Source organism: Acipenser ruthenus, chromosome 9, assembly GCF_902713425.1.
Source record: "Acipenser ruthenus chromosome 9, fAciRut3.2 maternal haplotype, whole genome shotgun sequence".
Lineage (NCBI taxonomy): Eukaryota > Metazoa > Chordata > Actinopteri > Acipenseriformes > Acipenseridae > Acipenser > Acipenser ruthenus.
The window spans coordinates 55,485,360-56,046,716 of NC_081197.1; the positions used below are offsets into that span (position 1 = coordinate 55,485,360).

General features: G+C 37.1%; 3 protein-coding genes across 6 annotated transcripts; 2 read left to right on the forward strand and 1 right to left on the reverse strand.

The window, feature by feature from the left end:
* The first annotated feature begins 36,204 nt into the window (after window positions 1-36,204).
* LOC117405536 (protocadherin-20-like) lies at window positions 36,205-41,075 on the forward strand. The gene is made up of 2 exons (XM_034008652.3): window positions 36,205-36,376; window positions 36,789-41,075. Exons 1-2 carry the CDS (start codon window positions 36,335-36,337, stop codon window positions 39,414-39,416), a joined length of 2,670 nt encoding a protein of 889 aa, XP_033864543.2. The 5' UTR covers window positions 36,205-36,334; the 3' UTR covers window positions 39,417-41,075.
* A 16,858-nt stretch (window positions 41,076-57,933) lies between these two features.
* LOC117405377 (tudor domain-containing protein 3-like) lies at window positions 57,934-80,200 on the reverse strand. Of its 2 annotated transcripts, XM_034008381.3 has the most exons (14): window positions 79,898-80,200; window positions 78,665-78,749; window positions 77,638-77,703; window positions 76,701-76,861; window positions 74,801-74,942; window positions 74,178-74,249; window positions 73,677-73,826; window positions 72,994-73,140; window positions 70,527-70,683; window positions 70,205-70,330; window positions 66,320-67,194; window positions 65,762-65,887; window positions 65,250-65,386; window positions 57,934-63,839 (listed from the first exon to the last, which is right to left on the reverse strand). In XM_034008381.3, the coding sequence occupies exons 1-13, from the start codon at window positions 79,933-79,935 to the stop codon at window positions 65,270-65,272; spliced, it is 2,262 nt and encodes a 753-aa protein (XP_033864272.1). In that variant the 5' UTR covers window positions 79,936-80,200; the 3' UTR covers window positions 57,934-63,839; window positions 65,250-65,269. The 2 variants fall into 2 exon arrangements, with proteins under 2 accessions (XP_033864272.1, XP_033864273.1); XM_034008382.3 differs by lacking the exon at window positions 65,250-65,386 and having other exon boundaries at window positions 79,898-80,199.
* Window positions 80,201-81,001: 801 nt separating this feature from the next.
* Window positions 81,002-381,572, forward strand: LOC117405378 (protein diaphanous homolog 3-like). Of its 3 annotated transcripts, XM_059030274.1 has the most exons (29): window positions 81,002-81,640; window positions 113,202-113,234; window positions 117,566-117,736; window positions 131,559-131,663; window positions 170,133-170,263; window positions 209,657-209,731; window positions 209,880-209,949; window positions 213,205-213,341; window positions 213,821-213,926; window positions 219,420-219,530; window positions 219,967-220,085; window positions 221,115-221,231; window positions 222,307-222,425; window positions 222,527-222,591; window positions 223,443-223,547; window positions 226,562-226,900; window positions 227,792-227,906; window positions 268,202-268,234; window positions 271,848-271,943; window positions 274,775-274,869; window positions 278,595-278,696; window positions 287,691-287,930; window positions 292,077-292,206; window positions 302,956-303,079; window positions 312,127-312,292; window positions 317,913-318,051; window positions 325,561-325,656; window positions 326,158-326,217; window positions 379,522-381,572. In XM_059030274.1, the coding sequence occupies exons 1-29, from the start codon at window positions 81,488-81,490 to the stop codon at window positions 379,773-379,775; spliced, it is 3,606 nt and encodes a 1,201-aa protein (XP_058886257.1). In that variant the 5' UTR covers window positions 81,002-81,487; the 3' UTR covers window positions 379,776-381,572. The 3 variants fall into 3 exon arrangements, with proteins under 3 accessions (XP_058886257.1, XP_058886258.1, XP_058886259.1); XM_059030275.1 differs by lacking the exon at window positions 268,202-268,234 and having other exon boundaries at window positions 81,004-81,640; XM_059030276.1 differs by lacking the exon at window positions 326,158-326,217 and having other exon boundaries at window positions 81,005-81,640.
* The last annotated feature ends 179,785 nt before the right edge of the window (window positions 381,573-561,357 follow it).

Consider the following 561,357-nt stretch of genomic DNA (forward strand, 5'->3'; position numbering starts at 1 on the left):
GTTATTATGCATAGTTACAATGTACTTAATCTGTAAATCGTTTTGCACGATATATGTACCGGTAAGTACACAATTGTATAAAAAAATTGTTAGGGTGTGGGTTACGGATAGGAGGTTAGGGTTTGGGTTAGGGTCAGATTTAATTACACACAGGTACTGACACTAAGTTACCAACAATGGCAGCCCTAGTGTCAGATTTAATAAATAAAACAAAACAAAGCTAAAAATAAAGGTTTGCCACAAAAGGCAAGCTCTAGTCTCACTAAAAGAAATGTCCTGCTCCAGGAACCTACTACACTACACAAACCCTCTCTATACTGTTTGGGATTAACATCCCCTAAACTGACCTACTTCTGGGTTCCCAGTCCCGGCATCCTCATGGTGACTCTGGCCTCTTCAAACAGCCTTTTCAAATGGCCTTGGCTGGGCAGTGCCAACACAGCAAGCTTTCTCACGGCGCCTGTCTGAATGGCTATGGCCGTGCAGTAGCCTCGAGCTGTAGCGCAGACACTTTTTTAACTCGGCGCAGCTTCCCTGGGCCTGTCCCCCTGTCAATCCAGACCTCCTGATCCACTCAGCGCTGGCGAGTCTAAGTGCCTAATCGGTTGCCTAGCAACGCATCGCAGCTGCACACACTTGTGCAGGAACCAGCGACAGGGTTACTTGTCACAATGAGATACACTGACGACATATTTTTTCTATCGAAAGGGACTGAAACTGCACTTCTTAAATTCTTGGAATTTCTAAATAATATACATCCGACTATTAAGTGTACTGCAACTAGTAGCAATTTGAAAGTGGAATTCCTAGATGTAAGAATTTGTCTTTCAGAAGGGAGGATGGAGACTAACCTGTTTCGTAAACCAACTGATCGTAATAACACAATGAGAGCGGACAGTTTCCATCCTCCAACTTTGAAAAAAAGGTTTGCCTACTCGCAATTTGTGAGAATAAAAAGAATTGTATCAGACCCTCTAGAATGTGAAAAACAAATGAAAATAATGATTGAAAATACGGGTAAAGCACTTGCATTAAACAGAGAAGATCTTTTCAAAGAAACGACAAAGTTGAATGAAACAATCAAACTAGCATGTGTTGCAACCTATAATACAAGATCTTCTCCTATCTCTAAAATTATTAAAAGACATTGGCATTTAATTGCTGAGAATGAAAAGTTAGAAACGATCTTCTCTGAACCATCACTTATGTCTTGCAAACGAGGGAATAGCTTGGGAGATATACTTTCACATTCAGAACTGAAGATGGTAACCAAGACACATTTTTGATCTGATAAGAGCTATTGGGGGAATAAAGCATGCAGACACTGTGCACAGTGTAATAATATGATTAGATCCAAGACCTACCACCATCCATATTCGCCCTGGATAAGGGCGTCTGCTTAGAAACAAATAAATAATAATATTCTGGACGGAAATGTTAAGAATTACTAATGTATTTAAATGGTGAGTGCTGTGTCTATTCACTACAGCTTGATGAAGGCCATCTGACCGAAACGTTGCTGTTTTTAATGCTGTTCTTTTTAAACAGTTAAGAATGGAAATTTGATCTACAATCTATTATTGTGGTGTTGCACCTCTACTTGCATCAATCGTGAATGATGTGTAAGTACACACGTCTTTACTAAGTAACTACTATGTAAATACATAGTAATAAAAGACACTGAATGGAAACCCTGTATTATTAATTATCAAACTGTGTTTATTACATTTTTAAATGTATTGTGTGTTTTCTAAGCTGTAAGGTTGCACTGACATATTTTACATAGTTTGGAATCCTTCTCAACCAATTAGAGCACTTTGCTTACCTGTCATAAATATTTGGAAGAACATAAATAAACTAAAGAGACTCACATATATGTTTGCTATCCAGAATCTTGACAAATCCAGTAGTGGTGGTACTTAGATCCCACTGTATGGCCTCTAATTGTGATGCAATATACTGTAGAACAGCCGTTTCTTTTGAATGCTATTGAACTTGTTGACTATCTGCAGACTTTTGTACTTTTCTAATTTAGAAGGCAAGGTAATAGATTGTGAAATAATGAAACATAATTAGAAAAATAGCCAGAAATAAATCCCAAGCTGTCTTTTACAGAAGGGAATGTGTGAATAGATATTGATATTCAATATGCTGAGCAGCCGGCCAGCCATTCATTATTGTTAAGACATTGGACTGGTATATTAAGCAGGTTTCTTTTTTCATTAGAGTAGTCTGATTGATTATCAATTGTTATTCTGAATCTGCTATTATAAAATGCAAGGTAAGGTGAATATGTCAGGCAGGCTCTTTTTCAGAACGGAGACCTTCTTTATTTTACAATCCAGATATATTTCCTTCATGTCTTTCATTCTACCTGCTTGTATTGGTTTTGGTGATGGCTTGGAAAGTGATTCTGTTGTGCTTACCGCCAGGGCCAGCGCTAGGTTAACTAGTGCTCTAGGCAGCGTTTGAGGTGGCACCCCCTCCCAATTAAAACCAAAGACTTACTGTTGTGTATTGTATGACTAAACTCCATTAGTTACCAGTAAAACTATAACATACTCAAAATATTATTATAATTCATAATGCTGTAGAATATGAAGTGATGTTAATAATGATTCCGCCGAGGTTGTCAGGTTCTTAAAACTCTTTACTGGATAATTCCCAATGTATAGACAGCTAAACAGCAGCTACAATTACCATCTTTCTTCTCACTCCCTGTCACTCTATCTAGCCTAAGCTAAACAATTCCTAAGTCGATCACTCAGGCATGGCAAGTCAAATATGACTGAATTAACATTGCATCAAGCTGTACGAGTAGTTAACAGTAACTGTTCTGAAATGACAGTAAATATGATTTAACTAGGAGCATATTTATTAGCATGCTAAACAGGCAGAAATCTGGGAGAAGAGGAGTTGGTGTTTTGAATCTGTGTTGTTTGCTGTGTTACCAGATTATATCTGTGAGTAGTGAAGGCGAATGCCCAGCCTACGAACTGTGTTTTGTTTGAACATCTTGTTTTGACACTTGTGCCCCTTTGTTTGTGTTTTTTTTTGTTATTTTGTTTATTAATTTCTTGCCGCGACCCTGCATCATTGTGCATTTTATAATTTATTTTAAAAACAAAAGTGCTACATTGAAAACAGGTAGATACCAATGTATACACACATTGGACTAATAATATACCAATTATATTTGAAAAATACTGACAATAAAGATTATTTGTCTGAATGTTACTATATTTGCCATTGTTCTCCACCTCGGAACACCCTGGACAATGACTTTAACCAAGCATTGGAGGATGAAAATGAAAAAAAAATATTTAACAGGCTACAGACATCACCCAAACTTGAGCCCCATGCTTCCAGTTGCAGAGCACTTCTGTTATTGGCAGAGCCTAACATAAAGAATCCAGAGTAAGAGGACTGGTTTCTTTACAGCTTCCTACAGACCGCTACCATCATCTCTTGGCTCTCTGACACATTCCTAGCATCCCCCCTCCCTTCACTGGCGGACCAGCACTCTCCACAAATAATCCTCACACCAATCCTAACACACCCAAAATAGGGGCATGGACTAATGTAGTTTGGACTAATAACCATCCTCCAGCTTCCAGGTATTGCTATACATTAACAAGTGACAGCATACTAGGCGTAGCACAGCCAGCCAACCTTGCTGTTTAGTTGTAAGCAGGCCTGGTATTAGGGGTTGGCGACATAGGCGGCTGCCTAGGACGCAAACGAAAAAAAGAAAGAAAATGGTGTGAATAATACTGTTTCAGAGCAAAGCGTTGAGTAGAGTGAAGCAATCCTTTTTTTATGATAATATTTTTGGCTGCAATTGCTCAAAAAGCAACAACAATCAAAACCTCATTGCCACCTTTCATACACAAATACAATACATACATAACACATACGCAGCTACTGTGTGTACTGCAACCCACAATCATTTTAGTACCTAAATCAAACACACCAGCTTTTACATAACAAGCTTTACATGTTTTCTAACAGTAGACACTAAAGCATTACTTGTGCCCCCCCAGTTCTCTGCAGATTTCTTAGTGAGTTTAATACTTTACAGTCCACAGTAACAGGAATATATTTTGATGATAATGTTTGTCAAATTTAAATCCAATCCATGTCCTAACTGTTTTTTGAAAATCTGTCAGCATTTAAATGAGTTCTAAAAAAGATATTCTTGTAAATTGCTAAACTTGTAATTTTTAATTATCAAATTAGTAGATCTACTCTCTGGAGTATATGCAAATAGTATACACACAGCTGTGCTTGTTTTCCAGAGTGTGAACGCAGAAAATGTCTATCCCCTTTAGTGAATTTAGATTTTATAATTACATCAGAAACTGGTCATTGATGTTTGTATTACTTTGGATGGACAACTTTTCGGATTGTTTTCCCAGTTGCAAACAATCAAGACCTGCATTTCAGAAAAGCACTGCTGATGAGGAAATTCTGAATTGCTGTAGTTAAATCCTAATTCTAAAGATGTCAGGTCACATTACTTCCACAGAGTTCACAATCCAAGGGTTACTGATTGAAGCTGTACATTGCCTTGGATTTTCAGACAGAGAGCAAAGTTATGCCAAGGGCAAGCCCACCGAAGACATAGGCTAGGTGGGAATCCAAAGTAATGTACTCCTTCAAGTCGATGATTGCTTTATTGCTTACCTTCAAAGTTCTAAATTAGGCAATGCAAAATACCTTTAAGGCAATCTCTGAAAAGCTGCAAAGGCAAGTAAAGCAAGGTGTGTTATTAAATTAGAGACAAGGGAACCTTTGAAGATTTGGTTCAGTGTTGAAATTAATCCAATGGATTGAAGTAAAGTTGCCAAATGTTATTGAAGAAGAAAACTGAATTATAATTAAAAAAAAAAACATTGGCCCTCAGGCACAGACTCAAGCACAACCTTTCAAGGTCACTGCATTTCTAATGGATACACTACAGCAAGATAATCCAGCAAACCATCCCTTTCCCCTCATCCCCAGCATTTTAACTGAGATATAATGGGCCAGTGAATCATTATTTATAGCTGCCTGGCTTACACTGAAGCAAGGTTAGCTCCCCTAATGTCTGCTTTACAACATGACTGACTTGTCAGCAGGGCTCCCTCTTGTATTAAAATGTAACATCAACTACAGTAGCCAAGATATTGTGAGCTGTGTTATGAACCAGGCCACCCTAAAGCAGAATACACTAAATATTGGTGCACAACGGCACTGGAAATGAAATACTCTGTTAGAAGACAAGACCTCTAATTGGCATATTTTCTGTTCATGGTAACACAGTAGACTCGTGGTTGGCAGGTGTATCTGTCTGCAGAGAGGAAGGAAATGGACGCCGTATATGCTATACTGTTATGCACTTTGACCTTGACCATACTATTCTGATTGGTAGTCGTTTAGTTTTATAAGAGTACACTGCAGGCTTGCAGATTGGTGGAACTGGTGCAATAAGAATCCATTCCCAAAGACCATCACACAACAAGGACAAAAAAAAGACTGTGGTCACAAGACATTTCTTTGAACTGGTTTCAAAGGTTATTAGATAGGACATGTTTGTTTGTTTGTTTGTTTTGCCGTGGTTACAAAAATTATTATTTTTTTTTTTTTTTTGTAATAAAAAGCATGCCCCTGTGTTGTACGGTACAAACAACACCCACAGCAATTGAGTGGGGTGGATATACAACAAACAGTTACATATTTCTGAATGTAGCACAGTATGAACAATTAAACAGTATTGCTACTTTTAACGTGATGTCATTTCCATCTAATACAATTTAAAATGGCTGTGTCACATTTGACAACTCTATCATATTCTAATTACACTTCTAGTGCAGTAAAACTTAGCTTTGTCCATGCCTGGTATAAGATCCGCTGTTTTTCCTCAAATAGCAAGGGTATCAGCTTCAAGAAAGAAATGGAAATCAATATCCTATAGGTCCAAAAAACATGAACCTCGACATGCATTTCAAAGCTTTTGTAAAGGCTGGTTAATTTCAGCTAGAAGAAGTACTTGGGTGCCACCTAGTGGTGAAGACTGCACTATGTATTTAGATATTGTGTATCCCTAACTGCTGTGCAAAAGTTGCAATGTTCAGTTTTTTGGATTCTTTTCATGGCCGTAATATATTTATGTATTCCTTTTTAATCAGTTGTGCTTTCATAATACCGATTTTCAAAATAAAAAAAAAATTGCCAGCAATTCTCTCTCCCTTATAAAGTGTAACTATGTTTTCACACCTTGTTATTTTCAAAAATAGCATGACCAAACTCATTGAGAGTGAAAATGGCATATTTGCAATGTTAATGAGTGGAATCGCAGTGCAACCCATATGTGTGTGTTTTTTTTTGTTGTTTTCCCCAGTGATTTCTTGGTAATTGTGAAGTGCCTGAAATCAATACTACAGGCTATTACTTTAAAAATGAAATAAGTTCTGGCAGGGACTCAGCGCTAAGAGGATAAGGCCAGGGAGAAAAAGTAAACCTGTCCCAGAAAATATGAGCCAGGTGGTCGCAGCATCTGGAGAGAAGAAGCTGCTGCTGGTTTCAGGTGCACTCTCACCTTTGAGTAAATTAGCAAAGTGAAAAAATATGGAATGTGTAAATGATCACGACAACCATTCTATGGATAACACTGGGGAAAAGTAATAAAGTGTACAGTTGGCAGTTCTTCATTAAAAAGAATTCATACAGCTGCCGTGAGAATCATCCAAAACCTTGGATTATCAAACAAATGGCATGGATAGTAAAGAAACCTCTGTTAGTTTGGCCACGCTTTTAAAAAATTAGTTCTGTTTTGTGATAAATAATATTAATCAACCACTAAAGCGCAATATATATATATATATATATATATATATATATATATATATATATATATATATATATATATATATATTTGAGGTTATACATAATGCATTTTACATTACTTTTCATACACACATAACCACAGTTGCCTCTACTTTGTAGAGGGACAGATGTAATTCAGTGGTATTCTCAAAATCTGCCTCTTCATACTATAGGTAACTGAAAAACAAAGAAATGCATGTGGGCCGTTCAGTAGCAGAGGAAGAGAAAGATAGGCCCCTGTGCAGGACCCAACCTTATGTAACTTTTATAAACATAAAACATGCCAAGTCAAGTGTTCAGTATTTAATAATATGTTATTCTCAGGATGTTTGTGTGTATGATACAGTATACGACTGCATGCAAGAAGAAGCTTTTCTACCCACATACTTGAATTGCATGTTGCGTGCATCTTTTCTTCTAATACCACACTCTTGTTAATCACAAGCTAACAAGTTAAATCACCAGTGCCTCCAGGATTCTGCAGAAATTCACTGAAATTTTCTCACACAGAAAATTAAAAGCATGTTAATTAGTTTTTGTTTATTTTGGTGAACAGCTTCCACCTAAACTACAGGATGAATCGTGCTGCACACAGAATATAACTGCAAAAGACTGCTGAACAGCACCCCAAAAACTTCCATTACAGTAGGAAACTGTTTTGTAATATTGAGAGACCACTAGGCTGAAGTACAAGTGGGCGCGGAGTTCGAAAAAGAGACTCCAACGTAACATAAAACAGTGCCTCAAACCAGCCTCCATGCAAAGACAGTTACGAGGGAAGAAAAAAAAAATTAGGAAGCTAATTTTAATTAAACCATTTTAAAAAACATAAACAAGAGAATAGCAGTACCTGATGAAACGAGGGAGAATAAAAACTGAATTCCTGGTACTGGTAGCTACAATGATATGAACAGGAAGGTAACATCTCCAAATACAAATATTTGTTTTTCTCCAAACTTTCAGAGCCCTCTCGGGTCCTCTGTGTGCGTGGGCCCCTGTGCAGTTGCCCCGGGTGCACTGACCACTCCTCCGCCACTGCATGTGGGTATTTACCAATTGCCATCTCAACAACTGTGTCTAATGAACATAGTGAACTACACTGTGCCAGAAACACTTGCCAGAAACACATGCCAGAAAGACATCACAGCTAGAACTGTAGAGTGCTTCTCGAAAGTAGCAGAAACCCACTCTCCTGCAAGTATTATCTGCATCCTGTGTTTACCCGCTCAGGAGATGGTACATTTCTTGTACACTTGAGGCATTCAAAAGGTAATGCTTTAAGAGACCAAGTCTCTTTTTAATTCTTCCGTTTCCTGCAAGCATTACACAGTGGTATCATCAGTGCTTTTGTTTTCTGCTCTCTTTGAATATTATCTAGGAAACCACGAATGCTGTAGTAACACGCAGTGCAAATGGATTTCCCCCATGCTATTAATTTCCAAACTGATATTAGTTGCATTACCCAGAGGTTCAGTGTAATTTACCGGCTACCAAAGGACACATCCTACAGAACGCTCCTGGAAAAAGAAAATACCTTTGATCTTAAATTTAATTTCCCTAGAAATTGAAAATATCTGTACATTTTATTACATGAACAAATTAGTCATATAAAAGTATATTAGCTATTACTAAAATCTATGTGGGGAAAAGTGATATGAACTTTAGCACAATTACTTGAGAGTAACTGAATCTAAGAGCACAGTATAAGAATGTCCCTGTATGTCTGTATTCATGTCCCTTTATCATACTACTTATAGTTCAAGAACTGCTTATCCAAGTGGGCAACGCTATACTTAAAGTGTCTCTAACCACAATGTAATGACACTGTAATGACACAGATGGTTGTACAAATGGTTACGTCCTGTAATCCCATTGTAAATGCATAACCACCCAGTCATGGTGATATACTGTACTTTTTCATGAGCTCTAATTTTGTCAGCTAAATTGTTAATTGTTTCAAACAGGATTAAAGCACTGCACCTATAATCTGGTAGTGATTTTAATTGTCATAATAAAGTTCAAAACCCCTATATGAAACAGGTATTTGCCAAATGTACTTTCAGTTTTAAAAAATCCAGGTGTGTCAACATAGCTTTACTGTTGGTAAGCCTAAAGTGCTTTAGAGAAAGAAGTACACAGTTCACATCAACTCAATCGATATCAAGTTTATTTCAGATTTTTCTGGTTCATCTTTGCACAGTAGCAATCTTCCCAGCTACTCATTTTTCTACTGCCACTACACTACACTTTACAACATTGACTTTTATATACTCTGTAGACTACTCTTCCTGTAGAGTATTTGAGACAATGGCATAGATGAAACAGCCTTTTTTCATACTTACTTAAACTGTATCAAATGTGCCCAAGCACTGTTACAGGGAAACTTTAATTGGTACAGCTCTCTGCTTAAGACCATTTTCAGCTTCTTCTAAAAGTCAGACGACTGATCCCTAAAGCTTCCTGGTGTTCCAGAAAAAAAAGAACAGTGAATAGTAAAGGATTATGTTCCTAGTCAAGGCTTTAGAGGGTCACAAAAGTGTTAAATCCATTTCCCTTCTCTTAAGTACCCTTTCACTTCAGTACTGTTTCATTTCTAAACAGTTTTCTTTCCTTTAAACATCTCTAACAGTACAAAATTATAGACATCTGAGGCCCCCAAAGACTTATGTGTCATTTTCATAGGAAATATTTAACTGTTCCATTCAACTGACCCACAGTTTAAGTAATGCAGGGTGGCACAAACTATATGAAATATTTTGGTTCTAAAAGGCAAGGCAGGCTACTACTGGTATGCTGAGGAGAGTGCCATGTTCATAACCTTTGAAAAGTAAAAACATGTAATGGAAATAAAACTGATCTTGATATCTGAGATTATATTGAAAAAAAGTTGCAGGGATTTTAGCTTAAAAAAGTCCAACCTTATTTGTAATACACACATATAGCAAGGTATGATTTGGTGTTAGCACCTCGATAAACACTGTATGTTACAAGCTGACTCCCTTTTCACAAATATGATTGACTCAGAGGTGATTATGAATAATTATTTTGGTGTTAAAGATTTATTTATTTTTAATATTTGCTGACTTTCTTTAAGTAATGAGAAGACGTTTTTCGTGGAGACAGAACATTGAAGGATTTTAACTTTTTAGATGTATTTGGATTTTACATCTTAGGGACTTTGAAAACAAGAGATCCATTCTTGTTTAAAATGTTCAATTGATCACACACACAAAAAAAATATTCTTTCAGTAACACAAAGCATAAACATTTTAAAGGAAAGATGTTTCCTTAGTTCAAATTTATACTTCAGGAAAAGCTCATTTTGGAAGGAACTTGTTAACATCCCACATCAGTGATTACTATAGCAGCCCCTGAGGAGATCACAATATAACTAATTGCTAGCTAGACCTGTGTTCACAAGAGGTGGAGAGAATTTTATTGAAAGCCACAGTTAACCTTTGACCTGTATATACTCAAGCAGGGTACTCAGAGCTGTAATGGGAGTTTTTATACTCAAAGATATCTTGACAGCACTCCTTGGAGTATTCAATCAAATACATTATTCTCTAGAAAATTACAAGTATGTTTTTTGGTGACACAGGGCTTGCATAATTGCCTTACGTCAGCAAAGAACTATTAAGGTCCAATGAAAACCATTATAATGGACATGCATTGAACTGATGGCATACTGCACTGTTTTTTTGTCAGCCTATATTTCATCAACCTAAATGGCATTATAATTAATACACAGCCCCCAACTGTCTTTCAATAGTTCCAGATATTTAATATATCCAGTAAAATGATTTTGATTTTTGATTTTATTTTCGTCTTGAAGTTACAAAATAGTCGCACAGGAGTTTAGGAAAAGGTTATAATATTTACCATTGTATTAGCAGGGATAGGTCAAGCAGTGGCAACATGATCTATGCCACATTGTCCCATGTCTGTGCCTCACAATACCCTGGAGGGACCACCAGTGGCGTAGCTAGGGGGTTGGCTTTAGGGGTTTGAACCCCCCCCCCCCCCCCCCCCACCCCAAATTAATTATTCAACAATGTGGGAGAAAACAAAAATGTCAGCCACCTGCTACACTGTAAACCCCATCCCAACCAATATAAGCGCTGACCCAGTTTGCTTCGCTGCTCTCCTAAGCACACTTTATATATACAGTGCTTATAGATAGTCTACACCCCCTCAAACGGGATTCAAGGTGGGCTTTCTTGAGTAATGGCTTCCTTTTTGCCACCCTACCATACAGGCCAGATTTGTGGAGTGCTTGGGATATTGTTGTATCGTGATACGTATCGTATTGTGGCTTGTGTATCGTGCTACGAATCGTATTGTGGCTTGTGTACAGTGCAGTTAATGTGTACATATTTGTTGCATGATATAACCCTAATCCTAACCCTAACCCTTCCCTAACCCTAAACATAACTGTAAACCAATCCGTAACCCCCTTAACCTTACAGGTTTGATACAGTTGTGTAAAAAGATGTACCTTAAATTGACACAGCAGCAGTGTGGAGTAGTGGTTAGGGCTCTGGACTCTTGACCTGAGGGTGGTGGGTTCAATCCCAGGTGGGGGACACTGCTGCTGTACCCTTGAGCAAGGTACTTTACCTAGATTGCTCCTGTAAAAACCCAACTGTATAAATGTGATATTTTGTAACAATTGTAAGTTGCCCTGGATAAGGGTGTCAGCTAAGAAATAAATAAATAAATAATAATAATAATAATAATAATAATAATAATAATAATAATAATAATAATAATAATACAGCACATACAACATCTCTGATAATAAAAATGACACATTGATAAAATATTACATAATACATGGAAAGTACATTTACATCTATAGCGATTAATTTCAAAGTGGAGTCTTAACTTTCATCAGGTCACTTGGGGCATTGTTGTATCATCTGTAGTTGTGACTACAGATGATACAATTCACTGTAGTTAGTGATAACAATCATTTACTGGGTATATTTTTTCTAGATGAACCCCTATTGGTTTCTGCTGACACATTATAACAGCAGTCTAAATAAATATCTGTTCTTGTATTCATTTTATTACTGTTTTGTTGTATCTAAAGAATTACCCATATTGGTATGAGGTATATTGTATACTCTGGTGAAGTTTAACTGTTGTCTGTTTTGTCTATAATATGTGTTCTATGTTCAGCCAAACAATACGAAAAAACAGCAGGTGGCAGTAGTTGCTAACATAAGAACATTTTAACTACCTGGTGAAGTTTTCTTTCATTTTAATCAACACAGTAATTTAACTGAACCATGAAAAGGAACTAATTTCCAGCCACTATTTATATATATATATATATATATATATATATATATATATATATATATATATATATTTATTTATTTATTCGATTGTGTTATAATTAGAATGTTATATTTATTAAGGAGTTTATTCATGTGCATATATATTCCCTTATGATCTACTGCACGGTTGATAGCAATGCTTACGAATTAATCATGTCATTTGAAAACCAACTCCATTACCAATAGCAAGATTATTCTACAGTAACTGTTCATAATAATAGCAACTTTCTATGTTTATTTGAGTGTTTGTCTGGTTGGTTAGTTAGTTCAAACTCCCAAGCTAACAAAAAATATACATCTTCCAAACTGGCACCTCTTTGCAATTAATGTTGTTGTTGTTTTTTTTTTTGTTTTTTTTTATCTGCAAGGAAATCAATTCCTATTTGAAATTGTTTGCTGAGAATGGGCAGCAATTTATGAAACTGGCAAAAAATCACTTCTCACTGACACTGTTTAATTTGAGTTTCTCTGGGGTTTTAAATTTGGCCTGATGTTTTTGCTGTTTTTACATTCTGCTTCAGGGTTTCATTATATGTCGGCATGGTGCAGAATTATTAAATACTGTGGAACTGCAGACCAACAGTTACAGTTTGCAGACATGCTAGAAGCTGCCCGAGGGCAGCCTGTTGGGATAGAGAGCTAAAGGACCTTGAATAGTCTTGGATCTTGTTAACCTGTAGACATTTTTTTCATATCTATCACTATGCAGTGTATTACAGTGTATCTAGAAGTATACCAGCCTGTAAATGTATCTCTGTGTTACATTGAAGCAGATTATTCTAGTTCTCAGCGTGTGGAAAACAATACATTTTGTTGCTGTAATAAATCCAGAGTAATCCTGCTGCACTGTTAGGCTTGACAGAAAGAAATGGTCCAGCTTCTGATTACAAGATGTCCTTGACATATTATAGGTTTGAGCACACCTCTGTGTACTGCTCTTGCCAGTTTCATCAAATGTTTACAAAACATATCATTTTACCTAAAACATTTCCCATGTAGAGACAAGTTACTTTAAATTCAAAAGTGGAATACAATTGTTAAACTGTCAAATGTTTTTTGGTTTTAAAATATGATGTTATATATAGCAGTGCACCAGACAGTGTCAAGAAGTTCAAATAAAATATGACATTGAAGCAGTTCCTGCTTTTGCCACACGAGGGAGCTATTTCGTTAGCGTTGATTTAAAATGAAAAGCTTGAGAATCACACTGTGTTTTTTAAATAAATTATGGAAAAGATGTGGTCTTGCGAACAGAATTTCCAATAGACAATAGAGACAATCTTCAACATGTTTGTAAAATGTCTATATAGCAACCCTTTCCTGCATGACTTTTTTCTTTTTTGTCAAAACATTAGACATACTGTTGAAGGGATTCTCTCGTACATTGTCTCCCAAACCAGGAGCTAGGATGGGTTGCCATGAACACACAATGTGTTATATTTTCAAAGCATCTACTCAATGACAAAACTAGAACCACACAGGACCAGGACCAAAAAAAAACAAGGACCAGGGGTCACAAGTGGAGATTAGGTAAAGGGGCATTCAGAACAGAAAATAGGAGGCACTTTTTTACACAGAGATGTGTGAAGGTCTGGAACCAACTCCCCAGTAATGTTGTTGAAGCTGACACCCTGGGATCCTTCAAGAAGTTGCTTGATTAGATTCTGGGGTCAATAAGCTACTAACAACCAAACAAGCAAGATGGGCCGAATGGCCTCTCATTTATAACATTTCTTATGCTCTTATATAATACAAAGTCTCCCAAGAACGCTCTAGCTGTTTGTTTCTCATTTGGTAACATTAACATGAATGTTGCTCTGTTAAAAACAGGAGTTAATTAAAGACTGGTAAAGGCTTTGAAAACATGGCCCACTGACTCATGTTGGAGGCAGTATTCAATCTAACATAGAGAGCAGGGGACTAGAACAAAACATCCCTTAGTTTTATTGTTGTGTGTAAAGGGTTAGACAGAAATTTACACTGGAATCCAGCTAGCTGGCCTTCAATAAAACAGGAGATTTCAGAATGATTCATTCTCAAGATTTTTACAGCACATGTAATCCAGTATTGGCAATACAATTGGTCATTAGAAGATTTAAAAAGTGTGCATTTATGTAATCATTTAACTGGATATCCAATTTCATCCACAGCGCTATCATGTAAACACTTGCAGTACCAGATTGTCTAGTTGTCAGATCATTTTGTAGAGTCTGTTTTCAGTAATATGATCTTTAATCTGTTGAAGGCAGTTGTTTTGTTCTGCACCTGGACTCTCTACATGCTTTCTTTGGAATAGTATTTTAAGAATTGTGTACACAAAGGACGCTCTTACGGTCTTCCTACTAAAACTTACACTACACAAAAGGGTTGGTGTTTGCTATCTGGTACTGTGCTTTTTATCAGGTAAAAAAGGCACCTGCATCCAATAAGCACCATTTCCCATGGTTTCAAAGCTGGGCTTTACAATATTGGTGTTATAAAAGAATCAATGCTAAATGCACTGTATAATAATGTTGCAGAACAAACATTTTAAACAAATTGTGAATCTGAACTGAAGTCAACAGTTCAAGTGAAACTTGATTCAATCCAGACGATGGGTGGCATTAAAAAGAAGTTTATGTTACTGAGCAGCGCTGTCCAAGACAAAGAGCTGGACAGCATCCAGGTTGCTTCACGTTTCGTGTTCATATCAATAATTGATCAGATTAGTTCAGCACATCTACAATAGGAAAGACCATCTCTTATATTAGGATCTAGTATACCTGCGTAACTATTTAAATTAACTAGCACTGGTATGGTTGTTGCTTTTACAAATCATGATCTCGACGGTCATGGCACTGCATATGGACAGGCTAACAGTTTAGTTTCAGTTGGAAACACAGTGAAGGTGGGTATAAATTTGCTAGGAGAGTTACAGTCAAAAGTGTTCAAGATTAGCTGGTCTTGGTCGGGTTGTCTGGTGAGCTGCAGCCGGCAAGTGTGCAGCAGGCAGTCGGAAGCTGTGGAGGTTCTTGATAAATGGAGGCCAGGTTTTTGTAATATGAATGTACAGAAGTATGGTCTGCTGCCTTGATTAATCAGGCGTTGGTAATCTGTCACATGCAATGCAACACAGGTTTCTGTGGAGTGCATAGCTATTGTGTACTCAGGGGTGCAAATCGTTTTGAAAACTGGTGCTAAGATGTTTTGAAAGTTTAGCACCAGAGAGCTTACTGGTGCTAAATTATCAAACCCACCCTAATCAAGCACCCCTTTCCTGTGTTATGTGAATGAGTGTGGATGGGTCGTGTGAGCAGTCCAGTCCCAATTATAAACTATCATCATCTACAGGTAGTGGACTAAAAAATGGAAACACCAATGTAAAGTCACTTAATAGGGCGTTGGTCCACTATGGTATCCCGCTCTGTGGAGTTCTCGGCGGACCATTTTTGATGAAACTGGCTGCTCGCGCCCCAGGTTGAAATTTGCAGTCAATTGATCTGCAGTTGCTCACCTGTTTTGCCTTGCACTTCGAATTAATGCATGGATATCACGATCCTGGAGTATGTGCTTCCGCCCACTGTTGCCCTTTGCTGATGATGTCTTTCCCTCGGAGTTCCATGCCGACATCACCTTAGACACCTTTGCTTGTGAAACATCAGCAAGTTGAGCTGTCTTGGTCACTGAAGCTCCTGCCAAACGCGCCCCAACAATCACCCCTCTTTCAAAGTCACCGAGGTCTCCTCTTGCAGCCATGCTAGCCATAATTATAGGCAACCAGGCCTGTCCAGCATTTTTATACATCACCCTAAGCATGCTGGGATGTTATTTGCTTAATTAACGCATCAGCCACACCTGTGTGGAAGCCCTTACTTTCAGAATTGAATCTTGCTGCCGCTATATCATGAGTTGTTAGCGCTATATCAGTTGCTAGTGATATATCAGTTGCTAGCGCTATATGAGTTGCTAGTGCTATATGAGTTGTTAGCGCTATATGAGTTGCTAGTGCTATATCAGTTGCTAGCGCTATATGAGTTGCTAGTGCTATATCAGTTGCTAGCGCTGTATGAGTTGTTAGCGCTATATGAGTTGCTAGCGCTATATGAGTTGCTAGCACTATATCAGTTGTTAGCGCTATATCAGTTGCTAGTGATATATCAGTTGCTAGCGCTATATGAGTTGCTAGTGCTATATGAGTTGCTAGTGCTATATGAGTTGCTAGCGCTATATCAGTTGCTAGCGCTATATGAGTTGCTAGTGCTATATGAGTTGTTAGCGCTATATGAGTTGCTAGCGCTATATGAGTTGCTAGTGCTATATCAGTTGCTAGCGCTATATGAGTTGCTAGTGCTATATCAGTTGCTAGCGCTGTATGAGTTGTTAGCGCTATATGAGTTGCTAGTGCTATATGAGTTGCTAGTGCTATATGAGTTGTTAGCGCTATATCAGTTGCTAGTGATATATCAGTTGCTAGCGCTATATGAGTTGCTAGTGCTATATGAGTTGCTAGCGCTATATGAGTTGCTAGTGCTATATGAGTTGCTAGCGCTATATGAGTTGCTAGTGCTATATCAGTTGCTATCGCTATATTGCTATAGCGCTATAGTGCCAGATTTGCACCCTTGGTACTGTATCATGCCCTGATTTTCCCAAATTCAGACTTTTGCGTTTGTGACATAATTGACCTTAAATGGAAAGAGGAGAGCCTTCATTTTAAAATGATACAAACCAGTTGAGATTCCCTGAACGTAATGTGAGAGACCAGGGCGTTGCATTGCTGTCAGCAACAGTGGGAGCAGCCCCCACTAACTCCACCTGGTTGTGTATAAATACATTGTCAGGTGCTTAATGGGTTTAAGATAAAGATAGATATAGGAGCTAATCTGAAAACTTGTTAGACGGAAGATTGGAATGTGTGGTGTAGAAAGTACACAGCCCCAGGCAGGGTGGCTGGATGTCCTAGATTAAATGGTGAGATTGCAATAGGCACCAGGATTGATTTATGAGACAAAATACAGTAGGTATGCATTAGCAGAAAAGTGAACTGAGCATTAGTGTTTGCAAATCTAAACCTTCCAAATGCAGGTACACTGAATGGGGTTTCATAAAGAGTAGCAAATATATGTTTTCTGAGATGCCAGGAGTGAGGTGGTTTATTTATCATGAATGACTTTTCAGTTTATTTCACACTAGAGCTCATTTGTCATGTGTGGTCTACTGGTATAGATTGTTTTACTGGTATAGATTGCTCTACTGGTATAGATTGCTCTACTGGTATAGATTGCTTTCCTGGTTTAGATTGCTCTACTGGTTTAGATTGCTCTACTGGTATAGATTGCTTTACTAGTATATATTGTTTTACTGGTATGGATTGTGATGGTGTTAGTTGTTAAAGTGATGTAATGTCATTTGTTGTTATTTTGAACGCTTTCTACAGTCAAGTCTAAACTAACGATGATTTTTTAAAAGACATATTGTATTACTACACTTGCTCTGTTATACAGTTTGACATACCCGTAATTAACACTGCCTATTTTGGAGAAAAAAAATAAAATAAAAAACCTGTAGATTTATATGAAGAAAATGTTTAATATAAATATATACTCACACAAGAACATATTCTCTGGCATAATCATTTTGAAACAGCGCTGTGAAGCGGAGAGCAGGTGAGAGTCTGAGAATAGGCAGTTATTTTATTATTATTATTTCTTTGCCATGATCCGCGGCTGACAGAGTTCCTTTTCTTTTAATTTATTTTACCTGTATTCACAATAAACAGTTTGGACGAATACCGCCTGTGTGAACCTGTTTATTTTCATGGAGCGTTACCATATACAGTATACCAGTGCTGCTGATGCAGTCAGTGGGAAATTTGGGCTTGCTTGGTATTGCAAAAAACACTGATCGAGCCCCAGTGCGAGCCCCAGTGCGAGCCCCAGTGCGAGCCTCAGTGCGAGCCCCAGTGCGAGCCCCAGTGCGAGCCCCAGTGCGAGCCTCAGTGCGAGCCTCGATCAGTGTTCGAAAGGGTGTTTTTTCTTCTCGCTTTTTGTGTACAGTGTGCAATACGGCATGAAATTTCCACTGATTCATAAACATAAACTCGCCCCTGATTGATTCCCTGCTTTATTATTATTATTATTATTATTATTATTATTATTATTATTATTATTATTAATAATAATAATAATAATAATAGTAATAGTAATAATAATAATAATAATAGTTGAGAATTTGTAAGATTAACATTTACAGTTTTCAAAATTATTATTATTATTATTATTATTATTATTATTATTATTATTATTATTATTATTATTATTATTATTATTACTAGAATTACAGTATTATTCAAATGTCCTTATGACATATCCTAAAAAAGTGCAGTACCTTCAAAGAAATCAAAGAAATGTAAATCATACAGGTTATATTCATCAGTCTAAAGTAGAGGTGTCAAACTCTGAAGGACCGCTGTGTCTTTTGGCTTTCGTTCCACCAGAGCTCTCAGTTACTTAATTGGTCTAATTATTTGATCAATTGAACAGATGTAACACTTTTCTCCAGGCCTCAAAATGTTTCATCGGTAATGTACCTTGAATCAAGTGTTCTAAATATGATTGTTTTTTTTGTATTCTTTCATTGTTCTCACTCCCTTATTTTGTTAAAAATTACTTTTAATGTGTTTATGATTTGGGGGATGTTAAGTCTACAAGGAAAGCGACAACTCCAAAGTTCTAGAATTACACTCATTTTAAAATTAAAACAGACTAGAATGCAATGCCTTTATGAAAACCATCTTGGGAAAACAGCTCAAAATGACGACAAGAGTGTTCAGTAAGATGCATATCTTAAAGGTATTTGAACATACATATATTTTTTTTCAGTAAGATGCATATCTTAAAGGTATTTGAACATACATATATCTTTTTTTTAGAGTGTCTGTACCTTCTTGTAAAATTCCCATTGGTTAACTCAGAGATGACAAAGATAATTTTGACTTTAATCAAGACAATCTCAAGATTAAAAAAGTACTCACCCCAAATAAGATAAAAAAACACCGCAATTATCAAAGTGTATTTTCATCTTAAAATTCCACCACCCCCATTCACTGTCTACATATCTGATTACCCTTACATTCAAGATATTTTACTTTATCTAATTGGAATTTCTTTTTCTGAAACTGGTATTTTTTGGAATAGTCAATATAAACAAATCTTATGTTTCCTTATGGCTGTGTTTACATGATTTTTGAAATCAGAATTACCAAATGTAACCAGATTCTTAGTAATTAACAAAGTAGGCACACATCTGGTGTGATTTTGTTACTATTTCAATATATTAACATTACACTTGAGTTTCCTGTTACAAACTATAAAGTCATTGTAACAGTGCAGAGGCTGGGCGCACACTGGTGAGCCACATATCAGAAGCGAGCATCTTAACCACTGTGCAAATCAGCCGGGCTCATTCATGTTTCAAGAGCTTTTAACCTCATCTCATCTCACAGACAGGAGGCAGAACCCATACTGGCATGCACAGGTTTTCCGTTGCTGTGTAAAAACCTTTTGTGATTGCAGTATCATGAGCCCTGTTCATGCTTGCATTTTTATACCGGTATCGTTGCGGAACAGTATCGCAACGTCTGTTCACACTGGAGTTGTTATCGGTGTCATGCCGGAATAACTGTATCTATACGAAACCCAGACAAGAGCAAGTTTGGTACCGGTACAGCTGCGATATGATCAAGTGTGGACAGGTGGATCGGTACGACAACGGAATGGAGTCTGAGGCATGCGCACACTTACACCAAAGATTTTCAATATTACCAAGATATTCAACTCCGCCTTTACTTTCATCACGCGGTGTGCAAGGGTTCAAGGGATATAAAGAGAGCTGTGGGGCTATATCTATATTGTTTGTGAATAGGAAAAGGTTTGGATTGGGCTGATTTTATGTGTTTAAAATGTTTTTAATAAAACTACACTAAACCTAAATGACAGTGCAAAGTATATGTTTGTTTTAGTTTTTTTCAAAGCATATATAACAGGATGGCTGGGTGGTGACATCACAGACCAGGAAATACACACACAAGTACTGCAGGTTGATACGAAAATGCACTCTTTTTATTAAATAATAGAAACAAAGCAAAACAAAACACGTTCTCAAAACAAAAGGCACGATGGCCAAAACAAATATATAGATATATAAAACAAAAACAAGTATCATGCTGGTGTATCTCCAGCACAAGTAGCAATTGTTTCCTTTTTTTCATATCTTTCTCTCTCTGACTCTTCTATTGTCTTACTCTCCACTCTCCTCAACCCCAGTCAGCAAATTCCGCTGTTTTTTATAGTGGTGAGGGGATTAACTGGCTATCAATTACCTTGTTTATCCCTTGACCACATTCTGCACGGGATTTCTAATACACATGATCGACAGCCAATTTGTCAATGAATCATTAGCTTCCGACCACGCATTCTCACAGGATGTAGTTTAGCAGAGATGAGAAGCAAACATCGTCCCTGCCAAACTACATTTAACTATAAAAGACTACATTTAACTACAACAAGAAACACAAATACGTTTCAATAATAACAAGAGTAATAATAATAATAATAATAATAATAATAATAAATACACAAATAATACAAATGAACACAGGGGCGGGGGTGTACCCTGTCACACCCCTGTTCAGATTTCTAGGCTTAAATTGAAACATACACTTGAGCAGAGCAGCTTGATTATGTTATTTACTGAATAATAAGTCCAAAATGAATAACCTATTTTAATGGTAGGCTGCAACTTTGTGGCAATTCTCTTCATTTGAGAATTGTCATGAATGAGGAGCTCAGTTGATTAACATAATCCTATAACTGTAAAAATAGTAGCATGTTTAGTGTGTCAAATCATCTGTGAAAATGAGACCGGTGTTATAACTTTCTGTAAAATCAGTTTTCATACTGTCACTGTTTACCCCTTTCTTCTGTAGAAGTTATTTTAGTTTTTGTCTGTGGTTTTATTTTACACTTCAATTTGAAAAAGAAAGAATGAGATAATGAGATAAACCTGCACCCATCTTTCCTTTGAAAAACAAAGAACAATGAATAATATGTGCGGTGAAAAAACAGTAAGGGGAATGCAGGTTGCCTCCCTGAGAGTAGATTACATCTATAGATAAGGAGGAGTCGAATTCTGAGAGGCTTTCCAGTTTGCGGTTTCTTATATGCAACATCAAATCAAACAATTCTTGAAATTTCAGGGGTCCAAATGTGGTTTAAATAAAAAAATATGCATTTCTGCAAGGCCTATGCCTACTGCAGGATATAATATTGTTTTATACACTCTATCATATGTTTGTGTTGCTGACCTTGGAATAAATGAAGGTAATACATTTAATTTAGGGGCAACAGAAAAACGTTTTTAAAACGCAGCTCATGTTGAAGTTTGCTGCACTTCTCAAACAATGATAAATAAATATTGGTATATCTATAACAATATCTTAGCTAAATATGTTTATTATTTTTCCTACAAAGCCTACAAACCATAAAACATGCTACTCGCAGTCACTCAACAGCGGAGCACTAGTAAAACTTATTACAGGATTTGTAACATCCATTATTGTATAGAACAATCTGTCTAACCCGGCTTTACATAGGACCAGAAAAATGACTTGATGACAAACTGCACAGTCAGATTGAGTCTGTTGGCTTTAGACAGACAAGACTTACAAGTCATGCCGGATTCCATAATCGACAGGCTCAGGATTGTAGAGGGGATCACACCATTTTAACAGGGTTTTGGTCGGGACCCCAACATTAGAATGCATGTAGAGGGGCGGGATTAGACAGGTTTTACTGTGTATTTGGTTACTGTCTCTTCAAATAATTGAAATGCAATCAAGTCTACACTAATCAATATATTTTCTTTAAAGCGTTGTGTAATTTAAAGCTGTAACACTGGGAGGAATGTGTTTTTATACCATGTTGAAAGAAGCCGCAACTTCTCCTTTGTACTGCGCCTTGAATCTTTGTTTTAATACCAAGATTTTTTTTTTAATATCCAATGCAAACTCATGGAATGTCTTGCTATAAATCAGTATTTACACAATTAAGTGCTCCAAATTCTCAGTGGAAAAACTTTTATGAAGCACAGTTCTCTCTATATAGAAGACAAGTGGATATACGGTATTAAAATAAATGTTTATAGCAATATTTGTTTTCTTATAATTGTGGCACTGAAACACTGATGCACTAAATGAAAAAAAAAAGTTTACCCAAACCAAACCATCTAAAATATGAAAATGAATGTGACAGGCTAGCATCATGGCCCAGGTTTTATGGGCAGGGAGAAAGACGCAGACATAGAAAGACAAGGTTTTAAGATCTATTGCACTCTTTTAATAAACAAAACACAAAGAAAAAGACCCAGTGGAAAACAAAACCAAAACAAAACTGTCCAAGCTGGGCAGAGACTTCATTAAACTGTCAGAGACAAAAAATAAAATAACACAACAAAAACTTCATGTCCTTATGACCTCATGACCTCATGACCTCATGACCTCATGACCTCATGACTTCTCTCCATACTCCTCTCCCCTAATGAGGAGAAGCTGAGCATTATATAGCATGTGGCTGAGGGGTTGATTGATCATTAATCATTCAATCAACACCCCCTGCCACATGCTTACATTGAGCTGGCAGGGAAGGGTTTTAACCCCATCCCTGCTAAACTTAAATAAATAAATCACATTTCTTTAAACCCACCACCAATACATATTTATTTACAGGGCAGGCCTCAACCATGCCACAATGGCTCTTTAAAACCACATGAGGAATACACTTTTGTTTTTACTACATCAAAAGATAAGCTGACTGTTAGCATGCTATTATGTCAGTTTGTTAAAATTGAAAGATAAACGTTACAAGTGGAGCTATGCTAACAGGATTCCCTAGTTTGATTACAGTATATGGATGTGACCCAATTACAAGGTCTCAAAGCACTGAAGAGAGATGGTGGAACAGATGAACAGATGAATATCTACAAGTCATTTTACAGACATTCTACCTTTATCTTCAAAGGTCTGGTTTTATTAACAAGAAAACTGCTGAATTGCTAACCACCCTACAAATCCTTATTTCCGGAGTAAATGTAAATGTGCTCAGAGCTAGTTTATGTAGACCCTAAGCCTTAGATAATCTATTGCATTTCCTTCTGGAAAGTTTAGGACAGCATCATTCCACATAAATGTATCTTTCCACATAAATGTATCTGTTTAAGCGTGAAGGGATCCTAGCATGCCCTGGGAAGGGAGCCAGTAGAATAAAAATGAGAAGACGACCCAAGGCTCTGGTGTAACAAATTTCAGACCCCACTTTGTAATAATGTAAGTTCCCTTTGTTTCTATGTTCATACAACCTTTGTCAGATGTGGGTCACTTACACAGAAACACAATCATATACAAAATTAATTAATTTTGGTTTTTTTTCAATGCTCTCGGCTTGTTAAACTCCTTGCACAAGCCCAATATTCAACACATATTATTGTCCAATACACTGACTTTAAAACTGTAGGATACATGGAAGACAAGGTGAACAAATAGATGCTGGGACATGTTGTCTTTCTATACCGAGACGACAATGTCATCTTATAAGATATGAAATTTAACATAACTAGTATTTAAAAGGTCAAATTAAGCTACACATAAAATCATTTTCTGATCATTATACCCTCCACAAAGATGAATCATGTTTTATATTTGACATCATTTATTAGCAACATTAAAGTCACTGGTTTAGAACACATCAAATTAGTTTCAATAATTCTTTTAGAGAAAAATATGCATTTCAGTCATTGTTTCTGGTGATCTGAGAAATATACTTGATATAATCTGTGTGCTGTTAATAACCCTTATCGGTGTGCCATGTCGTAAAACTGGACAGAGATCTTCTCCTAACTGGAGGTATACTGAATTCTTTATTCCTTTTTTCTTAGCAAACAAAAAACATTATTTGCTCTACCTTCTTAAAATAAACCAATTAAGCCCACCATTATGTGAAAAGCAGACAGAGAATACACTGATCTATGAACTGCTCATTGGGAGTGTGGCCAATCTGAGCCTCGACCACTTCCTGCCATCTGTAGCACATGTAAATACTCAACTTTAACTGCTTGACCCCAAGGTGTCAGTTCATGACATTTCACGTCAAACAATTTTTTATACCGTATGGTCACCAAATGAGACAAGCAATCAATCTTTTCTTAGAGCTGGAAACTGGATAATGGCCATACAGGTTTTTTCTTTCACAGTCATTCAGTCACATATTGTGGCTGCACCTGGAGTTCTATAACACTCCTTAAATTAGGTTACAAATGGCTATTTATTGCAGGCTGACTTCTGAGTAAAAGTAAATCACCTGTTGTTCACTAAGTTTTCAGTCCACTTGCAACTCACCATGCTACATACTGTCTGTAACGATGGGTGAATGAGTGCAGCCGGAATTGACAGGAATTTGGGCAATATGTGGAGTAAATCAGCTAGGTTTTATGTTCTTTGAGTTCAGGTGACACTACCGTACATAATAAATATAGAGAATGTAGGACTTTCCTCCACTGAATGGACATCACCATATTCTTATGGATAAAGATTGTACTTACATACTAGCTTGTACTTATATACTAGATTGTATGCCTCAGGATTCATTTAAAAGACCAACATGTTAATTGCTGGCATGGATATTTCATGAACTGCACTAAAATCAAGTACATATCGTTAATATGAAAGGCCAACGTTAATACTTTAACATTTGTGCTTTGAGAGCTCATCTGTATTGAACTATGAAACCACATGAAAAGGCGATCATTTGAAAACATGGTACTGCAATCGAAGGATTAATGTTGAGAGGTTAACTTGTTTTGTTTTTGTGAGCTACCACCAAGCTTGCAGGCACATTATTACCTCTTGTTGCTACATGTATTTGTAGGAGCATGTCCAAGAAGCTTTCGTCTTACAAGACAGTCTGAAATACAAGTAAATGACAGCTTGAATATTTTTTTGAAACAGTACTGTCTTTAGTTGGATTCTAATGACTGATCAGTTATATTTTAAAAAGACAATATATTTAATGTGTTTTATAAAATGAAGTTAGGAGAAATTTCTACAAAATCTCAATCACTACTACCTGCCCATCTGATTTACATAGAACATATTTTAAATGGCCAATCATTATAAAACAGTATAGAATGGGTAAACTTCATACTAGCCACATGATTGTGTTGTTTAACAAGTGCAATATGAAATATATTCTGTGCTAAATACATATGTTTCTAACCAGGTAGGAACAATGGGAAACGTGTTACCAGTACTTTAAAAACTATGTTAGTTTAGGGATCCGTTATAAGTGATTATAAACAATAGCACTGGCAAAGCAGCCCCATACAATTGGCAAGACAGCTATATAAAGACAGACAGACAAGCATAATATAATAATAATAATCTTTATATAGTGCCTTTCATAGGGGACCACCATCACAAAGCGCTTTACAAGATACAAGACTAGGGTGTGTGAACTATGCATCAGCTGCAGAGTCACTTACAACAACAACGTCTCACCCGAAAGACAGAGCACAAGGAGGTTAAGTGACTTGCTCAGGGTCACGCAATGAGTCAGTGGCTGAGCTGGGATTTGACCTCCCGGTTACAAGCCTGTTTCTTTAACCACTGGACCACACAGCCTCCTGTCATAGAACGACAAACCAACCTGCAAAGGCAGACAGACTACATCCATTATAACTGATAAGCAATATAGAACAATGGTAAAAGTGCATCACGTATTATAATCATATTCTAAATAGCATCATTAATAACACATTTATAGATTGTTTATAATCACTTAGAACGAATACCTAAACTAAAGTGTTACCAAAATGATAACATTTCATTCTTTGTGGATATGCAATAACATGTTATTGTTTTCAAATTGTACAGAATGTGCAGTATCATCCTTCCATCCTAGAAATAAGTTTGTCTTGGGGAAGCTTTAATGGTGTTAAGGTTGGTTCAGCTGTATAGTGAGAAAAAAAAAAACAAAAAAAAAAAAAAAACCTTTTGCCACTGTTTCACTATCGTTCAGGAGATTTGAGAGGCCACGGGCTGTTTGTCTACTTTGCTTAGTTAATAGCATTCTTTCAAGTACTTTACTTTTGCTTCAGCCTCACCCATAGTTGAGTAACAGCAAGTCATCCTATTTAACTGACATTTCCTTCAAAATGTCTTTGAAGAGTAAATGCTGAAGAGCTTATATGAAACCCATACTGTCTGAGTCACAGTTCAAAGTGTGTTAATATCAACGCAATCCGAGTGGCAGATGGGACCAAAGCAATACAAGGGCACAATCAGTGTGTCTGGTTTCAACGTACCTCTGGGGGTTCAGAACTGTGTTAGTATGATGATGGCGAACTGATGATCTGGCAACTGGAATTAAATTGGTCTTTGCAGTCAATTGTTTAGAAGCTATTTATTTTCACAGTTAGCTCTTTCGAGTGTTTTTTTCCTTTTCTCTCCTCAACTAATCTGTTGCTTGTTTTGTCTCATGATCTGCAATACGACTCCAGTTTGCTTTACCTCCCTTACGCTCTCTCTCTCTCTCTCTCTCTCTCTCTCTCTCTCTCTCTCTCTCTCTCTCTCTCTCTCTCTCTCTCTCTCTCTCAAAAACATTTCCTTTTGAAACTAAGCTACAGTTAGAGTTTCATAAGACATACCTGCTAACAATTTGAATAAAATACCTTTATTTTTTATTTTTATAAATAAAACTTAACCAATCCATACTATGTAAAGAATCTGTAAATATGTTATATGTTATGAGTATGGCAGTATTAACAGTGACTCCTAACAACATGGGGGCTTGCTTGCAGCTTCCATTCTTCATCTTTGTTAACCTAACTTGGCTTATAACAAAGACAGTCATAAAAGAGCTATGCGTTCATTTAATGAAGAGGAACAAGAAAGGAAAACAGTTTATTTTGGGGTGTTTTGTGCAAACAGTGACTTATCTACATTTGTAAGTATGTGAGAGAACACCTGCAGCTTTGTGTTGCTTTCAGCTCTTTTGTTACTTGGCTTGGAGTTTTCTTTAGGCTTAAAAAAGAATGGCCCTCCTCTCTCAAACCTGTTCCTTCACTCCTGAAGCCACCAAACACACACACACACACACACACTGACACACACACACACACACACACACACACACCCACACACACACCCACAGACACACTGACACACACACACACACACGCACACACACGCACACACACACACTGACACACTGACACACACGCACACTGACACACACACACACACGCGCACACACACTGACACACACACACGCACGCACACACACACACACACTGACACACTGACACACACACACACACACACACACGCACGCACGCACACACACACACACACACTGACACACACACTGACACACTGACACACACACACACATGCACGCACGCGCACACACACACACATGCGCACACACACACACACATGCGCACACACACACACACAAACACACGCTCATGTGCGCACATGCACACCGCACACCGCACACACACACACACACACACACACATTTCTAGACAGAATGTTTTCTTTTTCTTTAAAAGTAGAGCCAGGGATTTGTTTCGATTATTAGAGATGCCTCATGTAGTACAGTTTTCATAAAAAAAATAATCCATGTGGGTTTAGCTCCTGCATTTTATACCTTGGACTTGGACTTGGAAGCACAAGTTCTCCCAGAAATCAAAACCCAATTAATTATTGCATCTGGAATCTATTAGAGGAATTAATAAAAGTCAAGAACAAAGGCAGCTGAGAAGACACACTATTTAGGTAATACCACACAGTAACATTCCAGAATCAGAAAGGGGAAGAAATGCTCTGTCAAGTAAAATATAACATGACTCAATTATTCCGGTTGTGTGTGGAGTTATATGCAGTTGCTACTGTATGTATGGCAATGAATGTTCATGTATTTACTACATTAAGTATGAATGTACTTGTATTGGGCAAATTATTGCTGTTCGATTACAATACCTGTTTAGTTTGTTAAGTTATTTCCTAGCTAAGGTTATTAAAGTTAGTGTTACTAAACAGGCTGGAGGGTTTAAAATGTATTACTTTCCCTAGTTTCCTGCTTTGTTGTGCATATTCTTATATATATATATATATTCTTATATATATATATATATAAGTATAATCCTGCACACTGTGGTATGATATTGAAATTGCTATCCAAATACGTGGATGCCATTGCCAGATGTATGGGAGGTCTTGTGGCACGACTGTCATTGCCATCTGTTGGTTATCCTGCATCTCCCACCCTTACCCATTGCCCCCGTTTTAACGATGTCAGCCCCACACCCACTTTTCTTCAGTGATGGCAGTCTCATTCCTCCTCTTCCTCAGTGATGTCAGCTCCCCATCACCCAAAGCGGAGCAAACATTCAACTGCTGGGAAAAAATGTATGGATGACTATGTAACCTATTAATTGCAGGTTGGTGTATGTAAGAGGTTCGAGTTCTTCTCAAAAATAAGTACGGTAATCTTCTTCAGATAAAGTCAATCAAAAACAGTTTATTCAGGAATCAAAATGCAAACAGGAACAAAGCAAATTAAATGCGATACATCAGTGATCTCACATACAAGTCTCAGACGATGGTGTTCCGAGCTGGCATCAGCGTAGATGTTATTTACTTTTGAGCTGAGCTGAGCTTTCATGGCATCGGAGAAAGTTGGCTTTTTTCTGAGCTGGCATGGCACAGAGATGTTAGTTTCTGAGCTGAGCCAAGAAATTACTTCATACAGTACAGATATACAGCTAGCTTACGTAATTTCCTTGATCAAATTTGGTCTTATTTCCCTAGCATGATGCATGTGTGAGACAAAGTACATTAAAAGGTAACATTTGCGTTCCTTCTTCACTTTACCAATGTCATCAGAAAACCAGATAACAAGAAGTCACATTTAAGAACAATGCTATGAGTTTTGCTCAATACTCACAGGCAGCAAAGCGCTATACCCGCGCATCACAAGGTCGAACAACAGGGCTGGTGATTGCAAACTACTGATGTGCACCAGCTATGTACAGCTTAATCTTAAGAGTTCATTAACTCTGCGCTGATTCACAGCTTACATTAAACACGAGAAAATCACACGATGTTTACAGACAGTTTCAATGATTTCTCACTTCTTTCAACATTTAAATGGGAAGCATAAGTAACAACGTGTGCACTGCCCCACACAAGGTGTGTGGTTATCAGAAAAAGCCTACATGTTCCATTTGTATAGTGTGTCATTATGCGTTCCGTGACACTTACCTAAAGTTATAGCATGTCACTTTTAACAAAAGTAAGTGGTTTTAGAACCAGTTTTAATTAGTTTGATTATCGTTTGTACATAGGCTCAAAACAGCTTATTAAGCAGAAACAAAGGTTTTATTATCCCTCCGAGGTCACAGCTGCACTTGCTCAGTTATGAAAAGCCAGTTACTCCCTACATGGGTGTATTACAGGCCAAGTGCCAAGCAACAGAACTACAAAGTCAGGCAATACATAGACAATAATATATAAAATGTGTACAGTATATTTTTATTATTATTATTATTATTATTATTATTATTATTATTATTATTATTATTATTATTATTATTATTATTTATTTGGCTGATGCTTTTATCCAGTGCATTATTTTACATACAAATTGTGGTACCCATTTTTACAGTGGTTTTTTCCTGGAGCAATCTGTAGTTATGCTCCAGTAGTTAAACAGATGAGTGTTTCATGCATATTACGTGTTAGAGGTCAATACAATTACTGTTCAAATACAACTCTGGGTTGCACTGGGTTTATGTCACACATACATGTCTTACATACATGTTACATGTCTAAGCACATTACTATCCAATAACATACATAATGAGGCTATGCACTTCTCTCTATATTGTCAGCATTTATTATTATATGTACATGTATTGTAGTAGGAAATAAGAATATTTTGAGATAAAAGCCATTATCATCATGTTTAGTTAGGGTCCGAGCTATTTTCGCCTGCTTTTACTGTTGTTAGATTAGATCTCTTTAACTAGGTTACAGGTACATGTCATACATGAAATGAATGTGCACACATGAGGCTTCCATACAAAAAAGTTAAATAGTCTGAGACTCAACCTGTTCTATACAGATAACAAAAAACACAGAAAACACTTTTTAGAAAACATCTTGTTATTGTTTATAAAATGTATTTTAGCATGGTCAGCTCAAATCTGACAGTGTACAATGAAACTTCAACATGTGGGGAGCATGGGAAACAATGTGAACAAACTGGATAATAAATAAAGGAATTATGACCATACATACAAAAGGGACTGTGATGGGGTGCAGCCTATTTTGTGGTGGTTTTGTGTTTTTTGTATTGTTTAGAGTGAGTTTGGGGTGTGGTTCAGTGAGTTTGTGTGAGGAATGTTTGGAATGTGCCTGGGCTAATGAGGAGCGAATTACCCAATTAGCCCAGGCACCTGTATAAAAGGGAGTGGTTGGGTATGTTAGTTGGTGAGTGTTTGTGGGAGTGAGAAGACCTGTATGAGAGAGTGAGTGGTTATTTTTGGTATAGTTTGTTTAGAGCCTGTTTTTGTGTTTGTCTTTTTGTTTGGCCATTGTGCCTTTTGTTTGTGAATTTGTTTAATTAAAAGTCTTTTATTTTCCCTGCACATCCTGACTCTGAGTCTCCTTACCCCGGTCAGCCTGTCACAGGGACCAAAAGCAGCCAAAATTATTATTATTATTATTATTATTTATTTCTTAGCAGACGCCCTTATCCAGGGCGACTTACAATCGCAAGCAAATACAAATACATTCAAGTGTTACAATACAAGTAATACAATAAGAGCAAGAAATACAATAATTTTTGTTCAAGTGTGACAAACCACAATTCAATAATACAGCAGATAATAGTGATAGTTACATCAGGATATGATTAAATAGTGATAGTTACATCAGGATATGATTAAGTACAAAATACTACAGGTTAAACACTTGGCAGATTACAATATTCTGAAGTACAGGATTAAATGCAGTAAAATAGGGGGCAGATAAGAACAAAATAAAGCACATTTAAAGAAAAACTGACACTTGAAAAATGTGCAAAAGAAAAAAAAATAATACTAAGAGAGGATGGCTATTTAAATAACCATTATAAAAAGCCTATATTTAAATGGTGTAATTAGTCTTATCAATTATTTAACAATGTGTCCCGGTTTTAAACTTTGAAAATGTGGTCACCCTAATTCATGTACACTGCAGCCGCATCAGAAGGTGACATCAGAGCCACATGTGTGCAATCAGTTGCCCCCAACACGGATGGAAATCCCTGCATGTTATAAAACGCATCTTTCTTTTGACGTTGCTGTTGCTGGTCAGTGGGAAAATGTATATAATTGCCTGCCTTACGAACTAACACAATTCTTACCTGATGCAGGACACGGGACATGTCTGGCTGGGTGACCCCAAATCTATCTCCTTCAGCTCCTTGAAAAGACCCTGTTGCATAAAATCCCAATGCCATTAATATTTTCATGTGCATGTGTAATGCGTGGCTTCTGGCTGTCAGGCTTTCCAAGTCATTCTTTAGTACTTCACACAAATCTAATATTGCTGCCTGATCTAATCTGAACCGTTGCATGATGTCCTCGTCAGGCAGGTTGAATACAGTTCTGGTCACCTCATTACAAAAAGGATTTTACTGCTCTAGAAAGAGTGCAAAGAAGAGCAACCAGATATATCCCAGGTTTAAAAGGCATGTCGTATGCAGACAGGCTAAAATAATTGAATCTATTCAGTCTTGAAAAAAGAAGACTACACAGTGATCTGATTCAAGCATTCAGAATCCTAAAAGGTATAGACTATCTCGACCCAGGGGACTTTTTTGACCTGAAAAAAGAAACAAGGACCAGGGGTCACAAATGGAGATTAGATAAAGGGGCATTCAGAACAGAAAATAGGAGGCACTTTTTACACAGAGAATTGTGAGGGTCTGGAACCAACTCCCCAGTAATGTTGTTGAAGCTGACACCCTGGGATCCTTCAAGAAGCTGCTTGATGAGATTCTGGGATCAATAAGCTACTAACAACCAAACGAGCAAGATGGGCTGAATGGCCTCCTCACATTTGTAAACTTTCTTATGTTCTTATGTTCTTATTTATGTGTGGCCTATACATTCTAGCTTGCAAATGTCATCTGACATTTTATTGTTGTTCACAGTGCAGTGCTGCGGGCTCCTGGTGCAAAGGCTGAACTCGATGCTCCTCATTTATTACAGAAATAGCAATGATAGCAACAGCAGCAGCATTACCCATACACACTACAACACTAGCGCACAAATCCATATTTACAGTGACAATATGCCAGTTCCTATATTGAACGCTAGACTAATATGCCTTTAGGGTAGACCAGACCTGTCGGTAAACTTTGACGGGGAAAAAAAAGTTTCCTTAAACATTAACAAACCTTTTGTGCATCTCTAATGAGCAGTTAATGCAGAGATAACAAGCCACACAGTCGGGATTGTGTCAGTCATCGGTGTTGTGAATACTGCGGTGTTTCACACTAAACTGTTTTGTTAATAGTCGGAGTATGAGAAGACGTGGTTTGTGTATCACAAACATTCATTAAGCATGCCTTAAACGTCCCTTATTAAGACATTTTGGCACAGATAGTTTTGAGTATAGAGCCCACTGTCACTGATGTCGCTAATATCCAACACATGGTGCCTCAGTGAATCCTGTGGATGGATGGATGGATGAATAAATAAATAAATAAATAAATAAATAAATAAATAAAAGTGTCACTAATGCTGCATCGTTGACAATGGTAAATCATTAAATTTACCATAGTTTACCCTGGTTTACAATGTTTATCAATACGCTTTACCATACATCTCTAGCCTTTACAGTGCTTACCAATGCTTCACCATGCTTTCACTATGCTTTCAATATTTTGTCCATCATTTTATTTAATTTGTATTTTGTAGTCTTGACATCTCAGTAAGTATAGTGTCATGTAAGCTCTTTTTCAAATCAATAAGTACACTTCACTTGGCCATGAAGTGTATTTTTGAAATCTGGTATGCATAATCAGTTCAGTTACATGAAGTGGGTGGCAAATCCCAGTGAGGGATTGATGAATTATGTACCAACCTTAAGACGTTGATTGCATTATCCAACAGATGGCTGACACTGAAATACCACCAAGTTAGCACTACTGTACCTGGCAGGGTGCACCCCCAGCACCCCTAGTTCCTGCGCCCGCTGGGCCTACCCATGTGTTTTGAAACATGATCACCCACACGATCACCCAGTGCTCACAATACGCTAAAGTAATAATCCCAGAGAAATCGGTCCACTCCTGTTTTAATTTTGCTCTCAGTTTTCAGAGAAAGTAAATACAAGAACCAGAATTTAAATAGATATTGGTAGTGGAAAACAGAAGGTAAACAAAAATAACAAATAAGGAAATCACAGTTCACAAGATACTTCTTTCCAAGCATGACTGATATTCAACACACATTTACAAATTAGTTGTACATGTCAGGTAATGTACTTCAACCACAGAAAACAAAACAAGATAATATAAGAATATATACTCTTTGAGCTCTGGATTGCAGGACTTATTGAATTTATTTAACTCTAAACAAGTTTAAATGCAAACTACCAGATGTGAAAGTCAAGTAATTACAGTACTTATGCTTGAAGCAAACTGTGATGTCAGTGGGATTGTCAACAAATGTTGTGTAAACTCTAAAACGCCTGTATCTTTGAGGTATTCACACGTTCTGACTGCAAGTCTCAGGTAAGTTGTGCCCTTAAGCTCTCGTGCTGCACTCAGAATGATGTGGCAATGTTGCAGAAACTAGAAGAATGCATAGCAACGCAACCACAGAAACTCCCAAAACTTGTGTGGACGCCTGAACTGGGAGCAAGCCAACGAGGAGCTCCCACTTCATATGTTGTAAACGTTTTCTCTATAACTATGTTGGAATTTAATGATTTTTTTTTTTTTTTTTTTACTAATGATTATAATTCAGGTGGTCAGTTTAGGGTCCAGAATATATCATGCACTTATTAAGACTTGAATTCTTGAATGCACTATGACAGCATTTTGTGGGATTCACTGCGAACTTGGGAAGAAGATGCAAGCACCACTTATTTATTTCCAAATTCACTTGCTCACTTCGCTCTCTTCATGGTGCTTCCGGACTGTTCCCGTTGATATCCCGATTCCATTGCTTGCTGCTTTACAATGTAGATACCTTCAACTCCCTTTAGGACTGTGCAGTCCTTGTGCTTACCCCTGTATCTGCAGTGAATGTTTATTACACTGTTTCAAACAGACCTTTACCACAGAACATTTACACAGGTAAATATCAGTTAGCAATGCTTTTACCATGCGTATACTGTCTTTTTAACAGCTGTAACGTGGTCATAAACCATTGTTTCAGCCAGGCATGATCCATTGTTTTCATGCCTAGCTGTGCTTTAACAAGCTTCCTCTATGGGTTTTGTTGTATTCCCCTTTTCCAGTGTACCACATTATTAAACAGGTTTTATTACGGAGCATTGTATAATAATAGTTATTTTCTTTATGGAGGTAAAAGTACGTCCTTCACCTCTCCCTAGCTTCCAGCATCGCAGCACACACTGGAGGCCTCACCACAAAGTGAGTTTGCTTGGGAGTGTACAGGTTTCTGGCTCTCAATACCTGTCAAACTGTATTTACAGTATTTTGACAATTTGTATGAGCCAGAGAATCGATTCAAACAAATTAAACAAAGACAAATGCACCTCAGACATTTAAAGTGTTTCTAATAAAGAGAACAATTTACTAGAAGGTACTAAAGGCATTAAAGGTGATTAAACCTAAATCACTCATCAAAACATATCAATACTGTGAAAGCTAAAAGCTCTCACAGTATTTTAGAAAATGAAAAACAAATCCTGTGTTGAAAGAAAACTGCTAAAGAAAAAGCAAGGTAGCGTTTTGCTGTCACAACCTTTAAATTATTTAATTCTATACTATCAATTGCTTTATTTCCACATGTATTTGATGGCACCATTATTAGCTTTTTTTTTAACCTTCTCCAAGCTTCTTGTAAATTATGTTGTAAAATCAGTGCAGCTGTTCACAGTGAACGTGTTAGAAAGTCTCTCAGAAATCCAGCCTATAGCTTTTCAGTAACGCAATCCTCAATGTATTCATTGCCCACTGGTTGTAAAATTATTTAGCAGACGCCTTTATCCAAGGCAACTTACAGAGACTATATTCTACTTAATGACACCTAAAAATAAAAATGTGTAACGCTTTATAATAAGCAACAGTAATTAAAGTTTAAACTGTCACCAATATAACAAAGTATTTCTTACATTGTTCATGAGTTATTGTATTTGAATTTCTGACATTAGAAAGTCTATTGTTTGCTGTGCTGTCAGATTCTATGATATTGCGACTAGTTCTACATTTTTATAAAGGTGTATGTGTTTGTTCATGAAGTTTTATATGGACTGTATGTTTTGAATTTAACCCTGTCATGCCCAAGCATGTTTGAAATGAGAAAAATGACTTTATTTATGTAACTAGACTCTTGTTTCTTGTACAGAACACTGGCTAAGCTGTGTATCATATACAGAAATGGGCATTACAGGGTTAAAAACAGTAGCTAAAACACATCCCATACACTTCCGGATGCTGCAGTGACTAAAGGGGGTGTATTGCAGAGTAAGAATAATGATGTCTAACTTGTTTGAGCATGTAGTGAGGCATTTTACTTCTTTTTTATATAACAATCTTCAGCATTTATAGGGTATAAACGTCAGATTCTTAAGCTTCGGTGCACCCATGCCAATTGGTTGTAGTTCAAGAGAAATTTGCATTGGGGGCGTGTTCATTTTCTTTCTGTTTAGCAGATGAATGACTCTTACAGTCAAACTCAGTACACAGAGAAAATACAACAGAGCTGTACTTCTGCACAATTTCTATGTATCGGTGCCAGTGTTTTTTTTTTTTTTTTTTTTAGTATAATACAAGTAAGGAAACATGTTCCATAGAAGAGCCTTCAGCGCACAAGGAATATTGCAGGTACAAGACTAGAAATGTAAAAACCTTTTAAAGTTTTCACATTTGTTTTTAGTGTTAACATTTGTGCTAGAATGATTTTATTCTAAATAATATGCACTGTTTGATGGTGGTGCATACAGTATGTGGATGTCATTTTTTACACAACTGAGGGGGATGAAACAGCAGTGAGTAATATTATAAATGTATATATTCATTTAAAGTGTTTAACTAGATTATATGATTAGGTATGTCTGTTAATCCTTATATCGTCTTTTTGTTATTTGATTGATTAAGTTTATTAATATGATTCTGCTTCAGTCATCACATTTGAATTGTTTACTGCACTCAGTATTTCATAATACAACTGATATTTGCGTATGTCATGTTGCTTTTTTTAAACTGAAATGGTAACTGATAATTGTATTCTTTATAGGGGTTATTCATTCTTCTGCTGTTCATCGGACCTTTCAACTGCTTTTCAAGTTACAGCCAAGCCAACGAAATCATTTATACAATAAATGAAGGATTACCCAAGGGAACACTAATAGGAACCATTGCAGCAGATTTAAAGTTGGATTTCTCTGCTGATCCCCCTCTTTCATTCAATCTGGCGTCAAAGAAGATCAGTGGTCAGTATGTGAACCTAAATAACACTACAGGGGAACTGTACGCAGCTGCCGTCGAAATTGACAGAGAAGCACTTTGTCCAGAAAATTCTGACAATCAAGCTTGTATCTTATCTTTTGACATTCTCATCCTACCACAGCAATATTTCAGATTGGTGAAAGTTAAAATCATAGTAAAAGATGTCAATGACAATTCACCCAGATTTCCTGTTTCTGAGATTCAGGTTTTTGTTCCAGAAAATGCCCAGATCAACTCAAGATTTGCAATCGAGCACTCTGCTGTCGACCCTGACATTGGAATTCATGGAGTACAGACTTATTGGCTGGGTAACGATTATGGAGTATTTACCCTGGATGTGGAAGAAAATGAAAATGGTGACCTGACACCCTTCTTGATTGTGATAGGTTCCCTTGACAGAGAAAGCAAGGATGAATATGTAACTGATATAATAGCAGAGGATGGGGGAACTCCACAGCATTTAGGAACAGCTACCCTGAAAATAATCATAACAGATGTGAATGACAATTGTCCTGTATTTACTGAGTCCCAAATTAATGTAACAATATACGGAAATGCTGCCAATGGAGCCCATGTTACCAGAGTTCACGCCTTTGATTCAGATTTGGGGTCTAATGCCCAAATATCATACGCTTACAGTGAAAGGGTGCTGCAGACCTCCAAGGCTTTATTTAATCTTGATACAAATTCAGGGATCATTAAAATCAGTGGTATAATGGATGGTAACACTGCTCAGCGTCACAGACTAACAGTACTTGCAAATGGACTTGGTTGTATACCAGCCGTGACAGTTGTGATAGTGAACATAATAAAAGTATTTTTCAATCCTCCAGTCATGGTGCCACGCTATATAGCTTCTGTGGTAGACGGCACAGTGTATTTGAAGGAATCAGAGCCATCCTACTCACCAATAGCATTTTTCACTATAAAGGATCTAGATCAAAACCAAAAGGTGGATTGCCACCTGGAAGGTCATGGACCTTTCAGATTATCAACTTACAAGACGTTTATTAATGAATATTTGTTAGAGACTACAGAGACTTTGGACTATGAGTTAAAACAAAACTATGAATTGACAGTAGTTGCTAAGAACTCCCAGGGTCTTCTTGTAAAAACCGTCATTAATGTGCAACTAATAGATGAGAATGATAACCCTCCAGTTTTTAAGCAGTCTTTGGTTGATTTATTACTGGAAGAAAACAACGCTCCTAATACATTCCTGACAAAACTACATGCGACAGATGAAGACAGTGGAGAAAAAGGTCAAGTGTTGTATATTCTAGGGTCTGATGCTCCTTCAGTTTTCACATTGGACAAAGTTTCTGGAGTTCTTATGGTTACCACATCTCTGGACAGAGAAGAAAAGGAAGAGTACAGATTTACAGTTAGAGCTGTGGATTGCGGCTCACCACGCATGGAATCCATAGCTACTGTAATCATCACAGTGCTTGACAGGAATGATAACAGCCCACGATTTATCAACAAGGATTTCAGCTTTTTTGTACCAGAGAATGTTCCAGGTTTTGGAGAAATTGGAGTTATCTCGGTGAGCGATGCTGATTCAGGAAAGAATGGGTTGGTCGCTCTATCTATTGTTAATGGCAGCGACATTTTTGTCATTGACACAGGGAAAGGGGTATTAAGGGTCAAAGTGCCTTTGGATAGAGAACAAAACAGTTCTTACTTGATTTGGATAGAGGCTGTAGACGGTGGAGAGCCTGCCCTCTCATCTAGCACTATGATTACAGTTTTGCTTTTGGACGTCAACGACAATCCACCTTTGGTTTTGTTTCCTCAGTCAAATCTGTCTTATATGCTGGTGCTACCAACAACTCTTCCAGGCTCCTCCATAACAGAAGTTTATGCAGTAGACAAAGACACAGGAATGAATGCAGTGATAGCCTACAGCATCATTGGAAGAAAGGGGCCTCGGCCCGAGTCATTTGAAATCGACCCTGGTACAGGTAACATCACTTTGCAGAAAACACTGAAGCAGAATGATTGTGGCTTGTACAGACTACTGGTTAAAGTCAGTGATCATGGACAACCAGAGCCTCTTCATTCAACAATTATGGTTAACTTATATGTCAATGAAACATTAAGCAATGAGAGCTTTATAGAAAGTTTACTGAGAAAAGAACCTGACATCACTGTAGAGCAAGTGCCACCAGAACGATTGGCAGAGCCTGCCAAGAGAAAGTTAGACCAGTTTCCCTGTTTTCCTGTATTAATAGCACTTTCTGCTGCATGTCTGGGGCTTCTGTTAGTAGTGATTCTAATGTCTGCCTGCATCTGCTTAAGGAAACAAAAGAAGCACAAATATAAAGAAAGAAGATTGGAAGTAGAGATACCGTTAAATACAAACAAGGATTTCCAGGCAAATGAAAAAAAGATGATGGAGATTTCCAATATATGATACACCACTGGAACTAAAATCATGTTTACAAAGCTCTGTCAGTCAATCTATGTTGGGAGTATTATTTAACTTGAAGGTCACTGTATATAAAATGGCAACAAAATAAATTATATTAAGATGTATATTGTATATAAATGTTTACAATTTTATAATATTATGCAATATTATGGAATAGTTTAGTGGGATGTATATTTTTGCTGGCTGTGCACTGTTTCTTTGCCTGAGAATTCTGGATGTGTCAATCAGATGATTCATTTTGAAATCTTTATTTAATGCATTCCATTTAGGCATTTTCCTTTCCATTTCACGAGGTGGCTGCCGGGACTAGTGTAGTACATAGAAGGCAGAAAGGAGGTGTTAGTGCGACTGTAGCGGGCGAAGGGACCCGACTTTAGAGAAGTGGACTGCGGTCCGGACTTCTGAACAGACTGCGGTCTGGATAGAAAAGAGATCCCCCACCAGAGAGCCGTCCTCTGCGAAGGAGAGGGCTTGGTCATGAAGGCTGCGGCCCCGGGGATCTGAAAACATGAGGAAAAACACTGCTGCGACAGAGCTGTCTCGCGGAGACCTGAAAGGAAGTAATTGTAAAAGGGGTTCCCTGCCCGATGTGGTGCTGCCCTCGGATGAGGTGAGACTGCGGTCTCCAAAGCCGGGAGCGGAGGAGCGTCCCGCAGGGAACCTGTAAAGAACGAGAATAGGAGGGTTAATTGGGACTCGAGCACTGAGAGATTAAAGCAGGCCACGTCCCGAAATGTTAAATATAGGATAGAGCCTCACTGTGATGAGGTTAGAAAAGCGCATGAGCTGCCAAAAGATAGTGTGGCCGGGGGTCCCCTTTGACTCACGCGGTGAGAACCTCCCTTAAATAAGGTTGAGGAAGCGCAGCTTGCCTAAGGTCGGGGAAGTGAGGCTCACTTACACCCCAAAGAATGAACCCCCGGCTCCCCGCAGAACCTCACCGTGAAACACTCAACAGAGCACGTGCCAATGCATAACATAAATTTGAGGATGAAAAGACATACAAGACAAACAGAGAGGGATTAGAAGGATTAGTGCGTAATGGTTTATATGTTCACCTGCCGCTCAGTGGAGAGGAAAACAACCCCTTCTAAAAGGGGAAAAACCTCTGGTAGCCCCGGCGGTCAGGTGGCCCCTACTCCAGGCATGCTAACAATTTTCTGATGAGCCATGGCAATGTCGGTGGAAGATGGCGAATGTATGTATCCACTGATGATGAAGTACAGTGCTCCATACTCTTGATTAGGGGGACATTGATGATAGCGCAGGCTGCTGAGGTTGCTGCTCCTATCTACGATGATAAGCCGATCTGAAAAGGGAGCCAAGATCTGCTGTAGTGGGAAGCAATTAACGGTAGAGGATAGGATCTGCAGAACGGTGCAGTGATCATTCCCAGTAGTCACTCGATGAGGTGTTGCCGTGGTAACTATGGTGTGTGAGGCGCCGGTGGAAGAGAGTTGCAGTACGGCAGTGTCGTTGGGGCATTTTCTGTCGCAATCACAAGCTGCTGCTTGTCGAAATAGTTTGTAATGGGCTGGATAGGTCTTTAAAACGTTGGACATACCTGATGGAGGTCCATGACAGAATCTTCTGGTGGAACGGTAAATTGTGCTGGCTCTGTGGGGGCGGTGCTGAGCGGGGGGGGGGGGCGGTGCTGAGCGGGGGAGGGGTGCCTGATTGCAGACGAGGAGTGAAGACGAATTCAGCGGTCTGTTTTTAACAACCCGTTCCTTTCTAATACAGCCGTACTGCTGCAGAACACTGGACAAAGCTTCGTGGTAGATATGAATAGAGCGAAGGCCGGGCAATCGCTGACGACGGGGATGTCAATGTCTTATCGACGGAGCTTTAAAAGTTTTAAAAGAGGTTTTTAACTGGGCTGGATACTGGACAGGGCAGGAAAGACTAACGTTGGAGCTCCTGCAGCCAAATAGAGAAAATGAATAAGCATCACCTGAGTAGGTAGGAAAATAGTTGATAATAGTTGATAATAATAGCGCTGTGCAAAGAAGTGACCTGCAGAGAAAGGAGCGAGAGTTTAGATATTAGCGAAAACGTTAAGCTGAAGCATGAATGACGGGGTCTGAGCGTTTGCTAAAAACAAAAAAACACTAGACAGGGAAGGTGTGAGTAATTAGGGTTTAAATAGGAGATTGGTAAAGATAGGCAGCAATTAAGGGTCCCGGCACGCCCCCTCCCGAATCTCGCCGAAAGGCTAACATAACAAGTGAAATGTTTTTATCAAAATCGGGTTTTTACAGTTCCACTGCCACAGTAAGCTAAAAGTGCCTTGAATCAATCCTCTTAAAATGCTCACATGGAAAACATGCCCACAGGTAAAGCTTCAGAGAAACTGAAAATTGTAGTCTTGTGGAAAATGCAGAGCTTTTAAAATATTCAATTAGTTCAAGACAGTGAAAAGTAGTTGTTTGATTTGTTAATATGGTTCTTTCACTTCAAGAGGCTATAAAAAGGAAATGCATTTTGTCCATGAACCAAACAAGGCCAGTTTAAGATAATTTCAAGTAGTAGTGCTGTTTAATTGTAATGCTCTTGATTAAAGTAGGTTTTGGGATTTCACATGCTTTCTTTGTTTTAGAATATTTGGATACCTTATAGTAGGAATATTTTGTATGCATATGAACTTTTCTTTCCTATAAATGTAATTTTCAGTCAGGTATTTCCAGATTGTGGTAGTGCATAATCCATTGGCTGTTTGAAGTTATGCACACTTTGTGACAGGCAGGGATTTTCCAGTCTAATGTGCATTGTTTTTGAATTCAATATATTACATTAATGTAAAATAAATAAAGTGCTTTATTTTTATAATAATACATTTCTAATTCCTGTTTTTGTATTATTTTTTCACAATTATTTGTATTCCTGGTCTTTATTTTTATTTATTTATTTTTTTAACTAAGAGTCTCCACACTCCTAATTGGTAGAATTAATTGATATTGATTCTTCTTTCCTGGAACCAAATATGTGTTTACTATATGTTTACAAAGGATCACAGTTTGAATCTGTAATTATATGTTCAGTATTTGCTCAAAGAGCAAGTTTGGGTCTTGTTAGTAACTGCATTGATTATAACTAAGCAAAGGCAAGTGCTGCAGGTCCCAATGCCTGGGCTCCAGCATGGTTTTAGGAGGTGTTGTCCTTTGGATGAGACTTCGATTTAAGGTCCCTTTAAATCTGTATATTAGATCTGTGTGTTCTACAGCATTTCAGTTATTAAAACTTTTTTTTTAAACCTCCTAAATTGGTTAACAATTTGAATGCACCTTAGTCTGTGCAATTGTGTCCTAATATACCAGCATACATGTATTTCCAAATCCTAAACTAAGACAACATGTTTATTAATACAATATATACTAAAATGATATAAAATAAGATTTTTAGTATTGAGACATAATTTAAAAAAAAAAAAAAAACTACGTGAACATAATTTAGATCTTTTATTTAACATCATGTCAAAGAAACTACAAAATGATTTCGCAAAAGTCTACCGGAAGCCATAATAGCAGTACAATATTTCATGTTAGATTTCAAAATGTCAAATGTTGTCAGTTTTCCGTTAAGTATATGGAAAACTATAAAAAGCAGTATGGAATTTAATATGTTAACGCAACATTATTCGGCAGGTTTCATTCGACTTTATGAAGCAAAGCGTGTTAATTTGATAGGGCGATGCAACACTTTTGGCCAGAGCTGTAATTGAGAGCTGATTTTTTTTTCACAGCTGGCTCATGGAATCTGTGGAGCTGCCATCCATCGAAGCTGTTTGCACCAAGTGCAGAATGAACAAAAAGAAACAGCAACACCATCCCCTGCTAATTGGCTTTAATCACAGCTCTGCTACATTGATGGAGTATATTAACCAAAAAGAATAACAAACATTTCAAAAGAAAATGTTTCTGGTTAATAAAATCTTTACTTTATGTCATATACTGGTAATTTTTTTGGTGCCTAAACATGCATTTTGAGAAATACTATGAATATTAAGAAGTGCATACCAATGGCATTTACAAATTACTTAAATGTGGCTTTCTTTAAAAAAAACAACAAAAAAAACATGGTTTGGCTTTTAAGCGTAGCTCTAATTGCATATGTCTGGAATCCCTCTCCTAGTCTGAACACTGAAGCCTACAGGCTTGATTTCTGCACGCAAGGATGAGCCATGTAGTATACACCCCACCCCTTTTATTTGGTGGAAGAACTTGCAGTGACCTTTTTGCAGTACAGGACAGTATAACCAGATTGAAAAGAGAATGACCTGTTACAGTACATTTTTTAACCTGGAGCCAGTTTTCAGTGAAATAAATCTAATCTGATCACAGGCAAAAACATTCTGGAAAGTGTTGTGTCTGAAATTACTTTAAATTATTAATTGTGCAGACGGAAAGTAATTACTATCACTCATGGACTGATCACATTTCCAGAGTGCCTTTATTGTTCTGCCCATGCCATGAATACAAACAAATGCCTGGCTAATAAAGAAATAGATTGGGTTCCATAGGTCTGAGATGGTGATTAGCACTGGGACCTGGTGATGATACAAATGAACTTCATATTGTCATGTCTCGCCCCATTAATAATGTAGTGGGGTTTACTTAGAATAATTGTGCTTTACAAAAATCTCCATTGATCCAAATAGGACTTTGAAGATTGTGACGCAAGAGCATTCTATTCCAGTCTTTAACCCTTTACAGATCACATTGCTTTTTGTTTCAGCTGCAAATCCAAACAGTGCAGTCATTTTTATGTGTTCTTTTGGAGCTCTTATGTTGACATATTAACATCTTTAGGCATATTAGTCCCAGAGGAAAAGATGTAATCTGGTAATTAGAATACAACGACCAGTGTGCTCTGGATACAATCGAGGACATCATTGTAATGTAACATGTTTCATATATGTCACATTCTTGTATTATTATAGCATGTCCTTTCATAAAAAAGGGTATAGCATTTTTTTTCTATATCAAATAACATTAACAAATACATACTGATTTGTGATTTAATTTCCATATCAGAAAATAAACAAAGTAATTCATCAAGTCCTCTGGATGTTTTATTATTTAACATTTAAAAAGGTCAGTATTTGTATGGAGGCAGAATTTACAAAACAGTCCCAGAACAAAATGGATCCACGTTTATGTTTTATGAAATGCAAGTCATTCTTTAAATTCAAACAGCTGATGTACAGATCCATTATGAAAGTGGCAACTACCAAAACAAAAGATCAAATCAACATTTCATTTTACACTGGTTGACCATGAATATGGTCAACCAGTCAATATGCCAGTCAATATGCCTTACTTAATAAAAAAATCAAATATAAATTGATTAAATGAATTCTTGAAAGTATACTTTCCCACAAAAAAACAAAACAAAACAATATAATGATCTCAGTAGCACTGCTCTACGTTGCTCCATATTCATTCTGTAGGTGCTTACCCCTGGGATGATTTATTGGCTCCATTTTTAACATCACTAAATAAAACACATCCGCGATAGAGCAGGTTTAGGGAAACGTTAAAATAAACCAAAAATAAATAAAAAAGTTTGAACAAAAAACTCTGCTCACAGAGCAAAAATAAAAGGTTTAACCAAAACAAGTCTCAAACACAAAATTCAAACAAATACCGTGCTAGTCTACCCAGCACTAGTAGCAATTGCTTTCTTTCTTGCTTTCAGTTTCGTTTTTGCTTTTTCTCCTGTCTCGCTCTCACTCTCACTCTCACTCTCACTCTCCTCCTCTTGAACACCCACCACCAACACACAAAAACACAAGCTTATATACAGGTGGCCATCTCTGAACTAGCAACCAATTCATTCATTCGGAGACGGACACATTCTGCACGGGGTATTACAGGGATGGGGCTGCCAAACAGTAACAAAGAATCACTGTTTTTAAATCGGCAAAATACACTCAAATCATATCAAAACAACACACACACAAATCCACCCGTTTAAATAAACATAAAACAATACATTCTCCCATCATCAATAAACACCAAACAAAACATTTTACTTATATGAAGGGCTTTGCCCTGCCCCCTTTAATTATGTGCCTGACTCTCTCCTGCCCTACTACAGTGAGTAACACTGGAATGTTTCCATAATATCATTCTTAAATCTTACAAAGACTTTCTAAACACCTTTTTTAATGCTGTGCTTGTTTAATTAACAGCACGGTTGGTTGGTGGTTGGTGTCATTTCTATGATATTGTTATAGGGCACAAAGAAGGGCAGGTTGCTATTGACATGGTTTAAGATGGCAAGAGTTTCAGTTCTGTGGTTTACCACAGAGATGAAACGTGAAGGTAAATGTTTTCTTTCACCACTAAGTGAGGGCAATGTTGGATTTAAAACAGATTTTTCTCTCATAAACTCTACAGCTGAATTGAATTAAGGAGGCAGGCAAGGAAAGAAGTTATAAAGGTATAAAGGAATTAAGAGATCCCCACTCCTCAATATGTCAGTCAGAGATTAATGCAATGGTATTACTTTATCTGGATACAAGATCACCAACTATACAAGTACAGATTGCAAGGAACACACATGCATACTAAGATTTGTAATCATTTGGGACACCCCAGGAAGATTAAATAATTGGAATTATCCTGGAAAATTCTAGAAAATAGAGGTGAGTGATATAGTAATACGAATTACCAATATTGATAATCTCATCTGCAGTATTATAGACTGGATAGCGAAGAAGAAGCCAAACTGGCCTTCAGACACATTCATTTTAAAGTGAGAAAGCACTGTTTTTGATAAATAAAAGCAAAGATATTTTTTTTTGCTGACTTATTTAGGCTACTTGTAGGCATTGCAGATGGATCTATTAAGGTACTAATTTAGAGTAAAAAGCACTTTTTATTATACAGTACGTACCTACAGTACATGCACACAGAGATGCAGGCTCTAGTAAACTCAATGCACTGGAAGTAGCTATGATAGTACAAGGAGGATCTAGCGGTCTATTCTTCAAAGAGGGATAAGAGGGAAAGAGAATCAATGCCAACATGTATTTCTGTCCTGTTCCAGACCTGATATATTTATATATTCGATTTCAATTGGTCATCATGTTACATGCTGTTTAATGAAGAATACCAAATAAATCATTCTTTGTTGTTCTTTGTTGTACTGGCTCTGCTAAAAGTACAATAACAAATAACAGCTAACAAAGAACATTCTCCAGGAAATAGTTGAAAAGGACTACATCCTGTAAAAACACAGACAGGATCATTTCAAACACATTCAAAACAACAAGAATACAGTTTTTATTTATACAATACAAAAAATATTCCGATGCTAAGTTGGAGCTTGACAAACAAACAGGAGCTGCAGTTAAATGTCTTTGTTTAAATAGCAGCCTTATTGAATTTCCCATTGAATCCTTTAAATCATTCAATAAGGGCACATGCAAGTAAATATTCTCAAACTGTCAAATTACATGTAAGTAAAATACGTATATTAAACATTATGAAACATTTGCAGTAAATCGTTTACATACAAAGCTAAATTCCAAATGTAATCATTAAAGCAGTTTGTGTTACAGCTGTATTATTGATGTGCCGCAGTGCTTGCAGGGACGATGGAGGGGAAGTCTTGATTGTAGTGCAAGCATGGAGTCAGTGTGTTACTTTGGCATCTTCAAATTTGCAAGAATATCGGTTCATATTCCTGTTTGTATAAGTGGAAAAGGCATAATCAAGTTACTGTATATCCGGGAGACAAATAAAGGTTGCCTGGATTGGATTCACAAACATCTGTCTGGAAGCGGGTGTCTTTCACCGAAGGATACAATAGCATTAGGGTAATACTTTGTATTATAGTACTTGTAATTGTGCTTCCATAAAATTTAATATTACTAGCCGGTGGGATTGATCGATTAATAGATTAATAGATTGGATGATAAATCGATCAATAGAAAATGCCAGGAGTAAAACCCCTAATATGTAGTAACTTGTTTTTTGTGCTGTATTAAAATCCTTATAAGCATGTGCCCTCTGTTTTCACTTCAAACTTTTCCATATCTTCAGATTTCAGTTTAATTAAATGGCATGTTCCCGTTGGGAGAATTTACTTTGCCAAAATGTATAATGCCTTTTAAAGGCACACTCTTATAACGCTTATCAAATTCAATTAGGCTTGCAATCTATAAACATCCCTTGTTATTTTCAACCACTGATGCATTTCAAAGCCTGCTCATGTTTCAAGCAGTGGTTCTTCTGTAGTTCTCATTTTCTTTAGTAAGTCTTACCCTAGTCTACAGTACACCTGATCATGAAATCCCCTACACCGCATATCCTCTCCCACCGATATCTTCAAAATGACTGGAGTAGGCATTCCTAAAAATTACTAATAATAAATATTTCTTCCTATAGCCACAAAACATCAAAGTCAAATAGCATGAAGTTGAACTGGAAGAATTACAAGAAATGTTAGGAGGCTGTGCCATGGGATGATATCTCTACACACAATAAGATATACTGGGAGTTTGACAAATCCATAACTGATTTCATGTATGTGATTTATACTATTATCAGGCTTTTCATTGTGGTTTGTGTTTGCATTTTCTGAGACTCTTGTCATTCAATCGATTCTCTTATAATGCTGCTGCTTCCTTTGGAAATAAGAAACGAATGTAAGGCTGCTTGTCTTCACAAAATGAATGTAATGCCAAAATACCCAACTCAGACAATTACAATTTATGAGGACAAACTGTCAGAACATCAAGACACATGTTAAATGTAATTCAAATAGAAATTATATTTGTGAGACTTATTATTTACAACATACAACCTGGAGAGTTTTGTACAAAGGATAATTTTGAGTTTATAAGATGTAACCATCTCGTGATGTTTAACGCATGTAATTTTCATCATTACATCTTTTTATAGAAATTACATAAATTGAACACACCGTAACCTAGAAACAATTAGGAAACAAGACATCAAGCCATCAAATACAACTTCTCAGTCATTATTTTGTGAAAAAAAACAACTTAATTTTGAGTTCAAAAATCTTGTTTTGTAAAACCCCTTAATCACAGATTTCGAGTACAGGGAAAAAACCAATCAAAGAGCTAATGAAAGGCTTGCATACACAACACCACACTTGTTTTACAGTGTAGGGTTCTTTGTGTGGTCGTGTAATTGTAATCTCTTAATGTAAGAACATGTTCAAACTAAAGGGCAGGCTTAAGCAGCACGGGAGGCAATCGCTGAGGTATTGTCTTTATTAGGTGCGTTTTTAATGACGCATTTGAGTAAAGAGATTTTATAATCTTATCCAAAAGTGTTCACCAGGTCCCTTTGTATATTTCTATTTTGCATTGTTCCAATATTCTTTTCCAGGATGTCCTGTGTGTTCCTATATTATTTATATGTATTTTTCATATGTGGTTGGTTAATTCCTTTTTTATTTAAAGGGTGATGTTCGTGACTGAAGGTATTTGTTTTTTCTTTACTAACTAATTTGGTTGTGCCAATCATCTAAAAATCCAATTTGAATAATCTCTTCCTTTCTCTTCCAAATAAAAGATGAAGGTCAATAAAACGAAAATTACATGCGTGATATATTTCTAGAAAGTCTGAGATAATCCTCTAAAAAGCAAAATCCTCTTATGCTCTTTGCCAAGCATATAACTGCAATTTATCATACTGTATTGCTGCCAGCCAGCCTACGTATTAGGAGGTCCTGATTCAAATGCACAATGCCAGTTTTACACCAAAGAGTATAATCATCAGTATAATTGCCTTTATATGCCATACTGTTGAGCATTCACTATATGCTTGACAGACAAATAATTCCGAATAGTAGGGGGCCACACTCTCATTGTGTTCTCATTGGAATGATGAAGCCAAACAAAGGCAAGGAAAGTCAAGGTGCACACAAAATAAGGCATGGTGAAGAGCTCAAAGCTCCGAAACATGCATCACTGGTAGGGTTACCACGTGACTTCATGTACACTAGGACAGTTTTGGGATAATTAGGCTTTTCAACTAAAAGGTACCTGAGACAGGTAAACAAACCAGAATGCATTGGGATGTGAGTTGAAAAGCTTAAACAGTCCCAGTGAACATGGAGTCAAAGGTAGCCTGAATGCATGCATGTCACAGGCTTCCCCTGGGTCCTAAAGAATGACACATACATAGGTGGATTGTGCTGCGGTAACCGTGATTTTAGAACCTGAAATGCTAACTAAAATTGCTTTGGGAGAAAATCTGTCCTGGGAGCTGTCAGGGAGAACAGCCCAAAATAAGGGAGCCTCCCAGTAAATAAGGGAGAGTTGACAGGTCTAGTTAAGTGGAGTATTTGGGTTACCATACAGCAGGGTAAACAATCACAGGAGGAGGGGCCCTCCTGGTCTTTGTGGTGATTGAATCAATGTAACCTCCTTCTGCGTTAGTCAGGTAATTATTTAAAGATATCAATAAAACCAAGAGGACTCAGACCATACTGTATCATATTTGCATGACACATCTCTTTCTGAAAGACTGATCCAGTATGCGTGATACATTTCATCTGTAATTCATTCATTCATTTATGGGTGGTGGTTTTTTTTTTGTTACAAACATAACCTCATAAATTGATCTCTGCCGGGTAGTTTAAAGGTTAAAGAGAGTTTATAATTCCAAAGTAGGGATCTGATGCATGCTGAACAGTTTTAGTTGGCTTTTTTTATAGTTTATCAATAGGTTATTTAACATGTTGAACAACAGTTGTTAATAGGTTAGCAATCTGTAGTTGTTTACAGTGAACACAGTTTAAAACTGGCCCTTAAAAGTAAGAGTACCAGCCCTACCCCCCCACACACCCACACATACTTGTACAATGACTTACACAAAAGTTATTAAATGCTTAAATACTGGTCTTGAGATTTCTTCAATTCATAACAAGTTGAACAGTTCAGACAGCATGGTATTAGAGTGATTCATACTGCACTCAGAACAAACCACTTTTTATATTTTGTAGTCCACTTGCCCACCCAAAGTGTGTCATGTTGAATTACTATGAATGTTTCAGGATTGCTTTGCTATACAAATGGGTAATCAGTTTCTCTAAATCAGTTTCATGTGTACCGGGCTCCTGCTATACCAGGTTTAAGGATTGTGTGGTTGCCTATCCACTGGTTTCAAGAAGAAAAATCACCTGAATATAAGAGACAGGAAACTGAACTATTAAATCAATATGGGTGAGTGCTGAAGTTAAGGACCAAGAGGCATGATATTTAGGTGTGTAGCTCTTATGTGCCTGCCTGTTTTAATGATACCAAAGATTACAAGGGAAGACATGGAAAATCTTGTGACCATACTTTGCTAAACAACTAAATAGTTATGGATGTTTGTGATTATTTTTTTTATGCCCTTATGATGCTATGATCAAATATTTTAAATGCATGTGACTGTACTCACACAATGGAAAAACAGTGGCTGCTTAGCAACCCAGCTGCTAAAGCTTTTAAGGTAAATATCATGTTAAGCGAGTGGCTCACCTGGTAAAAGCACAGCCACATGGTGTGCAGGGTGTCATACAGTCAGGAGAGCACAGGAGAGCATTCTGGCTGTGCAAAGTCGTCAGTCTTTGCTGGGGATTCCGGAAGGAACATCACATTGGCTCTGGTGCTTCTGTGGGTTAGGGAGGCAAAACCGTCAGGGACTGTTTCTCCTTATCGTGCTACACCGGACCCTACCGGCCAGTGCATTCAGATGGACACCCTCAGGGCTGGCCTTTGTCCTCCAGAGGCCGGTAGCTTGCTGACATCCTTTCTCGAGTTCCTGGGTGTAGAAGAGGAAGCTGGCTTGGTTTTGGGATTGGAGGAATGCCGACTGAACCTTCAGGTCTCCTGAGCTGTGGCGGGAATGGCTGCGGTGAATGGAAAAAATGATTGGACATTCTAAATTGGGGAGAAAATCAGGGGGTAAAATAATTGGGCACTCTAAATGTAAAATAAATTAATTCATCAATTATAATTCTCACGTAAAGTTAAGAGTTAGATATTTTACAAAGGGAGTGTTCTTTAGTTGTAGAACTTCATTTTTTGGTTAAATGACATAATGTATCTAAAAAACTATTAGGGCTGCTTTCACAGACCCCAATGAGCACTAATCTTAAGTAAGGTAGTTTGATTTGTTTGCTAATTGTAGTAGAGAGAAATTATATCTGAGGACTGGCAGTTCATTAAGATTCAAACCATAGCAAATGCCTCACTGCTAATAACCATACTGAATAACATTCCAATTAGCAGTCAACAGTATTATTATTTATTTCTTAGCAGATGCCCTTATCCAGGGCGACTTACAGTCGTAAACAAAAATACAGTATACTAGGTCAAATGCCTTTGGGCACATCAACAATATTTACACCCAATCATTTTCCTACTCATGCATTTACTGTATTCCTGCAGTCTGTGTGACTGCCAGTGGGGTTTATTGCCATTGTAATGAATGCAATGCGAAATATATTAGTTAAAGACCCAGAATCATATTTTAAAGTTCATAGTGTACATGCATTCTTTTTAAATTATGAACAATTTGACTGTACTTGAAAACGTTTTTGTGCTGTGGTTTGCCGTTCTCATTTTTTCAGTGTCGGATAAACCCGCCTCCTTTGGGCATTTTCTATTTTAAAGCATATCCTAAACGCTAGTACCAAAATGTAGCATCTGGTAAAGGATTGCTTTACCTAAACAAACTTTGCATACTCTTCTCCATCAGAGGTTTCGAGCCAGAGAGTGTGAGTGGAGTGGAGCGTGCCAATTTGATATGGAGCAGGGGAACGGGGGAGCGGGTAAGCGGAGCGGACATTTCCAGCACGCTCTTTCACAGCACGGAGAAGAACTGAGCAATGTTTTAATTTTTGTAAATACGTGTTTGGCCATGGAGTTATTACAAAAGTATTTTTAAAACTTAATGCCCCAATACAGCCCTGTGAACACGGTTTATATTTTCTGCACTCCTTAAGGATAGTAATTCACTACAGAGTGGTCCGTGTTCGTGGGTTGCTCTGAGCTTCCTATGAGATTCAGATACAAACAAACCCAGTATAAAGTTAATTTGATACGAATCATATGCAAAGTTCAAAATAGGTGAGTACATGACATCGTAGGAACCTGTTAAAAACTGTTAATTGCAAGATTGTGTGATAAGCCTTTAAAAAAATCATTAAAAGATGTATTGCTCTTCAACGTCCCAGCTTAACTGGTACTGGTACTTAATCCATATCTAATGGTAGGGTGGCCACATATTTTTTAGATTTCAACAACAAACAAAAAAAATAGGTTATTATTAACAGTTTTTACCTAACTTAAACATATCTAAAATTAAAATATATAAAAAATGATTTAAAACGTGTAGAAATGCTTTTTTATGCACCAAATCCTGCTACCCTGTCCTTCTCGGCGGCCATCTTGGATTTAAGTGTTGCACTCTACTGACTTTAGCTTTCTGAATTAAAAAAAAAAAAAAAAAAAAAATTAAAACACAAAAAAAAATTAAAGAAAAAGTTTACGCTAAGCTTGGTCGTGTTTTTCAATTGAAAGTTAGTTTTTCTTTTAATGCAACAACCTGCCCCTAAAAACGCACCTCACCCAAGTGTCAGGACTGCCCAGAAGGCGTGGCACCTACAGACACGTGTCTGTATGTAAATCTGTACTGAAAAAAATGGGTTAGGTGTCATTTTTAAATGCAAGGGTTTTGTTTATAATGTATCGCAACATAACATATTATAGCTTGTTTAAAAGCGTTTTTATTTGTCTGTTAAGAAATTATAACTATTCCAGTTTTGCAATATGTGTTATAGTGTTTGTTTAAGGTTCAAAAGTCATCATAACAATGTTTTACATGTTAAGAATTTGTAAAGAGTGCATTTGCCACTGAAAAGGCAGGTAATGTGATTATTTGTATATAAATAAAGTGTTTAGCATTTTTAACTTATTAATATATTAATCTAATTTAAATTTGTGTAAATTGTTACACAATTGCAACTTTGTAATTTCTATAAAGTTGATATATTTAAAGCATAATATATAATTTGGTATCATATTTGTTGCCGTTGTGTAGTTTAAAACAACAATGGTTAAAATAAATAAAACAATTATTTAATTAATATTCAAATGACCACTTTGTGACGTTTTGTTACATGTTTAAACTACCGAGCCTAAAAATATTCAACCTACACAGGAGATATGAGCTCAAACGGCAGTCTAATGACAGACACACACACAAGCATATGTCAGATCTATGTTATATCCCCATTATCTATAGTTTTTAACTGTTTGCCTATCAACTACTGTACTAGCGTATTTTAAATGACCTAGTTCATGTTCAGCATTGCTGGACCCGCGGCACTGTTTCACCCCCCCGTACAACGATAGGCAGTTTGTCTAAGCTTAATTTCACGCATTTTATTTCTATTTTAAATTAATTCCCTTACGTTCTAGACCATTTTTGTTTAAAATTTAAGTTCTTGATTTTTTAAATTAAGGATGAAGTAGTGATTAAAATATCACAACACGCATATTTCAGGGGTCGATCATTTTGTCTAGCAACGGCAAATACATATATTTCGTGTATAACTCCATTACTCAAAATCTGTACATATAAATTATCATTTACATTTTTATAATTTAATAACTTTAATAAATGTAATAACTCTATTCCTAATTCCGTACAATAAAGTATTGCTCTGCTGCGCCAGTAGTACTCGCTGATGGAACATTGGGAGCTCCTCTCCCCATCAAAACAAAGACTCTACTGAGCGCTGTTCAAAAAATTACAAGCTGGCGAGGAAGTGCGTACAATGTTAACGCCTTAATATCTAAAATGTCGACCATGATTGGCTCTTGATTTAAATTACGTTTTATTATAGACACCTTCAACAACCAATAGTTTAAGTGTCAGCTCGGCCCTGATTGGTTTAGGTGTTGAGATCATCGCGTAAAGGAAAAAAAACGGAAAAAAACGCCCTTCTGTATGACGTACATTTTAGGGCCTACACTGACAAAAAGTTTAGACTGTCTACTTTTAATTTATTACACAAACATGAATCAAAATCGACCAGGACTCATCAACCGTGAGTTTAAAAAAGTGTAGAAAAATAAAACTCGGTGCCGCGGACCCGTTCGAAATGCATATTTTGCACTATCAAGACAACAGGTGGTGCCCTGGTGCGTTGTTTTGAGATCACTACAAGAAAGCACTACGAGCAAAAATAAATTACATTGCACATGTTATGTCTTCTTCAGTTACTATACTATACTGAAAATGTGTGTTTTAGATTTAATTTAATGTTTTTATTCATTTTCTACCAGTTTGAATATGCTTGAGACCGTAATATTTTCAGAAATGGCAGTTTTTAAAGGGAAATAAAACAAAAACCGTCAAAGTATGAGTATGATGAATGTTATTTATGTTTACCGGAGTATTTATACTTCTACAAAATACAGAAAGATGGTGCTTAACTGATTTGTATTTAATTGTACAACGAGTTGAAAACTGCCAAGTTCATGAGTATCAGACAGCGCTCTGAGCAGTGTGGCCATATAGAGGCAGAATTGCCAGGTGCATCTTCGGACCAACCTACTAATGGTGTAATAACGATCATCTTAAAAGGTGAAAAGGATAGGCTGTAAGATTGTTTTAATGATTTTAAATCTGAGGATTAAAAAACAAAAATGTGCTGATGGATTTAGTGAAAAGTTCTCCCTCATGGCAATATTGTGTATTAAACTGCTGGAAGATTGAATGCACTGCCATGCAAACACATATCTGTGGTTTACAAACTGGAGGCACATTTTCTGCTAAGTATTTCTGTGCTAACTGAAAGTAGATTAAATGACAAAATCTGAATTTAATTAAAACACTAAATCTGTGTAACACTAACCGATTACACAATATGTGAGCATTGAAAACTATCCGTTTTACTTATGTGGCATTGAGCCTGTTAAATAGTTTTGTACTGCAATGTTTCTGAACAAACTAACCCATATTAGTGATTTACACTTTAGAGTGGCTGTGGGGTGCATATTTTTCAAATTCTAATACATTATAAATTTACCTATTCGTTTTTTTTTTTTCTGTGAAACACTCCACTGGCTCAACATAATGTTTAATGCCTCAGTAATTTGCTCTCTAATGCATGTCCCTGGGGTATAGAAAAAAAAAAACAAACAGATCACAGGGTTTGGGTATCTTTATGGCAGCATGGTTCTCCTGAGTAGAATGCAGTCGATGAAATGCTGCTTTATATGGAGGACATTTCAGACAGCATAAAACATTTCTTCTTGTATTACAGACGCTGATCATGTTCTAAAGGGGTTGGAGGAGCTCCACATGGGAAAATCATCTTAAACTGAAGGGCTTTTAATGAGGTATTCAAAAAAGGACCTACAAGGACTGTGGCCATACTGTGATTACCATATGCCACACTGAACAATGAAAGCAGTGGAAAACTAGAAAACTGCTGGAGCAGATCCATAGAACAGGCTTGCATTGCTTCTTGTTTCTTGGCAAAGTCATTGTCCTCACTTGCATTGAAAAGCCATTCTTCTTTCCAGCAACAATGGAATCTTTCTCTACATTCAAGTTTTAAAGTTAAATCTTCCTCGACATGTTTACAGTTAACAAGCAGGCCATATAATCCATTAATTATACGACTAAAGCTGTTATACAGCAATTACCATTCATTATTATATTACTCATATCATAGTACTCATGGAGCAGCACCCCTTTTTGTTGTATTACATATATATACACACACACACACACACAGTTGTAGTCAAACGTTTACATACCCCAATGGAAATTTATAATTTCTAGAAATTTCTTGAAAACAAAGAATTTTAGGAAAGAATCTTTTGTAGCAAAAGTTTTGCTTTTGTGGATGAGGAAGAAAAGTTACAAGCAGAAGTCTACAATTATTTATTTCAGCATTTTTTTTTTGTGCAAAACTCAAAAAATGCTAATTCAGAAGTAGTCATACCCTTTGATGCTATGATAGTATTGTCTACAAGGTGCTAGAAATTTCAATGATTATTCACAACCTAATTCTAGAAAAGTCTAAGAAAATGCTGCATTGTAGCTGAACATTCTTAGAGAGTATAAAAGGGTTAGGCATAGGATGATTGCTGCCATTACCAATAAGTCAATATGGGAAAAAGTAAGGTGCTATCTGAAGACCTTAGGCAGAAAATGATTTATTGTCATGAAGCTGGAGAAGGATACAAGAAGATTTCCAAGCATTTGATGTTCTATGCAATGTTCAAAGTGAATTGGCTGCAAGTGGGACTGGGGTTTGCATTTCAACCATATATCAAGTATTGCACAGCGAAGGTCTCAATGGTCGCAGGCCAAGGAAAAAAGCCACTCTTAGGAAAACGTCTCAAGGACAATCGCTTAAAGTTTGCAAAACGGCATCTGAATGAAGAATCAAATCAAGGTTCTGGAATGGCCTAGTCAAAGTCCCGATCTAAATCCGATCGAGAATCTTTGGTATGAGTTGCATAAGGCTGTGCACAAGAGAAGTCCTCAGAATTTAAATGAACTGTAACAATTTTGCATTGAAGAATGGTCAAAAATCAGTAAAGAATCATGCCAAAAGCTCATTGACAAATATCCTAATCGTTTAAAATAGGTTATTATTATTATTATTATTAAAAGGTGCCTCAACCAGCTATTAATTTAATTGCCCATGTCAGGTTATGAATACTTTTGAATTAGCATTTTTGGAGTTTTGCAAAAAAAAAAAAAAAAGCTCTAATTTTTTACTCATCCACAAAGCAAAACTTTTGCTTCAAAAGATTTTTCCTAGAATTATTTGTTTTTGAGAAATTTCTAGAAATTATACATTTCCATTGGGGTATGTAAACTTTTGGACTACAACTGTATGTATATATATATATATATATATATATATATATATATATATATATATATATATAAATGCCGGTGCTACAAAGATGCCTCAATCCACCACACACGTAGACGACAACTCTCGCTTAATGAAAAACTTATATCCCAAAGTGTCTCTCAATTATTCATATTTTAAGAACAAGGTAAAAATAAAAACTAAATAAAGTTTACGCATTTTGACATATTGTCTTCAACATGCTATATATATATATATATGGTTTAAAAAAATGTATAAATGGTTGTGGCAAAGTGGTTGATTGTGTACAGGTGCAGGAGTGATGCCGTGTGTAATTAACAGACAGAGAGTTGTAATCCAGTTGGAAAGGGTTTTTAATTATAATCCTGGTGACCAAACAATAACTCCAGGCAATACACAATAATGTGTAATACACTGGAATAAACAAACAGGTTACAGTCCCAAATAATACCTTTAGTCATAAATGACTACAGGACACACAATAAAACAGCAAAACGTTTTAAAAAAACAACCCAACCCAATCCCACGCCATATGACATACCCCCAAGCATGAAGTCTATCAAGCTTAAACACCATAAGCCAGAGTAAACAAGTGTGATTTTAATGATCTTTTGGCAGTGAATTCTAAAAACAAAATACAAAAAACAATATAAATAAAAGGTTTTTAAAAAAAAAAAAAATAAAAAAAAAAGGTTTTCAGTATTATACTCTTCCAGACTACAGTTGTTTAAAAACAGAAGTTCACTGATGTCATAGGACAAAACATTACAGCTGGTGCAGCAAGTGCTTTCACTAACAATCGACACTTTGGGATAAAATGTTGAAGGACCACTTGCTATTGTTAACTGCAATATCTGCAGCTTTAAAGACTCAAATTACAAGCTCAGACAGTCACTGTATTTTTAGATGTATTTGTGGAGAAATTATTTTCTGATTAATAGTACTGTAATTACATATGCAAATACATCTAAAAATATGCTTAACATTTATTGCTTAACACCGCCATCATTTCTCATGTTCACTACACACATTTCTATGAAAGCAAAAAAAAAAAAAAAATAAGCACCCTCTGTTTGAATAACATTGGCTCAGTGTTAAGTATTACAAGACAGTTTTAAAGATAATGGGCAATTAAATGCGGCAAGAAACTCAACTATTGGCGACAGTAACCATCCCAGTAAACAAGGGGTCCTCCCAAATGTCACATACTGCAGAATGACAATGCTCTTTGCTATTGCCATATCTCCACAGCAGTGTGGAGTTATGGTTAGGGCTCTGGACTCTTGACTGGAGGGTTGTGGGTTCAATCCCAGGTGGGGGACACTGCTGCTGTACCCTTGAGCAAGGTACTTTACCTAGATTGCTCCAGTAAAAACCCAACTGTATAAATGGGTAATTGTATGTAAAAATAATGTGTAAAAAAAATAATGTAAAATTTAACTCAGCCCTAGTTAGCAGGGTCACTACTCACACTTAAGCTAATTTTAAAAACTAGCTGTGGATTTTGCATTAACTACCCTTAACAAACGTGTAGTCCAATTTTTAGACAGAAGAGAAAGTATAATTATTATTATTATTATTATTATTATTATTATTATTATTTCAGTACCAGTTACTTACTATTTTGCTCTTTTTTTTTTTTTTCAAACCAGATACTATTTTCACAACATTTTAAGCCTGTAGAAAGTTGTTTGATGTTGGTTGTTCTGAACCTTAACCCAGTGCCAACATCCAAAGTCCAATCACAATGCATACAGCTGGTGCATTGTTTTTGTCCAATATACTGTACAGCTATGTACTGACTTTCCAATGAAAAGTTAGCAATTATTATTAGGTATATTATTAACGCTTAGCAAGTACGGGATTGAATAAACACATAGCGGTATTAATAAACATGGGTATTTAGGATTGAGGCGATTTCTTTCAACTGCGATTGCCTTTTGCACATCAGAGTAACTGCATAAGAATGCTTAAAAAATAAATGATGCAAAAATAATTTTACACCCATGTTTCCTTTAAGTTACAGAAATGTTAACGCTGCTGCATTGGAACAACCCTCCCTGTAATAGTCGTAATTGTGAAATTAACAAAATGTGAAAACTTTTTCATGCAGGACACAGATAACTGTACAATATGTGGCATATTATTTAAAACACATAATGAGGTAGCTGTGATAGACATTTTAAAATGATCTACTGTCTCAATAAGAGAAGCATTTTATCTTCACTCTTGATAGAAAGCATAATATATTAAACCTCCATCCACTGAGAAATAAAAATGTGACATTTATTCAAGCATAAAAATTCTCCAGTATGACAGCTATTAAAAGCTAGCAACACATTTAACAAATACTGTATTTTAGTGAATTGTGCAGATACATCCCTTATTGTAGTAAATGGATGGCTAAATGAATTACAGTGCACTCAGTAGAGCAGATTCCTGTAGAACCAGTGGAATGCATTTCATTCGTCTATCAGTGCAGTGTGTAAAAGTGCCAGAGATGTTGATGCCTGCTACCACTGATGAATCGGACGACCCTGCAGATGCTCTATTGATTTAGATCTGGGGATTGTGGCCATCGCAGAAGTGCAGGTTCCGGTTTATTCATGTTTCTTGAAGCACTGTGTGATGCACCTGATCTACAATCTGCCATGCCGACTTCTGGAAAAAGAAGTTTCCTGCCTAATTCTCTATGTACAGTTCTGCTTGTTGACATGGGATTGAGTAGTCGTTGATGTCCCAATTGCAGTAACACACACTGCATGAGGAGTTTTAAATAACTACCACCTGTCAGATGATGTTAGATGTTTGGCTAGTAGTAACTGGATAAGCATGTTTACAATTCTTTAAAAAATATATTGATATTGATTTAGCCAAAATTATCTTAGAAATGTTTCCTACAGTGAGCATACATTACTGTACTGTAAAATCCTGTACTGTTTTTAGTATGGACCACTTTTTAGTGCTCATACAAAATGTGGATCCTTATGCACTAATTGTGCCCTTCTACCTATCTGGTGAACATTTTATCAGACTCCTTGTCTCCTATAAACCTTTCAGATTCAACTGGGGAATAATATGATAAAATCCTTGTAAGGGGTTGGAAACATAAGAAAATGTACAAATGGCCCATTTAAGCTCACCCGGTTCCTTCTAGCTTATATCAAAACTTTTGTCAAGTTGGATATTAAAGGATCCCAGTGATTCTGCCTCAACAACATGATTAGGTAACCCATTCCATCCCCTCACCTCTGTGTGTGAAGAAGTGTCTCCTTCCCTCTGTTCTAAGTCTGTTTCCACTTAATTTACAGCAGTGTCCTCTGGTCCTGGTTTCTGTACTGCACTTAAAAGTATGTGTTTAAGTGCAGTACTGACCCCACCCCCTAGTTCTTCCAGCCTGTCTTCATAGCTCATTCCTTTAAGCCCTGGAAAGAGTCTGGTTGGTCTTCATTGGACTCTCTCCAGTGTCAGTGTCTCTTTGACTGCTTCCTCACGCTGTCTGTTTGTTGACAGCAGTGTCTATTACAACACCATGGTCTTTCTCTTGTTGAACCAGTTCCATGCCCCCTATTTGGTATTCAGGTCTCTATATTTGTTGATATAAAATTGATTTTGTTACGTTTTTGCCCTGTTCATGCTAAATTATTTATTGCTGGGGGTTGTTGGGTGTTTTTATTTTATGATAAATTATTTACAATAGATAAAAGGGATTATAATGATACCATACATAATGAAAATTTTAAAAAAACAAAAACTTTAGCATGCTCCCTGTCATCTTAATAAATGAAACACTTTTTTTTTTTTTTAACTGTTTTCTTTTTCTTCTTAGGAATGTGACAATGTTATTACAATGGTTTATGAAACATTATTTCAGAACATGAGCTCTTGCACTGGCCCAGGGCCTGGTTCATCAGAATTATTTTCATTTCAGTTAACTTGGACATTGTCCAGAATGGCAGGTGTGTTATTTGCATATGTTGTCTTAATTTTATCCTGTAAAATCAGCATGATAGTTTATTATAACAAAATAAAAATAAATAATTTACACACACAAGTATATAAACATAATGTATAAAATGCAATGCATATGTAAATCAATACACTTGTTTGAGTCTATTTACTCTGCCTCACAATGTAGGAGATTTAACACACATACACTGCTGCTTGTAATCTGCAATAGATTGCCAGTCACTGGCAGGACACAGCTGGGATCATTTTACTCAATGTTAGGTTCAAATGATTGCCATCCAGCTGGATAGAAAACAAAAAGTCAGGAAATTAACACTAGTTGTAAACACACACCTGCCTACTGGTCAGACACAGAGGACAGAAACAAGTCACATGAAGCCTGCACAATATCCAGACAAAAACACTGAGATGAAATGCAATTTGTTACTGAACTGTGTTGTTCATTAGGCTGATACCTCCTTCAACAGCCACAAATCATCTTGTGAAAACGTGTTGAGGAAAGTAAACCCACTAGCCATGTGAAAAAGACACTGAAAGAAGCCTGATACGATTCTGCCAAATTAGCATTGGGATGAGCTCCACGGGTACTGTACTGTTTGTTTTAAATGCATCTGTGACAGTAAAACACAACCCAACAGGTTTTAAATACCACTACAGTGAAAAGAGTGAAATCGAAAAACAAGAACAAAAAACCAACACACATAAAAAATATACGTATTGCTTATGTAGTGAACATTATGAATAAAGAGTGCATTAAAACAAACACTGCCTGTTTTTGTGCACTGCAATAATTAAACTATAACTCATTCACAGGTGTGTATGTTAAGCATGTGTACACATACAATCATTTCTAATTAGCTTTTTTGACTCAGCAGATTTCCAGCTGTTTTGACAGGGCAGCCGATATTTACAGCCCTCTTTAAATAAAATAAAATGTGGGCGTACTGTAAAATGCAGCGTACACCAATTTCCTACCACAAGTCATCGCTCAGATTCAAACATGTGAAGAGAAAGCTCTACTATGAAGCAGTAATATATATATATATATTTTGTGTTTTGTTTCCGATTCTAAAATAAAAGGTAACATTTCATGTAAGATGAAGTGAACATTTGATAAGCTGTAAATACCAGACCAGTTCAAGTAAATTTTATACCACCCAATAGTGTTATTTTAACTGTGTTAAGTAAGCATGTGGTATTGCTTTTGCTCAGTACTATCTAAATAATATAATAATATTTTATAGGAGTTTATTAAGTGTCTTTTTTAAATCAGAATGTATTACCCTTATTGTACTGTCATCATCCTAACCCTCCTCATCACTAATTTATTTATTTTTTTTTTACCCCATTTTCTCCCAATTTGAAATACCCAATTCTTTTTAAGCCTGGCTCACCGCTGCAACCCCCGCACTGACTCGGGAGAGACGAAGACGAGTACACGCGTCCTCCGAAATGTGTGCTGTCAGCCGTCCACTTCTTTTCACTCTGCAGGCTCGCCATGCAGCTCCCTTCAGAGCTACAGTGTCGGAGGTCTACGAAGCTCTGAGCCGCTTACAGGCAGGTCCACAGGCGCCCGGACAGTCTACAGGAGTCACTGGAGCACGGTAAGCCGAGGACACCCTGGCCGACCTAAGCCCTCCCCACCCTAGGCGATGCTCGGCCAGTTGTGTGCTGCCCCTGGGAACTCCCGTCCACGGCTGGCAGTGGAATAGCCTGGACCCGAACTTGCGATCTCCAGGCTATAGGGCGCATCCTGCACTCCACACGGAGTGCCTTTACTGGATGCACCACTCGGGAGCCCCCTCATCACTATTTTACCACTATTATTATTATCATCAAGCAGTGGAAAGTTACAAGATTTGTATGTAATAAAACTAGCATTTTATCTGTTTTTTTAGTATTTGGAGTTTCTGAAAGGAGCACATGTCAGTAAATGTGATACGAGTCTTCTAGCCATTCTCAGGGCTATCCAGAGGGGGTATATAAAGAACCCAGGGAACACGTTCCGTGTTTTGTGTAGATGGTATGTAGTCTGTTTGGTGTTTGTTCAACTTATTATGTTTCAGCGACCCCTACTGGTTAATACCCTGTGAATCAGCTGTTTTCCCCCAGGGCCCATTCTTGCACAGAAAGCCAAGTGGTATCATCCAATCAAAAACAGTGGCATTTAACCCTGAGCAATTGCACTCTTGCACCGTTAATTAAGATTCACATTGTATTAGTGAAACTAGACTTATTTTTCAAAACATATTTGAAATGCAATTATATGTGCTTTGACTTAAACAAAACAAAGAATCACAATAATGCACTGCATTTTATTAACGCTCTCTTACACATCTACATGTACAAAAAGCTCTGTGCTTTGTCTTTGATTTACCCTTGTTAGTTTACCCACCATTTGCGAAAGCCCTTGAAAATGTTTACTTCTTAACACAACTTCAACCAAACGTGGAAGAACGGTGTCAGAATTTTAGAGGAAGAGATCTATTCAGCATTAAGGTTGTGCTTCTTTTAGTGTTTCTTTGAATGAGCGACCTTGGGGAGAAAAAAAAAACAAAAAAAAACATAAGCAACCTGCTATGTTGTTTGTACAAATGAATGCATATGGTTAGAGCTACAGTATGCTCCTTAGTTTAGATTATACAATACAATTGCACAGTGGAGACAAATACCCAACTCCACCCAATCCATATTCTTTTATAGGGATTTGGTGTTGTATTTGGGGTTTCCATAGATGATTCAAGAAAGGAATGCAACCTTTGCATGAACCTGCAGAAACAATTGTTAAACATACTAAACTCACTAGAATTATTTCTCATGCTTAGATGTTATTATATGGTGCAGATAACACCCACTTAGGCATAAAACAGTAAACACATACAAACCACAAAATATAGATGTAGAGAGGCAGTGGCTTTAGTTTTGAATCCCACCCCAATAGTGTACAAACTGAAATGACGGACTGCATATGCAGGCAATGCTCATTGGCACTCCCCTAGCCACCTGCAACTTGTTCAACTTCAAACTAATTTTAGGGGGTATTGAAAAAATTTAACTTTTGTGATAGAAAAAATTAAAGGCAAAACATGATGTCAACTGAGTTTTAAAAAATGTGACTGATAAAATGAATGAACTTGTTGATATTCAAGCGTGTTTATTTATAAATAAATGCTGTGCATGTGAAGTAACCGGTGTGCTCCTAAAAGACACACCAGATGCACCAGGCATTACCTCCCCCTAGTATTGAATTCTCTGAATGTGTTATCTTGTTTCCCTTATGTTAGTTGGTTGGTTTTAACCCTTTGCGGTCCTATGTCGGACCTGGTCCGACATTGCAATTATTCCTATCCGGTCCAATGTCGGACCCTGTCCGACTCATCAAAAAGACGCAAAAAAACAGGTTTCTAGTCGATTTTTCTCCGGAAAAAGCAGAGAAAACCATTCAATGGCTGAGTGGGAGCAACAGGAGCCGAGACAAGATTTGTTATACTTGCCCCTGGCATCTGATAATGGAGGCCATAAGGAAACAAGCTGGCTGTGACTGCATCAGCGCTCAGAGAATATCACGGACATTTGCAGAGCTTTTTTCCTATGTTATAGTAATAAAATAATGACTTGGATCGCATTATTGAGGCGTTTGGTGATAAAACGAGTGATTAGGAGATGATTGATCGGTATGTACAACTATTATTCTTAGCATATGTGAAAGCTATAGCGAATGAAAGGGTGGGGCGGGGCTGGAGATGCCTAGTGAGTGCTTTGTTTATATGTAGGGCCTTTTAAACCTGTTTGACTGTGGAAAAAACAGCACGTCTAAAATTAACTGCGCGTGTGAAAATAAATTGGACCTGACGCGCCTGACACGCACTTAATAAATGGACTGCAAAGGGTTAAGGTTTACTAAAGGTAAGATACTGTAAGTTGATCAGTCATATTCAATTGTACCTTTAATTCTTCCTCACACATCAGTCTCTAGCTCTAGGCGGCTGATAATATTCTTGTGTAGGCCTTGTGCGCCTTGGCTGCCCATCCCCACCTCCACGGTACTCTAGTGACTTTTCATAATACACGTCATCTTCTTCCTGTGAGCAAACAACCACTTTTAAATGAGTGTTTAGTCTTACTCGGTTTGCTTGTACAATGTATTCAAATTGCGTGTTAAGAATTTTATTTGAACTGGTTTTAGCAGTTTCCATGATTTCTTTTGTATGGTGTTTGAAAATTCCCATAATACATAAGCTGCAATACATTGTTTTGCTTTTCTTACTGTAAACCAATCAAGGCGATTGAACTGTCAGTTTAGACTACTAGGGTGAAGTTGTACCAAGGAGCATCCTTTTCTTTTAAAAATATTCGTACCAATTCCATTGTTTTGCTGCCCACCTCTAAATAATGTTTGTGAAAGTGTAAATTGCCTAGGGAGTAGCCTATATTTTCCGAACAAACAGAATACTTACCCATGTCTCAGCTTCAATGGGCTTGACATTATGGAGCAACACTTCTTCATAGTTCCCATAATCACTGAACACAACCACTGCTGTTGTTCCTGAAGGATGAACTCCATTGATTCTGGCCCGGTAAAACTTGAGAGAACAAAGAATATACTTTATATCGGTTTTCAATGAAGAACTGAATTTATCACAGAGCTTTCACTGGTTAAGCCTATGAAGCACAGTATGCAACAGACTTGATTTAAACAATTAAAAAAAAATAATCATATTTATTTTAAGTATCATTACCTTAAATCATGGATGGCATTAGATAGCCAACAAAAGTTGCCTAACATTTTTCATATTATATTTTAAACATCAAATATTTTAACAATTAAAAATTATTTTAATTAACATGCACATTAAGACTACAAAATTATCTAAATGCCAATCAAGTAATGTTAACGCACTGTCCTATTAATATATAATTATTAGAAATTAGTTAAGACGGTTCCTGATTTATCATTGATTTTTTGGAGAATAAAACAAGAATTGTTCAGTAAAATCATATTTTTAATTTTTTACCTTATTATCTTCCCAGTAAAGGGCAAGGCACTGGTCTCCTGGCTTCCAATGATCATACTGCAAACGGTTAGACTCTGAAGAAACATAAGGTGTTTCAAAAGCTTTCTCAGACTTGATTGGCCCTGACCTTGTTTTAGGTCCAGAATTATAAAAAGCATTTTTGCTTTCATGATCATTGAAAGAGTTTGTACTTGGCTTCTTTATGGGTCCACTTCTTTTATGGTGAGAATGCTCCGACTCTCCATTTTGCACACTGTGAGTGTTGACAACTGTTCTAACAGTACCAAAGTCATTTGCTATATTGGTGTCTCTGTCTGTTCGTGAATTATAGAAGTTCCCATTATCCACGGCTTTTGATTTTCTTTCATAATTATCTGTGCTCTGCTTGTCATATTTTCCTCTCTTTTGATGATTTGCTTCTATTTTGTAATCACGACTTGGATTTCCTTTGAGGTCCATTTCACTGCTGCACTCCATGGATTTGTTCTGCATAGTATTATCCCATAGACTCTTTTTAACAAACATTTCATTCTGTGGGGAAGTGCCTGATAGTGCATGCTCTCTTTGCCTCACATTGGTAGAGTAAGTTCGGCCTCCCTTCTTTCCCTCTTCAGTCCTATTTTCAGACCCTACAGAGTTTGTTTTTTCAGGAGCACTCCACCTTGATGGGGCAGACGTTTCCTGAGCTGGCCTGGCGGGTGGATTATCTTTTTGGAATCGCGGTGGTCTGTCGTTTCTTTGATGCCTCACTTCATTTCTTTGAGGATATTTTGGTTGCATGGGTTCCTGGGGTTCCCTTGTACAATGGTCTTTGCTTGGGTAAAATATCTTATTCTGTTGTGCCTGATGGTTCAGTGTAGATTGGCTTTTTGGTTCTAGGCAAAAAGAGATAAATAACCAGTAAATAACCAGATGGGTAAATGAATCATAAAACCCTGTTGTGCATTACTTCACAGTAAATCCGATCCACTGTCTTCTTATAGAATAATATTAATAAAGGAGGAGTGTACACTGTTTGAAATACCACTGAATGCACAATTTTAAAGTGGTTGTAGGCAACAAAATAATTTCATAAAACATACTTGTTTTGCACTTTCCCTACATAGGTCTCAAACGTGCGGTTTTGAAAGAAACATAGGAAACATTTATTTTCATTTTAAAACATGCAATGCAATAAGTTAGAGAATTTTCAGTTTGTTTGACTTGCCTTCCAGGAAGCGTGTTACTTCTCTGCTTCCTATGTCATTTCATTTTAGTGTGCCCAATTATTTTACCCCTGATTTTCTCCCCAATTTGGAATGTCCAATTAATTTTTCCCTTCACCGCAGAAATTCCCCACACAGCACAGGAGAACCGAAGGTTCAGCGGACCTTCAATCCCACGACCAATCTAGCTTCCTCTTTTACACCCAGGAACTCGAGAGCAGATGTCAACGAGCCAACAGCCTCCAGAGAACAAAGGCCAGCCCTGCAGGTCTCTGTTCTGAGCTCACTGGGTGCCTGGCCAGCAGGGTTCGCTGCAGCGCAAAGAGGAGAAAGCAGAGCCAATGCAACCCTCCCTTCGGAATCCCCAGCAAAGACCGGCGACTTCGCATAGCCAGATTGTGAACCTCCAGAATTTTTTTTAAGGTCAAAACATCTTACAGGCTACAAAGCAAGTCAGTCATTAGGGGAAGCAGATGGTTTGTTATTGGTAGTGAAGGGATGGGGACAATTTCACTCTCCAGGATGACCAAATAAGTGCAAGACAGTACAAGCATGGCTTTGGATTAAATCACAAACTTTGCAGTGATTGACGAATAGTTATGCCCGAGTTAAACTGGGTTAAATGCTCCTACTTGAGCTTCCTGATGTTTTATCATTTCAGTAAATGGCAGGGCTTTGAACTCAATCTCCTGAAGCAAATTAGGCTTGAGCATGCAGGCTGATGTAATGTACTTTCAGACCCAAATGATTTCATCAAATAAGACACACGGATGCATTCATGTGGAGTCACAGCACACCTGGTCTGGAAGATTAATACTACAGAAGTACCAAATATATTTATTTGAAAAAAATCAGAACACAAGCTGTATTTATGTAATTTGATACATTACGTTTAGACTTAACTTTTGCAGTTAACAAAATTAGAGTAAGTTATCATAACAATATAGTTAAAGAGAAAATTAAAACAGGAAGATTCCAGTCCCTAAATGAGGACAATAGCACTTAATGGGTTAACTGTGCCATCAATGACATAAATGATATGCAAATATCTAAATGATAGATCTGATGTAAATTCTTGTTCACAGACCACAAAGCACAACGACTGGTAAGAAAAAGATTTCTAAAGTTTTTCAGGTGGATATTTTACATTGTAAACATGACAAAAAAGTGTGGTTTTCATTAGTGAACATGCCAGCTGTATCAATCCCTACAATCCATCTGTATGTTATCAACACTGCCTGCAAACATTGATCTTGAAGGAATTAAGAGCTGTCTAACAGGCCCTTTATTAGACTTTTCTTAATTCCTTCAATTAAGCTTTACCATCTGTTTGATGTTGAACATGTGTCTCACAAAAAACTTTCACCTGAATATGTTTTACAGACAGTATAATTTATTTTATGTTTTAATGTGGTTGCAAGAGGTGTTGGTTTAAATATGTGAAGATGTAAAGAATGGAAACAATCTGAAAAGAAAAACCTAAAACATTGACAATGTGGATTGATTAGGGAGAATAATGGGCAATTTGAATATTTTTGATTGATTTCTTTATTTTTAAAACTGGCTAGAAGAAATAATCCAAATGTGTTTCACTGAGCAAAGGTCAAAAGTGTGTAGCAAAATGTGTATTCTCTAACCTGAAAAGAAATTGTATTAACTGAAAGCCTCCAATGTGTTTTTCTTTAAAATAGTCATTTGTAATCGAGAGGTTATGCAGCAGCTCAGTGCTAATTATCCTCCTTGTATGCAACATTTCTCTGGGGCTTGCAATTCAACCCACAGCCAAATAAAATTATAAAGCAATTAAACATAATCAGCACAACTTCTCCCTACCACTCAATACTGCTAGAAACAACAGGGCTCCAGACAAACTTTTTGCCCAAGGAGCCAATGGCTCCTAAGCCAAAAATGTTGGGTGCCAATTTAAGAGCAAGTTGGTTGCTTCCAGCTGTTTAACATACAAGAAAAAAAAAAAAACACACTAAAATTATACAAAAACAGAAACATAATGTTTGTACTCATTTGTTTGCTACCTAATTGTTCATCTATGCTGCATTTTACTTTTATTATTATTATTATTTATTTCTTAGCAGACACCCTTACCCAGGGCGACTTACAATTGTTACAAGATATCACATTAATTTTATATACAATTACCCATTTATACAATTGGGTTTTTACTGGAGCAATCTAGGTAAAGTACCTTGCTCAAGGGTACAACAGCAGTGTCCCCCACTTGGGATTGAACCCACAACCCTCCGGTCAAGAGTCCAGAGCCCTAACCACTACTCCACACTGCTGCCCGCAGTGTGGAGTAGTAAATTAGAGGCCTTGGCTGTCCTCTGCTGTTCACCCACTACACCGGTTCTCAAATGCTGTCAACAACTTGTTAAACTTCAACAAATTTGAAATTTCTTTAAATTGCATGGACCAATGGAGATGCAGGTAGCATTTAAATTATTTCTTAAAAAAGTGTGACATCCATAGGCACCTCCACTATACCCCAAAAGTGGTATTAAGGCAGTTTAGTACAATTCATTATGACTGGAACCTATTTGCCCCCTTATGTAAAATGAGGGAATATTTAACAACAGCTGCACAATTGCAAATCAATACAGGTTGATCAGAATATAGTCGAAAGTCATTATTGGTATCGAAAACAAGAGAGGTTGGTATATACCTTCAATAGAGAAAGAACCCATCTTTGACTCCAAGAAATCAAACAATGTACTAGGGCCAGACGGTCTACCACCCAGCAATTCATCTTCATCCTCTGGTCTAGTCCTCCCTCTGCCTCGCCCCTTTCCTGCAGAAACAAAAACATTTATATTTGGCAGCTGATTATGACTTTATCTGGTATTCTCGTATGTAGAGTTAATTCAATGTCTCAGTTTTACATTACGTTACGTTCCTGTTCTAAAATGTGATTTGTATACACAGAGCTAAATTACTGTCATGAATTATTTTTCAGTTAATACTTTAGTGTCTTGTATTTATAGTACCTCTTGGCAGAGGTCCCTGAGCAGGTTTCGGCTTATTGCTGTTTAGTAGAAAATTTAGTGCAGCTTCCAAGTTGTTGCTATGATCCATAAGAGCCTGTCTTGCAGCTTCTTTATTGAAACCCATTTCCATTATGTCTCTTAAAGCCCTCTCATCCACCTGTAAAATACAAGAAATAAAAACAAAACTGGAAATGGGAGATTTTGTGAACAAAAAACAAAGCATCCCTGATTCCATAACTTTTTTATACAGAATAAAAAAATACAACAGCGTACCTAGTATAATGAATGGTCATATTTCAAAACATGTAGTCTGCTGGAACACCCACATATAAAAATAAACCTATTTAACAAAACTAAACATATGAAGCAATATTACGTTATTGGTGCATCAGATTGGTTATATTGTTCAGCAATAGAGACACATTTTTAAATCTTAATATAAAAACAGATGCAGAGATGCTGGTATAAAATTTAATTTACTTTCACTTTCGCTTAAACAGCTAATTATTTTGCAGAATTCCTGTGGTATCAATTAGTGAAAACTATATAACTCAATCACCCAAAACAGCTTGTGAAACACCACTTTTCATTATGACAGGACTCTGGCGGTTGATAAAAGCCAAAGTCATCAGTTTCATAAACTCTATTGCATCAAATCTTTCTGAACTGACACAGGTTAGTATTCAATCCATTGTTGCTTGTCTGCTATTAATTGATTGTGAACTTCTTGCGCCATCTAGTGACAATAAAACTGTAGCATAACCTCTCTTAAGCTTGATCAAAATGCCTTGCAAAATCTCAGCTAATGAATAGTATGTACATGTACAATTTTTATTACAATTTTCTGTTTAATATTTAATTTCATATAACTGATCTAACATGTTAGCGCACACATTATTATATATATATATATATATATATATATATATATATATATATATATATATATATATATATATAAAAATAATAAAATAAAAAAGGCTTTCAGCTTTTGCATTCCATAAGTCTATGAAAAGCAGGTATTTCAGATTGTTGTAGATTTTGGTATACTTTGCTACCGCAATTTAAAGTCCTAAAGGCGCTGTTCAGACATCAATCTGAATATCAAAAAACATTTCACTCCAAATTTAACACAGATCCCTATTGACCCTTACCTGTTTTACAGAATTCAAGAACTTATGCATTTCAAATGGTGTCAAAAAATGAAGGAAATCGTTTAGAATTTACGTTGTCAAAAATGAAAAGTAATAGTCACTGATTATATCTATCAATCTATCTATCTCTATATAATTTCAGTGCTAACTTATTATAACGCGACCCGTTATAGTGCGGAATTGGTTATAACACGGTAAGGTCATGGCTCCCATTTCCCCCATAATGCAATTTGGCTCAGTAAAGTTGGGTTTTATTGTTGTTTTACATTACTGTATTTAAACCCATTTAAGTTGAAACTGGGACATATAATAATTATAAAGCTCCTGTGCTTGCACTGTATTTTTTCAAAACAAAATGTCCGTCAATGTTACAAAACAAGTACAAACAATACAAGTGTGTATAAACGTTCTTGGATTCTCTGTTATTTATTTACAGTTTACAACATTTACAACATTTATTATAAAAAAATATATCCTTTAAATAAGCATGGTGTAAACTTTAAACTGGTGGAATAGCAGTTTCTATTCTACGGTTTGTTGTTTTTGGTGTGGCCCAGGCTGACAGGAATAATCGCCCCAATAAACTGTGGATTCGAGTACCTGCAGATTGTGCGAGTCTCTTCCCTTCATTTTCCACGGTACGCTACACTATTCATTTGGCCATTGTAAATCATTTAGGGAATACAATATTCGTTATAAAGCAAAACGCAAATAACGCCGTCTCCAAGTATGGACCCCGACAACCGCGTTATAACAGGGTAGCACTGTAAACACTGCTCACAGAAAGGGTACATGTGAAAAGTCAATTTAATCTGTAACGTTTTGAAGTGAATATATTGAAAGGAATATTTCATCTGTATTTTACATTGAATCAAATTGACCTAAGAATAAGAGTCACAATGGAGGTGGGGGGTTGCATCATTTTTCACACATCAGTTAATAGCAGGTTGGGCTCCCTCTAGCAGCGAAACAGGCAGTCAGGCGTCGACGTTACTTCATTTTCATTCTGATGGTTTCTATTTGTATTTTAAAGGGTCCCGATTGGTCTTAAAATGTTTGAAGTGAATGATAAATCTTTGTAAACATTTAACTTTTTGGTGGTGTTTTTTTAGTTTTTATTTTTTATTTAAGCTGAAAAAATAAGATCCGTCTTAGGTGTTTAATGTTTGCCTTTTGTGAATAACCCACCGATGGGCATAACATGTTATTTATTGATATGACATGTTATTTTATGCTTAGCACAAATAACACTCATTGCATAAATATATATACATATAAAGTTTGTATACACCCTTTAGCATTTTGGTTCTTACCAACTCTCGATAAACACCTTCAGAGCGGCCTTCTGTCCATGCAGGCTTTTCCTCTCGTTTTCTCTGGAATGTATCTCTGCTTTTGTAACTTACACCAATGGTGTTGAGATTGCTTCCAGCATTTCCTCCTCCTCCAAAAGTTCTTATCTTTAAGGAAGGAGAAAAAATAAATCAATTTGTTTTATAAAAAGGACAAAAACTGAAGGAAAAAATAAATAAATAATCTAGCATCAATTATAACACACACAACAAATAGTCTAATTAATGTACAGTGTGGAGAAATCCTAACTTCATTTGGATTATCTTTTAAACCGGTGGTTCAGTATAGGGAACATAAATCCCTTCAATATACAATTTAACAGGCCTAGGTATTCTCAAATATCATTTTTATATGACACTTTTTGTAAGACTTAAACCGTTTTAATTGGTTTTAGTCCAGTTTTCGTTACAGTGCTGAAATAGTTCAAATACATGTGTATATACAGATTGAAAATATTTGAAAAAGCACTGCCTTTAGCGCAAGTCAAAACATCCTAGAAAAAGCACAAAAGGCAGCTTAGTTTAAAATATCACTGCTGGACTAGATTATTACACTGATGCAGTCATCTTTTACTTTACTTAGAGCAGTTAAAGATGCAAAAATCACCTAGATTTAAGGCTGGGAATATTTATTATATACCTACCTCTTTGCTCTTTGCCACTTCTGCAATGGCAGCAATCCTTTGCTTCTCAAATTCATCATTTTCATCTGCAGGCTTAACAATATTTGTAACCTGTAGTGTCTTCCTTTGATCCAGCTCCCTGGTGTCCACTTGCTCTTGATTAACACATTTCTTAGAAAGAGAAGACTTCTTAGTGCTGCAAAAGCTTTTCAACTAAGTCTGTTTTTCTTTATCATTAATATGGAACCATAACCCATATAATGCTACGGTTATGGTATAATATACGACTTAAGATTGCTGTGAGGCACAAGAAGAATCCTGAATTATTATTATTTTATAAGAGCATAGCTGCTGTTCTTCTGCCAGGAGTATCCTTTACTGTGCATTAGGACTCCAGAATATGTGTTACTAATGGAGAGCAGGCTGGTATATGCTCTTCATAATATCAATAAATATCTTCAAACATTGAACCCATGGTTTTAATTAGTGTATATACAGTACTTATTTTAAAAAAGAAATTACCTGGCCAAAAGGCACAAACGGGGGTGGTCCACCTTCTGCACCAATATTACTTCTATTGTGTTTTGCTAAACTCTGTTAAAAGTGGAAAACAATACAAATAGCACAAGGATGAACTTTTCTTCATCAATCAATGTCAAATAAATAAATAAATAAATAAATAAATCATCAAGCCAATACAAATATTAGACCTTCACTTGTACTCTATACAAAAGGTTAACAACAGTAAGAAACATAAAAAAAAAAAAAACTGCAGCAAAGAAAGAATGTCTTCCCTATTGAATCCAGGGCTACTTCACATACTCAATGTTGTTTCTTTGAAGTTCCAGTAACCTTATCTTTGATTCTGTGGGCAGTTCCTTTACACTCACTTAAATCTAACATGCAAGTCACTCGTTTCCAACAAGTAACAACTAGATGCCTGAGTAGAAACTATGCGGATGTGGTTAGTAAAAAACAAATGCCAGCTACTGTTGACAGCACTAAGACTCACTAAACCAGGTAATAAATAACTGCTGTGATAAGTACGGTTTCTATATTTAGTGTTTGTTTTTTGTCTTGGTTTAATTAATATGGCATACTGAGTTAATGTATCACAGAACAGGTACAATAGTTGTGTTCCTTACCCTTTGTAACTCCCATTTGTCTATCATATGATCAACTTCTCCTCCAAGGACAATAATCCTGGTGTCATCCAAAAGCAAAAAGCCATTTTTTATCTGCACTGTACCCAGAAGCTTTACTTTCGTACCAGGGGGGGTGTTTAAACTGGAAAACAAAGACAAACCGTCATTAGGCTTCATTTTGAAACTGGAAAAGCTAGGACTGAATTATAAAAGAAAAACATTAAAATATGGGAACCCTCTGTCAATTAAATATCTGCATAGGTCTCAACTGCAAACATGTAATTAATACTATAACATAAAATAACTTCACAGTTTTAATAAAATCAAAAAACACATGTCAAAGATGAATGAGCTGGAGATCTCTAAATGAAGTTCAGTAGCGCTGCTGAGTTACTTTTTAAACCACTGGTGTGTGGACTACAGAGGTTTCAAGAGCTTCACTACCAACTAAAGCAAATAATTATGAAAACACCTATCAAGCTTGCACACTCTTCAGTGTTAAATAATCCATGTGAAAGCATGCGTTGTGTATAAATTGAAAAATGTAGGCTAGATGTAAAATACCTTAATAAAATATTATAAAATTCTACTAAGGGACCAATGTCTTTCTTTAATCTGTCACTGTGTGGTATAATAACTGACATACATCCATAAAACATAATGTGTAAATGTGCAAAGTCATCAGCAAAATATATAAAGATTTTTGATGAATATAAATCTCTCATGCAACAGTTACGCACATGCTTTTTTATGCATAAACAAGATTATATTTTAGCGTACCATTAGTATTCAGCAGAATTGAATACTGTATGGCTTGCAAGTGAAGCAGCTATCTTCCTCTTGCTTGTAAAGTAAGTCAGTCTTCAGAACACATCCCGATAATCGGATTGCATTTCTACCTCAACAGTGCCCTCTAGTGGCACTGTACACAAAATACCCTTTGATTTTGTTATTCACATAAACCTCATATCAGAAATCAACCAATCACTGAAGTATATGCCAAAATTCCAGTACATCTTATCCTGTGTACAGATGTCATCCCATGTACACTACACCTAACTCCAATGTTCAAAAATCAAAACAAACAAAAAAAAAAACACACATACCTGCACTTTCTTTAAATGCTGATAAAGTTAACTTGCTCTTCCAAAGAAAATATTATCAAAATCGCTACAAACTTTTAAAAACATGTTTTTCCGGCTCGCTTTTGTTTTAATAAATACGATAGTCTCAACACAACATGCTGATTTTAGACTGAACCACTTCATGACTGGGGTAAGTAAAATGTATGTTTTAAATAAAATATTTTTCACTTTAAAGCTATTCCTGAGTACAATCTTCATTTCTGTGATTTATACTAAGCTAATATGTTATGTGTAGGGTGTCTCATATTGTATAAAACATGTCACTTTGCACAGCTTGAGCAGCCTCTCGCCCACACTGCACAAGATGACATCTCTTATATAATAAGAGACACCCTACACACCACGTATTAACTTAGAAAATGAGCTTTGAGACACAACATAGCTAAAAATCTATGGATTAAACATATACATACATTTTGTACCTGAGTTTCCGGAACGCAACACACAAGTGCGGTTAGTAAGTATTGTTGTTCAAGATGAATATAAAGTCCTGAACCAGTGTATGCTTTGGGACTCTTATCACTGCACATCATGGTTATGGTATTGGTATAAAACCACAGGACATTACATTATTGAATATCTATTTAAAAATTAAACACTGGTGTTTTTGTGAAAAAAAAAACCAAAAAAAAAAAAAAACATCCACAGACACTCCAGCCAATAACCACTATAAAACTTTATCAAAAGAATTATAAAATACAGCTGGCAAACGAATGGGAGACCCTATGTCAATTAAATATTTTTTTCCGCCTCACCTTATTTTGGAGAGATGTTTGAATTCTATTCCCAAACAGTTTGTATGACCATCTGTCATCTGCAATCGTAGCATCCTTGGAGCACCTTGTGATTCTTCATTGTCTTTAGGAGCTGACACGTTTCTAATTTTCTGTACTTGAAGAATGCATGGGCCTTCAAGCTTAAAAAAAAAATAAAAAACTATACATTAGTTACGTTTCATACCTCAAAATCCTGTACGATTAAATGGTAAACTTTGATGTTGTGTAGATTTAATAAAGTTCAATCCAACATAAAATACTAAGGCTGGACAAAACTAAAATTGCCACAACATTGTAAACCTTCCAGTGGTTGTTTTCATTCATCATGGACACTCCCCGTTATAGGCCCATCACTTCAAAAATAATTGGGAGTTGCCTAGAAGCTTTTTAATATATTAAAACACTTCTAGGTACATCTATCTTGAATATCAAAAGAATCTGAGATGGTAAGGTGGGGACCACTGGTCCATTTGAAGTGGAATGACTCCTAATTATTTTCACTTGAGAAATGATGGTGGACCAGATCTTGCTGCAATCTGCCTGGTGTCACCTGCAGCAACAAGCAGAATAACCTGCGGCGCTGCACTTGCATAGTATCGTCATTCACTATCATAGGAATTAACCAACCAGAGTTTCGTTCACCTCCACTGTCCAGGTGGTGGAATTTGAATTACAAGTTGGACCTATCAACAGTGTGCGTTCATTTTCTCAAGACCTATCTTCAAGTTTGACTTAAACACCAGGTTATCCTTTTATAACCTGATCGCTTCAGCATTTTAAAAATGCAGTAATCCATACATTAGCAAATCATATTTTTTTTCTGTATTTGTCCTCTTAAAATAAGGTTTGACTGTATTCCGCTATTATGCAAGTTGTTGGTTAAATAAATATATTTATTATTAAATATTTTAATCACCTTTTCCACTCTTCCACTGTTAATTTCACTTGGCAGAAATGGCTTGCCAATTGATCGTAGATCACTCTAAAAAAAATGAGAAAATAATAGGAAAACATTTGATATAATCATACTGCAATTGTATATTTAGTTATTTCAGTGTATGGCAACTGACGATATCATTTTTTTTTTTAACATGATTCAAGTATACCACTTCTTATCCCAATCACACCCCAAATGCAAATCAAATAAACTAATTAATAAAAAGCAAAAATATATTAAGCTACTCTGAAGAACCTTTTTTAATGTCAAGGTTCCAACACATTACAACAATTCACCAGAAAGAAAGCACAATCACTATAAATTACATACAGCATTTACTAAGTAGCAGTCATAGTAATATTTCAATTAAAAAATATCAAATGCAATCACCACTGGAACGGCTGTTCAATAACTCTAGACGCAACACATTTTCAAAAAGCAGTGTCAAATAATACATTAGCAATATAAAACAGTGTTTAAGTGATGCAATCTGACTTTTAGTTTTAAAAAACAATGTGATATGATTCAAGCATTCAAAATCCTAAAAGGTATAGACAATGTCGACCCAGGGGACTTTTTTGACCTGAAAAAAGAAACAAGGACCAGGGGTCACAAATGGAGATTAGATAAAGGGGCATTCAGAACAGAAAATAGGAGGCACTTTTTTACACAGAGAATTGTGAGGGTCTGGAACCAACTCCCCAGCAATGTTGTTGAAGCTGACACCCTGGGATCCTTCAAGAAGCTGCTTGATGAGATTCTGGGATCAATAAGCTACTAACAACCAAACGAGCAAGATGGGCTGAATGGCCTCCTCTCGTTTGTAAACTTTCTTATGTTCTACTTATGTTCTTATGTTTCTTGTAATGCCTGTTGAAATTTGAGGTTGCCAAAGACTCTGTGAAAAAACACTGCATAAATAAACACTGACCACTTTGACACAGTGATCCGCAATGCAACTGACTTATGCATATACAGACAGACACAGCACAGCTACTATACCTACATTAAGTGCAATCCTGATAATGTCGTTAAAAGGAACATTGTCCACAGATTTTGTGCAGGCTTCAATTCCTTCATCTGAAAGACACCTGTATCAAGAACAAAAGTGGTTAAAAAATTGAATGCTTTAAAAAACAAAACAAAAAACCACAAACGTTTTGCATGTGTATGGGTTCATCAAGATCAAGCTAACCTTGCATCAATGTAATTTAGGTCATGAAAAATCATGTCAAGGGGTCATCAAAATGGCCATTTTTGCAAGCTTCACACATTCTTACATGAATTACACAGCTTTCACATGTGGCATGAATTACACAGCTCTTACTTTGCATGCACATAACCTTACATCTTCCCTGGAACCCCCTTCTCTGTCACATGTGGATTATGTAGCAATAATAAAATGAATGAAACACTTCTCCAGAATTATGTCCAGTTGAGGTGGAATGGTTCTGGTCTACTGCAGTTTACAACAAGGAGAAATATAGGCTAGAGTCTGCATTTGGATTCTTGAATTAAATTTTGGTCCCCATGTTACAATAAGGACATTTCGGGAAGTGTCTGGAACCCACATAGCTTTCTGTTTTGATGTAGAATAAGTGAATGACTGAGTACATATTTTATTAATGCTCTTTTATAACCTAATTATTACAATGTTTTTTTTTAAATTGTGATCGAATTGTTGTGAAGGGACTTTCCCACAGTACACAAAGAGCATAGCACATAAAAACGTGCGTTTATCTTTCAGCTGATTTAAGATGCACGGTTATTATTAAATTGATTAATAACAACTAGGACGATGAGGAGGCACAAGATGTGTATGTTGGGGCGCTGTGTGAATGTGCAGAATATAATGCTATATAGGGAAATTGAACACGTCACACAGAACCTAGTGAAATTGATATACCTCATAACTGTGGTAATGTAAACTAATGACGAGACACCCAAGTACACGTAGGTATCAACTTGTGCACACTTTTAAGAAAGGAGACAGAACGTTAAAACTCATTAACCCCAAAACGAATCTATATAATATTATTATTATTATTACTACTAATAATAATTCAGAAATGCAACTAACCCTAATAGAATTGGCAAGTACTATATCAGATATACATAGCTTATTACTTCACGCGAGTCGACACATACGTTTAGGTTGTTCCAATCTACCCTATATTGAAGAAATTACATAAACAACGTTTTAGATTCTGTAATAACATGAAAATGCACAGCTGCTTACCAGCCTTCTCCGGACAGAGCTGTAGTAAAATCAGCCATGTTTTCGGAACATTCGTTTTCAACAATAGGCCTGCGGTTTTTTTTCAGCTGTGTAATTAATTAGAAAAAAACAATTTTCTGGGATGTAATTATAAGAAATACATGTATAATGTCGTTTTTTTAAATAAATAATAACAAAAGTATAAAAGAAAACTCAACAATGTAAACACAATTTACGTCAGATCACAAAAGACCAACCAACTCAAAACTCCGAACAAGCGCCGCCTGCAAGGAATGAAAGGTTACTGCGTGACCCGAAGACGTAAGCACGTACAGTAGCTTTGAAGCCAGAAGCCATAGACTGGCAAATCGAAGGGCACGTCGCAATACACAACGCTGCAAACCCATAAACATAAGACTCGTTTTTTTCATGTACAAACTGTTCATTCGTTCTGTTAGTGTGATTTACCGGTTAGTTATTTCGACAATTACCCTCGTAATGAATAAATAAATAGTCACAGTGCTGCATTGGCTTGTTTCAGTGTGGTTCAGGAGTTCTTAGGTACCTTGCATGGTGTCATTGCCCTTTTTTGTACATTTACTTGCAACGCATTAACAGCCATGGTAACCAGAAGGTAATATGCTGACACATTATTAAACTAGAACAGCAGTTCTGTTGATCTGACCTCTCAAACACTGGCCCCTTTTCAGTGTTTTCATCTGTCCTTGCGGTTGCCGCCTGACCGGTTTTTGTACTGTCTTGCCGGTTGCATGTGAAATATTTATGTGCTGTTTTTCCCCCACCTGGGGCAGTTAAGAACAGTAATCGTACAGGGATACATAAAGTTACAACAGTACCAATTTAACCTAGGTGAGAAAAATGACATCGTGCTATTTTTTTGTGTGTAAAGTGTTTCACTGAAACATTGTAGTAATAATTATGGTACTACAGTTGGAAAACGGGAAGGAAGGGTTTGATTAATCACACACATTCTCAAAACAGCCGTTAAGATAGTTTTGAACCAACATATCTGAATAGAGCCAAGAGAAACTGAATCAGAGATTCCTTTTAACTCCTCCTAAAACTAAAAGGAAGGGATCATTAAAAAGCGTCACGAAGATAGCCAAGCACCGTTAAAAGAGTAGCACGTTTTCTGACCAATTGTAATGCCAGTTTGACGGACTGTCAAACATTTCCACCAAACAGATGACGAGGCTTCTGAAGACAACGTTGGGGGATTGGCTAAAGGGGCGGGGTTACACGGTACAGCGTGGCGGGATTTTTCAGATTAATGTCAATATCAATTTCAGTTAAAAACTACTTTAGTTGTGCATGACACTCCGCTGACTATAAGCATACATTCTGAATGCATTAAAGTTTATATAAGCTTAATACATGTGGTTGTTAGGAGGCTTTTTTTTTTCTAAAACTTTATTCATTTTCGCGCTGCTCTTGTTTGGATTAGTGAGTCTTTGAAACCTTTGCCTGTGTAGCCGCAGCGTAGTGATTAGCTGCCTGTGCGCTATAAACAACGATTTATCTTGCATTGCAGTTATAATATGCAGCTAAAAGAATAATACATACATACTATTAGAGTATAATTTAAATGCCATGGAGAATTACCGTCAGCAGCGATATGAGTCCTCTGCCCCTGGAAGGGAGAATAAATTGAGCAGAAAGAAAGTTTTTGCTGGGGGAGCCGGTGGCACTACCACTGGAAGCACTACGGGACATTATGAAGACGGCGAAAGGAAGCCTAAATTTGTAAGTATTCCTTTATTATCCTATTTAAATGCACTGTAATAGTACCGACATAAACTGCAGATAATAGAACATGTATGTTTTCTGCTTTGTCATAACTATTAACACAGACATCCATTCCAATCAGGCCTATCACCTCCAAAATCAAAGAGAGTATGTAACTTATTGAAAAATAAATACTTGTTTTTTCAAGTGTCAACTTGTTTGCAAAGGTTTTTAATTGTATACGATATTATTTTATTATGTATAATATTATTTAGCCTATACGACAAAGTTACACGATTAGAAATCACATTTTTGCAATTAGAAACTGAAAATTATACTTTGGAATTATACTATAAATGTGAATATTTGAAGTGTTACAGCTGTTTAAGGTTTGGGAATTATTTTAAAGGAACAGTTAAAAGGGCTCGGCCTGAGTTCCATCATTCCTTACATACCCTGTTTCGGGGTGTGATTTGCAAGCACAGTAAGTACAGTAGCTGTCTCTCTGATCAACCATCATTTAGATACCTCCTATCAAAACAACCAAGTACACGATTATATACATGTAGATTCTAACGCACAGGATATGGTAAGCAAATGGCAATTTGCAAACATACAGTGTCAAGTACTGACATTGCAGACCGATGTGTGCGTGTGTGTGGCTGGCTAAGTGTGGAATCAATTTCTGTTTAGAGGGTCTCAACTGTTAATTAACTTTATCAGTGTTTTATATGAATGAGAAGGGCACACAGACAGAGCTGCTCTGCAGCATATCACACAGGGCAGTGAAGAACTCCCTGAGCCTCATCTGGCTGCTTGTATTTGGAAGGGCATTATTATGTAATCATTTCTAAGTACTTTACTTCATTGGCTGATGCTGTCCTCTGGTCAAGCTTTCTTATTGAATCAAATAAATAACACTGACAATACAGTGTTTATTTTGTCTAATAAAGTGACAGCACTTTAAACCACATTTAAACCTTTTTAGATAATGCAAAAAAAGATAGATAACATGGTGCAGTCATTTAGAACTCCCACAGAGCAATCAAGCATAAAGCTTTGAAGCACAACCTATACAAAACTGAGGTAGTCTTCATTTCTGTTTTATTATTATTTTTTATTATGAGTTATAAATCCTAAAATATATTTTCTGCCAACAAAACTTGCTGTGTATTATTATCCAATACTAAAGTGCTGGGGTACTTATTTGAACAAACACTGCTTGAAGTCTCTTCAGTGGCAAATAAGACCATGTTCGTATTAGTTCATGTAACTGAATTTATAAATCACTGTCTCAAAAGGATCATGCAAAAGAAAGCAATGTATAAATGACGTCTTAAAGGAAGAGCACCCATTCAACTGTACAGGGCTATGCTTCAATTTAACAGCTAGTTCAATATGAAATCGTATTTGTTTAGATTTTCAAAGAATATTTGAACGTGAAAAACCCCATGTCCGTGCCGGCACTTAACCCCCCTCCCAAAAAAACCCCCACAAAAAACACACACAAAAAATAATAGTATGTGCCACAGTCAGGAATGTGGTGACAAGCAAAAAGCCTGCTAAGAGATTCAACAATTTCTTTCACTTTTCAAACCTGGCATATCTTGAATAATGGGTCATAGTTTCTGCAAAGGCAGGGAAAAAGCTGAACATAGCCACGGAAACTTGGCAGGAAGCTTATTGGAAGTTAAAATTCCACAGCATAAGAGTCATTCAGTTGCTTACTTTAGTAGAACCAGCCCTTCCTCTCCACTGTAGCATGATGCTGCTTTCCTACAAAGCCTTCCCTATGAGACATAGCCCTATCGGTCACACAAGCGAGAGAAAATGAGACAAAAAAAACTATTATATTTGAATGCTTGCTGCGCAGTAATTTTCTGAAAACAAAGATGGTGTCAACATTTCCAGTTTTAATAACATTTAAATAAGTAGCATGCTGCTTTAATAGCATTACAATGGGATTCGTATAATTGTTTGCAAGTCGGGCCAGTGTCTGGAAAGCGTGAAGCATTTTCGAGTGATGTACAGTACCTTTATCTGAAACCCCTGATTCTGACTCGCTTGCCACATCTGAAGCAGCCCTTTTGTTGATCCTGTTTTTTATGTTAATGCCACACATCACTTGCCATTTTAGAAACTGTCTCAAATTCTGACAAGGTGGGAAATCGGGGGCTCAGCAAAACTTGTGTTACGCTTTTTAAATATCTATCAGCTATGTAATTTATGGCAGACACAGACGTGGATTTTTGCCTTCGAATTCATGTGCAGCAATGTTTGTTAGAATATTCAGATAGGTTCTCCGCACTAAAGAAAATAATATTACTCCATACTGCTGTTTCCTATCGCACTACTAAAGACTTCTCTCATTGATCAACCAATGAGCACTGACACTACACCATATAACACGTAAATACAAATAAAATATTTAATTTGAGTTCTTCATGTTGGCTTTAAGAATTGTATTCTGTTGCTCTTTATAAACTTGGCACATAATTACACCTGAGAAACAAAATCAAAAGAAAATGTCTTGCTGTACTGTGTGCAATCTTCTCTATGGTACCATCAAAAACACTGACTGTACCCTCTTCCAGTCTTAACAAGCTTTGTTGCTTTATATAGATTAAATGATGCAGGGCTTTGATTTAATCCCATTCTTTCTTTTTGCTTTATTCATGGATAGACTTGTCATGGCATTATTGACAAATTACCGTTTAGAGAAATTTTATACTAACCTTTATCATACTTTTCTCTAGAATCTATTCAGTTTAGCCTTGCTTTATCTTGTATATTTCCTTTCTTGTCTTGACCCCTGGGTGAAGCTGCATTAGGCACAGAAGGGATTGAGATGAATCAAAGTGTAAAACGAGCAGTTGGAGGCCGATTTAAAAGAGGTTAATCTTGCATCGTTGACGTGATGACCTGGCTGGTGTCTGAGATTCAGTTCATGAAAACCAATGAAGCCCTTTTGTCCATGGGACACTGCGGTGTAAATAGTGATACTACAGTACTACTGCTTGGGGAGATTGATCTTGTTATTTTTAGGGTCCCAAAAGTGACCAGACAGCTTACAACTAGAAAACACAGTGTAAAGATAGACTGTAAAGAGAATTGGAGAATCAACATGAATTTGTAACTCGTAACAGGAGTATGCATGAGCGGCTACAGACAACCTTTGAAATGAGGACAAAAGGCATAGTTTAGATCTTGGATTTAAAAAGAAATGCCTGTCCAAGTAGCTTTTTACACATTGTTTGTCTAGAACTGTTCATGTCAGAAAGAAATTCAGTGGGCTTAAAGTTTTGGAAGCTGGGATTCCCCTGGGAATGCTTATACTGTAGCTGTGTTAAAAGTAAGGAATTTCTAATGTGTGGCACTAGTTTGCTGATTTCTGATTATTTCATTACAAGCATGTCATTGTCACGGAAAAAATATATTATTCTTTTAAATATGAACAGCAATAGCAAGTTTTCTAAAAAAAAAAAAAAAAAACACCCAGCAGCTGTCAAATACATTTGGTGTTTTTCTTAATAAAAGTACTGGGCATTTTTATTTCAGGAAAATTGATTATTTATTTATTTGCAGACGCCCTTATCCAGGGCGACTTACAATTGTTACAAGATATCACATTATTTTTACATACAATTACATTATTTTTACATTATTTTACCCATTTAAGCCTATACAGTTGGGTTTTTACTGGAGCAATCTAGGTAAAGTACCTTGGCTCAAGGGTACAACAGCAGTGTCCTCCACCTGGGATTGAACCCACGACCCTCCGGTCAGGAGTCCAGAGCTCTAACCACTACTCCACACTGCTGCTTAGTAGTTTTAATCCTGTATCCACCTCAAGTAGTAGGGATGTGCTATTTGTGGCTCCATTAAGGATTTGTTCTTAGAATTAAGCCTTTTACAAGAAGCACAGCTCTTACTGAACCAAAAAGGTCATAGACCTGCCTTTTAAATGTGAAATCTAATATTTTGTAGTGTTAGAAGTACAAAAGAGTGTTCTCTCCCTCCAAGTTAATGAATTCTGAACGTTCTCTCCTGGGCACTGCGTATTAAGGTCTGCCACAAGTCAGTCTTGCACTGAGGTTTACCGTATATACTCAATATTGTGCTGAGTCTCGACTGTCCGCCCGTATTCATATTAGTGACCGAAGCTTAAGAAGCGCCCCCCCCCACCACTTACTTATTCAATAACCTTTTTTTTTTTTTCTTCTACATAATGAAACTAAGTAAGCGTTATTGATGTGTGTTTTGTTTTGTGTTTATTTGTAATAAAATACAATTTCACAGTTCTCCTGCAACTTGTGTTAAGATTTACTGAAAAAGTTTTAGTCCAGTAACCATTGTTGAAGAATAAGTTATGTATGTTAGTTATGAAGAATAAGTTTGTTATAGCTTAGCTAGTCCCATGCTGCAGTTTTTATTTTTTTAATGAAATGTACTTACAAATTGCATTATTTGAGGAAAACATAAGCTGAGCAGCAGATAGGTGACTCCCTATAACTTATAAGCTAATGCTGTGTACCCTGTTCTGGTCATTCAGTGTATTTTAAATCTGTGTTATAGATCTATATTTATAGCCTGTTTCAAATTAAACATTCACAGTATTTGATGGTATTGAGATCAAATGCTTTTTGATTTTAGTATTTTTGGAACACGTTTTAATTTGTTTGGCTGTTCATTCAAAATTGAAGCAACATACAGAATGAAGATTTTGCGGTTTTCACTTCATCAGCGGTGTGCATTAGTTCACTGAAGAAATGTACTGACAAGTTGCATTATTTGGGGAAAAAAAAAGTCTAAACCAGGGGTTCTTAAAGTCGGTCCTGGGGACCCCCTGTGTCTGCTGGTTTTCATTCCAGCCGAGCTCTCAATTACTTAACTAGACCCTTAATTGAACTGATAATTTGCTTAATTAGACATTTTTACTTGCTTTCAGCTCTTAAACAGTTGCAGTTCAAGTTACTTATAAAATGTTATAGCTAACTTGAAATCTGCAACTGTTCAAGAGCTGAAAACAAGTAAAAAGGTCTATTTAAGCAAATTATCAGTTCAATTAAGGGTCTAGTTAAGTAATTGAGAGCTCGGTTGGAATGAAAACCAGCAGACACAGGGGGTCCCCAGGACTGAGGCTGAGAAGCCATGATCTAAACAGCAGATAGGGGACTCTCTAAGCTCATTGTCAGTTGTAAACATTTACCGCATTTGATGGTATTGAGATCAAATGTGAAAGTTTGTGCAATTTATTCATGGCTCCTCCTAGTGGCACTATTCAGCATAGACCTTCTATTTAACCAGATTAAACAACGGTGTAGCACTGTCTGTGCTCTTCGATTGTGTTATCCAGAGCTTTCCTTCAGTGATTTTTAATTTCTTGTAACACAATAAGTCACTCCTCTGTTAAAATAACAATTTAAAGATGCAGTCGTCGTCTCCTCCCTTTTTAATTGGCCTAGACATCCAGCACATCAAATCTGCTTCGATTTGCTTTGGAGCGCCTCATAAAATCCAAAGTGATTTGAGCAGTTGACAGTGTCTCGCACCTTGCAGCTACAAATATACTTTCTCCTGTCCCATTCTATAACCAGCAATCTTGTACAGATGATTAATCTTGCGCAATAACCTGGTCGTCTTGCACACGCTAGTCTCCCTGGAGGCAGGCAGCACGATAATTGTATTTCTTTTCCTTTCAGTTCTGAAACAGATACGCTGTGGCTTGCGGTAGATTCTTCAGTATACTGTCCTGCAACTTGCTGTTCTGCTCTGATGACTGTGATGCACATGATTGGTGGTGTGGCAAGAAATGTAAATTGTGCTTTTTGCAACGCACTTGTTATTCCCACAAGCTATTGGATTCACTAACTGAAGCAGCTTTGCCCTTTGACCTGGAAGGTCGATAGTACTGCAAATCTAGTTTTGTTGTCTTGTTACAGTATGCACCAAGTTTCCCAATCACTATCCAATTATCCAAGCTAACTTTGGAAGGGATGTTCAGTGTCATCAGCAATGTGGTCAGAAAAGTGCACTAATCTGCTGCATACACAGTAAGCAATTGTCTCTAGTGTTTGAGTGTGGTTGAAGTGCAGACATTTTCTGATTTGTCTTGATGTGTTTTTAGTGAATATTACATTGAGTATTACAAGGAAAAAATGAATCAATTTAATTAATTGATTCAATATAGGTTAACACACAGAGGGTTTGTGACTGTAGTTATGACTGTTGCCTAATTATTAATACAGATTTTATGAAGGCGTAGGTTAGTGATCCTTTTAAATCCATTTGCTTACCTGTTGTTGACTTTGTTGTTCTCGCTGGTCTCCCATTATTGTACGTGTAAATCTTTTGGTTCATTGCCATGGTTAGGGTATTTAGAAAAGCCATCTCGTGCTCTTTTTACTGTCTCCATAACCAATCCTGCAAAAACATACCAGTGTTGGTTATTCTGTGAGCCTATAATCCTGAATTAACTGAACGTGCTGAATTGCACATTTTATAAACCTCTTAAAATAATCATTCTTATCTACTGGTATATGGTGTTAACTCCATGTGACAATCCCGTCTCTCTTTTTTTGAGGTATATTCCATTGCTGCAATATTTACAACAAGAAACACATGACTATGGATCATTCCACGCCAACTCAACCAGAAAAGGGACATTTCATTTCCCATCCGTCTCGGATTTTCCTAGAAAAATTCACCAGGGGGTCCCCTTCGACCTGTGAACTTGCAAAGGTCAACCTAAAGTGAGAAAGGGACCTTGACCAGAAAAATCACCCTGGGTGCAATTTAGATGCTACCATCATGTTTAGCATCTTGTTCTACTCGTATTGATTAGGGCTTTTCAGAAAAAATATACTAGGAGCACCCTACTCACTTTTGACAAATTGCCAGACTAGGGGTAACTAATGAGTTTTATTCAAACTTCAGCCTAACCCTTTACCCTGTAGGGGATGTGGGTCCTAAAATGTAAGTATTGCTGTAAGACCCTTAGGTACCAGTCTTCCAAATTCTGTTAAAAACGTTTAGTTTCAAGTCCCACCACTGCTCATTAAACCCCCTTGAAATTTGAATTGCTATTTGTACCAAGTTTAGGCCGTAATAACTTGTGTGTGGGGAGAAAGAAGGTCTTTCTCATCATAGTATCCTTTTCATGCTAAAGGGCTAAACAGTACTGTAAACTGTGGGCTGATGGGTAAAGTTATGTTGCCTTAACCCTTAATTCATGTTACTGGTCCATAAGATCTCTCTCAACACCTGGTATGGCTTTACAGTCTTTTTTTTTTTTTCTTCAACACTGTGAAATTAAGGAACAATTGCTAGCTTACTATACAGACATAATGAGGTAAACACTTTTAGTGTTGCAAAATTCAGCAGCTTTTGACAGCATGCTTTGTTATTTTGAAGCTGAAGTACATAAATATACAATTACAATGTGTTGCAGGTAAATAATAATTTGCATCACACATACTCGTTTCAAATACATAAAACTCAAACACAACTTCCCAAGATCCTTAGATTTGTGTTAAATTTGCAGTTAAGATGTAACGTCCGTCATACTTGTAGGTACTGTAATCTCCAGGTTCAGGCTCTTTTTTAATGACAAATTAGACGTGACAACAACCACCTGCAACAAAACTTGTTTTTTCCAGTCTGACTTTGTGTAAATGCTGGACACGTCTACTTTACTTCACGTGAGGAATGCAGTGTAAAAGTTCGTGACACATACTGCGCTATCCTTGTTCCGGTACATTTTATGATCATTAAATCCACAAATAAATTTTAAAAAACCCCAGCATTATCTATAAACATTTGTACCAGGGTATTAATTTCCATTTGGTGCTTTTAGTGTTATTGCTTGCAGTACTGTAAGAGAATTGCAGAGATAAAGTATACAAACTACTGATTTTATTGTGTGTGGGTTATTTTTTTTTTTTTTTTAATAATAATAAAATTACAGCTAAACTTGATCAATACTGGTTATATTGTAAAACTCACTATGGGATATATTTTTTATCCTCCAAACAGTGGCAGAACTTATTACTGCTTTTCTATAATTTATTAATCCTGATTTGTCACAGGCACTATTTCACTGTCATTTTATTGAATATAATTATGTTAATAATTCACAATCAATTACTTGTGGGGAAACTGCAGAAGGATTAATCTAGAGTTAAATAGATTGATCACTGTTTCATCATTAAAGTAGACCCCTTTGACTTGAAAATCCTGGTCTAGTTTGTGTGCTCATTAGCGAAAACAAAACAATGTGCCAACCCTGATTTTTGATAGAAAGCTCTTGCTTGTGCATTTCAAAATGTCAAATAGCACACGACTAATTGCATAGTCTCAATAAGACAGGAAAGAAACCATGTAATCTATTTAAGTCAATCTTGTCTTGCTTATTTTGCAATATTGTGAAAGATAAAAGCCAAAATATAAAATCATAAGCTGAACAATCAAGTTAAGGTAGGGCTAAGGAAAGGCTTTAAAAATAATTAACAGATAGCATTTTTCCTTTTTCTCACCAGTCATTATTTAAAATGTCTAAAGTAAATTACCAAGAATTCGTTATGATTGGGTCATTTAATATGCATTTTGTAACAAAAAAAAGGTCAAAATTCAGGGTAATGCATTTTAAGAAGACCAATACATATTAAAATACGTGTTCTTAACCAGTATTTGTGGTCTGAAAAATATGACTGTACATTGAATTTTGTTTCGTGGACTTTTGGAAAGATGTACCTCATTTGTTTTTGCACACACATCCAAGAAAAAACACAAATAATTGTCAAAAAATAATAATCATCTCCTGTTTTTTTGGTCTTGTAAGGCATACAGACAGACAAAATGAATATGGTGACTCTTCAAATTTCTAGCTTTAAAACATTTCTGTACATCTGTTCTTTCAGCCCATCATAATTTGCGATCACTTTTTACACTTAACATGCAGCACGTTTCGTGTTGCCATCATAGCAGGATTTCTGAGAACTGCCTGCTGTAGAGTGGTGTTTTTTCCTGTCCTTTTTTGCATATATGGTATATGATCGCTCGTTGTGATCGCTTCAACTTCCTCTGCTTGCACATATGTGATCAGTTTTTCTAAACTGAATGAGGGTGTTTTTCTAAACTGAATGAGGTTTAAAAAACATTTAAAAGTAAACTTTCCTTTTAGTCTGTGCACTGACATCTTCAAGTGCGCTTTCAGAAGTGCTGTAAATGATGCAAAACAGTAATGATTCGTCACGCACACGTGGCCTTTCCTTAGCCCTGCCTTACAGAAATGTGAATTTCAAGACATCTGCCATTAAAGTGTAAACTTAATTTTGAGAATAAAAGCAAAGCACATTTGCTTTTGAAGCTGATGTTTTCTGCTTTGATATTCGGAGCCAAACGTACTCCATCATGACTCATATCTTGATATTTGCATTGTAGAATGCAAGGGTTTGTTAATATGCAGTCATGTAAGTGTTGTACCTAGATTTAAAATGACAGGTTTTAATTGTTAGATAAACTGGGCAAGTCAGGTTCAGTTCGCCTAGTCCTTGACAGTCCCCCTGATTTTTAATACACTTTTTTTTTTTAAACATAAAACCCCTTTAAAATGCATTAATGTGTGGTTCGTAATTTAGCTTCGGAAAACAGTTCAACAAATTCAGTTGGATTTCGGGGACTTTAATTAAATTATGTTCGTTGCTTAATGATATGCAGAGATGTGCACACTTCTTCAGTCCATTAAATTTTTATGCCCTAACATGTGCAGATCGGTCAAAAAAACAGGACGATAATACATTACCTTTTAAAATAATATACATGTCCGGAGGACATAGCCTACTTATCATTTGTTAATGTTTTTATCCCCTGATAGGGATGAACAGTATGTATGGTAGTATGAGTTTGGCATCACTGTATGTCTTCAAAAATGTGAGAGATGGATTTGCAGCATCTGTCACATTTACCGATGTATCTACATTTCTGTAGACTGACTGGTAGTAGGTTAAATTAAAAATGATTGAAAAACAAAGGTTGCACAGTGTGTTTGTTTGTTTTTTTTTTTTTCTGTGGCAATACCAAATGTAAATGAAATACTGCTTCACTTTCAACCTTTCAAAGACAGGTCAGTTTAGCGGTATATGGTGATGACAGTCTGTCTGTATATATTTTATCTGCAACTCGTACCCACTGACCTGTCTTACTAAGCTTTGTGGGATCTTTAAAATAAAAATAATTTTAGAATTGTTTGTGATGAACTTTAATACTGAAACATGAGCACAGAATAACATTAGGAAGAGGGTTTGTGCCTGTATGAATATTTATGTTACTAAGTTGACGGTGGGGGAGGAGGATCCACAAAACATGGTAGAGGAAGAATTATGCTGACTTGACCCAATTACAACTGGGATTTCCCTTTGACAACTGTTTAAAGGAATTGTAATGAAAGTATCTGATACACAGGGACAGGGATGTTTTCTATCGAGAACCCATTTTTCTTTATTGTCTAATTTCGCTATGATGAATCAATTTCTGTCTGACAGTAAGTTTGTACTGTGGGGTACATTTCAGGCTTGTCATACAATACTGGAACATTTTAAAGAAAAATATCAGAAGTTAATGAAATATGATGCGCTTTGAAAAAAATAGCTTGAAACTGGCTTCTGTAGTTCTCATGATAAAATGTGCTGTAGTCAGTACACGTTCTTGAGCGCACAATACAGAATGTGTTGTGGGGACCCACTTGTGCACAAGTTATTGCCTTGGGTGGTCTGGAGGCTACCCGCACACTCAAATCGAAATAACATTTTTGGGGGACATTGTACAAATGTACCCAGATGGGGATTATGGTAAAGTACTTTAATATTTCATCTAGGAAAGTACACCGTCATGTGTTATTTGTAATGTCCTATACCACGTGAAAATGTCTTGTATTTAGTTGATATTTTCAACATGATAACGGTAAAAAATAATTATAATAATAATTGTATGCAACATACTACTCCCAGTCTAGTACAAATCAGTACTTCATCAGCATTCTTAAATCTCTATATCTCTCTCATTTTAACCATCACCAGCATGTTAGAATGCCTTTTAATGGTGCAGTTAACTTGTGTGGCAAGGACACGCCTTTCAAACCTTCTACTGTACATTTGATTTTCTTTTGCATGTGGAAGATAACATTAAATTGTAATGTAGTAGCAGAAAATGTGTGTGTGTGTATATACATATATAAAGCCGTCATAGTGGGATTATTGGAATGAAAACCGGATTGATGAGGGCTTGCTAATCTGTTCTTTATCATGAAAAGTTTATTAAGTGGCTTTTTGGCTAACGTATTCATTAATTAGAAAATAATTTAACATAGACAGCAGTGCTGATAATTGTGTTGTGGTTTATCTTCAGTGTTTGTAAAGAGATAGGGACATTTGCCTTTTAAAATAAATAAATAAATACGTAAATAAAAATAAAGTATTGCATTAACTCCATGTTCAGTGGAAAGTTTTTAGTCTAAAAACAAAGCTATGTACCTACTTTTTTATTGTTTTATAGTTGGGCCTTTTTGTCTTTCAGTTTTTATTCATTTAATTTGTCGGTGCTTATTTTGAGCTATTAGATTTTTATGTAAATTCTGTTTTTTTCAGTGCTTTCGCTTTTGTACTGAATGCAGTTATTTTTTACGGTTAGTTTCCAAAATTCTTGGACTTTTTTTTGTCACAATATGTATAGTAACTCGACAGTACTTGCACAATTCAATTGTACCTTCTTTCATTTGCTGTCTTCCACAACAATTCCATATACATTTTTATCGGTTAAAACCGAGAATCTAGTTCATTGTGCTTTGCAAAGTATGGAATAAGCACAGTACAAGTGGTTCTGAACTTAAAGATTTGGTTGTTTGTAAGTCCAGACAGAGATGTGAAAATGGTTCCACTGCTCAAAGGTCAAAGGCATATGGTTCTTGTTAGAGGTGATTTCTAAAATATTATAACAATTGGAAGGTTAAAAAAAAATAAAAAAAAGTGGATTTTTCTGGAACAATAGCGCTACTATCATAGCGTGCTTCCGCACTTGTTTTTGTTCTAATCTTAGACATTGAGGCTTTACAATTAGCTAGAAATGTTTTACCCACTCAACACACAATAATGATATTGAAGTTTCTACAGCTGCTATATTTTATACCCATACCCAGTTGCTCTTTAAAAACTTGTATGTCCTTAAAATTCTCATCAGTCCTGAGCAGTCTGGGTCCTGGCAAGATGATTTCTAGTCATTAGCGAGACAGCAGCACCCACACTGTCACCAGTGTCATTTACTACCAGTAAAGCAGTGCAATTACTATGACCTGCACATCACAAGCCTATTCACAGAATTATGTGCTTACTTTATTAATCACATTTGACTTAAAGTGCTTGCAATGGGAAACCGCAAGTATGTTCAGGGCAGTCTCAGTGACTGGGTGTTTTCCTTTTATATTTGACAAACTATTATGTACAGTAGATGGTAAATTTTTAAATGACTTCAACACCAGCACAAAATATATAGATTGAAGTTCAAGAAAGTTTAGCATATACATTTTTTTGAAATGGTGTGATTCAAGCTATTATTTTGTTCTGTTGGCTGGACCCCATTTTTTAGGCCACCAATATGGGATTGTGTTGGCTTTATAAAGTAAATGTAACCCTTGCGTGTAATGAAAATGTTATAGGACACACATGTGGCCAAAATACAGCCAGTGCACATCTGTGACCTATCTGTTAAGTTTTAAAACACACAGAACATCTACATCTGGCAGATAGGCACTGCTTGTGTCTTATGCAGATTTTTTGGAATTGGTCAGAATAGAAAATGTAAGGTGTTCAATACTATAAGACTGCTGTGTGTCCATAATCTTTGAGTGGCACCCACAGGTTTAAAAACGGCTTGTTTGTTTAGCCTGCATTGCTGCCAATACAGCTCTCCTGTGATAAACTGACATGTAGCGCTACTACAATTCTGTATCGCCCTGCTTTCAGGCATCACCTTCCCTCCATATAAGAGATGCATTCTCTTTTATTTATTTATTTATTTATTTATTTATTTATTTATTTATTTATTTTTTAAATGTTTTGATGCATAACAGGCTGGGGCATTACTAGCTGTAATGTTATTAGTGTGGCTTGCGAAGCAAGAGTCCCCACTTTAAATCTTCAACCATACTACTACTACTTCTTCTTCTTCTTCTTATTCTTTGGCATGGTACTCCTCTTACACCGTTGTCACAAAGACGGTCGGAGTGGGTGGCGTCAGACCAGAAGCAGGAATTCACAGACAGAGACGGTGGTGATGATGAGCTGAGTGCAATGGCTGCACTCAGCGTTTATTAACAAATAAAAGGTTTTAAACGGTACACAAAACAGGACACGGCACTTGCGCCAAAATAAACAGACATACAAAACGACTAAACACTAAACAGACGGTGCAGGACAGACGAACAAACACGGTGAGTACAAACAAAACACTTATTATATTTCACTTTTACGATTTTACTCCTTCTCTCTCACCCGTTCTCCACTCTCTGAACACCTAACCCTGAGTGCAAGAAATGTGCGTCTATATATACTATTGTGCTGGGATTCAATTACTAATTAATTATTCACTTGAATCCCAGCACGTGAATTAATTCTGTGCAACCCCGTGCTCACATATTACATTTAACCAGCACGTGAAGTGATTTGTGCTCTCCTCGTGCCTAAATACAAATCTACACTTTTTAAATATACGTGAAACACAGACCCGTTTATATCCCGTGTACCAATCTATACACCAACATTAACATACGCACGCATACACACATACACAGAACACACAAATGCACACAGGGGCGGGGCACTTTGCCACATATACCCCCCCTTGTGCGCAGCACACATGGCCTCAACGGCCACCTCCCCCCTTAAAAATCCAGCAGTCCAGGACAAAGTCTCGGGCTGGGAAGGGAGGCTTCAGTAGGCCCATGGCTGGCAATGCTGTCAGCTCCCCTGCCGGTAGTGGCACGGCTGACAGCATGCTGGTCCCGTCCTGCAGCGAAAAAGCTGCGGGGGCGGGTGGTCCCCCGACCTCCCCCTTCTTCGTAGCCGGCAGCTCCCTCCTGTGGGGCTCCGGCAACAAGAACTCCTGCAGCGAAACTGCTGCTGGGGAAAGTGGTCTCCAGACCTCCTCCCCCTTCTTCGTGGCCGGCAGCTCCCCTTTCTGGGGCTCCGGCCACCGTACTCCCTGCGGAGGTACGGGCAGCAGAGGCAGCTCCTGCTCCTCTGCTCCGGGCGGTGGCGGAGGCAGAGGCAGCTCCAGCTCCTCTGCTCCTGGCGGTGGTGGAGGCAGAGGCAGCTCCAGCTCCTCTGCTCCTGGCGGTGGTGGAGGCAGAGGCAGCTCCAGCTCCTCTGCTCCTGGCGGTGGTGGAGGCAGAGGCAGCTCCAGCTCCTCTGCTCCTGGCGGTGGTGGAGGCAGAGGCAGCTCCAGCTCCTCTGCTCCTGGCGGTGGTGGAGGCAGAGGCAGCTCCAGCTCCTCTGCTCCTGGCGGTGGTGGAGGCAGAGGCAGCTCCTTCTCCTCTGCTCCTGGTGGTGGTGGAGGCAGAGGCAGCTCCAGCTCCTCTGCTCCTGGTGGTGGTGGAGGCAGAGGCAGCTCCAGCTCCTCTGCTCCTGGCGGTGCTGGCTCCCTCTGCTGTGGCGGCTGGGCATGTGCGCGCCGTGCTGCCTTCAGCAGCATAGCGAGAGGCTGCTGGGGGACACCAGCATCCTGCCCTTCTCCCCCCCAAAAATTTTCAGGGGGTTGAGCCTGTAACCCCTCCCCTTCCGGCTCTTGGGGCTGAACCAGCAGGCATTTTCCCTCTGCTGGTGGAGGTGGGACCAGCAGGCATTCTCCCTCTGCTGGCCGCTTGGGTCCTACGGCTGTGGAAGCCCCGACTTCCCTCTTTTTGGGCTGTGGACGCACCGACTCCTCCCTTTTGGGCTGTGGATGCACCGACTCCTCCCTTTTGGGCTGTGGACGCACCGACTCCTCCCTTTTGGGCTGTGGACGCACCGACTCCCCCCTCTTGGGCTGTGGACGTTCGGGCTCCCCCCACTCAGGCGTAGGACGTTCGGGCTCCTCCCACTCAGGCGTAGGATGTTCGGGCTCCTCCCACTCAGGCGTAGGATGTTCGGGCTCCTCCCACTCAGGCGTAGGATGTTCGGGCTCCTCCCACTCAGGCGTAGGATGTTCGGGCTCCTCCCACTCAGGCGTAGGATGTTCGGGCTCCTCCCACTCAGGCGTAGGATGTTCGGGCTCCTCCCACTCAGGCGTAGGATGTTCGGGCTCCTTCCACTCAGGCGTAGGACGTTCAGGCTCCTCCCATTTGGGCTGTGGACGCTCAGACTCCTCCCATTTGGGCTGTGGACGCTCAGGCTCCTCCCCATAGCTGCGGAAGGGACAGGGGGCGAACAGGTGATCCTGGTCGCAGAGGAGGCACCCTGGCGATGGCTTGTTACATCGCCGTGGATGCCTAGCCCTTAGGCGGCACTCCTCCTCCCTGTCCTTCACCTCTTTATCCGTCTCTGCCTCCCGCTTGGGCTGTGAAGGCAAAACCAGCAGGTACTCACCCTCTGCTGGTGGAGATGGGGACAGCAGGTACTCACCCTCTGCTGGTGGAGATGGGGACAGCAGGTACTCACCCTCTGCTGGTGGAGATGGGGACAGCAGGTACTCACCCTCTGCTGGTGGTCCTGCTACCTGGGCTGCTGTTCCATTTATGGTTGCCTCCAGGTAGCTGAGGACAAACTCCACACCTTCCTCCAAGGTGTTTGGGGTGTGTTCCTCCTGATAGGCCTCCCATCTCTCACTGTCCATCATCCACAGGGCCCGGACGACTATGGGCAGAGACTGGGCCTCCAGCCCAGCATTCTCCAGGAACCAGCCCCGCAGTTTGATGGCGTCCTCTGCCATTGACTTTTTTTTTTTTTTTTTTTTTCTTTTTTTCCCCCAAAACAATATTTTGTAATCTTCTTCTTCTTTTTTTTTTTTTTTTTTTAAATCCAGACCCCTCCTGGTCTGACGCTTGGTGGCGCGGCTATCCCACGATGACACCACGTGTCACAAAGACGGTCGGAGTGGGTGGCGTCAGACCAGAAGCAGGAATTCACAGACAGAGACGGTGGTGATGATGAGCTGAGTGCAATGGCTGCACTCAGCGTTTATTAACAAATAAAAGGTTTTAAACGGTACACAAAACAGGACACGGCACTTGCGCCAAAATAAACAGACATACAAAACGACTAAACACTAAACAGACGGTGCAGGACAGACGAACAAACACGGTGAGTACAAACAAAACACTTATTATATTTCACTTTTACGATTTTACTCCTTCTCTCTCACCCGTTCTCCACTCTCTGAACACCTAACCCTGAGTGCAAGAAATGTGCAGTCTATATATACTATTGTGCTGGGATTCAATTACTAATTAATTATTCACTTGAATCCCAGCACGTGAATTAATTCTGTGCAACCCCGTGCTCACATATTACATTTAACCAGCACGTGAAGTGATTTGTGCTCTCCTCGTGCCTAAATACAAATCTACACTTTTTAAATATACGTGAAACACAGACCCGTTTATATCCCGTGTACCAATCTATACACCAACATTAACATACGCACGCATACACACATACACAGAACACACAAATGCACACAGGGGCGGGGCACTTTGCCACACCGTTTAAACTAGAAACGCCGTTCAAACTTTAAAACGTGTAGACCGGTCTGGAATAGTGTGCTTCTATACAACTTTTTGATATCTTTTATACTTTTAAACTATTAAGCTTTTTGTTCTTTTTAGAGTTAGAGCATATGGAATCTTCCTCTACTTCTCTGCTATTCAAATATGAAATCAAAATAGAAATAACTTTTACCAATCAAGAGGTACACCTGTTTTAGTAACCGCACCAACTAAATTTTCTCAAACTTTTTATAAACAACTGAAATTCTGACCTCAAAGCAAGCCCCACAACTTTACTTGTAAAGTTACCATCTAGTTTACAATAGCATTTTGTATCTTTGTTACATCCAGAGCTAAATACAGACATGACGGATGTTTGCAAGCAAAACGACACCGCTGCACATGCATTTATTTAAGTCCAACACTTTAATTTTATATGTGTTACATGGAATGCAATTCTAAATTCTGTTTATCTAAATGTGGACAAAAATACATCTCAATTGTAACTTTCAGGACTGGCCTTTCCGATATGAGAGGCGAGACAGGGAAACTACATTGTAAAATGAAGGAAACCAGCATTGACCTCATTTGTAGGCAGCACATCATTTTGTGCTTATTGAACAGAATCAATTCGGTGAAGCAATTACAGAATCTGCTAGCTATGCCTAAGTTTATCACTGTCTTTAATGGTGCAGTTAACAACTGAACATTAGTCACATAAAGTATATTTTTCATAGCAGGTTATTTTAAAAATTTTTTGGGAGGGTGGAAACAATCATGTGTGTGCATTATTTCTGCATTTCTATTCTAAGGAAGTACCCTTATAATCATATTTGGCCTCCAGTTGAAGTAACAATATTCTGGATGTTTTGAATGCTAAATTGTCAGGGAGGGTTTATTGGGTTAATGGTTTGAGATGTACAAAATGCTGCGCTGTACATATACACACATACTATTTAAAAGATTATCCCAAACCACATATGTAAATGAGGGGTTTTAATTGATTAATTATTCATCGATTATTCACACCTGTGAGCTTTGATAGATTAAAAGAAAAAATATATATATATATTTTCTACCTGAGTGCCGTATAAAAAATGTTGCACAAATAATAAATCTTGAAAAATGGCATTTCACAATATCTCCATAATGAAGGAAAAAAAAACAACTTGCAACATTTGCTCATCGGTACTACAAGTCTGTCGTTACACATGGAGTAAGTGGGTTTTTCTTTCAAACGGTATCAGATTTGTAATATTGACAAACTTGTTTTGTCTCAAAAAATTGTCTGGCTTAGTGATTTTCACTACAGTGTATGTAGTTAAGCTGGAGAAAGCTGAAGACATTTCCAATGCAGGACACTTTTAAATGTTACCATTGATTTAAAAAGAAAAGTAAAACCCTCCATTTTTAGTTCTCAAATTATAAAAAGCCAGATGTGAGCCCTCTCAACCCATAAAACACAGTAAACAGCAATTCAAAACCAAGTTCATATTTTAAATAGCTCACTTTGGCTAACTTCCTACTGCATGTAAACAAATATTTTCAAATGGTCAAATTACATCATAGTAAATACATGTATGTTTAACATTAGCTGGCATTATGAAACATTTGCAGTAAATAGCATTATGTTGTTACTTTGTATTACTTGTATTTTCAATACAATTTCATACCACTAGCAAACAGGTGTGATTCATCGATCACGCAGATCAGATGATTAATCGATCAGTAGAAAATGTCAAGAGTAAAACCCCAAATATAAATCGATGTCTATACATTTTATATTTAACCTCCATGCCTATAGCATAGCAATTGACCTTCTAGTTTTTACATTTTGGCTCATAGGGTGGATGTTGGTCATGGTTGTATACATTTTCATGATACTGATTTGCATCCCATCTGGTCATTGTTTAAAAAGACAACATGGTGATTATCTAAATGAGAAGAGTCGACAAATCTCCTACATTCCCCTTTTCCAAACCTCAAATTTGAATATGGTTCTTTTAACGGCTGTTAAAGCACCAAGCATCAAAAACAAGCTAAATCTCCAACGATAACAGATGGCTTGGAGAATTTTGGAAAATTGTACATATTACCGTAGTTGTAGCTAGATACTTTAATATGGGGGGAAAAAAATAAAATTCACAGTAAGGTTTCTGCTATACCAACAGCATTCATTCCTTCTGCTTGTATCATTTGTTAGAGAATCCCTTTGGGTCACATCAACCGCCTGTTTTTAGGTATAATACCGGTATAACCACAGACAGGTAGCATAGTTGATGTAATCCAGCTGTGGCGTATCTGTGGGGAATGGTTTATCACATCAACCCCCCCTCCCCAAATGGTAAATCTATGTAGAGGGTTTGTTGGTCTACATTATTAATTCTTATTGTAGCATTACTAAATAGAGTCACTGGGCTGCTTTTATTAAGGAATTGCAATTTGCACAATAAAAAAAAGGAAAATTATAATTAACTATTATAAAACTGGTAAAATGCAACCAGGGATGTTAATTTATTGACACAATTAATCCTGAGTTTTTTTGGAATCTGGTCATATTGTTTAAGCCAATATCTGGTATTTCAGTAGTGGGAATTTGAGTTCACTGAACAGTGAAGTTCAAACCTTAACAGCAATTGATGCATCTGTGTTTCCAGCTGTTGAGGGTTCTCAAAGCAGGCTGAATTTCCATGGTAATAAAACTAAATTGCTTGAATAGTAGAACAGGGACATAAGCAAGCCTTGTGGACAGGGATGTAATGGCTATGATTTTCCCAAACTGAAACAGAACCGAAACCAACATTTGCATAACAATCCACACTGAACGATACCGACAAAAGAGAAGAGAGAAATGAAACAAAACTGGTTTGTTTGTTCAATGAAAAAGCGTCCGCAGTCTCAGCACTGAGCCCTGCGACATTTACAGGAGCTCATCACACACTTTGCTGCGTACAGGTTTCATATTAAAACCCTTTAATAATTGTAATACGGTAACAAATCAAGTTATGACAAAACTTACCTGATTGCCCTGCGTAGGGATAACTGTGGCTTCATAAGTAGACTCTGTCCTGTGTGTTAAATTACTCTGTCTATACCTAATAAATTCAATAACGATGCTAAACAGACTAAAAGACAAATGCAAAAGTATTATAAGAAAATACAATGTTAGTTGAGGTCCTGTACTACTGCAACAACACTGTATTGAACTTATTTATCACAGTTTAAAAATAAATAAATAAATAGATGACATTTGTAATAATGGCATATCCTGTTCCCTTGGCTGCACCAATGCAGTTAGTTATTTTCGGTTTTAAACAAAGATTGGAAGTCAAACGGCTAAAAGAGTTAAAAACCGACTTTCATCCCTACTTGTGGAGTATTTGGCAGTTTGAAATAATTTTATTATTGAGAAAGCTGGGTATTAGACAGAAGGGAGTACCATTATCAATATCGATCTCGGATACACTTCTGAGTAACAAGTTATTCAACAATTTATTATTGGACAATACATGCACAGATTCTCATTTCAAGATGCCATATGCTGCTGCTTAAGTTATGAATGTATTTGTCTTTTGAAAGTAACAATGTTCAAATTCACAGTAAACACTGTTGTCCTTAGCTGTATCCCGTGGCTCCCCTCAGATATCTTGTCCATGGTTTATCTTCTCCACCAGATGGATGATGAGTTGTTACCATTGTCAGGTGCATCTGTCTGTCTCTGTGGATTTCACTGTTATTAGACTTATTTATTCTACAATTACTTGCTCCCTTTGGACCATTTTGAAAATACTGTGATAATAATTCACTGTGCTGTACTCTTGTCCAGTTGCCAAAATGCTTTCCTCCCCTTGCCTTGGAATGAACAGGCTTGGTTATAAGCTAGTAATAAACAACCTTGACACTAATACTTGTAATGCTATTTGACAATTAATAATACATTCCAATATAACTCTTAGTGATTTTTTTTTTCCTGCTGATTTCTCCCAGCATTCCAGATTGTCCTTGGTTAAGCAGCTGTCTTTTCTGGCTCAGTTTAGTAAGGGTTGCATGAAGCTGTCCTCCGAAGAAACAGAGTGGGCTGGAATGTCAGCGATTTACTAAATTTATGAAAGTTAATTGTAAAGCTGTGCAGTTTATGAATTTTAGTAAAACATTGAAAGGCGAGAGTGATTTTCGCTGAAACTAGCTGGGATTAGAACATGAAAACATAAAACATTAATTGCCTTGTTGATTAGCTTGGTAAATTGATGCAATATTAATTATTATTATTATTATTATTATTATTATTATTATTATTATTATTATTATTATTATTATTATTTATTTCTTAGCAGACGCCCTTATCCAGGGCGACTTACAATCGTAAGCAAATACATTTCAGTGCAACTAGAAGATTGGATTATCTGCTTCCCTATAGCAAGCATTCTCTTGAATCTCATTTGTGCTTTGAATACAGTCCATATAAAAACCATATATACAGATAATTATATAAAGTTAATTTTCAAACATAACCTTGCATTAATTAAATTTAATAAGGAAGGATTTTTGTTCATCGGTTAACATAACGATTGTATAACATCTGGCATGCAGAGTTAAACTTGGTTTTGTACAGACACAGGCAGTGTTTCTCTCAAGAAGGTGGTATTCGACTGGTAACCCGAACGATACTGCCTTTAATATACGATGCAGAACTCAGTATACATGGGTTCATCCCTTACAGTTCTGACGACGCTGGTGCCCATCTATAATAGTGCTGCAAGATTTCTACTGAATGCCGATTTACAACCAGCACCACTGTACTCTCTATGAAACTTTAGGGTTGCTCAGTCTGGAGAGTAGAAGGCTCTGTCATCATTTGTGTTTAGTTTAGAAGGTGTACACTGGAAATGCTACCTTACTTCTCTGTTAGACAGCAACTCTAGCTATGCAGTAAGAGCAAATAAAATGACGAATTTTATCGCATTATTATTTTCTTAATTTTATTTTAACCCCTTTGTTAATGTGCTTTTAATATGCCATGTATTTTTACCTTGATCTATTTGTACTGTGCTCCTTGTGTAGAACAAGGACCACAGGGATCAAGCACAACTGATAATTTGAGGGGTAAAGTATGCATGCTCTGCAAACTGGATGATGTTGCATCTGCTCCACACAAACATATTTGCAGGGCTGTTGTGTGTGCCAAGGAGGACTCAAGAATTAAAATGTGTGGAAAATTGATTACACAAGCCTTGTAACAATGTAGAAGCTGGCAAGAGTAGTGTAGTGGACATCATCTTAAAAAAAAAAACATTTCTGTTGATGAAGCTCATTCTGGCAGTAGCACTATTAAGACTCATTTAAAAGTTTAATTTGTTTGATTTCAATCAATGTGATCTTCTTTTTTATTTATTTATTTTTAATGTTTTTCTCTTCCTTTTTTCATGATTTTAGAGAAATACAGCCAGTCTGTTGTATTGAACCATAGAAAAGTAATCTGATTCTAGTTTTAGGCTTGTTTTTTACATTTATACAGTTAAGGTCTTAAAATAACTGCTGACTCAAATAGTGAATAAGTTCCTGTGGTGCCACGGTAAACTGCTTAGTAACTTGAGGCAAGTCAAATCCTACCACAGTTTTCCTGCAAGGCAGCTTGTAAAATCAATTCTTTTTTTTTTCTTTTTATTTCTTCTCCTCCCCAGCAGAGTGCGCCAGAGAGCTTTCAGGAATGAACTGGGCTGTGTACCCATTTCTGCTGTAGATTTGTTTAATATCCACCTCCTTCTCTTAGGGACTGTATTTATAAAATGTTTTTCTTTGACAATGAGGCTAGTAATTTATAGGATAGGCCATATTGTTTAAAAAAAGCAAAAACCTGGTCCTGCTTTTATTAAATCATTACATTTATATTTAATTACCAATGTAGCTGTTTTAAGATAACCAAGAAAAACACCCAAATGTTTCCTGTAATGAATACGTTTTGGATAGCTGAGTTGTGTGCAGCAGAACAGACTTGATGCTACATTAAATCCAACAATGAACTGAACAGTAGAATATTCTTCTGGTGCTTTTTTTAAAAAAGCTCCTTCCTTTGAATATTTTCTGCGTCCAAACAGCAAAACATGTCGTCCTTAGTTAGTGCAGACTGCCGGGTCGTAATAATAATAATAATAATAATAATAATAATAATAATAATAATAATAACACAATGTACTTAAATGGCCTTTTGTGATTGTTGTTCATCTTGCTTAATCTGCATTGGTTGCGGGTGTATTCGGTGGCATTTTGATGCAGAAATTGATGACTGCAGTCTAAGTAACAAGTTCAAGTTTGACCTGAAATTTGTAATTATGACATTTCTATTTTTTTTTATGTAAGTGAACAATTAATTGTGCTGCATTTTTAAGTAGTGTAAGCTTTAAAATAAAAAAAAAAATTAACAAAAGTTGTAGTTGACATTTCAGAGGCTACTTTTCTCCTGTACAGTACAGGTAGAAGTTATAATACGCAATGTTTGACAGCAAGTCGCTATAAAAGTTAATGTCATATTATATATTTTTTTCTACAGAAGTGTATCTACTTGTACAAATGCAAAGTGTGTTTTTTGTGTGACTAGTGTAAAACAAGACCCCCTCTGCCATGCTGAACATAATATCACCGATTCGAAGGGCAGCATTTGCATCTTCCACGGCTTTCTTTGCCGCCCACTTTCTTCCAGTTTTCAGCACAGGTGCTGCCTCCCTTACACATTTGCGTGAATCTTCTAATGTAATTTCCAGTCGGACCTTGGCGCACTTAAACTCCTCGGTTAGAGCAGAGACTGGTAGCTGCAGTATTCCTTTACCATAATGTCCCACTCTGCTGAGGCAGCGTGGAACTCCCAACCATTTCCTGATGTATGAACTGATTTAAAGCTTCCAGCTTCTCAACTGTTGTCAAAGAAACCCCGTACACAGTCAGTGGCCACAGCAGCCTTAGCAATAGACCAACCTGAAAGCACCAGAGTTTTAGTTTACCTGGTAGAGCGCAGCTGTCTATGCTCTTCAACCCTTCCACTGCTTGTTGTCTAACTTCTCTCACACGAACTGGGTCCTTTTAGATTCCTGCCGTACCATCTCCCAAGACATTTCACTGGCTTCTCGGACACTGTTGGTATTGCCTCACCATTAATGTAGAACCTTTTATCTACTACTTTACCTTCTAATTATAGAGATGCTTCTTGATTTAGTGGGCTTGAATTGCATTCGTACCCATTCAGTGTTATTGGTTAATTTGCCCAATAACCGATTAGTGCAGGCTACAGTTGTAGGTTCCACTTAGGTGCACAGTCCTCCATTTTGGTATTCTGGTGGATTGACAGGTGGTTTGTCTGAAGGAATTGAGATAGGCTCCTGCCTTTTTGAATCTATGTGTTTCTTCCAAATATCTCTCCAGCTCAAACTTAGATGATTTTAGTGTGCCATTTTTCTCACTGGTGAATAACTTCTTTACAAATTTGAATGGATCTTTATAAAAGTTAGTTCTCGCATGCTCCTTCTTTTTGTAGCGTTTCTGTAGGTGCTCAGCTCTGCATATTGTAGTACAAATTGTGATTGTGTAGAAATGGGTTCATGCAAGAACTGCTTAAATTAATTTTGGGAGTTTGTGGACGACCTGGAGTTTACTCACGGACCACAGGTTGGGAACCACCGATATAGTAGTATTGAAATATATTCATACAAGCCGTACAACATCAAATGCACAGCCAGGACAATACATTATTGTTAAAATTGAAATGGAATTTTTGTCAAAGGAGGATTTGGAGTGAAAGGTGCAGTAATTCATATGTATTCTTAGGCGTATATCTCTATAGCATAATATGGCAGCATCAATAAGTCATTGTTTAAAGTAGCTCTATTTGCTTTTATGACTCGTATGTATGAGCCACGGCTGAAATGAATAATACTGTATGTAATACTATTGCAATATTGCATACATAAATTATTTTGTTAACCATGCTGTCAACCTAGGAAAATGCCTCTACACTATCAAAAGCTACATTTACAGTAAATCACACTGTGCATGTGGTAGTCTTTTCATTATTTGCTACAGGCTACTTTGTAGGCTGCTATTTTGGTTTATTCTAATAGTGTAAATCTAAATGTCTGGGTGAAAACAACTTTTGCCAAGCTTCAAAAGTTAACTTTGGACTTTTTATGAAGCATTTGGAATTGATAAGATCTGCAACAAGAATGATTAACACTTTTGTGTTGCCCCCCCAGTGTCTTTGTTAACAAAAAGAAAATCTACCTAAATATTGCCCTGAAATCCATTACAACATTATAATACAGTAACTTCCAGTCCAGACCCTTGTTCCAACCATGTCCTTAATTATAAATTAAGCCAATTAAACCTGTAATCAGGCCCCGGTGTACCTTTGCTTGAAAGGTTCTCTAAGACCACAGTTTCTTAGAGCTTGTTTAAGAGAATACTGTATGTCTAAAAATGTCAAGGTGATGGGTATGGACAATCACGTTTTGGTAAACAAAAAAAAAAAAAAAAAAAAATTGGCAAATTTTAATAGATGTCTTCAGATCTTGACTTTGAGCTGAACATATTATTCTTCAAAACCTTGAAATTGTCAACGTGATCTGCTCTCATTAAAGAGGCTGCATGCTCTAGGCTGTTCCTGTTACTTCCCACGTAGGAAAGGCTAAACGTCTGCATCTCCAACAAGGTAGCTAGGACTTGTCCCTTTAGAGTTAATGCTTTGTGATGTAGTAAAAAAAAAAAAAAATTAAACACCAACATACTTTGAATGTCATTATCCTGCTTATTTAAATATATGTAAAAATCCAATGTGCCACGTGTGGAGCTTTTTTTTTTTTTTTTTTTTTTTTTTTTTTTTAATTTTTGGGCAGGTTGTGCAGTAAGTATTACTAAAAGGCTACAAGTAAAGGCTTTTGCTTTTTAATGAGGTGCCTGTTGAAATAAAGGTGATTTTAATAGGTTTTAATGTATATCAGATATTGTTAGAAGGGTGCTTTTAATGAGTTCAAGGTGTATATGACTTGAATCTACAAGATGGAGGGAAGCTTGTGCAGCTGTTCCTGCCTGGTCTTGTAGAAAGGCTGCATTGCAGAGACATTCTTCAGACAGGGGTGATAGTCTGTCTCTTGTTTTTTATTTTTTTTTATTTCTCCCACCACACACTTAAATTAATAGTTTTCTCTGCATAGGTCTTGGGTGTGTCTGACAAATGAAAAAACAAGGACTCTGAGGTTTCAGGTTGAGGACTGACTGTGAAAAGGAATGAAATACTATGAACAAAACAGAAACAACCATTTCAAAACTGCACTTCACCACCCAAGCCTGAATACACAATAATATGTGGACGCTATAGGCCTAGTCCTTTACTGTAAAGTGTTATGGAAATCCCACTGACTTCCATGTGTCCCTCAACTCATTGTTTCTGAAGTTATGAACTATCCTTTTCCATTCATTAAAGTAGTAGAAAGCATACTTTTTTTTTTTTTAAATCAGTTTACCCTCTGAGACCTGTTGTCTCTCTGTCTCCAATAACCCTGTTCATTTTTATATAATTTGTTGGTTGAATGAAGTTTTACAGATGGTAAAGTTGTGGGGGATTGGGAGTATTGAAGACGAAATCTGAGCAAATCGAGTGATCTGCTGGTGGTAAACTACCACCGTGTAAGATATGAGGTAATGAAACCCCAGATCACTGTGTGAAGTTAATTCATTTTTTACATGTTTGCATTATTTGTGGAAGCAATCCTGGATTAATCCAAGATCTGTCAGATGTCATTAAATAAGAATTTGATATGTATTCAAATACACGTGCAATAGGTTAATCATGAAGTGTACATGTTTTGGAGGAGGCTAATGTGCTTAGAAACAATGAACACGCCTTGCACAAGAGTAATTAGCATTTTAGCACTGATTTCCCATCTTCAGATGTGACCGATGTTTGACATTGGAGCTCCACATCTCCTGAAGTTAAGTCTTTTTTTTTTTTTTCTCTGTCCCCAGGCCTTGCAATTCTTTTGGGGATTTTTAAATAGAAGCATGAATGTTTCTGATCTTGACAAGACCTTAAGAAGTGACATACTACATCAAATGAAACAACACTGTATCAAGTAGCATCTATGTATAGCAAATGCAGGATGTTAGTGGTGATCACAAACATGGTCAGGTACTTTATCCTTCATTTAGAGGATTGTTCAATGGTCTGTGTCTGGAAAAGATTCACACTTGTCTGGAGTTTTTGGTTAGTTTGGGATGACTGACAACCAGCTTTTGGTTGTCAATTTTCAGTTCCTTCTAGATTTGTTCATAGGGGACATGGTTGGACATATATATAATGATTTCCATTACACGAGAGTAGATGTTAAAACTTCATGCTGATTTGAACTTGGCTCTCGCCAAGATAAGCACCAACTAAGACGTAACTTTACAGTAAACTAATGTGATCCATATGTGTCTCCATCCATTCACGTTTCCTTCCATATGATGATGTAGATATCCTTCTGTCTGGTGTTAATGGCTGAAGTGTAATGCTGGCTCCAGGGATCAGCTTATTTTGCCTCCCTGGCGCATCAGCACACACAACGGCTGCGATGCTGGCTCCCCAGCGCATCAGCATGACAACCGTCTGGACTGAGCTAAGTAGGGTACATCTGTGGGGTCTTCAAGTGGGCACCTTCCATCCTCAGTGTTTCGTCGACTAGCCCACGACACCTCAAGAGGGCTCGACCAGTGATTCTGGCGTCCCAGCATCACTCCCCTCCGTCCCCCACTCAACTCAGCCCAGCTTACTTACCTGTACATCATATATACACATATATACATCTCTTAAAGATAGTAATGTAAACAAGTACACAATCTAAATGAAATCTGATATGAACTGCTGAAATATTTATGCATGATTGACGTGACCACTCTTTAGATGTATTACCTGATGGCTGGTGCTCATAGTCAAAAAAATTGTTTTACCCAGACTGTCATAGAATTCTGCGGAGGCCATTTTTTCCCTTTGTTGGCAATGTAATTAACAAAGGTCTTTTTTTAGATTTGTTTGAAGGCTATTTCCCCACTTAGCTTCTCTGATTGATCATTCTTACCACCTGTTTACACAGAGCCAAGCTGATTTGTTTTGACTTTATTAATGAAGTAAGACTGATGGCGGATTCACTGAGCTGAGTCTTCAATAACTTTCCGGTATTTCAGCATGACCTGATGAAGCGTCTGAATTAATCACACGTAAAATGTTAACAACGTCAGAGCAAAGCAGGACACCTGAAATGAATGAGGTCACAACTCAAATAGTTTTCGGCTCAGCTTTCCATTATTTGTACAGTACTCTGTACAGTAGCCTACATTTCAGAATCCATGCTGTACTAGAGAACAGTAATGAAGAGAAAAACTGGATAAAAGTCAAGGTACTATTTCTGGATGCTTCTATTTTAAATTATTCATGTTCGGTAGGAAGAGATGCATATCATGTCCTTAGCTTTTTCTCATTTGCCATTTCTTTATTATTATTATTATTATTATTATTATTATTATTATTATTATTATTATTATTAGTATTATTAGTTTTGTGCTCACAGATTATAGATATGCCCATCCTTTTGTCAATTGTTCTGAATTAAGGAGTGTTCTTCATGTTGACAGCTGCCAGAGATTTTTCATTTATTTATCAATATTTCATAATGTTAATCCTGAAAGTGGATGGATAAAGTTCACTTGTTAGTGAACATTATTGACAGGCTGCTATTGTAATGTTTTAGATTCTGGGTGTAGTGTTAATATTAGGCTAGATATTGACTGAACTCTGAGGTTTTGCTGTTTTGTGCTTACATAAGGACAGTTCCTTGTATTAGCCTACCTTGGTCCATTAGTTTTCATCAATAGTGTTGTGCTCTGATATAGCCTGTAGTGCCAGCTCATTATTTCCCAGCACAGGTTCATTTGGGCTAAATTACAAGTACAGGGAAAAAAAAAAAAAAAAAAAAAAGCTGTATTTTTAATGCTGCCTGCAGATATTGCAGGGACGTGCTATAAATTACTGTATACAGCTGCAACTATTGACTAAATAAACCACCTTTTTAAATTGCAACATGGTTTACAAATAGTGGCATTAAAATGACCTGATGCAATAAATTATGTTGTAAGATTCTTGGATCTGGAAAACTGTAATGTAATTGCTAAATTTTTAAACAGTAAACATACTGGTCTTGTTGATTCTGTACCAGTATTTAAAGGGAGAGTTCTGAGATGATAACTTTTTGTTCTTTTTACGCTATTTCAGATATTATGTAGGCCAGCACAGGCTGATTAATATTGGAGGGCAGTGTCTGTTGCTGAATGCCACAGGCTCCTTTTCCCAATGAGGATGATACTGGATGATACTCTTTTTTTTTATTTATACAATATTTTCAGTTTTGCATAGGGCTACATTATGCTTGGCAGTCTTCATGGGAATGTGTTGTAGGCCTTTATTTTAAATAGTGCAAACCCATTTGCAGCTACCAAAGTTCTATAGTGTTTATTCTCATTAAAAATAATTTGACAAACAAACCCCTCGGTTTGTCTCCGTCCAGCAGTAGATACTTGCTAATCCTTCAGGATGCTTGCATTCAGTCAGCTTTAACCATACCATAAATGCTGCCAGTTCCACCAGTACAAAGCAGATAGTTCATCCACTGGTGGCATGCTGTGCTTCTGTTTTATGTGGTTTGTGTTTTTATAATTTCAGCTTGTGGCACCTGATCTGTGTTTTTGTGACTGCTTGGTAACTGATATTGATTCTTATTCACAAAGCTTGGTTGAAAAGAGCAGGATTTGAAAGGAAAGGTTCAATGCCTTCAGGCTATTGAGTCCAATCACTTCAGCTTTTAAAGGTACCCTGACATTGAGCCAACGGCAGGTCGTCATAATGATATGGAAATTGGTTGTTACACTTTGAGGGAAAAAAAAATCTTCTGTGATTTTGCTTTCATTGCGTTTTTAGTCGTACATAAATATGGTTTTCACTTTCTCGTAACCCCATAACAAGCACAAGGTTAGAGTGAAATGTAGCATGGATGCTGCCACCACCTTTGATTAACCAGTAGGTCTGGCAATTCTAAAATTATGCTACTACAGTAGACCAGGTGTATGGAAGAGAAGAGGGACCAGGAGACGAAAGTAGTAGTATTTAAGGGTTTTTATTAAACAATTATGGTTAAGACAGCTATCCTGGGTAGCAAACTAAAAACCAGATTTGTGGGGAAATGACCAAGTGACCCTGAGAGGCAGCTAGTTTGTAACAACCACAATGCCCAAAGAACTATACTGTAAATCAAAACGACACACCCCAAAACAGTGACATACAAGCACAATGAAGTGCCACTTCTGTTTTAAGTGCAAACTGATATAACTAAATCAATATAAAACAAGATCTCAGTAAAGGAACAGTCATGTGAACTTGTAGAAACCCTACACCGTGTGCTCTTGAAACTAGCAGCTGCTTTATTTCCCCACTAGTCCCCACTATTCAGGAGGTCTGCCACCCACCTTTTTTATTATAAATTAAACCTCCATTAAAACTAATTATAACAGCACTTCATTGCCAAGAAAGTAATAGCCTTCAAATTTAATAACACTAATTACTTGAAAAACAAAATACTAAAACAAGTATAAGAGCGCAACACAGCACAAAACATTAAGAAACACAGAGGAAAGGTTTCAGATTGTCCCGTTCCACAAGTCTGAATGAGTCCAAATTTAAAAAAAATAAAATAATAATAATTACTGTTCACGTACTTCTAGAAACCGCAAAAGTCCAGTGTCCAGTTTGTCCAGCAATCCAGCCCTGCTTCACAGTCTCTGCAGCCTGGCCCTGTCTCGCCGTCTGTAACCCAGGTGATTTTACTGCTTCCTGGTCAGCCTGATTGCTGCCGTTCAGCCGCTTCGTTCCTACTTCTCTGCGCTCCTCTCCCATTCTGCGAGATATATATATATATATATATATATATATATATATATATATATATATATATATATATATATATATATATATATATATATATATATATATATATATATATATATATATATATATATAAATATAAAAATATAATATATATAGGGAGGGAGACCCCATCCCAGTTGCATTTAGTCTCCGAAGGGGGAGACTGAGAATGCAACGGTCATTATTATTATTATTATTATTATTATTATTATTATTTATTTCTTAGCAGACGCCCTTATCCAGGGCGACTTACATCGTAAGCAAAAACATTTCAAGCGTTACAATACAAGTAATACAATTACAGACAGACAGACAATTCAGTCTGTGTGTAAGGAGCCCCGTTTTTTAACAATAAAATAGAAAATATGTTCATCTGATTTTAAAAGAATAAATACATACATTAATAAAAAAAATAATTGATCTGTTGTAGTAGGAAGTTCAAAACATGAGCACAAATGATCTATCGTTAGCAACATTTATCCAACATGCTTAAATAATTCTGAGTCAAAACTGAAATTAGGTCTTAAACACTGTTTCTGGGAAATATTAATACTAAGCACACAGTAGTTTTAAAATGTACATATTTAATTCTTTATCCAAAGACTAACCTGTACTGTTTTATTTTCTGAAAAAAGCTCTTGTTCTGTACCATCTAGCAGCTAACTAACATGACCATTTTATTTACTGTTATTTGCGCCCTAGACAAAAGCATTGTCTTGCACATTGTTTTATAAGTCTGTACTTTTATGAAATACAGTACTGCCCGCACCAGAGGGATTGCTTTGTAGTTGGTGAATTATAAAACTTTGTATACTGTATTTGCAATGCCTTAATTCTGACTCTTATTTTTTTTCTAGCACTTAAACATTAGAACCTTGACGGATGATGTGGTAAGATTTTTCAATTTATTGTGTGTTTTTTGTTCAGAATTAGAGTGATTTCATATTCAGAGCTTAATTCTGCTATGGTAGTACTTTAACCTATTGACCTGTGACTTCAGTTTCCTTGCTACTAGACAATACTGAAAACTGCTTAAGATAATATGCATGCTGCGTTATGGTATCTAACCACTTAACATCTACTGTACTGTGTTGCACACCCCCTCCCAAACTACTGATTAGCACCTTGGTCAGTCTTAGATATTCTTATGAAATATTAAAACAAGTTAACTTCTCCATGCAGTACTACTGTGCCTCAACTCTCCTGTATTTGTTGTGACCTGTGCATGTGCCTTTATTTAACTCATGACGGACAAATTAGTCTGACAAATATTCCAATAGGCGGAGAGAAAATACCTAATTCCAAGCAGCACTGACTGAACCCAAACTATCGACCTAAAAACTTTTTTGCTAAAACATACATAAAATAAACTAAAACTAAAACTAAAATATGTGCTGCACATCCAGGTTAGCTGTTAAGTTCACTGTGATTTAAATGCAGCTAAATCAATTTAGGTTTTGATTTTGTTTTGGCCTATGCATCCTGTTCAAGTCTGCACACACTAATGATGGCATCCTTAGTAGAAGTGGCCTTTTGAAAAATAATGTTTTTCTTTTCCATGGGCAGGATTTTATATTTTCTTATCCCTCCTTCCTCTATTGCTCAAGAAGCAAATTAATCGTCCTCTCTACCTGGTGGCCTTCCTTGCTGTGTCTCATGCTTATTCTTTGGTCCAAAATCTGATATTAATTTAAATTAGCAAGCTGTCTGTTTTGAAAGTAATGGTAACCCAATGTTTATTACATTTTCAGAGAATGAATGAAGAATGACTAGGGGTGGGGTATTTGTTGCCAATTAGCTGGAATGAGATCCCTTCTTTACTAAATTTCTTGGCATAGACCATCGTCCCCCTTTCAAAAGTGTTTTGGGACGTCTTTCTTAATGCTCAAAACATCTAACCCACTTGACAGTACCAGAAAATTGATACAGTTCTCTCTCCACATCCTCACAGGCTTTCACTGTTTTACATGATGAGTGGGAAAACTCAAATAACAATAAGAATTAGTATTTGAATGTGTTATTAATTGCAGAAACATCTTGAGAGAGCATGTGCCTGCCTTTAGGTGAGAGTTAACCTTTCCTTGCAACATCACCTCCATTTTTTTATTTGAATTTCTTCATTCTTTCAGTACAACCTTGCATGTCTTTGCTTTTTTTTTTCTTTTTTTGCAGACTGGAATTGGACCCGTTTTTGGTTTTAACTATTTTTGGTGCAGTAACTTGTCGTCTCTTGGTAATACATACAAGATACGATTTGGTAGAATGTTGTTACCTGTTTTGTTTTAAGTTTTAAGTTCTTCATAGGCACAGGCAACATTATATGCACTTGCTTGCATGGGGAATGTAATATTGAATAGCTGAAGAAGGTTCATAAAAGTAATCCGAAGCATAACGCACTTTGCCTGAGCTGCACTTTGAATTTCCATGAAGCTCAAGTCTCGATTCTTCCATTAGCTCCCTGGCTATACCTTATTTTAATTAAATCATTCATCTGTAATGCGATTTCTGGAGCCAAAGTGCAAGTTTCTTCCTTCTGTGTAATGCTTCACTTTGAGGGCTACACAATGACTGTCCTCCAGAAACTGGAATGTCAAAAAAGAAAAAGCAGTTTCATTTATACGGGTATCATTTTAATGTTCAAAAAGTGAGCATAAAAAGTGTGAGATAGAAGCAAACATCTTAGTAAAATCACTTTTATAGTTGGTTTGGTTCAAGGTAATTCTTGAGCAAAATCCCCACCTCAGTTTGCACTGGTGTCATAAAACTGAGCTAAAGTTAAAATAATGATTCCACCCAGTTTCAGTGGTGTGCTTACAAATTATGTGCAGGCTGCATTGCACAGTAACAGGAGCTTGATCACTGTGACAGATGTTTGCACTGAAGCCTGGAAGTGTCTTTGTAGCAGTCGTGTATGTGCAGTAATTCTACTGAATAAGGGACTGTTGTCACAATTCTCGAGCAACCTTGCTGGAGTTGTCTTGAGCATTATAATTCTCATTTAAAAGGATGCACAAACATGCACAAACATAAATGTAAGCATTACTTAAAGGACAAAAAGATCAAATTGAGGGCGTTACAAGATATGATCCCCTCTCTTATCCGATGGACTTCTGGCACATGTCATTTACACATGCTGCTACCAACTGAAAGGCACCGATGGAAACTGATCAGTACATTCAGCGAAAATGAAAAAGATGGGGCATTTGGGAATTCAGTTTCACTTTTTACATGCTGTCACTTAACGTAACTGCCCAGTTTAACCATGTTAAATAAAAGAAAACAAGAAAGCAAGGGATTAATATAATTGCTGTGCCGTTAAAGTGGAAACAATTTTTTGTTGCCAATATCAAGCAAGTTTGTGTTTGTGTGCACGCTTTCTTGTTTCGGTCTCTGATTTAACACGCACAGTGCAAAAAAAAAATTGTTTGGGGTAGACAGAGAAAGAACGGGCAGTGCTTTTTGGAATGTTTTGTAAATTTGCCAAATACTGTATTAGTGCTTTGTTTTGCAATATTGTTCACTACTTTTCTTTGTATAGTATATGTGCAGTACCGTACATTGGTGTTTTAGACACCCTGATGTACCTGACATTTTAATAACTACAATGTACTATAATGACTCCCTCTGCGATACAATAACTTTACATATGGAACCAATTAAATCAGATACTATAATCATTTATCTTCAGTTTATTTGTTCTTTAACACAGGGAACTACAAATGACGTTCCTGAGGTTATGATACCATTTATGGAGCGGTCATTGGAATATTGAAAAACAATATTGCTAGGATTTGCAATCAATATGCACCTATTAGGGCAGCAGTGTGGAGCAGTGGTTAGGGCTCTGGACTCTTGACCGGAGTGTCGTGGGTTCAATCCCTGGTGGGGACACTGCTGCTGTACCCTTGAGCAAGGAACTTTACCTACATTGCTCCAGTAAAAACCCAACTGTATAAATGGGTAATTGTATGTAAAAATAATGTGATATCTTGTAACAATTGTAAGTCGCCCTGGATAAGGGCGTCTTCTAAGAAATATATATATATATTTATTTTTTAGAAAATGCTACAATTGTAATTAATCAGCCTTCTCATGTTGCCATGTAATTTCAACCTGATAGATCGCAAAGAAAAATTTGCCAGGTGGAAGTTGTAGGTTTGTTATCAGATCTGTGCGGCATTTCTACAGAAGATGGATACCATTTCCTAAAGGGTAAAGACAAAGATGATTTAGATGAGTCTGACTAATTTAACATCTGTGTAATTGTCTCTTGTTAATATTCATGTTTCCAAATGTAGATAAAATTGTGAATTTGCTGCAGTTGTATTTCATTAATTGTATATTAGTGTCACCACTGATTATCTGAGAGATTACTCATGAGATCATGCACAGTAGGATGCTCATTTAAATGTGTTCATTTTACAAACCCAATGCACAATGAAGCTAGTGCTTACACATGAACCACCTACCTTATCACCTTCAAATGACATTTCAAAAGAAATGCCCCACAGCTAACCTGTGTGTGTGTGTGGTGTGTGTGCGCGTGCGTGTTCCCCCCCCCCCCCCCCCCATGTTTCAGTAAAAATGAACCCTTTCGTTGCAGCATTGCTTTAACTCTGGACCGATCGGTGATAAACGCTGCATGCTTTGAACATAGTGTTTATAGTTGACACACCGGTGTATTCTATGCTTCTCTCAAAGTTCCATTCAATGCCATGTTGTTTTTATCCTTAAACAAAAAAAAAAAAAAAAAAAAAAAACTGTTTCAGCTCTACTGCAGTCTGTTGCCAGTTGAAGCCACATCATCTCTGCTTAGCCAGGGAGGAAGGGGGTGAGAAAGTGGTTTGAAGAACAAAATGCACAGCAATTGACTGCTCTCCACTCCCAAACCCCACACAATTTGAACATGTTGTACTTTGCCTAACTTCTTTGCAGCTCCTTGCTATTATAAATGTTGATTGACTGCTGGAACGACGGAGGGTTGTCGACCACAGTAGTTTTTGCACTTTCCTTTAGGGAAGTAATTTGGATCGACGTTTACCACAGTTGATCTCTCTATGCAAGTTAAATACCATACAGTATAACTATAATTCTGTAAGTAAAAGAGGTATGATTTCCTGTTCACTGTTGGGTATATTCACAATAAGTATTGTGATGTAACCAAAAGCTGTATTAGCTGTCTGATGGTTTTAATAAATACATTTTTCTTTCTCCTGTGTAGCTTGACCGCTTTGCCAGCATCCGTATTCCAGGCAGCAGACGAGAGCGGCCCACTCTTTCCCACCTGAAGCACTCGTGCTCCTCCACCAGTGAGTGGTCCACCGAATTTGAAGAGTTTGCCTCCAAGCAGATGTCCGAGAAAGAGATCCTAGCACTTTTTGAAAAAATGATGGCAAGTCGTTTTCGGTCTTCTCACATTTTAGTGAATGTTAAGTCCCTGACTTGTACGATACATTCTTATAACATCAACTCCAATGTGATGAAAGGAACTCTCTTAGACGAACAAATATCGCTGCTTATACATCATATTTACTGGCATATATTTAAAAGAGTTGAATTATGCAGCTTTGTACATTGTGAGATTGATCACTGTGTTCTTGATTCTTTAATAGGTGAGAAAGCGATGATAGCTACTAATACCAACCTTATTTATATAATTCTTAACTAGAGGCAGTCTGTGTATGTTAGCCAGGTACTTTCCTCAATTAAAACGTTTCTGTCATTTTAGTTTATCTTGAGCTTCCCAAATTATAAGACTTTATTTTTCCAGACTATGGAGTTGCAATTAAGTAAAGGAAATGTCTCCTGAAAATACATAGTCCAGGAAGTTATGCATAAGACAGGTATTCACACTTTATATGACATAACTGTTCTAATTTAAATGACTCCCTGCACCTTTCCAGCAGAAAATGGTCCTCAATAGAGCAGGTTTTACAAGTTTATGGGTGACTGTATGATAGTTGTTTTAGCTAACAAAATAATTACAAAAATCCTATATGTCGTGCATGTCTCCTTACTTTATAGGTCTCAAATGTGCAGTTTTGAAAAACACATGCTACAGCAATAACGTGATATCTGTTACTACACTTGGGTAAAAATAAATCTCTCTTTGCTAGCCTTGCTTTTAGGCTGGGTTTCACTTCCTTGGTATTTTTCAACTGGAGTGAAATTGTTCACACCCTTTTAACTCATTTTTGTCATTACTGAATAATTCCAACACAAGACTATGCCATATCCATAAATCAGCCAAACAACTAATTTGCTCCAAAAAATGATTTTAAAATGTATTTTCCTATCCACTTTAAGTTAGATAGCAAAATTAGAGAGGCTGTATGTGAATAGTAATACACTGAATCTGAATGTTTTCTGTTATAAAAAGGGGTTTAAGAGGAGCTGTAAATATCAAATGTCTGCACATTCCAGTGGATCAGGCAAATCTATGCTGCAAAATGTCACAAGATTAGCTTGCCTCTGAAGTCGGATGGTGTCACAAAGCCTGGACACATCAAACACTTGCTGTAAACACCAAGCAGTGATTAATATACCACGGACACATTTGCAATGACATGGTTAGTTTACAGAAAATGAATGTCTTCGCTGTGTGTAATTGCAGATTAAACCATGGCAAAACTAGATTTGCTTTCATAGTGTTAGTTCCAGGTAATTTATATGTAAGAAGGGTGTCACTGCTTCTGAAGTAAAATGAAGAAAAATGGCATCTGAAGATTTGGGTTTTGGTTGTTAGCTATAGGAAAAAAGCTATCCTAGCAGAAACTCAGTGTATGTCTCCTAAAATGTGTTAGGCATCTGGATATCACTGTTCTGAAAGGTTTGAAGTATAAATATTTATCTAATGACTTCATAAGGTTTATTTGCCCATCTCCATTGTTATGTTGTTGAATTGTTCAAATGGTAAAATACCTTGGAATTTGAACAGTGGTGCACTGGGTGTTACTATCTTTTTAAAATACAAAGCAATGTATAAATGAGGCTAGTAAATTTAAAGCCTCTAAGTTGGCCCTACACTCAAAAGTTCCTAGACCTTAGCTCTGCAGAAATGTGTTGATAACTTTCTCTTTTCTGTTAATATGGGGGGAGCAGTTTCTGAGCTGGATTTCAAATAACTTGCAAGTAAAACTGCTACAGTTGAGCATTTTTATAGAAAGCCTGTTAGGTGTGCTTGGTTACTAAATGGGCATTAAATTGTTCTTGTGTGATTTTAAAAACAAAATCGATGATTGGATGTATTCCAGCACTGTAAATACAGCAGTGCTGTTGAGCTTACCACAGATACCTACCTATCTACCAACTATAAACATTATGTGAGCAGGTTAGAATTAATTTGGACAGTCAGTTTTAAAGTACTTCCTTAAAGGCAAACAAGTGTTCTCTCGTATCTTTTGCAACATCAGCAGAATCCTTAATCCCTTGACTGCCACCCGTTCTGTTTTTTTCTTCATCATTTTAAGGCCTAAAACAAATTTATTTTACACTGAAATGTATTTTTGATTAATACTTTGAGTATAATTGTGAAAGTGAGTCGCCCGTTTACATTGTATCATAAAGTTAATCGCTGTCATTATCTCCTGTCAGTTTAGTCCACCTATTTCCATATGGGGCGGGGGTTTCCATTGCAAATGTTGTGCCAACATTTAAAAATGGGAATAAGACAGACCTGTTGGTTTAACTTCTGTAGCATGTAAACTGGTGGATCGATATGAAGAGGTAAACTTGAAGACTTTGTATTTATACAGCAACACTATTCTAGGGGATAGACAGCATGGCTCCAGAAGAGGGAGGCCATGCTTAACTAACTTACTTGACTTTTGTGAGGAAGTTACAGCTAATGTAGATGATGGCAACAATTATGACATGATTTATCTTGATTTTCAAAAAGCCTTTGACAAACACCCACATGAAAGACTTTATTAAATTAAAATCAGCAGGAATACAGGAGAGGGCATGTAATTGGATACAGAATTAGTTGAAAAACAGAAAGCAGTGAGAGGTGTAAAATCTAATTGGGGGGATGTACTTCGTGGGGTACTTGAACCCTTACTGTTTTGTCATTTATATAAATGACGGACCAAGATGCACGTTGCGAGATTGTACAATTTGTAGATACCAAATTTGGGGGAGCAGGTGACTCTGAATCCGCAGCCCAGCTAATTCAAAGAGATTCGGACCTTCTCTCAGGCAAATTTTATTTTAATGTTAAGAAATGTGAAGTATTGCATATTGGGCATAATAATCCATGTTTTATAAGTATGAAATGAACGGGTCGGCAATAGGGGACGAGGACTTTGAAAAGCATCTCGTGGTTATAGTGTAGTCCCCTAGGTAGACCCCACCTAGAATACTATGTGTTTTGCTAACAAAAAAGACAGCATTGCACTTGAAGGTACAGAGAAAAGCAACTAGGCTGATCCCAGGACTTAATGACATGAACTATGAGGACAAGTTAACATAATTATATCTCTTCAGCCTAGAAAAAAAGAAGGGAAAGTGGGGACTTGATTGAAGTCTGTAAAATCATGAATAGTATAGATACTTATCCTAAGACACAACTTCACATATTACCACAGAGAGAAGAACAACAGAGAATAAGTGGAAGCTGAGTAGAAGTGAGTTTAGAACAGGTGGTTGGAAGCACTTTTGTACACAGTTATAAATGCACGGAATAGCCAACGAGGTGAAGTAGTTGGATCTAAAACACTGGGAACATTAAAAAAAAAAAACTAGATTCTGTGCTTCTAATTGGTAGTTGTTAAATTTATTTATTTATTTATTTTATTTTATTTTATTTATTTATTTTAAATCCGACTCATTCCTTAAAATCTATTTTTTCACCTTATTCGACTTTGCCCCGCTTTCATTTCTTTGCAGGTCCTCGCAGGCCTTTTTATGCGCCTCACCTTCTGGGTATTTCGCTGCAAATGCAGCATGTTTTGTCATGAGATGTCATTATGAAGTCGATTTTTTTGTTTGAAGCCAGTTGTTCACTCCATGCGAGACAAAGTGGAAATCCTGACTTGTCCACAAAGACGTACACATCAGTCCATTCCAGCTGAAAAGAACGGTATTCCTCATCCGACTTCATTCTTTTTGCCATTTTTTAAAATGAAACTAAAGAGCTCCACACTACACTTGGAAACTGAAAAAATGTAGTAAAAGCGGGGTTACGGATTGTGACTCGTGTGTATATTGGTTGACGGATCTGTCGACCAATCAAAACACGATGAAACAGACTCCAGGACAACAAGCACCAATAAGAGCAGCGGGTAGGTGGATGTAAAAATAAATAAAGTGAGATATCGCTGCCGAGTTGGTTATGTCTAGATGTGCGATGACGCTAATATTAAGTTTTTTTAATTAATACTTTTTTGTGTGTGAGTTTGTGAATGACTTGACTCGAGAGCCATATGTTGCTGACCCCTGCCTAGGATATGTCGGATAGTGTACAACATAGGCAGCATTTATTACAGAACATTGAGAAAAATACTGAGTAGGTATACTGTTCATGAAAAAAACACAGCTGGGTCCAATCCCTTGACTAAAGAACAGCAGGTGATCTACACAGCCCACATTTCGTTTTCAAAGGCTGATACAACTGGGTATTTATTATTGCAAATTATGGAAAATGTTAGAAGCTTTAGTGAAAACACAGTTGCAGCTTATAATTTTCCTTTTGAATAACCTGATTATTCCTCAATTTAGAAAGTTAACAATATAATTTCTATCCCAAAAAAATAGTTTATTACAAATTTTTTGATGGTTCAAGCATTAAAAGTTAAATACATGGTTTTGTAGCCTGCAGTGAGTTTTTGATAAACTGGTAAAAAAATGCATGTCCTTTAGACGTATGCATGAATTCTAATGTAAATTAACATAAACCTAAGGGCATTAAAAATGTAAATTAGATTTTGGGTCATATTGATTTTACTTGTTTTTTAAATCATTAAGTACAAGGACATGACCTGCACTGAACGCTAATCAACACAGTCTTTCACATTTTGTCTTTCACTTTTGTTAGACACTTGTTTAGTCAACATTTTTTTTTTTCTGTTTAGGTTGAATTCTATGTTAAACCCTCCAGTATGAACACTAATTCATAATAAAACAACTCTGAATTGGCACTGGAAGACAGAATTTCCTTTAACCTGCGATCTAAGATGGGTATATATTGGGTTCTAAGGCTGCCACCTTTTAAACATAGAAACTTCTGTGTTTTAATTTACTACTAAAAATGCAACACCCAATGCCCCTGTGTGAAAAAGTAATCGCCCCCTTAGACTCAAAAACTGGTTATGCCACCTTTAGCAGCAATAACTGTAACCAAATGCTTCCTGTAGTTATTGATTAGTCTCTCACAGCGCAGTGGAGGAATTTTGGCCCACTCCTCCATGCAGAACTGCTTGTGGGTATTTGAGCTGCTCGTTTTCAGGTCTCAATGGGGTTTAGGTCTGGACTTTGACTAGGCCATTCCAAAACTTTAAATTTCCTGTTCTTCAACCATTCTGATGTAGACTTGCTTGTGTGTTTCGGATCATTGTCTTGCTGCATGACCCAGCTGCGCTTCAGCTCACGGACGGATGGCTTGACATTCTCCTGTAGAATTCTCTGATACAGAGCAGAATTCATGGTTCCTTCAATGATGGCAAGGCGTCCAGGTCCTGATGCAGCAAAGCATCCCCAAACCATGACACTACCACCACCATGCTTGACCGCTGGTATGAGGTTCTTACTGTGGAATGCAGTGTTTGGTTTTTGCCAGACGGGACCCATGCCGACCAAAAAGTTCCACTTTTGACTCCTCTGTCCATAGAACATTGTTCCAGAACTCTTGAGGATCATTCCGGTGCTTTTTGACAAACTTGAGTCGAAAATTCATGATGTTCTTAGTGAGCAATGGTTTCCGCCTTGCTACTCTGCCATGAATCCCATTTTTGCCCAGTGTCTTTCTGATGGTGGAGTCAGGAACACTGACCTTAGCCGAGGCGAGAGAGGCCTGCAGATCTCTGGATGTTGTTCTAGAGTTCTTTGTGACTTCCTGGACGATTTTACGCCTTGCTCTTGGAGAGATTTTGGCAGGACGGCCACTCCTGGGAAGATTCACTACTGTCCCAAACTTTCTTCATTTGGACAATATGGCTCTGACTGTGGTTCGGTGGAGCCCCAGAGCCTTAGAAATGGCTTTGTAACCCTTTCCAAACTGATAGGCATCAACAACTTTTTTTCCCCGGAGGTCTTCAGGAATTTATTTTGTTCGTGACATGATGTGCCTCTAGAAACTGTGTGCTGACAACTTCACTCTGATTGTAAGGGCCAAAGTTAGTCAGATTTATATTGGGCAGGGCTGGCCCAAATCAGGCCTGGTTGTTAACCAAAGTACTCAAACAGCTGACCCTAATTATCCCTTTAATTGGATTGAGTTAACTGGGGGGGGGGGGCAGCAATAACTTTTTCAGACCTGAAGATTGCATGTTTTGATTACCTTGCACACCAAACAAATGAAAGAAGCACCAAACTTTGGTGTCATTTTTTTTCTCTGACTCCCTATATATATACTACTACAACCCACAACAAAATCTTACCAAATACAATGTGAAAAATGTGCAGAAATGCAGAAAAATCAGACAGGGGGCAAATACTTTTTCACGACACTGTATGTGCACTACTGGGGACACTTTTTTCGTAAAGGGTTTAATAACTGTCTCGACACCTTTTGAACTTTTATGTTTGTATGAAGAGGATAAAACACAGATGGGTCTTTATTTTCGTGTGCCACCAAATGTCTGGTGTAATCAGTCAGGGGATGACGGAGAGCATTGAGAATGTGGCAGCGTTCCAGTGTGGCAGTTTGTAATGTACATTACATTTACTTTGATTTTGGTCTAAGGAGTCTGGTGTGAACAAGCCTGGTGGTATTATGCTACCTGAAGACAGCAAAATGTTATTGGGTCACTCGAAACCTAGAAGAAGAAAATACATTTAAAACATGTGTGTGGAATTTTATGTTAAGCGGTAGATATTACAGCATTCTTTGTCTCCAAAGGCGTTTTTTTTTTTTTTTTTTTTTTTCATTATTAGGAATTTAGACTCATGGTTGACTTAACTGAAGTGCAATTAAAATATACTGTATATATTTTTTAAAAGCATATCTTTCTTTAAAAAAAAAAAAAAAAAAAAAAAAAAAAACACACATTATAACCTATGTATGCTCAAACCAACAATAAACACTGCACCTGCTTTCTTCAGTATACATGGGCTTTTGAGAACATTTTAGTCATTTGAAAGAATGCAAAATACGTAGTGTTCTGTGTTTTTTAGTTTTTATCTTACAATCGATAAAAATTTGTTTTGGAACATCGGTAAAAATCGGGCGGGGCGGTAGGGGGCGGGAAATCTCAGTATCCACACTTTACATGTGGAATATGATGTGTAGCAGTTCTGGTTTCTGATTAGGTTTGATGTCCTTGGCATGTCTGATGAAGCACTATCTGTGCAAGTTGAAGCCACATTTTCCCAAGTTAGCTGGTACTTTGCGAACGTTTGGGCAATCGCTGTGCTGATGGAAACAGTATCTACAGAAGGTATGAACATGACATAAGCACAAAACAAGCCAGGTCATAAAAATAAAATTGGACATAACTGGGTGGTGCAAGCTGTCGGAAGACATATCAAAAATAATTTCCGTCAATGCGTTCCATGTAAGTTTTCCAACTAAAGCATCACCATTTTCTGTCAAATATTTAAGATTGTCGGCGTTGGCCAGTGTTTTAGCTGATGGACAGACAGTACTGTCGCACTAAGTCACTGATATATACCTCTGCAATAAACTGTGGCTGCCCAGCAAAGCACAGCTCTCTGACAAACTCATTAACACAGTCATTCTGTGCTTTTTTTATTTTTTGTTTAGTTTTTTTTGTTTTTTTAAATTAAAGTGTGCGTAAAAACCGCATAAACGGATTGCTTGACTCTCAGTTCACTTTTCATGTTTTAGTTTCATTTGTCACTTACTTTTCAGTATGTTCTTTTATTGTCAGTGTGAACATGTACCTCAGTACTGCTGTATTTGCAGCACTATGCATCCTCTGCCTCATCTGACCCGCTTCTGCTATTTTTGCTTTTTGTATACTTTGAAACATTTGTTTTCTTTAATATTCATAAACTGATTTACGTTTTCTCCCCATTCCTCATCCACTAAAAATACTATATTTTCGTGTAAGTATTTTAATTTAGTTTTTGATCAAGCTAGTAGTTGCCACGCGCAGCAATTGCCACAATAATCAAACTTTGATTGGCCAACATAATCAGGTGATCGTGTGTTTGTGAAGTGACAGAGAACCACAGTTGAACGGTATTTGATCCTCTGACATCTAAACATCTGCTGTATCCTAGGATAGTGTATGGCTGCTTATTGCAATGTTGGAGTCAAAATAAAACAGCTTTTTAATCAAATTATTGTGTATTTCCTAGGAAATAGTACCAGGATAATATTGAATAATAGACAAAAATTGGGTTTAATTCAGTAAAAACCGACGTCTAGTTAAAAGTCCTGTAGGTTTTCAGTAAAATTCTGAATACACCAGAAACGCGGAACACTACAAATACAGCACAGTGTTATGTTTTCTTAAATCGCATATTTGCTTTATATGCTTGTGGCCATACTTTCCTGTGTGGATTAGTATACGTGCCCTTGTTTAAGGTTGTGGCCTTATACAGTAACAGAAGATGACTCGGCCAGTGAGCTGTCTATAAAAAGCACAAGAAGCGTTCAGAATGACAACTGCCATGGGAACCAGTATTGGCCATATAGTAACTTTGGGGGTGGGGGGTGGGGGGTGGGGGGTTCAGTGGGTTCAAATAATTCTATAATTTTATAAAGGCCATTGAGACAAGTAAAAAAATAAATATATATATAATAAAACATTGGCCTCCTATAGTGTCAGCTAAGCTTTGGTCAAATCGGTATACAGTATTTTAACCCTTTTGTTGTACATTACATCTTTAAATCTGTAGCAGTAATTACAAAATGTCCATTGCCTATGTTTTTTGTACCGTTTAGCATTTCTAAATCTTGAATGAGCTGCTTGCTAAATTAGTTTGATCTCATATTGCTACACACTTTTAACGCATTTTGACTCTCTCAAAACCGATAGGGTTTTCACTTGTATGACAATAGAAATCTAGCCCTAATCACTCTTCATAACATGTTGGTGTATGTTCACTTGAAACTAAGGGTTTTAATCGTGACATTTTCTATTGCTCGATTAATCATCCAATCTATTAATCGATTAATTACATCTGTTTGCTGGGGATATGGAATTATTGAAAGACAATTGCAAGTGTCACCGTAACATAATGGTATTGTAGCCGGCCGATCTGTGAAAGAAACCCACTTCCAGACAATCCAGCTAACCTTTATTCTTGTGTCTCCTGGATATACAGTAACTTGATTATGCCTTTTCCACGTACAGGAATATGAACTGATATTCTTGCAAGTTTGAAGATGCCAAAGTAACACACTGCTCCAGTTGCTAGCAGTGATTTTATAGTATCAGTAGTACTCTTATGTAGAATATCATAAGCATTTGATACCTTGAGCTATGTAGAGAAGTTTTAGGTTTGTCAAGTATTTTATTAGTACTTCCATGCTTCATTTAGGTTACAGGGATGTAAAAATAAGGTTTGTATTGGCTATATTGTGCTCAGTCAATAAAAACATACTCTCACCTCTTAATTTATTATTCATGGTTTGTAAATATGATTTGAAAGCTATTTAGGTTACAGACATTAGTATATACAGTACTTTTGATCTGTATATAACAAAACAAGCAGAATGTGGGAAATGTGATTCTCCTTTTTATTTTAGTTCACAGTGAACTTTGCAACGCAGCTTGCAGATGACATTCATAAGCTCCTGTTTTGACTTGCTTAGTTTGAATGACTGTGTTAAAGACATTTGTATATCTGCAGCATAATTTATTGAACATGTACACAAACTGGAACTGCAACATTGTTTTTCTATACAATTGAGCGTGCTGCAGCTTTAATTCAAAGACGTGATTAGCCTTAATATCTAAGTATTAAATAAACTACAAACCTTAATTATCTTAATTGTACACGTAGTAATTTTCATGTTAGCAGTCTATAGATTCGGTTAATTTTTACTATCATTCAAAGTTGATCTGTGATCATTTATTTGTCACAGAATTATATAATGTTGTTATTTATGTATTCGGATACACTTGCAAACAGTACCGTAAAGGATAGATTACTGATTTATAGTATAATCTGACAGCAGCGAAATCATACATTTTTCATTAATACTGATGATCTGGCTTGATAACTGGCTTTTTATTTAGAATTACAAATTTTCATTCGACTTGTAATAGACTTTAATAATTGATTCTGTTACAAGTAGGCAGGGCTGAAGATTATTTAATGCCTTATCTTTCCTTGGGAGTGGTGCAATTTGTGATCTTGTCTTTGTGGATGCCAGTCATCTTGTTTACAACCTGTTAGTCTGTGACCATCAGTTGTCATTTGTATGAAGTACCCAGTTCCAAAATAAATATGTATGCCTGTGAACACTGCCAAGTTGCTTTTCTGCGGTCCCAAGTTGAAAAATGTGATTGTGGGTGGGGGTAAGCTCGGATCATCACCCCATTACATGACCAAATAAAATGTTCACCCTTTCTAAATTAAATAAACAAACACAGTGCCAAATAGGATCATGTAGACTTTATGAGCAATAACTCAATCACCAGTCATCAAGGTCACAATTATTTGACCCCTCTCACTCTCTCTCTCTCTTAGGTGTGTGTGTGTGTGTGTGTGTGTGTGTGTGTGCTTTAAACTGATAAAGTAGTTTAATCTCTTCAAACTAATTATTTTCAATTTAATTAAAACCTGACAATAACTGAGTGTCTTTGTTTCCTCAGCAGGACATTTCAGGGTTTAATTTGCCTTGGTGGGCCTGGAGGTGTGTTTCACGATCTCTGTTTGCTTGTGGTTGAGAGTGGGGCGAGAGATCTTGTCTATCTATCTTGTCCATAGATTTCTGGGACATAATGTTTCACATTAATTAAAATGTGGATGAGATAGTATAATTTCATGCATGTTTGACCTGTGAAGTTGCTGACAAAAGTGTGTAATCTAAAACCTTATTAGCTGTTTGCTAATTTTGATTAACGGGTGCAAAAATAGAACATGTTGTTAACTAGCACTTTAAATTCCAATTTATCAAACTGGGACAACATGGAGCAAAGAGAAATTAATTCATATTAGTGGGTCAAATTGATTAACCTCCATGGAAAACTAGAATTTTGGGAGGCAAGGTATGAACACACTGTGGAAGGAATCCAGGAAATCCTTGTCTGTGTTTGGGAAGTAGGAAATGCCAGTACCTTTTTAAATGAAGCTGTTCCACAACAGTTTACACTAAAGTGCTTCTAAGCATTTAGCAGGCTTCTAACTAGTTAGCATCCTTATATCCATTTCACAAAGTCCTAGGTATCAGTAACTTTAGAAGGACCTGCTAAATATCTAGAACGCTGCTTCTAAACTTCTAATGGCTTTCCAGAGTCTCGTAAAGAGCTGTAAAGCACTCTGCTCACTGTTAAATACATCTTAAACCTAGACGCCCGTCGGCGGTCTTCTAGTGGTTACCTTTACCTCAAACGGGTCTGAATAAATACCATATTACACTATGACAGCAAACCTTTAATCATGGCTTTGCTACTATTTTTAGCTGACAGAAATTTCCGTAAAATTAAACAGATTATTTCGGGACAGAACAAATCCACTAGATCAATATAACGATCATGAATTCAAACAAAAGCAGACTTGGTCTTGTCCAAATTGTTGACTGTCCTGGGCAAACAGACAAGCCTTATAGTCGAACCCTGTCCTGTCTGATAAACACGCTAGAGTTGGAAGCTGATTTAATTAAAATACAAAAATTAAAATTTAACTTTAACTTTAATATATATATATTTACTCTATCTTTTTGGTTCCGAAGTTGCAATATATCTACCAGACAAAATGAAAAGAACAAATCCTTGAAAGTAAAAATGACACTTGTTTATTCAGAATTTATACGATTCAATAAAAAAAATATCATATGAGCATTGTCAGAACTGGCATGCAAAGCATATTGAGAACATTTCATCAGAAACATTTACACTGAATTAATTTCCCTATTTTATGCAACATTAATTTTATAAACTGTATATTTGCCATACATTCTGCAAGAGTAAAAAGTTTGAACCAAGATTTAGGCAAATCCCATGCAGAACGTTGTCTCTCAGTCTGATCCTTTTTGGAAACTAAGTTGAATAAAAGATGATTTCAGTAGACCTAGCTCAGGAGTTTTGAAGAATTTAACTTTAATACATTGGTCTGAAATAATGCTTTGTCTTTCAGTAGATAAAGGGTTCTTTTCCAAGCGATTGTAGTGTTTAAAGAGAAAGTAACAGGGTTCCGAAAAAGTGTTCTACGTCCCCACATGTTGCTACAACTGTTTAAATAATGTACCTGTCATTTCTTTTCATTAACATCCTGACAGTTTTACACTTATAACTTTTCAAAGCTCTTTTCAAAAAGGCCGCTCTAGTGCCCTGGGGTTTGAGATCTGTCCTCTAAATCACTGCAGGAAGAGCAATTTTTATTTATTTATTTTTTAAAAACAAAAACAAACAAACACCCTTCCAGTGAAGTCGTAAAGTACATGGTCATTTTTCAGATAGCATCCATAGAGATTTTCAGGAACAATTTTTTTTTAATAAGAAAGTGAGTCCATCCTAAACACAGGTTTTTAAACCTCTAGGAAAGAAAGCAGGAAATCCCATACATCCAATCACATAAGGGGTTACTAACATCCAGTCAAAAGCACAATCTTTGAGCCAGTGTCACTTACAATAGGCCCATGCCCTCAAAGGGCGTATTCTTCCCAAATCACAAAGGCCCCCTTATTACCATATTGTCAAATGATTGGTCAACCTGGTAACTCGAGTTTTAGACACTCCCAGTCTTTCACAAATGTGTTTTATTTCGAAACTAAAACTAATTCTCTCAAGGCATATAACTCTCGACAAATATTTTATTATTTATTGAGAATGTTGGTTACGTTTTTTCTGAAGAAATTTCCTATCTTCACATACTAAATATATGTCTGTGTATTTTAATCTTGAAGTTTAAGCAATATATCTTTAAAACTTTGTAGTTTTATTAAAGGTAAATTTGTGTTTGGTGAATCCAATAGTACATTTCACCTCCCAAATGTAGAATATTTTTAAATTTAGGAGTTCACAAGAATTTTCTTGATTTTAATGAGTTTTAACTGTATCCTCTGCTCAATACGAAATCTTTATTTTTTCGTACCAGTTCAGCCCAATTTAAATTCTTTGCCTTTTGTCTCTATTGCACATTTTTTAATATTGCTGCCAATTTCCTGATACCATATTCCAATATTTAATGTTTTCTTTCAATTGAACGTGTGACATGTTTGCATTTGCCATTTATTACCATTTCTGTAGGTTAGCCATAAACTGGATTATTATTATTATTATTATTATTATTTATTTCTTAGCAGACGCCCTTATCCAGGGCGACTTACAATTGTTACAACATATCACATTATACATTATTTCACATTATACAGATATCACATTATTTTTACATACAATTACCCATTTATACAGTTGGGTTTTTACTGGAGCAATCTAGGTAAAGTACCTTGCTCATGGGTACAGCAGCAGTGTCCCCCACCTGGGATTGAACCAACAACCCTCCAGTCTAGAGTCCAGAGCCCTAACCACTACTCCACACTGATGCCCCATATTGGATTCTGGTTACATTTCACGCATGGTTGAGTGGGATGTTCGGTTTGGTGAACTCTGAGGTTCACTTACAAAATTAAAATGTGAAATATGGAAACTACAGAGTTGGGGATAACTATGTTTCAGGAATTCTCGCCAGTACAATATGGCTTTTTTATTGGTGGTGTTGCACTTTTTTTTCTACATTGTCAATCAATCACATTGACATACATGGTCACCAATCACAAGGTAATATTTTGTGACTCTTAAAACACTTCCAGGGTATATTCATGCTATATCAAAATAATCTGAGATGGTGAGGTGGGACCCATTGGTTCATTTCAGGTTACAAAAATTTAGAAAAAAAAAATATTCTTTCATACTTTTCAGGAGGATATGAACTTAAACGAGGACAGAAAAGCACCCCTCAGGGAAAAGGACCTCAACATGAAGAAAGAGATGGTCATTCGGTATATCAGCACAGCATCCAAAACAGTAAGTGTTACATACTCTGCTTTTGATGAGCCATTTATTTAATTTACAGTAGAATTACAAGTTATTTTATATAGTAATTACCATGCAACTGTTTTATGACTTCTTTTCTTTTAAAAAGTCCCTGTATTCAGTATTCCAAAAACACAGCTATTGAGTATCTGTTTTGGACACCTTGCCCTTGATACTTGATGCACGCCAGCCTTGTCTACGGTATGTTATGTGTGGTGATTTTTGTGAGTTTGCATCCTGACAAAGTAAAGCTTCTGATTTGGTACAAATAACAATGTGTTGAGCTACATAACATAAAAAACAAGACTTTTTTAAAGTAGAGAGGTAGTCTCAAGTTGTCATATTTAAGCACAATCCTGTCTGCAAGAACTCCCTTTTCCCAATTTCTGTAACAAATATTGAACAAAACAAAACAAAAAAACATTTTATCAGACAAATTGACAATAATCTGGCAGCTTTATCCAAGCAAATAAGCATGCGCGCACACACCAATGTCATTAACACCTTCTACAAACACTACTGCTTTCCCTTGCCTGTTCTTGCTAACTGTTAATTATTATTGTCAATTGGGGGCAATCATGGTTGATCTATTAACAAATTACAAAGTGGAAAAGCTTTATAATTGAAGAAGTTAAAAAATCCCTTGCCTCTCCTTTTTATTGTTGGCAATTATCATTGTCAGTAAGGGGAGTCTTGCTCACAGCCCAATAACACAATGAATAAAAAGAAAAACAACTATCATCAAAAAAAATACATACTGCATTTTACTGTCGCTTACTTGAATGTAACGGGAAAAATACTGTGGATCAATATGATTCCAATTAATTCCTGCCATTACTCCCTTGGCTGGGGAATTTATCTTCAGTGTTACCAATAATTAAATCAATTAACTGTTGACAGAATTGATTGATCTACATTTCTGTCCTAAACGGACGTGATTTGCTTTTTGTAATATCAACTGCCCCCTTAGGTGCAACATTTAAATCATGAATTACTGTAGTGTTTAAATTGTAGACAGCCAGGAGAAGGCCCCAGCAACAACAACAGCAGCAACAACAACAACAGCAACACTTTTACCTGCAATTTGTTTCCTTGCAGCGAAAGCAGTTCTAAAAGACTTTTTAAGAACACAACCTAATTAGATTATGCAAGGCCAGCTGCTAGTTGGGAGAGTGCTTTGATGAACGGATCTGGTGCACACTCTTGGAAATCGTTCCTAAAGTAAATTAATGCAACTACCAACTAGCTTTCTTCTAAGGGCAAGTCATTCCTCTCACAGCTGCTGTGTAAGTGTGTAATGTGCAAAAGCAGTTGGACGTGTAGGTGGGTTAGGCGGTACAATGTCATAATTGGTAAGGCTGTAAATCTTTTTTACATGAAATGTTAAACCCTTTTTTGTAAATGGTATTTTACTGTTTAAACAAATTGTATTGTTATTCATAGTTAAATTTGGATTTTACTGCTATACTTTAAATCAAATGTTGTGTTACCTTTTACCGACTATTCAATTACAGTGGTTTGCAATACGTCAATGTAATGTAAATTATTTTTTAAAAAATGTGAACGCCTGTGCAAGATCCTGATAAAACAGTTTTAAACCTTTGCAACCTTAATTGGCCATATTTTGGGCACTCACTATAGTTCTGAAACCAGTGCTTTTCTTTTAAAATATTGATTCTGGTTTTATGAATGAGTTATTTGCTTACAGTATATACATTTTGTTTCTTCCCATACTGTACTTCTAACTTATAGGGCAGCAGTGTGGAGTAGTGGTTAGGGCTCTGGACTCTAGACTGGAGGGTTGTTGGTTCAATCCCAGGTGGGGGACACTGCTGCTGTACCCATGAGCAAGGTACTTTACCTAGATTGCTCCAGTAAAAACCCAACTGCATAAATGGGTAATTGTATGTAAAATATAATGTGATATCTTGTAACAATTGTAAGTCACCCTGGATACGGGCATCTGCTAAGAAATACATAATAATAATATTTTATTACAAATCCAATATTTTCTTGCTACTTTTTATAGACCATTCATCTGAGATTACATAAATACATACACCAATACTCTCGGTTTTAAATTGTGTATGTTTGCATATAATTCACGGTATTGGAGTTATTCCATGCATGAGCATGATGGAAAACACAAAACACATTCCCCCAAAGTGGGCTAGTGAGTTGTTTTATGGCCATTCTCATGTGTGAAATGCACAGAACCTCATGGTATGTTCATGAAGTATTCCTTTTATATAAAATGTACTGTACAATGTTTGGAACAGAGTGTTTAAACCTACATTTAAACGACGGAATTACTTCAATCAAGCTCTGCATCTGTTTACAAGTGCAGTAAAGTGAGAACAATGCTTTTTACCATGCCATTCTATCCCTGGATTGAAATGAATCAAGGATACATTCCAAAATGAGAGCTGGTAAACAATGAAAAGTGTTCTCTTTGCATGCATAGGTGGCAGCATTACCTTTTCATGCAGTTCATCCTTATTCAACCATTTTGTGAAAGTATAGCTTGTTGCCCTGGTTACAAGGGGAATAATTTCCTTTACCCATGGCATTGCACTGCCACAAATAGCTTAGTAACAGTGAATCTTTCTTTGTCAGACCTGAATGTTAAGTATCTGCATGGCTCCCATTGTAATATATATGAGTGCTGGGATGAAACATGGGATTTTCATGTTCAGATATTCACTCATAATTTAAATATTCGTTTGGATATTCATTTGTTTTTTAAAAAGTAATAAAAGCCATTATATTACTCAGAACGCAGGCAGAGACAGCATAGCAGCAGGGGCCCTGTGTGTGTGTGCCTTTATTTTACAGCAAGACCTTACAATATGTAACATGTTAAGAATAAGTTGTGTAGGATTTACTTTACCTCAGTGAATGAACTACAAAACAATGGATGCCAAGTAGCAGTTTAAATTTAAACGTTCTTTTGTTTATTCCTGAAATAAATAGTACATAAAGTTGACAATGCATTTTAATTTATTTTGTTCTTTCATTACTTGCCATTTCCGTTTCTTCACAGTAAACAGTGGCCATCGACACGTTGAGATGGTGAGACGGTAAATAAGTGCAAGGTACTTTTGTCATTTGTAGCGAATACGAACACCTGATTTTTGTGTCCGAATACATGTCAAAAAATATTCGTTCGGATATATATATACACAGTGCCTTGCATAAATATTCACCCCCCCTTGGACTTTTCCACATTTTGTAGTGTTACAACCTGGAATTAAAATGGATTTAATTGGGATTTTTACCATTTGATTTACACAACATGCTTAACACTTTGAAGGTGCAAAATATTTTTTATTGTGACACAAAAGTTAATTAAACAAAAAAAAAAGACATTTGTTGGTTGCATAAGTATTCACCCTCCTGAGTCAATACTTGGTAGAAGCACCTTTGGCAGCAATTACAGCTGTGAGTCTTTTTGGGTAAGTCTCTACCAGCTTTGCACATCTGGATCCTTTTTCCACATGTTTGCTGTGTCTCCCACATGCCTTTTGGCAAAATCCAAACGGGATTTGATGTGGGTTTTTTTCAGCAATGGCTTTCTTCTCGCCACTCTTCCATAAAGCCCAGCTTTGTGGAGCATCCGGGTTATAGTTGTCCATGGACGGTTTCTCCCATCTCAGCTGTGGATCTCTCCAGCTCCTTCAGAGTTACCATTGGCCTCTTGGTTGCTTCTCTGACTAATGCCCTCCTTACCTGGTCACTGAGTTTTGGTGGACGGCCTTCTCTAGGCAGAGTTGCGGTTGTGCCATTTTCTTTCCATTTTTTAATAATGGATTTTTTTTTCCCCACTTCGACATTATGGAGTATTTTGTATAGATCAGTGACAAAAAATCCTAATTAAATCCATTTTAATTCCAGGTTGTAACACTACAAAATGTGGAAAAGTCCAAGGAGGGTGAATACTTATGCAAGGCACTGTAGTTTAACATGTATTAAAGTGCAACAAAAAACATCCTCACACATTTAAAGTGAGTCACAGGTTTTCTCTTTTTACTATGACTCGTAGCATTGATTTGGATATGTAAAATCTAGAAAATGTATGAATTTCACTTAGTGCTATGCAACTCTCTTGGGGTTGTGTTTGCAATCAGACATATCAGAAGCGAGCTTAATTTAAAAGTATTATACCACGTTTCCATGAACCACATAACCCGGGTATTTGCTCGAGTTGCCCCCCCTCCCCTCCGTTTTCATGTTTTTAAATTACTCAAGTTAATTCTGTGGTCTGATTTTCATTCCTCGGGCTGGTTGAATTCAGGCTGGGAGGAAATTGCATCACCAAATGTCAATCCAAAATGTTGTCGGGGCGGGAACATACCATATAACGGGACGTTTTGGCTGGTATTACATTTGGCGGATTTGGTACCTTGGGGGATTTTGATGGTTTTTGAATTGCCATTTTTCACTTGGCACGGTCACAAAGAAAAATGCAACGCAGTTTTGCATTTCAACTTTTAATTCCAAAAAGATTCAAATAAATGTTTACTTAATGAAACCTGTCTGCTAAAACAGTGTCTCATTTACAGTAACTTGTTCTACTAGCATTTACAAAGTCACTGCAGCACCTTGGAGAACAAAAAAGGCCCTCTAATCAGTTAGACTAGCAAGCACTGGTAAAATCAGTTCTGTTTTATACTGTGCATGAAACAAATGCGCAAGAATATCTAGATGGATTTATCTTTTAAATCATTGACAATTTGACTGTAATACTGTCTGCAGCGAATGCACATTTTGGCCTTTTAACTCTCAAGTATTTCCTGCCTAACTTGCGTGATAACTCAGAAAAACTTGGAAACGCTTCCTTTTTCACCAACTCGAGTTGTCCATCAACTCGAGTGCTGGAAGAATTCAGACCAATTCGAGCACACTCGAGTTGGCGGTCCATGGAAACGAGGTATATGAAACAAGCAGATTGTGGACGTTTTTTTTTTTTTTTTTGGCTGAAAGTTGCATCGGACCTTCTCATCATGACTTATGAAGTTCTAGATTGATTATCAGAAATATTTAGCTTGTTGGGGGTTATACACAGCTATAATAAAATACATAAAATATGCAGATGTGTTTTTTTTTTTTTTTTTTTTTTTTAAGCATTTCATGTTGGTATTTCAAATTGAACTCTAAAGTAGTTTAATGATAACTTTTTATAATAAGTATATACAGCACAGTAAGACTTTGCTTGTTTCTCACCAACATGTTAACAACCATATTTGTTCAGATATTGTATCATCACCTTTTGAAGTTTTGTTTACAGTGTAGAATCAATGTTCTAACCAAAGGTAGCTGATGTCATGTATTCGGTGGGGTAGCAGCTTGCTGGAGGTGGCTCTTCCATCACACTTCATTAATCTTTGAAATGTAATGACATACAAGTAGGGTTTGAGTTTTTTTGCAAAACATTTTATTTAGTTGAGACATAACCAATACATGCTTTACTACTGTTTTTTAGCTAGGCTACTTAAAAGTATGTATGCATACTTTTCATTCACTGTCTTCTTGTTCTACAACTTAAAGCAAATAGGATAGTGAAGCATTTTTGATGTGAATCAAATTGTAGAAATCTGAAAACTGAGATAAGGCCAAATTGAAATCACAGCACTCAAAATGCTATATAACAGTCAACAATTCCATTGTAATGTTTTCTGTTTAAATGTCATCCTGACTGCTAGTGTTTGGTTTAAAATATCTTGAGTGAACAAATGTCATTCTTTCAGGTTAAGACATGATAAGATTTCATAACAGCGGTTCTGTTTGAAGAGAAAAATGGTAATTTGGAAGCTTCCATAGTGTAATCTTAGCACCAGCATTGTGCATGTCAACACCTGACTGACTGGACCACAACATTATACAATCCTGGTATTTCTGATGTACTGTACAGAAATCCTTTTTGATTGCCATATAAAGTCAAGTATCGTTGCATTACATTTGACCCCTTCATGCCACTCACTCACTTTGATTTTTGTAATGTGTTGGCTCTCAGTTGTTGGCTTTTAAGATATTGGTGTTAATGATTACTCTGTACCATCCTGCAACATTTAGGCAAGAAATACAAAACATTTGAAGATATGTATGGAAATACGTATCACTAAGGCCTAAATGGTTATTCTAGCCTTTGGAAAGAAGGTACAATGAAATTTAGTTAGTTACACCTAGTTCATTGTTTGCAAATCATGCACAGGCGCCTTCTCTGGCCCCAACATTGCATTTCATTTTGAATTTACAGATAAAAGCTAATCTGTCTGGGAGGTTCCTAGTCGTCCTCTGCTTTTGACCAACTCTGAGGACACCTGTTTCTTTAGTCCCCTGCAAATCATGCTTATGCTTAAGTGTTCTCTTAGGAGGTGTTCCTATAAGCAGAGACTACTGTACTACATTGTAAAATTGTGTTCAGACACTTAGCCAGGTTACTGGCCACATAGGCCCATCATACCTTTGAATATGGATCCAACAGTATACTTTCCTATTGTTTGCCAACTGAAATTAATGCAATTTACCTTTGAAGTTTCACAACTTCAATACCACAAGTTACCGCTTTAGAAATTAACACAGAATAGAAATTTGCAAAACACTTAAATCTCTTCTACTGAATAATACACGGCCCTACTCTCACATAAAACAAGTTTAGATGATTTAAAATTTAGACCAAACCAACTTGTTTCCATCGTATTTTGTTCCTTTCCTTACAGCAGCAGTGTCCCCCACCTGGGATTGAACCCACAACCCTCCGGACAAGAGTCCAGAGCCCTAACCACTACTCCACACTGCTAGAACCATTATTTACTCCGTTCCACTGCTGTTCTATGTTTGCACAATCTTTTCTCCTTCACTTTGTTTTATGAAGAATTTAGAAGTGGTGTATTACCTTATCTCCTTCCCTTTATATGGAGGTTCAAAATTGCTGTTATAAACTGTTCCTAAACATAAGTCTGTCGAAATCCTTGCCTCTCAAGGCCTTGCTGGATTAAAATGCTCATGCGACGTAGATCACTTTTATTGTTTTCTATTAACCGGTCCCTCAATATCTATGTAGATGACTGTGATTCGGTGGAATTAAAGACATGTTAAAGGGTTTGTCTCATTTTCACTTTTAAGATCTGTTATGTGTAAAGCATATCCGTTTGCAATGACGTGGCAAATAAAAAAAAAAAAAAAAAAGTGAAATCTATGCTTTCCTGACCTTGTTACTGCTATTTGTGCACTCTGTCAACTGTACTGTTGGTATCTGTGACCTTGAGCTCTCGCGTTGCAACTGAAATGACCTTGCAGTAGAAACCAGAAAGACTGCATAGGAAAGCCAGCAAAAATAATTGTTTCATTCACAACAACTGTGTGTTTTGCTGCTGCTATGTGAAGATGCAGTATGTGCTTTGCAGTATCTGTTTCCTTTCTTTCTGTATTTGTTTTAAACTGTACGTCGTAACTCTACCTATGATAAATTTGATGTGCCTAAATTGAGATAATATGGGCCAGCGTGCCTTTGTATATCAAGCACTTCATCTTTGTATTTCAAGCACCTCATCTTTGTATCAAGCATCTCATCTCTGAAACTCATTGCCTTCGAACAGAAAAACAGCCTATTTGCAATCCCTTTTAAATCACTCCTAAATATGTATATTAAATCTGACCAGGGTTGCAAATCCTGTGAATACTGACTGTCCAGGATCATGCAAATTGGAATTGTTTTATTTTGTATGCTTTTATTTTGAATTACTGTTTTTATAATTGATTTAATTGTTTTTGGTCCGGTTTGAATGTTTTCTCTACTTTTACCATTGTTATTATTTGTTGTCTTCTCCTGCCAGGACACCCTTGGAAATGAGATGGAAATATCCAGGCTTCTATCCTGGTTAAATACATACATCTGAAGTGAAATGAAATTCATCTTTTGAAATGTCCATTCTGCACATAAATATATTTAATAGACATGCACAGTCGTTCAGAGACTGCTGATAAGACAGATTCCATTAACTTCTGTGGATTGCAAAACATTAAAATGTTCAGAAATGTATTTTATCATAGTACTTGAGTCTCTTCTTGGTTCTTATCATTCAGTGTAGGCATAGGTGCAAAGATTGCATGGCACTGGGTAATATGTATACTGTGTGTGTGTGCATACTATTATTTTTAAAGTGTTTATGCTATTAACACTTCTTGCTCTTTTGATATCTGATATCATAAAATGAGAAAATGGGTTCAGCTAAATTTCAGACCTCTAGGATTCCATGCTTTGTCTAGCAATCATGATTGAAAAAAGGATTGCCGCTATTAGACATGAATTTCAGTTTCATCTGTTAAAGTGAATACTGAGATGCAGTACTGGTATACTAGACAATGCATGTCGTTTTTAAATATTCATATTTTTAAATATTAGGGGGCAATGCATTTTACCTTTTACACTTTCATGGTATCTCTTAAAATAGGCTCTTGGCAAAAAAATTTAATGGACAAGTTGTCTTGAAAGCATTTATACGTAATCTTCTAGGAGTGACGAATGTTGGACCATGGCATGATGGACTACAATGATGTCGTTAATTTACGAGTGGGAGAAGAAATTGAATGAAAATGTAAGTTGATGCAAAAAGGAAAGCCTCATTTGCTTCCCACCCTTTTAACAACTTTACAAGCTTTGCAGTGCACTGTACACAAGATGCACATTACAAGGTGTGCGGTATACTTTAGTGCAGTTTACTTGTGTATCATAAGTAGGGACCTACCTAATTCGCGATTTCGCGGAAATCGTGAAATTGAGGGGTCACCGCGAAATTCACCTCTTAGGGGCCAATGCATACAAACAAGTACGGGGGGGGGGGGGGGGGGACTTGTTTAAATGAACTACTGCACAACGCAAGTGACGCAAACTACGTATCTTTCTTCTGTAGCTGGCCCATTTTTATTCCTTCGCCATCCCGTGTGCATTGCACTTAAGCAAAAAACAAACAAAAAATGTCCACAAGTAACATTTACAAAATAAATTCTCCAAAGCAGTTAACGTTCTTGTTTACTATTCAAATGACAACGTTTTAATCAGCCTATCAGTGCGTCTTTACTGCTTTTATGTGACCTGTACTGTGCAGGAGGGGGCGGGACAAAGTGGTGCTGCATTGTTTTCATTTAGGTTGCTAAAATCTAGTTTTCAGCATTGGAGGTAAAATAGTAGAAATGGACGACAAAGAAAGCAAACTATATTTCGGCTGATGATCGTTTCAAGATATTTCCCAAATAAACTACATGCAGACTGAGGTAATTGTTTTCCATATCTTAATGTGTATTTGGAGAAAATACGATCGCTATTTAACTTCAGAATCACACATTAAACAAAAGGCTACTACAGAGAGGCTACTGAACAGAGAGTAAAATAAACAGCTTTCAGAAAACAAACTGGAAAGTCAGCCCAGACAAAAAGTTTTCCTGTCTGCAAGTTAAATCAGTACTAAAACGATCCAGCACAGCCACCTCGCTTCAACCTGCTGCTTACAGTTGGAATTTTAGACCCGAATAGCCACGTCTTCTTTGTTTTGACTCGGTACTAATAAAATAAATCATTGGATGGGACAAATAACATGACAACGAACGTGCTGCATACATTGACTTTATTAAGGTATGCCAGATGCCCTTGTGTAACCGAGTTTTGGGGCTGTTTCTAATCGATTTCCACATCTGTATAACTTGGCAAAGCTTTGTCTTAACTTCCAACCAATTCAGTGGATGCAGACGTGCAGTCTCTGTATGGGCAAGTCAATTGCAGGGGGATGCTGCATACTCGCCTTTAACAAATGACAGCACTCTGTTTTAGTAAGGAAGCAAGTACCACTATTTTTAGGCTTTATAGTGTTCTGAAATACTGTCTACTTAGGTTTATTAAATGTTTAAACTTGTCCGCGAAATGTCCGTGAAATCCTAATTTTATTCCGCAACATACCCGTGAAAAATACGTAAATTTACCGCGATTTAAGTAGATCCGTAATCATAAGTCACAACCAACGTTAATGCTAATATATATATATATATATATATATATATATATATATATATATATATATATATATATATATATATATATATATATATATATAATAGAAAAAATATCCCAAAATAAGCGGCTGTCCCAATTAAGTGAGAGGCATTTGAGACGACATTAATCGTGCTTTTTTTTTTTTTTTTTTTTTTAATTTTAATTTGTATTCATCGCCAGTGGTTTTTACCCCAGTTTTCTCCACAATGTGGAATGTCCAATTATTATTTTTTATCCCGCTGCAACCCCCCGGCGACTGGGGAAACGGAGGCTGAAACACGCGTCCTCTGAAACGTGTTTCTGACAATCCTGTCATTTTTCGCACTGCGGATCCGCAGCGATGCCACCAGACCCATAGTGCCGGAGGACAACACAGATCTGAATGGCTCCACTGCAGACCCGAGACGACTGCAAGAGTTCAGCATGGTTTACGCAAGTCACAGTGTAATCGCGTACTTTGCACTCCCTGCACTGTGCTACGCGAACCTGCCTTGCTCTGAAAAGCGATGTCCGTTCATCATTTGAAAATACCGTATCCAAATTAAACTAAGTGACGTCCCAATTAAACAACCTAAATAGCATTGGGAAGAACGGTCTCCCAGAGTTATAGCCCATTACATACAAGGCATTTTATATATAATTAGACTAGCACAATAATGTATGTTTGTGTGTTTTGAGGTCTATCTTTGTACACCGGTTTGATTTTTGTTCTAGTGTTAAGAATGTTACTGTACATAGTTATTTACTTGTTGTAACTGCATCACTTACACTCCATTACACATACGTAATACTTGCATCACCTGTATCCAGGTTACTTGGACCCATCTTCCACGGCTTGTGTTTCAAAACAAGCTAAACTCCCAGGTTACAGGAAATCCAGTGGCCACCTATGCCTTCATCATGCATGACCTATGTACAGTAAGTCTTCCAATATACCTGAAGGACTCCTGGCAACTGTGTCAATTACTGTACTTTCTCAAACTCTTGCACAAGCACTTATACATGATTGGATATCAAAACCCACCATGATTCAGAAGCTGTACTGCAATATCCAGAGGAAAAATAGTGCTATTTAGCTACAGGTTGCTGTGCCAACTGTAGAGCACTTATTAACACTACAGACAAGCACATGAAAGCAGTATTCCAAAACAAGCCATGCAACTTTGTACTGCTTGCAAGCTGATCATCTTGGTTCTTTTGAATTAAAAGTTAGTTCATTCTGTGAAGCTGTAAAGCATGTCACAGCATACTGATGCACTGCCAGCTTCATGAAATTCACCAAAGCTATGAGGAAAAACGCGTACGTTTTCAACATTTAAAATCTGAATGTGCACGTATTCTCTGGATAGTGGAACAGATTAAAATAAATTTGATCAGAATTACTAAAATTGTCAGTGCGGTAAATTGCAGCATATTTCTTTTTCTGCCACTTGCCTATTGGTTCTCTATTTTACAGTTAGTTAGTTTCAAGGTCACAGGTTAATGTATTGTGGTCCTTCTCTTGACGTGGTGTAGTTGGTTTTGAGAAACTGTAAATGACGTACTGATTGAAGTCGTTTGACCGCTGACCAGCTCTGCAAGGGTGATGGTCATCATTGATTCATTATACTTCCGCAACATCTTTAACATTCTCAAACTGTCTGCTGTGATGAAGACCATCAGCTCTCTTCTTGTTTTGTCAATAAGCTAATTTTCTTAGCTCATCATTAATCCTTTTGATAATATGATTGGATTAAAAAAAAAGAGGTTTATTAATGACAAAGGTCATTTCTGTGATTGACATCCCCTTTTGAATTCTGTGTCTCACTCTAATTCAAAATCTATATAATTATATGGTTGAATGAATACCCTCTTGCATTGCTTTTAATGGTGATTACAATGTTAGAATAGAAAAACAGTTTGGTAGATGGTTACACTGGCAGAAAAAGAGAAAACAAAACCTTTTCTTAGTTTTGTGTAAAGTTTTGTTATCAGACTAGCCTTTCATTACAGTGGTCTAAAAAAAAAAAAGAAATTATTCAATTACAGTACTGCATCTCCAGGGAAGCCCATGCTTGTTTTTACAGCCGATGGAAATCACAGACCAATTTTAGTAGTTGGTAACCAGTGTATGAAAATAGTAAATTATTTTAAGTATGCCAAGCATTTACTGTAGCACAATAAGGGGAAATCTGCTGAATAATGTGCTTTTGGGACTTGAATTCATTTAAAAAATATATACATACAATAGCCTTCACAACAGCTTGTAAAATACACACATCAAATAATTCATGAGAAGCAGAAGAAGAAAAAAATCTGAGCAGAAGAAAAAAAGCATTCCATTTAAAACTTCAAAATTATTTTAAAGCCTTTTTTTTTTTTTTTTCTTCTACTATGCAAGATCTGATATTACAATTCTCATCTTGCATTTGATTCTTGCAAATTCGAGCAGCGTACGGGACATGCCCTCCAGGTTGATTTCTATGAGGTTATTCAGAGGCTGAGCTCTGCACTTTGTTTGCTGGACAGTAATTAGAGCACATTCTTTTTTTTCGTCATGAAGAGTGTTGTACTGGAGGTAGAAGAGTCCTGCAAATCATATTTGAAAGGTTTCATCATCTTTTATCCCTGGTGGCTGTACATTATGTTATTAAGAAAAGCAATTCTGTACTAGCCTTGACTTCTTATGATGTTCAGTTCTGAAAGACCTACAATGACAGATGATGGTTTATTAAACAAGACCTTTTCCATCTGCAGAACCTGTATAGATTGTGTCTTGCCCCGATTGAAGGTAGATCTTGACATCAGCCCATTTTATTAATGTGATGACTAGTTTCTAGTTACAATTAAAACAAACACCTATCTTTCTTTTTTTTTTTTTTTTTTTTTTTTTAAATAGTTTTAAAAGCAGGATCATTCCAATGATATCTGCATCTTGGGAACCTTGTAACCTTGTTCAGCAAAACCGGTTACATCTCTTAAAATTTAAATGCTGGTTTGTCTGAGGCTTGTTGTGTCGCTCAATAAGAATTTGCTAGGTGTGCATTAGTAATCTGAAAAGTTTTCAAGATTGAAAAAAAAAAAAAAAAAATATGCAGAACAACTCGTCCCAATGAATCCCTGTCTTTCCATACAGTATAATTTTACATGGTCCACTAACTACAGTGATTGAATTGCACTCTTTATATTAAAGAGTTCACACAATGCAATTACCAAAGTTAGCCTGCACTTCAAAGATTAAATTAAAATATGTAGGCAGTACAGTGACAAACGGGTAACTGGACCATCCGTTATAACTTCTGATAACCTGGACAGATCTAAGTGGAGAAGGTATGTATAAACTGCATCTCAATTTCAAGCCTGCAGCAAAACTGAGCCCCCTGCCCCCGCAGCTCTATTAGAACTCCAGAGAAGTACAGATTTAGGATGTTTTTCAGTGGAAAGTTTGACTGGCCATTTCAGAAATCTTTACAAAAAGGAAAAAGATTAAGTAAAACTAAATCCATCTAAGGGTACTCCAGATAATCTACATAATCCAAAAAAAAAAAAAAAAAGTGTGAGTTACTGTATAAATAGGTTTATTTTAGATAGGACAGTTCATTTGAGGTATTTAGGTTGATTTAAAGGAAAAGTTCAATCTACCGAGCCTTCTACTGTATGTATTTTGCCATAACAGGTTAAACAGGAACTTAATTTGAAAGTGATTTATTTAATACATATTGCAGCTACATCTTCACTTACAGCGACAAACTTTTTGTCAGTATATCAAATTCACCCTCTCAAGTAAAGTAATCCAACAGGCACATCTCTGTAAAGTTACAGTACCTGGATGAGGTCTCGCATTCTGTTTAGGAACTGATCACAGCAGCATGTTGCTGTGCTGCACATGTTACACCAGTTAGCCAGATGACATAGTTAAATCTCTGCTGTCCCTGCATTTCTGTTCAGTGTTTAAAAAAACAAGAACCTTTGTTGCCTGTTTTTCTAGAGCAAGGACAACATTTTTTTTATTTTTTAATTCAACCAGTTTGTGTACTGTGCTGCCTGTAATTATGGAAAATAAACATGATGCACCATGTGAGCTCAGTGCAATGCGTCTTTGTTTTTCCATCACAACTGGGTAGATTAACCATCATTATCAAGTTGATTCATCATATTATCTCCAGGGCTGCAGCTTAATTAGACTACATTTTAAATGTGAATGTAACCTTGACTAGGAATAAGACATGGAGAATAAAATTGCAGGCACTGCTTTTTGCATTGCTTATGGCATGGTAGCGCTGGGCTTATTAATCGACTTTGACTGCAGAATTTAGTTTGTTTGTTTGTTTATTGATTAATTTGTGCTGGTGGTGACTTTTTCTAATTAGGCAAAACCATCTGTTTTGCAAAGATTTCCCCCCGGAAATCACAAACGCCTCAAATATTGCATTGTGCCAACCCAGACAATAAGAGCAAAGTACATCTATTGCCTACAAACAAACTCAAGAATGAAGAACCTTCATATTACTTTCACAGGATTCTTTTTTTACAGGCTTCTGTTTTTTGGTTTTTATTAATTTCCTTTTTCAGTGCTTATTTTTAGCTATTTTCGAGTTTTATGTAATTTTTTTCCCCTGGGGCTTTCACTTTTTATATACTGTATGAAATGATTGTTTTCGGTTACATTCCAAAATTCTTGGGCGTTTTTGTTTTCTGTCACAATATGTATAGTAACTTGACAGTGCTTGCACACTTGTACCTTCTTTCCTTTGCTGTCTTCCCCAATGAAATCCTTATGGTCACTGGCATATTCTGTTTTTTTGGGGTGTTTAGGCATTTTTTTACATTTCGCCACAGTTTGCAATTGTGTGTTAAATTCCATGTGCATGTAAATCAACCCTATTGAACTATTATATAGTTTTTAAATCTTGTGAGCAAGAACAATGCTGCGTATTAAATTGTAACCTTGTTTGTTTTAAATATTGTCTACAATAGGAATGTGCGCCACTCAGTAGTTGGGGTGGGTTTAAAATATTCAGAATGAGTCAAATCGATTGTATGTCAGGAAGGCGGGACATTGCCCAACTGTACTGGAAAAGTATTTTTAAAATTTTCTAGGCTTTTCTTTTTTTTTTTTTTTAATTCGTAAGGAAAGGGGTCAAGTCAACATGAATTTGAGTAACCATTTCCAGTATTTTTGTGATGTTTATTAAATATACACCGATGTATGTTCTCTGTTACACCCTTGTCCTTGTCCTTGTCTATAATGGTCAATCATTTACCTCATCCTGTTCAAATGGCTGGATATCCACACTGTTCATTTGTTTTTGACCTTATCTGTCCTGTCTCATCCATAAATATCACTCGCACCTCATTTATCATGTTAACCAAACGTATGTTGGATTTTCAAAATACTATATAATCATCATATTATTTAAATGTTAACTCTTTTTGTATTCTATCATGTGTTCTGTGCCATTCTCTACATTTCTGGCTGAATCATTATTATCCTTGCTTACAGTATTACTGCAACTAATTTCCTTTTCTCAACCATGGCTTCTAGTTCTAGCGGTTTGCAGCAGTGTTTTTCTGACCTCCTCTGACACTGAAATATTGCTAGCCTTATTCTACACGCTGTGCACTCTCCTGTATGTTAATACGTGTTCAGTGGCTCCCTCGAACTCTTTTGAGAGTATTTCTTGTGACCTGAGTGCAAGAGAAACGCATATAAACATACACGTCAATACATCTAAATATAAAAACCGACAGAAAGCTGGTATTAACATCTCCTCTATTTTGTTTATATAGAACATGTTGTGGTTTAAACGTTCAGAATGTGTTGTCATTGACATAGGGAGTGTGAGAGCTACACTCTTGTTAAAATGTTTACAGTAGTTGCAGCTAATAGGTTCCAATGAGGTCACGCCTTATTGTACTGTGAAATGGCTGCTGCAATAGATTACTGTGATAACAGAGTAACAACCACATCTGAATTGAATGCATTTAAAGTCACTGTTACTTGATTAATTGTATTGCTCATAGTTACCTGTAATATATACAGGTGGTTTGCAACCTTAAGTGTAATACAGTTTGATACAGTCATTACAAGTTGTTTTGTTACGATTTCATGCAAAAATGGTGTTATCAAATCTCCAAAAAATGGGCTTTCATTCGGCAAAGAGAGTTTCATAGTCTTGGAGAGAAAAACAAAGGCAAGCTTGATGTTAGTGTCCTTGGGTAATATTTTGAGGTTACTTCACTGCTGCTTTCTTTGTATTCTTCATGAAGCATGTGCTATATTAAAGAGCAAAAAAGGGTTTTACTGCCATTTAACAGTTTCAATAAGGCCTTTTTTTTACACAAATTGTATCTACCTGTACAGTTGCTATAGCATATATAAAACAATTACAAACAAGTAAATAGAAAATAAAATTATAAAATGAAACCAGTTAAATGTTTTAGTGATCTTTATAACTGTTTACTTTCCAGACACCCTGTAAATTGCAGTTTGATCAGTAGAAAGTAGAAAGGTTCCTGGCTTTAACATTGATTCTTCAAGCAGTGCAGATATCACCTGTCTGGTTTATTCAGCCCTGTGACTGGCAGCAATGGCATACTAAGCTCAAAGTTTCAAAGTGTAATGTCGTTGACTGAATCTTCATTTCTGTGTGTCATAATGGTGAGTGTTCAACCAGTCATGCTTTCTTTTTGGGTAAAGGTTGGTCATTTTCACTTAAAGTACTTTATTTATTAACAGTATTAATTGGGGGGGGGGGGGGGGGTATATTTTGTAACATGAGCTGAAACAAAGTGAAAACGGGCATTTGCCATTAATTTTGTTCTACTGTATAGGTTGTCCTTTTGGATATCTGAGCTATTCCAGAGTAATTTATAAAAAAAAAAATATATATACATATCGAAATGACTGAAGTTGTGTTACTTTTTCAGTGTGGAGTAGTGGTTAGGGCTCAGGACTCTTGACTGGAGGGTTGTGGGTTCAATCCCAGGTGGGGGACACTGCTGCTGTACCCTTGAGCAAGGTACTTTACCTAGATTGCTCCAGTAAAAACCCAACTGTATAAATGGATACTTGTATGTAAAAATAATGTGGTATCTTGTAACAATTGTAAGTCGCCCTGGATAAGGGTGTCTGCTAAGAAATAAATAATAATAATAATAATAATAATAATAATAATAATAATAATAATAATAATAGCTGTAGAATGCATATTTGTGACTTGCAATTCCCAAACCTTACCTATTCATTATTACAGGACTACTTGTAAAAAAAAAAAATAAATAAATAAAATACACTCTAAGCCAAGCAATATTACCTGGTCACTACCTGACACTCTTCACTTTGACATGTGACCATATTCGTCATGTGTCTTTCTGGTTACTAGATGATTTAAGACCTGTTCTTTTGACATATTGACTTCGTACACGGTACAGCGGACATGTCGGGAGACAGACAGGTTGTTCGCTTCACCGGAAATTAATTATTTAAAATGTACGAAACATTTTACAGTGTACTTGTGGCTCCAAGTAAAACACTTGGTATACCTGCTATTTTTTAGTTTTTAGTTTTTTGTTGGCATGAGTCAGACTTTCTTTACAAAAGCAATTAAATATTTCAAATTTATAATTAATTGTTGTAGTCCATATCTTGCGTTTCGAACCACTAGAGTCCATCAGTATTTGAAAACTCGCCCTTTTCCAACAAATTGATCACCATTAGTTTAAACTCTGTAGGGTATGAGTTTTTATATGACCTCTTTTAATCATGTACTTAATTTTAGAGATTTTAGTAGTATCTGTTCTGTTTTATTTTGCTCTGTCAGTATAACGGATGCTTTTTTTTTCCAGTGTGTCTCTTTGGATCATGCAATGCACAGTGATCTAGCATCACACATAATTGGATATTATTGGGGAGCATACGTTGTGGCCGGCATATCCGAATGTACGGCATAACAGTGTGTGTTAGCGAGAGACTACTGTACAGAGCTGCATTGTGGGATTCTTCTATCATGGGTATTGTGCAAGAAAAAAATGAAGCAGACATTTTATGTCATTTACTTTAGTAACTATGTCAGAGCCTAATATCCCAGGAGCCAGTTGAGTAGTTACTTGATATTTGCAGGGTTCCTGCTGTAAAGTGTTGTTTATAATATTTGGTACACAGCTGTGTTCTTTGATTTTTCTTTGAAGTTTCTTTACTGTTTTGTCCAGTAACACTGACAGATACCCACGTTCTTTTAACCTCTGTCCATATCAATGCTACAGACAAGAAGCATAATGTCTTTATTAGTAGTACACAGCTGTATTCTATGATTCTCTCAATAAAGCCATTTGACTGACACATTTGTTTTAACCACATTTTCCATTTTACTTCATCTTTACAACTCATTTCTTATTTGCTGTTCTCCTTAAATGATTTCCCCTACGGATGCTTTGTTTTTGTTCTTGCATGTCCTATTTCTTAATTTTATTAATAAAGATGGATTCTTGCATTTGAGCTGGATTTTAGAATCCCACGATTTTTACAGTCATGTGTGTGAAATGGACAGCAATGCAATCGCAGAGCCAGCTTTTCTGAAGGGTCTGGCGATTTTTTATTATTGCACAGCAGCAACATGCAGACTGAAAGAAAAGTGATATTGATGCCAGAAAACCATGGCAACGTGACCAGTGCCACTATTTTAAAAACAAACCACAGTAGACGATAGAGGATTTGTACAAAATGTATTCTGTTTCGTCTTTTGTGGGGGTTTAGCATTTATATCTGTGGTTATAGCTTTACGTTTCTTGGAGATTAGGTATAATTAATCATCTGCATACCCCCACCATCATTGCAAATTATTGCAGTGTACATGTTAATACACATTGGAATTTGTGACGCTCTCCATCCTTTCGTAAATCTGTCCTAAACCTTTCATGATATATTACAAAGCAGCTCGGATACTGATGGAAAAAATGTAATTTTTTAAATGCTAGTAAATTTATGATGCTGGCACAAATGAGATCTCTCATCATCTTTACTGCGAGGTCTGTTTTGTGCCATTACAGGTGGGTGGCTCTGTAGGCATGGGGCTTCTAGGGACACACAGGAAATCCATAACTGAGATGGGATTGCTTTTGGGTCTCATTCCTCCTCTTCTCTTACCACTCATTGAGGTGACGTTGCATTGCATTTTGTTAATTGCATGTTAAAGCATCTATCCATCCACGTGAGAGGTGCTTCTATGTCTTCTGTAGATCTGCCACTGCTTTTTAAACTGCTCATGTCGTATGTAAACCACTCCAGATACAGTATTCATACTTTCAATGCTATGGAAACTCCTTGGGTAAAATATAATCTAGACATTATCAGAGACCATTGAGGTATTTACTTATTTGCAGGGTTATAAAAACACTGCATTCTGAATATGTCAGTATGTTTTCCATGTTGGGTAATGTGTTTTTTCTGTTTGACTGAGAAAGCACACTCTGAGATACAGTACTGGGCCTTCATGTTTGAGCACTAGATTACAGGAGATACCAGTGAAGTTCCATTGACGGAGTGTGTGAAAGCACCAAAATCCAGTTGTACTGTTGCTGTCTTTATACATATTTTGCAAAGAAAATTGACTGTTAGTAGACCAAACCAAATGTGTGAACCTGTTTTACAATACAATTTAACCATGTGTTGAACGGTTGGGGTTTGATCTAAGTGACTACACGCACACAGTCATAATCTCCCTGGTTGCTACAGGGTTCTGATTTCCTGTGCAAATCTATTGCTGCACTGGAGTATTTTCTGTATACTGTATTAACAGTTTGATATTCTGTGTGTTGGGAAAATGCTCGAGAGCGAAAGAAGACATTGAAACGATGTACAAGTGCCGTGTAGCAGGAACACCAATTTTCTATTTGCAAAAAGTTAACGATTTAATACACAATCTAAACTAGATTAAAGAAAGTAGGTAACGCAACTGTCTGGAATGGAAGTTAAGGGGTTCGTTTTAGTTCAAAGATACAATTTGTTTTTAAAGTATTCATTTTTGGCAGACACCTTTTATCCAAGGTGATTTACAGGTGTTACAGGGCAGTACAAGGGTTGCAATGCAATTATAATATTTAGATACAGTGTAGTTTACACTAAGTGCAAATAATACTACTAAATATGAACTAGGGTGCAACAAGTTAGGATTACAACACGTTGTAAAAGTCTATATCCCAGTAATACAGTATTTAAAGAACTATAGCCTTGTATTTGTTCAGTCAAACATAATTGGAAAATATAACTGAACCAATGATTGTCTGGAAATGCTTGTAATAATGTATTGTGTCCAGCAGGGGGTGCAATTTACTGCTCAAACATAGCTTTCGTGAGAAAACTGAAACTAATTGCCGTGTATCCTATTGTTTCTTCCAAACTGTGGGTTAAGGTCAAGATAGATTTTATCTAGGCTGTAGTCATGACTTACTGTAGGGACACAGAGTCCAACTTTTTCAGAAAATTAAACAAAGTCTAGATTTATACACTGTTTTACGCTGTTATATGATCAATGATGTGGTGTTTTTTGTATTTTTTTTTTTTTTTTTCAGAAAAAAACAAACTCGAGTTAAGACTTTTTTTAAACTACTACTGTCTGGTCTTGGAAAGACATAACCTGTTTACACATGACCTCCCTGGTTTATCTTGCCACCAAGGAGGGAAAGGTTATTTTTTCATCTAATAGGCCAACCTTGAATATCAAAGTCTTTCCAAAATATATATATATATATATAATATATGTATATATATGTATCTATATCTATATATCTATCTATATATCTATCTATATATATATATATATATATATATATATAGGCAGCAACGCTTGGGTTAAACAGTATTAAGGATTGTGATTACCTGTCTGTGAATGGTGGGACAGTAACGCTTGGGTTAAGCAGTATTGAGGACTGTGATTACCTGTCTGTGAATGGTGGGACAGTAACGCTTGGGTTAAGCAGTATTGAGGACTGTGATTACCTGTCTGTGAATGGTGGGACAGTAATGCTTGGGTTAAGCATTATTGAGGACTGTGATTACCTGTCTGTGAATGGTGGGACAGTAATGCTTGGGTTAAGCAGTATTGAGGACTGTGATTACCTGTCTGTGAATGGTGTGACAGTAATGCTTGGGTTAAGCAGTATTGAGGACTGTGATTACCTGTCTGTGAATGGTGGGACAGTAACGCTTGGGTTAAGCAGTATTGAGGACTGTGATTACCTGTCTGTGAATGGTGGGACAGCAATGCTTGGGTTAAACAGTATTGAGGACTGTGATTACCTGTCTGTGAATGGTGGGACAGTAATGCTTGGGTTAAGCAGTATTGAGGACTGTGATTACCTGTCTGTGAATGGTGGGACAGTAATGCTTGGGTTAAGCAGTATTGAGGACTGTGATTACCTGTCTGTGAATGGTGGGACAGTAACGCTTGGGTTAAGCAGTATTGAGGACTGTGATTACCTGTCTGTGAATGGTGGGTGACTGCATTGTATGGCTTTACAGTGGTGGTAAACTATTGCCCAAGGATTACTGAGGTTGATTTGTTTGTGTCACAGTGCTGGAAGGATATGAGGCCAATATGGCACATTGAAAGGAACTTGGCAGTCTCAAGGGGGAAACCTTCGCACTTATTGTACTGTCAACTTCGAAGCAGCTTAAGGCTTTATTTCACACCTTGTGTTTTGATTTTTTTTTTTTTTGCAGTTCTGAAATAAAATAAATGCAGTCATCAGCAACTTGCATAGTGTCATTCACTGAGCTTGGCCTGTGTATTTGAACCAATTTTTCTTTAATTTTAAGTAAATAAAACCGCATTGCAGACCCCCACCTTAGTCTCTACATCATGATATATTTGCATGCATGCAGTTTTGAGCACCATTACAGTTGTTCTTTTTAAGATATCTTCTTTGAAAGACATACTTGCAGTGATTTTTTGCAAGTGTACAGTTCATTCTTATTATGTATTTGAAATCTGCTGTCCTTATTTTTGTGTAGTTCTGGGCATTAGGTTTTTCAAAATCCTTGAAAATGTGCTTGTTCTCGTGACCCTTCACTAAATGTACAGTAGCTCCCTGGAAATATATTCAGATGTCTAGCGTATAATGAAGCAGAGGTTAACACAGCCTGAAAGGGCAGAGAAGACCCTAGGGGAGCTCAGCATTTCTGCATAATGTGTGTAATGAAGTTTAAAACGTAACCCATAGCAAGTTAACATAGTGTAAGAATATAAAACATGTCATTGATCTAGGTCATGATGGGTTAATACATTTTAAATGCAGTTAGCTATATATTTATATGCATGTATCCTTTAGTTTTATTATACTTAACATCAAAGGATTAGTAAAATGTATTATTTATTTATTTGGCAGACGCCTTTATCCAAGATGACTTACAGGCGTTACAGGGCAGTACAGGGTTACAATGCAAGATTAATATTTAAATAATGTACTGTAAGTGCAAATAATACTACTAAAATACAATATGAAATAGGATGCAACATGAGTTAGGATTACAACAAGTTATATCTACAATGACATATTAGTAGTGCAAGGATAATGCATCAGCTGAGGATCCAGTAACATGGTGCGTAAGGACCTCAGTCCTGTTACTGAGCAAGTGGAATTTATTTAGCAATATATATTCTTGTGACGCTTTGTTCCAGGGATTTTTAACTTAAGAAAAAAAAAAAAGAATCCAAACAAATACGTTACATCAGTTTACGAACAGATGACTTCTCTCTACCTTTGTTAATTGTGGGTCTATTCCTAGTTTTATACATTATCCTGTGGAGGCTAATTTCTATACTGGGTATCCATAAACAATGCCATGCTTTCTTTCACTTAACCACTGTCAATTGCTTTATAAAATATTTACCACTTGGCAAGTTTCCCCTCTGGCAAACACATGGGTTAAATAATCTGGGAAAGCTGCTGGCAACAGAATAGAGCATCAATTATTTGTGTGAACTGCATATTGGTGTATATACAGTAGCTGCATCTTTCAGCTACTGATGGTGAGGTACTCCAAAACAAAGTTTTTCTTAAATTCCCTGTACATGAAAATGCATGTAAACTGTATATTATTAAGCAACAGGTTGTCTAAAAGTGCAACAGTTATTTCACACATTATTGATTACCATAGCCTATTTATTAAAACAATGGTGATAGGGCCAGTCTCCTTTCCCCTGTTATTATATTGTGCTCTGAACTCTGGAATCCCTTGCCAACCTTAGTTTTGCTAGGAAACCTCTCTTGGTCACACACACCCCTTAGACATTTACTATATACTTCTTACTGGGAAAACTTCCAGTTTCAAAACAGAATCAAGTTATTTATTCTGGTTTTGCTACAGTAGGTTTAAAATATTTTATTTATTTATTTATTTAGGCCTACTTTGTGTTAGTTGGCTAGAGTCCAAATCTGTCGGCACTTGTTTTGTAATACTACAGTACATGTAATCTAACTTTAATGTTGAGGTACAGTAAAAAACAGGGTGGGGAGGAGCCCCCCATAAGCACACGCAGAGTACTGATGGTATTATTAGAATTGTTATCCCCTCTGGGAGGTGCTGTGTGTGTGTCTGTGTCTGTGTCTGTGTGTGTGTCTGTGTGTCCAGCGTCAGAGTTTTACTAGTCTTAAGAATTGCTTGTCGATATAAAAGGGGATTTTGGGGAGTTGCCATTTTTACCGTAAATTGCTGTATTGAGAGTATCAATTTGGGGATTGTCTCCTGTTTTAACAATAATTTTGTATTGACAGTGGCCAAAGAGGTTTATTTTATAGTATTGATATTGGTATTAGTAATATCGGGAGTCCAAAACAACTGGCATGCACTTGTACTCTGTTTTCAGTATCTTAAAAGTATTTTCTTAGATTTATCCTTGAGCAGGTAGGCATTAAAACCAACTTATTAAGAAGCCTTTGACTAAGTGCAAAATCTAAACATAATCTTCTAATACCTCCACATATAAATGGCAAGTGACACACCTTCAGTGAGAATAAGAATTTTAAAACCTCCTGACATTTAATGTTCCGAGAATACTTCTATAAGCTTCTTTTGAAGAGCGTAAGCTTTTACTGCCTAAAGTTCATATTGAAGCAGTTTGGGATTTTAGGAGACCTGGGCAGAATTGACAGGTGTTCTGGTTTATCAGGTTCAACTCATGAAAAAAAACCTTCCAAGTAATATGAAGGAACCTCTCTGTGGGATTAGGATCTGAAATAGCTGAATATTAAACATCCACCATTTATTTAAGTGTTTGAATTTCTATCGTCTTAAAATGCTATCGTGGAGAAGCGTGATCTTGACAGTACAGGATTACTCCTGGAGAGCGAGGTTAGTGGGCTCTTCTTTCAGGTCCTTTTGTTCAGAATACTAGTGGTCATTCTCCTGCTTACTGTTTAAGACTTCAGTTCTTAATTTGATGCGGCACAATTTTTTTTTTTATATGAAATAATATTACTTCTGCCATTTTATAATATTTGTTCTATTAACTGTATATTGTTTGCAGAAATCTTAATGATGCTTCGATTTGTGCTATGAGACATAGATCTGAAGGTACAGTATTATAATAAAATAAATAAAAAGTGAAGCATTATTTAATATTGTAGACCCCCTGCTTTTCTTTCAAGCAAGAGCAGTGTTAACCTCGTTGTCCTGGCAAAATTCCAATAAGCAATTATGAATTAAATTAACTAAGGGGAAGTGAATTGTAATGCTCACTTTACCAACCTCATAAATAAGGATAAGACATCCATGAAAAATGAAATGTTGCATCCAAGTGGATCGATGGTGATGAACTGATGTTCCTAATTTAGCATGTGACCTTGGACAAAGTTATGAGCCCCGCCTCCCTTTACACACACATGCAAACCTTCCTACTCCCTACTTCTGATCATGTTCCTTTTGCAGCTAGACAGAGTGACAGGTTTCAAGTCTTGCATGGAAAGATCATGTTCAAATGCTGAAATGCCAGCGAGATAGGGATATATTTAATTTTGTATCCATGCTTGATCCTCAAGGTTCGGTAACTTCAGCCTGGTTTTGTTTTATTACATTCTAAACATGCATTTGTTTGATGGTTGTTTATGATGTCTAGTAGTATACTTGGACACCTTCTTCCAAGGTGCAACATGTCAAAGACTTGGGCAAGTCTGGCTCCAGATGCTTTTCAAACACACTAATTTAAATTTAATTTGCCCGCTTGTGTAAAGTTCTGTATTACTAGTTTAATGAAAGCCAAGGGGGAACAATCTTCAGAAAGCTTTTTGTCACCAACTGGCAATTCAGGCAGCTCGCCCGTATGATGTGCAGCGGGCTATGCTTGCTGGGGATTCGAGAGGGAGCATTGCATTGGTTCTGGTGCTCCGGCGGGTTAGGGATGAAAAACTGTTTCTCTTCATCGCACTACAGCGAACGCCTAGTGACCTCAGAAGACACCCGCCTGGCTGTCGTGCAGAGGCCCGTAGCTTGCCAACATCTTCTCTCGTTCCAGGGTGTAAAGAGGCAATTGTCTGTCGTGGGATTGGAGGATGACTACTGACCTTCAGTCCTCCTGAGCTGCTGTGGGGAATTGCTGCGGTGAGGGAACATAACTGAATATTCTAAATTGGGGAGGAAATCAGGGTTAAAATAACTGGGCGCTCTCAAACTTTTTTTTTTTTTTTTAATAAAAGATGCTACAGGTAAACAAGTAAGGTGTTTTTTTTTGTGCTAACTGAATTTTAAAGTGTCACCTTTCTTCAGTTTTAAATTTTAGTTTAGCTTAGAATGTAACAAACTGTAACTTACTTAATTTTTATATGTAGAACTGTTCTCTTTTATGTTTTTGAAGGGGACAAAAAGATATGAATATAAAACAATACTTAAAGAGCTTCCCTGTGCAGTACTGAAGGGCACTCCAAAAGGAATGCCAGCTAATACTTGCTGCACAACCACTGGAGTTTCTTCTGCTTTAAAGATCATTTTAATACTAATTGATGCAGTATTGTATTGAATGTACCTACAAGTATTGTATTATTGATTTATTTAAAGAGCATGCTGAGTTTTACTTTTCATTAAATTCAAACTGAATGAAAAATCAATTAATTGGTGACATGTTTCCCACCGAAACTCAGATGTGGAAGAAGTTCAAGACCTGTCATACAGAAGTACAGTGTCATTTCAAATAGTTCATAGTTAAATTTAAGCACTGATATACCTGTCGTGCTGAATTAATAAGCCAACTAATATGATTTGAATATCTGAACGACAGCTTGGTCAGAATAATTAGTAGTACAACTTTTTTTTTATTACAAAGTTTGTTAGGCTGACATGAGTGTGATCCATTGTTATGTTTCTTAAGGATCTTAAAGGTTTCTTTTAAATTCCAGTTTGCAGTGGTGGAAGCGCAATTCACTACAGCCGCAGTGCGTATCGGCCATCTGCATTTTACTGTAGTTTATCATTTTGAGTGTTAGTAGGGGATTGAGATTGGTACTGCGTATGATAAGAGTCCCTAGATTGCAGTCACATCATTGTGAGTTTCTTTATCTGCAGGGTCACTCCCCCTGGTGATTTTAATGCAAAATGGAACCTGGGATATTCTGCACTGGTTTAACCGAAACACTATTGCTGACCCTCAAAATGTTGGGCATCAGTACCAAGGAAGATATAGCATTTTAATAGGTACAAATCTACTCCCTTTACTAAAATAAATATGTACATAAATAATCGCTACATAATTGGAGCTTAAAGTAGTAAACACATATACACCAGGAAATTTAAAAAGCAAACAAACTACAGTATAATGTATTTGCTAGTGTTCCTTAAATATCTTTCTCCACTATCCTTCCTGTAAAATCTATAAAACGCAGACGGTTACTTTTGCAGAAATGTGATATTCTTTTATATTAAGACAAATAATGAGGGTGTATTACATATTAGCCTCAGGTTTCAGGTTTTAATTGCAGACATTTGTTAAAAGGAGAGTTGGTGGTTTGCAGAATGCCAATTATAGGTTTTGTGATCATCTATCTTTGATATCTCCAGAGCTGTTTAAGATGTAGAGATGTGAAATAGCTACTTTGGTGCAATTAATACCCACTTAAAGCACTTGTTGCTATCTTTTAATGACTAGGCCAAATTTAAAAAAAAAAAAAAAAAAAAAAAAAAAAGTGTGGTTCGGGTTACGCTGGAAAAAAAAGTAGGGTAGGTAGGTTGGTAAAACCTTTTTATTTATTTATTGATTTCTTTTTTGAATAAGCAGTGTGAGCTGGTAAGTGGCAAGTGCTACTTTTACAGTACATTGTTAATAACCCTGTTGTACTTTCATTAGTTACACAGTCATCTTGCTTCATTTCCCCACCATCTCCCCTTTCTCTACCTCACAGCTGGCTCAGTCTCATTTTGAGGGTGCGTCTTCATTAGCAAACTTTACACCTGCCTTGTTTTATGCTATAGGCAGGTAGCGCTAACGAATGAAACCACTGGGACTAAAATATAGCAGCATCATTATTGCGACACTTAATGACTGTCAGTACTTTCTTTAAAAAAAAATATATATATATATATTGCTGCAAGTAAAGAAATTGTTATAGTAGAGGGAAAAAAAGAAAGAATGAGACTCCTATTAGAAATAACAAATCTGTGATAATTGTAATCTTGATGGAATTTAGAAAATAACAAAATAGATGTGTCAATTAATTTACAGTTAAGTGAAACAAGTTAGTTTTAGCTTTAAAACTCCTACTTACATTGAGTTTGTTGTGTATTAATATTATCATGGTACATGTTTTTAGACAATAAACAGATTATATTAATATATATATTTTTTAAACATGATTTGCAATGATGTATTTGCAACATTAATATCGGAAATCTGTCATATTTCAATTCTGACAAATGAAAAATGTTGGGATTAACCAGGTCAAAGTGAACTAGTGTTCATACAGTACTAAAAATTGCAAATCCAAAAATCAATAAATTGCCCCCCTCCCTCCCCCCCATGATTTCCCAGCACAGCACTGGGCGCTGCAGAACACTGCCTGCAAATCTGAATTCAAGCATTCTGCAAAACACGTCCGTTGCAGGCAGAACTAACATGGATGCTGGTATTTAATAAATGGTTCCTGTTTCCGAAAACGCTGCTTCCCGCGTTTTGGATTGCAATGTTTTACTGTGTTCTATATTTAATATGTACAGTATCTTTGTAAATAGAACCAACATTGCATCTCAACCTTCTGGGATAAGCCATAACAAAGAAACATTTTCAAGACCAACTAAGATGTAGCTTTACAGCAATCTAATGTGATCCATCTGTGTCTCCATCCATTTGCGTTTCCTTCCATATGATGATGCAGATATCCTTCTGCCTGGTGTTGATGGCTGAAGTGTAATGCTGGCTCCAGGGATCAGCTTATTTGGCCTCCCTAGCGCATCAGCACACACAATGGCTGCAATGCTGGCTCCGGGGATCAGCCACAGTGCGGTCTCCCCAGCGCATCAGCATGACAACTGTCTGGATTGAGCTAAGTAGGGTACATCTGTGGGGTCTTCAAGTGGGCACCTTCCATCCTCTGTTTCGTCGATTAGCCCACGACACCTCAAGAGGGCTTGACAGTGATTCTGGCGTCCCAGCATCACCCCCGGCCGTCGCCCACTCAACTCAGCCCAGTTTACTTTCTTTCTTTCTATTGTGCTTGAGATCCCCAACCAGAATCTTTCCGTCTCAACAACAGCCCGTTGAGATGACAATATAAAAAATCACGTAGTTGTTGTCACAGTAATACAGTAGGCCTACCGGTAAGAAATTCAAGTTACTTTCAGATATTTCTGTACGTTTCAGTAGTTGGACATGTACAAAAGTAGCTAATCCAGCATTGTCCATATGAGCCCCTTACTGTTCAGGACCGTATGTCAGCCAAGTGGACTTTTCACTGTATTTCTGCATGTTGACAGATCTGATTTGTAGTGAGAATATCCCACACATTCATTTGTGATACAGCTGCTAATAATCAGTTACTGTATTGCTGCACATTATTTTGTTTGTAGGAAACCGCTACTGTACAAAGTAGTATTCTAGAATTTAATTCTGTTTTAATGATGCTACAAATCTTTTTCATACTGTACTTTTAAAGCTAATAATGGACTCCTGGAATTGATTTTGTGAGTTGCAAAGAGAACATATTTCCCTTATGACAGTAGAATGAGTTAAGGCTGTTTGAACTATTGCATTCATTTCCACAAATATTAAGGTATAGTGGTGTACAAATATTAAGATATTAGGCCTATACTTTTAATGAGAGTCTGTAACTCAGACTCTGAATTTGCAATTAGGGTCCTCGGTGGGAAGTGATGCAGCAGAAAGTTAATGTCCAGTTCATAAGGGCCTTTTTATTTTATTCCATCAATATGAATTTATAGAGAAGACAGTCTTCTTTTATTCCAAATTGATTATAATGGGAGCATTATTTACATGGGCATGTAATTCTACCAACCCTAATAAAAGCGACAAGTGTAGCAGCAGCAGCAGCAGTCATGAGGGTTGCAAATAAAGCTGTACAAATCCTGCTATTCCAGTGAAAGAACACTGACTATTTAAGCAGATTTGCACATGTGTGTACTTATTAATTTGTGTTTATACTGTAGCTTTACTTGTGTATGAAAAAAGTGTTCGACTAATGTTTGGATGGTCCAACATAATTTTAGATTTCAACAAATAGAATTGAAAACAGATTTATTAAATTGAGTTTTTAACTAACTTAAGCATATTCTAAACAAGCTGAATATCTAAGTTGCCTGTAGTTCTTAATCACCCACAATGGCGTCGAAATTCACTTTTAAAAACTGCTGACAGACACGTGCTCTGATCTTTATGCAATTAATTTCAGTTAAGAGTTGGGAATTTCTGACCTGCGCTGTAGTGCAGAAATTCCTGCATGGCCATGTGATCACTAACAACCAATCAGAGCTCGTACTTTGCCCATGACATGTTATAAGGTAAAAGTAACAAACTAATTACAGTTTAGTTCATGTGTTTCATGTTAATCGTGACAAATTCTGGAGCAATATGATGCTCCTGTATACCTGACACTGGTGTGATATAACAAATAGGCCCACTGTATATTAATGAAAGAAGTGAAGAGACTATAAACGTAATAATGGTATTGTAGGATGACACATGTGAAGCAGAAGGTCAATCAAGACCCTGTGAAATGTTCCTTTTGTGAGGATGCACCTTAGCAGCTAGTTTCCATGGTGACACTGGGTGCCTGCTTCTAGGCACAATTTTGCAAATGACTTGCTAACAGATACTTGAATATGCTCTTTCAATGCATATGGTTTGAGCTGCATAATCTCTCTTAAATGTGCATGTTATCCAGCGGAAATAGATATCAGTAGCTTGGCTTATTCATGACCTTATTTGTCATCCCTGCATATTAACGCTTGCTTGATGTGAAAGGTGTATGGTTGTTATTATGTGAAGATTATGCATATCATCAGCATTGCTGTACAATTAACTAATACTCTTGTAGGTTTGTGTAATAGAAATTAAGTAGTGTTTGCAATATGTCTTATTTGGCACTAGGTGGTGTAATTAGACAACTCTGCTGTTTGACCTAATAGCAGGGATGTTATTGGAAAGTGTCATGGGAAAATAAAATTGATGCAAATGCTATACATTAACAGACCTAGACAAAGCCAAGAGCTGCGATGAATGAACATGAACTTGTACTTTTATATGAAGAGAAACTGTGCTGTATATAAAGAACATTAATGCTTGTTTACCAAAAGACGCTGCCCAGTTTTGTGATAGGAGCAAACAACCTTTTTAGACTACAGTAATTCTGCATAGATACCATTCTCGTTTTTCTTTCTCATTTGAAATATATCCTACATTAAAAAAATATATATATATATCCGTTAGTATATTCGAAGTTAGTCTACTACTACTACTATACAAACTATTATTAAAACAAATCCCTTTTAACGAGGCCACACCACAAATTAAGATTTGTTTAAAAAAATAAATAATAAATCCACCAAACAAAAGCTATACTTGCAAAATAGCCACTGTGATGGAATTCACAAATTTACTCACGAGTACCATTAAACCTGTCCAAAACAAGTGCATTATTACAATAAAAAAATTGCATTATTCTAATAATAGTAATATAAATACATTCCTCTGTATTCCTGCTGAACGGCTTCTAAAGAAAGTTTGCCTCCTGGGTCCTGAACTGTACTATTTGTGTTGGTGATAACTACAACTTTAACTTTGGTTTTAGAGTAAACCAGTTTGTTCACTTCAGGTGGACTGTTTGAGAGTTTAGCCCACTAGACACTATGCACTCCTTCTATACAGAAAATGTGTTTATCAGTGAGCTTGGTCAATAACATTTTCTAAATGTAGCTTCTGCATCTCATAGTTCGGAGTCCCTCAAGTGTCTCCAAATTGAATACCTTGAGCCATTAACTCACATTCACACTCACATCTTCAGTGCCTAAAATGTGAGTGTTTAATTGAACATTGATCATAGAATCATTTGCTGTTCAGACATGATAAAAAGCCACTCAGACTGAGATGTAATGATTTGAGCAGGTTCTTTACACTGTAATTTATTCCACCCAGTTGAAATGTAAAAATAAATAAATAATTCCCTTCCAGACCGTCTTTATTATCTGCAGTGAAAAGGGGATGCTTAATAAATGGCAGCCCTTTCTGATCTACAAATATATATATATATATATAATTTGTTTATTTAGCAGACGCCTTTATCCAAGGCGACTTACAGAGCCTAGGGTGTGTGAACTACGCATCAGCTGCATTGTCACTTGCAATTACGTCTCACCCGAAAGACAGAGCACAAGGAGGTTAAGTGACTTGCTCAGGGTCACACAATGAGTCAGTGACTGAGGTGAGATTTGAACCGGGGACCTCTTGGTTACAAGCCCTTTTCTTTAACCACTGGACCACACAGACTATATATATATATATATATATATATATATATAATTAAAATAAATATATATATATATATATAATTAAAATAAATATATATATATATATATAATTAAAATATATATATATATATATATATAATTAAAATATATATATATATATATATATATATATATATATATATATAACAAAATATATATATATATATATATATATAAATAAATAATTTAAAAAAAAATGTCAGTTTTGTTACATTGTCTTTTAAACTATACAATGCTTAATCAGGGCTCACAAAACCTGTAGAGATTCTAATGAAATGAGAGTGATTGCATTCTGAAAAAAAGCAGACATGAAGTAGGCTACATAACGTGGCTGCAATGGAAGTGAACAATGTGTCAAGGTTCCCTTGTATCTGTAGCAGCCATGGACACTACAATGGTTTCAATGATGAAAATAAAATACACAGATAGCGAATAGGTATGTTTTTGTGGCTCCTGTTCACTGGTTCGGGATGAAAGATGAAGTTCTGATACCCTTCTGCCATAGCCTTCAAGTTTGTAATACCGCTACATAATGTTCTGTCTTTGGCCAAACCAAATACAGCAGTCGTTAGTTGAAATCATTGTGCCTGTTTTACAACGTAGAAGAAATGGTTGCTATATAATGTTCTGGTAGCCCCTTTCCATATTAGATTTACAAAAAAAAACTCAAGCTGAACCTGCCCATATCCAATGGACTTGCTTTCACACCATGATAAACAGATGTTCAAGTTTCTTTGCTTAAAACTTTATGCTAGAGGGATCCCAATTATTTCAGCACTAATGTACTATAATTAGTGGGAACATAACTGTAACAAAGTTTGCTTTGTAAAATGAAACCAAGTTTTCAGTACCTGCAGAGCTGTGTTGCAGTATTGCAAGTGCATCCTTTCTTGCACTGCAGGACCTGTTCATATTCTAGTTTTCTTCTGAAAACGAAATCATGTCAGCGTCTCTTGCCTTTTGTTAAAACCTTGAGAAAACTTACTGTAGTTATTGCTTCTGTCAAAGAACTGAAGCAGGTACTTTATCTCGATCTTGTATATTTGTGTTTTTTGTATCTTATTTGTTTATTTAGCAGATGCCTTTATCCAAGGCGACTTACAGAGACTAGGGTGTGTGAACTATGTATCAGCTGCAGAGTCACTTACAACATCTCACCGGAAAGACGGAGCACAAGGAGGTTAAGTGACTTGCTCAAGGTCACACAGAGAGTCAGTGAGTGAGCTGGGATTTCAACCGGGGACCTCCTGGCTAAGTCCCTTTCTTTAACCACCGGACCACTAGACTTTGAATGGAACAGTATTCATAATAATAATAATAAGAATACACTCATTCTAATTGTGTTGCTATACAATGTCAGGTTTTGTGTGGAAGAGAAAAGGTCCTGGGGAGAATAGTTTAGTTATTTCTGTATGCGTTTCAGGTTTCCTCCAGAGGTCTCAGGCCCCTCTTCGGAACCACACATCTAAGCTCTAATTATGTGCACTTAATGAAGGACTTGGTTTGGTGACAGAAAAGACCTGCAGGACATGTCCTACTTGCCTTGCACAACCTTTGAGAAGATTTAGGTTTACAGTTTTGTGTCTAGTTCATAGATTTATATGTGGGCTGTTTACAAACAATGCATGTGCAATAAGTGTTCTTATCTGAAGAAAGTGCTGCTATGTTTTAATCAGTTTTAGCTACTGTAAAATGTTTCTTCGAGAGTTGAAAATGTGATTGCATTTTATATTTTACTCAGGGGTCACATAAACCCTTGCTTCTAGGCTTTTATATTGTCTGATAAAACAGCATTAAATAGGTTAATAAAATGTGTTCAATTCTGTATTCCTACCTATATATGTGGCTAGCAGTATATTGCCTAGGAAATAATTTCCTCATTTTTATTCACATATATGCAGAGCCTTTCGAAAATAAATCAATATAGCAGGGTGTAGAGGCACTTTCTGTCCCTTCTTATAAATTTTATGATTACATTCTGAAATTGTCTGTCAGTTTAGTGTAATCGGTTATAAATAAACTTGCCATGAATTTCAGGAGCTATTGATCTGCAGCCACAATTTATAAGTCTGTTTTGTTGCTTTGAAAAAACATTAACCTGTAATCTTTCTTGTCATACAGTGTGGCAGAAAATTAAATACAAGCTTTTTATTCTTTCCTTTGCAGGATAATATTGGAATAAAAGCTTTTTTTAATATAACTATTACAAATGTAAACTAATATTTTGTTCTGTTTCTTTGTCTTCCAATACACATGAATATTGATGAGTCAACATGCTCTTTTAATGTGCACCTAATTTCCTCCCTTACACAGAAGAATATGGCTCTTTGTGAGTTTCACCAAACAGACATGTAATCATTTAGATCTAAAGTCCCTCCATGGCTATCAGTAAATAATAACTGTTACTGTATCATTTTAAATAGGACAATAATTGAGGAATTGTGATAGGGAGGGAGCAATCATACCCTCCATACCCCATGTCAGGGCTACAGGGTTTTAAGGGAAAAACATGTTACTGGATGTTGTGTTTTTTTTTTATTTTTTTTTTATTTTCTCTTTCTCTCTCCATTTCAGTCAAATCCCATAATAAGTCTTCCATTATCACTAAGGTTCCCAGGAACCTGGATGTGACAGGGTCAGGAACCATGGGATTTGTAGTCCATAATTCCTGTTTGTTCAGTAAAGCACATTTTGATTAAAGTTAGTTACCTGACTACAGTACCAATATTCAGGGTTTAAATGAGAGGTTTGATTTTAAAAACTAAATCAATTCTAACGTTTTATCTCCCATGAACTGGTAAACACATTTTCTAAAACTTCAACCACTTGTGCAGATACATTCAACTCACTCATTTAAACTACCAAGCAGGATGTCCGCATGTTGCAGTGAACACCCACTTAATAATGTATTGTACAACCAGGTCTTCATCATACAATGATTCTGCTTTAATTCTGCAAAGCATAGCAATGATCCGTATTGCTAGGATTGAGGTATTCCCTCACTTATCAGATCCATCCTTCATTGCTGGTTGGAAATGTAACTGCAATCAGTTGGTCTCATCTGTTTTAAATAAACAAACAAACAAACCTAACTTATGGGACCAGAAACATTCAATACTGCCAGGCAGTAGCATCATTAGTAATCATGTCACAGCTTAAAGTCTAAATGCTTGATGGGGGGGGGTTTAAAAAACATTATATAAGTGGGTAAATTGGGTCTACAAATCCAATAGTTCTAACCCCATTGGAATGCGTTTAAGAATTATTGCTCAACAGGGTGGTGTGATGTGAGATATCACCAAAGTGGCTCTGACATCCATAGTTGTAGTATCTCAGAACCACCCAGAAATGTAAACAGCATATTTTTTTTTAATCATCCTTATTGCGATGTTGATGTTTTAGGAAGCTCCAGTGTTGAATTTTAATAATTTGATTCTGCAAGCCCAGAACATGGCTGGTTAATTTTGATACAGAAAAAAAAGTATTAAAGTCCAGTATTGGAGAAACTAAACTCTGAACCACTCAGAAAAGGTGGAATAAATACAATTACATTGGAGTCTACTTGACTGAAAATGATATTCATGCTATTTGATATGCATGTCCTTTGCTATCTCCCCTGCGCCAAGTTTTATGTTCAACGGAGGGTTAAAACTGTTTTCCTACAGACTTACTTATCCCCCTAAATTCAGTAGCTGCCACTGTAAGTAGAAAAGGACTGCCTGACAAATATGTTTGTTCTGGCTCTTTGTTTTGGTTGAAAACCATGCAAAGAAAGTAGTTGAAAAGATGGGGAAAATGAATCCGACTTGACAAGTGTCAAAAAAACAATGTCATTTTAATGTGTTCTGTATTTTCATGATGTATCGTCTTCATTTTATTTGACTGGCATGTTTGTTTTGTTTTTCTTTTTTCTTTGCCTTGTTACAGACAATATTTGTGCAACATCTTGACAAGACAAAAAATATTAAGCCATCCGCTGTGCTCTTTTTTGATTGCTGTCTTGAATAAGTTAACTGAAAACTTATGAGTTATGCGAATATAAATAGGTTGTGTAATTTAGGATTTGGCAGTAAAACGCACAAGAAGTGTGCAGTTTTTAAGTTAAATCTCATGACTGTGTTTAGTAAGTCATGCAACAAATGGAAGCAAATTCTTTGTTTTAGTCACATGAGGATTTATGTCTACGTTTTGAACTTTGAAGAGAGCTTTATCTAACCAATCTCTTGGGTAATTCCTAGATAGAAATTGGTCATACATTTTGCCAACTTCAGTGTCAATCTTCAGATTTAAAACAAATTTAAGTCGCAAACATTGACATAAGGGAGTCCCCTTTTGAGTGGTACGAAGGGGAAGCTAGAAGCATGCAGAATACTGTTTGTATCAGTCAGTTTACTATACAAGGTGGTATATAAAGATCCCTTATCAAGACATACAGTGGTGTCAAGAACTGACCTTGAATGTATCATGTTCCAAACTAAAATTAATAGAGGAAAACAGCCCGTCCAAATAAGCAACAAATGCTTTAAGTTCTAAATCGGTACCAGACCATAACAGGAAAATATCATCAATATACTGTTTCCTCATGATGATGTTATCTGTGAAAGGATTATGTCCATATATATATATATTATTGTATTTGAGAAATCCCATAAAGAGATTGGCATAGTCGGGTGCAAATGAAGCTCCCATTGCTGTGCCCTGGATTTGTAGATAAAAATCTTTCTCGAAGAGAAAGTAATTTTTTAGTGAGAACCTTATGTGCCCTCTCAAGTAGAAATGCAGTTGGTGTCTGGATGTCACTTCTCCTATCAAGATTGAACTTAAGAGCATTAAGACCATCACCATGTGGAATATTGGTATATAGACTTACGTCAAGTGTAGCTAGAATAACATTTTCATTTGGTAATCTTACATTTGATAACTGACCAATAAACTCACCCGTATCCCTTAGATAAGAAGGTAATTCCATAACAAGGGGCCTCAAGAAAGAATCAATATAATTGGAAAGCAGTTCAATGAGGGAACCAATTCCAGAGACAGTGGGGTGACCTGGTGGATTGAACAATGATTTTATGAACCTTGGGTAATATATACCCTGTATGTAATGTATGTATGTATGTATGTATGTATGTATGTATGTATGTATGCTAATCACAGGTTTTATAGAGTGGTTACATATTAAATACTTATAAACACTTTCTGGAATATGCTCCCTTTTCATATGCTGAAGTTGAAAACGGTAGTGGGGTCACCTGCCAATTTTATATAAAAGTTAATATTGGATAATTGGCGTCTTACAGGAATTTTTAGACAATAAAACAAGGCCACCACCGTTCTCTGCTGGTTTAACAATCACATTCTCATTACATCTGATAGTCCTTAATGCATCTTCATCTTTACTACAATTATTAGGCATTTGAACCATGCAAAAACCATGGCAAAGTTACAGTACACATTTACTGTGGTAAATGTTTATAAGGGAACTAAATTCAAAGAAAGGAAATGGTAAATAAAGCACATTTTATTTTTTTAAGTCTAAGTGTTTGTGGATGGTGATGTTAAATTACAGATGTTAAGAATATTAATATCATAAAGTCGTGGAACTAGTGGTCCATTGTTTAAGGAAATTTCAATCCAAGTATGGAAATGGTTACTTGTTTTCTATGCAAGTTTCCTGTTTATTGATTATTTTGGTATTGTTTGCAAATCATGAACTACGGTGTCCTAACCAACCAGAATCTGAACACAAATACCATTATTTTGACAATGCCCCATGTGGGAGGGATGCAGATTTGTTGACGGACAGTGCTTCTGTTCACATGTTACGTGGGAACGGACACTACACTCTTAAACTTAACTACCTTTACTTCTTGTTTACATTTACAGGATTTGCTGTTTTTTACTTTCAAGAGCACAACATATATAAGCACCAACATAATATAAAATAAAGTGGAAATCAGAGTGGTTGACCAGGCTTATAGTGCTACTGGTATTTGTTAAGAATGTATACTTTTCACAAGGAAGGAAAGGTGCATGTGCAGTTTAAAGAACTGACTTGCTTTGTCATGCTGCACGCTCTGGAATACATTATACTGAAAGACGGTGATAACAGATGTGCTGCCTGCTTTGAACAAGCCACTGCTTAAAGGATTGTACTCAGTATTTTAGTGTGAAGAATACATACAGTACGGTATGTGTACCTGTGTAGACATACAGATTTAATTAATGCAGATGGTGGGATTATAACACTATGTCAATGTATCAGAGTGAATGTTCAAATCCTGCACTGTATAATAGCAATTCAAGTGTTTTTCCTTTAGAAACAGCGGGGGTAAGGTATTCTTTGTCCTGCTGATAGCAGCTGTGATGGGTGATCCATTTAAACCAGCTGGGGTACTAATCAGGCAATGTCTCTCTGTACGTTTTCTTTTCTTTGCAGGGCGGCCTGAAGAGCAGCCATCAGATCTCGCCACAGGAATTCATCTCTGAACTGAAGTCAGGTGCTACAGATGAAAGGCTCTTCAGCTGCCTGGATTCTCTGCGTGTGTCTCTGACCAGTAACCCTGTCAGGTAAGTATTGCACCCCAACGGTGCAAAGTGAAGCCTTGTTGTGGAAAACCTAACAGATGCACTAGACCTGTAGTCTTTTGCTTTATTGATGATTTCATAATAAATGACTTCCTCCCTGTATCAAGCTATCGTTAACCGTATGCTGAGCCTCATTAATATTTATTAGGAATATACAAGTGCTGCAGGTTAAATTAGGGAGCTTTTAATTCTTCTGTGTCCACCGTAACAATTAGCCTGCTGTTCCCTGAAGCTGAAAGACAAACAGTGCATGGAAATCCTGGTAATGATAAATAATGTTTAAATAATTGATGTGTTTTGATGCAGCAAAGGCCTTCATTTTAACATGTTTAACACGTTGAAAATGTACTGCTCAAGCACCAGGTTTCTTCAGGTTACAGTGTGCATTTACTTATTTTCAAACCACCTGATTCTGATGGATTCTGATTTTGCACCCCTTCATGGCATCAACAAGTTTAAGTCAATGTACGCCTTATTTTTATTATAACTGAATGGATGCAGTTGACAGAAAAGGGAATATGCTGTCTAGGAAACTTGTGCTGTTCCTGTTGAAATTAGAAGTTAGTCTGGTTATTGTTAGAGAACCATAACACACAAGTGTTTATTAGATGCGATTTGATTTTAGCAACAAAACCACTGTGTGCTGTGTAAGATTATTGTGGGCCAACACAGGTTTTGGTTTTGCAAAGACAGACCGTCAATTATTACAGAAGTTCAGAAGATAGATCCAGTCAAGTCCCTTAATGCAAACTCGGATAGCACACATTTCTCATAGAAGTGTATGTAGCTAATACACTCATTTTAATACATCTTACCTGTCACTTCCATTCACTATGTAGGTCTCAGAAGCAATGCCTGCAAACAGCAATTTCTTTAACATCGTGTAGTACCATGTACTGTATCATGCTTTAAAACAAAAAGAAGAAAACTTCATATGGAGAAATATATGGTGAATGGATATGTAAGAGGTGGAGAGTGTTCAAGGTTTGTCTTGCTGAAATCCAGACGTGTCGCTGTATTCGCAATACATTCTTAATAGTGTGTTTCTTTGGAGAGTGACCCTTATCATATTATAGTGATATGTTACATTTAAAGACTCCTGATGATAAAAAGTACTGATAAGTCATGATCATATTTAGAATAGCCTAATAAGACAGTGAACGATGTAAATAATTTAGAGAACTGAAGTTACTTAGGTTTTTTTCCCACCTTTAATTTATGAAACATCATGATTCCTATTAACTATTGAATGAAGTTTTGATATATGCACACATTAGTAATGAGAATTGGAAGAAGGACACAGTTATTATTGAGGTTTAATTGTTTTCAGGGACCTGCATGCTGCAAGTTTATAAAACAGTAATCTGTGCGAATTTGCTTCCAGCAAGGGTAAGACCTTATTACTTTCATATAATTAACTATTGTTAACATGTTGTCCTATTGCAGGAACATTTTAATATGGCTATGGCTGAATTTGTTATTTTGCTCTTGTTTGTGGCGAACCCTGCAGAGAAACATTACAAAATATGACACAAAGTTCACGTTTTCCAAATAGTGTTATGATTTTTCCATTATTTTAAAATGTTATGTCATGTACCATTTTGTCCACTAAAGGGCTTGCGTGCACAAAATACATTACAACGTGCATTTCGTCCCACAAAATGAAAAACTAATTTATTTAATTTTTTCCACAAAAGGCAAAAGACAGTTTTTCATTTTGTAGACCAAAAGGTACAAGTTTTCATTTTGTGGACGAAATGAAATAAAACTTTCATTTTGTGGACAAAATACACTTTTCCTTAGATCATTTTGTGGACATAATGAATAGTAAAGTACACATTCTGTCCACAAAAAGCAAAGTAAGTTATCAGTTTCGTCCACAAAATTATTTAACATAACATTATCATTTTGTGGGACAAAATGCATATTGTGTGGGGCTAAAACTCATTTTGTGAGACAAAATACACATTTTGTGCACAAAATGTTAATTTTGTGGGACAAAATGCTAATTCTGTGGGACAGAATGCTCATTCTGTGGGACAAAGTGCCAATTCTGTGGGACAAAGTGCCAATTATGTGCACGAAATACCATTCTGTGGGATGAAATGCTAATTGTGTGGGATGAAATGCTAATTGTGTGCACAGTACCATTCTGTGGGATGAAATGCTCATTCTGTGGGACAAAACACACTTGTCGGACGACATGCACTTTTGTGGGTCACATGATTGTGACATCATCATGGCATACTGTCACATGTTAATCGCCCAATGTGCAGACTGCTTTGCGTCACGCATGCTTTTCTATGGAACTATGGGTATCACATCTGATTTGACTTATTTTTTTTGTGTTTTTGGCCTTCTCCTCCCCTTTACAAATTCAATTGATGATTTAAGTTTGTTAAATAGCCATGGAAAATTCCCACTTTAAACCCTGTGATCGCAGCATTTGTAAACAATGATGCTAGTGTACGTATGCTGAGACAAGCGTGCTTTACAAGCAAGTTTTACCAGCAGCCCTAAGTTTTATAGTTTATGGTTTTCCCCGTGGTTAGCTACTCGTCTTTTAAAATGACCTGACAGTGTTTTTGTTACTTGATTAAAACTGAGAAATGTGTGAATTGTGACGGGTTAAATTAAGTGTGATCCTTATTTTTCCATTTTAAACGTGATTCAAATGCGTCTCTAGACTGATGTGAACTGGGGGAACGCTAATCAAGGTTTATCAGCGTTTATATTTATGTCCTGTAAACTAGATAACTCCGCTATTCAGAAGAAGCTGCTTCTTTTTTTTTACATGGGATATAAACAGAAAAACTGTCATGCAAGATATAGCAAAATTACATTTTGAAAAACCACGATGTGAAACAAAACAGAGCACAGAAATGACACATTTTTGCATTTCGTTGAGACACTAATGACTCAATAATCATCAATTGAATCTATAAAGGGGAGGAGAAGAGTCAGACAAAAACACAGAAAAAAAGCTAACGTTAATCAGATGTGATACCCATAATTCCATAGAAAGGCATGTGCGCCACAAAGCAGTCTGCACATTGGGCGGCACTTAACATGTGACAGTGCGCCATGATGATGTCACAGTCATGTGACCCACAAAAGTGCATTTAGTCCCACAGAATGAGCATGTTGTGCACATAATTAGCATTTTGTCCAACAAAATTATCATTTTGTGCACAAAATGTGTATTTTGTCTCACAAAACAAGTTTTAGTCTCAAACAATATGCATTTCGTCCCACAAAATGATAATGTTATGTTAAATAATTTTAAGTGTACTTTGCTATTCATTATGTCCACAAAATGATCTAAAGAAAAGTGTATTGTCCACAAAATGAAAACTCTTTTACCTTTTTGGTCTAAAAAATGAAAACTTGTCTTTTGCCTTTCATAGACAACATTAAATAAGTTTGTTTTTCATTTTGTGGGATGAAATGCATGTTGTAATGTATTCTGTGCACAAAAGTCCTTTTGTGGACAAAATGGTGCATGACACAAACGGCGCCCCATAGACAAGCTATATCTTTGTGTTTCCTGTATTTCTCAACAACCCTCAGGTCTTTATCTACCAGTTAGAGACTTACACGGAGGTCATTAATGCTGTTTAAACCATAAATTTAATATACATTTAAGTACTCTACACATCATTTTTATGTATTTATTTTCTATTCTCATGAGTATGACCCCAAGTTTGTGTATATTGGATCTTTTTGCTTCTGCTACTCTTCTACCATTGTGAAATATTGAGTATTGAACTTGTTCTTGTTGAGGTGGCCATTGCACTGTCAGTTAATTTCTCTTGGAAAAGGGCCATCAGTAGGTGTAAAGTGAATGGAGACATGTTGTAAATGTGATAGAGTCCAATGTGATTACTACTGTACCTACATCCTACTGGGCACAGTAACTAGACAGACAGAATAATTTACTCTTCTATTCCTGCCAAAAACAACTCTGCTAAAATAAGCCTTTTTATTCAACATGTTAGTGCTGTTTTACATGTCAGACACACCTCTGCATGCCTCAGGTAATGGGGATACTCCAGTTTGTCTAGCTCATAATTAAGGAATTGCATTCACAATGTTACCCTCCTAATAAATAAATGTATGCCCATGCAAAAAATGAAATGATAGCCAGAATTGTAGTGGAATGACAGGATGTATTAATTGTTTGAGAAGTCGCTGAAGTAAAGCACATTTTATTGTATTTCTTAAAACAAAAAACAAAAAAGACCCAAAACAAAAATGAGTACAGACAAGGTAATTATCAATATTTTACTGCAAAAATGAGTATAGACAAGGTAATTATCAATATTTTACTACAAAAATGAGTGTAGACAAGGTAATTATCAATATTTTACTACACAAATGAGTACAGACAAGGTAATTATCAATATTTTACTACAAAAATGAGTATAGACAAGGTAATTATCAATATTTTACTACAAAAAGTTGCTTTTCCCCATTAATGGTAACATGACCTTCAGGTTTTTAAATCCCTCAATGGCCTCAGGAAAGGGCAAATGATCCGAAAGGAGGTGGATGGAGGAAGCTCACTGTGAGAGATGTGTTTACAGTCATTTTTATTTGTAACAGCCAGGGTTTAGCAAGAACATCTGCTACTCTGTGTGACACAACTGGGGGCAAAGCCAGGGTAAACAGCATGCCTTGGTTGAGAACAGAACCAGTTATAAAGGAGGATGCTGTCTCTGTCAGGAAAATAAAACCTCAAATAGCAATATTCATTGAAGTGATCAAGTTTATTAGTTAACAGAAATGTATTGTTGCATTTTACTTTTAGCAGAGTTCAAAGATTTGACAGACAGGAAAAGAATCCTTGTGCTCTGTTTTGTTCTTAAATATTACATTTCCAAGTATTAGTATCCATGCTATTAATATCTTGCTGGCCATTTCCAGTCGCTAGTCTTTGTCATCCAAGTCAATATATGTGAATAGCCTTCAGAATAATAACTGAACTGATAACAATGTTTCAGATTATGTTACATCTCTACTTTTTAAATTGTTAGTCACCTTTATTAGAGCGATGCATACCAGAATAGATATTTTAGCTGTTTCAGATTTTAATCTTCCAATTTTAGCGAAACCTGCAACAGACTGCATGCAGGAAACTGTTTGAAACTATCCTTTTATAAAAAAAAAACTCGTATAGACTTTTTATTACATTGTCTTTTGATTTAGGTAAGAATGAAATCTTAAGTCACTTGGCATATGACAGACCTCAGTGAAGTTACTCTACCTCCATCCTTCAGCTTCGTCCTCTCTGTTGTGAAATTAGGTACAAGCAGGGGCCTATTGGGAACAAGATGTAGAAGCTTAGTTTACCTTTGCAGTGTACAATTTGCAGCATTTGAAATAAAAATGAGACGGGGGGGGGGGGGGGGCCTGGAGCTGTAAAACAAGCAAAGCACATATTAAAAAAAGAACATGGCCCCTGGATGAAAGGAAAAACAGATTACAGTATAAAGGTACTACAAAATGCTTTATGCTTGAGGTGCTCGTCATAAATGTCATAACTGTATTCTGACCATCTATACATTAAGTATTCGTAGGCTCTGCAGATACTGGGGAAATCTGAGTAATTCCCTTTTAACATGTTTTTTTGTCAGCAGTTTATTTTTACTGCTGTAATTGTAGGTGGTACCGTAAAATGACACCAAAAACTAGCTAAACTAGCAAATGCCGCAGATTTGTCATTGTCACAAAGACGGCCGGAGTGAGTGGCGTCAGACCAGAAGCAGGAAGTAAACAGACAGAGATTTGGGGTTTGGTGAAGCTGGGCGCGTGATCGCGCTCAGCATTTAATAAACAGCACAGAAAATAAAAGGTTTGAAACAAAACACAGGACACGGCACTATACGCCAAAATAAAAAAGACAAACAAAACGTACTAACACACAAACGGTGCACGGAGACAAACACGGTGAGTAAAACCAAAACAAACGTTACGATCTTTCTTTTTCACTGTTTAGTTTCTCCTTCTCCACACTCGTTCTCCACTCACCGAACACCTAACCCCGAGTGGAAGAAATGTGCATCTATATATACTATTGTGCTGGGATTCAATTACGAATTAATTATTCACTTGAATCCCAGCACGTGAATTAATTCTGTGCAACCTCGTGCTCAAATATTACATTTAACCAGCACGTGAAGTGATTTGTGCCCTCCTCGTGCCTAAATACAAATCTACATTTTTAAATACACGTGAAACACAGACCCGTTTATATCCCGTGTACCAATCTCTATACACCAACATTAACACACGCACGCAACATACAACACATAACACACAATTGCACACAGGGGCGGGGCACATTGCCACATATACCCCCCATTGTGCGCAGCACACATGGCCTCAACGGCCACCTCCCCCCTTAAAAATCCAGCAGTCCAGGACAAAGTCTCGGGCTGGAAAGGGAGGCTTCAGTGGGCCCATGGCTGGCCATGCTGTCAGCACCCCTGCCGATAGTGGCACGGCTGACAGCCTGCTAGTCCACGCTTGCAGCGAACTTGTTGCGGGGGATGCTGGTCTCCTGACCTCTCCCCCTTCCTTCGTAGCCGGTAGCTCCCCTTGGTGGGGCTTCGACCACAGTACTGCCGGCAGCAAAACTGCTGCAGTGGGAGCAAGTCTCCTGACCTCCCCCACGATCTCCGGCAGCGAAACTGCTGCAGTGGGAGCAGCTCTCCGGACCTCCCCCACGATCTCCGGCAGCGAAACTGCTGCAGTGGGAGCAAGTCTCCTGACCTCCCCCACGATCTCCGGCAGCGAAACTGCTGCAGTGGGAGCAGGTCCCCTGACCTCCCCCACCTTCTTCGTGGCCGGCAGCTCCCCTTGGTGGGGTTCCGGCCACAGTACTTCCTGCTGCGATGCGGAGCAACTAGCAGCCCCAGGCGATGCGGTGCGGCAGGCAACCCCAGGCGATGCGGCGCGGCAGGCAGCCCTAGGCGATGCCAGACAGGCATCCTTGGGTGAAGCGTGGCAGGGAGTCAGGACCAGCCGGGGGTGCGGGTGTTGGCCCTCTTCTCGGCCTCTGCGGCCGGGCGGTTCTTCCCCATGCTTCCCTCAGCAGCCTATGCAAGGGCTGCTGAGGGCCGCCAGCTTCACGTCCTGGTCTTTCTGGTGAAGGGAGAGGCAGCTCCTGCTTCTCTCCCCCTGATGGTGATGGAGGCAGAGGCAGCTCCCGCTCCTCTCCTCGTGATGGTGGGGAAAGTGATACCAGCAGGTATTCATCCTCTGCTGGTGGGGGAAGTAATACCAGCAGGTATTCATCCTCTTCTGGTGGGGGAAGTGATACCAGCAGGCATTCATCCTCTGCTGGTGGGGGAAGTGATACCAGCAGGCATTCATCCTCTGCTGGTGGACAGGGACCCAGCAGGCATTCACCCTCTGCTGGTGGACATGGCGGAGGCAGAGGCAGCTCCTGCTCCTCTGCTCCTGGCGGTGGTGGAGGCAGAGGCTGCTCCTGGCGGTGGTGGAGGCAGAGGCAGCTCCTGCTGCTCTGCTCCTAGTGGAGGAAGCGGTGGAGGTGGGGGAGGCAGAGGCAGCTCCTGCTGCTCTGCTCCTGCCGGTGAAGGTGGGAGCAGCGTGTAGTCTCCTGGCGACGGAGGTGGGAGCAGCGTGTAGTCTCCCCCTTTTGCAGGGGACTGGTGCTGCTCTGCCTCTCTTGCAGGGGACTGGTGCGGCTCTGCCTCGGAAGGGGAAACCAGCAGGCATTCTTCCTCTGCTGGTGGAGATGGGGACAGCAGGCATTTTTCCTCTGCTGGTGGAGGTGGGACCAGCAGGCATTCTCCCTCTGCTGGCAGCTTGGTTCCTAGGGTTATGGAAGCCCCGACTTTCCTCTCTTTGGGCTGAGGACGCACCGACTCCTCCCTTTTGGGCTGAGGACGCACCGACTCCTCCCTTTTGGGCTGTGGACGCACCGACTCCTCCCTTTTGGGCTGTGGACGCACCGACTCCTCCCTTTTGGGCTGTGGACGCACCGACTCCCCCCTCTTGGGCTGTGGACGTTCGGGCTCCCCCCACTCAGGCGTAGGACGTTCGGGCTCCTCCCGCTTAGGCGTAGGACGTTCGGGCTCCTCCCGCTTAGGCGTAGGACGTTTGGGCTCCTCCCGCTCAGGCGTAGGACGTTCGGGCTCCTCCCGCTCAGGCGTAGGACGTTCGGGCTCCTCCCGCTCAGGCGTAGGACGTTCGGGCTCCTCCCGCTTGGGCTGTGGACGCTCGGGCTCCTCCCGCTTGGGCTGTGGACGCTCAGGCTCCTCCCACTTGGGCTGTGGACGCTCAGGCTCCTCCCCTTCAGGCATAGGACGTGGCAACAAGGGCTCCTCTTCTTCATCCTGCATGGGGCATAGGGCCAATGTGTGCCCATATGCCCCACAGCCAGGGCACCACTCCCCCCATCCCAGTCTTTGGGCCATTGCCTGAAGGGTCCTGTGGACGGAGCAGGGTATGGTGGTGTGGCTAGTTTGGCCACAGTCGAAACACCACAGCCCTGCTTCCGCCTTTCTCCCTTTGCCCTCCTGTGCTCCTCTCCAGCCTCTTCTCCCCATTTCTTTTCCTTTTGTTTTTTTTATTTATTTTTTTTCTCCCAAAAAAAAACTGCGGTTCCCGCTCTGGCCTGAGCCCTGGAGGCGCGGTCGTCCCGGTTCTGACACCACGTGTCACAAAGACGGCCGGAGTGAGTGGCGTCAGACCAGAAGCAGGAAGTAAACAGACAGAGATGTGGGGTTTGGTGAAGCTGGGCGCGTGATCGCGCTCAGCATTTAATAAACAGCACAGAAAATAAAAGGTTTGAAACAAAACACAGGACACGGCACTATACGCCAAAATAAAAAAGACAAACAAAACGTACTAACACACAAACGGTGCACGGAGACAAACACGGTGAGTAAAACCAAAACAAACGTTACGATCTTTCTTTTTCACTGTTTAGTTTCTCCTTCTCCACACTCGTTCTCCACTCACCGAACACCTAACCCCGAGTGGAAGAAATGTGCATCTATATATACTATTGTGCTGGGATTCAATTACGAATTAATTATTCACTTGAATCCCAGCACGTGAATTAATTCTGTGCAACCCCATGCTCACATATTACATTTAACCAGCACGTGAAGTGATTTGTGCCCTCCTCGTGCCTAAATACAAATCTACATTTTTAAATACACGTGAAACACAGACCCGTTTATATCCCGTGTACCAATCTCTATACACCAACATTAACACACGCACGCAACATACAACACATAACACACAATTGCACACAGGGGCGGGGCACATTGCCACAGTCATGTACATGTCTTTCCTTAGCCCTACCCTAAGAGCTCATGACTGACTGGATTATCTGCCAGTGTGTACACTGGGAGATCCATTTGTTTGTCAAGTTTAATCAGAGGTTCCACGAAGAGGTACCTGTCGTCCCACAATTCACTGCAGATATGTTGTACACTTTGGAAAATTGACGCATTTCTATGGTAACAAGCAAAGTGAAAATCAGTAAGTGAAATCAAAATGATGGTACTGTATATAAAACAGAAAGGCAAGAAAAATGATCTGAGATAAAAGGAGTGGTTTTAGTTGTTTTGATAATAACAGATATTCGGCCCCCTCTGCACCTGCACTGTGAGTTAGAAAATGGAAAATGATGTATGGCAATTGTGCTACGACTGGTAAATAATGATATAAGCAGAAACGCAATAGAGAATGATACAAAATTAACATAACAGGATTTTAAAAGGAGAAGTAGATTCATGTAAATTATATAAAGCATACCTTTTAATAAGCTGCACAAAAACCGTCCTTGCTTGTTAAGTCTTTTTACTTCTACAGGAAAAAAAAAAATACTGTAAATTTGACATTGGGGGGTAAAGTGCTTTGAGGTGGACCTAAATATTTCAGTTTTAAAATCCCATTATTGTAGCTGTTAAGATTAATTTCATCACATGCGAATTACACTTGCCCATATATAATCTGAAAACAAAAGGTCTGTTTCTTCAAATTTCAACAGGTAAATCTTCTTTTGTAATGACATGTGTCAGTAAAATAGAGAAAAATATAATAGATTATCAAGAAATTCGTTATTCTTTTGGGTGTTTTTCAAAACCTATTTTTATAGCTCTGTATTTGAAATGAAAATCTGTAAATTCCAATACTGTAGACAGTGCATTCTAAATTAAACGGTCAGATCTCTAAAAAGCAGACTGAAAGCCCATTAACCACTTCACTGCTAACCCTATTTGCACGCTCAGTGCTCCAGCAAAACACACATTTTTTTATATAAATTAAGGTTAGATGAACTATAGTTGTGCATTGCAAAACTTATATTTTATTGTTTCATAAAGTTGGAGGTATCAACATATCAGAACGCACCCATGTGGTCACAATGTCCAAAATAGCTGCTATTTATGACCCAGAATCTACCAGTTAAGTGTATTTTAATTTGTTTTTGTAACATTTAGCCTGGTCATTTTTTCAGTTTTTCGTCTGTTCCTCCCCATTTACAAAATGTTTGTGATCAATTTCAGGTCAGATTTTAGCTCTATATACTGTAATGTACCTAATAGCAGTAAAATAATTTTTATTTACGCACCGACAGTACCTCAAAGAAATGGTTTGTGTTATGTAGTATATAATGACTTGGGCAAAGAGGTTTTAAAAATCCTGCCGCTGTAAATCAATTACAGTACAGTAATACATTTGAAAAAACAGGTTAATATGTGAGCTTTTTATTCTGCAATTGTGAAAATTAGTACCCGATAACAATTGGTGATTTGGTATGGCATTAGGCACGTCTGACAAGAAGCAATAGGGTGCATTTTAGAGCTTCAATTAGCCTGTTGTAGTAAACCTAGCACTGCTTTGTGGATGTCTTCGTCGTCTTCTTTTTTTTTAAAGCTATGATTAACCCGAAAGAAAGAAACACTTTTATTTCCTTAACCTGTGGCCAACCAGTAGAAAGGATTGAGTACATCTCTCCTATCAACTTATATATGGATAAAGATGACCAGAAGATTTACCACTGAAGTTTTGACAGCAGTACCTGGAATTGCCTCTACTGCTCTGTGGAGCCATGCTCCATCTTTCACATAATTGTTTTTCACAAGCAAATTTAGGCATGTTTATCTGAATTAATTCCTTTTCCTTCAACTCTGTCATTTGATTTAACTGAGTAATGTGCCTGTTACTTGGCTTGCCATTGTGAGTGTCCTGATTTGTTTCTGTAGTTCATGAGTTCATCTTTTGAAACCTGTGAGGAATATGAAATGGTGGGCATTGGAGGCACCTGTTCTGAATCTGCAGAAAAATAATTTGTAGCAGTTATAAATTAAAACTGTTGCATATTTAAAGATTAATTATGAAAGGATGTATTGTTTAAATTTAAGGGTGTAAATGCTTTTATCCTTTCCCAAGTTTCTTTAAAGCGTGTGTTTTATTTACAGCACAATGTCGCATATCCGACCCTTGTGGACTGGGGTATAGGCGGATATTTGAAAAAGTTGGATTTGAAAAGTCGGATCTATAGAAAAAGCATTTACACATCCATAAATAGGTTAGTGAACAAAAACAACACGCAATCTGCTTTAAACATGGGTTATTTTTCTGCTTTAAAAGTAAGCAAACGTAAACGAGATTAATTAGGCTACAAATACAGTGTTGCCATGCGGTTTGTTATAAGCCATCTCCACGCAAAGCTTTAAAAAAAAAAAAAATAAATACAAAAGAAAACCAACAGTTTTGCTTTCTTAATATCTTTGTCACGGTACTTAGTGCTCTTTATTTGATATTGCCAACAGCCGATAAGCAGCTCGGTTTGAATATTGCTTCAGCTATTTTAAACAAACGGCCGGGAAGCATTGCGTTTATGAAGCTTGCTTTGTTTAATTCATATGCATTTAAAAGCTACAACAACACGCTGCCAATATCTGCAACCGCGCGCGCCATCATATAAACACACAAAAAAAAAGCTTTCTCGACTGGTGTATTGAAACGTCACTGCTATACGCAGTTGACTGACACACGTACACAGCCTGCTTCTCTTAAAGGGGAATGCACCAAAAGGCTGATTGCTATAACGCTTTCTTTGTTTCCATCGCGGAAGCTGCATTTGCTGCCAATGCCATTACTCTCGTAGCCTAGTTTTAATTATTTATTTATTTATTTATTTATTTATTTATTTATTTATTTATTTAGCAAGGCGGTTATGTAACGGGGGGGGGGGGGGGGGGTACTGTTAGTGTTTTATACTTGTACTACCATAGGACTTCTATTACAATGTCTTGTACATTAGATATTCAGTACATATTTTACTGAAGCAATACAATCGTTATAGGTACGCCCAAGTGCTTTGGCATAGTAGACCCTGTTCTAATGCTCGAGCAAGACAGAAGCAGTGTTCTTAACAGTTTCAGCTGCATCTAATCAAAGAATCAGCACAAACGAAGCAGTACATACTGTTACAAGACTGGAATTAAATGTCCATACTACAGTTTTTTACAATTTGACACTAAGGATGTTGACCGAATTAGGAATTGAGTTGCAAGAATATGGAGGACCTCAGATTTATTGATTTGTGTGATAAGAAAGCAAATAGATACTGAAGGAGGTTGTTATGCGCAAAGGACAGTAGATGAAAAAGCCTGTGACCACTTAACTAGTTTAATGTTCTTTTAAAGATCATAATGATGGGTTTTTTTTTTTTTTTTTTGTTTTTTTTTTTTTGTTTTTTTTTTAAGGGGCAATCTAGTACGAGTCCAGCTTGAATAAATAGCATTAATCGTAGACAATCAGAAGGGCTGTATTTTTAATTAATTATTGGTGAAGTTTGCACCTCCAGCCTTGTTTGACCTCTTGTTTTGTACAGAAAACTAAGTTTGAACTAAGTTTGAATTTACAATTGAACTAATTTATTGTTAAGACGACCAAATGTCAATAAATGATCAAGCTAAACGCCAAGGTATTTATCTTCTAATTTGTTGCCATTACATGGACACATTTGCCCAGGCTAGCCAACAAAATATATTCATTAATAAGAATTATAAAAATTCAAAAATACAGCATGCTGTCTAATGCTTCAGTGTTTAAACTACTGCTGTTTTTGAAATGTTCCTTGAACTATTTTCAGGTGCAGTGCAGTTCAATGGATGTACTTCTTATAGAAGGCTTCTTGTGTGTTCTACAACGTAGCTGGTTACCCAACACTATACTGTCTTTAGAATATCTGTATACCAACTACAGTAAATACATTTTTGTCATTCCATATGTTTTCTGTCTGAGAATAATCAAGAAAAATGGGTTGAAGTTGAGAGCAATTTGCACAACTGAATCATGGAATTGGAACGTGGATCTTTTCTAGTGTTCTCTCACATGTGAAATGCATTTCCGAGAGGGAGTTCTTAGACAGTGAAATGTGTTTGCTTGCTCACCTAAAACTATCAGTGGTCCCTAGCAATTATACAGTATTATTGAAGCTAGTGTGAAGCTGGACATGAATTGCTGCATGTATTAAACTATACTTTTAGTACTCTTCTCTCTTAAAATATACATACCATCTGCAACGATTTTATTCTACTGCATGAAAAGCATATTGAACTGTATTGTAAATCAGAATAAAAACAAATGTCTTTGTTTACCAACATTTTTTTTTAGGCTGTATAAGTTAGTGCACTCCTAATTAAACAGACATGAGTGCAAACATGAAGTGTACTGTTTTTACGTCATTGTGTAAACACTCTTAGACCTATAATTGTATGAGTATCGAATCCGTTGTTGGGTATTAGTTATTGAGCCACTTCACACTGTTTGTGAATCAATAACGCCATACAATTAATCATACATTAAGAGGTTGTGTAGACAAAAGTAAAAACGTTCCAGGTGTATTGCTGAGTCCTTGTCTCTATGCTATTGGAGCTGAACATTGTCAAGCATATTTAGGAAGATATAATATTTAACATTAATGCCTCAATATCCAAGGCAACACCCCCACTATGTTGTTAATATACAGACATTGGTTAATATTAATTTCTTAATATACAAGACAAAGCCTCCATTATGTGATTTCATATTTAAATTTAATTATAGGGTTTCAGTCATCAACAAATGTCTTATAAAATTATATTCACCATTCCATTATTCTGTTTTCAAATATATCAAAATTGTGAACATAATAGAAAATAGATGAGGCTGAGTTATAAAAGTATTCTTTTTTAGTTTCAATATCACAAGAGTTTAACCAGACAAATAACGTAAATAAACTAACATTAAAAGTTAAATATAAGCAGGATTCAGTGTGGTTGCATGCACGTGCGGGCAGGATTCAGTGTGGTTGCGTGCACGTGCGGGCAGGATTCAGTGTGGTTGCGTACACGTGCGGGCAGGATTCAGTGTGGTTGCGTGCACGTGCGGGCAGGATTCAGTGTGGTTGCGTGCACGTGCGGGCAGGATTTGCGCACATTCATACAGCGACGACGTGAAGCAATGCCTGTTGTGTTGGTTGGAATAAAGACTGCATTATATTTCAACAAGTTCGGAAACGGTTTCAATTGCATTTAGTGTTAAGTTGTGAGTTACTTCAAAACTTGTAGATAAACTCAGTGTTGAAATGGTTCAGACATTCGCAGTGTTGTTTTCAAATACGCACAATATCATCCGTTTTGTTTCAACTGTTCATCAAAGTACATTTTTTTTTTTTTTTTTTTTAAATCTTAGCAAAGTGTTACACTGTATTAAACGTTTTTACTTCTGGTTTGCATGTAGATATTTCTTATCCAAACATATCGTATTTTACTTGAATCTTAGTCTTTGAAATGTAATACTTGTACTGGAGATGTGTTCGTTGAAAAACAAAGTTGAAATTCAGTTGGTCTTTATAACACAGAGTTGTAGTTAGATGTAGAGTCGATATCATGGGAGGATGTTGGCATTACAGTGCTTGGAGTGGAGCCCCGTTCAAACGTCGGCTCTGAGGTCACTTCATGGAGATGTTTTTCAGGAACAAAAGAGAAGTCCAAGAGAATCTGCTTTGTTTAAACAAGACTGGCAGGTCAGCACAGCAGGTAATCTAAACCATTCCCCTAGGGCAGCAGTGTGGAGTAGTGGTTAGGGTTCTGGACTCTTGACCGGAGGGTTGTGGGTTCAATCCCCAGTGGGGGACACTGCTGTTGTACCCTTGAGCAAGGTACTTTACCTAGATTGCTCCAGTAAAAACCCAACTGTATAAATGGGTAATTGTATGTAAAAATAATGTGATATCTGTATAATGTGAAATAATGTATAATGTGATATGTTGTAACAATTGTAAGTTGCCCTGGATAAGGGCGTCTCCTAAGAAATAAATAATAATAATAATAATAATGTAAATCTATACAACCCTGTTACCAATACCTAGTTTATTTTGAAGGCGATCAATCAAGAATATTTTGGGGGGAAGGAAGGTTGGGGGAAGATAAACTTAATCAGCTTCCCAGCATTTCAAGTCTCATAGATTTAACATTTGAAATGTCATTTTACCAAGTGTATTCAATTATAACTACGAAATTCCCCCACAACATCAGTAAATGTTGAACAACATTATATATCTTTTTAATGACCATTTGCTTTTATTTGTGAAAAACGTCAAAAGTAAGAAAAGTCATTAGTCATTTTTTTTTTTGTGTAACAGTTTATTTAGAGGAACAATTTGTCTTGTGAAGAAGCACATCTGTACTTGAAATGCCCGTAGGTCGTGAGGGATTCTGCTTTTTGCCATGGGTTGCTGGATGCTGAAATGCTCAGTGAAGTGCACTGGCCCCTTGCAGTCTGTTGCTACAAGTTCAAGTCCTAGCAGTGGATTTTGACTTGTGATGAGAGTGCACTGGGGTTTCTGCATCTCGGTCAGCTTGAGATTTATATTCTTCTGTGAAGTGTAGGTTGTTTTCCAGCCCTGGGGAGATGGAATAACCTTCACCATATTGACCTAAGACCCAGACGGAAGTAATTCAACAGTAAACTGGCTATTGTCTTAGTCTCATGTTGTGCTGCTTGGCAAACTAGTAGTAAGAACAAAAAACATTCTCCATCAAGGGAAACCAAAAACCTGTACAGTGAAAAGTGTTATGTGGAGCAAATGATGTATGTTAAAGCATGAAACCCACAAAATATCAACATCAGAATGAACAGAATAGGCTTTGCTGCACTGGCTTTTCTAACAGCATTTGCAGCACTACCTTTTTACTGTTTAACCACTTCTACTCTGGCCCCTGAGACTGTAAAGGGTTATATCTTACTTTTATATATGTTCTGCCCCTTACTGCTGACAAAGGGGTTACATCACATTATAAGACAGAACTGTATGGTCTCTGCACAAAAGCATACAGCCTTTGTTGCGTTATGGGTCTTAATAATGCAAACCTGGCAATTCCGGCTTGAAATAATCGAAGGGGTGCAGAATTTTGAACATATAAAGGGTGCTGTCATTTGTTTGGTTTGCCTTACCTGGACATTTTGTTTTCTTCAGTCTAATCCCTGCTCTTTGCCTGCTGGTTTAGCTTCCTGCTGTACAGTAGCTGCTGGCAGTTTCAAGAATCTGCTTGCACATACTGAAAATAAATCAAGGCAATGGGAGTCTTATTGAGACCAATACAAAAGAAAGCAAACTAGCTGTCTTCTTGCATACAAAATACAGCTTCCCATAAGACCGTGGGACACAATTTCAACACAGAAGTGTATTGTTCCCTTTCAAGTGCGAAATGTAACCGTCAACCAGTCTGGAAATTGGAGGCTTTTCATCCACCTCCTTTCCAGTCTGACAGGGAGCGACGGCTCCATACGCTGTGCCCAGTGCAAGCCCTGGTGTACTACGTTGACGGAATGAAAAGTCGGAGGCAGTCCAAACTATTTGTCTGCTATGGGGCCGTCCCATGATTAAGCCCTGTCTAAACAGAGGCTGTCCAAATGGATAGCAGATAGTCAGGACTGCCTATGAGCGAGCCAACTTGCCCTCTCCAGAGAAGCTCACTGCCCATCCCACCAGGAGCATGGCAACTTTGTGGGCTTTATTCCAGGGTGCAACTGTCAAAGACATATTCAATGCAGCGGTGTGGGCTACTCTCCATACCTTTACTAGGTTCTACAGACTTCTCAAAACCCTGCTTTGGAACTAGTGTTAAGAGTGGCTTACGAGTCGACCCTTACAACACCTTGTAGCATTTCAGTCGTTCTGCAATACTGCCCTTGCGAAGGCTTGGGTATACTCACCCATTAGGTAATGATTACATTTCGTATTTGAAAGGGAACGCTGGGCTATTATCATAACCCTGGTTCCCTGAAATAGAAATGTAACCATTAACCTTCAAGGTCACTGCGTCCATAATTGTAGCAGGCTTGAAGGAGAAATGACGCTGAGTTCTATGTGCGCAGGTCCTTTTATACCCTCGGGGGCGGGCATGGCTGCGCCACAGGCTCGGTCAAGCAGCTTTGGTATATTTTTCAGGTTTCTGTGTCTTTAGGAGGTAAATATCCATTAGGACAAGGGCTTAAGTGAAATCCATTAATAAAGAAAAAGATACAGCGTACTCCCTTTGTGGTAGCATACTTTGGCAAAATGTTTAATAGTTTAACAACTATTTCAAAGTCATATTTAATTCACAGTTCGTAGTGAATGTCAGGACTATATTAAAGTGAATTTGGCTATTATTATCAACATTGTATTTATGGAAGTACTTGACTTACCTGTACAGTACCACTGGCAGAAAGCCAGATTACTGACCTGAAGGTTGCCTCACACTGCACAGCATGCATGGTCAGGCAGACCTTGTATCCAGGGAGCCTTTGGGGGAAAACATACTTTATGTTTCTAACCCTCAGGTCTGTGCATGTTTACCCAGTGGATGTTTTATATTTAAACCATCTGGCAAGGAACATGTTTGATGTGGCTTGAAGGGTTTGAGCTTAAAACGCATAGCAGATATCGTTGGTTTCAGTTGATTTGGTCAATGCACCAAGCTTGGCGTTACAGCAGCATGTTATTCTTTCTGTGTATGTGTGTGTGTGTTTGTTTTTGTTTTTTATTGTATTGGAATTTAATGACAGTGTGATCCCTTTTGTGTTTTCCGTGCTGACATACTAACTCAAAAAACAGGTGAGTTACAAAAGGACAATAAAAATACACATCCTTAAAAGATTAGAATCTGTAGGAGATACACATCTTTGAGCAGCAATTTCCTTACAGAAGAATCACAAAATTCAATATTGTGAATCATAGTCAGGTTTTATCATTATTCACAATCGCAAAGAAAGCAGCAATACAATTGTGCAGCAGTGTGGCACTTTACTAAAGATAAAAGGACATCTGCTAAGTATATACCATGTTTAAATCTTGAATCATCTTTCAGTGTTACAGAGGTGTGTTTTATACAGTGCTGTCCACTACTAACTAATACAGTATAGAACCACTGACACCTGGGATGTGTCACCAGCCACACTTGCCGTATGGATACAAAGTATCCTTGCATAACCTCTTCAAAAATAGGCAAACGATGTCTAACATGACTGGGTGGAATATTTGTTCTTCATTTTCCTCAAAAAGGGATTACTGTAATGGCAACTGACAAGACAGAAGACAGATATTAGGGATGTGCTTTTGGTACGTCTTTATGAACATTTAAATGCTATGCAGGTGTCAGTGTTTAAACCAGATCTACATACACACACGTTGTATTACATTCTGATGAATACTGACAGCCATGGTTAGTATTTTAAAAGTAAAGACCCCCAAATAAGCAAATAACATTTTAACATTGCAAAGTTAAAAAAAAAAAAAAAAAGACACACCAAAGTATATATTGAAATTAAGAATGTCACTTGATTCAAAATTTTGATCAGTTCAATTATGGGGTTAGTTGATTAACTATAGATTAAATTGGTAGATTCATCCATGTGCATTTTTAATAAAGGTAACGATCTTATACTGGCTGTTCTGCATGTAATACTAAAAAATCAATAGAATAAAAAAAAAATAATAATTTAAAGCCCAATGGGAATTTGGTCTTTTTAAAAGCATTTTGTATTATTATTTTTATCTTGGTAAATGTCTCTCTTTGTAGGGTAGCAGTGTGGAGTAGTGGTTAGGGCTCTGGACTCTTGACCGGAGGGTCGTGGGTTTAATCCCAAGTGGGAGGCACTGCTGCTGTACCCTTGAGCAAGGTACTTTACCTAGATTGCTCCAGTAAAAAAAAAACACAACTGTATACATGGGTAATTGTATGTAAAAATAATGTGATATCTTGTAACAATTGTAAGTCGCCCTGGATAAGGGCGTCTGCTAAGAAAATAAATAACAATTTGTACTGCGCTATTGAGATGTACCTGTGGGCACACAGTTGTTGTTTTTTTTTTTTGCATTCTATTATATTCAAAGAACAAAACAAAAACAATAATAATTAATAAAAAAAAAAAAAAAAAAAAAAAAAAAACAACACAGCTTGTGTTACAGAATCTATCAAATGCACAGATTCCAATACATTGTTATATTAACTCTACTGTTATATTAACTCTACTGGGATCGGTGCCACAAAAGGGAATCCTTTTTTTTTTGTGTGTTTTTTTATTTTAGTATCCCCTTCTGTTGACAATTGTACAAATCATTATTAAACAAATGATTTGCATAAAAGTGTACTGGTAAATTAAAGCCTATAAATAATTAATTTACACTTGCGTTCTCTGAATTAATATTAAAAAAAAAAAGAATCCTTTTAAAATCGTGTTCTATGTATTCACTGTTGCCATCTAGAGTGTTCTGTTTTATTATGGATGTTTTGCTTTTTACTGCATTCAGTAACTCCATCCACAGTAATTCTGAATGTTTTCATTTCAAATGATTTTGTTTTACATAATTATTTACATACCACAATCTCTCGTTCGTTTCTTCAAAATAATTCAAAATTTGGCTTTGCCTCGTTCCTTTATTTAGAGATGCAATTTTATTAAAATTTAGCACAAACGGCAGAAAAAACACTTCTTAACCCGTGTGGACTGAACTATACCACACCAACCACAGCATGAACACAGTGCACCAATGAAGAGCCAGATCGACCGAGAATAAAACCCGCCCCAGTGTCAATCTTTCTGTTGCAACAATTACTTGGAAGGCAATTGCCAAACCCCTTCCCTTTTATCATTTCCGCCCTTAGACTGCTGTATATGATAAATTTACTAAAATGAATACATGAAAAAATATATGCCTTTTTGGTGAAATTTGACATGTGAGTGGTTATATGTCTAGCATATTATTCAGCGTTTAACCACTTCTTTAGAGTTTATACGTTTTAAAACGTTTAAAATTCCCATCTCTAACAGATATCACATTAAATGCTGAAAATGAAGAACAAATATCCCATCTAATCCAGACTACATTACTTACTACCAAGATAGACTATTTAGAAAGCACGGCTGTAAAACAGGCACAAAATAGTAATAATAATAATAATAATAACTTTATTTTTATATAGTGCCTAGTATAGTACAGGGTTTTTTTTCAGGATGCAGTTGTGCAGCTTACCTGTTTTTTCTTTCTGTTTCTGTTCTGATCTTGAACTAAATTGTGCATGTGAAGGCTTTAGTGCTAGTTAAGGCAGTACAGGAGTACTTGAGATGTTCCAGTCAAACAGTTACCAATGTTGGTGACCTTTTGGGGAATGTAACAGTCTTATATGGCTTATTAGCGAACTGTTCTTGTTCCTCCAGTCTTCCAGAGTGACTGTTCCGAGTATCTGTAGCTCAGCGGTTCACTGTCTTTTCCTGGGTTTGGGCCTGGTTATAAATATGAGCTTTTTTGTAGGTTCCAATTTATATTGCATTATAAGTCCCACTGGGCCTCTTCTTACTTTTACACTAGCTAACCAAATTATAAATGGTTCACTTTCCTCTGGTATAGTTCCCTCAGAACTTAAGGTACCTGTGATAAAGCCTGTGCTTAAGAAACACAATTTGGACCTAAAGTCCTCAATAACTATAGTTCAGTCTCCAACCAAGGTTCTAGAGAGTTGTTGCAATTCAATTACAAAAATCTCTAACTCTTAATGGTATATTCGAGAAGTTTCAGTCTGGTTTTCATGCTGCACATAGCACCGAGATGGCCCTTGTCAGAGTTGTAAATGATCTGCTCATAAGCTCTGACTCTGGCTTTCCATCAGTTTTACTTCTTCTGGATCTAAGTGCTGCTTTTGATACTGTAGACCATTCCATCCTACTGAATTGTCTTGAAAGCACAATAGGACTGGTCTTATCCTGTTTTAAATCTTATCTTTCTCAGTTCATCTCTATTGGGGAGGTAAAATCGGCATTATCGGAAGTTGTCTGTGGTGTTCCACAGGGCTCCATTCTAGGTCCCTTGTTGTTTTCATTATATATGCTACCGTTAGGTGACATTATCCGCAGACACAGAGTGAACTTCCATTGCTTTGCTGATGATACCCAGCTATATTTGTCCCTAAAGCCAGGAACTTCTGCCTGGGTGTTATTAGCTACTTACAGACATCAAGCTTTGGATGTCACAGAATTTTCTAATGTTGAATTTAGATAAAACTGTATGTACTGTACAGTGCTTTGCGATGCTTCTATATAAAAAATGCTATATAAATGCAATAAATAAATAAATAATCACTCCCTTCACACACAAACCCCTCCTTTATAACTGAAAGAAAGGAGGAGCAAATGAAAGCTGAATATACACTGTAATTGTATTAAATGGAAGTGATAAATGTATCTGACAAACACATGGAAATTGGTTTTTGATATTATATTAAAGCTGACCTTCAAGTTTATGGCTCCAGATTTGTTATTTTGTCTTAGCCTATACACTAGCATACCTTCTTTTCTTTCTTGCAAAGAAATTGACTACAGCTGGTTTAATAAATAGAATGGTTTAACTGGCCTGTATTCTGTGATTTGTAATACAGTGTCGTATTGAGATGGAAAACAAGGCAGGTTTTTCTTAGATGGCCCCTCGTGCCACTTTTCATACATTTCTCGTTATGCATTCGTGTATAAATACAGTGGCATTTCAGAGAATTTTCCAGTATGTTTTTTTTTTTTTTGCAAATGATTTCACTGAATTGTACTGGACTTTTTTTTTTTACTTTATTTATTTTTAAATTTTTTAATCATAATGGAGTTGAACATGTTTTATACTAATGTACTGTGCAGTTTATTTACTTTGTTTATTACAGTGTTTATATAATATATTAAGGTCTGTGTAATGTGTGTTTGTTTGTGTGTGTTTGTTTGTGTGTGTGTGTGTTTTTTTTTTTACCAGAAGCACATGAAAATTGGTTTACTTTATTACATTTCGTATTCAGAAAAGGTATGTGACCTGAAAAATGACCCTTACATAATTAGTATTTTACCGTTTTTATTAAACACAGCACACCAGAACTAAATTCTAAAACCTGTTGATGCTGCAGGGGTGAAATACACCCCCCCCCCCCCCCCGTTTTAAAAAATAAATAAACAATGGAATACAAGTTCAACCATTTTAGCTGCAGTGGAGGACATTGGAGTTTGACTCAAAAGATGAGTATAAAATGGGTCATGTTCCAGCTTTCATGCATGGTAGCAACTTCACCAGGATTTGAATGATGATGTTGTTGTTGTTGTTGTTGTTGTTGTTGTTATCCCTTCTGTGTTAAACAACACATTTCATTTTGAAAGTCTGCATGTTTGGGCAGTCGGGGCTTCGGACTCTAGTTGTATTGTTGGGCAGAGAACCATAAAGAACACTAACTCAACACATTTCCAATACCGAAGGGATAAAAACTATTAAAAGACTAGTGGAGAACTCGGCACTGTTGTTTCACGTGACTGATCGCTGACTGGAAACGGATCGTTCATTCATTCATTCGCAACCAAGTTCAGCTGGTTCAGTTAATAATGAGTGAGAAGCGAAAAATTAGTTCTCGTTCAATTGGTTATAAAGCTCAGGTTATTCTGGATAACTAGCTTGTCAGCAGAACTTTCAAAGCGTGTGGTTTTGCATGCGAAACAATCGACAATGCTTGATTTCTGTGTGAAACTGTAAGTTGTTTATTATTGTTTTTGTTCACAGTTAATTCTGTGTAATGTACATTTGTTAACTTTTGCTATTTAAGCTGTCCGATTAAATTGACCCAGTTTGAACACAGCCCAAGAATGACCTGGTATAAATTACTGTAAGATATCCATATCCTCTATGCAAACTTGGGTAGTATTTATCTAGGCTTTGAAATGGGACAAAAGCATTTCTTCACAGATTTCAGCTACAAATTACAAAGAGAAAAAAAATATTTCTATAACAGGTTTCAACAGTTTATTGCTATTGGTATTTTCTTATTTAAAATTGGAAACTGGCCTGGGATCAGGATTCTGTTTGGCGTTGATAAGAATCCTTGTAAAAATCAATTTTCATTCCAATGCACTGCCTGTTTTAAAAGTTTCCAAAAACAAGTTTAAGATTCAAGTGATGGTGGCTAACTGTAGTTTGCCCAGTGCTCAGATCAACAGGTACAAACCAGTGAGTAATGACTATTGTCAGAACTGTTGTATGTGTATATATATATATATATATATATATATATATATATATATATATATATATATATATATACACACACACACACACGCACCCACAGTGCCTTGCAAAAGTATTCAGACCCCTGACCAATTCTCTCATATTACTGAATTACAAATGGTACATTGAAATTTCGTTCTGTTTGATATTTTATTTTAAAACACTGAAACTCAAAATCAATTATGTAAGGTGACATTGGTTTTATGTTGGGAAATATTTTTAAGAAAAATAAAAAACTGAAATATCTTGCTTGCATAAGTATTCGACCCCCACACATTAATGTTTGGTAGAGCCACCTTTCGCTGCAATAACAGCTTTTAGTCTTTTGGGGTAAGTATGTACCAGCTTTGCACACAGTGTCGGAGTGATTTTGGCCCATTCTTCTTGGCAGATTTGCTCCAGGTTGTTCAGGTTGGTTGGACGACGCTTGTGGACCCCAATTTTCAAATAGTTCCACAGATTCTCAATGGGATTGAGATCAGGACTTTGACTGGGCCACTGTAGGACATTCACCTTTTTGTTCTTGAGCTGCAGCTGGGTCACTCTCATGCTTTCTGGCAAACTCCAGACGTGCATTCAGATGGTACTTTTTGAGTAACGGCTTCTTTCTTGCCACCCTCCCATACAGGCCAGTGTTATGCAGAGCTTTTGATATGGTTGACTGGTGCACCATTACTCCACTCCCAGCCACTGAACTCTGTAGCTCCTTCAAAGTGATTGTTGGCCTCTCTGTGGCTTCTCTCACAAGTCTCCTTCTTGTTTGAGCGCTGAGTTTTGAGGGACAGCCTTTTCTTGGCCGTGCCTGGGTGGTGTGATGCAGCTTCCACTTCCTGATTATTGATCCAACTGTGCTCACTGGGATATCCAAACACTTGGATATTATTTTGTACCTTTTCCCTAATCTATGCATTTGTATTACTTTATCTCTAACTTCTGTAGAATGCTCTTTGGTCTTCATTTTCCTTCAGATTCACAGCCTGACCAATGATTCTTCAACAGTGGGGGTTTTTATCCAGAAAATGTGACAGCAACTTTAATGGTTCACAGGTGGAGGCCAATGGTAAGGCAATTGTGTCCTCGTTAGGGCAATTTCTTTCATCAGTGTAAACTGGGAGCTTCCACAGCACAGGGGTTGAATACTTATGCAAGCAAGATATTTCAGTTTTTTATTTTTCTTAAAAATATTTCCCAACATAAAACCAATGTCACCTTACAATAACTGATTTTGAGTTTCAGTGTTTTAAAAAAAAAAATCAAACAGAAAGAAATTTCAATGTACCATTTGTAATTCAGTAATATGAGAGAATTGGTCAGGGGTCTGAATACTTTTGCAAGGCACTGTGTCTGTGTGTTTATATATATATATATATATATATATAATATACCAGTTCTGTCAATAGTCATTTCTCACTGGTTTGTAACTGTTGATCTGAGCACTGGGCAAACTGCAGTTAGCCACCATCACTTGAATCTTAAACTTGTTTTTGGAAACTTTCAAAACAGGCAGTGCATTGGAATGAAAATTGATTTTTACAAGGATTCTTATCAACGCCAAATAGAATCCTGATCCCAGGCCAGTTTCTAATTTTAAATAAAAAAAATACAATAGCAATAAACTGTTCAAACCTGTTATAGAAATATTTTTTTTTTCTCTTTGTAATTTGTAGCTGAAATCTGTGAAGAAATGCTTTTGTCCCATTTCAAAGCCTAGATAAATACTACCCAAGTTGGCCTTTTAGGTTGGTTGACCGGTTTCATTTACATAAGGTAGATTCACAACCCACCTCTGTAAAGCACTTTGTGATGATGGTCCACTATGAAAGGCACTATATAAAAATTATTATTATTATTATTATTATTATTATTATTATTATTATTATTATTATTATATTAGTATTGTTAAATAGTCATTTATCAGATACTTTTATCCAAATCGATTTACAGAGACTAGGGGGTGAACTATGCAGCACAACTGCTGATGCAGTTGCTTCCAATAGGACCTTGTTTTTACGTCCCATCCAAAGGACAGCGCACAAGGGGGTTAAGCGACTTTCTCAGGGTCACACACAGTGAGTCAGTGGCTGAGCTGGGATTGAACCTCCTGGTAACAAGTCCCATTAACCACTGGGCCAAGCCTCCATCCAAATTGTGTCCTTAGCATTTGTGTATGGTGTGTTGGAAAGCATAACTGAGCGTTTAAAAACTTCTTGCAGATCGTTACGCATGTGTCCAACTTCTTCTGTATTAAAGAACCAAGTGACTGCAAGAACAGTTTAGTGATGTGCAGATGACTTTTGTTAAAGTTATACATTATTTTTTTTCAGATTTAATGGTAAAGTTTGACTTTTCTTGAGACATCCTGTTTCTCGTGAAATAAACGTGGACATGGTGCCTTTTTGTGTTTACATGTAAAGCCTCATTTCCTTTGGAATGCCTTCTTTACAGAATGCTATGCAAATAAAGGAGAGGGGGAGGGGTCAGATTTAAATTAGCCATTCTGACAGCCCACTTAGATTCAAGCTAAAGGATATTAGGTCTTTATTAATAATAAACTGGGCCAAATCAGACTGTTCGTTGAGCAGGCGTTTGGGCTATTGCAAGGGAGGGGACGGATACTACTGAAGCGTACTGAAGTAAAACACTTGTTTGCTACCCAAATTATTACTGCCTGCTGTATCCTGCACAATCTGTACCTAGACCGTAAGGAGGTGCTCAGGCAAGCGGAGGAACAGCTACCTCAGCCTCCACAAGAATTGTAAAACAGCGATATGAAGAGGGTCCTGCTATTAGAGATGAACGGCTATCTTTTTCTTTTGTAACCCGACAGTGTACTTTTATTTTACATTTTTGTTTCATTAGCTTACTTTGTATCTCTTTATACCGAATATAGCATCCTCATTTGCGCTGTACTTGTATGACTGCTTCTGCTAAATAAAGAATTGGAATATTGAGAAGTAGTGTTGATTCCCAAGAAGTCAAGTCGTGAAAATTCCACACCACATTTTATTTTGAGAGTGGATTAAACAATGTTCGTGTTGTGCATTGTATCAAGCTGCCCCATCATATGCTCTTCCCTTATGGATATTAACACCCGAGTCTCTTCATTGCTTCAACAGACGTAAGTGGAGGATGGACACAGGTTTTGCTTAGACATAAGTAACCAGGTGAAATTGCATTAGAGTATAGTTATACGCATTTTAAACTTAGTAGAACTTTACAATGAAGACGTTTTGACAGTTGTTTGGAAAGCTATTTGCAAACGTATTCTGAAGTACTGTACAGTAGCTGTAACCACCTGAATTCACAAGCTCACAGTGCAGTTTATCAAACATTTTTACTAACCAGAAACTTGGTAAATACAATCTGTATGATACTTTACAAACACATTTAAATCTGTGTATGATTAACATTATGCAAAGTTCTAGGGAAGACTGAGTTATCACAACATCTTATATTATTATATTAGTATTGTTAAATAGTCATTTATCAGATGCGTTTATCCAAATCGATTTACAGAGACTAGGGGGTGAACTATGTAAGTGACTCTGCATATAATGCACAGTTCACAGCCTACCTTTGTAAAGCGCTTTGTGATGGTGGTCCACTATGAAAGGTGCTATATAAAAAATAATAATAATAACAACAATAAAATAAATAATAAATAATAACATCAATCTGATGAAGGGAATGCTGCAAACAAAACATTAATTTCCCTGCTGCCATATTTCGACCATGGAAACTTTACGTATTCCCATGTGACTTTTATAGCAGCTTTAGGAAAGGACTTAAACAAGCTAATTTAGCATTATCACGAGACGCTCGTGTTTAAATGTGTAAGTGGGCGTTGATTTCACAAGCTTTTCCTGGAATCTCACAAGAAATGGAGACTCACGGTAAAATACTGAGACCGTTTTTTGCGACACTTTCACAAGTTTTCACATGTATTGTCGATTCACATGAAATAATCACACATATAAATTGGCTTATTGTTAATGTATTTACAAGGATAATTTGACAGCACATGAAGATTATTCTCCTCAAATAAGAACTCGGATGCAATCAGACATGTGTTCTCGACACTGAGTATCCAGAATATTTAAAACATGCACTCACTCTCCCTGTTTATACTAGCTTGAAGGAACTCCCTTGGACTTTTACTGCTTTTTTGGGGATTTTTTCCCCACCCATATTCTTGGTCATCATAACTTTTACATGCGAGTAAAAGTTCCAGTCTGTAGCTGCTTTGTGAGAGCCTAGTTTTTTTTCTGTCACACAAATATTGAATTGAGGTGTTGGTCTCTTGTCACGCTCTGCGTTAACAGTTACGTGACTGCTGCAAATTATGGATAGACGAGATGGAACTTTACACTGGCGTTTTGTATTTTAATTTTTACAATTAAATTTTTTTTTTATACACTAATCCATTTATACTTGCAGTATTGCCAGTTTTGTATAAATGGACTGTACCATGAAAGAAGTTAATGCTATGTATTTAAAAGCTTACATTCGTCATTGTCATTGTATGTTAAGCTCTTGTTGATTATGTTAATTAAATAAATGGTATCTGTTAATGTAATAGTAATGGAAACCAGGACATTCCTGGGTATTATTTTTTGACTGTACTGTAGTTTACTTTAGATGAAAAAGGTTGTGTTTTGAAAGAATACACGTCAATTATCCAACAGGCTGTGGAGGTTTATGAGAACATGGCAATCTTTGCAGCACTGGATTAGTGGAAAGAGGACTGTTACAATTCTGGTAGGCTTTTTTTCCTACAGGAAGAATCAGTGCTGGTTTATTTTTATTTATGTATTTACTTTCAAGAAAAATTCAGTAAAAGATCAGCAATGCATGACCCTATCTGCTTCCTCCTGAAGTTTGCAGTGGGTGGAGAGTCACAGTGGGAGGAGCTCCATCTGTACTTGTTTTGTCACAAGCAATTGCATGGGCAGCCAAATGCCCCATATGGCTCAGCTTGGATTGGCCTGTTTCCCATTTATTATTATTTTTTCTTAGTAATATAGTAGTCATAGTAACATTTCAATAAAATAAACAAAATGTAGAGGGCTCCCGAGTGGCGCATCCAGTAAAAGCACTTGCGTAGAGTGCAGTTCGAGTCCAGGCTATTCCTTTGCCGACCGAGGACGGTAGCTCCCAGGGGGTGGCGCTCAATTGGCCGAGCGTCGCCCGGGGGGAGGGAGGGTTCGGTCGGCCAGGGTGTCCTTGGCTCACCGCGCACCAGCGACCCCTGTAGTCTGGCTGGGCGCCTGCGAGCTTGCCTGTAAGCTGCCCGAGAGCTGCATTGTCCTCCGACGCTGTAGCTCTTGGGTGGCTGCATGGTGAGTCCGCAGTGTGAAAAAAAGCGGTCGGCTGACGGCACACGCTTCGGAGGACAGTGTGTGTTCGTCTTCACCCTCCCAAGTCAGCGCAGGGGTGGTAGCGGTGAGCTGAGCATAATACAAAAAATAATTGGCCATTCCAAATTGGGAGAAAATAATAAAAATAATTGGCAACGACTAAATTTGTAAAAAAAAAATAAAAAATAAAAAATAAAATAAACAAAATGTAGAAACAGAATTTAACAAGGTACCCTGGTGTGGTTTGGGCTGGACAATCCTAGAATTAAGCAGTTTCTAATGTGAACGGTACTGTATATACTATATCGTTCTGTACACACATGCGTATGATTAGTCAGTGGCACTGGATAAGCTGGAAACCAAGGAAAAAAGGCCTTGTGGGTCACAAATCTACCTACATGAATATTTGTTTCATGTGTTTGATATATGATTTCTTCCCCACTGAAATGGTAAGTTTGTTTGTTTTCCATTGCAAATCTTTAACAAACACTGTTTCAGGGGAAAGATGTCTCATATTGATCTTTTTTTATGCTTGGCTATAAAATGATTTGATTGAGAACACATACTGTATCCTGATATAATAACCACATACACATTTTAATGTTATCTACATTCAGAGGGTATAAAGTATTCCTTAAATCTCGTGTGCACTCAAAAGTAATACTTGAGTACCACTTGTGAAGACCTTCGTAACAGAAATGAATCATTACACAAATTGTAACACTCAAACTAACTCCACAAACAGCTTTTTTTGGCAGTTTACTACACTTGTCTTTGGTGCACAATGTCTTATTAGCCAACTGATTTACTGAATATTGTAAGTTATTAGAGCCTAATCTGGTGACATCTATTCGTACTTGTTTCAGTGCAATAATTCCCAAAAAGAATACTGTCCTAAAAACCTCGTCATCCAGCTGTTGACCCCAAATTCGTAATCGCTCTCAATATCTCCTAGAGGAGTCATTTCCACTCCTGCCCAAGGAATCCCCCTGAGAGGGCAGACACACTGCAGCATTTATAAACTGTACATTTGTGCATCTAAATATAGACACTTAGACATGCTGTGTTTGTGTTTTGCTCAGCAGCGTAGCTTGCACACATACATTAATTAAATATATATACACTACCGGTCAAAAGTTCTAGAACACCTCAATTTTTCCAGTTTTTATTGAAATTTACGCAGTTTAATGTCTCAATGTACTCTGAAATTAAAGCATAGAACAAATAAACAATCGGAGATAAAAAAAAAAATCATGGAATCGTTTTGTTTAACAAAATTTAATCTAAATTTTTGACTCAAAGTAGCCACCTTTTGCAGATATAACAGCTGAACACACTCGTGGCATTCTTTCTACAAAGGAAATCAAATATTGTTTGGAAAGTTCTTCCCAACACTGTTGCAGAAGTTCCCACAAATGTGTTGCACTTGTAGGTTGCTTTGCTTTCACCCTTCTGTCCAGTTCATCCCAAACCAGCTCGATGGGGTTTAAGTCTAGAGACTGTGCTGGCCATTCCATGATTTGAAGCCTACCGGAGGTATGTTTTGGGTCATTATCTTGCTGTAGGATGAACCCCTGACCAACTAGGCATATACCAGAGGGTATTGCATGGCGCTGAAAAATGCTGTGGTAGCAGTTTTGGTTCAGGGTGCCACTCACTCTGTGCAAGTCGCCGACTATGGATCCAGCAAAAGAGCCCCAGACCATCACGCTTCCTCCTCCATGTTTGACAGTTGGTGTCACACACCGAGGAACCATCCTTTCGCCTACTCGACGGAGTACAAAAACCCTGCGTGATGAACCGAAGATTTCAAATTTTGATTCATCGGTCCATAAGACCTTCTTCCAGTCTTCAGTAGTCCACTGTCGGTGCTTCATGGCCCAGGCAAGCCTCTTTTTCTTATTTTGCCATCTTAGCAATGGCTTTCTTACTGCCTCTCGACCTGTCAAACCTGCAGCTCGAAGTCTTCTCTTCAGTTGAAACTGAGACTTGCTTACTTCGTGTTAAGCTGTGCTTGAAGCTGCTGTCCTGTGAGCCGCCTATCACGCAAGCTGTTGACTCTCAGAAACTTGTCTTCTGATTCTGTTGTGGCTTTGGGTCTGCCAGACCTCTTCCTGTCAGAGTTTCCTCCAGTTTCCAAGTGCCTTTTGATGGTGTAGGAAACTGTACTCGCTGACACCTTGGCTTTCTTTGCAATTTCTCTAAAGGAAAGACGTACACTTTTAAGGGTTTTAATGGTCTGTCTGTCTTCCTTTGTTATTTGCCTTTTTCTCGCCATTATGAGAGCAATATACTACTTCCTGCAGTACAATACTGTCCAAATAATGCTTAAGAGGGTGTAGTAACACAGTCTGTTCCAACACTGCTTTTATACAGACAGAGGGTTTGTAAGTAATCAACAAATGTTGGGACACCTGTAGGAATTGTTATCATCAACTTTCAAGGCTTAATTTACTTCCATTGCTGCAGAACAGCTGTAAGTTGTTAACCCATTACTTGTTCCCTGAAAAAGGCCTTTTTGTATAACTCTGAAATGTACATTATTTTTCAGTTTTTGGTAACCTAAACTTTTTTTTTTTAACCTCTGGCAGTTTACCGCTTACCTTTTTTTTTTTCTCTCACACTTTCGCTACATGATCACAATATCCACCACATGCAGTTTTATTTTAAAATGCAACTACAACAGTAACCAGTCTTCACAACAAATGCAGTGTAATTTGTTTATTAAAACAATCTGGAAGTGGGCTATGCCCCCCAACTTTACACAATAACTGCACAGTGTTTTTACCAGCAAAACCTATTTATTCCGTCTGTACACCACCACCTGTGGTTGGTAAGATCTTCATATTGGACCATCTTTCTCTTCTGCATCTTTGGGTTCTTTTGTGTCACATGAGGAATCTTTTGACAAGCATTCCTTTCCTTGGGGATCTGTCTGACCCATAGAGAACATTGCATCCAGCCTAAACTGCTCTGTCCACTCTACCTTGTAGTACTGCTGTTGCTTCATTCTGTGAATATTCTTGTACATGTTGGGAGTGTTGCAGTGAGGCCATCAGTGTAGGTCTGGAGGGGTGAAAGCATCGCCCCTATTGCCAATCTAATCCATCTTGAGATCCCGTAGCAATCCAGATGGTAAAGAGCACTGATAAGGCCAATACTGGAGTCTATGGCATTTAACACCTGTCCATGTTATTTAGTTCAGGTAAAAGAAACTCCACTTTAAAATTACTAGCTACCAAAGTAATCTGTTGTGAATTTCAGCTGCTTGTGCCATTACATTCAACCTGTCAAACTTAATGACATCCAGGTTTGGTTTCGTTCTGGTTTACTGGATCTGTTCCCAGATAGTGCTTAAAGTAAATGTTGGAATCATCCAGGGAATCCGGGGTCTCTTTCGTTTTGGATTGATATGCGGATGCTCTGATTTTGTTACCTGGCTAGTCATTTGTTGCTCGGCAAGACAATGACAAAGTTTTAAAATGCTACCATTTCCACAGTATTCTTTAAATGTTGTGTGTGTTTATTTATTTATTTATTTATTTATTTACACTGAAGATCAGCTACAATGTTTTTTCTTTCTTTTTAAAGCTTTATCATGCCCACTTTCCAATCTTTCCATCCTCCCTGCTGTTGACAACTGACAATACTAGTTCCATTGAAAAATGCTCCTGTCAAATTACAAAAAGGAGGAAATCATCTTTTAAATTATGTCTTGAAGCACAAAGGTAATCACTTCAGTATGAAAACAACATGTCAGAATGAAAACAACAAATCTACATTATAAACGAAACGCAGGCTTCAAAATAATGCTTTACCGTAGCTTGGTGGCCTTCAGGAATCCTCAGGAAAGAAACAGGCGTGCTGCAGTAGTTTAGCCACCCAGTTAGCCAGGTAATGTGCCTCATTTCTCTCCTTGATTTATTGTCACTTCTTGTTAAGCTATTTTGGAGGATAGGTTTTTGGTGTCTATTCTTTTCATTGCCCTTTTTTTTAACTGAGCATTTTCAGAGTTCGGGAATATTATTTAAACTTTTCTACAGGCTAAAGTTGTGCCTAGTATTTCATTAAAAATACCAACAAAACCACATAGAGACTGTTGGCAGATAAATTGATTTAAATCTGATCATATCAACGCTAACCAGCTTTGTGGATTTTGAAAGCCTCTTGTGCTAATCCTTATTTTAATGTCTTATTTAAATCCTTACCATATTAACACAGGCTGTTTACCCAGCTCTGTTCTGGCCTTTGTGTTAACTGTCAGCATTACTAAGCACACCTCCGCAGATCCTTATTGTGCCAAAGTGAATGTGACAGTCACTGAAATAACAGTAATAAAGACGTATTATCCGTCGCTCAGGAGGCTTAATTTTATTGGAGATATCAATCTGAGTAATCTACTTTAAACATGGAAAATGTTATGTGCAATGGATCAGGGTTTACAAACAACAAAGGAATATTCTACATGAAAGCTGTATAAACATGAAATATAGATTTGGCCTTAGTAACTGTACAATGTAAGATTATGTATTTAATATTCAGCATTTATTCATAGTCGATTCCATACACTCATTAATGTTGTACACATGTATTCATATACACATTCAGATTGTAATTTAGTTTTAATTTACCGGGGGGTTTCTTGTTATGGGGTGGTTATTTTTATTAGTATTTTTTTGAAATCTGAAATGTGTCACTACTATACTTCCTCATGCGTGATATGCTGGTACTTTTAAATGTGCTTGGGATGGCTCAAGGGCCTTTATGTCTTACTGGAGGTGCAGTGTTTGCACACTGCCCAGTGATCCTTGGTTTCTGTTTATTATAATTCCAATATTGAATACCTGGTGTTGATTTAGTGTTGACAAGAACAAAACACATAATAGGGGCTGATTTTAGTTTCCCGTAAAATAATCATTTATAGATCAGCTGATTTATTTTCTTGTTGCACTTTGCTTCACCAACTGATGATGAAAAATATCCCTCCACTATAGTGAGCTATGCATTTCAATATCCCTCCACTATAGTGAGCTATGCATTTCAACATCCCTCCACTATAGTGAACTATGCATTTCAATATCCCTCCACTATAGTGAGCTATGCATTTCAACATCCCTCCACTATAGTGAGCTATGCATTTCAACATCCCTCCACTATAGTGAGCTATGCATTTCAACATCCCTCCACTATAGTGAGCTATGCATTTCAATATCCCTCCACTATAGTGAGCTATGCATTCCAACATCCCTCCACTATAGTGAGCTATGCATTTCAATATCCCTCCACTATAGTGAGCTATGCATTCCAACATCCCTCCACTATAGTGAGCTTTGCATTTCAATATCCCTCCACTATAGTGAGCTATGCATTTCAACATCCCTCCACTATAGTGAGCTATGCATTTCAATATCCCTCCACTATAGTGAGCGATGCATTTCAATATCCCTCCACTATAGTGAGCTATGCATTTCAATATCCCTCCACTATAGTGAGCTATGCATTTCAGCATCCTTCCACTATAGTGAGCGATGCATTCCAATATCCCTCCACTATAGTGAACTATGCATTTCAACATCCCTCCACTATAGTGAGCGATGCATTTCAATATCCCTCCACTATAGTGAGCTATGCATTTCAATATCCCTCCACTATAGTGAGCGATGCATTCCAATATCCCTCCACTATAGTGAACTATGCATTTCAACATCCCTCCACTATAGTGAGCGATGCATTTCAATATCCCTCCACTATAGTGAGCTATGCATTTCAATATCCCTCCACTATAGTGAGCTATGCATTTCAATATCCCTCCACTATAGTGAGCTATGCATTTCAGCATCCCTCCACTATAGTGAGCGATGCATTCCAATATCCCTCCACTATAGTGAACTATGCATTTCAACATCCCTCCACTATAGTGAGCGATGCATTTCAATATCCCTCCACTATAGTGAGCTATGCATTTCAACATCCCTCCACTATAGTGAGCTATGCATTTCAATATCCCTCCACTATAGTGAGCTATGCATTTCAATATCCCTCCACTATAGTGAGCTATGCATTTCAGCATCCCTCCACTATAGTGAGCGATGCATTCCAATATCCCTCCACTATAGTGAACTATGCATTTCAACATCCCTCCACTATAGTGAGCGATGCATTTCAATATCCCTCCACTATAGTGAGCTATGCATTTCAACATCCCTCCACTATAGTGAGCTATGCATTTCAATATCCCTCCACTATAGTGAGCTATGCATTTCAGCATCCCTCCACTATAGTGAGCGATGCATTCCAATATCCCTCCACTATAGTGAACTATGCATTTCAACATCCCTCCACTATAGTGAGCGATGCATTTCAATATCCCTCCACTATAGTGAGCTATGCATTTCAATATCCCTCCACTATAGTGAGCTATGTATTTCAATATCCCTCCACTATAGTGAACTATGCATTTCAATATCCCTCCACTATAGTGAGCTATGCATTTCAATATCCCTCCACTATAGTGAGCTATGTATTTCAATATCCCTTCACTATCGTGAGCGATGTATTCCAATATCCCTCCACTATAGTGAGCGATGTATTCCAATATCCCTCCACTATAGTGAGCTATGTATTCCAATATCCCTCCACTGTAGTGAGCTATGCATTTAAGTGAACTGCTGTCAGGACATAGGACCTGCATAATCAGTATTACTATGACTGTCTATCTTTTCCAAAATGGCTAAAAACTAAATTGAATTTCTCGGCTGTTGGGGATTACTCCTCTGCAGTAACTATTGGCAAAACATATTTCTGGTAGAATTGATAATTTTGTACTGTGGAACCTTTGCAACACATTTTTAATTAAAGCCATATACGTTTAATGAACTCCATCAGTGTTTTAAATCACATTGTTGAGGAAATTGATTTTATTATCCTGATCATGAATTCCATGCACTGTGAAGGTCTGAGTGCATTCTTTTGAAATGATTTACACAGGGCTGAATGTAAAGGTCTTAAATACCCCACCGTATTGCTCTCCTTGCCCCCAGTCTGCACAATGGCACTCTACACCATGTGACAAGATTACTCCTTCATTCATGCATCTCTCTCGCAATGTTCTTCCCAAATGACCTTTTTTAAATATGCGTTATTTTGACAACAATTGAAGAAAGTTTAAACTATACACCCTTTTTTTGGTACTTTACTGATAAATATATCTGGTTTCAGGAACAAAAAGAAACAGCAACATCAAATTCATTGAAAGCCAGTGTAGGAATCTTTTTTTTTTTTTTGACAAATTCAATTGAGGTAAAGGCCCCTTTGCTTCACCTTGAAATTCGCTCTGACATACATGCTTGAATTTGATTATTAGATGCTTGAAGGCATGCAGCTTGTTGATTAGAAATGTACGGGGGATGAATTCCAATTGAGAGCGATATGATGTTCTGGAGTTTATTCAAATGCTTAAGTGTGGTGTGCTGCAAAGTCAGGGTTAGGAAATCACCTGTTTTATCTGTTTTATTCAGAATTGCAGAATGTTATTCAACAAGATAAGGACGAGAAGAACAAATATTTGAAATACACCATACTGTTGATAATAGCATTTGAGGGTAGAATAGTTCAATCCCTGACTTTTTCTACAGTTTTCTATCTCCAGTACCTTGGCTCTCATGTATTCAGTTTACTGCAGTAGCTTTTGTACTTCCCAAGAAGAGTTTCTGATTTTAAGTTTTATCTTAAGATCTATGATTGAGTGTTTTTGAAGTTATGGAAGCATAACATTTCAGATTTCACAAAACTGAGAACTTGATAGAGATTACACTATTAACTTGGATTTTTCTTCTGAATCCTATTTAATAAAACAAAACAAAAAAAGGACTTGCTGTGTAAAAATACATACATAATAATAAAAAAAAAATTAAAAAAGCTGACCCTTGGTGTGAAACTGAAAGGCTGCATGATTGGCACATGGATTCATCTGAAATAAAGCTCTACCCTCTTTATACAGAGGCTGATTTGAAAAAGAGTAGGGCTAGAGAAGGGCTCTCTCTCTCTCGCTCTCTCGCTCTCTCTCTCTCTCTCTCTCTCTCTCTCGCTCTCTCTCGCTCTCTCTCGCTCTCGCTCTCCTCTCTCGCTCTCTCTCTCTCTCTCTCTCTCGCTCTCTCTCTCTCTCTCTCTCTCTCTCGCTCTCTCGCTCTCTCGCTCTCTCTCGCTCTCGCTCTCCTCTCTCGCTCTCGCTCTCTCTCTCTCTCTCTCTCGCTCGCTCGCGCTCTCTCTCGCTTTCTCGCTCTCCTCACTCGCTCTCTCTCTCTCTCTCTCTCTCTCTCTCTCTCTCGCGCTCTCTCTCTCGCGCTCTCTCTCTCCCTCTCTCTCTCTCTCTCTCAGTGGATATAGCTGTATGGCAGTGGATTATTTCACAATCTGGTGATTCAGCATCCATGTTAAATTGACACTTTGGTGTAGTTCTGGAATGCTTGCACGCGCAGTCAGAGAATTGTAGCCATTTTTTTCGGATCCCTGTATGCACTTAAAAACCTGGTACTGCTTCTACTCTTAATATCTCCATACCATTTCAGTGTTTCTGGAAACTGGCAAAATCGAGTTCTACACTTTACTGACCTGTGACCCAAGGTGGCTTCCGCATTGTTCTCATGTGACTTTTAAAATAAAGTGGTCTTTTCAGTGCTTCTAAGGTCACTGTTCACGTGCTACTGAGAGAGGGGAAAAAAATGCAGCATAAAGTACTGTTATTTGAGTGCAGTAAATATAGCACTCCAGGAACATTGTTGGAATATCCTCTCTCTACTTTTCTCAGTAGCACCTGAACAATGACCATAGTATAGTGTATAGAACAAGTGTACTGTATAGAGAGAAAGTTAATGTAAACCTCAATTAAACAGCTGGATTCTAGGAATCCTGATATTGAGCCCCACATCTCAATGTAGAGTGATCTGGAATATTATTATTATTATTATTATTATTATTATTATTATTATTAATACATTTAGAAAATACTCTGCCGTTTTAAATACTAAAATGTTAAAAACTCAGCACAGCACTTTCACTTATACTCTGAAAAAGAACCTGAGCTTTGGAAAGGAGGACAAGCCTGTCCAGATAAACCATGTTGGTTTGAGCTCAGCATGATCATGTCACTCACAATAATAGTGAAGTAGGCCTCAGAGGGATAGAGCAGAGACCACTTAACCCATTTTGCATTTCAATCACATTATATTTTCAGCAGGCTTTTATTCAATTTCAGACCCCAATAGATTAGCATTTTGAAAATTGTTATTTAAAATTAGATTTTTTTTTTAATATATGAAGAAAACCAATACCCAGATACAGAAAATGCATTTTTCTTTTCTTTTCTTTTCTTCACACTATATTCTACTATACTAAAAATATGGTATTTTACTCAAAATAGGGATGGAGATGTTTTTAAATGCATATGGTTCAGAGTGACTTAAATCAAGGTATTTTTGTCTGGCTCAACTTCTGGTTTAAGCAGCAGTATTTATAACAGTCTAACATCTGATCTGTAGACTGTTTGTTTAATTGCTTTGAAGTACTATTTGGGCAAACATGAATTCAGTAATCTTTACCTGGGGTTTTATGAAATAGGAACTAGGCCTGTACTGTATTAGACATTTTAAACAGTAAAGCATCACTGATCCCAGATTGCTCACTTAATCAGGTAATATACCTTGGGAACGTTCTAAAAATATAAATATGTAGGGATAATTCAAATATATTTATATTTGATATCTTTTATGCACAGTTAAATGGTGTTTTAAAAAAAAAAAAAAAATTAAATAATGCATTTTATAAAAGTCACCGGACATGTATCAAGACATTGAGTGAGCTCTCTGTGTCCCAGGTCCAACAGCCTGTTGTGCCTGGTAACAATCTTCATGCACTGCTGTGGCACAGGGCACCCTTGACATGTCACTCATATGGCCTGTCTCTGAGCATCTGCACCAACGTGTATAACAAGACTGTAACATGTAGAGTAGTGACTGTGTAGCGCTCTTTTAAAGCATCCCTGTGGGATTAACAGGTTACAGTTACAGGATTAATGGGTTAATGTTTATACAGTACATGAAGGTATGTTCAAAGCCAAGGTAACCATGGCGGCTCATTGGGGATATCAATATTCAGTGAGGGCATAGTCTCAATGTTCATTTCGAATAAGGTAGCAGGATATTAGTTTTGGCGTGTGTTAGTTTTGGTTTAACACTTGGCTCTATTCTTCCAAGGGCCCAAAATGAAAGCTGCACTTGCTTTGAGTCCTCTCATCAAGTGTATTTAATGTTTTAGTATGTTATGTATGTGATGCAGTATCCCGTGAAACCTGAAGACCTGATCAAACACAGTTTCTTGGTGTTTGTTTTGTTATTTAACTTCTCATTGTCTGTTTTGCAGCTGGGTGCAGAGTTTTGGCCATGAAGGCTTGGGACTACTATTGGACACTCTGGAGAGATTACTTTACAAAAAACAGTAAGACCTACTTTACTTTTTCGTTTACAGTGAATTGTTCTTGTCTTCAGCTATTTAATCTTGAGCAATAATTACGCATTTTCTTTACACAGTACTGCTAATTAAACCTGCTGATTGTGTTTGTTTGTTTGTTTTTTTCTATCACAAGTCAAGAAAAGATTGACAAGAAGAGTCAACATAAAGTCATCCAGTGCTTGAAGGCCTTCATGAACAATAAGGTACGGCAGTGTAATTATTATAGTGGATAATATTGGTCAATGCATCGGTGTTATGTACTGGTCATATTCAGCAAATATGATCAGATTCAGAGCAGCTGACCTTGTTAGTCTATCATTCAGCATTAATGTAGTGGATGTACCTGCCAACAGGGTTACCATTCCTCAAGGATAAATCATTTTGTTGTCCTTATTAAATCAATTTGGGCAGGATACCTGATGCTGTGTGGATGGCAGAGTGTCATACGATCATGAGTGACTTGTTTGGAACTCCATTATTGCTTAACATGCTGTTTTAAAAACGTGAAACATGTCATTTTTATTCCACTTGCAAGTTACTTGTGCACAGCAGTCAGGGCCATTGTGAAGCGACAAAAGGATAATGTGACAGAATGTAAATAATGTAGCTAATAGGGTTAAAATAACTGTTGATTTGTTAAAATTGACATGACAAAGACAACTAGTAAGTGGCCTGGGTACACCTTTTCAAAGTTTAATTTGCATTTTAAGGAGCTTGGTGATTCTGACAAAGTAGTAGATTGATTTTAGATGCTATTTAATGTTTCAAGTGAGCTGTTAAGGTTTGTGCACACTCTGACTGGTTCCTATCGACCTGAAGAGCTTGCAGGATGGCATTGGCTTATTGATCTGTGTAAAGATGGAATTTCAAATGTTTGTGGTCATCTAAGGTAACTGATGCTGGTTAGCTCCATTTATCTATGTGTTTAAGAGCACTATTCCTATTCACCCTTTTCACAAAGTTAATCAAATAAACAGCCGGTTTTTCAAATATCAAATAAACAGCCGGTTTTTCAACACACTAAGTTGATCAAGTGTAGGAGAGATTATATTTACTGATGCATTTAAATACTGTTCTCTGATGTATTTGAAAACTAAATTCAGTAAATAATTAAATGGACCAGCAATGTCATACATGTTGAATTGACAGATGAGTTTGTCTGGAAGGGGTGATGGCATAAACTGATCAGCAAACTTAAATCACCAAGTTTAGGTGTTTGAACTTTTTATTCTGGTAAATGTTTCATGAATTGCCTAAACAGTCCGGTCATTTGTGGATCAACGAAAAGACAATTTATAGAAATTCATAATGAGGGAAGCACATTGCAGCAGGGTAAGATACGGTTTAGCACACCCTAATGGAATTATTGACATGGATTTATTCTTATATAGTTATTACATTAGTTTATGTTTCCAATTACTGGTATATTAAAGGAGTTGCAGCTATCAAAATAGCTGTTTGTTGCAATATACAACCCACAATCTAGGGGCTTAAAACTACAGTATATATTATACATACTGTACACAAAAATAAAAATTCAGACTACGTTACATATTAGGGGAAAACATTATTCTAAAAAATGTGTTATTCCTTTGGGGTTGTTGTTAACACACTAGAAACACAGTAACATTTTGAAATATGTTGTGGACTGAAAGCTTTGTGAACAGATCCCAGCATCCCATTATTTTATTTCCTAGAGAGGCGGGTGAAGACCTTTTTATTCCGGGATGTATTCAGGGTTTTAACAGGTTGCATTATGTGTTTACTTTTCCGAGCAGCTATCTATTATCTCATCTAGGCTTGTGTCTAGATTGTGGAACACTGATCAGAACTAGCAATCAGTAAACAATGAAATCAAGCAAGTTGGAAGCAAGCCAGCTGTTAAATCAGAAATGATCCTTGATTTGTTAAATTCTGTTACTTTCTACTAGCAAAATGACACATGGAGTAAAACTGCAGTTGAAAACCTAGTTAATGAAATCTTGTTGCTCCGCTCTGGGAATCATCTATAAATCTTTTTTTTTATAGCCATAAATATTTAATTTTGAACAAATTTGCTGTAAAGTGAAAAAATGCCAGAGGAATCAGTTTTAAGATTTATTGACAATATTTTTTTTTTACTAAAACAGTTCCTAACTCCTGATGTTACATGTTTAGTGTTAAAGAACCATTGATCCATTAGTTGAGCCAAGGTGATCCTGCACTTCAAGATTATTTTTCCCACATATAACAACATAGAGTTTGGGTTCATGGTTGTTGGAGCAGATAATGAAACCTGCTAATGAACTGATATCCTGATGGCGGCTAAGAAAATGGATTTCAAAATACATCAAATTATGTAGTGAATGATTACTTTTTAGTTCTCTTGGTTCTCTGCTTCATTTTAAGCATTGTAGTTATTCCTGTTCCTGTGGGGTTCAGTAAATGTTCACTGTGCCTTCAACCTTTGAAATCATGGCGAATTAAAGGAACGTTATACTTTTAGTCAATAAGGAAGGATTTTAGTCCTCGGTGGACTCCTATGAATGTAATCCAGGTTGTCGTTTCAGCCTTTAGGCTCTGGTTCCGTTAGCTTTTAATTGCTCTATATATATATATATATATATATATATATATATATATATATATATATATATATATATATATATATATATATATATATATATATATCTATCCAGGATAGTCACTGATTTACATTCCTCAAATGACGATCATCCATTTATCCAAGGACAAAGTTATATGCAACCTGGCCTTATTTAACATTTGTCCTTGACTTCCAGTGTGCTACTAACCAGAATTCTGAAGATCATTAAAAGAAGGAGTTTAGCTCATAGCAACAATCTATTATAACATTGTAATAAAAATAAACTAATTCAAAACATATGAGAACTTGAGGAAGTAAACTGTTGAATTAAGGTGAGAAAAAAAAACAATGATTGGAACCGCGGGACACAGTTTTATATTACCATGATGCATGAACCACTGTTGCATTGTACTCTAACTGCAAATAGGCTGACAAAAAATAACTACATCCCAGGATTTCCCCATCTGAAAATGAAGCATTAATGCGGTTCTTGTGAAAGAATCTTTAGAGAAGTGGTCTTTTTATCGATCACGCTCAGCAAATCTCAAAGGGCCAGCTCCTCATTTCCCAAACCAGACCTGCACAGAATTTACATTGGTGTTTACAGCTTCAGGCATGTCATTTGATATGGATGTAGCTAGAGAAGAACCTAGTTAAGATTGCTCCTAAAGGTGTTACTGCTTAATTGTATTCCCCTTGAGAGGATAATTATTGGGAGAAGCATGCCCTTTGGCTAGTAGAAGAATCGGTCTATGTGGCCATACTACTGTCGATGACAAGTGTTTGCAATCAAGATATTAATCAGTAGATCAAGTGTAGTTTCTTTCTGATGCGGTTGTTTAATATCTCTTTAACCTTGTTCTTGTGAATGAAGTATGGGCTGGAGAGGATCCTGGGGGAGGAGAAAAGCCTTTCCCTGCTGGCCAGAGCCATCGAACCAAGGCAGCCTAACATGATGACAGATGTGGTCAAGCTACTGTCTGCAATATGCATCGTCGGTGAAGAAAATACGTAAGTATTGTGAGGAAAACAATGTGTTGACTCTGGTTCAGCCGCAGTTTTTAATGGGAGATGCATCATCCCATCTGAACTTAACACTAATGCGCAGTTTGGAATTAGGCCAACAGTGTTAATCAATAATTATTGTGTTTTGAATTAATAAATGAAATCATTTACAATACTACTATTAAATTTTTTACATTTTGTATCATATTGCTTTTTGTATTTTTGTTTATATATTGTCAGTTGAATAAGGCACATCCTTTTCTGCTGGTGAAACTGCATATGGGACCAGGATTATTTTTGAAATACTATCCTGCTGTGTTTTTGCTGTGATGCAGGCTGCGATGCTATTGTTGATCTGCACAGAATAGCATTACCTAGTCAAGTGCTTCTTTGTGTATATACAATAAGGTGGATTTCTAGAGCAGATTTGTAATTTCTCATGCGATTTGCTATATGATTTACTAATGATTTACTTTTCTATTTAGCTTTGAAAAGGTTCTGGAAGCAATAACTACTGCTGCGGAACATAGAAACATTAAAAGGTTTCATCCCATTGTTGAGGGCCTGCGTGACCACTCTGTGCAGTTGCAAGTAAGTAATCCTCTTGAAAAAAACTACTTTATTCTCGGGGAGGGGGGGAGGGAGGGGGTTTGGTTGCCGACGCCAGCACAGGTGCACAAGTTTTATTAAAGTACAAAAACATTGCAGGTGCAGTACATTGCAGTGTGCCTCCACTGAGATACCAGCAATGGTATGATGAGGTGGTATTGCTTCTTCATAAAACATAGCAAAAAATGTTTTTTTTTCTTTTCCCTTCCCTGTAGTGTAAAAGATCCTTTAGCTTCTTGGTTGCCATAACCTACTGATCCTGGCTGAGAATGAACGAGCTGGCTCTTGACTCCTCTTATACAAGGAGTGATCAGACTCCTTGTCTAAAATCACCTTGCTTTGTGGAAAGCATGGCGTCTACCTGTAGTTTAATGATCTAAGCAGTGGCGGCTCTTAACTCTGATGACCTGAAATTCATTAACGTGTTCTATTTTGGATTTCATTCAAGGAATCAATAAATCACTCTAGTGGGAAAACACTGGTGGGATTTATTAGTACCTCCAGAAATGGGTTGCAAGGCGTGCAAAACTACAGGCCCTACTCGTAAGACTGAATGTATTTCAATTGCTCCCTGCATCACTGCCATGTTGTTTTCAGGGCCGATATATCTGGACATGTCAAATAATGCCCCTTATTGAAGGGTACCCGTTAATGTGATAGATTCACATATTATTCAGTAATAATAATAAAGATTGTTCCTAGGTTTAACCAGAATTATTAACCCTTTCATATTTTTTCATTAAAACTGTTTTCAATTTTGTTTCCGTTGCTTTTATAAGGGGAAACATGGCCTCCTCCATATGATTTCATAATACATTTGCAGCTTCCATATGTCCCCATATAAAGACTAGAAGAGTTTTTATTTTTGTATTTTGTATCAGTCCCCATATGAGATCGCCATGCACGAAAGGGTTAAAATACCACTAAGCAGGTGATGATTAATATGTCCTGAATATTAAAATGGTTGTATTTTTTATTTATTTTTTAATCACTGTATTCACTTTTTAATGAAAACTTTAGTAGCTGACCATATATAGTTGTCTATTGAAGACATGCAGACAAATCCCTCATGGAAAACTAATTCTGTTCCATCTCAGATGATGGACCTGCTCATTAATTTGATAGATCAGTGACAGACAAAAACCTTACAGCTGTCAGTTCTTTGGCATGTGTGATCATTAATGTCACTTTCAGTTGATTTTGAAACTAACACCTGACCTTTACAACCTTGCTTAGATTGCCATTACTGGGACTGGAAGGCTGTATGCTTGTGATGCTTAGATTTTATTTTGTTTTGCTTCACTCAAACTGTTGTGTGCATATTTAATATTTCATCAATACACCTCTTGGGGAAAGTGGGGGAGGCTTTCCTAAGTTCATATACTCAGCATTTGGTATATTTGAAATGTTAAGGTAAAATGTATGAGGAAACTTTTCTGTAAGTGCCTTTGGGCATCTCACCCAATCACCCCTACAGGTCATGTTGTACCAGTTAAAGACCTCCATGTAGTTCATTACTGCTAAAATAACACACTCCAGGCTCATATTACCTGCATGCTAGACAGTGCCAGGCAATGATCAAGCCCAACAGAGGACCAATCAAGACTGTCATGTTGCTTTCCATTGAAAAGAAAATGTTCAAACTATGTATAAAAGTACCTCCAGAAGATGTCTGAATTTGAAGGTATGGTTAAGTGATTCTTATTTGTTCTAAACCATGGGCGCCTGAACTAGATGCCTAATCATTGTATGCTCGTGCACACACTGGCTGCTTTTGGGGATTTTGTGTTTTGGTTCATTATTAAATTGCCTGCAGTAATTCTGCATTGTCACAAGAGGCCACAACATTTCTGAAAGCAATCACCTGACATGAACAATTTTTTAGACATTTCAAGTAAGAAAAATAATAGTTTAAACATCTATGTTTAAAAGCTTTTCAAACGCAAATTTGTGTTCAGCACAATATTTCCCTGTTGAGAAAAATGTATACTAACCCCAGGCGGGGGGTGTATAAAGTAGACAAGTCAAGCTAAATGTTCTGTTTCTTGAGATGTAATTACACTACTTGTTCAGAGTTTGCTTTTTGAGACTTCCTACCAGCCTACTGTGCCTACTAAATGAAAAAAGGGGATCTCATATTTTGGTCTCTATCTGGTACTCCAGTACTACTTCAGTGGAAGTTTTCCTAGATATATAAGCAACAAATACAAAAGGAGTGGATTTATAAAAAACATTATTTTAATTTTCAGAATATATTGCACACCCATTTGTAAAATTTAGAAGCATCTGTATACAGGTTGCACGTACAATAGTATACATTAGACGGTGCTCAATATACACAAGTATTAACATTCTATGTAGTATACAGTGGTGTATGTGATAGGGTAGCATATGTGCACGTTATATAAGGGTACCATATATTGTTCATACTTACAATACTTTGCCTGACTTCCAAGGTGAATTCTGTCAGGGAAGCTGATGTGCAAGGTCAGTCCTGTGTGCTTTGCAAATGGATACCCAATAATGGATCTCTTGTTTTATTATGCTTTTACTGGAATATGTCCAATAAAATCTGCCAAAAGCAAACAAAAAAATGAGTGAAAAACTAAGAAATAAAAAATGACAGATATTAAGCATTTCATGGTTGCAGGCTTTTCGCATGCTTTATTAATGCATCAGGTTATTTTTATTTACAAATACTGTAGATGTCCCTGAATTGTGTTAATCATTGTCATTTATGGATGTCTCTGTGGCAAATATTGTTATTGATTCTGAAATGAAAAAGGGTTTTATTTTTTATTTGATGAACAACATGCAGGGTTTCTTAAATCTGTGATTTACAAAGGCTGGATTCCCTATACACTTCAAGGTTATGACTTTGTAAACAAACACTTTGTCATGGTTTGTAAGCAAACTACAGTTCAGCTTCAGATATGGAGATGAGTCTGAATTGTTTGACAAGAGCTTTATATATATATATATATATATATATATATATATATATATATATATATATATATAATATATGCCAAAATGTGCTGACGAAAAAAAGACTTTTTTCATACTTCTAAAAGCTTGGCATTTGTTACTGTTATTCCTGGGTTTCTATATTTATAATACTGGTTATCTGATTATACTGGTTACTGATTATCTTTTAGTGATTTTTAACACAATTATCTCAAATCTTTTTACAAAGTGAGTATTACACACCTTGAAGCAATTGAATTGGGAACTGCACACACACACACATCATAATTGGCATTTCATTATTGCAATCGCAGTGAATATTGGTAATCTGAAGAGCGTTCTGTATTATTAATATTGTCTGATGGTCTTGGCTCAAACACTGGAGATTGCACCCACGTTACTGCCATTCAAAGAGTCACCAGGTAAATAAAAAAAACATGCCTGTCTTCGTCAAGAAAAATAAAAGCAAAGAAATAGGTTTTACTCCACATATTGCATCAAAGATCGTATGATATATCCTTTAATCTTATAAAGCTGGGTCAACAACAGTGAAATGAACATCTCCCACACACACTGTGCATGAAAAGAATGATATGCTTCCACAGCATTTACAGTATGGACCCTTTGCTTCCAAAGTACCAGGCTTTTATTTTGTTTTTTTAGAAATAGTAATAGTAATCGGTGTTCCCTGTGCTGTTGAATTAAATATGGCTAGATCAATTAGTAATGCATACATGAATGTGTATTTTTTTTTTTTAATAAAATGAAGTTTAATGTATTCTGGATTCAATTTTGCTTTGCAATCTTAACTCGTTATTCAGTGTACATTAGAGTGTTACAAATATATTCAAAGAAACCCATCTGCTGTTGGGCTTAAGGGGATGCGCTTACTAAATTATGTTAATACGCACCTTTATTTGGGAGCAGTGTTAACAGAAAGATCAAATCAGATTTTGTGTTAATCAATATGCCTCGGCACACTATAGACTGGCTTGTATCTCGTAGCACCACTAGCCTTGCACTCTGGATTGATTTATGGAAAATATAATACAATAATAATCAAAATGAAAGCCCCTCAAGCGTCAGAGATTTCAAAGTCATGTTCTATAATGCAGTTTTAATTTTAAGAAGTCTCTTGGTTGTTAACGGCCCTGCCTTTTGAAAGCTGAAGGTTTTGTCCTTAGCCATTTTTCTTTTGCAATTTAAAATGTGCTCCATTTGTTTAATTTTGCCATGTAGCTAGCTGTCTACAAGATTAAGCATGGCAGCAGGTCATCAACAGGCAGCAAGATAAAAAGGAAGCACAGTGTGATTCAGCAGGATACCAGTGTAGTTATGATGCTTTGTGTTTATATCATGACAGATGCTGAATGCATTTCAGGTCCTGTGTGAAATTACAGCAGACTTAACATTCACAACCATGTACCCAAAATATCCACCTCTCTCAGCAGAACTTTTCAAAGTAGGCTCCCGAGTGGCGCATCCAGTAAAAGCGTTCCACGTGGAGTGCAGGATGCGCCCTATAGCCTGGAGATCGCAGGTTCGAATCCAGGCTATGTCAGTGCCGACCATGACCGGGGGTTCCTAGGAGGTGGCGCACAATTGGCCGAGCGCCGCCCAGGTAGGGAAGGCTTAGGTCAGCAGGGGAATGCACAGTTCACCGTTCACCAGAGACCCCTGTGGTTCTGCAGTGGAGCCATCAGATCTGTGTTGTTCTCTGGCACTGTAGATCTGGTGGCCTCACCGTTTTCTGAAGTAGTTTGAAAGGGTGTTCACACATCTCCCTTGGTTTGTCCCATTGTCATATCGCAATCTCCTATGAAATGTACTATCCTAGTTGCTGGTAACCCAAACTCGGCATTTGAATTTAAAGATACAGTCCCAGATAACTCGGGAGACGTTCCAGCTTCTTGCAGGCTCCATACCCAGACTTGGTCAAGCTGTTGATGCTGCAAGGGGTGGCCCAACTTGCTTCCAGCGACGACTACAGCATATTGACAACTATAATACTATAAGGGACATGGGCATACGCATTTATGTGGGACTGAACTGTACATTTTGGCGTTTGATAACATGGATTATTCCTCTCATTTCTTTTGTGTTTGTGATCTAACAAGATATGACAACTGGCAGCTGGAGAAGGTTGATATCAAATGCTTTGGGTTTGTAGTTGAGTGGTTTTAAATATTGACTGCAGTATATAAGTGCAGCAATCTGCAAATTTAAGGGATACTTTTTCTAGCTTGGTATTTGTGTTTACTTTGCAACAGATTTATTTAACTGTAAAGCTGGCAACACTTGACATGAAGTGATTACGCTTGCAGCAATGTGGGGGTTATAGAATGTATACACTCAGCCTTGTAAGAAATAGGACATATTGAAAATAGTAGGGCTTGCTTGATTTAAAAATGTAAATAGACTTGGTAATAAAAGTGAAAAATCCCAATACTGCTACATTTGTGTCCTTTTAACATTGAACTTCAATTTTCTGAATGTGTTCTGCTGTAGGTGGCTTGTATGCAGCTCATCAATGCTCTTGTTACATCTCCTGATGATTTGGACTTCAGGCTTCACATCAGAAACGAATTTATGCGCTGTGGACTGAAAGCGATATTGCCAGTAAGTGCCCTGTAGACTGACTCTATATTAATATTTAAATCAGTTGTCCACTTGAGTGAAACATTATAAAATGCCTTTCAGAATAATGTGTTAACCTGTATGAGAGGTTGCATGTACGAATCAATACCTATAACCAGAAATCATTACGTTTTTGTATTATTATCTCAGGTTTTTTTTGTGTGTGTGTGTAACAAAGTGCATTGTATTCCCCTTTCTTTGCAGGCTAACAGGATGTAGGATGGGACACATTTAAAATGATGCAAGATTTATGTCCCTTTTTTATAATTTAATATGGCAGTCATCCATCTGGGTTGAGTGAAATGGGGAAAACAGCATAACTAGCAGAATAGAGGATCTACTGATGTGTAAATTGTAAGGACAAGAACTGTTTAAAATAAAACCTCACCCATATTTTTTTTTTTAAATTCCTTTGCAGCATCTGAATATCATTAAAAGTGATGCACTGGACATCCAGCTCAAAGTGTTTGAAGAACACAAAGAAGAAGATATGATTGAGTTCGCTCATCGTCTAGAGGATATTAGATGTGAATTTGAATACCCTTTTAAGCAGTAGATCTAGTTGAGCACTCTGTGCGTGTGGGTTATCAAATGATCTTCATTATATATGCATGGAACTCGTACCTCAAACAATTCCTCTTGTGATACACGTATTACTTCAGCATTGCACATCTTGCATACAAAGAATGCATAATATAGCACTATAAAACTAATGATATAATATTATTAAATGTTGCTGTGCATTGTTGTTACTCATAAAAAGTACTTTGTAGGTAAATCTATTCAAGTAGCTCCCCCACATTTGCCCCGTGAACAAGCCTGAAGCCTGCCCTGTACTGCTTCTGTGACTGCTGTTCACTGTGGATTATTGAGATCTCATGTTCTTTGTGTCCATGACATTCTAAACCCAGGATTCCAGAGTTGAAAGGCTACCTCTGTTATTATTATTATTATTATTATTATTATTATTATTATTATTTGGGATTACAAACACAATTATTTTTTTAAGGGGGGTCGGGGGGCAATATATAACATCATTGTATACTGCCGATGACAGTCTCATTTGTAATGTTAGACCAACTTAACAGCAACACCAGTGGAATAATTTGAATTCTAAATTCAATGAACAGAAAAAAATAGATTAGCTGTATTTCAAGTCACATAATCTCTGTTTATGTTTATTGATATTGCTAAATTTGTTAGTTTTGAGAGTTTATCCAGGTTCTTTAAGTATTTGGTATTCATAATTGATCTAATTTTCCATCAAGAATCATTCGCACTTGAGGAGCAGTGGTCACTGAGGTCAGGTACAGTGAGGTGAACTAGCCACTGCTAACTTCCTCCTTAACCCTACGGGAGCACAAAGGCCAATGCAGTACTCGCTCTGGGACCCTCGCCAAGACTGGCAAGTTGGAATGTGTGTGATTCAAACCCCATTCACTTTGGTTCCCCCTGCACTTAAAATAGCAAAGCTTCTTACAAGGTAAACCATGGGGACACCCAAATAATGTGTTTAATAATGTTACTAGCCGCACATGACAGCGCCTTTCCTTAACTCTGGCTTACTGATGTCAATGATGTCTACCACATGGTGCTGAACATGGTAAAGGATACGGATGCAGAAGGTTATTTTCTCTCCATTCTTCAGCATCTGATGCTAATCAGGAACGACTATTTTGTAAGGTAAGGGTATCACCGTCACAATATCATGTTATTCTGATAGTTTAATAATAATTTCTATTGTGTTTAACCAACGTTTCTAATGCCTATTGATAATCTGTCTATACTGACAAAGTAAAGACCTATATTTTCTGATGTAACACCTCTTAACATGCAGGCAAAAGTCTTGTGGGCTTGAAAAAAGCTATGGGTTGCCCCAAATCCTCGACAAGATATTCTAAAAGAGAAGAGAAAAAAAATACTAACAATTTCAAATGGAGAAAAGGCAAAACATGAACCAATGTTCAAAACTATATTGAGTCTGTGCCTCAAAGAGTGCAATGCTTGCTGATAGTCAGTGGTGGAGTTAAATTAAATTGGTTTAAAGGCAAAATAAAACGCTAGTGTTCAGAGATTTTATTATTATTACACTGTTCATTTTGTATAAAAAAAAAAGTAACTTTATTGTGCTGAAAGATTTGTCAGAATGCCACTAGCTCCTGAATCCACTCGCATTACTGCTAAGAGAGATTTGCAGTGATGCAACTTAATTATAGGAAATACTCATGAGTGGAGCTTCACTCAACACCTGTATATCCCGTCAGTCACTGTATAATTGTACCACAGTAAGTTTTCTATGTATGTATGCTTCAAAAAATGTGATCGAAGGTGTTGTACATGAAAACCATTTCATAACACGTAATCCAATTTTAATTATTAAAGGTTATTTAATCGAACACAGTCTAGTTAGGTTTGAACAAGAACAATTGACACATTAGATTAATTAACCAATTCACCCCCCCCCCCCCCCCCCCCCCCCGGTACATTTCAAAGAGGACCTGTTCAGTATAATTTAGATTTTAACTGTAGTGTTAAAAATTAAGTGTTGCTTTAATCTACACCCAAGGCTTATATTCTGCTCACGATGAAAGGCTACTGCAATTGTAATATACTTAACTTTACATGCAGTATTGCCTAGTACTCATATTTTAATAAAATCTGCAGGCTAGTTCGGTCCCTGAATATTGATCATGGAAGCAAAATAAAGCAGTGTGGATTGTTTAACTTTTAAATGATCTGTTTTTTTCATCTGTTTTAGGCCACAATATTTCAAGATTATAGAAGAATGTGTCTCACAGATACTGTTGCATCGCAGTGGTACAGACCCAGATTTTACATATCGCAAGCGCTTAGATGTAGATTTCAGTCACCTGATAGGTGAGTTGTGTTGTTCTGTTTCTGTCTTTTCAGTAAATGAAGAATTTAAATAAGAACTGATAAAGATAACGCACAGCTTTGTCTTTATCCTGTATCTGCAGATGTCTGTGTCAATAAAGCAAGAACAGAAGAGTATGAACAGAGAGTTTCAGAACTGGAACAGAAGGCAAGTACGGTTGCTGTTTTCTCAAGTGCAGCGCTTTTTTTTATATAGGTAGTTTTCTTAAGAATCATTTAAGATGCTATTTAACTTGTTGTTAATGAAAAGAAGATTCCAATTAACTGTATTCTCAGATTAAAAGATGACTTAATTGATTTTCTTATTCTACTTTTTAACTCTAAAGAGGGTCCATTACTGTAGTTAGATTAGATTGTGTGGTGGGCCTCCCTCACTTAAGGCTACATGTATTCTACTAATAAAAGCTTTCCTTTCACTATCCAGTACCTGCACTTCACTCAACACATGAAAAGCTGTCTTGTATATTTAAAATCTTTATTTTTATAAGAAATTGTCTAAAAAAAAAAAAAAAAGAATCCAGTATAAAACATGTTTTACAATGTAACAATGTGTAGCTCTCGCTCATACCTGTGACACTGATGCTCCCACTCACGACTCTGGAACTGCTGCATTGATGTTGCAAAATTCAATGAGCTGTCAAGCATCCACCACCACTGACACATGTGACCCAATTATTATTTAATGAATGATTATTTCAGTAAAATATTAGTTTAACACAATGGTACACTGACAAAGCATTATATATATATATATATATATAATATATATATATATATATATATATATATATATATATATATATATATATATATATATATATATATATATATATATATATATATATATATATATATAAAAAATGTGGCTGGTACATAGCCTTCTTCAAAAAGGATGGTTATACTAGAGGTAACAAACTGTGAAACAACTTTCTGTATACAGTAATTGTTTATAGTGTTATGTCCTTGAGACTAAAGCAATGATTTACTTTTGTCTTTCAGTTTGATGAAGAATTTATGGCTCGACAAGAGACCCAAGCTGAACTACTGAAAAGGGAAGAAAAAATCAATGAACTTGAAGCAGAATTGCAGGCTTTTAGATCCCAGGTAGCAGAACGTGTTTAAATGAGTTTATTGAATTCCGAAATATCTGTTGATGAAACCTATTTGCCTATATACCTTGAAGTCTTAACATGGCCTTTACCTTTTATATACTGTATTGTTTATTTCATTGAACATGTTGCTATTTTTGTTTCTTGCCATAGGTTTAAAGTCTGCTAAATGCTTGGTTTTTATAATACTTAATTTGCCTTGGTTGTTCCAAATGCATCTCTGCCTTTGCTCTAGGATTGTGTTAATTAAACAGATTGCTTATTTTTAAAACCAGGTGTTGCTCTCAGTGTCGAACATAAAGGCTACAGACTCTGCTGCTCCTCAGTTTGGATTTAATCACTGATCCTTATCCCCAAACAGGAAATTGTTCCTTTAAGCAATGTATTCAACCTAACCCCAGGCACAGGCTATTCTGCAGTGAAAGATAACTCAAACCTCAATAAGAACTTTTTCTCTGATAATTTTTCAATTTAGAAAAGTAAACAGATTCAAAGCATGCTCAAATGGAGTATAAGCTTGGATTTTGAAGACGCAATGGCTACATATTGCTGTGACACCTTTAGCATGCCGAAGCAAGGAGTTACTACTGTGTTAACAATTGCGTTCTGAAATTGCTTCCAGGCTCATTGGCTCACTACACTACACAAATAGGATTTACATCTTTGAAAGTAATAAGGTCTTGCTTTTGTGCTTCCCTCTATTGTACAGATGAATTATAGCAACGTCTTTACTGATTCGCTAAGATACAAAACAGCATTACATTATTACTGGTAGATGTTTTGCACATCACATCCAGCACAACTGTAACACCAATTCAGCTGTTTATCATATGTATATGGGGGGCATGGGTAATAGTTACAGTTTTGTGTAAATGCTTAGAAACAACTAGCAACAAGCTAGGGGCAGCAGTGTGGAGTAGTGGTTAGGACTCTGGACTCTTGACCGGAAGGTTGTGGGTTCAATCCCAGGTGGGGGACACTGCTGCTGTACCCTTGAGCAAGGTACTTTACCTAGATTGCTCCAGTAAAAACCCAACTGTATAAATGGGTAATTGTATGTAAAAAATATGATATATGTATAATGTGAAATAATGTGATATCTTGTAACACTTGTAAGTCGCCCTGGATAAGGGTGTCTGCTAAGAAATAAATAATAATACTAATAATAATAATAATAATAATAATAATAATAATAATAATAATAATAATAATAATAATAATAATAATAGTATCTGGTAAATGCAATGTATGTTTTATACCTCAAGAGGTAGTAGCAGCAAAGAGACCATGGCTGAACTTTTGTAACTCTTCAATCTGAAAACTGTTGCACAGATCAATAAGTGGTTTGCTCTGTAATACACAATTTGAGGAGATGTGTTGCCTTGGTTACAGAATTTGATTTCCATTTTTCCAAAAAAAAGAAATACAAATTAAGTCATTATAAAACTATGTCACAAAAATAAAAGTAATGCACACAAACACACCTAATTAAAAATAACAAGTGACAGCTACAGTACTGCAGTGCCAGGTCTATTATGCATACTGAAGAATGTATTCAAATGTACATTGGCAAGGAAGATGATCTATAACTATCTGGGCCTTAAGGCTGTTTCATTAAATTAACATAATAAACTTCACTGTATCTGCTTTGCATAATACTCCAATGCAACACCATCAAAATGATTTGAATGCAGGGGCATCTCTAAAACCTAGTGTTCAGGTGTTGCAGGGTACCATCTTCATCCATAGGGAACATTGATCAGGACCATTTATGCCACTAACTAATGCTTGGCAATGGAATTACTGCTGGAGTAAGCAGAAGCAGGAAGTCACTCTTTAGTATACAAAAGAGCTGCTGTTGCATTGGATTAATCGCTTGATGTGTGCGCATTGGCAGTTCAAGGTTAAAGTATGGATGAATTATTATTGCAGACCTGGCATTGCCATAACTCTAGCTGTCTTTGCCATGCATGACCTATAGGTTCTCAGTGCTGTCGGCACATCAGCATCACTGTGTTCCTGCTGATCAGTCTCAGGCTGTTTCAAGCCTCAGATCTCTGTAGCTCTCTAGCAGCTATTTATCATCACTGCTTTCCAAGTATCTTTCCGCAGCAGATGTACATTGAAGAAAGGTTCTTCTGTTCATCAGCAATGAAAAAACTCTTGTCAGTTAAACAAAAGCAGGACCATGTACTGCACTACAACAAATACTGTGTGGAGAAAACATGCTATTTCTGGTGGAAGTTTCCCTTTTGACCCAGAAAATGTTAGTCTGTTTTCCTATTAATGACTATGCATACTTATTTTTTTTTTTCTTCTAAGATTATATTCTATAATTAGTTTTGTTGAAAACATGGTGCTCCTGGAAGGGGTAGGGCAGGGTACTGTAATTTTGGCTTGATTTAAACACCTTATCAAAAAATCATTGGCTTACAAGGACAAATTGAAACATCCATCTTACTGAGAGTGATATTCTTCCTTATTCTCTGTAATTTTGTTGCACATCTTGTTTAGTGAATCAAGGTGGCCACAATTAGTTGTAACATTGTAATGTTTCTGTAATATTATTTTATTATCTTAGTCGATGTAAATACCCAATGCACACCAAACAATGCACACCTATTCCATAGTTCCATTTGCATCATGCATAATTAATAACATGCTTGTAGATTGTATATAAGCACTTATAATGGTCCTTATTGTGTTCTGTTTTGTTTATTTGGTAATATCAGGTGTCATAACACCTGTTATCATTGTAAAATATTACAAAGTTGTTAAGACCTTAAGTATATTTTTCTCTTAAATTACAATAAAATGACACCAACTGTCATGAAACTTAAAATATGTTGCAATACAAAAATGAATATTTTTAAACATATAAAAATATAATCTATATAATTGCTTCATATACTGACTGAAAACAAATAGTACCAGAATACACAGTAAAGCAATCTAATTTGTAATGTCAGAGTGACAATCCTGTTTTTTTTGGTTTTTTTTTTTTTGCAGTTTGGAGCAGTGCCAGTTGGAGTTCCAACTCTTCGATCACTTCAAGGAAGTGTTTTTAACTCGTCCCCGCCACCTCCACCCCCCTCTGCACCTGGGGGAGGTGCCCTGCCCCCTCCCCCTCCCCCTCCCCCTCCCCCTCTCCCAGGATGCGGACCACCACCCCCTGCTCCATTTCTTCATGCATGTGGAGCGCCTCCACCCTTCGGGGCCCCTGCTCCACCTCCACTCGGGTTTGGGGGGGCAAACTTCTCTCCGCCCCCCAAAACACTGCCTTTTGGAATGCGGCCTAAAAAGGAATTCAAGCCTGAAATCTCCATGAAGAGGCTCAACTGGTCTAAGGTATAACATGATGACTCCCTAAGACAGTAATCAATAATCAGATAGCAGGCCTCAAAAAAACAGCGTTCTTGTTCTGTAAACTATTGGTATTTGTATGAATTTTTTGTAAGTTTTAGATGAGCATTTCAGAGATTCTGGATATTATGTATGACTAATTTGGATTTATTATAAGGTGACTTAGTGTTGTGATTGAGAAGACGTGGGATGCAGTTAAAACATATCTGTTTTTACTGTACTATTTGTACATTGTTTTATTATTATCTCCTGATATGAATTATGATTTGCGTCTGATTTTAGCTTTGTTGTGAACACAAAATAATTAGCAATGACAATGTGTCAGCAGCTACAGGATTTATTGGTGAGGCATGTATCATTTTCTGTAGTTTTTCGGTGTACTAAAAACAGGTGTAGATAATAATAATCATAATAATCATAATAATAATAATAATAATAATAATCATAATAATAATAATAAAAAAATTGTTTTGTTGAATTTCCTTGAACATGAATCAATACAACATTGTATTACTCGGTATACAAGTAGAAGTTGTATACACTAAAATGCACAAGGGATATGATACAGTTTTCGCATGATAGTTTTAAACTAGTTTTTATAATAAAATGGAGGTGACAGGGCTGTTACCACTATAGCTCAAACTGGTGCCTGTAAACAAACTAGTAAAGTAAACAGAAACATATATTCAAAATCAATTTTATTTTAAAATCGGTGTGTTTGTTGAGTCTGTATTTTAAGTTTAAAAATCAAGTGCCACCCGCAAAGCTACTTTTTAATGCAATCATTTTAAAACTGAAAGCAACACATGATCCAGAAACGCAGGTTGAAACGTTAGGACTCGATCAGAAATAGCTTTTCTTTTTTTTTTTTTGCAGATCAGACCCTGCGAGATGTCTGAAACCTGCTTCTGGATAATGGCAAATGAAGACAGATATGAGAACCCTGACCTGCTGGCTAAGCTAGCACTTACATTTGGGTCTAAGAAACTCGGTAGGGTTCTTTATTTTTATTAAACATGGTTCTTTACAAGAGTACATCATCATAACAAGAAAACTTGTGCTATTGATATACTGTGAGTATTTGCATTATGAAAGCTTTCAGAACAGTTGCTCATGCTGTGCATTGCATAGCTTTAATTATAGTTGGTCTTCAAATGTACATTTGACATTTTTAATTTTAGAGGACAACAATACAGTACATGTTGATCAAGTGTTATTTAAAAGCCCATTTTATTCCAATGAATGAAGCATGATGTTCATTTCGTTATTCAAACTGGTATGGTAACTTAAATCACTGTATGTTTCTGATCCCCAGTTTTCAGTAGTCAAAATAGTGCACTCCTGTTCAGCAGCTGTCCATTAGCCAGTAACATTCTCTTCTGACAGGTGTTTATGGTGTGTGGAAAAAACACAGATTTGCATTAATAACCAGATTATTCCAGCAGTAGTTTTTACAAGAAACAGAAGACTTCTCGTAATTGCCTTCTATGGACGCTTGCATTTATGCTGCATTGTTTATGGAAGTATTCACTAGATGGCACCACTGGGGCTCCCGAGTGGCGCATCCAGTAAAAGCACTCGCTAGAGTGCAGGATGCGCTCTAGAGCCTGGACGTCGCCAGTTCGAGTCCAGGCTATTCCACAGCCGACCGTGGATGGGAGCTCCAGGGGGCGGCGCTCAATTGGCCGAGCACCCCCCGGGGGGAGGGAGGGTTAGGTCGGCCAGGGTGTCCTCGGCTCACCGCGCACCAGCGACCCCTGTAGTCTGGCCGGGCGCCTGCGGGCTTGCCTGTAAGCTGCCTAGAGCTGCATTTTCCTCCGACGCTGTAGCTCTGAGGCAGCTGCACGGTGAGTCTGCAGAGTGTAAAGAAGCGGGCGGTTGACGGCACACGCTTCGGAGGACCGCGTGTGTTCTTCTTCCCCCCTCTCGAGTCAGCGCAGAGGTGGTAGCGGTGAGCTGAGCCTAAAAAATAATTGGGCATTTCAAATTGGGGAGAAAATAATAAAAAAAAACTAATTGGCAACGACTAAATTTAAAAAAAAAAAAGAAAAAAAAAATAGATGGCTCCACCTACTGTGTGTGTGATATATATATATATATATATATATATATATATATATATATATATATATACACACACACATACATATATATATATATATATATATATACAGTACTGTGCAAAAGTTTTAGGCAGGTGTGAAAAAATGCTGTAAAGTAAGAAGAATTGATGCTGTTTTGAAGGCAAAGGGTGGTCACACCAAATATTGATTTGATGTAGATTTTTCTTCTGTTCACTCACTTTGCATTTTGTTAATTGATAAATATAAACTATTAACATGTCTATTTTTGAAAGCATTCTTACTTTACAGCATTTTGCACAGTACTGTATATGTATATATATTATTATTATTATTATTTATTTCTTAGCAGACGCCCTTATCCAGGGCGACTTACAATCGTAAGCAAATACATTTCAAGTGTTACAATACAAGTAATACAATAAGAGCAAGAAATACAATAACTTTTGTTCAAGCAAAGTACAAGTGTGACAAACCACAATTCAATAATACAGCAGATAATAGTGATAGTTACATCAGGATATGATTAAATAGTGATAGTTACATCAGGATGTGATTAAATACAAAGTACTACAGGTTAAACACTTGGCAGATTACAGTATTCTGAAGTACAGGATTAAATGCAGTAAAATAGGGGGCAGATAAGAGCAAAATAAAGCACATTTAAATGAAGGGTGATAGTGTCCCAGGATACAAATAGAGGAGTTCTACAGGTGCTGTTTGAAGAGGTGAGTCTTAAGGGGGTGCCAGAATGTGGTCAGGGACTGGGCAGTCCTGACATCTGTAGGAAGGTCATTCCACCACTGCAGAGCAAGGGTGGAGAAGGAGCGGGCTCTGGAGATAGGGGAGCATAGCGGAGGTAGAGCCAGTCTTCTAGTGCAGGCGGAGCGGAGAGGTCGAGTGGGGGTGTAGGGAGAGATGAGGGTCTGGAGGTAGCTGGGTATATATAAAATATATATATAAAAATGTGTGTATATATAGTATTAATTATAAAGTGCCAGTGCAGCTTTTCTTCAGTTCAGATACTGTATCAAAAGGGAGAGACAGAAACAGAAGTTAGACTGAAGTTGTTTACAGTTTGAACAACATGTACTGTATTTACTGTAGAAATATTGCATGAAGCACTCGTGTAGGGAATTGGGGGACACGCTGTAGGAGAGTTATATCCGAGGCATATTTATAATCGAGAACCTTATAGCGAGGGAGCACTGTATATACACATACATACATATACCGGATTCTGCCCTGGGGGTTAGAGTTGATGTTAAGGCAAAAGTGGGGAGGGGCCTTGACTCAAGACAGGTGAAATAGCAAACAATATTACTGTAATATTTTTTAACATAGTTACGTTAAAGAATCAATAAATGCAGTTAACATTTATTAAATGGTGAAATACAAAGTAAAGGGTTTGCCTGAAAAAAGGGTGCTGCGTAAGTCCACTGTAATGTCATTTTAAATTCATAAAACACACATTAACCTTTAAAGCGGAAGTATATTGTAAGTAAAGAAATAAAGAAATGGATTGTAGCTTAACATGAAAGCGTAGTCAATTGGACTGAGAGTCTGTATTGTCAGATCCAAAACGAAAAGTGCTTGCAATTTATTCAATCGATGCACAGAGCAACTACTGTACTGCACAGCTTGTTCTACTCACTTGAAGCTCAAGATTTGAAATCTCAGACATTATTTGTGCATGGTTATTTTTTAATTGCTTTGTGCGCTTGATTATTAGAAACTGTGTTTTTTTGTCTTGGTTTTTTTTTTTTTTTTTTTTTTTTTTAATCTATACAGGTCCTACAGGAATGTTTCGGCTCAAAGCCAAAACTGTATTTCATTTAGTGTTAGAAAAAAACAAAACAAACAAAAATAATGGTTAAGGTAGTCGGACAAGCCTTCATGTTTACCCTTTTACTCTTTGTGGGATGAAGTTTGATAGTAATATATATCCAGCTATAACATTTGTAATTAGATCTACAGCTGCCATTCAGTTTCAGTATATGAAATGTATGATAACACTTCTTGACCAAACAAAACAATTATGATCTGTTAATAAATGCTATATCTGTTTAGAATCCACACACACTGTTTAAGCTTGTAATAATGCATGTAAAGTGTACTGTTGCCTTGAGTACCCTTTCACATGTTAAAAGAAGTTAGCATCTGCTTCCATAATTTAAACCACAGTTAATCTAAAAAGAACAGACGGTAGTTTCAACGAAATACCAAATCCATTAGCCATGTACGCCATGCACTTTATTTCTAAAAAGTGACTGTCATTTTTCCCCTGACCTAATTTGCCTTAATAGCTTGGTGACATTGCTGGAGCGTGTTCATTTTAATCACTTTTCCAATAAACAGTGAAAGGACAATGAAGGACAAGTACCGTAGCAAAGATGATATGGTGTGGGTTTTTTTTGTTTTGTTTTGTTTACATATTAACCTTTTCTCCTGCTAGTCCCTGTACAATCACGCAGACATACACTCACCAATCCTTGTGAGGATGGCATGCAATTCTAAACATTAACACAAGGCTCTACCTGTTAATTCCTTTTCTTCACTAGGAGAGACATTTTGCCTAATTGCATCCTATTTTTTCCCAGCATCTCTGGGAGCTTGTATGCATTTGCAAATTGGCTGCCACCACTTTTATAATTGCTAATAATTCTTAAAACATTAAGGCTTGTAACTTTTTATAATTTTCAATTTTATGGAACTTCCTTGAGCAGAATCTAACCTACAAATTATTGAGCGGATCATAATCTGGGATATATGGAGACTGTTCAGCTGTCCGTGTGACACGTTTACATATTTTTAAAAAACTTATTGTCTGGTTAGGACGAAACTTAAACAATAAGAACGTTATTGAATGTGTATGGTGTCTGTCCAACTGTGTGGGTTACACTTCAATTTATTACATGTAGCTAAAGAACTGCTTATCTAATTTATAATGAAACTTGAAGTATGCATTCTTTAACACAACTTATTGGCCGCAAATACTGTATGTCACAGTTAGGTTTACATACATCTAATCAATTAATATGATCAAACTTAGTGTCAGCATTCTGTACTTAAGAACAAGCTATTGATGGTATCAGAATCTGGGAGCTGTTAAAGCATCTTTTCATATATATATTAGGGCTGTGAAGCGATTAAAAAATAATAATAATCGCGATTTTTAAAAAATTGTAATCTTATTTAAACTTGGTTTTAATCGCATATTTGATTACTGCATCCATCTCATAAACAAAACAAACAAACAAAAAAACTGTTGTCCTATTTCTGGATTAATAGTGTTGCCATTCTTTTATAGTTTTATATTTATTTACACAGAATTATCCTTAAATTCCAGCATTTTCTGGTAAATTGTGTTAACCAACTGCTAAATCACAATGTAGTCAGTTTGCTACTCTCCTGAATGCATACTTAAATTATACTGTATTTTCTTATCAGTTTCTTTAAAAAAATAATTATATACATATCATTGTTTATTATAATAATTATGTTATAAAAAATATATATATAGTAGTTATTAGAAAGATCATAGCCATTGCTTTGTTTTTTCATTTTGTTGTGCTGGCTTGCTGGTGTATTATAGAACACTTTTTGACAAATCCATGTTTTATATCAATATGTAATCAATCTGTAAGTATGAGCATTCAGTGTTTTAATGTAATTTAAACCATGTGAAAAACTCTATATATAAACACACATGCGTGCAAATTATTATACATGACTATATTTCTTTTGGCGACACCACAGAATTTGTCAGGTTGAAATTAATTGATAAGTTTTCAGTTCCAGATAGTGTATTTATTCACTGATGTATAAATATATACGTATGCAATAGGAGTCGAAATTCCACTAATTAGAAGAATATTCTGTATAACAGACGATGCTACTTTCGGTATGATTATTTTGTTACATCACACATCACAGCCTCACATCAGCTGAGACAGAAAGAGGCACAAAGAGGGAGTTTTTTTTTTCTTTTTTCTGCACACACTTCTCTGCCCCTCTTACCAGGGGAAGTCAGGAAGCAGTCGGTGCAGGACACAAACTAACTAGATGCTGATAAAAGCCTGGTGTGTTAATACAAAAATACAGGTAGAGGACAAAAAAATGGAAACACCGGGGTAAATGAGGGACACCAAGTATATTGAAAGCAAGGGCTTCCACACAGGTGTGGCTCATGTGTTAATTAAGCAAATAACATCCCAGCATGCTTAGGGTCATGTATAAAAATGCTGAACAGGCCTGGTTGCCTATAATTATGGCTAGCAGGGCTGCAAGAGGAGACCTCGGTGACTTTGAAAGAGGAGTGATTGTGGGGGCGCATTTGGCAGGAGCTTCAGTGACCAAGACAGCTCAATCTGCTGATGTTTCACGAGCAACGGTGTCTAAGGTGATGTCGACATGGAACTCTGAGCGAAAGACATCATCAGCAAAGGGCAACAGTGGGCGGAAGCGCATACTCCAGGATCGTGATATCCGTGCATTAATTCAAAGTGCAAGGCAAAACAGGCGAGCAACTGCAGATCAATTGACTGCAAATTTCAACCTGGGGTGCTAGCAGCCACTTTCATCAAAAACGATCCTCCAAGAACTCCACAGAGCGGGATACCATAGTGGCCCAACGCCCTATTAAGTGACTTTACTTTGGTGTTTCCATTTTTTTGTCCACTACCTGTATATATTAATTATACACACCTTATTGTTCCTAGTATGTCTATTATTTATATAGACTGAATTGGCACTAGGCAATCTGATCAGCACTTGGTACAAGGTTCAGAACTGTGGAAATTTGATAGGATTATTAGATTCCTACATGGTATTATAGACGTGTGTTTGAAGTTGACCTTGAACTGTGGTTTACAATATGCCCCCTGGTTTAAAGTATCTTTCAGAGAGTATGATGATGTTGTTGTTGTTGTTGTTGTTGTTGTTGTTGTTGTTGTTTCCTTTTTAATGGTATAATTAAATGGAAATGGATGATCGCACATACTGTAGTTCTACATTGCTCTGACAAATCTTAATGGGTTTTCAGGATATAAACATTTTTACTGCTACTTCCAGCAATCCGGAATTGAGCAAAATGAAAAGAAGTAAATCACAATTGACTTGAAAAGAGACACCATTTGGATATGACAATATTTTATATTGCAACCTGATCTCTGTGTCCTGCAGGATGTTGCAGGGGTCAGCTGTGTGTGGATGTATTTATTACTATTCCATCTCTTTGTAGTGAAGTAGTTATCCAGTATGCCGATTAAACTGCTGCTCTCTGATGGAGCACCAATATATTTCTCAAACGTTTACAACTTAATCATTAAAATTTAATCATTTTAAAAATATCATGCACACAACAGTGAGGTTAAAAGTTTCCCCTGATAGTATTACATCATCTTGTAGTGTACATGTTTGTTTTAAGTTGTTCATTAAAACTTCACCTGTACAGTTGTTCACTGATTTCAAGTCGTCCATCCTTTCAATTTTTTTTTCATAAATATGTTGCTTAAACAACACAAAAAGCTCTTGCACAGTGTTGTGCAGTCTCTCCAATGCTGTGATTGTGTCCTTGGCATTGTCGTGAATTGGTTAGTGGTACTTGAGAAGCAAATTATGTGTAATAAAGTGATTTTGTACAATAAACAAACGTGTAGTGAGAGAGAGTAAATTAAACTAAAATAACTGTATTATTTCTTCATATAGTTAATGTTAAAATAGCTGTCCTACTCTGTTATCATTAAAAACAACAAACCACATTATATAAAGACTGTTTTATGATTGCTACAATAAAGTAGGATCCTGAATGGTCAAAAAATGGTCTACTTGTCCTTCTTAAAAATACTTCCCACTCCCCGTCGCACAAAACACACACAAAATAAGTAGAATATAACTTAAAGAACATAATATAAAGGATTGTGTTTAATTTAACAGTGAACACAATCAATCAATTAGTGATTAACAGGGGCGGGTCTAGCCTTGTAGCTTGACGGGTTCACTAAATTCTTCAAGATGCACAAAAAGTTTCCTGGCCCCTGACCTCACCTCAACACATTGATACCATACTTTAAGGAAGTGTTTCTTTCAGTGCAGTTTGGAACACATTTGCTAGTAAATTTAAGTAACATACTAAGAGTACAACTATAATAAGCAATACTTGGGAGTTATTCAAATATAAAAAATAGCTTCTGCCTGTTTTTTCCAATCTTTCTTTATAAGCTTAATTCCACTTCTGATGTACAGGTGTTTTAGTTTGTTGCATCACAGACATAAATTCATTAACTATTACTGCTGCTTAATTTTCTTAATGTTCTACTGTAAATAGTTTAACTGCTGAACCCCAGATTTATAAAGAACATGTGTATAACCTGTCAAGTTTCTCTGATTTTCTTTTTTACAGTTTTTCTACCAAAATGCATACAATATTTACAGTAGGCGCCATCAAATATTGCAGACATAAAATGTTTTTTTTTCTTTTGTTTATTTTTATGATATATTTATTTTACTTAGTAGTACTATACTTATTATAAAACGGATTGTTAGAATGCTGCATACTGATTGATCCATCAGTGTTCCAATCCGTTATACTATCCAGCACAATGTCACGATTAGGAACTACTTAGGAACAAAGGCAAATCACTGCACCATTTTTTGCCAGGCTGGTGTCGGTTCAGCTGCCTGGTACTGCTCTGCCAATGCGACCGCTCGATCCAGGGTGGTGGGTGCCTGCCGCTGTACCCACAGTCGTGGTTCTGGAGCTAAACACTCCAGAAACCGCTCCACCACAATGACTTCCACCAGCCTGGCTTTCGTGGTCGCATCTGGGTTTAACCACCCCATGGCATACTCGTTCAGGCGATGGGCTGTGGTTCTGGGGTGCTCCTCAGGCGAGAAGCGCTCCTCTCGAAACATCCTCCGATATCCCTCTGGTGTGGCCCCCACGCGATTCAGGATGGTGGCTTTTAGCGTGGGGTAGTCCATCATCCGGTCAGGAGACAGCGTCCTCGCTGCTGCTTGCGCCTCCCCCGTTAACTGGGGCAAGAGGTAACTAGCCCATTGGGCCTCATCCCACCCGGCAGAGGTCGCCAGGGCCTCAAACACCTTAAGGTAGGCTTCGGGTCGATCCTCTGCCGTCATTTTGGTTGGTCTCATCAACCGGGGGTCAGGTCCCGCCGGTCTAGCAGCCCCTTGCACTGCAGCTGTCAGGGTCTTGTGCAGGAGATCCATCATCTCCGCGAATTGGGTACCATCCATGTTGGTGTGCACTGCTTACAGGGGGCAGTGCCAGTGAATCCCACTTCTGACACCTCGTGTGGAAAGCCCGTACACCCACTCTCCCACCTCTCCGTGTCACTGCCATGACTGACAGGTGAATATTGACGGGCTGCTGCCCTCTTCCTGCAGCACTTCGAACACATCAGAAGAGTCAGTACAGGTTTCCCCCTGTTACATGGTTTAACTCAGTTAGCACTCTCTGGTACAAATGAGTTCAAGATCGCCAAGAAACAATTGCACAATAAAACACAAAAGTTTGTAAATTAAAATATGGTACACAAGTAGAGAAGGTTAATATAAAAATAGCATAAATCAGCACATTAATCTCAGTAAGCAATTATCGTCAGGTAATATCTCAGCTTGTAAATATCAATTACATGTGAATGCTAGAATACATGAATTGTCTACAATTTGTCTTTCAATAAGAACTAATAACACTTAGCCGATGTAATTATATGAATATGCAAGCAGGATAAAGGTTTGAGTAAATCTGAGTCAGTAAATAAATTAATATAAATTCATTGAATTCTAATCAATAGGATATTACGAAATCATAATCAATTCTTTATCAATCTGTTAAAAATGTATATCTTTTAATTAGAACCGTGACACAAAAATGGTAAGCACCAAATAAACCAAAAAAACACGGACAACAGCACAGTCCGCAAAGTATTCTCCATTGTTGGGCATGATGGGAAAAAGTTTTTTCCAGACAGAACTACCGCTCTAGTAATCAGCAAGAGAGCAGAGGGCGTTTGGAAAAGTGCAATGTCCTCTTGTCTGGATGAAGCTGCAAGTGAACCAAGTAAACTTAACCAAGTGAATTAACTTTAAAAGAAACTTAAGTTTGCTTGAATTTTTCTGGTGTGAAACGAACTGAAGCAAACCTGAAAAACATTTTGTTTGCAAATGAACCACGATTCAAATCGCTTTCAAGTGAACTAGGTGTGAAAGTGCCCAAAAGAACAGGGGCCCAACTTTAGCTCTCTGGTCGTCATAGAGACAGAGTAGCTGGCCTCTTTCGAGAAAGATGCTGAATTCTTTTTACCTGTTATGGTCCTACAGGTGTGTCTAAACCGAAGAGATTCTATCAGTCAAGCCTCTGTTCCCTGGTGGGGTGAAAGTTTTAAATGTTATGTCAACTATGCTGCCTCAGCAATATTTTGGTCTTTCCAAAAAAAAAAAAAATTAAAAACAATACAAAGCGTTGAGGAACAAAGTAGAAATGTGCATCTTGTGATGTTATCTAGTATATTAAAACACTTTTGAAAGGGTATACCAACAGAACAAAGGGGAAGGGGGGGGGACTACTTTGTTAAAAACTAGAAAATGCAATGTTAAACTGTGCTTGTAGCTAGCTGTTTTTGAATGCATTAACACCATTTAAAGGTTACAATCCAATTCAAAGAGTTGGAGAGAGCTTGCATACAGTAATTACACCATATCTTTTATTAGGATGCATAAACATCTCTGTGGGACAGTTTAGGTCAACAGTATGCAAAATAGCTGAGATGTTCGACTGTATTCAACCTCTCCATAGTGGTATTATTTATTTAAACATGACAAGTCACCACAGGGAGTCTGAATTAATTAAAAATATTCTAGCACAGAACTAGACATTAATTGAACTCCTCTGGATGTTCGCATGAGCTTGTTCACCTTGTAACGTTCTTGTTCTTTATTGGATTCATCAACAGATTTTTTTAAGGAAAGGAAGATGTTGAGATTTTGCTTTAGATTTTGCGTTTCGATTATACACAAGTTCAACAATCTGGTTATGTAGCAGTTACATGTTCTGACATGCACTGACTAACTTGTACATTTTTTTTTATGTCTCTTAGTCTGTATATTTTAAGCAGAATCTATTATGTATTTTGTCAGCTAGGCAGAACAAATGTTGTCTTCATCAAAGTGGAAATCAAAAGTTGAATATTTGAAACCCATCAATCAAAGAACACAAATTGCCAACAATGACATGCAGTAGGCATGACTGACACCAGTCCTGTGCTGGATAGAAGTGAAACCAATCCATCTACTGATCTCCCACCACATGATTAGACTTCAGTAACACATGCAAAGTAAATTGCAGAAGATGGAAGAATATTTTTAAAACTGTGAATATCCTAAAAAGTAATGTCCAGCAATTCATAAATACCCTGACAAATAATTAATCATTCCTATACAGTTGTTTTAGATTTCAGTTTTTGTTTTAGCAGTGTTGAGATTTGCTCAGGTAAAACTGCCTTCCAAGCTAATAATTCTGTCAAACTAAAATAAGACAATGCATATAGCAGTGGAATCTAATACCAAAGTCCATAAGAAAAGGTGATTTACAATTCATGTGGTATACCTGCTCTGCTATCACTGTATTGTTCACAGATTGTGCAGTACTATTTTTGGAAGGGGCTGGTGATCCACCATATTTTTTTTTTCTTCCACTTCTCCTTAGGGTACAGAAAGGTATGCATTCATTTATCACAGATTTAAGATATTAGTCAGCTTCAAGACTTTATTAAATTTAGTTCATTGTATTGCATCCGAAATGATCGATATTTTCTATAGAACTGCAGGCATTTTCTTTATCATGAGGCCGTTGTTCAGAGCATTCACTGGGGCTAGTGTCTTAATACATCCAGAATAATTGTCTACAAGTCATTCTTTGTTGTGAATCTGAAGCGGTAGATCCTCGTAAAGAACTCCCCAGGTTCTACTGTCTAGGGGTTTATTACAGGTTGCTTTAGAAGCCATTCATCAGCTGCGGAGGTGGCAGGGAAGTGTTCTTCTCAGGAGAAGCTTGCTGGAAACAGAGCACCGAGTCTGATGAAAGTCCTGATGGATCTGAATGCCCAAAGATAGCCATGTTGTTATAACGTATAAGTTGTTTACAATTACTATATGTGACCACTCCAGTGAAAACTCAGGTGAAACCAGTAAGAGCTGAAATGGTAAAACAATGTAACAAGAGACCCAAGAGGACCCGTGGCTGTGCTGAGCTCCTACCAGTGGATTGCTGCACGTACATGTAGTGAAGAAATTAAGATTCAAAAACACTTTATATACCTCCAATACAAAACACTTTATATACCTCCAATACAATCATACAAGCACGAGATTTAAACCGACTTTGGACAAGGCCTCAGTACAGCTCAGTGCATATGTTTGTATTAGAAAGCACGGATATCCATGGAGTCAATTCGAAAGAGATGAAAAAAGACTGACAAAACTTTACAATGTTTGATAACAATTGTTGACTTCACTCCCATTTGTCTGTCTTTTGTCCAGTGATAGGGGTTTCCTCTCTATCATTGCACATTCCTTTTTCCCACTCTGTCATTCCAAACCTTTTTAAAAATGTGTTGGTATGATTAAATACTACTTATATACAGTATGACACTTTAGCTTTAAAGTATATAATCATATTTTTTATCAGTGTTTAATACACAGCAGTTCTTTATGCAAATGTAATCAAAAACAATTTAACAAACATAATTGTTTACTTGTTACAAGTTTATCTTTCTGGCTGGTGAAACAGAATGCAGTAGTCAAAGTTATTTTTATTAATAGGCAGGCACCAACCAGTATTTAGGTTCTCATTGATCTTTATGCTGAGGGATATAAGCCAAACTCTGGCTGCATTTATATTTAATATCGGTGCAATCAATCAACAATAAGTGTATTTCAGGGTACAGGAAGGACAAACGCTATTAAGAACCTGTCTGGTTAAGCCAATTTTCTTTACTAAATGTCTAAATACTATCTTCTTTTTATGTTTCTTGTAATAAAAAGCCTTATCTACTGCTCAATTTACCTTGATGTGTTTCTATTTAAAACAGTATATAAAACTAGACTTACTATTTCTATGTTTAATTTAAAATGCTAATATATATATATATATATATATATATATATATATATATATATATATATATATATATATATATATATATATATATATATATATATATATCTCTATCGGGGCCCATTTTTATTTATTCAATTAGGTATCCAAGGATAGACTTTCTATAAAGTTACTTAGTGCTGAAAGAGGTAAATTGCTAATTTTTTAAATCCAGAAAATGTCACAGATACAAGGGTATTGCATTCTATATCACCCTCAGCATGGACAAGTCAAAGAGATTTCCTGGTTTCCTTACTAATGAAGTTCTGCACACTTTCCAATTTGTTAGTAATAACTTTGCTTTACTTTCTTTAAAAAAAAGTATGCTAATGAAATAAAGTGATCTAGTCCTCATTTTCAAAGGGTTGCAACCCTTTAGCATACAGTGCACACACTAACAACCCCCATACTTCAATAAAAGTAATAAGGTAAAATGAGTAACTTATGACAGCACAGTTCAGAGCGTTTGACATGTCACATTAAATGAATGGTGGTTCCAGTGCAGCGGTCACTTTCTAGCATTGTTATGGCATGCGGGGGCATGTACTTGGATAGTCTATAGTCAAATATTTGTGACTTTTTCATAATAAGCACTCAAGGGACCCTCTTAAAGTGACCTTTATATCCAGGTGATTTGATATGGAAAATATGTAACATAGTGGAATTCATCAAAGTAGCTGCTATAGACTGGTTAGAAACAGTGATCTTTCATACCGGTTTACTGTGAAATATAATACATGATTTTAGCAATAATACTGTATGAGGTTATGCAATGTTTATGACTTCAGCTGTTAACTGCTAATTTATTGACTTAGTATAGGCATTGTCAAACATGGTATGGCTCGGGTGCCTGTAAAAAGCATTATACCTGGGATTTTAATACAATCAGTGTGAACTGTGCACCTTAGCTGTTTATGGGCTCAATGCACACTGCCCATATACTCTTGGTAGTGCTGTTGAATATCCCCTGCTTGTAAGATAACGATAAAACTAAATGCAGAAAAAAACATTTTGCTGCAGGCACTTGTCAAATGCTTTGCACACAGCAAGCCAAAAGCTTACTTTTTTTACTTTGATCTACGTTTTTTTACAAATGTATAATTTGCATTACCACTTTTTGTTGATCCAGATGTTAATATTAAAGCACAGTAAACCACAAATTAGGCACATATACCGTATTTGCACATTGTGCAGTTGTGTAGCACCTGCAAAGTGGCTGGTAAAACAGTCTGAATGTAATTGGGAGAATTCTATTGGCTTTTGTATACAATTTGTGGTCTACAGAAGAAATTGGTTTGTGCTACTTTAAAGTTTCAATCTTTTCCGGTGTATGGCTGCATTTGTGTTTTAATTACTGTTTTTTTTTTTTTTTTTTTTTTTTTATTTCTCCATATTACCCACTGTAAAGCACTGTCTATTTTCGAAGCTCACAAAACTACATTTTTCACTTGTGGCAATATTAATAAATGTGTGTCTTTTTGTTTGTTTGTTTTGTATTTGTGTGGTTTTATTTTAATCTTATTTAAATAATTACATAATATTGAATGACCTGGTGGCATGGCACATTTACCAGAGGCACACACATTTTATTGATTTTGTTAAATTGCCTATTTGTTTCTGAAAAGCACCTTTTGTTGTACATTAGGAAAAAATAGAAGGAGCTTCATTTGATGAAGCAGTTACTATAAATCATACAGTATACCAGTAGACCGGGACTATGCTTGGTGACAGAGGCACTTTGTATTATTTAGTGACATTCTGTGGCAGGAAAGAGCCTTGAAGTTTGAACACTCTAGAAGTATTCAAAGAGGGGGGTGGGTTCTTTTTGATCTGAGACAACAACACGATTCAAAGCCTTGTCTGTTTAGCCATCATTATGTACAGTACTGTATAATACATCTATAAGAACTGCATTGTGTCAAACTGCTTGGTTGCCTGATATTGATCCTAATTGACTTGGAATACCAGCAAATACATCATCATATTATTATTTACTATCCCATTCATAGTCTGTTTAAACAGCAAGCCCAAAAAGGTTTGTAGCCTATGCTGAGGTTTTTAATATATACAGTGTGGCTATGGCCATATAATATGTAGGGTAGCATGGCAAGTGTTCTGCTTCCCTGACTTTGCTTTCCCCGATTTCACAGCAGGTAAATTGACATCTTTAAATTACCAGGATGGAGCTCAAATAAACAACCTGTTATCCTGCTGTCCAGTTCCTAGGCAGGGCTGAAACAGCAGTCATCTGCCCTGACCCCTCGGCTAAACATGGGTTCCTTAAATGTGAAGTTCTAGGATATAGAGATGCAGAATTCTCAAAAAAATAAAATAAATAAAATAAATAAAGCATTTGCCTGAATGATGCTATGCCAGCAGCAGCAACTGAGTGCCAGCTGTCCTGAGGAGCTTCATCTCTTTAATCTGTGGACCTCTTCACGCAGATGGCTCTTGCACTGGATTGCCCATTTGAGTGCTATCTTGCAGGGCTCCTTTAATTGCAGTGTCTGCTGCCACCTTCTTGGGTCAACCTTAAGACCTCACATGTTTTCTTTATTTAGAACCAGCAGAGACAGTGTTCCTTTTGCAGCTGGTGCCTGATTTCGGTCAGTACAATCCCATTAAGAGTCTTGGCCAAACTATATTAGGCTTAGTTCAGCAGAACACTCTGTACGCATTTGTGTCAACACTTGTTATCTGTTAACTTGAAAGTAAAGACATTTAGCGATCACCAAATGTTTTGCCGTCGGTCCTTATGTTTCTCCTGACATCAGTGAAGATGTGTACTTAAAAAATAGGTGCAAGACAGTAGCTAATTGCTGTCTGAGGATTCCAGCATTTGCTTTTTATTATGCAAAATCACCTGAGGCAACAACGTATGTCCCATATATGCAGTAATATGCAGTACATGTTTTATATAGGTGCTGTGCAGGAGGGAGTGGACAAACCAACACACTTTTCAAAATCTGCATTATTATATATACACAGGCTGCACCCAAACCTTGTGGTATAATCGAATTACATGTATACAATGTGTTTGATGGTTTGCAGAGCAGAGGTGAGAAAGGAATTGCTGTCTTTCTTCACATAACAAAGAAGAAAAACAAATCTCACATTGGAAGCTCGCCAATTATTTTCTCCCCACAGGAAGCTCTCCAGTTCAATTCACCTGACTTGTACTATTATCATCTACAGTACATATCCATCACTCATGTATAATACCAATATACACTTCTTATTTTTCATATATACATTTAATTAATTGAGTTCACCCAAAAACCTGTTCATAACCCATTTGTTTAGCTTTCTGCCTATCAAGAAGTGGAAAAATAAATACCTGTGCAATGTTGATATACGATGCAACAAAAGCACAATTTCAATCTCCATGAAAGGGTTGATTTGTTTTGCTTCTTGCTTTTTCATGTAGACTAACTATGGTTATTACATCTCATATCATTAAAAATGATAATAGTATTCAATTAATTACATTTGCACAAGTGTGCTCTGTTTTAAATTAGAAAACTGTTTGTTTATTATAATGATGTATGTGTGAATGTAAGCTGCCTGCCATTCCCAGAAGATTTTTAGGAAGCTTTTTGTTCCTAATAGGTTGTAGTAATTAATGAGTTTACAGATAACATAACTGTTCATGTTGTAGCATTCAATCCCTGAATTTTACAAAAGCCACAGGAAGAGATGAGACAGCATTTCAAGCAATTCAATATCAAAGCAATCAAATACACTAAACTAAAGCGCATGCAGGATTCCTATTTAAAGATAGACTAGTGATGTCAACAGCAGGTCACGCTATGTACATTATAAGGGTGATGTGGGTGTGTGCGTGTGTCAATGATGCAAAACAGGAGTTCTGTCAGTAAAAACAAAATAAAAGCGACTAATGTCAGTCACACAAAAGTGGATCACCATGACCTCCATTCTCCAGATGTGCATGTAAAATGTAACTGTGACATAAAATACTGTACAGGTATTCCCCTGTGTATTCCTGTTCTTCTCAGTAAATGTCGGTAAAGAATGCCATAATCAAGATTTGCACACAACTGGATAAGACGTTCTCTATATATGGAACACATGGGTCCAACACATCATTTTAATGATATAAACAGTGTCAAGTAAATACTACCTACCACCCTTAAACTCTGTATTGATCTCCCTGTGTGACTTTTTTAAAACAATGTATCTATTTATTAGTTGTTTTTTTATATGACCATTAGCATTCTAAATATAATTATAAAAATAGGCCTGCTTTTTAGGAATCTCGCTTTGTAGATTATTAAAATAGGCATAATTTAACAAAATAAATAGATTTAGATACAAAAAACTTTTCTGGTATGCTTGAATGCTTTAAGTATTTAAAATTCCAAGCACACTTCTTATTGCTTCCCATTGCATTATTCTGATGGTATCACACAGAATAACACACAGCAGAAAGGTTGTATTAGTTTATTCACTTGAGATTGCATCTCATATTTCTTATGAACCAATTTCCCCACAAAATGTATAACAAATACAAAGGAGAGGTTTCTCAAGTGCAGTTATTGTAGTACAGTATTTACAATGTATTGTTAATTACTACTATTGTTGTTAAAGGGTGCACTATGGGTGGAGTGGTACTGTAATTCAGATGCGCCTAGCAATGACGGGCTCAGAAGCTGCAAGGAGTGCACATAGACAACTGAGGATTATTGCCTCACTAGCTTGCCTGTACACCTCAGCCTTGGAAATACTAGAGAAACCTATCTGTTATGTCCAGCTTCTCTGCTCATAAACACAAATCTAACCTTTTGGATGTTCACTACTTAACTTTACAATGCATAAGACTCTCCAGAGGTGCAACATGCGTACTCCTTCTGTTTCATATTCTGAAAGCATATCCTTGAACAAATCGGCATTCAAACAATATATTGTTGGATTACAAATTACAATAGACTGATAATTGCACTGAGACCACCTAAACTCATTTTTTTTAGGTTTCAAATAACCCTTTGACGGAACAAAAATTGTAAATCATTCTGTCCTTAATAGACCATTTTAATGCCAGTTCCATGATAAAAGACAAACCCTGAAGCTCTTTTGTTTTGTTACTGTTACATTTATAATATTTTTCTGGCATTTTCTGTCTGATATCGTAACTTCTGAATGTTCATAATATATATAGAGAGATTATTTTACCTGGCAGATCTTTACTTTCATTGTCAACAGACTGCTTCAACGCAGATTAATTTCGAACCCTGTTTATGGCCTCTTTGCTACTGTCTTCAGATACTTTGAGCTCAGTCTCAATTTACATCCTCTCTGTTGGTGTTTCTTACCTTTACCGGTTTTTATTAAGGGGCTACAGGCTGCTCAGATCAGTCAGATCAATAACTGGCATTTCTTGACTAAACTCTGTTGTTTCCTACCATTACCGGTAATGAAAGGGCTACATACAGGCAGTCTTGAGTGGATGTTGTTTGTTCATTGCAGATTGTGACAGCTTACACTGGGGTGTATTTAAATAGTATTGTTATTTCATGGAATTGCAGAAAATGGCAGAAATGTGTGAAAAATTAGAGCAGTCAGTAACTCAAACGTTTTAGAAATGGTTATACATTTTTTTTTCATGTAAACCATTAGTTTGTTCGACGTTGTAGGCCTAAGAGCAAATATATTTAAGTTGATATACATTATGTATCAGCAAATGGAAAATAATCACTAGTGCCTCAATAGTGTATGAATGATGGCCTATAGAATTTGATTTACCTTTTCTGTCTGTAAAAACATATACATTTGCTGTTGTTTTTAATCTCTTGTCACACTTAAAGATTTTAGGATGCAAAAAAAAAAAAAAAATCTTTGGTTGTGCCCGGATTATTTTTTACAATCACTAATTTAGGATTCAGATGCACCCCTGTTATTTCCCTGTTTTCATGATGCTATTCAGTTTGAAACATAGGATGATGTGACATGAACATGCCACTGTATCAACAACAGTGTCAAACATATAACTAAAATAAATTAATTTTTGTAGATTTTATATGTACTATACAAGTACGGATAACTTTCTTGAGACGGAGTTGTTTTGAAGTATACTGGCGGTATGTATGCAGCCTCTTATCCCTTCCAGCAGGCCTGTGCTTCGATGTATTTGGCTGCCCTGCTGTTCTAAACAGGGCCGGTGTAACCATATAGGCAGAACAGGCGGCCTCCTAGGGCGGCAAATTGAAGGGTGCGGCAAAAACGGTACATAATTACATTTTATACTTCACATTTCTTTAATCGTAAAATGTACAACATCTTAGGTCACTGTTTCTTGTTCTGCAAAGCTTACTGCTGATGTTACAGAACCATATCATGAGCAGTGGTGTAGTCCTAAATCTGGAAGTACGGGAATACTGGGGGGACAGGTTCATCATGCCGGTGCGTAACCTGGTCTCCCCTGGGAACAGGCTTGTGGTTGTTGAGCCCATTGCTAAGCAAAGGACGCATTGAAGTTCATTGCGTATTCAAATGGAGTGGGGCATTATTGGATTTCATTTAATTACCCTGACAATGATTCTTATAAAAGGACGTTGCTAATACAGGACAATCGAAATGTGTTACCGATTTTTTTATATCTCTGAAATTTTCCAATGACTGTCCGGTAAATCGCTAGATTTGTAGCTAGTTGCTTTTGGCAACAAATCTCGCAAAGGCAGCCCTTAAAGTCACTAGATTTGGCGAGAAATTTGCTAAATTGGTAACACTGCTTGAAGGTGCAGAAAAAAATATCTGATTTCCACACGGCTGCTTATTGCCTTGACACAACAAGGAAGAGAGATTGCTTCATCAGTGCCCAGGCACTGACATCAAAGCGGTTGTGTGCCATTTTAGAATTTTCATAACACACCGGTAAAGATTATTTAGTTCTTTAAAGTTAATTGTTAATCAAGGATCTGCCCATAGAAAAAAGTACCAGAGATTTGCTGTGCACGATTATATGATCACTAACCTACACGTTGGATACCAGTTCTATAGTACTTAAGGAATGCAATACAGTATTGTACAAATAAGGTACAATGAAAATGTGTTTGAAGTAACCTGTGTATCCTGAATCAGTTGTTATTCATAACTCTAAGCTCATGCTTGGTGGTAGAATCAATTGATCATAAATATTGTAGAGCTAAGTGATGTGTATATAGTTGTATATACTTTTGTGATGATGTAAAAAAAAAGAAAAAACAATGTATAAACAATATATATATATATATATATAATATATATATACACACACAAACATATATATATATATATATATATATATATATATATATATATACACACACACATTTTAAAAAGAGTGAAAAGGGAGGGTGGCAAAATTTCATTTGCCTAGGGCAGCAAAAATCCTTGCGCCGGCCCTGGGTCTAGGTGGGGCTGCAGGCTCTCTTTAGCAGGGTTTGAAATCGCTTGCTCCTGGTCAGCAGCCAGTCTGCGTTGTGTTTGCCAGCCAAGCATCAGCAATCACCTCTGATTTGTCTCTGTCCCCGAAGGGCAGCTACTAACCCCATCAGGGAGAAAATGACCAGCTTGTTGAGTTTACTGTCTGCTTGGTCAATTATGCTTTTAATGTCTTTTTAATTCGATTTCCCTTCTTCAAACAGACAAGTCACTAACTCATTTACAGCACTCTGAGAAGTGACTGTTCTGCTTGCTTGTCACGATACATAAGGCACATATGGCCCAGAATTTCTGCACCTTCCAAACTAACACTTTCTTTATTTCCTTTTTCTTCTTGCTGCTTTGTTTTTCTTTCTTTTTATGACTGCAGTAGAGCCCAAAGGTCAGTGTTTTTTTTTTTTTGTATTCATTTGTTAATGACCTTCCCTTTCTCTATTAATTACCATGCTTAATTTGAGTGTATTAATGTAATGCTCACAATAGTATTTACAAAGCCACGTACTTGGTTTTGTTTGTGCCTGTTTGTTTGCTGTTTGCCACTGGAAAGATGTCCGGGATGTCATTTACATAAGCAAATGATCAGAAGGGCAGTCTATTTACATGCTGCCTGCTATCGGTGTTGCCTTGCATGACGTAATACTAAAGACTGACAGCTCACCTAATTACGGATCTGATAAATAAAGCACTTGCTTTCACATACACTATTAATTACTTTTATTAAGAGTAAATGCTTTAATAACGCTTTGGGGATTTGATTTCTAAATTATTTAGATAAAACTGTATGTTGTGTTAAAACAGTTATATAAAGGAGTAGCCCTTATGCACATGTATTTTAAATGAAAAAGATGAGTAGACCATGTTAAAAGCAAAAGAGTGTAGTAACAGTGCATTTGAAACCAAGGAGCACTAATGAGGGTCACCCAGACTCTGTAACCTGTTTAAGAGCAGCATGCATAGCATGTATTAGATTGGTCAGCGAGTGGCACACATGCAAGAAATAATCAGGCAATTTACAGTAATACCTTAGAAAGTATATACATGATTTGATTGAGCATTTGAAGTATTTTGAGTGTGCATAGGAGGAAATTAAAAAGCTGCAATATCGAAGTAATTAAGAACTCGCAAATAATTACTGAACTGTTGGGATAAAGTAATTTTGGTATGGTGAGTGATTGTTTTCCACTACATCTCCTGGAGAAGCTGTGACTGTAAGCTGTGAATAACATGGTTATTGGCAAATAGAAAACTAGTTTAAAAAATAATAATCCTCTTGTCTTGTTTCAATGACTGTGTTAGGGAAGCTGTGTTGGAACAACACCTACCAGAGCGGAGAGGGAGGGGATTCTGTATGGCCTTTCACATAAAGAAACAAACCTTTCACCTCTTTGTAATTATAATCCCTCGTTAAAGTCCTTGTTTGTGTGACTTAAACAGAGGTTGAACAGAGATGCTTTTTTTAAGGTGGCGGTAGAGCCAGCTAGAATTATTTGTGTATGTTTTTTACGTAGCTGTGGACTTGTGCTAATTGCTTTTACATGCAATTTAGTACAAGTTCCAGTTGTCATTTAGTGTGGTTTCAGACTCAACGCCATAGCTTTTATTTTCTATAAAGGTTTAATCCAGTGCTCCCTAAGACCACAATTACTACTCCAGAATTCATAAGGTGACCTAGGTTATATTCGAGTGGATTGTGCTGTAAGCAGTCTTGTGAAAGTTATTCCCAGATCAGCAAGCAGTAGCACCTATACATAGATCCTGCCATGAAGTAATCTGTCCTCAAACAACGTTGTTCACTTAATTGTCAAAAAACAGAAATAACTGTTTTGGTAAATCCCATTCATAGAAAATGTGCGTAAATGATTGTTTTCTGTTGCCAATTACCTCTTTGCAAACATATTCTTTTCAATGTCATTGTATAGCTAGTGCCACCCTCCCTCTTCACCACTGTGTTAGCCTAGTTCATAAGTGGAAGGTAATTTTGCTCTGCACAAATCTCTAGCCTAAATGAATTCTTCTATGCTCTGCGTATGGGACCCTTACTAAAAATATCTAATCAACACTTCAAATTTGTGAGTGCTCATTTATACAGTTTAAAGAATGTTATCAAAAGTAGTGAAAGCTTTGCCGCCTTTATTGTAAGAGCGCATTAAAAGTCAGACAGCTGTTGTCATATTTTTTACTGGAATTGTATCTATCATTCCAATATATTGCTATTGACCAAGTGTTCTTTTTATAATCAGAGGGTTTGTTCTGCGGGAAAAAGTGACAATTTAGAAGATAAAAACATAAATTCCAGAATGAGGAAAGGCTATTTGGCCCACCTATGCTCGCTCGCTCGCTCGCTCTGGTGCCAGCATGGTCCGTTAGCACTCAGGAGAGGAAAATACAAAAAAACCCAAACAAGGTTAGAAGGAGAAATGAAACCTCTGGGAATCCGTGACTAGACTGACCTAAAGGTCCTATTGTGGTCACATAGAGGGGTATACAATATTGTTCATGACAGCATCCAGTCTCTAATAATAAAGAAGGTGATTATTTGCAATATTTATGAACCAGTGGTTATTGGCAAAGGCGTGAAGCTGGTGCAAATTGACGCACTGTACCAATGAATGGTTAACAGAAGTTTTGAATAGGGGCATCTTTTTATTGCTTATTATGAACCTTTTGTAAATTCTATTGTTATCAGAGTGCAACTAAACTGATAACTGGACAGCGTGATTTTAGGACACCTTAGTATGCACACATGACATTTAATTTCACCTAATTTCACCTAGGGAAGCTCTGTAATGGAATTGTTTATTAGGTGGCACTACAAAGATGGATTTGTAACTCAGAAGGTTTCGAAGCTTCCCTTATTCTCCAGGTAGCCTTTAAATTGGATGCTGTTGAATGGTGTTACGTTTTATTTCCCTTTGGCTTACTGGATATGGTGCTGCATCTGTAATGTTGCATCAAGGGGTAACATAAAATCCGCAAATTCTGGCCGTCGGCTTGCCTTCTTGGAAAGAATCCCTAAATGGTATTGTTGGCCAGTGTAACCCAACAGGGTCATTAGGAGAGCTGAAATATGAGGATGATGCTCTGCTTCCAAATGAAATTTAGATGATATTTTAAACTAATTGTAATGCATTGACTTGCCTCGTCATCAGTTTGAAGGTTCACCTATGTTCTGAGCCTGCCCAGCTGTTGTCTGGATCAATTAGGGGGAAGATCTAGTTCCAGTATCATGCTTGCAAGAGAGATGAATAAACTTTAATGAAGGTGCATGAATGCTTGTTGATTAAGGTTAAGCAGATGCAGCTTTTCACCTCAGTGTTCTCTTCTGAAGTGCTTGGATAATGGACTTGGTATGCAGCATCAATTTAATTTTACCCAAGGTAAGCGTCTCGAGTTAACGATGCAGTTTTCTTTTAAAAAGTCCCTTTGTTGTATGAAGAATAATAATACTTGAGTATACCGTCACCTAATAACACACAGCTTGTATATACCATGCTGAAATGATTGCAGAATTTGAAAGTGTGGGTTATATTATGCTTTAAACAGCTAGACTTAAGGAAGAGCAGAAATATAATAGGATTTGTATCATTTAGTGTTGTCCTTTTGGTTGCTCCACTTTTCATACTGGTGCATTAATACACTTTGAATACATAATAGAGGAATATAATCTAACAAGAGTATAGAGATGATGGCCAAGTAAATATGTCTAGTTTATTTGAACCACATATTAAATATACTATATATATATATATATATATATATATATATATATATATATATATATATATATATATATATATATATATATATAATATTATATTATATTATATTTCTGATCCTTGCTGCTCATTGGTGAACAAGCAGTCTGCATATGCTGGTCAGAGCAAATGTTCCACTGGTTGATCAATATCATTGTTTTTTTCTAGCAAGAAGGGTGAGATGTAGCAAGCAGCATAGTTGACAACATAGCTACCCTAACCCTGATAATCCTTCAAAAGAAAATAATTAAACACAAAGGAACTTTGCCTGAATCAGTTAATAGACTGTAATCAAACTTATAGTAGTACAGCCTGTGTACAAATGGATTCAAGGCACCGTGCCAGGCAATCTTTACATACAGTACACATGTTATAGCTTTTAGCACTACTAGAAGGATTACTCAACCCAATTCAACCCTTCAATGCATTAGTACTAAGAAAACTGTCCTTTAATATCTGGAGCTAGTGCATAATATTGTCCAATTATAGTCAATCCAGAAAAATGTGGACACGTTTCCTGGGAAACAAAATAACAAATCTGAGAGCCCTAAAGATGTTTCTCATCTTCTTCAGCTGGCTATTGTAAAGCCAGCAGCTTTTAAAAAAACAAAACAAAAAAAAAAACAAGACCTAATTCACTTAATTAGTTAATTTAATCAGCCACAAAGGTCATTATATACCATGTACAGTATTTACTACTGTACATCCAAGATACTAATTACTGTACTGTACTCAAAACAATGCAGTTATGAAAAACAATGAAGATCAAAACTCCAGTACCTATTAGAATGGAAGAACCGTGCTTGGAGGTAATGTTTTAATACTGAGCATTACTGGGAATGTATATTTAGTCTCTCTTGGACGGTACATTAAAGTTTTGAACCAGCCCTGTCAATTTTAACTTTTCACCTAACTGGGCTTTGACAAATACATGTGGGAGTTACACCTGGGACAGACCTGATTAGACTGACAGAAAAACACATTGTAAGCATGCAGTATAGCTGCATTACATTTACATAGCCATCATATCAGCAGAGATCAGATCATTAAATCATAGAACACCTTACATGTCTCTGTGTGTGTGTGTGTGTGTGTGTGTGTGTGTGTGTGTGTGTTTTCTTCTCTCACTTTTATGCTTTTTTATTCTATAAAGGTGTGTTTATTATTTATTTTATTTTATTTGTTGCATTAAGTCTGTTTTAAAGTTAACTTTATTTACCATACAGAACCAAACCCAAATGCATCATGCAGTTTCATAGCATGCATATCAGTCTATCTACAAAAACCTACCTATTTTCACCCTTCAACTGGTGCTCAAATTGTGAGTGATTTTTAATAAATTGTATTGGGGCAAAATGAGCTCTGTTGGAGTTCAACACACCAAAACCCATAGCAGGTGAGATGGGTGAGTGATACAGTACTATGACAAGCTCAGGCTGGGCTAAGAGGTTATGTCTCCCTGTGTTGCTTGGTAGCTGCGATTCATACTACTGTAGCTGTACTAACTCGCACATTTATTTAATTTGCATCCATATTTTAAAAAAAAAGAGGCTGTTGAATTAAAATAATGTTCTTGGAATGGAGGAGGTATTGATAACACGCATTTAACCAAATGTATTCAGAAATCCTAAAATTCTGTAAAATGAGAAAAGAAGCTAATTTGTTCTCTAAAGTTGACAGGTTTGAAGAGCTACAATAGCACACATGCAATTCCTAAACATTTCATTTAGTAATACAGCAGAACTCGGGTCATTATGCAGGGGGCACTCATAATCTATGTATAGCAGATGTTTTGTTATTACTGAATGTGATGTTTGTGCATAATAGTTACCAGTCAATGTCCTTGATTGTTATATTCAGCCAGCCTAAGCAGACTTTTGTAACTTACAATGTGGAAGTTTAAAGCCTTTTTGTTTACTGTTCCCTTTTGAATTCAAAATTGTGTTTTTTGCTTCGTGCCTGGAAATTGATTTTTCTCAAATGTTGTACTAGATTTGTTTCCAAATGCTTTAAACAATACAGTTGACAAAAGGCACAACAAAAGAATGTACCACAAAAAGTAAGTATGCAGGGTAAATGAGAACAACTGAAAAGGTTATAAGATATATACAGTCAGCACTTTGTTATACAACACTCAGATACACATCAGTCGAGTTTTACCGTCCTTGTATTAAGAATAAAATCAATCCCCATTTTTAATCTTTTGCTCAATTGCATTGCTTTTTACGTTTTACACAGTTCTTTTCATGGATGTTAATGGGGAATTTTACATACTGCTACAATACGTACCAGATTTAAAAGTATGTACTGTATTACAGTCCACGTGTCCACAGTAGTCTCTTTTGGCAAGTGATACTTTCGTAATCGACTGTTCTGAATTAAAATACTAATAATGTTGAAAATATAGTACTGTACCAGCAAAACCATGTATCTTTTTTGTGTTTCCTGAAAAACGAGCAAGGGTTGGAACAGGCCAAAATGAAATAATCAGATATGTGTCGCACTCTTTTAACCATCACTGAAGTCAAAATTCTATATCAGTTGTGTATTCTGAAAAAGGGTTGAAGTCCACTGTTGAGGCTCACAGCATGCTGCTTGAGCAAACGGGTATGGCACACAAACAACTTTAGAGTGTTATGTCTCTGCAAGCCCTAATTGCACTTTAGAGCTTTGTCTCTGCAACTCCTAATTGCATTTTAGAGCTTTATGCCTCTGTGCAAGCCCTAATTGCATTTTAGAGTTTGTCTCTGCAAGCCCTAATTGCACTTTAGAGCTTTATGTCTCTGTGCAACTAATAATTGTATTTTAGAGCTTTGGCTCTGTGCAACTCATAATTGCATTTTAGAGCTTTATGTTTCTGTGCAAGCCTTAATTGCATTTTAGAGCTTTATGTTTCTGTGCAAGCCTTAATTGCATTTTAGAGCTTTGTCTCTGTGCAAGCCCTAATTGCAGTGACTTCTCTGAACATGTGTAGGATAATAGATTGCTCCACACTGAGAATGCTTTGAGAATTCCAATCAAGGCACCTTTTATGAATTCATAAACCTGAGAGTGAATAATCACACATCTTAAATGGTCATTGACACAATTCATTCCCACTCTTTTATTGTAAGAGATGAATCACTCTCTTTGTTTCACATGCCTCCAGATTTCAATCTTTCAGGTTTTACACCTCTGATTCAAATTTAAAATAGGAAAAAATAGTAGTCATACCATCAGGATCCATACTCCCTTGAGAGGAATGAATTGAAAAGAATAATGAAAAGATTGGGTGGCTCACTTTTTTTTTCACTACTGAATAGAACTGACCATTCATCTTTAAATTGTTGTGCTGCTATACCAAGTCTGATAACGTTTTATATCAATACCAGATAAAAAAAAATAGTAACTTGTGTCCTGATTCACCTATTCAGTAAAGGGGGAGGAAGAGAATATGCTGCAGTTGTGATTGCTGAAGATAATGCAATTGTTGTGATTTAATGTTTATAGTGAAATATCTGTGAACCACTTCAGTCGATTTTTGTGCATCCATGATTGCAAGCAAATAAACATACATTCTGTGGTTTTAGTTTTATGGAAACCACACACATGTGTAACAGAGAAAAATGTTTAGAATATTTCATAAGCAGCTAGCTGAAAAGAATAAATGATTTTAACCATTGTCAAAAGAGTAAAGCAACAAAGTTCTTGTGTATGGAGCAAAGAAACATTTACTTGACCTGCTTCTGGTATTTCTAGTTTAATGCCAAAGCAGATGCAACGTTCTGACCATTTACTTTAGGTAATTATCTATCTCTCTATCTATCTCTCTATCTATCTATCTATCTATCTATCTATCTATCTATCTATCTATCTATCTATTATATATTATATATTATATATATATATATATATATATATATATATATATATATATATATATATTAACCTAATGATATGCAGTACTGAAATCGTATAGTGCATAGTGATATGAATTAGAAGTCTGCTGTGTTTTATGTATTGTAAAAACACACAGCAAAACCTGTTTAATGCAGTGATGTCACTGGGACTGTTGTAGTTTCTCCCTAAGCACTAAAGTACATTCAGTGAAAAACCCTGACTGCTAACAACAAACATACCATTGCATTACTCCCACACTTCCACTAACGAGACTTTCACACAGATCTAGTACCACCATTAAAGAGCTTTGAAAATGATATGGGAAGCATTTCTGTGGAGGGGAGCAATCTTTTAAACCAGTCCTGACCCACCTGAAATATAATGTACAGCAGAATCATGATTTAGGGGGGGAACTACACTATCCTTTGCTATGAATAGTTGCTTTAACATAACAGGTACAATATGACAGAACTGAATCACCCAAACCCCCCCAAAAATAACACATTTACAAACTAGGCATTGTTATATCAATGGAGGTTGTGAGAAACCCTGACTTCACTTGTTTATTGTTTTGTATTATCACACAAAAATGTGGATGCAGATAATATCACTAACAAAACATGCACACCAATTTTGGTGAGAATAGGATGTTTTTTTATATACCATATTACAGTTTTAAATCAATTTTTACGAAAGCTGTAACCTTTTAGATAATGTTTGTAGTAGCCGTGTTGCCAAAGGGCAAGTTTAAATGCAGCCCTTTTTCCAGGTTATCTGCTCACCCATAATATAGTGGTCAGGGTCAGTGATTATAGTTGATGCTGCTCCCAAATTTTGACTTATGTCTTATAAAAAATGTGATTTGGAGTATTAGTTACACAAGAAATTGAACTAAAAGTGACTACTGCGTATAAAAATACTGAGTGGGCAGAATCTAGGGTAACAATAGTATTCATGGTCAAAGTACAGCCACATCACCAGGAATCTCTTTAAGCTATTCTTATTGGCTGTGGACAGACGTACCAGAAGGTTCCCTTTCAAGTACAAAATGTAACCATTACCGAATGGCTATTTACCTCCTAAAGACCCGAATCCTGAATATTGTATACCAAAACTGCTCCTTTTCCTTCCCCCGAGGGATCAAAAGGACTGCGCTCACAGGTCTCGGCGACATTTCTTCAAGCCTGCTGCAATCAGCTTTGGTATACGATATTCAGGATTTGGTATTTTAGGCGGTAAATGCCCATTCAGTAATGGTTAAATTTCTATTTCAGGGAACCAGGGTTATGATAATAACCTAACATTTTTCTTTATTCGTTTTAAAAGAACAGTAACAGTGATCGCGGATTGCGTAAATATTAATGTGCATTAAAATGCATTAGATTCCTCTTACATTTTGTTTTAAAAAATGTTGTATTATTTATTGAAACAAAACAAGAAACAAAGTGTGTCTTCACCAGGTGTTGCAGCCATTGTCAATTAAAAAAACAGCATTATCATAAAGGATACAAATCAATCCAATAGTTAATCATTAATTGGATAATAGCCATAGACATTATTTAAAGTTACAGATGACAATTTTCACCTGTCATAGCATTCATTAATTGCTCTACGAGCATCGAGCAGAATACATGGTTTATATGTCATTGCTGTTAACTGTTTTTTAACTGACATTAATATATAAAGTGCCTTATGGTCGGCACCTCTTTTTGGAAAAAGCTTTGCTGTGCATGAATGCCTTCAAGATATATGTAATTGATAAGTAAACTGAGAGTACAGCATGTATATAAATGACTCTTTAGTGAAGGTAGCAGCATGGATACTTCTTATTCCAAGGCTGTCATTACATAGTTTCAAGCATAGCTTATATATCTGTTTATCTGTCAAAATAGATTCATTAAAGTGTTTAAAATGGATTAGAATACATATATTTGCTCTGCTTGTACCATGAAATGCATTTGCTTTTATGATACTGTGGACATCAATGTAAATACACAGTTTAATGAGGTGGTGACATTTTTCTAAACAGTATTAAATCGAGGATTTGAGGATTAGCATATTAAGTTTAGCGGTGTATGTCCAAATGAAGCAAGCTGGGTTATGTTTTTTTTTTTTTGTTAATAAACCTCAACATTGTTATCTCATACATTGGAATTTAGGTTTGACACTATATAAAGTGATTCTCTGGGGATAATAATCGTAATCTATACCAGCAACCAATACATCACAAAGTCCTGTGCAGTATTACAATGCCTTGGGAGAACTGAAAGCCTTGAATGGTTTTGCTTAAGCTTCAGTGTGGCTTTGGTAGGATTAGTTTAGAACACTGAATGAAAATTGGCTGTGGAATCCCAGGTAAAACAATGGCAAGTCATTTTATAGCTTTCTTGGGTCTACTGCTTGGATGTTGAGTTACCTATTTTTATTGTGAAAGAGCCATGTCAACCAGTTTTATATTTCTCTGAAAACTGAAATAAAGTTAATTGCAGAAAACGCCTTATAACTATCTGCCTTACTTTTACCAGTTTGTAATGCTTTATAATGCCTCTCTGATTTACTAGCCTAACACTGTGCTCTACAGCACTTTCCAATGCTTTTACCATACTTAAAATTTTCTAGGTATTAACACTTTCATACTGTTTGGGACCCATGTTATGATAGTTTAGGCCACTAAGTTAGTAATATATACTGTATATGGACTGGAGAGGAGGCAATTGTCCCGTGGAGGTAACTATAGTTCTTCCTGAGGGGCCTTTAGTTTCCTCACTATGAGCCGAGGTCTGCTGTCCATATTTATCTATCTCTATCTATCTATCTATCTATCTATCTATATATATGGACTGGCGAGGAGGGCTGTAGTGGAAAATTATTGCCCCGAGGGAAGACTATTGTTACCGACGGGGCTGTAATACCCAAAGCTGCAGGCTGAGGGCATTGCACCCTAAAGGTAACAATAGTCTTTCTGAGGGGCATTTAATTTTCCACTATTAGCTGAGTCTGCAGTACATATTTAATATATGAGTCAGTCAAAATTATGAGAGGCAAGGTTGGATAGGAAATATGACTTCATATACTGTAAAGCCATAAATATTTGCAAGCCTTTTATTATGCGTTTCACATATGGAAAAAAAAAAACATATTTAAACATATTTGGCACGAATATCTTAGTGCTGTACATATAATGACGTAATATACTACTACCAGTGCAACAGGGCGCCAACATTTCTGGAGCAAAATAGGTTTTATGAGTGTGATTCAACAAATATTTTGGTCGGAAATATTTATGGCTTTTAAAGTATTTTGTTTAAATATAGCTGATACAGCATAAATAAATGAGAGAGAGAGAGAGAGAGAGAGATTATTAGCAATAAAACAAATTAACAGTTTCACACCCTCCCTTTCTCTCTTCGCTGAAGTGACAGATCTGGTCTAGTGTGAGAATTCGATAGGCTGAAAATGTGTCTCACTATAGAAGTACAAAGTCCAAGTCAGACACGGATTAGCTCAATCAGCTTAATGTTGCTCTAATACCATCTGCTTAACACAGAGACCTCGGCAGTTTGCAGAATTCAGGTACATGTACTCTGAGGATCAAGAAGGATTTTTGCAGGCTCTTATTTTCTTTTAGTTTTTTTTTTCTTTTTGTCAAAAACAAACAATAAAAGTACAAAATAACAAGAAGGAAATAATGTATTTGTTCACATGTGTTTGTTATCTACGGTTAATTTGTTAATTCAGCATCATTATAAAAAGCTGGTGACCAGGCAGATTTGTTTCTTTATATCCCTTTTAATGAACTAGGCAGATGAAACATAACCTGCTTTGTTTGTCATACCTCCCATACACATCACCAGTATTAAGCAGGCTTTTATTAACACCTGTCAAGACCAGTGGCGCTTAACAGCGACATGGTTTTAAAAGAATGATGTGCCAGTTTAACCCGATGCACATACTAGACTGGAAATAAAACAGCAGCTGCAGCAGCTTCCGTTTGTTTTTCTGTTTCACTACCAGACAGTTAAGTTAGTTGCCAAATAATGTAAATTAAAAACAATATTATCTTCTTAGTACCAGATTTATTTATGTCTCATGCTCTAAATGATATAAGACAAAAGTAGGGACTGTGAAGTCCAGAGCTGCCAAGATCCAGAAGTGTGAAGTATTTAACTGTGAAGTAATATGACATCAAATGCATGTGTTGTACAAGTCCCTCATAAGTAGACCGCACTAACTGAAAACAAATTGTATTAATTAACACTATTGTATCAATGCAATACCTAGTACTGTATGTTCAGTCAAACAGGCATAGTTGTTAATCAGTTTATTTGTTTTACCATATAAACGCTAATCACTTGCATTGTTTCTGTTGTAGTAAGGAACAACACGCTTAATATTGCGTTTGACCTCTTTATACAGTGGAATCACTGAAGGTCTGCATCGCGCCTTAGTCAAGGTTCAACACTGACACGAATCCCATCAAACATGTTTGTAATCTCCCACTGCATCTTTGTAAATAAAACAATTCATCTTTTAAAATAATAATCTTGACAGACAGGAGTCTACACTGTGACAATGTCTTTAATTTATGCATGATCACCTGGTTGTGTGTCAACCGGCAAAACTACCAGGAAGAACTCCAGACAAAAGCATTTGAAAATACAATTAACTAGTAAGAATAGTGTTAAGTTGCAATTTAGCACTAGGGGGCCCTCTAGAGTATTCTTTGGCAGACTGGGTCTGATTTTAGATGTCTCATTTACAGTAGATCATATTTTTTCTAACCTGCACTTCCCTCTATTTTATCCCACTTGCACTTTATGTCTGAGTAGACATATGTCCAGCCAATCAATAATGAGTCCTGGTTCTGTACTTCAAATAAGAGCTGCTTGCTGCTTCTTCACAGAAAATGATGATGTAGTGTGATTGAAGGTAAACCTCTTTCATTTTCATTTAACCTTTATTTTACCAGATAAGAAGATTGAGAACAAATTCTCATTTACAACAACGATCTGGTCAAGAGGCAAACATCACAGCAGCACAAAGCAAACAAATACAACACAGAAAAAATAAATTAATAAATAACACATTAACAAGTACATACACATGCATCAGACAATAGTGAATTCAGATTCCGATTAAAAACATCCTCCGAAACAAAACTGTAGTTTCCAGCTGCAAACTGAAATGAATTACACCCAAAACAGTGGACACTGGGACAACCAATCTAATGAATTAATTTGATCTCAAAATGTAAACTGAAGCAGAGAACTGTAATAGGTTGTGCAGATATAATGGAGTTTTCCCAGTCAGAGTTCTATAAACTAACCTAAGCCAATGATCCAATCGCCTAGTGTGCAATGAAGGCCATTCAACCATAATGTGAATATCACAGTGATGAGTAAGATAAGAAGCACCAGTTACACATGTATAATACTTAATACATGTATTATACATTCAGTACCCTAAACCAAGAGGGGTGCTAAACTAGATAAAACCAAGTGGGTTTGAATTCTGTTTCAGCACTCTTGCAGCTGTGATGGTATATATAGCATCTAGCTGCATATGAACTCGAGAAGGGAATGGAAATGAGATTAAATGTCCGCACGAGTTTTATGGACAATAGAAAAAATATTCCTGTTTGCATTCCTGTGCAGTCTTCCTGGTTTCTACTGCACAGCAACAGAATTTAGCTTCATATCTGCAATATACATGTAGCACTCAAATAGATATAACAAGTACAGGCAAGAACAGATTACACATATCTTCCCTGGATTGCAACTAGATATATTGTACACTTATATTACAACCCCTTTTAAATATTTTACACCAAAATGCAATTTACAGTTTTTTGGTTTTTTTTTTTTTTGTTCAGTTTAGGCACACTTTTGAGTCCCTAATGTAATCTATCAAGTAGTTTACTTTTGCTGTTGATAAGGGATGCTGTAGCTTGCCTTTTACCTTGTTTTTATCTGAACACTTAGACTCATTCTTGATCTAAACGCATTTCATGGAGATGTGTACAGGGCTGTCTTTCCTGTTTCCCTTGTAATTTGACAGCTGTTGAGAGTCTGCTCGAATATTGTAGTTCAATGCCCCACAAGATTGTGCAGTTAAAGAGGCAAGACTGACTGGGTATTGTATTATGTAGCTTGCCTGGGTTGGAGGTTGAACATTTCTTTCAACCCTTTATTTTTTTGGTTGGTGAATGTATATTAGGTAACAGCAGCTTATTTACATGTTCACAGATACAGACCGTATTGTCACCTAATGATGTAGGATATGCACTGGCTTCACAGTTGTAATCACTTACACTCCTTGTGATGCTTGTAGTGATAAATATGTTAAGTGCATGTTGTGATTGATTAACTAATGAACCTGAGCCTCAGGCAATTAATGAATGGAATTCTGCATAATGAAGGCTTGAGATCTTTGCTGAAGATCACAAACTGATTTCATTAGCTCATAAGCACCTGATCATATACTTTGCTTATGATTGTGAAAACAGTCCTAAACACAGTATGTAATAAATGCTATTGCTAATGTGATTTAGTGTCTGACAGAAGAATGGTTAATTGAGAAAATGTTTTAAAATCAGTTAACCTGCAAGTTAGTTTATTGCATTCAAAGCCTACCTCTATATTACACATACTTGAGTCACTGTCTCGTTAGTTTTCTGTGTCCTGAAAAATACAGTACATGAAAGTCCCGTTAAAACACGCTAACCTCCGGACCGCATTCCCTTGCATTTTTATTGTGTGTAGTCATTTTAATAAGTGGGGCAGTCAAACCTCCACCAGGGGTAAACTTCATCTAGATTTAAAGAGGCCTGCCACAGTTTATATCTATAAAATAGACCTCTATATAACAATAACATGAAAACGTCAATGCTAGATGATTATATCCCAGCACAACGCAGACAGATATAAAAACACACAAAGGAACAGAAATACATATTTTTATCCCAGCAGATGCCTAAAGCAGATGGTCTGGGCCCTAAACTAACAACACTGGTTTGTAATTGTTGGTAATTCCCTCGGAGCTGGATATTCTTGCTGAAATGCGAATGGTTTATTTATTAGAGAGAAACACAACCACTGAGCTGGACCATCTTGTACACAGGGGGGACGGGGGGGGGGGGGGGGACGACAAGCAGTCATATACATGAAACAAGTCCGCAGAGATCGGCAGCATATATGGGGTGTGAGAGAAGGTCATGGTTCATACGCACGAATGTAGCCAGTACAAATTTTAAATTAAAATGTATTTATTTAACGAGGACAGAACCCTTGAGGTGTATATCTAATTTTGAAGATAGTCCTAGCAGGAGAAGACGGCACGGAGTAACTTTATAAAATCAATGGCAAAAAGAGACAAATCATTTAAACAGGACAAAAACACTTAACAATCATAAAAACAGTAATACAAAACAAAAGCATACAAATAAAAACTATTCCAATTTACATGATCCTGGTCATAGTCAGTATTAACAGGATTTGCAACCCTGGTCAGATTTAAAATACATATTTAGGAGTGATTTAAAAAGGTATTGTGAAGAGGCTGTTTTTCTGTTCGAAGGCAGTGAGTTTCAGAGATGAGATGCTTGATATACAACTGCGCGCTGGCCCATGGGATTTTAAAAGGAGGCACATCATTTGATCTTGCTGCATAGGTAGAGTTGCATGTCTAACAGAAGTAAGGTAACTTGGAGCATTTCCCGTGTACACCTTCTAAACTAAACACAAACGATGACAGAGCCTTCTACTCTCCAGACTGAGCCATCCTAAAGTTTCATAGAGAGTACAGTGGTGCTGGTTCTAATCGGCATTCAGTAGAAGTCTGCACCTCTATTATAGATGGGAACCAACTTTGTCAGAAATGTATGGGATGTGCTCACGTATACTGAATCCGCATCGTCTATTAAAGGTAATATCATTCGAGTTACGAATCAAAAACTACCTTCTTGAGAAAAACACTACCTGTGTCTGTGTAGAAAACCAAGTTTAACTCTGCATTTGATACCAGATGTTCAATATGGTATTTATTCCAGTATTCAAAATGCAGCTATGACTGAAGTACCTGCGTTGTGGTGAGTATTATTGATGTTATTAACTAGAACGCTGCAGTGTTGAAAAAGTAAGTTTGCACTGGATAACCTTAGCCACTGTTACTGTGAGAGTGTAAAGGTCTAAGATTAATAGACACTTGCTGGTAGGTCAGTAATGCTAAACTCAGAAAGGAATTGGCTAAGGTTTCTATGCAGCATAGAATGACAAAGAAATCATTTGAAGAAAATACTATTGACCACATACTGTGTGCCAAGTCCTTTCCAATTTTCCTTATAAGTTATCCAGTAGAACATCATGTTGGCATACTGCAGAGCAACTTCTGTCATTTTAGTTTGGATTTTTATAAATCTAACAAAGTTCTGAGCATAATAAAGGTAAGAATTCAATACATATTGAATAGTTTCAAAATCCAATATACAGTACAAGTGGTAAAGAAAAAAAAAAACATTACTGCATTATATGGCTCATCACCAAGAACATCAATACAAACACCTCAGTTGGCAGCTCATCTCACTGTCGGTGCTTGTGCTGTTTCCTGCACTTCTGCACTTGAGAGAACAAAAGCAGCAGTGACACTATTATATTTTATGTGATGGACAAACTGGAGGGGTTACGTTTTAATACTATAGTTGCAGTCTGCTTCTTTCACAAAATGCAGAGAAATGGACAAATAAATGAAGCTGAGTGTCTGAATATTGAATCCTGAACAGCAATTGGTATTAGGTCTTCTTAGGACAAAACTTAAGAAAGTTTGTAAGAAAATAGTTACAGTCTTCCTAAGATTGTTCTTAAGTTCAATTCTTCCATTTTGCTTACGATCTTCCTAAATTTCTTCATAAGAACTTATTAAATATTGTCTTAAGTAAAAAAAAAAAAAATCCTGAGTAATATAGGCCTAAGGCTAACTGAATTTAAAATACGTGTATTGTGATTTAGCTAAACACGCTTTACATTTTGATTCAATGTGTGTGTATTTATTTATTTATACATACATACATACATACCCGTATACGTGTGTGACAGAGACAGAATGTTCTTGGTGATAAATCTCTCTCCCGACCTGTGAGGGAGCTGTGTAAAGGGAACAGAGTGCCCTGGACTGGATGGCCAGACAATTCATTCCCAGGGTTAGAAGGAAGTCGGTCATCTAGAAAGGGAGCGGAGCTACGATACACTAAATCATTGACCTGGAAGGGAAACAACGTGGCAGCTGCGAATTGGAGGAGCACTAGTTGCACTAGTTAACCAAGGGGTCATGATTGACGGTACAAAAGGGAGCGCAGCGAAGTGATCTGTTCCTTTTTATGGTTAAACGCTAAACCGGAAGGAGACCTGTTTTGTAATCGTGGGTGTTTTGTTTGTTTGTCGTGTCTAAAAAACTGTTTGTTTATTGTTATTAGATGGCTAATACAATCCGGAGCTGTCGCTAAAGCCAGTACTAAACCCAGACAACACTGCACCGTGTTCACGAATAAACTGTATTTACATCACGAGCACTATCACACTCACTGTGGACTTCTGTTTGTGTTTTGTGTTACGTGTGGGTGTTTAGGAACGGGACTATTATTATTTTGGGACCAACCCGTGGATTAAAACAGAGCAATACACACCGCTATATTGCCTGTTAGCATTGTTATTGTTCTCTGTATTTGTGTCATCAGACCATTTACAAATAAAATGTAATTGCACCTGGATTATCATTGTCTGTCTGTTAATTGATCACTGTGCCATTCCTGCATCTGCACATTGTTAACCACTTTGCCACAACGTATTGCAGTGTATTACTAATATAAATAAATGCAAATCAACCCTCATTTGCATAAATATTAACGTGAATGCAGACTTCTGTTAGTTTCATCTGAGCAATTTATTTTGATCCTCTTATACATTCGGGCAAATCTAAACAGAAATAAAACAATACAATAACTAGTTAATTAATTGCCAGTGACCGGCTTGTTATTGTAACTCGACTTAATAGAAATGCATCTGTAAAAAAATTGTCGTAGCCCAACTCCCAGCAGCAGCACGGGGCTCTATTTTTTAACTGACCGGAAATCGTGCTTCTACCTGGGGAATCTGCTCGCTGATCTGTCGTTAGGACTACGGCTTCTGAAAACGGAGATCGCCTCGGTGACTAGATTGTAGTCCGCTGAATAGATCACAGTCTTCTTAAGGGTACAAACTGTCCCTAAAGCCCTGAAAACCTTTTAAATTCAGATGTGTAATGATAATGTATGCTTAGGCTGTAGTTATAAGCAAAGAGTTTAAGTTCATCCCTCCTCCGTGCACCGACCATCAGCTGCCGTCGGTGTTTATCAGGGACATGCATTGCCTACCCTAAAAAAAAAAAAAAAAACAGTAATTTATTATTATTATTATTATTATTATTATTATTATTATTATTATTATTATGCATTTTCCTTTTTGTAACTGTCTGTAAAAGCAAAACAAAGGTAATACCTAAGTTGTGATTCACCAGCTGCAGTGATCTGTCAATCACTGACTAAAAGACGTGGTAATTTTGTGGCATTTTTTAAATCCCTGAAGTGATGCTGACTCTCATCTCACTCTCAAGTTTGTCTTCTCTGCCTCCTGTATGATCAACCACAGGGCCTCAATTCTGCAAAAAGTTGCAATATTTTAAATAAAACATTCATACACATCTCATCAATATATAATACACATTGCATACATATTTTCCTTAATTTATATTTAGGCTATCATAAATAATCCATAAAACAATGACATTTTTAGTTATAGCATAATTTAGGTCTATATTAACTGGTTATGAAATCCTAAAATACCCATTATGAAAACTGTATTTGGGGATTCACAATAATATAAAATATGTAAATATATTAAAATATGCATTTGCATGTCTTTATTAAACTCTCCAAAAAATGTAATATGTATTTCTTCTACATACCTCCCAAGAGCTGCTTATTTTAAGACAAGGGTTTAGTTATCCTAAAGTTAAGACAATTTTTAAGAGAATTTTTTATTTTTTTTTTAAATACCAATTTCCTAAGGATTTTTTTGGAGAATAGCATTTCTTCTTTCTTTTTTCTTAAGTCCAAATTTAAGAAAAAATTGGATTTAAGAAGATTTTTTTTTTCTTAAGAAAATCAACAATACGGCCCCTGGTCTTTTGCCCCATATCCAGACAGCATTCTGTAATTATTATTATTATTATTATTTATTTCTTAGCAGACGCCCTTATCCAGGGCGACTTACAATCGTAGGCAAAAACATTTCAAGCGTTACAATACAAGTAATACAATAAGATATCTTGTAATATCTTGCACATTGACAAAGGTATACAAAGCTACTGGAATGCTACTAGCTGATACTTTTTCATACATAGTTAAGGATCTCTGTGAGGGGAGCTTGCAACTTCATATTCTCAGTGTTCAAGCTTAAAACGGATCTTGATTTAAATCTGTATTATAGCTCATAAAATGGACATGCATTTCAAGGATAACTCTCGTCTTTCGCCTTGTCAATGTCTTTCGTCCAATGTTATTTTTCTTTTACTTTGCAGTTTTATTGCTTCACAAACAGGGACACCTGGTAGGTTTCAGAAACAGCACAATATCCCATGGTGGTGTAATGGTGCTATTTCCGGGAGATCAGTGACACACAAATAGTGAAAAGAGCCCATGCAAGTTAAATTTTGTTGGAGGGCGTGTGCCGTTTTGTTTTCTTGAGTAGGTTCTAAGTTTTAATGTGTGTTACTATCTTTTCTTATGTCATAGTTGTTGATTGACTCTCCAGGATTATTTATTGAGATAACTAATAGTGTTATTAAGAGCTGCTGTTTCCATTGCAATGCACAACTCTGCAGGACTCTGTAGCTTCATCTGCCTGACTATTGTTGCCTCACCTCCAAGGTGATTTGATCTTTATCATTTCGTCACAATGATTAAAATCCACATTTGGCTGCCTTGTCATTCAGTACTTATCCCTTTGTCGTTTTTGTCCAGCGTTTACGACTTAAATATATTCCTTGCCATATAACCTTCACAGAAGAAATTCCATTATTGCACGTAACTGGCTATCCATCTTTAGTCATCACTGTAATTTGTTCTGCCGTCAAGACCAGTAAAACTTCATGCCTTGACCTTTAATATTTCTGGTATATCTTCTACAAGGCGAAATGGAGGTTCTTTAATAACACAGCAATGAAAATGCAGTATTTGGACATCTGCTCTATTTTTGCAATTATATGACTCCATAACTATATTGCTTTTTAATCTGTTTTAGCTACAAGTAAAGTAGCTTGTAAGGTCCCATTCCACATTTCAGTTCACATTTCAAGAAAAATTAGAGATATAAGGGATTAAAAAACACACCTCTGGCAAAAGCCTGTTTCATCTTTTTTTTTTTTTTTAGACCCTTATCTTTTATCTTTTTGATCATCAGGGTTTGATCATGCAGACGTATGGGCTGAGCTAGCCAATTTGTTGTAATTATCTTGAGCGATTTAATTTTGCCATAAAAAACAATGAGTTTGCCAGCTGAATACAATTGTTTCATTAGTGCATTTCTTTCACTCAGTGTTCCATTTCTCAGGTGTTTTGCAAATAAACTGTTACCAATAAAAGGACGAACACTTGAAACAAGGAATACAAATCGACTGCTTTGCATAGAACAGTAACTTTCACCCATGTCATGTTTCTTTAGGAACAGAACAAGCAAACAAGCAGCTATTTGATTTACAGTCTTGTATCTGTAAATTAAGTCTGTGTATCTTTATTTACTTATTCCATCATTAAATCATCATTGTGTAGAAACAAGAAAAGTTACAAGTATTAGAAGGTTTTATACTTTCAGTGTTTTCTCAAATATTGCTTGAATGTATCTCTAATGTTCTTTCTCCTGGCAAACTGAAGTCTGTGAAGTGAGTTCTCCTGACGAGGAGCCACGTAAGTCGTGGGAGCTAACATTTCTACACTGTATTTACCCTGTTGTGTACTAGTGTACCTTCTGCTATGTGTGTCCCTTGTGAAATCCCTGCCTCGGCTTAGTACACTTCCTTCTCGACCCTGTGAATTTCCAGTAGTCATGTGATCCATATGCATCGTTTTTAATGACCAGTAATTGCTTTGTTTCCCAGCTTGCTTTATTTTATTATGCCAAGACAAAAATTGTCAAACTGCTTTGTTGTCCAGGGGCTTGTTTGCAATGGTTTCTAAAAAATATTTCCACTCAGCAAAATTTTGCTTCATCCATTGCCAACATAAATCAATTGCCCAGAGCTCTTATTTGGATTCCCTTCTTTGATTTAAAAGGCTACTTACTTATACAAAGTATAGATAAACCAAGATGTAAGGCATCTAATGTGGATGTTTTAAAGACGAATTTAACACTATAAATTAGTGAGGCGTTGTAACTTGCTAATACACTTTTGTATAATGTATATGATGTTGCAAATAGTAGTAGTACTAATAATACAATGTCCAAAATATATACTACACTATTATCATACAGTACATGGGCTGTAATTATATGACCCATTGTGTACGAGCAGAAAAGTGCTTTGGACTACAGAAAACAAACATATAGCTGCTTCTTATTGAACCTAGGCTATGTGATGTTTATCAACTATACCTTGTCCTGTGCAGTACAGGAACAGGATTTAGAGTCCTAGTGAAAGAAAATGACAGAGTGATTCTGCATGGCCTATGATCCTATGCTATAATATACTGTTTGGACAATTGAGTGGCAGATGTACAGTGTTATGACCAAGTCTGCCAGCCGCTTGTTCTATTGTCTATGTATAATATAACACCGTGTAACAATTTTTTTTTTTTTTTTTTGGTTCCTGGGTAGTAAGTGTTATTTCCTAATTGCTTATGCCTCAAAAGTATAGAAAATGGCTATTATTCCCCACAAACTTTGCTTTTGTGACCAGGACAGTGATATTTTGAAATTTACCTATTTTCCAGAACATTCCAGTTAGATTCAGTGCTGAGTAAACTTGGAGTAACTTCTAGAACTTTCCAGTAATATAAATAGTAGTATAAATACAGGGGCCTTAAGCCCACCAGTTCAGTTTAGTTCCAGCTGCCTAAGTGGATACATATCTGCATTTTTCTGAGATGGCATCAAGAGGCTGCAATGGTGGCATTCCTGATGGGTCTCCAAGGCGGTTTTACCAAGTTTCCCTGTTATCTTTGCCTTTGGGACAGCAGGGACACCAAGGCGCACTACCACAGGCGGGACTGGCCACAGCGGACCGAGTTCTCTGTGGGGAGGAACAACGTCAAGTGGGAGCCACTGGTGGACCCTCGGAAGGTGCTGATGCCACCACTGCACATCAAATTGGGCCTTATGAAACAATTTGTCAGAGCTCTAGATAAGGAGTCGGCAGCCTTCAAGTACCTTCAAGACTTCTTCCCTAAGCTGTCTGAGGCAAAGGTCAAAGCCGGTGTCTTCGTCGGACCACACATAAAGAAGATCCTGGAGTGCAATGAATTCCCCAAGAAACTCACTAGTAAGGAGAAAGCGGCTTGGAACAGCTTTGTCGCAGTGGTTCGGGGCTTCCTGGGCAATCACAAGGCCGAAAACTATGTGGAGCTGGTTGAGACTCTGGTGAAGAACTACGGCACAATGGGCTGTAGGATGTCCCTCAAAGTCCATATCCTTGATGCTCATCTTGATAAATTCAAGGAGAACATGGGAGCGTACTCGGAGGAGCAAGGCGAGCGCTTCCACCAGGATATACTGGACTTTGAACGCTGCTACCAAGGACAGTATAACGAGAACATGATGGGAGACTACATTTGGGGGCTGATTCGTGAAAGTGATTTACAGTATAATCGTAAATCTCGAAAAACTACTCACTTCTAAATCTTTTGTAGTCATTTTTGTATTACTTTAGTATAAATACATGTTAATTTGGATTCATATGTTGTTTTTTTTCTGACTTTATGTGAACGAAAAGACACAAATTCGCCCGTTTTCTCATTGGAAATAGGTACATTTCAAAATATCACTGTCCTGGTCACAAAAGCAAAGTTTGTGGGGAATAATAGCCATTTTCTATACTTTTGAGGCATAAGCAATTAGGAAATAACACTTACTACCCAGGAACAAAAATTGTGTTACATAGTGTAATCAGAGTGCAAGATCATCTACTGTTCGTCAGACATCTGAATAATATAATCAGAGTGCAAGATCATCTACTGTTCATCAGACATCTGAAACCAAGCAAATTGGGATTTGCAAAGTCATAGCGGTGTTCATAACCAAGACTGCCATCTTTAATCATAACCTGCATTTAAAATGTATAAGACAACAGAGTGTAAAATCCAGTTAGGGACAATTTTGTAATAGCAATGAAATAGGAACTGGGGAAAAAGAGAGAAATCAGGTGGGACTTATTGTTTGTAAAACGAATAAATGAAAACTGTGACAAATTTATTTTGCACATTGATAAAATGAATACCTTGACAGAATCCCCTTAAAAACTCTATTTGACAGTCCTATTTAATGGTAATTTGGTGGTGGTAGGATGTTATTTTAGGAGACCTGCAAAGCATTTAATGAATGACCTCTACTGTGACTTACAAAGTGTTTCATTTGGAAAGATAGCTTACATCATTGCAAAGACGTTATACATAACTGATGAATAACCTCTTCATAAATAATGTCTCCTAAATAATTTGACAAAAGCAAAAAGTGTTTGAGAACAACACGATTATATTTTTTGATGCATTATTATGGAGTACGCTGGGTAAATCCACCATCTCTATTGAATTATTTATTAATAATAGGATAACACGTTGTATTACTGTAGCTTTTATTGGTCTCCATTAAAATGATGATTCACTGACAGTGAAGATACCAGCCTTAATACAAGTTATGCTTTAGCCAACTTTTCCTCTGCTGTTTGCAATGCTTTCTATTTCTATATTGTTGACTCTGGCGAGATGTATGACGTTTATGTTTTAGCTGTGAGAATTGACCTGCGTTCAAAGCTGTTTTTGTTTTTACCGGTCCTGTGGGAGCCATGAGGAATATTTTCAGTGACGTAAAATGAACGAGAGAGACCAGGGTACAATAGTTAATGTTGTTGGGGAGATGTCATAATCGCTATGGGAATTATAAGTTCCCGCATTGCAGATAGACCTACAGGGTTACCAGTGACACTACAGCTTTAAACAAACAAATGCATGCTTTAGAGAGAAGTCGTCCTTGTTTAATCACTACTGACAAATAATTCATAACCATTGAGGTCTAAGAATGATAAATAATCATAGTGGCAATTATGAAGAATTGATATTCTCTTTTGTATTCCTTAAATTATTAAAGGCATTTTAATAGGCTGTTTTAAAAAAAAATAAAAAAAAAAGTTCACAGGTGGATAACAATATGTAGGATTTGTTTTATTAATGCATGTGTAATATTGGTGAAACATAAAGCATTCTTATCTAGACCTACAGATCTGTTTATCCCAACGATTGCACAGATAATGAGGAGAAGCATTTAGTTTCAGATGCATTTGAAATGAATACTTGTGTGATTAATTTACAGCCAAGAAGGAGGAGGAGGAGCTGGAGGAGAAGAAATCCATCAAAAAAAGAATCAAAGAACTGAAAGTCTTGGATCCAAAGATAGCACAGAATCTGTGTAAGTGGCCACTTCAATTTCTTATAGAATTCATTGCACGATAATCCAATGTACATTCATGGAACTTGTTAGGATCAAGACCACCATTCACAATACTCTTAAACCCAGGCATCAGTTTAGGTTGATTTTGGGTACATTCACATTTGAGAGGAGTTATTGCCCATCTTTGCAAAATACAATTTCTTTCATATTCACTCTCTGTCTAGCCTCGAATCGGAGTATTTTTATATTTTCACTGCGACAATGTGGGGACCAAATGCTTTTCATTGGGTCATTTTTCTCTATGGACATTTATTTTTTTATTTTTTTTCCTCAAATATCGCAGATAAAGAGCTGCTGAGTTCGAATCGACTTCATCTAGTTTAGCATCACTCTCCTGAATTTGAGTGGTGGTCAGTTTGGGATACTGCAAAACTCCAGTACAGCATAATTCTTGTAGTGGCATTCAGGGAAGAAGCAGCAGGTGTCTTTTATTCATGGCAGCAATCCAGGACTCATAAGGTGCTATACCTAGGTTTACAGAAAAGCAGATTTCGGGTAAGAAATACCATCTTAATAAGACCAGCTTTGATGCAGAGAATACTGCAGGAATTTAGGCATGTAACTATTTAAAAGCTGTGGTTGTTAACTGCTATTTAAAGTGTCATATTGCAATTACAATGGAATCCCACTCTTCAGCGGTAAGCAAAACAAAGCGTGCTATATCAACGTAGACCAGTGGAAAGTGTTAAGGTAATACAAGCCTGGTAATAAGAAGAGTCTTATGAGGATTGGGAACCCTTATTGCAATGAAAAGATTACACACTAAATAATCTGCGTCCTTTCCTTTGATCTAAATGATCTACAGAAGGTAAATAATGGCAAGTAGAGTACAGTTGCTGGTAGCTCATCTGTGGTTTTAAAAGTAGCTTTTGTGTGTGTGTTACTTCATAGTAAACAATACCGCAGTTTTGGAATCTTATGATTAGTTACCGAGTTGGAACACAGGCGCAGTTATATATATAAAAAGTCTGTCACTAAGTCTGTTCAGCATGAATCATGGATGCAGAAGCAGGTCCATCCAAAAGAGACAAAAAACTTACTATTTCCACAGAGTGGGAAAATTAGTTTTTGTTTACAAGAGTAAAAGACAAGTGTATTTGCCTGATTTGTGGTGTGGGAGTTGCAGTTGGAAAACATATCAAAAAGTCAAAAAAGAATGTGAACTAAAGGCAACTTTGCAGAAACAGCAGTCATTTTTTACCAAACCAGTGAAAAAAGCAAATGCTGTAACAGATGCCTCTTTCCAAGTTGCTTACTTTCTAGCAAAAAACAAGACAGCATTTACAGACGGTGCAATGGTAAAGGGAGCAATGGCTGTCATGGCCGAATCGTTATTCAAAGATTTAAGAAACAAGTCAGAAATAATAATGTCTGCTATAACCGACATGCAACTGGGACCTAACACTGCAGCAAGGAGAGCATCGGCATTATCCAAAGATGCCTGTGAAGAGTTACACCAGGATTTATGTTGTTGTCAGTGGTTTTCAATACAGTGTGATGAATCTGTTGACTCAAGCGACACTGCTCAACTGGCTGTATTTGTTCAAATGGCGTTTGAGGACTTTAGCGTGAAAGAAGACTTTTTGACATGATTGCCATTAAAAGCTAAAACCAGAGGGCTAGATATCTATAATGAGGTTAAAAATGATTTTGCTAGAAAGAACATACCACTCAAAGCTTGTGTCAGTAACAACGGATGGCGCCCCCGCAATGAATGGATGTCACATGGGCTTCATAGCATGTTGCAAGACAGACCCCAATTTCCCCCGTTTCCCTCAACTACCACTGTATTTTAAATCAACAGGCACTTTGTGGCAAGTAATCGGATTTGTCCACGTTATGACTCCTGTTGTAAAAATAGTTAATGCAATTCGAGCTAGAGCCCTACAACACCGCAGGTTTAAAGCACTACTCTATTAAATTCCCGCTGAGTATGCCGATCTTTGGCTAAGGTGGCTTATCAGAGGGAGAGTACTGCGCCAATTTCTTTCTCTTGTCGGAAATTACAACTTTCTTGGAGTTAAGAAACGGAAGTTGTGCACAGTTGACCGACACTGTGTGGCTACTTGACTTGGCATTTTTAACAGAGAAATTAAACAGCCTGAACTGTGAATAAGAATTTTCTTTATTTTTTAGCTTGGAGTTCTTTGAGGAGTGGCCCGCAAATGGTTTTGCAAATCCAGAAGTAGCTCTTTATAGTAAAAAGGTTGGAGGCCCCTGCTCTACGGTAATAAGGTTAAAAAATCTTTGAGCCAAACATTCAGTTTGAATGACTTTTTTGATAAGCCATTAAAACTGAATGTTCGGCTCAAAGATTTTTTAACTTTTGTATTACCGTAGATAACTCTACCTTCACTACATACAATTACCTTACACTGGTCAGCACCTCTTCAATATTGAGCATTATAGTGGACAAATGACTCTCTTGTTATATATATATAGTGATAATATTGAGAAAGATTAAAACCCTGAGTCAGAGAAACCAGTTACAGTATCGCTAATACGTCTAAAATGGTTTCTGTATAGATGAAATCCCACAAGAATAATTCCTATGAAATCATGCTTTAGAAAGGTCACCTGTCTAGTTGATTTCCTTGAGTGCTCTTTAAACCTAGTTTCTGTTCTTATTTTAAACTAAAAGAGCGGTGTTATATGTTCTGTGCCTGTGGTCATGCTATTGGCTTTGTCATGTCCCCAAGCCACTTGCAGCAGCTCATGCAAGCAAAGTCACCAGTCACAATGAAGCAGATACTTCATCCAAAAAAATGTTTTTCTTCCTTTATTTTTAGCAATATTTCTGGGTTCCTTTCGGATACCTTATCAAGAAATCAAAAGGATGGTTTTGGAAGTGGATGAAGAAAAACTGACTGAGCCTATGATTCAGGTACAGGAGATTGAGGGCTTCACCTTAAACAAACTAAAACTACAATTTCTGTATATTGTAAATTTGTTCAGAAAACGGTGTATAGCTATATTTTCAATGTTACGAGTGAAAGAAGTACGAATAGAATAAGAGAATTTGAGGGCTCAGTTTCTAGCCATGAACAACAGATTTTGTAATTGGCTGAATTGTGTGTCACTCGCATTTCACGCTATGTGGATGTACATATCACTGGTCAGATATCATCAATCAGCAAGTCATGAATGAAAACAAAGGGAGCAGCAAGACCTTATCACATTTCATTTACTAACAAAATGTCAAACATAAATAAGTTACATATGCCCTTAAATTTATTCTTATCAAATTCCTAGTGATTTGAAACCTATAAAGAGACAGCATTTAACAGGACCTTTGTGTATGAACTAATTCTATATAAAAAGAAAATGAGTCAACCCATTTTATTTTGTGTTTTGAACCAGTGTCTTCAGGCATTCAGTGAAGGCGATGGAATGAATGGAAAGTACTGACAATAACATTGCTTGCCAAAGAAAGGTCACAAGGATTTTGTTTTTATTCAATTAAGGGGACTTGACCTCTCATCTTGCCTTCAGGCATCTCTGACAGGCACTTATCTGTGGAAACTTCTGTAGAGCCCATTTGCACAGAGATGAACATTCTGCATCATTTTATTCAAAACTGAAAGCTAACAGTATTCCATTATTGAACTAAAGCCACAGCAGCCTGGAACTATTTATTCCAATTAATTTTGTTTGTTATTTAAGCAATGATAAGCAAAGTGTTCTCACTGCATTAAGTGTATGGGTTACACCTCTAGTATAAAGTGCGCAAACACACGCCACTCGTATATCAAAACATCATATCATGCTATATAATCCTAATAACGCAAGTATGTTACAAAAGGTACAATGTTTACCAATATGACTTCAAAAAAAAAAAAAAAAAGGTGTCAGGTAACATAATGGCTGTTCGTTTATATTACTGGAGTGGTGCTTGAGACTTCCTCATTGGTGCTGTTTCCCTCAAACATTATTACATATAAACAACATTGCCTGTCTGTAAAACAGCATGGGGAAGACTCTGGAAAGCATTTTAGTGTTGTTATGTGCTGAGTTAGCCTAAGCAAATTTGAACTAATCCAATGTGAGGTTGCTTTGGAAAGTCCCATATGCTACAGAGATTACCGCAGGCAAAAAGCCATTCTTCAGAATTTTGCCCTTTGGTATTTTAAACTGTTTGTATTTTATAACATCTTTTGACAGCAAGTTTGCAGTTTCTTAGGAAATACAGTGATCAAGAAATGTGCTTATTTGGCAGGAACGTTTAAACAGTAAAATACAACACAACTCACATTGGCATAGCACCCTTCATGTACAGACGTGCTCAAATTTGTTGGTACTCCTCCACAAAAAACGTAGAATGCACAATTTTCTCTGAAATAACTTGAAACTGACAAAAGTAATTGGCATCCACCATTGTTTATTCCATATTTAATAGAAATCAGACTTTGCTTTTGATTTTTTATTCAACATAATATTGTAAATAATAAAACAAATGAAAATGGCATGGACAAAAATGATGGGACCGCTAAACTAATATTTTGTTGCACAACCTTTAGAGGCAATCACTGCAATCAAACGTTTTCTGTAGCTCTCAATGAGACTTCTGCACCTGTTAACAGGTAATTTGGCCCACTCTTCCTGAGCAAACTGCTCCAGCTGTCTCAGGTTTGATGGGTGCCTTCTCCAGACTGCAAGTTTCAGCTCTTTCCATAGATGTTTGATAGGATTCAGATCAGGACTCATAGAAGGCTACTTCAGAATAGTCCAATGTTTTGTTCTAATCCATTCTTGGGTGCTTTTAGCTGTGTGTTTTGGGTCATTATCCTGTTGGAGGACCCATGACCTGCGACTGAGACAGAGCTTTCTGACACTGGGCAGTACGTTTCACTCCACAATGCCTTGATAGTCTTGAGATTTCATTGTGCCCTGCACAGATTCAAGGCACCCTGTGCCAGGCGCAGCAAAGCAGCCCCAAAACATAACCAAGCCTCCTCCATGTTTCACTGTAGGTATGGTGTTCTTTTCTTTGAAAGCTTCATTTTTTCGTCTGTGAACATAGAGCTGATGTGACTTGCCAAAAAGCTCCAGTTTTGACTCATCTGTCCAAAGGACATTCTCCCAGAAGGATTGTGGCTTGTCAATATGCATTTTAGCAAATTCCAGTCTGGCTTTTTTATGTTTTTCTTTCAAAAGTGGAGTCCTCCTGGGTCTTCTTCCATGGAGCCCACTTTCGCTCAAAAAGCGACGGATGGTGCGATCAGAAACTGACGTACCTTCACCTTGGAGTTCAGCTTGTATCTCTTTGGCAGTTATCCTTGGTTCTTTTTCTACCATTCGCACTATCCTTCTGTTCAATCTGGGGTCGATTTTCCTCTTGCGGCCGCGCCCAGGGAGGTTGGCTACAGTTCCATGGACCTTAAACTTCTTAATAATGTTTGCAACTGTTGTCACAGGAACATCAAGCTGCTTGGAGATGGTCTTGTAGCCTTTACCTTTACCATGCTTGTCTATTATTTTCTTTCTGATCTCCTCAGACAACTCTCTCCTTTGCTTTCTCTGGTCCATGTTCAGTGTGGTGCACACAATGATACCAAACAGCACAGTGACTACTTTTCTCCATTTAAATAGGTTGAATGACTGATTACAAGATTGGAGACATGTGTGATACTAATTAAAGAAACTAATTAGTTTGAAATATCACTATAATCCAATTATTTATTATATTTTCTAAGGGGTACCAACAAATGTGTCCAGACCATTTTAAAATATCTTTGTAGAATAAGCAATAATTCATCTCTTTTCACAGCTTCTTTGCTTTATTCTATGACATACCAAAGGCATGCAAGTATACATGATAAAATAGCTTTTAATTTCATCACTTTTCAGGAGGAATGAAGCATTATTTCAATGAGCTGTAAGGGTACCAACAAATTTGAGCATGTCTGTACTAGTATTGTAGAGCCCTGCACACAACAGCTAATGCCAAGTAATGTAAAATCTAATTTGTGTCTGTCTGGAATTCATAACACCAAATGTATAAGAATATGAGGTCAAAGATTCCACAAGCCCAGGTATGGATAATACTGTAGGTCCACCAGTAGCATAAGATTATATCTCCCTTTATGTACAGTATTCTTAAAATGCACTCCACACATATCAGCTTTGTTAGCAGGTTGTTTAAACTTAGGTGTGTAGGGCTTGTGAAAAAAAAGTTTGAATAATAAAGGACTGACATATATCTGACATAAAATGATACCTATAGTGGTAGTTTTATTTTTATTTTATCTCTTTCATTCGAAACTGTTCAAAATCAAATGCAGTTGAGAGGGTTTTTTCAATGGAGTGATACCTAAATATTGAGTTTGTGTGGCATGGGATTTATGTTTATCCCCAGTTCACCACTGTTTAAATGTTTGATCGGCATGTTTGTTGTATACACATTATGTGCCCAGCAATTCCTTTGCTTATATGTACTGTGTGTGTGGTTTCTTTTTGGTTTTTTTTTTGTCTGTTTGTTTGTTTGTCAAAAGAGAACTTAGAATGGTTAAAAAAAGATAAATGTTAACAAAATGATAATATTATTGATTGATACGGAGTTAATGTTTTCTGCAAGCCTCTCGTCGGTCTGTTTCTTAACTTTGTCAACAGAATTTGGTAAAGCATCTCCCTGAGCAGGAGCAGCTGAATGCCTTGGTTCGCTTTAAAAATGAATATCCCAGCCTGTCTGAACCGGAGCAGTTTGGAGTGGTGGTAAGTAGACAGGCGTATGGCAATGTGTTGGTCATTGTTCTTTTTTTTGTTGTTCTTATTATTTAGTATGACACTAAACTTGCATGCGTAACTGGGCCTGACATATACTTACATGGCTCAGTTTATATATAGAGCAGATTGGGACTCAGAGTTGAAAGAGAAATTATTTTTTTAAAACAAATGAAATAAACCCTGCATACACAGCCGTTACATCTGAAACAGAACGACGTGTACATGTTTAAATCATGGAATTAGTTTTACAGATTGAATCCAGTATTAGGATTAAGGGAGATTTTCATTAAAAACAAACACCGGCAGTTTGTAATGACTGTGTAAGGTAATTGGGTTTTAAGAGTTTGTTTACAAATTCAGACAGGAGCTTAATTAAAACACTTTTAAGTCAAATATTTATATACTGAACATCACTTTCAAAATGCATCTAGGTGAAACCATGTGTGAACAATGTTACTAACACACAACATTTAGGAGTTTTCCAAACTGTGGTTAGAAACTATGTCAGAACCTTTCTGTACGAGGCTTGTTGCCAACTATGACAACCACACCAAAAGTGAAACCTAATGCAGTCGTTAAAGGTTGATATTGATTAATTAGCACTGTGACAGACATTACTCAGAAAACAAAGCTAGAGTTCTCTGAATTGGCAACTTGTAAAATGTATCATTCATTAATTGTGCAGTACCTCTGAATGTCTCCCATTTAAACAAAAAAAAATCATTAAATTACAACTTTTAATTGGTGGTAATTAGTTGACTGTGACAGATGTTACATAAATGTCAAACAAAAAAAGCTGTAATTTCATTGGATATTCATGGAAACATATCTGGAACAAGAATAACAATTAAGGGCTATTAAAACTTGGCAAATAGGGGAGGGGTTAGCAACTGCCACTTCACATAAATAACACACACACCCCACTTTAAACTAGAACAACACTTGTGAAGCCAAAAACGTGTGTGTACTGAACTCGCCAGCTTCTCATGTGTTTCACCTCTGGCGGTCTGGATTGGAATCGAGTTGTGAACAGTAGTCCAGGTCCCGAAACCACCAAGCAATTCATCATAGTAGAGTTTCTGTTTGATAAAGGTCTAGGCCTGAATGTCAGGGGGCAGTCACGATTAAAGTGTACAGAGCTGTTGGGGGTAGCTCTGAATTTCAGCAGCACTACATTCTCAAGCATGAATGAAAGCTTTTTTTTTTTTTTTTATTGTCACTTAGTAGTCCTTGACATCACTGGGCTGTATTTTTAAAAAAACATAAGTGACTGAGCATGTAATGCATCAGTAATAATAATAATAATAATAATAAGGCTTCCAAGCTGGCTTGGGAAGCCTATTGTTATTGTAAAGATTTATTTATTTATTTATTTATTTATTTATTTATTTTTGTATGCATTTATTTATTTATTATTGTCATTTTTCCTCCCAAAACTTTAAACTGCTCCTGTTCGCACGCGGTATAACCAATCAGCATGAAACTCGGCAGGTATCATCCCATGTAGATTACAGTGTAGATGCAAAAATTATGCTCCTGCATCAACCACGATGGCCGTATGACACGTTTTTGGAAAAAACTTTCAAAATCATCTTTTTGTGAACCGATTGATCTGGTACTTCGCATGTGTCATCAGCAACCAAACCCGCTTCAAGTTGCCAAGCAGAAGTTGCAGCGATAAATTTTTATATCAAAATGGCTGCCAGCAAATTCACTGAAATGCGCCCCAAACATCAAACTGCTTCTGTTTGAAAACCATATAACCAACTAACTCTGAACTTGATAGGCATCATCCTTTATTTGATTAACTCCAAAATTGACAAGCATCATCCCTGTGTCAATACAATTTGACTTTATCAAAAATGGTGTTTGTGTGTAAACCAATATGGCCACATGACGCATTTTTTAAAAACCTTTCAAAATCTTCAGTCTAATGTAAAACTAGCTTATAACTCCTTACAAAGTGCAGATAGGTTAATGGTTACTATGGAACACATATAGAAAACTATATGTGCTCTATCCAAAAATGGCCTTGCCTGCGACCTTTGACCTCTCCTTAAGTTAAAATGTAAAACTAACATAACTCCATACAGAGTTTGTATAGGTTAATGGTTACTATAGAACACAGATAGGAACCCATATATGCTCTATCCAAAAATTATTGCTTGAGCACACATATGCCAAGAACCCTTAACCACGTTCCGAGAAAATCTGGTATGGGGCGACAAAAAAAACAAACATAAATCAGTCTGGAAAATTGTTCAGCTAAGTAAAAAAAAAAAAACCACACACTTTTGTCTGAGGTTGTTGTTCTTTAATAAACGAAGCTAGGTATTCCTTCAAAAGGGCAAAGAAAAGCTAATAGCAACGCCTGAAAAAAAAAGAAAATCTATATTCCATCATACAGACCCTATGTTACTAAATAGTTGGTGCGAATTTCTAGTCATTACTGTGTACCTTGCTGACTTGTTTTATGTTTCTAGTTATTGCCACCTAGAATTAACAATGAGTCATTGTGTGGGCAGCAACTGTGATAGACAGCCCTTTTGGGGGAAAAATAGTGAAATTATGTATTTGAATCCATTTCTGTATAAATTGTGTAACCAAGGGATTTTATTTCTGGGTTTTATTTTTGAGCAGTGCCCAAAATACTGTAATATATCATTCACATTTTGTTTTAAGCCAACATGTACTTAATGTACAGTAATCTAAAAGTAGTCGAATGTGGAAGCCTCTGGGTCACTATTGGACACATCTTCTGAATCTGATTCAATGACACCAGGGATTCTGAAAGCATATTGAGTGATTATTGGACATGCTGCAAAGAGTTGGGTCGTAAAAGAAAGCGTGTTTGGTTTCACACCACAACCAAGGCAATTAATATACTCTGCAGGCTAATCGAGAGGCTCGCAAAACACTGAAGTGTGATAATTGGTGAGATATCAGTTCTGAGAAGTACATCAGTCATTTCAGATGACTCCCCATAACCTGTTTATATGTTTTTTTGAAGAAACTGTTAAAAACATTCATTGAGAGGTTCTGTGTTTTTATTCCTTTATAAAGATATACCTGTACTTACTGGTGAACCTTGCTCATATATATATATATATATATATATATATATATATATATATATAGAATAGTGACGTCATCTAAATCAAGCAGGGATTACACTAAGCAACGAAAAGAAAAGAACAGTGCAACCCCATACAATTGAAAAAATAGTATTACGGGTTTGTATTAAATTATCATGTACAGGATATCTGGAGACAGCATTCAATCAAGTTAGTGCCTCAAATTTCAGCAAGGAGACAGCACACACATCCATTACCCTGGAAACCAGGTTTGAGGGCCGAGTGAGTGTTATTTATTTATTTATTTTAAAACACAGAAGGTCTGCATAGGTTGTATTCTGCCCTGAATATTTTCTGTCCTCCTCTAAACCTTCTCTGAAAAACAAATCACTGGAGACTAGCAAAGTCTCTTTGTTGCACAGACTAACAAGTATCGGAGGATGGCAGAATGCTTGTCAGTGCATAATGTAATGATGCACTGGTACTTTGAATGTTTATAGAAAGTCAGTTTTCACTGGCTGATATGATACATTCTAATTTGAAAATGAATGTGTTTGTAAACATCTACAGTATTTTATGCATGTATTAATGTACTTAATATAGCAGTCTGTATTTATTTTTTTGGATGAAGCATTAAAAACAATCCTAATATTGGTACATTTAATTAATAGTCTAAAGTGGACTTGTGCAACATCCTTCATTTGTATCATTAAAAGTAAATTAAAATATTTGCTTCCAAAACATAGCATTACTTTAGTGTTAATGATAATGTAGTAAAGTAATGGCTTGTGACCTACAAAAAGACAGAAAGCTGGTGATTAGACCCATCATGAAGATTCAAATAGCCTCTATCAGTAACTATGACAGTAACTGTTAAAAACAGTAAACATGGAATGGTTCTCTGTAAACTTTATACATTCAAATTCAATAACAATAATATAAAGCAGCATTTTGTTTGAGCAAAGTGATGTACAAACACATTTACATTACAGTTCAAATTTTCTGGTGCTCTTAAATTGCATTTTGCCCTTTTTTATTTTTGGTTTCAGTGTTTACAAATGTAATAGTAAAATAAATGACTAAATCTGCTCTGAACTGAAAGCACGTATTACAGCATGGCACAGTCTCACCAGTCTGTAGGGCTGCTAGTAGTTGTTCAAGCAGCTGTACTACACAGCTATGCTGTAGAAGAGGAGCAATGGATTGTGCCTGGCTGATCAAACTCCTGGCTCCTAATCTTTCAAATAATACTCTTAATTGAGGTTAGTAGTTCTGAAACCCAGGACTGTTGCATGACTAGTGCAAGTTTCTAACCCTGCTTTTTAGAGCCTCCTGACAACTTTTTAGCTCCACCAAAACTTTACGACCTGTCTTGTTGTATTGCAGAAAGTGCTGAAACAGCAATTCTTAACATGTTTTCTTTCTCTAAGTGCTCTGGCACAACCCCCAATACCGTACAGCGCCGTGTGACATCAGAAATGTGTTGAAACGTCTTTCTTTATTGTTGATGTTAGTTTGATCTTCCCCTTGCATACTGTCTGCAGTTAGCCCAGACTACCTGTTCAGCTATTTCCCTAAGCACTGCTCACATAACCTTGTTTATACATGGGGCAGTGCAGCATCACCTAGATTATGTATGAACGCTTTCACATCCACAAAACAATAAGAGCACTGAAGTTTAATTGGCCTTTTGCCTCTAAGGGTTAGTCTCTGTGGGATTTGTAACCTGACAGAGAAATCTAATTAGCTTGACAGATTGTGCACCAAACTGAAATTCCAGGTTTGTGGTGTGCCATAAGGTAGAAAAACGTGTTGCTGTAAATTAGTTAGACCAGGTAACCTGTCTGGTTGTGGTTGAAAGTCATTGTTTCAATTTGATATTATTAGAATATATATATATATATATATATATATATATATATATATATATATATATATATATATATATATATATATATATATAATATATAATGTCATCCTTTTTTCCAAGTGATTGCTCTTTTTTTTAATGTATGTGGCTAATCCAATTCAAATTAAACCAGAAACATTTTATGATTAAAAAAAAAACAACAACAACTTTGAATTAAATTCTGTTTCATTATAGATTAAATTCAGGTTGGCGTACTAAGGATACACATTGCAAGTTAGCAGCATATTTATACATATACATTAAGCATGTATTTTACATTTTTGTCTCTTTTTTTTTTATGGCTGTTCTGGATTTATTATTTTTTTTCCTGTTTGCTAAATGACATGCATGCTGATTTTATTCGAAAGCAGCCCTTCAGCATTTTATAACTGCATGCAAAAAAGGTCTCCTGGGCGCAGCACATTTGCCAATAGCTGTCTTTTAAGGTTATTAAGATTTGTGTCCCATCTAGACATTCAGAAGGCTCCCAGTTTCGAGATCCTGCAAGCACGATTTACAGCCCTATATGTTCCGTTTCCTAGCAACTTTTAAGAGGATCAGCTTAAAAGACAACATCTTTGCTGGTGCTGACAAGGGGTGGTTCAATTATTACAGAGATTTAATCGGTCAACCTCAACCCCCTTTACTAACGCAGTGCTCTCTGGCAATCGTTAAGTTAAAATGTGTCCACCCTGAAATTATATCCTCAGCTGCCTTCATGTTGACAAGTACAGCCTTGAGCGCTGAACCAGTCACAGATGGAAGCACAATATGATGAGTTATAATATCTCATTTTTCTCCAACGGTTCGTAATCACGGTTTAAAGGACTGCAAAGAACCAGGCAGCAGCAACAGGAAAACATACAAAAATACATGGAGGCTTATAATCGTTTTTTTTTCCCATTTACGGCTCAGTTGCACTGAGAAATTTGGAGTGCAGGGATTTCTATAGAAAGTATTTTGAAAAGGGAAAAGAGGGATCACACCCAACAGTCATGCTGGTTTTACATAAGAAGCAGAATGTTGACTGGGAGAGGGTGGCTGAACAAGATTGGGTTAGCTTTCTGTTGTGAAGCTATTCATTTGATTAAAAAAAACAACAACTGGAAAGTAGAATGGGCATTTCAAATAATGTATCCACTTATTACCATCAGAAGCACCATTATTTATTTATAACTAGCTGCCAATTAAAGGCCTTGCTGTATTTACCCAGACATGGTCAATTACTGTGAAAAACATGGTTTGGCTTTATCAGTTTATATTATTTATGCATACTGTTTATGTTTAGTTGTTGTATAAATCCTTATGTATCCAGAAACAAAATGTTAATGTTATGATGCATATAAGACTGTGTATTCATTTCCACCAATAAAATGTAAGTCTGTTGGTTTAACTTTACATGGATTATTGGAGTAGAAAGTTAAAATATTAAAATTCTTTAAAACCTGCTGTTGCTGGAAATGTTGAGGACTTTAATAGAAGTGCCTTTTTAGTAGTTATAATAACAATCGGTACAATTTAACTCAGAGCTGGTATTTGTCACATTTGTACTTAGCAAGTATGAAATTAAAATAATTGTACAGAAGTAAAATAAAACTGGAGGCTTAAACAAGAGAGGAGAGCGTTTTGCCCAACCACAGATTATGGTAACCGTGCTTTCGATTATTTAATCAGCGTTGAATATATGTGGGTTGCGCCTGGGAGTAAAATTCTTGTACAGATAATTCAGAATGTTTAGACTACATTTTCTCCAATTTTGCCTTCATTTCGTCTTCATTCCCTATCCAAGCTCAAACTCCCAGAAGCTTCACGCTTTGGCTCCCCTTCCCAATACTAAGCACCGCTTTTCCTATTACTGGCATGTTTTCAGTGCCCACTGCCTTCTCTCATACAACATCTTGAAGTGGAATGCTAGGAAATATTTGATATATATTTTCTTCACTAAAAGCTTTAAAGAAAAAACAATTAAAAAAAAAATCAAATTCACTTTTTATCATAATGTGTGTGTTTCACAAAGGAAAATGTGAGATCTTTTAAAAATGTAGTTTATAAGGTGAGATTTACTGGAATTATTTTGTTAGATCAACGGATTTTAAAACTTTAATTGTGCACCTGCAAAGCACAGCATTGTATGCAATATACAATTACAAGTTTTTATTTATTTATTTATTTATTTATTAGCAGATGCCCTTACCCAGGGTGACTTACAATTGTTACAATTATATCACATTATTTATTTTTTTACATACAATTACCCATTTATACAGCTGGCTTTTTACTGGAGCAATCTAGGTAAATTACCTTGCTCAAGGGTATAGCAGCAGTGTCCCCCACCTGCAATTGAACCCATGACCCTCCGGTCAAGAGTCCAGAGCCCTAACCACTACTCTACACTGAATGACAGCCAGTAGAAACAGCTCCACGATTATCCCACTGTTATTGACATATTTTTCAAAATGGAACTGCAATTTTCAAAGCTTCCCTCAAAAGCGGAGGCTTGGCTGTAGCATCATGTAAAAGGCAGCAGTAGCACTCAACAGAGTGTGTGATCCTGTTTCAATACAGCCAAACATATACAACACATTTTGTTATTTAAAAATATATATTTATAATAATTTAATTGCAAGTAAATTCTGTACAACTTTGCTTTTAATAAATTAATGTTTATCAATGACAACAAAAACAACATTGATATATTTTTTACTCTTTTACGCTTTGTAACAATTAACTTTAGTATTTATGGTATACAGCGTTACCATAATAGAATAGTATGTAATACAAACATATAGATGTGATCAATAAATAAATCAAGATGTAAGTTCCTGCAATACATCATTGCAATTATCAGTGTGTGATGTGTCAAGATAACACGTAATTATATTAAAAGTGAAAGGTAAGAACAAAAAAAAAAAACTTGCTTTTAGAAAGACGTTTACACTGTTTGAATCTAAATAATAAGATCCCATTTGTCATGGAACTGTTAAGATTTGCTTGGCCTTGAAATCTAGAATTTAATACAAACACTACAGTAAAGTTCAAACTGCAATTAAGTGTCTCCTTTTATTCTGTGTATGCATTTTTATAATTCAATTAATTTTCTATTTTAAATTGCATGTTCTACAGTATATTGAACCTTGAGATTCTAACATAATTCGAGATGTTTTGTACAAAGGGAAAGCATTTCAAATGCAGCTCTGCACTTACATTGGCATAACAATCAGAAATTACAATATTTCTCAAGAATCTACAATCATCCAATACAACGAAATATGTTGCTTTTATGTTTTTTTTGTTTTGTTTTTTGCTCATACCCTAATATGGCACTGTCTGTAAGAACCATATTTATAGGAATTATTTAAAGTATTTTGTCAGTCAAGGATAACAAAAGTTGTATTATTATTATTATTATTATTATTATTATTATTATTATTATTTAGCAGACGCCTTTATCCAAGGTGACTTACAGAGACTAGGGTGTGTGAGCTATGCATCAGCTGCAGAGTCACTTACATCTACGTCTCACCCGAAAGACGGAGCACAAGGAGGTTAAGTGATTTGCTCAGGGTCACACAATGGGTCAGTGGCTGAGGTGGGATTTGAACCGGGGACCTCCTGTTTGAAAATCCACTCCTGATTGCAGTTTATCTCACTGTTAGTTTGAAAGTACTTTTCGGATTTCCTTGCAGCATAAACACTTATTATTTCATATAGGATTCGGTGTGTGAGATGACAGGTCTGATCTATGATGAGGCCATATCTTTTATTGCTTACACAACAGCTGTTGTGGGGAAGACGATTCTTATTAGCAACCACAAGCAAGATTTCAATAGCTTACCCAAGTGTCCCTCATTCATTCATCCATTTTCCTATCATCTTTAAGAGATATATTGCTTCTTGTGGCCTACAACACCAATAAATCATCTTTTGATTATATGCATTTATATGGAACCAAAACTGAGCAGGGATTTAAAGCAAACCTCTGTCTTTCTCTCCAATCAGATGAGTGGTGTGAAGAGACTGCGGCCACGGCTCAATGCCATTCTCTTTAAACTGCAGTTTGAGGAGCAGGTGAACAACATCAGACCTGACATCATGGCGGTTAATGCTGCCTGCGAAGAAATGAGGAAGAGTAAAAGCTTCAGCAAGTTGCTGGAGCTGGTTTTGCTGATGGGAAACTACATGAACTCCGGCTCCCGGAATGCTCAGTCTTATGGCTTTGACCTCAGCTCCCTATGCAAAGTGAGTCAATGTCTTCTAGCTGCACATGACTGGTGCATTTTTGAAAACTTTCTGATGTCTTTGTACGATTCTTTCTGAAATACTTATCCTTGGTTTTTACACTACAATGAAATTGAGACCTTGACAGTTTGGGTTAGAAAACCAGTTTTAATGCAATTCTTTTGAAATCTGGAAGAATGTCATATGAATCAGAAATATCTACTGTATAACCCCTCCTTCCCTAGAATATATTAAAGAGAAGGGATTGAAGCCTATACTTAACTTGCCACTCAGTGTTTCTCTTGAATTGCATTGATGACCTGAATATTTTTTGAAGGTGTATAGCATGTGATCCAAAGAGTGCATTATTCTTATCCTTCAGTGTTTCTATTACTTCTCTGAATGTAATTTGTGAGTGTCACCTTGTTGACTGAAAGTTTTGAAGCTGTGCCTACATTGTTTTTGTTAGGACTGGCAGTTAGCTTGTCCTATCACACTGAAAGAAGAATAACGAGGTGATACAGCACACTGTTATCTCTCTACAATACAAAATACCACCTGCCAGCAATATCATTGAAAGCATTGTGATACTCTGACAGATACAACATAAATATGCCTAATTAACCTTCTGCATACCTTTTACAAAGATGTCATGCAGTGAAAATGTAATGTATCTCCTTTAATAGACACAGAATAAACAACATTACAAATACAGACTTCCATTCAAACATGCCCTCCCTTTTTAATGAAATTGTCAATCTGTCGTGTGTTGAACTGAGTTTGAATACAGAATACAGTGGGATCAAGACTATATGTACATTATATTAATTAGCAGTGAACTTGTCGATACAACATTGCTTCCTTCCTTTGAATCTTTTGTGCAGTTTTCACACCTTTACACTGTTACCCATGGCTCCATTCACTGTATAATATATCTGTGTGTGTGTGTGTGTCATAGCATAGGAGTAACCTCCTTATTTCTTAGCAGTCCTCTGTGCAGAAGTGGTGGATATGGCAATCATTTTTAAAGAGTAACTGAGCTAGGATGACACAACATATATGTACACCATATTAGGCAATAATGAGTGATTGATTACATGTGAAGACTACCACTCCAGTGATGTTCTTGCTGCTGAAGGTAATGTGATAGAGTGATAGGTGTAAAATTGTGCAGCACAATTTGATCCTTACGTTTTTTCTATTGTTGTAGTCCCTAGAGGCCTTCTGGTGTTTCAGCTTGTTAAGTAGCTGCAAAATGCCATATAGCAGATTATTCTAACCGACTGGAGAAACCGTCTTACTAATATTAAAATTGCAGGGTTTTGTATGTGTATTTCTCCATGTTTCTCAGATGTTATAGGTTTGATTGGGAAGGGCAGGGATGCTTATACAATGAGTGAGTGTTAACAAACACTCTTAAGAGGAACCTTTCTTTCTGTTGTGTAGTCTTTGGAATATCTGCATATACCAAATCGATCTGTAAAATACAAGCAGAGAGCCAGGATAGAGATACTGAATGGAAGTAAATGGGATGACTACATGCTAAGAATGAGTCACAAACCATTTCAAAAAGGATAATGCCATTGCCCATGAAGCACATTTTCAAGATGCGCGATCTCAGAGCTTTTGTGTAAATGGTCAATTAGTTTACAGACATACATTACTCTTAAGAATCGTCAGATTTTGGTACTAAATCAAATGATTTACCTTATTAAAGGAATTTGGACGTTGGGGTCCTGAAAAATTGGTTGTACCCAAGAGGACCTGTGCATTTGATAGTCCATTGTTGTTGGACCTTGACCACCTCACAGCTGTGTCATTGGTTGCTGCACCACTCTGTGTGCATGTGTCTACACAGTTTGCAGACATTATGCAGCCCCATTGATTGGGTCCCATCTGCACTGCAGAGCAGACTACAGTGGACCGGGCTTCAGCCTCAAACATCTGCCTGCATTTGATCCCTTCTTTTAAATATAGAAAATGAGTGGAGCATAGGGATCATTGGGAGAGGATGGACAGGAGGCTAACTGTATATTTAAATACATCCATTTGTAGTGTGCTGATATATTGTTATTCATTAGGCAAGGCTGTAAAGCCCAAGACATTTGTATATAATACATGGCACTCACTGATACGTGACCTTCCAGAGTTTTGTCATTGTTTTGTACCTTAAAATGTCTGCTTATTCCCTTATTATATACTACAAAAAATGTTTTGTTTTAAACACAATAAGTTGGTCTTGTAATCTTTTTAGTAAATTACCAGTAATTTTTTGTGGATTATACAGTACTAGAAAATAATAATTATATTCACAACATGTTAGCTATTGCCATGGGTAACTTGTATTTCAAAATCCAATAATGGTTTCGATGGGGTTAAAGCTAGCTGGATTTATTTAAACCACCCAGTTACATTAGTCTCCACGTATAGGAACACCTCCTGAGAACACTTTGGCTTAGGGAACAACCTTGTGGTGAAACGGAAATTTCCCATTGTAAATGCTCCGCCTAAAGGAACAGAAACTTTGCTTCAAAGAAGACCTTTTTGGCACGATAACGATTCGTTAGTAACCGATTCAAAACTGCTACAGTACTGTTTTGTAACCTAATAACTCATCATCATCAAATTCAAATGGTTTATTCAGTCTTTTCAAAACTGACTTGTTAACATGTGTATGGGTGCTGTGTTAATAACCATTATGTTAAAATTAATTTTAACTTCACTAACAGTTAGCTATACAGGAAGGCCAGAGGTCACTGCAAGACACCAGAAAGGGAAGTCTGCAGAGACTATAGAGTGAGGAAGGAGCAATGATTACAGTATTTCTTCCACATACTATTTTTAGTGTTAGTTCTTGGTGAAATTAGAAAGCAAAGAAATAGAATATCCTGACTGCTGTGAAAACAATGGCTCAGCTCAGGAATGACCATTTTATATTACACTTATGCATTAGCACGTACCATGCATTTTAATATGAAATACTATAAAAAGAAGATCAACTAAAGTAAGCTGTGAGGAGTGCTTTATAGAGACGCTTTATCTGTGGCTTGGTTGATGGTAATTGCACATGCATCGCCTGCGTTAGCTGTGTGCCAAGCCATTCATTTATTAGTGGAGATCTCAACCATCAGTTTAAATGCCAGCTATTTGACCTTTTAAATATTTACCATTAGCTTCCTCATTTTGAACTTTGAAGTTTTAAATGCTGCTTGTTGACGTTTTTTAGTGTTTGTTTATCCATGCATGGGGGGAGTGTTGCTACATGTTTTAGGAACATTTTAGCACAGATAGAAAATACGTTTTTAAATACTCCTTTTTCCTTGCAAATGTACTTGTGAAAGACAGAGTGATAGCAGCCAACCTAAAGATTAGGCTCCAATTGTGTGTTTACAGCTATGATTGGGGTGGTATATTACTAGCATAATTGTTTTAATATTTAATACAGATGTAGCTTACAGGCCTACAGTGTGTCTAGTCATACACATACAGCTTCAAACTTTTTTTTTTTTTTTTTTTTTAATTGTTCCAGGAATGTAATGCATCCACACACACTCATATGCTCATATGCAACATCAGTATAAAGCCTAAATGGCAGGTTGCTTCTTTAATTGCTTTGTTTGCTAGATTCTGATTTCTTCAAATGCAATGAAAGATCAGATAAAGATTTTCAGCTATATTCTGTACCACACTGGGATTACCATAAAACCGATTTCAGAGAAATCCTTTACCTTTTATGTGTAAATAACTGTTGATTTTTAATTGCCCTGCAACATTCACATCTGAGTTTATAAAACCACTAATGGGTACTTATCATAGGGTAGGTGTTTTTGCAAGTTTAGTTACAATACTAAGAAAACATTCACACCAATAGCTACAGAAACATTTTTTTTTTTTTTTTTCAAAGTTGTTTTTGAAAATGTTATCCAATTAAACAGGCATCTTATTGAATCATCTGATAACCATATTAATTCAAGGTATTTACTGATGCAAATCTTTTCTTAAGACTTGTATGGGCAGAGGTTAAACCCATCCTGAAATGCGATTACCCATTGCCATTGTGATAAGACAAGTAAACAAAAAGAATGTTTTCATAAGCAATCTATCTGATCAAAACATTTAGAGCGTTTGTAATTAACCTTTCTGATTCTGTGTTTATTTGTTATTTAGCTCAAGGACACAAAATCATCAGACCAGAAAAAAACTTTGCTGCATTTCCTGGCTGAAGTATCTGAGGAAAGGTTTCCTGATGTGCTGAAGTTTGTGGATGACTGGCAACACGTTGACAAAGCCAGCAGAGGTTGGTGAAATTGTTTAAGAATTTAAGAATTTTATTTCCAATGATTTTCCAGACATTGTCTATGCACCTGCGTGTAAATAAGCAAACGTGCTAAGTGTGCTGAGCGAAGCTTATCCAATAAATGAATATATGAATGGAAAATAACTTTAAAAAAGGGAAGTCTTCTTTTTCTTCCATTTTGAAGCAACCTTAACTGCTTAATGTGTTTTTGTTGTTCAAAAATATTTGTGTTTGTTGACCAAAAAAACAGAATAACCTTTCCTTCTTTTCTTTGTCTGTTTGTGTTTTTTTTTTTTTCATGATTTGTTACTATTTCCCCAGGTATTTCACATAGTGCACAATAAATTTCCTCATCCTGACATTTCTAAGGTGCGAAAAGACACCCTTTGGGGAATATGACTCTGTGTAGAAAGAAATGTCAAGAAAATTAAGACAAATGGTGGTTTACATTAGTCCCTTCATCAAAAACCTGTGAATCTATATAGAATGGAATGGAATAAAACGGAACAGAAGTTCTGTGATGTTACTGGTTCGTGTCCAGCCTTTGCTTTTCCAATTAATTCAATGGGCTGAAAAATGCCAAGCCATTACAAATCCCGGAGGTCGAGAGACCTCTAGTGTGAAACATTGTGGCACATATATTGCACAGGAACACTACACAATATATTATGTTACAGTCTTTGTGTTTTTGATTTCACACATGAGTCACTGATTCCAATTATATATTGGATTATCACATAATTTAAAGGCCTCCCTTTTAACAAAACTAACATTAATCAAGGAAAACTCTTATTTTCTGTTTTCCTCATAATTCCTTCATGCTACAATGGTAATGGAAGTCATTGAAGATACATTGTGTTTTATCACCTCATTGTACAGCAGATAGTCTTGTGCATCTATCTCAGTGGCCTACTAGATCCTTATAATCATTTCTCAATTAAGAATCCCTTCTGTGGAGTAAGACTTAGCACAACTAATTTACAGTGACTGACACGAGAGTACAAAATTGATGTATGTTCAATGTGGTCATATCGCTGCAGGCAGCACCCTGGGCTCAAAGACAATTGGGTACACAGACTGTCACAACTCTTCATTTTCCAGCTCATGTGAAGCTTCATGACAAACCATTCTGAACAGAGGCATAGCCCTGTGTAAATGTGTTGCCCTGCTTGATGAAAATTTGACAAACTGGTTATTTTCCTCAAGAAAATCTGTGTTAATGAACATTAGGCGCCTTTGATTGTGTCTCAAACTTAATCTGTAACTTTCTTCCTTTAAATACATGAATGTCCACTGACTGCATTTACAGCATCAAACATAGAATTAGAACTTGATATCATAGACCAACAAGCACCAACCAGCATTTACTTTAAAAGTACCAGTCACATGGTCTAGTTAAACTGCAGAGTGAGGTCCAAAAAGGGGTTGAACTAATAAAAGTGCCCTGAAGTATAAACAGAATACGTAATGGTGGTCAATCAGAGTGAAGGCCTGTGTAACTCATGGCTCTGCGACTTGTTACATACCAACCCTAAATTCCCTTCTGTGACTTCTGTGAGAAGTTTAATGTCACTGAGTTCTATTATGTTAGAGTAGTCCTTGGAAAAGATGGGCAACCTTTTTAAAACATTTGTGACGCACAGAAAAGCTAGAGCAAATAGCATGACATTGGTGCTGTAGTACATTAGATCTACATGGTATGTAGAGATGAACTAGTGATGCTATTTTGTATAGCCTTGTAATGCAATGTGACAGGAAAAAAAAATAAAACATTTGGTGTTTTAACTGCTTTTTTTCTGAAGTACAGTATGTGTGTATATAAGTGAATATTTTTACTCTGAAGTAACAAATCTTGTTAATGAGCTATCCTCATGACAGACTCACAAGATCTACTTCGTTAAAGATTCAGCTTTGCTGAGAGATAATGACTTGGAGGTTTGTTTTTAAGGAACTTGTTTCTAGTCATTATTGTCTTTCTCTGATGTGATTCCATTTTTCCATTATATGTAATAGTACAAAGACTTTGTGGGTAAAGTTTTCACAAGACTGTGTCTTTCTGTTTGAAGTTCTTTGTTTGAACCCAGTAGGTGTGCTCTAGCTATTACAAGACATGTTGTTTGAGATTTCATTCAAGTTATCATTGGTCCAGAATGCACTGCATTTTCACAGTGCAGACCATGTTAATAATACCAGGTTCAAAAAATAATAAATAATCCTTTCATGTAGGAACATATTATTTGTGTAGTAAAACGTTGTGTCTTGTGTCAGGACTCTTATTCTACCCCCACCCCCATATGTTTTTTGGATGCAGGTATAACTCATAGTTCTACCAAACCCCAAACCCCAGGCGGCCTGTAAACATCTGCTCTATTTTCTTCTAGATTAAAGTTGCGATAGAGAGTAGCAAATGTATAGATTTAACAAGGGTGGTTTGAGGTAGTATGAAAAAGCTTGCATTGACACATTTAATAATATCTACATTTTTAAAGAACAATCATAATGTGAACATTCAAAGTGTTTTTTTTTTTTAGTGTTCTTCCTTTGACATGAAAAGCATCTCGTCATTGTTGTAGTGTGATTAAGAAATTCAGACACTCGTCATAGTTTCAGTGATTCTGTTTTTGACTTCTTAAAAGGGCTGACTGCAAATAAGCCATGTCGCTGTTGTTTTGAGTGCATTGACCCCGCCTTTCTATATCTTCTATTACATGAATTTCACCTGCAATATATCTTACGATGGGATCCATACAAAGCATCCAGAACAAAATGCTTCACAAACAATGTAGATACAGTTGAATAAATCAGTGCAAAATGAATGCAACATTTCTGATGAACAAGACACACTACTAGGTCAACTCTTAGAAACAACTTACGACTACTAACAAGACCTTACATGAAGTGCCTGATTTAGACATATGCTGATAAAGCTGACCGCCTGCTACACAGCATTGCCAGGTGGACACCACAGCACCATGCTGTTTGCAGTACACTGGCTACTGCAGATACAAGTATGGAATACTGACCACAGACTATGTCTGGAGGGAACTACATTATTTTCAGGAAAACTTACTGCTATGCACATTGGGGAAGGACAGCTTGTCAGTCTGAGAAATTGCCTGCAGGACTATTGTATCTGTGTCCACTCCACAATGGTGCAAATTAAACAAACTTGGATGAACACAGCATGACTAACTGGCAGCACCCCAGATAGCTGTGCAGCTGAATCCCTCCAGGAGAACACAACCCCGTCTATCAGAGGACTTCTAGCATCTAGCCAACATGGCGGTGACATTAAAGCATCAAAGAACAGACCCATTTCTAACCACAAATCTGTATCTAGAATGGTTACAGAACGCCCTGTAGTTTTTACATGAAACACACTACCTTATCTTTGCATCTGCAGCCCATGTATCACAGCTATACGCTTTTCCACATAATGACAAATGCTTTCATTAGTGAGTCATAGATCAGTTTAGGAATAAAACCAGATACCTTTGTATGGAGGCGACCAGCATATGAAAAATGTTATGTTATGAACATCATAGTGTATCCGGCTCATATTTCCTCTTTCAGCAACCCTACTGGCTTTCGCATTCGTAATAGCCATACATTTCAGTGTTGCTGCAGGAGGGAGCCTGATCTAGATAAACAATAACACTTACTGCTGTCAAAATGTGGTCCACAGTGGTTTGATGTATCAGTAATATTAAAGACATTTGTGACCCTTGCTCCTAGCTTCCTTACAATTGGTGATCTCTTAGTGGACACCCTTAATTCCCTTACAATGCTAAAATTAATCGCTCAACATAAGTCATAGAATGGTTGGGCATTCTTGTTTTTCAGAAAATAGGTCATTGATTTAATTGAGTTTCTTTGCTTCATTTCTCTTGACTGTGAAAGTAAACATGAATAAATTTGATAAGGAATGTTCAAATGTTTGTTACTTGGCACCCAACTAATCAAAAACAGGCATAATCAATAAATACCAAGATAATTCTGATGTTAACAGTACTTTACCTTTAACATTTAGTATGATTAAAAAAAAAAAAAAAAAATTCTCTTACCCCATTTAAGATCAGTAGTGAGCTTGTTACCATTTGGTAATACTGACATTATAGTATGTGTCATCCTAGGTCTTTGTAAAATATGGTGCGTCATAACAAAATACTGTAAAAGGCAAATTAATTTCACATAATCATGTCAAGATGTACTCAGGATCACAATTACTTTAATTAGGAGATGTATTTGTAAAAGCAAGTCTAACAGGATTGTTATATAAAGATTTTCTATGACACAGAACAATATGTAATTATTTTCTACATGGTTTTATGCTGTGTTGTTATTTTGCACATACTGTAACCACCTCAACAGACTTAGGAAAGGGGGAGGGGAGATAATTTCCTTCAGGGAAAAAAAATGATCTAATTTGAATAACTATTTAAATAAGAGGTGAAATGTGTTTTGTAATTTGCTTCTTACTTCCTTGAGGGAAGGGCATGGAAATTGAAATTGACATCTACTGTAGAAAAGAAAAAGAAACGCAGCTTCCGTGCCAAGGGGTCTGTTGCCTGGGGCTTGCCATGCTTTGTGGTTGTCATAAGGGAGAGAAAATCATACACACATTACCTCTGCTGCTACCCTGTTTATCATTCAGGATGTTTACCTTTTATACAGTAGCTTGTATTGATTTTGTTTTCTACTTTTTAAATAGTTGGTTTAGAAAGATACTTTGAAAACTCAAGTAATCCCTTTTCTCCAGACTGGAGGGATAATTTTAATATTCTGTAACTGACTTAAGGTGTTAAAAACCAATATGATTTTACCTTGTTTCGTGATCTGAAGCTTATTTCAAGCATGCTTTGAAAAATCTGCCATCCATCATGCCTTACTTGATAACCTCACTTATCACTATTCTTATTTATTTCATTTTTCAGTCAAAGGGATATTGGTATATTTATCTTCTGCTTCACAAAGCAAGGTCCTCAAAGTCAAATTTCGAAGCTCTCTGCTGTGTCCTGTCAGTTATTCCCACACGTGAACAGATATCATCAACCCCAACCTGGACTCCGGCACAAATTTCATTTCTGAGAGTAGATTACCCGTGTGCGCACATTGCGATCTTCTGAACATCCACATTCGAAAAAGGATACAGTATAATCAGCTTAGTTATGCACCACTGTGGTTATCTTTAGAATTGTACAGAATGTTCCATTAGAGGGTGCTAGAGTTTGTTGAAGTTGTTTGTTGCCTTGATCATATAAAACAGGGGTTCACAAATACTGCCCTGTCTAGGCTTTATAGATATTGTTAAGCAATTAAGTGATTAAGAACTGAAAGAATTTGTTCAATGAAGTAATTCAAGGTGTAGGTGGAATGAAGACCAGGAGGGCTCTGGACCTTGAGGACCGGAACTGTCCACCCCTCATATAAAAGTTCCAGCTCAGAATTTATGATTGAGTCAATAAAAGTACATCTGTTGTAGTTGTAAACAGTTGCCTGTCCTAAAATATTATGCAAATCTACAGCAGATTTGAACGCACATTTTTCTGTTTTTTTCTTTTGCATCTTTTGTTGTTCTCTTCCCCAGATAGATCAGCTTCACAAAAAGGAAGTTTTGTGTTGGTTATATTTTTTTTATTTATGTATTTTTTTTACTGATAAGAAAGAGAGGTTACAATGATCCGATCTAGATGTCTTGACATGTACATCAAAAAGGGACTTAAACAATGTGCAAAATGTGTTCATACTATGCTGGTAGCAGACTTACACAGTCTTTGCTTAAAATGCCTCGGGCCAATTCAGTCTTCAGAAAATTACCATTCCTTCAGGATTAAGAGGGACAAAGCGCTCAAACTTGAAAATGTTCTCTTCCTATTACCAGCCAAGCACCCGACAGTCTTTTTCAGACTCCTGTCGCTCAATCAGAATCGTGCACATCCTCAGTGATCCAAATCCCATGGCACCTACATCTTTTGCATGAATTCAGAAAGCCACATTATATGCATACAGAACACAGAGAAAACAGGTAATTTATAGACACAATGCATCCTTTTCCCCCTGTCATTTGTACCTCTCTGTTTCTTTGTCTTTTCCATTCCTAATAATCTTTGGATTTCCTAGATTTTAGAAATGTAAATATATGATAGGCTAATTATTTGCTCTATAGCAGTATAGCCAGAATTCCTTTTCTCACCAGGCAGCATGAGGCAAAACCAGGAGAGTTTCACCTTGAAAACTGGGATTTTACAGAAAGAGTCTGCATATGTACTGTACTCGGCATTGTATTGTAAGTAGTCCAGGTCCTATTAAGGACAGATCAGTAAATTCAGTGACTCAATTTGCAGTCTCTCTGTTATGTAGTTTACAGTAAGTTGTACAAGTCAAAGTACTTTAGCCATGCAATCATTAATATCTAACCTTACTATAATTGTACATTGTTACATCCATTGGCTACAAATGCCAAATTATAATTAGGTATGTGGGATTTGTATCTTTTGAATGAAAAGTAATAAAAATAAAATAACTTGTGTTAACTTGTTAAAAAATATAAAACTAAATAAGCTTTTGTGCCTTTCAATCTGAAATTCCCTTCCTTGGATCCTGTTTTATACTGGCTTCCACTCTAGCTCCATATTACATAGACTGTGTAACACACATCTGCAACTTTCTCAATAAATGCATCTGCAGACTCAATACATTTCAATAACATGGAACCCAGTACATTGTTGTAATGTGTACTGACTTCTTGAGGTATATCTGCATCTCATTTTCAAATCATTTCCTCAAGATTTTAAATGAGAACACTTGAGACCTTGAATTGAATTCCTTGCAGTCGATGTTTGATTCTAGTTTTGTAAAATGAACTACAATGTTAATACTCTCTTATAAAGTGAATTTTATAGTAAATAACTCTCCTTGCCTGCCTTCAAAGCAGTTAAATCTTCAAAGTCCCTCGTAACGAAGGACAAAGAGAAACTTTTAGTTCTATAAAAGCCCTGCAGCCGACTGGGTTTATATCGGGCAACAGGGAGGATAAAAACAGCCTTTAAAGCACCCTGCCTTCACATTTCTGATTCTTGAGCTGTCCTGCATTCTCATCTGTATTATCCTCTCAAATATATCTACTGTTCATGGCAATAAACTTCTTGATGTGCTGTGGTGTTCGACTCTCAAGAAGAACATATAATAAGATATGACTTAGCCATAAAGGGCATGTGCTGTATGTATGTATGTATGTATGTGTATGGGTGTGTTTATATAGATATAGATATATAAAGAAACTGTATACAGATCTGAAATGAGTTTAGCCATTTTGTCATTAGCTTGTTTTTTTTTATCTTTCTTACTCTTGTTTCATCTCAAGAATTGACAGATTTCCACAGTATATGACCAATTGTAATAATTGTTTTCTTTAAAATAGATTACGATACTTGTCTTACTCCCATTGGAAAACTAGACAAGAGATTTGCGAAGAGCTCAAGTTTAGAGCATCTTGTTAGTTTGATGGTGATGCATGAAGGTCAGGAGCCATGGAACTTGCCTGTGGAGGAAATGTTCTTTTCTGTTTTTTTCTTAAAGCATCTGTTTCTCTCTAGATAGACTGACGTGTATTTTCCAAAGTTGAAAAATATGGGAATGAAGAAAAAATACTTGTCTATATCAAGCATGAAAAAAATACTAAACTACCAATTTATTCCCACAAAGAACTGCTTCCCTCGGGTTGTTATTACACTGGCATTAGTAATCAAGTACTGTAGGCCATGTGTGTTCGCTGAAAACTGTTGGCAATAACATATTTTTTGCAACTTGGGAGTCGTACAATACAAGAATACATTTTGTATCATGTAAAAATTCGGATTTATTTGTCTTCTAAAAATGTTCCTCAATTAAATTAATGAAGACACATGTAAAAAATAAATAATGCTAATAAGCTTCAACTGAACCTACACAACGTGTTGTGTTAAAACAACATGCTGTCGATTACTCAAACATACTCGCAGATGCTTTGTACTCGCTGTGTTGTCGTCCCATATTGGACACGTGTCCCTACGTTGGATGAAGGGTAATCAAAGTGAGAAGCAGCTGCTGCGATCATGCTATAAGCAGGCTATGATGAAGCTATGATGAAGGAACATACACAGTACTACAATCACAGCAGTCTTTGATGTCTCAATTTCTTTCTTAGACAGAAAGGCAGTTTTCAGTGAGTCTATAGTGAGTTCTAGTCTCTGAAGTATTCACTCTTTTATGAAAAGTAATATAGTGTGGTGTTTTGTCTTGTTTTTCTGTTTTAAAAGAAATTGGTGTAAATAAGAAATTACAGGAACAATACAAAGGCATTCACTGTTATAATGTATGATACATAAATCGCTAGTTCCCAAAAGAGGAAAGGACCCTGGAGTGCAGCATGACTTTGGAACAAATATGTTTTTTTGGTTTCAAGGTTTGGTTTATAGATGGAGTATAAAATTGATATAACAAAAGATTCTGTGTTGTACCCTATTTCTTCCACATACTGTTTCTCTTCTCTCATTTTCATTTGGTATTAAACTGTAGTAGTTAAACAGTGCAGGGTGAGTTCATGTTTGTGCTTGACTAGATATTTGACCACTTGTCATCAAATGTAGTGTTTTAAAGTAAAGGTCAAACCTGCGACAGCTACGGCGTGAAGTGTCTGCAGAGACATTAGGGCTTTTGTTGTTTTATCCAGTGGGGCTATGCCATGCCTCGCACTAGGCACACACCACCACTTGCAGCTAAACATCTCACTTGACTCAAACATCAAACTTGTAAATCCATAGCGGTGAGCTGAAGGGTAAGCTGCAGTGTAACTAAATAACCCAGTGGACGACACGCTCGCTGAATGCAAGTGGGACTTCCCTGGTGGCCACCCCGTGCTGTTTGTTACTTCCCTGGTGGCCACCCCGCGCTGTTTGTTACTTCCCTGGTGGCCACCCCGCGCTGTTTGTTACTTCCTTGGTGGCCACCCCGCTCTGTTTGTTACTTCCCTGGTGGCCACCCCGCTCTGTTTGTTACTTCCCTGGTGGCCACCCCGCTCTGTTTGTTACTTCCCTGGTGGCCACCCCGCTCTGTTTGTTACTTCCCTGGTGGCCACCCCGCTCTGTTTGTTACTTCCCTGGTGGCCACCCCGCTCTGTTTGTTACTTCCCTAGTGGCCACCCCGTGCTGTTTGTTACTTCCCTAGTGGCCACCCCGTGCTGTTTGTTACTTCCCTGGTGGCCACCCCGCGCTGTTTGTTACTTCCCTGGTGGCCACCCCGCTCTGTTTGTTACTTCCTTGGTGGCCACCCCGCTCTGTTTGTTACTTCCCTGGTGGCCACCCCGCTCTGTTTGTTACTTCCTTGGTGGCCACCCCGCTCTGTTTGTTACTTCCCTGGTGGCCACCCCGTGCTGTTTGTTACTTCCCTAGTGGCCACCCCGTGCTGTTTGTTACTTCCCTGGTGGCCACCCCGCGCTGTTTGTTACTTCCCTAGTGGCCACCCCGCGCTGTTTGTTACTTCCTTGGTGGCCACCCCGTGCTGTTTGTTACTTCCCTGGTGGCCACCCCGCGCTGTTTGTTACTTCCCTGGTGGCCACCCCGTGCTGCTTGTTACTTCCCTGGTGGCCACCCCGCGCTGTTGCAGTTACTTCCCTGGTGGCCACCCCGCACTGTTGCAGTTAGCAGAGTAAATGCAGAGATGTAGTAGCTAGACAAGTGCAATTGAGAAATGCACTGTCAAATGTATGGGGGGAAAAAGTGCTAGCATCACGGATGATAGTTTTAAAAACACTGTACTGCTAGTCTGCTTACTGTCATGCATTTGTAAACTTACATTGAAAAATGCCCTTAACTTGACAGTCCCCAGAGCCTCAGATATTTGTTATCTCATCTCGGGGAAAAGAACCAAATTGCAGTACTACATCTGTTGCTATAAAGTCTTTCTGCACCAGCAGCTTGGTGAACCATTTTTGTGACTATAATGGGAACTTAGACTTGACTTAAGACATACAGTACTGTAAAAAATTAAAGCGTGTCTTTCCTTTTAAAATCGGATTGCTGCATGAAAGCAATCTGTTGTATGACACATTTGATACCTTTAATTAAAAATACATACTTAATATAATAGCCACCCCATGGTTTTGAAATGTAAAGTCTTTGCATTGTTAGAACCATTTGCATCGTGTCCTGTTTGTGTTTGAGCCAGCAGAGCGTTCTTTGATGTCAATGGCATCTCCAGTAATTACTTTACATGCACAGCTGTTTCAGACAAAAAATGTTAGTGCAAAGGCGATTCATAACAACAGTGGCTTATTGGTAAGCAAGATGATAGAGCGAGCAGTATCATTGTGCTTGGCTAGTTTAGCATTTTTCTGTTCTGTTATGTTCATGCACAGCAAGATTGAAAGAAACTGCTTTTTGATCAAAAATGTTCCAAGGAGCAACAGCTGGGTGTGAGATTTGACAGTACCACAGAATTATCTTTGCTTGACAGCACAATTCTATCTATCCTAATAAGTCCATGTTGAAAGGGAAAAAATAAAGCAGAATTTACTGTGAAATACTTAGACTAAGAATGGAAAAAATCAATTTGAAAATGTAATTTTAAAGCAAGAAACCACAACAATAACTTATTTTTATACAGTACTTCAGAGTTGATTTTATTTATTTATTTATGCTTGTGCTTTTGTACAGTTACAGCATTCTGAAACAAGAATGCCGTAAGGTTTAATGCCTTCATCTTTTATTTTAGTCTCAGCAGAAAACCTGGAGAAGAACCTTAAGCAGATGGAAGGACAGCTTCTACAGCTTGAAAAGGATTTGGAGACCTTTCCCCCTACAGAGGACATGCATGACAAGTTTGTGACAAAGCTGTCCATATCCTTTCTGACAGTTACAGCAGTCACCAAGCATCAGTCAGTTAAGCCATAGGTTTATTTAACATTAAGAATGCATTTGCATATCCCCTTATATTAATATTGAGGCAGCTTCAGCTCTGGCACTCAGACATACAGAGCTTAAGTGTCAGCTTCTGAAAGCATTTCTGAACACCTGCACATTATTTATAACAGACTTACTCAAGACATGGCTGTAAATTAAACACTGACCCTGCAGTCTCCAACTCTTTTTGCAGTAAGGTGTCGCCTTTACAAATGGGATTTAGAAGGGGATTTGCAGATTACATTTCAGTGAAATATTCAAGCTTTTGTTAAAATTTACTGAAGTGGGTTTCAGGCCGTTGTACCTAGACTGTAATCACAACCATTTGTGGAAACACATGCAAGACAGAGTATATCATGAACTAGCTGCCTGGAGCCTGATGATCTCTTATCTCCAGTGTGGATTAACATTTCTCCAAATGTCACAGTGACATAAAAGTTCATGAGATTCTTTACTGATTAGATTGACAAATTGACAAGCACCCTCCCCACACAGGCATCTGTCCTGTTGTTGTTGTTGTTGTTGTTGTTGTTGTTGTTGTTTTCTCCCTGACAAACTAGGTTTAAAATGGTAAACTATTGGTATTTTCTTTTTGACAGCTGATCTGTCTAGATTAGTGTTACAAACAAATTGCAGGTACCGGTATTCTAAATCCTTACCAATATTTTCAGTATCCCCATGAGAGGAGCATACTGCCACTGCTGGTACAGCTGATATCGCATAAACGATTTTATATGCCAACTTCAGATGTTCAATTTAATAGAAACTCATCAGGGAAAATCTAACGGCACCCTTTACTTTGAGTGACATGTGGGCTGACACCTTGTGGTCATGTGAGTATCGTAACTCAAACGATCAATTTTGTGACATTATTTGTGACTTCATATTTGAAGAGTTATATAAACACTGTATGCTAAATGTGTTGGTGACCATGACATTGACCTGCCATATGTGGTCATGTAACTAGTATATCTTCAAAAACAAGCCAATATATTTTACATTTTCAGTCCATTAATCAATATACAGTATGTCTTGCAATATGAGTCTAACTTTCAATCTCCAGTATAAAATGTCTAGTCCCAGCTCTGTAGCACTGAGACTTAAACATCAGATTGCACATTGGTGTAGCTTGGATAGGCCTGCAGTGGATGCCTTGTGAATTACGGGATGTCATTATATGACTGGCCTTTGGCCGTTTTTTGAGTCGGTTTTAATTCAGTAGTACAAAGGGGAGGGTGAAGCATATTGTTAATTTACCAGAATTTTGATCTAAAAAAGGAAACATCACAAATGATCCAGGTATCTATTTCTTGTCCCAGCAGACGGGTACTCATTTAGAAACAGTGGTTTTGCATATGGTTCTGTTAGCGCCTGGCTAGCACACTAATTAGGGGACGCCACTTGAGGTACAATAAATTACTTAAGCAAGGGGAGCCTGATGAAAAGCTTAAGGCTTCAGCAAAGTGCTGGGATGTGTGATCCCGTCTGCACTTCAGCCTGCCACAGACGGAGCTGACTGATGCTGATGTGTTTAACCCATGAAACTGTTAGAGCGGCCAGCAGGAAATCAGAAACAGGAAGGACAGAGCTCTGCTGGAAACAGTTTGTCATCCCCAGTGCAATTACAGATCCAAGCCTACTGAGCTACCACATCCTGTCCCTGAATATCACAGGCAACAGGCTTCTAATGAACTCATTAGCATTCACAATCCTTGTGTAATTCTTATGTGCAAACAATTGCTATCTTCCTTGTAGACAAAGTTCATAATCTTGTACAGAATCAACCCACCCCAAATATGTAATTATGTAACTGTATCCTTTTTTTTTATCCATATCCACAGATGTAAGGCAATTAGCCTAAAAGCACCTTGAAGTTTTCAGCTTTATTTTATTTTAATTAGGGTTAGAAGGAAAGTCACATATATACAACTGAAAATAATTAGGTGAAATCTAAAAATTAAAAGTGCACTTTGAGCTAATTTGGTTTCAAAAGCTCTGTCTTTTATTTCATTGCACAGATCCTCAATATCAGCGAGACAATTAGGTGTTTTTTTTTTACACTGAACAAGTTTATCGTAACTGGCTCAATGTAGTCTAATCATACTATAAAATGATGGAAATAAAGTACGAAATTCTGAACTTTTAATAATTATAAATTCTACAGAGAACTGTTATGATAGCAGCTACTATTTGAGGTTCTGCTACAGCAATAAATAAATGATGGATACTGCCTGAACGTTTATGAAATATTAATTTCAAGACCATGTGTGTGTTTTCCTGTTTAAGGAAGTAATGGTTCTTAAATAATACTTTATTTCACTGACAGTTTTTATTGTGACATTTTAACTGACATACTAAAAGCTCTAAAACGGGTTGCTTAGTAACCAGTCTAGGGGTCCTTCAGAAACAGCTGCGCAAATGTCGCCTTGCTAACATTTTTCAATGCCTGTCGGGTCTTTGACTCAAATCAAGTGAAGAATCTCAGCATAGCTGAGAAATAATGTTTGAGGCCATTCTATTGTTTGAAGACAACTGTGTAGCACAGCGCGAATATTGTGTTTACTATGAAATTGTCAGTGAAATGAAATGCGATGTTTACCATTTCTGGAAAAACATGGAAACGAGATTCCCAACGCTTGCTATAATTGTTTTCTCCATACAAAAATGTACTTTGGATTGACCGGCGCTCTAGAAAGGCATCAAATGTACAACGTGTTGTATCAGAATAATATGTAAACAAACAAACCAAAATGTAAAATAACTGCAAACTGTACCACAGCAGAACTTCAAACGTTATTTTTTTAAAGGTATGTAAAAAGTTTTTGTTTGCTGTCCTGTAGCAACCCCACCAAATGTTATGTAAAATGAACTTTTTTTTTTATAGCAAAATAACATTTATTTACAGGATTAAAACTTGAACCTGATGTTGTGAAAACCATAATAAATATTTAGATTAATTTTCCCTTTGTCCTACGTCTATAGACAGACTAATTTTGTGTAGGTACTGTATATTGTATTTAAAAAACAAACAAACAAACAAACAAACAAAAAGTTGGATTTTCATCCCTGTGACTTCACACACCATTGCCCCCTTCCTCCATGACTTGAACAAATTTCCGTGACAAAATCCCAGCCTTAATTATCCTTTATTAAAATAGGAATTACAAATCAAACAAAAAAATGTCACTCTGCTCCATCTAAAAGATCAAGGTTGGCTTGTCAGAAATAGAGAGGAATTTACCACAGAATGGTTATTCATTAAAAGAAGCAGAGTGTCTCAATCTCACGTCTATTGTGAATACTGACTGACGGACTTCTCAGTGAAACATGGTGGGCGTCATGACTGTGTCACTCACGTAGGTACAATGAAACACCAGCAATAAGCAAAACCTGACACCCCCATTACTGTATGTTTGTGCAAATGGGTTTTGAGGTTTAAATAATTAATTAATTATTATACAGAACATTTTGTGTTTTGATAGTTGCAGAGTAGTAAAAAATGTAAATAAAAAAACATTGTTAAATCTTTCTTGAGTTGTTGTTATTTTGATAGTTATTTTTATAAAGTTTTGAGGTTGACTATTTCAGTCCAGGTTTGATAGCACTTACAAAATCCTAAAACACTCTTCATTACTAATATTTAAATCCAGAATAAATAGAATTCCAAATAAAAAATAAAATAAAAAAACAAAGATAAAGTTTTGAAGTATTTTTATATTTTATTTTATTTTAATTTCTAAATGCCCTGTGTTTACAATTACCAAAATGAGGTAATTGGCTTGCCAGAGCCTAAGAACCTTTTAATTTCTAGGGGCTTTTTTGTTTTGTGTTTTATATACCTGTTTTGAACATTTGCAAACATTCAACTTTATGTACACTGAAAAAAAACCTTAATTCATTGTTATAAAATGTGCTTTTAAAACTCACTCTCATTTCAATGTACCCCCCCACCCTCATCATCCAGAGTTTATTAGGTAGGGAATGGCTGGGACTACAAGTAGCAAGGTTCTCTAGCTTTGTATTACCGAATATTCGTGCTGGGATGTACATTGTAGAGGATACTGAATGATCGTTTATGCTATACGGTTTTTATTCACCGCAGGAGGATGAACCAGTAAATCACAAGCACCGACAGCGCCCGTCCACTCTGTCCTCTTCGCTGAATCATTAGCCACGCAGGTAGCTGGGCACAGTCTCTTTTGGATACTGTGGCTTACAGCAGACTCAGACTTGTTTGTCTGATATAGTCTGTTGGTTTTATGACCGAAGAAGTTCTCCCGACGGGCCTCAGTTTTTTTGCCTTTGGTAGCTGACTCGTATGAAGCTCTCTTCCTCCTTCTTGGGTCTGTCATTGGTCAGATTCCCCGCGTTACGGCTTTGCTTGGGGCAGTTCTATTGGGGCAGTTCAAGAGCAGATAACAGTGTTGATAGTTACATCAGAGTTAGATATGAGTGCAAGTGAAATACAAGATACTACAGATTAGGTTAAGTACAGGATTAACCCTTTCCGGTCCGATGTCGAACCCTGTCCGACATCATCAAAAAGACGTAAAACACAGACCAAGTGAGACCGATAGGAGGCGAGAGAAACCGAAAAAAAAGGGGCGGATCTGAGCAATACACATAGCTCCGGCACCACAGAGATAACACGGCCATAAACAAACAAGATAGCTACTTCCTCATCCAGCGCTCAAAGAATATCACTGACATTTGCAGAGCTTTTTGAGATGTTATAGTAATAAAATAATGACTTGGATCGCATTATTGAGGAGTTTGGTGATAAAATGAGTGATCAGGAGATGATTTATCAGTATGCACGACTATGAAGAGGTATGTGGAAAATATGCGGTGTCTTTTAAACCTGTTTTACTGTGAAAAAAAATACTTTAAACAGTGCGTCTAAAATAAACTGCGTGTGAAAATAAATTGGACCTGACTCGCCTGAGACACGCTGAATAAATGGACCACAAAGGGTTAAATACAGTAAAATAGGGAGCAGATAAGTGCAAGTTAAAGTGCATTTAAGGCAGAGTGCTATATTGCCCAGAAGGGAAGAGTTGAGTTTTACAGGTGTTGTCTGAAGAGGTGTGTCTTGAGGAGGCGTCGGAATGTGGTCAGGGACTGGGCAGTCCTGACATCCATAGGAAGGCCTTTCCACCACTGCGGGGCGAGGGTGGTGAAGGAGCGGGCTCTGGAGGCAGGGGAGCATAGAGGAGGTACAGCCAGTCTTCTAGTGCAGGTGGAGCGGAGAGGTCGGGTGGGGGTGTAGGTAGAGATGAGGGTCTGGAGGTAGCTGGATGCAGGCTGGTCAAGGCATCAGTAAACAAGTACAAGAGTCTTGAACTAGACGCGAGCGGTGATCGGGAGCAGTGGAGTTCTGGATGAGCTGGAGCGGACGGGTGGTGGACGCAGGGAGGCCGGCCAGGAGGGCATTGCAGTAGTCTAGGCGGGAGAGTACCAGGCCTGGACGAGGAGTTGCGTGGAGAAGTTGGTGAGGAAGTGTCGGATTATTCGTATGTTGCGCAGGAAGAATCGGCAGGTGCGTGCAAGAGTGGAGATGTGGTTAGAGTTGGAGAGGCAGGACTCCAAGGTTACTCCGAGGTTCTTGGCTGAGGAGGAGGAAAGACCGTGGTTGATTCCAGAGGAATGGCGATAGAGAGATCAGAGGGGGAAGATGAGGAAGGGAAGAAAAGGTGGTCAGTTTAGAGAGTTTGAGGTGATGTGAGTGCATCCAGGAGGAGATAGCAGACAGACAGGTAGAGATACGAGAGGGGATAGTGGGGTCAGGGAGGGGGGCATCTGAGCATCATCAGCATAGAAATGGTATGAGAAACCATAGGATGCGATGATTCCCACACACCAAACAGAGCTGTCTTTTCACTTAACATTTTAGAAAATGTTGCACAAATTCTGGCATGGTGGTAAATCCGTGCACAGCAAAATACATTATGGTAACTGTTTTCCATTTCCAATACTACATTTCTGGTAGACACAGACATGGATTTTAGTCTGTCGAATACATGTCAAGAAATGTTTGTTAGACTATTCGGATAGTTGTCCCAGCACTACCAAATACAAGTAAATTAAAACTATACTCCTAAAACGTTGCACTGTATTTCCGTCAACGATATGAGCCAGCTTTTGAGTAAGCAAAAATGTTCCCAGTGTCAGCAGAAAAAAAGGACTTCAAGAAAAGACCCATGTAATAGGGTCATTCCGTGTCAACTCAACCAGAGTTGCCCACCTCCACATTTAGATTTTGCTTATACTTTGAGTAGTGGAAGATACAGGTCAGTTATGAAACCAGGCCAAATAGTTAAGCTCAATGGTGAAGATTTGCTGATACACCCCCTTTTGTAGGGGGTGTAGTCATTCTTGAAACATGTCTTGTTTTTTGAGTGATTTTGAGGATCTAAAAATGATATTTAGAATGTTAGTAGGCCTATGAATTCTTCTGTACTGATAGCCAGGTAGGTCTTCTGTAGAATTCATGCACAATACCACCACTTTAGTATTTCTGTGTTGCTAGAGGCCTTAAAATTGAAAAACTGTACAATTGTCAAATTCTTCAGTGATTAAGTGCATGTTCCTGCTAAAGTAGAAGAGGTATCACTTTCTAATTGCTTAGGTGTGCTCATAATTTAACTGCTCTGCTACTGTCTACCTACTTTTCTGTCTGATTTAATGACCGCACAAAAAGGCTTCAGGATGAAAGAATTGAAAATGGCCCCTACAAAACAGGGTGTATCTCAGCAAGTCATCATTGAGCTTGAATATTTGATATGGTTTCATACCTGACCTGTATCTTCTACTACACAAAATATAAGCAAAATCTGTTTTTTGGTAGATTTGACACAGAATGACCCAATATGGAAAAAGATCTAACAAGGGGAAGCACCAAGTGCTGCTGTCCCAGTGGAGCTGCACAAGGCTAATGGTACAGTCTCACTAGAGCTGCATATTCGTTTTATTTTCATTCATGGCTGAGTAATCTAGCTTGTATTATTAAAAATACGTTTTTCTAGAGAAGGGCATATAGTGGAGATGCCCTGTACAGTACAGAACGTGCACACTTCGGTAGTTCTTAACATCACCAAAGTTTGGGTTCACTGGATGTGCATGCACTGCATAAGTGTGTAGCCTGCATTGGCACTGTGAAATGATGCATCTCCGGATTCATGAACTGTGTTACTAACTGTAATCTCAACAGGATGGAATACATATTTATTCAAGCTTTATTATGTGACTACTAGCACATATTTGTAATCAGAAATTGCACAGCTTCCAAAAAAAAGAGGACAACTGTCATTGTATTTCAAATCAAGGTACTTCAATTACAATAATTCCAGTAACTCCCCAGTCTCTGATTCCGTAATCGTCAATGTAATTCCACTGGTGTTATGAGGCTGGACATTACTAATTATCCCTAATGATGCCTGCCATGCAACCGCAGATCTCGCATTCAGTCATCTTTACATGCCTGAAAGAGTAAAAACAAACCGATCTACCACATTAATATCCTTTACTTGCAAGTTCAGCTTAATGTAAAATATAATATTTAATGTCCAAAGTGCCGGCAGATTTTGTTTTAGAACAAGAAAATGGAACCATAGATCACCAAACTAAACCTTCCTGTGATGAAAGCAATAGGCTTGAACCAACATTTATTCAATGCGCTTCATTGATTTCACCAAAGCATTTGACATGGGATGTCACACTTAACTTTAGATCATTATGATGCGATTGCTTTTGCATGTAGTGGAGCTTCTTTAGAAATTGCACATCATTCAAGAGCCAAACTGCAAACAGTACTGTCGAATGCAATTTACACATCATTCAAAAGTCAAACTGCAAATGGTACTATCAAATAAACTGTAATAGGAAGAACTCTGCATGCAGGGTTTTTGTGGGGTGTTTGTGTGTGTGTCTCTCTCTCTCTCTCTCTCTCTCTCTGTCTCTCAGTAGTAGTCACATTCAATTGCTGGGTGTAATCGGGTAATATATTAGGATGATAAATACAATAAATGTGGTCGGCTTTGATATGTTTTGATTAAACTAGTGTCAAATTGGATTTTAAAGTGGGTTTGGTTTAAGACAGATTAATTACTTTCAGATACAATTATTTATGAGCCTTCACAGAAATTTTGCTTAAGGGTACAGGCATATTTTGTTATCTATTATATTTATGAATTGACTAGTCGTTACAGTATCGTGTAGAGGGAAACATCTGAGGATGAGTGGCTTGATCATATAGTGATACTAATAATTACATACTGTATAACCATTGTGTGTGTTGTCTAGATGTGTAATATACTGGTGTAGGGATTGATATTGTGGGAAGTAGATGTTTGCCTACAGTACTATAGGCTTGATTACTGAAGTGTAGGGAAATTGATTTACGTTTCCCACTGTAAATCCATTTTGAATCAGTTGCAGTTTAATCAACATGGTTGAGTGAGTTCAGTTCTTGGATATGCTTCAATGCACATATTTATAATCCTACTACGATTTTGACATTTTCCACAGATTTCTCTTTGTAGCTGTTGTGTCTTCATAATTAATGTTTTACATCTCATTTGTCTTAATTATCATATATTCTGGACATGTTGACATACCCAGCGGTTAACATTACAATTAAAATCAAATCCTATTGTACTTCCTTTCTTGAACACAGCCCAAAATATTTTAATTTTTAAAAAGTCCTTTTCTTCATGTCAGTTCATGTACAGTAAAACAATCATATATTCTTCCCAGCCAGTTAATCACAGATTTATTTTATTTTATTTTATTTATTTATTTATTTATTTATTTATTTATTTATTTTACCCAATGCATGTAAATATGAGGCCCCTTGAATAGCCAGCCACAACTGTTAAGCCCCTTTGGTGTCTGTGGGGACTGTTTTAATTAAGGCTGGACTCCACACTACAGTATATGTGAACAGATCTGCATAATGTATCTTAGTGTCCTTAACAGTGACTTACAGCTTCTCCAAGCAGGCCAGGGAGCAGTATCAGAAGCTGGTTATTATGCATAATAACATGAGTACGTTTTACCAGAACTTGGTGGAGTTTTACGTCATTGACTCAAAGAAGACGTCAGCTGAAGAGTTATTCACCGACATGAGCAACTTCAGATCTATGTTTATGGTAAGTCTGTGGTTTTGTTCTTCTTAATACAAATCATGTAACTCTGCTGCCTGCAACTCTTCCAGCGATTTACATTCAAAGCAAATTATTGCAGTAATTATCTCACAAATGTAGTAGTCTTCGAATTTGTAGTAGGACTTTAGTTTGTTCTGTTAACAAAAGCTGGTTTTGGTATGTCTATTTATAAGTGGCAGCAGTTGTGCAATGTCCAGTACACTGCAATACAACAGTTTCACAGTGTGTCCTTCTTGATCAAAATTGGTAGTGTCGTGTAAATTGCCATATAAGAGCTTGCCGCTCAGAAGGGATTTGAAGTATTGTTCTTTGTGATATCCAGACTCTCTTTAAGCTAATTAAAATATAGTTCTCACCCTTGCCTAGTTTTGACTTGGCTTTTTTTTAGCATGCTGGGAAGCCAGCCAGAGTATTTGCAACAACAACAAAAAAACACATTTATGGATGCACTAGCTTGTTCTCTGCTGAAGAGAGATGGACAGACCGCTTGTTTTATACTATAAATCGGATGTGGATTACTACACAAATGGTCTTGGCACACCTTAGATAAGTGGATTTTATAAAATGGCTTGGATAAATTAAGTGCTGTGATTGGCTTAACAAGATCACATGACCACGAGGTAAGAATCGTCTTACCGCACGATTGACATCATAGACCAACTTACTTACCTGATATATTAATATTACTACACCTTAATAGTAACAATTATCTAAACTGTGTTTCTGTAGGTAAAAATGTCATACACAACTGAAACAGCATTTAAATCACCCATCAATCTGTTTTTTCATCTCTGTCACTAACAATTACAGAAACAGTGGCAAATATACTGTGGTATTTAGTCAGAACAAAAAACTTTTGAGCAGTAACACTTTATTCAAAAGCCATCTTAGAAATCACAACTCAAGTCTCACTCAGCATGTAATATATATGCAGCAGCAGTATCTACTTATTAAACTAACTAGTGAGTATGCAATGTTTAAATTAGACACACCAGATACATCTCGCCACTACCCTCCGATTTCAGAAACATTTAAAACAAAATCTCTCCTGCTCTCTTCTGACACAACTGTTGGGCTTCTAAACAAGGTCGGGTTCAGCATAGAATTCTCGCCGCGGACAGGAAGGACTGCAGCACTGCGCAAACTGACATGGAAGTCATTTAGTCCACATATCATCTAATGCTGGTTTGCAATCTAGGGAAATTACGCTGTTTACCGGCCATCAATGTGAAAACAGCCTCTGAAATTATTGGTCAGCTTCTCTTGAACACCGCAAAACCTGAGTAGGATCATTTCCTGCACACACACACACACAAAAAAAAAAACATTCGGAAGCTCCTCCCTTGATGTCAAATGCCAGTGCAGTGTTTGGCAGTTCCGTGAATCCTCCCTCAGATGTGGGAAATCAGTCTGTTTCAATTCCCAAATGCCATTTTATCTAGAAAATTATACTATAAATGGGAATGTTCAATGTAATGTTTGTGGCAAATAAAAAAGTACAAAATATATGTTTTCAGGGACAATTTTTTTTCAGTGGAAGGATACATAATACATTTCAATTTTTTCCTTAAGAAAATCTAGTTTGTATAATTATTTTCACAAAAAAAAATGTAGCCATTTTATAAGCGTAATAACCGACTCCAGGTTGTGCGGTAAGAATTGTCTAACTGCACACCCTGTCGTGGGTTATTTCTTAATTGCCATATTAGCTTCTATGGAAGCACTTCTTAGGTAGCAATAATACCCTGATTAAAGGGCATTACTACCTGGTAAATGACTACATCGGGAAAGTTATCGAGCGTCTGCAATGTTATCGTGCGTCGAATGTTCTGTGTTCTGTTGTGTGGTTGTGCTTCCTGATTGGTGGATAAAAGTTCTGAGGTTTCAGAATTGTTTTGTTAACAATTAATAATAACAACCAAGCCTTTGACTTCCATTTCCTGCAAACAAATGGAAACCAAGTGAAATATGTTAAAACGCCGTTTTCAAATCAGGGTTACGTTTTGTTATAGTTGTTGGCCTATGACACCTTGTTTTCAAATAAACGGGCACAGTCAGGAGCAGCAGTCATTATAAATATGATCAGTATTCCATATCTAATCTGATTCAGAACACACTGGATGTGTGAAAAAAATACAAAATACGCAGATCAAAAAATATGAAAAATACATGATCTTATTACACCGATACTAGTATGACATTAGTAACACTGCTACCATTTTCTTTCTTTTTTTCTGAATCAGCCCCATAAATTATATATGTAGTATTCGTATGCCGTTGTACCCACTTTGTATCAGTTCACAGAAGAGTTCCCTAAAGAAAAGTGCATACATACATACATACATTACAAGTACATCATATACATTGTACATACACACACATATATACGTTTTAAAATCTGTCTTACGATTTGTTAAAATACAGTCATGTGACATAAGAACATAAGAAAGTTTACAAACGAGAGGAGGCCATTCAGCCCATCTTGCTCGTTTGGTTGTTAGTAGCTTATTGATCCCAGAATCTCATCAAGCAGCTTCTTGAAGGATCCCAGGGTGTCAGCTTCAACAACATTACTGGGGAGTTGGTTCCAGACCCTCACAATTCTCTGTGTAAAAAAGTGCCTCCTATTTTCTGTTCTGAATGCCCCTTTATCTAATCTCCATTTTTGACCCCTGGTCCTTGTTTCTTTTTTCAGGTCAAAAAAGTCCCCTGGGTCAACATTGTCTATACCTTTTAGGATTTTGAATGCTTGAATTGGATCACCGCGTAGTCTTCTTTGTTCAAGACTGAATAGATTCAGTTCTTTTAGCCTGTCTGCATACGACATGCCTTTTAAACCTGGGATAATTCTGGTTGCTCTTCTTTGCACTCTTTCTAGAGCAGCAATATCCTCATATTTTAGTTTGCACTATAACCTCAGAATATATCCTGATTTCACTCCCATATAATATACTTACACAGTGTATTCAGATGTGGTGTTCTGTACCTTAAATTGATCTCTTAAATGCTAGCTGTTTAGATTTTTTATATCTGTTTATCCAAACTGTAAATGATACCGATGTACAGTACAGTGGGTCCTAAATATTCAGATACTGGAATGTATAGCTTTCAATTTTATTACAGCTTCATAAAGTAAATTTGATGTATATTTTGACACTGACATCCCTGAAACATGCATTATAAATACATTGACAGATTATACTGTACTTGTTTAATGGCATCTAAACTGTCAATTATTTTCCACTATGCAGTATTGCACATTCAATACTGGTAAAGTCTAAACAACACAAAACAGTCATTTTTTTTTTTTTTTTTTTATAAATTTAGTTGTTGCCAATTAGTTTTTATTATTTTCTCCCCAATTTGAAATGCCCAATTATTTTATTATGCTCAAGCTCACTGCTACCACCCCTGCGCTGACTCGGGAGGGGCGAAGATGAACACACGCTGTCCTCCGAAGTGTGTGCCGTCAGCCGCCTGCTTCTTTACACACTGCGAACTCACTGTGCAGCCACCTGAGAGCTACAGCGTCGGAGGACAACGCAGCTCTGGGCAGCTTACAGGCAAGCCCATAGGCGCCCGGACAGACTACAGGGGTCGCTGGTGCGCGGTGAGCTGAGGATACCCTGGCCGACCTAACCGTCCCTCCCCCCGGGCGACGCTTGGCCAATTGAGCGCCGCCCCCTGGAAGCTCCCGACCACGGTCGACTGTGGAATAGTCTGGACTCGAACTCGCGACATCCAGGCTATGGAGCGCATCCTGCACTCTAGCGAGTGCTTTTACTGAATGCGCCACTCGGGAGCCCCCCAAAACAGTCATTTTGATTTGTTTTTAGATACAGCAATGATTGGTTATGGGACAACCAAAGCAGCACATGGTTAATTGCTACAGGATCAAGGAAGGTTTAGTTAAGTTCAATGTAATGATAATAAATAGGGTACAAATTAATTATAGCTGGAAGTCATTAAGTGATATTAAGTGGAGTGGCACTATTGCATATGCTTTTTGACATTATTGGGTTCATTCCTGTTGACTCCCATTATAATGTGATGTGGACACTTCAGTCTTGTGACAATAAACAGGTTCATATAAAACAAAATGCTATCCGGCACCTTCCACTGTATGTGTTTAGACTATGTATACAGTGTCTGTCTGTCTGTTATTTTAACCGCTCACAAAGTGAACACACAATTAAAAACACACAAACCTTTTGGAACAAAATATTTTTTACCTTTTAAAGTTTGTGTTGAGGCTCCATCTTTTACTTTTAACTAGCAATTTATTGTCTGAAGCATGGAGAACTATTGGATATGTTTTTCAGAAATACTTTGATCCACTGAGGTCAATGGTGCTCTCTGATTTCTAGTCAGGACATGTGGCATGGAATGTTACAGCTCTCAGACATGCTGCAGGTCTGGCACAGTGGAAAGGTCATGTGTCATGTGATTTGAATGAAATGAGCAAGGCTGTACAGAGCAGGTTCTTGGGATCTCAAGCCCGTTTCAAAGCAAGTGCCAAGCCAGGTAAAAGGAGATATAGAGAATCGTAATGATTCAATATTGGAGCAAACCAGAACCAGTCAGAATGATAGCAAACATTAGAACGGAAATGTAAAAAAATAAAATAAATGAATAAATATATACTAATCTATTAGTAACATTTGAACCTATGTTCTGTTTAAAAGTACACCATACAGGGGGGCTCGAGTGGCACATCCAGTAAAAGCATCCAGTTTAGAGTACAGAATGTGCCCTATAGTTTGGACTTCGCCAGTTCGAGTCTAGGCTATTCCTTTGCCAACCGAGGACAGGAGCTCCCAAGGGGCGGCATACAAGAAGGCCGAACGCCGCCCGGCGGGAGGGAAGGTTAGGTCAGCCAGGGTGTCCTCATCTCACCGCACAGCAGCGACCCCTGTGGTCTGGCCGGGCGCCTGCGGGTTTGCTTGTAAGCTGCCGAGGACTGCGTTGGCGTTGGCGTTGGCCTCAAGATTAGTGATCAGCAGATTGTAGACAGACACAATTGAGCTTCATGCTTTTACTAGGAACCACAAAAAAGTTACACCAAGCATTGGAAGAACATGTGATCATTTTTCATAATGTTATGTAATAGTTATTCTACTTAAATTCATTTTGTATTCTGATTTATATAAAATCCTTGCCCCCTATTTAATGTGTCAGCAAATCACTGAGCTGTATTGAAGAATATGAACATTTTATACCTTGCACAGATGGCAGATTGGATATTAAAAAAGATAATTCAGGTTCTTATCTAATAATAGTGTCACTGAGTAAGGGTCGGTGCCACTGTTGGCACAGGGGGCCTCGACCTCAAAGAGATTTCAACACTTTTGCAAGACACCAGCTGGTAAGAGTGAAACAAGACTTTACTTATATGTAATTCATTTAAAAGTTGTACATGTTCCAACATTTGTATGCAATCGCAATGACAAGAGCATGCAGTACCTCAGCCGAGTACTCTGTGTCACCAAATAGGTGTCAAAGGCTGCTAATAGAGTGCCAAAGCCATCTCCCTGATCTTTGTTCCAGTATCCCTCTCCTCCATTTAATCTGGCCCACTTCTCTTTTTTATCTTTTGATTCTGTAGCAAGCAGTGAAGGAGAACGTGAAAAGGAGAGAAGCAGAGGAGAAGCAGAGACGTGTCAAAATCGCAAAAGAGAAGGCAGAAAGGGAGAAGCTGGAAAGGCAGCAGAAGAAGAAGCAGCGTTTGCTGGAAATGAACACTGGTGAGAAGTTAATTGTTTCAAAGCGAGTTCCTTTCATTTGTTTCAGCCTATTGAGGGCCATTAGACCTTGGCTTGGGACGAAATAAGAAACCAAGACTTACAGGAAGTTAGTTTCCCAGAATTCAGGTATATTAAATATTTTGACAGAAATCCCTTTTGGATTATGTTAATTAACATAATCCTATCTATTATTATTATTATTATTATTATTATTATTATTATTATTATTATTATTATTATTTATTTCTTAGCAGACGCCCTTACCCAGGGCGACTTACAATTGTTACAAGATATCACATTATTTTTACATGTAATTACCCATTTATACAGTTGGGTTTTTACTGGAGCAATCTAGGTAAAGTACCTTGCTCAAGGGTACAGCAGCAATGTCTCCCACCTGGGACTGAACCCACGACCCTCCGGTCAAGCGTCCAGAGCCCTAACCACTACTCCACACTGATACAAGATTTTAAGGATGGACTCCAATTGCATAGCAGTTTCACCCATTCCAGGGTTTAGTACATACTTGATTAGCCACAGTAACGGTAACAAATTCTGGTGCGTCTTAATGCACTCGTAGTAAACCCAAGAAAGGATCAAACTACTATACAATTAAAGCTTATTTCCATCCCTAGATTTGTACAGATTAAAAAAAAAAAAAAATGCTGTTTTTTTACTTCCAAAACTGCACATACAAGATCAACATGCAGTACCTAATGGAAGTGCTTCAAGATATATGGTGTAATTTCATTAACTATAACCATTTTAAGGAAGCCAAAGGCTGTTCAAAAGTGCCATCAGCTAATAGTTTACTGTGCACATGCTTGATGTATTTACTAGATGTTCTTTATACTTCTGTGTATGGTTACAAAATCCTTTTAGCATTGGATTTAGCAGAAAAGCCAGGCCACTAGTTTACATTCTGCGTACTTCCCTTTTCACCTGGAGACACCTTCTCATTGGTCTGTAATCCTTAATGACCTGCATAAAACCTGGCTGAGTACTGATTGCAGTCCTACCCTGGTACAAACCATGATTTTACTGATCATTTGTTTAGCCTTATTTAAGGATAGCACTGAAACAATATTATCGGTAATCATTATCTGTAATAACCGTGTTTCTGAGTTATCTAAAGCTAAAAAGAATCCGCACCACTGCTACGGAGATGTGTGGTTCCTCTCTCTTTCTCTAACAACCTGGTTGTCTATAAAGAAATGCAGGGGTTAGGGGGGGGGGGGGGTGAAAGTGCCATGTCATAAAAGTAGCCATCAAAAATGATTTTATTTCAGTCCTCCCTCTATTGTGGAAGGTAACAGTGGTATGGCTTTATTTTAAATATCCAACAAGCGCGAGAACACAAAAGACACCTACAGGATTCTTGTCAAAAAACGAAATTCAAATTATTTTAGTTCTATTTTATATCTTAATGTTTGAGTGTTTATAGTTTACTTTACTACAGAAGAACTACCTCAGGCATCATAATATGCACTTGAGTATAACCTCTATGTAACCTTTATGGAGTACATCAGGCAGTATACGGTAACACATATGAGCATGTTCTGTTTAAGATCCATTTTCTATTTGTATATCGTGTGTATGCTTGAGTCAGTTTTTTCTTTTTTTCATTTGAAAAGCAAAATGTTCAGTACACATCTCTTTAGTGAAACCCACACACTCAAAGGTGCTTCAGAAATTAGGAAAGACAGAAATCGAACGAGCAAAGCTGTGAGCATCAAAGCATCGTTCCCTGGTGTTATCTTCAAAGGAAGATTATACCCTGTGCTTCCACCTTGTCACTTCATAGAAGTCCTGGTTCTATACCATTTCAAATCTATTTCACAGCAATTAGTTCTAATCATATTCCTCATTCTCAGCAATCTTCATTACTACCTAGGTAGTCTGTCACATTCATGTATGTTTTTAGTTTTCCTTTTTCTTTTTTTTTTCTCTTTTAAATGTATCTTTTGAAAACCCCATCCTTTTTCTCTTTCTTTCTCTCTCACACGCACGCCCACACTGGTTCATGCTGTACAATATATGACAGTCTGCTTTCTTCACAAGTAGTTTTCAGCATGGTATAACCTTTTTATGGCTGCCCTGGATTTAATGAAGTCGTGCCTCTCTGTGGTGATCGTTCTGTAAAGCTGAATTCAGAACACTCTGCTAATTGCTTTAGCAGCCTTGCTTCTGTCACGTTAAAGGCAGAGGAGGGCCAGCAGCCACAAGCTCTCCCAGAATCACAGCCGTTGGGAATTGGCACCAACATGTGATGCACTGTTTTGCTCACTTGTTAGTCTTTTGGGTCGTGCTATGGACTTCCCATGGGCACAGATTGCTGTTTTCCATCAAAAAACATACCTAAAGTAAATGGTGTCTGTAATTCTTAAAGAAATAGTTTGTTGTTGTTTTTATTCCTGTATAAATTACTGCATTTGTATCATTACTTTTTATCTGCGCTTACACTTTAAAAAGGCTGGTTAGCAACGTTTATTCTGGTTCTGCCTTTCGATATTGTACCCATTCAAATGTAGAACACGTTTATTTATTTATTTTATCAGATTGTAATATTCAATATTTAAAAGCTGGTGTCTAACATTCCTTATGGATTGATTGCAGACATTTGGTCAGTTATTTAAAATTATTTTTTTTGTGTCTGCTGAAAAGTCATGACACTAAAAAGATAAAGTAAAGTGAAAGGTTACATATCCAGGGATTATAGTGACAGTGGCAGTTTATTTACTTTACTGATAATTTTACGATTCCTGGAAGAAGCCTCACCTGTACAAAAACGTGTTTACAGTGTAGCCTATATAGTAATGGCCGACGGTTCTAAACATACCATTAGTTGCATGTGACTCATTTGATCATGCTACTCATGTACTTGATGGAAAGCACACCAATCAATTATTTTTCTTCAATTATCTTATCACTTTAAAGAACTCTGCAACACCGATATCATCAACCAAATTTATTGTAATATAATTGAGAACTCAATCATTTTGGCATGTTCTGTGCGCATCACTCTGAATGCTATTTACGAAACAAGCTGTTCTAATCAGGGCATTATTTACAGAGCCTGGTTTTCAGAATGAGGTAGAGTAAAGTTTGTGCTTCTCCTTCTCTTTTTCTCACAAATATATCAAGTGTGCAATAGTTCTGACCTCACTTAAAGGTAATATTTTAGGAAGCGTTTCCTTTTCGTTTTCTAATTTGTCTTTAAAAATCAATAAATAAAATAAATAAAATTCCTTTCATTGCATGTCAGACTCCAGTGTATAAAGCCCCTGTACTGTACCAATCCTAATACTAGAGGAATTGATACTGTTTGCTCGGCAGTCAGGATTCAGGCACTTTAGATAAACAGGATTGCTTTGTACAGTTACCTGGAATTGGTTCCATTTATTTTCTAAGTGTTTTTAAAACCCTTACAAAAGCCTGATTTCTTAAAATAATGTACACTACACTATAAACCTGGTCATTCACCTATTTAAAATACCATGGCAGTAGCAATTGGAGTAGCAGCATCCAGCTACCTTGATTCCACACCAGTCGTACCCTCTGCACCGAATGGTGTCTCACATTGAACACAGAGTAAAGCAGCCTGTCAGCAGTTGTTTCATGGCACTTATTTCAAAGGTACAGCAAAAGCAATCTGTGTCAAGCTATACTAAAACAGCTCTGCAGCTCAGTAATAATATCACACTGTCTTAGACATTCAAACCATATCGAATACTGCAAGGACATCTTTTAATGGAGGTTGGTAAATAAAATAATTATCACTAAAGTGCAATTTTTTTATTTTTTTAATCCATTCACATTTGTCAGAAAGGCTGGTGGATTACAAAGCGGCTTTATTGAAAAGGGTCAAACTTAAATCCATGAAGAGTGGGGGGAAAAGGCCATGTGTAATGTCAAGGATGTGTGCTGTATGTGTTTTCTAAAAGGTGGTTAATTTTAATCTCCCGATCTTCACAAGTAAATTAAAATGTACAGCTTGAGCAGTATAGTAAATAAATAAATAAATAAATAAAAATGGATGGATAGATAGATGGATGGATGCACAAAAGAAATGCAACACTCAGGTCTAATGGATTTAATCAAATATTTTAAACATAGATATCAAACCATTCTGCTGATGCGTGGTTTATTTCTTCCTGGAATTTCTTGTGCTGTAACCACTGCAGTCTGAAAGAGATTACGCAGATGGATCAGTCGGATGTGACTGTCCTGGGCCGGTGTGGTGACCCTCTGCTTTCCAGGACGTGGCCTGTCTCTCACAGAGCCGGTTTCCTGGTTTCTTTGGACTAGTCAGCTGATTGTTGAAGCAGAACATCTCATTCTCTGGGCAACTTCTCTCACAGACAGGCTGTCTTCAATCATGTCGAGAGCAACCAGACGATCTTCATTACTCAAGCGGGGCATGGTCGTATCTTTCGCTATTCTTGCGTTAATTAAAATCATGTCTTTTCGAATGGCTATTTATACAGATTCTTAATCAACTCATTTTGGCAATTTTAACTCAAATACCAAACACTGAGCACCTGGTGTTTTTATGAAATCACATGACTTGAGCTCAGTATATTGTTATCCCAAGGAATGATGTAAAACTTAAGACTGTTGTGTTTTCATTGTGCATCAGTGTATGTGTGTGTGTGTGTGTTTATATATATATATATATATATATATATATATATATATATATATATATATATATATATATATATATATATATAATGCATCAGTTAGGGTTGATATTAAAATGACAAAAGTAGCGAAATGTGATGTTAGTGTTTTTAAACCTAATTCTGCATTCCCTCCCACCCCCTTACAAGCAGTGGAAGGGGAAAGGCAACACAAGCAACCACAGACAGCCATCATCAGTTGAGGTGAACAACATACAGCTCTCTCCAGATAACACAAGATACATCAATCATCATGGTCCACTAGGTGTATTACCTCTAAGTGCTCCCTAGAGATCTACTGGGAGGTTGTTGAGGAAGGCGCACTGCATAAGGATGGCTATTTACAGAACGCATGGGTGTGCTATCTATCAACATAGTCCTAAAGCATTGGAGAATACAGAATATACTGGTATTACAGCACAACATATACATCGCAACTGTGATGGTGATTTTTAAAATGTTTTCACTATCTGGATCTCGTAATTTGCATATCCGAGCAGAATGAAATGGCCCACAGAGATCCAAATTTTCATGCAAATACATTGAATGGGGTCAAAGTTATTAAAGTACAGAAATTGGGGTTTAACATTAAACTGCCTACTCAACCCTACCTATAGTGGCGCTATATATATATATATATATATATATATATATATATATATATATATATATATATATATATATATATATATTGGGGCAGCAGTGTGGAGTAGTAGTTAGGGCTCTGGACTCTTGACTGGAGGGTTGTGGGTTCAATCCCCAGTGGGGGACACTGCTGTTGTACCCTTGAGCAAGGTACTTTACCTAGATTGCTCCAGTAAAAACCCAACTGTATAAATGGGTAATTGTATGTAAAAATAATGTGATATCTGTATAATGTGAAATAATGTATAATGTGATATCTTGTAACAATTGTAAGTCGCCCTGGATAAGAGCGTCTGCTAAGAAATAAATAATATATATATATGCTGTATTTAGATAATTTGATTCCTGAAGATTGCATTGGGTCTCTTGGGGAGGTGTATCCTATTTAACATGAAGAGCAGCTAATAAATGTCAATGGTGTTTTTTTGCTATTCACAGGTGATTCCTTTTAGATAAAACCTTTTTTCTGTGATTTGGTATTTTTGTCTACAAAATGCCAGTTGTGTAAATACTAGCCTCTGAGAGCCCTGAAACAATGATTGATTGCATTCACAGTGGCCTCGTCATCTGTGTAAGTACAATGATGTGAAAGGGAGAACCGTGTTGAAAAATGCCACAAATACTAGAATATATTAACCTTTTTTTCTGGGATCCTGAGACCTGACTACTGTTCATTTTTTCTGACAATTGCTCAATCAACACTGCAGTCCATTAGTACTGGAGCTCATTATCGTACATGTACTAACATTCTCCCGGGTTATTAATGTGTCTTTAATGTGTGGCATGCTCTGCTCAGCAAAGCTGTTGAAATGGCCCTGGTTGAATTAGTTGAGCTTTCGGTCTTGTTTTTAGTTTGATGGGACCAAAAAACATTTCTGCAGATCAGCTTCATAAAAAATACATTACGTGCCGTGTAATAAAACAATACATTTTTTGGTTTAGATGTATTCGGTAAAGGCTCTAGCAGCTTGTTTCTCTGAAAGGGGAACTATTTATATTTATATTTTTCCTGGGGATATTGTTCCGTACTTCAAACAATATTTTCAAGGCAATTTTAGCAATGATGCAGAAGTTATCAATCGCTAATGCTTGTGTTACTCCAGTGACCATCTGGTGGGATCCTGGAATACAGGAAACCCAGTAAAAACCCTTTCTGCTACAAAGGAGTTTATAAGAAACCAATGCAATTTTATCAAATGGCCTAGGCAATCAGTGGCCTATGAAAAATGAAACTTACATAAACATGTTCACATTTTACCTTGTGGGTCAGGCATGAATTATGTTATTGATACCATCAAGGTATAGAAACATACAAACTATCACATACTGTCACCTACATTAGCACTAACTGATCTCAAGCTATGGCCTATCACAGTTGCTATTTTTTACTATCCATCCAGTTGATCTTCGAATCAAAAGTGTTGCAGAATGAGGTGACTTTACTCTTGATAGAGCTAGGGACTAATATATGTTAAAGATGCTCTTCCCACCTGTCTTTACATATGCATTATTGTGTGCATATGTCACACTTATATTTTTACTTACAGTATGTTATGCTGAATACCCAATTGTGATATTGCTTTACAGAATTGTTAACTGCAAGTTATTGAGAGTATCAGAACCTGAAACTGTTTTATATTCTATATTGAAACAACAAGTTAATGTTTTTCACTTTAATGATGTATCACATGCATGCTTTAAGTGGTAGTTTATGTAACTAAAGTCACTTCTAATAACATAAGTTTTGTGCAGGAATAGAAATGCCAAGAATGACCAATCCTCAAATAAGGGAAAGGTGATTTATGAGTAGCGTAATGGTCCTGTTATCGGTTCCAATATGAGAATGGTGTTGTGATTGGAAGCATATTCGGCAGAGAGTTATTGTTCATTTTCACTATAAAAAGCAATGGCCTGAGGTGAATCAATTGAACTTTGATCCGTTTTATTGGACGGCAACGAAACCACAAAACGAGACTGATTAGAGAGTAAAAGTAAAGCTGATTTATGAGCAAGTTAAAGGCTTGTCTGGTTTTAAAATTGCTGTTTTTAGTCATGACATAGTGGCCTTTTTATGCCTGTATTCTTTGACATTGCTATGGCAACCCTCAGGGCTGATGGAATTCCCCCAATCCTGTTTTTAATTTTTTTTTGTTTGCCCCCCCCCCCCCCCCCCCCCCCACAGAGAGTGATGAGACAGGAGTGATGGATAGTCTGCTGGAGGCCCTGCAGTCAGGTGCTGCATTCAGAGACCGGAGGAAGCGCGCACCCAGGCCTAAAGGTGAATACTGTCCCTGTTTTATGTTACCTTGCTTGGGAGCAGGGGAATGCAATTCTTAACTTTTTGACCAACAAAAAGTTAAGCTACGTAATGAATGATGTGCTGTAGGGGAGGAAGGATGGCAGTGCCAGGGGGCATTCTTAATCTTTTCTTCATGATGACAAATGTCAGAAAGACGCTCATTCCTGTTGGCTGATGTCAGTACCAGTTTGTGAAGCGATGTACTGAAGTCTGTGTTGCTTTATTATAATGACAAGACTGCTCCATAGAAGTATATGCAGCTTATCTCTGTGAGCTGTATATTAATGTAATTATATGGGAAGTTGAAACTCCCCAAAGAAGTAAATGTTTTATTCCTTCTGTCACTGCATTCAGCTGCCACAAAACATATCTATCTGAAAGGACAGTGCACTCCTTGTAAAAGAAATATAAATAAATAAATAGCACTTCCTCAGCTTTCACACTGTTCACATTGAGTGTTTTGTTTCATGACTTTTACAGATGCCCGTCATAGTCTCAGTCCAATTTCTCAGAGGCCTGTTATGAAGTCTTGTAACCATGGTAAATATATATATATATATATATATATATATATATATATATATATATATATATATATATATATATATATATATATATATAATTTATTTATTTAAATATGCATGCTTTCTATATATACCTCTATCATACCTGAGCTGCTTATTGTTTTTTAGTTTTTCAGCATCTTTTCCATTTTCATATATGCATTGAGTGAGTGTACTTTGCCCTTCGGAAATTATTGTTACCTCCCAAATGGTGGTCTCAATTTGCACACCCTGTGAGACGAAAGATGATTTTTTTTTGGTTCCTGTTTGTTGAATGTGGTGCATAAATTCCTCAAAGCTGACTGCAATTGCCTGCCCATATTATCATCAGCCAGGGAATAATTTACTTTTCAAGTAGCGTGCATCAACATGTACTGCAGAATGGGAATTTCATACAGGAGGTGATTCACATCAGTGTAACAAGTGCATTGACTGCTCTTCTTTTTTAATTGAATGATTTAGCAGGTTAGGTACATCCAGAGTTACAGAACTATAATTGCAGTTAAAAAAGAAACTGTAGCAACTTGCTACATAACAATAGATATATTATCCCCAGTTTGCCGGGTGACAGAGTGTCAGGAACTGATGATATTGAACTGGACTTTCTGCTGCTGTTCAGCATTGAGCTGTTTCAAATTAAATATGAATGCAGGTTTTAAAGTCCTTTTCATGGTAAGTTTGTTCATCCAGACAAAAAAAAGCTGTTGCCTTTATAATTTGAAATATCTTCAATCCCTCAAATAATTTAAATCTTAAAGCATTAATAAAAAAAGATAAAAAATAATAAAAATAAAAATGTATGTAATTCTTCTATATTCTTCAATGGAAAGATTCCATGCATTCTAAATACGGTTGAGCTAGAGGGATATAATCCCTGATATATGCCCTTAGAATCTTTGTAACCGCATCACAAAAACAAATCAAACAAGATCACTCCATCAGCTATTAACAAAATGAAGTAAATTTCAACCTTTATAATAAGATGTCAATTGAGGAATGGTTAAATCAAAACATCCTGGAAAATACGAGCACCTCTGAGATGTCTACAGTAGCTGTAAGTAGTACAGAGGGAAGTACTGTCGGACAAACTGAACCGGTTTCTTCATCAGGCTCTTCCGAAGAGCACACTGCTTCTGCTGTCCAAGTACTAGGCAACTTTCCCAGAAGCATTTTTAATAACTGCTTGGAAATATTCAAATCAATTACCAAGGTATTATTATTATTATTATTATTATTATTATTATTATTATTATTACAATTGCACAATTTTTTTTTCCCGATCTTTCTTTCTTTGTCCTCAGTTTATTTTCACGGAAGCATTTTTAATAACCGCACTAATAATAATAAAAATAATAATAATAATAATAAATCTTTTTTTCAAAATCTTTGGTTCTCTGTTTTGAAATAAGTGTGTGGTTTTAAAAACGCTGTTTTGTACACATTTTATAGGGAATATTGTTGTTATGGAGGACTATTTATAGAAAGTTCATTTTAGAGTGCTTAGGTGGCAGGATGCGTGGAAAAAAAAGGAAAACCTAAAGATTTAAATCAATAAAAATGATAGTTAATTGTGCTGTAACATTGAAGTATATAAGCAATAAGACCCGCCACATCGGGCATTACCAGGCATTATACGACAAAGGGTGGTGTAATGCCCTCTGTGCCGGATCTTATTGCTTACATATACCGTAAAACTTCAATTAAACGGCGTTTAATTACAATATTTGCCAGCAGACCTGGCGCGTATTGGAGATCTCCGATTATTTGAGCGGTGTTTATATTAGATCACTAGCTTCACATGCTTCATGCGGTCATTGAGAAGACTCTAACACACAACCTTGTAGCAACATCGTAACACAATTTAAACATTCCAGCAAGTTTGTTAAAAGGGTGTGTGTCAGTGGGAACTAAAGTAACAGTTTTGTTTTATAACAAAATTACATTGTACTGTACACCCTCAAGTATAAAGCGAAAGTATTATTGTCTTTTTATATGCACTGGTTAACAAGGATACGATGTGCAAAACTTTGGAAAATGAACAAGCAGAGGTATGAATTTGTATTTAAAAATGGAATTAGATCAACCATTGTTAATAATAATAATAATAATAATAATAATAATAATAATAATAATAATAATAATAATAATAATAACTTTTAAATCCACTTAGATAGCTCTGTAGATATCAGAACACAGGTGTGTAGGCTACACTTACAGAAGCATAATAATAATAATAATAATACAAACTTCTAAAAAAATTTTTTTAAAATGAACAATAAAATCAATGTGTCATTCTCAAAAATAATTTATTGTTTAATCTCAAACTCGTACATTGTTAATACAACAAAACATGTTAAAATACACCAAGAGGTTTGTATCTGGCCTACTTTCAGCACGTTTAAAATTATCAAAACTTTTAATAACATAATAACTGTATTAAATAAATATGCATTACATGTAGGCCTACCTTAAATTAAGTTTTCTATTCTTATTTATTAATCCTGAGAGTCACTTTCATCACTGTCACTTATTAGCAGTTCATTAGGCTCAAGCTCCTCCTCATCTTCCTCAGCTTCAATAGCAATGACAGAGACCTAGCGTTTAATAGAGACCCGGCATTTATTTACAATATTTGCCAGCAGAACCGGCACGTATTGGAGACAGGCGATTATTTGAGACCCGCCAATTATTTGAAGTTTTACAGTGTATGTGTGTGTTTGTTTGTGTGTGTATGTGTGTGTGTGTGTGTGTGTGTGTATATATATATATATATATATATATATATATATATAATATATAGTAGCGATCTTGATTAACGCAGGCAGGCGCATCACACAGGGCGAGGCAATCCAAACACAGGCGGAGGGCGGGCGCGAACCCGGGACCTGTCACACAAAAGCATAGCGCCGATACCGCTGTACAAAAGAGACGGCTCCCTTGCAAGGAGCGTATATCGGGCTTATGTCTTTGTGTGTGATTACGTCACCTACCAGCCCTACTACTGCCTTCCCCCGTGCACGCTACTATATATATATGAATCACAGTTCACTGACAAAGTAAATCAACTATATTTTAGTATTTTGTACTAAATATAATGAAAACAAAATATATAGATATATACAATTTTACGTTTGTTTTATTCCTCATTGGCAAAGCAACAGCAAAACAATCACATAGCTAACTGTACACAGATATCCAGCAGCAAAAATAAATGAAGGGCACAGTGCATTAAGGGATTTCCAGGGAAGTCTCACAGGGCACAGCACACTGCTGCGAGGGGCTGCTCTCAGCCTGGCTCTTGCTTCTGCCTTCTTTTGGCTGCAGTTTACTGAGTAATCAGTCTGCAGGCTTTCTGCATTGCTCCAGGTCAGCTTCCTTTCCACTTTCCAGCCACTGGCCTACAGCTGAATGCAGCCAATTATTTCTCAGTGCAGTCCAGAGCTTTTGTTTATCCTCGCTTCCATTTGCACCAACTGCACATTTGTTATGGCCAGAAAACCCTATTTCCTTAGCTTTTTTTGCCTGGAAACTTTTGTTAATGAACATGAACAAAACAAGTTCAGCAACCTTTTTGTTTCAACATTTTTTTTTTTTTGTTCACTGAATATCAATTGTATGTTTTATTGCTGTAGATAAGATCTAATGTTGTTCTGTTCTACAAGCACTGTGCAGACTGCGACAGAGAGTAATGAAAGCAGCATGTGTTTAGAAAGTCTCGCTAGCTCACAGGTATGCCAACCATGGCAGTAATGGAGGCCAATTACACACGTGCAACATGATCCTGGGTTCGACTTCCAGGCATCTTTCCAGTATGGCTGTTTTGAATACGTCTCCTACACTAGTCTCTTTCCAGTATGGCTGTTTTGAATACGTCTCCTATGCTTGTCTCAAGTGTGAGGACAGGGTGGATGATTTGGCAAGGCATGGCAGTATATGTTGATGTTTAGTTGTTTAGTCTGCTAAGTACACAAAACATGCTGTGTGTGATAGTTTTGAGGCTGTTCGTTACCCTGCTCAAACAATAACCTCTCATGACGCTGCAGGAAAGAATGATGTGGTAAAGACCTTCATTGCAGCATGTCTGACACTGACACCGCCAAGCCTTTCCATTGTCCATGCTACAGGGTTCCTAAACTATGACTTTTATGAGCTCAAAATTACCCCCCAAAAAGATCACTTGGGCATTACATTTTAATGACATATTACACCTGCACAGAAATGCTGCAGAACCCAAATGGAATCACAGCTTTCTGTTACGCATGGCTGAAGTGTTTCTCACCCAGCGACCTAACACCTGCATTGCCCTACTACAGTTTTATACCAATTCAGAATATGTTGCTACTTCTTTTTTTTTCTATACACTTACAACCTTCACAAGAATGATTATTCTGGTAAGAAAACATCTAGATTGACAGTTAAATGAATTCAGAACATATGTCAAATAACTACCTATGAACATTATGTGTGCATGTCAGGGGTCACAGTTTTCCATTTTATTCTGTAACCCTTTCACTTTTTAGTTCACAAAATCCTTGATTCATTAAGTTTTGTAAGCATTCCTATACTGGCTGTTTACATGCACATGTATATGTATTTTGCTTGTCAAGAAAGCCCACTGAGAAGATGTATTTACAGAGTCATGGTGTATTCATTTGATGTACATATTGGTTTAGAGTGCAAATATTGTTTTTGAATGGTAATACTGTATTTGGATGGCCTGTAACCCTGTTTTGTTTATGTATTTAAGAACAAAACAAAAGAAAGCCAGCAGGCTGCTGTTTTATATTATGTTATTCATGATATACATTTTGACAGAATATATACTATGAGATACAACTCCTATATTGCAGGGATGCTCTATTTGGCAGAATTCTGTCTGCTTTTATGCATTGTTTTACAAAACTATCGGCATATCATTTTTGTATTATAATTTGAGAATCGATGGTTTACAATTTTATACAAAACCCCATCATAGGAATCCTAAAATAACCACACCTACCAGGACAGAGGACAACAGCAGCGTCATACACAACTGCTGCCTGTCAGTATGGGCCACCGCTTCAGTATTGTACAGAAATCAAATTCATTCTCTATTGCGGTCTCTAGAGGGAAGCAGCTGCCCACTTCATTACTGCGTCACCACTGAGCCATGTCTTCAAGACCAGGACACTCATCATCAGCTGGGCCCCCTTGCTGGCACTCAAACTGGTAGTGCAGAGACGGCTAACAAACTAGAACAGAGCACTTAACTGTACTGAACCACACTGGCTTCTGTTCGCATGAATTGCTGTCAGTGTGCCTACGTCCCACAACGGTGAGGCCACAACCTTGTGGTGAATTGAGGTTTCCAAGCACAACATGTTATATTGAGGATTAAGCTTTCTGCTCAGGCATCTTTTGGTGGACCCAGCAAACAGAATTTTCAAATTTTTTTTTTTCTTTCTGTAAAAAAAGGCCTTGAAAAATGGTTTATTTAAAAGAGGATGTCATAATACGCCCAGCAGTCAGTTAAGCTTTTAAGAAAATTCCTTTTCATGCTCAAATGTATCTGCTCAAAGTCGATAAAGATAGCACTTTGTTCCCAAAAAAATATTTATTTTAAGTTCAATAACTTTGAAATTATTGTCGGGGGAGTGGTAATTGGAAGTTGATGCTGCAGTATTACAGAGTGTAAAGTGAATATAAATGGTTTGATTCTTATAATGGTTTCTTGTAGTGCAAGGGTCTCTTGGGTGTGATACACAGACATTTTAACCCTGAATGGGCAGGCACTCCCTAACCACTTAACCAACTAGGTAGATCATCTGTTTTTATCAACACATGTGGCATTTTTTAAGAACTGTGTGTCTGAATATTGTAATATTCATAAAGGCTTGATTTATCAGTATCTCTTAGTGAGGTGTTAGACTATCTCAGAAATACAAGGTACCGGCATGCTGTGTACACACAGCATATCCTCCGCTATTATAATTAATTGCTTATGAAAAAAAGTGTAGGAATGTTTTGAAAGATTGTGAGGATAGTAACATTTCTATTCATGTACTTGCTGCTCATTGTAATGTAACATGGGGAGAAGGGTGTCTGAATGTTATACATTCCTTCACCTGTTGATGCAGAACAGCAGCTGTATCTGTGTTAAATTATATATACAAATAGAAAAGGGAGCAGGAACAAAGGTAACCTCTTAATTAAGCAGGATGACGAGAACTATATTATTACCGCTTCACCCTAAACACAAGCTGTGCTGCTGAATGTCAGGTAACTGTGGTTAATGAACAATATTATTATTATTATTATTATTATTATTATTATTATTATTATTATTATTATTATTATTATTATTATTATTATTTATTTCTTAGTAGACGCCTTTATCTAGGGCGACTTAAAATTGTTACAAGATATCACATAATTTTTACATACAATTACTTTATTATACTGTTCAACCTCTTACAGTAGATTATGAAAGCAATAACACCCTGGCTATACGATGATGCCTGTACTTGACTTGAATTTCAGGACAGCAAAATAAATGTAAAACACGTAGGACTATTACGTTTAGACGTACAGTCACCTGCGGGACGGGCATCTACATCCCATAATAGTACTATGCTCGGCTGACTAAAACTGCAAATTGATTGGTAAGATACGAGGTACGTTGTTACAGTATGTACATTGCAGAAGTAGCGTTCGCTGGTTCCCAGCGTCTCTGATCTTTAGTACTAGCACTGTACCGGTGCCAGCACACACCACTACAGGAAGCGTCAGCTTTCATCATACAAGATGTTGTTAAAATGTATTTATGAAACCAAATGCGTTGGAAGCACTTGTCCGTCCACATTTTATGATTGTCCCAAGCAAACGGGCAAGCCTTAAAATCGATCCCTGTAATGTAATTTCCTCCTAAAATGCTGTGATAGATCAAACGTTTACAGTTGACTGATATTATGTCTTCTGAAGTGCTTCAACTGCCTGCTGGAAAAAGACCTCAGCGGGTCCTTGAATCACTTCTCTTTCAGAGCTTTATCAAAGGCAGCTGGGAGGGGAATGGACTTTTGAAGTGCTTCCTCATCCCCTGCATTCTCTAGACCTGGCAGACGTCAGTATAAAGCATCATTGCATGTCGAGACAATTAGCACACCTTTTTAAGCATCCTTCATCAGTGCTGGTTCTAGTTATCATTCATTTGTAATTATCCAGATAGAGCCTCTCATGCAGTTGTCATAATGTATAACATTACTAGCACAAGTTTGAGTTTATTAAATCTACAGTACAGATATAGCCAAAAGTTTTGCATCACCCTATAGAATTAACCTATAGGAGGCTGTGTGGTCCAGTAGTTAAAGAAAAGGGCTTGTAACCAGGAGGTCCCCGGTTCAAATCCCACCTCAGCCACTGACTCATTGTGTGACCCTGAGCAAGTCACTTAACCTCCTTGTGCTCCGTCTTTCGGGTGAGACGTAATTGTAAGTGACACTGCAGCTGATGCATAGTTCACACACCCTAGTCTCTAAGTCACCTTGGGTAAAGGCGTCTGCTAAATAAAAAAAAATAATATTAATAATAACCAGTTTTGCTTTGAAAGTCGAATGGAGCTGAGCTTCCAGGGAATGACGCTTCTTTACAGTTCTTGTTCTGCACCCTGACATTACACATCTGACACAACCAGATGGCTGAACTATCACAAGTAATAAGGAATAGGGACTGTGTAGCACGATTTTAATGATCAGTAATGGAAAGTAAATGAGATCATTCTCCGTTTACCAGCTGAGGAAGGGCTGATTTTAATAACCCAGCAAGTCATGGGAAAATAGCCAAAACATACATTGAATGTAGGGATATGGAAATCGGTAGTATTTGACATTCAGTGCAGAAAGGAGCTTCCTGTCAATAAATCAATTGCTTAATATATCTGGAGGAGCTGGATGGTTAATTTTGTGAGGCTTGTTTTTGTCATTTTTACATTTTACAGTTCACTATACGGAAAAAGTGTTGTTAGAAAAATAGGCTAGTTAGAATCGGAACCAAAGTTTATTTGTTTTTGTTTATTTTTGTATCTTCTTTTCAAAATGTGTTGATGTATTTCTGTATCGCTATATAGCGAAGCTAGAGTCTAAATAATAACCGACTACAAGGTTTCTATTCTTAGCGAAAACTTTGTTTTATTTTTTCTTTGTAATTGTCACGAACTGTGTCGAACATCTGTATAAAGTATCAAAGAACAAAATATATTTGCTGAAACTGAGCTCTTAGTTTGTGCAGAAAAAACACACGTGGAATTCTCTCTCTCTGTCTTGTTAACTTCTTCCTGTCTGTTCTATTTCCTTTAAAGCAAAGGCTTTTGGTCATTGTAGTCATTCAATAAACTCGAACTTCTTAACAGAACCTTAAAAATAGTTACAACACGCTCCGGCCCCATGAACTTGGTTCATCCCTAGTTTAGATTTCCAGAGGGTACAAAAGCTAGATTGGGCATCTCAACAGAGTCCCTGAAGACAAGCGAAGGGAACAGGATCTGACTTGTCCATCACGTCCAGGAAACAGTTCCATGACTCTTCCAGTTCTCCACATCTGCCTTGGCAGCTTGTCCTCGCTGATAAGAACTACATCACCCACGCTCAGCATGGTAGGTTGTGTTGCATTGCTACAGTGCGCTGACTTGAGATCCAACAAATACTCCTTTCGCCAGCGGGTCCAGAAACTGTTCACGAGTCTTTGCCGGTATTTCCACCTCTGGGACATCTCTTACCTACTAGGATTAGGTGGCTGATCGACAGATGGAAACTTCCGAGGTGGTAATGAGGTGAGTCGTTGTCCAGCTAGGAAATGTGCTGGTGTCAGTGGTTGTGGTTCGCCAACCTCATTGTGAACAAAGGTCAACGGTCTGGAACTTAGAATTGACTCTACTTCAATCAGAATGGTGCTCAGCTCTTCAAAGTTCAGAGAGGCCTTCCCCAGGATTTTCTTTAAGCAGGTCTTCACAGATCTGACTAATCTCTCCCAGAATCCACCCCACCACGCTGCACGCTCCACAATGAACTTCCAAACAATGCCTTTCTCAGAAAAAAAATTCTGAACATTAGGATCTTTCATTGTCTTCCATAGCTCGCTCAGATCCAGATCAGCTCTCTTAAAGGACTTCGCATTGTCAGAGTAGATTGTCTTACACAGTCCCCGTCTAGCTATAAATCTTCTCAAAGCCAACAGGAAATTTTCTGTAGTCTGGTCAGAAACAAGCTCTAAATGTATTGCCCTAGTCACAGCACAAGTGAACAAAGCAATGTACGCCTTTCTTGTGGATGCATTCACCTTCACGTACAGTGGTCCCGCAAAGTCCACGCCTGTAACCTCAAATGGTGGTGCTTCTGTAATTCTGTCTCTTGGTAAGGGAGCCGTCACCTGCTGTCCAGGTTTAACACTGAGCCTTCTGCATATTAAGCATTTGGAGATGATGGATTTAGTCAGTTGTCTTGCTCTTATAATCCAGAATCTCTCTCTCAGCTGTACTAAAGTGTCTCGCAGGCCTGAATGCATCACCCTTTCATGTTGATGTTGCACTAACATTAGAAAATCTGTGTTTTGGTGGTAATATCCATGGATGTTGTTGTCTAACACTGAAATCTGATTTCTGCAGTCGTCCTTCTATACTCAGTAGTCCATGTTCATCTAAGAATGGCTTCAACTCTCTGATCTTGGAGTCCTTGTTTACAGACTGCCCTGCCTTTAGTAGCTTCAGCTCCTTACTAAAACTCTGGTGTTGCGTTACTTGAATCCAATAAATTTCAGCTTCAAACAGTTCTTCTGTAGACAGCTCTCCTTGTTTTTTTCTCTTGTGCGTACATTGTGGATAAATCTCTTCATCCATGCTGTGATACAAAACACAGTTCTTATTTTGCTATATTTCACCAACTCCAGTACCGGTGTTATTGAATCTTCATCATTGCTACTGAGTTGTACAGTGACCAGGTACTGCGTTGAGCTCTGCGTTTATTTTTTCAGCAGAAGCTTCTTCGTCTTGAAGAGGTTTCATACATTCGTCCAAAGAAGTCAACCACGCGGGTCCCTTCCACCAAAGCATGCTTTCCTTCAAGCTGGCTATCGTTTGTCCTCGAGTGGGGAGATCTGCAGGATTATGCTTCCCGCTGCAATGTGACCAGGATGATGGTTCAGTCAGTGACTGGATTTCTGTCACTCTGTTAGCTACAAACGGCTTCCATTTCTGTGCTGTACTTCATATCCAGTGCAAAACTATCATCGAGTCTGTCCACATATGCAGTTGGGTCTGCTCCATCTGTAGAGGCTTGGTCAAATAGCTCCCCAGTCTGGCTCCTATCAGTGCTCCTAACAGTTCAAGGCGAGGAAGCGTGATTTTCTTCAGAGGGGCCACTCTGGATTTCGATGCAACCAGGCTTGTAATCACCTTCCCATCACTAGCTTCACACTGTAAATAGGCCACTGCGCTGTACGCTCTTTCACTTGCATCACAGAACACATGCAACTGCCGGACGGGGCTGATTCCCCCCTTCGTTCCTGTACAATACCATCTTGGTATGGACAAGTGGTGTAAATGTGGCAGCTCTAGACACCATCGTTGCCATCTGTCATCTCTGGTGGAAGCTCTTCATCCCAGTCCAATCCTCTTTCCCACATTTCTTGGAAGAGACATTTTACACGAATAGTAAAAGGAGTTAAAAAGCCAATTGGATCGAAAATTCGTGCTGCAGATTGCAGAATGCTTCTCTTAGTGTTCCTTCATCCCTTCATGAAGTCAAGAAGAGGTCGCAGGTCAAACACGAAATCGTCCGATTCCGGCCTCCACACTAAGCCTAACACTTTCAGCACTGTTCCATGAATTTTCAACTCTGTGGTCTGGTCAACTGCGTTCTCCTGCCAGCACGTTCTCAGCTCCGGCGAATTTGTCATCCACTTACAAAGTGTCATGCCGGCTGTGAGCAACATTTCCTTAGCCATGTTAGTAATGTATTGAGCTTCTTCCTCACCTTCTGAGCTTGCAATGAAGTCATCGACGTAAAGTGACTCCCTTAACATCTTGTTGATGTGACACTTCATATTGTTTCAGATGATGTCGAATGGTAGCCGCCAACAAAAATGGGCTAGGTGAAGCTCCAAACAGCACTCTGGTCATTCGCAAAACACGTAGCTTCCTTTCGTCGTGTTTAACTGGAGGACCATCTGTCCAAAGGAATCTCACTGCATCTCCTTTTCAGCCAGGGATATCTGCAAAAAAGCCTTTGTGATGTCTGCCATGAAAGCAATTCTATGCTGTCAAAATTTAATCAAAATGCCTAATAACTCGGGATTCAAATTGGGTCCAGTTAACAAACAATCATTAAACGATGAGCATCCATCTTCGTGTGACGATGCATCGAACACGACTCTCAGTTTACCTCTGCGTGATGAGGTAAATAGTATGTCACATTTTTGGTGGCTTCATTTAACATATCATCTGCAGCCACTTCCTCCGCCATGTCTTGTTCAAGATATTCTTGAATCACTCCATTGTACCTGTCGTACAGCGTCACGTCTGTCCTGAACCTTCTCAGTAGGCTGTCAAACCTTTTCTTCGCAATCCTGTAATTGTCTGGTAGGTCTGGTCTCTCATGTCGCCATGGCAACTCAACTTCATATCTGCCTTCCTTATATCTCACTGTCTTTTCAAAGTTCTGCAGTGCATCTGTATCAGCTTCTGATTTCCCATCTCGCGCTCCAGCAATGCCAAGCGACTCCAGCTCCCAAAATGCATGCAGTTGTTTTGAAACAAGAGTTTCTTCATCCAGGCTGACATGCATAATCCCAACACTTGAAGCACCTGTCATCATGTGTGGTCCAGTGGTTAAACAAAAGGGCTTAGAACCAGGAGGTCCCCGGTTCAAATCCCACCTCCGCCACTGAGCAAGTCACTTAACCTCCTTGTGCTCCGTCTTTCGGGTGAGACTGATGCATAGTTCACACACCCTAGTCTCTGTAAGTCGCCTTGGATAAAGGTGTCTGCTAAATAAACAAATAATTAATTAATCATACTGGAGATTGGAACTGGTCCTTGTACAGCCCATCCAAACATGCTCTCAAGAGCAACCAGAGCCCCTGCCAGCCTTTCCACCCTGCCGGACACAACCTGCCAATAATGATCTCCACCGATGAGCACTGCTAGTTCAGAATCTTGTTCATTTTCTTCAGGAAAATCTGCTAGCTGCAGCCCTTTCTCTTCTAGCTCTTGTCTTAAGTGCTCACCTGGTACCTTCATCACGGCTGTGCAGACCTGTGGAGTCTCTAACGCCTCTATTTCCACTCTCTGCTGTCTGTCCCAGATGTTCTTAAGGATCAGTTTAACTGTTTTGCGTTGAGTCATTACTGGAGCATCTGAGCCAAATGTGTGCAGGTTGAGCGTCTCTTCTCTTACCACTGGGAGCTTCAGGGCTTTGGCGACGTCCTCACGTATAAAGCTTCTCTGACTGCCTCCATCTAGCAGGCAACGCACAACCCTTCTGCCGGCAGGGCCTTCTGCCCAGGCTTTAGCTGTCTGCAGCAGCACAGTCGTCCGGTAGCTGGTTTTCATGGTGTCATCACTTGGAATGACAGATGAAATAACTGCATCACTGGCACTGTTGGAAACAACAGGGTTTTGTACTTCACTTTGATCACGCACTGCTTTGTGGTGTCTCCTCCCACACGTAGGACATGAAGCACCTTTAACCTTGCAGAACTTGGCTATATGTCTGTGTCCTAGGCACACAAAGCATCTTCCTAATTTTTTCAGTTTTGCTTTTCTGACTGCAACACTAAACTCAGAACAGTTTTCTGACTTGTCTGATCTAGCTTGTCGCAGAATATGCAGTTTTCACTTGGCTTCAATGCAGCTGCAGATGGCACACTGGGTCTCTTTGCCCTTTGTTCAAAGGATGCACCTTGCTTCTGGAAGTATTTCTTTATCTGAGTTTCTTTGTGTGTATTGTTTGCTTTAGTCAAATGTAACGCTCTCTCTCTACTCTGTACTTCCTTCTGAAGAAAGCTTATGAGTTCTGGCACCTTCCACTCATCATCTGTATCTTTCTGACGACTAAACTCAAGAGCGGTGTCATCAGGAATCATTTGCAGTAAAATCGGGCACAGCAAGCTGCCATACGTGTCTGAAACCACACCCATTGCCTCTAAACTGCGTATTTGGATCTCACACTCATCATACAGTTGACGCAAAGCTGTTGTTTCTGACGATTTTTTCACTGGAGTCAAGTTTAACAGTTTATTCATGTGAGCATTGATTAGAAGATATTTGCGTCCAAATCTGTTCCGGAGAATGCCTACTGCTGCGTCATAATTATCATCTGACAACGTAAGTCCCGCCACCGCCTTTGCAGCTGATCTGTTCAAATATGATTTGAGATAGTTAAACTTTTCAGTTTTAGATAGGCTGTCATTATTATGAACAGCCGTCTCATACTGACTCCAAAAATCTCGCCACAAACTGAATTCGCCAGAAAACTTTTCAATAATCAGCTTCGGCAGTTTAACTGTCTGTCTGTTCATTGTCATTCTGTCAGTACTGGTACTAGCGGTGCTCAAACGAGCAGCATTACTCACGGCATCCCGCTCCCTCTGTATAGCTCTGCTAGCGCGGCTCTTCCATAGAATGACGCGGTCTTTGTAATCCTGTGTGCTTTCGATTTCTGCCTCCAGCTCATCTAGCGGCGTTTCATCTTCAATAGCTTTATCCAGGTCTATCAGACTCCTCCTTTGTTGACAAGAGTGTCAGCAGCTCCCGGAGCTTCTCTGTGTCTGGATCCGCATTGTTCAGCTCCCCTTCTATGCGGTTCAGCAGCTTCATTGTAGAGGTTCGGATAGTACCCCATTTCCGTTTCATTCTATCCATGTGTTCCGTCATTTCTTTTTCAATCCCGGGTTCTTCGGCACCAAAATATAGCGTAGCTAGAGTCTAAATAATAACCGACTACAAGGTTTCTTTTCTTAGCGAAAACTTTGTTTTATTTTTTCTTTGTAATTGTCACGAACTGTGTCGAACACCTGTATAAAGTATCAAAGAACAAAATATATTTGCTGAAACTGAGCTCTTAGTTTGTGCAGAAAAAACACACGTGGAATTCTCTCTCTCTGTCTTGTTAACTTCTTCCACCGGAATATAATCCAAAAATAAGATAAAAGAAAAAATGCCCAATGTCAGATCTCTCAAAACTATAATCATTAATGTCTGTTTAATATCCATACGTACTGTATAACAGATTGAGATGAGTTTTTCTTTTGCTTATGCACATTTTTTTTTTTTCAGTATTAGCAGCCTATTTCCAGTATGCAGCTGCTTCGCAGAAGTATAGGTCTTAGATCAATTCAAAGTGGAATTATTTATTTTTATTAATTTGTATTATTAACTGTAAATATCAGCAAGACCAGGATTTAAATCTGACTTGCATGACATAAAATGTTCTGCAAAATATCTTATACTGACATACAGTGCGATGCTGAGGGACATATTCATAGCGGGTAAGCGATCTGGAGTGGAAACTATTTAGCATGGAACTTGTAAGCCAAATTGAGAAGTTTAATCGGCATCCACAATTGTGCTGAAAGAGAACTAGCAGGCGACTAAATAATCTAAAATTGCTTGTGCTTCTAAGAAATTCTGGTTATCTTTTCTTTAATAGCCTTATGCTTCCTCCAGGAAAAGATGTATTATCAGCAGAACAAATTTTGAAATGGAAAGCTTGATCACAGAAATCCACATAATGATTTGAGTCAGTACTGAGCCATTAGCATTATAATGAAGTGACTGGGAGATGCCAGCAGTGTACCTACTGACTCACAGTACAGCTCTGTTTATTAAGTGCCCAACCCAAAAGCAGAAAGCTGCATGGGTTCCTATTGCTTTTTTCTATGATGTAGAAAGAACCACAAGCAGGAACAGTTAGCAAATCGTAATCCAGATTAACTAGAATCAGTTTAATTCTGACACATTTAATTCTAGCTAATGTGAATTTTCCATAAATTAACAGCTATGTACACTTTGCTAATTGAATTATACAGTCTCCTTATTTTAGCTTCCCATGCTGACACAGCCCTCCCACATACAGTACAGTAAAACAGACAATTCTGTCGCTGTAAGGCTCTGTATTTTGTACGGGCTTGCCTCCTTCCTTTCTAGTTTCAGCTTCACAAAGGGTACCACACCGTCAGATATGTTGTCATTGGAACTAGCTGATTTCCCAAGCTGAGGGCCTGCTTGGGAAATGTGGCTTCACCCAAGAACTGTAATTGTTAGTGGTGCATCGATTTATTGATCATCTATTCTTAAGTTTCCAGAGCTTCGATTTACATATTGGTGAATTTATGCATCCAATTAGAACCCAGTTTGAAGTGTCCTGTTGGTGGTTTGCATTAAAACATTGAGTGTGCTTCTTTTAGTGCTAGTACAGTAGATAAAGAACGTCAGCGTGTTGCTAGGATACTCACTTTAGACCTCTACATTCGCGTTGGATATACCCGTGTAAAATGAGTTGAGTTGCTTAACTGGTGAGTCTATGCATTTTTTTAGCACTAAAAAGTGACAAGAACACAGCATATATAACTTTTATGATATGAGTAGTCATTTCAAAAGAATGTCAATATTAAATCTACCAATTTACCTTCTTTTGTTTCAAAGTATGTTGTGTTTGATTACACTATGTAACACAATTTTTGTTCCTGGGTAGTAAGTGTTATTTCCTAATTGCTTATGCCTCAAAAGTATAGAAAATGGCTATTATTCCCCACAAACTTTGCTTTTGTGACCAGGACAGTGATATTTTGAAATTTACCTATTTCCAATGAGTAAACGGGCAAATTTGTGTCTTTTCGTTCGGTCAGAAAAAAACAACATATGAATCCAAATTAACATGTATTTATACTAAAGTAATACAAAAATGACTACAAAAGATTTAGAAGTGAGTAGTTTTTTGAGATTTACGATTATACTGTAAATCACTTTCACGAATCAGCCCCCAAATGTAGTCTCCCATCATGTTCTTGTTATACTGTCCTTGGTAGCGGCGTTCAAAGTCCAGTATATCCTGGTGGAAGCGCTCGCCTTGCTCCTCCGAGTACGCTCCCATGTTCTCCTTGAATTTATCAAGATGAGCATCAAGGATATGGACTTTGAGGGACATCCTACAGCCCATTGTGCCGTAGTTCTTCACCAGAGTCTCAACCAGCTCCACATAGTTTTCGGCCTTGTGATTGCCCAGGAAGCCCCGAACCACTGCGACAAAGCTGTTCCAAGCCGCTTTCTCCTTACTAGTGAGCTTCTTGGGGAATTCATTGCACTCCAAGATCTTCTTTATCTGTGGTCCGACGAAGACACCGGCTTTGACCTTTGCCTCAGACAGCTTAGGGAAGAAGTCTTGAAGGTACTTGAAGGCTGCCGACTCTTTATCTAGAGCTCTGACAAATTGTTTCATAAGGCCCAATTTGATGTGCAGTGGTGGCATCAGCACCTTCCGGGGGTCCACCAGTGGCTCCCACTTGACGTTGTTCCTCCCCACAGAGAACTCGGTCCGCTGTGGCCAGTCCCGCCTGTGGTAGTGCGCCTTGGTGTCCCTGCTGTCCCAAAGGCAAAGATAGCAGGGAAACTTGGTAAAACCGCCTTGGAGACCCATCAGGAATGCCACCATTTTGAAGTCTCCTATGACCTTGATGCCATCTCAGAAAAATGCAGATATGTATCCACTCAGGCAGCTGGAACTAAACTGAACTGGTTGGCTTAAGGCCCCTGTATTTATACTACTATTTATATTACTGGAAAGTTCTAGAAAGTTCTAGAAGTTACTCCAAGTTTACTCAGCACTGAATCTATCTGGAATGTTCTGGAAAATTTGGTAAATTTCAAAATATCACTGTCCTGGTCACAAAAGCAAAGTTTGTGGGGAATAATAGCCATTTTCTATACTTTTGAGGCATAAGCAATTAGGAAATAACACTTACTACCCAGGAACCAAAAAAAAAAAAAAAATTGTTACACAGTGTTATATGGCAATATTCTATAAAAAGAAGCAGAATTTAGTATGTTAGTTAAATTAGTCATGATTTGTGAGATTAATTGAAATGTTCTAATTTGAATGTAAGTTGTGCCTTTTTGTTTAATTATTATGCACAACAGTGTTTTTAGTTATTGGATCTTCTGTTAAAAAAACAAACAAACTAATGTTTGTTCTTTATTTTGAAAAATAAAATGTCAATACATCGATTATCGTTGATAAATGCCTATCGATAATCGAATAAAAAATTAGGTTGCCGATTGCATCACTAGTGATCGTTGTGAAAAATAGTATCACTGTTGTTGGCAGTAGACAGTCATTAATTCCTTTCTGTCTTGAAAAGACAGTACCTGCATTTTACTATAAATCTCTTTTCTTTTTTTTTCCCCCTTAATCCTAAAAAGCTTTCTGATTGTGTTATTAAAAGTATGTACAGCACTTTACAGAGCTAGCCTGGGTCCTATGATGCAACTGTTGCCATGGTGACAATTTCAGATGCAGAACTTCGGTAGAGGATGGGGGAGGGGGAATGCTAATCGTAGCCATTTGTTGCCCCTTCTGCCTTTCCTTTAACTAGCACAGTTGTACCGCTTTCTGAGTCTTTGGGCTAACAGCATGATGTGCCCCCAAAAGGCTTGTGCTGAAGGCTACCGGCTGCTCTGTTTAAAGAAATAGTTTGAGCAGCCGTCAGTGCTCGCAGTGCTACTGTAGGCAAAAGCACAGCTTGGCTGAAGCATTGACAACTGTTGATCTGGGACTTTCAAAACCTGTTGGGAAGAAAGGCTGATGACACCGAGATTTAATTTGACACCAATCCTAGAGAGACCGTTTTAAGTCAAATCTTTACAGCCGTTTCTTTAATCCTGGGCACAACTCAGAGGTGTTAAAGAAGACAGAGTTCAGATACCAAGGGTTTTGCTTGTTCCAGCCCTCAGCATGGGTAATCTGATGTGGCCCGAGGCTAAAGGGCTCATTAGGTTGTTACAAGCTGTGTTTGAGCCCACTGAGGTATGCTTTAGCAGGCCCAGCTCTCCATCATGTAAGAAAATTATTCACACTGGGACTCCTTAATGGGTATTTTTTTTATCTCTCACCGGAAAAACCTTATATATCCAAAGCAGGCAGTTAATGGTCATTCTGGTAACAAGATATAGTTCACTTTTGCTAATCTGAACCCTGGTTGTTGAAACTGACCTGTAATACGAACTATGATAATGACGTGCATGATGATAGCAGCTAGAGAAAACAAATTTCATTCTGAGATCAGTGTATGATACAGCTGTCACCAATTATTTTATTTTTTTTTCCCCAGAAGGTCATTGTTTAATTTTAGTATTAAGAAAATAAAACAAACACAATTGGCATTTTTGGGTTGTAGGTTGTATTTAGTTTCCAATCTGAAATATTTCCAGGACTTACTGTGAACACACACACTAGACACAAGGAAAGTTCAGTTAATAGTAGACATTTATTAAATCCAAAAATAGGAAAGAACAGAAATCTTAGTCAGACATCAATCTTAAAGCCTGTAGTGTATATCAAAGATAAATAATAGCATCACACCTGCAATCTAACCCTCATGTAAATGTAGTTGTCTACAAGTAGTTTATTTAAAAGCTTATGAGGAAATTCGAACTTTTTAGTTTTCGAGTATTGACTTTTCCCGTCCAAGAGGTTGTTGCTATTCTGAAAACATTGTAGCAGCAGGTTATTACATAATCACCTTATAAGTAGAAGCTGTACTTTCAGCGTGTGTTATCTTATGATAGCTCATGTAGCTACCACAATGGCACTAGTAGTAGAATCCTACATCTCCAGGGATTACTCTTTCTTTATTATTTTAGATACATTTTATATTCAAGAAGAATGAAAATAAATGGTGTCAGCATCCCCAGCAGAAACAGACTTCAGTGTTGAAGCCTCCCTGCCATAAATCACACACAACATAAAACAGCAAAGACCAAGTCTTTAACTTGAGTGTTTGCAGGCCACCATATCTTTAACCTGGCAATGCAGTAAGGAAAGACATCTTATAGTTTGGCATTTAAGACATGGAGCATGTTTTTAACGATTCCCCCGTTTTCTGTACTGACATTCTTCTTAATAAAACAGGTTTATGCTCTTAAACTACTTTGAACTGCACTTTAAACGGTAGTTAAGCCCATAAATATACATACAACATAAATAAGCCAAATATCCTTGTAACCCAGGTCTAAATTGGCCTGTGTTTTGTTTGTCGAAAATCCATTTATTTTTTCTTCCATCACCCCAACTACCCTTATGTTACTTTATGTGATCTATGTTGAATCACCGAAAGCAGATTCTTTAAAGCCTGGGTCTGTTGTAAAACCACACAGAGTACATTTTCTTTGATTGAATTCAAATTGTATTCTTTATTTCCACTTTATGCCATTGTGTCCACTTTCTTGAAATACAAAGATTAATGAATAATTTACCAACTTTAAAGCAGAGCAGTATCTTTGTAAAAAGTACATCTTAACATGGTAAAAGTTGTTTTTCTCTTCACTTCAGTCAGTGATCTGACATCACAGTGAATATAACAATGCTTTGGTAAGTATCTGGGGGACAAATCTCCTGAAGATAAAACACGTCCGTGCCAAAAATAAAAATAAATAAGTAATCCTGATCTGTTTGGCCACAGCAATGTAATAATAACTTGAGCTACAGCTGTGGAAACTGTAATATGTATTTCTTTGTGGAGTTTAATCTGTTAACACCTGGCCCAGGACTGCAATCCCACAGTTCACTGCAGAGATGATGCATTTCTAAGGAAACTAAGGAAGGTTAAAAAAAAAAATAGAAAGCGAGGTCCCCGAATGGCTCACCTGGGAAAAGCACTGCCATGCATATCGCTTCAAGGAAAATAGTCATAGTAAATTGTAACTGGTACAACATTTATAAACATTAATTAGTAATAATGACTAACATTTTGGTGAGTGCCTTCACCACTAAAGCACATGTGGGGTGAATCTTATTGATGTTTGCATCCATAACACTCGGATGTAACTTAAGATTACTTCAGCCATTATATTTAGTTTTTTTAACCAAGTCCTACATTTATGCAAGAAATAAACAGAAATGATTATCATATTTCTTTTATGCAAAACTGTTTATTTGTATTCTTTTTAAATGTGGGATTTCTTTGAAAGTATCTAGAATTGTAAGTTATTTACCAGACATCAATTACAACTTGGGGCCCTTTTGAAGATTGCAGACAATTTTCCATCCCATATCCAAAATATTAATGATTCATCATTCGCTGCTAAAGAATGCTTGAGAATGTTAACTAATACTCCCACAAGAACCTGCTAGACTTCCTGTTTCTTCCCTTACAGTGAAAAACGAGCATTTGAGGTTTTAGCAATCCATTATTGGATATTTTTTTCAGCTTTCTGGAAATAATGCAGTAATGTTCTCTCTTACATATTGAATATTTTGTTTTTGTAAGAATTTTTGAAAATGTCTTAACTGAGAAATGGAAGTAAAGTGCAGAAGAAGAAAACCAATAATACCGTTTAACAAACAGTAGTGTTCACCAGTTAGGACTGTGGAATAGAAGTGCCACTGTCTTAAATTCTGTTTTGTACCCTGCTTACAATAAATATTCATTTTCAGCTCCCTGTCGAAGCACATGCAAATCTATTAAGAAAACACATAAGAAATGTGAAGCATTTAATCAAAACCTCTTTGGAGGATAATTATTTGGTCATCTTTCACGAACAGAGATGAAGTGAAGAGTGCTTCTCTCAGCAGCACAAAGTAGATCATTATATTAAGAATGGCTTATCTCCTGGAATAGCAAACATAGAGTAATACAAAAAATATTGTATCTTATTTAAATGCAAATTAAACATTTCACATTGTTTTTACAAGCCTACTATATTTTCCCCATAAACCTCCACTTATTTGACATCCTGTTACTAGCCCACAGTTGTTGAAGGGTTGCAAATATAGCCTTTGTGAACAGCTGCTACTTTAAAAGGGGGCCTCATTCTGCTTCAAAAGTGATAGGGGTAAGGAATGAGCATTCATCATTAAGAAAAAGAAAGAATGTGAGTGTTCAATTCAGGTGATTCATTGATTTTAGATGAATCTTTTGGTTGAAGCCTGGCATTTAATACACTTCCCATCACTGAGAATGGTAGACAGTCTCTGTTTCTGGAACTGTGCTACACTGGGTAGTGGAAGACCAGACTGTATTGATTAATATTGAGGCTTTATGCCCACTGCTTGTATGTTTGGGGCAGGATTCTTCTGGCCAAATACTCTATAATTTTTTGATAGTAACTAATACAGTGTATTTTAAATGGTAGTGGTGGAAAGGAGTACAGTGAGAAGGCCATACCTTGTCTATAATGCTTCTGCTCACAAGCCTTGAAAATAATGTGAAAACAGATGGAATGAGTAAGGCTGACAGCTTCTCCCTGACTGAAATTGCTATTGATTTATGACAAATATCAGTAATAGCAGGCATGGACTGTTTTGTTGCTGTAAGACTGAAGGTAGGCAGGTTTTGTTATCAATCATTTGTTGTCTCTGTAAGACAATGGCAGGCTGTTACAATTGTTTTGATGGCTGCGTCTGACGTGAGCTCTTGTGGCCGCAGTGGTGCGGATAAGTGACACAAACAGGAAGTGACACAGAGCCTCAAAGGCAGTGGCCTGTGTATTTGATTTAACTTAATTCCTTTCCCGAGTTATGAAATAAATGGTAAACTGCAGCTGTTGGTACGGAAGTAAAGGGTTATTCAACAGTGTGTGGGTAATGCTTTGTGGCAGTGGGTGTTAGGACACAAAATAAAAAGCTTGGTACGGAGGAATGGCTGTAAACAAACTTTATTCTTGAATTATCAGATCAGAATAGTATTTTACTAATGCGTTTCGACAAACACATGTTTTCATCAGAGTAAATGGTAAAATAGGCGCAGACATTTTCTACATACTGCACCTTACAACAATAGTTAATCATTAGTAATTACACACATGGTCTTAGTGAGTTTACTCAAATATTCAATGAGCATCAATTAAAGTATGTAATATAATAGAACTATATCCTTAATATGTTACATCTTATTTGAAGAAGTTCTACAATTAGATCACATATACATTCAATGTATTAGATTTCCAGTTCACACTTAATAAACAATCATCGAAATACAACAGAGTAGTATCGTCAGTTAATCACATATAATGTTATTATGGGGGATTAAAGCAGCTTTCATTAATTAAAGTGCAACCTGAACTACAGAGTGGAGATAATGTAAACTTTTAGTCTTTTCAAATAACAGACAAAATAACTAAAACAGAGGTCAGAGAACCATTGGCAAACTCAGATCACAACATGGTCTCATTTGAAGTGTTTTTTAAAACCCCAAAAATAACTAAAGCTAAGGTATACAATTTAAAAAAAGGCAAACTGAAGGAATTAAACAGAAAAAACAGAAGTAGATTGGAGTAAAATAGAGAAAACATCCACAGAGAAAGGATGGCTATTTTTTCAGAAATGTAGTACTAGAGGTGCAAAACAAATGCATGCCGAAAGTAGACAAATCAAAATCTAAAACAAAATAGTTTAATAGATCAATTAAAAAAAAATATTCAGAGAAAAAGGCCCTTTACAGAGCATTTAAAGGGGACCAAGAACAAAGTACACAGAAAGAGTACTTGGAACTGCCAACACAAGTAAAAAAGGAAGTTAGAAAGGCCAAGAGAGAGATAGAAATTAACATTGCCAAGGGGGCTAAAACCAATTCCAAAAGTTTTTCCAATATTATAACAGCAAAAGAACATTCGAGGAGGAAATAAAATGTCCAAGAGATACAAATGGCAACATCATAGATGAAGAGAAAAAAATAGCAAATATATTAAATTATTGCTTTTCACAAGTTTTTACATAGGAGGACATGGACAACATGCCCCACATGTCTCTTGACACAGGGGTTGTACCGACAGACTGGAGAATTGCAAACGTAGTACCGGTCCACAAAAAGGGAGACAAAACCGAACCAGGTAACTGCAGACCAATAAGCCTGACTTATATTATATGTTAACTTAATGAAACTATAAGATCCAAAATGGAAAATTACCTATATGGTAACAGTATCCTGGGAGACAGCATGGTTTTACCTGGGGAAGCTATAAAAAAGACCAACAAAATGCTTGGATATATAGTGAAGTGTGTTGAATTTAAATCAAAGGAAGTCATGTTAAAACTTTACAATACAATTAGTAAGACCTAATCTAGAATATTGTGTTCAGTTCTGGTCACAGAATTATTCCTGGTTTAAAAGGCATGTCATATGCAGACATGCTAAAATAATTGAATCTATTCAGTCTTGAACAAAGAAGACTACGCGGCGATCTGATTCAAGCATTCAAAATTTTAAATGTCGACCAAGGGAACTTTTCCGACCTGAAAAAAGAAACAAGGACCAAGGGTCACACGTGGAGATTAGATAAAGGGGCATTCAGAACAGAAAGTAGGGGGCACTTTTTTACACAGAGAATTGTGGGAAACAACTCCCCAGTAATGACACCCTAGGATCCTTCAAGAAGCTGCTTGATGAGATTCTGGGATCAATAAGCTACTAACCAACAAACAAGCAAGAAGGGCCGAATGGCCTCCTCTCATTTGTAACCTTCCTTATGTTCTAAACTCATTTCAAATGTCAGAGTTTCTAATAATACGATACTGCAGTTGCATAGATTATAGGGCATTGTTTTATTCCGATGACATGCAATCGTTTATTTCATCACTATAACCAGCATCCAAAGAGTTTTGTCTCCAGGATTATGATGGTAGCGTGGGCCCCAGTGTTATGGCTTGAGATAATAAGCCAAATCAGAAACAAAACCGGTGAACTATATATGAAGTTCCCTAATGACAGTAAACTGACAGCATCTCCTTTTGACTTAAAAACAAAAAAAAGTAGACAGAAGAAATTAGGCAAAATGCATTAGAAATCCCCATTTAAGATGAGAGAGCGAGAGAGCCCTGTCATGGGAATTTGAATTTTGAATACATAAAACATAATTTTGGGGATTATTGTTTTAAATATATATATTTTTTTAAAAATCCATATAGTTACACAGTTTATTGACAATATTATAACCAAAGAAAATTGGTGGCACATCTGCCACTATACCTTGTTACTGCTGTTCCATAATTTACTGCATATGCTGTATTTTTATTTATTTTTTACTCCTGTACCATACATTGTATTTTTAGATTCCACAAACAAACTTTATTCACATACAGTATTACACATTTAAACATCATATACAACATTTGAAACTATAAGACATGTCAACAAGAATAAAAAGCTGTACAATTAATACATTTACATTTTGGTTATTTTACTGTCATTGCAATACCAGGTATTGTAGGTCCTTGAGTCCTTGTCTGGAATACAAAAACAGAAATCCAGAGACACAATAGGTGTCTCACAATAGAGAGAATACATCTGGGAAGCTTAACTGGAAGCCACAGTAACAGCTGCAAAGCAAAAGGAATTTATCTCTGCACATGTTCATTAAAGAAATATGGTGCCTCTTAGATTATTAATCACTTAATTAATGTATTATCTAATCTTATCCCAGGCCGCATTAGTCATTACTAAATCATTTGATGTGTGTGTTCTTGTAGATTGTGGGTGGAGGACTACACATTTCTGTATCTAGCCTATTTAGAATACATTTCATTAGATGAAGTAACTTGGGTTTGAACCTCTGCTCCCTGGTAATGCTCGATCAGATGGGCTGTCAGAACAATAGGTGTTCTGCATGTGGTTTAGCCCACTTCTTTTATTTTATGTTATATCTTTTCAGATCAGTACTGCAGTATTTTTCATAGTTTCCTGTAAGGGCATATGGATTCACACCCTTTCTGATAAATACTGGTTTTATCACCCTTTCCTTTAGCCACTGTCCCGGCTAAAAGACATCCACCATGTAAAAGCATGGAAACTAAGCATGCAAAATAAAAGTGATCTCTGTATTGATTTAAAAAAATACAAATCAGCATCCATTCTTTGTGCTGTAAATTCTCTCGGTTCACAGGGGCATGGTATACTCAGCACATCAACAGGTATTCACCTCTCACTTGGGTTTCTCTATTTCTGTTAGAAGCTTTAAGATGAATGATGCTTACAAGTGTTTGCAGAGTTATCGGATACCTTGTGGAGCTGTACCTCTGACACCCCATTTCAAAAGTTTGGTTCACTTTCTGTAAGTGAGAAATTAGGTTTCTGTGCCAAGTAAAGTGCGTAAAAGGGCTCAGCGTGCTATTCCATTGTGAATTTACCTGAAAACAGCTCATTCGTTACTGTGTCTGCAGCCTACTCAAGGCTATGGAAAGGGAGACACAAGAGAAAATAGCCACTTACAACTCATCACTCCTTGCAGGTGGGGGAATAGCAGTGTACTTAAGGCAAATGAATGTGCTAATGTTTTTAGTTTTATTTACTTTCCCCCTCAACTCCATATAAAGTCTGCTTTTGGTCTTTATTTATTTGACAAGAAGTTTTGAGTCATTATACATTTTCAGTGTCAATGTTTTCCCTTCAGCGACAGTTCACTCGCAAGGGAAACTTCACTGCTGCTCACAATGTCTACAGTAATTACAAGAGTCTTGATTTCCCAAGCTGTTAAAGAATACTACAGGAGAATAGCTTAGTAATGAAAATAAGAGTGAAGAAAAGAAAACAACTCCTGCTTGTACTTCTCCGAACTGTAAACCAAATAAAAGCAGTCTTGATGTGCCCATGTATCAAGTTTGAAAGTTCACAGAATAATTGTTACATGAAATGCCAATTATTTGCACTGAGAATGTAAATTAGGTGGCACCAAACCTTATTTGCAATGACTAATGAACGCTGTTAAACTATAATCAGGGAGCTGCAGAGCAACAGGGCAATTCATTAGGAACAACACTGTAGACAAACAGCTAATACTTTAAACCTTCAGCTTCTGCTGCTTTGAAAAAAAACAAGAGGAATACATATTTAATGTTTTTGTATGTGGAAAAGGATTATTATAACAATATGTAGCTGGCAGCTGGCTCTCATACACCTAATATTTTAGTCTAAAAATAAGAGTAGGCTACTGTCTTAAATTATTTGATCATGGAAACCAGTCAATGTTTTATGAAGAAAATATGAATCATTCATTATTGCAGTTCTCTCTCTCTCACAGACAAATCATTCATCTTTCAATAGTTCGATTTTTTACCTAGCATTTTATCATTTATACTTATTTGTAAGAATGTCTTCACAGTGTTGGGTCTAGTACTGTTGAGTTAGACATCTTTTTATTGGTATTTTTGCCTTAGTTCAGAGACTGTGTTGTGTTTTAAACTTTTCTGCTGTATAAAGGCTTGTCTTGGTAAGAGGGAGTGCTGTATATTTAATTTTCATCCTTGGTTCCCAAAGGCATTTAGCATGTCAATACAATTGGTTACAACGACGACCATATTGAATGTGCATGTTACTCCTGATAGGCATAATAACACATGCACTGCACTGTGGTGGAGACCAAAGTTAAATAGTAGGGTTTGAGAGAAGGTGTAGCTGGCGGGCATTGTCTTGTTCCAATGTAGTGACTTCATTATGCTTTGTCAAAAACAGAAAAACCATAGTTTTTATATCATGCCATCTTATTTGTTCTATCTCTGTGCGACAGAAAGGGCATTTCAGTACACAGTCAACCACAAATCTTAACTTCCTTACTGTACTTGATTATACCTATGATTTCTGTCAAACAACAAGAATGTTTTCCAAGGGTCAGATATTTATCAAGATATATAATTAAAAGCTCATATACCCAAAATATAAACCGTACATGCAGGAACATGTACTAATGTAACTGCTACAGGACACTTTCCTGGGTCTAAGAGCATTATGTTTGTCTTAAAAGAAACTTTATATTACACAGAATCTGTTGCTCATGTATTGCAATTCAGCCTCTCAAGTTGCTCCACTGTTATCTGAATACCTTCTCTCCAGTTCTGCCCAGGAATATATATTTAGGGGCATCTGTTTTTCAGATTGTAAGTGACATTTTCTTTCTGTTCCCTTTTATGTCAGTACCACACTTTCTATAATGCATATTTTGGTGTGGCAATTTATATTGTCTGCACACACTGGATTCCTACTACAGCCTAGTTTATTCTTCGTTGCCTTCATTTGAATGTCATTGGCTGCCCATGTTTTTCACTCTGTAAACATGATGCAGGGTTGTTGCTTTATAATGGTGCAACTTACTACCCTCCCCATTAGGCATTTTTTAGACCAAAAATCCTGGTCTCCATCTCCATTTCTCTGCATTTGTTTTTAGGATACATTCATTGATTTTATTATAACAAGGTTAGATGCACTGTACCTCACTCGTGAAAACCTAATAAAACACTAGTGTTGGGAAAATTATAAAGCTTTGATATGTTTCATATGTTTTTTTCAGCCACACCACAAACATATTTTTCATTTTAGTTTGCAGGGTTTTTTTTATTTTTTATTTTTGCTTTGTCTTTTTAATTAAAATGTAGAGTTCTGTCTCAATGACTACCCATGCTGTGTGCGATACATGACTGAAAAGCAGTGACTAGCAATAGCTACCCAGTACTCTTCAGTCGTGTTAGCGGTCCTTATTTCAGCAATCCGTAAATATTCAGGATGTTACTCTTGAGTAGTGATGGAACAACTTGAATGGCCTTGAAAGAACTAATATCAATTTGAAAATGAATGTATTCATTCATATATTATTACATTTACTTATTTTTATGCAGCAGGCTAAGAACGGGGAAAATCATACTCCAAAAATGTCTTTGATTTTTCAATGTCAATTTTCCACAGTATTAAAATAATCATTTAAGTGTGGGGGTCAGTCAGGATGCCAAAGATCAGCATGTATGATTGAGCAACTTTGTGAGTCTTGTCTGTTTCTTTTTTCAACATAAGTCTTTCCAGTGTGAGCATGTGCATGGATTTTGACATATTGTACAGATAATTGCAGTAACTTGTATTCAAGTCTTGCATTGCTAATAGCTTTGAAGTAGAATTAGAAGGCTGCGAGGGTTCTATGAAGGTCATATGCCAAACAGATACTATAAGAAGTAAAGGCATTTTATAGGAATGTTTTTCCCACAACAGTACACATTGCAGAACAATGTCTCCTATGTTGTTCCTAGTTAAATAATAATAATAATAATAATAATAATAATAATAATAATAAATAATAGACAACTTTCTGGTCCAAGTCAATGCAGAAATTGACTGTTCTGACACAAAGTATTTCTTGTGGCTCAAGTATGGATCGGATTTATGAAGATCCTATAAAATATTGGTGCTGTCAATGTCCAACCACTGTTATATATAACATGGGGGTTGTTAAGCACCAAGGAGACTTTACAGTACTAGAATTCAACTGTGAAAGGGTTTAGGTGTCAGGTGGAAAATGCTCTGGAGTAAAATCAATAGAAATAGAGTAAAATCAATGAATGCTTGTGACTGGTTGACTGCGACCCAGAATTATCTGATCGCAAGCCCTCAATTGCATTGAAATCGCATCGTGTGTCAAGGCCTTAGGACAGTCCTGCACACCTGACCTTTTGTTTTCACACATGAAAACAAAGATTGTAAAGATTTGAATTGCACTTGTGGAACAACAGGTGTTTTGGCCCTGGAGCGAGGCTGAAGGATTTTCCCTGATAAACTTCACTTCTCTAAACTAGAGTTATAGAAAATATATGGATTATGAGGACATAATTACTTCCTTTTTATTTTATAGTTGTAAAGATGTACAGAGCAGTCAGACTGTATTCTACCTGTACCCCCTACACCAGTACCAGTGAATTGTTTACCCACACTGATATTTGAATAAAATAAAACAAACACTATAGCATATATATTAACAACCCACTAACATTAGGAAGTATATTAAAGGTTTACATGAGTATGTGTTTTCAGCTAATACAAAAAAGAGAGATCCAAAAGAAGTGATGAAATAAAGAAGGATGAAATGAAAGAGCGATGTTGAAACCAGTTCAAGTTCAATACACAAACTCTCAAAAATAAAAGCAGAGATCCTATTAAATGGGCCTCCTCACCATCTCCTTTGCAGTCTTCAGGTCTGTTTTCAAACACCTGACATAAACGTCAGGCTTGCTGTACCTGCTACCTTCATTCATCAGCTGTGCAGTTTTATCTTTTTTATTGTTTTATTGCCATCTCTTCTTTACACTATACTGATACCCTTTTCTTTCTGTCAGCATCTTCACCTGCTCTTTTTTTATCTCACCCTTACACATTTCACAGTTTGTTAAACAGTATATGTGCTGCTACTGCTAAGTTACTTCCTTTGATTTTGCTGCATTGAAAGTTCAAAACTCCTCCTGCTCTGTCATATAACAATATGTCATTTTCAAAGTCAAGTTACCTTAATTTTGTATTAAGATAGTGAGCAAATATTTTCTTTTCAGATTATGTAAGGCAAAAGGCTTTGACATGCATGCAGCAACACTATTAGCTTCAGCAGTCTCATATTTTGCAAAGTAATAGACAGTATATTTCTGGGTTTAGAAAAGGTTGTTTTTACCTTTTGACTAAGTAATTAACCTTTTATATATGTTTTGTTCACTAAGTATTGTCTCTGGGCTGGCCTGCTGTCTATGGTACTTGTTGTTTACTGCTCTTAAATGGCCCTAATGCACTACAATCTCACCCCTACAGTAAGTTATTTTTTACCACAACATCATTTGCACTACTTCCTGCAATCTGCTGCAGATCATTACAGACACATATTGTGTGTTTAATAGAGTTTGAAAGATCCTCCGTCTGGACACCAAAGAAAGCTGTTCAAAATTAAGAAAAGCCAAAAGGTTACTGAAGCTAATTTAGATTTGGTAAATTGATTTCAAAACCTGAGTTAACCCATCTTGTCAATATTTTGATTTTCCTTGCCCGATACAAGAGTCTGCCTACAGAGCAAGTGTGTTATAACAGCAAATGTAGCAGTGTTATAGTTCTCTCCCAGAGCTTTGAATTACAAGCAGTGTTTTCTAAATTGGCTTGTTTTATCTGCTCAATCGGTTCCTTGCTGGGGGGAGAAATAAAAGAAACCGATCGCGACTGACATATTAGGCAGAAATGTTTGGTCTAGTGATATTGCAACTCATGACTTGCTGAGTTTCCCAGTGATGATATTTGCAGGCTGTATGATTAATGGTAGGTACAGCTGACATGTTGGTTTCTGTTTTTGGATTTATCGTATGATGTATTGGCCTATCTCTGTAAAGCACTTATAAGACAATAGTCTCCGGCGCTGTGTAATAGATGGATATTATTATGTATGTATGTATGTATGGACCCACAGAGTTCCAGTTTGCATGCCTGCACTATTGGCTGAGTCTGGTGACAAGATTACTTGTGGCAAGTTACTGGTCTCATTCATGCATGGTTCAGGTGAAACAGGGAATGCACTGCCCTGTGAAATAGTGATCAGTTGCCCTCCAAATGAAGGATAACTGGAACCAAATCTAAGGCTTGATTCTGACATAGCTTGCCCCACCCCATCCCCCCACCCCACCTGATCACAGATAGCTTCGCCTAAGTGGGAGGCCTGTGGAAAATTCTTTCCAGTCGAGCAGAGGATAACAAAGCCATTCGTTTCTCTGCATTTCTGACAATTCAATTTGGGCATTTATAAGGATGTGAATCTTTTACAAAATTGATCTTGCCTAAACACAAGACCTGTTTAAATTGATGATAACTCTAAATAATGCATCTGACATATTTCTTCCAATTTTCCAATCTGTTGTACATATCTCCAAACTTTGGTTTTCGCCCTGTACTTTTCTATTCCATCTTTCCAGACCTAATCCCACACCACCCCATTCCCTCTGGATCCTTTTATAGATTGCCCTTATCCAGGGTGACTTACTTGTTACAAGATATCACATTATATTTACATACAATTGCCCATTTATACAGTTGGGTTTTTACTGGAGCAATCTAGGTAAAGTACCTTGCTCAAGGGTACAGCAGCAGTGTCCCCCACCTGGGATTGAACCCACAACCCTCCGGTCAAGAGTCCAGAGCCCTAACCACTACTCCACACTGCTGCCAATAATGTAAGGGAGGCTTCAGATTTTAGCTCTAATAGGCACTTTTTCAGGAAAGTTGTAAGTTAGCATTCAAAGTCCTGTGACAGGGCTGTTTTTTTAATTAACTAGTGTTAATTTCCCCCGTCCATGCCTTTGAGGACATGCTTGCTGAAAGGGCAGGCAATCAAGACCCACAGCTACTTAAACCTCTAAGTAATTTAATAGCAGCAGCCACAGCAGATATGTCACTGTTCGCAGCATGTGTTTGCAGGACTCATACTGCACTTTAAGGTGGTAATGGCATTATATTAAAAGGTTCAAATGCAATGGAAAAAGTTTCATTATACTACCAATATAGTCCAGCTTCCATTCACATCAGTGTAGCTGGATAGCTAGCTCGTCTGGCTATGGACAAGACTGGAGTTTTTGAATATGAAGTCTGTCCTTATGTTTTCATAGCCTTTAACAGCAATATAGAATGTCGGAATGCTTCATTTCTCAGGACAAAGCCTTCTGTAACTATCAGTCATCATTAAGATAACCATAATCTATTTGGGAGCCACTTATTGATTAAACAGTATCGCTCATTTTACATGTGGTCTGATGTCACCTTGATGTGACCGAAACCTTGTAATTTTCAGTTTGGTGGGTTTTGATCTATATAAAATAAGACGGAGAACGTGCATGCAGTTGTGTCTGTGCAGATGCTGGCTGAGAGCAAGTTATATATTTCTTCCCCTAAAGTAGCGCTTACACATGTTTTTGTAAACCCACCACCACTGCTGCTTTGTCAGCATCTCAGCAACCATTTGAGAAACTGACTTTTGAATTTCAGTTTTATGGGAACTACCAAGGCAGAAGATGAATTGAACCAGCCAAACACTGTCACCCAAATATTAGACAGCTCCAATATTATTATTATTATTATTATTGGTTTATTTAGCAGACGCCTTTATCCAAGGCGACTTACAGAGACTAGGATGTGTGAACTATGCATCAGCTGCAGAGTCACTTACAATTACGTCTCACCCGAAAGACAGAGAACAAGGAGGTTAAGTGTCTTGTTCAGGGTCACACAATGAGTCAGTGGCTGAGGCAGGATTTGAACTGGGGACCTCTTGGTTACAAGCCCTTTTCTTTAACCACTGGACCACACAGCCTCCTATAATATTCTTTTTAGAAAACATACCAGATATGTAATAATTTCATGAGGGTCAAATGAATTCAGTGACAAAATGAAATATGCCAGTAAACTATCATCACCATGAACAAAACAGTAATACTGTGTGCTGTTTATTGGCTGAAAGAAAGGTTTCATGGACAATCTGGAAACACTTACAAGCATAGCTTTATACTGCATGCCAAACAAAAATACCTGCAAAGCATGCAGGCGCCGGCTGTTTCTCTGATTTATTTTTGTTTTTATATCTGGATTTTTCTTTCCGGGCAGTAACTAACCCATCATTTGAATTGTTTTTGCCTTAAAGTTGATGTGCTTTTGGATTTGTGCCTGTTTCTCACTTTAACATCTACTGTACATACTTGTATAGACTTTCTCCCAGGCATGAACATGTTGTCATTTCATGAACAGGATTATGTTAACTGCCTAGTTTCTGCTTTTGATGCTTGCAGAATTAATAATGAATAAGCCACAGAGCTAAGTACATTTAGTAGGTAGGATTTCAGAGCATGCTTTGTTGGAATTATAGTATACAGTACATGCTGCTTTGTACCATGTTTTTCTGCTGGGTTGGCTCCACAATAACTGTGCATCTGTATGGGTGGCTTGTTGGACAAGCTCCAGGTCCCTCTGTATCTCTTGTGTTCCTCCTCTCTAATTTAGGATAACCCCTGCATATGTTCAGCTTAGAGGTCAGGGAACATATACAGTACTGTGCAAAAGTTTTAGGCAGGTGTGAAAAAATGCTGTAAAGTAAGAATGCTTTCAAAAATAGACATGTTAATAGTTTATTTTTATCAATTAACAAAATGCAAAGTGAGTGAACAGAAGAAAAATCTACATCAAATCAATATTTGGTGTGACAACCCTTTGCCTTCAAAACAGCATCAATTCTACTAGGTACACTTGCACACAGTTTTTGAAGGAACTCAGCAGGTAGGTTGGCCAAAACATCTTGGAGAACTAACCACAGTTCTTCTGTGGATTTAGGCAGCCTCAGTTGCTTCTCTCTCTTCATGTAATCCCAGACAGACTCGATGATGTTGAGATCAGGGCTCTGTGGGGGTCATACCATCACCTCCAGGACTTGTTCTTCTTTACGCTGAAGATAGTTCTTAATGACTTTCACTGTATGTTTGGGGTCGTTGTCATGCTGCAGAATAAATTTGGGGCCAATCAGATGCCTCCCTGATGGTATTGCATGATGGATAAGTATCTGCCTGTACTTTTCAGCATTGAGGAGACCATTAATTCTGACCAAATCCCCAACTCCATTTGCAGAAATGCAGCCCCAAACTTGCAAGGAACCTCCACCATGCTTCACTGTTGCCTGCAGACACTCATTCGTGTACTGCTCTCCAGCCCTTCGGCGAACAAACTGCCTTCTGCTACAGCCAAATATGATTGTGTTTCAACCTACATATTGAATTGATGATCATTAGCACCTGTTTGGTATAATTGTTTAATCATACACCTGACTATATGCCTACAAAATCCCTGACTTTGTGCAAGTGTACCTAGAAGAATTGATGCTGTTTTGAAGGCAAAGGGTGGTCACACCAAATATGGATTTGATTTAGATTTTTCTTCTGTTCACTCACTTTGCATTTAGTTAATTGATAAATATAATATATTAACATGTCCTATTTTTGAAAGCATTCTTACTTTACAGCATTTTTTCACACCTGCCTAAAACTGTTGCACAGTACTGTATGTGTGCAATTTATTTCCTTATTAATGTAGAATATGTAATGCCACGTACTGTTCTGTAGAACTAGTCTGCTTAACATGTATTCCCATTTAAATATCATGACTACTGGGCTCCACGGGGGGCAGGTTTATTGACTTAAGCTGGTAAATTCTCATTTCCCTGAAGCATTCAAAGAGCATTGTCTTTTGGTCTATGCATTTAAACTCTGTATGGTAAGCATTGTAAACAATGATACAATGCTGATTTATTAAATATGGGTGTAGGGTCCAGTACAATACAACTTGATATGCACTCCGAGAGGCCAGAGCAGGTGCCCACGAGTGGACTTAATGGCCCCTCTAACCTTGAATGGGTAAAATCTTTTTGAATGTTACACCACACTATACTATATCATTTATAGATAAATAAGAATGATTAAACAGTATCGCTCATTTTATCATGACGTCATTTCCACCTCCTCATATCCATATCAGGGTACAGTGTTATATAACTGTGGGTCAATACCCAGTTTCTCAAGTCATGCTTCTGCCAGCAGGTGTTTCTGTGTGTGGTAATCCATAGGGCAGAAGAGTCATGTGCTGTGTTCTGAGAATCAAAGATTATCCTCAGGGTATTGGAGGGAGACAGTGCACTTCCAAGGTTTAAGTTCTCTTAATATACCATTGTTGAGTGGCAACATCCAATACGTTCATAACAAATTTAAAGTTATAAAAATGGAAGCTTTATCAGCAAACTTCGAGGCAATTTTTCCAGTAAATAGGTTAAGTGGGAACAATGGTCTAATAAAATGGAAGTCTGAGTTTATAGCATCACAGTCATGCACCAGTGACTTCTTTAATCATTCATGCAAGGTCATTGTCAGCCTGCACCAGCACCCACCCCCCTCATTCCCTCTCCACTAGTAAAACTGCAGCTGCGCCTTTTCTGTTTGCAAACTATTCAAATGAACTGCTTCAGGATAGGATATTGCTGATCCTGTTTATGCTCTTGCTGTATAACCACCACCGTTTTAAAACTGATCTGAAGTTTTATAATTTTATTCAGTCATGTAAAAGAGATATAAGGGATCTTTTAAAAGGCTTTAAATAACCTTTTTCTTCCCATAATTTATGCAGATAATGAAAATGCTTTTGTGATCTTCCAAGCTGTTTTAATTCTCTTTATTTAACTCGGAGCTTAAAAGATATCTGACATGCATCAAAAAAGAATTGTGTATTTAGACTTCCCATATGTTGTAAATCTTGTTCCTCATCACATCATACATTTCATTTAGTTGCTGTTTTCCGAAGCTCACCCATATAGGCAAGTATTTAACCTCTCTGTTCAAACACTGACACAGTAGGCAGTTAGGCACCATTGTTTTGCTGTTTTGAAGTTTGAAGCACTGGAGCATTTGCTATTATACAATTTTGTAAAAATAAATAGCAATAAATGTATTGGAAGGCTGTGACTATAAAGTACCAGAAATTTGACTGGCTTGTAGTAATGTTAGCGGCATTATTCAAACACAAATGAAGTGAATAATATCGGCCTTACCATACCTTATTAGAATCCACGGTACATAAACTTAACACCCATTTCACGTGTTTTCAATTATGTCAGCACCTCAGTTTCTTAGATCAAAATGTTATTCTGCCTCTGTATACTTTGTCACTTTCACATAATGATTTCAGACCTTTTTGTTAAATGAAATGTTTTAATACACCCCTTTACATTCACAACATCAACATTTCTGCAATTTATTACATTCCCCAAGTATATTTTTTGTAACTGTTTTCTGTTCTTCAGTTTAATGGAGAATACTCAATTTGTTTCACAGTGTTGATACTTTTGGATGCTGTCTCTTTTAAGGCCTTTGTTTTAATTAAGCTCTTCTTAACACTGAAATGACCATTCTGATAGACCAATTTAGTCCATCATTTATTTTCCATTCTTCAGTGGCGATCCAGGTTAATATAGTTCCTTTTTAAGTCGTTAATCAAATTATGTTTCTTCCAAGTTAATTGAATTAGTTGGGGGCGTTTAGCCAGGTTTAATGGAGAGCTGGTATTTTCCAGTCCTTGTCTGCTCTCTCGTCTTTTCTGTCCGAGTCAAACTCTCTGAAACAAAGACTGATCTTATTCCTTCAACAATAAGATTGGGGCGCCCATTTCATCTGGGAACTCGAGGGAGACCCCCTGTTAAGCAGAGGGCCTCAAGTTCTTATCACCTGTTTCCATGGAGACGAGGCCAACCTAGTCTCTAAATCAATTCCTTGTTACAATTTCAAGGTGCTGGTGCAGTTAACTACACTTATGGCCCTACAGCTGGCCATGTAATGGCAGTGACGCACTGAGTTATAGAGTCCAGGTTAACAACTCGGAATACAGACTGAGAATGAGCCAGCTGGACAGTGTGGCGATCTAAACCAAACATGTGGGTGGATCTCTGAAAGGTGATGAATTAAGCCAGTTGGTTGTATTCCAAAGCAGTCACATTTTAATTTAATTCATAACAGGGGTCTTCAGTTAAAATAATAACAATCACACAGGTTTCGTTTATTCCTTTAATGTGTTGCTGTCAATGTTGTTTTCTCAGCACCCACTAGCACATTACATTAGGTCACAGGTCATTGGATTACTGGTGAAATAAATAAATAGACACGACTTCAGAAATTAATGTTTGGATTGTCAGGAAAAATGCATTGAATTTGAGTGCTGTGTACATATTTGTTTATAAATTAACACATGTGCATTCAAAGCTGAACCTAAGGCAGCCGTGCCTCACTGAGCAAATACGAGTGAATTTATATGTGATTTCTGTGAGGAGATCAGAATTACACAGGGTCCTGGCTTGGTGATGACCTTTCTGACAAACTGCAAACTGTGAGGAATAATCTTTACAATACCCCCAACTCTCAGGGGAACGGTTTGGTATTTCTTTCTATAACTCCTGTTGACAGGACAAATGCATTTCAAACCCTTCTTATACCTTTGTCATATACTATTTGCTTCTAGAGTAAGTGCTGTTGTTCGCTAAATCAGTGTGAGATTATCGTGGTTGACAGTATCAACCCAGATCCTGCAATGCCCAGATACAGGGTGCAAATCTAATATCTAATTGGCAAAACGCTACAGAGAGTTTTGTCCTTTGCTATTTAAATTCTTGCTGCAAGCTGCAAGTTGTCAGGGGGTCTCTATCGTTCAGTGTAACTGACACTTGTTAACGCATCCTGAACGATAATATTACCATACTTACCATACTTTTTTTTTTTTTTTTTTTTATAATTTTACCCTGTAGTGATGCAGTATTGTTTTAGTACATAACAACTGCACAAGGAAGGCATTGCTAAATGTTTGGCCACTTTGTGCTGCTGTGTAATATGATGGAAAGCAGAACCAGGCAACAGACAGAGATATTAAGCATTCACCCGAGGTGCCAATTGTATGCTGTCATTGCAAACGGCAGTCTTGTACAACTAGGTCTTGCCTGTTAGTTGTTGAATATTCTGTATTTGTTACGCAAGGAATACAAAAACAGGAATGTGCTTCAATGGAAAGCATGGACCTTGCAGGTGTGTGTTTATTTACAAACCCAACTCTAGAATGGTTTCTCAGTCAAATACTCCTTAAGGTTTTCAAATAACAACAGAACACAAGTACAGTATACATGGATAACTTCAAATAACAGAACACAAGTACAGTATACATAGATAACTTCAAATAACAGAACACAAATACAGTATACATAGATAACTTCAAATAACAGAACACAAGTACAGTATACATGGATAACTTCAAATAACAGAACACAAGTACAATATACATGGATAATTTCAAATAGCAGAATACAAGTACAGTATACATGGATAACTTCAAATAACAGAACACAAGTACAGTATACATAGATAACTTCAAATAACAGAACACAAGTACAATATACATGGATAACTTCAAATAACAGAACACAAGTACAATATACATGGATAACTTCAAATAACAGAACACAAGTACAGTATAAGTAGATAACTAGAAATAACAGAACGCAAATACAGTATACGAAGATAACTGTTCCTCTGCTTCAACAGTGGAGCTCTAAAGTCCACATTTCTTCATTTCTAACGGCACAACATATCTCTAAAAGAAGACCCCATAAAAAAATAGGTTTGGGTATGTCACAGGTAAGCTCTGTGGTGACATCAGAACAGGAAGTATAGGACACAGTTTTGTGAGTGAATGCTCTGTGGCGCCGGTTTAACAAAACACTTCATAAAACAAAACGGCACAGTGGCCAAAACAGAACACGGAACCAAAACATGCTGGTGTAGAACCAGCATGTGTAGTAATTGTTATTAATCTTTCGCTCCTTATGATTTTGCTTTACCTCCCGACTTGTTCCGCCTCTGAACACACCAACCAAGTTCAGCCAAAGCTACAGGTTTTTATATTGTGGTTGAGGGATTAACTGGCTATCAATTACCTGGTTTATCCCTCGACCACATTTGGCACGGGTTTTATCATATGCATGTTCAACAGCCAGTTTATCAATAAGCAGTCGACCACGCATTCTCACGATTTTATCTGGAGGGGGCATTTTAACCCCATTCAGGCTGTCAAACAGTAATAACAATAAAACAGTTTTACCACACTAAACCATTCATTTTAAATAGTAATACAAAAATAATATAATGTACACAGGGACGGGGCGTACCCCATCACAGGGTAGCATTTCAGCTATTCAGCAACAGGAAACTGAAGCTGAATCTGACAAAAATGTGTACATTTTGAAAGGAATTCCAGTAATTAGTTATTTCTGGTACAGCACCGTAGTTTTCGGAGTATAACGGACAGCCATTTACATGTTATTGAGGATGAAGAAGGATGCGCGGAATGCATCGACGCGCGTTATCTATGATTTGTTTTTCATATTTGCTTCCTGTAAACGGCCAACAAACACCTGAGTCACGTGCATAGTTCCGTGCCAATGTGTAACTTAAGCACATTGCAGATCAGTCAAAAAAATGTATTTGGATCAGTTAATACTTTCTTATGCAATGGATTGTGGGATACTGGAAGAGTAATGGCAGTTAATTAGGGGTATGTTTGGTTACTTTCTCCCAAAACAAGTCAGGATGTAACTCTGGACGTAGACCCTAGTTGTCACCAGTCTTTTGTATTGTTACATTGATGTTTATACTACAGACTATAATAATGACCATAAGGTACTGTACATTAAAGATAGGAAACTGCATTCCCGATTTGATTAGGGTGATGAAGGTACAGCTGGGTAGATTACAATATATACAGGTATACTGTATATCCATTTAGTGTGTCAGACCCAAGTTTACATTAACTTGGTCTTTTAACATGCCTTTTCTTTTACATCATCCAATAGAGAAATATAGCTTCTTGTAAAAACAAAGCTGGAATAGTACCTGACTGGTATTCTCCAACCTAGACAAGGTGGCTGTATTATAAAAAATGGTTCTCCGATTCACTCTTTTAGAGTGAACATTTGTGTGGATACATTTTCCCTGCACTCCAGTTCAGCTCCTTCAAGGCCAATCCTACTCTGTCTTTTATAGATACAATGAAAAATAGTAACTGTGTATACTATAGGGCCTGGAACATAGGTGGAACAAAAAGCTGTAATGGAAGAGTCAACTTTGCTTACCCCTGCCCAGGATGTAGCCTCTGAAGAATGCCTGTGGGACATATTTAGGCAGCATGATAAAGCTCCCACCGTGGCAGTTAAGGTTGTATCTACTGAGTGGACGCTAGTCTACAGTGCTGTCAATCTGCCAACATTCATGAGCACTGAACTTATACAATATCATATTTGTGTAACATAAGTGACAGCCTCAGAAGGTTATAACTGGAAGTCCACTCGGTGCCATGTGACTTTTTAAAATTGTATTTTACAGCTCATTTCAATTCCATCCCTGTTTTGCCACTGGCTCTCCAATATTCACATAATCTTCTTAATAAAAAGGAAAACAGGCTTGGATTCAAGGAGATAGAGCAGGCATTTTTAGTGAACATTTATATTCTGTTATTCTGAATTTTCCCTGTACACAATAAAGCCTGGTTTGTCTGTCTAAAATACTTCAGTTTTCCTTGTGCTCAGTAGTATTACCACATATGTGTTTTGTTTTTATCCATTTAGCTGCAGACAATATAAGAAGCTGTCAGAATCGATTGACTTGTACATGGCACCTATCATTCCCTGTTTTTCTTTAGTTACCATCGCTTGAAAAAAAAACAACTGTTTGTAAGAGGAGGATCTTGGAACCCTTTTCCCTTAGCTGATTAATCAACAAAATGAATTCATCTGTCTGGTGCTGAGAACATGTTAGCTTGAGAAAACATATGATAAATAGAGATTTGTTTTAATTATTGTCTTAAGCAGTCGGCAAAAAAGCAAGAAGTCCCATTCCAGCAAAGCAGCAATGCATGAATCTTCATAGTGTAAAAATCTGCTCTGTGTAAATTGAGGTATGCCTGTGCAGAGTAAATAAAATCGCACTGCTGTACAAATGGGTAATCAAGATACCACTGAAAGGAAAGCTTTCTGTTTCACCTTCCTTTTATATGCTGTGTGATCAAAGCAGGTACAAGAGATTGTACTTGCCACATCTATTGTTTCAGAGATAATTCGAGTCATGCAGTTTTGAATTTGTTCCTGACAAATTTACAGACTCTGGTGTATGTGTGTGTCTAACTTCTGAATCACTTTGTTGTCTCAGCTCAGACAGCGTGGGCAGATTTAAAGGCAAGGCGCGTGCAAAACTAAACAGCCACAGACGAGCAGCGCTGCACCATTCTCTTGACTTGTAGTAGTTGCTTTCCTTTGTCATTTTCTAGTTTCTGGCATCACACAAGTGGCAATAGCTATTGCTTTCACTTTTGCTTTTGACAGTAGGATGCATATTTAGCTTTTTTTTGTCTGAGTCTAATCACTGATGAGCTGTCATAGTCAGTTTAGCTTGTCAGCTTGGTTATGCTGGTCAGTGGTAAATTGAATGGCACTCCTCGTTTAACTAGTTCCAGTTCTCTGTAGAAGTCTTGATGAAGCTCACTTTTTAGTAGTACTCTCAACACATTGTGTATCTAGATTCATGAGTACTAATTCATGTTGTTGTTTTTTTTGTAGTAGTATTTACTACTTGTTAATGCAATGCTACATATAGATTAACAGTCCCTGTTTCATTGTTATGTCACTGCTTTATACACTGACTGGCCCAAAGAAAAAGAGTGTCAGCAACACTGGCGCATACCCCAATCTGCAACATATGCAAATGAAAATGTTTACATGAGGTGTGATGTAATCAATTAGATCTGTATAAGCTGTGAGAGACTTGTGTACAACTGTGCAGCAACAATAATGGGTAAGCACAAAGATTGGATGCATTGATACAGAATATATATTGAAGCCTTATCACTGTCGAAGCTTAAAAAAATGCATACTTATATTACCATAGCTCTCTACTAAGGAATTTCACCTTGGTGCATGATATGTATTACTATAGAAACAGAAATGTGCTTTCCACTAGCTGACCATCTATACATTGCCCTTTCTGTTTACATCTCTATGTATTTCAAAAGACACTTTGTTAGATAGTCAGTCAGTCAGTCAGTCAGTCAGTGTGTCTCTCTCTCTCTCTCTCTCTCTCTCTCCCTCTCTCTCTCTCTCTCACACACTCCTGGTGGTTTGGTCAAGGAAGTGAACTGACTGGACTTGGTGGTCAAGGATCAGGGTCAATTAAAACAAATGCTACTGACCGAGAGAGAGAGTGCTTTTTTGTATTAGAAATTAATACAGATAATACTCAAACTGTCATGGAAAATATTGTCTTTCGGTTATCAAAAGCTTCGGGAATATTTTCTAAGCTCTGTCTACAGACCTGGATGGTTTACTGCAAGTTCATAAACTGTGAATGACAAACCAGAAATGTCGAAATGTCCCCTTCAAAAACACAGAGGTTTAGTACAATATAATCTATATTCATCCTTTTAAAGCACAGTGAATATTTAGCTTGTAGCAAGTTATATGGGTGCATTCTTGCTTCCTTCTGAAACAGATGACAAGAAAAAACTACTCGAACTTGCAGTTTGGATATGATTGAATTCCAATAGGTGGTTAGAACTACACTGGAGTCGGAGAGATGCTAGTCCTTTCTGTCGTCTTAGCCGTCTTTGTAAGAAGAGCAAACAAGAACCGATGAAAGCTTGTCACAAGCTGTAGGTAATAGCTTCTCATCATCTTGGGGAGGAAAAAATGATTGCATCTACAGACATATCATTAAAATACCTTCCACGTTATTCTTCTGTTATGATAAAGTCAATAAAGGTCTTTAAACTTGTTGAACACCTTTCATAGTGAAATCCATGCCATCGGCAATCTGGAAAATTGATGGAAATGTTTCACAGAAGAAAAAAATGGTTAGATCCTGCTTTTTAGAAATACCAATCCATTATTTGTTTATTTGTTTGTATTTGCTGTTCTCATTTTTGTGCTAAAATATACAACAAAGAATAAAGCAACAGTGAGTACAATATGGTTATAAAATTTCAAGCAGAGTTATTTTAAAACATATGGTGTCAGTGGAATTGCAGGTTTTGATTACACTATTCTGTTTAAGGACTAACTTGATTGTGATAGGCTTCATCGTCGTCTTTTGCAATGCAGTTTGGGACTCTTGGGAACCAAAACATTTCAAATACATATCAGAGCCATGGATGGAGTACTGGTGCATATCTTTTTAATTGTCTGAGTTATCATTTCATCAGAGAAGGTTGCTAGTTAATTTTCTTTTTACAGTATATTTATATTTTATCCATAGAGAGAGAATATAAACTCGGGTTCCGTCTTGGACACAAGTTAGATCCTGTTGGGCAAGTAGATTTCTGAAAATGGTAAATCCGTTTCTTCAGATAGGAATTGTTTTACAAGCCAGTGTTCCACATTGTATATTGGCTCTTTTGATCCCATGAGGTCTATGTGAATTGTAACTATGTTGTATTATCAAACCCAGCTTGTTTCCACAATTGTCTGTGCTCTAAATGTTAGCTGTTTAGAAAATATATACCTCAGCGCTGCCATTGTCCTTGGATATTACATTAAGGAATTGTGTTAGTGTTATTGAGCATCGCAGTGCCATTTAATTAAGTATTCTGATGTTCTTTTTTTTCTTTCTGTTAGCTGCTGCATATTAACAGTTCTCTAAATCAAATTACCCCATCTGCAGAAAGTAGGGCCTTGTTAAAATGTTAACCCTTTACTGCCCTGGGTTTAATGCCTATTTTCTCAATGTCAAATATATTGGACACTGGGCTGCAAAGAGACTTGCATTGTATTCTTCCTTTGTATTTTTTTTTATAAATTTAGTCGTTATTTTCTCCCAATTTGGAATGGCCAATTATTATTTGAAGCTCAGCTCACCGCTACCACCCCTGCGCTGACTCGGGAGGGCGAAGACGAACACACACTGTCCTCCGAAGCGTGTGCAGTCGGCTGACCGCTTTTTTTTACACTGCAGACTCACCGTGCAGCTACCCAAGAGCTACAGCGTCGGAGGACAACGCAGCTCTCGGGCAGCTTACAGGCGAGCCTGCAGGCGCCCAGCCAGACTACAGGGGTCGCTGTTGCGCGGTGGGCTGAGGGCACCCTGGCCGACCTAACCCTCCCTCCCCCCAGGCGACGCTCGGCCAATTGTGCACTGCCCCCTAGGAGCTCCCGTCCACGGTCGGCTGTGGAATAGCCTGGACTCGAACTCGCGACGTCCAGACTATAGAGCGCATCCTGCACTCCACGTGGAGCACCTTTACTGGATGCGTCACTCGGGAGCCCCCCCTTTGTTTGTATTTTAGTTTGACTTTTCTGAGCATTGTGATTAATCAAGGCACATTTCTAATGAGGTCATGCAACATTACCGATGTACATTATGCATTCAGATTTGCCCAGAGATGTGTGATCTTTGTGACCCACATTATCAGCACTTTCAGATTATTATTTTTTTTTTTTTGTAATTCTTTACTGTCATCCATGCCCCTGCTGTCCCCATCCGTGTGAGTCTATAGAATTAGTCCCAGTTCAAGGCACTCTCCTGCAGAGCGCTGTTTGACAGTACCAAGATTAGGCTGTCGTTCTTGTTTGAGTGGGGAGTGTAGGTTTTCTATTGCAGAAGCACTTCAGCAGTGGCTGACAGATATTGTTTTTGAAAGCTGAGGAGAGGCCATGTATCAGCATGATGCCAGTATATCTGGGATGTGACTCTGCTGCAGTACATTTCACTATATGCTGTAGTCACAACAGTAGGAGGAGCTGCATGCTTCCCCTCGGTATGACCTCTGCTCAACTGCAATTCTGCACGGCATAGTCATATCAAGAGTCATGGTCTAGAGTTTCCGCTTACTGGTACCATTTCTTACAGAGAGATTTCTGTTTGTTTCATGTTGTTGAAAGCAGTATGAATGATGTTAGATACCAACTAGGTCAAAATGTTGCGAACGGAGTCATATTAAACGGTGACAAGTGGTACTTTTCACTAGTACAATACCATTCTGGTAATGGAGTCTATGAATACACACATACTCCAGTGCAGATGCATTGAGATGGATATGTGTGTTTTTTGTTGTTGTGACTGTCTGTTGTTCTTTGTTTTTTTTTTTTTGTTTTTTTTTTTATGCAACTGATTCAACATTGGACACATTTTATAATTAGAATATAACCTTACACTTTAGCAAGGCTTATCTTTACAAGGAGCAAAATGACATCATATATCCTAATTGGCATTACCCCCATGGTACAGGAGCCCACTGCTTCTGTCAGATTGGGATTTAAGGTGTAGCCAGACACTGATTAGCTCTTTAGAGACTAATAACGATTAGCAGAACAGGACACAGGTGTCAGGTGTGGCACTTCATTAAGTTTCTATGTTTATCTGTTCGTGCACTGGTGTAGAGCCTCTATGTGCTTTTAAAAAATGTTTTACACAATTTAAACACAAATTTTGATTAAAATAAAATAAATAAATAAAGTTTGCCTTCTGAGCTATAACAGAACTTGAAACATGTCATTTTGGACCTGCTGTTGTTGCAAGTAGCTGCACCCTGTATGCCTATTTGACTCGCAGATTTATGTTCTAGATTCGTTTCTAACGACAGAAACCTGTGCTCCCTACAGAGACATAGAAAAAGTTATTTTGTCTTAATGTGTGTTTGCGTCACTTGAACCATGGAAGCTTACAGTGAATGGTTGAGGAATATAGTAACTGTAACATAACTGTTTTGCTGTTTGTTTCAATTCTTACTGCGTTTGCAATAGTAAGAATACAAAACTGCTTGTATGAACAGGTGTAAGTCTTAGGCTACGTACACACACACTGCAGTTGGCTCGACAACCGTATTTACAAACGGCACTCGCTGCGGTTGTTTGTTGTACACACACACACACACCTTTCATTACTGAAGTGAGTGACTCCGGTTAAACAAACCACTGAACTCGGGCCATCACTACACACCGATCGTGAGGTTTTGTGTGACAGCATGGAGGCTGAGTTTTTATTTATGCTTTTGGAAGAAAGTACTGTACGTAATCGATCAAGAGCTCATCAAGCACAGCTGTGCTCTTTTCTGCAAAGCCAGCGGAGACGCCGTTTTGCATTTTCTGCACTGCTAAATACAGCCGTGACGATCTGCAGCACCATGACGGCTGATCGGAACATTAGGACGATCTTCCAACCAGAAGGCTGGTGGGAACGACTTCAGTGGTTTCCAAATGACTGGATTAAAAATGTACGCATGTCTAAGGAGTCGTATATGCGTCTTTGTCATTTTACTGAGACGTTTCCTGGAGTGCCAAAACACACAGATGAGACGTTTGGTATCAGTGGAAAAACGAGTTGCGGTCGCACTGTGGCGTCTGGGGATACAAATTGTCCCATATTGTTTTTTTTTTAAGTTGCAAAACCAAAAATACATTTTCTTACAACAAAATATTATACAACTGTACTTTGATTAAATGAAGTGTATTAGATGTATGCACTGTTTACCATTGTTATGAATTTACTATTCATCAATATTACAAAACCAACTTAGCTCATCGGGCACCTAGATATATATATATATATATATATATATATATATATATATATATATATATATATATATATATATATATATATATATAATGGCCATGTTTATCACACGGAAATGTCTGATAAACAATGGCATCATTAGTTGCGCAGAAATCCATTGAGCACCAACTGCGGTTGTGTTAGTGTGGTTGTAATGCACACACACAGTAAGTGCGCATTAACTAACCAAACTGAATTAATAACCACACTCGATACTTGCTCTGAACAGGATTAACTAGTGCGGTTGTCGCTGCCCTTTGTAACCGAACTGTACAAACCGTATTAAGAGCAAAAGGTGAACTCACAACTGCATTTAGTCTGTGTGTGTGTGTACATAGCCTTAGTGTTGTGAGGTGCTGTTAATGCACTGTTAGATGTTGCAACACAAGGGACACAGTTTGGTGATGTTCCACCTGTGTCCTGCAGCCTTATCAGTGCAGCAGCCATTTCTCCTCATGGCGTCCCAGACCCCCAAATCATAAAGCATCTTCTTGTGCAAGTCTGCCAACATCGATTGTGGTCTTTGTGTTCGGTGCTCACTAATTTGTTGTCATTTGTGCTCATGGCTATGCTTTGAATTTTCTTCCTTCTGCTGCTGATTTACCAAAACAATAACACATGACATCAAACTGGGCAGCAGAAACCATACACAGCTCACCCCAGTGTTTGCTGAGGATTAGGACACAGTGCATCACGAAGCCTGTGTTATACAGGAAAGTAACCTGGGCTGTGCAACACAACAAGCAGTCGCACTCCCACCTGGGAGTGGATTATGTGCTTGCGTATGAAAAGGCCGTCCTGACAATGTTAAATATTTTCCAGTGGCCTGGCTTTTATCTAGAACAGTATTATTTCCCGATGCCTGGTGTATGATGCGGATAGCTGTGATGTGATATGGCATGTGACATTTTATTTATAGGATGGTAGACCAAGTAAGAAAAGTTGTATAGTTTTTTGAGTGGGTTGATCTTTTTAAATATTCAGCTTGAATGAAATATGGAACATGACTGTAGGCTGTTTTGAATGTATATGAAAGTCTGTCACAGAAATAGAGGTGTGTATTGAGCACTGTCGGAATCTTTACAACAAATGGCAAGAGCAAAAGTAACACTGAGGACGAAAATAACTGCAAAGAAAGATTTACCAAGGTTTAGTGGCAGTGCGAAGTTTTGTTTTGTTATTGAGGCACATCTAGCTGAGTCGTTTTGTGCACATGTCTGTTATGTTAGGCGCATCCAGTAATTGTGCCCTAGTTTTCAAAAACAAAATGTCTAACTGAGTTCATTCAGTAATAGGTTATATAGATGTTATGCTTTTGCTTTTATTGGATAGTACAATCAAGACTTTTGAGCAGCAGTTCAAACTGCATGGTGCATATCCTGGATTATACATTTCTTATAGAAGTTGTGCTGGGGATTCTGGTTACAGTGCAATCCTCATCTCCCGGAATACCATGTCTTCAGTTACTAGGCAATAGTACATGAGAAAAATCCACCCAATAAAGTATTATCCAGTCTATGGTTAGCCTTGTTGTCTTTACAGCCAATCAGAGTATTAAGAAAATGTGAAAGTCATTGTCAGTGCTGACGGCATTTGGTTGAAGCGTGAACACTCGCGTGAGAAACAAACGAAACTGGACTCACGACTTGTACCAACTGCAGTAAGACAGGTGCCTATGCTGTTCAACTAAACTGTTTTATAACATATGGATGTTCTAAATATGTATTTCCTTATTGTATTTTGCTGTGTTGTGAGCTTGTAAGCAATCCCATGGTACATTTTAACAAGTTAACTGAGATGAAGAGTTTCATGTTAACGTCGGTGTCAAAACTCAATGAAAAAAATGTGCCTCCGAGATGATAAGGAACCTTGTGTAGAACACACACACACGTTTGTAAGAAACCACACTATTAATGCTTATGAATGTATGCACAGAGAAGGGGCTAATAATAAGAAAGCTGCTGACACAGGAAGAGTTTGGTGTAATGTAGATTGAGTCGAATTTAGAACTCATAGGTTCCATTCATATTTGTGTACAGCAGCACTTCATATATTCCAGTCAAAATTAGATGCTTTCATTAAGCCAGTACAAAGGTAAATCTTTATGAATTCGTCTAGTTTCCCTTCCAACTCAGAGACCAAACTTTCTCCTTTAGAAACATAAAACAGCATGTTACTGTGTGACGGTTTACAAAGATTGTGGAAAAAAAACTGATTTACGAGTGCTATTTGAAAAATAATGAAAAACAGATGCATGTGTTGTGTTGGCTTGGAAAACTGCATTTCTGGAATGTGCCCGCAGAGTTTGAAAACTATTTGTTTGATGTCTGACAGGTTTCTAGTGAGTATTGATAATACTGCATTACTGGAGATGAAACGGGACCCATATTCATGGTATTTAGAAACTTACATTGCATTAAGTTTCATTAAGTTTCAAAGCTAATGTCAGTCAGTGTGATTAACAAATAAATAATACTGTAGTTTTTATCAATCCTTCCCCTTTACTTTTTTTTCAGGCACTGTAGAAACAGATTTGTTGAACTGTGCATTCTTCCAAAATATGTAATTTGGTCTTACTGAGCCCCCTGAAATGTATTTGCATGTACACTTTAGACTTTAGACCAATAACATCAGAATTGTCTGCGTGTCATTAGGAAGATTCCCAAATGGTTCCATCCGCTAGCGCAGGCACTACTGATTCACTTTCTGTATTTCAACAAAGGCAATCTTGTGTTACGTACCTGGTGAGAATAACATCAGTTGAAAAAAGAACCCGACAGCTGCAGATAAGGCTTTCAAATGAATTGCAATACAGCGTGCTACTGGGTTACCTCTCTTAGATTTTTGGTATAACATACATACAGTATATTTATTTCCTGACATACATAACAGAAAAACACACTCGCATCTCACATGAAATCTGCAGAATTTAGTGGAAGAGGATCCATTACCTTTAGTATTTTAAATGACTGGACTTGCAAATGATTTCCTTAATTACTGCTTAAGTAATGTTCTGATGCGGGATAATGTCCAGGTCATTGCTCTGCAAGTCCTTCATCAAGACAGTTCAGGGCATAACTGTGCCATCAGCGTCTTGATTTATGGTTCTATTTTTTTCCTCCTTTTTTTGTACCCTTTTGCTTAGCAACCACATCACATATGCGTAGTAGTTTGTATTCAGCTAATCACGCTTCTGAACACATAAATACAGCATCAATTGCTAAATGCATTCCTGTCTGTTCCGCATATTTGTAAAATTCAGCTGTGTGCTTATCTGACCTTGTCTTTGGGTGCCGTCGACCCTTCCCCAAAAGTATTTAAACTAGGAAATAGTGCTGTTGACAAAAGATGAATGAGCTACAGGCTAAATTAATCATAAAACTGTATTTAGTCATCAACAAAGGGGCATTACAGCTCCTTTTGAAGGATGCATCGGTTTTAATGTTTCACACTCCTGCTAAGTAGTGGAATTATGAAGGCTAAAAATCCATCTGCTTAGGCGATTACCTACAGTAGATTTAAAATCCCTCCACGTAATTGCCTTGTAAGGTCTGAACGACCAGAGATTTCTTCCCGTAATTTAGTATCTTTGGCGTTAATTCAATTTTTGGCAGCATTTTTAGTAAATTGCCACAGGAATGAAGCCCCTGCAGAGCCCAAGTACCCAGAAGCTGCCAAGACGGTTCAGTGATTTAATGGTGGTGTCCTGCAGCTCCTACTATAATCAGCAGATGCCATGATTTTCAGCATAAATGTTTTCTTAACCTCCTCTGTCAAAGTGGAAGAGCCTTCCTGCACAGAGCTTGCATCTTCTGATCACATTTGTTTTTAGCTTGCTTTCGCATAATTAAAGTCCCAAGATGATCCCTAGCCTTTTACTTTTTTATTATAAAATGTTGGTCTAGACGCAGTATTTGCCTGGTGTGCGACTGATGAAGGGAAAATGAGAGAAATTTTACATGAACTCATATTTCCCTTATCACTAATAATTATCATTCTATTCATCAAGTGTCAGAGAAACTAAAGGTGCTGGTTATTGTTATCCCACTCAGTGCAGGCTCAGGCAGCCTATTGAGACTTTTGACGTTGGTGTTGAAATTTCTTTGCCAAAAAAAATAATCTCTAAACAAATGATGAGGGAATTCAGTTATGGTAGTGTGAATATCGGGTTCTGCAACCTTGTGCATTTTGACACCAATCTCTTGATAATATTAAACCTTTTCAACTTTTCTGTAGAGTTCTCTGCCCTATGAGACAGAAAAGTGACACAAAATAATTCTACTACTAAAACTAGTAATAATAATAACATAATCAATGTTCTCATTGTTATACCTTAAATAAAACCTGCAACAAAACTAATAATACAATCACAAAGACCTGAATTATATATATTTTTTTGTATATTGTATGTATAACAAGAGCAGCTCTGGCATACAACCATATACACAATTGCAAGGTATTTTGTCAGTCCAATCCGTCTGTCTGTCTGTCTGTCTTAATAATCACTGGACTGGTGATAAAAATATTTACATTGATGAAGCACAAGTGCTTTAAGAATGTAAATATGTGTCCAGGAAAGCTGTACAAATAATGTGTATCTAAATCAGATGGTTGTTACTAAAAATATCTGCTCTAAATGTTTAAGTAAAATTACTCTTGGTGAATGTACAGTAAATAAATCGCAATGTGAATGCCTGAACAAAGGGGTAAACGGCATGCATTCGGGTGAAACCTGAAAGTGAACGTGGGGCTCTGCAGCTTTAAGAGGCAATACATTCAGTTGATCTTGGGTTACTAGGCCATATCTGTACTGCTGCGAAGATGAATGGAGGATTGTGCACATCACTTGATTTGAATATTAGCCAGTTTAGGATTCAAATGCAGACCTGATTGATCTGCAGACTTCTTCCGTCAGAGGGTAATTATTATGGTAGAAATCATATTATGTGGTGTGCAGATTGTAAAGCCCTATTGCTAATGCATGAAGGATACGTGTTGGACAAATTAAAATATTACAGCTATGGCCAGGTAATTTACTACAAGACTTGATAAAAAGTATGATTCAATAAGTATATGAGACTGATTTTTTTTTGCTGTTTTTCAACCAGATCAATATCCCCCACCCGCAAGTAGGAAAAATGAAAACAATGATCAAGTCACATCAATACCCCTTTTCAAGGGTTTTCCGGTTGAGAACACACTTACTGACATTGATTGTCTTTTAATATGTTAGTTTAAAAGGCAGGCAAGCACAGATAATGTGATTGCACTTTATTTGGTTGTGATCATCTAGTTTATTGTTCATTAATAAGATGTGTTGATATCCAGATGACCTACATATCGTGACTAGCAAATCCGAGCAAGTGAAAGTAATGCCTAAGAGGAGACAGAACTGAGTGTTGCCCCCAGGAGACCAGCTAAGGGCATCAGGAGTGACAGAAAGAGACAAGCAGCCAGGAGAGCACAGAGGAGGTCCAAAATCAGTACAACAACATAGAAAAGGCAGATTAATGAGATGCAGCAGCTAGTGTAGGCGAAATTAACTCAAATTAAAAAGAAGAGAAAGAACAAGCAATTAGTCATTATACTTTGACTGCAAGTTAAATCATAGAAACTTTAAACCATAACTATTGAGGTTTAACTCCTGTCACTGTGATAAATGAAAATGCTCATTTATTAAAGAAAAAAACATGGACTGAGCCTTTTGTTGGTGAATGTAAAGTTATTCTGCTTTGGTCATCGCAGCAATTCCCCACATACCTCAGGAGAACTGGTTCAGAAGGTTCCTTGGGCGTCCTCCCGATCCCACGACCAAGCCAGTTTACTCTTTTACACCCAGGAACTCGAGAGCGTATGTCAGCAAGCTATCGGCCTCTGGTGAACAAAGGCCAGGCCAGCCCTGCAGGTGTCCTCCTGGGATCACTATGTGCCCGGCCGGTAGGGTCTGCTGTAGTGCGATGAGGGGAAACTGTCCCTGCCGGTTATTTATTTTTATTATTTATTTTTATTTGTTTTGTGTTTGTTTTTCCTGTCAATTTTACCTGCGTTTTGACAGGTCCATATCTGCTTGCTTAGTGAGGTTTGCGAGAGCCTCCATTTTCTCCCTAGTGACCTCAAGGTGATCATTCCCAGAGATGTGTTGAGATTGTCCAAGGGACTGTAAAACACTAATCCATCACCACAAGCCCCTGGTCAAGAAATGACACTGCAGTAAATATCTTTCGCAGCTGCCTTTTAATGTACAAGCTGTTTTCGGTAGGGATTTTCAGCATACCCATGAAACACACTGTCACAAATGAATGTCTCTGCTCCAAAGTCATTACTGATGGGATGATAGAACATCTTTTACAGAATAACCGGGAGACTTTAAATGTCATGTCAAGTTTGTCGATGCTGTTACTCCAGCCTCGTTTCAAGGTTACATGAATATGGAGTTTCCCGTCTTTAGAACTTTGAGATCTGCAAAAGGGGGATAATTCATAATGCGCCCTCGATTGTCAGCAAGCAGCGTGATAAAATAAAGACTGTAGCCTGGCACTCCTTGTTGAAAGTCAATCAGCCAGAGCCATTTAATCATCAGCCAGTGTAACTGACTGCTACAGCAGGTATGATATGTCAGGATCGCGGTCTCTCTTTAGTAACCTGCTGGAAATTAAATAGAGGCACATCCATGCCTTAGAGAATCCCTTGCAGACTTAAGCCAGGTGTGGATGTAAGAGTAGAAGTTTAAGTGCCTATCCCACTTGTCTAGCACGACATGAAAATATGAATGTAAATCAGTCTATTAAAGATGCATTGCCTACATCAGTACCATTTTTCCCCACAGGCTGATTTTGCTAGAAATAAGTATTACTTCTAAACAGACCACTGTTGGGTTCTAGTTACACTTCCATTTCATTATTTGAGTCTGTGGTAGTCATTTACGCATGTCTGACTGACACTGCCTTGCTTTCACCCTCTTGTGCTGAATGATTCCTCCCCTGTCTGTCTAACTGCTGTTTGTCTAATGATTTATCTGCTTTACATGGCCCACATATGAAAGCAGCTCGGTCCCCCTTTTTTTGTTGTTGTTGTTTGTTTATAGTTTCATGAGATTTTTTTTTTTTCCTATCCAACTGCAGAAAACCTGAAGGCACCTTTGGAAAGGTCACGTTCTCGGCAGAATATAAATTTCAGCTCGACAAGAGCACCAGTTGCCAAGGAGCTTAATTATGAATCGGAGCCTCATTCATCTACAGCAAGAAGCAGGGCTGCTGGAAAGCGAGAGGCCCACATTGGCCCAAGCACCCGGGAGAAGGAAACTGAGCCTTCCGGCTACACTCCTAAGGAAGACAATGATGTCGAGGCCCTACTGGCTCGGTTACGAGCCTTGTAAACCCACTACATTACACCACTGTACCATTACCTTTCTCCACACACTCCTGATATAAAAGAGAGATGGGGGTAGAGATTACAAGCCTTGTAAACCCACTGCAGCGTTATAGTGTCATTTTTGTAATGAGCAAAATGGTATATCACATACCTGCTCACAATTAACCTTTATTTGAAGATCTTAACCTTTTTGAGCTCCTGACATTTTGTTCAATAACGTTTTAAGGCTTATGACGGAACAGAAATGAATAAGCTAGGTTATTATTTAGCACCTACAGTTTGCCCTTCGTACATTGGTGTTTTAAATGTTCTCTTGAGACGAATGGGGGGTCACTGCAAGCTGTTACTGCAATAACATTCATGACACATGGAGTTAGTCCTTGTTGTCGATCATTTTGTGCATCCTGCTGCCCAATTTCCATTCTCTTTGGTGATGTGTTCCTCAACGACAACGTTCCCAACTGAGTTCTGCAACAATATAGAGTGTGGTCACTATCAGCAGATGCTCCTTAAAACAAGGTTGACTGTATTTTTAGTTAATTCATTTTAAGTATTACTATGACTTTCAAGGAATGTTGCATATATAATCTTGCCTGTAAAACAACAAATTAACCAAATGTTTCCCCCACATGAATTTAGACCACACTTGGTTATGTAGATACACACTGGGCAGTAAAAGGTTAAGGAAACATTTAGATTTTATATTTATACCTTTATTTATTCACTTCTGCACCTCTTATATTTTTTTGCATGAACACCAAAATACTGATCTTCTGTGTAGGTTAAAATGTATTCAAACAGGGAGACACATATAGCTATATCTATGCAAACTGTTTTCATAAAAGCTGTATCTGTATACACTAATGTATGTTTCATATAATTGTCAGTAAGCGTTCTATTTTGGTAAAGCTGTCTTGATTATTTCTCTGTGTACACTGCCAGAGAAGAATTACTAAATAATGTAGATCATTACCATACAAAGTAACTTTTTTTTTGGTTTCATTACCTCCATTTGATTGAACATGTAATTGCAGTAAGCAGATTCATCTTATAATTTTAAACTTCTTCCCAGTTGGATTCCGATAAGTGTGTTTTGCACTAGGATGTAGAATTGGATTAAGCCACACACAGGGATTTTTCACAGTTAATTTTAATAATTGCATATTCTCCCAAGCACTACAAGTGTAATAATCTGTTAAAAAACAAACAAAAAAAAAAGTATAATTAGAATTAAATCAGACAAGATAACTTTATCTTACCGCTGTATCCAAACAGAACAAGTGAATTTCTTTCTTTCTATCTTTAGTAAATGTACTTTTTCTTATTTACTGATCTTAATTATTATAAATGTTTAATTATAGAATAATATAATGAAAAAAAGCATTTTGTTGCAGAAAACATCATGTATACAATAAAATGAAATGAAGTGTAAATGTTTTTTCTTGTTTTGGGGAAGAAGCAGTCTCACATTTTAAAAGGTCTGCTACTATTCAGTCACTCAACGAATCTCATTTCATTACGCACAAAACAATTCAGCTGTCATCTAGCGTTGTTAATGTAAACCTGATTATATGTACCAATACAGATGGGTTTGTTTAGGTAATGAGAATGCTACCTGCAATCAGTGCTCTTAATGTATTCTAAATACTAATTACAATCCTTACCACGGGTTTGGCTTTCATTTGAATTATCCTGTGCAAAAACTGAATTGTGTTGCCCAAGACATTGCTAGATTATTCTGACACACACTGTTATAAAGCAATTAAACTTCCAAGGATTATTTATATTTTCAACATTAGGGAATAAAAAATAAGAAGTAATTTCAGGTTCATCTTTTCTTTGGCACTTAATCTTTCTAAAATCTTACATTTTTCTTGTACAAATGTTATACCTTTTCAAAGCTGGCAAGAAGAAGAATGTTAAAATATGATTTAATATATTCAAATTGTTCTTCGAAGGATGCACACGTCCTGTAATCATGTGCAATTCAACCGTGTCAAATGATAAAAGATTGTTGGGTTTCAACTGTAAAACGTAAGTGCTGATTCACATTTACTTCTACATATACAAAAACGCTGCAGTCAAGAATGTGAACTATTCAAGCTAGATGGAATCTTATTGAGCACTGTCTGCCTCATGCTGGTTTCACATTTTTCCAGAGCATGCTTGGAGTTTTCCAAAGAATACCTGCAGAGTTTTAATTTTATTTTGCATTATTCTTTTCAAAAGTAAGAATGTCTGTGAGATGTTATCAACAGATCAATACCGGAGCTGAGCAGGTGGTCTATAATGGTCACAGATCACTGCGGGATCTAGTAGGTTCTCTGTTCTAACTAACTTCAAAAAATATCTTTTCAATCCCTCCATGGGGGCAAGTCACAAAGGTTCTGACAGTTTTTGTTGGTCTCCTGTTGTGAGTTAATAGGAAATGCATCACTTCTCATTAGAGAGAACCAGGGAGGACTTGCCGGTTTCATACCACGTGACTGAAGCAGCATTGGCTCTCCTGCAACCAGAGCAGAGTTTTGACCCCAAGTATATTGGGAAAATATCCAATACACAAGGGTTTACACCGGATTGCTTTGATATCTTTAATGCCCACAAAGCCTCGGTTTCTTAGCCAAGAAACAACGTAATGGCATATCTGTGCCTCCTTTGGAGCCAGTAATGCCATTTATTATTATTATTATTTATTTCTTAGCAGACGCCCTTATCCAGGGCGACTTACAATTGTTACAAGATATCACATTATACATTATTTCACATTATACAGATATCACATTATTTTACATACAATTACCCATATATACAGTTGGGTTTTTACTGGAGCAATCTAGGTAAAGTACCTTGCTCAAGGGTACAACAGCAGTGTCCCCCACTGGGGATTGAACCCACAACCCTCCGGTCCAGAGTCCAGAGCCCTAACCACTACTCCACACTGCTGCCCATTTCCGGCGACACCGGATATTCTGAAGTACTGACCAGGCCCAACTAAGTTTGGATACTTTCACAAGTGCAGTACGTCTTGCATTTGAAACCCTGCACATCTTCATGGTGTATACAAGGCCAGATTAAGACCTAGTCTACATCTGTGGCTACAGGGTGTCTGGATGTACCATAACAACTATTGGTCTTTTGGACAAATGGGTTTTGGAACACCAACATGAGCTTTGCCATCATTTATTGCAATTCTTGGTGAAATTTAGCTTGCTTTCAATGCAGGTCTGTGGAACTGTCAATACCACCCTGCTCCCAGGAAATTACAACAGAACAAATCACTTTGGACGGGGAAAAACAATTTCTCGATATAGATAAAAATAGCAGACATTTAACTGTAATAGTCTAAAACAGGAGATGTTGCTATGTAATTTATTTAATATCCTTATTGTGTATTTTCCTTTTGTGTGTATAAAATATACAAGTAGAAACGATGCAAGAACAGGAATGTCAGTCATTTTCTTTAGTGCATACTAAGAGTGAAGTGCTATTGAACTTTCTATAATTCTAGAGCAGAGCAGAGCCTGAATGCATCTTGTGCTTTTAATGAAGAATAGATAGTTGGCTCCATTGAAACCTATTGTGGATGTCAGTATTCTTGGCAGCATCTGGATGTGTGCAATGCCATTCACATGAGGTATGACAGAGTTGAGCTTTCCTTGCAGCTGACATGGCTGTGCATTTGGAGGCATTTGTTTTTGCACAAGTAGAGCCTGTCTGTTCCAAATAAGGAATACTGCTCCATCTTGGATGTGGGAAAACAATTGGATCACCTTTTATTGGCCTTTGTAAGCTGACAAGTGTCCTTATTAAATGAGCTTCTCAAATCCACCCAAATAAGGGACACTGAGAAAAAATGCAAACCCTGTGTCAATATTTCCAGTAGCCGAGAATGTTCATGTATAATATATTACATAAACCTTGTCTCTGCTTTTTCTGTAGGTTAACCAGTTTGTTTTCCCTTTTGAAAACATGCACTAGAGAAAATGGGCATGCAGCTGCTCTGTCTGTTTCACTGTAAGCTCCTCATGTAGTTTACTGTATTATACCATTTGAATAGTGAATAGTATTTGGTTTCTCCTTTTAAGTTTCTTTCAATGACAGTAAACATGCAGCATGTGCAGTGGAAGGCACTGTAACGATCACAAACAATACATAACAGAAAAGAAAATGAGCAGGGGCCTCTCTTGAACGGAAACAAAATGCTAAAGTTATTAAAATGATACATTTGTGGAAGATGACCTTATCGTACAGTAGTTCCTTTTGAAGTGCATTTATTATAGCTTCACGTTAGGGCTCTTGTATGTTTGGATATTTGCAACATTAATGAGGTTGACTATCAATCTTACAAAGTAAGGACCAACTTTCTAAAAAGCTACTCACTTTGTCAGTCTTCTGTTAACAGAAGTTCCAGCCTGTAAATATATTATTTTGACAACAAATACTTACTTTGTAAAGGGTTTCAAATGTTGTGCCTCAATTACATATATAATATGTTCATGGTTCTGTGTTGCTATTAAGCTATTGTTGGTTGATAGTGCATTTTCTCAGTTTAATCAGTTTATCTAAAAACAATTATAAACTAAATCGCACAAAAAGCATTTAGTTTTAGATTTCCAACGACAGACTAGTCTTCTTTTGTCTTGCACAGCGAAGACACTAATTCCCATGCAATGAACCCAATCAATTCAGATTGAATACACAGATGAGATGGGCTAATCGCATTGTGCAGTGAAAGACTGCACAATGCACAAACACGCAATGAGGTGCACACCGGAAAATACAAGCCGGCAGCGCATGTTCATGTAATGATGTCTTCATTTTGCAAAGCTGTTTTCTTAACCTGAAATCTTTCCCCCTCTCCTCATGCTTACAACTGACAATATTGTGTTGAATAATTGCTGTGTCTATCAACACGAAATCCTTGAGCCGTACAAGGACCAGGTGCCTGACATCTAATAAAGAAGGTGTTGCAGCGATGCCAGGTTCACACTGTGTGAAGCAGCGAATCTCTGCCACCCTTGTTGTAAAAGGTAAGTCTGCCAGAGGAGGCAAATGTTAAGTGACAGAGAAGACCCAGGAGAGCTGATAGTGTTATGTGTTAATTACAAAGGGGATGTGCAGAAACAGCAGTAGCACACTGGGCATTTGGGAAGGCGTTTCAATTTTGCATTTCCAAATGTGTATATTGAATTGCTTGCTTATCACTGTATGTATTTCATATGACTGTAGCATAACAATAAGTGCAACATAAACTCCCAGAGCCTTATATGGGATAAGCTTTTCAAGCTTCAGTGCCTCCATTCTCAATGAACGTGAAAGACAAATGCCGCTATTTGAGATCCAGGGCATGTATTTAGTAAGCGCGCGTACATACATTTCCCATTCTGAAATGTGTACACATTTGATCCAAAAGTATGCTTTTTATCAACAGAGGAAGTGAGAATGTTCTTAGATTCAAATGTGTCATGTTTTGCCCCATCTTATATATTTAACTACATCCAATATGTATACATTATTGACTGCGACGTGTTGTTAATTAAAAACTGGGCAGCCAAGATTCAGGTAACAGATATGTTAAACGTACGGTGGTTTATACAAGGTTAATGATAAAGAACCTTATAGAACTGAGACCATTCTAAGTTTTGAGAACTACTTTTTATACGAACATTTAATAAATATGTTCATAAGCCATACATTTTAAGTTGCTCTTCATCATATGTTACCCTAAAAAATGTTGTACACTTCATATAACACTGGGGTATAATTGTATCTTTTTGGAAGGCTAGTTACCGCAATGTGAAATCACAATTGCAGTACGTTGGTAACTAAAGGCAAGAACAGTCTTTCAGGAAGCTGTCTGTCCGAATAAGGGGGTATGTGTGCAGTTCTGGTTTTTCAAGAGGCCATTCACATAATTTGACCATGGTCTTTCCTAAAACTTTCAAGCACAAAAAACTTGTTTGAAAAGTCTGCGCCCATTTTCCTTGTTACAACTGTCTTTTTTTTTTCTTTACACTGGCGCAGTTGTTTGTTTTCCTTTGGTTTTCCTTCCTGTTTCCTGTGCACTGAACACATATATGTAAGTCTTTATTGTAACTGCCTTCAGACCAGTTAAGGTGCTCAGCATATCAGTGTCTTCATTTGAAAACGTGGTTACTAAAATCACCATTAACCATGCAGCAGCATGTATTGTGTGTGTGTGTGTGTGTGTGTGTTTTGTATCTTCTGTGTCTCATCAATATGTCATAGATATTAGCATCCTCTTTAAATGACATGACCCTCATTTATACTTGCATTGTAATATTTCTTACCCTTCCTTGACCTTTTCCGCTTTTAGCATTGCAGTTCTGCAAACGCTCCATATTCCTTTTAGGTGTAACTTAATTTCTTTGTATACATTTCACAATAGTGGCAGCATTCTAATATCCGGTAGATAATCCTGCACTGCTTTGTACTTGCTGGGGTCTGCTGTAAATATGAGGTACAGTATTCTGTCCATAGCTGACATATATGTAGGTCCAGTCCAAAAATATTTGCCAATAATCAGACATCCACCTCCCTGATACCACTGCAGAACTAGGATTTATTAATTCACTATCCTGTGGGAATTTTTTATATGAGCTTGATAATAGCCTTTGCCAGTGAGTCATGATCTTATTAGAGTAACTGCTGTACCTTTTTCCTAGTACAAGAAACTTAAAATGAGTTCCTGTCATCATCTTTTCAGTGGTCTCTTTGAAATATGAAAGCCAGTAACACCGTCTCGTTTTCTGCCAGCTTTTTGGATGTCTCAGATGCACAATAAGGTGGATCTCGGTAACAGTCTCATCTAGTGTGACGACAGTATGCCCATCTCCTGGCTTGATGTGTAGAGATTTAGTGTGCACTCCTGGATCAGCTGGAGGTGAATTGACAGAACCTGACTGATGTTAATGAAGTGTTGCATTATAAGATTGCAGCATGCAACACTTTCCACCACGGACAGAACATCTATACCCAGTAGCTCTGTGGGACAAAAACTGGCAATGACCCAGCAAAGTTGTAACCTTGTTAAAACAGAAACTGCTATAATTGTAATATTCTTGGTACATTTAATCGAAAATTAAAGCACCTGTGCATTCCCCTGTTTCAATGTTCTTATCTATGCGGTGATCTGATTCAAGCATTCAAAATCCTAAAAGGTATAGACAATGTCGACCCAGGGGACTTTTTTGACCTGAAAAAAGAAACAAGGACCAGGGGTCACAAATGGAGATTAAATAAAGGGGCATTCAGAACAGAAAATAGGAGGCACTTTTTTACACAGAGAATTGTGAGGGTTTGGAACCAACTCCCCAGTAATGTTGTTGAAGCTGCTTGATGAGATTCTGGGATCGCTACTAACAACCAAACGAGCAAGATGGGCTGAATGGCCTCCTCTCATTTTGTAAACTTTCTCATGTTCTTATTTTCTTAATGCATTTCAAATGAAGACTGAATCAAAGTGGCAATTTTGCTAACACAGCAAAATATTCACTGCACGCCCTCCGACACAAGGGACACAGTAATTTGTTTTTGAATCCACTCTAAGGAAAGTAGAAATTGACCAGGGCAAATTGGATATTTGGAATGTCTTCATCATTTATTTAAAGAGGCCCTTGTCCTGTTTATACAGTCGCTATGGTAAACGTACACCACTGGTCTGTCATGCAAAGAATGAATTGTTGTTCGATTTAAAATCCTCACAGTGAGGCAGTTTTTCTTGATTCCTGCCTTGTCATTATTCTGAAGTGAGTTTTAAAAACACTCCCATCACTCTCATCAGCGTCAGAGACATCAGCACTACCACTCAGAAGAAGAGCCAGCAGGTTTTACAAAAAACAAGTGTTAAACCTTTGATGCATTCAAGCTTATAATATCAGACTTGGTTAAGGCACGTTGTACAACCAAAACTGACACAGTTTTAATTATGTGTTGTTTCTAAGTATTGATGACATACATATCGGCCATCTTTGTGTGACCCATGATACCACTCAGCAGTATGGCTTTTTGAGTATTGAAATATCATCACCAGCAGTCCATATCACCAGCTTCCAAACCTACCATTTACCTGTTTACATCTGTGTCGACATTTTACTTCAACACCACCCATTATTTTGTGTGAAGTGAAAATAGTGATAGAAACATGATGCATATCAGTTAGTAGAAGTATGTATGACTGCAAGTACATTACACAATATCAGTCTACCTATGTGTACTGTAACCTTTACTATCTAATCTGATATTTATCTGAAGAAGCAGATGAGAAACACTGCAGCACTAACCCAGGAATAGAATTCCATCAGAGATATTCCTGGAAAATGTTAGCTAATCAAAGAACATACAGAAAACAGCAACGCTCTCTTGGCATCTTAGTGAGGGAAGTATAGATGAGTTATGATTGAAAATGGGTCGGCAGACCAGAGGGTACTTTAAGAACAGTTCATGATATGGTATGTCTGATGACATTTTTAAAACCTTTAGCAGAGATTGCAGCAAAACCACAAGAATAACAAATACTATTATAAAATTGTCTATGATGTTCGAAGTGCATTATTGGGTTATACATGCTTATGCATTAGTACCTGTGTTTTGTATTAGTTCACTGTTCATTTACTATATTGTTTAGAAAAACAAGTACAGTATTCTGCTGATTTGTGAACTAGAGAGGGGTCTGGAATTAGGACTTAAATGAAGAAACACATCTTTCTACATCATCACTGGAATCAGTTCCTGCATTGTCACAATAATCCCCTCATGTTAGTGCCTACATGCATTATCAGTACTGCCTGCCCCTGTGACTGGAGCAGCGGGCTACAATATAAAAGTATTCACTTCTTAATACCCATTACATACCAGCACCTTGATGCTGATTTCAGCTCCACTTCTTGCAGGATAAACTAAAACATGTACAGGTCTCCAGATCAATAGTTCTTCTAATGGTTCAGAGTTTTACTGAAGTGCCCTTTGTATTTCTACTTCTTTGTACACATTTATTGAGCTTTTAGTACAGTAAAAAATAAAATAACCTGACCTGATTTCATATTGTCACTAGCACATTGACATTCCTGTATCCGACAACTGCAGTTCTTTGATATATGCGACACAATTAACAAGATAGTTTGTGTTCTTTTCAGGCTAACAGATCTGGCCTGACACCATTGATATGTGCATAGTCATCCCAGCCTCAGGCTCATTCAGTGTCTTCACAGACCAACTATCTCAAACTGTCATCTGACACGGGAAAATAAGTTCACTTCTTTGCAAGTATAAGCCAAGAAACATCTGGTGATACCATTAAAACAGAAAGCAGCTGTGATTAAATGCATGGGTTGAATAAAGGTCTGTAGATGCCAGGTTCATTATGTGGAAGCACCCTTTGCATGCTACAAGATAAATTACACACAATCACGAGATTTTATTCAAATTGAAATTCACTTTTAAACACTGTGAACTCTATTTTTAATCAAAGCGTTCCATATTATGGGAATATTAAATCAATTTTGAAACCAGACACCTCATCATCTTGAGGTATAAAGCAACTGTCATTTGTACTAGTTTAACAGCCCTTATTTACTGTCAGAGAATAAAAACATTTCAATTTAAACAACATAATGAATAGATTTAGACATTTGCTGTAGAGTAATAGAACATTTTATTTGAACCAATAAACGAGGAAGAACTTATGAGGAAGGATACACTTAAAACAGAAAAGGAAACAAATATAGTACAGAATACAGAAAAAAAAAGAACAAAAAAGACTTTTAGATATGATAAAACACCCAAGGATGAAGACAATAAGTCTCTCCACGTCAGGGAATTAGGAACATTTCCATCCAAACACTATTTAATGTCTTACTGGGACTGTCAGTATTCCTTGCTTAAGTATAGCACGGTGTATAATACAACAAGCCATATAAAGATGTCATATTAGGGGCCAAGCTATATACAAAAAAAGGGTCAGTCCTGTACAGTTTTTGCAGCAGGGACATGAATAAAAAAAAACTAGTGCTACATACAAGCATCTTAAATGTTTCATGTTTCATCTAGAATTGATTATTGTAATTCACTTTTTTCTGGTGTCCCAAAACGTGTGGTATCCTGCTTGCAGCTTGTTCAGAATACAGCTCCTAGAATACTGACTAAAACCAGGAAAAGTGAACATATTACCCCAGTTTTGGCCTCTTTACAGTAGCTCCCTGTGCAGTATAGAATTGATTTTAAGATTTTGCTGTTAACTTACAAGGCCCTGAATGGATTAGCACCTAGTTACTTGCAGGAGTTACTGACCCCGTATCTTCCAAACCGCACTCTTTGAGATCATAGGATGCGGGGCTGCTGGTTATTCCTAGGGTCAACAAAAGCAACACGGGAAGTATGGCATTTTCCTGTAGAGCTCCTAAATTATGGAATGCTCTGGGAAGCTGGGACCGTTGCAGTTTTCAAGTCAAGACCAAAAACGCAAAATATTTTTCTTATCTTAGTGGGTTTTAATGTAACTTTAAAATTGCTGCGTTTGTATTGTGTATACTGTTATTTAAATATGTTATTTAAATGGTCTGATTGTGGCAGTTGTATGTGTGACATGCTATACAAATGTGGTTTGTTTATTTTTTCTGCTATGTACTGTACAGTGCTTTGCAATACTTTTGTATAAAAAGAGCTATATAAATGCAATAAATAAATAAATAAATTAAATAATTAAACCAAATAGGCAATCAAGTGTTCCATTTATTAATGAGGAGAAGTTGAATATCAGTTAAAGTTTGCACAGTCTGTGGGATTTAAATAATTATTGTCCTGGGTATGAAGTGTGATGCTGAGAATGTCATAATTGTAATGGTAACAGTACCATTTTTTAAGAGGCAGTTATTTGATGCCATATTGGACCAAGGACCTTCAGCTCTTATCTTATAATTGAATTAGGAAATTGATATACACTGGACATGAAATCGATAATTCATTATACATTAAATGAAAATGATAACAAAAAATAGTGTACATTAGAACTGCCTGCTGCTGGGAGTGAACTGGTTTAATATCCACTGAATATGTGGAAAATGTCATTATCTTTACTTTAATGCCGAGCTTGAGAAAGTGATTTCAGAGTGCCTGCACTGATTTCACTCACTTGCTCAGTCTCCCAACATTAAGCTTCTCAAGAGGCTTAGAAAGTGGCATGTTCCTTCCCTTGATAACACACCCCTGCTTTTGATTGATTGGGCTAGTTTTAAAAACATGCTGAGACAGACCTTGTGCTGTTTACAAAATAGCTGCTCCCATATCAGTGAGAGATGATGGCTGTTTGCCATTTTACTTTGAGAAGTGTATTATTCTTAGGTAAAACGTTCTGTTGTTTTGTGAGAACTTTTTACATCCTCAAACTTTATTTATGGTTGTGTGTACGTTTTCATTTTCATACCATTTAGTTTATTTTTGCTCAATAAGTCACTTGTTCTAAGAAAACAGGGGTTTCCTATTCTCCAAACTACAGTATTCTATGGATAAATACAGAGCCTCTTCTGAGTGTCTAAAATTTATAAAAGAGTGTTTAATGAGGTTACAGAACACCCAGTAATGTTTACAAGAAATGCATTACTTTACCTTTCCAGTATCCTGGGTTGTACCCATCTTGAACCCGAAAGCAAGTTTGTGTTTCCCTCCCTGTATTCCCGCTGTTCCTAATGTGTTTACCCGCTGTAATTGTTTCCGCACTGTATTGCTGTGTTTACCTCTGTCTGTGTAATTCAGCCTGTTTGTTTGCGTTCTGTGTATCCCCTGTGATTGGTCCCATCTGTGTGTGTTCCCTTTGGTCTGAAGCGTGCAGCCATGTTGGGATGGTCAGGGCCACCACCACCAATCAGTCAGCCACTTCTACTGACCCACTGAAACACCAACCTGAGCTTCCAACCCCAACACAACCATTGTGCCAGTTACCGTGGGGAGAACCAGTATCGGGACACACCTCCACTTAAACTGCTGAGTACAGGGCATGCCCTACACCACGCTGATTGACACCGGATCCACCGTCACCCTGGTCAGACCTGACATCTTCCAGCGGGCCAGCGAGATCAGCCGGGCTAAGGTGGCACTTCCCCGGTGCAACTGCGGACAGTGACGGTCCAGTTAACACCAATAATAGGGAGAGGGCTGCTGCAGCTGCACCTGGGCAGGACCGCCTTCAACCAGGAGGTCTGGGTCGCAGACTTCCAGGACCAGTGTATCCTTGGGCTTGATTTTCTGCAGCAGACAGGAGGGCAACTGGACCTGGAGAGAAGGACGGTAACGCTCCAAGCGGAACCGGCACTACTCCTAGACATGCCAACCACCCTCAGCGCAACAGTCTCCACGGGGACCACAGTAAATGACAGCCCTTTCAAGGGATCCTACAAATGGCATCGACCGGAGGTCAAGCACCGGTGGAAAGCCAGAGTAGCGCCAGCCACCATCGCATCTAGTCTTCCCTTCCCCACCCCAATCACAGCAAGAGCCAGCCCTTTCAATGGAACCTGCAAAGGGCCCGAGCCAAGTGCAGAGCACCAGCGGAAAGCAGGAGTGGTGACGAACACCATTACACCCAACCTTCCCTCCCCCACCAGGATCCTGGCAAGCGTCAGTCCTTTCAAGGGCTCCTGCAAAGGAGGCGAGCCTAGAGCAGAGCACAGGGGGGAGAAGAGCGCGACAGCTGCCCCCCACCTAGAAACGTCAAGAATCCACCTCAGTGAAGCCATGGAGGGAGCGTACCAGTGCAGCAAAGAGGCACTCAAAGAGCAGGAGAGCGACCAACTGCGAAAGCTCCTACAGGAGTTTGAGTGCCTCTCGTGGTCAGGCCGGAGGATGGGGGATGGACCGAGATGGTCCAACACCAGATTGACACCGGCCGATCCCCCACCCAGTCGGGAACCACCACGTCAGCTGCCCCTGTTCCAACGCAAGGCGGCCGAGGAAATCATCCAGGAGATGAGGGGGGCGAGGGTGATCGAGTCGTCCAACAGCCCCTGGGCACTCCTGTGTGGACTACCACTGACTAAACGTGGTCACCAAGAAGGGCTCATACCCGCTTTCCCGCATCGACGAGTCACTGGACCTCGACGGGTTCTCCTGATTCAGTGGAGTGGAGCTCTCCCCCAACGCCAAACCTAAGACCGCTTTCTCTACCGGACAGGGCCTCTGGCAGTTCAGTGTCATGCTGTCCGGATTGTGCAATGCCCCGGCCACATTTGAACGGCTGATGGAGAAGATACTGGACGGCATCCCCAGACAGGCATGTGTGGTGTACCTGGACGACCTGCTGGTACACACGCCGACCTTCTCTGAGGCCCTGCTCCACCTGCGGCGGGTGCTGCAGAGGATCCAGGTCGCCAGACTGCAACTGCACCCAGACAAGTAAGTGCCACCTCTGCCGGCGTAAGGCTGCCTTCCCCAGCCACCAGGTCAGCGAAGAGGGCATCGGCAACGACCCTGGAAAAATATCTGCTGTGCAGCAGTGGACCACCCCAGCCAACATGAAGTATCTCTGGAGTTTCCTGGGCCTCGGGTCCTACTACCGGAGGTTTGTGAAGGGGTTCGCCACCATCGCTAGCCCCCTTCACCATCTCCTGGACAAAAAACAGCACTTCCAGTGGGCCTCCGAACACAAGACTGCCTTCTCCCAACTGCGCCATTCCCTGATTAGTGCGCCTGTGCTCACAGCCCCATCCAGCCCCATCCAAATCAAGTCACCCACTCCCAAAGCAGCTCAGCAGCCTACAGAGCAGTACCATGACATCGAAAGATAAAAGCCTGAAAATGCTAATGGACAGAAAATCAGCCACTTCAAGCTAAGATCACTGATCAAAGCAAGAACCTGGAATGTAAGAACCAATTTTAAAAGTGGTAAAATTGGTCAGGTAGTCAAAGAAATTGATACCTACTGTAGAAATTCTACATCCTAATGTTTGCTATGTTCAGAATAGTGGCCATCCAATGTGTTTTTCAAAATATGATTAGAAAAAAAATATCACAGTGGAATTAAGTATATTCTTCTTCCATATGTTACATTGTAAGTACCTTTTGTATATATTTTTTTCCAATGTGTCATTCATAATCATATGCACATAGATTACATGTTCATGTAAAGGTTAAGATCACTTGTACCAGACAGTGGGATGTTTTCAAGTCAATATTTATAAAGACAGAAATTCACTAAAGATATTCCACGTTTGTTTTTTGTTTGTTTTTTTTATAACCGTGGTGATATTTAGATCCGATGCTGTTTGGATCAATTGAATGGTGATTGCTTCCTTGTCATGTCACCTCAGCTGTGTCTTCTGGTTCAAAGCATGTTTCTGGCTGACAGCATGCCAGTCAAAAGGGGAAGCAGCTGGTGGGTAAATGAAAAGAAACAATATTACCCTCAAGATGAAATGACCAATCGTGTGTTTCTTTTGAAATTGGACATGTGAGACTTTAACCAATAGATGTGAGCAGCAGGTGAGATGTATGGAATTATTTTGTTGGCTGCAATCAAATAAAAAAAATAAAACACAACCTTTATTTTCAGGTAAACTGAGGGTGGACTTTCTAGTGCTGCGGCAGGATAAATGGTCTCCAATCGAGTCCAAGTAAAAAAAGGAAAAAGACCTGTAGCAAAATGACTTGCCTTGCTAATGAGGGGCAGTAGACTGTTTTGAAAGCTTTGGTTATTAAAACTGAAAAGTGACTCTCGTTGTGTAAATCTTCAGAACTCTGTGAATCCATATGAAACAAACACAAACCTGTTGATCCACTGATCTTTGACAACTATGACCCCCCAAGGGAGAGAAATATAAATGAGGTACTGTGACTGAGACAGAAATAGTACAGTCAAGTACATTACAAATAGAAGGGCATCTGGTATTGATGGGGATCTCTACAGGAGTGCACAAAGCAGATGTAAATCTGGGAACATTTTTCACAGGCTGTTCTTTAAAATGAAGACAAGTAAAATGCAAAATGAATCATCTTTGAACACATTAAAAATAGTCCCTGACAGATGGTTCAGAAAGGATTGCTCAGAATGAGGGTTCTGTTGTTGAAAATGTTACTCAGGGTTACCAATACACACGGCTTGAGTCATTACCCTTTTAAAAGAAACTCTGTCGGTCTTCAGAGCATTGCAAACAAAACGGAAAGAAACCCGATGATCCACTCAGTTTAACACTGTATGACACATAGCAGCTGAATAGACAAATACCCATTATTATTTATAGATTGTAAAGGATAATAATGTCGTTTTTAACTTTTAAATCTTTGAAGATATAAAAAGGCAGATATTCACTCAATGGAAATAATTACCAGTAAAACAAAACTTCTTCCATTTAAGATAGTATCTTTAAAACATTGCGTGAGATGTGTATTAAAGTATTTTATTTTTTAAAAGCTTCGTCTGAGGTTACCAAGGGGACGAATTATCCTGTTGGAAACATTTCATGTGAAGGTGGAAGCCAAGCCTTTCATTTTCCATATTATTCAATTAAAGGCTTACATGCTCAATCTAAGCATGTCAATTATTTAAATTTAAATTGTATTTCATTCTGTTTTTCAATAATAAAAAGCAGCTGCATAAAAGAAAAAGCTAAGCACTTAGCATTGTATCAGTCGGGGATTACACAGTTCAGTTCCATTGTCAGTAACTCTTCTTTATCATCGGTGTAAATAGTCCTTTGCAAATTGTTCTTTGCTTATGGTATTGTTTGACAGTCACTAATCCATATTCAGTGCTGTTTCAGTGCGTTATTGTTTTTGTTATCAAGCATGTACTGTGCTTTGCTAATTGGAGAAGGGTTTGCTGTAAAGAAAGGATAATTACAAGTGAGGTAGGACACATATGTGGCCCAGCAGCTTTGTTCCCTATACAGAGGGAAACAGACCTGTGTCCAGCTGGGTTCGGTACGATTTCTTTGGCACTTCATACTACTACTAAGCCTGTAGATGTTTTTGCTGTGAAATGTAATTGTTTATTAGGAAAGCCTCATGTAAACCACATCAGATGAATCAGGTTATATGATACACTTAACTGTAATCAACTGTTTAAATATTACTAACTTAACTGTGAATGAATTCCTCTGTATTAAAATCAAATTGTTGAATAATGGAAATTGCATCATTTGGTTTCAAGATTTTAAAAAAAAGTGACCAGAAAAAGAAATCCATCATATGGTAGGAACATTTTAAAAACTATATCTTTATAAAAAATTTTTTAAAAAAATACGGTACGTAATTGAAAAATATTACATTGAAATATCATGACCTATGAATTTGTTCTAGTATTATTACTAATACTTAAAGCCCCATGAAATTTATTTTTCACATTTTATTTGATTTCATTGTATCCACTAAAAATTGTTTTATTTAGTTTTATTACAGATACACATTAATATATAAATAAAAACAAAACATACATCATGTTTTAATTATATACATTTTTATTATTAAACATTATCCGTTTTTTTGTTTTATTATTTTGACATAAACAGACCTAGAACAGAACAATAATTTAGTTACCATAATTTCTCATTAACGACAGTAACGGTAACGTACGTCAAGTCCCCCAATTTTATTTTCTCTGCTGGCTAGTGGAGAAAAAGCATTTAACAGCCAAAAGATTCTGCTGCTGCAGCCCCCTGCCTTTTTTAGTGCCTCCCCATTTTTTTTGTGCCACCAGCCACCACTGGTTCACAAACTTAAAAAAAAAAAAAAAAAAGAATTGTAACATGTACTGTTGCTTCTTTACTTCTAGTAATAAATCTATCACAAACACTTCCTAATTTCTATCAAAATACGGTACGGTACTGTTAGAGTTCAAAAAGTAATTTGCAATGGACTGAGACTTCGCATCATTGCAAGAACACCTGTAAAGGCTAAGCTCCATTTGTTGCAATGGATTTGTGTGCATTTGAAAGGTGCTAGAGGGCACTGAAATAAAGTCCTCCATTTAATCAAAGGAGCAAGTATAGCACATGCAGCTTTCCCTGTTCTGTGGGCGAGAGGGCAGTCCAGTCTTCATTCCATCCAATCCTAAGCCTCTCTGAGACTGCATGCAAAAGTGGCCATTAAAGTCAATGGTGGTGGTAGTAATGCTTTCTAGTGTGGACATACCCTTGGAACTGGGCAGGTACCACCATAATCCATTTCACATAGGCTCCCAACAACCCCCAGATTGAAATGTCATTTGATCACAACCAACCTTGTCTGCTATGCCCTGGTGCCCTTTAGGTGAAAGATCTGCTCCACTGCCAATCCATAGGGACATCCAACACCTGATTTTCTACTTTGCATTTTAGGCAGTTCTATTTGGTCTCAGGCAGATGAGAATATACCTCTGAGTGAGGTACCCCATCAGCCCCTGTGCCTTTAAGGAAAATAAATCAAGTAAGAAGGTCATAAGAAGTATATCCCATCCTTAAAGATAGCAGCACTGTAGCAAATAAGAGTAGGGGATGTAGAGCAAATACTACTAATGAAAATGTTCATAGAAGTTTCAATCACCTTTGAACCTCTTCAGTTCTGTTTTTCATTACCCAGCCTTGATTGATGAGATACGGGAAGGTGGGGAGTAGCATTCCTAGCAATTTCTACAAATCAGTGAGGGTCTTCCGTGGGCTACTCAGTTTAATTGTCCCTTTTTGCTTTGCTGGCAGACCAAAGTTTATGTGCACTGTTATGAGTCTGGCATCTAAAAAAACAGTTTGCACCAAGTACACAATCAGTGCAGTAAACAAAAGAGATGAAAAACATTGAAAAAGTGGTTCTTGACTTTATCAAGGTTATTAACCACTGGGTTTCGCACTGCTCTCAGAGTTTAAATATTCCAGGATGTTAAAAAAATATATATATATCCTGGATTAGTATCAGATTTTTATTTACTCTCCTGAAGCCTGGGGTTTGTGTGTGAACATTTGCCCATACATTCTCTGTGAAGTTTATATGATGCACAGACAACTCCCCTTAAGGGACAATTAGAGTGCAGGGAAACTTTTTTAAAGGTAATTTCCTTTCAGAGAAAACACACAAGTAAAATCTATTTAATAATTAATTTTAAATAATTAAAATGAGTTATCAAACAATTTTGCTGTTCAAGCTGTGTAGAGAACTGGGGATTTTTAGTACTTTCACTTTTTTCTTTTTGGCTTTAAATATTAAAACTTATTTATGGTAAATGTTTCTACAACTTAAATGGAGTACCATTAGCTTCATAAAACATTACGGTGGTATAAATATTTTAAAAGTAACAGCAGAACATTCTCTGTGATTACATTTTTTTAGCCTCTAGCCTATAATGGGAGGGAAATAACTAAAACTGATTGCCCTTATTCTGGGCTCAGAGGGAGTAAATAAAAGTTTAATTATATAATGAAGAATTTTCATTATATAATTAAACTTTTTTTTTTTGAATGATATAATTATATATCCTGTCAGCCATGTCTATCTATCTATCTATCTATCTATCTATCTATCTATTTATCTATCTATCTACATACGGTTTGAACTATTGTTCCCCCCCAACTTTTAGTTGAAAGTAACATTTTCACCATTAGTACCCGGTTTTTAATAGCCATGTGCAAATAATGCCTGATAGGAAATATCGTGGCTCACGTGAATAGAAAAAACTGCCTAGATGTAATATATATATATATATATATAAAATTTAAATGTACCAACTTTTATTCTAGAGTTTTTCACATACAAATGTGTTTTTTCATGATGTGCTTTTGCACTGCACACTGCGCTTTAAAGTATAATGTTTTGTTTTGTGAAAATATTTGAAATGACAAAACAGAGGACATACTGCAGTAACTTTCAATTGCATTTCACCTGTTAAAAAATGTTAACGGCACTACTTTAGTGTGGCTGTGCTGTGCTACACCTTTTGAATTTTAAGCATACCTAATTGTAAACGTAATCTACCTGCCAATTAAGCCAATAATTGGTTCAATTAAGTAACTGAGAACTTGGTTGAGCCAAAAACCAGAAGACCCTGTAGCTCTCCAGGACCAGGGTTGGAGACCTCTGCCTTACGCACTGTGACCTGGCTGCTGAACTGTTTTTGAGTTAGGTTGTGTCTTGGAACTAAGGAGAGAGAGAGTTACCACAGGGTACTTTGAGCAAGTGTCTTTGAGCTCTGTATTCTAATGCTGTAACCAAAAGCAATAAACCTGTGCCAAGGAAATAAAGAACATTGTATGGAGAAATCTAGTTTGGACATTGTTTATACACTGCGTAAACCCGGCCGGCTCCTCTGAAGAGTACACATAAATGTTACCGGCCTACACCTCTAATTTCGGCCCTATTGACTCAACCCTTTACAGAGGTAATCATTTGTTTGTGGTGACTCCTTTTTTAAATCCTGATACTAAAGTTTCTTGTACACATTTATTATGGACACATGTATGAAATACAGTTGTGAGGATCAGGCTCATGTGAATGTGTGAGGTGCCTGAGCTCTCATGGGCAAACTGAAGCTACAATATCATGAAGCTCTTCAGAGAACAGTGTGAGAGTTCACAGGGGGGTCTGTGTGGCATATCATACAAAATCAAGTGTAACTATCAATGGCTGTTGTTTTTCAGTGACGTTTACAATGGCCAGAGTAAACAAATTACAATAAAAATGAAACATTAATAAACACTTACAAAAAAAGTAGGGTTATGTGTCTGGGTTTCTGTAAAACAACTTGAAATCACACCATGCATTGTTTGCTCTCCATCTTTAGGTTCTGTAGATTTACTATTTATTTTCTGAACTTTGACTTTTTAGAAATATATATTTTCTAAGTTGAACATAATAAGAATCTGAATTGTTATAAAATAACGCACTTTAATTTCCGTAGACATACTACCTTGTGAGATCTGCAACATGTACACTAAAAAACAACTAGATTTTCTCTGGAGCTTTTAGAAAATCAACAACAACCCAACCCCTCAAACTGAGGAAAAGCAAGCCTGGAAAATAAGATGCTGCGATTTATCATGCGGAAATAAAATATCTGTGGCTGGTGGAAGCGGTTCAGAGCCTCTTTGGATTAAGAATCCCAGATGATATTGTCTCTAATACAGCTTAGATTTATATAAAACCATTTCTTATTTACAAAGCAGTGTGTTCCTCTATCTGAGTCAGGAACTCGAGCCCTGTCTGTGCCTTTAACCTCATAGTGGAACTGATTTTAAGAATATCTGATGGGGGTGGAGTGACATTATTAACAAGTACACTGACTAATTTTCCTTGCATTTAACTTTGTGTTACACTTCAGCAAATCTGTGCAGTCAAGTGAGAAATCCGAGTTAACATCTCTTCTCACTGAAGTTGACCTTAGTTTGATTTCCTCGTAAAATATAAGGATTTGGTGCTTCTCGGTCTCAAAGCAGATTAAGTGGCCTTAAAAAAAAGAACTGCCTTAAACAGAAGGCTTTACACTTGTCTGATTCTGTTCTGTTCCCATTTTGTTTTGGCCACAAGTCAAAGATAACAGCTGTACACTTGTGGGTTCAGTGAACCTTATGTGCTTTCTGGCTGCATCAGTGACTAGAGGGAATAGATAATAATTAGAACATTTTGGGTTATCTTGAGAAAAAATAAATACTATTTCCCTCTGTATGTTTCAAAGAGGTCAGATATTATACACACACATACACACATGTATACTTCACCATTGAATACTGAACAGAAAGCTTCTAGGAAGCTATATTAAACACCACTTGTTTAATTTATTTTATTACAGACTCGCTCTCCCTCCAAAGGTAAGGAAGAGATGTTAATGCATCTGTTTATTTTGTTTGCTGTACAACAGAGGAAACTTAATATGAATTACTTCAATAATTAATTTAACTTCTGACAGCCAACCACTCGTTTGCATGACAATGGAAAAGAATATTCATAACAAATCTGACATCATTTGTGAGATATGTAATTAATAACATTATTGCTTTAGAGCAAAGGAATGGGTAAAAGAAAATAATACATTGAAGGCACTGTTAATACTGTTTGATAATATAGCCTGATTTAGTTCCGCTTTGTTACCCTACTGCATCCTTTGCTGACCTGGATTCTTTAACACAGCGCCTGTCAATAATGATTTTATTAGCAATGAAATTTTGATAAGCAGCTTTGCAGAAAGTGGCCCTGCTGCCATCAATGGAATATTCACAGTAAAGTCTATTCTTAAAATGTCATCTGGAAACTTTGAAACAAAGGTGAATATTGTCCTAAAGGTTTTACAAAAGCTTTTTATGATATCCATTAAATATGATAAGAATATTTCACAGTAATAGCTTATATATTTAATGTGTAGTTAAAAACCTTTTGTGAGAATTTATTTTAATAGGAGGCTGTGTGGTCCAGTGGTTAAAGAAAAGGGCTTGTAACCAGGAGGTCCCCGCTTCAAATCCCAGCTCACTCACTGTGTGACCCTGAGCAAGTCACTTAACCTCCTTGTGCACCGTCTTTCGGGTGAGCTGTTGTTCTAAGTGACTCTGCAGCTGATGCATAGTTCACACACCCTAGTCTCCATAAGTCGCCTTGGATAAAGGTGTCTGCTAAATAAAGCCAGGTACCTTATCTAAACAGTTGTTGCATGAGGGGACGTGTAACGCTATGTTTCTAGGAACCCCACTACTTACTCTTTAAGTATTGTGTGTTGAGAATATCGAAGTGCTTTGTTGAATCTTTTTGTATTTTGGAAACAGCAAAACAGTCAATTTATTCATTAAAATTATTATTTACATACTTTGCTAGGTAAAAAAAACCTGTTGAGATGAGCATCTCCTTTTTAAGAAGGGGATCATGAGAAAAATGATGATTTTAATATGCACTGTACTTCTCAAAAGCTGAAAATCATTACAGCTGGAGTTTATACTCGTTTGATTTTTACCCAACACATTATTTAATAATAGACTAGAGGGTTCCACATGTGCTTAAACAAAAAACTGCAACAAACCCAATGGAAACAACATCTTGGCATGCATTTAGCTGTTATTTGAATTTCAAAATACGCTGCGATTTGCTACTTTATGTGAATCCAGGTAACTTAATGCGCATCAAATCAATGACAATGGGTAGATTTGCATGTACTGTAAAGCAGTACTTACTTCTGTCACCCAGCTCAACACTTCAAGGTCACGTAGCTGACCCGAGTAGCGTCTGACCCGGGTAGTGCATGCCAGTGTGAAAGGGGCATGAAATTGGTACTGATACAGCTGCAAGTGGCGCTTCCAACTGAAAGAAAATAGCAATTATTATTATTATTATTTTATAGCTTAAAGCCTTTCACTGCATTGAGTTTTCAGGATACAGTGGATCCAGGGACAGGTTTTGAAAGGGCATACATCACATATTCCTACCTTTGTTGTCTATCTTCTTATGCCTTTTATAGATTTTTCTCAGTTAGAAAGAGAATTCCTAATTTAAGTGCCTGTGAAGAAACTAACAAAAAAGGACAGGGGCGTCAGACAGACAGTTTATTAAAAGAAGAGAAAGAGCATTCTACATAATTAACAAATAAAAGCACTGATACATTGTATATGTTTATTTATGTATTTATTTATTTAAAGGGAAATGTCAAGACTGCATTCTATTTTGCTTTTGCTTCTATTCAAAGATAACCTTCATTTATTAAAAAAAAACACTGAAACATTAAAAAGAAATCATTTGGTAAAGGAGAAAGGGGTTGTCTACAAAACCACTGAAAAAACGGTCCCAGTTTGAAACAGAGACAAAGGTTTTCAAGCTTTTTTATATTTGGAGGGAACTCATCATTTAGAAATCATCAGAGCATGTTTGTAATTAGTGGTTTGAAAGTATTTACACCTGATCAGCTTCTGAGATGATCTCCTATACACAGCAACATGTCACAAAATAAACAAACTAACATAAAATTAACAGTAACATATTCACAAGAACATTAAAAACATAGATCGTACATTAGGATTTGAGAAATACTTCAGGGGGGTGAGGGAAGCTGAATAACATTGATGATTTTTTTGAGATTCAGTGGTGCTTAGATGCACGTCTGCAAAAGCATACAAAATTAATGCACTGTGTCAACTAGATAGATACATAAATGCTCTTAACCTTGGAGTGCTAAATTCAGGTACAGTAATGTGGGCAATTCCAGTATTGCACACTACCATCATTGCATAGTGATGTGTTACTGTATAATTAAAAGTTAATCTGACAAGCTGTTAAGTGGCCCAGTTTGTCAAATCTATACATTGATTCTTTGCTATCAAAGGTGGTAAGAAGCGGTTTCTGGATTATGCAGTGCTGTAACAGCACAACAGCAGCTTGTCATCCTGCATTGGTTTCAAACTGGATAGAGACTGAAGAAAGAAAAGACTGCAATAGAAACAAGTCATTAAAGACATAAAAATAAATAAAAAATGAATCCTGTTTTAAATGCCATTATACACAGCTGTAACAATTACAATATTCACACAATTATTATTTTGAGATTCAGCTTTGATCAAGACGGAGGTTGAAGTTGATACGCCCCGCAGGTGAACAGGATTTATTTACATATCAACACTGAACAGCTCACGTGACATTACCAGTAGCGCACAGCGTACATACAACACAGTGTATGAAAACTTTGGTAGGATCTACACTCTCTGAACTAATCTTCTCTGTTTAATAATAAACTAACATTGCTGAAGAGCTTGATCATGGTGGATAAACGGTTAGGGTGGATATGTGACGGGCGGATACGTGACGGGTTACTGTATATCACAAGAGTACAACCTTTATTTAACACCCACTAATACAAAAATAAAAACAGAATGTACACAGGAAGTTATTTTAGAAACTAGCTAGAAAGCACAAAGAAATTGGTTTCTAGTTCCCTGCTAAATAAACTAGTTCAGCAGTTGTGAAGTTGAATAGGCTTGGCATCATGAGGGGATAGTGTCAGTAATCAATGAAAGATTAAACTGATGAGCAGTCTGTGAGGTAATCACCCTGGAGACCGTTTTAGTCAGGTGATCAATATTAGAACCCTCTAGACTGGATGCTCTTCCATTTTAAACCCTGAATAAAGACTCTGTCTATGAGCTTTACAATAGATAGGTCTTTAACAAGCTGAGATAATGGACCTAGACACAAGAATATTTGAGTTACACTTTTGTTAACTGCATCAACAAAATCATTGTAAACAATCGATCTGTCGCCATATCAACAGAATATACACGGAATAACAAAGTAGAGGTGCCTGTAGTAAACACAAGCTGCTGACCAAATGCAATCATTCCTGAGGTTACCAGGTGATGCGGCTCTGTTAAATCATGCAGGCAACACTTTGGATATTACACTTCACTGTTGTTTCTGTCTGTTTTAGAAAGGACAGTTTTTTTTTCTTTTTTAGCTCAGGTTGAAAGAGGCAGAGCATTTAGTACGAACCCTGATGTGCTATGTTTGAACTGAACCACGGTACATATAGTAAATCACATCTAATTGTGGTGCCAGATGTGGTATTAGTGCAGGGCTATAATTACATGTTTAGCATGGCTGAGAAATTGAGAAAAACTTCTAGTCTAAACATTTGTCACTGAATTTACTAGTTTCTTTTAGTATTTTTAAATATACCACTATTGAGTGTTTTATAGTTATGGGTGATGTTATGTTTACATGGTTTGGGTTGGATCTTTACTGTTGCTGCATAATAAACGGTTGTCTATCTGTGCTCCGACTTGTTGAAACAACCTTGAGTGTGGTGTAATCGAAACCAGTACCCTTAATGTAGTTATGGGTCCCTGGCAATTTGGGGAAGTTTCCAGATTTAAAGTGAGACCACACTCTTGACTTGTTAAGCTGTACTTTAACCTTGGCACATACAGCGATGCATTAGTGTAGATCCTAGTGTTTTGTTTTGCTGGAGCGTGGTTTTGCTACATTTAAAAGCACACCTATATTGTACCTACAGTACTAGAAAGATTGGAGTAGGTCTTCCAAGATGCACCTGCTTGTTGTTGGTAATATTGAATGCTTTAAAAATAACACAATGGCTGAGCAATGTATTGATATAGCAGTATGTTATTTAAAAGTAAATTACAAGTCAGTTTAATAATGTCAGAACAGACTGACAAACTTAGTAAAATATATTTTATTTTGCCAGAGCTACAGAAAATAGTTGCCATTTCTTTTTATTATTATTAATCAGTTAGTTAGCTAGCTTCATTTGCCCATTTCAATGCCTGTAGGTTTTTGTTTCCAATTTCATTATCTTTTATTAGCTCTTTCCATATTCTTGTTTGCATTGTGATGAAGTGAATTGCTCAAATACATGTCTAATTAATTTAAAGTTTCAAACCAGTAATTTAAAATAAATGTGATTTGATTTTTGACGGGCATGAAATCATAGGTGTCTGATTAATTAATGAGCAACTAGTGCTCAAATGGAAAATAGTTAAGCCAGGAAAACTCATGCGATAGAGAACAATATTCATTAAAGCTTCCACAACAAATACAACGGTATACATACTTTCATTACATCCTTGGCCTTTGGCCCCGCCCCCTACAAGGTACCCCTGCCCATAATTGAGTTTGCTGATAGTGGAGAGGCTGACTGTAGAGAAGCCATGGGCAAGGAGGCAGGATAGCTGCCCTTCCCACGAGGCTGAAAAAACAGGTGGAGGCAAACTCTGACATACAGTGGGGAATGAATGGATTGAGGAAAGATATAAAGCCCTTTCTAGCTGATCATTGGATGTGTTGTTTATCGAGTGACGAATGAAATACAGTACTAGCTATTTAACTGATGATGTCCTGGTAATGGTAAATTTATAGAACCTCTTTGGGAATCTCACTGGAGAGCCAAGGGCCTGGCTGCAGGCATGAAAAATGAACTACCTTTTGAGCCACTTGATGGTGGTTACTCCTTGCAGATACAATAGTAGATCAATACAGTATGTTCAAAGTGTGACTGTCCCACGTGCGGTACCTGCTCGGTGGATAGTTAGAAGAGTCTTCTTTGCTGCCTATCTGGTATTTTACATTAGCAATAACAGTTGCTCACCCTGATATTTTTAGGTTCATTCATAGGTTTGGAGCTCAATGCAGGAAGATGTAGGCAATTCTTTCTTTATTGCAGGGATCTGCTAACTATCTGACAATGAAACGTGTTCGTCAGTCATTGTCTGAATCGTGTGGTATCTAATTGGGGATGTTTGCGTGCCACAGTTCCTGTTGTCCTTTATGGACTATTGTTACTCTTCCTTCCTTGTCCTCACTTCTAGACATATTTCCTGTTTTAAAAGAAGAAATTACCACTGATCTCCCAGACAGTTAGTCATCTGTGTCCTGTTTCCTGCCTCATTGTTCATCGTCCTTCTCTTCTCCACACCCACTGCTTTCAACGCCCACATTTTCTATTACCCTATTCAGATTAATGTAAATTAAATTCCTACCATTCTCACTGCATGTAGCCCTGGAGGATATTATCATTATTACTGATGTGAATGTTCTACAAAGCTATTTGGGAAGATTGGTTCAAATGAATTGTTAAATGGGACAAAATAGAGCTGGTCTGTTATTATAGCCTTAAAAAAATATAGTTTTAAACACCATCTTGCCATGCATCAGGGCTGCTCTAATATTTGGAGAGAATATTTTCTTCTGGATAATTTAAATGTGTTTCCTTAATGTAAACATCCATAAAGAGGAAACAAACTTTTACAAATAAAGCATCTCTACTTTAGAACTGGAACTAATCCAAATGTGTTCATCCATTATCTTTCAGATGTCCTTTTCTATATAGTTATCTACAATCAATCAAAGAAAGATCCATTGCCCTTTTCAAAGGGCGATGTTCTTACAGTAGAAATTCTCAGAATCAGAATGGACGTGGTTCCCATTACGTCCTATTGGTTGATTCAGGTAGACAAGTGAAATGCTCACAACAGTAGGACAGTAAGAATGACTATTCATTGAGAAAATAAAAACAAACAAGGTTAACATAATATTTAGATTGCAAAACAAAACTGGAAAAATATGTTTTTACATGACATATTAAATGCATAGTGTGTGTTCACTAGATGGAGCTGGCACTCAGTGATATAAAGAGACATTGCCTAATCTTCACTGTGTTACACATGTCTATTGCTGACAACTACTGTACCTATAGAACTAAAGTGCAACCAATGAACTAGCCAGAAGCAGAATCTGCTTTTTATTTTTCAAACATCGGACAGAAATGTACTCCGGGAGAAGAAAAGAAGAGGAAAGTTATATGCAACAACAGCTCTGGACATCATCAATTCACTCTGATCAAATTAGAAATGTATAAGCATTTACATCCAAGTTTACAAACAAATACGTACAACCCCCCACTGCAGCACTAGACCAGCAATGGCAATGTACCCTTGACTAACTAGACTTAACTAAACATTTGGATACGATGAATTACATATTTCAAACAAGAAGAAAATAATGTGGAAAGTCATTTTAATATATGCCATAAACTTTATTGACAAGGGGAACAGAAAGACAGTAGATGTATCATTATTACAAGTGTTGCAGAACCCCTTGAGCGTTTCCTTTACCATTGCTGTATCCCAAGTTGTCTATATCACAGAATGTTTTTCAACATATTCCCCACTTGCTTTGATATTTTTGGTATTCACATATCATAGGTGAATCGATTAGGCAAATACTTTTTTCACTTTTACTCTGGGATGTTTGCAGCGTATCCAGTTCATGCTAGTCTCTCGCAATGATGCTGGTGCTCTCATTGAAATGAGTGGCACATTGTTGCAGGAGTGAGCGTGATCTGGATACACTGCCATCCTTAGAAGAGTAAATGTCAAGAAAGGCATTGCCAGTTGATTTATGATGTGTGATTTAACCATTCAAAAGAGGCGGCGATATGTTTAAAAATGTAACACTGCGTCTACCCGGGTACTTTTCCATGACCGATGGCATTATGCTCTCAAAGCTTCACTTCGATGCATAAAAAGTAAAAAACGCAAATAGCTTTTTGCAATACGAAGCACTCAGAATGATTGCAAATGTCATACAATGATAAGGGGACAGTAAGATATAAAACTGTAACGTGATGCTCTTAGTGTTCAACACTTAAGGGACAATGGAGATATAAAATGCTAATTAATTCTGAATGAGTTCTTGAGCCCCGTTTTTGATCCTTGTTGATGTAGGTCTCATCATTGCTGTTTTTCGTGTGTTATTGGCTCCTAAATGTACATGTACCTTATATGATTGATTTAACATATTTCATTTCCCCCTACGTCACAGAGCATCTGGTGTCCCCTGGAGCTCTCCCGATCAAATACTGTCACCATTTCGGGGAGATGAATTGCTGTGGAAATACAGGTACTGTGGAAACAGGTGACCTAAGTAAAGAAGACTGTACCGTTAGATTTGAGAAGTAGGTGGGAATTGTTGTCCTGTTCTGTCTGATCTTCAGGCAAATTAAAAAAGAAACCTTGCTTCTATGTACTGTATGAAATCATATACTATCTCTGATTGCAAATTAAAAAATAAAACCTTGCTTCTATGTACTGTATGAAGTCATATACGATCTCTGATTGCACATTTGACCCTGTGGAGCTCATTGGGTCCCTGGTGTGTCTGCAGAGTCTCTTGGAGGGTTGAGGTGAAAGGGTTAGTGTGCTCTACTGAATTTGATCAGGGACTGCATGTCCATTATTTATGGGCCGGTCGGTTTTGGGCAAATGCGGATGCTGCCTATCATGTGGTAAAGAGACCTCACTAAATAAAGCTAAGGGTTTGCGCTACTCTCTCTTCCTATCCCCTGTATGGTACCTGCAGGGCTTGGTTTATATCTTATTGTACTGTACCTTCGGGTGTTTCAAAATTACCCTTTGTTCAACAATGGTAATTTGTTTTGAAACTTCAATTTCCTAAAAAAAAAAATATGTTAAGAAAACAATGCAGGGCAGCCAAGGTAAAAAAAAAGGGAAAGCAATAGTGCCAGATTTTAAATGACTGCCAAATCCTGTTTCAAGAGAGCCAAGTGGTATTGACTGGTCATTTTAAACCTAGTTAACATTCACACTTACCACTATAGAGTCTTTCAATACTCAAGAGACCTAAGTGAAAAGTCTCCATGTTCCATTGGAGGAAGAGGGGAGTGGAATTTCTCAGATCAGATAAGCTGTTACCAGCCCCATGTATGCTGGTAAAATATCTTTATCAATCTCAGCTTTCCAGTTTGAAACCAAGATAACTAGCTTTGTGCCCAGCATCTAAAATACCATTATCACAACCATTGTAAGTTTCATAGACTAGGACCAAATCGTGAAAAAGGTAAAACAGCAAAGTGCACTGCACATAGAAATGTGTTTTATTAATTTGTATATTAAAAGAAAAGGAAAATACCAAAAGTAAGTACTCCATATATTATGTAGCTAAGTGCTCTTCAAAAATAAGCATATTTCTAATTGCCTTACAAACAGCACCCTTAAGGATGCAAGCTGGTGTATTTATATCTTACTTTTCACCTGGCATTTTTTTAAAGCATAATACCAAGCTCTTCTCAGGAATAACATGCAAGCCACATATACGTAATTGCTTCCTGTATCCATATCCGCAACCGTTACCTCGTGTAGCAAATGAATCTACCCATTTGTAACACAACTTTTATTATTTGCCAACTTCGCGTGATGTACGGGGATTGGTGGCGCACAGTTGACAGGATTTCTAGCATTTTGGTTAAATACGACAGCACCAAGAACAGACTGTACACATTGTTTCCAGAGTAGTGTTAAGAGAATTTCCTTTTGGCATATAGTCTTGTGACATATTAAACCTGGCTCAATAAACCCATATAATAACATGGCGCTGAAATTGATCACACACACTACGGGACAGTCCACAAGCTACAAATATAGCCTCTTTTTGTTTCAGATTAACTTCTATTACTATATGCAGCTAAACTCTCCAAAAATGTATGGAAATAATAGGGATATTCCTATATCCCTGGCAACACTGTAGCACATATTTTGTATTGTTGAAAATGAAATTAACTAAAACAGTGGTTTTAGTGTTTTTTATAATTGTTTTATTTTAGTCATTCCAACCAAGTTAGGAATATTCAATACAATGTACTACTTTTATGTGGAGCGAAAAGGCTGGAACAGCTAGATTACATTTCTCCCTGAACAGTGAGCACAAGCAGTAGAATGAGCACAGATTACAAAGATGTGCATTTACAATAATTTTTTTAATAATGAAAAAAAAAAGAAGTCTGTAATTTGGACAAGACAAATGTACCTTCATAATGTGTAAGTTATTTAGTATTAGTTTCACATTAGAATGCTGTTTCAGTTAATGGTGGCTTTGAAGGCAACGCTTGGTATTGCTTCCAAGGGAGCTGTAATATACATACGGTATTAATTTATAAACTCACCTGTAATAACAGATAAAGGGGGTAAATGCAGACTACATACATGGTTGAAGCGTTTTGTGTGTGTTGCTTAGTAGTATCACAACGTTTGATTGTGTAGAAGTGGGCTTTTGCAAGAAGTACATAACCACATTTTAGGAGTTGTTTGCAGACCACCTGGAGTTTACCGCGGACCACAGGTTAGGAACCACTGACATGGAGAAAATAATTCATCAGGCTTTTTGTATCCTATCTTTACAAAGTGCTGTTTGAATCTGGCAGACTAGTTCTGGAGGTTCAATAGACCTGGTCAACAATAAAGTGCCAAACACAAGTTATACTAGTTATATTTTTCCTGTTGATGATAGTCACAAATGTTAGAAATCAATTATAGACCACAGTAACTAAGATACAAGTCAGTGTATGTTGAAATCAATAAAAAAAAATAGTTGATTATCAAGAAACTTAAGTAAACCTCTTTGTTTAATTGGGGTATAGATTTCAATCATAGTGCAGTATTATCACTCCAAATATCTGTACTGCTCATTTAATTTCCTCCTCATTTGTTTGCAAAGATGAATGTGACTATGGGACATTGGAGCCATGAGTACTGTAGTTAAAAAAAACAAAACATGTTCAATTATCAAGTTGCTCCATAATATCTGCTGTGTGACATTGCAGAAGCAAAAACACACATGAAATGTTTGCAGCTGGATGTGCTTTACATAATACAGTGATACCTTGTGCAGTGTTATATAAGGATGATGCGGCATTGAGGGTGAGGATAAACTTCACACTGCTGATGCAGCAGCAGCTTTCTCTTAACTTCATCTTAGTTATCTTATTTAGATTTTTTTCTCCTATTTACAATTCTGCCATCTAGACAACTTTTTCTCTGACACAAGTCAAATTGAGCATGCTTTTTTATGGCTAACCCCTGAAGGTACACAAGGAACTGAGCAGTTGTTCAAACAGGTTCTTCTTAAAATACATTTGAGAGTGACTCAGGTATCATGAGGAAACTGAATATCTGGATGACCAGATCCAAATAAACATCGAGAGGGGAAAACAGTACATGTGGACACTAAAGTATGTGTAGATAAAAATCTACAGTAACAAACTCAGACAAAATGTGTAGTCTTTGTGAAACAGGCATGGTGTTTTATAAAGACCATTACCTCACACAGAGTAGTTGTGTAAGGGCTTGGATTGATTGCCAACACTTGGTCATTGGGTTCCACAGGCTTTATTAGGAGCGCTCACATTAACAATGCAGTAGACGCCTGTTATTAGCAACCCTGATAGAGACAACTTTCGGTTATCAACAACATTTTCCCAGGAACCAATCCCGTCCCGTAGACTTTAATGTTAATGGAATTCTGATATTCGCAACAGCTTGCCACTTATTGACAACTTTATTACCAGTTGCCGGTTCTACAGAGCGCACTTGCATGATTTATACACGTACTTCATGCAGCTTTTATAACACACTGACTTTGCAACTGCGTATTTCTGGCGGACGCAGACAGAATCGTGGCTTTGAAACTGGCTACAAAGCTGCATGCAAAATTGAGATGGATTTACAGCGAGAGGTGATACATTGAAAAAAGCAGACAATTGTGGACAATTTCTTATTTTAAAATTGTGTTTTTTTTAGAATTGCTTGTAAGTACAACACATATTTTTTATGTTTGCTTTACTATTATAAGGACAATTGTAGTACATCGTTGTGTAGTACTACTTAAGCCTACTCCCTTTTTTTGTGTGTGTGAAGTAAACAGTTCTATGTTTGGGTATTTCGTGATTGTCGTTCATTTTTTTAACACTGTAACATTTAAAACATGTATTTCAGTGCCATATTTGTACAACTACAGTATATATCGTTGTTCCATATAAATACACTTGGGGGGCTTTTCGCTTATTGCTGGGAACCGAGAGGTTGTTAATAAGCAGCAGTACTTAAAAAAGTTTTGCTACATATGTATTTACCCTTGCCAAGTTTTTCCTCTAACTGGCAGCTCTAAATCTGAATTCACAGTCGTGGCAGGGGATGTATGTGAGGGACATGCTTGTTTAATATGCTTTATCGTACCTCTCTGGGCCTTACAATGCTTGCCAATGCTTTAGCATTCTTTCACTGTGCTTTATTACACTTATTACTATGGTAAACTTGTATAAAGGAAGAGTTGTACAGAACAGCTTTCCCTCATTAATTCAGGTCTCAGCCACGTTTCTATCTCATGCACTTCCTGTGTCTCCCTATACAATCTAATCTAATCAAATTTTCTGTCTTAACACAACTCATCACTATCAAAATGTAACCCTTATATTGCCCTTCCACAGGTAGGTATGTCTGCATTGAATAAATGCTACATTTAAAAATGAAGTTTTAATGGTGTCTAAAATACAAAAAACAAAAAGTCTAAAACCAATAGGCCATTGAGCTCATTCCTCCTAAATGACACTGCTGCACGTAAGGGCAGGCATACCGTATCCTAGCAACCTCAGCAGCTACTGTCTGCAACTTAGCCCTGGGGAACTCTCCAGTGAGAATAACAGGTGCATCTACTAACTTTTACTGTGGTGCAACTGCTACTACCTGACCTGAAGGAATAGAGATGCTAACTCTGGGACTGCAGCCCGAAATATACCACCAAGCTTCAGGATAGATTGGACATTCCTGAAACAATTCAAAATGCCAAAAAAAATACTGAAAGTCATCTGGGAAGATAGGAATCGGCACAGCAAAGTCCAATACATCTTACGGGTATTGTTATAACTTATATGGACGTGATAGTGGCTCTTTAAAATTGCTCCTACGTGTTAAACATACCCTCTGCTAACTAATGCCAGCCACACACTGAGACACAACATTCTCTTCTCTCGCCCTATTTCCAGTCCTTATTCTTTCTAGTAAGTTATTTTGTTTGTTTTAGTTGGATATTATATATCTATACCCTAACATGGGTTACCCTCAGATGCATTAACTTTTGAATCGGTTCACTTTGGACACCCGCTGAATGACACTGAGCTTATTTTTAATGGTGATTTTGTTTCCCAAAGCACACCTTTTTACATCAAAGACACTGACTGCCAGCTGGCTTAATGTTCTCTGTATTGCATCTTAAGCAGAAGCAATTATTCCTGATGCAGGAACAATCAATAATTTGAGCTCAACATGAATGGATACTGGTATCCAATCAAAGTGGCTGGTCTCAATCTACAGGCTCCTGCTCTGGGTCAATAAAAACCTTGCTAAAATAGTATCCCAGCTACAGACACGTTCCATGGGCTTATCCGGTTCATAGGATTGTGATTATTAAGATTGTTAAGATAGATATTGCTTGGAATGTACTGTTTATGAACTCCTCTACAATATATGGCCCTACCCCCGAAGGTTCATTAATAAATACAATCTCATTGATGCTGTGTTGAAATAATTGCAATGCATCCTTCATTTACATGTTAATGTTGATTAAAATGAATATTATCAGCTGTCATTCAATTGTAGCACCCATTCTTAACTTGGCCTACATAAAAAATGCTATCATTGCAATTGGAAAAGACCTAAGATCAGTCGAATGGCTTTTTAATTATTAATAGAAATTACTTTTGTAAATTAATATATCCCTTGTTTGCATATATGCTATTTATCTTAAACTAATCGCATTTGCATGTACAAATGATAACATTTTAATCCTCATTGGCTGAAATTAATGTTACCTGCTGTTAAAATATTGTAGTCTACTCAGGATCCAGTATTGATCAGAAGATCACGTTTTTTGACTCTTAATGGTGATCTTTTTTTCTGAGTGCATAAAAAACACAAAATGCTTCTTTGGTGTATGACATTTACTGCAGAACACTTTGCTCCACTTGGCTTGCATAGCGTTCCTTCAAGGCAATTAACCTAAACAAGTGCAGTCCTCCACATATCCTGTACAATACTTATATTTCAATATACTTGTGAACATTGAGGAAGATAAAAAAAAAAAAAAAACTATAAATCTATATTTCATTCGTAAACCCTTATGTTGTTATTTTCTCAAATGGTCAAGATGTGTCATTTTAAACTCACAAGAGAATGTCAAATAACAAATTGCAGATGTTTTGAAAATCTCTGTTGTAATTTCACAAAAAAAAAAAAAACAGAAGGAAGAAATATACTGGCATGCTCACTTAGAAAAACTAGAAATAAGTGCACCTTAGTTGATTCCCATTGGCTTTGAAATATTGCACATACCACTGAAATGAAAAAAGCATTACTATTATATATACAGTATATAAGGGGTTTTAATCTTGACATTTTCTATTGATGGTTTAATCATCTGATCAGCCTATCGATTAATCACAATTGTTTGCTAGTGATATGAAATTCTGCTGAAAGACAGTTACAAGTAATACAAAGTATTGTAGCATTGGGTCCTGCAGGGCTTATGAATGGGACTTTTTGGTGCTGCATTGAACTGCTGGAAGTTGGGATTTGGGTTGTAAATAATTGTATTGCTGTGTTCTGTGTCTGTCTGTCTGTGTAGCTGCTGAGGCCTGGTTCCAGCCAGGTCCGCTCTTTCCCGTCTGCTGACTCTATATAAGGTGCAGCCTGCGTGCTGTACGAGAGAGTGTGCTGAGTGAGTGGCAGCGAGCAGAGCGAGAGAGAGAGAGCTATCATCTGTTATCCATTTTGTTACCTGCCTTTTCAAACCAATGGCACTTTGGCCAAGCTTCAACCCTGACTGCCCAGTGATATCCATTGAAGATATACTATAAATACTTGTTTTAGACTTTGCATTGAATACATACATTCAAACAGAGAATTAACATAACAAATTAACTATATGGTGAGGAACGAACAACTACAGTAGGCATTAACATTAAATAATGCACAAATGCATGAACAACCTACTGTACATTAACACTACTACTATGTTAATTAAGAATTAATAAAGCACCATAACGTAATCACATATAAACAACTGTGGAATACCACAACTATGTGTAACTACGAATTTTGTTTTTTTATCATGATCAGAATATAAAAAGTTTACAGTGAAGCCAACTTTGTTCCGCTTCTAAAGCATGTGCAAACTAACAGTCGTCTAGTGCACTTATTAGGATAAAGGAAAGGAGTGAATACAAATGAACTACTGACATTAACTGAAGGGGTTTGGCAATAGCAGGCAAAATTAAGGACATTTAAGAAACCCAGCATTATTATGTCACTGGTTTACAAACAGTTCCAACACTAAACTCTTTTAGCAGCACATTATGTTACACATCATCAGTGAAAAAAGCAGTGGTTATTAAACAAGAACTCATGAACACATCAGCCATCCTCAAACAGCCCATTTGAGCCATGTATTTCTTGAATGCAGAGTTTTGCCTCACCTGTGTAATTAAGCATCCCTGTAAGGGAGCTTGTACGAGTTTGTCAACCCACTGCCACATGCTGCTAATATCTCTTCAAGATATTTAAGCTGGCCATTTCCATTTATTAGCATTGTGGGAACTCTGCGGGCTAAATCTATGGCATCCTTCATGTTTTGCCTATATGGCTGCCATATTGGAGTCATGTGACTTTTTGGTTTATGGATGATTATAATCTTATAAACGCTTCAAGATGTTAGCTTCATTGTTGGCACACAGGTGTATTCTGCAATTATTCTCCAAGTATAATTAAAAAAAGACTTTAAAAAGATAGAGACATTATTTTACGCACATTGCTTATCTATAATTTAGTTTACTAGAAACTGTGATATTGTAAAAGTAGCTTACTATATACACAGGTGCAAGAAATAAAGTACAACATACTGCAATGCCCTTTGGGGCGGTGAGTCGTCATTTATTTGAGCCTAAATATATTCTGGAAAAGCACCCAATACAATGTCAGAAAGCAAACTTGCAAAGTGCCTGCATTAAGTTAGGAAGTTTGTTTATGGTCACTGTTAGAACATGCTTGAGTGCATCTCAGATATCCTGATTGCAGATGAGCTGTGGATGCTCCACGGTTTATAGAGCTGCAGGTTCAAATATTAGATAAGAGCTTCACATGAACATTTTTTTACAAACAGTGTCAGCTTCAAAACTTTGTATGTCCTCCAAAGGGCTTGTTCAAGGCTGTTCAAATTCTAGCTCTTGGTGGCTGTTCGCTGCAGCTCTACAGGTATAGCCAAAGCTCTGCATCACGCTATAGAATGAACAAAGTCGAATGAAACCTGCTGAATAATGTTACGTTAACATAGTGAAGACTACGCGGTGATTTGATTCAAGCATTCCAAATTCTAAAAGGTATTGAAAATGTCGACCCAGGGGACTTTTTCCACCTGAAAAAACAAACAAGGACCAGGGGTCACAAATGGAGATTTAGATAAAGGGGCATTCAGAACAGAAAATAGGAGGCACTTTTTTACACAGAGAATTGTGAGGGTCTGGAACCAACTCCCCAGTAATGTTGTTGAAGCTGACACCCTGGGATCCTTCAAGAAGCTGCTTGATGAGAGTCTGGGATCAATAAGCTACTAACAACCAAACAAGCAAGATGGGCCGAATGGCCTCCTCTCATTTGTAAACTTTCTTATGTTCTTATGAATTACATATGGCTTTGTAGTTTTCCATACACAACAAAAAACGGACAAAAAATTTAAAAAATGCAAAAATAATCTAACATGAAATACTGCACTACTATTATGGGATCCGGTATACTTGTGCGATGTCATTTTATAGTTTATTTCATTACATGATGTTGAATGAAATATCTAAATTATGTTCATGTCATTTTTTTTGTTTGTTTTTTTTAATTATGTCTCAATCCTAAAATTCTAGGTGATGTTAAACTTTTGGCCATAGCTGTAGGTAGAATTAATAAGATTTTCAGAGTTTTTCAAAACAGTGTTTATTTAGTTTTTCAGAGCGCCACATAAAGAAAATGTTGAAATACATACTTTCCATTTTTCCATTGCAGCCCAGGAAGCCTAGAAAAACATGATAATTTGTACATTGAACATTTGTAGTGTATTACTTTGATCAAATACCTTATAGATCTGACAAAGTTGTTTTGAGGCACAAACAAACTACATGCAGTTATTCTGAATATATTTGTTTTTAATAAGAGTGAAATACAGAGAGCCTCCATTTACCCAGATATGATACACTCAATAATGTGTTCTAGAATGTCAACTTTCATCACAATTGTTATTGTTATTTTGTTTATTTAGCAGATGCCTTTATCCAAGGCGACTTACAGAGACTAGAGTGTGTGAACTACGCATCAGCTACAGAGTCACTTACAATTACGTCTCACCCAAAAGACGGAGCACAAGGAGGTTAAGTGACTTGTTCAGGGTCACACTATGAATCAGTGGCTGAGGTGGGATTTGAACCGGGGACCTCCTGGTTACAAGCCCTTTTCTTTAACCACTGGACCACACAGCCTCCTTGGACAAGAGGTTCTCTCTCTATATATGCAAATCTTCAATGTGTGTCATACATACAGACAGGTCCTTTTGGCTGCCTACTTTGGATATGCATCTCCAACGGGCTAATAATGCTTTGGGGAAAACACAATCTTTTCTTTTAAAATCAGTGTTTTAACCATAGTTTCCTATTGACAGGTTTGAACTGACCATCTTTTCATTCAACAGAGAACATGAGTAATTTAGCAATATTCACATTATGCAGCCCAGACAACCAAATTCACCGCACAATTACTTACTTTCTTAAAAAAAATAAAAAATCAATGAGTGGTCAGTTTGAGTATTCAAACACAGTAAAGTATGTACTGATCTCTGACACATACAGTACACACCTGTTGTTGTCTTTGACACTCCTGCCCCTTTACATATGCACTAGACAGGACTCACACCTCATGAAAGAGCACTTAAGCGCACGAGTAGTGAGACTTTACAATCCATCTATGAAACTGTCTGGAAATTGTGTTTAAGGCCTGCTGTCCTCCCAGGACCCTTTTAAAATGTGATTCTTATAGAAATAAACATTTTAAAAAATGCTAATTGACATGCACAGGGTATTCACTGTAATACTGTCAATTGGTTATTGTTTGTGTAATTAGTTTTGAATGTGTGTGTTTTGCTATCTTTTCTCCTGTGGTGATCAAACACTGAGTACTAGAGACCCTGGTGGAATACTGTACATGAATGAGTTAATGGAATATTACTGATAAACGGTATAGGTTTTCCTGCAACAATATAATTTTACCAGCAATGTCACGCTCCTTTTACTGATCTACTGTACAGTAATAATATGGACCGTGGCCATAATGCTTGTAAATAAATATTTCATTTTTAATAGTATTTCTGGTTAATAATCCAACTGGATGACAGTCTCTTACTAATGTCTTGGTGTGGTTAAAGGATTTCTGTCAGAAAGTACTGAGATTTTACACAGCAGGATCCATAGAAAAGGAGTCCATGACAGCTAGTGATTTCCCTTTTGGTAAAGAGTTTGCTATATAGAGCTATTTATCCTCTTGGGGCAGTGTGTAAAGTGTATGAGAAGAGATGATGTTTATCAATTTCTCATGCTTAATTGCATACTGTATGTAACATGCCTACTGTTAAATATTTTCTTGTTTGGATTCTATAAAAGCTGGTGAGCATATATCTTCTGAACACAACTTTATAATGGTAAGGAAATGACACATGAAACCCCTTCTGCTGATTATTCTTTGATCCAGAGTTAGACTGCATTATATTTATATTATTACAATTTAGTTCCAGAAGCCGTTTCAAGACTTGCAGCAGCTTTTAGTGGAAAATCTATTAATCGTCATCCATCTGCAAAATGCCACATATCAGCTGTGAAATTGACCCAGTCAATTGGGCAAGTGTTACAGAAACATGGACATGCAAAATTGAATGATATGGTTAATTAAAGATACAGTACTGATATTAAATTACTTTTTTATATGAAGCACTGTACATTTGTCTTGGTTTATTTTACCAGAAAATACAATTAAGTATGGTCCCCTCTAAGATTGACCTAACCAACAGATACACACCTGAAGCTGGCCATGTACAGTCATGCAACAGATAAGAATATCAAGTCATTTTAAACATAGGTTTGTTGTTTTGAGTTAAGTTTCAGAAAAAAGTACATATTTGCACTTGTATCAAAATAGGATGTTACACTATCTCTAATTTAAAACCATCATCACAAAGATTCATATAATGTTGTCTGACATAGTGTAAAATGGTCTCTTAGAAAAATAAAACACAATGAATGAAAACTACCAGAAAGGATGCATCTTCAATACCATGGTAGTGGCAACTGAAAACAATTCCTTTAAAAATATTAAGCAGGCATGAAGAGCTTTGTGTCATGTACCTGACATCCTCCCAGTATCTATAGATGCTGACAGAGGTATACTGCATTTCTTGTCTAATAGGGTTGCCCTCAGGCAGAGGCATGTGATTAGATTTGTAAAAAGGTTATTTTGGTGTTCTGTCAAAGAGTATGCCCTATTATTGGTAACGTATGGAATAAGATTGTCAAGCAAAATCACCCATAATGCATGCAGCTGGGGAAAAAAGGAAGCATGTATGATGGTTTGGAAAAAAATGTATAGTACAAGTGAAATACAAAATAAATGTAACCAGAAAGCACAACATGTATTGTACATTTTTAATAAGGCTTTTGAGCCTTCCAAACATTAAGGGTATTCATTTAACATGGTAACAAGGTTCCTGTGAGTGCAGAGAACCCACAGCACTCTTAAAACCATGCATAACTTTACTAAATTAATTGAATAATATTATTCACATTAGAGATAATGCAAACTAATCCAGCATTCCTTGGATTTTCATTTTTATAATGTGCTCAGCATTTTCAGCATTTTGATGTTAATAGAGGATGCTGAATTAAAATGAGTTGAATTTGCAGAATATACAACTTGAAACGGAGGAATAATCCCTGAGCCGTGACAAGGGAAATAGTCTGTCACTTTCAAGTTAATATTCTGAGAATTCAACTTGTTTTCATTCAGTACCCTCTGTTTATATCACTGATAGCTCTTAAAACGGGTTCAATAAAACCGGTTGACTACCATTTCCAGCTGAACTACTTGGGTAACGCAAATATTCATAGCATTATCTGTCCCACGATTCCCTTTGATAAACCCTAGCAACCACATAAACAATAACATAAATAACCCTAGCAGTCACATAAACAATAATATACGTAATACTGTTTTAAATTTCACACACAACTTCATAGGCACAACATAGGTGAAAAAATCCCTGCAACTGCCCTTGCAAAACTCTTGACCATCTGGCCCTAGGTATTTACAGTCATTTCAAAGATGTACAAACGAATTAATTATATATCCCACATGTCTTCATAAAAGAACATTAAATTCATCATTAACAAGGACAGCAGAGTTTAGTCAGGCTTCAGTTAGTCTGTTGTAATAACTGATAACATTGTTATAAATGGTAATTAAAATAAAGTGTTACTAGAAGGTGTAATGAACCCTCCCCAATAGCTGAGTAATATAAATGTGCATGGCAGACAGGACACCAGGGCTTTATCCTCGGCCACTGCCTTCTATGTAATGCAGAGCACAAAGACATACCTTCTCAGCAGTTCCCTACATTGTGACACAGTGCTTATGAATGTCAGTCACTAACCATTGATTAAGACAGTTGGTTAAAATGCGTGTCATTTTTTTTTGTATTACCCAATGACAGGATTTGCATTTATCTTCCAGTCATGCACAAAAATGTTTACCCTTCATATCCCCAGACTCCATTTCAGCATCTCAGATTAGATCCAAACCAACTTAGCTATCAAGTGCAGTGAGTGATTTTTTTTTTTAATAGTAGCAGGTTAATCATCGCAATCAAGACAAATGAGGCGTTCTTATTACCAGGGGCTGGTTGGAGGAATTCAGTCTAGCCAACCCCTAACGTGACAATTGAATGGTAATGAAGAGGTTACACAGTGCTTCTTTGGTCTCTTTTATTTAAGGGGAAGTCACTTATCCCTACCCTGATGACAGCACTCTTCCTGGCATTCCTCCGATTCCTGCTAGTCCCTTTCCTTTCATCCCTGAACCATGTAAAAAAGTAAAAAGGAGTGGGGTAAGATGTATAGTATGTGTACAACAGCCAGTCTAGAGAATGGAAAGTCCTTTCCTTTTAACCTTAACTGCATGAATATTTAAACAGGTTCTAGTCATCTTGGCATGAAGAAGACAAGCACTGTTGGAGTTTGTTCTTACTGTTAAAATCAAATGATATTACTCCTGACACTCCTTCAAGTGTCCTTTTGCCAATCACAAAGCCAGGTCTGTGTCATATAGAAAAATAGCTGTGTCGTCAGGTGAGTGTGGGGTGGTGACAAAGGCACGGTCCAAACAGTAACAAACTCCCAAAACGTCTGTGTTTATTTAATACAAACAAAAAGAACCGCCTCTCTACCTGCAATAACAACAATCCACGCCACAATTCCTGAAAATGTGCTCTTGCTTTCAGCAGGTGGTGGTGCGTGCTTGTGTCGTGAGGCGAGGGTGCTTGTGTCGTGAGGTGTGGGTGCTTGTGTCGAGAGGCGAGGGTGCTTGTGTCATGAGGTTAGGGTGCTTGTGTCGAGAGGCGAGCATGCTTGTGTCGTGAGGCGAGGGTGCTTGTGTCGAGAGGCGAGCGTGCTTGTGTCGTGAGGCCAGGGTGCTTGTGCCGAGAGGCGAGGGTGCTTGTGTCGTGAGGTTAGGGTTGTGCTCAATTGGTTGGGTTGGCTCCGTCCTCCTCTGCGAGACACAAAAAACAAACACGTAACAAAAACAAACATACCCTGCTCCGGCCATATGTTACATTTCAGCATAAGGGGCCGTACTCACGCAACTGCGTCCCCTTTGTAACACCAAACTCCTCCCTGCAATCAGCCCATTGCCATGGTTAATCCAATCGCTGCCTGACCCGTATCTGATCGCAATGGAGTTGTTTAGAGTACTTGCAGTTACGCACTTTCCTCAAGATGGCCGACTTCCGGTTTCCGCCCACCGTCGAGTCGAACTGTCTATGGGGTAGTGTACTACCGCCCTTACCCGGTGCCCTTTCCCATCGGGAGGGAGATTTACAGCATCGCTTCTTTCTCTCTGTATCACAAGCTTGTCAGAGGCAATTTTGTTTCCTACTCAATTCGTGTAGTGAGGAAAAACACATTTCATTTGAATTCTTGCCCTTTTTTAAATTACTGAACTATTTGTGCAATGTAATTTGCTTAACCTTAGTTAAAATGAAATTCATTATGTTTTTATTGGTCCATCTGTATCCTCTCTTCATATTTCTCATTCTGTTTATTTAGTGTTTTAAGGTCTCAACATTGATTTGCTTTAATTAACTTTTACTGCTGGTGGCCCTTTCTCACATTATCATGAGCTTTGAGATCGGATAGTTGAGAAAAAAATCCATGACATTGTTTTATTTATTTTTTAAATCTAACCAGAGGATAAGATTAGCCCCAGGACAAGTTACAGGCCAGCTCCAGAGTACTCATTACAGAGTTAGAAGAACGGAGGCAACCTCACCTGTGGATTGAACCCAAGAACTCTGAATTCATGCAAAACCTACTTTTTTTTTTTTTTTTTTACAAAATAGTGTGGTTTAACAAGGGATAACAGGTTATTATGAAATCATTTCATGGACATAGTATTACCAGAAAACTCCACATTGTGTATAAGGTTTGATTCCGTAGTTACACACTCATGTTACAAAATGAGGCTGTTTAAATGATCTTAACATTACGTCTTTATTTTGCCCGCTCTCACGCTGAACGCCATATTTACTGTAACAGGGATATTCAGACAACCTCGTTCATGAGGTCTGCTGCCGGTTTAGATAGTTTAACCAGGCTCTCATTTTTGCAATAGGTTGCTATTAACATTAATATCTTTACATTGTATTGAATTGACTTTGCAGTTAAATGGAATTCTGAGATGTGCCTCAGGTATGAATGATTTTTAAAGCAGGTGACGTCAATCGTACTGAAATGGAGAAAACAGCACTGTAAAAAAACGTAAATGGCTGATGTCATGAATTGGGTTTCGGAATACAGCAGGTGAAACGTGTGCTCTGATTGGCTGAAATATCCTCAGCAGTTTATAGAGGTTTTTAAAACAGTGCTACCACATACTCTTTCATATATGATTACACTGAACTTGTTACTGTGAAGACTCAAATGAAAAACATTCTATTTAACTTCATATAACATAACAACTTTCAAACCCTGGACCCCCGTTGGGTTTATGAACATGCTTACTGTCTTTACAGAACACTGAATCTAATAATAAAAAATAAAAAAAATACATTTCAAGCAATAAAGGATGCAAAGAATTTATTCCATTTGTCTTCAGGGTAGAAGCATACCTGACTGAGAGATATAAAGAACCTTAAATTGGGTTCCAGATGAAGGCTAGAACAGTGAGGGTGTTCCAGTCGGTCAGGGACTGTAGTGCTGATCTAATGCAACATGCAGGGGAGCCAAAGGGGGTGCAGAAGAGCAGTGCTGCGGCTGACATGCCAGCAAAGAAGCAGTTTCATCTGTTTCCATTGTGTTCCATAACTATAGCCAGTTTAACAGACTGATGTACCGTACAGTCAAGGCAGGTTTAGTGGCAAATAGTGATTGTTTTCCACTGTTTTGACACAGAGAAGTGTAACTGCAATCTGAAATCACATTTCCAAAAGTGAGGCATGTAATCTCCATATACAATATAGCATCCCACATTTATAAACTGTATTTAATCAACACTTATAAAAAGAATATTTGTTTTAAATTCAGCTTGAAAAACAGAACAAATGCCATACATTAATGTTGGAAACACTTAAAAATATACAGGCTAACTGCATGCGGTCACACTGTAGTTACCATTTACTAATATTTACTACAAGCACTTAACAAATAACACGTGATTGTGAGGATGGGACCCCATACATTAACAGCATGTATTTAACAAAGCTTTTCTCCCAATCATAGGATTCTGTTGTACATGTATTAAAATATTTTACAACAAAATGAATACATAGAAACAAGCCATGGTGGACGAGGAGTTCTGGTAACTGTGAGGATTGTTCTCATTTCAACACATTTGCAGGACTATCAAAATGCAACTGTTTTGCCTGACACTGTAAATAATTTATCTTTTATGTATTCACTATTTCCCTTTTTCCCTATCATTGCTCTCCACTTCTAATTAGTTTTCTCTTTATTTAGCATCCCACGTTTATAAACTGTATTTAATCAACACTTAAAAAAATGAATATTATTTGTTTAAAATTCTAATAATAATAATAATAATAAAAATAATAATAATAATAATAATAATAATAAAAGTGACAAGTATCTGTATTTATTATTGTATTTTTATATTTGTATGTATGTGTATGTATTATTATTATTATTATTATTATTATTATTATTATTATTATTATTATTATTATTTCTTGGCTGGCAAAAGTTAAAAAAACCTATTTAAAGTATTTTAACGCTTTACAATGTTAACTCAGAGAAATATATCATCTGTTTTGAATAATGCCTGAGTAATACACATCATTGTTACTGGAATGAAAATATGAGAAAAAAAAGAACACATAAGAAAGAAGAACATAAGAATGGATATAAACGAAAGGAGGCCATTCGACCCATCTTGCTCGTTTGGTTGTTAGTAGCTGATTGATCCCAGAATCTCATCAAGCAGCTTCTTGAAGGATCCCAGGCTGTCTGCTTCAACAACATTACTGGGGAGTTGGTTCCAGACACTCACAATTCTCAGTGTAAAAAACTGCCTCCTATTTTCTGTTCTGAATGCCCCTTTATCTAATCTCCATTTGTGACCACTGGTCCTTGTTTCTTTTTTCAGGTCGAAAAAGTCCCCTGGGTCGACATTGTCAATACTTATTAGAATTTTGAATGCTTGAATCAGATTGCCGCATAGTCTTCTTTGTTCAAGGCTGAATAGATTCAATTATTTTAGCCTGTCTGCATATGACATGTCTTTTAAACCAGGAATAATTCTGGTTGCCTTCTTTGCACTCTTTCTAGAGCAGCAGTATCCTTTTTGTAGCAAGGTGACCAGAACTGAACACAATATTCTAGATGAGGCCTTACTAATGCATTGTAAAGTTTTAACATTACTTCCCTTGATTTAAATTCAACAGTTTTCACTACATATCCGAGCATTTTGTTGGCCTTTTTTATAGCTTCCCCAGGTAAAACAAGTAAAACTTGCTCATAGTTCTATTGCAAATATCTCGACTGGAGTATATCTGGATATGCCGATAATACAACCTCTCTGAGTAATAATAGGGTAACATAACCCGTATTTGAATAAAGAGATTCTAAAAATCTGAGCTGTTTTCAAAGGTGTTGCGCATAACCAAGGCAGAATGCCAAGGTTTGTTCTTTTCATAGTGAGCTATAGTTACCATGAAGGGAGACAGAAATGTGTTTGATGAAGTTTCATGTAAATATTTGAGCTTTTTCATTGCCTAGTGAAGGGTATAATGGGATGGGGAAGTTTTCTGCAACAAGTTCAATGCAGATAAATCATAGAGTGTTCGCAACAGCATTTCTACTGTTTATTAGTTTTCAGCACTTCATTTTCCATAATAACAGAAACTGCTTCTTCTCACATACGATCGACTGCTGATAAACACCCACTACAAGCTACTGAAAATGACTTGGCTCATCCGACCTGCTGAGCCGTGTTACTCGTTACTTGTTTTTATTTGTTATCCATTGTGCCTGACATATGAATGAAGGAAATGTGAAGGTTTCTTTATGGGGGGTCATTTGGAGTCTATTTCTAATAAGCTTTTAGGGTGATGTTTATTAACCTTCTGTGGTTTATTTGAAACAAAAGCACTGTGCTTTTAGTATATACGACCAAAACAAGAGCATTGAAAGACGGCATGCAGAGATACAAAGAGCACAGTTCAAGAGAAATGATCAGCCCTCAGTGCTTTTAATGAGCAGTTCTCAATGATCAATACATCAACTAAAAAAAAGAGCATTTTAACATACAGCTATGGCCCAAAGTTTTGCATCACCCTACAGAATTAACTCATTTTGCTTCATAAAGTCGAATAAAACCTGCTGAATAATGTTATGTTAACATATTGAATTACATACTGCTTTGTAGTTCATATACTTCATGAACAATTAGCAAAAATGTAAAAAATTTGACATTTTGAAATCATGAAACATGAAATACTACTGGCTTCTGGCAGACTTTCTTTGATTGCATGATCTTTGATTAAATAAAAGATCTAAATTTTGTCCATATCTTTTTTTAATTATGTCTCAATACTAAAATTCTAGGTGATGCAAAACATTAGACCACAGCTGCACATAGCGATGCCATTTTCTCCATTCAAAATGATTTGTTCAGATGACAGGGATTTTTTAAACTGGTATACAGTATAGCATACTGTATATCTCAACTTTCCTGGCATCAGTGAGAGTCTTTCTATTGTAACACTTTCAGCGTCATTTTCAAAAAGAGCAAAATAAAAATAGGGTTGCAAAATATGTTTCTTCTTTTTTAACCTTATTTGCCTTCCCTGTGCCATCTGCCTATTACAGTAAGTGAAGCCAGCCATGCATGTAAGCCATAAAGCCCTAACCACGCCAGTTACTGGGCACTGAGCTTCTGAGTGATGCAATCCCAATGCAACCTGATTAAAACACAAACAAAACATGTGGGGACTTAACCATAGCAGGGAACCCACACAATCAGATTACCACAGGACACAGTGTAGGTCATTGCTGGCAAATATATTGTGTGCAAGTACTGATCTTCCAGCGCCAATAATACAGTGTCTCCATTTACAGACAGGTTCCTTTGTTCACTTTCTTGTTGTTAGTGAATGCACTTGGTAATGATGAAAACCATATGACTATATAAAGACAGTATATTGTATACTTTCCAGTGTTGCGTGCAATGATAGATTTAGCTAAGAGAATCTTTCAGACTTTTGATGGCTTTCCAACTTGGCATGCAGTCCAAACAGTCCAGACACAAAACAAATCTGGAGCCGGGGTAGTTGGTGCAGCCATTTGTACTCATGCTGTTTGCATTGCACATAATCATTAAAATGAGAGGCTACTGATGTCCACTGATGTCTCAAAAGCAGTTCAGTCATTAATCGCCACCACCCTTTCTCTTTGATATGTTTCAGTATACAATTCCAAGATTTCATCTATGCACTGTTGCAAACCTAAGCCACTATTCAATTACCTTCTTCTTGATGAGCTGCATGGTTAGAAACAGCAGGGGTAGACTTGAGGTATTTCTATTTTATCCAAATGGCAGTTTGATTGTGAAAATTCAATAGACGTTAATAAATGTATCAAATTCAGCATCAAGGCCTTATTAACAACCCTTTGTTTTTGGAGTGCCATGCTGATAATGCAACATTATATTTTCCTATGAAATTTCAACACACTGCTTCTGTTTTACATATGAAATACAAAGTTTGAATATTGTGTCATCTCTGATATTCACCTGATCAGATGGACAGGAGATCAGTGGACAACCTCTGGTCCTGCTGTCACTCCCATCGCGTCTTTTCACTCGCTCAACGTAACCATGGATGTTACTAATGAATCCTGGAGGCAAGGGCAAAGCCTGGGCTGTCTCCACTGGGTCTCGTCAGGTGGCTTATCTGTGGTTGTCACAGAAGCAAGACAAGGGTGAACTAACTCCACTGAAATGCAATGGACAATGCAGCACTTCCTATGGGCCCCTGGCCAAGACTGGCAACTTGCAGTAAGCGGGATTTGAACAATGCGCACAAGACTCACCTTAAAGTGCCTTTACTAGGTGAGTCTGTGGACACTCCACCATTATAATATTAATATTCTTCAGCATGAATTAATTAAATGTGCATTGTTTTATTATTAAATACACTTACAAATGAATTAGCCACAATGTTCTTCTAGTTTTACCTCATTGTTTAACAGTTATGAGACCACATTGCCATTCTTATGGCTCCTAGTAAATGCTGCAGCCTCTTTACTATGCTGAAACCTCGTTGATTAAACTTGAAATACTGAGGCAAAGGCCACGACACAAATTGATTGAAAATATGAACCCTACTTTAATTAAGCTTGTGGAAGAAAGTTTGTTCACTACATTCAACTTACAATACAAGCTGAGTTTTACAACTGTACATAATAAATCCCCTTAAGATGTGGGTGTGCTTTTGGGCAAACATTTTCCCTTAATTCTTGCCTTTCACTTCACAAACCTAAATTGCCGTAGGAAACAAATGAAGTGTAGGAAGGTATTTAGAGAAAGTCCAGTTAATATGTAGGATACATCCAATTGTAGACAAAATGCCCTTAGGCAGAAGGCACATGCATGCCCCATCACACTGCTTTTACTGTGGGTGATAACAGAAAAGCAAGGTTAAATAACACAATTGTAATCCCTCACCAATATGATAAAGGCATATATATATATATATTCCCTGTGTCTGTATTCTCATTGATTTGGTGCTAGTGTGATAATAACCACAAGTTAATTCAATAATAATATGTTTACATAATAATGTTAACATATTACATTGCAATAATTACAGCAATACTAACACCATGCTGCATACTTTTACAGGGTAATGCTATTCCCAAGGTAAATCAAATAGATTGTGCATGTGTAGTGTAGCTGAGCCAAACTAATCATGCAATAATTCACCCACTGTTTATAGCTGAGTGTACATTCTAGTGGCTTCACATGACATGACATCAACCTGCTTCTTTTGGAAGAATGGTTTGGTTAAGCCTGAAATTGTACATCTAGAAAGAGAAGAAATGTGATAATTATGAAACAATAAGGTCAATTATGTTAACCTTTATGTGTGGTTCGGGGGGAGGTACTAGGCCCATGTGCCCTATCATCTTCTTCCACTAATTAAATCTGTTCTATTTTAACCTCAGTCACTTCCATCTAGTTGTCTTGTGTTTTTTACGTTTCCTCCTCCTCCCTGCTCCTCTTCATAGAGGAGGGTTCTCCATGATTCAGAGGGGACCCCTGGCCAAACCCCTCCTTTAGCATGCATGATTGCTTGTCTTCTTCTCATTCAGGTACTGATGCCTCTATTTATGTGAGGGCCCCAAGCGGCGGAACCCCTCTCCTGTTATGTCGGGCCTCCTCAAAGACGGTGACCCCTCTCCTGTTTGTCGGGTCTCCTCAGCGACGGAACCCCCCTTCTATTATGTTGGGCTTTTGAAAGAGGCGTAACACCCCGCTCTATATGTTCTAACATCTACAAAGTTGTTTTCTTTCCGGTTCTCGAGCCTCTTCGTATGTCGGGTAACCTCAAAGACGGTGCCCCTCTTTGTATGTCGGGTCACCTCAAAGATGGTGCCCCCCCCCCCCCCCCCTCCTGTTTGTCAGGTCTCCTCAGCGATGGAACCCCCCTATTGCATATGTTGGGCCATTGAAGAGCCAAAACCATTTTTTCATTTTAATAATACTAATCAATGTTTTTCTTTCTGGTTCGCGAGCCTCTTCGTTTGTTGGGTCATCTCAGAGATGGTGACCCCCCTCCTGTTTGTCGGGTTTCCTCAATGACAGAGCCCCTCTTTATATGCGTAGGGCCTTTGAAGGAATGAACCTCTCTTTATATGTTATACATTACTAACTTCATGTCTTAAATCATCATAGAAGATGGCCTAGTTCCACCCCATGAAAGAAGTGCACAAAATACACATCTCTGGAGTAGTTGAGGTTTTGAAATGTACTTACTGTGTGTATAACTGTACTGTGTTAAATTATTATCTACAGTGGCAGCCAAAAGCAGCTATAAAAATGGCGAAATATGGCGCTTTACTCTCCACGATATGCAGTTTAGATAACCTGTCCTGCATCTTCTGAACGCTAGATGGCAGTTATCTGACTTGAAACTGGTTTGTCACAGATTACTACTGAAATACTGTGTTTCACCAGCAGGTGTCACACGCTGAAGCTTGTGAATACCAAAAGCGCAAAATACGAATCTAATGCAGATGAGTTTCCTCATTCCTTGAATAATGAAAATGCTACTCGAAGCTCACCAATCTACACACAAATAGCTCCCAGTGCCCATTATTAGCCAAAACAGTCCTACAGCCGAAGCAACAGGGATGGCAGCAACACAGCCTTATTTTATTGATATGATTTACTAAATGATTATACATAAAATCCCCTCTGAGATGCAAGGTCTCGTTTACAGTGCCCTGTGGGGACTACAACAGAAGTAGCGGCAGAGACTTGTCACAACAATCAAGTTACATTTCTATCAAATCCAAATCATATCAATTTCTGTACAGCTACACTGTAAAACAATGATCGTTAGGGAGCTTATTTAAATAAACACTGTATATCCCCAGAGTATTGTGTGATGGGGCTGTGTTGCTGCTTCTGTGTTTGTGCATTTCATTATGTTGTTGCTGTTGGGTGTTTTATGGTATCATCACAAATGATTGGATTGTTTTATTCATTGTTAACATGGTGTTTAAAACACACACTTTATTACTTTCATGACACTGATTGAATAATGGGTTTATTGTTCTCTAGTTGAAACTAAGGTGTGTTAATGTAGTGAAGAGGGTGATTGTTTGTTAGAAGAGAGAAGGGGGTTGCAGGATGGAATAGGTGTCTACAGGAATTGGTTGTGTGCTCCAAAAATGATCCAGACGGTTTTGCAGTTTGGTTGGCCCTATGTCATTTTGCTCATCGGGCCAACGTTTTTTTACAACATTTAGTCATTATCCCCAGGTGGGCCAACGTTGGCATTTAGTCATTATCCTCAGGTGGGATGACGCTGGCATTTAGTCATTATCCTCAGGTGGGACGACGTTGTCATTTAGTCGTTATCTTCAGGTGGGATGACGTTGTCATTTAGTCATTATCCTCAGGTGGGATGACGTTGGCAGTTAGTCATTATCTTCAGGTGGGACGACATTGTCATTTAGTCATTATCCTCAGGTGGGATGACGTTGTCATTTAGTCATTATCCTCAGGTGGGATGACGTTGGCAGTTAGTCATTATCTTCAGGTGGGACGACATTGTCATTTAGTCATTATCTTCAGGTGGGACGACGTTGTCATTTAGTCATTATCCTCAGGTGGGACGACGTTGGCATTTAGTCATTATCCTCAGGTGGGACGACGTTGTCATTTAGTCGTTATCTTCAGGTGGGATGACGTTGTCATTTAGTCATTATCCTCAGGTGGGATGACGTTGGCAGTTAGTCATTATCTTCAGGTGGGACGACATTGTCATTTAGTCATTATCCTCATGTGGGACGACGTTGGCATTTAGTCATTATCCCCAGGTGGAACGATGTTGGCATTTAGTCATTATCCTCAGGTGGAACGATGTTGGCATTTAGTCATTATCCTCAGGTGGGATGACGTTGTCATTTAGTCATTATCCTCATGTGGGACGACATTGTCATTTAGTCATTATCCTCATGTGGGACGACGTTGGCATTTAGTCATTATCCCCAGGTGGAACGATGTTGGCATTTAGTCATTATCCTCAGGTGGGACGATGTTGTCATTTAGTCATTATCCTCAGGTGGGATGACGTTGTCATTTAGTCATTATCCTCAGGTGGGATGACGTTGGCAGTTAGTCATTATCTTCAGTTGGGACGACGTTGGCATTTAGTCATTATCCTCAGGTGGGACAATGTTACATTCAAGCGCTAAAGGTCGCTATTTACCAACTTTGGAATATCAGGCCCATAGTGTCTAAATTGGAGAGTAAATTACTCAATGACCCAAAACCTTATCTGGAGCGCTGACTACACATGAAGGACATGTTATTGTTTTCTGAAGGCAAAATATTATCTAATAAAATAGGACGTGTCTTTCCGCATGGCACAAGAGGGTGCATCAAAGTGAAGTATGAGGTGTGACACGTGCCAGAAGCCTTGGTATGTGAATGAACTCTGTTGCACTATATAATTCTAACAAATTAAAATAATAAATCATATCTTCTCTGCTGGGTTTGACATTCAGTATAACAGGATTACAGCAACAAATGCAGATCTTACTTATTCTATTGGAAATGGAAAGTGCAATTATACTCAGAACTTGTTTGTACTTTCTGCTGTTAAGGTTTACCAACACATGGATCATGCCAAGATCTAGTGCTTGTTAGAATAAATGACCACACAAATTGTTTGCTAAACTGTCTTAGAGTGTCCCAGATGCTACTGAGACCTGTGTGAATTGCTACTGCGTTCACACACTGCCTATTTAAACTCATCACAAAACACAGGTTCTTTCCTCCCTATACTCTGCCTGTGTGCACTGTCTCCACCGCTCACTGCCTCCGCTGCTTCCTAACTGCTAGTTTATCCACTCTATCCACAATGTCTTTCTCTGCTATCACTGTCCTTCTCTCCTCATGCTCTCGCACAATCTCCCACTTGCACTGCTCTAACCCTTCCAGTCCTATCTCAATCCCCCTGCCCCCATCCTCTACTCCTTCCCCCTGGTCCCCCAGATCACTTCCTTCATGAGCTTCTCACTGCTCTCTTCTATCACCACCTCCATCACTATCATTTTAACATGCATCTCTCCAATTCGACTCATTCTTCTTCATTCTTTCCCTCTCCACCACTCCCCCTTGCCTCCTACTCACAAAGCTGGCTGCCAGCAGGACCTGATCTCCTCTTTCCCCTACTATCACTCCCCTCTCCTTCTTGAACTGCTTCTTCATCTCCTTTCCTCTTCTTATACCCCCTGTCCCATCAACCTCTACTCCCTTCTCTCTTTCTGCACCGAAGTTATATTCAAGTGCTAGAGGTCGGGCTGATGTTGGTGCGGCGTTTTTGGTGGTTAGGAAACTGGGCCAACGGTATATATTTGTTTTTTTAGTTCAAATAAAATATTGTTCTGTAAATCCTTATTTTATTATTTCACTTCCATGACTAACAAGCCCTGTCCTGCAGCAGATACAGTGCCTTGCGAAAGTATTCGGCCCCCTTGAACTTTGCGACCTTTTGCCACATTTCAGGCTTCAAACATAAAGATATGAAACTGTAATTTTTTGTGAAGAATCAACAACAAGTGGGACACAATCATGAAGTGGAACGAAATTTATTGGATATTTCAAACTTTTTTAACAAATAAAAAACTGAAAAATTGGGCGTGCAAAATTATTCAGCCCCCTTAAGTTAATACTTTGTAGCGCCACCTTTTGCTGCGATTACAGCTGTAAGTCGCTTGGGGTATGTCTCTATCAGTTTTGCACATCGAGAGACTGACATTTTTGCCCATTCCTCCTTGCAAAACAGCTCGAGCTCAGTGAGGTTGGATGGAGAGCATTTGTGAACAGCAGTTTTCAGTTCTTTCCACAGATTCTCGATTGGATTCAGGTCTGGACTTTGACTTGGCCATTCTAACACCTGGATATGTTTATTTGTGAACCATTCCATTGTAGATTTTGCTTTATGTTTTGGATCATTGTCTTGTTGGAAGACAAATCTCCGTCCCAGTCTCAGGTCTTTTGCAGACTCCATCAGGTTTTCTTCCAGAATGGTCCTGTATTTGGCTCCATCCATCTTTCCATCAATTTTAACCATCTTCCCTGTCCCTGCTGAAGAAAAGCAGGCCCAAACCATGATGCTGCCACCACCATGTTTGACAGTGGGGATGGTGTGTTCAGGGTGATGAGCTGTGTTGCTTTTACGCCAAACATAACGTTTTGTATTGTTGCCAAAAAGTTCGATTTTGGTTTCATCTGACCAGAGCACCTTCTTCCACATGTTTGGTATGTCTCCCAGGTGGCTTGTGGCAAACTGTAAACAACACTTTTTATGGATATCTTTAAGAAATGGCTTTCTTCTTGCCACTCTTCCATAAAGGCCAGATTTGTGCAGTATACAACTGATTGTTGTCCTATGGACAGAGTCTCCCACCTCAGCTGTAGATCTCTGCAGTTCATCCAGAGTGATCATGGGTGCATCTCTGATCAGTCTTCTCCTTGTATGAGCTGAAAGTTTAGAGGGACGGCCAGGTCTTGGTAGATTTGCAGTGGTCTGATACTCCTTCCATTTCAATATTATTGCTTGCACAGTGCTCCTTGGGATGTTTAAAGCTTGGGAAATCTTTTTGTATCCAAATCCGGCTTTAAACTTCTCCACAACAGTATCTCGGACCTGCCTGGTGTGTTCCTTGTTCTTCATGATGCTCTCTGCGCTTTAAACGGACCTCTGAGACTATCACAGTGCAGGTGCATTTATACGGAGACTTGATTACACACAGGTGGATTTATCATTATTAGTCATTTAGGTCAACATTGGATCATTCAGAGATCCTCACCGAACTTCTGGAGAGAGTTTGCTGCACTGAAAGTAAAGGGGCTGAATAATTTTGCACGCCCAATTTTTCAGTTTTTTATTTGTTAAAAAAGTTTGAAATATCCAATAAATTTCGTTCCACTTCATGATTGTGTCCCACTTGTTGTTGATTCTTCACAAAAAATTACAGTTTCATATCTTTATGTTTGAAGCCTGAAATGTGGCAAGAGGTCGCAAAGTTCAAGGGGGCCGAATACTTTCGCAAGGCACTGTATGGCCATGACTGCTTGATTATTTCACAGACTGTTCTGATGAATACAGTTTCTGTTTAAAGTAGCTCACGTTGTTTTCCTAATCAAACATTGCTATTATTTGTTTATTTAGCAGACGCCTTTATCCAACTTACAGAGACTCGGGTGTGTGAACTATGCATCAGTTGCAGAGTCACTTACAATTACGTCTCACCTGAAAGACGGAGCACAAGGAGGTTAAGTGACCTGCTCAGGGTCACACAATGAGTCAGTGGCTGAGCCGGGATTTGAACCGGGGACCTTCTGGTTACAAGCCCTTTTCTTTAACCACTGGACCACACAGCCTTAAGTAAATATGTGCTTTACATATTTACATGTAGCTCAGTTATTATTTTTAATATTTTACTGAAAAACCAGAATACACCTAATTTGAATACATTTTGACAAATGTTGTCTCTGAGCTCGGGCTGTTGTTTTGGTGTTTTGGTGTTTTTATCGTGTATTAATAACGTTTGTTAATATATTTTTATGGGGTGGAGGGCTGTAGAAATAAAAATGAATTAGCAACGTTTAAACACTATCTATACAGATTTATTTTAAACTGTTACAACACAACAGCACATTACAATAAAATACTAAATGGTTGCTATAGACTCGCTTCCTTTTCCTCTTACATACAAACTTTCTTAAACTAACTTAACAATATACATGAACACTACTGTATTACAATTGTTATGCTTTTCTGACGGTCCTAGCAGTAATGTTAAACGATTGTACTGAGAAACTGTTGAACTATATGTTTGTAACTTTGTGTCAAATATGTCAAAACATTTCTAATTTGAAAATAAATCAATATCTAGTTCTATCTCCAGCACTATGTGAAAATATACAGCACTACTACTGTGCCTTGAGGACGCAACCCTACAGGTTGTAGTCTTATCTTACTGATTTAAACACTGAAGAATTCACTTGTCAAAAGAAAAGGGATGTTAAGCATGACGTCTTAGCAAACTTCCCCTGAAAAGTAACTTTCATATAACATGACTAAATAGCTCCAAATAAAAATATCTAATGTTATACAAACCTATTTTAGATTACTTACTGGTATGCCTTTCAGTATTATATAGAGGAAGTGTTATCACCTCATACGTTTCTTTATTGATATGACATTGTCAGGGGATGTAATGTGGATTAGTACATAAATCCCTGTCAGAATAAATGACTTTGCTTCTAAAATACAACACATTATGCATGTGCTATATTGCCTTAACACAACACTGAGGTATTCAGTGACAAAGATATAAGATGCAGTAATGAAAGGTAAGCATTTTATTGGAAGTAAGTGACCTTAGGCAACAACAGTAAAGCAAGTATTGCATTTTTCTCCTTCTCCTCCTCCTCCTCCTCCTTCAATACAATCAGTGGCATGTATTCCCACTCGAAACTTGAAAGTTGGATAATTTGCTTTAATGAATTTAATTACAGCCATCAGATGTATTCATGCAACCAAAAATAGTGGCTGGGAACATGGCCATTTAGGGTCTTGATGATGCTGTGGTTTAATTGAATAGGACAATGTTAACATAATTATGTTGTTGTGGTTTTATTAATATTCATTGTATTAGCATATTCTATGCCTGCCAAAAGTAATATTGTTTGCATGAACAGTAGCCAACAATGAAAAATGTACAATAAGTCTGATGGCCAAAAAAATCAATTACTAAAGCCAATTACTCAAGTTTAATCGTCAAGAATAATAGTATTAACAGACAGGCAAGTCTGTTTAGAAAACAATGACTATTAAATGTACTAAACAATCTAAGTGAAAAGCAATCAAATGACAGCGTCATTACTCAATTAATCAAGTACAAATGCTGTAAAAGTGGTCTCTCAGGTGTTTAAACTGATATTTGAAATCATGTTAGTCTTTAAAGCACTTAAGATAAAAGTGACATAATTAGAAGGGTTGAAGCTTCGTTCGCTAGCCGGGAATTCGAAGATTGTTTTAAACCTTTTAAGGTTCGTCAGACGCCATTCACGCACTGAATGTTTTTTTGTTTTTGTTGTTTTGTTTTTTTGTCTGTTAACAGAAATCGTTTGACAACGTGTGAATAGTATGAATCACACATTAAAAATCACTCACATGCAAAATTTGATCTTTTGATTTGTATAATGCATTTTACTTAAACAAAAGTTGTATTAAAATCCACTACCAAATAGTTATACGTAGCAACTCTATATGGCGCCGCTATCATGTATGAAGCAGGGTATATTATTATGCCAAAGCACTGGTGTGTGAGATTTTTTTTTGTTAAATGCCCAGACAAAAAAAAAAAAACTGAATGCAACTGTGTAAGTGTTTGTTGATGTATCATGGAGGCACATCCAATCTCTGTGGTCACTTTACAATCGTAAGATCATATTATTATTATTATTATTATTATTATTATTATTATTATTATTATTATTATTATTATTATTATTATTATTAGTAGTTTTAGTTTTAGTAGTAGTCAAATGTGACTGGGATTGATAGCCTGCTTGGAACGGTGACTGTTAAATTAAGTTTTTGCCTTCGTCCGCTGCAGTTAGTGCTGCTGCAATGCAAGCTTACTCTCAAGCAGCATCAATTACATGTAAATAAATGTGAATTTGTATTTTATTATAATTTATTTAATTATAAATTATGATTAGTGTTCTATATAACATATTTGTAAACTAGATGTGAATGTTTTATTCAATTTATATGGATTACCTGTAAAATAAATTATGCAAATTAGTACCATTGAAGGTTCGAACCTTCCTTGGGTAATGTGTTCCGAACCTTGTACCCTTCGTTGCAGCCCAAGACATAAGCAGTGACTCAGCCTCCACAGTGAATATATTTATTTAATTTAATTGTAACTGATGGATCATTAATTGCCTGTGCGAGGACATTATTTTGGAAACTGGAAAAAAAAAAAAAACAGCCAGCAATCAAGGGAGAAGCATTTTGAACAACTAACAGGATAAATAAATACTTGAGGGTAAACACAAGGACAGCATAAATTAACTCAAATTGCTTTAATGCAAATCAATTCTCCAACACCATGTTTTTAACTATTTTGCCCAAATGAATACAATAAATTGCTTAGTTTTGTGGTGTGTTCAAGGGTGCTGTTAAATTCAACTTGACAGTTGAACCTAACAAAATAATTAAATTGTACCTGTTTCACACTTCCATTCGCAACATATCTCTCAAATGTGCAGTTGTGAAAGAAACGCAGCTATAGACGTGGATGTTCATTTTACAACATGGTACCTGGTGCTAGTTTAGGTTAAAGAAAGTTCTCAGTTTCTATGCCTTATTACCGGGATATCTGTTACACTGCCGGGGTCATTTAACCGCAGCAGTGTCTTCTGGGTCAAAGCATGTTAGTGGTATGCAAGTCAACAGGGGAAGCAGTTGGTTTGTTAATGTAAATGTAAAACTAAATGAAAATATGACTTTGCAAACAGAGATTTCTTCAGCTTAGTTTAGTACATGTTTTAAAATACAAATACATTTTAAATGTAACATGATCATTTTTTATTTTATTTTTTTTTCTTCAGAATGTACATTTTAAATCTATATAGCTAGTGAAAAAAATGGCTTTGTTGGTAATTGGATCTATTTTTCTTTATAACTCTTACCCATAATTTAAGAGGCTTATGATACTGTACGCTTAAAACATTTTGTTATCATGGTAAAGGGTTCAAACAAATGCAATAAAGTGTTAATGTCTCTAATAACGGTATATTTACATACTAATTACATAGTAAATACATGTGTACTTACACACAATTACAATGTTATTATGTATAGTTACCTTTCTTTCCAATGCTTAATTACAGTACACAGTAATCTACTCTATTTAACCCAAAGGGGCCAGTTTCTGCTTCTTCATGATGGTCATCCATACCTACTAAACACGCAGTGGTGCTGCATTTGGAAATACGTAATACATTATTATTTGTTTATTTAGCAGACGCCTTTATCCAAGGCGACTTACAGAGACTAGGGTGTGTGAACTATGCATCAGCTGCAGAGTCACTTACAACTACGTCTCACCTGAAAGACGGAGCACAAGGAGGTGAAGTGACTTGCTCAGGGTCACACAATGAGTCAGTGGCTGAGGTGGGATTTGAACCAGGGACATCCTGCTTAAAAGCCCTTTTCTTTAACCACTGGACCACACAGCCTCCTGTGTTGCTAGCATACCAAAAATGTCTGCCCATTTTTGGTATGCTAGCAACATTATGCTGCACAAAAACACCTATATATACTGCAGATGATATTACATGAACAGACTTTTTTTTAACATACGTTGAACCTTGGGGCAGTACATCATTAAAAACGTTGGGAGAGACACAGTGGAGCCATACTCCTGAGCTGAAACACACACAATATGTATGAGATGGTTGGGAATTTTTATCTTTATTGGTATGTAAACATACCTCAGGGTAGTGTCTAATTGTTTTTAATGACCTGTATTACCTAATCCACACACGTAGTGGTCTTTTTATAAGAAATCTTGCATCTTAGACAAAGGTGCTGATATGGAAGGGTAATACTGTAAATGAGCAGTAAAGATCACTTCTATTAGGCATCAGTGTGGAGTAGTGGTTAGGGCTCTGGACTCTTGAAGGTCGTGGGTTCAATCCCAGGTGGGGGACACTGCTGCTGTACCCTTGAGCAAGGTACTTTACCTAGATTGCTCCAGTAAAAAAAACAACTGTATAAATGGGTAATTGTATGTAAAAATAATGTGATATCTTGTAACAATTGTAAGTCACCCTGGATAGGGGTGTCTGCTAAGAAATAAATAATAATAATATTGTGAAGCCACACTTGGAGTTCCGAGGAACATACAACTAGAGAAGACTTGTTTGGGAGGTAGGGATCAATGCAGTTGTTATAGTAATTTGCACACATATTGCTGGTCAGATAGCCACCGAGTTAGATAACTGGCCTCAGGCATATTAACAGAATAGAGGCCCTTCCTACAGTATTTACCAAAGACATCTGCCACCCGCAGGTCATTTCTTGCCCTGGCAAGCCCCTAAGATTGATTTTAGAACATTGCTGTATTACTTCTTTATTCTGCATGGTTTCTTGGCAGTGTTATGCATTCTGTATTCTGAAAGTTATCAATATTTATGAAATATACTTTATATAAAACTTGAATGAAATTCCATACCAGATTTGTTTTATTTCTGAATAAAAAGAATAGACTTGGCAAATGCAAGTTTAAAAGTATATACTTTTTTTGTGAAGAGAACATTATGTTATACTGATTCTTGTCATTAGTATTTTGGCAAAGGAGTTTTAAAGAGAAACAAAATCTAATTTCAAAAGCAATTGTGGCAGGGCAGGAGCCCTGCACATGAAGAGTGGTTATATGTTGTAAATATTGTGTGTAATTGTGTGCAAATTATTAATGAAGTTCCTGACGCTCCTGGGAGAGTCTGCCTGCTGGGTGTGATTGCCAGCTGTGGATAATCAGCAGGTAGGTGTGTTCCAGAGGGGTGTCGGGTATAAAGCGGTCCCGTATATTCAGCTCAGGGCTACTGCAAAGCCAAGGGCAATGGGCTGAACATCATCCATGCTACCCGGACAAAGAGACCTAAAGACCTTGCTGTAATACTCTGACGCCATGAGAGTGACCCGGGATCAGAACGCAAAGAAACCGAAACCGTTGACGGCCGGGTGAGTAGCTGAAGTCAGGGTTGAATGGAGAAGATTAGTTCAGGGATTGTAGATCCTACCAAGTATAGAGAGCGAGGTGAGTAAGCAGGCCCTCCATGCATTCGTGAGTAGCGCACACCGTTTTCACTACACCTTTTATTTGATAGTTTTTGTACATTCCCCTGAATGTCCTCAGTGCTCTACCATTGCTGGTAGTGTCACGTGAGCTTTTCACTCTATGTAAATACATCCTGTTCAACCTCTGTCTCGATCTCCTGCTTGTCACTCAACAGCAAATGCACGCACCCACGTGCAAGGAGCCTTTCACAGCAATAAACACTCTTCTTTTGGGTAGCAAGGCCATCACTCAAGTCCATAGTGGCAGTGAAATCCAATCCTTATTATTTTAACATACAATCACAAAGACTCATTATCACAGGCATTGCTGTTATATTCTTATTAGTGGTGTGTGTGTGTGATTAAGACTTTTATTAACAGAACAATGTTGCAAAATGTTTTAATTGGACTGTGTATATTTTTTAGTTTTCTTGTTATTACATAAAGTTTGATTTATAAGTGGGCCTTTGAAAGGGAAGAATAATGTGTACTTTTTAAAAATATATATTTTGTCTAGTTCTAAAGATGATGTATAGAGATACCAACTATTTATTGAACAAAGGGTTTTATTGGGGTTAAATGGGCAATAAACAACCAAGTCTTTTGGCATTTTTTTTCTCTGAATGTGAGCATTCTCCATAGATTTCAAACAGTCATTCCTCTGATGCCATTTTCTTGCAAGATATAAAAAGCAGGTTCATGTGACATATAAGGTTTGACTTGTACTGTGATTTCCATGTTAAGATTTAGCTGTAGTCCTTTTTTAATTTAAAGTAACTGAGGCTGCATCCACACTAGGTCTGGTTCAAACGGACTCGGTCTGGTTCGTTTAGTTTGCAACAATGTATCAATCTGCTTGTTGTTCACACTTACCTGCGAACCATGCAGAGTGCGGACCAAACCCTCTAAACGGACCCAGTGTGAACACAGCCTAAGTTATTTGTTTGTATCAAATGTAATCTGTTACCACGTTTCATTAACTATCTGAAAGATGAACCACTACAGTTACAAGTTCCTTCAGAATGTAATCAGACAATAATAATGCGTAACTCCCCAACACTGGCTCTTAAAACCACAAGGCAACACTGTCAAATGCCTGCAATTGTAATAAAAAAGAAACACCTGGGAAAGGACACACTGCTTTAGTCTTCCAGCACATGTGCTTAGCTATTCACAAGTCAGATTCGGTTTTTTAAAATGTGGCAAATCAGAACAATGAGATATTAATCACAAATATCTGTAGTTACGGCAGTATAAAATACTGCTACACCTGCTACACCAAACTAATTCAATTCTATTTAAAGTATAGAAAGTGTGCACACTATTTCATGTACTGTACTGTTGAATGTATTCCACTATTTTTACATTTCAAAGTCATGCCTTCCTCTCCTATTCTGTTCAAATGTATCCAGCAGTTTAATTGGCAGAGGTCCTTTGATGCTGTTCTGCTTTATAGACCAGATTGTGTCTCCAATAATGCTCAGGAAACCTGAAGGAAGGTTTAAATAACGGTTGGTAACAGTGGCATAATCCCAATTAAACATCTTTAACATTCTGTCATGTGAAAAAAAAAAAACTACCCTCTTTGCTAATATTTAAATCAGCTTTCACACTGACGAGTGTGACTGCTCTGTTGCTAAACTGTAAAGGCCAATAGAGAATTACCTTGTGCCACTACCCAGAATGCCATGCTTTTCCTTAACTGTGACTTTTGACTGAAGTGAAGTTCATGAAGCTATGGAATGACATGATAACCAGCAATTATTAAAAGAGATGCGATTGGGAGATAAAAGATGAGGGTTGGCAAGAGCCTATGATATCGTTTTTCTACCAATGCAGAACAACTAGGAGAGGTGTTTGTACTTCATTTTGTTCATAAAGAAATGGGATTCTACAATGAATTCCTAGACTGCTACAGCACTAAAATGGATATCATTTGGGGCATGACGTACATGCAGGACGTCATTCTGATTGAAATGGGTTGCCTATATTCTTCAATAACAGGTTTAGTTGACAAAAAATGTTTTTAACCTGCAGTTTTAGGCTATTATAATGTTTAGAAAAATGACCAGCAGAACTAATCTTTTGTTGGTGTAAAGAAAGTGGATCATAGTGCATGAGAAGAGTCCCAGAACAATCAAACTAGGTCAAGGTCACAAAGCAGAAAGGGTGGGGGTGGGGTGAAGCATCAATGTATAGCTGTATTATTACAATAATAATTGCATACAGAAACAGCACAAAAGAAACCCGGTAGTTTCATGCAGAGGATGATAGGTGGGACTAGTTCAAGCAAGATATTAGTCAGCAGGACAGCTCAGATGACTACAACAGAGTGCACAGTACTTAAACAGCACAGGAGATACGTTCTCCTTGAACAATTACAGACAAGACCCAAAAGAGTCACAATTAACCTTTAGTCTGCAGGGAATTTGTTCAGAGAGCTTACATTAAAAAAAAGCCTGTTCATGCAGCAAGAAAGCCCTTTTCTCTGAGCCCTTTATTCACAAACTTGAATACTGACACAAATTATATATATATATATATATATATATATATATATATATATATATATGCCCGCATCTACTGTCATTTTTTAAAGAAATCTCGAACCTTGATTTCAGAGAAATTTAATTAGAAAGCAAAACTGCTTTACAAAAACATGTTTTGTCAGCTAAGCTCATACTATCAGATTATTTAGTATTGAATAATACTATTTATAATAATAATAATAACACATTTGTGTGGAATTGGGTACATATATAAGGAAATACTGCAATTAAAAAAACACACACAACTAACAAAAAACAAAACAAATGAATTAACTGATTACCTGTTCCAGTAGCTGATCCTTCTCGTAACTGTATTGTAACATGTAATGCTTAAATGTTTAACAATATTATTGATGTACAGTTAAATAATAACAGTATGGCCTTCGTTCCATTTAAGGGCCATGTTTTGCTTTGTTATATTTGTATTCATGCATTTAAAACCTTTTAGAGTTGATTTATAATAACTGGCAGTTCAATTCAGAAATTAACATTGATTGATATTAGGAAGAGTGGATGGACAGCTGGCAAGAGACTGATATTCACATACTGGAGCTGAGTTGCCACCATGTTATCACATCTTTGTATGTAAAACATGTAACCATGTGGTTCTTTCATATCACATTCATATACATTATGTATTGAGGGATTTGGGCTCATGAAATAGTTCATGAAATATGTACTCACTGGTTCCTTGGGCTGAAATGAAAATATAATGCATTTAAGTGTCTTATTAAAAAAAGAGTGTCATGGTGTTTTTATTGTAAGCTTAAATAATAATTACAAATTTCATACCGGTGCACGGTAACATCAATATGAGCAGCAGATTTTAATTTAGGGTAAATATACTGGAACTTGTTTCAGTAGAACATCAGTTGATCTAAAAGTTGGCAGATCTAATTACTACTACCTGGCATTTTACTTTTAAAGAGACTCACACCATACCCCCCAAAGCATCACAGTAGACAGGATATACTTTACGTGTATTGGTGTGGACTGACTTCTTTTCAACATCCCAGGTTAGTGTTTGACCAGTGTCTCTCAACCTTTTTGAAAGCAGCGACTCAGTGTTCCTAAAACCTGACAGGCCATTTATAAAGCAAGAACCACAGCTATATACATATTACAGGGACAGGGTTGTTTTTTAAAGCATTTTATCAGTTCAAAAAAAATAAAAAAATAATTAAAAGCATGTGCTCAAAATCCAGAAATAAGCACCCAAGTATGTTCATTTAAGTACACCTGCTACTACTTGGTTTTGTAATGTTTGTAGAAGTGTCAATGAAATTCCAGGAACAGGCAAGGATGCTTCATTGAAAAACACTGGTGTTGACAGCTAGATCTGCCCTGCCCAGTATAGAAAAGAGAGACAGCAGACTGCTTGCAAACCTGTTTGTGGACCTCTCTGCTTCCCCATATAACCCTTTGTCCATCAAGTTCTTTTCAACTTACATTTCTCTTTCTTTAAGTGATCACATGAAAGCAGTTCAAAAGTAGGTCCATGAAGGGATATTTCTAGAATGTGCTGTGGGAACGCACACACAAAACAACAGCAGTTACTGTACGTTTTGAATTGTATCCTGGTGGGTTTCAAACCAGGATATTATATTACATAATGGGATTTGTAGAGTGTTATGAGAAATATGTATCGTGTTATTTGAATTGCATGCTGAATAACCTGGTTGCTGAATACTTAAGAGTAGCTTCAATTGTTGTTTTTATTTGTATTTTTGTATGTGTTTGCAATCATTCAGAGGGGTTCGGGGTTCTGTCACTCCTGACTGGGTTATTGTTATTTTTCTTTAAGCCTTTACCTGGCTTTGAACTTGCCTTGAGCTTGTCTGGAGAATCCTAAATGGAGTAACTGACCGGCCTTCCTCATCCCATTCAAATGTGACAGTGTGACATAAGAAATTCCAGAACAAGGAAAGGCCATTAAGCCCACCTATGCTCGCTCTGGTGCCAGCATGGTCCGTACTCAGGAGAGGAAAAAACAAAAAAAAACAAACAAGGTTAGAAGGGGAAATGAAACCTCTTGGAATCCGTGGCTAAACGGACCGGTCTTATTTTTTGAAGAAATATAACCTCTTACTCCACACATATATACATATAAACAGAAAGAGTAGTTGGGCTGACAGAGTTGAAAGGTCACATGATGGTCATGTGATTTAAATGAGGGAAGCTGCTCAGTCCTGTCACTAGACATTCTTCAGATGCTCAGTTCAAGCTCAAAGATGGAAAGATAGATTTATAAAAAAACTAATAACTCAACATTGGGGCCACAGGATCCAGAAACACTTGGAATGATTGCAAACACCATTAAATAGAAAGGAAAATGTAAAAAAAAAACACATTTAAAAATGACATTCAAAACGATTTACTCTTTAATAAACGTAGAATTCCTAAACTGGTTGGCAAATGTGTAGTAAACACACATTGTTTGTAAGCCTGTGAATATGTATGTTTATATGTGAACAGAATATAAGCGTTAAGCGTTGATGGTGCAAAAAACACCAACTGCTTAAATGAAATACAATACCAAGATGTTCAGAAATCCCACAGTTTCTACATATTTATTTCAGGATTATATATATATATATTAAGGCTGTCATTCGATATATATGCCACTCAATTACAAATTTTGATCGATTAATTTATGGGCATCAGTTGATTAATCGCTCGATTAATCCATGCACATTGTTAATAAAGGTAACGATCTTATAGCGGCAGTCCTGCATACAGTGCCTATAGAAAGTCTACACCCCCTTGAACTTTTTTCACATTTTGTTGTGTCAGTGCCTTAGAGTTTCATGCATTTAATGAGGATTTTTTTCCACTTATCTACACACCATACTCCACACTGTTAAAGGGAAAAATGTTTTTATTGAGAAAAAAATATATATTAAAAATACAAAACTGAAAGATCATACTTGGATAAGTCTCCACCCCCCTGAGTTAATACTCGGTGGAAGCACCTTTGGCAGCAATTACAGCTGTGATTCCGTTGGGTTAGGCCTCTACCAACTTTGCACACCTAGATTTAGTAATATTTGACCATTCTTCTTTACAAAATTGTTCAAGCTCTGTCAAGTTCCTTGGGGAGCATTGATGGACAACAATCTTCAAGTCATGCCACAAATTTTCAATTGGATTTAGGTCGGGGGTCTGACTGGGCCACTCAAGGACATTTACCTTTTTGTTCCATAGCCACTCCAGTGTAGCTTTGACTGTGTTCTTTGGGTCGTTGTCATGCTGAAAGGTGAACTTCCGTCCCAGTTTCAGCTTTCTTGCAGAGGGTAACAAGTTTTCCTCAAGGACTTCTCTGTACTTTGCTCCATTCATTCAGCCTGACAAGTGCCGCAGTCCCTGCCGATGAGAAACATCCCCATAACATGATGCTGCCACCACCATGCTTCACAGTAGTGATGGTGTTCTTTGGATGATGCGCTGTGTTGGGTTTGTGCCAAACATAACGCTTTGCATTTAGGCCAAAAAGTTCCATTTTAGTTTCGTCAGACCACAAAACTTTTTGCCACATGGCTACAGAATCTCCTGAGTGTTTTTTTTGCATACATACGGGATTCAAGGTGGGCTTTCTTGAGTAATGGCTTCCTTCTTGCCACCCTACCATACAGGCTAGATTTGTGGAGTGCTTGGGATATTGTCGTCACATGCACACGTTGACCAGTCTTGGCCATAAAAGACTGTAGCTCTTGTAAAGTTGCCATTGGCCTCTTGGTAGCCTCCCTGATCAGTCTCCTTCTTGCTCGGTCATCCAGTTTGGAGGGACGGCCTGATCTAGGCAGAGTCTTGGTGGTGTCATGTACCTTCCACTTCTTAATAATCATCTTGACTGTGGGATATTCAAGGCCTTTGATATTTTTTTTTATACCCATCCCCTGATCTGTGCCTTTGTGAACTTTGTCCCGGAGTTCTTTTGAAAGAGCCTTGGTGCTCATGGTTGAGTCTTTGCTTTGAAATGCACTACCCAGCAGAGGGAACCTACAAGAACTGCTGAATTTATCATGGAATCATGTGAATCACTACAATTTAACACAGGTGGAGGCCACTTAACTTGGTGTGTGATTTTGAAGGCGATTGGTTACACCTGAGCTAATTTAGGATTGCTATTACAAGGAGGGTGGACACTTACCCAACCAAGCTATTTCAGTTTTTATTTTTAATTAATTTTGGTTTACTTGTTTTCAGCTCTTAGACAGTTGCAGATTTCAAGTCAGCTGTAACTGTTTTAGAGTTGAAAAAATTGAAAAGGTCTAATTAAGCAAATTATTAGTTCAATTAAGGGTTTAGTTAAGTGATTGAGAGCTCAGTTGGAATGAAAACCTGAAGACACATGGGGTCCCCAGGACCGGGTTTGAGAACCCCTGCTTTAGTTGATTAATTTATGACAGGGCAGAAGCCACACACAGGTACATGGTGTGGTTTTTAAGCTTTGTGAATACAAATTATATATTTTGAATTTGTTTAGCAGGGATGGGGTTAAAATATCATCTCTGCCAAATCCTGGTGCTGAATGTGGCTGGTGCTTAATTGATTAATTGAGGATCAATTAAGCCCAGCCACATGCTATAAAAGGAGAGCCAGCGCCTTTGTTTGTGGGAGAGAAGACTGAGTGTTTGGAGAGGTGACTGGTACACTGAAAACCATTGAGTGTGTTGCTTTACACCTTGGTTTATTTTGCCTTTTGTTTGAACTGCGTGTTCACCTTTTTGTGTGGAGGTAAAGTAAAGGTAAAGGAGGTAATGTAAAAGTGTTTAGTAAAGGGATTAGCCCTCCTCATTAGGTAGGGTAATTCTGTGTTTAGTAAAGGGATTAGTCCTCCTTGTTAGGTAGGGTAATTCTGTGTTTAGTTCAAACCTTTCACTGCAAGAGTTTTGTTTGTTTCTTTTCTGTGTAAAAAATTATTATTTTGTTACTTTTTGTGCACTTTATTCTGTGTCTTGTGTCGGCTGTCTGCCTCTACCCGCACACATTGGTCCCTACTTAAAGGAAGCAGCTGCCCTGCTTTCCATCCACTAGGGGTGCACTTCAACTATCTATCTATCTATCTATACTAGTTTTTTCTTCTATTCCCAATGACTGCCTAGTTGATTACAGGAGTGTCTTTAAGGAGTGTAGTCATGTATATTCTACTCATGATCTCAGGACTAACTGAACCAAAAATCAATATTAAAAAGCCCCTAGTATAAAATACTCACATACAGTATTTGCATACATTGCTCTACAGAGAAGAATAATATTAAAAGCTTCAGTCTTCGTGGCTTAATCGGTTCATAGATAAGCCAGTCTTTGAATTGAATTCAGTTAATGTGAGAGGACAGACGTCAAGGTGAGACAAGTGCAATTAAACCAATATTACACACCACTTCATTACAATTCAATACATTCGGCCTACAGAGTGGGAAAAAAAACTATCATGGAATACAAATTCCATCCAGTATTTTAACACACACACTACAGATACAGTATATAATACACTAGAAATGCAGTCAAGTTCAGTGCTCTGTATATAATACCATTTAATTACTGGGTGTGTGACCATACAGGTCCAGAGACCTATGTGCTGTGATCTATGACAACAGAGCCAAAGCAGACAGTAGACCCTGTTTAAAAACACATGGGGGGAAATATTAGTGTTGTGGTTTGCATGATTGCCTAGATCTATTTGGTAACATAGTAGATTAATTATGGCATTTCTTTTTTTTTTTTAATAACTGCAATATCATATATTTCAGTCCTCATATAGAGTCACAGTACAGTAGCTTTCTCAATCCATTCTAAACTGGCTGAATGAAATCACTACTGTGTCAAAAAGCAAAGCACTAAAGCAGTCTTGTCCAAAGCGAAAGATGGGGGTGTGGGCGTGTGTGTCATGATTTATGCACGTTAAAACTGATATTTTACAGAATCAAGGAACACAAAAGTGTCTACATGTTTGACAGAATACAGAAAAAAAAACAACGTTCCTCCCTTCATTACAGCGTGCCAGTTGCATCACTTCCAAGACAAATTGCATAAACTAATTCCCTCTCATGAATTTGCATATTTATAAAACCTCTTATAGTGTTGGTGTCCAACATGAAATTAGGTTAATTAATTATTTATTTATTTTTTTTACAATGAAATTAGCTGTTTAAATGGTCCTTTAAGCAGGCAAATCATAAATGGCAGATTCCTGTTTTTGGATGGCAAATTATTACCTTCAGGATTGGTTTTTATTACCCCCTAGAACCCCACCCCATCCCCTTTGGGAATTTTCTTTCATGTAATTTTCATAAAACAAAATCGATTATTCCATAATTGAAAATGTTTACTTATCCCACAATTATTATGTGTCGATCTATTTGCTGCTTCATTTGGCACTGGCTACACACAATTAGTGTTTGACATTTAAAAAATAGCTCTGGTTTTAATATGATCCAGACTTGTTCCAGTACAGAAGCATATTCTAGATGTGTCTCTATTTGTACAGTTTATTTAAATATGTAAGTCAATTAAGTTTGAGTTTTAAATACTCGACTAAAAAATCAAGATTAAAATATTGATGTTCATAATGAAGCTTCACAGCATTCTGTTTGACATTCAAAGTTCACTGCCGTCATTTGTTTTTTTTAAAAATGCCTGCTTATTTTCACGTCATGACGAATGCAGAATCATACCCATTATATATGAATTACTAATTTTCACCTTGTACAGGTAAAAGGCAAATATGATGGTACCTGTTGGGTAGATGATAAAAGCTTTGCATTTGCTTGAGTGGTCTTGTAACTGCTGGATGCTGGTTGTCAATTGGCTATCTCATTGTAGCTGCACATAAAAGGAACAGATGAATTTGACTGGAAATTCCCGTAAACCCAATAATCCAAGCCTTGCTAGATTTGGCCTGTCATGTTTATAACACTGACATGCATGCTGCTGCTTATATGTAAGTACCAGGTTTCACCAGCAGGGGTCTTCATTGTCTTTAACAGAAGTGGATTACCTCCAGTAGCACCACGTGTTACACTCCTGTAACCTTTAATGGTTAACAGTCTGGAAGCAACAACCTTAAATATTGTCAAAATGATAATAGCCCTTTGAATAAGTTTAAAGTAATTGTACCTAACAAAATAATTCTGTGAATCTTAAGTCTTTTGCACTTCCCTTAGCTACATGTGTCTCCAAAGTGCTGTTTTTAAAAGAAACCAATGTGAGAGCACACATGGATTTAATTTTAAAACATGGTATCTGGGGCTACTTCAGGTTAAAGGAAACTCAGTTGCTTTGCCTTTTTTGGGGGTTATATTTTTGCACTTATACTTGCCTGGGTCATTTCACTTCAGCAGTGTCTTCTGGGTCAAAGCATGCTACTGGCTGAAAGCATATCAGTCAATAGGGGAAGCAGCCATTTCCATCTCTAGTTGAAATGACCCTGAAGTATAAGACAGTCAAAAAGCATGGTCTTCAAACAGTTTTACAACATTTTTCAGGAATAAATGAAAAAAAAAGATTTTGAGAATGTACTTTAATTTAGAACAAACATCTCATGAAGAAAAAGTATACACAGAGTATAACCACAGATAAACATTGTAAGCTGAACAGGAGACTTCCCTCCACGCTGTGCACATGTTTCTTTCATCACAGCACCCCTGACTGTACTCCATCTTCTGTTAAATGTGGTTCAACAGTGTTGTATCCTCAGGTTTCTAGCCTGAATTTAAGATTCCATAGAATTTCATAAATAACCATATCAAATAAATAAGGGGAAGCATACACACAATTCTCAGTAAAAAGAAAGAATTAACTGAACTAAATGCAAGTGAGGACCCCCTAGACATATGGCCTGGGGCAATTGGATTCCCGTAGGGACTCTAACTACCTACCAGCTCCAAGTTTCTGAACCCCCATATGCTTGTAGTTTCTCCCTAGACCATAAACCTCCCAGGGGAAGCCATCACAGTTGCTGGTAGAGACACAGTACTTGATCACTGGGGAACATTCAAACAGTAAGCTGCTCCTGTTTGTATGTGTAGAGCGAAGGTGCATTCTTTTTAGTAGGCTGATTGCTGATGTCACTCCCCTACAGATTCAGCTATGTGTAAAATGTCCTGTTAGGTCTCTGAATGATGTCCACCTGTCGAACACCATCTGTTCATGTTCCCACACCGATTTGTTTTAATTTAAAATATTGCTGGCAGAAATATTTCACTCCAGGTTCCAAAACTGCTCAGGGTATGACAGTGTTTAGGTGTCCTTAGTTCCCCATATGCTGCTGCAGTAACATCCACATCGGTGTAAAGACTTAGAACATTTGCATGTATTTTTCTAAACAAGTCAACTTGTATTATTATTTTTTTTTTACATAAATTGTCCACAGTTATAAAAATGTATTTATGTAATTTATTTATTTATTTTTCTTAAATTTGGAATCACCAATTATTTTTCAGATTTTTCTCCCCAATTTGAAATGTCCAATTATTTTTATTTCAACCCGGCCCACCGCTGCCACCCCCGTGCTGACTCGGGAGAGACGAAGACGGACGTGCGAGTCCTCCGAAACGTGCGCCGTCAGCCGTCCGTCGTCCGCTTCTTTTCACTCTGCAGGCCTGCCATGCAACCACCTCAGAGCTACAGCGTCAGAGGACCACTGATCTCTGGGCAACTTACAGGCAGGCCCGCAGGTCCCTGGCCAGTCCACAGGGGTCGCTGGTGCGCGATGAGCCGAGTACACCCTGGCCGACTACCCTCCCCCACCCGGACGGCGCTCTGCCAATTGTGCGCCGCCACCGGGGAGCTCCCGTCCACAGTGGAATAGCTTGGACTGGAAACGGCGACCTCGGGAGCCCTATTTATGTCATTTCTGGCCATGCAAAATACAAAGGCTCACACAGTTCGACAATATCTACACAGAAAGGACCGCTAATTTATACCAATATTTGAAAACTGACGTGTAAATCAAACATGTATTCAATCATCTAAAGCAGGGGTCTCCAATCCTGGTCCTGGGGGCCGGTGTCTATCCTGGTTTTTGTTCCAACTATACCCTAAATTACTTAATTGAACCAATTAAGTACTTATTAGAAGCTTAATTGGCCCATCTTATTATTATTATTATTATTTATTTCTTAGCAGGCGCCCTTGTCCAGGGCGACTTACAGTCGTAAACAAAAATACATTTCAAGAATCACAGTACAAGTAATAATACAATTCATAAATACAATGACTTTGGTTCTAGCAAGTAGAAGTATGACAAAATACAATTCAGTAACGGAGCAGACAACAGTGTCAGTGATAGTTACATCTGGATATAATTAAATGCAAATTATGTATTTAATTGCAACATCTTGCACGCTTGTATACTTTTAAGTAGTATATATTTTTAAATAAATTACTGTGATACATCTGTAAATAAAGTGTTACAGAAAACCATGTATTGTTTACAACAAACGTATTACCTACCACTGTTATCTCTGGTTCTCTAATGTATTCCTGAATATATATTTTTCAACAAAGTCACAATTGTTTTGAGATTTTTAATCCATTTGTTGTAGAATGCAGTCCACAATGTATGTCTGAAGATCTTCAGCAATATCAATAACATATGTCATCTCCTGTTGAAAATTGAATGCAGGGATACAGCATGAGCGACATTTTGTAAAACCTTAATGTTGGTGTAAACATTTATTTTTTTACACTAACATTAAGGTAAATTCCAACAGCTCTGAGAAATCTACATTAATTACACAGGCCTTTTGAAGCACGTCCAAAATAAAAGCATCCGAGTAATGGTATAAAACTAGCAAGAAAAGAAACGAATTTCAAGAAGGAGCAGATACATTATTATACAGTGAAGTTTGTAATATTATTTAAATGCCCACACTTTATAACGAAGCCCCTTATAATGTGGGATCAATTATAATGCAGCATTGCAGTGACTCCCATTTGCTGTACAATGCCATTCCACTAGCACGTCCATACTCGCTATAAGAAGGAACACAAATAGCATGGTCTTGTAACTATGACTCCCGATCACCGCATTATAAAGGGGGAGCACTGCACTTTCTCTCAGAATGTTTTTTTGCGATTCAGTTTCTCATAAATAAGAACTTACTGTTACATTTATACATGGGCAAGGCATAGCATGAACATGTCTAATACTGGACATCCTAATTTTACCACTGACCCAGACACGTTAGCTTTGACCTTGACTGGTCAGATTATAGAGTTCCACTTAAGATAAAATACTTTCAAATGTGCTACATTGTGTTTATTTGACAATAGCCTCCTTATTTCACTGACTGTATATCTAAAGCTCAGGGCTTTAACACAAGTCTCCAAGCAAAATGCAATACCTTGTAGCAGCACTCAATCCAGTCAGCAACATGTTGCTTTTCTTCCAGGTGTTTTGTGCCACTGATTGGAAGTCATTCTGTTATTAAAAAGATAACTCACTATGGCAACAGCCAAAGTGATTATGAGAGAAAAAAAAATGGTGTTCTTATGACTAACCTGAAAAGTAAGGCATTATTGGATTCTGAGGATCCTTGTAGCCATTGGTTTCACACATGTAGCGCCTGAAACCACCTTCAGAGAAATAAATTACTTTAAAAAATAGAAAGTATTATTTTTTAATGAACTGCTGTACCAGTTGTCCATAACCTTAAGCTACCACACACTGGTGTTGAATTAGCAGTGTGTGCTCAAAAGAGGCTCTGGGTTGAATACACTAGATGGCTGCACTGGGCAGCAGTGTGGAGTAGTGGTTAGGGCTTTGGACTCTTGACCGGAGGGTCGTGGGTTCAATCCCTGGTAGGGGACACTGCTGCTGTACCCTTGAGCAAGGTACTTTACCTAGATTGCTCCAGTAAAAACCCAACTGTATAAATGGGGAATTGTATGTAAAAATAATGTGATATCTTGTAACAATTGTAAGTCGCCTTGGATAAGGGCGTCTGCTAAGAAATAAATAATAATAATAATAATGTACAAACATAGATTAGGCACTTTAGCAAATAAGTTTGAAAGCTAGGGACTGTTCCTGTTTCTATTCTTTTGGATATACAAAAAAGGCGTTCAGATAACAACATTGTCGGTAGGTCATGCTTAACATTAAATGTTGTCTCAGCCTCCTCAATCAATTGTTCTAAGACCTATTTGTAGACTGAATCCTTGAATAATCAACTGCTATCCAGATGGCAAGACATGTCTCGGCTGAATGCTATGATAATCCTCTTTGCTGATGGTACTCTGTTAGGTGAAAGTAAGCAACAGCAATGCACCATTCCTTCAGTCAAGCATGGAGGAGGCTGTGTCATGACTGTGGGGACGTGTCAGTTGGGATTTTCAGTGGATTGAGGATTCTCTGCACTAGTTTTGTGGTCACACTTTGCCATCTGAAATCGACTTGATTAAAGTCTTTAAGAATTCATCCTTAAATCAAGATCTGAAACATCTCTAGGTTACTATACATGTATGATGTGCCCACATAAGAAACCCTATTTAAATAACTGGTTACTAATATCTGCAAGAAATATGGAACAAGCTGCCCGGTAAAAACAAAGACAGAGATTTAATCAAAAAGTGTCTTTTCAATTATATTAATGCTGGTGTAAATGAACACATATTTAGAACAATACAGACTTTAGAGTCATGCCTGGGTGGTATTGATGATGTTACATTGCTAAAGTAGAAATGGTTGTTTTTAATATGTCTTTGAAGACAACACCAATTCTTCGTTTTCTTTTTCTGGTCACTTTTGACCTGCTGTTTACAGCCGCACTGTACAGTACACAGGAAATTGATTCTGTGACAACACCATAAAATTGGATAGAACTATAGCAACCAATGTTTTCTTTTTATTTGCTTACACACTAAATCAACAGCAGAAAAATGAACCCATTTAAACAGTAAAGTGATGTTGCTAACTTCTCCTTTGATCCTATTTGTTTGCGTTGTAAAGCTCCATCCACAGTTGCTTGCAATGTTTACTACTGGAGTCCACTCAGTTAGGCATTGTTTTGTGTGTGTGTGTGCTTTTAAATTGACCTGATCAAACTATGACAGTAAGATGCTATGTATTAATGAACTACATAGAAATGAATTACAAATCAACTGTTTAATATATCCTGTGGGCTTTTTTAAAGGATCAGAAACAGAAAAGCCTTTAGTGCTTGTTAAAAAAAAATAATAATAATTACGTCTATATTTCAATTTGTGGACACACGATAAGGATTCTGAAATGACGGATTATAAAGTGGGAACGGTTGCTCTTTATCTTTACAATATATATTATATCAAATAAAAACTACAAAAACACATGCAATACAAAAAGCAATGCACTACATGTAATTACATGATAATAACTGGGTAAATACCAAGGATTCCTGCTCTTACCTGGTGCAGTGCAATTCCATGGAAATTCCTTATGAACAGCATTTTGTTACATCATGGCCATTTCAACCCCTTTTCAACCAGCATGGTTGTCATCACCCAGCTATTGCCATGTGACTACTTGTTTATAACCTGCAATCTAACATACTGCCTCTTAAATCTGTAAAATACCTACATGTGAATATGACTTAGAATATTCCTTTCCTAACCTCTCGCTACACAATCTGTAGTTTGTTGTATTTTGATATTCTGTTCAGCCAATCGGAGCTTTGTGCAGCACAGTGACGATGAATCAGAATACACTATGATGCCAGAGTTAGACCTATGCCAATCATGTTAATGCTACCTGTCATAAGGTATGTAGCATCATGATTCAGTGGCTAAGTTGCTAAATCTCCCGTTGCTGCCCCATTTGCTCATTTAAGTTACACGGTATGCTGGCAGGGTCTATTGTGTCTGACTCAGAGCTCCTGTATTAGGAGTGGACTTCCTCCCCATGACACACTGGTTGAATTTGTTCTGGGTGATACTTTTTGAAACATACTTTTGTTTTGATTGCAGTTGTCCCAGTCATTATCTCAACCCTGCAATTAACCCTGCAATCTTTTGAGGCTCTTGAGTTCAGCTGTTTTAATTCCTAAGTTGCTTGGCAACGCTCTGAACACAACTGAAACAGAAACCAGAGAGTTTCACATATAAAAAAATCATGATTTTTATATCAACTGTCCAGTACATTTGAAGAAATCGATGACTGTATTTTGCAAACAAAACATATTCAATAGAATCCCCCCCCCAAAGCCAACTAGCGAAACCAGTCTTTCTGTGAATTTTACTGTAAGGAAAGGTATTTATTTTTCAGTAAGTGTTGCATCTTGTTGAACAAATAGAGGCTGTGTGGTCCAGTGGTTAAAAAAAGGCTTGTAAGTAGGCGGTCCCTGGTTCAAATCCCACCTCAGCCACTGACTCATTGTGTGACCCTGAGTAAGGCAGTTAACCTCCTTGTGCTCCGTCTTTCGGGTGAGACGTTGTTGTAAGTGACTCTGTGGCTGGTGCATAGTTCACACACCCTAGTCTCTTAAGTAACCTTGGATAATTGTGTCTGACAAATAAATAATGTTGTTTTGTAAATCCTAGGCTGGATTAAGTCAAACCTCTCTGAATGTGCATTGTAGTGCAACTTTGTAATCTGCAGCTTCTGAATGTGGTTTATTAGCATGAAATGAGAGGCTTACTGGAAAAAAAAAAAAAAAGTTAATTTGCTTTCTTATAAAATTCACAATTCTTTTTTTTTTTTTTTTTTTTTTTTAACCAGTCACTGTGGAAATAATAGTGTTTGCATACATAATGTTTTGGACATTGATGATCAGTGCATTCTGTTAATATTTTTTTTTCAGATTGATCCATGTTGTTGATTTAGATTATATTTCTTTTTGATAATCTATTAACAAACACCAGCATCTCACTTTACAACAGCAGCATCTATTGGTTTAACTATCTACTGTAAGCACCTTTCTGTTCCTGCAGTAATTAACCTGTGTCATGTGATCCAGCTACACATGTTGATTTAGTAAGCCTTTCTACTTGTTTGGTGCAGTGAGATGCTCATTTTATCAAGCAGGTACTGTATATTCCAAGATTACTGAAAGGCAGCAGATACAGTACCATTTACAGAATACCACCACTGGTGCAATACTATTCTGAGTCCCCCACAGCACTGAACATTATTGTACAGATAAAAAGCAGGGCTTTCATTGTTACATGAAACTTGGAAGAATCTATTCGATAAAAAAATATTTAGCTGCTTACAACTAAGCTGTTTCTTACTATTTTACTGGTGTTTTATTCAAAACAATTGCATCAGCCTTTGCACTTGCTTAAAGGGTATATAAGGACCTTTTTATTTAATTGTGTTGCATGTTCCCATGTGTTGCTACAACTGTTTAAGTAAGGTGTGTGTATTGTTTTAATTATTATTTTTTTTTACATCTTGACCACTTTTTTCACTTTTAAATTGCAGTGTTCTCTGGCTGTTTCTATTATAGCTCCAAGATGGCCTCTCGTGTATTTATCAGAACTGTATTTTCCCATCATCCTCCTGCTCACTGGTAAATCCATCTCAGTTACATATGTGAGCAGGAGGATGATGGGAAATGTAGTTTGAGTGGTCCATGCAGGTACATGTGAAGCCATCTTGGAGGCAGTGTGATGCAATTTAACAGTTTAAAAAGTGGTCAAAATGTAAAAACAAAAAATTAAAACAATATACACACCTTACTTAAACAGTTGTAGCAACACATGGGAACATGTAACACAATAAAATAAAAAGGTCCTTATATACCCTTTAAGAATAGGACCGTTTTTATTGTGATGACAATATCCTACCATGTGACACTGAAAGGTACACACAACCACAAATCCACTTTAACAGGTCTTGTCCCTGTGGGTATAGGTCCAAAATCTAGAAATCTCAAAATGACTGGCCGTCTTAAATTGTTTGCAAAACATTAGGTCCCATTCTCCTGCAAAACATTAGGTCCCATTCTAGCTTCTAGATGGATACCAGAACATTTTATTTTTTATTTTGTGTTTGCTAATGTTCCCATTTTCAAATAATGTCACGGTGTAACATGAAATAAGCCATACACGGTATATCATATCTTTTTTTTTATAGTGATTCGGTGGGGTTGACCCAGCCCAAAACTGTGTGTGAAGGCATTAATGATACTGCCTTTCTCAAGCCCTTCCCTCCATTCTTCCACGCTGTATGAAGATGTTTGAAGTTCTTTTTGCACATCAGTGACTAACTTAATTGAGGTGATTGCATACAAGCTGCATCTGTTAGGAAATTCAATAAAGCAAAAAAAAAAAAAAACTCTCATTGACAGCACGGTCATTCTCACTGCTCAGAGAAGCATTTTCTCACAAAAAGGTTAAACATTTTCCACAGTATTGTTAAGTGTTTCTGTGGCTATGTTTACAACAAAACTAAAAGTAGCATGCTACTTGCATTATTTGTTCTGAAGTTGTGCAATAAACATTTCTTAACACAAGATTTGGTTCTTCAAATGATTATTTTTTTAATTTGTAATTATTTTTTTATTTATTTTACTGGTCCTAATTATTTTAGTGCTATTATACCTGAAAAACAACTTGACCTGTTCTATTATAATTTGACATGGGTTTGAACAAAGTTCTAAGTCCCGTGTCATGTTATGGTAATTAATGAGGGGCTATGTTAATATTTTGCATGTCATGCATCATAAGAGCTGTATGAATTAAATGTGCATTGCATTAAAAAAAGGTGTTTACAATGACTTTGTAAGATTTTAGAATGAGATTACAGAAACATTCTGATGTTTCTTACTTAATCGTGGCCCACCTGGGTTTACAAATGATGTAACTGGATTGCCCTACTTCCTATCTTACTCTGTTCTATCTCTGAGGATGGTTAAATCTAATTATTGCTGTTATTTGTTAAATGTGTCTCTAACATTCCCACGTAGCACATAAGAAATGTTTTAATGTGTTGTTCAAAAGTTGTGCCAATATGCTACAGTACCTCTACTACTAATTCTCTTGTTTATTTGTTGAACTACAATAGCTTCACAGTAATAAGAATTCCAAGTTAGAACTAAATATGTCTGGTAAAACATATACAAGTCTGAACTCCAAATCAATTCAATACATACAAAATGACTTTAATTATTATAAGAAAAGTAACTTTTTGTTAAAATACTTTCCAACAGCAGGATTCGTTGCTATGATCCCATTAATCACAAGGCTTTATTGATTGAGCTAGACAGAGAGATTGGCCTGCTGCTGAGATTTGAGTGCTTTTATAAGCAACAGTCTAGAGGTGTATTTCTAATGTTATATATGTTATGCATAATTTCTTTATACTGAGCTTCATTAGCCCTTGCATTATTTGTTCTGAAGCTGTGCAATAAACATTTCTTAACACAAGATTTGATTCTTCAAATTATTATTGTTTTAATTTGTAATTATTTTTATTTTATTTTAGTGGTCCTAATTATTTTCTCCCCAATTTAGAATGCCCTAACCCACGGGAGTGCCACAGCCAATGTGGCACTCCCTTCAGAATCCCCAGTGAAGCCCAATGACTTCGTACAGCCAGGATGCGAACCTGCGCTCTCCTGACTGCGGCTGTGCTTTTACTAGGTGAACCACTTGGGGACCCATAGTCTTCATAGCTGACATCATTTTGCGTAATCATCATTTATTAACTTCCAGTTGGGAGTAACTTTAGGTTGTGCAGATGACCACAATTAAAAATTATGCTGTTGGCAGTTGAACACTTACATACAGGGAACTAAATCTATAGCGATAGTACAGCTTAGGAATACAAGAACTAACAGACTATATGTAGACAGAGAACCTACAAATCATTTTTATTTGGCTCTGTTTACAATATGGATACTGATTCATATCATTTGCAATTTTACAGTATTAGTAAACACTGGGCATTTAATAGCCATATTAATTCTAATTAATCTCAATAAAACCTGTTTTTTTTTTTCTTAAATTGACTTTCATCTTATCATACATTTCTCAATTGTCCCTAAAACCGCAACCTTTAATTCCCCCTTACTTTCCATGCATGTTTAGTTTTTATTTTATTTAACTGTGGGTTCAGGGGTGTTTAAGTGGGCTATTAAAGGGTACAAGCCCCTTACTCCCATCCATTGCTTGTGGTTAAAGGGGATTACTAGGGGCTTAAAATCCCTTACCTCACTTACATATTGTAGTGTTGGAAGAAAAAAGAAACACGTCCATCCGAAGCCTTGGGTCCCATTTAGTTACCTGCGCTAATTATAAGTTGCTTAAAACAACAAGCCACCCAGGACAAGCTTAACATAGACTTCTCTGAGGCATTTCACCATGCTGAAAACATGATAATAAACATGACTCACATCCCCCGTGCAAGGTTAAAATCCTCCCTGCCATAAATACAAATAAGAATGTGGCTGGAGCCTTAATTGAATGATTAATGGTTAATTAGACTCCAGCCACATGGTATTTAAGGAGGGAAAATCCATTGTTTGGGGAGTTGGTATGTAGGTGAGTGGAACCTGAGTTTGGAACTGTCTGTAGTGAAGGCGAATGCCCAGCCTACAGTCACTTTTTGTATTGTTTTGTTTAAACCTTTTATTTTGGCCCTTGAGCCTGTTTATTTGTTTGTGTGTTTTTGTTTGTTAATAAACGTGCACCCCAGCGTTTTAAACTGCAGCTTTCTGGTCTCTGAGTCTCATTCCTGACGCTGTCCTGTTACACCACCCCTCCCCTTCTGCTCCCCCCCTGAACTCCCACAAGCAGCCCTCCCAGCATTCCCTCCTGCTTTTGCATACAAGCCCAAGACAGCCAATCAGTCCTGTCTAATTCCCAGCCACCTTACAATTCTCAGGGCCCTCTCTCCATAATTTTTGTACCTTTATTTTAAATACGTGGACTACTTTAAATTAAATTGGCAAATCATACACATACTGAAACTATAACACTGTTATAAGTCAAGTATTATTCTGCTACAATGTCATCCAAGAGAAAAGAAAACAAATGACTACATGGTGTATTTCTCTACATTAAACTGTGATGAATCAAAATACAGTCTTTCTGACCTCCTTTAGGCAAGATATTATTACAACTACTGAACTCCTTATGATCTAGATAGAAATAATAGTTACTACTGTACTTGCACAGATAAAGAAGTAGTTTGGTAGATATATAAGGCCCAGTTAGGTGTGGAACTAATTACCTGATATAATCAAGGCCCCCAACTAATCTATATTTTCAGTACAATTACACAATTAACTTAAAGTTCCTTTTGATTATAATTCAAGCTGTGGAGATACTGTAGAGAATTGGAAACTAGTATTGAAACACAATGATTCCATTTATAGTAATATTTGGAAATTGAACACCATTAACCATATTATATTTAAAGCTAGTGAACTAAATCAATGCAACTTACTCTTTATATGTTATTATTATCAGTTGTTGGTGTCATATTCCAGTTTAGATGAACAGGGAAACGACATGAGTAGCCAATATTTCGATTCTGAAAATGACATGTTGTACTTGTTGATAAACCAGAAAAAAATGTATGTGAACCAGAGAGTAAGTAAGGCCATGTACTTCCTGAAGGTCAAAGGTATTTCTGTGTACAGGTATCTGAACCCACCCCCATCTCTCTGACGCTGCAGGACCCCGTTAACTGTTAAAAGTCACTGGTAAATGTATAAAGAACATTAAACATGAAAACGGAAATACGATACTGTAATGTATATGGGTACACGAAACAATCTCTGCAGGACATGTTTCATTCATTCTTTAAAAAAACAAAAACATTTTACAATTCATTGTATTCCTACATAAACACACACTTGCCATGAAGTATTATTATTTATTTCTTAACAGACACCCTTATCCAGGGCAACTTACAACTGTTATAAGATATCATATTATACAGATATCACATTATTATTATTTACATACAATTACCCATTTATACAGTTGGGTTTTTACTGGAGCAATCTAGGTAAAGTACCTTGCTCAAGGGTACAGCAGCGTCCCCCACCGGGGATTGAACCCACGACCCTGCGGTCAAGAGTCCAGAGCCCTAACCACTACTCCACACTGCTGCCCAGGCACATATCTCCTTGTTTTTGTCTAAACAGTAGCCCGTATTAGTAAAATATGTACATTTATATTTCATATTCTTGATATAAGTAGTGCAGGTCACTTCAGCACTGACACAAGCTAGCAGACTAATGCAGCAGATATCAAGCTATGCTTTGGGCATTAATAATTCCAGCTGGCATTACTCCCACACCATGCTTGTTATTATACATTCCATTGTGAAATATGTGCATTGTTTCTTTTAAATAAAACAAACTGTAGTTCTGTGTAGAGTAGGAATAAAATATTGCAATACAAAGTTATAGCGCAGTAGCCTATACTAAACAGTAAAATGTTTTATATTTGGGGAAAATGTAGTATTTTTTATTCATGTAACTATCGTATTACAGATTTGAGAAAAACTAAACATAATTTGACACATGAATGTAACTGGAGTACCTGACGTTTAGTGTTCTTTATATATTTACCAGTCACTTTATAAATTAACCAGCTATTCTACAAACTGGTCATTTTAAAAACGGACTCGTTGGCCGGTCTGTATATGGAATGGGAGAGAGGTTTGCATGAGTGTATGCTGGATTTTTACTACAGTGTTGCTGCTGCCCAGGACTGGTCATGTAAAACTAATTGCAGATATTCTTTATTATTAATTGTAATTTAGTTTTCTTATCATGGATTTTTAATTTTTATTTAAAAATGGAAACTAATTTTGTAAAACACATAAGTATGCTTCCCATATGCTCCAGGCCAAGCTTTACGCATCACCCAAAGCAAATATTTAAATAAACTAATCATGAATAATTACCTTTTTAAAATGTTGCCTCCTAATGCAACACACCTATGTTTGTGTGCTCATGAATATGCATACATTCATATGTTATCATTAATCTTTGTTCAAAATATATTTCAGTTAGATATCCTGGCCTGATTATATATATATATATATATATATATATATATATATATATATATATATATATATATATATTTATATATAATCATATACACACACACACACAAACTTTTTCTACAGCCTCATTTATGTAACAGTAGTATACCAAAATAAACTACAAATATTTGAAACATTAAAAGAAGAAAACAAGAAAAGACGTGGCATTGTTTGCAGTATTTTATGGGGTAGTCGCATATATCTTCATTACTTTTACAACTTTCAGCTACGAACAGATAAATTATAAAGCTTTTTATTCAAAAGTATCAGCAATATATATTTTTTAACAAAGTAAAAATACATTACCAAACCATAAATAACCTAGATGTTTAAATGCAGGGGCTTGTAAAATAGTCTTAGTTGTTTCCTATTAATTTTCAAATTGTAATTGTAAAAGGATTTGAGAATCTTGAGAAACGAATTCTGACATGGCAAATGTGGAAATCAAATGCTGCTATTCAGAACTAAAAACATATATTCTGTAATCACAATAACCAGGGTTTGAAGGCCATATTGCTGGACTTTTATCAAAGCATTATAGCCTTTCTCCTTCCCGAGATGTAAATTAGTCAAATCAATGTTGATCATCTCTAGTTTGCTTAGTTTTTTTTTTTACCTACTGTCTGTCCCATCTCTGTTCCGCACTGAATGGCTAGGGGTCGCTGTCAGTCATCTTAGTGGTCTGCGTGTACTGTAGTTTCACTGTCGCTGTCACTTTCACTAGCAGCGCTAGAATGCTCTCTTTCATTTAAATGACTGTCAATCATTAAGACCTGCACTGACTGTGCACTTTCATATGCCAGCTACAGCGCCTGTCATTCAAAGCACCTACTTTGAAATTAGCGGGTTAAGGTGTAGGTAAGCTTTTGCTATAGGTATACGGTGACAATTACTAGTTTGATTTGAAAATGGTGCGCAATTGATTTGAAAACACTTGTGCACAATACCCTGACTGACAGCTGAAGTCTCTGCGACAGGACGAAGTGGGCCCATCTGCCTTGCCTTCCAGTGACTGTGATTCCAGCTATGCTGAAGCAAGAGAGGGGTGGAGCTCAGACTCAGTGCAAGTTGTTCTGTGACTATTTTATAGTCTGTGTATGCTGCGTTTTCTATGGTTTAAATCTATTTATTATATATGTAGGCAGGCTGTTACCTTATAAATCCATGTTGAAAATATCCTCTTTACAGGTGTGCCCTATAAAATGTTTTTGGTATAACGAAGGCACCTTTTAGGGAAACACTTTGAGTTTTGCTTTCCTGAGCTACAGTACAGATGACCTTGTGGATCGCATTCTTCACTTCTTTTAAGAGAATAATGATGTGTTAAATGTTTTGTTTTATAATATTGTATATGTTCCTATGCTGTGTCTTTGCATTTTCTTCTCCTTCTACACAAACTGTGTTAGTTCTTAATGTAAAGGAATCTTGTGGAAGTTACTGATAAGGACATTACTTATGTGGGTATGATCTATGGGGGATGTTTGTGTTTTGTAATCTCTTGTAGTGATATATTGTATTAGCAGGATGTTTGTATCAAATGCAGGCATTGTTAGTAGAAGGTACCACAGAAGAATTATAAAATGAATTGCATGCTTATTAGAAGGTCCAAGAGGGTACCAACTTATATTGGAAAACAGTTGCAAAAGAAGTAATTGTAACCAGAGGTTGGGTATAAAAAGGCTTGTATAGAGTTTATTAGACCAGAGGAATGAGGACTGCACACAATTATGCATAACATGCTTTGTTTCATATTGTATAATGAATTTGATGTTTAATAATGCATTAGTAATAAACTGATTAATTGTTGTGTTTTAGCGAATCAGTCTGTGTTAATCCACAAGATGAATATGAGCCAATGAACACCTCCTCCTGCTGCAAGCAGTCTCATGAGAAAGGTCTGCAGCTGGGCAACATATTTACAGACCGTCAGAAACTGTATCTTTAACATTATTGAAGGCAAAGGATTATTAACCAATGTATGTGATGCAGGTGATGTGGGCTTTAATCATACCACTTGACCTCTCATGATCCTTTTCAAGCTTCAATAACACAGATCATGTCACTAATAAAGGCATGGTCACGGTGCAGAAATCTGTGGTGCTCAACACTATCACAAAGCTGTGACAGAAAGCAGAATTGGAATATTGTCTCATGAGTTAGCACCTTATGGAATTTCAATTACGGGATTATGCAGCAACGTGAATAATTCACAATTAGCTAAATCTGATAAAGGGTCATGTAAAAGGGCGAGGTGCCCTGTACATTGTTTTGTTTATTTATTTTTAGATCGGGGTCTCCCCCTCTGCCCCTGTACAGATTGTTTTATGTTTGTTTATTTTTATGTCGGTGAAGCACCGTATGTTTTGTTATTGTTTTGTTTAAATGACGGCGTAGCCGATGGTTTTGTTTAGCGTGGATGGGTAGCCCCATCCACAACACAATTAATAAACCCGTGCAGATTGTGGCCGAGGGGTAATAGGATGATTACTAATTAGTTAAACCCCTCGGCCATGATATAAAAAGCCTGCAGCTCTCGGCACTCGAAGTGGGGTGTTGTAGGAGTGGAGAGAACGAGAGTGGAGAGTGGAGAGTGGAGAGTGGAGAGTGGAGAGTGGAGAGAACGAGAACGAGAACGAGAGTGGAGAGTGGAGAGTGGAGAGTACTGAGAGAAAAAGGAGTTTAAAAAGATACAGGATCAGTTAAGGCTACAGCTCAGCCTGACCTATGTTTGATTTATTTATTTTGTGTTCGAGATTTGTTTCTGTTTACACCTTTTATTTTCGCTCTGTGAGCAAAGTGTTTTTTTTGTTCAAACCTTTTATTTATTTTTGTGATTTGTAAATAAAAACGGCACAGCCTTTACCTGCAGTACTTCCCTGGTGCCAGTATTTTTCCTTCCTGCTTCTGCCTGACGTCAGACGACTCAGTCAACCTGTCACAGGTAACAAAAACAATTTTTGCAGCAAAGTATAATTATTAATAATAATTTATAATTAATATAATTAATTAACTTCACTCTATTGAGGTAGTGACAGTATACCTCGTTGTCATTGGTTAGCCTCTTCCCTGGGTTCTTGTCCTGATAACCTGATAATCTATCTTTATTTTATATAGCACCTTTCATAGTGGGCCACTATCACAGAGCACTTATCTATATATATATATATATATATATATATATATGCAAACAAGTTTGCCTGTATTGCATTCATTTCAGGAAGAAGCAGAACGGAAAAAACAAGAAACCAGTTTTTTTGGCACATAACAGCTGTGGGAGCAATTGATGTGAAATAGATTAAAGGGAATAAGGAGGGTGGTATTAAGAGTAGGTGCAAAACGGTTTGATCAAGTTGAGCAGAAGTGATAATGGAAGTGCAAGTGGAGCATAATGAGGTAGGAAAAGGTGAGAAATAGAAGAAGGTGGTCAATACAGCACCATGAGTAGAGAACGAAGAAAAGGAGATCGAGAATTACTGTAGAAATATGAACAAGAACAAGCCTACCAACACAGTACAACTGCAATCATTACGTTTCTTCGCCCATGTGACTGGACAGCTGTTGCAATTTTCATGCTCAAAAATGTCTCTTTTAAATTCTTATGTTCTTGGTGGTTGTTCTCGTCTTTGTTTGGCTGATTGTCCCTGTCTTTATTTTGAATGTATTATTTCTTCACCACTGTACTGTGCGTGTTGTAGCGAGAGTGCTAATGATGGTAAACCGTCAGAAGGTAGACGGGATGAAGTCCTATATGTCCAACAGTATATTCAGTGAGTCTATTAACATTTCATAAGACTGCCTAGGAAAGCCAAAATATTATCAATAATACATGCAAAAGCAAGGGTGAGACTTGTATTGCCTGGTTTGTGGATCTGTGCAGTCATTCGTCTAATATTGGAGAGAAGCTTATTGTTTGAGGCCTTTTAAGTCACATAGGGAAGGGACTTTTGTGCTACAGACATTTTTGTGGAACTTGATCTTGTCAATAACGTACCTAATTGTCTCTTTTTTTTGTTCAAAGCCCATTCAGTTTTTTAGAGATGGTTTAGCATGTTTTCTCATTTCTCAAAGCCCTGTCCTTAAAGAAGCATTCCCTAAAACAGTAGGGACATTTTACCATAATGAAAAAAGATGCTGTTAAGTGAAAATTGCAATCACTGAATAGCATCTATTGTATTATACAGCTGGGGGACTGAATAATATCTGATAGTGAGGTAAAATTGTGAAGCAAGGTTATGATTAGCGTGGGGGTTCCAAGGACACTTGGCTCAGGAAGAATCGACAATGTGGAATGTGGAGAATATGATCAGTTAAGAGAGCTCAAAACCCTTTGGGGACTGTCTAAAAAGGTTTGAAGCAAGATACTGTATGTATGCATGTTCAAGTATTTAAAAATGTCATTCAAACGTTTCAACCTTTATTTTACCATAACATATTGCACATCAAATATTCATTTCTGCCATTACTTGTAGTTAGCAAGACTACACTTTGTGCTAGGAAGTTCACATATTTATCCATTGTGTGTCCAACCTCCGATTCGAAACAGTTAATGCAGAGACGAGGACAAGAAAAGTGTAATGATGATTTCAGCTCCGCCCTTTTGAATGACTGTAAGCAGTCAGGCAGCGGGCACACGCAGAAAGAGAGTGAGAGCGCTTCAACCCTTAGGGAACCCTGAGTACTGATATCATGTATTATTATAACTGGAACCAGCTTTACCCTGTGCGCTCAAATAAAAAGTAAGAAAGCTGCTATAGTAGTGCCTTGGGCTGATGCCATCCATCCATATCTAGCTCCCTGCTATCTTCAAGGACCAAGAGTGGGATGGACCCTCTCTTGCTACCTGGACCAAGGGAAGATTTCATTACAAAAGGAACCATTGCCTCATGCTGTAAGGCTAGGAGAAATTGTCAGATGGTAAAGTTGAAGCCAAGAAACAATTAATACCCAAGAAAAAGAAGCAGAAGATATGTCTGTCAATACAGAGGAGTTATATTCTACCTGTAACCCTGGGATCATCCCTTTATTTTCCCACCAAACTCTTTTATGGGATATTTCAGTTGGGTCTTTCCACAGCGTTGAGCACACGCTCTTTAGATTTACTTCGCTATGGTTGTAATTGCTACAGAGCTGATCACTGTAATTACAAAAAGTCTTGTTTGAAGTATTGAAGTAGCTTTTGTTCAATCCCCTTAGTTTTATATATGATCCATTTGTTAGCATTCAGTTTAACATATTTCCTATGTGCCTGACCAATCATGTTACAGATCTAAATTCCTGTGATGATTGTCAATTTATTAAGCTTTCAGTCTCTCACTGTGATCATTAACAGTTGAATAATCCTCTCCCATCACACTTTGATAGTGTTCCCCTTGTTCTTTGCTTCCTATTTTCATTTTAACCAGACCTTTCTCCAATCCCATGTATCCTCTGTTCAACATCCCAGATGCTTTTTGCTGAAGTAGCGGCCTGTCACATTGAACCTTATCAAAGCCTATCTGAAAATCCTGATAAATTAAGTCATGTTTGACCTTTTTTCAAACCAGCTCACAAAGAAGTCAAATAGGTTAATTAGGCTGGATCTGATCCATGCAGACTATCTATTATTAGTCCATTGCTGTACAGCCTGTTCCGTAGTATTGTTTTTAATATAGTCAGTGTTACGGATGTTAAAAGGTATAGCGTCCTCAACTACTAAATTGCCAGTGGCAATGCATAGCGCAATGACGAAGCAAAGGCCCTTTGGTAAAGGGCAATGGTAGCACAAGGACAGCTACCACAGTGGTACCTCATGCTCATACTTCCAATGGTAATGATGTGGTGGTCTTGTGGTTCTGTAGTGGTTTATCCTGATCTGGAACTGATCAGATATACTATACTACAACCCAATGATGAAAAAGCTATTTTTTATTTTGTATTATTGTTATAGGACAGTAAAATTGACAGTGGTACAATGCAGCATTTGCTGTCGGTTTCCTAAATCACTAATCTGGAACTGTATTCCCTGTGGTAACTGGTTGATCCACAGAACTTCTCTCTTTTCTTCTTTAACACCCTAGGAAACCCTAAGGCTGATTAACATCTGGACGTGGCAGGTTGTTGATTGAACTCTACTTTTCAGTGAGTGGGTGCTCTGACAATGGTACATGGCGTTTCCTGCTTTACTAATGTTTATACCATGTGTGACAATCTAACTTCCAATTTTCCCAAACTCTTGCTTGTAACATACTGGAATAAAGACAGCATTGTGTATTTTGCATCTCTAGATGTATCTGTCACATTCTTCTTTGCATTTCTAATATGGTTATTTACATATTGTATCCAGTCTTTGTACTCATCTCTTTCTATCTCTGCTTTGTGAATTTGGAGACTGTTCAGCTAAGGCGTTGTCTCTTGGGTCTGCAGTATCCTGTATAATAGTGCTGAATATTTCCGTGCACTATTTTAAACCTCCAGTTCCTCTTAACTGATTTACCTTTCATCACTTGTCTTTGTCATTCTTAGTTTCTCTTATTTCTTCCTGCAATATTAAATTAATATGTTTTGTCTTTGGTTTGTTATATGAAATATTCCCGAGTTTGAAGCTTTTGTTAAATGTATGTATTATATAGATTTGGATCAATACTATTTATTACGGCAGTGTGGCAATGTGCCCCGTCCCTGTGTGCATTTGTATGTTGCGTGCGTGTGTTAATGTTGGTGTATAGATTGGTACACGGGATATAAACGGGTCTGTGTTTCACGTGTATTTAAAAAGTGTATATTTGTATTTAGGCACGGGATTGCACATCACGCACGTGCATTTAAAATATAATATGTGAACACGGGGTTTCACGTAATGAATTCACGTGCTGGGATTCAAGTGAGTAATTAATTAGTAATTGAATCCCAGCACAACAGTATAAATAGATGCACGTTTAGTCACTCGTGGTTAGGTGTTCGGTGAGTGGAGAACGGGTGAGAGAGAAGGAGAAATACATTTAAATATCAATTGCTATTATGTTCTGGTAGGACCAGCACGATACTTGTTTATTTAAAACTCACCGTGTTTGTTTGTGTGTCTGTCCGTTTACTGTATAGTCCGTTTTGTTTGTCTTTTTATTTTGGCGTGTAGTGCCGTGTCCCGTGTTTTTGTGCTGTTTACAACCCTTTTATTTGTTAATAAACGCTGAGTGCAGCCATTGCACTCAGCTCATCACCATCACCGTCTGTCTGTGTTTGAATTCCTTCCTGCTTCCGGTCTGACGCCACCCACTCTTTGTGACACGTGGTGTCCTGCGTGGGATCGACAGCGCCTCCAGGACTCAGGCCAGAGCAGGAACCGCAGTTTGGATTTAAAAAAAGAAAAAAAAAAAAAAAAAAAAAAAATGGCAGAAGACGCCATCAAAGTGCGGGACTGGATGCTGGAAAATGCTGGGCTGGAGGCCCAGTCTATCCCAGTAGTCGTCCAGTTCCTGCGATTTATGGATAGGGAGCGATGGGAGGCATATGCGAGGGAACAGACCGTAAGCACCTGGGAGGAAGGTGTGGGGTTGGTCCTCAGCTACCTGGAGGCAGTTATAAGTGGAACAGCAGCCCAGGTAGCAGGTCCACCAGCAGAGGAAGAATGCCTGCTGGTTTTGCCTCCACAGCCCAAGCGGGAGGAGCCTGAGTGTCCACAGCCCAAGCGGGAGGAGCCCGAACGTCCTACGCCTGAGTGGGAGGAGCCCGAACGTCCTACGCCTGAGTGGGAGGAGCCTGAACGTCCTACGCCTGAGTGGGGGGAGCCCGAACGTCCTACGCCTGAGTGGGGGAAGCCCGAACGTCCACAGCCCAAAAGGGAGGAGTCGGTGCGTCCACAGCCCAACAGGGAGGAGTCGGTGCGTCCACAGCCCAACAGGGAGGAGTCGGTGCGTCCACAGCCCAACAGGGAGGAGTCGGGGCGTCCACAGCCCAAAAGGGAGGAGTCGGTGCGTCCACAGCCCGAAGAGAGGGAAGTCGGGGCTTCCACAGCCCTAGGACCCAAGCTGCCAGCAGAGGGTGAATACCTGCTGGTCCCACCTCCACCAGCAGAGGGTGAATGCCTGCTGGTTCCACCTCCACCGCAGTGGGAGGACTGCTTGCCCCTCCCACCTCCACCAGCAGAGGGTGAATACCTGCTGGTTCCACCTTCACCGCAGTGGGAGGACTGCTGGCCCCTCCCACCTCCACCAGCAGAGGGTGAATACCTGCTGTTTCCACCACCGCCAGGAGCAGAGGAGCTGGAGCTGCCTCTGCCTCCACCACCGCCAGGAGCAGAGGGGCTGGAGCTACCTCTGCCTCCACCACCACCAGGAGCAGAGGAGCTGGAGCTGCATCTGCCTCCGCCACCGCCCGGAGCAGAGGAGCAGGAGCTGCCTCTGCTGCCCGTACCTCCGCAGGGAGTACGGTGGCCGGAGCCCCAGAAAGGGGAGCTGCCGGCCACGAAGAAGGGGGGAGGAGGTCTGGAGACCACCAACCCCAGCAGCAGTTTCGCTGCCGGAGATCGTGGGGGAGGTCAGGAGACCTGCTCCCACTGCAGCAGTTTCGCTGCCGGAGATCGTGGGGGAGGTCTGGAGACCTGCTCCCACTGCAGCAGTTTCGCTGCCGGAGATCGTGGGGGAGGTCCGGAGACCTGCTCCCACTGCAGCTTCTTCGCTGCCGGCAGTACCGTGGTCGGAGCCCCACCAAAGGGAGCTACCGGCTACAAAGACAGGGGGAGAGGTCAGGAGACCACTACCGGCAGGGGTGCTGACAGCATGGCCAGCCATGGGCCCACTGAAGCCTCCCTTCCCAGCCCGAGACTTTGTCCTGGACTGCTGGATTTTTAAGGGGGGAGGTGGCTGTTGAGGCCATGTGTGCTGCGCACAAGGGGGGGTATGTGTGGCAATGTGCCCCGTCCCTGTGTGCATTTGTATGTTGCGTGCGTGTGTTAATGTTGGTGTATAGATTGGTACACGGGATATAAACGGGTCTGTGTTTCACGTGTATTTAAAAAGTGTATATTTGTATTTAGGCACGGGATTGCACATCACGCACGTGCATTTAAAATATAATATGTGAACACGGGGTTTCACGTAATGAATTCACGTGCTGGGATTCAAGTGAGTAATTAATTAGTAATTGAATCCCAGCACAACAGTATAAATAGATGCACGTTTAGTCACTCGTGGTTAGGTGTTCGGTGAGTGGAGAACGGGTGAGAGAGAAGGAGAAATACATTTAAATATCAATTGCTATTACGTGCTGGTAGGACCAGCACGATACTTGTTTATTTAAAACTCACCGTGTTTGTTTGTGTGTCTGTCCGTTTACTGTATAGTCCGTTTTGTTTGTCTTTTTATTTTGGCGTGTAGTGCCGTGTCCCGTGTTTTTGTCTGTTAAACCCTTTTATTTTCTGTGCTGTTTTATTAAATGCTGAGCGAAACCATTCGCTCAGCTCCACCAAACTCCAAGTCTCTGTCGTTTGTGTTCCTGTTTCTGGTCTGACGCCACCCACTCCGGCCGTCTTTGTGACAGGCAGTAAACACAAATCATCCTTGTGCTTGAGGAAGTCGTTTTCTTATCGTCACCAGTTTTGTCCTCATTGTACCCAGATCTCACAATTGGTCAGCATCCAACTGAGCTGGTATTCAAACACAAGTTCTCCTGCCTGATTTGGCCCCCACCTTAATCATTAGACCACAGTGATTCCTGTTAACCTATTCATTATTTGTTTATTTAGCAGATGCCTTTATCCAAGGCGACTTACAGAGACCATATGGCTTTTTCAAATAACAACACAGATCCATTGCATGATTCAGCCAATCAGAGTCTCAGCTGATCCCAGCAAGCCTTGGACTGCATTTTTCAAATTTGAAGTCCAGCCTTACAGTACATTGCACTCTCTCATTCAACCTCTTCCTATACTACTAGCCACCTGTGACCAACCAAACACATATTGTTAGAACAACTGAGATTACTCATGGGTTTGGTCATACAATATGAATAATGCATGTTACATTGAATGTCGAATTAAAAAAAAAAACATTATTGAGCTTGGGGAAAAGCAATTTACTTTAAATGAGCAATGACTTTATAGCCTACATGGCATCTAAATTCAAAAACAACATCAACATATCACTTTAGTATACTTCAGCTACTGAAAGCATCTATTCAAACAAGTGATACTTGAGTGAGTTTAGGTCACTTTACTTGTATTCAGTTTAGTGTTGGTACTACTATACTGTACAATAAAATGTGATTGAGCCCACTTAAAATGCTGCATGGAAAATTACCATAGCAACTACAAAATTCAGTTCACAGAAAGAAATACTGCGGCATACCTGAATATTATTTAATGTTTACTCAGAACAGTATTAAAATGTATCACAGTTAGCCACACTTTCTTGTTATCCAAATATGGGAGCATTTATCAGTAATACAGCAGCAGGAGGTTATTTCTTATTTGCTGCTGTTAGTTAACCAATGACCTTTCTTAAACCTGACGACGGTCTTGCCTCTTACTTTATTACTAACTTTAGTTTTCTAAGGATTGAATAAGGGGTGCCTCAAGTAGTGCGAAGCAGGGTTTTAAATGCAGTCTTCTTACCTCTTATGAGCACTAGCAATACTATTACTGCTTCCACTTTTCTGTAGCACAGCTGTACTCTGCTGGTCCAGCTGCAGCAAGCTCATATACCTATTATATTAACGCAAACAACACATGTTTTTATTCTATGATTGTTTTGCTTGAAACAAATCCTCAAATCATCACATTTGCATTGTACAACTTTCACTACCAACAAAGTGCACTTAATACATTGTACATAGTGCAGTTTTCACTCATGTAGAAAAGAGAACCTGGACCAATTTTATAATACTGCTCTTAAATGCCCACTAATTTGGCAATAATGGATGTTATTTGCTCAGTAACTTCAATGGAGTAAAGCAGAGTCTTCAGATATTTACTTTGTGTCATCTGTCTTATCTGATTAAAAAAACAAACAAACAAAAAAGAAACTCTCTTCATGTTATCACATGCCCGATCATGCAGTCCTGTCTATCCATTGAAAGTTAACTATAGGGTTTATAAATGTGTTTATCACAGGTAAAGCACCTTCCTGATTGCAATTATAAATGCAATAACTGTCATGAAGTTCCACTAAATGGAAACAGATTAGTAATTTACACATTTACTACCGTAGAAAATAACTAATGAAAAGAGGCATTTCATTAAAAACTGAGGTAAAAGTTATTAGCATAATGTTGCATAAATAATTTCTTTCTGAAATGGCACTTGCAGCACACATTAATCAACCTAAGTCCTTGTTTTTCTGGTTAATGAGGCTTTGCAGGAAGGTAAACAGTTTATTAAGTGAACTTGCTAAGAAAAACTACACCTTAATTATTTCATAGCTTTTTATGCATGCTTCTGATTGAATACCAGGTAATTTCAAACACATTTTAAATATGAATGCACATAACGCCTTCACAAGAATTCTAATAATATAAAGGCTCCTTTGGTTTGCCAATTATATTCAAAGATAAAATAATCTTTGTTTTGAGAAAATGATTCACTAGTGTGCAATTACTAACTGAACAGCAAAGTAACAGTGACATTTATTTTTGCTTCAAACAAAATAACTCTATCTAATATATTGCACTATTTCAAATACAGCCATTTACAATGAATATATAAATTACACAATTAATTTATTCAAATACAGTAAACACTTCCTGTCAGTTGTATATAAAATATACTAACTATTACGATTGGAATAGGAAGTAGATAGTTATTTATGTAGGTATGTATTTATTATTATTTTTGTATTGAGATGTTTACAGTTAATAGTACACAAGTGAATGCCTGTTAAATATTAAGTATATAATACAGTATATTATCAAGATGCACTGTTCAGTGTATAAAACCAAACAGTCAGATTTTAAAGTAATCAGTGGTATGAAGTTCTTTGAATCTGATTGGCTGAATCTAAGTGTTTTTATTTGAAAACACTGACCCGCCCCCTAAAAGAAATGAACAAGCCTTCTCTTTTGAATGAGGGGATTAACGGCAGTGGCATGATGGATAAGAAGCTTGGTAATAAGGAAGCTGATTAGCAAATCAGGCTGTGTTCTTTTTACAATAGTGAGTGATGGGCAGGGAGCTCTGGCAGCCTTCACCTTTTGTTGGCCATCTGTAAGTCTGCGCTCCCCAGCAGAGAGCCTGTCCATTCAGGGACCACGCGAGCAGAAGGGCACAGCCTCCTTTACAACTGAGAGAAGCCAAAAGCCACGCTACACACCATCAATTCAAATGTATTAGTCCAGGAGGAGCTGCCCATGAGAGTGTTGAGTGTGCACAGATGCCATTATTAGAAGCATGACACCAGTAATTAGACACTAAAGCTAGGAGGACTTCATCAGTCTATTTATCAAAGATGTGATTTTGTTTTACTTTTTTGCATAAACTTGTCATATCTTTAATTATGGTTGATGAGATATTGACTGTTTAGAAAAATAAAGCTTTCCATCTAGTGTTTTTAATTAAGTTTCAAGTAGCGTTCCCTGCCCCCACGCACTGTATCTGTTACATTGTAGCAGCACCTGCATTGTTTGTGATAGATGTGTACAATTACTAAAAATTAAAAAAAATTCTGTTTATTCGTCTATTTCCTGTCATCCATGATTGATGTGTTCTTCTTCTGGTTACAAATTTCATAACTCTCTTAAATAAACACAGACATGAACGTCTGCCATTCCATTTCAGTAAATATACTGAAAAGAACACTTTAATCAGGAGGCACATTAACAATGATATCAACGAAGGTGAAATATTACATTTGCAATTTACTGATACTATTTCTTTTTTTTCACACCAATGTATTTGATTTCATACAAGCTGTCAAAGTTAATGCAGGCCAATGTACAGGTAGTGAACAAAATAATGGAAACACCAAGTATATTGAAAGCAAGGGCTTCCACACAGGTGTGGCTCATGCGTTAATTAAGCAAATAACATCCCAGCATGCTTAGGGTCATGTATAAAATTGCTGGACAGGCCTGGTTGCCTATAATAATGGCTAGCATGGCTGCAAGAGGAGACCTCAGACTTTGAAAGAGGGGTGATTGTTGGGGCGCGTTTGGCAGGAGCTTCAGTGACCAAGACAGCTCAACTTGCTGATGTTTCATGAGCAACGGTGTCTAAGGTGATGTCGTCATGGAACTCCGAGGGAAAGACATCATCAGCAAAGGGCAACAGTGGGCGGAAGCGCATACTCCAGGATTGTGATATCAGTGCATTGATTCAAAGTGCAAGGCAAAACAGGCGAGCAACTGCAGATCAGTTGACTGCAAATTTCAACCTGGGGCGCAAGCAGCCAGTTTCATCAAAAACGGTCTGCCGAGAATTCCACAAAGCAGGATACCGTAGTGGTCCAATGCCCTATTAAGTGACTTTACATTGGTGTTTCCATTTTTTTGTTCACTACCTGTAGCTTATCTAAGAATAAGATATTGCAGTCTCTATGAATGTGCCTGTGAGTGTAAACTTACTCCCCTTCTGATGCTTCAAGCATTCTGGTCAAGCTTTGTGGGCATGAATAATGGTTACACTGAGGATCTTTGTTTCCATGGAGATTGCCAAAACTGTTTATAGGCCTGATTACTGTGCCTTGAAAACAACGAGGTTAGAGACTCTGTGCTTGACAGTTATACATGGAGTGCAAAGTCTTTAACATTTCAAAATAAATACATAAATAAATAAAAAGTGACTTTGTTTATTGGAAATGAATTGGCCGTCTTGTGTATTACTGACTAATCAAACCTGAGTTATATTTTCTGACATATGAATGTACTTCAGTGTGCAATTACTGTTAAAGAATACCAGCTATTACCATCACATTGGACACTAAAGGGCATATTAAACATGTTATCAGGTTGATCAGGTTGATTGTTCCTGTATTTATAGGTTGATCATTCTATCCATATTCAAATTTACTATGGTAAATTACTGTAGCACAGCAATATGGCAGTTCACAATGCTTTTCCCCATGCTTGTACAGTGCTACTTCATTATAAGACAGCCCTGTATACTCCACAACCGGTTGTTAAACGATATGGTCTCAGGGCTCCCATTCTTCTATTTCAAAAAGCACTGTGTCTATGGCTTCTGACTACAGTGTTATAAAGGAGTAGCACAGTATATTCATTTACATTAGTTTGTCATGTTTACCATAGCTCTCTGTTTTTCATCATGCTTGACTATGCTTTACCATATCTCTCTGTTCTTCATCATGCTTTACCATATCTCGCTGTTCTTCATCATGCTTGACTATGCTTCACCACATCTCTCTGTTCTTCATCATGCTTGACTATGCTTTACCATATCTCTATGTTTTTCATCATGCTTGACAATGCTTCTGTCATTTCACATGACAAAACAAAGCTCTAGAACAAAACGTGTCTTTTTGGGTAGCTAGCTACTTTACGTGAGGCGCCAAATAGAGCACCGGGGCAATTAATCAATCAACTAATGTATAATTGAGGCTCACAAAATAAAAGCCTTGGTGATCAATAATCTATTAATTGTAGCATCTCTAATTATTTCTCTAACAGATAAAGAACTTCCTGGCCAAATACTTCAATGAAAAAAAACCTCTTTATAAATTCCTTGGGCTGACATACTTTACAATACTGCACAGATCTAAAGGACAGTGCGCTCATTAGAGTCAAACCTGTTGTTTTAGCAAATGCTTGGACTGGTAAGAAGGTCAACTTGTCTTTAATTCTTGTTAGAAAATTAAAATGGAAGGGCTATTAAGCCCTGGGGATTTTCTTGTAGTGCAATTTTAATAAAATGACCTCCTTTATCTGGCACAGACAAACAGGTTCTATAAAAATATTAATTGTAATAGTTTAGGTAATGGGATGTGTTAGGAAAATTCCAGACATTCTCCTTTCCCCCAATAGAACCGCTATTTTTTTCTTTACCATAAAAGTGGCATATTCTGTTTTTGTCTGATACATGCATTGATAATCAGGTTTGACCTTTCATAAATTCACTAAATCTTCAAGGTTTTGATGAGATAAGGCTTAAAACTTCTTAATGTATTCTTCTAATTAGCCCATTTGTATTCGGTAACCTTTTTTTAGATACAGAAAATGCGATTGTACTTTAGAAAGCTCTCTACATCCTCCACACTCTAGTATTTGTACAGTGCTAACCATTAACAAGGCATTAGGGAGTTTGTTCTTGCAGCCAGTGTTAATCCTCCATCGAGAGGTATTGTCTTGGAGTGTCTGGGGTTGAAGAGGGAGAAAGCAAATGTACTTTATGATTGTTGACAAAAATCTGACAAAATCTAGGAAAAGAATGACTGCTTCTGTGAAGTTTGGGATTTAATGGTCTAGGTCAGTACTTTGTATGTGTAAAGATGTGCAGGTTTTAGGTATCAGCAGGTTGTCTTCATTCAGAGCACACTGTGTGCTGTGAACCTGTGATCTTTGTGAGCAGCAATGCATATTTTCTTATTAGGCACCCATATTGGTATTCCAAGTATGACTGGAGTACCATGGACAATACACAGACATTTGACCTTTTACATGCTATACAATGACATGCAATTCACCTGCTTCTCAAAAACCTCACGGCTGTCCATATTTCTTGTAGATACTGCCACATTTCACCAACACATCTTAGAAGCTATTTGATTTCACAGCATTGTCTCAAAATCCTATCAATCTCATTTTTTTCCTACTCTAATACAGGTCTTGATATGTCCTGTCTTATAAATATCCATCTACTATGTATTCCTTCTCAGTTGCATGCAGAGAGATCTATATCGTGGCCTGGAGAATTAAAGTATCTTCAGAATTTCTCTATTATATAGTTCTGGATCTCCTCAATCTGTTTCCATGGGTCATAGCTTCTGTTTAAGACCTTGATGTTTCACATCCACATCATTGGTTTCTTTGTTTATTAATAAAACATAATAGCAGTCATTTAAACAAAGCATAGAGATCTTTACAGTATAATTGTTAGATAACCTTTTTTCCCAACTTCAAGAATATTGATATTTGCTTAGATCTACTTTGCATTGCATCTACCCCAGTGCCTTTGGGCTTGTTTAAAAAAGACATGCATGTTGTGTTTTTTCTTGTTTAAATAAAAAAAAAATGTAGGCAGATCATCAGTGGTCATGTCTTAAAGAATACAGAAGAGTTGCGACCAGTCCCGACTCCATAAATATCAACAATTAAGTGAGGTGCATTGATTTAGTTCACCCTTACTAAGAACTGTTTTATGAAGCTGCTTACTGGAGACATTCTTTAATATATACAGTTGTCCCCGTTATACCGCCCACTGTTTATTCTCTCTGAACAAATGTCACCAATATAAAAACAGTGCTATTTGTACCCGTTATATCGTTTCCCTCAATTTAGCGCCAGCGAAATAATCATGGTCAATTAAAACAACAAAGTTATGCAGTTAACCTTTGACTCGTTTTCCTAATTTGTTGTTAACTGAACGTTCATAGCAAAAGAAAAAAATCTGCATGTATGCATCTGAAAATAATAAAGTAAGACAGCAAGACATCGCAAATGTTTTCTCGCCTAAGTGAGGCATATACTGTTAATCGAAGGACAATTGGAGACATTCTAATGGATAAAAACAAATGGCTTACCTTGATGGAATGGGTGGATTTGTTTAACCTGAAAAAGGCTTGACGCAGTCTAAAATAAGTGACTTTTATAAACCACAGTAAATGTTAAAAAAAAGTATGGTAACAGGTTTGTTTGTTTACATGCAAGTTTTGCACAAATGAAGGCTGACTTAAACTGAAGCATCAGTTTTGTAAACAGCAGAATATATATATATATATTTTTTTTTTACTTTTCATTTAAAAAAAAGTGTTTGCCTGTACATATTCAACATTTTTTCTTTTTTAACTGCTTAAAGAATGCTGTTGACCTTATCGTTCAATGGGGGATAGTATTCAGCAGGCTTACAGTCGTGCCACAAACAGCAAATGAGAAAAATTAAATAAAAAAATAAAAAATATATGCTTTTTTATTTTTATGGAATTGTTGTTTGGGTGATTTGAAACTACATGAGTGTTTTATTTATTTATTTATTTATTTATTTATTTTAAAGTATAAACTGTTCCTCAAAAGTAACCATGAATGTTTCATACAGATGGGAAAGATGATAAAACATCACTGGTATACCGACTGTTGTGTTAAGAACTAGTACTGTAGTTCTAAAAAAAGATTAATGTTTTATTAAAATGGCCTGGAGATACTGTAATTGTATAACTAAAACATTAAAATGTTTGAATTCATTGCAAACATAGAAGGTTGTGTTTTTTCTTTTTTTTTTTCTTTTGTTGATCCTCACTATAACGCCACCCCATGGCCCTTACCTTGTGATATAAATAGGGTTGACTATATATATATATATATATATATATACTGTATATACATCTAATATGTAAATATATATTATTTGTTTCTACCTTTTTTAGTTTTTGTACGACGGCCTTGTAGAATGTCTCTCTTATCTTGTTGACTCTATCTCAGTTCGCCATACCTAACAGAGCCTCATCACAGGGAAGCCAAGAAGCTGTATATTTGTGAAAACTCCTAGGTTAATAGTCTGGTCTCAGGAAAGCAAAGTCAGTTGGCTTCTTGCTCACACCACTTCCAAGAAGAGCCCCCTCACTGCTGTTGTTGATTGAGATGTAAGGCCCCCTGCTGTGAGGCTGAGTTCAGATTGTATTTCCACCACGTCTGTGTTAATAACCCTGTTAGCCATGACCCTAAAGGATTGTGGATGTCTGGTAGATGAAAAATAAAGTGGTGTGAGAAGTATGCCTACTGTGTTATAATGAACTCATTTCAAAGACCAGTGAGCATGGAAGTGGTGGTATTTAACAAATTACTGTATGTTAAATCGATGTAGGCCTATGTAAGATGTACTGCTAAAATTGTATCACATTATTAGTGACTAATTTAAGATATTGCAATTATAATGCAACCTGACACACTTTAGATGGTCATTGCATGTAGGTAGCTGAAATGCATATAAGAGATGCTTTTGGGATCAGCTTAAATCAGTGATACTCAATTTGATTTACTGATTGTCCAACTTTAAGAATTACATAACAGGGGCTGGATTCATCATTTGATGTAGCCAGTTACATTGAAATTTGAGATGTATGCAACAATAATGTACAATTAAACAAACAAATGTATATTTGTATTTGTATATCTATCAAGTGTTTATAATATATACAATAACTTTACAGTTCACAACAGATTATAAACATTTGTGGGGGTTTAAAAGGTTTACAATGTGTTTATAATCCATTGCATAAGATTTATATTTAATATTTAAACATTTGGTTTTTAGGTTATTATTTAACAGTCTGATAAAATCAATTTTTAAATTATAAATAATTATGGTTTTGCTGTAGGGTCACTCATAAGGTCCCTGAGCAGCACTTTTGGTCTGTGGACCACCTAATGAGGCTTTTAAACTGTCAAAAAAATAGTTTAGATGCATCTCCAGAGATTATTTTTTTGTTTAAAATGTATATTTAATTACTCGAGATGTATACAGATATGTTTAAGTTATCCGATCCTCTATTTTTCATTGGTAAAGTGCTTCAGATCAATGGTCAGCTCAGGATTTGTGCATCCAAGGCATGGGTTCAAACCAAAAGGTTTTATCAAAACAAGAACAGCAAGGTTACAAATCTTGAAGACTTTTATTGCCATTAACAACTAGTAAAAGAGGTAAACATGTTCACATAGCAAAGTGTAATTAGCTTTGGACCAGTGTAAACCAACTGAAAGTGGCTAAGTGTCAACCTCACAGGGGACTGTGTGTCCAAAATAAGTTTTCATTGATTTTTTTTTTTTTTTCAGAGGAAAAAAGGTTTGTGTTAGTAGGCACCCAGCTCAGCTCTGAAAAATGTGACGTCAAGAATGCTGTTTGCCTTCTGTTTATTTAATCAAGCAATACCTTAATAATATGTACCACAGCAATTATTATAGTTTTACAAAAATAGCATTTACAGATGCTGTACTCTGACTGGTTAATCACATATCCTAACCAATTAACTTTTTAAACAACACACCACCTATAGCTTCCTCATCATAAAACATTATGATAACTCAGCACATCACACCACAATGCCATAAAGTGCTACAAAGCAGTTTACATGTGGTTATTAAAAGGGTCTAGGATTGTGAAAATCATCATATGTGAAATTGGCACCATAATCCATTGCTGGTAGGTGTCATAGCATGCAATCATTTAGAGGAATATTTAGACCTGCTGTTGGCAGTAGGCATATTTAAATAGATTTTGTTTTTGATACCATCTGTCTTGCTTTGCCTATTATACCCTTCTCAAATGCATTTTCACATAGTGCATCATCACTTTGATATAAACATATTTTTATTTGCTAATATGCTAGCTTGCTAATAGATCTCAATATGTTTGAATGGTCATGTGATGTTCAAACTGTAAATGAAGAAATCAAGTAATTCCCAACAGAATTGTTTTAGTCAAGTTACGTATTGTTAAAGCTACAATTTTGACATGGTAATTTTTAGTACATTTCACAATCGAGGTGCGGCAAAAACAAGAAGAATTCACGGAATGGTCACCAAATAATGTAGTTTGCTACATCAACATATACAAGAGTTTTTAAATAGTACACCAAAACCAGTAATATAAAGACTACTGCTTTTGACTACTGATAAGTTTAAATGTTACTTTAGAGCACAAAACGTACAGTTAGAGTTTCCCACCATTCTGAAACAGCATGTTGTAAAGAAAGCCTCTGTAAGTCGGTAAACTTCTGTTCTCCGATGCATTTGTTGTTCCGTCTTTATAGAAAGCAGCTTGCTCACCATTTTTTGTACAGCTGTCTTTCCTATTGCAGCTTCAATGGCTTGTACTAGCTTCCGTTTATGTAAAGCCCTTTCAACATGTTTGCCACAGCTAGCATCTCGTTTGTGTGTACAAAACATCATGCCACCACTTTCATGAAATGTCTCCTTTGGTTATTTTTCACTTCTCTTCTTAGCAGTGATATTTTCCACTTTGCTCACACTTCTGTCTCCATTTTTTCACCCCATAAACTTTACACCCCACTCATTTACATGCTTGCTCGCTCAGCTACAGATCTCATTCGATCTTCCATGTACTGGTGGTCGAGTTTGTTTTTAGAAACTGAGGTTAGCAGTTGTTTCATCAACCTTATTATACACAGGGAAACTTATACACAGGCAACCTTATTATACACAGGCAAACTTATACACAGGCAATCTTATACACAGGCTACCTTATTATACACAGGCAATCTTATACACAGGCTACCTTATTATAAACAAGCAATCTTATACACAAGCAATTTTATACACAGGCAATCTTATTATACACAGGCAATCTTATACACAAGCAATCTTATTGTACACAGTCAACCTTATTATACACAAGCAATCTTATTATACACAGGCAACCTTATTATACACAGGCACCCTTATTATACACAGGCAATCTTATTATACACAAACAATCTTATTATACACAGGCAATCTTATACACAAGCAATCTTATTATACACAGGCAATCTTATACACAAGCAATCTTATTGTACACAGTCAACCTTATTATACACAAGCAATCTTATTATACACAGGCAACCTTATTATACACAGGCACCCTTATTATACACAGGCAATCTTATTATACACAAACAATCTTATTATACACAGGCAATCTTATACACAAGCAATCTTATTATACACAGGCAATCTTATACACAAGCAATCTTATTATACACAGGCAATCTTATTAGACACAGGCAATCTTATACACAAGCAATCTTATTATACACAGGCAATCTTATTATACACAGGCAATCTTATTATACACAGGCAATCTTATTATACACAGGCAATCTTATTATACACAGGCAATCTTACTATACACAGGCAATCTTATACACAAGCAATCTTATTATACACAGGCAATCTTATTATACACAGGCAATCTTACTATACACAGGCAATCTTATACACAAGCAATCTTATTATACACAAGCAATCTTATTATACACAGGCAATCTTATACACAAGCAATCTTATTATACACAGGCAATCTTATTATACACAGGCAATCTTACTATACACAGGCAATCTTATACACAGGCAATCTTACTATACACAGGCAATCTTATACACAAGCAATCTTATTATACACAAGCAATCTTATTATACACAGGCAATCTTATACACAAGCAATCTTATTATACACAGGCAATCTTATACACAGGCAATCTTATTATACACAGGCAATCTTATACACAAGCAATCTTATTATACACAGGCAATCTTATTATACACAGGCAATCTTACTATACACAGGCAATCTTATACACAGGCAATCTTACTATACACAGGCAATCTTATACACAAGCAATCTTATTATACACAAGCAATCTTATTATACACAGGCAATCTTATACACAAGCAATCTTATTATACACAGGCAATCTTATTAGACACAGGCAATCTTATACACAAGCAATCTTATTATACACAGGCAATCTTATTATACACAGGCAATCTTATTATACACAGGCAATCGTATTATACACAGGCAATCTTATTATACACAGGCAATCTTATTATACACAGGCAATCTTATTATACACAGGCAATCTTACTATACACAGGCAATCTTATACACAAGCAATCTTATTATACACAGGCAATCTTATTATACACAGGCAATCTTACTATACACAGGCAATCTTATACACAAGCAATCTTATTATACACAGGCAATCTTATTATACACAGGCAATCTCATACACAAGCAATCTTATTATACACAGGCAATCTTATACACAAGCAATCTTATTATACACAGGCAATCTTATACACAGGCAATCTTACTATACACAGGCAATCTTATACACAAGCAATCTTATTATACACAGGCAATCTTATACACAAGCAATCTTATTATACACAGGCAATCTTATTATACACAGGCAATCTTACTATACACAGGCAATCTTATACACAAGCAATCTTATTATACACAGGCAATCTTATACACAAGCAATCTTATTATACACAGGTTATTTTTCACTTCTCTTCTTAGCAGTGATATTTTCCACTTTGCTCACACTTCTGTCTCCATTTTTTCACCCCATAAACTTTACACCCCACTCATTTACATGCTTGCTCGCTCAGCTACAGATCTCATTCGATCTTCCATGTACTGGTGGTCGAGTTTGTTTTTAAAAACTGAGGTTAGCAGTTGTTTCATCAACCTTATTATACACAGGGAAACTTATACACAGGCAACCTTATTATACACAGGCAAACTTATACACAGGCAATCTTATACACAGGCTACCTTATTATACACAGGCAATCTTATACACAGGCTACCTTATTATAAACAAGCAATCTTATACACAAGCAATTTTATACACAGGCAATCTTATTATACACAGGCAATCTTATACACAAGCAATCTTATTGTACACAGTCAACCTTATTATACACAAGCAATCTTATTATACACAGGCAACCTTATTATACACAGGCACCCTTATTATACACAGGCAATCTTATTATACACAAACAATCTTATTATACACAGGCAATCTTATACACAAGCAATCTTATTATACACAGGCAATCTTATACACAAGCAATCTTATTGTACACAGTCAACCTTATTATACACAAGCAATCTTATTATACACAGGCAACCTTATTATACACAGGCACCCTTATTATACACAGGCAATCTTATTATACACAAACAATCTTATTATACACAGGCAATCTTATACACAAGCAATCTTATTATACACAGGCAATCTTATACACAAGCAATCTTATTATACACAGGCAACCTTATTATACACAGGCACCCTTATTATACACAGGCAATCTTATACACAAGCAATCTTATTATACACAGGCAATCTTATACACAAGCAATCTTATTATACACAAGCAATCTTATTATACACAGGCAATCTTATACACAAGCAATCTTATTATACACAGGCAATCTTATTATACACAGGCAATCTTATACACAAGCAATCTTATTATACACAGGCAATCTTATTATACACAGGCAATCTTACTATACACAGGCAATCTTATACACAGGCAATCTTACTATACACAGGCAATCTTATACACAGGCAATCTTATTATACACAGGCAATCTTATACACAAGCAATCTTATTATACACAGGCAATCTTATACACAAGCAATCTTACTATACACAGGCAATCTTATACACAAGCAATCTTATTATACACAGGCAATCTTATTATACACAGGCAATCTTACTATACACAGGCAATCTTATACACAGGCAATCTTACTATACACAGGCAATCTTATACACAAGCAATCTTATTATACACAAGCAATCTTATTATACACAGGCAATCTTATACACAAGCAATCTTATTATACACAGGCAATCTTATTAGACACAGGCAATCTTATACACAAGCAATCTTATTATACACAGGCAATCTTATTATACACAGGCAATCTTATTATACACAGGCAATCTTATTATACACAGGCAATCTTACTATACACAGGCAATCTTATACACAAGCAATCTTATTATACACAGGCAATCTTATTATACACAGGCAATCTTACTATACACAGGCAATCTTATACACAAGCAATCTTATTATACACAAGCAATCTTATTATACACAGGCAATCTTATACACAAGCAATCTTATTATACACAGGCAATCTTATTATACACAGGCAATCTTACTATACACAGGCAATCTTATACACAGGCAATCTTACTATACACAGGCAATCTTATACACAAGCAATCTTATTATACACAAGCAATCTTATTATACACAGGCAATCTTATACACAAGCAATCTTATTATACACAGGCAATCTTATACACAGGCAATCTTATTATACACAGGCAATCTTATACACAAGCAATCTTATTATACACAGGCAATCTTATTATACACAGGCAATCTTACTATACACAGGCAATCTTATACACAGGCAATCTTACTATACACAGGCAATCTTATACACAAGCAATCTTATTATACACAAGCAATCTTACTATACACAGGCAATCTTATACACAGGCAATCTTACTATACACAGGCAATCTTATACACAGGCAATCTTATTATACACAGGCAATCTTATACACAAGCAATCTTATTATACACAGGCAATCTTATACACAAGCAATCTTACTATACACAGGCAATCTTATTATACACAGGCAATCTTATACACAAGCAATCTTATTATACACAGGCAATCTTATACACAAGCAATCTTACTATACACAGGCAATCTTATACACAAGCAATCTTATTATACACAGGCAATCTTATTATACACAGGCAATCTTACTATACACAGGCAATCTTATACACAGGCAATCTTACTATACACAGGCAATCTTATACACAAGCAATCTTATTATACACAAGCAATCTTATTATACACAGGCAATCTTATACACAAGCAATCTTATTATACACAGGCAATCTTATTAGACACAGGCAATCTTATACACAAGCAATCTTATTATACACAGGCAATCTTATTATACACAGGCAATCTTATTATACACAGGCAATCTTATTATACACAGGCAATCTTACTATACACAGGCAATCTTATACACAAGCAATCTTATTATACACAGGCAATCTTATTATACACAGGCAATCTTACTATACACAGGCAATCTTATACACAAGCAATCTTATTATACACAAGCAATCTTATTATACACAGGCAATCTTATACACAAGCAATCTTATTATACACAGGCAATCTTATTATACACAGGCAATCTTACTATACACAGGCAATCTTATACACAGGCAATCTTACTATACACAGGCAATCTTATACACAAGCAATCTTATTATACACAAGCAATCTTATTATACACAGGCAATCTTATACACAAGCAATCTTATTATACACAGGCAATCTTATACACAGGCAATCTTATTATACACAGGCAATCTTATACACAGGCAATCTTACTATACACAGGCAATCTTATACACAAGCAATCTTATTATACACAAGCAATCTTATTATACACAGGCAATCTTATACACAAGCAATCTTATTATACACAGGCAATCTTATTATACACAGGCAATCTTACTATACACAGGCAATCTTATACACAGGCAATCTTACTATACACAGGCAATCTTATACACAAGCAATCTTATTATACACAAGCAATCTTATTATACACAGGCAATCTTATACACAAGCAATCTTATTATACACAGGCAATCTTATACACAGGCAATCTTATTATACACAGGCAATCTTACTATACACAGGCAATCTTATACACAGGCAATCTTACTATACACAGGCAATCTTATTATACACAGGCAATCTTACTATACACAGGCAATCTTATACACAAGCAATCTTATTATACACAGGCAATCTTATTATACACAGGCAATCTTACTATACACAGGCAATCTTATACACAAGCAATCTTATTATACACAAGCAATCTTATTATACACAGGCAATCTTATACACAAGCAATCTTATTATACACAGGCAATCTTATTATACACAGGCAATCTTACTATACACAGGCAATCTTATACACAGGCAATCTTACTATACACAGGCAATCTTATACACAAGCAATCTTATTATACACAAGCAATCTTATTATACACAGGCAATCTTATACACAAGCAATCTTATTATACACAGGCAATCTTATACACAGGCAATCTTATTATACACAGGCAATCTTATACACAAGCAATCTTATTATACACAGGCAATCTTATTATACACAGGCAATCTTACTATACACAGGCAATCTTATACACAGGCAATCTTACTATACACAGGCAATCTTATACACAAGCAATCTTATTATACACAAGCAATCTTATTATACACAGGCAATCTTATACACAAGCAATCTTATTATACACAGGCAATCTTATTAGACACAGGCAATCTTATACACAAGCAATCTTATTATACACAGGCAATCTTATTATACACAGGCAATCTTATTATACACAGGCAATCTTATTATACACAGGCAATCTTACTATACACAGGCAATCTTATACACAAGCAATCTTATTATACACAGGCAATCTTATTATACACAGGCAATCTTACTATACACAGGCAATCTTATACACAAGCAATCTTATTATACACAAGCAATCTTATTATACACAGGCAATCTTATACACAAGCAATCTTATTATACACAGGCAATCTTATTATACACAGGCAATCTTACTATACACAGGCAATCTTATACACAGGCAATCTTACTATACACAGGCAATCTTATACACAAGCAATCTTATTATACACAAGCAATCTTATTATACACAAGCAATCTTATTATACACAGGCAATCTTATACACAAGCAATCTTATTATACACAGGCAATCTTATTATACACAGGCAATCTTACTATACACAGGCAATCTTATACACAGGCAATCTTACTATACACAGGCAATCTTATACACAAGCAATCTTATTATACACAAGCAATCTTATTATACACAGGCAATCTTATACACAAGCAATCTTATTATACACAGGCAATCTTATACACAGGCAATCTTATTATACACAGGCAATCTTATACACAGGCAATCTTACTATACACAGGCAATCTTATACACAAGCAATCTTATTATACACAAGCAATCTTATTATACACAGGCAATCTTATACACAAGCAATCTTATTATACACAGGCAATCTTATTATACACAGGCAATCTTACTATACACAGGCAATCTTATACACAGGCAATCTTACTATACACAGGCAATCTTATACACAAGCAATCTTATTATACACAAGCAATCTTATTATACACAGGCAATCTTATACACAAGCAATCTTATTATACACAGGCAATCTTATACACAGGCAATCTTATTATACACAGGCAATCTTACTATACACAGGCAATCTTATACACAGGCAATCTTACTATACACAGGCAATCTTATTATACACAGGCAATCTTACTATACACAGGCAATCTTATACACAAGCAATCTTATTATACACAGGCAATCTTATTATACACAGGCAATCTTACTATACACAGGCAATCTTATACACAAGCAATCTTATTATACACAAGCAATCTTATTATACACAGGCAATCTTATACACAAGCAATCTTATTATACACAGGCAATCTTATTATACACAGGCAATCTTACTATACACAGGCAATCTTATACACAGGCAATCTTACTATACACAGGCAATCTTATACACAAGCAATCTTATTATACACAAGCAATCTTATTATACACAGGCAATCTTATACACAAGCAATCTTATTATACACAGGCAATCTTATACACAGGCAATCTTATTATACACAGGCAATCTTATACACAAGCAATCTTATTATACACAGGCAATCTTATTATACACAGGCAATCTTACTATACACAGGCAATCTTATACACAGGCAATCTTACTATACACAGGCAATCTTATACACAAGCAATCTTATTATACACAAGCAATCTTATTATACACAGGCAATCTTATACACAAGCAATCTTATTATACACAGGCAATCTTATTAGACACAGGCAATCTTATACACAAGCAATCTTATTATACACAGGCAATCTTATTATACACAGGCAATCTTATTATACACAGGCAATCTTATTATACACAGGCAATCTTACTATACACAGGCAATCTTATACACAAGCAATCTTATTATACACAGGCAATCTTATTATACACAGGCAATCTTACTATACACAGGCAATCTTATACACAAGCAATCTTATTATACACAAGCAATCTTATTATACACAGGCAATCTTATACACAAGCAATCTTATTATACACAGGCAATCTTATTATACACAGGCAATCTTACTATACACAGGCAATCTTATACACAGGCAATCTTACTATACACAGGCAATCTTATACACAAGCAATCTTATTATACACAAGCAATCTTATTATACACAAGCAATCTTATTATACACAGGCAATCTTATACACAAGCAATCTTATTATACACAGGCAATCTTATTATACACAGGCAATCTTACTATACACAGGCAATCTTATACACAGGCAATCTTACTATACACAGGCAATCTTATACACAAGCAATCTTATTATACACAAGCAATCTTATTATACACAGGCAATCTTATACACAAGCAATCTTATTATACACAGGCAATCTTATACACAGGCAATCTTATTATACACAGGCAATCTTACTATACACAGGCAATCTTATACACAGGCAATCTTACTATACACAGGCAATCTTATACACAAGCAATCTTATTATACACAGGCAATCTTATTATACACAGGCAATCTTACTATACACAGGCAATCTTATACACAAGCAATCTTATTATACACAAGCAATCTTATTATACACAGGCAATCTTATACACAAGCAATCTTATTATACACAGGCAATCTTATTATACACAGGCAATCTTACTATACACAGGCAATCTTATACACAGGCAATCTTACTATACACAGGCAATCTTATACACAAGCAATCTTATTATACACAAGCAATCTTATTATACACAAGCAATCTTATTATACACAGGCAATCTTATACACAAGCAATCTTATTATACACAGGCAATCTTATTATACACAGGCAATCTTACTATACACAGGCAATCTTATACACAGGCAATCTTACTATACACAGGCAATCTTATACACAAGCAATCTTATTATACACAAGCAATCTTATTATACACAGGCAATCTTATACACAAGCAATCTTATTATACACAGGCAATCTTATACACAGGCAATCTTATTATACACAGGCAATCTTACTATACACAGGCAATCTTATACACAGGCAATCTTACTATACACAGGCAATCTTATACACAAGCAATCTTATTATACACAAGCAATCTTATTATACACAGGCAATCTTATACACAAGCAATCTTATTATACACAGGCAATCTTATTAGACACAGGCAATCTTATACACAAGCAATCTTATTATACACAAGCAATCTTATTATACACAGGCAATCTTATACACAAGCAATCTTATTATACACAGGCAATCTTATTATACACAGGCAATCTTACTATACACAGGCAATCTTATACACAGGCAATCTTACTATACACAGGCAATCTTATACACAAGCAATCTTATTATACACAAGCAATCTTATTATACACAGGCAATCTTATACACAAGCAATCTTATTATACACAGGCAATCTTATACACAGGCAATCTTATTATACACAGGCAATCTTACTATACACAGGCAATCTTATACACAGGCAATCTTACTATACACAGGCAATCTTATTATACACAGGCAATCTTACTATACACAGGCAATCTTATACACAAGCAATCTTATTATACACAGGCAATCTTATTATACACAGGCAATCTTACTATACACAGGCAATCTTATACACAAGCAATCTTATTATACACAAGCAATCTTATTATACACAGGCAATCTTATACACAAGCAATCTTATTATACACAGGCAATCTTATTATACACAGGCAATCTTACTATACACAGGCAATCTTATACACAGGCAATCTTACTATACACAGGCAATCTTATACACAAGCAATCTTATTATACACAAGCAATCTTATTATACACAGGCAATCTTATACACAAGCAATCTTATTATACACAGGCAATCTTATACACAGGCAATCTTATTATACACAGGCAATCTTATACACAAGCAATCTTATTATACACAGGCAATCTTATTATACACAGGCAATCTTACTATACACAGGCAATCTTATACACAGGCAATCTTACTATACACAGGCAATCTTATACACAAGCAATCTTATTATACACAAGCAATCTTATTATACACAGGCAATCTTATACACAAGCAATCTTATTATACACAGGCAATCTTATTAGACACAGGCAATCTTATACACAAGCAATCTTATTATACACAGGCAATCTTATTATACACAGGCAATCTTATTATACACAGGCAATCTTATTATACACAGGCAATCTTACTATACACAGGCAATCTTATACACAAGCAATCTTATTATACACAGGCAATCTTATTATACACAGGCAATCTTACTATACACAGGCAATCTTATACACAAGCAATCTTATTATACACAAGCAATCTTATTATACACAGGCAATCTTATACACAAGCAATCTTATTATACACAGGCAATCTTATTATACACAGGCAATCTTACTATACACAGGCAATCTTATACACAGGCAATCTTACTATACACAGGCAATCTTATACACAAGCAATCTTATTATACACAAGCAATCTTATTATACACAAGCAATCTTATTATACACAGGCAATCTTATACACAAGCAATCTTATTATACACAGGCAATCTTATTATACACAGGCAATCTTACTATACACAGGCAATCTTATACACAGGCAATCTTACTATACACAGGCAATCTTATACACAAGCAATCTTATTATACACAAGCAATCTTATTATACACAGGCAATCTTATACACAAGCAATCTTATTATACACAGGCAATCTTATACACAGGCAATCTTATTATACACAGGCAATCTTACTATACACAGGCAATCTTATACACAGGCAATCTTACTATACACAGGCAATCTTATACACAAGCAATCTTATTATACACAAGCAATCTTATTATACACAGGCAATCTTATACACAAGCAATCTTATTATACACAGGCAATCTTATTAGACACAGGCAATCTTATACACAAGCAATCTTATTATACACAGGCAATCTTATTATACACAGGCAATCTTATTATACACAGGCAATCTTATTATACACAGGCAATCTTACTATACACAGGCAATCTTATACACAAGCAATCTTATTATACACAGGCAATCTTATTATACACAGGCAATCTTACTATACACAGGCAATCTTATACACAAGCAATCTTATTATACACAAGCAATCTTATTATACACAGGCAATCTTATACACAAGCAATCTTATTATACACAGGCAATCTTATTATACACAGGCAATCTTACTATACACAGGCAATCTTATACACAGGCAATCTTACTATACACAGGCAATCTTATACACAAGCAATCTTATTATACACAAGCAATCTTATTATACACAGGCAATCTTATACACAAGCAATCTTATTATACACAGGCAATCTTATACACAGGCAATCTTATTATACACAGGCAATCTTATACACAAGCAATCTTATTATACACAGGCAATCTTATTATACACAGGCAATCTTACTATACACAGGCAATCTTATACACAGGCAATCTTACTATACACAGGCAATCTTATACACAAGCAATCTTATTATACACAAGCAATCTTACTATACACAGGCAATCTTATACACAGGCAATCTTACTATACACAGGCAATCTTATACACAGGCAATCTTATTATACACAGGCAATCTTATACACAAGCAATCTTATTATACACAGGCAATCTTATACACAAGCAATCTTACTATACACAGGCAATCTTATTATACACAGGCAATCTTATACACAAGCAATCTTATTATACACAGGCAATCTTATACACAAGCAATCTTACTATACACAGGCAATCTTATACACAAGCAATCTTATTATACACAGGCAATCTTATTATACACAGGCAATCTTACTATACACAGGCAATCTTATACACAGGCAATCTTACTATACACAGGCAATCTTATACACAAGCAATCTTATTATACACAAGCAATCTTATTATACACAGGCAATCTTATACACAAGCAATCTTATTATACACAGGCAATCTTATACACAAGCAATCTTATTATACACAGGCAACCTTATTATACACAGGCACCCTTATTATACACAGGCAATCTTATACACAAGCAATCTTATTATACACAGGCAATCTTATACACAAGCAATCTTATTATACACAAGCAATCTTATTATACACAGGCAATCTTATACACAAGCAATCTTATTATACACAGGCAATCTTATTATACACAGGCAATCTTATACACAAGCAATCTTATTATACACAGGCAATCTTATTATACACAGGCAATCTTACTATACACAGGCAATCTTATACACAGGCAATCTTACTATACACAGGCAATCTTATACACAGGCAATCTTATTATACACAGGCAATCTTATACACAAGCAATCTTATTATACACAGGCAATCTTATACACAAGCAATCTTACTATACACAGGCAATCTTATACACAAGCAATCTTATTATACACAGGCAATCTTATTATACACAGGCAATCTTACTATACACAGGCAATCTTATACACAGGCAATCTTACTATACACAGGCAATCTTATACACAAGCAATCTTATTATACACAAGCAATCTTATTATACACAGGCAATCTTATACACAAGCAATCTTATTATACACAGGCAATCTTATTAGACACAGGCAATCTTATACACAAGCAATCTTATTATACACAGGCAATCTTATTATACACAGGCAATCTTATTATACACAGGCAATCTTATTATACACAGGCAATCTTACTATACACAGGCAATCTTATACACAAGCAATCTTATTATACACAGGCAATCTTATTATACACAGGCAATCTTACTATACACAGGCAATCTTATACACAAGCAATCTTATTATACACAAGCAATCTTATTATACACAGGCAATCTTATACACAAGCAATCTTATTATACACAGGCAATCTTATTATACACAGGCAATCTTACTATACACAGGCAATCTTATACACAGGCAATCTTACTATACACAGGCAATCTTATACACAAGCAATCTTATTATACACAAGCAATCTTATTATACACAGGCAATCTTATACACAAGCAATCTTATTATACACAGGCAATCTTATACACAGGCAATCTTATTATACACAGGCAATCTTATACACAAGCAATCTTATTATACACAGGCAATCTTATTATACACAGGCAATCTTACTATACACAGGCAATCTTATACACAGGCAATCTTACTATACACAGGCAATCTTATACACAAGCAATCTTATTATACACAAGCAATCTTACTATACACAGGCAATCTTATACACAGGCAATCTTACTATACACAGGCAATCTTATACACAGGCAATCTTATTATACACAGGCAATCTTATACACAAGCAATCTTATTATACACAGGCAATCTTATACACAAGCAATCTTACTATACACAGGCAATCTTATTATACACAGGCAATCTTATACACAAGCAATCTTATTATACACAGGCAATCTTATACACAAGCAATCTTACTATACACAGGCAATCTTATACACAAGCAATCTTATTATACACAGGCAATCTTATTATACACAGGCAATCTTACTATACACAGGCAATCTTATACACAGGCAATCTTACTATACACAGGCAATCTTATACACAAGCAATCTTATTATACACAAGCAATCTTATTATACACAGGCAATCTTATACACAAGCAATCTTATTATACACAGGCAATCTTATTAGACACAGGCAATCTTATACACAAGCAATCTTATTATACACAGGCAATCTTATTATACACAGGCAATCTTATTATACACAGGCAATCTTATTATACACAGGCAATCTTACTATACACAGGCAATCTTATACACAAGCAATCTTATTATACACAGGCAATCTTATTATACACAGGCAATCTTACTATACACAGGCAATCTTATACACAAGCAATCTTATTATACACAAGCAATCTTATTATACACAGGCAATCTTATACACAAGCAATCTTATTATACACAGGCAATCTTATTATACACAGGCAATCTTACTATACACAGGCAATCTTATACACAGGCAATCTTACTATACACAGGCAATCTTATACACAAGCAATCTTATTATACACAAGCAATCTTATTATACACAGGCAATCTTATACACAAGCAATCTTATTATACACAGGCAATCTTATACACAGGCAATCTTATTATACACAGGCAATCTTACTATACACAGGCAATCTTATACACAGGCAATCTTACTATACACAGGCAATCTTATACACAAGCAATCTTATTATACACAAGCAATCTTATTATACACAGGCAATCTTATACACAAGCAATCTTATTATACACAGGCAATCTTATTAGACACAGGCAATCTTATACACAAGCAATCTTATTATACACAGGCAATCTTATTATACACAGGCAATCTTATTATACACAGGCAATCTTATTATACACAGGCAATCTTACTATACACAGGCAATCTTATACACAAGCAATCTTATTATACACAGGCAATCTTATTATACACAGGCAATCTTACTATACACAGGCAATCTTATACACAAGCAATCTTATTATACACAAGCAATCTTATTATACACAGGCAATCTTATACACAAGCAATCTTATTATACACAGGCAATCTTATTATACACAGGCAATCTTACTATACACAGGCAATCTTATACACAGGCAATCTTACTATACACAGGCAATCTTATACACAAGCAATCTTATTATACACAAGCAATCTTATTATACACAGGCAATCTTATACACAAGCAATCTTATTATACACAGGCAATCTTATACACAGGCAATCTTATTATACACAGGCAATCTTATACACAAGCAATCTTATTATACACAGGCAATCTTATTATACACAGGCAATCTTACTATACACAGGCAATCTTATACACAGGCAATCTTACTATACACAGGCAATCTTATACACAAGCAATCTTATTATACACAAGCAATCTTACTATACACAGGCAATCTTATACACAGGCAATCTTACTATACACAGGCAATCTTATACACAGGCAATCTTATTATACACAGGCAATCTTATACACAAGCAATCTTATTATACACAGGCAATCTTATACACAAGCAATCTTACTATACACAGGCAATCTTATTATACACAGGCAATCTTATACACAAGCAATCTTATTATACACAGGCAATCTTATACACAAGCAATCTTACTATACACAGGCAATCTTATACACAAGCAATCTTATTATACACAGGCAATCTTATTATACACAGGCAATCTTACTATACACAGGCAATCTTATACACAGGCAATCTTACTATACACAGGCAATCTTATACACAAGCAATCTTATTATACACAAGCAATCTTATTATACACAGGCAATCTTATACACAAGCAATCTTATTATACACAGGCAATCTTATTAGACACAGGCAATCTTATACACAAGCAATCTTATTATACACAGGCAATCTTATTATACACAGGCAATCTTATTATACACAGGCAATCTTATTATACACAGGCAATCTTACTATACACAGGCAATCTTATACACAAGCAATCTTATTATACACAGGCAATCTTATTATACACAGGCAATCTTACTATACACAGGCAATCTTATACACAAGCAATCTTATTATACACAAGCAATCTTATTATACACAGGCAATCTTATACACAAGCAATCTTATTATACACAGGCAATCTTATTATACACAGGCAATCTTACTATACACAGGCAATCTTATACACAGGCAATCTTACTATACACAGGCAATCTTATACACAAGCAATCTTATTATACACAAGCAATCTTATTATACACAGGCAATCTTATACACAAGCAATCTTATTATACACAGGCAATCTTATACACAGGCAATCTTATTATACACAGGCAATCTTATACACAAGCAATCTTATTATACACAGGCAATCTTATTATACACAGGCAATCTTACTATACACAGGCAATCTTATACACAGGCAATCTTACTATACACAGGCAATCTTATACACAAGCAATCTTATTATACACAAGCAATCTTATTATACACAGGCAATCTTATACACAAGCAATCTTATTATACACAGGCAATCTTATTAGACACAGGCAATCTTATACACAAGCAATCTTATTATACACAGGCAATCTTATTATACACAGGCAATCTTATTATACACAGGCAATCGTATTATACACAGGCAATCTTATTATACACAGGCAATCTTATTATACACAGGCACCCTTATTATACACAGGCAATCTTATACACAAGCAATCTTATTATACACAGGCAATCTTATACACAAGCAATCTTATTATACACAAGCAATCTTATTATACACAGGCAATCTTATACACAAGCAATCTTATTATACACAGGCAATCTTATTATACACAGGCAATCTTATACACAAGCAATCTTATTATACACAGGCAATCTTATACACAAGCAATCTTATTGTACACAGTCAACCTTATTATACACAAGCAATCTTATTATACACAGGCAACCTTATTATACACAGGCACCCTTATTATACACAGGCAATCTTATTATACACAAACAATCTTATTATACACAGGCAATCTTATACACAAGCAATCTTATTATACACAGGCAATCTTATACACAAGCAATCTTATTATACACAGGCAACCTTATTATACACAGGCACCCTTATTATACACAGGCAATCTTATACACAAGCAATCTTATTATACACAGGCAATCTTATACACAAGCAATCTTATTATACACAAGCAATCTTATTATACACAGGCAATCTTATACACAAGCAATCTTATTATACACAGGCAATCTTATTATACACAGGCAATCTTATACACAAGCAATCTTATTATACACAGGCAATCTTATTATACACAGGCAATCTTACTATACACAGGCAATCTTATACACAGGCAATCTTACTATACACAGGCAATCTTATACACAGGCAATCTTATTATACACAGGCAATCTTATACACAAGCAATCTTATTATACACAGGCAATCTTATACACAAGCAATCTTACTATACACAGGCAATCTTATACACAAGCAATCTTATTATACACAGGCAATCTTATTATACACAGGCAATCTTACTATACACAGGCAATCTTATACACAGGCAATCTTACTATACACAGGCAATCTTATACACAAGCAATCTTATTATACACAAGCAATCTTATTATACACAGGCAATCTTATACACAAGCAATCTTATTATACACAGGCAATCTTATTAGACACAGGCAATCTTATACACAAGCAATCTTATTATACACAGGCAATCTTATTATACACAGGCAATCTTATTATACACAGGCAATCTTATTATACACAGGCAATCTTACTATACACAGGCAATCTTATACACAAGCAATCTTATTATACACAGGCAATCTTATTATACACAGGCAATCTTACTATACACAGGCAATCTTATACACAAGCAATCTTATTATACACAAGCAATCTTATTATACACAGGCAATCTTATACACAAGCAATCTTATTATACACAGGCAATCTTATTATACACAGGCAATCTTACTATACACAGGCAATCTTATACACAGGCAATCTTACTATACACAGGCAATCTTATACACAAGCAATCTTATTATACACAAGCAATCTTATTATACACAGGCAATCTTATACACAAGCAATCTTATTATACACAGGCAATCTTATACACAGGCAATCTTATTATACACAGGCAATCTTATACACAAGCAATCTTATTATACACAGGCAATCTTATTATACACAGGCAATCTTACTATACACAGGCAATCTTATACACAGGCAATCTTACTATACACAGGCAATCTTATACACAAGCAATCTTATTATACACAAGCAATCTTACTATACACAGGCAATCTTATACACAGGCAATCTTACTATACACAGGCAATCTTATACACAGGCAATCTTATTATACACAGGCAATCTTATACACAAGCAATCTTATTATACACAGGCAATCTTATACACAAGCAATCTTACTATACACAGGCAATCTTATTATACACAGGCAATCTTATACACAAGCAATCTTATTATACACAGGCAATCTTATACACAAGCAATCTTACTATACACAGGCAATCTTATACACAAGCAATCTTATTATACACAGGCAATCTTATTATACACAGGCAATCTTACTATACACAGGCAATCTTATACACAGGCAATCTTACTATACACAGGCAATCTTATACACAAGCAATCTTATTATACACAAGCAATCTTATTATACACAGGCAATCTTATACACAAGCAATCTTATTATACACAGGCAATCTTATTAGACACAGGCAATCTTATACACAAGCAATCTTATTATACACAGGCAATCTTATTATACACAGGCAATCTTATTATACACAGGCAATCTTATTATACACAGGCAATCTTACTATACACAGGCAATCTTATACACAAGCAATCTTATTATACACAGGCAATCTTATTATACACAGGCAATCTTACTATACACAGGCAATCTTATACACAAGCAATCTTATTATACACAAGCAATCTTATTATACACAGGCAATCTTATACACAAGCAATCTTATTATACACAGGCAATCTTATTATACACAGGCAATCTTACTATACACAGGCAATCTTATACACAGGCAATCTTACTATACACAGGCAATCTTATACACAAGCAATCTTATTATACACAAGCAATCTTATTATACACAAGCAATCTTATTATACACAGGCAATCTTATACACAAGCAATCTTATTATACACAGGCAATCTTATTATACACAGGCAATCTTACTATACACAGGCAATCTTATACACAGGCAATCTTACTATACACAGGCAATCTTATACACAAGCAATCTTATTATACACAAGCAATCTTATTATACACAGGCAATCTTATACACAAGCAATCTTATTATACACAGGCAATCTTATACACAGGCAATCTTATTATACACAGGCAATCTTACTATACACAGGCAATCTTATACACAGGCAATCTTACTATACACAGGCAATCTTATTATACACAGGCAATCTTACTATACACAGGCAATCTTATACACAAGCAATCTTATTATACACAGGCAATCTTATTATACACAGGCAATCTTACTATACACAGGCAATCTTATACACAAGCAATCTTATTATACACAAGCAATCTTATTATACACAGGCAATCTTATACACAAGCAATCTTATTATACACAGGCAATCTTATTATACACAGGCAATCTTACTATACACAGGCAATCTTATACACAGGCAATCTTACTATACACAGGCAATCTTATACACAAGCAATCTTATTATACACAAGCAATCTTATTATACACAGGCAATCTTATACACAAGCAATCTTATTATACACAGGCAATCTTATACACAGGCAATCTTATTATACACAGGCAATCTTATACACAAGCAATCTTATTATACACAGGCAATCTTATTATACACAGGCAATCTTACTATACACAGGCAATCTTATACACAGGCAATCTTACTATACACAGGCAATCTTATACACAAGCAATCTTATTATACACAAGCAATCTTATTATACACAGGCAATCTTATACACAAGCAATCTTATTATACACAGGCAATCTTATTAGACACAGGCAATCTTATACACAAGCAATCTTATTATACACAGGCAATCTTATTATACACAGGCAATCTTATTATACACAGGCAATCTTATTATACACAGGCAATCTTACTATACACAGGCAATCTTATACACAAGCAATCTTATTATACACAGGCAATCTTATTATACACAGGCAATCTTACTATACACAGGCAATCTTATACACAAGCAATCTTATTATACACAAGCAATCTTATTATACACAGGCAATCTTATACACAAGCAATCTTATTATACACAGGCAATCTTATTATACACAGGCAATCTTACTATACACAGGCAATCTTATACACAGGCAATCTTACTATACACAGGCAATCTTATACACAAGCAATCTTATTATACACAAGCAATCTTATTATACACAAGCAATCTTATTATACACAGGCAATCTTATACACAAGCAATCTTATTATACACAGGCAATCTTATTATACACAGGCAATCTTACTATACACAGGCAATCTTATACACAGGCAATCTTACTATACACAGGCAATCTTATACACAAGCAATCTTATTATACACAAGCAATCTTATTATACACAGGCAATCTTATACACAAGCAATCTTATTATACACAGGCAATCTTATACACAGGCAATCTTATTATACACAGGCAATCTTACTATACACAGGCAATCTTATACACAGGCAATCTTACTATACACAGGCAATCTTATACACAAGCAATCTTATTATACACAAGCAATCTTATTATACACAGGCAATCTTATACACAAGCAATCTTATTATACACAGGCAATCTTATTAGACACAGGCAATCTTATACACAAGCAATCTTATTATACACAGGCAATCTTATTATACACAGGCAATCTTATTATACACAGGCAATCTTATTATACACAGGCAATCTTACTATACACAGGCAATCTTATACACAAGCAATCTTATTATACACAGGCAATCTTATTATACACAGGCAATCTTACTATACACAGGCAATCTTATACACAAGCAATCTTATTATACACAAGCAATCTTATTATACACAGGCAATCTTATACACAAGCAATCTTATTATACACAGGCAATCTTATTATACACAGGCAATCTTACTATACACAGGCAATCTTATACACAGGCAATCTTACTATACACAGGCAATCTTATACACAAGCAATCTTATTATACACAAGCAATCTTATTATACACAGGCAATCTTATACACAAGCAATCTTATTATACACAGGCAATCTTATACACAGGCAATCTTATTATACACAGGCAATCTTATACACAAGCAATCTTATTATACACAGGCAATCTTATTATACACAGGCAATCTTACTATACACAGGCAATCTTATACACAGGCAATCTTACTATACACAGGCAATCTTATACACAAGCAATCTTATTATACACAAGCAATCTTACTATACACAGGCAATCTTATACACAGGCAATCTTACTATACACAGGCAATCTTATACACAGGCAATCTTATTATACACAGGCAATCTTATACACAAGCAATCTTATTATACACAGGCAATCTTATACACAAGCAATCTTACTATACACAGGCAATCTTATTATACACAGGCAATCTTATACACAAGCAATCTTATTATACACAGGCAATCTTATACACAAGCAATCTTACTATACACAGGCAATCTTATACACAAGCAATCTTATTATACACAGGCAATCTTATTATACACAGGCAATCTTACTATACACAGGCAATCTTATACACAGGCAATCTTACTATACACAGGCAATCTTATACACAAGCAATCTTATTATACACAAGCAATCTTATTATACACAGGCAATCTTATACACAAGCAATCTTATTATACACAGGCAATCTTATTAGACACAGGCAATCTTATACACAAGCAATCTTATTATACACAGGCAATCTTATTATACACAGGCAATCTTATTATACACAGGCAATCTTATTATACACAGGCAATCTTACTATACACAGGCAATCTTATACACAAGCAATCTTATTGTACACAGTCAACCTTATTATACACAAGCAATCTTATTATACACAGGCAACCTTATTATACACAGGCACCCTTATTATACACAGGCAATCTTATTATACACAAACAATCTTATTATACACAGGCAATCTTATACACAAGCAATCTTATTATACACAGGCAATCTTATACACAAGCAATCTTATTGTACACAGTCAACCTTATTATACACAAGCAATCTTATTATACACAGGCAACCTTATTATACACAGGCACCCTTATTATACACAGGCAATCTTATTATACACAAACAATCTTATTATACACAGGCAATCTTATACACAAGCAATCTTATTATACACAGGCAATCTTATACACAAGCAATCTTATTATACACAGGCAACCTTATTATACACAGGCACCCTTATTATACACAGGCAATCTTATACACAAGCAATCTTATTATACACAGGCAATCTTATACACAAGCAATCTTATTATACACAAGCAATCTTATTATACACAGGCAATCTTATACACAAGCAATCTTATTATACACAGGCAATCTTATTATACACAGGCAATCTTATACACAAGCAATCTTATTATACACAGGCAATCTTATTATACACAGGCAATCTTACTATACACAGGCAATCTTATACACAGGCAATCTTACTATACACAGGCAATCTTATACACAGGCAATCTTATTATACACAGGCAATCTTATACACAAGCAATCTTATTATACACAGGCAATCTTATACACAAGCAATCTTACTATACACAGGCAATCTTATACACAAGCAATCTTATTATACACAGGCAATCTTATTATACACAGGCAATCTTACTATACACAGGCAATCTTATACACAGGCAATCTTACTATACACAGGCAATCTTATACACAAGCAATCTTATTATACACAAGCAATCTTATTATACACAGGCAATCTTATACACAAGCAATCTTATTATACACAGGCAATCTTATTAGACACAGGCAATCTTATACACAAGCAATCTTATTATACACAGGCAATCTTATTATACACAGGCAATCTTATTATACACAGGCAATCTTATTATACACAGGCAATCTTACTATACACAGGCAATCTTATACACAAGCAATCTTATTATACACAGGCAATCTTATTATACACAGGCAATCTTACTATACACAGGCAATCTTATACACAAGCAATCTTATTATACACAAGCAATCTTATTATACACAGGCAATCTTATACACAAGCAATCTTATTATACACAGGCAATCTTATTATACACAGGCAATCTTACTATACACAGGCAATCTTATACACAGGCAATCTTACTATACACAGGCAATCTTATACACAAGCAATCTTATTATACACAAGCAATCTTATTATACACAGGCAATCTTATACACAAGCAATCTTATTATACACAGGCAATCTTATACACAGGCAATCTTATTATACACAGGCAATCTTATACACAAGCAATCTTATTATACACAGGCAATCTTATTATACACAGGCAATCTTACTATACACAGGCAATCTTATACACAGGCAATCTTACTATACACAGGCAATCTTATACACAAGCAATCTTATTATACACAAGCAATCTTACTATACACAGGCAATCTTATACACAGGCAATCTTACTATACACAGGCAATCTTATACACAGGCAATCTTATTATACACAGGCAATCTTATACACAAGCAATCTTATTATACACAGGCAATCTTATACACAAGCAATCTTACTATACACAGGCAATCTTATTATACACAGGCAATCTTATACACAAGCAATCTTATTATACACAGGCAATCTTATACACAAGCAATCTTACTATACACAGGCAATCTTATACACAAGCAATCTTATTATACACAGGCAATCTTATTATACACAGGCAATCTTACTATACACAGGCAATCTTATACACAGGCAATCTTACTATACACAGGCAATCTTATACACAGGCAATCTTATTATACACAGGCAATCTTATACACAAGCAATCTTATTATACACAGGCAATCTTATACACAAGCAATCTTACTATACACAGGCAATCTTATACACAAGCAATCTTATTATACACAGGCAATCTTATTATACACAGGCAATCTTACTATACACAGGCAATCTTATACACAGGCAATCTTACTATACACAGGCAATCTTATACACAAGCAATCTTATTATACACAAGCAATCTTATTATACACAGGCAATCTTATACACAAGCAATCTTATTATACACAGGCAATCTTATTAGACACAGGCAATCTTATACACAAGCAATCTTATTATACACAGGCAATCTTATTATACACAGGCAATCTTATTATACACAGGCAATCTTATTATACACAGGCAATCTTACTATACACAGGCAATCTTATACACAAGCAATCTTATTATACACAGGCAATCTTATTATACACAGGCAATCTTACTATACACAGGCAATCTTATACACAAGCAATCTTATTATACACAAGCAATCTTATTATACACAGGCAATCTTATACACAAGCAATCTTATTATACACAGGCAATCTTATTATACACAGGCAATCTTACTATACACAGGCAATCTTATACACAGGCAATCTTACTATACACAGGCAATCTTATACACAAGCAATCTTATTATACACAAGCAATCTTATTATACACAGGCAATCTTATACACAAGCAATCTTATTATACACAGGCAATCTTATACACAGGCAATCTTATTATACACAGGCAATCTTATACACAAGCAATCTTATTATACACAGGCAATCTTATTATACACAGGCAATCTTACTATACACAGGCAATCTTATACACAGGCAATCTTACTATACACAGGCAATCTTATACACAAGCAATCTTATTATACACAAGCAATCTTACTATACACAGGCAATCTTATACACAGGCAATCTTACTATACACAGGCAATCTTATACACAGGCAATCTTATTATACACAGGCAATCTTATACACAAGCAATCTTATTATACACAGGCAATCTTATACACAAGCAATCTTACTATACACAGGCAATCTTATTATACACAGGCAATCTTATACACAAGCAATCTTATTATACACAGGCAATCTTATACACAAGCAATCTTACTATACACAGGCAATCTTATACACAAGCAATCTTATTATACACAGGCAATCTTATTATACACAGGCAATCTTACTATACACAGGCAATCTTATACACAGGCAATCTTACTATACACAGGCAATCTTATACACAAGCAATCTTATTATACACAAGCAATCTTATTATACACAGGCAATCTTATACACAAGCAATCTTATTATACACAGGCAATCTTATTAGACACAGGCAATCTTATACACAAGCAATCTTATTATACACAGGCAATCTTATTATACACAGGCAATCTTATTATACACAGGCAATCTTATTATACACAGGCAATCTTACTATACACAGGCAATCTTATACACAAGCAATCTTATTGTACACAGTCAACCTTATTATACACAAGCAATCTTATTATACACAGGCAACCTTATTATACACAGGCACCCTTATTATACACAGGCAATCTTATTATACACAAACAATCTTATTATACACAGGCAATCTTATACACAAGCAATCTTATTATACACAGGCAATCTTATACACAAGCAATCTTATTGTACACAGTCAACCTTATTATACACAAGCAATCTTATTATACACAGGCAACCTTATTATACACAGGCACCCTTATTATACACAGGCAATCTTATTATACACAAACAATCTTATTATACACAGGCAATCTTATACACAAGCAATCTTATTATACACAGGCAATCTTATACACAAGCAATCTTATTATACACAGGCAACCTTATTATACACAGGCACCCTTATTATACACAGGCAATCTTATACACAAGCAATCTTATTATACACAGGCAATCTTATACACAAGCAATCTTATTATACACAAGCAATCTTATTATACACAGGCAATCTTATACACAAGCAATCTTATTATACACAGGCAATCTTATTATACACAGGCAATCTTATACACAAGCAATCTTATTATACACAGGCAATCTTATTATACACAGGCAATCTTACTATACACAGGCAATCTTATACACAGGCAATCTTACTATACACAGGCAATCTTATACACAGGCAATCTTATTATACACAGGCAATCTTATACACAAGCAATCTTATTATACACAGGCAATCTTATACACAAGCAATCTTACTATACACAGGCAATCTTATACACAAGCAATCTTATTATACACAGGCAATCTTATTATACACAGGCAATCTTACTATACACAGGCAATCTTATACACAGGCAATCTTACTATACACAGGCAATCTTATACACAAGCAATCTTATTATACACAAGCAATCTTATTATACACAGGCAATCTTATACACAAGCAATCTTATTATACACAGGCAATCTTATTAGACACAGGCAATCTTATACACAAGCAATCTTATTATACACAGGCAATCTTATTATACACAGGCAATCTTATTATACACAGGCAATCTTATTATACACAGGCAATCTTACTATACACAGGCAATCTTATACACAAGCAATCTTATTATACACAGGCAATCTTATTATACACAGGCAATCTTACTATACACAGGCAATCTTATACACAAGCAATCTTATTATACACAAGCAATCTTATTATACACAGGCAATCTTATACACAAGCAATCTTATTATACACAGGCAATCTTATTATACACAGGCAATCTTACTATACACAGGCAATCTTATACACAGGCAATCTTACTATACACAGGCAATCTTATACACAAGCAATCTTATTATACACAAGCAATCTTATTATACACAGGCAATCTTATACACAAGCAATCTTATTATACACAGGCAATCTTATACACAGGCAATCTTATTATACACAGGCAATCTTATACACAAGCAATCTTATTATACACAGGCAATCTTATTATACACAGGCAATCTTACTATACACAGGCAATCTTATACACAGGCAATCTTACTATACACAGGCAATCTTATACACAAGCAATCTTATTATACACAAGCAATCTTACTATACACAGGCAATCTTATACACAGGCAATCTTACTATACACAGGCAATCTTATACACAGGCAATCTTATTATACACAGGCAATCTTATACACAAGCAATCTTATTATACACAGGCAATCTTATACACAAGCAATCTTACTATACACAGGCAATCTTATTATACACAGGCAATCTTATACACAAGCAATCTTATTATACACAGGCAATCTTATACACAAGCAATCTTACTATACACAGGCAATCTTATACACAAGCAATCTTATTATACACAGGCAATCTTATTATACACAGGCAATCTTACTATACACAGGCAATCTTATACACAGGCAATCTTACTATACACAGGCAATCTTATACACAAGCAATCTTATTATACACAAGCAATCTTATTATACACAGGCAATCTTATACACAAGCAATCTTATTATACACAGGCAATCTTATTAGACACAGGCAATCTTATACACAAGCAATCTTATTATACACAGGCAATCTTATTATACACAGGCAATCTTATTATACACAGGCAATCTTATTATACACAGGCAATCTTACTATACACAGGCAATCTTATACACAAGCAATCTTATTATACACAGGCAATCTTATTATACACAGGCAATCTTACTATACACAGGCAATCTTATACACAAGCAATCTTATTATACACAAGCAATCTTATTATACACAGGCAATCTTATACACAAGCAATCTTATTATACACAGGCAATCTTATTATACACAGGCAATCTTACTATACACAGGCAATCTTATACACAGGCAATCTTACTATACACAGGCAATCTTATACACAAGCAATCTTATTATACACAAGCAATCTTATTATACACAGGCAATCTTATACACAAGCAATCTTATTATACACAGGCAATCTTATACACAGGCAATCTTATTATACACAGGCAATCTTACTATACACAGGCAATCTTATACACAGGCAATCTTACTATACACAGGCAATCTTATACACAAGCAATCTTATTATACACAAGCAATCTTATTATACACAGGCAATCTTATACACAAGCAATCTTATTATACACAGGCAATCTTATTAGACACAGGCAATCTTATACACAAGCAATCTTATTATACACAGGCAATCTTATTATACACAGGCAATCTTATTATACACAGGCAATCTTATTATACACAGGCAATCTTACTATACACAGGCAATCTTATACACAAGCAATCTTATTATACACAGGCAATCTTATTATACACAGGCAATCTTACTATACACAGGCAATCTTATACACAAGCAATCTTATTATACACAAGCAATCTTATTATACACAGGCAATCTTATACACAAGCAATCTTATTATACACAGGCAATCTTATTATACACAGGCAATCTTACTATACACAGGCAATCTTATACACAGGCAATCTTACTATACACAGGCAATCTTATACACAAGCAATCTTATTATACACAAGCAATCTTATTATACACAGGCAATCTTATACACAAGCAATCTTATTATACACAGGCAATCTTATACACAGGCAATCTTATTATACACAGGCAATCTTATACACAAGCAATCTTATTATACACAGGCAATCTTATTATACACAGGCAATCTTACTATACACAGGCAATCTTATACACAGGCAATCTTACTATACACAGGCAATCTTATACACAAGCAATCTTATTATACACAAGCAATCTTACTATACACAGGCAATCTTATACACAGGCAATCTTACTATACACAGGCAATCTTATACACAGGCAATCTTATTATACACAGGCAATCTTATACACAAGCAATCTTATTATACACAGGCAATCTTATACACAAGCAATCTTACTATACACAGGCAATCTTATTATACACAGGCAATCTTATACACAAGCAATCTTATTATACACAGGCAATCTTATACACAAGCAATCTTACTATACACAGGCAATCTTATACACAAGCAATCTTATTATACACAGGCAATCTTATTATACACAGGCAATCTTACTATACACAGGCAATCTTATACACAGGCAATCTTACTATACACAGGCAATCTTATACACAAGCAATCTTATTATACACAAGCAATCTTATTATACACAGGCAATCTTATACACAAGCAATCTTATTATACACAGGCAATCTTATTAGACACAGGCAATCTTATACACAAGCAATCTTATTATACACAGGCAATCTTATTATACACAGGCAATCTTATTATACACAGGCAATCTTATTATACACAGGCAATCTTACTATACACAGGCAATCTTATACACAAGCAATCTTATTATACACAGGCAATCTTATTATACACAGGCAATCTTACTATACACAGGCAATCTTATACACAAGCAATCTTATTATACACAAGCAATCTTATTATACACAGGCAATCTTATACACAAGCAATCTTATTATACACAGGCAATCTTATTATACACAGGCAATCTTACTATACACAGGCAATCTTATACACAGGCAATCTTACTATACACAGGCAATCTTATACACAAGCAATCTTATTATACACAAGCAATCTTATTATACACAGGCAATCTTATACACAAGCAATCTTATTATACACAGGCAATCTTATACACAGGCAATCTTATTATACACAGGCAATCTTATACACAAGCAATCTTATTATACACAGGCAATCTTATTATACACAGGCAATCTTACTATACACAGGCAATCTTATACACAGGCAATCTTACTATACACAGGCAATCTTATACACAAGCAATCTTATTATACACAAGCAATCTTATTATACACAGGCAATCTTATACACAAGCAATCTTATTATACACAGGCAATCTTATTAGACACAGGCAATCTTATACACAAGCAATCTTATTATACACAGGCAATCTTATTATACACAGGCAATCTTATTATACACAGGCAATCGTATTATACACAGGCAATCTTATTATACACAGGCAATCTTATTATACACAGGCAATCTTATACACAAGCAATCTTATTGTACACAGTCAACCTTATTATACACAAGCAATCTTATTATACACAGGCAACCTTATTATACACAGGCACCCTTATTATACACAGGCAATCTTATTATACACAAACAATCTTATTATACACAGGCAATCTTATACACAAGCAATCTTATTATACACAGGCAATCTTATACACAAGCAATCTTATTGTACACAGTCAACCTTATTATACACAAGCAATCTTATTATACACAGGCAACCTTATTATACACAGGCACCCTTATTATACACAGGCAATCTTATTATACACAAACAATCTTATTATACACAGGCAATCTTATACACAAGCAATCTTATTATACACAGGCAATCTTATACACAAGCAATCTTATTATACACAGGCAACCTTATTATACACAGGCACCCTTATTATACACAGGCAATCTTATACACAAGCAATCTTATTATACACAGGCAATCTTATACACAAGCAATCTTATTATACACAAGCAATCTTATTATACACAGGCAATCTTATACACAAGCAATCTTATTATACACAGGCAATCTTATTATACACAGGCAATCTTATACACAAGCAATCTTATTATACACAGGCAATCTTATTATACACAGGCAATCTTACTATACACAGGCAATCTTATACACAGGCAATCTTACTATACACAGGCAATCTTATACACAGGCAATCTTATTATACACAGGCAATCTTATACACAAGCAATCTTATTATACACAGGCAATCTTATACACAAGCAATCTTACTATACACAGGCAATCTTATACACAAGCAATCTTATTATACACAGGCAATCTTATTATACACAGGCAATCTTACTATACACAGGCAATCTTATACACAGGCAATCTTACTATACACAGGCAATCTTATACACAAGCAATCTTATTATACACAAGCAATCTTATTATACACAGGCAATCTTATACACAAGCAATCTTATTATACACAGGCAATCTTATTAGACACAGGCAATCTTATACACAAGCAATCTTATTATACACAGGCAATCTTATTATACACAGGCAATCTTATTATACACAGGCAATCTTATTATACACAGGCAATCTTACTATACACAGGCAATCTTATACACAAGCAATCTTATTATACACAGGCAATCTTATTATACACAGGCAATCTTACTATACACAGGCAATCTTATACACAAGCAATCTTATTATACACAAGCAATCTTATTATACACAGGCAATCTTATACACAAGCAATCTTATTATACACAGGCAATCTTATTATACACAGGCAATCTTACTATACACAGGCAATCTTATACACAGGCAATCTTACTATACACAGGCAATCTTATACACAAGCAATCTTATTATACACAAGCAATCTTATTATACACAGGCAATCTTATACACAAGCAATCTTATTATACACAGGCAATCTTATACACAGGCAATCTTATTATACACAGGCAATCTTATACACAAGCAATCTTATTATACACAGGCAATCTTATTATACACAGGCAATCTTACTATACACAGGCAATCTTATACACAGGCAATCTTACTATACACAGGCAATCTTATACACAAGCAATCTTATTATACACAAGCAATCTTACTATACACAGGCAATCTTATACACAGGCAATCTTACTATACACAGGCAATCTTATACACAGGCAATCTTATTATACACAGGCAATCTTATACACAAGCAATCTTATTATACACAGGCAATCTTATACACAAGCAATCTTACTATACACAGGCAATCTTATTATACACAGGCAATCTTATACACAAGCAATCTTATTATACACAGGCAATCTTATACACAAGCAATCTTACTATACACAGGCAATCTTATACACAAGCAATCTTATTATACACAGGCAATCTTATTATACACAGGCAATCTTACTATACACAGGCAATCTTATACACAGGCAATCTTACTATACACAGGCAATCTTATACACAAGCAATCTTATTATACACAAGCAATCTTATTATACACAGGCAATCTTATACACAAGCAATCTTATTATACACAGGCAATCTTATTAGACACAGGCAATCTTATACACAAGCAATCTTATTATACACAGGCAATCTTATTATACACAGGCAATCTTATTATACACAGGCAATCTTATTATACACAGGCAATCTTACTATACACAGGCAATCTTATACACAAGCAATCTTATTATACACAGGCAATCTTATTATACACAGGCAATCTTACTATACACAGGCAATCTTATACACAAGCAATCTTATTATACACAAGCAATCTTATTATACACAGGCAATCTTATACACAAGCAATCTTATTATACACAGGCAATCTTATTATACACAGGCAATCTTACTATACACAGGCAATCTTATACACAGGCAATCTTACTATACACAGGCAATCTTATACACAAGCAATCTTATTATACACAAGCAATCTTATTATACACAGGCAATCTTATACACAAGCAATCTTATTATACACAGGCAATCTTATACACAGGCAATCTTATTATACACAGGCAATCTTATACACAAGCAATCTTATTATACACAGGCAATCTTATTATACACAGGCAATCTTACTATACACAGGCAATCTTATACACAGGCAATCTTACTATACACAGGCAATCTTATACACAAGCAATCTTATTATACACAAGCAATCTTATTATACACAGGCAATCTTATACACAAGCAATCTTATTATACACAGGCAATCTTATTAGACACAGGCAATCTTATACACAAGCAATCTTATTATACACAGGCAATCTTATTATACACAGGCAATCTTATTATACACAGGCAATCGTATTATACACAGGCAATCTTATTATACACAGGCAATCTTATTATACACAGGCAATCTTATTATACACAGGCAATCTTACTATACACAGGCAATCTTATACACAAGCAATCTTATTATACACAGGCAATCTTATTATACACAGGCAATCTTACTATACACAGGCAATCTTATACACAAGCAATCTTATTATACACAGGCAATCTTATTATACACAGGCAATCTTATACACAAGCAATCTTATTATACACAGGCAATCTTATACACAAGCAATCTTATTATACACAGGCAATCTTATACACAGGCAATCTTACTATACACAGGCAATCTTATACACAAGCAATCTTATTATACACAGGCAATCTTATACACAAGCAATCTTATTATACACAGGCAATCTTATTATACACAGGCAATCTTACTATACACAGGCAATCTTATACACAAGCAATCTTATTATACACAGGCAATCTTATACACAAGCAATCTTATTATACACAGGCAATCTTATTATACACAGGCAATCTTACTATACACAGGCAATCTTATACACAAGCAATCTTATTATACACAAGCATTCTTATACACAAGCAATCTTATTATACACAGGCAATCTTATTATACACAGGCAATCTTATACACAAGCAATCTTATTATACACAGGCAATCTTATACACAAGCAATCTTATTATACACAGGCAATCTTATACACAAGCAATCTTACTATACACAGGCAATCTTATTATACACAGGCAATCTTACTATACACAGGCAATCTTATACACAAGCAATCTTATTATACACAAGCATTCTTATACACAGGTAACGTTATTATACACAGGTCTCGTGCCACTGCCTAATCTCGAGCTACCACCATGAATAATAATAGTGTAAAGCACTGTAGCTTATAGGATTATTATCATTTACCATGAACAATAATAATAATAATAATAATAATAATAATAATAATAATAATAATAATAATAATATAAGGATTCATGTCCACTCAACTCTATTAGGATTGGGCGATAATGACATTTACAATTGCTGATTATTGGCTAAAAACTATCAAGATTATCTTAAATCATGTTTTAACTCCTATTAATTGTGACTCTCCCTTGTTGGTAGCTCTTGCTCTCTTACACACTTTTTTTCTATCTGCTTTTCAATTGAAGGCTTTTTTTTAATAAAACCTTTCCACTCCTACAATAGAGAGGGAGATGAATTAAAGTAATAGTCTGATGCTCAGTTTAATTGCATGTCACTTAAAATCTCCCACAGTCCTAGTAGCTCTTTATGGACAAACCGATTATCTACTGCAGGAAGAGAGAGGAACAAAATATATTTGTTGCAGTGTCACTGATCCTTTTTAAGTACAATACATGCTCAAGACTTAACTAATTTGATATCACAATAATCAATTACTGTACCATCCCTTAACTGTAAATAATAAAACAAAGTTTTTGGTAGCTTTTAAATCACAATAGTGCTACCTTACATTATTTATCTATTAGGCAGACTGCAGAGAATATGTTGAAATGATCCAACACATTATTAGCTACCTCGAAAACAAAAACACACTTCAGAATTAGCCTAAATCTACCATTTGGGAATGAAATGACTCTACAGTAATGAGGTGTGCATGTTCAAATTATAATTTAATAAACAAATTCCCATATGAAAATAATATATTTCCCAAAAATCATTTTCTACAAAAATGACAACTAGATGTCAATTTAATATACATTAGAAAATGGATCAGATATTTCCTTTAAGCTAATTGGTCAATATGAGGTCCCTAATCTCTGGTAAAGGACCCTGGATGTTATCATTCAAACTATGCTTATTCTTTGTTCCAAATCAATCTGCCGAAAAATACGGCAACACAGTATTAATTTATGTATTTTACATTTTTTCTGCTTGTTGAAAGAAAATCTTTTTTTTTAGTACGTGCCCTGTGAATGTTGCCTGTCAATGTAGTAAAGTCTCCTATTATATTGTATTTCATCTTATGGCATTTTTATAATCAATGATGGCTGTCTATTACTCTGCTTACAAAAAAAACATAATGGGGTAATTATTATTATTTTTTTTTTTATTAAAAATGCACTATTCACAAACATGTTATGAAGTGCTTTGGGCTGGTTGGTGATTACTGAAATGATACAATGCTCCTGCTGTTTGCCTGCTTTCTATTTGCATTACATTACACCTTTTCCGTTTGTCATTCAGTCCTTTCAGATCCATTTTAATTGAAATAATTTGCATTTGCTTCTGTCTGCTAACATGATTTCATTTATTCAATAAAAATAGCAATCATGCGTTTACTCTTGGGATACATAAAAAGTAGCCTTCAAAATTATTTTAGGTGGTAGAATGGCTAATGGAATCTGGGTCAATAAAATGTATTTGTGAACAAATCAACAAGATATGTTCTTTGGTTCTCTCCACTGGAGTCTCTTCTTGTTGCTGAAAAGTAGCATTCTGAGCACTGGAGATCTTCTATCATAGGCTACAGAGAAATTAATTTATTGACACTAAGAATAACATCAGCTTTTTTTAAGCTTCATAAGGACTTTACTGTAAAGCTTTAGTAACTTGTCTTGCATTCCATCCTGTTTAACAGAATCTAATTATTTAGGAGTGCTTTATAATCTAATGTGCTCTTGAGAACAGGAAGCTGCTGTAGCACTGGACATGCATACTTATTAACAAAAACAAACAAAAACACAGGAACAAAATAACAGTTCAAACAAAACAATCCAAACCAAATACAAATCAAAAACACAAAAGCAATGCTATCACAGTGTATGTAGCTTTTCCCTACTGTTCAGGCTGAGCATTTGCCTTCACTGAACTCTAATTACCTTCTGCTAAACAAAGAATTTGTCTCCCTTTACATCAATTAATCAATCAAGACCCAGCCATATTCCACACTTGGATTTTGGCAGGGATGGAATTAACCCCATCCCTGTCAAACTTAAATTCAAAGTAATACATCTTTATTGAAACCCACACAGCCAAACAAAACACTATTTACACACACACACACACACACACACACACACACACACACACACACACACACACACACACACAAACACACACATCCATCATCTAAGATATACAGCAACACATTACCAAGAAAAGCAAATCACTATAACCAATGTAGCATGTTAGCATCCTGGATTCAGAGTGGTGTCTCATTTCAGTATCCCCTGAACTCTGATAGTTCTATTAAAATGTTCCAGGAGCATCCTGTGCATCTGTTACAGTTATTTAAAGGGAGGATATTCCAGGCAGATCTGGAGTTGTAGCATGATAACTGACATGAAGTGAATAGTCATCGGAAGTGCTGTACAGTAGTTGCTCCTTGAGCTGCAGAAGTTCCCTGAGAATCTCTCACCTGAGGAATCAACAACTTGCATCAAAGTTTTGTCCCCCTAATGCAGTGTTTCTCAAAATAGACCCTTCATTAGCCCAACAGACGTGAGAGGACAGCTTATTCAAAAGTAATGGGTCATCGCAAACCAGGGTTCTTAAAAACATTTTTTATTTATCATTTGCATTTTAACCTGACTGAAAACTACCACAAACACAGATCTAAAGCCTCAAAGTGTATAAAGCGATGAGTGGTATTACAGTATTACCACAGCAGTCATTTGGATGCAGTTCTGCAGCAGTAGCCTTAGTCCAAGAACTAGCTCCTCCTGGTAACTCCCAAACTTGCTTGTTCTTTTATTATAAGACCTGATGGGGATCCTGAGTTAATTTCCAATACCTTTTATATCAAGGTAGACTGAGAGATAGCAACCAACATATTCAGCTGTATGGGTAAGTGCTTGTGTCTTTTGGGTACCATTACTCTTTTTTATGCAGCCCCCCCCTCACATTTCCATAACACCCTGTGACGGGGGACTGCCCCGTCTTTTTGAACATGGTTGGGACTGGCAGGGAGGGGGTTAAAATTCCTCCCTGCCAGGAAAACATGTGAGAATGTGGCTGGAGCCCTAATTGAATAAGCAGCAATTATTGATTAATTGGGCTCCAGCCACAGGGGATAAAAGCCAGGGGAGAGGTCCTGGCTAGGAAGAGAGTTCCAGAAGAGGAGGAGTGTTTTGTTTGTGCTGTGTTTGTCTGTTTTAAGCCAGTGAAGGCAACGCCCAGCCTGGAAGCTTTATTTGTAAGTTTTGTTGTGTTTATTTTGTGTTTGAAACCTTTTTGTTTGGCCCTCGTGCCGGTTTATTTTGTATTTTTTGTTGAATAAAGATCATTATTTTGCCCCTTCCACTGTCTCTGAGCCTCAAACCTCTGTCATCCTGCCACACACCCATAGAGCTAACTGTATCACACATTATTCATTCAGATCAGAGACCCCCAGAACTAAAGGAAAGACCTTGAGATGGCATTGAGAGATGTTGTGTCCATGTGGCCCTGTTTAAAGTGATGCTTCTTTAGGGACCACCGGGTGAAACATGAAGATATCTGGGAGTGTAAATCTGTGCTCTTGGACAGATGGTGTAGTGTCAGTGCATCCACAGACATGCATTTCATTTTTATTCAGGGACGTACACACAATTAATCGCAGCCAGAGAAAACAGTAGCTGTTATGGAATGGAGTTACAAGAGACGTTTCTGTTTACGTATAGCAAAGCAATAGCCAGACAACTATAGATTCCTATGGACTAAATCACAGGTGAAATCAAAAATAAAATAAATTGCTTGAGTAAAAATGAGTACATTTTTGTTTAATATAATTAGTCACAGTAGTAGCATTGCTTTTGTACCCTTAAAAAGGATATATACAGTATATAGTAGATGAATAAGTATTTTGGAGTAATACATCCAAAATGCTGCAGCATTCATGTGAGTTTCCGGGCTTTTGAAATGTTCTTGTTGCAGTTTGAGTGTGTTTAAGCAGACCAATGTCATTTTTATAACATGATGATGCTCAACAATCCAGAGCCCCTGTATTTATAAAGTAAAGAATAAAAGCAAAGCTAGCCAGTCAGGTGGAACTTCCTTGATACTTTTGATACAGAGCTAGGTCACCATGAGACCTGTATGAAGAAAGGATTCTGCAGTAATCAAACTTTTATTTTTGTATATTGAAAGTACAAGTGGGGGGCTGTGAAAGCACAGCTTTATTATTTTAATTGGTCGTTACAATTTGCATGAGATGAGTGAAAGTTGTTGTGCAAAAACACTTAAGTGTCACCCTAGTTGAACAACATCATTAAACATATTTAAATGGTTAGGGAGAGCTAATTAAATATGTATGAAATATATAAATAAATTAAAAACATGTACCACATTATATTACTATGTGAATGGTTTCTTATGGTGTGTTAAATGGATTGTAGATATACAATTTAAGGATCCTATTCATTTACATACTGTATACATGAGGTTTTACTGCAGCTATGTACTGTGTGGAGATGTACCAGGATTGTTTTCACAGATTGTTATAGACTTCCCTGGAAAAGGGTTAAAGTTCAGTGGAGCTTATCTTTCAGTTCATGATGTCTCGTCTCAAAATGACGTCTCAGTTTGCACAGCTTCAAGCTGTCACTAGCCAGCACATCACCACAGACCACACACCGAGGAGTGGAGTAAGTACAAATAGGCTCATCTGTAGATACAACAAAGATACATCCAACTTCTTAGTAACTTTCTTCATATTTCTGAACTTTTCCTTTTTTATTCGATGACGCACCTGCACAGTCGCTCTGTATTTTTTCATGCACCACAAGCAATCCATTTTATGTGTCGAACAAGGGTACAATGCGGCAGGAACAGAACTGTTGCTGATTCTCAAAAACAAAATTACCTGTGTTTGGGTCTCTGCTTTATTGTGCATGGTTTTCCAGGCTAAATAAATACCGGTATTATAGGTAAACATTTAGAGTTTGTAAAATTCACATTATTTACATTTTTCTTTATTATTACTATAATTACTGTATTGTCACGCCCCCTATAAAGTATTGTTAATATTCTCTGTTAGTTGGTGTCTTAAACTGAAATGCTCATTAGACTAGGAAAAGAAACACATTCATATTATTTTCTCCAATTGCAATGTTTACTCTTTGCTTAACCTGCTATGCTCAGTTAAAACAACTAATTGCTTTAATCTGCTAAAAGGTGTGTGCGATGTGTGCCTCATCATAAAGAGATGAAGCAAAACCCACAAAAGTCATTCCACCAAAGAAAAAGAAAATAATGCATTGTTTCTGATTTCTACAGTCAGTAAATGAAAATGAAGGCTGTTGTTTGAAAATTGGGCACTGTGGTATCATCTGCTTTCCAGATCTGAAATGTCCTAAGGCAGGTTTTTGTGAACGGATCTTGACTGGCAACACTGGAAACTGAAGTCCTTTATATTATATACACATAGCAGCCTGAGTAGTGTCAACATGACCTTCCTTGCAAGCAACCCTCAAACCTGCCTGGGAGGCATCCCTCCTTTAGATGTTAAGGGAGCAGTTCAGTGTTCTTTCCAAATTATAATTCATCCACTGAGGGATGAGTTGATACCACCAAACTTGTCAAGTGTTACCTTTCAGCACATCTACACTTTTCTATAGAACACATAGGGTCAGACTTTAAAAGTCACATTCTTACATTCATGGGGTTAATTTGTAAACAAAAAGGTACTGACTCTTATAATTAAGGAAGACAGATAGCATTTTTTGTTTATACACCTAATGTACTGATCTTGATTTACAGCAGCTCCCATATACAACTCAGAGGAAAGCATTTTATTTTATTGTATGTTCTGTACATAGAGTTCTTTTTTTTGTTCATACAGTTCATCATTTGAAAACTGTTTAATTATCGCCCCTCAGACAAAAAGGTACCAGATCTGGGATCCGCTGCGATCTGGCACAAATGAACCCCTGCTGTAATTATTTCAAGGCAGTAAGAAAGTACATCAACATGCAGGCAAATAGGCAGCTATTATTCAAGCAAACTTAATACTGGAGGAAACGAATACAGAAGCTTTCAGAGTGACATCATATAAAGGCAAGGGACATGTAATGGAATTAGATGCTATTAACCTTTAGATTTTCATTATACCTTCAATGATTAAAGTGCTTCAGATTGACTAGAGACAAGGTGTAAAGCCTATTTTGAGTCAACCAAAATCTTGTCTATGTTTCTAATAAAGAGGTTGAGTGTTAACTCAGTCCCATAGGAATGTGGATTAAGGTGACAAAATGATTCAGTGGGATTGTTTTTGGTTAAAGAATTTCAGGGTAGAAGGAAGAGAATTTAAATACACCTTAGTTTCCAGAAGAGGATACTCCACTGTGGCTGAAGGGAATGCTTAGGGAATGAGCCTATTTGTACTTACTCCACTCATACCATATACACAGTCACACAAGAGCTTGGTGCTGTCCAAACACACTCTGCTTTAACATTAATACACACCATGGTGACATGACATCTGTAGAAAGTATATAGGAACCAGCTTTTACTGTGTGCGCTTTCACGTCACCATCCCATTTTGAAGCTCTCTCAATCGGTGACAATATCTGTCAGTTCTCATCTGGGCCAATGGCTTGGATTTTCACCACAGGGAAAACTGACAGCACATCCATCCTGCCTTGCTTGAGTGCTCCTCTTGCCAGTGGAGCTCCACAAAACACTGGTGTCATACATGCTGCAGAAGTTCAAAATCAGCAGAGACAAAACTGGATCTCAGTACAGGTAACAATGAAAAAGATCATATTTTAATAAGCAAACTGAAATAGGCTGGCAGATATTCTTCTGAGCCTCTAGGGTGGGCTACACAGTAATTTTTCAAGTTAAATGAAGGATTCAGGTTAGATGTGGTAGACCCATGAGACTTAATCTAGCATTTCACATGCACTAGATATCCAAGACTGGAAGTAAAATATAGCTTACAGTATTGATATTTCATATTTCCCTTGCTCCTTTTGCTTTTACGTCAGTATAATTTAAGCAAAAATGAAATTTGTAATTAGATCTTAATTATTTTTTCAACATTAATTTGTTTGTGGTGTCCAAAGAAAGACTTGGTAGATGGTGGATTAAACAAAAGTTGCTTAATAATAATAATAATAATAATAATAATAATAATAATAATAATAATAATAATAATAATAATAATACTATGGAATTTGTTGATTGTCCTGTTTCTCCTCTTTCCCATTGTAGGGTTTGTCAGCCACTGCCTAGTAGAAAGACCTGGGGAAATGGAGACTGGAATACCTTCCGCTTCACTCATGTCTCATGCTTCAGTAATATGCACGGGTTTATCAGGTGAAAGATGCTTCAAGTTCTAATTGTAACCCTTTGACTGCTACACAAATAGAACTGAAAAAATAGAACTGGAATAGATTGTGTTCCTGATGTGTCACAGAAAAAAATCCATTGCTCTATTAAAATCTATGTTTAAAATGTTTTACAATCTCAAAATAAAGAATTGTTAATATAGTTTACACACTTCGGTGTAGTGATAATAATGATCACATAAAGTTTATCAGCCTATTTGCAGCAGTGATAACAATGATCACATGAAGTTTATCAGCCTATTTGCAGCCTCCCTGGAATATCAGCACTCAGAATGGTGCTGATGCTGGTTCCAGAGATCAACCAAAGGGCAACCTCCCTAGCGCCTGTCTGGAAAGGGCTGGGTGGGGCACCACAGGGGTCATCAGGTGGGCACCTCCCGTCTTCGGTGTTTCGTCGACTAGCCCATGACACCTCAGGAAGACTCGACAGTGACGCTGCCATCCCAGTACCACTCCCCTCCACCCCCTACCCAACCTAGCCTAGTTTACTTACAAGCCATCCGTTCCTTTTTATTGATGTTAACTTCCTCCATCACTTGCGATAACCATCCATTCCTTTTCATTGATGTTGACTTCATCCATCACCTCTCTTTTTAAGGTCCCCAATTGGCCTCTTTCCTCCTCAACCAGAGCCAGCTGCTTCTTCTCTCTGCCTCCTCAGATACAGCCTTCACTATACGCCACAATTCCTGTCCAATATGTACGATATGAAAAAAATAAGAATGAACACTATCAACCAGTGTCTTTGTTTGAATGAATAACCATGACAATGCCATTAGCATGAAACATGCTTTTAGACATCACTGAAAAATGTCTTTATAGACTAATCATATAAATATGTTAACTAAAATATGTGATTCAGTGAAGAATGTATGATAAAACATGCACAAATCTGTATACACCCACAGATTGTCTTTGCAGGATCAACATACTTTTTGTTAATCTAGTGTACAGCAGTAGTCTACATTACTCAGTGGAAATATTTGGATTACCTTTCAGACTTAAATGAATGAATTGTAGTAAAGATAAATTTATTGTTCAATACTTCCTGAGACCAAATCTATAAGGAATTGCTACAGGTTTTAGGCATGGTTTTAAACATTTGCAATAAAGGTTAGGCAATAGCACTCACATCTCCCCTGCGGAGGAAGACAGACCAATTTCCTTTGAAGGTAACTGAAGTGATATCTTCACCAAGTATAAACCACTTTACTGGTGATTCCAAGCTTTCAGCATAGAAGGGCTGTCTTCTGTAAATACAAAATAAAAAAATAATAACCAAAAAATAACTACCGGGGGCTCCCGAGTGGTGCATCCAGTAAAAGCGCTCCACGTGTAGTGCAGGATGCGCTCTATAGTCTCGACGTCGCAAGTTCGAGTCCAGGCTATTCCACAGCCGACCGTGGACGGGAGCTCTCAGGGGGCGGCACACAATTGGCCGAGTTTCGCCTGGGGGGAGGGAGGGTTAAGTCGGCCAGGGTGTCCTCGGCTCACCGCGCACCAGCGACCCCTGTAGTCTGGCCGGGCGCCTGCGGGCTTGCCTGTAAGCTGCCCGAGAGCTGCGCTGACCTCCGACGCGGTAGCTCTTGGGTGGCTGCATGGTGAGTCCGCATTTAAAATAAACAAACAAAAAAAAAGCGGTCGGCTGACAGCACACGCTTCGGAGGACAGTGTGTGTTCGTCCTCGCCCTCCCGAGTCAGCGCAGGGGTGGTAGCAGTGAGCTGAGCTTAAAAAATAATTGGCCATTCTAAATTGGGAGAAAATAATAAAAACAATTGGCAACGACTACATTTATAAAAAAAAAAAATAACTGCCCTCAACTACATAATAAAAAATAACTACCCTAAGCAACTGAACTACTCTGATAAATTACCAGCAAGGTGTGAATTGCCAATCTATGCTGAATTTACAAAACAGCAAGAGATAAGTTCAAATCATTTTTAATATGACATACATGCAAAACAGTTATGACAAGTTCAATTAATGAACATTTACTGATGCATAAAGAAATAGATTTTGTGACAAGTTGTCCATTTTACTTCAATGGGAACTGATGAAGAGCCCCTTATGTGTCCCGTCCCCCCCGTCCCCCCCGTCCCCCCCCCTGCATGTAGGTCAGCAAATTCAACGCTTCACAAATAGTAAAATTGAAAAGGTTCACGGTATAATTTTTTTTTCATTACACTACACTTATGATGGATATGTCCATCAATTTTGACAAATGAAATCCTTCTTATTGTTAAAACAGCTGTTGTCAACAAACTATTTCAGGTTCTCAATAAATTGTTCTATATACTCTGTATGATTGTTTTAAGGTTCAAACTTTTAGGGCCCTATTCTCAAAATTAAACTACTAAATTGATGCATTATTAGTTTTGTAAAATGACCATACCATGTATCTTTCACCTTTCAAAAATGCCTGCATGTTGACATACCAGCATGGCTCTGACATTAGCTGGCCACTTAAATGAATAAAAGGAGCCTTGAGCCTTGTAGTAACTAGAGAATGGTATCTATATATCGATCTATCTATCTATCTATCTATCTATCTATATACAGACGTGCTCAAATTTGTTTGTACCCCTCCACAAAAAATGAAGAATGCACAATTTTCTCTGAAATAACTTGAAACTAACAAAAGTAATTGGCATCCACCATTGTTTATTCCATATTTAATAAAAATTTGCTTTTGATTTTATATTCAACATAATATTGTAAATAATAAAACAAATGAAAATGGCATGGACAAAAATGATGGGACCGCTAACCTAATATTTTGTTGCACAACCTTTAGAGGCAATCGCTGCAATCAAACGTTTTCTGTAGCTCTCAATGAGACTTCTGCACCTGTTAACAGGTAGTTTGGCCCACTCTTCCTGAGCAAACTGCTCCAGCTGTCTCAGGTCTGATAGGTGCCTTCTCCAGACTGCAAGTTCCAGCTCTTTCCATAGATGTTCGATAGGATTCAGATCAGGACTCATAGAAGGCCACTTCAGAATAGTCCAATGTTTTGTTCTTATCCATTCTTGGGTGCTTTTAGCTGTGTGTTTTGGGTCATTATCCTGTTGGAGGACCCATGACCTGCGACTGAGACAGAGCTTTCTGACACTGGGCAGTACATTTCACTCCAGAATGCCTTGATAGTCTTGAGATTTCATTGTGCCCTGCACAGATTCAAGGCACCCTGTGCCAGGCACAGCAAAGCAGCCCCAAAACATAACCGAGCCTCCTCCATGTTTCACTGTAGGTATGGTGTTCTTTTCTTTGAAAGCTTCATTTTTTCATCTGTGAACATAGAGCTGATGTGACTTGCCAAAAAGCTCCAGTTTTGACTCATCTGTCCAAAGGACATTCTCCCAGAAGGATTGTGGCTTGTCAATATGCATTTTAGCAAATTCCAGTCTGGCTTTTTTATGTTTTTCTTTCAAAAGTGGAGTCCTCCTGGATCTTCTTCCATGGAGCCCACTTTCGCTCAAAAAGCGACGGATGGTGCGATCAGAAACTGACGTACCTTCACCTTGGAGTTCAGCTTGTATCTCTTTGGCAGTTATCCTTGGTTCTTTTTCTACCATTCGCACTATCCTTCTGTTCAATCTGGGGTCGATTTTCCTCTTGCGGCCGCGCCCAGGGAGGTTGGCTACAGTTCCATGGACCTTAAACTTCTTAATAATGTTTGCAACTGTTGTCACAGGAACATCAAGCTGCTTGGAGATGGTCTTGTAGCCTTTACCTTTACCATGCTTGTCTATTATTTTCTTTCTGATCTCCTCAGACAACTCTCTCCTTTGCTTTCTCTGGTCCATGTTCAGTGTGGTGCACACAATGATACCAAACAGCACAGTGACTACTTTTCTCCATTTGAATAGGCTGAATGACTGATTACAAGATTGGAGACATGTGTGATACTAATTAAATAAACAAATTAGTTTGAAATATCACTATAATCCAATTATTTATTATCTTTTCTAAGGGGTACCAACAAATGTGTCCAGGCCATTTTAGAATATCTTTGTAGAATAAGCAATAATTCATCTCTTTTCACAGCTTCTTTGCTTTATTCTATGACATACCAAAGGCATGCAAGTATACATGATAAAATAGCTTTTAATTTCATCACTTTTCAGGAGGAATGAAGCATTATTTCAATGAGCTGTAAGGGTACCAACAAATTTGAGCACGTCTGTATATATATATATATATATATATATATATATATATATATATATCGATATCTATATCTATATCTATCTATCTATATATATATATATATATATATATATATATATATATATATTGTAAAAGATTGCACCTCACACGGTTCGTTGCCCCTTTAAAAATAGACCCAATACACAGAAATTGATTTTTTAAGTGCGGTTGCACAATTTTTAATAAACACAAAAATAAACAAAATACAAAACAAACACCTAGCTCTTTACGAGCGCTAACTAAACAAACAGGAACCTAAACTATAAATCAGGACAGCTAAGCTGTTTACCTGGAACACAAAACAAAATCTTCACCCCGAAACAAACCACACAGGTTTACACTACCTTCCTTCACCCGACTGCTCGGAAGCAGAGCACCTATCCTGCTTCCTTCTCTCTCAGCAGCCCCAAGCAGAAAATCTGCCTCCCTTAAATACCCTGCACCTGGTACTAATTTGACAATGGCTACCAGGTGCAGGGGATAATTAATACTACAACAATTAACAAATCAATGAACAATAAAGCAAAACAATCAAACAAAACAAACCCACACATTTTACTGCGGGGATGACTCCAATCCCATCCCCACTGTGTTACATATCCTCCCCCCCAAGTGTGCAACACTGACTGGCCATTCCAAGGCCACCCCCTCCCCTAAAGCATAACCACCCACCCTCGAGTCCACAAAGTTCCACCTTCTCCCGATCCTTCGGGTGGGCTTGAGGATGGGTGGAGTCCTCCGGCGCTTCAGGGTAGGGACCATGATCCGGCGAGGAGGGACCCAAACGGCTTGCTAGGGGCGACCGACGCGTAGGCCGGTACCCTGGACGGTGCAGCAACAGGCAGAGGTGTGAGCCACGGGACCGGCGCAACGACCTCTGAGACTCCAGGGGGAACACAGCGGGAGGAAGGGGGAACGCCAGTGACGTCACACGACCGCGTCGTGACGTCTGAGGTTTCAGGGGGAGCGGAGCAAGGGACCAGGTGAGCAACTGTGCCTGGTGGTGCCCCGACCTGGGCACTAGGTCGAGCACAGGGAGGTCCATGCATTCCGGCATGGTGTCCACGAGCACAGAGCAAGGGACCGTACCCACCAGCGCCGGACTGCTTTGCTGGGGTGGAGGTCGGGGTTGTGGTGGTGCTGGGCACTTTAGCTCCTCTTCCTCATTCAGCTGCAGCTCCTGCTGCAGCTCAGGCAGCTCCTCCCCCTCTGGCTCGGGCGGCGGCAGCTCCTCCCCTCTGGGCTCTGGAAGCGGCGGCTCCTCCCCTCTGGGCTCCGGAAGCGGCGGCTCCTCCCCTCTGGGCTCTGGAAGCGGCAGCTCCTCCCTTCTGGGCTCTGGAAGCGGTAGCTCCTCCCCTCTGGACTCTGGAAGCGGCCCCAAGCAGAAAATCTGCCTCCCTTAAATACCCTGCACCTGGTACTAATTTGACAATGGCTACCAGGTGCAGGGGATAATTAATACTACAACAATTAACAAATCAATGAACAATAAAGCAAAACAATCAAACAAAACAAACCCACACATTTTACTGCGGGGATGACTCCAATCCCATCCCCACTGTGTTACAATATATATATATATATATATATATATATATATATATATATATATATATATATATATATATATATATATATATATATCAGTCAATTACAATAATTTACAATAATACCACTTGTATACTAAGCCTTTCAATTGAATAGACCCCAGTGTTGTAAATGTGCATACCTCAAATTAATCTCCAACAATTTCAATAGGAATTGTATATTCATTATTTTCTAAATAAAGATGATACATATTGCCATGTGCAGTATAATAATGATCTTACTTCTATGTTATGCTATCAATCACACAGAAGGCAAATGAAGCGGATCTGCAACACAGCTTTGTGTCTCACTCACAGAGGCAGCATTGCAATTCTCATCTTCATAGAACAGATTATTTCATGCACCACATGCGTTGGGCCAGCTGCTCAAAGTGTCTATTGAGGTACAGCATGTGCATTAGGAGCTGTGCTACTGAACCTGTTTTGATTACTCTGACTTTAGCTTTACTGACATTTGACACAATGGAGCTACCTTTGTTCATTATTATCTTCATTCACAAGATTGCCTTTCACCAGCTTTGACAAATGAGTGATAAAGATTACAATAATTGAGTTGTGTAGACGAGGGGATTTGTCCGTCAGTGTTTCAGATCAGATTTGTGCTTCTGATTGCATGCACAACAAATATGTAGTATATGTATAAAAAAGTTTAAATGGTAACCTTTTACAGGTTTATATGACAACCATTGAAATAGATTTATTTTCTTTCTGCAGCTTTGGTATACACATGGATGCCTAGTGTTCAACGCTATCATTATTTTACTAGTAGATCTGCTGTTCACAGGTGGAACATTTGAAAGGGTCTCAATCCACTAGACTCTAATGTAACTACTTGGCAAGGTTTGCTGAAATCTATCAACTTGTTTTGCTGCAAGAGGACTTACAGTATACATCTGTATTTTAATGCTGCTTCAAAACAATATCCAAAACTTAGTATAAGGGCTTAGTATAAGGGCAGCAGTGTGGAGTAGTGGTTAGGGCTCTGGACTCTTGACCAGAGGGTCGTGGGTTCAATCCCAAGTGGGGGACACTGCTGCTGTACCCTTGAGCAAGGTACTTTACCTAGATTGCTCCAGTAAAAACCCAACTGTATAAACAGGTAATTGTATGTAGAAATAATAATATATCTTGTAACAATTGTAAGTCGTCCTGGATAAGGGCGTCTGTAAAGAAATTAATAATAATAATAAATACATATTTACACATAATTACAATGTCATTATGCATAGTTACAATGCACTTAATGTGTAATTTTTTGCATGCTATAACCCCAATCCTAACCCTAACCCTAACTCTAACCCTAACTCTAAATCTAACCCTTTTCTGATACAACTGTGCACTTGCACATATCATGCAAAAATCTTTACACGTTAAGTACATTGTAACTACTGGTATGCCTAATAACATTGTTATTATGTGTATTTACATCTGCTATGTAAATACACAGTAATTAGAGACACGTAATGTGAAATATTATCATATTATCTAAGAGTAATCTGAATATGTACATCGTTCAATAAGTAATTCAAAAGTAATTATTAGTGAAAGAACACTGATTTCCGAATACATCTAAATATTCATGACAGTAATTTATGCATCAGTTTTGACATTAAAATGTACAATCTGTGTGGTTTTAGAAAGAACAGATGAAGGAGGCAGCACTGCATTGGTTATGAAACATTAGGAATGAAACAAAGATTCAACAGAACCATGGCACAATTGTGAAGTATAGCTTAGCTGTTCAAATTTCAATCTACTGGTGCTGAAGCTGTGATGATGTTGATAATGATGACCGTTTTTACATGCATATACTGGTCTTGAAAAAAATACTAGTTTAAGTTAACATTATTTGTAATCCAGTTGTGCAAATGTTAAATACCATCCCAAGGCTAGGAAAGCCACTTATTTTACTCTTTGCTGTTTCTTTTTTATCAGGAACAAAGAAAACTGTGCCCTGATTGGTACTGCACCACTTTCCAGCTCTAACAGTAATACGTTTGCCTGTTTACTCTGCGCTTGCTTGATGTTATCCATGACCTCCTCAAGAATATGTCTCTGTCTCTCTAGTAGATTGCAAGCTTTGCTACCAAGAGGGGGTACATGGAGAAAAAAAGCCACACAATAATCCAATTAACTGGAGAGAAGAAACTGGCAGTGTACACAGGAGATCCTCCTTTATTGACCTGGCACCTCTAGTTGAAAGTCACTTGAATTACTTTTAGCTCTCCAAGTATACAAAATTATGGACTATAAGATTCAAGCTTGCATTGCCTATGTAGCAAATGTATTGACAGAATAATATATAATGAAAGGAATAGAACAAGGTTGGAACTGAACCCTCAACAACAGGCATATAAAGTGTCTATGTTACCACCTGTTTGAGTTTGTGTCTCACTCACATGAAGAATTATTCTGCTGTTCCTACCATATGATGAAGTAAATGGTACAGCACACTGTTTATCAAGCCAAAATGGCCAATAACCCCACTTTTTTACCCACTTTGTGTTGTGCCACTTTTTATCATGCACTTCATTAAAAAAAATAAGTGTGTGACAAAATAGTGCATTATGGAAATATGATGTTCTTGGTTGCTAAAAGTCATTGTTAACATAACCAATGACAAACACAAAAAGACAGCACTGCAACTTCACTTGTTTCGAATTAGAACCGGTGTCATTCACTTGTTTCTAAATGTTATTTGTTTTTATAAAATTCCAAAAAGATGAGTCATATGTTTATTTAATAAGGAGATCTGTCAAGAGCTTGTTCTGCCATATTTTATCATTTGGAATAGAAACCAAATACACTTGACATACATAAGGGACTGTTTGCTGCTGTCATCTGTTGTTGTATGTGTTAACAATTTGTTTTTATTTTTCAACTTATTCCACATGGAAAAGTAACATATAATGCATACATAAATAGAACGTTTGTGAAATAGATGTTTGGCTGAATGTGTGTAACTCTTCATATGTCAATTCAAGTCAATATAGCTGTATATCAAAAAAAGTTTTGTTGTCTTGGTAATATCGAGATCCTGGGATAAATGATCTTGTGGTCATGAGATACATGCAATAAAAAGGTTAAATTGGCACAGTGTGCTAATTTCTCAAATCTATTTAAGAATCCAAGTTGCCAATCCAAAAATAAATTAATAACTAGTATGTTTAATTTAGGGGGCTTTTAAAATAAATATCATTTTAGAATGCACATTATTTTTTTATAGTGTTATACCTACACCAAATATTGGCATATTTAGATGTACCATACTTGTGATTTAAGAGGTGCTCAATAGGGGTATATACGGAGGGGCTTTTACTCGTTCGAACACTTGTATTCTGATCTTATTGTGTCTGAAGTGCTTTAAAAATGCATTTCTGGCACACTGAAAGCAGCCAGACAGTGTTTTAACATTATCTGACAGTGATTTAGATAGATATGTATCATATTTGTTCTAAGAGCTGGGGTGGCTGAGTACCCTGTTTCATAGACCAGTTCATTGGAAAGTGCCACAGGACCACTGATACCTCCAACCCCCAGAATAAATGTGCCTCTATGATGCAAATGAGTGTAACGGTAGAACAAGAAGATTGGAAACTTTATAAAGACAACACAGGAAAAACAAATAATACCTACACCTGAACATACCGGTTGGTTATTTCAAAACATGTTTACTGTTTTCTATGCAAAAAGAAACAAAGCAAAAAAATAGAAACATTATTTAATCCTTCTCTGCTGAGTGAGGTTGACAAGAGTTGTTAGCGTCTATATCACAGACTCTTTGTATCAATCAAGCACATAAACCTATATACGGTATGGTTTGCTGTACAGGCTTTGAGCTCATGTACAGTATCAACATTGCAATCATGATGGGATTAACATTTGTTTTTGGTTACAGAGGATTTCCAAGCATGCAGGTCTAATACAAAGCAACATTTAAGAGCGCTGAAGCAATAAAGTGTGTGCCTAGTTTAACAGTTTATTTGAGAACAGATCTGATGACATCGTCACCAGATCAGATTGTTTTGTTTCTATTGGAAGACTGGTTGTTATGCAGACCATCGGGGTGGCTGTGATGATTGGTATAAGATCTGCAGAGGATTTGATCATGTGTTTGACCTGAAAGGAAATGTACACTGAGAAGTCATTGTACAGTGGAAGATAATGAGTTACAGGAGATGGAACATGGATTCATTTGAACTAATCGTCAGCCAATGCAATACAAAATAAAAAATAAAAAACGATAGGGATTGACCTTGTATTTTGAACCTACTCTGTGAACAATGGCTCCAGTAAAGTACGGTGTAAATCTATGTGGTCTTTTTAACTGAAATAAATACGAGGGCATGGGATTGTAAATCATTCTACACTAATGCAATGTTATGCTGAACTCTTGAACATCTAGTCAACAGTATAAAGAATACAAAAATGTAATGTAAAAATATGTTTTTATTTATCCATTATTACAAACATAACCTTATTTTGTGAGGAACACTTTATAGTACTGTTGGAAAATGAAAAAGGTGGGCTCGTTGTGATTCCCTTCAGGTAAGGTCAGATAATGAGTAAACTGAGCTCAAGGCAGGACTATCTGCAGGTTTATTTATTCTGATGGTAATCCTTGCTGTTAGGTTTGAGGACCTGGGGCATTTCATAAAAACATTTCTAAACAATTTGATGTGAGAAATAAACATTAGTTTTATAGAGTAAATGAATAATGGCAGCTCTATGTCATTGCCACATGACCTGTTAACAATTGACCTCAAATTGGCTAGCATTGTTCTTATCTTCCAGAGGCCTTTGGATGAATTGCTGTTTGATTTAGTTCCACAAATCTTAGATGGCAATAGAAGCTTCAATTAAACATAAAAATACATATTGAAATGAAAAAAACGAATAACGTAAAAAAAAGTTAATTCTGTAGACACAATAACGGTATGGTAATATCAAGATCCTGGGATATATGCTCTCGTGGTCACGAGATAAGGGAATGGTAATATCAAGCTACTGGGATAAACGATCTCGTGGTCACGAGATAAGGGAATGGTAATATCGAGCTACTGGTATAAAGGATCTCGTGGTGACGAGATAACGGAATGGTAATATCGAGCTACTGGGATAAAGGATCTCGTGGTCACGAGATAACGGAACGGTAATATCGAGCTACTGTGATAAAGGATCTCGTGGTCACGAGATAAGGGAATGGTAATATCGAGCTACTGGGATAAAGGATCTCGTGGTCACGAGATAACGGAATGGTAATATTGAGCTACTGTAATAAAGGATCTCGTGGTCACGAGATAACGGAATGGTAATATTGAGCTACTGTAATAAAGGATCTCGTGGTCACGAGATAACGGAACGGTAATATCGAGCTACTGGGATAAAGGATCTCGTGGTCACGAGATAACGGAACGGTAATATCGAGCTACTGGGATAAAGGATCTCGTGGTCACGAGATAAGGGAATGGTAGTATCGAGCTACTGGGATAAAGGATCTCGTGATCATAACGGAATGGTAATATTGAGCTACTGTAATAAAGGATCTTGTGGTCTCGAAATAACGGAATGGTAATATCGAGCTACTGTAATAAAGGATCTCGTGGTCACGAGATAACGGAATGGTAATATCGAGCTACTGGGATAAAGGATCTCGTGGTCACGAGATAATGGAATGGTAGTATCGAGCTACTGGGATAAAGGATCTCGTGATCATGAGATAACGGAATGGTAATATTGAGCTACTGTAATAAAGGATCTCGTGGTCACGAGATAACGGAATGGTAATATTGAGCTACTGTAATAAAGGATCTCGTGGTCACGAGATAACGGAATGGTAATATCGAGCTACTGGGATAAAGGATCTCGTGGTCACGAGATAATGGAATGGTAGTATCGAGCTACTGGGATAAAGGATCTCGTGATCATGAGATAACGGAATGGTAATATTGAGCTACTGTAATAAAGGATCTCGTGGTCACGAGATAACGGAATGGTAATATTGAGCTACTGTAATAAAGGATCTTGTGGTCTCGAAATAACGGAATGGTAATATCGAGCTACTGGGATAAAGGATCTCGTGGTCACGAGATAACGGGACGGTAATATCGAGCTACTGGGATAAAGGATCTCGTGGTCACGAGATAACGGAATGGTAATATTGAGCTACTGTAATAAAGGATCTTGTGGTCATGAGATAACGGAATGGTAATATCGAGCTACTGGGATAAAGGATCTCGTGGTCACGAGATAATGGAATGGTAGTATCGAGCTACTGGGATAAAGGATCTCGTGGTCACGAGATAATGGAATGGTAATATTGAGCTACTGTAATAAAGGATCTTGTGGTCTCGAAATAACGGAATGGTAATATCGAGCTACTGTGATAAAGGATCTCGTGGTCATGAGATAACGGAATGGTAATATTGAGCTACTGTAATAAAGGATCTTGTGGTCTCGAAATAACGGAATGGTAATATCGAGCTACTGGGATAAAGGATCTCGTGGTCATGAGATAACGGAATGGTAATATTGAGCTACTGTAATAAAGGATCTCGTGGTCTCGAAATAACGGAATGGTAATATCGAGCTACTGTGATAAAGGATCTCGTGGTCACGAGATAATGGAATGGTAATATCGAGCTACTGGGATAAAGGATCTCGTGGTCACGAGATAACGGAATGGTAATATCGAGCTACTGTAATAAAGGATCTCGTGGTCACGAGATAACGGAATGGTAATATCGAGCTACTGGGATAAAGGATCTTGTGGTCACGAGATAACGGAATGGTAATATTGAGCTACTGTAATAAAGGATCTTGTGGTCACGAGATAACGGAATGGTAATATTGAGCTACTGTAATAAAGGATCTTGTGGTCTCGAAATAACGGAATGGTAATATCGAGCTACTGTAATAAAGGATCTCGTGGTCACGAGATAAGGGAATGGTAATATCAAGCTACTGGGATAAAGGATCTCGTGGTCACGAGATAATGGAATGGTAGTATCGAGCTACTGGGATAAAGGATCTCGTGATCATGAGATGACGGAATGGTAATATTGAGCTACTGTAATAAAGGATCTTGTGGTCTCGAAATAACGGAATGGTAATATCGAGCTACTGGGATAAAGGATCTTGTGGTCACGAGATAACGGAATGGTAATATTGAGCTACTGGGATAAAGGATCTCGTGGTCACGAGATAACGGAATGGTAATATTGAGCTACTGTAATAAAGGATCTTGTGGTCTCGAAATAACGGAATGGTAATATCGAGCTACTGTAATAAAGGATCTCGTGGTCACGAGATAAGGGAATGGTAATATCAAGCTACTGGGATAAAGGATCTCGTGGTCACGAGATAATGGAATGGTAGTATCGAGCTACTGGGATAAAGGATCTCGTGATCATGAGATAATGGAATGGTAATATTGAGCTACTGTAATAAAGGATCTTGTGGTCTCGAAATAACGGAATGGTAATATCGAGCTACTGTGATAAAGGATCTCGTGGTCATGAGATAACGGAATGGTAATATCGAGCTACTGGGATAAAGGATCTTGTAGTCACGAGATAACGGAATGGTAATATCGAGCTACTGTAATAAAGGATCTCGTGGTCACGAGATAACGGAATGGTAATATCGAGCTACTGTGATAAAGGATCTCGTGGTCATGAGATAACGGAATGGTAATATTGAGCTACTGTAATAAAGGATCTCGTGGTCTCGAAATAACGGAATGGTAATATCGAGCTACTGGGATAAAGGATCTCGTGGTCATGAGATAACGGAATGGTAATATTGAGCTACTGTAATAAAGGATCTCGTGGTCTCGAAATAACGGAATGGTAATATCGAGCTACTGTGATAAAGGATCTCGTGGTCACGAGATAATGGAATGGTAATATCGAGCTACTGGGATAAAGGATCTCGTGGTCACGAGATAACGGAATGGTAATATCGAGCTACTGTAATAAAGGATCTCGTGGTCACGAGATAACGGAATGGTAATATCGAGCTACTGGGATAAAGGATCTTGTGGTCACGAGATAACGGAATGGTAATATTGAGCTACTGTAATAAAGGATCTTGTGGTCACGAGATAACGGAATGGTAATATTGAGCTACTGTAATAAAGGATCTTGTGGTCTCGAAATAACGGAATGGTAATATCGAGCTACTGTAATAAAGGATCTCGTGGTCACGAGATAAGGGAATGGTAATATCAAGCTACTGGGATAAAGGATCTCGTGGTCACGAGATAATGGAATGGTAGTATCGAGCTACTGGGATAAAGGATCTCGTGATCATGAGATGACGGAATGGTAATATTGAGCTACTGTAATAAAGGATCTTGTGGTCTCGAAATAACGGAATGGTAATATCGAGCTACTGGGATAAAGGATCTTGTGGTCACGAGATAACGGAATGGTAATATTGAGCTACTGGGATAAAGGATCTCGTGGTCACGAGATAACGGAATGGTAATATTGAGCTACTGTAATAAAGGATCTTGTGGTCTCGAAATAACGGAATGGTAATATCGAGCTACTGTAATAAAGGATCTCGTGGTCACGAGATAAGGGAATGGTAATATCAAGCTACTGGGATAAAGGATCTCGTGGTCACGAGATAATGGAATGGTAGTATCGAGCTACTGGGATAAAGGATCTCGTGATCATGAGATAATGGAATGGTAATATTGAGCTACTGTAATAAAGGATCTTGTGGTCTCGAAATAACGGAATGGTAATATCGAGCTACTGTGATAAAGGATCTCGTGGTCATGAGATAACGGAATGGTAATATCGAGCTACTGGGATAAAGGATCTTGTAGTCACGAGATAACGGAATGGTAATATCGAGCTACTGTAATAAAGGATCTCGTGGTCACGAGATAACGGAATGGTAATATCGAGCTACTGGGATAAAGGATCTTGTGGTCACGAGATAACGGAATGGTAATATCGAGCTACTGGGATAAAGGATCTCGTTGTCACGAGATAACGGAATGGTAATATAGAGTTACTGTAATAAAGGATCTCGTGGTCACGAGATAACGGAATGGTAATATCGAGCTACTGGGATAAAGGATCTCGTGGTCACGAGATAATGGAATGGTAGTATCGAGCTACTGGGATAAAGGATCTCGTGGTCATGAGATAATGGAATGGTAATATCGAGCTACTGGGATAAAGGATCTCGTGGTCACGAGATAACGGAATGGTAATATCGAGCTACTGGGATAAAGGATCTTGTGATCAACGAGACGCTGTATATAGAGGCTACTGGCTTCACCATTTTGTTTTCAGCACTGTTCGTTTTTAGTGCATGTTTATGAATTATGAATGTTTTGATATCTGTATGCATGTTCCAGTATTCATGGACAATTAAACGTTACTTACCGCACTTTTTTACTTTTGGAAAAAAAATATATATATATATATTTTTTTAATTCGGTGGTTTGATTATTTTATTTAAATGCATAGGTCAGTAATGTATTTATTACACATTTTGACACATTTGGGGCTACCCTGGAGAATAATTAAAAGTAGTCTCACTTTCACATTGTAAGATTATTTCATAATCTTTATTAAAGTGTATACTGCACAATAAAAGGTTCTCAAAACACAGAGAATTGTTACAAACATCTTTGATTCAATATATCACCAGGAGAAATTGATTCACACTCTTCAGCCATGGGACCAAACTCCACAAATGAATTACTCTATTAAGGTAATTTCAGTCCCCCGTTGTCCATTTGCAGTTTCCTCCCGGGGTTCATGTTCTAAGAATTTAATTAAAATGAACATGTCCGCTAGTGACAATTCTAGTAGCTCAGTACTGACCTCCCTTCGTGTGGCATTACTGAATACAAGATAGCTGGGAAATAAATCTCTCCTAATCAATGCTTTTATTTTGGAATCAAAACAACATATTTTAACTTTAGTTGAGACTTGGCTGAAACAGGATAAGACAGTACCACTAGTAGAGGCTTGTCCAACCAGTTTCTCTTTCTATCAGAAGGCATGTCCTATAGGTTGGGGTGGGGTAGTAGAGGCTTGACCCGCAGGTTTCTCTTTCTATCAGAAGGCATGTCCTATAGGTCGGGGTGGTGTAGTAGAGGCTTGTCCCGCAGGTTTCTCTTTCTATCAGAAGGCATGTCCTATAGGTCGGGGTGGGGTAGTTGAGGCTTGTCCCGCAGGTTTCTCTTTCTATCAGAAGTCATGTCCTATAGGTCGGGGTGAGGTAGTAGAGGCTTGTCCCGCAGGTTTCACTTTCTATCAGAAGGCATGTCCTATAGGTCGGGGTGGGGTAGTAGAGGCTTGTCCCGCAGTTTTCTCTTTCTATCAGAAGGCATGTCCTATAGGTCGGGGTGGTGTAGTAGAGGCTTGTCCCGCAGGTTTCTCTTTCTATCAGAAGGCATGTCCTACAGGTCGGGGTGGTGGGATTGCTTCTATTTTTGGTGAGGAGTTCGATCTTTATCTTGAAAACACCGATGGTTATTCGTCATTTGAAATACTTTCTGTTTCTGTCAAAAAATCACGACCAATCTACATTATAGTTATTTACTGACCCCCTAGACCTAATTCTCTTTTTCTTACAGTTGTTACAAGATATCACATTATTTTTACATACAATTACATTATTTTTTACACATTATTTTCATACAATTACCCATTTAAAGAGTTTTTTTACTGGAGCAATCTAGGTAAAGTACCTTGCTTGGAGTGAGGTAACCAGTGGTGTACCACAGGGATCAGTATTAGGTCCTCTGCTATTCCTAATCTACATTAATGATTTAGACTCTGATATAGTAAGCAAACTCGTTAAATTTGCCGACGACACAAAAATAGGAGGAGTGGCAGACACTGTTGAAGCAGCAAAGGTCATTCAAAATGATCTAGACAGCATTCAAAATTGGGCAGACACATGGCAAATGAAATTTAATAGAGAAAAGTGTAAAGTATTGCATGCGGGCAATAAAAATGTGCATTATAAATATCATATGGGAGATAGTGAAATGAAGAAGGGAACTATGAAAAAGACCTAGGAGTTTATGTTGACTCAGAAATGTCTTCATCTAGACAATGTGGGGAAGCTATAAAAAAGGCTAACAAGATGCTTGAATATATTGTGAGAAGTGTTGAATTTAAATCAAGGGAAGTAATGTTAAAACTCTACAATGCATTAGTAAGACCTCACCTAGAATATTGTGTTCAGTTCTGGTCACCTCGTTACAAAAAGGATATTGCTGCTCTAGAAAGAGTGCAAAGAAGAGCAACCAGAATTATCCCAGGTTTAAAAGGCATGTCGTATGCAGACAGGCTAAAAGAATTGAATCTATTCAGTCTTGAACAAAGAAGACTACGCGGCGATCTGATTCAAACATTCAAAATCCTAAAAGGTATAGACAATGTCAACCCGGGGGACTTCTTTGACTTGAAAAAAGAAAAAAGGACCAGGGGTCATAAATGGAGATTAGATAAAGGGGCATTCAGAACAGAAAATAGGTGGCATTTTTTTACACAGAGAATTGTGAGGGTCTGGAACCAACTCCCCAGTAATGTTGTTGAAGCTGACACCCTGGGATCCTTCAAGAAGCTGCTTGATGAGATTCTGGGATCAATAAGCTACTAACAACCAAACGAGCAAGATGGGCTGAATGGCCTCCTCTCGTTTGTAAACTTTCTTATGTTCTTATGTTCTTATGCTCAAGGGTACAGCAGCAGTGTCCCCCACTTGGGATTGAACCCATGACCCTCCGGTCAAGAGTCCAGAGCCCTAACCACTACTCCACACTGCTGCCTCGCTAGAACTTTTAGGTCGTTACTGGACTCATTTGGGTTTATTCAACATGTTACTGGCCCCACCCATATTCATGGCCATACTTTAGACTTAGTCATCACTCACGTTTAAATATTCAAAATCTATTAATTACAGACCTCACGTTTTCAGACCATTCCGCTGTCCTTTTTGAAATATCACTACCTAGTTCTACCAAGCACACATTGCACTATATTAAATGTCGTCCTTATAATTCCCTGACTACTAATATATTTTTGGAAGCCTTGCCTACTCAAGCTCCCATTCAGTCAGGATCAATTGATATGATAGTAGTTCATTATAACACCATCCTAAGCAATATTTTTCATACTGTAGCACCTATCAAAAATAAGAAAGTGTTTTTTAAAAGATTATCCCCATGGTTTAATTCTACAAATATACTTAACTAGAAAGTAGATGGAAAGACACCAAATTGCAGGTCTTCTTACTTGCCTGGAAAGATAATATCTTGAAATATAATGCTGCTCTGTCTTCAGCTAGATCAGCCTATTACTCAAATCTTATAGAAACAAATAAAGATAACCCTTGATTTGTATTTAAAACACTAGCTAAATTAACACAACAGCAGAAGGAGCCCTCCTTGGGTGCACTGTTGCCAGCAAGTAGTGATGATTTGATGAAACACTTTAATAAAAAAATCATTGATATAAAAAATGTGATATCTAATAGTACAGACAATTTAAGAAATCAGATATCTAATAGTACAGACAATTTAAACAAGCCATCTTACAATACTGACAAAACATCTTCTCTGGGTCCTGCTACACCAGAACAAACCTTTGAATCTTTCACCTTAATTAATCAGTTAGATTTAATTGACCTAGTTAGTAGGACAACATCAACTACATGTACTTTAAGACCCCATTCCTACTAAACTGCTTAAAGTTGATGGCAACTGCTTGAAGTTTTTCCTTGTTTATTTTCATTTGGTCCTGTTCCCAACTCCTTCAAGGTTGCTGTAGTACAACCATTGCTTAAAACACCTACAACTTTAGGCCTATTTCTAACCTCCCCTTTATATCTAAAGTTTTAGAGAGAGTGGTAGTTAACCAACTTAATACCTTCCTAGCAGTACATGATATTTATGAGAAATTTGAGTCAGGTTTCCACCCTGGCTATGGTACCGAAACTGTTCTTATTAGAGTGGTAAATGATGTGCTTTTGTCATCAGATACAGGCTCACCCTTGGTTCTTTTTCTTTTAGATAGGCTACAACATGTTAAAATTGAGGGTCTTCCTTTCTATCTGAAGCTACATGTGGCGTCCCCCAGGGTTCTGTTCTCGGACCAATTTTATTTTCTCTATACATGCTGCCCTTGGACGATATTGTCCGTAGACATGAGGTCAGTTTTCATTGTTATGCTGATGATGCGCAACTATATTGTCTCTAAAACCTGGTGATATTTTATCTTCAAATATTCTGACTACCTGCCTTGCTAATACGCTGATATTAGGCAATGGATGTCAGACAACTTTTTATTGTTAAACTAAAACAGAGGTAATGCTTTTGAGATCAAAAAGTCAGCTAAACAATACAAATCAATGTGTTCTACCAGTGGACAGCTTCCCTTACTCACTGAAAACTGAAATGAGGAACTTGGGTGTAATTTTTGACCAAGATCTTTCATTCAAACCACATATTAGGAATGTAACCAAAGTGATTTTCACCTTAGAAATATTGCTAAGTAAGACGCTTTTTTCTCTGCAGGATGCAGAGAGATTGATGCACGCCTTTGTATAATTTAGGCTTGATTATTGCAACACCCTGTTTGCAGCTTGTACAAAATGCTGCGGTCAGGGTTTTAACAAGAACAAAAAAAAATGAAAATTTGAAACTCTAGTACATAAATATATATTTATGCTAGCGTGTCATGACTGTTTTTATGGTTTTTGCAGTTTTATTGTTGAACTGTTGTTTTCAGTTAAGTGCCTTGAGATGGCTCTGCCATGAAAACCACCATACAAATAAAGTTTGATTTGATTTAATTCATATAAAGCCCATAAGAGTGTAGGATTTTTGTATCAATTTCTGTCTTTTCTTATTCTTGTGTGTCAGGAGTTTTGACAATGTCTATTCTGAACTTACTGTCAGGGGCCTAAGATAAGCAGAGGCAGAATTCCACAGAAACCCATAACACCAGCAAAAACTTATCGTGCAAGGACGAAAACAATTGGAGCCATGCCGTCCTGTCTTCCATTCTCACGGTATATTAGCTGCTTCTTATCTGCATATTATCTGCTTAATAATAACATATTTCTGAGAGCTACTCATGTAGAAATTAATTAAACTACTTATTAACAGCCAAAAATGAAAATTGTTTGTATTTGAAATGCTGCCCATGTCTTGTGCTTGAGGGATGAAGCTCTCTGATGTAAGCAATGGGTGATAAGAAAACAACGTCAAGGTTGTGAATGAGCCTGCTGGTTGCAGTGAGTTTTTTGGTCAAGAAGAAAAAAAGGGGACAGTACAATACTAACTTGCTTTATGGAATTTATTTATGTCCTTCTTGTTTTCGATGCATCCTATCTGTGCTAGGTAAGGGGTAGCAGCACAGCACTCCACCATAGAGGATTTGTGAATTTCATAAACCTGTATAAAAGTGAAACAATCCACCGACGAGAAGCTGTCTGACTTTTCCTGTTACAGAAAAAGGATTGCTACAAGGTAGGTTGCAAACTGATATTCTATACTATAGGGACAATTATTACAGATTGTACAGGTGCAGACACACATGGCCTTTACTATGGAGCTCATCAGAGCTATAGAAGACATGTCTGATACAGAGTCATGTGCAGTAGCAAGATCACATATACTGTAGCTACACTGGTGCAGGACGCTGTGACTGATCTGATAGGAGGATGATTTCCGAGGCACCTCCTCCCTGAAAATAAGTTAGCAAAGGCTTGGTATGGCTGTTCAACAGGTAATAGAGAGAGATGGGGTAGGGATCTGAGGGAGTGTAAAAATGTGATACCTAATGCTTACTACTGTTCCCAAGGGGATAGTTTGTTTAAGACACAGGAAATTCCAGCATGTGGCTCCATATGTGCCGCACCTCAAGGTCCACATAAACGCAGGTGGAGACAATTATGTGGCCAGCCGTTGAAAAATGAAACTCATTGGTGTCACAATAAAACATGTGAGGATAACAGAGAGGTGCTGGTATGTTGACCAAAACAATACATTTGTGGCTATTATAGTAGCAACAAAGGTAGTGGAGAGGGTATATGTACATGTTTAGAGTATGAGAATGAGAAATTCTGTGAATTACCCATGGATTACGCATGTGGAAAACTTCTTTGTTAAGTTTTCGAAGTTTTCAGGGGGACTGTAAGATTATTTTATAATCTTTATTACAGCGTATACTGCACAATAAAGGGCACAAAAACTAGGGGTGCACCGATAATCGGTAGCCTATCGGCATGGCACTGATATAAGGAAAAAAAACACATTTGGCTATCGGCTGTACACTGATATTCATTCTTGAATTTCTTCCAGGACAGAATGTAATGTTTTTGTATCAATTTCTGTCTTTGTATCAATTTCTGTCTTTGTATCAATTTCTGTCTTTTCTTATTCTTGTGTGTCAGGAGTGAGTGCAGTTTTAACAATGTCTATTCTGAACTTACTGTCAGGGGCCTAAGATAAGCAGAATTCCACAGAATCTCACAGAAACCCATAACATCGACGAAAACTTATTGTGCAAGGATGAAAACAACTAGAGCCATGCCGCCCTGTCTTGCATTCTCACGGTATATTATCTGCATATTTTCTACTTAATAATAACATATTTCTGAGAGCTACTTATGTATAAATGATTTAAACTATTTATTAACACCCATTTATGGAAATTGTTTGTATTTGAAAAGCTGCCCATGTCTTGTGCTTGAAGGATGAAACTCTCTATGTGTGAATGATGATGCAACCCAGTGTCCAGTGCTCAGGTGTACATTCTATTGAGACCAGAGCTCGCTGCTCTGTTTGTATTTTATTACTACAATAAACTAGACCTTATTTTTACTACCTTGACACGTTAGTGGTGTGTGTTATGCTAAATAAACAAACTATATATATATATATATATATATATATATATATATTAGCTCAAAGAGCCAGCTGCCCTATATTAATATATATATTAATAAAAAAAAAACATTGATAATTAATAACAACAAAAAGGTATCAGTACGATTTTTGAAATGTAGTTTATATATACAGTAATGGTTTCTTACTTTATTTTGCTTTTGAATTGTTCATACCAGCTCCATCAAATTAAATTAAAAAACGACAACCTATAAAAGAAAACACATATGAATTACTCATACTCATGAAACTAAGAGCAAGGTGCTGAGCAAGGGCAAGGAGCACTATAGCAACCACAGCCTCTGGCTCTTTTTTATGTTGGGGAAATCAGCAGGTTGGACAGTTTTTCGCCATACATGGATTTTAATAGAAACTTGTTTTTTTCATGATTATGTGCATCACCTTTGCCGATACCCAAAATACAATTTTATATATGCATAACTGCTAACTTGCTTCCATATTTTAATGGAAACAGCCAGTGATGTAAGGGTAGCAAACTCTTATCTCGTGACACATGGCGACCCCCACTTATATCTATCAAAAATACTGGAAAAGAAACAGACTTCCTAACTTATACGAATGTTTGCAACTTTGCTTTCTGGCACTGCCGTTTTAATAAATAAAGAAAATATGTTGTCTCAGGTTTAATGGATTGTATATGTGCTATTTTATGAAGATATTTAGGCTGAATAAATAACAACTGATAAACTGGACAAAAGAAGTGTATTTTTGTACTGGATTTATTTCTTGCCTGTATGTCTTTTTTTGTTATTCCTTACAGAAAAATAATAAGTGAGTTAGTGGGTTAATATACTGTATAAGCTGTAATATTGCAGGGTTATTTTGTTTTAATAGGCTATGCATTCCCACAGCTTCAACTGGTCTCATTAATAGCTTATTAATCAGAGATGAGTTTCTGTATAAAATTGCTGTCACAGAATCAATGAAGTATAATGAATGATGGACCTTAATTAATTCCCCAAACTTTTATATAAAGATGACCTCCCTTATAAATTAATGATATTTAATTATACAACAACCGCACAATGATCTTCCATTGTTTTCTATGGAGGTTAGCGGTTCTGTTATTACGGAATGGCAAATAGAGATGACACTACTTCATGACACTTGTTCTAAAACCACAGTTTATGGGATGAAATACTTCACACTGACACTCTTACAGCAGGCTACAAGGATTATTCCAAACAAACAAATACTTTCAAAAGTCACTTATAAAGTACATCTCTGTTACTTTCATCTGTTGCACTACTGCACATAACATTGACAAAAATAACTTGTATCACAATTGCCCAGTTATGAGTGATATTTTTTATGTAGTCCAACTGTAAGGAAAAAAAGGCAGTTTGTATTTAAATTGCTTTGGTGTACTTCTCTGTGACTTGTGTTCTGCTTCAGAAAAACTCAAAATACCCATAAACGCTATTTCTAATAATAAATATTTTCTCAAATGAACAAAACACCAAGTCCATCTGACATTTTTGCACCTTATTAAAAAATATGATTTCCTGTTGATTGAAGTTGTACAACGTGGCAGTCACATGGCCCTCTGCATTATAGGCCGGGGTTCACATAACTTTTAACATTAGGGTCTCACGTGAGTACCAACAGAAATGGTTTGGTACACACCAAAAATAGGGGTCATCATCAAAGCCGCTGTTTAGACAGTTCAAACAATTGGGATGGCAGTGTCAGAGACTACAAGAATATTTTCTGAATGTTTAACCGGATTGCTGGTTATTACAATGTTTAACAAATCATCATGCATTCTTTATTTATTTCAATACCCTACCACCATATTGCCACCCTGCGGATTCAAAAGCAAAAACCCAAACACTTTGATACTTTATTAGTGTTGTTGAACACATAGCTTGATGGCATAATGGTACTTATATAAGGGAGGGAGAAAAATATATTATTTTAAGTAAAATGGTTCAGTAAATTAATTTTTTCAAACTCTCATTTAAATGTAAGCTTTCAAACATCGACGCCACCTCTCACCCCAGCTCAGTTTGAGAAGCGAAGCATGAGCGAACTTCCTTAATGTCACTTCCTGTAACTGCATCCCTCTTCTCTGAATGGACAGCTTAATAGAGATCCCTGCTATCATTGGTTGTTTCAAGTGCCCATTAAAAGCAAAGTATTGATCTTATGAACTGAAGTGGTTCCACCTATCACTCTCCATTTGTCAATAAAAACTGGAAGCAGCCAATGACAGCGCTAGCAGGGAGGTACTCTAGTTAAATTAGTACCCCTTCTGGAGATTGTTGACAGAGCCCGGAGACTCAGGTTAGGCAGGTATGGCTCACCTTGCAAGCGTGAGCAACCTCACTGCCTTTATGAAAAATGCTTTCCTGTTAAAAATGTACTGACGGTATGCCTTTGCGTCTTAAAGAAAAATGTGGAAGTCTGTTTTTTTTTTTTTTTTATTGGTTCGCATGCGTACCTGCGTACCAGTTATGTGAACCCTTGACTATAGCTCATAAATAGTTTGGCAGAATGAAATAGCCCCTTGACTGCTCACTGTGCAAAGCATTTACTGGATATTAAGTAAGCACTTTTAAGACAAACAAGGGAATTTCTCTTCTTCTGTTCAGTGCTTAGCTCCACATCACATAAGCTTGTCTTTTTAGGACATAATATATTTATGTTGAAAATATTTGTCAATGAAGTGAAAGAGATGTGGAGTTTTAAAGAGTGAAGCTTATTCATGGATCAAACAGAACAAATGCAAAACCATAACTGGTGACTATTCACTCTTGTCTCAGCTGGGTTTGAAAGAGCAGAGTAATCATCATGCTTTTGTAACAGTAACAGTAGCTCTAATTAAGACGCTTGTAAAGCATGTGTAGATAAAGAGCTGAGCTTAGACCACTAGCATTCTCATACTTCTCAGCAAATCTAGATTTAAATGATTATCCCTTAGGGCTGAAAGTTAAAGCACTGTGAAAACGAGCCCCTTGACGTTAGCTTGTCCTCAGCACATATACAGTAAGGTGCCCGGATAGTGTGAGATCCTGGGAATATAGTGATTCATATGGGTGAATGGCAAGGATGATGTTTTACAGATCAGCTAGCATCACATTTAACACGTTTCAGAGCACATCGTTTGTGATTTCAAATGGAAATTAGCTTTAAATGGTTCTATGGCCAAGCTGATTGTTTACCTAAACCCCAAATACAGCACTGCTGCTTTTTATGCAATGTCAAATCTGGAAAGGCACTGCCCAGTCACCATTAGCTACAGATGGCTACTAATTTAGAAACCCGTATTTGTTGAATTGTGTGAAATCATCTCAAGAGATAGCACATATGGGTTTGCATTTAAAAAGCGATTGCTTCCCAAATGGGTTTTTAAATAACAGATGCACATAAGACTGGTCCAAATTGTCTAGTTGAAAACACTGTATTTGTAATATTAAAGTGTCAAGAGTAAATAGTTTACCTACATGGCACCTAGACATTCCGTAAATAAACAGATATTACAGAAATGAATTAATAAAGTTGGCTTTGCTGCACTCTGCCATTTCAGGTGTTAACAGCAAACAACAGACATTGGGTATATGTAAAGAACCATGATATTTTAAAAATGACTTTCTCTCTCCGCTCTACCTAAAGGTCAGTAGTGATGTATGTCTTGCGAAATTAAAATCCTTGCAGATCATTTCAGCTCCTTCTTCCTGTTACTGTGTCAATTACTTAAGAGTTCACACATCTGTCTAGAATCAATTCGCATTTCTAAATGTAATAATTTAACAGTTACATTAATTCAAGGTTTTTTTTGGCAGGTTTTAAAACAGTGAGAAATTCAAGCTAATCTTTCTCTGGACATACTCTAGATACAAAGTATATACTAATTAGAAACATGTTCATTCTGAAAAAAAAAGTAATACAATTATTAAATAAACTTAATTATTAATAACATTGTTATTAATATCTAGAATAAAAAGCCCCTTTGTAGTTTTGAGTTTTGGGCATGCTGGATTTGAAATGGCTATGGGTTGTTGGATGGAAATGTTTTACATATTATCTATGGGAATTATTTGAGCAAGGACAAAAGAGACAGTAAAAGGAACAGGTTTTTAGTTCCTGTGCTGCCCAGCATTTCCAGCTCTGGGCTGTTGAACAGTCTGAATCTATGTGGGCTTCTACTGCTGATGGCACTCATCTCCTCTCCAGTACAAAGCCGAGGGATGAAACAGAGCAGCAGTTTTGTTTTTAACCGCATCCCCCACCCTGTTACCCCCCTGGACAGGCCGCTGAACTGCCTCACAGAACCTGTGTTAGAGTCACAGTACACCAGTGAATGTAATGGGGAATGGAACACCAAAGCCTGTTACCCAACAGGCTTTTTGGCACATTTTAGGAACCTCAGCTTTGCAGTTTTGTTTCATCAATGCTAATGTTTAGTTTTCATAGCAGATCAGGATCAGTTGTACAATCAAAAGCTGAATCTTTCAGACCTGGCAGTAACTAATACATATTCAATTATATGTATCTTTTGGTAATTAACTCCTCTATATCTCCTTTATGTCTATACCCAATAGGGAATGTTCTACACGCCTAACCCTTTTTGTTAAAAAGAAAAAAAGAAAGAAAGAAAGAAATCTTTGAGATCTATAACATTTAGAAGCTAACTTTTAGAAGCATAGTCTGAAGGGATTCTTTACATCCTGTTAGTACATTTTAATTTCTTACATGTTAATGAAATTGTCTGCCTGATTATAATATTAATATTTTATTCTGCTATATCTATTTCCACCTTTTGAAATTATTATTTATTTTTAGAGACAAACTGAAGCAGACAGCAAGTTGGCAAGAACATCATCGTGTGCAAGAAGGCGTGACCAATCAAAGGTTCCCTAGAAACGGTGGGAGTTGCTGAAATGTTCCTTTAGACACAATGGAAGTTAAAACATAAGAACATAAGAAAGTTTACAAACGAGTGGAGGTCATTCAGCCCATCTTGCTCGTTTGGTTATTAGTAGCTTATTGATCCCAGATTTGGTGATTGCCATGAAAAGCTTTTTCTGTGCAGTGCTTGCCATTGGGACACAAGTGTTAAGAATACTGTAAAGCATTGAAGGATTTAATCTCCCTCTTCAATCTGAATAAGAATTTATTTCTTGACATAGTTGGAACTCATCAATGAGCCAGGCTGAACAAAATTAAAAAACTGAACCAAGGATATATATATATATATATATATATATATATATATATATATATATATATATATATATATATATATAATAAAATAACACATCTGAGGGATCATTTGAAAGGCAATATTGTAAATTAAAGCTTAACATTAGGCTAAAATGAGCAGCAGGTTCTGGTATATGAATAAATACACACACAAAAGATTATGATGCAGACAAAGCAGAAAGGTCAGAGCATCTCACTTTGTGTGAGATACACAGTAGGAGCACAATCTCGGACACATTCTGTCTCCACATAGCTAAAAATGTATTGCGAGTATAGTGTTTGTTTGCTTGGTTTGTTTGGCGTCTTTGCTGTCTGTTGGTTTTGCAAAGCTGTACGTCCATCACTTTCTCCTGGAAGTAGTACATTGTGTGGAGGCTGGGAAAGAGATTGGTTAGGCGCCTGTCAATAGCAAGTTGTTGAACCATAATTTCTTGACTTGTTACATCTTTGTAAAAAGTCGAAAGCCGTAAATCATTGATAAAAGGATGTTACACCTACACTGCATTGGTCAATGGATCCACTTGACTGGAAACTATTGATTTGTAATCATTACTTTTTAAAGTTGTAAAAATATTAACATCTGCAGAATAAACTCTACTTGGCAGTGGAGATGATGTACTGTGCATCTGTGTTCTTATGTGTGTGTATCTGAGTTTTGTTTTATTTGACTGATTCTTCCAAGTGAGTATACATCACAAGCATTATGAGGTGACTTCAGTAACTGCTTCTGGGAAAGGCTTTGATAGCAGGTGTCTAATAATAAACACTCTTGGCTCAGCCGTACGGACTCAGCTCTGTGGTGCAAAGCTATTCTGTGCTTGATGAAAGTGCCCTGCTATATGTTTCAAACTATCTAGGATTTTGCCAGAATACTGTGTTTACCGCAGATACAAACCAACCTAAAGGATTTTAAGGAGATAGTCAAACCTTAGAGCCTTTCTTAAAACCAGTTAAGAGAGTTTAGAAGAAAGGTAAAAGAAAGGCTTGATCCTTTCTTTTGTTGCTTCTGATTGCATTTGCTGGAAATCAGCTTCTCTTGGAAGACTTCAAGGTGTCTTGGTAGTTTTTAACAGCATGGGGCATACATTATAATTATTGGGTAACCACAAACGATTCATAAGTATGTAAAAAAAATGAAAAAGAGATTGCCTTTGCCATAATAATTACACCAGGTAACATTTCCATAAGATCAGGAACCATCTGTAATTACCCAGTCAATACCCTATAATTACAAGACTGTCCCTGCTTTGTAATCTAAAGAGCTACTGGTACCTGATTAGCAGAAAATCCACTTTTTTTTGTTAGCTAAAATTAGAGATAATCATGGGTTTAGGTACCGCAGAACAGTAATACAATCAGCCTGTCCCCTGTTGTAGAAATGTGCAAAACCCAAAACAGTCATGCACTGGCACCAATTCACTCAGAATGACTATAGTCAAAGGCTGAGATACTGATGCATCCCAAGAGAGAGAAAGAATAGAGATAGAGCTCCCCTCAGAATAGGGCTGTGCAGTCTGTGGAGAAATAAATGGCTTCATTTTGCAGAGCTGTGAATACCTTCCCTGGCTTCCATGACATAAACATGTATAATCCTGCTTAATGTGACAAATGAACCCTTTTAATCTCAAGGAAGCGGGTGCTTTTTTATGCATTAATACCTATGAATCAAAGGTTTTATGCAAATACAGTTTTAAAGGAATTTCCATCTAAAGAAGCACAGGTATTAGCAACGAACCAGTTAGCTTTGAACTCATCATGTGAACACATGTCAAAATGTATCTGTTTAGTACAAACATATTCTAGCAAGAAGCTTAAAGATTAGGATTCCTTATTTACATCAGCAGCAGGTAATATTCAGCCGAACTAAGTACTGTAAATAATGAACACAATGTAGGTCACCAGCAGAATGATTTCTAAAATATCCAATTGGATTTATTTCTACTTCCACTTTCAAGGTGTTATTGTTTACTTTGAGACTGGTCTATGAGATTGGTGATTGGATATTGGATATTGACAATTTAAATGTAGTCTCTACATTACACTACACATTAGTACCCTAAATGACATGATTGATACCCTTTTCACACTACCTGAATACTGCAGAATGGACATGTGCTGGAAACAGGGTTGTGAATGAAATGAATGATAATCATGTGTATTCAACACGTGTTGGAAACAGGATTGTGAATGAAATGAATGATAATCATGTGTATTCAACACGTGTTGGAAACAGGGTTGTGAATGAAATGAATGATAATCATGTGTATTCAACACGTGTTGGAAACAGGATTGTGAATGAAATGAATGATAATCATGTGTATTCAACACGTGTTGGAAACAGGATTGTGAATGAAATGAATGATAATCATGTGTATTCAACACGTGTTGGAAACAGGATTGTGAATGAAATGAATGATAATCATGTGTATTCAACACGTGTTGGAAACAGGATTGTGAATGAAATGAATGATAATCATGTGTATTCAACACGTGTTGAAAACAGGATTGTGAATGAAATGAATGATAATCATGTGTATTCAACACGTGTTGGAAACAGGATTGTGAATGAAATGAATGATAATCATGTGTATTCAACACGTGTTGGAAACAGGATTGTGAATGAAATGAATGATAATCATGTGTATTCAACACGTGTTGGAAACAGGATTGTGAATGAAATGAATGATAATCATGTGTATTTAACACGTGTTGGAAACAGGATTGTGAATGAAATGAATGATAATCATGTGTATTCAACACGTGTTGGAAACAGGATTGTGAATGAAATGAATGATAATCATGTGTATTCAACACGTGTTGGAAACAGGATTGTGAATGAAATGAATGATAATCATGTGTATTCAACACGTGTTGGAAACAGGATTGTGAATGAAATGAATGATAATCATGTGTATTCAACACGTGTTGGAAACAGGATTGTGAATGAAATGAATGATAATCATGTGTATTCAACACGTGTTGGAAACAGGATTGTGAATGAAATGAATGATAATCATGTGTATTCAACACGTGTTGGAAACAGGATTGTGAATGAAATGAATGATAATCGTGTGTATTCAACACGTGTTGGAAACAGGATTGTGAATGAAATGAATGATAATCGTGTGTATTCAACATGTGTTGGAAACAGGATTGTGAATGAAATGAATGATAATCATGTGTATTCAACATGTGTTGGATAGTGTGAGTAGGGTAATAGTAGATTGACTCTGTCCTGCTTGTAAAATGAACAGTAAGCACCCATTAATATGTAATGGCCAGTTTCAGCCATGTCAGTGTTATAACAATTGATCCTGGTAGTCTGGGGTTCATTGAGAAATATTGAAAACGGAATTCAAATATAAGCATCCAGAATGTTATCAAGTCTGCCCATGTCTGGTAGTAAAAATACACTTTAGCATCTGTATCAATCAAAATCTGTCAAATAATTGTAAAGCACTTACAGGTCACTTTCTGAGTGCCGGAAATGCATTTTTAAGGTACCTTTGGTTTGAACCCTACCACTTCCAAATGATTGCAAATACTTTCCGGCTTGTTTATACACTATAATTCAATATGCATGAACCCCCCGTGTTTCTACAGCATGTCATTCACTGCTCTCCAGTCATGGAGAGCCAGCGTACCTGGACAAACATAAGAGGAAAAAAATTCGATTTTCAAGAAATTCTAGAAATTTCTGAAGTAATATTGTTGAAATGATACTCTAACCTTGGGTTTATAAAAGTATTAATCACAGGCAAACATATATGTTTTTTTTATTAATTCAAATCACTGAAATTAATAATAGGTCTGAGTCCAGATTTACATTCAGATTTGTTATTTCTCAGGTTTATGGTTATTAAACTACTGCTTTAATTTTTAATACCTTCAAATCTTGTACTGTTTATTTAGTTATAAATGGTCCAAGAACATGAGTCTGCACTGTTAAAGAATTAGCTAAGCTCTATAGGTCCATGGGCCTGTTGCTTACAGATTAAGCTCTAAGGTTTTACAAAGCATAAGAACCCTTAAATGCACCAAAATAACTGTATTCATTCCTCACCAATATACAGTATGTAATCATTTATTACAAGAAATGTGTACAGCAATGAGAATTTTGAAGCAATATGATTTTTCAGTTAAGGTCTGTCTCTGTACAAGTAATTATTACCTAAAACAGGTCAATCTTGTATCTGTTCTCTCTTATCACTTTAAATCACTGGACTGGAGAGGGGAACTTAGAGACAAGAGACGAAAGAGATCAGAACAAAAATTACCTTCTTCAATTACTTGGGGTACAGTGTATGTGCTGGCTGCAGTTAATATATAGTGTGTGTGTGTGTGTGTGTGTGTGTGTGTGTGTGTGTGTGTGTGTGTGTGTCAAATCTGTACTACTAAAATAGGTTACTTGTGAATATATATATGGCAGAAGGCACAGGTGTCACTGTCCATCAAATCAACAGTACGAAGGTCACTCTTGAAATCAGGACTTAAAGGATGTGTTGCAGTAAGAATACCTCTGTTAAGAAAGGGGAACAAGACTAAAAGGCTAAAATATGCACAAGAACACAGAAATTGGACTATGGAACAATGGTCAAAGGTGCTTTGGACTGTTGATGGATGGACAATGACACATGTGCCTTCTGCCATTTAAGTTGTCAATTCAATGCTTGTCTTCTTTCTATTCCTTAAGGATATTATCTTCAAGTATTGCTCATCCTTGTTAGACAGCTTTTGGGGTCTCCCAGTCCTGGGTTTGTCAATTACAGGTGATGTTTCTCTGTACTTGTTGATTATGCTTCGGATACCACACCTTGAAAATCAAGTGATGCAAGCTATTTCACTCAATGTTTTTTCCTTCTTTATGCAAGTCAAGGTTATTATAATAGTAGAACACACTAGTGGAGGCTTTGAGTAAATTGTTGATGTTCATGATACATCAGAGTAGAAAAATGCAACATGTCTAAGACCTTCATACCTTTTTGAAAGTTTAATAATTGTCCAAGTGTGTTTGTAAGTATTGAATAAGCATCCAAATATGCTATGTCAAATATTGTTGTTTAGGGGTCCCAGAGTGGCTCACCTGGTTAAGGCAAGGCTGAGTGGTGTGCAGGGTGAGTCATGCAATCAGGCGAGCGTGGGTTCACGTCCTAGCTGTGCAGTTTTGCTGGCTTCAGTTCTTCTAAGCTGTGTGGGGAATTGCTGCAATGACGGGAAAAAAACAGTAATTGGGCTTCCTAAATTGGGTATATATATATATATATATATATATATATATATATATATATATATATATATATATATATATATATATATATATATATATATAGTTGTTGTTTAAAGCCTGTGTATTGGTGATAAAACATACTCTACGGTATGGAGAGACTGTATTATATATGTAGTGACTGAACCATTCTGAATGTGTCCTGGAATAATATTTCAATCCTCACTCACGCAAGAGTGAAATTGCACATGCAGCCCCCAAGGTAAAGCCTGAGGTACAATGCTGCTGAGAACAAACCTCAAAGACAGTAGGCAACAAAACCCTTCCAGACCCTGTCGGTATAATATACATTTTAAAAATCGATTGTGAACTTGACTTCAGAACGTGGGATACAGCGTAGTGCTGTTGTAAGGCCTCCATTGAGTTTTGTTTGGGTCAGTTTTAGACTGTTTGTAAGGCCAGCACATATAGAGCAGAAATCAATTCTAGATTAGATAAATGTACGTGTAAGGATTGGCATTTGAGGGGAAGAGGTTGGAGACTGGTGATTCTGAGAAGATTAAAAGTCAAGATGTTTATTTATCGAGCACTGGATGGGTAATAAATAACATAGAACACTAAAGTCAAGGTACACCACTAGACCACAGAGCCTTCAGGAAGTGTTTTAATCCAGAACATTGAATCAACCTTCATTTTCCTTGGAGTCTGCACTTCTGTTGTTGCAGAAAGATGAGTTTCAATTGAGCACAGGATTGGCTGCAGAGTTGCAGTGTTCCTCACCTGCTATTTAGGCTGAATATGTATTGGATGATCCAGTCGAGGATAAAGTGGACCAATTGCTCAATATTTGGTGTCAAGTAGATGCAAATTGAGCATTTATAATAACATTGTCCTGTTACAGTCATAATTTCTTTGTCGACTTACTAAGAGTATTGGTTTACAACTGATGCAAAGACAAAGCAGTGGGATTTTGCTGTCTGATAGAAGCCAGCTATAGACAGATGTTGATTGGCTGATGGTACTGAAAGCTTAATAATCAATGATAATTGAGATATATTTATAATTTAAAAAAAAAATGAAAACATGCAACAAATTTAGAGATAAAGAGAGTAATACCTAATGTCTACAACTTTTAAGAAAGCCCTGCAGACAAATGTTTTAACAGGCGCCTTCATGGTTAGTTTTACCACATATTTATTGATTGAGTGAAGTGATGGTTTTAAGAATGATGGTACTGCAGGGTGTATGATGTGCTGAAATACCACCCCGGCTGTGGGTGTTATGATCATGACGCCATAGGCAGAGTGCCTCTAACCCCACACAATTCAATTTAAAAAAGGTATTTATCATAGTTACTTACTAACATACTACAGGTAATTAGGTACTTACACTGCTGTTTTAAAAAAGACAGGTGAGCGGCACTGTGTGTGAGAGAGAGAGAGAGAGGGAGAGAGAGAGAGAGAGAGAGAGGGAGAGAGAGAGGGAGAGAGAGAGAGAGAGGGAGAGCATTTTTAATAGATTTAAATGTTACTGCTGAATATTGGATTGATTAATAAGAACACTTGCTAAAAATGCAAGTGCTGTAATGTTATTGAGAGAGGACAGTGCAGATGCTTGTGTAGAGGGAGGAGTTAGCCTCTGCTTTTATTACTCCGAGTCATTTCTAGTGAGGACGAAGGACCGTTTGAACTGGGATGGTTCGTTGCCACTGCCATTAAAGATATGGGACCATGTATTTCTCTCTTCATGATGGTTCTCTTGCCAGTAGCTGCTGATGGATGCCTCTTCATGCATCATTCCATGATTTCCTGTTTGTTTGCTTCAGTGACGATTTAACCTAATATTATCTGTCATTTAAAATGTAAATGGAATACACAAATCTTCTCAATGCATATGCTGTAAAACAGTGTACATTTCTAGCACAATCTACACACCCCACACATGGTAATGATTTATAGTCTACTTGATGAATGCTGTTTGGTATTTGTACTTTCAATATTCTTAGTATATTTGTGTGGGTTATTTTAATATGAAAAAAAAATCCTATCCACACTTTAATTAATAATCTGCATACATTTGCATTGGGAATATCGAGATACAATTTAGTGTTCCATTCTTAATATCAACTCAGTATAGGGTGAAGCGAGGGTGAAGCAATATTACTCCACTCACTGTCTACCAAGAGAAACACAAGGATCAAAACTAAAAGTGTGCATTAAATAAATGTAATACACAGTATAATATACCGTAGTGAAAGCATTGTTAAGAATGATGTAGAAGGGGGTACAGCAAGCTCAGTAAACAGAACAATAATAAAAAAAACTGCACAATTACTATGTAAAATTACCATGGACAATTTTTATAAGGGCTGCAAGGTTTTATTGGAATTTAAAAAACCCTTATTAAAAAATATACCGTAACAGGGGTCCTGTCACGGTGTGGGTATCCGCTGAGACATTCGAGGGACACAGAGAGTTTGCAGTTGCACACAAGAACAAACAAACAAGAACAAAGGGCAGGTGACCAGTGTTAATTGATCATCACTTACAGTATGCAACTGACACCTGGCCACCTGTTGCACATTCCTTTTCAATTAGGCAGGGAGGGAAGTTTAATTTCCCTGCCCTGCCATATCTAGCAGACATCATTTTACAAAAAATACACATTCTTTTATTTTTACACCACCAAATTTATAATATAAACCACCACCAAATATACATTATTTGCGGGGCACTCCGGCTGTGGCGATGGCAACAACAGTGCTGGGCACTCCGGTAGTGATGCTGGCGGTGGCATGCCTCCCCTCAGCATCATATGTAGGGGCTGCTGAGTGGGGCATGGTTGTTGTGCTGCTCGTTCAAATGGCAGCTCTTGTCCATCTGGCTGTCGGGACAGCAGCTCCTCCCTTTCTGGCACGCAGGACCGCAGCGCCTCCCTTTCTGGCATGCTGGACAGCAGCTCCTCCCTTTCTGGCACGCAGGACGGCAGCTCCTCCCCCTCTGGCTCTTGGGCAGGTCTTCGGGGACCCCTGTGTGGTTTTCATTCCAACTGAGCTCTCAATTACTTAACTAAACCCGTAATTGTTTTTTGCTCTTAAACAGTTGTAAGTAACTTGAAATCTGCAACTTTTCAGGAGCTGAGAATAATTAAAAATGCCTAATTAAGCTACTTGTTAGTTCAATTAAGGGTTTAGTTAAGTAATTGAGAGCTCAGTTGGAATGAAAACCAGAAGACACATGGGTCACCGAGGACCAGGATTGAGAACCATTGAGATAGAGGACAATGCATGGCTTGATCAGGAAATCCCATAGTAGTGCTTATTGCCTTTAGTTTCTTAAAAAGGAGTGAATAAAGCAACTCTTATGTTAGCCGTATAAGTTCAAAGATTAAAAAAAGAAACAATATTGAAGTTGATTACAAAAGGTATTGGTTCGATAGAGGGTAGCAACTTTATCTTCTTCAAGTACTGGAAATGTTATTACAGTGAAACCTGTATTAATAGGTCAAGGGACTGACCATGTGTAGCTACTTATTATATTAAGACTGATGGCTGCTTATTCACTTATTTCTTTTGATGTAGTGCAATATGCATTTCTTAACATAAGATTTACAAAGGGATTACAGAAGATAAGGAAGTCTATTTCTGTCTCAGTAAGATGACAATTTTACAATTTGTCCCTAAAATTGGACACATTTTGAAACATGGAATGATGTTCATCATACCAAACTGGCACTGGCCTGCCCCCTCCAGGCGTTTCCAAAATCTAGAAAAGTTTGGTATGATGACATCACAAATCTAGAAAAGGAATTTTCCATTCTGTACCAGAAGTCGCTGTGAACGTACCCTATGAGAGTGAAGCTCTGATAACAGGGTTTGTTGGTCTCTCTATAAGCCCATCTACTCTTTCACCACTTCTGCAAAACCATCCTCTTGGGACTTTCTCAGATCAGACAGATGACAGGGAGAACTGATAGGGGACCAATGATTACAAAGCACATCTTAATGGAGGTTTTATGAAACTAATTGCCAAGACTGGAGCTTTATGAGACCCATTGGAATTTCCCAATGTAACAATAAAACAAAAAAGGATCTGCATATGCGTTCATAGCAAGGCGCTTAACTTTAGTTCACTGTAATGGCACTCACACCAGAGGTGTGCTAAAGAAAAGGATCTTACAATCCGAATTTACATTAATCTGTATGGACGAGAGAATGTAAGAAAGTAAAAGCTGACAAGCCCGGGGGACAAATACACCAACATTGTTTTATTGCAGGGCCTTGTTTATCAATGTATTTAATAATAAAGTGAATTAATTTGGCAAGGGGTGTAGAGCAAGCTTTTAAAATGCAGACATAAGAGAAATAAAATGGTGTCAGCAGAGTAAAAATCATATTAGAAAATCTGATTTAATTATACACATCCTATTTGCATTGTGCTGCTGCAGTACCTGACTTGAATATTTTGCGGCTGGTGTGAGTTAACAATTCTGTGCATAACAACTGTAATATGATTCCCCAGTGCAAGTACCATTGACTTGAAGAGATGGTATATCAATTACTGATTTATTGTTAATAGATGTCTATACATTGTTCTTGTGGCAAGTGCCAAGTGACTGAAGAGAAGAAGTCATTCTGTGATATGTATGTGTTTACTTTGATACTTACTTTTGCATCCTGTTTACTGATCTTTCATTTTTAGTATGTGAACCTATTTACATTATACTTATGTTTCATTTTATAGAAACCGAACCTCAATGTGCTTGGCACGGGTTGACAAATTGATGGTTAACAAGAAATAAAACTGTGTAACAGTACAGGTGACATTTAACAAAGGAACTGGAATGCTAATTTGGACCGCAATGTTAAGGGGATTAGATATTTGTTCATTGATTTGGCAGCGTCAGTCAACATTCTGCATTGCCAAAGGGAACAGGCTGTTTGGTGGTGTTCACATGTCTATTTGATATTAAGTTTCTACAGCGCTTATTGACCTTTTCATTCTGCATTTGTACTACAGAGCTGAACTAGCCCATCTGCAGCCTGTCTGGATTCATTATTCTCCATGAACCCCTCATTACAAGAGAAGGACGATGTTGAAGACATCCAGCTGAAAGGCTCATTTTGCAATGCAGATCAAAATATAGCTTCACCAAGCAAAGATTGTGAGCCGGAGGTCACAGGCTTTTAAAAGCATATGTCTTG

Coding starts and splice junctions, on each gene's coding strand:
- LOC117405536 (XM_034008652.3), top strand. CDS start 36,335: ATGTTCCATAGAAGAGCCTTCAGCGCACAAGGAATATTGCAG. Junction 36,377..36,788: donor GCGCACAAGGAATATTGCAG/GTACAAGACTAG, acceptor TATTCTTTATAG/GGGTTATTCATTCTTCTGCT.
- LOC117405377 (XM_034008381.3), bottom strand. CDS start 79,935: ATGGCTGATTTTACTACAGCTCTGTCCGGAGAAGGCTG. Junction 77,704..78,664: donor TTATCAGGATTGCACTTAAT/GTAGGTATAGTA, acceptor CATTTTTTTTAG/AGTGATCTACGATCAATTGG. Junction 70,331..70,526: donor TCAGGGACCTCTGCCAAGAG/GTACTATAAATA, acceptor TTGTTTCTGCAG/GAAAGGGGCGAGGCAGAGGG.
- LOC117405378 (XM_059030274.1), top strand. CDS start 81,488: ATGGAGAATTACCGTCAGCAGCGATATGAGTCCTCTGCCCCTGGAAGG. Junction 227,907..268,201: donor ATTTGGGTCTAAGAAACTCG/GTAGGGTTCTTT, acceptor GGCAAACTGAAG/TCTGTGAAGTGAGTTCTCCT. Junction 274,870..278,594: donor TGACTGAGCCTATGATTCAG/GTACAGGAGATT, acceptor CTTTGTCAACAG/AATTTGGTAAAGCATCTCCC.